At 47.6% G+C, this 523,415-nt stretch overlaps 3 protein-coding genes and 2 long non-coding RNA genes across 11 annotated transcripts; 2 read left to right on the top strand and 3 right to left on the bottom strand.

The window, feature by feature from the left end:
* Nucleotides 1–19,560: 19,560 nt before the first annotated feature.
* INTS9 (integrator complex subunit 9) lies at nucleotides 19,561–89,508 on the bottom strand. Its single transcript, XM_079968674.1, has 17 exons — nucleotides 89,349–89,508; nucleotides 81,998–82,125; nucleotides 78,413–78,473; nucleotides 75,123–75,185; nucleotides 71,489–71,628; nucleotides 68,556–68,642; nucleotides 60,976–61,096; nucleotides 60,236–60,370; nucleotides 52,795–52,906; nucleotides 42,788–42,968; nucleotides 39,217–39,277; nucleotides 31,332–31,503; nucleotides 30,934–31,058; nucleotides 29,719–29,886; nucleotides 22,574–22,672; nucleotides 21,503–21,640; nucleotides 19,561–20,435 (listed from the first exon to the last, which is right to left on the bottom strand). Exons 1-17 carry the CDS (start codon nucleotides 89,355–89,357, stop codon nucleotides 20,259–20,261), a joined length of 1,977 nt encoding a protein of 658 aa, XP_079824800.1. The 5' UTR covers nucleotides 89,358–89,508; the 3' UTR covers nucleotides 19,561–20,258.
* A 208-nt stretch (nucleotides 89,509–89,716) lies between these two features.
* HMBOX1 (homeobox containing 1) lies at nucleotides 89,717–224,738 on the top strand. Of its 6 annotated transcripts, none has more exons than XM_079968839.1 (11): nucleotides 89,717–90,081; nucleotides 153,533–153,616; nucleotides 180,050–180,535; nucleotides 182,410–182,495; nucleotides 193,179–193,289; nucleotides 201,130–201,283; nucleotides 208,719–208,801; nucleotides 208,924–209,019; nucleotides 213,579–213,673; nucleotides 213,925–214,026; nucleotides 221,559–224,738. In XM_079968839.1, the coding sequence occupies exons 2-11, from the start codon at nucleotides 153,594–153,596 to the stop codon at nucleotides 221,694–221,696; spliced, it is 1,374 nt and encodes a 457-aa protein (XP_079824965.1). In that variant the 5' UTR covers nucleotides 89,717–90,081; nucleotides 153,533–153,593; the 3' UTR covers nucleotides 221,697–224,738. The 6 variants fall into 6 exon arrangements, with proteins under 6 accessions (XP_079824965.1, XP_079824966.1, XP_079824967.1 ...); XM_079968840.1 differs by having other exon boundaries at nucleotides 213,582–213,673; XM_079968841.1 differs by having other exon boundaries at nucleotides 213,585–213,673.
* Nucleotides 123,453–124,380, bottom strand: LOC307213690. The gene is made up of 2 exons (XR_013837642.1): nucleotides 124,078–124,380; nucleotides 123,453–123,700 (listed from the first exon to the last, which is right to left on the bottom strand). It is a non-coding gene; the product is annotated as an uncharacterized lncRNA (long non-coding RNA).
* Nucleotides 224,739–226,777: 2,039 nt separating the features above from the next.
* Nucleotides 226,778–429,148, top strand: LOC307211971. The gene is made up of 5 exons (XR_013836663.1): nucleotides 226,778–228,582; nucleotides 229,321–232,715; nucleotides 232,976–234,449; nucleotides 234,523–234,602; nucleotides 429,018–429,148. It is a non-coding gene; the product is annotated as an uncharacterized lncRNA (long non-coding RNA).
* Nucleotides 244,625–448,431, bottom strand: KIF13B (kinesin family member 13B). Of its 2 annotated transcripts, XM_079968397.1 has the most exons (41): nucleotides 448,292–448,431; nucleotides 426,636–426,729; nucleotides 385,201–385,213; nucleotides 382,192–382,252; nucleotides 377,929–378,021; nucleotides 375,693–375,873; nucleotides 373,523–373,610; nucleotides 365,196–365,330; nucleotides 363,280–363,392; nucleotides 361,734–361,845; nucleotides 355,127–355,339; nucleotides 353,779–353,889; nucleotides 351,562–351,696; nucleotides 345,535–345,665; nucleotides 342,797–342,883; nucleotides 337,421–337,611; nucleotides 334,326–334,536; nucleotides 331,614–331,776; nucleotides 329,976–330,122; nucleotides 328,434–328,583; nucleotides 327,466–327,594; nucleotides 323,621–323,791; nucleotides 322,157–322,314; nucleotides 315,508–315,640; nucleotides 313,691–313,837; nucleotides 312,398–312,427; nucleotides 311,094–311,193; nucleotides 308,832–308,958; nucleotides 301,188–301,243; nucleotides 298,925–299,049; nucleotides 297,646–297,822; nucleotides 288,460–288,552; nucleotides 286,690–286,842; nucleotides 285,205–285,282; nucleotides 284,505–284,558; nucleotides 282,474–282,494; nucleotides 275,198–275,303; nucleotides 273,319–273,452; nucleotides 256,670–256,732; nucleotides 252,138–253,155; nucleotides 244,625–249,824 (listed from the first exon to the last, which is right to left on the bottom strand). In XM_079968397.1, the coding sequence occupies exons 1-41, from the start codon at nucleotides 448,344–448,346 to the stop codon at nucleotides 249,556–249,558; spliced, it is 5,826 nt and encodes a 1,941-aa protein (XP_079824523.1). In that variant the 5' UTR covers nucleotides 448,347–448,431; the 3' UTR covers nucleotides 244,625–249,555. The 2 variants fall into 2 exon arrangements, with proteins under 2 accessions (XP_079824523.1, XP_079824524.1); XM_079968398.1 differs by lacking the exon at nucleotides 282,474–282,494.
* Between the last annotated feature and the right edge of the window lie 74,984 nt (nucleotides 448,432–523,415).

The raw sequence follows: 523,415 nt of genomic DNA on the forward strand, positions 1-523,415 counted from the left end.
ATTTAAAAGAGAGGTAGAGCTGGGTATCATCTGCATACTGATGAACACCCAGCCCAAACCTCCTGATGATCCCTCCCAGCGGCTGCATGTAGATGTTGAAAAGCATGGGGGAGAGGACAGAACCCTGAGGCACCCCACAAGTGAGAGCCCAGGGGTCTGAACACTCATCCCCCACCACCACTTTCTGAACACGGCCCAGGAGGAAGGAGCGGAACCACTGTATGACAGTGCCCCCAGCTCCCAGCCCCTCAAGACGGTCCAGAAGGATGTCATGGTCGATGGTATCAAACGCCGCTGAGAGATCCAGCAGAACTAGGAAACAGCTCTCACCTTTGTCCCTAGCCCGCCGGAGGTCATCAACCAGTGCGACCAAGGCAGTTTCAGTCCCATGATGAGGCCTGAATCCCGACTGGAAGGGATCCAAATGGTCCGCTTCTTCCAGGCGTGCCTGGAGTTGTTCAGCAACCACTCGCTCAATCACCTTGCCCAAGAATGGAAGGTTTGAGACTGGGCGATAATTGGCCATCGTGGCCGCATCTAGAGATGGTTTTTTAAGAAGCGGTTTAATAACCGCCTCTTTCAGCGGGTCTGGGAAGGCTCCCTCACGGAGGGAAGCATTCACCACCCCACGAAGCCCATCGCCCAGTCCTTCCCGGCTAGCTTTTATAAGCCAGGATGGGCAAGGATCCAGGAGACAGGTGGTTGGCTTCACTCGTCCGAGCAGCCTGTCCACATCCTCGGAGGTAACAGATTGGAATTGATCCCACACAACTTGACCAGACAGGACTCTAGCACTCTCCCGCCCCGGCCCTGCTCCCACGGTGGAGTCTACTTCTTCCCGAATCTGAGCGATTTTATCTGCAAAAAAATTTGCAAAATCATTGCAGGAGAACATGTGGCCCGTACTGGGCCCCGATGTTACAGGTGGTTCCGCTAAATTGTGAACCACCTGAAAGAGTCTCCTGCTGCTGTTTTCTGCAGATGCAATAGAGGCGGTGAAGAAAGTCTTCTTCGCCGTCGCTATCGCCACTTGGTAGGCTCGACGTTGAGCTCTAACCTGTGTCCGGTCAGATTCAGAATGGGTTATCCGCCACCGGCGCTCTAGCCGTCTCAACGATTGTTTCATTGCCCTCAGATCCGTGGAAAACCACGGGGCTCTCCGGGCTCCATGCAATCGGAGAGGGCGCTTCGGAGCCAAACAGTCAATAGCCCTGGTTAACTCCACATTCCAGCGGGCCACCAGGGAATCGGCTGAAAGGCCATCAACATGGGATAAAGCATCCCCTACCACTCTCTGGAAACCATTTGGATCCATTAAGTGGCGGGGGCGGACCATCCGAATCGGTCCCACCTCCCTGCAGAGGGGATGGGTCGCAGAGAAGTCCAGTTGCACCAGGAAGTGATCTGACCATGGCACTTCTTTCGTTTCACTTTTACTTAGTGTCAGATCACCAACATCCGTAGAGGTAAACACCAGGTCCAAGGCATGTCCGCGGCTATGGGTTGGGCCAGACTTATTCAGGGACAGCCCCATGGAGGCCATGCTTTCCACGAAGTCCCGAGCGGCCCCTTGTAAGGTCGTGTCGGCATGGATGTTAAAATCCCCTAGGACGACCAAGCTAGGTGTCTCCAGGAGAACATCCGCCACGACCTGAAGCAGCTCGGGCAGGGAATCCTTGGTGCAGCGGGGAGGTCGGTACACCAAAAGGAATCCTGTACTGCCCCTATTGCCCAACTTCCAGAACATGCACTCAGAAAACTGGGTCTTCCCAATAGGACGCCTGGTGCAAACTAATGACTTCCTAAAAATCACTGCAACCCCCCCTCCCCGCCCACATGACCTGGGTTGCTGTGCGTAAGAGAAACCTGGTGGACAAGCAGCGGCAAGGACAGGCCCATCTGCTTCATCCAACCAAGTCTCTGTTACACATGCCAGGTCAAGTCCTCCATCCATGATCAAGTCATGGATGGCAGTGGTCTTATGAATCATTGACCTGGCATTGCACAGCAACACTTTCAGGTCATGTGGGTATCCCTTGCTGATTCTAGTATTCATCCGGTCAGGACCAGACCCGGAGGCAGGGATAGTCCTCAGGCAACGACTAAACCTGCCTCCTCTGTAATGACATGGTCTGGTCTTAGCGTAACTCCTCCTCCTACCCGTGATCACTGAGATCGGTTGTCCCAGTGCATCCCCCCCTGTGGAACATGCCCCAGCCATTTTGTGGGCTGGGGCCCACTCCCCGGCAGCCCTGACCCCTCCCCTTAAGAACAAAATAACCCCTTTAAAAAACAACAACAAAAAAGCAACAACACAAATAAAACAATACAAACAAAAAACAATAAAAATTATAAAAAATTACAAAAACATAAAATCAAACAAATTCCCAGGCCCAATAAACATCCACCCCACCCCACCCCACCCCACATACAAAAAATTCAAAATAAATTTTTTTTAAAACATTTTAAAAGCACTCTGCACCCCTCCAGCAGTAACAGCAACTGTCCTAGTGAGGCCCGTCAGGCCCTGCCCTGGGCCAGGTGGTAAGTGGCAGGAAGGAGCAGGGCCCTCAGACACTCACATACAGGAGAGTCCTCCTGGGCAGCAGAGCGCAGCAGTCCCTGTGAGGCTTCAGGCCCCACCCCAGGCCAGATGGTGAGTGGCAGGAAGGAGCAGGGCCCTCAGACACCCACGCAGGAGAGTCCTCCTGGGCAGCAGAGCGCAGCAGTCCCTGTGAGGCTTCAGGCCCCACCCCAGGCCAGATGGTGAGTGGCAGGAAGGAGTAGGGCCTCAGACACTCACACGCAGGAGAGTCCTCCTGGGCAGCAGAGCGCAGCAGTCCCTGTGAGGCTTCAGGCCCCACCCCAGGCCAGATGGTGAGTGGCAGGAAGGAGCAGGGCCCTCAGACACTCACACGCAGGAGAGTCCTCCTGGGCAGCAGAGCGCAGCAGTCCCTGTGAGGCTTCAGGCCCCACCCCAGGCCAGATGGTGAGTGGCAGGAAGGAGTAGGGCCTCAGACACTCACACGCAGGAGAGTCCTCCTGGGCAGCAGAGCGCAGCAGTCCCTGTGAGGCTTCAGGCCCCACCCCAGGCCAGATGGTGAGTGGCAGGAAGGAGCAGGGCCCTCAGACACTCACATACAGGAGAGTCCTCCTGGGCAGCAGAGCGCAGCAGTCCCTGTGAGGCTTCAGGCCCCACCCCAGGCCAGATGGTGAGTGGCAGGAAGGAGCAGGACCCTCAGACACTCACACGCAGGAGAGTCCTCCTGGGCAGCAGAGCGCAGCAGTCCCTGTGAGGCTTCAGGCCCCACCCCAGGCCAGATGGTGAGTGGCAGGAAGGAGCAGGACCCTCAGACACTCACATACAGGAGAGTCCTCCTGGGCAGCAGAGCGCAGCAGTCCCTGTGAGGCTTCAGGCCCCGCCCCAGGCCAGATGGTGAGTGGCAAGAAGGAGCAGGACCCTCAGACACCCACACAGGAGAGTCCTCCACATTGCAAGAGTTCTTCGCAGATTAACAGTAACGGCGAAAGCAGTTGGAATCAGTGAGATATAAGAAGGAGATTTTAAAGTTTTTTTTCCAAGCAGACTTATCAGAGGTTATTGAGGGTATCGCAATAAGTTACTGAGACTATTTTGAAGTTATCGTTCGGGCAGGCAGTAATGCTACTGAACATTCAATATCATGCTTTCAAATGTTCAAAGCACTTAATTTTCCCCACAACCCCCCTGTAAGTTAGGGAGATGACCACAGTGCCTGGAGACAGGCAGTCAGGTCAGACTAGGAATCACTGCTGGGAGGAGCACAGAGAGAATAATCGCCCTGGTGCATCTGCAGCAGCACAGCCGGAAGCCTCCATCTGCCCCAGCTGCAACAAAACATGTCTCTCCAGTATCAGTCTCTACAGCTACAGCAAGGCCCTGTGACTCTTCAGCAGTGTGACTTCACCTACAAAAGCACCCTCCTTCATAGTTTCCCAAGGCAGGCGGATTTAAGGAAAAGACTGTCGCGACAGGACTCCCACCGCCCACGAGGTGAAGCAAGATGGAAGCCCCGAACAAAGGAAGACCCTAACTTTTATTAGTTGCTAATCCCCTAAGCTACACCCTCAGAATTACATCATATTTACATCACGATTTCATTATAATTAGGAGGAGTCGAGGAGGGGCTACCCAGGTAATCTGAGTGTCTTGACACCTGGCCGGAGCCTCCTCTCCCTTCCCATATGAGTCATCTTTGAAGAACAAAAGAGAAGGGCGAAGTTTCCTGCCCCCTGAGGGGAATCCGGTCAGTGTCCTTTGTGAGAGTCCGGGTGGAATACACTAAAGGGTGCAGCTTTATTGTGTCCTTGATAGCCTTCTGTCTGAGCCCATCACGATGGTTATCAAGGTAGTCACGTCAACTGTGAAGGGTCGCTGAGTACGTGACTGCTCGGTCGAAGGATTATGGCTGTCCAGCATCAGGCCACCCCCCTTTGTTTTTTTTTTAATATAATATTTATTAAATTTTAGTTTAACAATAAAATACATAGGTAATAACACAATCTTTTCCCAAATTCCACATTTCATATTCATCTTTGGACTTCCTCACAACCCTTGTTCCTGCTTTCTAAACTCATAAATTTTACCAGCAAATTATTAACTTAATTTAATTCATATAACATAATTTGTCAATATTAATATCTCAAATTTTAAGATTTAACATACTCTTATCGAAACTTAATTATAAAATGTTACTTGTCCAAAATTTATCTTTTCATATTCCAATTAGATTTAAATTTATATTCTTTATAACTAGTTTGTTGAAGCCATGTTTTTGCTAATCTTACATCTTTCTTAACAATCATACAATTTACAATATTTTTGTAGATAGTCCAGGCCACCCCCCTTTGATAGTCCTTGAGATACTTAGTAAAATAAAAGTGGTCCGATGAAAATCCGATGTACGGCTGATTTTTGGTGAATATAAAACGACAGAGGCTTTGAAGTTCAAACCAACCCCAAGTTTAGGAAACAATGCAGCAAGGCCTTGATTGGATCAGTCATGGTCGATTGAATTCGGAAACGTTGTATCAGCAAGCTGTCAAACAGGGGAAGTAGCAGATGCCGGCTGCAGTACCAGCGCAGCCGCCACCAGGGGCGCTGTTTGCTAATGCTGATTGGTTGAAACGGCAGGCGGCTGACCCAGAGTTCGGTCGCCCGGTCTATTCATGTTAAAAATAGGGCGATGTGGAGCGCTAAAACGAAAAGCTGTCAGGTTAGCGCTTCCTTATTTATGGAAGGCTCTGAGAGATGGCCCTCTAAAGGGGCATCTCTAGGGTCAGGGAGGGGAGGTGCATGCATGTGTGAGTGTGGTGCTTGTGTATTACATGTGTCACAGGAGGGGGTGTGATTTCCGGCGACAGTTCCCCCCTTCGGAGATAAGATTGCGAAGGTGGGGAAAAAAACGGGGGGAAAAACTGCGCAATCCTTCTCTCCGCACAAATCAATAAAAGTTTGACATGTCATACCTAGAGTTCGGATTCTGGAAGTCTTTCAGGGGTCCCATTTCGATGGGGGTCGACTGGGTTCCTGGTACTGGCGGTCCATAGGTGGCAGTTGATCGCGGGGGAAGAGTCGGAAGACAAAAGCCGCAAGTTTGACAGCACATCGGGAAACAGTGGATTGCACAGCAAAAGACAGCAATGCAGATGGTTACAGTGATCAGGATCAGAAGTCCGTTTCCCAGGAGCTGTTTTATCCAGCCAGACCCCGGCAGCCAGCTCCACAACTGGGTATCTGACAATCCTTCATGTTGTATGTCTTTAAGCTCGTCGGTTAGTTTATGGATGTTATTAAGGTGTCCAATAATATTAAGGGTTTGATCGGACACGTGTGTGCAGCACTCGGTTCCGACAAGTGCACAAACGCCTCCTGTCAAGGCGAGAACGTAGTCCAAAGCAAGGCGGTTCTGTATCGCAGTCTGCCTGACTTCCGTTAATTCCGTCAAGATAGATTGAGTAGCCGCATTGGACTCCTCCATGAAATTTAGTAGGATGTCCGTTAATTTAAGGATATCGACGTGGTTGGAGCCGGCTCCATACGCGGGAAAGAGAGCCCGACCATAAGTTTCACTATTGGCTGCCATGTCGGAGAGTTGCGATAAGTCCTTTGCCCTCTTATTGCGCCTCCTCCCGGGGGGTAGATCTTGTGTGACCCGGACTCCAGGCAAAATTAGACCGAGATAACAAATGCCACGGGAGTGGGGGCTGGCCCATACATAGCCACGGTGGCCACAAATCCAGAACAACCCCTGTAGGCACGAGTCTATGCGGCCGGTGAGGAAGGTGCGGAAGAAACAGTGGGAGACCGGGGTGGGGCTCCAGGAGTCAGGTAAGTCCATCACGCGTTTCCAGGCGGACGTTAAGGTGGGGTGGGTAGAGGGGTTGCCTTGGTGCCATAGGGTAATCCTGCCATTTAGAGCAATATCAATGGTGTACTTACAGGTGCTCTCGCTGATGACCTTGTCATTCCCGCTGAACTTCCGGCAAAGGTCACCCGTTGTGGGTCCGGTTAGGTAGATGTATTGGTGGGTCAAGTTCACGGCAGTCAGGTTCCAGGATTGCACATCAGCGGAGAGATGTTGTTGCAGGGTGAGGGGTACTCCAAGAAATGGTATGCCGCTGTGGAGGTGTGCGGAAGCATTGGCACAAATCCAGCACTCATTAGTCGTTGTCTGTTTTGCAATTTGAGAGATCAGTTTTACGTAGGTGTTGGAGTGCCAAGTGGATAAAAAGTCATTATTGTTGGGGTTTTTGGATATTGACAGTTCCCCCCTTTGTCGAGGTGCGGTACCGGGGGGGTGGAGGGGGTCTTGGCGGAGCAGGTAGGTGAGGTTTGTAGTGAGACCTCCACATCTTTGGGGTCCGGTAGTGTCCCATTCTGCTGGAGGTGTAACGGAGTGATGCCAGCCTTCAAGGTACTTTTTCCCGTCCCAACCGGAGGCGAGTCCGATGTCCCAGACGCAGCAGTACGTTCGGAGGCAAACTCCCTGTAGGATGGTTTGGCGGGGAGTGGAATCAACTCGTTGGCAGTAAAACCCATGAATTAGGTGGTCTGTGGGGTGATTTCGGTCAGTATAGACTGACTCACCGCCACCATTGTCCAGAAGCGTCCAGTTCAGAGTTTGTTTGGTTGTACCATCAGAAAAGAGTACGTAAGAATCATTGAGGCAGTGGGCTCGGTTCCAAGGGCCATCTCTGGTGAGGATGAGTTTGCCAAGTGGCAGGTATGACGGTGAACGAATAAAAAGTTCCCACGTTTGATGAATAGCGAGGGTCGGTAGTATGGAATGTCAAAGGAGAACGCGGGTTTTGGGTAAGCAGAAATCAAAATCTCCTAGGCGGTCCGGCGTCCCTCTTTTCACCATATCAACAATTCCAAAGTCTAGATATTTGTATTCCATTTGTAATCCAGGGCATGAGCCGTGTGTGGTTATGGTGTTTTGAGAAAGAGTAGAGGTAATAGAAAGGACGAGCAGGGTGGGTATGGTGATTGTCATTGTAAATAGCGGGTGTTGTCAGGCCGTGGAGCTGTCAAACGGAGCTGTCAAACTGCAGAGCTGTCAAAATGTAGAGCTGTCAAACGGAGCTGTCAAACTGCAGAGCTGTCAAAATGTAGAGCTGTCAAACGGGGCGTGTGTTTTACGAAGTCTGAGGCGAATTGGGGGTTGGTCGTCCTGGTCGGCTGCTGTGATTATTTCGGAGGTCCAATGGGCTGATGTATGTGGCGGGTCAGGTCCGGTCTGTTGGGCCCGGTTCGTGCCCCGATCTGGTCCGGTCTGTTGGGCTCGATTCGTGCCCCGATCTGGTCCGGTCTGTTGGGCTCGATTCGTGCCCCGATCTGGTCCGGTCTGTTGGGCTCGATTCGTGCCCCGATCTGGTTCGGTCTGTTGGTCTTCCTCTATATCAGTGTCGTCGTCTGCCGGTTGGCCTGGGACGTAGCAGGAGGAGTCGTCTGAGGCGGGTTCGGGTGGCGAAGCGGGCTTGCAGCGAGTGTGATGCAACCAGGCTGTCTTTTCTGCTACCTTAACAGAAGTTGGAGTGGTTAAAAGTACTTGGTAGGGGCCCTCCCACGTGGGCTGTAGGGGTACCTTATGGTAAGTTTTTGCCAGTATCCAATCCTCTGGTTGGTACAGGTGGATATTTTCATCTAAAGGAATGTTTTGGCCTGAGGCGGCGTATTTGTGGAGAAGAATGAGTTGCTTCTGGAGCTGTATTACGTATTTAGTTAATTCTGACTCGCCCACCTCTAACTCTGATGTTGGAAACTGGGTGTTATATACCGGGGAGGGTCTTCCGAATAGTAATTCGTAAGGAGATAGTTTCAGGTTTCCGCGGGGGCATGCTCTTAGATTATGCAAGACTAGTGGAAGGGCATTGACCCATTTGATGCCGGAGTCTTTACAAAGTTTTCCTAGTTGTGATTTAAGCTGCTGGTTCATTCTCTCCACTTGTCCGGAGGAAGGAGGATGGTATGGGGTATGTAACTTCCATTTAACCCCCAGGGCGCTGGCGACTTGTTGGATTATATCTGATGTGAAATGTGAACCTCTGTCGCTGTCTATGTGTCTGGGGACTCCAAAGCGGGGTATGATTTCTTGTATTAGAATCTTTGCGACAACGTGTGCAGTTGCCCTGCGAGTAGGGAAACATTCCACCCACCCAGTCAACTGATCAATGATGACCAAAGCATGCTTGTAGCCTTGGCAAGGGGGTAGGTCTATAAAATCTATTTGAAGGCTTTCGAATGGAACGAAAGCCCATGGTCTGGCCCCTGGTGGGCACCTGGCGGTATGTTTTGGATTAAAACTCTGACAAGTGTGACAATTCTTTACGGCAGCCTTAGCGGCAAGAGCTAGACCTGGGGCATACCAGCAACGCTGCATTGTGTCGATAAGTTTTTCTCTTCCCCAGTGGGTGCACTGGTGCAGAACCCTCAAATGTTTGGGTACCCATAGCCTGGGCATTATGAGTCTTTTATCCGGGAAATACCAAATGCCATTTTCTGAGTGGGCCCCTTGTCCTTCCCACTTTTCAATCTCCTCTGGGGTCGCAGTTTTGTACATCTCAGTGAAATTTACATCTGATAAGACTTGTGGTCCCTGAAACTCATTATCTGCAGAGAAAGGCTGAAGGGCTGCCTCCTGAGCTGTGTGGTCGGCACGTCGGTTTCCTGTTGAGACTGAGTCCCTCCCTTTCGTATGTGCCTTGCAATGTACTACTGCAATAGCTTCAGGGAGGTGTATAGAGTCCATGAGGCGCTGTACTAGGGTAGCATGTGCAATTTGGGTACCTGCTGCAGTCAAGAAACCCCTTTGTAACCAGATCTGTCCTGTGGCATGCACTAACCCGAAGCAATATTTTGAATCTGTGTAGATGGTAATTCTTTGTCCTGCCCCTAATTCACAAGCTCTGATCAGGGTGATTAGTTCAGCCGCTTGCGCACTGTATTTGGCATGGACAGGTCGTGCCTCTAAGATCTCGCTGTTGGTGACTATGGCATATCCACTTTTCCGTTCCCCTCCCACAACCTTGGAGCTCTCATCAGTATACAGGATGAGGTCAGGGTCTGTTAAAGGAAGGTAGTCAAGGTCTTCCCGTGGTTTTTCCACATGGCGGACTATTTGAGAACAATCATGATGTGGGGTGCCGTCGTCAGGGAGGGGCAAAAGGGTTGCAGGGTTGAGAGAGTTTACTCTTTTTATGGTGACGTTTGATGGACTGAGGAGGATGGCCTCGTATCTGTTTAAGCGTTGTATTGTGAAACGTTGACACCCTTGCAAGCTAAGGAGGATAGCGACAGCATGGGGAACGTTCACAGTTAGGTCGTGCCCTAGGACAGTTTCCTGTGCTTTTTCTAGTAGCAGGGCTGCAGCTGCTACAGCTCTAAGGCACCCCACGTTTCCTAGTACAGTAGTGTCCAGCTGAAGACTGTAATAAGCAACGGGCCTATTCCTCCCTTGAAATTGTTGTGTAAGGACACCTGAAGCTACTCCCTTATTTTCATGCACGTACAGAGAAAAGGGTAATCTATAGTCCGGGAGTCCGAGGGCAGGTGAGGTTCTCAATTCTCTCTTAATAGATTCGAAGGCTTCAAGCGCCTCTGCAGACCATTGTAATTGATCCGGGGCATTGTCGTGTGTCATTGCTGTAAGGGGGCAGGTGAATTCTCCGTAGCGCGGAATCCATGCTCGGCAGAATCCACTCATTCCAATGAAACCTCGGAGTTGTCTCTTAGTCTTTGGCAGGGGTAATTTGGTTATCGCCTCAATTCTGTCTGTAGTTAGTGCGCGGGTGCCCTCTCCCAGGATGTGGCCAAGACATTTAACCTCCTTTTTACAATATTGTATCTTTTTTGGGGGATACTTTATGTCCCTTTTGTGCTAGTATGTTTAGGAGGGCTATAGTGTCCCTTTTGCAGGATTCCAGGTCCCGTGCACAGAGTAAGATGTCGTCAACGTAAAGCCTCAGGGCAGAACCTCCGGGTAGGGTTACGTCTGACAAATCCTGATGTAGTATAGATGAGAAAATGGCCGGGGATTCTACATATCCTTGGGGTAAGCGGGTCCACGTTAGTTGCCCTGTCTGCCATGTGAAAGCAAAGAGGAATTGGCTTTCTGGGTGCACGGGGATGCTAAAGAAGGCAGAACAGAGATCTATGACAGAATAGACCACAGTTCCCTCCGGGATGGTGCTTAAAAGATGGTGTGGATTCGCGACTACCGCATGTCTGGGGATGACAAAGGAATTCACGAGCCTGAGATCCTGTACCAAGCGCCATTTGGTGGGGTTTGTATTGGGCTTTTTAACAGGAAGAAGGGGGGTATTACAAGGAGAGGCACATGGGACTAAAACTCCCATCCTCAAGAATTCTTCGATCATCGGGGTCAGTCCGTCTATTGCGTCCGGAGGAAGTGGGTATTGCTTAGTGCACGGGAAGGGTAGATCCTTCTTGTAGTTGATCTTCACTGGTATTGCGGACTTTAGGAGCCCCACGGAGGTTGACTCGGTTCCCCATAGAGAAGGGGAAACGTTGTTTAGTAATTCAGGCGGAAGATCAATTGCTGTAGTGTGGGCTTCCTGTAGGATTCCTTGAAAGCTGAAGAGGGATTCGTTTGGCATGTGTAAATAAATCCCTTCTTGGCCACACTGTATGGTGGCGTTTAATTTACAGAGCAGAACTTCCGGGTCGGCGCCATCGCCGAATGGCGGACTCCCTCCGAGCTCCGGAGGGAGTCGGCTGGGTAGGGGTCGGGTCCTGCCGTGCCGGCGACGCGGGGACCCTCAAAAACCATGGGCGGAGATGCCCATGGACTTGGTGACTCGGCAGGCACCGTTTGCGCCCCCCGACCCGCGAAGGAGCCTTTTTAAAGGCTGCGGAACGGGTGACGGGGGGTGTGTGGTGCTGTGAGTCCAATGCTTCCCCTGCCCAGTGAAGCCGCATGCCATTCGGCGGAGAGCAATGACTTCTTCTTTGAAAATTTCGGATTTGGACTAAAAGGAACAACCCGTGAGTAAATTGATTGGACTTAAAAGGGAAATTTGATCTTTGAATTTGGAGCGAGCGGGGGGAGTGCAAAAAGGAAGTCCGCCGCCCCCTGTTGTAGATGGCTCAACGCAAGGATTTGACAACTAAGATCGAGAGATGAACTTGTTTACCTGAAAAAAAAATTTAACTTCACGAAGGGAAATTACAATAATTGTGCTGGAGGAGAAGACTGATTTGTGGGAACTAAAATGCAACCCCCCCGGGAACCAGGAACGATCCGCTATGAGAGACTGGTGAAGAGACACAGAAACTTTGACAGCTGTCAAAGTAGCTGTCAAAGCAGGAAAATAAAAGAGAACTTTGTTACGATGGCTTTGCTGGTTAGATTTGTTACAATTTGGACATAAATTATTGGAAATAAAGGCAACAAGTTATTTGACTTTTGGGTCTGATTTTGAAAGAAATTAAGTTACCATATTCCCTCTAGAGGGAGGCTGGGACATTGCAACAGTAGCAGCAAGTGGAAAAATACTATGAATTTGAGCAGGATCTGTTATCTCTTGGGAAAGCTGCAAAAACGAAGCATTATTTTGTCTACAGAGGTTTCTATACTAAAGGAGACAATGGATTTATCTATTGAAGAAAGGAAGGGACTTGACGCAAGTTATGTTCCTGAATAACAAAAGCCTCTGTGGAGAACAAGAAGTTTCTGAATTAGAAGGTTTCTGCAGCAGAGCAGGAAAAAGCAACCTGAGGAATAAGAGCTGGACCAAATTTGAAGCCGGAGTATTTGGAACATCCAGACTTTAAAAGGACCAAGAAATAGAATTTAAGTTAGACTCTTAAACATAGAGGTCTGGATGGAAGAACAATGAGTTTTTCTGAGAGTTTTTTCGAGATTGGACTTTCTGAAATTAAAAGCTATCAAAAGACGGCAAAGTGGAGTTGAGATATAGACGTGGATACACCAGGCTGGCAGTAGACAATGGATGAACTTTGGGGATTGGAACCGGGGAATGGGGGGGGGGAGATTTGGAATCCAAAGGCTGTAAAATTATATATTATTTCTTTCTTTTCTTTTTTCATGTTTGTTGTTTGAAAATAGGGGAATTCGTGGAAGGGAAATGGGGTCGATCTTAGGGAATTATATAAAATATAAGGAGAAATGGTTCATTAAGATAAATAAGATAAATTAATTTGGAATAAATGGGTTATTTAAAATTACAAATAAGGTTTTAAAATTTGGGGTAAGAATCTGTGGAATCAATTTAAGGGAAATGGAATACAAGAGGGGGAGGGGGGGGAAGTCCGGGAAAGATGCCACTGAAACCAAGTGTAAATCATATTTGTTTTTTCTTTCTTTCTTGCTATCTTTCCTTTTTATTCTGGAAAATTTTTAATAAATATTATTAAAAAAAAATAAAAATTACAGAGCAGATCCCTCCCCAAGAGGTTGACGGGGCTAGATGTCAGTAAGAAGGTATGCTTAATAGATAGAGGTCCAACGGAAACCTTTGCAGGTTTGGAAAGAGGGCAGTTCCGGGGAATTCCATCCAGCCCCATTACGGTTCTGGTTTCTTCCCCTGGGATCAAATGGCTGTTAGTGAGAGTGGAATAGGCAGCTCCCGTATCTAAGAGGCAATCGTAAGATTGGCCATCGATTTGCATAGTGCAGATTGGATCGGAGGATGATAGTTGCAAGACGGGGCAGAGAAAAGGGAAAGAGGCGGGATCTGCTTCTAGTTGTCAATGCGGTTGATATTCTTCCATCACCATTTCATGAGTTGGATTAGTGGTGCAGTTTGCCGGTTTGAAGGGATTTATAGGATCTTGAGTGGGGTTCCTGGGTCTTGGTTGTGGAAGGGGTGGACCCGCGCGATGTGGCGGCTGGGTTGTAGGTGGGATATATCCATATGAGGAGTTTGATTCCCTGGGCTTGGGGTAGACAGGGTCCCGATAATCAGGTCTGTATGTTTTTGTGTCCCTGTACTCTGGTCTTGTAGTTTCAGTTAGTAGGGGGCAAAATCTCCTTATGTGTCCTATTTCTTCGCAGTTGTAGCAAATACGGTGGTCTTGGGGTTCGGGTCCCCTTGGTTTGCTTTTGTCTTTGTAAGGGGGGACCCCTCCTGCATAAGCTAACACTCGCGGAGAGTCAGGCTTCTGATCTTTCTCCGCTCGTCCCTTGAATTAAAGACGGACTTGGCGATGGAAAGAATTTCGGTTATGGTCTTTCCATCGTACCCCAGGTGTGCGTTTAGGGCTTTCCTTATGTCTGCCGTCGCTTGGTCCTTGAAGAAGCCTTTAACTATGACTTCATGTTGGGGACTCTCCGGGTCTATCCCGCCCCAGGTCTTAATTGCAGATACCAAGCGGGAGTAATAGTTGGACGGGTGTTCTTCTGGCCCTTGTAGAATGGCTTGGACTTTTATCCAGTTTACGGTTCGCTGACCAGCAGCTTTGATTCCATCTAAGATGGCCTTTTAAAAAATCTTTAATCCCCATATCCCGTCAGTGGTGTTATAATCCCAGTCCGGGTCATTAAGGATTGTCTGGGCGGTTAGAGGGGTCATGGAGGCAGGTCGACCTGGTTGATAGTCCTCCCAAGTCAAGGCTTCCCCCGCTTTGGCTAATATCTCCCGTTTTTCCGCCTCATTGAAAAGGGCCCCAAGTAGCATATGCACATCTGCCCACGTGGGGTTGTGGGTTGGGAAGATGGTGGCCACCTGGCGGTGACATTTATTGGGGTCATCTCACAGGGATGTCGGACCAATTCATTAGGTCCGATGTAAGAAAAGGTTGATGTGTGAATACCATGCGGGGTGGGTCTCCTGCCCTCACTGGTGGTATGGGCAGTGCTCTCAAAGGGAAAGCGCCCTCTATTTCCCCATTTAGTAGGTTTTCCCTAGTTCGGGTCCTGCTGGAGACTGGTCCATCTGGCCCTTCGTTAGTAGATTGTCCATTTGGAAGGGTTGGTATATCTGAATTGGGATGTTCCTCCTCTACCCTGGATGTACTGGCGGAGGGGTTCGGCCGTGATAGAGTCACCTCTTCTCGGGAAGGGATAGCGGCTGGAAGGTCGATTGTTCCTTCCCCGGACCTGTTGTTTCCTCCATTATTTCCCGCCCTGTGTCCCGGCAACTGGGGCGCTCTAGGTTCAGGGTAGTAAAAGGGAACAAGGGTCCGATCTAGTTGTTCTTCGTGGGCCCTGATTTCATCATATGGGGGTGGCCTAGCCATTTTTAGAACAGCCATTTGGCGGGCGATTTGAACTTGCTGACGATGGAATAGCTCGCGAGCTTCAACGAAGAGGTTAAGTGGTAGAGCTGGCGAGGCTTTTCGTCGGCTAAAGGAACCATGAAGCGGCCATTGGGAAAGTGGTTCCAGGGGGTGGGTGAAAGCGACCCACGATATGTTACAGAGATCCCTCAGCTTAGATTTGGAGAGTCCCTTTCTCCCTCTCAACTCCTTACAATTAAGGAGGACAAATTGTAGAGGGGTATCAGAGTCCTCTCTAGAGCGGAAAGGCTTCGTAGAAGCCTTGTCGCCAGGAGGAGTCCAGTCAGAGTGTTGAGAAGCGTGGGCTCCCATTACTCTTTTCTACAAAATGGGGTTTCGCTAGCAATGCGTACTACAGACAAAAGGGTAGACAGACAAAGGAAAACAAACAAAAAAAGAGGGGCGGGAAAGGGTAGAGAAAAATAGAGTTCTTTCAGTAATTGAGGTACCTCGGTTTATCTCTATTGAACTTAATCTCGTCTATTTTTGAACCATAATTAACCTAACATCCATAACTCTCAAACATCAGCCTTGAATTCACGGGTCTCTTCCTCTACCCGATACTCAAACACAAATCCTAGAATTCTACTGCAGTACTGCTTACACAACTGGTCCTAGTGTGGGGCCCCAATCCATGAGCCACCCCTTCTACCCTTCACGACAGCCTCCTGCCTAGCCGTTGCGACTAAGTTCGGAACCCCTACTGGATGCTTGCGCAGTGCAATGCCAGATCAAGGCCCGAGAAAATGAAGGTTTGGAAAAGAAACAAACGACCTTGCATTCTCACGTACCCGGGTCATCCCTAACAAAGGTCGCCGGGCAGGAGGGGCGGCTTCATTTGCATAATTAGAGGAGAGAGAGAGAGAGAGAGAGAGAGAGAGAGAGAGAGAGAGCGCTTTGAAGGACGCCTCTGGACGACTCCGAGAGAGGGACGTCAGAGAAAAACAGTAAAGAGCCACGCTTTCCCGGACTCAATTCCAAGCTACCTTGGAAGCCTGGAGAGCGAGAGGGGTCGGTGCGCACCGACCCCTCTCGCTCTCCAGGCTTCAGGTTCCTTTCGACCTGCTCTTTGGGGCTGGCGGGGGAAGCCCACCACCAGCCCCAAAGAGCAGGTCAGGGAGCAGCGGCCATAGGCGCGCGTCACCTCTCCAGCCGGGAGAGGGTCACGGGGGGGCTGCTTTAGCCCCGTGCATGCTCTCCCGGCTGGAGAGGTGACGCGCGCCTATGGAGGCTCCTGCAATAAGCGCGCGTCACCTCTCCAGCCGGGAGAGGGTCGCGGGGGGCTGCTTTAGCCCCGTGCATGCTCTCCTGGCTGGAGAGGTGACGCGCGCCTATGGAGGCTCCTGCAATAAGCGCGCGTCACCTCTCCAGCCGGGAGAGGGTCGCGGGGGGCTGCTTTAGCCCCGTGCATGCTCTCCCGGCTGGAGAGGTGATGCGCGCCTATGGAGGCTCCTGCCATAGGCGCGCATCACCTCTCCAGCCGGGAGAGCGCGCGGGGGGCTAAAGCAGCCCCCCGCGACCCTCTCCCAGCTGGAGACGCGGGGCTGGGGCGGGGGAAGCCCGAGCTTCCCCCTCCCCCAGAACGGGACCCAGAGCCATGCCGAAGCTGCGCGCAGCTTTGGCATCGCTCTGGGAGCTTGCGGGGCTGGGGGAGGAGGAAGCCCTCCGCCGGCCTCCAAACCATGTCGGGAGACAGCGGGAGGGCGCGCTCCCGCTGTCCCCCGAGTTTGCGGGGCTGGCGACGGGGAGGAGCAGGCTTCTCCCCCCACCAGCCTTCTAACCAAGTCGGGGGACAGCGGGATGGCGGCGTTCCGCCTCCCCGCTGTCCCCCGAGCTTGTGGGGCTGGCGGTGGGGCTCTCCTGAAACCTGGAGAGCGAGAGGGGTCGGTGCATCCCACACGCCCCAGCTTGGAGGAACTACCAAGGAAAATGTTCTGTTCAGCTAAAGATTCTGGCCACAGACCCAATAAAATACAGAAATGGAGGCTGTGTGTCACCGGGGGAGGCGACAGAGACCTTGCCAGTGGGGTGGATGAGAATACAAAGCTTTCTTGCTTCCCCCCCACTCCAACGCGCCTCTGCTCACTCGCTCTGTGCCCCACTGAGCAGCTCATTGCAGGTTCTCGCTGTGGGCCCCAGTGGGGAATTTGTTACCGATTTCAGACATCAGCTTCTGTGTGCTGTTTCTGCACAGTGAAGGTCTCCAGCCCCTTGCTGTTCCAATTTGTTTGCATCTGTGTTATTTCAATTTAGCATAAATGTGATGGACGTGGAACCAGTGTCGCCGGCTGCAGCGAGGAATAAACAGCATCTCTTCTCGGGCTCCGAAATGGCAGTTCCTACGCCTGGGATTTCAGCCTTGCTCTGCGGGGCTCGCAGCACTGCGAAGCAAACTGGGTTGCACAGGGCGAGGGGGGGGGACACAAATCTTTCTCCCTCCCGCTTTGCAGGGCACCAGCACAGAAATCAGCAGCTGACAGGTTAAGGTTAAGGGTCCACCCCACCCCACCACCCTGAGCTTGTCAAACCCCCAAGTCTCAGCATCTGGGCAACACAGGCTTGCAAATTACGGGAACCGGTTTGCTAGCTGTGCAAATGCCTGCTCTTAGTTTGCACATAACGCATTTCCTCTTTTAAAATATTGGAATATGCAACTTGTCTGTGCTGCTTGAACACTGGATTTGGGCTGGGAGATGTGTGTTCGTGTGTGGAATTAAATTAAATTGGCTGAAAAGGCAAAGCGGCCTCCAGCCCCACCTATAACTGGCAGTACTAACACTGTGCTGCATTTCAGGGGTGTTGTAAGTCACAAAACTGGTCCAGCTCTACTTGTAACGAGATAATCAACTATATTGGCACATGCAGCACAATTTTTAAATGTTAAAAAAGGAGATGAGGAATCACATTTCCCATAGAGTGTAAAACTAGAGTCAGAGTCCAAACACCTTTTTTGTTTGTTTTACTGCTCTGTTGGAAGAGGACGGTGCTCCCCAGTCACAGACATGCAAAAATATTGGATCCAGACCACTGAACTATGATTGACATTTTCTTACCTCCTGCTTCCATGTCTATCCTAGCAGGTTATAAGCATGGATTGTGGGGGAAGCACTCATGCAGGCACAAACCTGTCTCCGCATTTTTACCGTTGCCTTCAGTTCCATGTGGACTAGCACCTTGCTTTTTGAAAGTGACAGCTGCGAGCCTGTGAGAGCTAATGAGCACCAATGTGCACAAATCCAGAATTCCCGGGGCTTTGGAATAAGCCTGTTAAAACTTGGAATGTAATTGGATTATTCCTTCCCACCTCTCTCTCTCTGCCCTGCAGTTAATAATGTATGGCGCCCAGGACGGAAAGGAAGTGGTGGAAAGCAAAAGCCATCAATTACCGACAGAACGAAACTTCTGCAGTCAACCAGTGAAGGATCGCTGCTGCCTTGACAGCAGGTTGCAGTAAAATATGGCTGTGATTAGAAATTGTAAATATATATAAGGCAGAGGGAAATCGGAGGCTATTAGGCAGGCGATTAATACAAGACTCAGACAGGTGTCACCACTTGCATGGTAGGCCGATGAGATGGTGGCTTCGAGGTTTGGCTATTCCCACAGCCGCCAATAACTCTGGTCTGATCTCTCCTTAATGGTCTCTCTTTTCGTTCGTTGGGGGAGCTCATTATGCATTTGGAGCCCAGATGTGCAAAGAAGAACTTTCTGACAGTAAGAGCTGTTTGACAGTGGAATTTGCTGCCAAGGAGTGTGGTGGAGTCTCCTTCTTTGGAGGTCTTTAAGCAGAGGCTTGAGACAACCATATGTCAGGAGTGCTCTGATGGTGTTTCCTGCTTGGCAGGGGGTTGGACTCGATGGCCCTTGTGGTCTCTTCCAACTCTATGATTCTATGAGGATGCTGGACCAGGACCAGGAGGAAAGGAGAAAGCACTGCCATCTTATCAGGAGGTCCATTCCTGTTGTGGCCCCCAAACCCTTTGGAATTCCCTCCCCGTGAACATACTACACAGGATCCAGAAAGGACCTGCAACTACCTTATTTTTCGCTCCATAATACACACTTTTTTCTTCCTAAAAAGTAAGGGGAAATGTCAGTGCGTCTTATGGAGCGAATGTGTGGTCCCTGGAGCCGAACTGCCCAGGGGCAAAAAGCAGATCGTGCTTTTTTTTTTTTAGAAAGAGGGAAGGGGGTGTTGAAACAAAACCACTGAGCAGCTGATCAGCAAGCGATTGGGAGGGAGATAAGGGACTCTAGCGATAAAGGAGGCTGCCTGGGAGGGGGCAGGTAAAAGCACATGGATCCTCAGGATTTTTGCATTGGGTCACTCCAAACTCACCATCAGATCACATAGCATGTCCATGGCTACAGCCTGCTCCAAATAACACATGCATCCACTGTTTTGTGGGGCCGCAATGGCGCAAAAACATGGTTACAAAGCACGGATCCACATGGATCCGCAGGATTTTTGTATTGGGCTACCCCAAACTCACCGTCAAATCACATATCATGTCTGTGGCCACAGCATGAACCACAAAATTCATACATCCACTGTTTCTTTCAGAATTTTTTTTCTTGGTTTCCTCCTCTAAAAACTAGGTGCGTCTTATGGAGCAAAAAATACGCTAATTCAAAACACTAGAGAGCTGGTTATCTGACCACACTCCTTAAGAAAAGCCTTTATTGATGCCCAATGCAGTCTTGGAAGCCCACAACAATAAGGTGGTGGTCTCTTTTAATAAAAAGGGGATAAAATATGACCGGGTCTCTCGGTTTTATTTTAGGGGGGGAAAAGCATTGCTTTGAGTAAACAATCATTATTACAACACAAAGGAGAACTGACAGGCGGTGGAAACACATCGTCACAAACAATCTTAAAGCAAAATACTTCATTTAAAAATAATAGGGGCTATTCCCTTCCAAAATAGGGGGGTGGGGTGGGGAGAGAAAATGCTTTAATTCAACTTTTGCCAAGCTGGTACCTGCCAGGTATTTTGGTAAACAACTCCCCCATGCTGGCTAGGGCTGATGGGAGCTGTAGTCCAAAAGTGTTGTTAAACTTTCCAGAGAATGGAACAGGAAACGCAGTTCATGAGCACTTCCTGTTTGTTTGTTTGTTTGTTTACAAAACTGGGGGCCCATGGAGGTCTGCTAAGCAGCCTGCTGGAATTCTACAAAATGCCCCAGTGATGTCCACTTTTGAGGTGGGGGGGGATATGGGATAGCTGCCTCCATCGTTGTGTCACGATTGTGGAAAGATTGTGCCTGTTTAATTATTCCCGGTTTTCAAAATGGCACGGCAGCCCTGGCAACCACACTCTGGAGAATCGTGCAATTTGTTGCCATTGTAAAATGAGCCTCTCTGCTCTCTCTGTGGGTCAGCAGCCCTTTCCTTTTTCTGACCCTGCCAAGGGGGGACGGGCACAGCGGCCGGACTCCAAGGCAGGCCAAGGCCTCAGAATTTCTGCAGGAATTTGAGGACCAGGTCTTGCAGCTTCACCCGGAGCGCCTCGTCGCTTTCGCACATGATGTGCGTGGAGTCCTCCTCGATGCGGATGAGGGTCTCCACGTCCTGGAAGAGCACGATGTGGCCTTTTGGGGTGTCCTCCACCTTCACGTCGCTGAAGCCGTGCTGCAGAGGGACAGGGAAAAGGGAAGGGGGGGGTGCTCAGCTGGCAAACCAGAGGCAGTGTGGCAAATGGCGGAGAATTTGCATTGCAGGGAGTTGGGTCCCTTTGGGTCCCTGTCCAACTCTCTGGTTTTATGACTCGGCATGAACAAAGGTCTACAGGGGTCGGCTCCCCTTGCCTGAATTACCGTATTTTTCGCTCTATAAGACGCACCAGACCACAAGACGCACCTAGTTTTTCGAGGAGGAAAACAAGAAAAAAATATTCTGAATCTCAGAAGCCAGAACAGCAAGAGGGATCGCTGCGTAGTGAAAGAAGCGATCCCTCTTGTTGTTCTGGCTTCTGGGATAGCTGCGCAGCCTGCATTCGCTCCATAAGACGCACACACATTTCCCCTTTTAGGAGGGGAAAAGTGAGTCTTATAGAGCAAAAAATACGGTATATTTATGAAACAATGAACAGGGTGGCGATACAATGACTGCTGCAATCAACACAAGATAATATCACCAAGCCTAAAAAAATGAAAAATAAACATCCATAAAGATGGCAAAAGTAGTTTCTTTCCCCAATACATTTTATCTTAACAAACTGAAGGACATCGTCCTCTTTCTATGCTCCTCCTGATGGAAACTTGCAGATGGGGACAGCTATACCCCTGCTTTTAGCCTTGTATGCCTCCTTCCTGCAACTCCTGCCACCAAGCTGGTGTCAAACACATTGTTCTGCTTTCCTTTGGCCCACATCAGTGAGGCCGAGAGGGGGGTCTTGTTGTCCGAGCAACCCAGGACCTACAGACACACTGCCCATCAGGCTGGCACCCCAGGGAGGTCCCTTTGGTACTGCTGGCACAGCGGTTTGACTTCACCCCTGTAGGTGCACTCCATTGTCTCTCACCCCCGGAGGCGCACTCCATTGTCTCTCATCCCCGGAGGTGCACTCCATTTCCTCTCACCCCTGGAGGCACACTCCATTGTTTCTCACCCCCGGAGGCACACTCCATTGTCTCTCAAGGCGGACGGGTGCCAACCGCCTCCCTGATGCTCTGGCCGTGAAGGCAGCCGCTGCTTACCTTCTCCAGGGTCTGCACCAGCTGGTCCATGGGGATGGAGCCGCTCAGCAAAGGCTTGACGGGTTTTAGCTCCGGAACTTCATCTGCCACCCGCTTCCTCTTCTTGCCCCCTTGAGGCTGCGGAGGCTTGGGGGGGAGCTGTTGATGCAAAAGGAGATTGACATACAGTTTTATGTTTTTATTTCTGCAAACTGTTCAGAGATGGTTGAAGCACATGGAGTTTGCCAGGTTGGGGAAGTCTGAAGCATAAAAAAGGATTGCCTTCTCCCGCTTTAAAACCATGTTGTCGCTTTAATTGTGCATTTAATTGTGCATTAATTAGTTGTCGCTTTAACTGTGCCCTAAACGGCCTCGGTCCAGTATACCTGAAGGAGCGTCTCTACCCCCATCGTTCTGCCCGGACACTGAGGTCCAGCTCTGAGGGCCTTCTGGCGGTTCCCTCACTGCGAGAAGCCAAGTTACAGGGAACCAGGCAGAGGGCCTTCTTGGTGGTGGCACCCACCCTGTGGAACGCCCTGCCACCAGATGTCAAAGAAAGCAACAACTACCAAACTTTTGGAAGGCATCTGAAGGAAGCCCTGTTTAGGGAAGCTTTTAATGTTTGATGCATTACTGTATTTTAATACTCTGTTGGAAGCTGCCCAGAATGGCTGGGGAAACCCAGCCAGATGGGCGGGGTAGAAATAATAAATTCTAAATTGTGGAGATTTTTTAGAGGGTGAGGGGGACTTTCAGCTTACCTTACTTCTGAGCTGTTTATCGTGTGTGTGTGCGCACAGAAACACAAGTCAAATAAACAGCAATAAAAATGAATAGGTTTGAGCCCCAGGACCCCTTCTCGGCTTCCTGCTGTTTGTTCCAAAATGGAATTGATTTTGATTAAGGGGTTCAGCTTCTCTTGAGAACCTCAGCACACACAAAAAAGAGAAACGTTTTGTCCCAGGGGTTTTGCTGGGATTTGGTGAGCGCAACTGCTGGTTAACGAACTGGGAAACCCTAGGGATCGGAGACACGGGGAGCGGCCTTCACCCAAACCCGCCCCCTGCCAGCACCCCAGTATTCACACCCTACCTGAAGCACATGTTTGTTGTCTTTTGTGTGCAAAACAGCCGTAACGGTCGCCAAGGATATCCCCGGCTTCATCTCGGTAGGCACAAGCGAATCTGCAAGCTGGAGAAAGAAAGATGGAGCCAATTTATACACACACACACACACACACACACACACACACACAAGGAAATTTAGCCACTTCAAGTGCCATCAGGCAATTTGATTTTCCTGAAAACCAGTAGGATGCAGAACACTCCTCCCACAGAATGCAACTTTTAAAGCATGCAGGGACCCTGGAAGCCTCCAAAAAGGGATTATTTGCACAACTGCCACCTCTTTCTTTCTTTCCCTGCACCCTGAGGTCATATATTAGAATACACAGAATGAGCAAGGATGACGGGAAAAATTAAGAGATAATACAGAAGAAATGTTTATTAGAGAGTGGGACGTTTACAGAAAATATCTGAAAGGGCATTGTAAAAATGTTAATTCTCTGGCAGGCTTAGACTGACACCTGTATGAACACAGAAAACCGTATTAAAATAAAAATTTGGGAGAAGTATGCAGTGATAATGAAAAGTGTGCTACTCAAAAGACCCTTGATGGGGTGACTGGAAGTCACAGTAGAACTTGTGATGTAAGAAATTAACTTTTTTTTTTGTAATTTGTAGTATCCTTTGGTTTTTTTTCCTTGTTGACTTTTTTCTCTTTTTTTACAATCAATGAAGCAATTAAAAAAAAAAGACTTTTGCTTTAATTGTGACCCTGAGCCTATTTCTCAGCTGTTGCTTCGTTAAAGGAGTCTTATGGATTGCAGTTGTTTCGCTGATGAGTTGTTAATTATTCTATGTTGGCTTCCCAGTATGTTTCTGAGCAGCGCTGCCCTGGGGTCTGCCATTAAGAGGAAGGACGAGAGAGAGGTCGAGCGAATGCAAACTGGAACCTCTGTATTCTGTGGCCTGGAAGGAACGTGGGAACAGCAGAGGATCCGGCCTGCGGTAGATGGGCAAGCGTGATCTGTCCTCCCCCCCCTCCTTTCCTTTTCGGGGGCGGAAGTGTGCCGAATGGAGGCTTTTAAATTTTTTATTAAAAAGCCTTTCATCACAGACATCATTAAAGCCATTTTGCTGCTACAGGGACCGTAATGAGTCTCCAGGGCTGCTTGAAAACGTTTAAGGAATAAAGCAGGGAGGTGCCTTTGCCTAGGCTTTCATAAACCCGTAGAAGTTAATTTCCCAAGGACACAGTGGAAAGGGCGGAGGCGCTTGCCAGGCAGGGGGCACGATGGTGGCGGGCAGCTTGTCTGGCACTGAAGGATGGGCAGGGAGAGTATCGCAACCCACATTTGAACGGCTCGAGTCACTGAGTGGGCTTGGGAACCGGTGAGCTGGGCGGAAAATTGGTCTGACTCACGGAACCATAGAATCGTGCAGCTGCGAGGGACCCCAGGGGGCTATCCAGTCTGACCCCCTGCAAGTCCAGAGAAGCGGACACGGAGCAATGGTTCCAAACTACAAGAAAAAAGATTCTGCTCCAGAGAAGCGGACACGGAGCAATGGTTCCAAACTACAAGAAAGAAGATTCCACCTAAACATTAGGAAGAACTTCCTGTCAGTGAGAGCTGTTTGACAGTGGAATTTGCTGCCAAGGAGTGTGGTGGAGTCTCCTTCTTTGGAGGTCTTTAAGCAGAGGCTTGACAACCATATGTCAGGAGTGCTCTGATGGTGTTTCCTGCTTGGCAGGGGGTTGGACTCGATGGCCCTTGTGGTCTCTTCCAACTCTATGATTCTATGATTCTATTCTATGATTCTATGATTCTAAGTCAGGAATCACAGCTAAAGAATCCCTGACAGATGGCTATCCAAATTGCAAGGAGGGAGAGTCCACAACCTCTGGAGGGAGACCGTTCCACTGTCTGTCAGAAACTAAAAAATGGGAAGCGTAATGCTGGTGGTCAACAAAAGAGGTTTAAAGACTCTCTCAAGGCAAATCTAAAAAAAAGTAGTATAAACACCGACAACTGGGAAACACTGGCCTGTGAGCGCTCCAGTTGGAGAACAGCCTTGACCAAAGGTGTCATGGGCTTTGAAGACGCTCGAACTCAGGACGAAAGGGAGAAACGCGCTAAGAGGAAGGAATGCTTGGCAAACCCTCACCGTGATCAGGTAGGTTAAGGTAGAGAACCCCTGGATGGTAAAGTCCAGTCAAAGGCGACTATGGGGTTGCGGCGCTCATCTCACTTTCAGGCCGAGGGAGCCGGCGTTTGTCCGCAGACAGCTTTCTGGGTCATGTGGCCAACAGGACTGAACCGCTTCTGGTGCAACAGAACACTGTGATGGAAACCAGAGCGCATGGAAATGCTGTTTACCTTCCCGCTGCAGTGGTACCTATTTATCTACTTGCACTGGTGTGCTTTCGAACTGCTAGGTAGGCAAGAGCTGGGGCAGAGCAACAGGAGCTTACTCCCACCTGGAAACCTAAGTCCCCACTGTGGAAGGACGTGTGGATCCAGAATTGGCCTCCACCATCACAGACACACTGTTAAGAGTGTGTTCATTGAATACCATCTTACTTGGCTACAAGAGATTGCCAAAGAAGACTGTCAGAAAGTTCTCCCTAATGTTTAAGGCGCTTTCCTGTGCACAGCCCATCACTTTTGTAGTGATCCCAGCTGCCACCGCAAAACCCCATATAGCTTTAACAGCAGGGGTTTGGAGGGAAGTTTTGTAGTGTATTTTCCAGGTGGAAATGGCTCTGCTCGGGCAACTTTTTGATTCGGTCAAAGAAATACAAAGCGGGAACGAATAGGTATTTTTCCATGGGTGTCAAGAATTTCTCAAGCAAACCAAAATCTTCCCACTGGGAAATTAAACATAGGGGGTACAGACCACCCCTAGGTAGTGCCCATTCATAAGTGGGCTCCCTCTGAATGGGGCTGACTTTTACTGTTCAATGCAACTCCCAACTCACTGAGAGCCAGTGTGGTGTAGTGGTTAAGAACGGTAGTCTTGTAATCTGGGGAACCAGGTTCGCGTCTCTGCTCCTCCACATGCAGCTGCTGGGTGACCTTGGGCCAGTCACACTTCTTTGAAGTCTCTCAGCCCCACTCACCTCACAGAGTGTTTGTTGTGGGGGAGAAAGGGAAAGGAGATTGTTAGCCGCTTTGAGACTCCTGAAGGGGAGTGAAAGGCGGGATATCAAATCCAAACTCCTCCTCCTCCTCTTCTTCTTCTTCTTCTTCTTCTTCTTCTTCTTCTTCTTCTTCTTCTTCTTCTTCTTCTTCTTCATTGTATGACTCCTCGGCTTAACGGGACCAGAGAAATAAGCACATTTCGAGAACAGCTAAGTACATGGAGAGTCTGCTGCAAGGGGGGCAATTATTTTCCCAATTAGAAACACGCTCCTGGACTCGGAGTTCCAATTCAGGCAAATGGGCTCTTTAAATGCAAATGAGCATATCGGCGCTCCCTTCTAAATTGGATGGGGAGATGCAGCAGTGGGGGCAAGCCCTGCGTTCGTTAGGGAAGCTAGTTAATTGCACACAGGGCTCTGTGTTGCGTTTTTACACCCTATGCTAAACGACACCCCTTTGAGCTGCAATAAAAGGGGGGGGCAGTTTCAGCTTGTGGGCTCTTTCTAAAGTGGTGCAAAGTTTGTTTGCAAGGAAGAAGGCAGTGCTTTAGATCAGAGGCTGAACTGGATTCCATCAGATTCTTCAGAGATCACGCAAGGCTAGTCTGTGAATCATTGCAATACAGTGGTACCTTGGTTCTCAAAATTAATCCTTTCCAGAAGTCTGTTCCAAAACCAAAGCGTTCCAAAACCAAGGCGTGTTTTCCCATAAAAAGTAATGCAAAGTGGATTAATCCGCTCCAGACTTTTAAAAGCAACCCCTAAAACAGCAATTTAACATGAATTTTACTATCTAACGAGACCACTGATCCATAAAATGAAAGCAATAAGCAATGTACTGCAGTCACACTATCAATCAATCAATCAATCAGTAAGTAGCTGAACTGGGTTCCACACAGTCACAAAAACAGAATAAAAAGAGCTGCCGAAACAAAAAGGCAAAATAAATAGCAAAACAGACAGACCTCAGCGTAACACTCAAAACGGAAGTGTGGCACTCAAATTGGAAGTGTAACACTCAAAACGGAGCACGTTTACCTTGCAATAAAAGTTCGCAAACCGGAACACTTACTTCCGGGTTTGCAGTGTTTGGGTTCCAAGCTGTTTGGGTACCAAGGTGTTTGAGAACCAAGGTACCACTGTACTGGAATGATGGTCATCTTCAGATATCTGAAGAGCTGTCACAAGGAAGAGGGAGCAAGCTTCTTTTCTGCTACTCTGGAGTTGCAAGAAAGGAGATTCTGACTAAACCTTAGGATCCTCCTTTCTGGCGGTAAGAGGCGTTCAGAGGTGGAACAAACTACCTGGGAAGGTGCTGGGCTTTTAAAGCAGACGTTGGGTGTCCATCTGTCAGGGATACTTGAGCTCTGATTCCTGCGTTTCGGGGGGGAGACTAGGGGCCCCTTCCAACCAGGATTATATGTCTTTTTTGTGGGCTGTGCGGTTGCCAGGCAAAACAGAGAAATGGCTCCCTCTTTAGGCTAATGCATACTATGTGGCAGCTGACTCCTCCAAGCACCTTGAACGCAAGTCACATGAAGCCGCCTGGATTGGGACAAAAACTAGCCTCAGCTGCCAGAAATGCATACAGACAGCTTAGCTAAAAGCAGCAATTGGGGTTTGGACCTGGGTGGCGATGAACCTGCTGTCTTGCAAGCCGTGAAATGCTTAAATCATGGAATCATCATATTCTTTGGCGATCCCTCGTAGCCGAGTAAGATGGTCTTCCATAAACATGGTTTTAACAATGAGTCCGTAAGTGACTGTGGAGGCCAATTCTGGATCCACACATCCTTCCACAGTGGGGACATAGGTTTCATGGTGAGAGCTGATCATGGTGAGGGTTTGCCAAGCATGCCTTCCTCTTAGCACGTTTCTCCCTTGCGTCCTGAGTTTGAATGTCTTCAAAGCGCATGACACCTTTGGGAAAGGCTGTTCTCCAACTGGAGCGCTCGCAGGCCAGTGTTTCCCAGTTGTTGGTGTCTATACTACATTTTTAAAGATTTGCCTTGAGAGAGTCTGAGAACCTCTTTTGTTGACCACCAGCATTACGCTTTGGTCAGGGAACTGCCATTGGCTCTCAGGCGAGGAATAGCAGGACAGTTGTGTTACAGGGAGCCTCCAAAAAGCAGTTCCTCTTCCGGGGAGGAGGAAAGCCCCACCTCTAGTGGGGAAGAGGAGGGGAAGGACCAGAGGATTCTGGTGGGAGCCTTAACACCACTCCTGGGCAAGCCGGACAGGAGGGAAACACGCCCTTGCCATCGCCCGTTCTGCGCAGTAGCCTAAGGCGCAAAGAGGGAAGGAGAAGGTTGGGAATAACAAAACTCCTATGTTGGAGGAGGTCCAAAAATAGACCATTCCCGGATTCTGCTAGCGATTGAGCCAGACATGAGCTTTGGGCGTCTTCACTGTAAATAAAAGGTAAAGGTACCCCTGCCCGTACGGGCCAGTCTTGACAGACTCTGGGGTTGTGCGCCCATCTCACTTAAGAGGCCAGGGGCCAGCGCTGTCCGGAGACACTTCCGGGTCACGTGGCCAGCGTGACATCGCTGCTCTGGCCAGAGCCAGAGCCAGAGCCGCACACGGAAACGCCGTTTACCTTCCCGCTGGTAAGCGGTCCCTATTTATCTACTTGCACCCGGAGGTGCTTTCAAACTGCTAGGTTGGCAGGCGCTGGGACCGAGCAGCGGGAGCGCACCCCGCCGCAGGGATTCGAACCGCCGACCTTTCGATCGGCAAGCCCTAGGCGCTGAGGCTTTAACCCACAGCGCCACCTGCGTCCTCACTGTAAATAGTTTGCACCAAAATAAAACCTGTAAAACACAGGTTTGGAGTCCTGCCTGACAGCTTTCCATTTTTAAGTTTGGAATAGAGTAGTTGCTTTGGAAGACGATCATCAGGCATCCGCACAACATGACCAGTCCAACGAAGTTGACGTTGAAGAATCATTGCTTCGACACTGGCGATCTTTGCTTCTTCTTCACTCACAAGGGTCATAGGAATATGCAGGCCCATTCACCATGACAAGGTGATGATCCAGCGAGTGGGCACAGAATCATATGTCTCAAAGGAGCCACCAGGGGTCATTGATGGTCCAACATGTGTCCATGTAGGAATTGCAACTAAATCAGGCGGTCCCAATCCTTGGCATATCCAGGCAGGTCTGGGAATGTCCTGTCTGAAATCCTGTGTCGGTGTGAACACCCTGGTTTCCAAAGGTTTGAGGAGCCGTGGCTCAGGGCGACAACACCTGCTCTGCATGCAGAAGGGCCCAGGTGCAATCCCCAGGTTCGGGGCTGGGATCGAATCCTGCCTGAAATCCCAGAGAAGCTGCTGCTGCTGCTGCTGCTGGCCGGTGTGAACAACACTGAGCTAGAGGAACCAAGGGATTGGTGCAGGATAAGGCAGCCCCCTGGGTTCCTCACTACGTTCCCCTCAGACTTGAGGAATTCTCTCCCTCTCCCCACCCCCGATGGTTTCAAGAAGCAGGGAGGAAACAAGAAAGCTCTTAAAAGGTAAAGGTAAAGGGGCCCCTGACCATTAGGTCCAGTCGTGGCCGACTCTGGGGTTGCGGCGCTCATCTCACTTTATTGGCCGAGGGAGCCGGCGTACAGCTTCTGGGCCATGTGGCCAGCATGACTAAGCCGCTTCTGGCGAACCAGAGCAGCGCACAGAAACGCTGTTTACCTTCTCGCCGGAGTTAATAAATAGATACCTATTTATCTACTTGCACTTTGACGTGCTTTCGAACTGCTAGGTTGGCAGGAGCAGGGACCGAGCAACGGGAGCTCACCCCGTCGCGGGGATCGAACCGCTGACCTTCTGATCGGCAAGCCCTAGGCTCTGTGGTTTAACCCACAGCGCCACCCGCGTCCCTCTCTCCATCATAGTTCGGCTGTCTACACTGCCTCCCTCTTCCCTGTAAGCTACAGGAGAAGCGGGAGGCAATCTCCACCATTCCCCCTCCTCTTCATTCCAGTTCCTGACAGTTTCCCCTCCACCTCCACCCCATACCTTGGTTTGTCTTCACTCACCTCTGGCGTGATTTCAATCTTCTCGTAGCGGCGTTTGAACGGGAGGGTCAACACCTCGGCTCTGCGGTAGGACATGGGTGGGGGCAGACAGTCGACCATCAAGTCCGTGCGGTGGGCCTGGGTGGGAGGGGGCTGGGTGTACTGCTCCGGACAAACAACGTGGAGAGGCTGCCGGGGGGAGGGAGGGAGGAAAATAAAGAGTCTAGGGACAGACAGACATCCATGCCCTGATCCGTAAGCCCCTGTGGTAGATGCCTTGTTATAATTTATTACATTTATTTTATACGTTGCCCTTCATCCAAAGATCACAAGGCGGTTTACATGTACCAAATCAAGAATCTCTTTCTTCTTTAAAAAAATAAATAAATTTACTTATTTGGTTTTTCAAATTGAAATTTTGCAATCATATATTGAACATAGATCATAAAAACAAGATTCTAAGGAATCTCCTGGACTTCCATCCCCTCCTTTGTGGGTCTGATTATTCATCATTTCCTCCTGCATCTTTTATAACAATCTAAATCTTTTAGATCTCCGCTGTGTCCAGAATTCACTCTTAAACAACAAGTGATATTCCAGTCCTAGTGACAATTTTAACTGTCTACAATGGTCTTTAATATAAGTTATAATTTTTCCCCATTCCTTATGGTTGGCGGGGCGCAGCTTCCATCCTAAGCCTTTGCGGGGACTGCTCTCCTCCCGAGGAGGCTTGGGAGAGAAGCTGCACGCCCGCCAGCCTGATGGTTGGCGGGGGGCAGCTGGCAGGCGTGCAGGGAAAGGGGAGGCGGCCAGCAAAGTTGCACAGGCCCCCCACTTGCTGGGGCACCCCTGAGAGGCCGGCACCCTGGCGCGACGCACCATGGGAAAGACGGCTCTGACGATGACGGTCAGATAGGTTCAACAATAGAACCCATTGCCTAGGAAGGGTAAGTGGCCTCTCCTGGTATGCAGGTCTTCAGGCAGAGGCTGCCACCTGCATCAAATTTGCGGTTGGGCCAGGTGACCTTCCACCCCCTGTTCAACTCTTATGATTCTACAACGCACAGCTGTTGTGTTTTGGAAATGGCCAAGTGTTTGGGTCAGGAATGGGGAGCCTGTGGGCTTTGAGATGCTGCCATGTCCCACCATCGCTGGCCGTGGAAGGCCCTAGCCTTGGTTTAGTGGAAAAGGCCCAGCTTGGCCCTGTTAAGTGGAGAGAGGTCTGGCCTGGTGTACCTGGACTTCTTTGAGTAATTTGGAGACCTGGATGAAGTTCAGCCTGGTGTCGATGGGGCAGTAAACGCATTTCATAGCCAGCGGCTGGTATGGAGCCAGGGCATCGAGATAGGAGAAGTCGGGCTCTGTAAATGGAAAGAGAGAGAGGGATTCGGACAAAACACACGCAAACCTTGGGGAAGGTCTCCTCCGGTTTGGAGGAAACAACAACCAAACGGAAACAATTTCTACGTAAATCATAAGATCTAAAACTAAAGATACAACAATAATATCAATAACAGCAACAACTATCTCAACGCCCCCCGTAAATAATACTCCAGCCCAAGAATCTGTTCAACAGCCTCAGCTTTTGTAGCTGGAGTCAGTCTGCACTCCACTCTCCCAGGCCAGGCTCTTACCTGTAAATATAATGGTGTTGAGGCTGGACTTGCCCCACAGCTCCATGAAATGCACCACGTCCCCAAACCGGAGCGAGGGGTGTCCTGTGAAGACCACGCAGGGCTGCTTGAAGTCGTTGCTGAAGTCTCCGTGGATGCTGGGGTAATGCTTCAGCTTGTTGGTCTGAATGAGCTGGAAAGAGAGAAGGGAGGCTGTCAGAAACCTCCTTTCCCTTTCCCGCGTTCTTCCTTTATTGACGTTCGAGCACCGCTCTTGACGCAAGTTATTTATCACTACCTACAGAATCGGCTCGCGTGCCTCTCTTGCACGCAAACGTGTTCAAAGCGTCCTGGCAAAAACGCGTGCCGATACGTCCCTGCAAAAAGAGCCGTGTGCTAATTCATTCCAAAGCATAAAGCGACGATCCAAACGAGTGATTCGTCTTGATAGCTTTAAAATAGTAGTTATACAATCCATGCTAAAACACTCTTTCAGATTGCAAGGGAAGCTCGTGTATTAGCAACCAAGGTTATAGCGATAATCATACAGTGGAACTTCGGTTATCGAACGTCTCCATTGATGAACATTTCAGAACCCGAACGCCGAAAACCCGGAAGTAAACGCTTCCATTTTCGAATGCGCCTCAGAAGTCGAACGGCTTCTGCGATGTGTCCCCACCCAATTTTCACCACTGAAATTGACATTCTCCCTTTGTGCCTCGGTTGTCAAACGTTTTGGAGGTTGAACCGTCTTCCGGAATGGGTCTTGTTTGACAACCAAGGTTTCACTGTACTGTATATTGAGGGGAATGATAAAACTTTCATTCTTTTAAAAAACCAGAAGCATTTTTACTTGGTCAAAACAAAATAAAAAAATTCCTTCCAGTAGCACCTTAAAGACCAACTAAGTTAGGGACTTCCGGGTTGGCGCCATCGCCGAATGGCGGACTCCCTCCGAGCTCCGGAGGGAGCCTGCTCGGCAGGGGCTGGGTTCTACCGCGCCGGCGACGCGGGGACCCTTAAAAACTATGGGCGCTGAAACCCATGGGCATGGTGACTCGGCGGGCACCGTTTGCGCCCCCCGACCCACGAAGGAGCCTTTTTAAAGGCTGCGGAGCGGGTGACAGGGGGGGTGATGGTGCTGTGAGTCCTCCGCTTCCCCTGCCGAGCGAAGCCGCATGCCATTCGACGGAGAGCGCTGACTTCTTCCATTGAAAATTTGGACTTTAAAAGAATAACCTGTGAGTAATTGGAACTTGGATTAAAAAAGGGGAAAAATTCTTTTTAAATTCGGAGCGAGCGGGGGAGGTGCAAAAAGGAAGTCAGCCTCCCCCCTGTTGTAGAGGAGCTAAAGCAAAGGATTTGACAACTAAGATCGAGCGCAACCTTTTTTTTTTGATAAAGTTATTAACTTCGCGATGGAAAATTATAAGACTGGGCTGGAGGAGAAAAGTGGAATGTGAACTAAAATGCAACCCCCCCCCCCCGGAAACCCCGGGAGCGATCCGTAAGAGCGCCGGGAGAGGAGAAATAGAGGTTTTGACAGCTGTCAAAGGAGCTGTCAAAGCGGAAGAACAAAAAGAGAACTTTGTTACGAGGACTTTGCTGGTCACATTTGTTACAAATTGGATATAAATTGTTTAAAACAAGGAATAATAAGTTACTTTGACTGTTGGGCCTGATCGGGAAGGAAACTGAGTTATTATAATCCCTCTAGAGGAGCTGTGGGACACTACAAGTATTGTTGGCATTGAATTTGAATAGGACTTTTTATCGCCTGGGAAACTGCAGAAATGGAACACTATTTTGTCTACAGAGGTCTACACACTAAAGGAGACAATAGATTTATCTATTGAAGAATGGAAGGGACTTGATGTAATGTTTTGTTCCTGAATAACAAAGCCTCTGCAGAGGAATTAGAAACTTTTTGGAATTAGAACATTTCTGCAGGAGAGCAGGGGGGAAAAAAAAGAGGAGGAAAGAGAACAATAAGAACAACAAGAATAACAAGAACTGGATAAAGTTGGAAGATAGACTCCTTCCAAGATCGGACATGTGAAATCAAAGATGACCAAAAGACGGCAAAGACTAATAAAAAGACGGCAAAGCGGATTGGTGAAGGACTGTGGTTTAGATGTGGGAGCTCCAGGATGACAGTAGACAGTGACGGACATTGGGAACGCAACCGGGAAGGGGGGGAGGGAAATTTGGAATCCAAAGGGTGTTAAATTACATTTTATTCTTTTTTCTATTTTTCTGTTTATCTTAATCTGTATTGCATATTAAAGAGGGGAACTCGCGGAAGGGAACAGGTCGATTTTAGGGGATGGGAAAATATTTTTTAAATTGGGCCAAGGATAATAATTTTAAAATTTGGGGTAAGAATTTGTTGAATCTATTTGAAAGAATTGGAATACAAGAGGGGGAGGGGAGGGGAAGTCCTGGAAAGAAGCCAATGAAAATAAGGTTTTAAATTTGATGTTTTTCTTTTTTTGTTATATTTGAAAATCTTTAATAAATATTATTTTTTTTTTAAAAAAAGACCAACTAAGTTAGTTCTTGGTATGAGCTTTCGTGTGCATGCACACTTCTTCAGATACCAAAAGAGGATTGGACAAATCCATGGACAAACCCATTATCTGAAGAAGTGTGCATGCACACGAAAGCTCATACCAAGAACTAACTTAGTTGGTCTTTAAGGTGCTACTGGAAGGAATTTTTTTATTTTGTTTTGACTATGGCAGACCAACACGGCTACCTATCTGTAATTTTTACTTGGTATTATAGAAGAAAAAGAAGAAGAGTTTGGATTTGATATCCCGCTTTATAACTACCCGAAGGAGTCTCAAAGCAGCTAACATTCTCCTTTCCCTTCCTCCCCCACAACAAACACTCTGTGAGGTGAGTGGGGCTGAGAGACTTCAGAGAAGTGTGACTGGCCCAAGGTCACCCAGCAGCTGCCTGTGGAGGAGCGGAGACGCGAACCCGGTTCCCCAGATTACGAGACTACTGCTCTTAACCACTACACCACACTGGCTCTCGGGACATTAATAGGCAAGATGGTAAAATGTTTTTATATGCAACAACTGCGGCAAGAGTATTGTGAGCCCAGAAATGGAAACAGGAAGAAATTCCGACGAAAGAAGAATGGCAGACGAAATTAATGGACTATGCAGAATTGGGCAAAATGACAGGAAGGATTCGAAACTTACGGGACCAGAGATTTACAGAAGATTGGAAGAAGTATATGAATTATTTGAAGAGCAACTGTAATCAACAAATTACGCTAGTAGGACTACAAGAAGTTTTGTAAGGAGAAATATACGAAGTGTTACGAAGTAGAAAAAGATAGAGATATTGGTTATGAGTTTGAAATGTAATAGGCAAGATAAGAAATGCATACTGACAGATTAGATTGGAAAATTTTCAGGCAGGATTGATGGAAGTCAAAAAAATTGAATGAGTAAAAGTATGTTTAATTACTGTTGAAAATGATAAGTTAAAAAACTAATAAAAAATTTATATAAAAAGTAAAAAAAGGGGGGGGGGGAATGATCAAACTTTCTGGGTGATTGTGCTGTTCACAGCACAAACAACAACACTAGCTACTAGTCATCAGTGGCCCTTTCCTCCTCCATGGATTTGTCTAATCCTCTTTTAAAACCATTGGTGGCAAAAGGGATGCAGGTGGCGCTGTGGGTTAAACCACAGAGCTTAGGACTTGCCGATCAGAAGGTCGGCAGTTCGAATCCCCGTGACGGGGTGAGCTCCCGTTGCTCGGTCCCTGCTCCTGCCAACCTAGCAGTTCGAAAGCATGTCAAAGTGCAAGTAGATAAATAGGTACCGCTCCGGCGGGAAGGTAAATGGTGTTTCCATGTGCTGCTCTGGTTCGCCAGAAGCGGCTTAGTCATGCTGGCCACATGACCCGGAAGCTGCACGCTGGCTCCCTCGGGCAATAAAGCAAGATGAGCGCCGCAACCCTAGAGTCAGTCACGACTGGACCTAATGGTCGGGGGTCCCTTTACCTTTACATTTAGGTTGGTGGCAGGGAGTTCTACAGTTTAACTTAGCTAACACTAAGCTGGGGGAACCAATGGTCTGACTCAATACAAGGCAGGATCCTGGTATCTGACAGTTATCAGCTGGGTCCTGGGCTCAGTGGAAACCACCTGAGAGGCCTCGTGGAATTGTAGCGTTGGAAGGGTCCCTGAAGGCCATGTAGTCTAACCCCCTGCAGTGCAGGATTTTTTTTTGCCTGACGTGGGGCTCGAACCCACAACCCCAAGAGTGGGAGTCTGATGAGCTATTTGGCGTACCCTCCTCTTTCTACAAGATGGCTGCTCAGAAACACACCCCCCCACTCGTTTCCTAGCGAGAAATCTAAATGCGCACATGCGAGCCACGCTGGGAGTTAATAAGCCCTCCGTCTTGGAAGTGTGCCTGTAATTAAGCATGGAAGAGATTTATCCTCGGAGCCCGCCGAGGCCAGCTCTTCAACATCTAAGCGTTACCTCCAGCAACGGGAGTCGGAGGCCCAGCGAAGGACGTGCTAGATGAGGATTATACTTATTTCATGGAGAGGGAGAGAGAGAGAGAGAGAGAGAGAAAGAAAGAAAGAAAGAAAGAAAGAGAGAAAGAGGGAGAGGGAGAGACAGAGACCCCTGCAAGCAGCTCTTGAAATTTCAGACACAACGTGAAGGAAGCAGAACCTGCCTCAGAGGTGCTGGCGGGCATTTCCCACAACAAGGAAAGCGGGGTTTGTGAGATGCCATAAATGCCGTCAGATTTGCCTGTAGATTAGTAAGGGAAGGGTGAGATTTCTGCAGCAGGTTTTGATGGCTCTTCCTCCACCAAAGGTGGCCTGGGTGAGCCTGCTGGGGGACTTGACTCGCCTGAAAGGAAGCCTCACCTCAAAACACACTGAATAAAAGGCACATAATCTCAAAAGCGGGACGCGGGTGGCGCTGTGGGTAAAACCTCAGTGCCTAGGACTTGCCGATCGCATGGTCGGCGGTTCGAATTCCCGCGGCGGGGTGAGCTCCCGTCTTTCGGTCCCAGCTCCTGCCCACCTAGCAGTTCGAAAGCACCCCAAAGTGCAAGTAGATAAATAGGTACCGCTTTATATAGCGGGAAGGTAAACGGCGTTTCCGTGTGCTGCGCTGGTGCTGGCTTGCCGGAGCAGCTTCGTCACACTGGCCACGTGACCTGGAAGTGTCTTCAGACAGCGCTGGCTCCCGGCCTCTTAAGTGAGATGGGCGCACAACCCTAGAGTCGGACACGACTGGCCCGTACGGGCAGGGGTACCTTTACCTTTACCTTTAATCTCAAAAGGCTTATTAAAATCATAGAATTGTTGAAAGGGACCCTAAGGGTCATCTAGACCAGGGGTCAGCAAACTTTTTCAGCAGGGGGCCGGTCCACTGTCCCTCAGACCTTGTGGGGGGCTGGACTATATTTTTTTTTGGGGGGGGGAATGAATTCCTATGCCCCATGGGTGGTGCTGTGGGTTAAACCACTGTGCCGCTTGGGCTTGCCGATTGGAAGGTTGGCGGTTCAAATCCCCGTGATGGGGTGAGCTCCCATTGTTCGGTCCCTGCTCCTGCCAACCTAGCAGTTCAAAAGCATGTCAAAGTGCAAGTAGAAAAAATAGGTACCACTCCAGCAGGAAGGTAAATGGCGTTTTCTGGTTTCACCAGAAGCGGCTTAGTCATGCTGGCCACGTGACCCAGAAAAACTGTCTGCAGACAAATGCCGGCTCCCTCGGCCTTTAAAGCGAGATGAGCGCCGCAACCCCAGAGTCGTTCATGACTGGACTTAATTGTCGGGGTCCCTTTACCTTTACCTTTCACAAATAACCCAGAGATGCATTTTAAATAAAAGCACACATTCGACTCATGTAAAAACACCAGGCAGGCCCCACAAATAACTCAGAGGTGCATTTTAAATAAAAGGACACATTCTACTCATGTAAAAACACGCTGATTCCCGGACCGTCCGCGGGCCGGATTTAGAAGGCGATTGGGCCAGATCCAGGCCCTGGGCCTTAGTTTGCCTAGCCATGATCTAGCCCAACCCCCTGCAATACAGGGGGAGTATTTGCATGAAGTGGACACGAACCCACAACTCTGAGATTGAGAGTCTCGTGCTCTACTGACTGAGCTATCCTGTAAGAGTTGGAAAAGGTTTAGAGAAAGGGCAGGCAGAGGTGATGAAGGGGATGGATGGCTCCCCTACGAAGAAACGCCGCAACGTTTGGGACTCTTCCGTACAGAGGCAAGGTGAAAAAGATGGAAGTTTGATAAAATTGTTCGTGGCATGAAGGAAGCAGATAGAGAAAAGTTCATCTCCGGCACTAGGAAATCCTGCGACGGAGCGCAGTGCAAGTGATCAGAGTATTGGACTAAGACCTGGGAGGCCACGGTTTAAATCAGAATACTAGCACTTGCGGGTATGACATGAAGCTGAATGGTGGACGATACAGGACAAAAAGGACTTCTTCCTGCAGCGTGTAGTTAAACTACGGAACTCCCTGCCACCGGAGGCAGTGGCGGTCACAGACATGGGTGGCTTTAAAACAGGATTGGACAAATTCACGGAGGAGGAGAGGACTGGATTTTTAAAGGGTTTGTATTTCTGATGTAATCTGTCTCGAACGTTTATTTAAAATAATGGAGCATATGCTTCATAGGTATATATTTCTGAAAGTGGACCTTTTTCACGAATGGAAAGAGGAGAATCGATGTCAAGGGCATCTCTAAGCAGTGTGGTGATTAAACCGGTAGCGATAAAAACAACTTTTGCCCCTCGTTTGCAGCATTCAGGAGGTCAATGAGCAAGAGAAATCTAGGATGCCGTCTTTGGCAAGGCCAAAATACATGGGCAATTCATTTTGTGTGGGTCTACGCGCCCAGAAATTTCAAACCTCCTTTTGAAGATTGATAAGGAAGCAGGTGCCCTGTGGGTTGAATTCATGTCCCTCGCTCCCTCTGGCTCCCCTTAGTGGGAGGAAAAAAGGCCATTTGCCATGCTAGGGTGTTTTACTTCTTTTAAATCTGGCAAGCCTATATTGGCACTTATGGGTTTGAACATGGGAGGAGGCACTACTGGCCTCTCATATCTGGGGACTCCAAATAACCCCCAAATTAGCTACATGTGGAGAACTGCAAAAAATAAAGAAAAATAAAGAAAGTGCCGCAACCACTGCCCAGTAATGACGTATCAGCCACATCCCTCTGAGAGGCGTCAAACAGCATCATCAGAAAGACCCACAGAACTTCTCAGTAACGACAGCATCCCCTGGAACTGAATGGTGAATCCTTAAAATGCGACACTTGGCAGAGAACTTTTTCTGCATCTGGAGACTCTTAGCTAAACTTTTTTATTCTTTTAAGGGAGGAAGACATTTCTGGAAGTTTCTGCAATTCTGCAGAACTAGGCATCTTTGCAAAGCAATTTCCCCTATAATGCGTGTCACTATCATATGCCTTTTTATGCACGCTTTACCTCAGTAGATGCTGGCTGGAGGCGCTGCAAAATTCGAGGAAGTGTGAATTCCGAAAGAGGGCCGCGTTCTGGCCTTGTACTGTTTTGGAAAGCCCTTTACAGTCATACCTCAGGTTACAGACACTTCAAGTTGCGTTTTTTCGGGTTACGGACCGCCGAAACCCGAAAGTACCGGAATGGGTTACTTCCGGGTTTTGGAGGTCGCGCATGCACAGAAGCACTGAATCGCAGCCCGCACATGCGCAGACGCGCAGCTGCGGGTTGCGAACGTGCATCCCGCACGGATCACATTCGCAACCCGAGCGTCCACTGTAAATGCAAACTGGCTGGAATTTCTCCCTCGTTCCTTCCTCCCCCCTCCTGCGCGTGAGATGGGATCAGATGGGCAGGGCAATTCTCTTACCTCCGCATGAGGGAAGGGTGGTTCTGGCAGGTACACCTTCGTCTGCTTATTGTGACACAGCCTGAAAGGCAGAGGGAGAGAGAGAAAGAGAAAAACAGAGAGAAAAACAAGCCAGATTTACAAACCCACCTGACAACCCACTGCAGTTCAGCACTGCCACCTAGTGCTCAAATCTCCCAACAGGGCAGAGGAGTTCTGTGCTGACAGGTGGCAGCATCATCTAGCCCAGCAGCTCCCAAACTTTTGAGGACCACCCTCCTTTGGTCCCATAAACTCATCCCCAGTTCCCCCTATCCCAGAGGTTTTCAACCTTTTTGAGTCCACGGCTCCCTTGACTAACTGCATTCTTTCTGCAGCCCACCTGGGGGGCTCAGAAGCCCAGTTATGTCCCCCGCTTCCCTGAAATGGCGCAGTTAACAAATACCCTGAGAGGCAATTCCAAACAAAAAATTATGGGAAAGTGGGATAGATATAAAACGTATGTTCAAAAATACAGTAAAGGTTCGCTATCTATGCTAGCATTTGATTGACGTTGGAGTGAGACTGAGTTGAGAAATAAGGCTAAGAGCACATATTGATATAGGAATGTATTAGATGATATGTAACGAAATTTACAATAATAAGAGTACAATCATTCGTAAAAAATGGAATATACAACGGGAAAGACAGGATCTTTAGTGTGTTGGTATGTATATGATTTTTGGGGGGAATTTGTTTTTGTTTTTTCTCTTTCCTTTTTTTGTTTCATTTTCTTTCTAGGTATATAAAATTTGTATATAATTTTTGTATACAGGTTGGAAATTATATTATAGTAAGTCCTGTAATGTAATATGACAATGTTTACCAATGTAATACAGTGGTACCTCGGGTTAAGTACTTAATTCGTTCCGGAGGTCCGTTCTTAACCTGAAACTGTTCTTAACCTGAGGCACCACTTTAGCTAATGGGGCCTCCTGCTGCCGCCACACCGCCGGAGCCCGATTTCTGTTCTTATCCTGACGCACTATTTCTGGGTTAGCGGAGTCTGTAACCTGAAGCGTATGTAACCCGAGGTACCACTGTATAAGAATGTTAACAAAATACTCATCGCAAAGTACTGGAAGACACAAGATTTGCCCACCTTGGAAGAATGGCAGATGCAAGTAATAGACTATATGGAATTGGCAGAAATGACTGGCAGAGTCCAAGACCTGGGAGAAGAAGCGGTGGAAGAGGACTGGAAGAAGTTTAAGAACTATTTGCAGAAATACTGCAAAGTTTATGAATGCTAGAATGAGGTTGGATATATAAAAAATATGGCATTAGTGATACAGTGTTAAAAAGTATGCAAAAATGTAACAGAAAAAGGGTGAAAGATTAAGGTTATATTATGTCAAAAGTAAGCAATATGTCAAAGGAGTTTAAATATAAGGGGAAAGATCGGAGACATAATAGAGTGATTTTAATAATTAGAAATGAGTTTTGAATGAGGGTAAGGATTTGCTGTATTTGATTGGACAAAGAGGAAAACAAAAAAGGGAGACGTGAGGAAGTTAAGAAAGAAAGTTTTGTAAACATGAATTTTTTAAAAATTGGAGGTTTCTTTTTTAATTTTTTCTTTTTTCATGATATATATCTGTGATTATTTTTGTTGTTTTGTATTTGTCTGATGTTTTTTCTGTAAAAATAAATAAATATTATTCAAAAAAAAAAAGAATGTTAACAAAATAAATAAAATGCAAATTAAAAAAAATAAAATTCCCCGCTTGCCTGCAGAGCTGGCAGCCTCTCGCCCTTTTTCGAACACCCTCCCTGGTGAAGCATTCCCTCAGCCTCCTCTCCTCTCTCCTTGCGAGTCCTCTGGGCAGATGCTGCCACTGCCCCTGATCTCTGAGCCACCCACCGCACCACAGGGGCCTGGGGAAAGGATGCCCCAGACCTAGTGGCCCTTGCTCACCTTGGGAGGCAGCAGAGGCAGCAGAGGCAGCAGCAGGCGCTGTTGGGCCTGAATGGGGGAAATTCTCACCTTCGGGGCCAGGCACTCAGCTCCCAGGCAGGCCTTGCACAGGACAAGGACAAAGAAGGGCCAGCGTGGTGCCTTCCTGTCTGCCTGGCCTCCCACTTGTCCGTCCATTCCCCAAAACAAGGGCTGGCGGACTGGCCTGCTGGGCTCCCTTGCCCACTTGCTTGCCTACTCCGAGGCTGCCTCTGTTCCTGGCACCCAGCACGCCCTGGCCAGCCCCAGAGGGACCCTTCACCTGCGGAGCTTGTAGCCAGGGCTGTTGCAACAAACAGCCACACAAGCCTTCGGGAGGCAGAGATGTGAGAGGTTCATCAGAGGAGGGAGGGAAGGAAAGAGGGACAGAGGCCTGTGTTGTCCGCTGCACCCCTGACCATCCTTCAAGGCACCCCAGGGTGCCATGGCACACTGGTTGAAAACCACTGCCCTATCCTATAAAAAAGCATTTCTCAGAATACAGTGGTACCTTGGTTCTCAAACGCCTTGGTACTCAAACAACTTGGAACCCAAACACTGTAAACCCGGAAGTAAGTGTTCCAGCTTGCAAACATTTTCCAGAAGTTGAATCTGCTCTGTTTTGAGGGTTACGCTTCCGTTTTGAGTGCCACACTTCCGTTTTGAGTGTTACGCTGAGGTCTGTCTGTTTTCGCTATTTATTTTGCGTTTTTGTGGCTCTTTTTTGTTTGTGTGACTGTGTGGAAACCAGTTCAGGTACTGACTGATCGATTGTGTGACTGCAGTACATTGTTTATCACTTTCATTTAATGGATCAATGGTCTCGTTAGATAGCAAAATTCATGTTAAATTGCTGTTTTAGGGGTTGCTTTTAAAAGTCTGGAACAGATTAATCCATTTTGCATTACAGTCATACCTCTGGTTACAGATGCTTAGATGCTTCAGGTTGCGTTTTTTCAGGTTACGGACGCGCCGAAACCTGGAAGTACCGGAATGGGTTACTTCCGGGTTTCAGCAATCGCACATGCGCAGAAGCACTAAATCGCCCTTTGAGCATGTGCAGAAGCGCCGAATCGCAACCTGTGCAGGCGCAGACGCGGCGCTGCGGGTTGCGAATGTGCCTCCCACACGGATCACTATGGATCACTGGCGGTTCCCTCACTACGAGAAGCCAAGTTACAGGGAACCAGGCAGAGGGCCTTCTCGGTAGTGGTGCCCACCCTGTGGAACACCCTCCCACCAGATGTCAAAGAGAAAAATAACTACCAAACTTTTAGAAGACATCTGAAGGCAGCCCTGTTTAGGGAAGCTTTTAATGTTTAATAGGTTATTGTATTTTAGTGTTTTGTTGGAAGCCACCCAGAGTGGCTGGGGAAGCCCAGCCAGATGGGCAGGGTATAAATAATAAATTATTATTATTATCACCTTCGCAACCTGAGTGTCCACTGTACTTTCTAAGGGAAAGCGCAACTTGGTTTTGGAACGGACTTCTGGAATGGATTAAGTTTGAGAACCAAGGTACCACTGTAGTAGCTTTGCTCTCCCACCCTCTTTCTTCCTGTGTCGGAGGTACCCCTCCACCCAGCCGTGGGGTACCTCTTTGCTGCCAATACTTACCACTCGGCAAAGATCTGGGAGAACTCGAGGGAGCTGTTTGCCACTGGCGAGATGAAGTAGAAGGGGACGTTGGAGAGGCCGGCAGAGTCGATGTACTGGTACAGGCACTCGAGAAGGTCATAGATCACGCCGGACGGGTAGCAGGGGACCAGGACGTTCCCCCCGTTCCGGACGGTCAAAGCTTAACAAAGAGCAAGGACATGTTTTTGAGTGAGTGGATAGGGAAGAGATAATAATAATAATAATTTTTATTTATACCCCGCCCTCCCTGGCCAGAGTCGGGCTTAGGGCAGCTAACACCAATAAAATCACATTAAAAACATAATGGGGGGGACGGACGGACAAAAAACAAAAACCAATTTAAAATACAGGTTAAAATGCAATTTAAAATGCAGCCTCATTTAAAAAGTAGCTCATAGATCAAAACCATAAGGGGAGGGAAACAGAAGGGTCAGACTGAGTCCAAACCAAAGGCCAGGCGGAACAGCTCTGTCTTGCAGGTCCTGCGGAAAGATGTCAAGTTCCGCAAGGCCCTAGTCTCTTGTGACAGAGCGTTCCACCAAATCAGGGCCAGTACTGAAAAGGCCCTGGCCCTAGTTGAGACCAATCTCACCACCTTGTGACCTGGGATCTCCAAAATATTGTCATTTGTGGACCTTAAGGTCCTCCGTGGGGCATACCAGGAGAGGCGGTCCCGTAGGTATGTGGACCTGAATAACTATTCAGTTTTCTTTTTTAATGGCACTCAATGGTTCAGAGTACTGGAACCTCTCTCTTTTTTTAACCAAAAAAGCATCGTGTACACTGTGCTCACTGGGGATGGTGGGAGTTGTAGTTCAAAACATCTGGAGGGTGCCACGTTGGTGAAGGCTGCTCTGTAATATCCCCTGCCCCATTGTCTATGTTGCCACCCCGACAAACTCATATCTTATTCCTTTAAAAAAATGGGAAATGATATATAATGAAATGAAGAGGATGTTTAAAATTTCCTTTTTAAAAAACAACCAGAAGCTTTTCTTTTGGGAATTACTGGGACAGAACTACCTAAAATGTACAGAAACCTATTCATGTATGCGACTACAGCGGGAGGAATGTTACCTGCCTCAAAATGGAAAGAAGCAGAAGTCCCAGTGAAGGAAGAGTGGATACAAAAACTTATGGAATATGCAGAAATGGCAAAACTTACCGGAAGAATAAGAAATCAAGACAACGAATTTTTTAAATAAAAGAATGGAAATGGTTTATGGAATATTTACAAATAATTTTTAAACAGATATAAACATTGGCAGGATGACTGTAACAACCTGCACTTTTATACGGGCATATATTTAAACATGATGAATAAATGAGCAAATTAAGTTAATTTGGATATGCAGAAGATATCAAAAACAAATTTAAGGAACTGCAGAAAGAGGGGGATGGAAGTCAAGTTTCTAAATGTCAAAATGAATGTAAAATTAGTGAAATGTATAACACTAGTGAAACGTATAAACTTGAAAAGTATAAATAAATAAAATATCAAAAAGAGGGAGGAATTTATTGAGAATTTTTATTAATATTTATTAATATTGCCAGCTTTGGGACATCTTCCCGTTGGCCTTCATATTAATAAGCCAAACTCCTGCATGAAATGCTTACAGTTGCTGGCAGCATTCAGAGGTGAGTTTAACAAGTAAAACATAATAAATAAATATGCCTGTTGTCTTTGTCCATGGAGTTTTCTTGGCAGCGATACTCTCCACTACGACCTGTCCATCTTGGGTGGCCCTGCACGGCATAGCTCATTGCTTCTCTGAGTTATTCAAGCCCCTTCACCACGGCAAGGCAGTGATCCATAAAGCTATGGTTTTCCCAGTAGTGATGTATGGAAGTGAGAGCTGGACCATAAAGAAGGCTGATCGCCGAAGAATGGATGCTTTTGAATTCTGGTGCTGGAGGAGACTCTTGAGAGTCCCATGGACTAGAAGAAGATCAAACCTCTCCATTCTGAAGGAAATCAGCCCTGAGTGCTCACTGGAAGGACAGAACCTGAAGCTGAGGCTCCAAGACTTTGGCCACCTCATGAGAAGAGAAGACTCCCTGGAAAAGACCCTGATGTTGGGAAAGATGGAGGGCACAAGGAGAAGGGGACGACAGAGGATGAGATGGTGGGACAGTGTTCTCGAAGCTACCAACATGAGTTTGACCAAACTGCAGGAGGCAGTGGAAGACAGGAGTGCCAGGCGTGCTCTGGTCCAGGGGGTCACAAAGAGTCAGACATGACTAAACGACTAAACAACAAACAAACAAACAAACAAACAAACAAACAAACAAATAAGAACATAAGAAAAATAAAACAAGGTTTACACATCTAGGCGCTTCCAATTGCTCCATTGTCCAAAACTGCTGCCATCGCTTAGCTGGCCTTCACAATGGACTGGTTTCCATATTCCCTGGCAGCTTTCAATATCCTGGTCCTTCCTTACCTTTCCACTAGATCATTTTTCAAGATGGAGAGAGACCAGAACTGCACACCGAATTCCAAATGAGAATTCACACGGGCAGAGATCTTCGCTGCTTCATTTGCAATTCCTTTTCATTGCCTTTTTCCTAGAGTTGCCATATTTCAAGAGGTAAAAAGCCGGACACAAAATCCGAGCCCAAATCGCCGGAGCCAAAGCCTGAACCCAGAGTAACCTGGGCACATTTTTATTTTATTTTTTAAACCCCAACTCCAGGACATTTGCTGTAAAATGTAAAATCCCCCCCCCCCCCCCAGGATGGGTATTTAGGACCTGCAAAAGAGGACATGTCTGGGAATTCCCGGACGTCTGGCAAGATGGCAACCCTGCCTTTCCAAATGCTGCAATCGTTCTTTCAACAAAAAACACCTGCTGCTGTTACACACACATTGCACCAATATTTTCAGAGCACCGTCTTCTCTCAAGATCCAGCGGGTGGAAGTCTAATATCCTGTCTACTGTTATATTAAAGGAGGGATATCTCTGGATCTCTCGTCCGTTCTTTCTCCATTATTCCTTTTAAACATTTGCCACCTCTGCTCCTCAACCCAAGAGGGTTGCAATATTAATAATAATAATAATAATAATCATAATCATAATAAAAACACACACCAAAACAACGAATCAATATCTGGATGCAGCAAGCAATGACGTTTAAAAGAGGCAGTGGTAATATCAATGCTAACACGTCGTCGTTGGAGTGCGGAACGAAAAGAGATGATTCAAACAGAATCACGCCTTTGTTACTTTAAACCTTCTCAATGAAAATTTAGCATTTGGAAATGTAATAAAAGGTGGGGGCAGAACTGCATCTAGGCCTGGGGACAAAAAATAAATAAATGGATTTAAGTTTATGACATCACTAGAATCACGTAATGTAATTCCTCACGTCTGAAAAGCCACTTGCAGTTTCCATGCAGGAATTGCAACAAGTGTGAAACAGACGGTGTGTGATACTTTTGTGTTTGTCGTGACAATTTCATCCTGTGTGCTGATCATAGAATCTTAGAGATGGAAGGTAGCCAAGGGTCATCTAGTCCAACTCCCTACAATGCAGGAATCTCGGCTAAGGCATCCGTGACAGATGGCCCTCCAAGCTCTGCTTAAAAACCTCCAATGAAAAACCTCCCCAGGGAGACCGTTCAACTGTCACACAGCTCTTACTGTCAGAAAGTTTTTCCTGATGTTAAGTTAGAATCTCCTTTCTTGCAACTTGAAGCCATTGGTTCGAGTCCTCCCCTCCAGAGCAGGAGAAAACAAACATGTTCCCTCTTTCATGTGATGGCCTTTAAAATATTTGAAAATGCTTATCTGGTCTGTTCCAATGTGTTGTTGTTTAGTGGTTTAGTCGTGTCCGACTCTTCTTGTGTCTCCATGGACCAGAGCACGCCAGACACTCCTGTCTTCCACTGCCTCCTGCAGTTTGGTCAAACTCAAGTTTGTAGCTTCGAGAATACTGTCCCACCATCTCGTCCTCTGTCGTCCCCTTCTCCTTGTGCCCTCCATCTTTCCCAACGTCAGGGTCTTTTCCAGGGAGTCTTCTCTTCTCATGAGGTGGCCAAAGTCTTGGAGCCTCAGCTTCAGGATCTGTCCTTCCAGTGAGCACTCAGGGCTGATTTCCTGCAGAATGGAGAGGTTTGATCTTCTTGCAGTCCATGGGACTCTCAAGAGTCTCCTCCAGCACCAGAATTCAAAAGCATCAATTCTTCGGCGATCAGCCTTCTTTATGGTCCAGCTCTCACTTCCATACATCACTACTGGGAAAACCAGAGCTTTAACTATACGGACCTTTGTTGGCAAGGTGATGTCTCTGCTTTTTAAGGTGCTGTCTAGGTTTGTCATTGCTTTTCTCCCAAGAAACAGGTGTCTTTTAATTTCGTGACTGTTGTCACCATCTGCAGTGATCATGGAGCCCAAGAAAGTAAAATCTCTCACTGCCTCCGTTTCTTCCCCTTCTATTTGCCAGGAGGTGATGGGCCCAGTGGCCAAGATCTTAGTTTTTTTGATGTTGAGCTTCAGGCTATATTTTGCGCTCTCCTCTTTCACCCTCATTAAAAGGTTCTTTCATTCCTGCTCACTTTCTGCCATCAAGGTTCCAATGTAGTCACGTCCTTTTCCTGAAGAGGGCAGAAGAGCTCCAAAACGTGGAAAAAAATTGCAAGTTGGGAGCTTTTACAGCTCTGGCAACAAAAGCAAGAGAAGTCAGAAACATCTCATGTCAACCCCTTGGGGGGAAAAATAAAATTCTGATACTCAGCTGGGCATGGAGGCAGATCCTGAGAACCACAAAGGAAAAACTGGCAGAAAATGCTCTGTTCTTCTAAGGCTCTGTAGCCAAGGTGGTGAGCAGCAGTTGTCGCTGAACTACAATTCCCAGCACCCCTGAACACTGAGTCATGTCAGGCGTAGCTGAAGGGCGTCCAGCAACATCTGGTGGGCACCACATTGTCTAAACCCTGGCTCTGAGGTGTGAGCTTACAAGGCCCTTTCCAGCAAACAATATAACAACAGTGCCACCGTCAGAATGCCAACAGACGACTCGAGGAAGTGAGCCAAGTCACGTGGTGTGCATTAAATAGCCAAGGAAGCAGAAATATACCCTCTCAAGGGGTTACGGGGTCGGAAATGACGTTGCAAGGAATTCGGCACCTAGGAAACTTTATTCTCAGCTTCTCGTCACAGAATCGGAAGGGGCCACGAGGGTCATCTAGTCCAAGCCCGGAAATGCAGGAATTTTTCGCCCCATGTGGGGCTCAAACCCACAACCTTCCAACCATGGGGGGAGAACGGAGCCACGACAGACAGTTAATAGCCACTGATAGCCTTTCCCTTCCAAGGCACATTTTAAGCAGGATGCTAAGTGATGCTGTTCACACCCACGACATCATACAATTAACAGCTTTTCCAGTGGTGAAAATTAATTTGCTAGTTAATTCTAAATATGTAATAGCAGCTGTTGCTATGTTTCTCTATAAACCATCAGAGAGAGAGAGAGAGAGAAAGAGATTCACTTTGTAGATGTAAATTAAAGGGATATACGGTCACTTTAAGGTCTTGACAGACTAACCAATTCTCTGTGACCAAGTTGCGTTTAATAATTTTCTCCTGACCAATCGGGTCGAAGCGCATCGGGCCTTTGTCAAATTTTGTAGTCATCTATTAGTCATATAAGGATTTTGATCATGCTTTGGCAAGTCTATTTGTTATTATATCGTATTTGTAATCTGATCTATTTTGACTACTGGCCGCTGACAAATTTTGTAGTCATCTATCGGTCGATATGGAGAGTTGGATCAGGCTTTGACCCGAATAGCAAAGTCAATTTGTTATTGTGCCATCTTTGTAATTTCATCTGCTTTGATTACATTTTCATATTCTGATGCTGGATTAAAATTGTACTTCATCTTCCTATAGTATGTTTAAGCTTCTGAACCCACTTACGTCTTTTGGGTTTAGTTACATTGGCTAGGGCCAGAACACCCCTTTTTCTGTGCTGTGCACTTCATCGTCTGCACCAAAGTCCACGACAATCAGCAGGGAATACAATTATTATATGCCAGTGGTTTTCAACCAGCGTGCCATGGCATCCTGGGTGCCTTGAACGATGGTCAGGGGTGTCGTGGGCAAAACTGGCCTCCGTCCCTCTTTCCTTCCCTCCCTCCTCTGGTGCCCTCTCATGTCTCTGCCTCCCCAAGGCTTGCACAGATTGAGGTTGAATCCTGACAGACAGAAGTACTGTTCTTGGGGGGACAGGAGGCGGCAGGTGTGGAGGACTCCCTGGTCCTGAATGGGGTAACTGTGCCCCTGAAGGACCAGGTGCGCAGCCTGGGAGTCATTCTGGACTCACAGCTGTCCATGGAGGCGCAGGTCAATTCTGTGTCCAGGGAAGCTGTCTACCACCTCCATCTGGTACGCAGGATGAGACCCTATCTGCCTGCGGACAGCCTCACCAGAGTAGTGCATGCTCTGGTTATCTCCCGCTTCGACTACTGCAATGCGCTCTACGTGGGGCTACCTTTGAAGGTGACCCAGAAACTGCAACTAATCCAGAATGCAGCAGCTAGACTGGTGACTGGGAACAGCCGCCGAGACCACATAACACCGGTCTTGAAAGACCTACATTGGCTCCCAGGACGTTTCTGAGCTCAATTCAAAGTGTTGGCGTTGACCTTGAAAGCCCTAAATGGCCCAGTATCCCTGAAGGAGCGTCTCCACCCCCATTGTTCAGCCTGGACACTGAGGTCCAGCTCTGAGGGCCTTCTGGCAGTTCCCTCACTGCGAGAAGCCAAGTTACAGGCAACCAGGCAGAGGGCCTTCTCGGTAGTGGCGCCCACCCTGTGGAACGCCCTCCCACCAGATGTCAAAAAGAACAACAACTACCAAACTTTTAGAAGACATCTGAAGGCAGCCCTGTTTAGGGAAGCTTTTAATGTTTGATGTATTACTGTATTTAATATTTGGTTGGAAGCCACCCAGAGTGGCTGGGGAAGCCGAGCCAGATGGGCGGGGTATAAATAATAAATTATTATTATTATTATTATTATTGCACAGCTGTTTGTTGCAGCAGTCCTGGCTACAAGCTCCGCAGGCGAATGGTGGCACTGGGGCTGGCCAGGCGGTGCTTGCCCGGCACCTGTGGGGCAGTGTGAGAAGGCATCTCACTTTGGGGTGGAAAAGATCAGAGACCAGGGGCGGCAGCTGAATTTGCCCAGGGGAGAGGAGGCTGAGGGAACACTCCACCAGGGAGGGTGTTTGAAAAAGGGCGAGGGGCTGCCGGCTCTGCAGGCAAGGGGTGACATAACTAGGCTCCTGAGCCCCCAGGGGTGCCGCAGAAAGAATGCAGTTGGTCAAGGGAGCCGTGAACCCAAAAAGGTTGAAAACCTCTGCTATATGCAAAGAGGGACAAGTGTCCAAAAAAACAAACAAAAAAAAACCTATTAACTTAAATCAAAGTCTCAGTTTAAATGGAAGAAATCCAATTTGGACCAGAAAAACTTAGGACAGCGCTTAAAGCCATCCGGGGAAATACAAAATACTAAACAAAAACCCAAAGCTTAAATCTGCCTGTTTATAATAAAGGTAAAGGATCCCTGGATGGTTAAGTCCAGTCAAAGTCAATTCAGGCCGAGGAAGCCAGCGTTTGTCCACAGCTTTCCGGGTCATGTGGCCAGCATGACTAAACCGCTTCTGGCGCAACAGGACATCATGATGAATGCCAGAGAGCACGGAAACGCCATTTACCTTCCCGCCACAGTGGTACCTATTTATCTGCTTGCACCAGCGTGCTTTCAAACTGCTAGGTTGGCAGGAGCAGGGACAGAGCAACAGGAGCTCACCCCGTCGCAGGGATTCGAACTGCCGACCTTCCGATCGGCAAGCCCAAGAGGCTCAGTGGTTTAGACCCCAGCGCCACCTGCATCCCTTTTACCATAATAACAGCCTGATAAAAAGCCGAGGGTCACAATCTGACAAAATACCCAAGAGGGCTCAAAGCCATTGAAGCAGGATTCAATGAAACTGGTATTCAGAAGCACTGCTGCCTCCGATTGCGGCTAGTAGCCATCGAAAGTCCTCTCCTCCTTCTCCATGAGTGGGTCTAATCCAATTTTAAAGCCATCGAGGCCTTGATGTTATTTTAGGGAAGAAAAATACCTTATACAGAACCAGGCCAATGGGTCTCCCCTGACTGGCAGGAGTTTTAGCCAGGGAGTCTTCCCTAGCCTTTGTCAAGTATAATTGTTTAATTGACAATGAAATGGAGAACGCCTGTGTGTATTGCTGGAAAGGTTTAACACGGGGAAATTCCACAGAGGTATACAGTGGTGCCCCGCAAGACGAACGCCTCGCAAGACGGAAAACCCGCTAGACGAAAGGGTTTACCGTTTTGGAGGCGCTTCGCAAAACGAATTTCCCTATGGGCTTGCTTTGCAAGACGAAAATGTCTTGCGAGTTCCTGCGGGGTGTTTTTCCCTCCCCCCCCTTTTCCTAAACCCTAAGCCGCTTATCAGCTGATCCGCTAAAAGCCGCTAAACCGCTAATAGCGCTAATCCGCTAAGCTGTCAATGGGCTTGCTTCGCAAGACGAAAAAACCGCTATACGAAGAGCCTCACGGAACGGATTAATTTCGTCTTGTGAGGCACCACTGTACTAAGAGCTTTCTGCTAGCTAGCCTGTGTGTGTTTAACCTTAGATCACATGAGAGGCTATTGAATGGCAAACTGGCCACCTTGAAAGGTTGGTGCCTTTGGCTTTTTGTTCTTAGGCTCTGAAACTCTCCTGAAGGGAGTCAATACAGATCTAGGCAAAATGGAGGTTGAAGGAAGATAGAGACCTATGCTTTTAGGTCTGTTTGGAATTATTATTTACTTCTAAGGTGATGAGCCAGTGCTGAACACCACAATATATTTATGGTGTAAATTTATCATTTACTGGGTGTGGTTTTTTTGGTTCTGTTTTGAAGAAAGCTCTGCCAGCAAAGTTTTGCATCAAACAAATGGGCCTAGACCATTTTTCTTCCAAGAGGAGTCAGTTTATATGCATCCAATCATTTCAAGCTGCACAATGTTAATATCTACACCATAGATTGAATCCATCTATTGACACCAGAGATTCTGCATGCAAAGCTTGCACTCTGCTACTGAGCTCTCTTCCTCCAAGTTTGGATCTAGGGAGGGGAGCCCAGGACTGATCCTAACTTCATGCAGAGATCCTGGACAAGGTCAGTGCCAAGGGGAAGGTTAGGGTCTTCATGGAATGTAGAGCTGGAAGGGTCACTTAGGCCAATCCCTGTCACTGCCTTGACAACCACCATTTCTGGCTTGGCTGTCAGTAGCAGCTACATGGACTCAGCTGGCCATTTATTCCTGCACTGCAGGGGGTTGGACTAGATGACCGCTGGTGTACCTTCCAACTCTACCATTCTATGATTCTATGTAAGGCCAGACCAAGCTTGTGGGCTACGCTGCCTCTGCCTTGAGCAGGCTTTTGGGTCACCAGGTGCTGGCGACGACTGCGCCTTTCGAGAAACGGGAGGCTGACTTTTAACAAAGCACACGCAAAGATGTTAAACTGGCCGAGAGGCAGCCAGGAAGTGGCAGGGCCACCTGTCGACTGTGTCAAAACACAAACCGCTGGCAACGAAGCCACCCACTTAGCGAGCCAACGAGAGCGGGCGATTCAATCTCATTATGCCTGTTCCGTTCCAAGACTGGGTGTCGTCTCCAGCCGCCTTCCATAAGGTACAACTTGCATCTCTCAAAAGCACTGTATTAATGAGGGAGGCAAAGGCACATCGTAAAAAATCTCAACTGCTAGTTTTATGCCAGGGAGAGGGAGAGAGGGAGTCAAGCAGTTACTTCTGTTCCGGGAATCTCGGAGCGATTTCCCACATGGGGTTATGAGTCAGATTATAAAGCAAGCAGAGGCAAAAGAACCCCAACCCAACCCAACCAGCAACAACACGGCCATCGATGCCACACACACCCCATCCAGCCACAGCTACCTTACCAAGGTTACTGCAGAATTCTCCCACCATGCCGTCGGGATTTGCGGTGGGAATCTGGGTGAGGCCGGTCAGGATGAGGACATCGCTGTTTTTCAGGGAAGCTTGGTCCATGGGCTGAAAGGGAAGGTCCAAGAGGCAGAGCTTGTTTATTTATTTATTATTAGTCACACAATTCTAAACCAAAATAGACTCCAGGCATCTTGCAAAGAGGACAAAAGTGCAGAGTTAGAGGCATCGTGTTCCTCAATGCACGCAGAAGACGATGGAGCAGGTCAAATGAGTGTGTCTTGCCCAGCATCCTTTTCTCACAGGGACCAACCAGATCCTTAATGGGACTAAAGGTAAAGGGACCCCTGACCATTAGATCCAGTCGTGACCGACTCTGGGGTTGCGGTGCACATGTCGCTTTGTTGGCTGAGGGAGCCGGCGTACAGCTTCCGGGTCATGTGGCCAGCATGACTAAGCCGCTTCTGGCGAACCACAGCAGCACACGGAAATGCTATTTACCTTCCTGCCAGAGCGGTACCTATTTATCTACTTGCACTTTTGATGTGCTTTCGAACTGCTAGGTTGGCAGGAGCTGGGACCGAGCAATGGGAGCGCACCCCGTCACGGGGATTCGAACCGCCGACCTTCTGTTCAGCAAGTCCTAGGCTCTGTGGTTTAACCCACAGCGCCACCTGCGCTCCTCCTTAATGGGACTAGAGGAGTGCAATACCAGTCTCCCCTTCTATAATACTAATATAATACTAATTTATTATTTAAACTCTGCCCATCTGGCTGGGTTTCCCCAGCCACTCTGGACAACTCCTAACAGAATATTAAAAACACGATAAAACATCAAACATTAAAAACTTCCCTAAACAGGGCTGCCTTCAGATGTCTTCTAAAAGTCAGATAGTTGTTTATTTCCTTGACATCTGATGGGAGGGCGCCACCACCGAGAAGGCCCTCGGCACTGGACCTCAGTGTCCGGGCTGGACGATGGGGGTGGAGACGCTCCTTCAGGTATACTGGACTGAGGCCATTTAGGGCTCTAAAGGTCAGCACCAACACTTTGAATTGTGCTCGGAGACGTACTGTGAGCCGGTGTGGGTCTTTCAAGACCGGTGTTATGTGGTCTCAGTGGCCGCTCCCAGTCACCAGTCTAGCTGCCGCATTCTGGATTAGTTGTAGTTTCCGGGTCACCTTCAAGGAGAGCCCCATGTAGAGTGCATTGCAGTAGTCCAAGCAGGAGATAACTAGAGCATGCACCACTTCCAGCAACTGGTATACAAAGGCAGCATTTGGAGGCTGAACACAGCCCCTGAGACCAGAGATCTTCTTTAAAAGTTATCCACGTTGGGGCTCATCACTGCAGGCTGCTGTGAACAGATTCCATTGCTCAGCTGTGAATTCACAGGAATAATGTTAAGATGAACCTAGCTGGGTCAAGCCAAAGGCCCATCTAGTCCAGAGTCTTGTTCTATCAGCAACAGCAAGAAACTCCAGCGGGTGCAGAATGCCGCGGCCAGACTCCTTACGGGGTCCTCGCTGGGGGATCACATTCACCCGGTGCTATACCAGCTGCACTGGCTCCTGGTGGATTCAGGCATTCAGGATCAGGTTTAAGGTGCTGGTTTTAACCTTTAATGCCCTATATGGCCCAGGACGCTCGTACGTACGGGACTGCCTCTCCTGGTATGTCCCAAACAAAAACATCTTGGAGGTTCCGGGCCACAGGGAGGTTAGGCTGGCCTCAACCAGAGCCAGGGCCTTTTTGGCCTTGGCCCCGATCCAGTGGAACACTCTGTCACAAGAGACTAGGGCCCTGCGGGACTTGACATCTTTCTGCAGGGCCTGCAAGACAGAGCTGTTCCACCAGGCCTTTGGCCAAGGCACAGTCTGACCCTCTCCTTTGGTAATCCTCGCAGAACTCTAGCCCAATGGTTGCCATTAATTTGATTTTGAACTGATTTTAGAATGAATTGATTTTAGAATGTATTTCAATTAATTGATTGTGATTTTATGTAAATTGTGTTATTTTTACTGTTGTTAGCTGCTCTGAGCCCGACATTGGCTGGGGAGGGCAGGATATAAATAAAAATTATTATTATTATTATTATTATTATTATTATTATTAGCAGCAGCACATGGGCCTTGATGAGCCTGCCGGCAGCAGGTTGGGCTAGATGACCCCAGGGCCCCTTCCAACTCTACAGTTCCCTGAGTCTCAGCCATCACAGCTCACCAAATGCCTGGGGGAAAGTGGAAAATCTTGACCAGGTGCAAGGTGTGCCTTCACTGGGGAGAGTGCTCCGTATCTGGGGGGCTATATTGAAAAAGACCGTCTCTTGTGCTAAATCTGCTACAGAAACATAATCAATTGCACGCTCATAGGCACAGCCTGTTTGTTTAATTTGGGCACAAAAATCCCTGTTGCCTCTATAATAAAATATCTTTTATTCCCCTTCCTTCCCTCCCTCTCCCCCTTTTTTGAAGATTACCCGCTCTGGGATTCCACAGCTAATTCTCCCTTGGTCTCCTCGCTGGCCCAAATAGGACTAATTTAGCCAGCTAGCCCTGGTGATCATCGAATGTTTATTGGATGGATTTCCCCCCTAAATTGATTTTTGAATTCTGAATTTATTGTTATTAATGTTTTATACTGTATTTAATGCTTTTTTTAGTGCATCAATTAAGTGTTTTAAATTTGTTGTTAGCCGCCCTGAGCCCGGTTTTCTGAACCGGGAAGGGCGGGGTATAAATAAAAAAATATTATTATTATTACCGCCCTTCATCTGAGAGTCACAGGGTGGTTTACAGTATAAAAACGCAAAAATAATACCACAGCCAATCAACAGCACAGGGGCAGAAAAATAAAGACTCTTGGCTCAGGAAAGAAAGCCTGACTTTGACAGCTGCAGGGAGGGTGAAGGGAGAGCCGATCAGAAGTTTGGTCCAAAGTCTTTCAAAATTATCCTCTGCGCAGCAGCCCCAGTGAATCAATGCCAGCCCCCCTCGACTCAAACGGAAGATGAAATTATGACTATTGAATACCGGCATAATCATTACATATATTTTCCACGGACAGGTTCAATATTACTTTTACTGTCTTATTGGCATTTTCGGATGACAGGCATTTCATTTGTCTGTGTGTTTTTTTTTGAAAGCTCGCTCAGAGGTCTCTCTCTCTCTCTCTCTCTCTCTCCACTCCCAGCTACACTGATTCTCTAGTCTTCCTTAGAAACACAAGAGTTGTAGGGTTGGAAGGGCACCCCCATGGTCATCTAGTCCAACCCTGTGACACAGGAACCGCAGCTGAAGAAACCCCTTGCGCTAGGCTTCTTCCCGCAGCAGAATGTGGAAACTTCAGCCTAGAAGGCCTTTCAAAACAAGAACCAGACACATTTACGGTGATGGAGACGTCTGGATTGTGTCCTTCGACTCTGATATTGCCTTTTCCTTGTCTGGGTGGAGACTAGACTCTGTTTTTGCTTTTCTATCCCCCCCTTTTTTCCTCCACGGAGTTCAAAGCGGCTTGCTCCCTCATTTACCGTATTTTTCGCTCTATAAGACGCACCAGACCATAAGACGCACCTAGTTTTTGGAGGAGGAAAACAAGAAAAAAAATATTCTGAATCTCAGAAGCCAGAACAACAAGAGGGATGGCTGCGCAGTGAAAGAAGCGGATCCCTCTTGCTGTTCTGGCTTCTGGGATAGCTGCGCAGCCTGCATTCGCTCCATAAGATGCACACACATTTCCCCTTACTTTTTAGGAGGGGAAAAGTGAGTCTTATAGAGCAAAAAATAAGGTAATTCACCGGAACAACCCTGCGATGTAGGTTAGGCTAAGGGCCAGCACGACTGTCCCTAAGGTCAGCCAGCGAGATTCGTAGCCAAGCGGGGAATTCGAACCCTGGTTTCCCGGGTCCTAGTCCGGGACTCTAACCACTAGGCAACTGCTGTCTCTCTTATAGAAACTGGCCAGCTCTAGAAAGGCAAAACCTGCCTCCCCCCCCTCATTGCTGGTACAGGTGCAAGAGGGTGGGGAACACTCTATGAAAAAGTGAGGGAGAAAGGAAAGAGGCAGGACCGGTTTGGATGCCCCAACCGCTCTGCCAAATCACACCTTTTGCCCGAAAAGAAATAAACCCAAGGGCAAAAACTGGGCACGACTCCTTTCCCTAATCTGCCACAGTTGGGAATTGTAGCTCAGAGCTCTGCCTGCCGAATCCATCAGCCCTCCAAAGATGTAGCTGTCTTTCTATGGGGAGGGGGGGCGTGGAGGGAAATTATGGATCTTGTGAGAATTAATTTACTGGAAATTACATCTATAGCACTTTGAAGAGTTTGCCCTTAGACAAGCGGGGTGGACGAGTTGGCAGCCAGTTAAGCCATCATCCCTTCGAGAAAAAAGATAATTCAAGGGGCGGTGTAGATGTAGCCTGGAAGCCGCCTTCAGATATTGCGGAGTTGAAATATGTGGCGTTTGAATAATAAATAAAAAGGGGGAGAGAAGGGAAGCAGGCGCAGAGAATATGTGGGGCTTTCATAGGTGCCTTAAACTGGGAAGGCAATCGCATTAATAATACCTGGCCTGTTATTAATATGCAAAAGGTTGTTTTTCTTAACGAAAAAGCAGGACCCGTAATCTCTTTTTTGACATTTTGCAATGGGCTCAGGTTACATCAAAAGGATTACATTAAAAGGTTTTAAAAGGACTCCTTGCGTAGGTGGTGGACTCTCCTTCCTTGCAGAAGTTGGAAGGCTTTAGCTGTGATTCCTGCATGGCCGGGGGTTAGACTAGATGACTCTGGAGGTTCTCTAGTAAAGGTCAAGGGACCCCTGACCACTAGATCCAGTCGTGGCCGACTCTGGGGTTGTGGCGCTCATCTCGCTTTATTGGCCAAGGGAGCTGGCATACAGCTTCCAGGTCATGTGGCCAGCAGGACTAAGCCGCTTCTGGCGAACCAGAGCAGCACACGGAAACGCCGTTTACCTTCCCCCCGGAGCGGTACCTATTTATCTACTTGCACTTTGACGTGCTTTCGAACTGCTAGGTTGGCAGGAGCAGGGACCGAACAACGGGAGCTCACCCCGTCACGGGGATTCGAACTGCCGACCTTCTGATTGGCAAGTCCTAGGCTTTGTGGTTTAACCCACAGCGCCACTCGCGTCCCCTACAACTCTACAATTCCACATTTCTATGATTCAGTAACATTATAATGATACAAGGCTGGATCCTAGGAACTAGACCAGAATTTCCCTCACAGAGCAGGCCTGTGATTCCTGCATTGTAAGGGGTTGGACAAAGATCATGGCCACTGGTCCCATCACCTCCTGGCAAATAGAAGGGGAAGAAAGGGAGGCAGTGAGAGATTTTACTTTCTTGGGCTCCATGATCACTGCAGATAGTGACAGCAGTCATGAAATTAAAAGATGCCTGCTTCTTGGGAGAAAAGCAATGAGAAACCTAGACAACATCTTAAAAAGCAGAGACAAAGGTCCGTATAGTTAAAGCTCTGGTTTTCCCAGCAGTGATGCATGGAAGTGAGAGCTGGACCATAAAGAAGGCTGATCACCGAAGAATTGATGCTTTTGAATTCTGGTGCTGGAGGAGACACTTGAGAGTCCCATGGACTGCAAGAAGATCAAACCGATCCATTCTGAAGGAAATCAGCCCTGAGTGCTCACGGGAAGGACAGATCCTGAAGCTGAGGCTCCAAGACTTTGGCCACCTCATGAGAAGAGAAGACTCCCTGGAAAAGACCCTGATGCTGGGAAAGATGGAGGGCACAAGGAGAAGGGGACGATAGAGGACGAGATGGTGGGACAGTGTTCTCGAAGCTACCAGCATGAGTTTGACCAAACTGCGGGAGGAAGTGGAAGACAGGAGTGCCTGGTGTGCTCTGGTCCACGGGGTCAAGAAGAGTCGGGCACGACTAAACGACTAAACAACAACAAAGGGGTTGGACTGGATGACCTTATGGGTTCCCTCCAACTGTACAACTCTATGATTCTAGGACTTTCTTGCCCCTGCCTCTTCTGCTGCAGGACCTCCTCATGGAAGTGGGAAAGACAACATGTGCTGGTTTCTTGAAGAGGGAGTGGGAATGCGATGCCTGCTTTGCAAATTGCTGCGCGTCTGCCTCTGCTAGTAGCAGATGACAGGTACCGGATTTACGTATAAGCTAAACAAGTTATAGCTGTGGGCCTTACTCCCTTGGGGACCCCAAAAAAAATTAAAGGGAAAAACCTGGATGCACATTTCCAAAATATAAGATAAAAAAACAAATAAAATAAAACCTACATACAGCCACAGTGTTTTGTGTTGTGTAGGTTCCTATGATGTAAGTTATGGGTAGGCAAACTAAGGCCTGGGGGCTAGATCTGGCCCAATCGCCTTCTAAATCCGACCCCCGGACGGTTCGGGAATCAGCATGTTTTTACATGATTGGAATGTGTCCTTTTATTTAAAATGCATTTCTGGGTTATTTGTGGGCCCTGCCTGGTGTTTTTACATGAGCAGAATGTGTGCTTTTATTTAAAATGCATCTCTGGGCTATTTGTGGGGCACAGGAATTCGTTCATTTTTTTTTGTCTTCAAAATATAGTCCGCCCCCCACAAGGTCTGAGGGACAGTGGACCGGCCCCCTGCTGAAAAGGTTTGCTGACCCCTGATGTAAGTCATGGGCCCCAACTGCTAGCCTGCTCCCTAAAATATCACTGTTTTCCTAATTTCTATATATAGGGTGCCTACATTCTGCATAGGGATGCAGGTGACGCTGTGGGTTAAACCACAGAGCCTAGGGCTTGCCGATCAGAAGGAAGGTGGTTCGAATCCCCACGATGGGGCGAGCTCCCGTTGCTCAGTCCCTGCTCCTGTCAACCTAGCAGTTCGAAAGCACATCAAAGTGCAAGTAGATAAATAGGTACCGCTCCGGCGGGAAGGTAAATGGCGTTTCTGTGCGCTGCTCTGGTTCGCCAGAAGCGGCTTAGTCATGCTGGTCACATGACCTGGAAGCTGTCTGTGGTCAAATGCTGGCTCCCTCGGCCAGTAAAGCAAGATGAGCGCCGCAACCCCAGATTGGTTTGTGACTGGACTTAACTGTCAGGAGTCCTTTACCTTTACATTCTGCATGGACTGGTTGTATGTGCAAATGGCTTTAGGTCTATAAATTACTGTATAGCATATATTCAACACAAAAACCAGCGACAATTTGTTGCTGACAAAGGTCAGCTGACATATAAAGGGCCCCATGACCTTCAGTAGCTGAGGGCCTCATCAAACCTAAATCTGGCCCTGGAAGGGACTGAAAGCCAATCAAACAGGCTCACTCCTGCTGCACGAGATCGAGGAGCTGTGGAGTCGCGCATGCGCTGTAGATAAACTGTGTTGAGGAAGGAGAACGTCAACCCTTATGGAATTCGAAGCCTCAGAGTTCTGGGAGGGCGTCATACCTGCGGGTGCGTCGTGAGGAGCGAGGATCCCGAGACGTAGGAAACTTTCTCATAATGCGACTGGATGATCCAGTTGGAGCTGCCTAGGGCATAACCGGAACTGAGAGGGGAGACCTGGACTGCACCGAAAAGCTCCTGTTGGACAGAGAAAAACAACACTTGGAAGAATTCCAGAAAGTATTTCCCGGCGTACGATTTTATTTTACGCATATTTTCTTTTTCATGTTAAATCTTTATTGGTTTAAAATACAGACACGGATGATTATTCACAACAAAGGTAAGTATAAAGGTATTGAATTCAGAAAAAAAAAACCATCAAGACATAAGAATAAGAAAAAAGAAGATAAAAAAAGAAAATTTATACAGAATCATATCCATCGAATAAAAAAATTACGCAAAAAACTTCCAATCGTCCTTATTATACTGTTTATATAATCATTATTTTATCGCACAGCTTTACATTATATCCTTTTTCATGTATTCCACTAAAGTATTTGTTTCATTCATTTTTGTTTACAGGTATCACTCCAGTTCTGCTAGGATGGTATTGTTTGTACAATATAATCTTCTATATTCCTTAAGTATTTTCCATCCTCCATATATTTTATGATTTAAAGCTCCTCTGACCTTTTTACGCATCTTTTCAGATTTGTTACCTGCCCTACGCCATCAGGTCACAGGGCAGGTGACCACCTTACCACGCATCCCACAAAAAGCAAGACGTGACCACGGATACTCACTATTTTCTGGGAATACCCCACCAGCTGGATCTTACTGAGCGCTGAGTTCACTTCCTGCATATTGTAGCACCTTCTCCACATGGCGACTTCGACCGCGTCTTTCAGAGGGGTGGGAAGCAGCCTGGAGACAGAGGAAGACTGGATCAGGCTCAGCAATGCGCCAAAACTCTGGGCACACATAGGTCCACCAAGACCCCTAGATCCTTTTCACGTGTACTGCTAGTAAGCCAGGTGTTCCCCATCCTATATTTGTGCATATGGTTCCTCCTGCTTAAGTGCAGAGCCTAACTCTGTTTCGGTGACATTTGGTGACAGACTATGTACCGTATTTTTCGCTCTATAAGACGCACCAGACCACAAGACGCACCTAGTTTTTGGAGGAGGAAAACAAGAAAAAAAATATTCTGAATCTCAGATGCCAGAACAGCAAGAGGCATCGCTGTGCAGTGAAAGCAGCAATCCCTCTTGCTGTTCTGGCTTCTGGGATAGCTGCGCAGCCTGCATTCGCTCCATAAGACGCACACACATTTCCCCTTACTTTTTAGGAGGGAAAAAGTGAGTCTCATAGAGCAAAAAAATCGGTATATATCAAACTTTTGAATTGTTCTACCGCGACTGGTGAAGAAGATTCAGAGACTTTGGTTGTAATTTCTGATCATTTGTATTAGTCTATACAGTAGTACAAGGGACGTGGGTGGCGCTGTGGGTTAAACCACAGAGCCTAGGACTTGCTGATCGGAAGGTCGGTGGTTCGAATCCCCGCGACAGGGTGAGCTCCCGTTGCTCGGTCCCTGCTCCTGCCAACCTAGCAGTTTGAAATCACAGCAAAGTGCAAGTAGATGAATAGGTACCGCTCTGGCGGGAAGGGAAACGGTGTTTCCATGCGCTGCTCTGGTTCACCAGAAGCGGCTTAGTCATGCTGGCCACGTAACCCAAAAGCTGTACACTGGCTCCCTCGGCCAATAAAGCGAGATGAGCGCCACAACCCCAGAGTTGGCCACGACTGGACCTAATGGTCAGGGGTCCCCTTTACCCTTTATACAGTGGTACCTCGGATTAAGAACTTAATTCGTTCCGGAGGTCTGTTCTTAACCTGAAACTGTTCTTAACCTGAAGCACCACTTTAGCTAATGTGGCCTCCCGCTGCTGCCACGCCGCCAGAGCACGATTTCTGTTCTCATCCTGAAGCAAAGTTCTTAACCCGAGGTACTATTTCTGGGTTAGCGGAGTCTTTAACCTGAAGCGTCTGTAACCTGAGGTACCACTGTAAATAGTGCTTAGTGGCATTGTTATCGGCCATCGTGTTGTGTTATTTTGTTCAGCTAAGTGCAGAGCCTGACGTTTGTCCTTATTGAAATTCATTTTCTTTGCTTGTGCCCATTTCTCCAATTTGTTAAGGTCATTTTGAATTCTAATTCTGCCTTCTGTGGCATTAGCTACCCCTCCCAGTTTGGTGTCATCTGCAAATCGGATGAGTATCCCCTTAATTCCTTCATTCAAGTCATTTATAAAGACGTTGAACAACAATGGGCCCAGGACAGAACCCTGCGGCACCCCACTTGTTACGAGGAACCATTAATGAGTACTCTTTGGGTTCTGTCAGTCAACCAGCTACAAATCCACCTAACAGTCACCTCGTTCAACCCACATTTTACCAGCTTCCTCATGAGAATATCAAGGGGGACTTTGTCAAAAGCCTTACTGAAATCAAGATACCCTATGTCCACAGCATTCCCCTGATCTACCAAGTTTGTAATTCCATCAAAAAAGAAAGAAAGAAATCAGATTGGTCTGGCATGCCTTATTTTTGAGAAACTCATGCTGAGTTTTAGAAATCACAACTCCTTCTTGCGGGAGGGCGTTCCGTAGTTTAATGAAGAGAAATCAATTTGCAATATGCATAAAGGTAAAAGGTAAAGGTACCCCTGCCCGTACGGGCCAGTCTTGACAGACTCTGGGGTTGTGCGCCCATCTCACTTAAGAGGCCAGGGGCCAGCGCTGTCCGGAGACACTTCCGGGTCACGTGGCCAGCGTGACATTGCTGCTCTGGCGAGCCAGAGCCGCACACGGAAACGCCGTTTACCTTCCCGCTGGTAAGCGGTCCCTATTTATCTACTTGCACCCGGAGGTGCTTTCGAACTGCTAGGTTGGCAGGCGCTGGGACCGAGCAGTGGGAGCGCACCCCGCCGCAGGGATTCGAACCGCCGACCTTTCGATCGGCAAGTCCTAGGCGCTGAGGCTTTAACCCACAGCGCCACCTGCGTCCCTCGTTGCAATATGCATATCCACTGCCAATGCCAAAAATGTGTTGGAAGATTCGGAAAACATGAGCAGATTGTGTGCTGTGCGAGTAAGTACTCAGAAGGCAAAAGGAAGGGGAGGAAACTGTTTTTTTAAACAGAAACTTTGACACAAGTACAGTGGTGCCCTGCAAGACGAATGCCTCGCAAGACGGAAAACCCGCTAGACGAAAGGGTTTTCCGTTTTGGAGGTGCTTCGCAAAACGAATTTCCTATGGGCTTGCTTCGCAAGACGAAAATGTCTTGCGAGTTCCTGCGGTTTTTTTTCCCTTCCCCCCCCCTTTTTCTAAGCCGCTTATCTGCTTATCCGCTAAGCCGCTAAGCCACTAAAAGCCGCTAAAAGCCGCTAAAAGCCGCTAATAGCGCTAATCCGCTAAGCCGTCAATGGGCTTGCTTCGCAAGATGAAAAAACCACTAGACGAAGAGACTCGCGGAATGGATTAATTTCGTCTTGCGAGGCACCACTGTATTAAAACCTTTTATTCCTTGGAAAAGCCGCCATTGTTACAGACTTCCCCCCTTTCTTCGCAAAGGAAGCTGGAGAACGACATCCGAGAATGGCAGCGTCAAAGTACATAAAAAGGATGGCCGTCTCTTTTGCCATAAATCTCTTACAGTACGAGGAGCCCGGGCAGGAAGGCAGTGAGAGCTGCCAGCAAGGGGAAGAAGAATTGGGTTCTTACTTTGTATATTAAACAGATGCTAAATCAAAAGCTCATTCCAACCCATTTCCGATGATTTGTGAAAACCGGTCAACTTCTGTCGATCCATTTGTTTGAAAGGAGCTGATTTACTGGGGAATTGGTTGGGCCACTGACCTCCTCCTCCATAATTTTTAGGAGACTGAAGCAAGTGTTGAGGATTGCTCCTCCCAATGTCTCCATGTTCACCTAGCGCACAAAACCTGTAATTTCTACAGAGGCCAACAGAAGAGAGCCAGTGTGCGTGGGGGTGGTTAGAGTGTCAAACTAGGACCTGGGAGAGACCTGTGTTCAAATCCTCGCTCAGCCATGATGTTCACTGGATGGCCTTGGGCCAGTCACTGCCTCTCAGCCTAACCTCCCTTGCAGGGGTGTTGCGGGAGATTAAATCTCCCGCAGCTAAAAAAGCCAATGCAATTCTGGGCTGCATCAATAGGAGTATAGCATCTAGATCAAGGGAAGTAATAGTGCCACTGTATTCTGCTCTGGTCAGACCTCACCTGGAGTACTGTGTCCAGTTCTGGGCACCACAGTTCAAGAAGGACACTGACAAACTGGAATGTGTCCAGAGGAGGGCAACCAAAATGGTCAAAGGCCTGGAAACGATGCCTTATGAGGAACGGCTAAGGGAGCTGGGCATGTTTAGCCTGGAGAAGAGGAGGTTAAGGGGTGATATGATAGCCATGTTCAAATATATAAAAGGATGTCACATAGAGGAGGGAGAAAGGTTGTTTTCTGCTGCTCCAGAGAAGCGGACACGGAGCAATGGTTCCAAACTACAAGAAAGAAGATTCCACCTAAACATTAGGAAGAACTTCCTGACAGTAAGAGCTGTTCGACAGTGGAATTTGCTGCCAAGGTGGAATATGAATGTAAAAATAATAAAATAACGTGTCCTCTTCGGATGGAATGCCATAGGAAACCCAACACCCAGCCTGTTTTCTCCAAGTTATTGCAAATTTCTAAGACACACTTTCATTAAAATAAGAGAGATCTCCATAAAACCATGAGTAGGCAAACTAAGACCGGTGGCCGGATCCGGCCCAATCGCCTTCTAAATCCAGCCTGCAGACGGTTCGGGAATGTTTTTACATGAGTAGAATGTGTCCTTTTATTTACAATACATCTCTGGGTTATTAGTGGGGCATAGGAATTCGTTCATTATTTTTTAAAAAAATATAGTCCGCCCCCCCCCCAGGTCTGAGGGACAGTGGACCGGCCCCCTGCTGAAAAAGTTTGCTGAACCCTGCATAAAACCATGTTTAGAAACATTGATAAAGGGAGGGCATCCCCTCTGTCATCCTCCCTGCAAAACCACCCCAATTCCATGGCACTCATCCAGAAGGTGCCGTTGTTTGAGTTGCAGGAATGAAAGGGGAAATACAATGTCAGCCACCCCAGCACCACAACTCAGTGGGGTTTGGAGTTGCCAGCCATTAGATTGCAGACGGTAATGGAGTAAAAACCATCAGCTGCCCTGATGCACTAAATATATTCCTTGCAGAGCTTCCGTTTAAAAGGCGCCGGCGTTTCCTACAAGAAAGGGAGCGGCTCAGTTGCACACAACCCAATCGGGGCTGGAAGCGTCTGAGCTGCAAAGTGATATAAACACAGGGAACACTCCAGGCTGCTGTGAAAAGAGGGGAAGAGGCACCACCGACAAGCTGAACGCGGCTCACGGGTGACTCAAAATAAAAGGAGATCGGCTTAACATTGCGCTCGCTTGGGGGTGTCCCCTGTTTTGAAAAGCCGCTATCTCACCAGCCCTAGGAGAGAGGCGCCGATTTGGGCACAGCCAGCGCAACCCGGGGCTGACATAGAATCATAGAATCCTAGAGTTGGAAGAGACCACAAGGGCCATCGAGTCCAACCCCCTGCCAAGCAGGAAACACCATCAGAGCACTCCTGACATATGGTTGTCAAGCCTCTGCTTAAAGACCTCCAAAGAAGGAGACTCCACCACACTCCTTGGCAGCAAATTCCACTGTCAAACAGCTCTTACTGTCAGGAAGTTCTTCCTAATGTTTAGGTGGAATCTTCTTTCTCGTAGTTTGGATCCATTGCTCCGTGTCCGCTTCTCTGGAGCAGCAGAAAACAACCTTTCTCCCTCCTCTATGTGACATCCTTTGATATATTTGAACATGGCTATCATATCACCCCTTAACCTCCTCTTCTCCAGGCCTCTTCGTCGAGGACCCGACCTGACAGCGTCAAGCGGAGATGCTCAAAACCTTCATGGATTCACTGATTCGCTGGCCAGGCTCTGTTTCAAAGGAACTGGTGCCATGAGCCATGCGCTGGGGAGAGTCCCATTGTGCTCAGATCCTCCCAGGCCTCTAAGATCTATCTGTTCATCGGTATTCAAAAGCTTGGGCTTTTGTCCACGCTGCTGTTTTGCTGTGATATTTTTTCCATTATTGTATTATTGGTTTTTTAAAAAATTTAATCCGCATGCCGCCCTATAGCAGTAGATCTCTGGGCGGTTCACAACAGAAAATGATATAATAATAATAATAATAATAATAATAATAATAATAATAATAATAATACAGTGGTGCCCCGCAAGACAAATGCCTCGCAAGACGGAAAACCCGCTAGACCGTTTTGGAGGTGCTTCGCAAAACGAATTTCCTATGGGCTTGCTTCGCAAGACGAAAATGTCTTGCGAGTTCCTGCGAGTTTTTTCCCCTTCCCCCCCTTTTCTAAGCCGCTAAGCCGCTTATCAGCTGATCCGCTAAGCCGCTTATCAGCTGATCCGCTAAGCCGCTTATCAGCTGATCCGCTAAGCCGCTAAGGGGCTTGCTTCGCAAGACGAAGAAACCGCAAGACGAAGAGACTCGCGGAACGGATTCTTTTCGTCTTGCGAGGCACCACTGTAATAATAATAATAATACATTTTTATTTATAACCTGCCCTTCCCGGTTCAAAAACCGGGCTCAGGGTGGCTAACAACAAATTTAGTACACTTAATTGTAATACAACATAGAAGCAGCATAAAATACAGTATAAAAGCATGAATAACAATAAAATTCAAAGTTCAAAAATCAATTTGGGGGAAAGCCATCCAATAAGCATTAGATAGTCACCAGGGCTAGCTGGCTGAATTGGTCCTACTTGGGCCAGTGAGGAGGCCAGGGGAGAATTAGCTGTGGGGTCTCAGAGCGGGTGATCTTCATAAAAGGGGAGGGGGAGAGAAGAGAAGGGAAATAAAAGATCAGGCTGAATTCAAATTAAAGGCCAGGCGGAATAGCTCTGTCTTACAGGCCCGATGGAAGGAGGTTAAATCCTGCAGGGCCCTGGTCTCATGGGACAGAGCATTCCACCAGGTCAGAGCCATCACTGAGAAGGCCCTGGCCCTGGTGGAGGATAGTCTGACTTCCTTAGGGCCCGGGACCTCTAAACTATGGTTATTCATGGACCTTAAGGTCCTCTGCGGGGCAGACCAGGAAAGGCGTCCCGTAGATACGGGGGCCCTAAGCCACACACAAAATCCGTAATAAAAATAAGAACAAAGGCAACCCAGCATCCCCACCCACTTCCACAGCACATTTAAGAGGGCCCCGGATGTCAACCAGCCAAATATTAATAGTAATAGTAATAATAGTAATAATAATAATAATAATAATAATAATAATAATAATAATAATAATAATTTTGCTATTTATGTGCTGCCCATACGACTGAGTTGCCCCAGCCACTCTGGGTGGCTCCCAACAAAATATTTAAAAACACAGTAAAATGTCAACCTGGTTGAAGAGGAATGTTTTCACCTGGCACCTAAAGGTGTATAATGAAGGTGCCAGGCGAGCCTCCCTGGGGAGAGCATCCCACAGATGGGGAGCCACCACAGAAAAGGCCCCGTTCTCGTGTTGCCACCCTCTGGGCCTCACATGAAGCAGGCAAATGAAGAAGGACCTCGAAGGATGTTTGCAGGGTCTGGGTAGGTTCATATGGAGAGAGGTGGTCCTTGAGGTTCTGCGGTCCCTGAGGTATCGTTGATTTTGTTGTTCTAAGTCAGTGGTTCCCAAAATTGGTGGTTCTCCCCCTCCCCCACCTAGAGGGGGGATAACCTGGGGGGGGGGCAGCAGGAGGGTGTAACTGACTTCCACACTTTGGAAAGCTGGCATCATTGGGCTGAGTCCATCATTTTTGCTGAATTAGTTAATTAAACTGAATGGTTCCAATTGGATTTTGAATAAATGTGCAATTAATCCTCCCTGTTTCGAATTTTATCGTGCTATTGTCTTCCTTAGCGGGCTGTGCAAACCACTGTGTTTTTATGGCGTGAACAGCCCCGAGATGAAGAGCAGTATAAAAATAAAAGTAATAATAAATAATAACAATTCTTTTAATAGGGTAGGGTAAAGGGGCACTGGGGGTGAGATTATGTAACCAATGGGGCAAATGGCCCCAAAAATGTTTGGGAAATGCTGTTCTGACTGACGTAAGCGGCTCTGAGGATTGGGCAGCTGAGCAGAAGGGCAAGAAACCAAACCGCAAGGGAAGGAGTGGCCCCCAGACACCCCCCCGCCCCGTTCCCAAGGGAGGTGCCCTGCGGGGGGGGGGTGTCCATCCTTACCTTTGCACTTCCTTATTCTTCCACATGGAGGCAGACTGAGCCTTGGGCACCCGCTCAATGAAGTTGACCAGCTCCTCCATCAGAAGCCTGCAGAGAGGAGCAACTGTTAGAATTCCTGCTCCAGTCTGATGCTAGAGAGAGAGGGAGCCATGCTGCAGTGCTCCACGTGTGTTTATATGTAAATAAAGTAGATTTATGTGGGACGCAGGTGGCGCTGTGGGTTAAAGCCTCAGCGCCTAGGACTTGCCGATCGAAAGGTCGGCGGTTCGAATCCCTGCGGCGGGGTGCGCTCCCGCTGCTCGGTCCCAGCGCCTGCCAACCTAGCAGTTCGAAAGCACCTCCGGGTGCAAGTAGATAAATAGGGACCGCTTACCAGCGGGAAGGTAAACGGCGTTTCCGTGTGCGGCTCTGGCTCGCCAGAGCAGCGATGTCACGCTGGCCACGTGACCCAGAAGTGTCTCCGGACAGCGCTGGCCCCTGGCCTCTTAAGTGAGATGGGCGCACAACCCCAGAGTCTGTCAAGACTGGCCCGTACGGGCAGGGGTACCTTTACCTTTACCTTTTTAAAGTAGATTAGCCAAAATGCTGAGTTGCTGAGGTCTGTCACGCAAGCTGCGAAGACTCTGTGGATCCCTAAGTGTGCCGGTGTCTGTTGGCATCGGTCACTGTGATGTTCGGGCAGAAGAAAGCTAATGAAGCTCCCGAATGAAAGACCAGCAGGGAGAGAACATGCCAGTCAGCCATGTGTCTCTGCCAGGGTCCTACATGAGAGTAGGATGAGCTTCTGATAGCAACAGCAGCAGCAGCAGCAGCAGCAGCAGCAGCGAGAAAAGGCTTTGATGGCACACCGGAACTGCTCTTCCCATTTCCAAAGGTCAGGGGTGAGGAGGCAGGTCCCCTTAAGTAGATATCCACACTCAAGCGACAGGCATCAGCTGGCTCGGTGAGACCCCATGACGGGCAGAGGTATAAAAAATATTTAGGTGGGAAACACCCTTAAGGGTGGGGGAAGAAGTCCCAAAACAACGGAGGGTGGTCGCAGAATGCTAACTGAACCCTGCAACCAATGTTATTCCTACTCAGAGTAGACGTTTTGAAATGAATAAACATGACTGTCTTAACTACAACTTCCATGCAAGCCAGAGTACCTTGGAGGTGGGCAGGTTTCCCATACTGCAGTTTTTTTGTTGTGGGTCTCACTTGTAGAGGAAGAAGAGTAGAAGAGTTTGGATTTGATATCCCGCTCTATCACTACCCTAAGAAGTCACAAAGTGGCTAACAATCTCCTTTCCCTTCCTCCCCCACAACAAACACTCTGTGAGGCGAGTGAGGCTGAGAGACTTCAGAGAAGTGTGACTAGCCCAAGGTCACCCAGCAGCTGCATGTGGAGCAGGGAATTGAACCTGGTTCCCCAGATTACGAGTCCACTGCTCCTAACCATTACACCACACTGGCTCTCACACTAGCTTATCAGGACCAGATTGTAGTGGCTGAGCATTTTCATGTCTGTTTGCTCCCCAGTATTAAAAATTCCAAGCAGGTCTGGGAGCTAATGCTCAACCCTTCTTTCCTGACACGCTAGTTTTCTACAAGCCTTCCCATTCAATCCAGCGACTTATCCTTCTGGATAGCTGAGTCGGTTAGAGCATGGTGCTCATAACACCAAGTTTGCAGGTTCGATTCCCATAAGGGACAGCGGCGTGTTCCTGCCCCTTGCAGGGGGTTGGACTAGATGATCCCCAGTGTGATGGCCTGGGACTCGGGCTTGGAGCCAGAGGAGTCTCAGTCTGCACTGGATCCTTGGCCTCAGGCGGAAGCTGAACCTAGTCTGGGGCCTGATTCTGAAGTGCCCCAGTCTGCACAGGTTCCCCTGCAACAAGCACCAGCTGGGCCGAGTCAGGGGCCTGAGCCTGCCCTGGCTCCAGATGTGAGGATTCCCTTGTTGCCTCCAGCTGGGCCATCACTTACAGCTGCTCCACTACCAGTTGGGTCAGGGGAGGCTGAGGTGGCCCCTGGGCCTAGTAACCCACTGACATCTCCTGAGCTGCAGAGATTAAGGTCTGAGAGAAGGAGAGACCTGAGCACTCGCAGGAGGAGTGCTTGCCTTCAGGCATAACAGGTGACTCACCTCGGGATCAGGACCGGCTGTTACCCTGACAAAGATAAAAGGCTGCTAGACCCTGCCCCAGGTTGTGGGAGCAACATTGCTGTTTGCCAGAACCTGCCGGTGATCCTGTGCCTGACCCTGCCTGGTTTCCTGCCTTGGCCCTGTCAGACTGACTCCTCACGGAACCCTTGGATTCGGGACCGGACCTGGACCATGTTGCTCGGGTTACCCCAGGGCCCAGCACACCCAGGGTTCCTTCCAATTCTACGATCCTGTGATTCTGCATTTAGCAACTTGCAAAACAGAGGAGTGTGTCCCGGGCATGTGAAGAAGAGTAGAAGAGTTTGGATTTGATATCCCACTTTATCACTACCCGAAGGAGTCTCAAAGTGGCTAGCAATCTCCTTTCCCAAGTGTGACTAGCCCAAGGTCACTCAGCAGCTGCATGTGGAGGAGCGGGGAAGTGAACCCGGTTCACCAGATTACGAGACTACCACTCTTAACCACTACACCACACTGTGCTGCCCACAACGGAAGCAGTGGCAGAGGTTTTCTGTGAGCGCAACACTGTCTAGCACCTTTTAATCCCTCCACCCAGGCCTGACAAACAGAGGAGCCTGAACTGACTCACGACATTCGGGAAGAGCAGAGTCAAGCATGCAGTGCACACACTTAAAGCCGCGAAGAATAACTTCCTTGGCTTGCTCTCAGCCGTGTCTTAAAAGCCTCTCAAGAACATTAGAGAGGCAACGCTCCTCTTTCCTGTGTCGTCCTCTACATCTTCCCCTGAAGGCGAGGAGATAAAATGAGGTTTTTTTCTTCTTACCTGCCAATTTGAACTGTCGGCTCAGTGGCGTAGACGGTTCCGGTGAACCCGGTGTGCTCCGTAATGTAGGGCAAGGCCATCATGCAGTGGTAGTTTGAGATCAGGATGACGTCCACTGTCGACAGGTCAATCAGCTCCATCTGAAAACAGAGAGCGTACGTGTGGCGTTCCCCCTTCCTAGGTGTGTGACATCATACTGGGTTCATAAGGAAAGGGTTAACTAATTGTAAAATGACTAATCAATGGGAGCCCAAGGGGCAGAATTAACTGTGCATAAGGTTTAAGCACGGAGGTTTTTGGGAGAGTTAGAGTTAGGGTGGTTGAGAAGACAGTCTGAAGTTAGACGAGACAAAGAAGAGAAGTCTGTGGGTTGGGCTAGTCTGGTGTGAGAGAGGGAGTGAATTTGTTAAGAGGAGTCAGTCAAACAGTTGAGATAGTCAGAAGGTATAGGCCGGTAAAGAAACTAAAGTTAAGACACCGACAGGAATATTATCTGAGAAACCATAACCTTGTTAATGTTTGTAAAATAAACTTGGGTTTTTTGGTTCACTTTTAACAACTGTCTGGACTCCGTGTTTTACCCGAGAGTTAGGGAGGCATTGCTTGGACAAATGCTTCCTTTTACCTGTCCTGAACCTTCCAGCATTCAGCATTGTTGGATTTCCCGGTGTTAGGATTCGAACCCTGGTCTCCCAGGTCTTAGTCCAGTACTCTGATCACCACACTGCTCAGGGTGTAGTGAGGGCCCAGCAATGCTCTGCTTCTGACATGCCTTTTCCCTTTTCTCCAGATTTCCTCAGGCTACGTCTCGCACTCGTTTCCACTCCTTTGGCCCTATTGAGTGGTTTCCCTCCTTCTTGGGCCTGTTTGACCCTGGGGTCCACCCAGGGGCCCATTGCAAGTAGATCGTGAGACCCTTACTCTCCGGGTTGTGGGTTCGAGTCCCATGTTGGGCAAAATATTCCTGCATTTCAAAGGCTTGGGCTAGGTGACCCTTCCAACTCGACGATTCTGTGATTCTATCCAAGGGGCCAAGATTTCTGAGATGAAAAGCTGAGAGGAGACAACTTTTTGAAGGGGAGGTGGGAGGCAGCTGGAAGGCAAGGCCTGAGGCCTCAAGGATGGCCTAGAATCTCAAATATAAATTTGACTTGTAACAGCCTGGTTATAATTGTCACTTTTGGGGCTGGAACTAAACCTGTCCTCTCCAGACTATTCTCCAGGCAGAGGAATAGGTAGGTAGAGTCAGCCAAGGTCGGAGGAGGAGACAAAATGATTTTTTGCATCCCCGTAACAGGAACTGTAATTGGAAATATTTACTGGTAAGGCTATAACCCCCGATTATGTTGGTCTGGAAAACTTACCAGAAACTTAAACCTCTAACTCAGTTATTATGGAGCAGCTAATGGGATTCAATAGTCATCAAGTGGAAAAATTATCTTCCCATCGATTCGAAGGTAACAGCCGAGAAATGGGTCAACGTGGCTGCTCAAAAAACGAAAGTCTCACGGCGGCTAACTTAAGACCTGATGGTTCTTTTGCTTTTTTAGGGGAGGTGGGGGGAAAGAGAGGCATTCAGTCCAAAGAAAATGGAAAACTGGGTGGGAGGTGGAATGAAATAAGAGCATCTGTCGTAACCCACAACCCAGAGACTGGGCAATGGAATCATAGAATTGCAGAGCTGTGATGGATCATCTAGTCCATGGGTAGGCAAACTAAGGCCAGGGGGCCGGGTGCGGCCCAATCGCCTTCTCAATCCGGCCCATGGACGGTCCGGGAATCAGCGGACATGAGCAGAATGTGTCCTTTTATTTAAAATGCATCTCTGGGTTATTTGCGGGGCCTACGGCAGGACACTGGGAGCTCTCCCAGGACCTTAAAGGCACCCTGGGTCTTGCTGGGTGCGCATGTTTAGCCTGGAGAAGAGGAGGTTAAGGGGTGATATGAGAGCCATGTTCAAATATATCAAAGGATGTCACATAGAGGAGGGAGAAAGGTTGTTTTCTGCTGCTCCAGAGAAGCGGACACGGAGCAATGGATCCAAACTACAAGAAAGAAGATTCCACCTAAACATTAGGAAGAACTTCCTGACAGTAAGAGCTGTTTGGCAGTGGAATTTGCTGCCCAGGAGTGTGGTGGAGTCTCCTTCTTTGGAGGTCTTTAAGCAGAGGCTTGACAACCATATGTCAGGAGTGCTCTGATGGTGTTTCCTGCTTGGCAGGGGGTTGGACTCGATGGCCCTTGTGGTCTCTTCCAACTCTATGATTCTATGATTCTATGACATTGCCTGGCTCCCCCTGGCAGCCTCAAGCTCCTGCCGAACGCATCACAGAGGAGGGCATGGCATGGCTCACTGACTGGAAGAGCGAACAGGTCCACTCCAAACAGCAACTTTTTGTTGCAGCACCCCACTTGCATTCCCTGAGCTCCCCATCCTGCCAGGAAGTTCATTTTGGCTGGAGAGGAAGTGGGGGACTTTCTGCACGTAGGAGAACTACCTCTGAGATTGTGGGGCTGATGGGGCGGACAAGATGAGCTTTTGGGTCCCTTCCAGCTGTACAATTCAGAGTCAGGGAGGCCAGGCCACCAACAGAGGTGGGCCTGAAAAGAGGATTAGGCAGATTCACAGAGGATAAGGCCCTCCGGAGGTGCTAAGCCCGATGGATGAGTTTTCCCTCTCCTGTCAGAGGCAGGGAGAGAGCTGCTATGCGGGGCTCCCAATAGGAGCCAATAAAAGGCTTGTGGATAGCAGCCTGAAGCCTGGGGAGCACAGTGCCAACCCCCGCTGCGCTCACCGGGCTTCAGGCAGCCATCCGCAAGCCTTCTGAGCGTGGCAGGAGTTCCCGCTGCGCTTGGAAGGCTTGCGGATAGCTGCCTGTTCTGGGGGCTGGGGTCGGCCCTGCGGCTAAAAACGAAGCTAAGACAGTGAGCAGGATCCATCCCGCTCGCTGTCTTGGCTTCTGCCAAAGCCGCGCGCATCTTCTTCCGGCTGGAAAGGTTGTGCACATCTAAAGAGGAAGCCAAGATTTTCTTTATTTCCCCCCTAAAAACTAGGTGCGCCCTATGGTGCGAAAAATACGGTATATTGGCCAGGTGGGGAGCTGGAACACCAGCAGGTTTGGGGAATGCCGTTCTCTCTTTCAGCCTCAGGCAACTCAGCAGCACAGACGAAAAACAACTTTAGCCCACCTTACAGGGTTGTTTGTGACAATTCCCGAGATAATATATATAACGCTCCCTTCTGGAAAGCACTATATAAAGCGCTGAGTGTTATTATTTTGCACACTCGGTAAGCTGCTGTTTCTCCCTTGAGGGGCCCGCAGCAAAATAAATGCTCAAAAAACAGCCATCGTTTGCAGTTCCGCTTTCCCTTAAATTGCAACAGGAGCCGTAAGTGGCTTGAGAAATGGATCGCAAAGTCATCTAGCAATGGGCATTATTTCAATAAGCGCCTCCCGTGAAATGTGTGTTTTCTCCAAAGTGAGGTGGATGGCTTGGGACTCCTCTGACCCCTGCAAGCCTTTTTGAAATCAACGGAGGGAAGAAGCGGGTTCGAGAACCCCTTGATGGTTTCAGCTGGGGACCAAAAGTGAGGTGGTCACAGTTTGGCACCTAGGATCCTGCGAAGACTCACCTCCGGCAAGCAGAACTCTGGAACGGAATCCACAAACGCCCGGCCAGCACAGTCTTTCAGCTCCTGGGAAATGGGAGGGGAGGAGAAGAGAGAAGACCCTCAGCTGAAAAGGAAGAAATCGAGGCTAGGTGACAGCGAGGGCAGAGGAGCACACTCTGGGCTTCACCTGCCGGCACTTACAGGCCGCAATCCAAACATGCGGCCATTGCAAAGGGCTGTAGCTGAATGGATGGACACCTGCCAATCCTGACATGCTCCTCAGGCCTGGCATCGGAGGCAGGCAGGATCGGACATCTGCTGCAGATCTTGCTCAGGGTCTGCCGAAAATCAGGGCCAGCCCTGTCCTCTCCCGGAAATCTCCACCAAACTTCTCTTTCCCTTGGCACTTCCTTCCCTCCCCACATTCTGTACTTTCGCTCCGTCGGGTTTGGAGATGGAAACCGCCCTGCGAGTTCCTCCAGACATCCACATTAATATTCTCCCAGGCCTGTTAAATTAGTCTTTCTCCCTTTGCTCCGTCCGGCAAGTTGGTTGCTGCGCATGCAAATAGGTCTGAGATGAGATTGGAGTAATGGCTGCTTAGACAACGAAAGCAGTGATGTCTCTCAGCAATCAAATGATGCATGCACTATGCTGCTGTACAGTTCTCTACACGGGGAAAAGGGTGTTTTTTTTGGGGGGGGGGAGCTCCCCCCAAAGTTAAAGGTTGCATGTTTACCAAACAGTGCATTACCTTCTCTACAGTGTATCCCCCTGGCTTCAGCTCTTAAGAAATTCTAGCAGTTTTTGGCAAGTTATAACAAACGAGCAATTACTTCAAATGGCAGGAGGCGCTTAACCTCATCCAGATATGTTAAAAGGTGAATTATGGGTAGACTGGGTGAATTTTTCAATGCCTCCTCCAGTCTTAAAAACAAGGGCCTTCCTCCTTACATGACAAAGCACCCACCTTTGACCCCAGACTCCCAGGCTGTGTGGAGAACTGGTCAATTTGTTTGTCATTCTAAGCAAGTGCAACGGTCAATATAAGAAGCGCAGCAGGATTCATAATTAAAGGGGCCCACTACAGGCAGCGCCTCCGAGAGGCTTCCGATGCGATTGTGGAACGCATCGTATCCATGCGGCTGACAGGGCTTCTTGCAATGTTCAGGGATTCAACATACGCCGCGACTTGTGCATTCCCTGTGACAACAGGATGCTGGACTAGATGGGCCTGACCCCGCAGACACTTTTTAGGTTCTTGAGAATTACTTCCAAACACTGGCGGAGGAAGAGGCGCACCGCCCCCAGCAGTACGATAATAATAATAATAATTTATTATTTATACCCCGCCCATCTGGCTGGGCCTCCCCAGCCACTCTGGGCAGCTTCCATAGAAACCAAAAATACAGCAAAATATCACACGTTAGAAACTTCCCTGAACAGGGCTGCCTTAAGATGTCTTCTGAATGTCAGGTAGTTGTTTATCGCTTTGACATCTGCTGGAAGGGCATTCCACAGGGCGGGCGCCACTACCGAGAAGGCCCTCTGCCTGGTTCCCTGTAGCTTTGCTTCTCGCAATGAGGGAACTGCCAGAAGGCCCTCGGCGCTGGACCTCAACGTCCGGGCAGAATGATGGGAGTGGAGACGCTTCTTCAGGTATACTGGACCGAGGCCGTTTAGGGCTTTAAAGGTCAGCACCAACACTTTGAATTGTGCTCGGAAACATACTGGGAGCCAATGTAGGTCTTTCAAGACCGGTGTTATATGGTCTCGGCGGCCGCCCCCAGTCACCAGTCTAGCTGCCGCATTCTGGATTAGTTGTAGTTTCCGAGTCACCTTCAAAGGTGGCCCCACATAGAGCACATTGCAGTAGTCCAAGCGGGAGATAACCAGAGCACCACTCTGGCGAGACAGTCCGCAGGCAGATAGGGTCTCAGCCTACGTACCAGATGGAGCTGGTAAACAGCTGCCCTGGACACAGAACTGACCTGTGCCTCCATGGACAGCTGTGAGTCCAAAATGACTCCCAGGCTGCGCACCTGGTCCTTCAGGGGCACAGTTACCCCATTCAGGACCAGGGAATCCTCCACACCTGCCCGGTGGGGTGCCATTGCGGCTGTCCCCCTGCCCCTGCTGGGCACCACGCCCCCACGGGCGGCGTGCCCTGCCCCTGGGCTGCTCTCCGCCCCCAGGTGCTGGAGCATGAAGCTCTGCCACTGCTTCCAAAGTCTCCAACAGAGCCCAGGGGAAAAGCACGAGGAGTGAGGAGGCATTTCAAGGTACAGTGATATCTTGGTTCTCAAACGCCTTGGTGCTCAAAAAACTTGGAACCCAAACACTGCAAACCGTTCTGCCCAGACACTGAGGTCCAGCGCCGAGGGCCTTCTGGCAGTTTCCTCCCTGCGAGAAGCCAAGTTACAGGGAACCAGGCAGAAGAGGGCCTTCTCGGTAGTGGCGCCCGCCCTGTGGAACGCCCTCCCACCAGATGTCAAAGAGAACAACTACCTGACATTTAGAAGAGATCTGAAGGCAGCCCTGTTTAGGGAAGCTTTTAATGTTTGATGCATTAATGTATTTTAATATTTGGTTGGAAGCCGCCCAGAGCAGCTGGGGAAGCCCAGCCAGATGGGCGGGGTATAAACAATAAATTATTATTAAGTGTTCTGTTTTGCAAACTTTTTTTGGAAGCCAAACGTGCTCCGTTTTGAGTGTTACGCTTCCGATTTGAGTGCCACACTTCCGTTTTGAGTGTTTGGTCTGTCTGTTTTTGCTATTTATTTTGCGTTTTTGTTTTTGCGGCTTTTCTTGTTTTTGTTTTTGTGACTGTTTGGAACCCAGTTCAGCTACTGATTGTGTGACTGCAGTACAATGTTTATTTTCGTTCGTTTTATGGTCTCGTTAGATAGTAAAATTCATGTTAAATTGCTGCTTTAGGGGTTGTTTTTAAAAGTCTGGAACAGATTAATCCATTTTGCATTACTTTCTATGGGAAAGCGCACCTTGGTTTTGGAACGCTTTGGTTTTGGAACGGACTTCCAGAACGGATTAAGTTTGAGAACCAAGGTACCACTGTATTCTTTTTGCAACAAATATTCTTTTTTGTAAATAATAATATTTTATTATTAATTTTGTAAAAGACGGGGCTAAGAATCATAAAGAGCAGGACTTAAAGGATTTGGCCTGGAAATGCAATTGCTTTTGGCAACGCTCTTGCTTTTCTCCCCAGTTAAATCAGAGTTTGTCCAAGCTCAACGGTGCTGGCTAATTAGCCAGGCTCGCTGAAAAACCCAATCCCAGTTGTACATTACCTTGTCTAGAAAAGTGCTCCCATCTTTTAAGATCCAACCAGGGAGCTTGGATAGCCTTGGACTACAGGAAAAGGAAAAAAAAAGCTGTGTTAGTGGGTTTTATGACAAAATCAGCACCCATTTTCAGAGAACGGCATAATATGACCTCCAGGTATAGGGCGGTATAAAAATTTAAAATAATAATAGTAATAATAATAAAAAAATAAGTTATTGATGCTCCATGTACATTTCACAAACGTAGCACAGCTAAGTCACCTTTCTCCAACATAGTGCCCTCCAGATGTTTAAGGCTGCAACTCATAGTAGACCCAGCCAGATCATAAAAAAATGATTAAAAAAATTGAGCCCCAGACAGAGCCACGACTGAGCTTTAATATTTCCCGGGCCTTACCATTAATGGATTAAATTTTAAATCCTGGGAAGCCAACAGCTTCCAAACAGTTTTCAAGGGCAGCCCCTCCATGCAACACATTGCGGTAGTCTAACCTTTCAGCTCCTGTTGACAGGTGTATTTTGTACAGGTACTGTAATGAGCTGGGATAACAGGTAAGACCTCTCCCTTACAGCAGGTGCGTCTAATATCAGCTCGTTGCAAACAGCGAAGATACCAGGTAGCCTGACATCTGGCTGGTTGATAGGGCATCAAATATTTATGTCACTCATTATAATGCACATCAATATCTGACTTTTGTCTTCTGGGTTTCTGGGGGTTTTCCTGTTGTTATTCCGTCTCTCACAGCTACAATAAACCTACCATTAAAATTATGGAATGGTCATTTCTTTGTCAGGGGGAAAACAGGCAAATTTAGCAGGAGATCAAATACTCCCCCCCCCCTCACTGTACTCTTTAAAGAGAGAAGACGATGAAGAGGTGAACTGCTCGCCCAGGAACTTTACGCTCCTCCCCGATAAGCACAAGATGTTCCCTTTCGATGATGCAATATGCAAGAGGGGAGTGGGAGCGGGCGGGCGGGGGGGGGGGACAATCAACGTCTCCCGCGATATTGAGGCTCTCTTCCCAGAAGCCTCCCAAATAAAGCAACTCTCGCCGACGGGCTCCTGACAGTGTAATGAAGTGATTGATTAATCCTAAATAGCTCGACACGACACATAAATAAAACAAGCAAATGTGACGCTCCTCCAGACAGGAAAGGTTAACAGCCTCCCTGCGACTGGATTTCAGCATCTCTGCAGTCGGATTCTGTTACAGGAGGAGAAGTTTCGATTGTTCAACCTGCTTCCCAGAACCACATACAGGCTGCTTACGAAAGTAAAGCCACGTTCCTTGGAAAATTAGTTCTGGTGGTGGTGCAATCACATCTACTACTATTAATTATTATTTGTATTAATTACTATTATTATTATTATCTGTTATTATTAATCACCCACCCTTTACCCTAAGGTCTCAGGGCAGGTTACAGTTAGGTAAAGGTAAAGGGACCCCTGACCGTTAGGTCCAGTCATGGCCGACTATGGGGTTGTGGCGCTCATCTCGCTCTATAGGCCGAGGGAGCCGGCGTACAGCTTCCGGGTCATGTGGCCAGCATGACTAAGCCGCTTCTGGCGAACCAGAGCAGCGCACGGAAACGCCGTTGACCTTCCTGCCGGAGCGGTACCTATTAATCTACTTGAACTTTGATGTGCTTTCGAACTGCTAAGTGGGCAGGAGCAGGGACCGAACAACGGGAGCTCACCCCGTCGTGGGGATTCGAACCGCCAACCTTCTGATCTGCAAGTCCTAGGCTCTGTGGTTTAACCCACAGCGCCACCTGTGTCCCCATAGGTTAAAAACAGTTTAAAACAACTTAAAGGTAAAGGTAAAGGTACCCCTGCCCGTACGGGCCAGTCTTGACAGACTCTGGGGTTGTGCGCCCATCTCACTTAAGAGGCCAGGGGCCAGCGCTGTCCGGAGACACTTCCGGGTCACGTGGCCAGCGTGACATCGCTGCTCTGGCGAGCCAGAGCCGCACACGGAAACGCCGCTTACCTTCCCGCTGGTAAGCGGTCCCTATTTATCTACTTGCACCCGGAGGTGCTTTTGAACTGCTAGGTTGGCAGGCGCTGGGACCGAGCAGCGGGAGCGCACCCCGCCGCAGGGATTCGAACCGCCGACCTTTCGATCGGCAAGTCCTAGGCGCTGAGGCTTTAACCCACAGCGCCACCTGCGTCCCACTTAAAACAACTTACGATCCCCAAAAGGAAGCTAGGAATCTGTACAGGCAGCTGTCCACGTGGTAGCAATCTGCTTGTACAAAGGTCAGGGCATGCATGGTCTGAAGGGACATGCTTAGCACATAAGAAGAGCTCTGTTGGTGGAAGAAATTTAAAGTTTATTTACAGAAACATTGTAAAATTAAGGAATGTTAGAAGGATGCTGGAATGAAGTTATGTGGTTTTAGCAGAAATGTTATAAAGGACTAAGTAAAAATGGATTGTTAATTGGTGAAAGAAGAGAATGTAAAGTTACAGTATATTAAGATAAACTATTAGGATAAAAACAAGGATGGAAAGGATTTGCTGAAATATTTAACTGAACTAGAATACAAAAAAGGGAGGTGTGAGGAGGTCAAGGAAACAAGCAAATGAAAGATAAGTTATGGGAAGGTTTGATTTGTTTTTGTTTTTTTAATTGTTTGTATTTTTGTGTGTTTTTTTTCCTGTTTTTTTTTGGCTTAATCTGGTGTTTGTTCTTCTTTCCTTTTGTAACCTTTAAAACTTGAATAAATATTATTTTTTTAAAAAAAGAAGAGCTCTGTTGGATCAGGCCAACGGCCCATGTAGTCCGGAGGCGTAACCTGGGTTGCCGCTGCCCGTGTCAGGGCAAGTGTTGCATCGCGCCCCTCGGTGGACTGGGCAGCAGTCAGCCCCTTTGGCAGCCGGCGTCTAATCAAGGGAGACTCTCCTTGCAAACTAGCCCCAACCTGGGAGCAGAGATAAGGCAGAGAAATGCGAAGCCAGGAGCGCCCCTGGCTGCTTGCCCTCCTGTGAAAGACATCTCAGTTGCTTCGTTTGAGCTGTGGCAAGGATTTCCCAGCGCACAGGAATCGGGACCCATCGGGAGACTCACTTCCTTTTCCGATTATGTTGAAGATCCTGTAACCTATCTACTTTTTAATTTGTGGGGTGGGCTGCTGTGTGTGTGTGTGTCTGGGAGAGGGAGATATACGCCTGGCAAGCGTGCACTTTCCTCTTGCCTCCCATTTATCTCTCCTTGCCTGAAGAAGCCAGAAAAGATGACAGATCTGTGACCTCACTTGCGCTGAGCCTCTGCCGCAATACTTTACTGAAGCTTAGAATAAATTATCTGGAAAACCGAATCGATAAATCCATAAACCGTTTTCCATCTACTGAGCCAAAGGACGTTATTTTGATAAAGGGAATTTTTAAGTGGACTAAGTCTATTTATGCTATCGGGCGATGCTGCGGGCTCATTTGGGGGAAAAAAACCTCCTTTCCCAGGCAAGTCAGCTCTGGGCTTTCCTCCCAGAAAGAATGCCCTCATCCCCTAAACTTCTCCCTCCTCAAAATCTAGCTTATGAAGCGGAAAGCAGAACCGGAAAGCGTGCAAGGAGCCTCGAGACGTACCTCTGGACCAAAGGCAGGGGCAGAAAGTTGAGCGTCGAGGTCATATCCAGCCCACAGTCGAGCATAATGGTGGTCGATTTGAACTTGAGGACGTTGCATGGCAGCGTAGGGTGTCCGGACAGGCAGTACTAAGGGAATGAGATGGGATCCAATAAATGACCAGCCCCAATAAAAGCAAAAGAAAATCACAGGCCTGGAAGGGAGGAAGAAGCTTTGCCAACCAGTCTGCTGCCCAAGAATCCTTGCCAAAGTTCAAACAATCTCATAAAGGTATAACGGTTCAAGGTTAGCGTGACCTGCTCCCCATTCTCTTTGACACTTATTCACTGAACAAAATTGACACAGTGCTTGATCGCAAGTAGGCAGTTTACAAAAAAAGGAGAGGAAAACAAAAATGGAAAGATACAGAATCAAAAACAATGTAATGCATTACATTTCTCGCAGAGCAGCTGTTAAAACTATGGCGAGCAGGTATTTGAATTTGCTCCAGAACAGTTAGCATTTTGATAATGATTGTTTGGCAATTTACATTGTATTTTGTTGAACAGCAACATGGGGCGTTGAAGCGCACCGGACAGCAACTGCTTCCTTTGAGGAAATATGGCTTCCCTTAACTCATTTGTTACTTCACCTATGTATTTGGGGGGGCTTCATTGGATCATTCACTTACAACTAGACTGGTGACTGGGAGTGGCCGCCGAGACCGTATAACACTGAAAGATCTACATTCGCTCCTAGTATGTTTCCAAGTGCGGTGCTGTGGTCTAAACCACTGAGCCTCTTGGGCTTGCCGATCGGAAGGTCAGCGGTTCGAATCCCCGCGACGGGGTGAGCACCAGTAGTTCAATCACAGCTCCTGCCAACCTAGCAGTTCGAAAGCACGTCAAAATGCAAGTAGACAAATAGGTACCGCTCCGGCAGGAAGGTAAACGGCGTATCCGCCAGAAGTGGCTTAGTCATGCTGGCCACATGACCTGGAAAAACTGTCTGCGGACAAACGCCGGCTCCTTTGGCTAGTAAAGTGAGATGAGCGCCACAACCCCAGAGTCGTTGACGACTGGACTTAACTGTCAGGGGTCCTTTACCTTTACCTTTTTACGATTTTGAGCACAATTCAAAGTGTTGACGCTGACCTTGAAAGCCCTAAACGGCCTTGGCTCAGTATACCTGAAGGAGTGTCTCCACCCCCATTGTCCAGCCTGGACACTGAGGTCCAGGGGATTCGAACCGCCGACCTTCTGATTGGCAAGCCCTAGGCTCTGTGTTTTAGACCACAGCGCCACCCACGTCCCTGGAAAATCTAAGAGGGGTGCAAAAAAGAGGGGTGAAGTACTTTTAATTGTGCTTTTAATTCTGTTGGGAGCCGCCCAGAGTGGCTGGGAAAATCCAGCCAGATGGGTGGGGTATAAATGATAAAAAATTATTATTATTATTATTATTATTATTATTATTATAGCAGAAGGAGGAGATCTCAATTTCACAATTTGGCCTGAACTAACTGAGCCACTAGATCTTTGCAAAGAAAAAGAACCCTTTTGCAAAAAGCAGGATGACCAGAAACTACGTACTTGCAGAAACAGCTGGAATGCAAGATATATCATTCTCGGGCCTATCACCAAAAGCCTTGGTTGGCAGAAGAGGCCAGGAAATAAGACCAAGTATTTGCCCAAAGTTTGGGCAGTCAGATGCCTGGCGACAACCTTGCAGAAGAGGCAGGTTCATGCAACCACTTAAGAGGTATTGATGGGAACATAGGTTGATGCTAAGCGGAAAAGCATTACCCATCGCCCAAGATGGAAAAGAGGGAACTCTCGATGAGGTCTCGAGATCTCGATCGTTGACCGTGCCAAGTCCAAAGCAAAGAGGGTTGTCTTATTCCCTTAAGTACGTTACCAGAGAGCTCTTTGAGACTCAAATAATACCAAACGTATGAAATCATAATATGCAAACATGGGTGCATTTGTGCGCGAGGGAGAAAAATAAAAATGCAAACACTTTGAGAGTCAAGGCAAAGAGAATGAAGGCAACAAGCCCTAAGCCACTTGCTGGTGAAATCACTCCAGGATAAGGCAGCAAACATTCTATACCGGGTAGAACACAGATTTTTTAAAATAAAAAAATCGTTTCATTTTCTCAAGTTCTATGGTTTGGACTTTCGATTTAAAACAAGAATTATGTAAGGCATTTATGAACGACCATATAGCAGAAATACACAATAATCACACACAGAGAGAAATAATAGGAAAGGGGGGCATGACACAAACTACACACAATTCACACATCATCCTATGCCTGCTTACTCTGAAATAAACCTCACCGTGTTTGATAGGGCTTAAACGGTAAAGGTAAAGGGACCCCTGACCGTTAGGTCCAGTCGTGGCCCACTCTGGGGTTGCAGCGCTCATCTGGCTTTATTGGCTGCGGGAGCCGGCGAACAGCTTCCGGGTCATGTGGCCAGCATGACTAAGCCGCTTCTGGCGAACCAGAGCAGCACATGGAAGCACTGTTTACCTTCCCGCTGGAGTGGTACCTATTTATCTACTTGCACTTTGACGTGCTTTCGAACTGCTGTGTTGGCAGGAGCAGGGACCGAGTAACGTTAGCTCACCCCGTCATTGCGGGGATTCAAACCGCCAACCTTCTGATCAGCAAGTCTTAGGCTCTGTGGTTTAACCCACAGTGCCACCCACGTCTTGATAGGGTTTCCTCCTCTGCAAATCTGTTGCTGCCATTAAATAGAGAGTAAAATTGACACCAGGGATGAGGAACCTCCAGAGGCTATCCTGACTTTCTTGCAATTAAATTGCATGGGGTTCCCCCAGACTTGAGGGGTTCAAAGATTCTGAGAGGGGGGAGAAAACCCTCTCTCCTCCTCCTCCTGTGTGTTTAAGATTGTAAACCCGTGGGGAATGATTTGTGCTGCAGTTTAATTTTTGCAAAGCCCCTAGAAATTTTAAAGCATTTTAATGATAATATCACAGAATTGTAGGGGTTGGAAAGGGTCACGAGGGTCATTTAGTCCAACCCCCTGCAACCCAGGAATCTTTCACCGAACATGGGATTCGAACCCACAACCTCAAACTTACGAGTCTCATGCTCTACTGACTGAGCTATCCCAGCATAATAATAATAGGCACAAATGCTATGATAGAAGCTCAGGGGTGTCTTTCAATGTTAAATCCATGCTGTAAGGAACCCTCAGATGTGAAGTTCTCCGTTGGATTTTGGACTATGAGTATGTATTATTACACCACGGGTTCCTTGAAGAAGCAATGGCTGTTCATCTGGTTTGTTTCTGGTGGAGAGGCAAGGTGTTTTCACATGTGAGAATTAAATTAGCTTTACTTAAAGTGAGAAAGTACATGCGATTTTAAAATAGCTCTCTTCCCCAATGTCTCCTGCAATGGCTTAAATAAAAAGATGCATCTTCCAGGATCAAAGTCAGGGTAGTGATGTTAAATTCTCGAGAATAACCTTTTGGAGAATATTATCGAGAATATTTTCGATTAATGAGAATATTAGAGAATTTTCATTTAAAATAGGAGAATGTTCATTTTAATGCATTGAAAATGATATAATTTTAACGCATTGAAAATGATATAATTAGTTAATATAAATGTTTATTCATGAGTAAACTTGTTCAGATGGCAACCAAAAACTGTACAAATACTTTTATTCAATGGGGCAATGCAGTGAATTCACATTCTTTGATTTTTTGCACCAAACTTGAAATCAAAACTTCAACATGAATGACTCACGTTAATCACTAAGTCTGCCACTAACCATATATTAAAGCTACTTCCTGTAAAAAAAATAAATCACACTTTATGACCAAGGGTATAGAATTGCTAAGAATAAGGTCACACCAAAATAGAAAAAAGGCTATTACATATAGCTGAAATACATACAAATTCAAATGTTCATCAAATTAAATGAATAGCATTTTTAAAACTTAAAAAGAAAAAAACCTGTTTTCTGTAGCTCACATTTCAGAACAGCCAATGGTGAATGACAGAATGCCCAGTAAGGTAACTGGATTAATAAATCAATCAATCATTATTCATTACTTACACTGGCAATATCACAGCTTGACTTATTGTTTAGCAGATTTTTTAAGTGTGGGTTGTAAAACTGGTTCTTACATTAGAATTTACAGTTTGTGGAGAATATTCTCCGGAGAATTTTCTAGCAGAGAATATTCTTGAGAAAATTCTCATTCTCGAGAATATTCTCTGCAGAATATTCTCACCTCACATCACTAAGTCAGGGTCCATCTAGCCTAGCAACCTGCTCCTAATAGCGGCCAGCCAGACTCTTCTGGAAAGCCCTCAAGGAGGACAGATGGCCAACAGCTCTCCCACTGCTTGTCTCCAACACCAAATTCTCGGAGATAGACTGCTCCCAATGTGGAGGTTCCATTGAGATAATGTGATTTCCCCTCTACTGATGTACTGCTGGTCCTGTTGTCCTTTACAAATCTGTCTAATCTTTCCTTAAAGCAGGGAATGGGGAAAATGCGGATCTCCAGATTTTGGGAGACTGCAATTCCCATAATCCCTGGCCATTGCCAGTGCTGGCTGTGGATGATGGGAGTTGGGAATTCAACATCACGAGGGGCCACAACTGTCCCCCATTTCTGCTTTAACGCCATCTTGTAGCAGGGAGTTCCACAAGCTACTAATGTTCTGCATGAATCATAGAATCATAGAATCATAGAGTTGGAAGAGACCACAAGGGCCATCGAGTCCAACCCCCTGCCAAGCAGGAAACACCATCAGAGCACTCCTGACATATGGTTGTCAAGCCTCTGCTTAAAGACCTCCAAAGAAGGAGACTCCACCACACTCCTTGGCAGCAAATTCCACTGTCAAACAGCTCTTACTGTCAGGAAGTTCTTCCTAATGTTTAGGTGGAATCTTCTTTCTTGTAGTTTGGAACCATTGCTCCGTGTCCGCTTCTCTGGAGCAGCAGAAAACAACCTTTCTCCCTCCTCTATGTGACATCCTTTTATATATTTGAACATGGCTATCGTATCACCCCTTAACCTCCTCTTCTCCAGGCTAAACATGCCCAGCTCCCTTAGCCGTTCCTCATAAGGCATCGTTTCCAGGCCTTTGACCATTTTGGCTGCCCTCCTCTGGACACGTTCCAGTTTGTCAGTGTCCTTCTTGAACTGTGGTGCCCAGAACTGGACACAGTACTCCAGGTGAGGTCTGACCAGAGCAGAATGCAGGGGCACTATTACATTTTGTCTCCCTGCTTATTTAACTTATATGCAGAATTCATCATGCGAAAGGCTGGGCTGGATGAATCCCTAGCCGGAATTAAGATTGCCGGAAGAAATATCAACAACCTCAGATATGCAGATGACACAACCTTGATGGCAGAAAGTGAGGAAGAACCTTTTAATGAGGATGAAAGAGGAGAGTGCAAAATATGGTCTGAAGCTCAACATCAAAAAAACGAAGATCATGGCTACTGGTCCCATCACCTCCTGGCAAATAGAAGGGGAAGAAATGGAGGCAGTGAGAGATTTTACTTTCTTGGGCTCCATGATCACTGCAGATGGTGACAGCAGCCACGAAATTAAAAGACGCCTGCTTCTTGGGAGAAGGGCAATGACAGGCCTAGACAGCATCTTGAGAAGTAGAGACATCACCTTGCCAACAAAGGTCCGTATAGTTAAAGCTATGGTTTTCCCAGTAGTGATGTATGGAAGTGAGAGCTGGACCATAAAGAAGGCTGATCGCCGAAGAATTGATGCTTTTGAATTATGGTGCTGGAGGAGACTCTTGAGAGTCCCATGGACTGCAAGAAGATCAAACCTCTCCATTCTGAAGGAAATCAGCCCTGAGTGCTCACTGGAAGGACAGATTGTGAAGCTGAGGCTCCAGTACTTTGGCCACCTCATGAGAAGAGAAGACTCCCTGGAGAAGACCCTGATGTTGGGAAAGATGGAGGGCACAAGGAGAAGGGGGCGACAGAGGACGAGATGGTTGGATAGTGTTTTCGAAGCTGCCAGCATGAGTCTGACCAAACTGTGGGAGGCAGTGGAAGACAGGAGTGCCTGGCGTTCTCTGGTCCATGGGGTCACGAAGAGTTGGACACGACTAAACGACTAAACAACAACAACAACAATTACTTCCCTTGATCTAGATGCTATACTGCTATTGATGCAGCCCAGAATTGCATTGGCTTTTTTAGCTGCCGCGTCACACTGTTGGCTCATGTCAAGTCTGTGGTTGACCAAGACTCCTAGATCCTTTTCGCATGAAATAACTTGCGTCTGAATTTATGGCCATCCATATTCACACGCGACACGAATAATATGCGATGGACACTTTGGAGTCGTGCAGCACTATAAAACCTGAGGCTTATTGTCAGGGACTCAGCGGGAGCGCAGGGAGGAGAGGAGATGGAGAGCGAGGGGGAGCAATCCGAGGGCAGCGTAGGAGAAGATGACAGCAGCCCGATAGATTCCGTGAGCCTCTCCAGCGAATCGGAAGATTCACAGAAGGGGGCGCCGATGGGCAGGGCAAGGGGCGAGCCAAGGGGGACACCCCAGAAGCAAGGGGCCAGCGGGGACTCCCAGAGCAGCAGTTGGAAATCAGGACCAGCTTCCCCACCAGAGCGTAGTGGGGGGGAGGAGTCCCAGGTGTCAGAGCCCACATATGCACCACCAGCGAGAGAAGATGAGTCAGGGTGGACCACGCCTCCATCGGAGAGCGAGGGAACGGTCAAGAGGAAAGTTGCAGGCTGGGCGCGCGCGCCAAGTTCAAAGGTACAGGTGAGCGGCACAGAAGGTAGCCCGGATAGGGAACCAGGTCCTAAAGCCCGCCGGAAGGAGGGGCAAGAATCGTCAGGGTCAGCGTCAGAGGAGTCCAGGAAGGATGAGACCCTAGCGGGCAGGAGGGCCCAGAGGAGAAAGGAACTTAGGAAGAGGTGGAGCAAAGCGAGAGTCTTAAACTGGTGTGGAAGGGGAGGAGACTCAGACGGGACTTCGCCGGTCTAAGGTCGAGACGTAGAGCTGCACGCTGCGGCTTTAAAATGGAAACTGAATCGCAATAAAGACTTTTGTACATAACTACAGCCTAGCGTTGGTCCTCTGTGAGCTGGGACCTGGAGGCAGCTCTGACACTTATGATTCCCCCTTCTTTATAGGGAAGCTGCCAGATTCTCAGCCATAGCATCCCTGCCAGGTGGCCTCCAAGGAAGAAACGAGGCTCTTTCTTCTATATGTGAATAATAACAGCCGCCAGATTAAATCAGGGGAGCCGAGGCCCACCTCGCGGGGCTGCAGGGCGCGTGCGCGTCCCCCTCATGCCGGTCCCAACCGGCCTCCCCAACTCACCAGCTTCATGCTTCACCCGGCTGTTATTTGCAGAGGACCGGCCCCTTTCCCGGCCTAGCCTTCTCCCCCTGCAAAGCACGCTGGGATATGTAGTCTCCCCCTCATCCCCTCCTCATCCCGTCCCCAGTGAAGTCATGGGCAGCCGGCCGAAGAGCATGCCGGGAACCGTAGTCCCTTCCTGGCTCCGTTTCACCCCCGACGCCAACCTGCTCCTCGCTCTCCCGTCTCCTGCCGCCTCATTGGCGCGGCGGCGGCGGCGGCGGCGGCGGCGGCGCGCGGGGGCCGCCGGGAGCCGTAGTCCCCGCCCGCCCGGCCTGCGCCGGCCCCCTTGGGGAAGGAGGACTACAAATCCCAGGGCCTCCCCGCGGCGGCAGGTGGGAGCTTGGATGTTGATATCAACATGGCGCTTGTCAGACAGACAAAGGCAGCCAGTCTGGTCTGATTGAGCTCAGAGGGGAGCAGGGAGGAGTGGGAGGGGTTTTTCCCCCTTCTCTTCCTTGGGGGGCGCCAGGGGGAGCTGGGGCTGGGGGCTTGCAGGGCTTGGCACACACCCCTGGGCACACTGCCCCCCCTCATTTTATTTTTGCAGACCCCCCCCTGCAAGGAAAAGGGGGAGGAAAACCCCACCAAACCAGCCTCTTTCCTTTTCTGCATTTTGGGAGCCGCCCCCCCTCACCCCCCAACTCCTGCCGTTCAATGGTCAAGTGGAGAAGGAAGAAAGCGGGACCCAAAGGTGAGTTGTCCTTTGGGCAGGGAAGGGCATGATCTGGGGTGGGGAGTTGGGGGGTGGGAGTGATCTTGCAAAAGGGGAGAGGAAAAGTGGGGCATGACTTCCACCACCTCTTCCTCCCCCTTCCCCGCCTCGCTGCTCACCTCTTTTTGGGGGTTCTGGTGGGAGCGATTCATTGCAACCTTTGGGAGTTAGGAGAGGAGGGGTGGGAGGGAGGTGGCAAAAAAAGGCACCCTAAGTAACTTTTGAGGCGAATGAGAATTTTTAAGAGTCAGTGGAAAGAGGGGGAATGTTTTTCCTTCTGAGTTTTGTGTGTGGCGGGGAAGTCTTTTGCAAATAGCTTTTTTTTTGAGGGGGGTATTTCTTATTTTTAAAATTTTTTGGTGGGGAAGTTTTAAAAAAGGAATATGGGTGCCCCTTTCTTTCCCCTTGAAAGGTCTAGTTTTGGGGCAAAAAGAGATGGGGATGAAATGTCTACGTGGGTGCTTGCTCATGATCACTTATCACTGGTTCGTAGTTGCCTCTTATCTCACTTTAGCCATCCTTTTGGGAAGCAGGCAAAGTGAAATGAAATCTTGGATTAATCGTCTTGATGTGCTCATATGTCTTCCGGTGGTTCCGGTAGTCCTGAACTGGGTTGAGAGACCGTTGTCGATAATGCCGGTCATGTTTATTCTGGATTATTTACTTGAATGGGAAGATGTGATGTTGTCTGGATTTTACTTTGCGTTTTCCCCTCCCAAGCATCTGAAAATCTTAGGCTTAACGGAGCCCTGATAATCTTTGCATTGAATTAGCCAGGCAAAGCCACACCAGTCTGACATGATTGTTTCCTAACAAATGTGTTCTTGCTTAGGTCAAGGTGGCGATCCCTCAGGGCATGAGAAAAGTCAAACAGGGATGCTTCTCTCTCCTTCAGTGCAAACCACATGAACAAAAAAATCCTGTTTTGCATGATGTGTGGGATTTGCATGACTTGTGTGTGATGATGGCAGGATGCTACTTTACGGCTAGGGTTTGCTGGGATCTTAGGAGCGAGACCAATGACAAATTCTTTTTTGATGATCTTGCAGGGCAGCTGGCTTCATCTTGACGGTCCTAGTACTTTTCAGAGTGCCTGAAATGGGGAATTATTATGTTAACAAATGAAAATAAGGATATAAGGTTGGGAGGCTGGGTTTCATGTCTGCCAAGTCTTGCTGGGGAACTGGTCTCAGTACCGACTGGGGCAACTGATACTCTGCTTATAGGCAGCTTTAGCTAAAGCTGCATTAATCTCAAACTTTCATATTCCTATTGCCTTGAGTGCACTAAAACGAGCTGAAATATTTTGACCTCACTGAGTTGTGGACAGGAGGCAGAGAAGGTTTTTGACACACAGCGCTTGTGCTGCAGAAGCTGTTCTCGATTTTTTCCTTTTCTTTTTGGCGTGATGAGAATGTTAGTATGCAAAATGTGCACAGGTTGAAAAGGGAGAAGGTGCTTCATAAGGTTGCTGATGGGGTCTGTGTCAGGACACCTGAGACACTGAGGCTAAAAGATACTCCTCAAAGAAGGGAGAATGACAAGCAGAAGGTGTGAACTGTTGCTGCATCCAGACCTTCAGAGGGAGGGGTTGGGATCCGCTATGGGAATACTGGCTTGGAACAGGAGAAATGAATGCCTTAGCCTTAAGGAAACCAAGGCAATTTGTGCGGCACTTGGATGTCATGCGATTTTCATCCCCTTTTACTCACGTAATATTGCTGATTCAGACCTTGTTTGGAACATGGGTAAAGGCTGCTTTCTGCGCTTTGCACCTCAGATGTTTCTGGGGCACCTAAAATCTGATGCAAGCGCCTAGGAGTTTTGAAAGTTTTCCTTCCCCACCTCTCAGAAAGTTAAGTGGATACTGTAAATGAACCATTGTGGTACCTTGAGTGAAGGGCTGACTTGAGTTTGCAAGGTTCTGTTTCAGATCCAATGCAGCCAGGGATTCGCTGGGACCTTAGCTCCAGCTAAAGAGTCCCCCACCCTTCAAATCCCATTTTAGGTCACAATCTTAAACCCATTGACCTGAGATTAAGCCCCATGGAAGTCAGAAGGATTTACTTCTGCATATGCATGGTTAAGATCGCACTGTTAGCCATGAGATCATTAGCAGTGCAGTCCTATTCATGTTTACTCAGAAGTCAGTTCCTTTGAGTTAGTTCATGGGGGGTTTATTCCTAGATAGGCTACAGTCCTATACACCAGTGTTCCCCAACCTTGGGCCTCCAGCTGTTTTTGGACTACAACTCCCATCATCCCTCGCTAGCAAGACCAGTGGTCAAGGATGATGGGAATTGTAGTCCAAAAACAGCTGGAGGCCCAAGGTTGGGGAACACTGCTATACACACCAGTCTTGGACGGAACACCAATTCCTACTCTCAACCCTTTTTTCATCTGCAGCCTAGGGATAGCAACACTGATCCACCTTACAGGATTCTTTGTAAGGATTACTAAGGGAGCAAATGGGGATCTCTTTGAACACCCAGAAGCATTATTCCAGTGCTAAGCTGTAGTATTTCTATTTTCCAGACTTGTGTCCCATCTGTAAAATAGGAAGGTGGCTAAGAAAGTGAGGCCTCAATACTCGATATCTCCATGGGTAATCTGAATAAGTATTGTCATTTTTAAATCCTCTTGTGCGTCTTGGCAGGAGGAAAATATAAAGGAGGGGACCGGTGGGGCTGCCTTGAAAACTGCTCGTTCTTTTTTCATTGAAGCATCACCGTTATGCCCAAATAGGACCAGACTTTCCTGACGGGGTTTAAAGGGCTCATCCCGTGGAAGTGAATTTGAGCTTTCTACTTCTGTTTGGGCAGCTGTCTTTTGGTTGTGTAAGTAAGAGAGACTAAGGTTAAAAAGAGAGAGGGTGGGAGAAAGGTGTGACTCCCGACCTAATGAAGAGAAATCATGTTTTGAATTAGCCAGGAAGCACGGAATGAATTCAGACAAAGAAGCTGCATTTCTAGTGGACGGTTCAGAACCGGATTGGTGATGTTTTGTTCTGTGCCTCTGACTTACATTGCGTTAGAGACCATTGGACTACCTAACCTGCCATTATTATTATGCATTTATTTAGAGTGGTGCTTGGTTTTTTAAAAAAATATTCCTCTTCAGCCAGAAAGAGTGCCTTACAAGTGTTAGCGATACGGCAGTCCCAGCACTTGGGCTTGCAATCTAAAAGACGTTGTAGCAGAAAAAGAAAAGGCACTGGGAGGAGTATACTGGCTGCTCTGACTGGCAGCTGTTCTCCATGGTTTGGGCAAAGAACTTCCTTAGCAACTGCATTGCAGGGGGTTGGGCTAGATGACACTCGGAGGGGCCCTTCCAACTCTGCAGTTCTGTGATTCTGCGACTGCTACCTGAGATCCCGTTAGATTGCACCTGTGACTTCTGGCAGGCAAAGCATGTGCTCAACCAAAGGGTGACGTTTACAAGGATTGCAGCGGCCAACCTTGGTCATATTCCCCGGCCCCACGAATGAATGGCCAAGGCTTGCTGTTGGCTGCTAGTGGCTGGTTTGCTGCTGACATTCAGCTTCTGTTTGGATAACAAGTTAGCTGTGAACTGAAGTCACCCCCTCTCCAAAAGAGAGAGAGAGAGAAAGCCTAGTTAATGTGTGGCAGCGTTTTCCTGACCTTGGGAGTTGTACCTAAACGCCATTGTTTTCCAAGCTGCTCCGCAGCTTCCTATTTTCCTAGTGGTTTCTGGAAGGGTAAAAATATTTGCAGTGTGTTTGAAGCTAATGGGTAAACCCCAGCTAGCTAAAGCTGAGTTTTGCAAATTGCACCGGTATAAATCTCTGCTGCTGTTGTCGCTTGAATGCTGTGCTTGGAATAAAACACTGGCTTTTCTGAAAGCCTGTACCTTTCCCTTTCCTTTTTTTCTTTTTCTTTTGGTCATTGTGGAGTCTGCTGCATCTCCACAGGGCCTGAGCTCACTTCCTGAGTTGAGGGCAGCCTGGGACAGGACAGGGCGATCGAGATGAATCGCTTCCACCCCTGTGGAAGACCTGTGGGACACTTAACCATGAGTTCATCTTTGACAGTGAGCTCAGGCTTTGCAGGATGAAGAAACAGATTTTTGGCTGCACCATGCATCCCCAGAAACAATCCTGGGAACTGTAGTTCCTTAGCGCTGCTGGGAATTGCAGCTCTGCGAAGGGTGAACTACTGTTCCCAGAATTCTTTGGGAGAATTCATGTGCTTTAAATATGTGGTTTGTGTGCACTTACCTCTGTATGTTCTCCTCCATTGTCTTCCAAACCCTCTTTTTCTTTGAACCGCTTTAAGCCCCGCTCCGGGCCTTGCCACAGGTGAAAGGAAGTCGCTAAGTACATACAGCCTCATTTTCTAACATTCATCCCTTGTTAGCCTCCCCTCTCCTGCCCCTGCCCTCCCTCATTTGTTCCCCTGCTGCTGTCAAACTGTAGATTTGTGGGCTCCTTGGGGCAGAGGCTTCTCGTAGTCCCGTTTATGTTTAAAAAAATGCATTGTGCGGAGGGGGCTATGTGTATAAAAGAATACGTTGTGTTTCCAATCCATTGACCTCATCCTAAAAAGACGAGTCCTGCTGGATCAGACCAAAAAGTACACGTGATCTGTACAGAAACACAGTGCATAGAATGTGTTTTTTAAGCTCGTTGAACTTGACTAGCATACTACTGTTCTCCCCATAGAGCAGGAGAAGGTACACTGGGATCTACTGGTAAATCTTTTGTTAGGGTTACTGGCCCCCAATAAGGGCAGTGACAATAAAGTAGCCTATGGGAAAACAACTAGCCAGGAGGGGTGGCCATTTGACTGATAGGGCTATACTCTGACTCTGGAAACAAATCCTTAGGCTCAGAATGTGCTCAGAGGCACCCTTTTCTTTTAACTCTACCTGTACATCATTCGCACCTGTGGATGTATCCTTAAGATAACTAACTCGGTAATAAAACTCTTGTGCTTTTTAACTCACTTGCTTCGTAGGCTCAAAACTCCCTCGCTCCTTGCATCCCTGTTTGTGGATGATTTTTTTCCCCAATCCATTTTTTACGGCCAGTGCAAGTCCAGGAGATGACCTCATCGCTTCAGGCTAATGAATGCTGAACAGAAGGGCATTTTAAAACATTTTTTCTGGGCGCAAGCAATGTCAGATCCCGTACAGTCATACCTCGGGTTGCGAACGTGATCCGTGCGGGACCTGCACACGCGCGTGACGCGATTCGGCGCTTCTGTGCATGTGCGTGCCGTCATTTTGGTGCTTCTGCGCATGCGTGAGTCCCAAACCCCGGAAGTAACCTGTTCCAGTATTTCCGGGTTCGGCGCGGTCCGCAACGCGAAAACGCGCAACCCGCAGTGTTCGTAACCCGACCTATGACTGTACTATTTGCGGATACTATTTTTAAATTGTTTTAGGGAAGAGGTGGTTGTTGAACAAACAGAGCGCTGATCCCAGATTTGGGATGGGAGTAAGGGGCTGGTCCGTTGCTGCCCTTGAAACTGACCCAGAAACTCCAGCGGGTGCAGAATGCTGCGGCGAGACACCTTATGGGGTCTTCGCTGCAGGATCACATTCATCCAGTGCTGTACCAGCTGCACTGGCTCCCAGTGGAGTACAGGATCAGGTTTAAGGTGCTGGTTTTAACCTTTAAAGCCCTATATGGCCTAGGACCCTCATACCTACAGGACCGCCTCTCCAGGTACGTCCCACGGAGGACCTTACGGTCTGCAAATAATAACACCTTGGAGATCCCAGGACTCTAGAATGGCCTTGACCAGGGCCAGGGCCTTTTCGGCCTTGGCCCCGGCCTGGTGGAATGCTCTACCACAAGAGATCAGGGCCCTGAAAGATTTGACATCTTTCCGCAGGGCCTGCAAGACGGAGTTGTTCTGCCAGGCCTTTGGTCAGGGCTGAGCCTGACTCCCCTTTTATTTTTGTATAAGAACTAATATGAAAGAGGCCTCCCAGCATTCTCACAGGCCCATATAAGATCAGCGTACAGGGGTACCTCGGGTTAAGAACTTAATTTGTTCCGGAGGTCCGTTCTCAACCTGAAACTGTTCTTAACCTGAAGCACCACTTTAGATAATGGGGCCTCCCGCTGCCACAGCGCCGCTGCCACACGATTTCTGTTCTCATCCTGGAGCAAAGTTCTTAACCGGAGGTACTATTTCTGGGTTAGCGGAGTGTGTAACCTGAAGCATATGTAACCCGAGGTACCACTGTATACAGTTGGGCCGACGAGCACTCACTGTTCCCAACCCATACCCTACGGAAAGCCATCTGATTAGATTTTAATTAGATTTTGACCTGTTTTTAAGAGGTAATTATTGTTTGATTTTTTTGTTGGGACGCAGGTGGCGCTGTGGGTTAAAGCCTCAGCGCCTAGGACTTGCCGATCGAAAGGTCGGCGGTTCGAATCCCTGCGGCGGGGTGCACTCCCGCTGCTCGGTCCCAGCGCCTGCCAACCTAGCAGTTCGAAAGCACCTCCGGGTGCAAGTAGATAAATAGGGACCGCTTACCAGCGGGAAGGTAAACGGCGTTTCCGTGTGCGGCTCTGGCTCGCCAGAGCAGCGATGTCACGCTGGCCACGTGACCCGGAAGTGTCTCCGGACAGCGCTGGCCCCTGGCCTCTTAAGTGAGATGGGCGCACAACCCCAGAGTCTGTCAAGACTGGCCCGTACGGGCAGGGGTACCTTTACCTTTACCTTTATTGTTTGATTTTATACCAGTGTTATATATCTGATGTTAGCCGCCCTGAGCCTGGGGAGGGCGGGATATAAATAAAAGTTTGTTTGTTTATGATGCTCAGGAAAGATTTCTGTCTACCTGTCCTGCAAAGGATCCCAAGGTGGGTTCTGTGGTATGCTCTGTCTGCATGTGGGTGATGCAGCGTTCAAGTTGTGAAAGAGGAGACTCAGCTGGAGAGAGCAGGGAGAGAAACTGCTGGCTCACGGGCTCCCCATCACTGTGGAAGGCTGGTCCCATGATACAAACAGCTCATTTCTGCAGTGCTTATCAGGTGCTGGGTTTGCGTGTGCTGCCGTTTCCTTCCTAAGGATAGGGAAGCTGGCCTTTATTTCTCCCACGAGGGCACAATGAAAGCCGTCCAGAATGTCGCTAGCAACGCATCAGTGTTTTTGGGGCCTGCGGGGGGTTCTGGGAACCGTTAGGACGTTGAGAGTCCTTAGCAGGGATGCCTGAGCTACCTGTTCCCTGGAAATCCCAGTGTGAGCCTCACTTTCTGGGCTGATGAGCCCTTTTGGAACACAGCTCACCCTTCGGATTTTGATTTCCACTCCAGATTTCGCGGCTTAGCTATCGGCTCCAAGACAGGGGATTAAAAAACGTTTTAGGATAAAAGATGCTTAGAAATGCATACTTTGGGGCATAAAAAGGTAAAGGACCCCTGACCATTAGGTCCAGTCGTGGCCGACTCTGGGGTTGCGGCGCTCATCTCGCTTTATTGGCCGAGGGAGCTGGCGTACAGCTTCCGGGTCATGTGGCCAGCAGGACTAAGCCGCTTCTGGCGAACCAGAGCAGCGCACGGAAACGCCGTTTACCTTCCCACCACAGCGGTACCTATTTATCTACTTGCACTTTGAGGTGCCTTCGAACTGCTAGGTTGGCAGGAGCAGGGACCAAGCAATGGGAGCTCACCCCGTTGCGGAGATTCGAACCGCCGACCTTCTGATCTGTTGTTTAACCCACAGCGCCACCCGTGTCCCACTTTGGGGCATAGGGGCATCTTATTTAAAAGAGCTTTTGTAGCCCACTGAACACCTTTCCCCAAAGCCTCTCTTATTATTATTATTATTATTATTATTATTTATTATTATTATTAATTGTTTGTTTGGTTTGCATACAGTGCGGTGCAATACCCTGCCCCCTTCACAACTTTGATGAATTATTGGCAGCTATGATTCATCCCTGTTATGCAAGGCAGACGATATGTGCGTGTTCCTAAAAGGTCGCCTCACCCCTTATGCACCTAATCGATCACGGTGCTGGGCAGCCGAGAGCCTCCTGCGATGCCATCTTACCCGGAAGCCCATTGCACCCAAAGTAGGAGCCAATCCTCGAGTGTTTGGAATTCCCTCTCCGTGGATATTAGGCAGGCTCCGTCTCAGCCGCCTTTTAACCTTCCTCTTCCAACAAGCCTTCTAAGCTGAGATCTTTCCAGGTGTGCATCCACACTGGAACTGTGCTGAAAACATTTTAATTCCGTTATCGTTAGCCTGTTCGTCGCCCTGGGCTGAATTTATCTGCTCACGATATTGTCTACGCTCAACCTCTGTGACAATCAATATTGCAAGTTTCCCCTCCCAATATGATAAAACCCAACAGCAGCCAGAAACGCCAATCACGGAATCCAGCATTTCCCATTTTCCTGCTGAGTAGTATGCCCTACTCTATTGGCCCTGATTGGCTTCAAGGCACCTGTCAACAATTAATACAAACCATACATCCATTTTTTAAAATATATATATATACATACAGTGATACCTCGGGTTACATACGCTTCAGGTTACATACGCTTCAGGTTACAGACTCCGCTAACCCAGAAATAGTGCTTCAGGTTAAGAACTTTGCTTCAGGATGAGAACAGAAATCGTGCAGCACGGCAGCAGCAGGAGGCCCCATTAGCTAAAGTGGTGCTTCAGGTTAAGAACAGTTTCAGGTTAAGTACGGACCTCTGGAACGAATTAAGTACTTAACCCGAGGTACCACTGTAAATACGAAAAGCTAAAAACATATAAAAAACATTAAGAAAGCAATTAAACCAATTTAAAAACTAATCTATTAAAATGCATATAAGAAAAGCAGTTGTTTAGTCATTTAGTCGTGTCCGACTCTTCGTGACCCCATGGACCAGAGCACGCCAGGCACTCCTGTCTTCCACTGCCTCCCACAGTTTGGTCAAACTCATTCTGGTAGCTTCGAGAACACTGTCCCACCATCTCGTCCTCCCATCGTCCCCTTCTCCTTGTGCCCTCCATCTTTCCCAACATCAGGGTTTTTTCCAGGGAGTCTTCTCTTCTCATGAGGTGGCCAAAGTCTTGGAGCCTCAGCTTCAGGATGTGTCCTTCCAGTGAGCACTCAGGGCTGATTTCCTTCACAATGGAGCGGTTTGATCTTCTTGCAGTCCATGGGACTCTCAAGAGTCTCCTCCAGCACCATAACTCAAAGCATCAATTCTTTGGCGATCAGCCTTCTTTATGGTCCAGCTCTCACTTCCATACATTACTACTGGGAAAACCATAGCTTTAAAAAGCCTTTCCTTTTTTAAAAAAGATACCGTTCCCAAAGGCCTGCTGGAGCAATAAAGTTTTCACCTGCTGTTGAAAGCACAACAAAGATGGAGCCCGCCTAGCTTCTTTAGGAAGGGAGTTCCAAAGTTGTCTGGGAGCAGCCACCGAGAAGGCCCTCTTCTGTGTCCCCACCAGGCCGGACGGAGAGTAGGGTCTCCCCTGAAGATCTCAGAGCTTGGGCGGGTTCTTACGAGGTCCTTCAGATCGCATGGTTAATGTTGCTCGATATGGCTCAGGACCGCAATTCCTCAAGGTATGAACCTACCTGGACCCTGAGATCATTTCTGAGGCTCTCCTTATGTGCCACCTCCTCGAGAGGTCTGGAGGGTGGCAACATGAGAACGGGCCTTATCTGCAGTGACTCCCCATCTCCCCAAGGAAGACGCCCCTGCCCACAGGAGTAAGAACCTCAAGCATTGGGGTGACACCGATTTTTAAAACTTCCCTCTTTCCCCCAGAATACACTGCGAGCAGCATCACTGATACATCATCACTACATCACTGGCATGTCACAAATGGGGAGGGTTACACAAGTCCAACATTAGATCCCTTTATCAGACACCTTTCCACCTTTCCCAACACCTCTTAAGTCCCCATCACCCAAAGAACAATAAAACTCTTGACATCTCCTTGCCTTCAGGACTCGTCTAGAGATGGGCTTTCAGAACACTTGACTTGCTCAACTGCCTCTGCGGATGTCTAGTGTTGCCCCCCTGGTCACTCCCTGGGTGGGGGGCGCTGTATGTGCTCTCACGCTTGGGGGATTATGGCGGGATAACCTGTTCCTGCTGCCTACAGGACTTCCTGCTTCTTGGTTCATGGAGGGAGGTGGAGCCCAAAGTCACCTTTCTTTAAAGGTTAAAATGGAGAGTTGGTTAAAGTATGGATTTTCTATGAATTTATAAAGCTAGGTGCAGTGGACGCTCGGGTTGCGAACGTGATCCATGCAAGAAGCACGTTCGCAACCTGCAGCGCCGCGTCTGCGCAGGCACGGGTTGTGATTTGGTGCATCTGTGCATGCACAAAGCGTGATTTAGCACTTCTGTACATGCGCCGAAACCCAGAAGTAACCCGTTCTGGTACTTCCGGGTTCAGCACAGTGCGCAATCTGAAATCACACAACCCGAGGTATAACTGTACAGTGGTACCTGTGGGTGCAAACGGGATCCGTTCCGGAGCCCCATTCGCAACCCGCGCAGAACGCTTTCTGTGTCTGCGGGTCACGATTAGCCGCTTCTGCGCATGTGCGTGACGTCATTTTCAGCGTCTGCGTGAGTGGCGAAACCCGGACGTAACCCGTTCTGTTACTTCCAGGTTGCTGCGGGACGCAACCTGAAAATGCTCAACCTGAAGCGTCTTTAACCCGAGGTATGAATGTACAGTGGTACCTCGGGATGCGAACAGGATCCGTTCCGGAGTCCCGTTTGCATCCCGAATGGAACGCAAGACGTGACGGCGCATCTGCGCGTGCGTGGGTCGTGTTTCGCCGCTACTGCGCATGCGCGTGACGTCATTTTGAGCGTCTGCGCATGCGCGAGTGGCGAAACTTGGAAGTAACGCACTCCGTTACTTCTGGGTTGCCGTGGAGCGCAACTCGAACACGCTCAACCTGAAGCGAATTCAACTCAAGGTATGACTGTATCTTCCCTGAGCTGTCAAGTCGAAAGGATGCATTCAGGCATAATATTTGTAACACTGAAACCACTTTAAAGATGCCCCCCCCCCGTCATTTCCATAACAAGTCCTACCAGGAGATGCTGCTGGGGCTTGAAGCTGGTACCTTCTACATGCCAAGCAGGTGTTCTGCTGCTGAGCTATGGCCAAAATGAGCAGGTGTGTTTGGTCTGTCTGTCTGTCTTTTCTCTCTCTCTCTCTCCACATTCGCAATCCTGCCTGGAATCGCAGGCGCTTTTTCTTCCTCCTCCCATTCCTGCCAGATCCTGCTGGGACAGGGTTCTGTAGCAGCCGGCAGGAAACTTTCTATTAATTGGGGAATCTCCTTGGCCGGCTCAGGCGTTTGCGTGTTGGAAGTTGGCAAGGCTGCCTTTCGAGGAGGAGGGAACAAGTTCATACAACGGGTCACTTCTCTCTCGATAATTTTTGGAGCCGCGTTTCCTCCTGTCGAAGGACTTATCTGAGATGAAGTGCTTGAAACCAGGACCAGGAAAATGCCCAGAAAGTGGGGGGAGACTATTATTTGCATTGGGGGGAGGCAGCAATAAAGGACTGTCTAGCGGCACCACGGTTTCAGCAGACCATAGTAAAACTCCCCTCCAAAATGAACAGGAGCAAATTTACCGTATTTTTTGCTCTATAAGACTCACTTTTCCCCTCCTAAAAAGTAAGGGGAAATGTGTGTGCGTCTTATGGGGCGAATGCATGCTGTGCAACTATCCCAGAAGGCAGAACAGCAAGAGGGATTGCTGCTTTCACTGCGCAGCGATCCATCTTGCTATTCCGGCTTCTGAGATTCAGAATATTTTTTTCTTGTTTTCCTCCTCCAAAAACTAGGTGCACCTTGTGGTCTGGTGCATCTTATAGAGCGAAAAATACAGGTAGTTGCGAATAAACCTAATAAGGGATTTTTGTTTGGGAATGGCAAGACCCTGGCTTTCCCAGACTTCGAGAAATGGATTTAATGGGTGAGATTTTCCACTTGGGCCCAGTCCCATATCGGAAGATACCCCATAGCGATGTGAATAAGGTCTGGAGCTTTCCAGGGGTTTTAAAGTCACAGTCCTTGCAGAGAAGGTCGTAATGAATAAAGCAGTATAAGAGATTCGGGGAGAAAAGATGGGGGTCGGAGCTTGGAAAAAACAGTATACTTGCTTTTTATTTTTTGCCAGCAAATATTTCTACATAAGATTCCTGGGTGGCTGCCAAGGGCAAAGGGTTGTGTAGAAAGCAGAACCGTAGCAAGGTCTGGTGTTGTCTGTGGGCAGCCTTGATGGGCTGAAAGCCAGGGGTCCCTTGGCTACCAGATCAGTAGCAGATGATGGCGGCTCAAGACCTCAGCAGCTTAGCAGCCTAATTGAAAGTCTCCCGAGCAACTTTTTGAACAGCAGCAGGTTGATAAAATAGGGGAGGACACGAGACGCTCCCCCGGAATGCGCAACAGGCAAGGAATCCTGGTTTTTAAAAATATATTATGCTACCACTGTTTCTATGTATCTCCTAAGGATGCAGTGTTAGAAACTCAGATATATAAGCCAAGTGGTACCTTAAACCTGGGGACGCGGGTGGCACTGTGGGTTAAACCACAGAGCCTAGGACTTGACGATCAGAAGGTCGGCGGTTCGAATCCCTGCGACGGGCTGAGCTCCTGTTGCTCGGTCCCTGCTCCTGCCAACCTAGCAGTTCAAAAGCACATCAAAGTGCAAGTAGATAAATAGGTACCGCTCCGGTGGGAAGGTAAACTGCATTTCCGTGCGCTGCTCTGGTTCACCAGAAGCGGCTTAGTCCTGCTGGCCACATGACCCGGAAGCTGCACGCCGGCTCCCTCGGCCAGTAAAGCGAGATGAGCGCCGCAACCCCAGAGTCGGACACGACTGAACCTAATGGTCAGGGGCCCCTTTACCTTTACCTTGTGGTCACCACAACATAATGTCTATGTGCCAGTTTTTTGTTTTTGCTAAGGACATATTATTATTATTATTATTATTATTATTATTATTATTATTATTATTTATTGCATCTTAAAGTGGTTTACAACACATTAAAGCATCAAATGAAACAATCCAGAATAAAACAAATTAAAGCTTCGAGGAAAATATTTCAAATCCTCCCCTAAGTGACATTTTGCTTTCCCCATGCTTATTTATCTACTTTACACAGCTGCCCCATAGCAGAAGTACTGTAGGAAGGCAGGGTGGTGCAGTGGTTAGGATGTCAGAGACTAGGACCCAGGAGATCGGGGTTCAAATCCCCACTCAGCCATGAATCTCGCTGGGTGACCTTGGAGTCAGTCGCGGTCTCTTCACCTCCGTCGCAGGGTCATTGTAGGGAAGTCATGGATATCTTAAGGATGCAGTGTGTATTTTAAAATGTGAAACAGAAAATCTAATAAAAATTATATTCAAAGTTTGGGAAACCCTGGTTGACCAAACCAACTTCTTCAAAGTTTGTTTACAAATGGAGTAGAGTTTGTCCTAAACCATAGTTTCTAAGTAACAAACCGGCCCTACTGTTTAGGGAAGTGGGGCAGCATTTTTCGGCAAGTATCAATATCCTGGGACAATGCTTCCGGCTGAGAGGTAGCTGTTTCATCGCACGGCTGGTTGGATCGAACGGAAGGCCCTCGTCGCATCTGATCTTCCTCCTCAACCATCTTCCTTTGTTTAGAGCACGGCTTCCTAATTTAATACCGTCCCAAAATAGTCTTCCTGCGAGCGAGACATGGGTGGCTGTTCTCTCCCCTACCCCCGCCGCCGTTTGTGGTGCGAGAAGCCTTTTTGATTAAACACTGAGAGTGTTCACAAATAGATGCAATTTAAGTTTAAGATTAGCACATAAAACGTTAGGTCTCGTTCCTCCTCTGTTACACAGCCATCCGGTCTCCAGGAGTGGGAAATCGTTCCTCTACTAGTTAGCCGACTGAAAATCTCACCGTGTAACTGTGAAATGCACACTTTTATTTTTATCCTGTGCCTGAACTTTTTATTTTATATATAACTATAAAACCACTGCACTTGCTAATGTGAAATTCTAGGTTCTGAGTTAAATTTGTTTTCTCTCTCAGATGTATTCTTCCTCACGTGGGCCCTGTTCATTTGCCGGCTCTGTTCACTGCATGATAACATAGCATCCCATAAATCTCATTTTGGGAAAAACAACAACAACAACAACAACAACAACAACAACAACAACTGATGATGATGATGATGATGATGATAATTATTATTATTATTATTATTATTATTATTATTATTTATTTGTACCCTGCCTATCTGGCTGGGTTTCCCCAGCCACTCTGGGCGGCTTCCAACAAAGACCAAAATACACAAAAATGTCACGCATTAAAAACTTCCCTGAACAGGGCTGCCTTCAGATGTCTTCTGAATGTCAGGTAGTTGTTTATCTATTTGACATCTGGTGGGAGGGCGTTCCACAGGGCGGGCGCCACTACCAAGAAGGCCCTCTGCCTGGTTCCCTGTAACTTGGCGGCTTCCAGTGAGGGAACTGCCAGAAGGCCCTCATCGCTGGACCTCAGTGTCCGGGCAGAACGATGGGGGTGGAGACGCACCTTCAGGTATACTGGGCCAAGGCCGTTTAGGGCTTTCAAGGTCAGCACCAACACTTTGAATTGTGCTCGGAAATGTACTGGGAGCCAATGTAGGTCTTTCAAGACCGGTGTTATATGGTCTCAGCGGCCGCTCCCAGTCACCAGTCTAGCTGCCGCATTCTGGATTAGTTGCAGTTTCCGGGTCACCTTCAAAGATAGCTGCACATAGAGCGCATTGCAGTAGTCCAAGTTGGAGATAACCAGAGCATGCACCACTCTGGCAAGACAGTCTGCGGGCAGGGAGGGTCTCAGCCTGCGTACCTGATGGAGCTGGTAGACAGCTGCCCTGGACATAGAATTGACCTGCGCCTCCATGGACAGCGGTGAGTCCAAAATGACTCCCAGGTTGCGCACCTGGTCCTTCAGGGGCACAGTTACCCCATTCAGGACCAGGGAATCCTCCTCACCCACCCACCCCCTGTCCCCCAAGAACAATACTTCTGTCTTGTCAGGATTCAGCCTCAATCCATTAGCCGCCATCCATCCTCCAGCTGCCTCCAGGCACTCACAAAAAAGCAAGATTCTACCCTTATTGTGGCAGAAAACAGCTTGGATGTATGCGGGTAGTTTATAGTGAAGGCTTGGAGTAAAGAGTGAACATTTTCCGGTGGTGGGATGTTGGAGGGGACCCTGAGGGTCATCTAGACCAACCTGCTGGGCTGTGTACAGTGGCTAGGTATAACACCTTTTTTAATGGGAGTTGCACTGTCAGTCTACTACTACGCTGACCTCCGCAGGAATCTCTGCTATAGGATCCCTGACAGATCTCCACCCAACGTCTATTCAAAAACGTACAATTAAAGCGGTGCAAATCGTTGTTACAAGGATTCTAGCTGCTGTTATACCGTACATAAACAATGTTCTTATTTCTTTTTTAATTTCTGGTGGTAATATACCAAGCAGGAAGATCTCTGGGTTTTTTCTGAAGGTGATTTTAAATAGTTTCTTAAACTCGTTGTAGAATGACACGCTTCCAGAGATTACTGAATGGCAGATACTCATGTTAGAATATCTACAATTAGCAAAACTGGCGGGATCAGTTAGAGGAACATCGAAACAAAAAACAGCTAGAGAATTGATAATATTCAAGAACTATGCAAAGCTTTATTGTACAAATAATTCCATATTAGCAGAAAATGAGTGATATTTGTAAAGAAAACGATTAGAGGGAATATATACAAAGTAGAAAGAAATGATATTATACAATACAAATCTGTGTTAAAAAAGAATGTTTATATTACAGTATAATGAGAAGAATGGGAAGGATTGTGTCGATGAACACTTTTATTGTGTAAATGTTATCTTTTCTTTTCCTCTTTTGATTGTTTTTACTTTGTATCTTTGTTATTTATTTTTTTCTTTTCCTCTTTTTTGTTCCTTTAGAAATTTTCTATTCTCTACATAATTTTTTTTTCATATGTAAAGAGATAGCATATGACGTTTGTATAGATATGTAAATATTTAATCAATAAAGAATTTATTTATTTTTTAAAAAAGAAGTCAGTGGTACAATTTGTATTGCAATACAATACTCAGATAGCACAAAGGGCTGGTCTGTCAGTGGTTGGACAAGTCGGTGGCTAAAAATATCCCTGTTTACCGTTCTCAATTATCAGTTACCTGTCCTTTCTTTTTATAATCGCCCAAAGCGGCCGACGTAAGCATATGAAACTTGCAAAGCGGACTAAAAATAATAATATTGCAACATCACGATGGCATACCGGTGAAAAGCAGAGCAGCCTCTATGAGAAAGTAGAAGGGCAAGGAACATTATTGCAGCATTCCTCAACCTGGCGTGTCTTCCAGATGTTTTTGGACTCATTCTGCGCTGCATGGGGCTGATGGGACTGAGGTCCAGCGCCGAGGGCCTTCTGGCGGTTCCCTCGCTGCGAGAAGCCAAGTTACAGGGAACCAGGCAGAGGGCCTTCTCGGTGGTGGCACCCACCCTGTGGAACACCCTCCCACCAGATGTCAAAGAGAAAAATTATCTACCAAACTTTTAGAAGACATCTGAAGGCAGCCCTGTTTAGGGAAGCTTTTCATGTTTAATAAGTTATTGTATTTTAGTGTTTTGTTGGTGGCTGGGGAAAATCAGCCAGATGGGCGGGGTATAAGTAATAAATTATTATTATTATTATTATTATTATTATTATTATTATTATTATTATGTCTGCTTGCATGTCTCTTCCAGCAGCCCGGGAGCACGGGGCTATCAAAACGAGGGGGTTAGGTGGGAATCGCGGGTGGGCGGCGCGTTGAATGTCACCCCCCTTGGAGATGACACCTGGAGCCGTCTACCGCCCCCACCCCCACCCCCACCTTGCTCCGCCCCTGATGCTGAGGTTGGCAGAGGAATTGTGCTTGCTGCTTCGCTCTCTGCCCCCTGCTATCCCATGTTGCATTGCTTCCCTCTGGCTCGAATGCCCTTCCATTCTTTTGCCTGCAGCTAAGTCTTGCTCAGGGACGCGGGTGGCGCTGTGGGTTAAACCACAGAGCCTAGGACTTGACGATCAGAATGCCGGAGGTTCGAATCCCTGTGACGTGGTGCGCTCCTGTTGCTTGGTCCCTGCTCCTGGCAACCTAGCAGTTCGAAATCACGTCAAAGTGCAAGTAGATAAATAGGTACCACTTCAGCAGGAAGGTAAACGGCGTTTCCGTGCGCTGCTCTGGTCTGTCATAAGCGGCTTAGTCATGCTGGCTACATGACCCGGAAGCTGTACGCCGGCTCCCTTGGCCAATAAAGCGAGATGAGCGCCGCAACCCCAGAGTCGGTCACGACTGGACCTAATGGTCAGGGGTCCCTTTACCTTTACCTTTAAGTCTTGCTCAGCCAGCGCACCAGAGCATTCCCTTTCACCAGATGCGCGCACACGCAAGTGGATTTCCACACAGGATTTTACTCTTGTAACGTGAGAGGGTTGCAGTGACTCCAGTCGTCTTCCTGGTATCGATTCCATCTCCTTCCAGACAGGCCTTTGGACATCATGATGGTAGCACAGTCAAATCATAGCCGGGAGCTGCGGCTGACGTCGCTCATGAATTTCCCTTTGGCTCATTTACCAGAGATAATTCTGACAAATTTGGGTGTCATTCCCTGGTCATGCTTCGTGGTGCTCGGTTCTGTCCACAGCCACCCACTTTGTTACCTTTGTCGCATGATGTGGATCCTGCTGGAAGCCTATTTTTAGGACTTTGGTGGTCTTGAATAAGAGAAGAGAGAACCACCTCTCTCTTCCAATTTATGAAGTATACAGGATTGCCTGGAGGAAGTGGAACGTAATCCGTTCTGGATGGACGTTCGACTTCTGAAACGTTCGAATCCCAAGGCATGGCTTCTGATTGGCTGACAGCTAGGCTTTTTACAGATCGGAAACCGCGCCAGATGTTTGGGTTCCAAGGAACGTCTGAAAACCGGAACACTTACTTCCAGGTTTTCGATGTTTGGGAGCTGCAACGTTTGGGAATGGAGCGGTTTGAGAACCGAGGTTCCACTGTACTTGCTAAATGCTATCGGGTACTGGGCTGTTCTTAATGTTGCCAGTCTCTCCCTTGTTGGGTAACTCAGAATTCATATACAGTGATGCCTCGCAAGACGAAATTAATCCGTTCCGTGAGGCTCTTCGTATAGCGTTTTTTTCGTCTTGCGAAGCAAGCCCATTGACAGCTTAGCGGATTAGCGGCTTTTAGCGATCAGCTGTTAAGCCGCTTATCAGCTGATCCGCTGATAAGCCACTTAACGGCTTAGGAAAGGGGGGGAGGGAAAAAACCCCGCAGGAACTCGCAAGACATTTTCGTCTTGCGAAGCAAGCCCATAGGGAAATTCGTTTTGCGAAGCACCTCCAAAACGGAAAACCCTTTCGTCTAGCGGGTTTTCCGTCTTGCGAGGCGTTCGTCTTGCGGGGCACCACTGTACACTCATACCTCAGGTTGAATCTTCTTCAGGTTGAGCGTTTTCAGGTTGCGCTCCACGGTGACCTGGAAGTAACGGAACGCGTTACTTCCAGGTTTCGCCGCTCGCGCATGCGCAGACGTTCAAAATGACGTCACGCGCATGTGCGGAAGTGATGAAACGTGACCCGCAGACGCACAGACCCGCAGTCGCGTGTTACGTTCTACTCAGGATGCGAACGGGACTCCGGAACGGATCCCGTTCACATCCAGAGCTACCACTGTATTACTTAGGGCCTGCAAGCAAAGACCTCGCTGGCTAGTTCAAGGCAAGGCCAGTCTGTGACATTCAGCCTTCCTTCACATTCCTTCTGCTTGGTTGCCGCTTAGCATTGCCAGGTCACGATGCTAGCGAACTCCTCTCCTGCGCAATTCTGCCATCTCAGTCCTGCTAGGAGTCTAGGCTCAGACTATATCTGGCAGTGCAATGTGCATTGGCTCCCTGACCCACAGTCCCTGGTTACCCAAATCTTCCTTACTATTGTGTTCTCTTTTAGTTCCTTGATTATTATTTTTTAAGCACTGGGTCAGTTAACAGCCTTTGGTTCTCCATCTCTCTGTCTAGCTACATTTTCTCTTTTGGCTTGCATCTCCTGTCTTCCTTCCTTCCTTCCTTCCTTCCTTCCTTCCTTCCTTCCTCTTGTGATTTTCTTTCTTTCTTTCTTTCTTTCTTTCTTTCTTTCTCTCTCTTCACTGCTCTGCCTCCCCATCCCCTTTGGCCTACCATATTTTTCGCCCCATAAGACGCACCTGACCATAAGATGCACCTAGTTTTTAGAGGGGGAATGCAAGGAAAAAAAAAATTCTTTAAAGGGAGCGCTGAGCAGAGCCTGTATGCATCCCAGGCTCTGCTCAGCGCTCCCTTTCACAAGCTGCGCGGAGCGTGTGTGCAGCTCTTGGGGGCTTTTCCCCAAGGAAAAAGCCCTTCTCCCTCCTCAGGGAAAAGCCCCCAAGAGCCGCACACACGCTCCGCGTGCTCTTTAAAGGGAGCGCTGAGCAAAGCCTCCCGCCTGCATTCGCTCCATAAGATGCACACACATTTCCCCTTACTTTTTAGGAGGGGAAAAGTGCGTCTTATAGAGCGGAAAATACGGTAAGTCTCGTTCTTATTTGCCTTCCATTGCCCTGTGTGCCTCTCTTCACATTTCCTCCAGCCACCATACCCTCCTGGGTTTCAGCTTCCTTGCGTCATTTCCCAGGGCTCAGCCACCCCTACAAAGCTGCTCCAAAGCCCCGTCACTTGCACTCGTGTCAGGTTTAATCCCTGCAACATCGACAAGTTCCACTTCTCCCTCGGAAACGGGATGTCAGACATTCTGGCAAAAAAAAGAACCAAGAGTTGAGATGTTTGTGAACGTTCTGTGCTGCTGCCCCGATTCTGCTAACCGATGTCAGTGGCTGCAAACACAAAGCAGCACAGACTGAGTGGGAAGAGGAAATTCCTTGCTATTCTAAACCTCTGCTATACTAGATTCGCTTCTGCTGGATGTGTAGTTGCAGGATTACGCCAGTCAATATCTCTCCTCTGCAGATCAGGAGCACTGGGTGTGTCTGTCTTCCTGTTGTGGTTGAGGGTTTGGACTGGAGTTGTTGTTTTCCATGTGCCACATCTGGCAACATTAGGCTCTCCTACGAAAAACCTCTGGGGTTTTGCTGGGTATTAGGGAGAAAAAATGGGCTCCTCGTTTCTTTCCGTAACCCTGCCTGTCGCCTGCAGTTTTCTCGAACTTGTTAATCTTTGAATCTGCTGCCCAGACCTTTCTATCCAAGTGATGATTTCTGTACACAGTGTTGTTTTCTCGGTAGCGGTTTAAGCTTTTCTCTCCCTCTCTGCCAGCGTTCCCGGATATTTGTAACTTAATGTACAACCGCAAATGCTTGGGTCGCAAAGCTGACCTCTGAGATTTCGAGCAGTGACAGTTTTCTATAAATACTTTCTTTTCTTTTTTTGCTTGGAGCCTGTCGTGTTGCTGCAGTCCTCCTGTCCTCCATCCCTTCCCCGAACTTACTGCTTCGGGTTCTCTCCGAAGCTTCCCCGCTTTTTAAGATGGGATCATGACTTCACTTCCAGGATGACAGTAAACCTCGAGCCAAGCGCTTGGCTTGTTAAGCCTGGCGTTGGACATTGGCGTTGCTGGGCGCTTGCCAAGGCCGGTTGCCAGACCCTTGAGAGCCTCGGCTGTCTTGCTCTTCCTGTTCGCTCTTGTGGCCTGTTCACTTTTTCCTCTCCAAATAAGTGAGGGGAAGAGTGGGTAACCTTCGTGTGCCCTGTCCTCTTCCCCTGGAAAGGGGTGTAGAGGCAAATCAGGGGCTAGCCGTATTCCATTAGTGGGGATTCCAGGAGTCCATCTACCCACATGCTCTCCAAGGCAAATACTGGGACGTCTGAGATGCGAGACGCCCCATCAGTATTGGCATTCCGCCGGCTCCTGAAAACTGTTCAGGCAAGCATTCCCCTGAGTTTGAATGTCTGATCTTACTGATTTAACTGCTTTTCAACTGCTTTTTCAAGCTTTTTAACTGGCTTGCTTTATTATGTGTTTTAGCCAAGGGTACTCACAGGCATAGGGGACGCAGGTGGCGCTGTGGGTTAAAGCCTCAGCGCCTAGGGCTTGCCGATCGAAAGGTCGGCGGTTCGAATCCCTGCGGCGGGGTGCGCTCCCGTCGTTCGGTCCCAGCGCCTGCCAACCTAGCAGTTCGAAAGCACCTCCGGGTGCAAGTAGATAAATAGGGACCGCTTACCAGCGGGAAGGTAAACGGCGTTTCCGTGTGCGGCTCTGGCTCTGGCTCTGGCCAGAGCAGCGATGTCACGCTGGCCACGTGACCCGGAAGTGTCTCCGGACAGCGCTGGCCCCTGGCCTCTTAAGTGAAATGGGCGCACAACCCCAGAGTCTGTCAAGACTGGCCCGTACGGGCAGGGGTACCTTTACCTTTTACTTTTTTACTCACAGGCATAGTGGGACGTGGGTGGTGCTGTGGGTTAAACCACAGAGCCTAGGACTTGCTGATCAGAAGGTCGGCGGTTCAAATCCCCACAATGGGGTGAGCTCCCGTTGCTCAGTCCCTGCTCCTGCCAACCTAGCAGTTCAAAAGCACGTCAAAGTGCAAGTAGATAAATAGGTACCGCTCCAGTGGGAAGGTAAACGGCGTTTCCGTGCGCTGCTCTGTTTTACCAGAAGCGGCTTAGTCATGCTGGCCACATGACCCGGAAGCTGTACGCCGGTTCCCTCGGCCAATAAAGCAAGATGAGCGCCGCAACCCCAGAGTCGGTCATGACTGGACCTATGGTCAGGGGTCCCTTTACCTTTACCTTTACTCGCAGGCATATAGGTAAAAAAGTCAAAGACGGTTAAGTCCAGTAAAAGGCAACTATGGGGTGCGGCACTCATCTCGCTTTTCAGGCCGAGGGAGCCGGCGTTTGTCCACAGACAGCTTTCTGGGTCATGTGGCCAGCAGGACTAAATAATAATAATAATAATAATAATAATAATAATAATAATTTATTTATACCCCGCCCATCTGGCTGAGTTTCCCCAGCCACTCTGGGCGGCTCCTAATCAACCTCCATTGGCAACTGTTTGGCACCAGTTTGACCGTAGAAGTTGCTGGAAGGAGACATGCAAGGCGCCATCAAACCATCTTAGGAACGCCACTCTGGATTCACATAGGTTTCACTCCATAGCCTTTTCTTCTCCCTAAGATATCCCACAAGGCAGTGGAGTTTCAGGATCATAGTTTTCTTTCTCCCTTCCTAGGTGGACAAACCACAGCAGTGGTTCGATCCATTATCTCTCGAGACAGACAGATGCCAACAACAGCAATGGGCTACTGAGAGCGTTGTGTCCAGGCAGAGACCCAGAACGGTGCCATGTCCAACACTAGGGACCCGAAGCTCCTGTTGGCAGGGGAGGCTTTCCTGCTCAGTGCAACCGCTGAGTTTCCTGCCTCCTTTCTCAATTTCCCCATCGTTCCTGCTCCTCCGTCTCCCCTCCAGGAGTTGCTTATTGACTAAAATTGCTTCCATATGGCCGCAACGCAGAGCTTGATTACATTACGGATGAGCCCTTTTCCTGTAACGTTGCTAACAAGAAGGTTTAGTGCCGCTTTGTGTCCTTCACGAAACGCCCTGCGTGTTCGGAAGATGCATTTGGGGAGGGCATTGGCAAAGCGCTGGCAGCATCTATTTTGACCTTTAAAGCCCTATGCGGCCTAGGACCCACGTACCTACGGGACCGCCTCTCCTGGTATGCCCCGCGGAGGACCTTAAGGTCCACAAATGACAACATTTTGGAGGTCCCAAGTCGCAAGGTGGTTAGATTTGTCTCAACTAGGGCCAGGGCCTTTTCAGTACTGGCCCCGACTTGGTGGAGCGCTCTGTCACAAGAGACTAGGGCCCTGCGGGACTTGACATCTTTCCGCAGGGCCTGCGAGACAGAGCTGTTCTGCCTGGCCTTTGGTTTGAACTCACTCTGACCCTTATGTTTCCCTCCCCTTATGGTTTTGATCTATGGGCTATTATTAAAATGAGGCTGCATTTTAAATTGTATTTTTAACCTGCCCCCCTCCCATTATGTTTTTATTGTAATTTTACTGGTGTTAGCTGCCCTGAGCCCGGCCTGGCGGGGTATAAATAAATTTTTAAAATATTTTTTATTATTATAAAGGCGGAGAGCGTCCCAAACTGGAGATTATATCAAGTCTTTGGCTACTTCAGTTGTCTATGCAAGGGGAGGGGAACCACCGTGGGCCCAGAGGCCAAATGTGGCCCACAAGCCTCTCTATTGCAGCCTGTGGGGTGCTCCCCACGCCCCCTCCCCACCAACCAAACCCCACACTGCTCTGAGAGTTTTTGCCTGGCTGGAATTTGCCCTTCAGCTGTGATAATCCCACTTGCTTCCTTGGCTGGAGGACAGAGGGGTTTGTGTGGAACAGGGTGGCCCAACACAAGGCCTGAGGGCTGTATACGGTGGTGAAGAAACTGTGGCCCACCAGACATTGGACCAAAACTCCCATCATCCCTGGTGGAGAATCACAAATGTCCCTAACCAGGTTTAAGACATGGAAATGAAAGGACTTCTTCACTAGGGCTGGGCGATATATTGTCTGAAACCGGCTGGAAGTCCATATTGTGATATTGGTATCATAATTTTTGACACCGGCAGCATGCGGGAGAAACCGTGAAGCCAGTCAATGACTCTACGTAGTTCTATCCTTATATCAGGCGTGATGTGTCAGGATATCACGATGTTTAGCAGGTGAAATATCGCAAGGTTGAAAACCAAATAAGGCCCGTGCAGCACCAAGCTGCCACCAGCTATGAAACTCCACCATCTAGGATGGGTTCAATTCATGGAGGAGGAGAGGGCTATTGGCCAGGGTGGCTCTGCTTTGCCTCCACGGTTGGAAGCAGCGATGGGGAGGGGAGGGGAGAAGGAGGGAGAAGGGTCTTGTGCCTGGGTTCTGTATGTGGGTTTTGTTTTGGGGCATCTGGTTAGCCGCTGTGAGAAGAGGAGGCTGGATGAGGTGGTCCACTGGCCTCATCCTGCAGGTTCCTCTTATGATGTTATATTAACACAGCAAGCCTTCCTTAAGGTGCTAATTTTCAATTTCATTGTTCTGCATGGGACAACGACAATAAAGATATTGTATATATTATAAATAATAATAATAATAATAATAATAATAATAATAATAATAATAATAATAATTTTATTTATATCCCACTCTCCCCAGCCAAACTGGGCTCAGGGCGGCTAACATCAAATTATAAAGGTAAAGGTAAAGGGACCCCTGCTTTCGAACTGCTAGGTTGGCTTCTGGCAAACGCCGTTTACCTTCCCGCCGGAGCGGTACCTCTTTATCTACTTGCACTTTGACGTGCTTTTGAACTGCTAGGTGGGCAGGAGCAGGGACTGAGCAACGGGAGCTCACCCCGTCACGGGGATTTGAACCGCCGACCTTCTAATCGGCAAGCCCTAGGCTCTGTGGTTTAACCCACAGCGCCACCCGCATCCCTTCACATCAAAGTATATAGTACATTAAAACATAAAATCCAGCAATTGACTGAAATACAGCTTAAAATCAGCATAAATCAGATGGCAACCCACAAGTTATAACTATAACTATAAGGGTTGGGAACGTTAAGTGCTCACCAGGCTCAGCTATTTGTATGAGCCAGTGAGAAGAGTTAGAGAGGCCACTTATATGCAAGGTCTTGTAAAAAAAGGGGGGGGGTCAGACTGGACCCTGACCAAAGGCCTGGCGGAACAGCTCTGTCTTGCAGGCCCTGCGGAAAGATATCAGATCCCGCAGGGCCTTGGTCTCTTGCGACAGAGCATTCCACCATGCCGGGGCCACAGCCGAAAAGGCCAGTCTAACCTCCTTGAGGCCTGGGACCTCCAAGATGTTATTGTTTGCGGACCATAAGGTCCTCTGTGGGGCATACCAGGAGAGGCAGTCTTGTAGGTACGAGGGTCCCAGGTCATATGGGGCTTTGAAGGTCAAAACCAGCACCTTAAACCTGACCCTGTACTCCACCGGGAGCCAGTGCAGTTGGTGTAGCACTGGATGAATGTGATCCCGCGGCAAGGACCCCGTAAGGAGCCTCGCTGCGGCATTCTGCACCCGCTGGAGTTTCTGGGTCACCTCTGGCTGGGACGGGGCGATATGGGATTGAGGGGGCAACTCCCATCTCTTGTGGGGGTGCAATTAGTGCCAGCATCGTCCGTTAAGAGTTTGGGTGTAATCTTCGATACCTCCGTCTCTATGGAGGCGCAGATTACAGCTATAACAAAGGCAGCATTTTTTCATCTCCGCCAAGCTAAGCAGTTGGCTCCTTATCTCTCTCGCCCTGACCTAGCCAATGTGATCCACGCGATGGTCACCTCCAGACTGGATTATTGTAACTCGCTCTACGTGGGGCTGTCCTTGAGATTGACCCAGAAACTCCAGCGGGTGCAGAATGCCACGGCGAGACTCCTTATGGGGTCTTCGCTGCGAGATCACATTCATCCGGTGCTATACCAGCTGCACTGGCTCCCGGTGGAGTACAGGATCAGGTTTAAGGTGCTGGTTTTAACCTTTAAAGCCCTATACGGCCTAGAACCCTCGTACCTACGAGACCACCTCTCCTGGTATGTCCCATGGAGGACCTTACGGCCTTCAAACAAAAACATCTTGGAGGTCCCAGGCCACAGGGAGATTAGGCTGGCCTCAACCAGAGCCAGGGCTTTTTCGGCTGTGGCCCCGATCTGGTGGAACGCTCTGTCCCAAGAGACTAGGGCCCTGCGGGACTTGACATCTTTCCGCAGGGCCTGCAAGACAGAGCTGTTCCACCAGGCCTTTGGTCAGGGTGCAGCCTGACCCCCTCCTCTGGCAATCTGCACAGAATTTTGCTTAATGGTTGCCATCAATTTGATTTTAATTAATTTTTATAATGAAATGTTTTTAGAATCATTGGATTATTTTGATTGTTGTTAGCCGCCCTGAGCCCGGCTTCGGCTGGGGAGGGCGGGATATAAATAAAATTTATTATTATTATTATTATTCATGGGGGTAGAGCAAGTTACAATAATCGAGCCTGGCGGTGACCATCACACGGGAATACGCGAGGGAAGAGATTGAGCTCTTTCCACTTAGCAAACAGGCTTCCCCCATAGATTCCTTTCTCATAACCTCGTGCTTTTTGTCCAAGGGGCAGATTGCGAACTTTGTAAGGTGGTGTGTACATTGCGTTGAAACGTCTGGGCTTGGCGTAAGATTTGTGAACACACAATAATTACATTACCCGAGGTTACTCTTCAGCTTTCCCCAGCTGTGGAGTTTACAGCCTCACCATGCATGATTGCTGATCTGTTCCTCAACGTGTCTTTTATTATCTGTACTTGCCCCGGAGTTCCCTTGCTGGGTTAGACAGAGCAGGGCGACTGTGCTGGGTGTCCTCTCTCGGTCTCATACGTGCTGCGCGGCGCTTGGCAATTTTTACGAGAGACGTTCCTAACTACGAAAATGAGCTTGCAAGGGGGGCGGGTGGGTTATGAACTCTCAGCTGGTAGTCCTGCGATTGGATTCTAAACATTAACCAGGTTGTGAATCGGCTTTGTAGACGAGCTTAAAAAAAAAATCCAGGCACTGAGGAAGTCTGACCTTTTCCCAATTCTGCAATATTTTTTGAGGTGTGACAAGCAGAGCTGTACACAGCGCTCCAACGTGCGCCAGTGCCACAGATTTGTCTAAATCTGTCGTTCCCAAACTTTTTGGTCCACCGTAAATTCATCCAGTGCCCACTACCAATACCCTATAAAAAGCAATACAGAGGTACCTCGGGTTACATACGCTTCAGGTTACATACGCTTCAGGTTACACACTCCACTAAGCCAGAAATAATGCTTCAGGTTAAGAACTTTGCTTCAGGATAAGAACAGAAATCGGGCTCCAGCGGCACAGCGGTAGCAGGAGGCCCCATTAGCTAAAGTGGTGCTTCAGATTAAGAACAGTTTCAGGTTAAGTACGGACCTCCGGAACGAATTAAGTACTTAACCTGAGGTACCACTGTATTCAGAATAGTGGTTTGCACAGCCCACTAAATACAGTGGATGCTCGGGTTACGAACATGATCCATGCGGGAGGCATGTTCACAACCCGCAGTGTTCGCAACCTGCACCGCCGTATCTGCGCATGCGCGGGTCATGATTCTGCGATTCTGCACATTCGCAAAGCGCAATTTAGCACGGAAGTAACCTGTTCCGGCACTTCTGGGTTTGGCATGGTGCACAAGACCCGAAAACGCGTAACCCGAAGCGTCTGTAACCCGAGGTATGAATGTAATGACACGATACAGTTCAGAACAGCACCAATTAATTGCACACTTACAATCTAATTAAAACGAGTTAGATTAATTAGTACAATGAAACGGATGAACTGGATCCAGTGATAACAGCTTTTCAAAGTTTGATAGGTATTTGTACCTTCAGCGCCACTCCCACCTGCCTCCTTGTCTCTTAAAGGTCAAGGTCAAGGGACCCCTGACAATTACGTCCAATCGCAGACGACTCTGGGGTTGCGGCGCTCATCTTGCTTTATTGGCCGAGGGAGCCGGCGTACAGCTTCCGGGTCATGTGGCCAGCAGGACTAAGCCGCTTCTGGCGAACCAGAGCAGTGCACGGAAGCGCCATTTACCTTCCCACCAGAGCGGTACCTATTTATCTACTTGCACTTTGACGTGCTTTTGAACTGCTAGGTTGCCAGGAGCAGGGACTGAGCAACGGGAGCTCACCCCGTCACAGGGATTCGAACCGCCAACCTTCTGATTTGCAAGCCCTAGGCTCAGTAGTTTAGACGACCCCCTAATCAGTGATTTAGTACCCCTTAATCCTACCACCCCCACAAGGGACCCTAAAGCCCACCTTGGGAACCACTGAGCTAAAGGTATTATGATAGTGGAAGACTTCCATGCCGAATCTCTTTCCTAGTGGTGCACAATACGGAATTCGATTTTTGGCAGCTGCCCCACACTGGGTTGATGCTTCCATTAACCTCTCCTCCATAATCTCTTTTGTTCAGGTCACCGTCAGCTTGGACCCTTGTTGGTATATTTTTATTTTATTTAAAATCCTTTCTATCGGAACACGTTGTTGCAAAAAGCCATTCCAGAACCGGATGGCAATAAAACATACGTAAAACAGAAGCACAAGTGTCATAAAGCAGATGAGATACAAACCTCAGATTACCAAGTCGGAAAATTTTTTGGTAGGGTTTCTTATCTTGCCCTTCACCATACGTTCCCTGGGCAGGTTGAAGCAGTAGAAGAGACAATTCTGAAGGCGGACAAAGACATTCCAGTGATAAAAAATACATAAAACCATTCCAAATGGAAGAGAACATTATAAATTAGGCAAAAGAGGTCTATGTCCCCCAAACCAAAATACATTACATCTCAAAGGACAAGGCAAGGAGGTGCATTTTCAGCATACAGTCATACTTCGGGTTGAATGTGCTTCAGGTTGAGCGCTTTTGGGTTGCGCTCCGCGGCAACCTGGAAGTAACGGAGCGCGTTAATGTCAGGTTTTGCCGCTTGCGCATGCGCAGACGCTCAAAATGACGTCACATGCATGCGCGGAAGCGGCAAAACACAACCCGCACACGCACAGACGCGCCGCCACATCTTATGTTCCATTCAGGATGCGAACGGGGCTCCGGAACGGATCCCGTTCACATCCCAAGGTACCACTGTACAGTACAATGAAGATGCTTGGCTTACTCCTCTGTGGGGAGAGAATTCCACAATTTAGCAGCTGCCCCAGGGAAGGCACTTTCCACGGATCATTATTCCCAGCACCTCTGAGGTTGGTGGAACAAATAAGAGTGGTTTCTCCTGCAAATCTGAATGCCTAAAAAAGCCAGTAGGAGCTTTGCTTCAAATTACAGTCCAGCAAAGGGCTGGATAAATGATCAAGTCCTTACCTGGCACCAGAAGCTCAGCATCTCCACCTGCCATATCTCAGAGGCTCTCCCTCGTGGCACCACCAAATGAACCCCGGTAGCAGGTGCCGCTGCCAAGAGAGCCTCCCTAGCTGATTTTAAAACACAGGTTATCCTATAGCGCAGGGGTCAGCAACCTTTTTCAGTCATGGGCCGGTCCACTGTCCCTCAGACCATGTGGTGGGCTGGACTATATATTTTTTTGGGGGGAATGAATGAATTCCTGTGCCCCACAAATAACCCAGAGATGCATTTTAAATAAAAGGACACGTTCTACTCATGTAAAAACACGCTGATTCCCGGACCATCTGCAGGCTGGATTGAGAAGGCGATTGGGCCGCATCCGGCCTACGGGCCTTAGGTTGCCTATCCCTGCTATAGAGGACTGTCTTGCAGGTAAGGAGGTCCTAAGTTAGCTACAGGTTTGCCTACCTGGTCTAGAACCTTGAAACTGGCTCAGGAGCAGATGGGCGACTCATGCAGATCTTTCAGGAAGTGGTGATTTCTGTGAAGTTGGGGGTGCCCAATGTTCATCACTTTATTATTTTTTCCCCAATAGATTTTTATTGAGATTTTAAAGGTTACAAAAAGAAAAAATAAAGAACATATTTAAACAGAAAAATAAAAATACAAAACAATACAAGAACAAAGGGGGATAAAACAGAAAAAAAGATGCAGATAATTAAAGAAAAACAACAACAAATCAATCCTTTACATAACTTTCTTTCCTTTGCTTATTTCCTTGACCTCCTCACACCTCCCTTTTTTGTATTCTAATTCAATTAGATATTTCAGCAAATCCTTTCCATCTTTATTTCTATCCTAATAATTTATCATTCTGTTCTTTCACCAATTAACAATCCATTTTTACTTAATCCTTTATATCATTTCTGCTAAAACCACATTACTTCATTCCAACATCCTTCTAACATTCCTTAATTTTACAATGTTTCTGTAGATAAACTTTAAATTTCTTCCAATCTTCTTCCACCAACTCTTCTCCTTGGTCTCGGATTCTGCCAGCCATTTCCGCCAGTTCCATATAGTCCATCACCTTCATCTGCCCAATGTGCATCAATTTATCCTATCTCAGGGGCAGCCAGAGATGCTCACCGCACACTTTGCGCCATGCATGATGCCCCCTCCTTTTTAGGCTACTGAAAGCGAAGCATAACCTGCACATCCCATTTCCCCTGGTGAGAACTTGATTGGGATAAAAGTTCAGCCCCCTCCCGACCCCCTCTCTTCCACCGTTCCTGACCCCCGGAGGCCACGGTGGTGATGTTTGACATGACATCATGGAAGAATGAAACAACTACATATTGTTCCAGCCTCTTGCTTTCATCAGATTCTGGAACTTAAGCCAACTGGGCAGATGCTCAAGTTACTCATCCACTAAATTGTCCTAATGACTGAGCCTCTCAAGAAGCTGAACGGCTAGAGTCTCGCCGACAGCCCAGCACTTCTGGACACCGATCAAAGCCGCCGTACGTGGGGCAGAAGGCACCTCTTGTAGGTGGGGCGTGCACAGAGGAAATGCTGTGCTGCCTGCCTGCTTTCTGTTTCTTGCACCACGCGGGTCTGTGTTCAAGTGGTGACAGGCCTGCAGTTTGGTTTTGTCGTGTGAAGTGAAAGAGACAGAATATGTTGGTGCTGCTGCAGGCAGCAAAAGGGCAACACAACAACAACAACAACAACAACAACAACAACAACTTATTTATACACCGCCCTTCTGGCTGGGCTTCCCCAGCCACTCTGGGTGGCTTCCAACAAAATATTAAAATACAGTACAGTAGTACCTCGGGTTACAGACGCTTCAGGTTACAGACTCCACTAACCCAGAAATAGTACCTCGGATTAAGAACTTTGCTTCAGGATGAGAACAGAAATCGCGCGGCGTGAGCGGGAGGCCCCATTAGCTAAAGAATGAATTAAGTACTTAACCCGAGGTACCACTGTAATGCATCAAACATTAAAAGCTTCCCTAAACAGGGCTGCCTTCAGATGTCTTCTAAAAGTCTGGTGGTAGTTGTTCTCTTTGACATCTGATGGGAGGGCGTTCCACAGGGCGGGCGCCACCACCGAGAAGGCCCTCTGCCTGGTTCCCTGTAGCTTTGCTTCTTGCAGTGAGGGAACCACCAGAAGGCCCTCGGCGCTGGACCTCAGTGTCCGGGTAGAACGATGGGGGTAGAGATGCTCCTTCAAATCTTCCAAGACAAATGCACCTCACTCTAGACGGCAAAAGAACCCCCAACTAATCCCCCAAAGCCCAAGGGAAGTGAGTGTGACTGTTTTGCCGCAAACCCACACTAAAATTCATGCAAGAAAGAGCAGGGGAATATCAGTCTGGAGTGTTGGTTCCTTGAGGGCATAAAGCTCTTTGATCGAGCTTACAGAACTCTTGAAAAACTAGGGTTTTTGTATGGATTTTAGCCAGTGCATCTCTTTTTTTATTATTTTTATTAATTTTAACATCTAAATTATAATACGTACCACAAAACTTTATCACTTACACAATCATTTTGGACTTCCATCAGCACCTCTGATGATCCACTGTTTTAACCACTTTTTATGCATTTCTTAAATTTATATTACCTTTAATTATCTTAACTAATCATCCTCCCCCTTATCCATTTTTGCAATAATTCCAATAATACTCACAAAACTACTTGCAAACCTACAAACGTCATCTGATCTTCACAAATACTTTTCAAATAATCCGTATATTTACTCCAGTCTTCTGTGAATTTCTGGTCCTGCCGATTTCGAATCCTTCCTGTTAGTTTATTCAGTTCTGCATAGTCCATTAGTTTCATCCTCCATTCTTCTATCGTCGGTAATTCTTCTTGCTTCCATTTTTGGGCCAATAGTATTCTTGCTGCCGTTGTTGCATATAAAAAGAGCTTACATTCCTTTTTGTTTATATCACTCCCAACAATGCCCAGTAAAAATGCTTCTGGTTTCTTTATAAATGTATATTTCAACATTTTTTTCATCTCATTATATATCATCTCCGAGAAGTTTTTCTCCTTTTTACATTCCCACCACATGTGATAAAATGTTCCTTCTTTTTCTTTACATTTCTAACATTTATTACTAACCTTATACATTTTAGTTAACTTAACGGGTGTAATATACCATCTATACATCATTTTCATCATATTTTCTTTTAAGGCATTGCATGCAGTAAATTTTAAACCTTCTTTCCATAATTTTACCCTGTCACTCAGCTGTATATTATACCCAAAATCCTTAGCCAATGGAGAGGAGATGAGTAGCCTTGTTATATTTCTTTGTTCTATTGCCTCTTCCTGCGAGTCCTTGCCTATTTCCTATTTCGTTTACTTTGCTGAGTTGGTTTTTGAAAGAGTATGATCTTGGTGAGGAATGGCAAACCGGTTATCTTTGTTTGTCTCCAAGTCAGCGGCGTAGCGTGGGTTGTCAGCACCCGGGGCAAGGCAAGTAATTTGTGCCCCCTAACCCCTAACCTGCCACCGCTGCCAGCTTCTTCTTGCTGCTGCCTGGGCTGGAGTATTTACGGTAAGGTAGCCACGGCGGCGGCGGCGGGTCCGTGTCAGGTGATGAGGCGAGTTTCTGCCCAAACGACGCCGCTTGCCCGGAGGAGGAGGAGGGCAGAGAGGCGAGGAAAATGCAACATGGCCCAGCAGCTGCAGTAGCAGCGGCGGCGAGGCTGTGAGGAGGGGCTGCCTGGTGCGCCCTCCGCGGCGAGCGCTGAGAGCCGCTGCCTGCCGGACGCCTTCAGCCCGGACACGCGCACAGCTCGTCGGTTCCGCGAGACATGGGGCTCTGCTACAGCCTGTGCCCGAGGCTCTTCGGCGACTTCGGAGGCGGCGCGCGTGCCCCCCCCCCGATGTTGCGCCCGGTGCGGCCGGCCCCCCTGCACCCCCACGCTACGCCACTGCTCCAAGTTCTAAGTTTATCTTACTCTTTCCTGTATGGAACCCATTCTTCTACAGGAGGCAGGTAATTAAATTATCCTGGTAACCAGATTATTTGCAGTGATCTTTACCTAAAGTCTGAGGAGCTCAGGAGTTGTGATCAATGCCTCAGGACACTTTTGAGATAGAACTAGACTGGGGTCAGTGAAGTTCATTTAGGGGTGTATTTTGAGGCCAGCTGTGCTGACGTCATGATCTGCAGTAACAAACCATGGGGAAAAAATCAGATTGGCACGTACCATTGCAATGTCATAATTCTGCGTACATGTTCCCAATGTTACGGAAAAATCTAGGTGCGAGGCTGCTCAGTCACCCAGCTCGTCGGGCAGAGGCCACGGGTCCCTGTGGAATAAAGGAAGGAGTCCAGCCAACCGGAGCAAATAGCTGTAGACCAAAGTTTATTGCGCAATAGGTTCAAAGAGCAAATTTGAACCCCGAGGATGGGGTGAAAAAGACTTTTAAAGCTTTCCCACCATATCCCAGAATACAGTTCGTACAGCATCATTGCTACATCACTGACATGTCACAAAAAGGGAGGGGTTAACCTTGGCAAAGATGTCCAGACAAGTCCTTGGTACAAGATTATCATAAGCAGACATGGCGGGGCAAGACTCAGGTATAAGATTAGCCTAGACAAATATGTCTTAAGTAAAAGGTAAAGGTAAAGGTACCCCTGCCCGTACGGGCCAGTCTTGACAGACTCTGGGGTTGTGCGCCCATCTCACTCAAGAGGCCAGGGGCCAGCGCTGTCCAGAGACACTTCCGGGTCACGTGGCCAGCGTGACATCGCTGCTCTGGCGAGCCAGAGCCGCACACGGAAACGCCGTTTACCTTCCCGCTGGTAAGCGGTCCCTATTTATCTACTTGCACCCGGGGGTGCTTTTGAACTGCTAGGTTGGCAGGCGCTGGGACCGAGCAGCGGGAGCGCACCCCGCCGCAGGGATTCGAACCGCCGACCTTTCAATCGGCAAGTCCTAGGCGCTGAGGCTTTAACCCACAGCGCCACCTGCGTCCATATGTCTTAAGTACCCACCACCCAAAAGTACAATAGAAGTTCCTTTGCAAGTCTGGAGCCTGAGGCCAGTCAGGTGATGAGATTTGGCTTCCCTTGGCTAACAATGAGCCCAGCAATTGTCACCTCTGAGAACTTCCTGGAGTCCTTTTTCAAGGGGAAAATAGCTTTGGAATGGAGAAAACTGGGAAAGGAGATGATTTTATATTACTTTATAGCTAGGTAATTTCTCTGAGCTGTCAAGTTGAAAGGATACATTCAGGCATAATATTTGTAATATTTAACTTTAAAGATGTGCCCCCCACCCAGTAATTTCCATAACACCTTGATTTGCTGGAGTTGCATCAGGAGGAAGTCCCTGGTTTTTATTTTATTTTAGTGGTACCAAAATTTCTGATTGAGGAAAGGAACTGCCAATGGGTGGTGAAACTTCTCCCTTCTTGCCTCCCCTCCTCCTGTCTTTCGGGGCGAAAATTCAGTGCAATTTAATCTGATGCGCGATTCAACAGAATTCACACGTGGAGGGCATCTGAATTTAATGCCCCTAAACCAATGAAGTTCATTTGGTGGCTTTGAGCTAGTTGCTATCTGCTATCTGCTACCTCATAGTGTGGTGGGGAAAAGTTCATGCATGTGTGCTTGAGCTCCTTGTAGGCATGGAAGAATAAACATACAATATTATTTTTTTTTAAAATTGTATTGCATTTTCGTACACCTCTTATAGAACTTTTTAAAAATTTGAACCTGCTTTAAAGAAAAAAGAAGAAATGCTTTAAATAAAACAAAACACTATCCTAAAAGCAGAGATACAATAGCTCTATGCTGGTTTTCATTTTGTGAGAAACAGGAATCCAGTAATAAGAGAGTCCAATCTCCTGGAGTCAGGGAAATGGTTGGGCAAAGGGGAAGCCCAGCCAGATGGGCGGAGTATAAATAATAAATTATTGTTGTTGTTGTTGTTGTTGTTGTTATTATTATTATTATTATTATTATTATTATTATTATTAGTATTAAAGGCCATTCCAAAGTTCAGTGGCCAGAGCAGAAAATGCCCATTTTGGAGTCACCGGCCTGTGGTTATACTGGGGATGCAGGTGGCGCTGTGGTCTAAACCACTGAGCCACTTGGACTTGCCTGTCAGAAGGTCGGTGGTTCAAATCCCCACGATGGAGTGAGCTCCTGTTGCTTTGACCCAGCTCCTGCCAACCTAGCAGTTCGAAAGCACGCCAGTGCAAATAGATAAATAGGTACCGCTCCGGCGGGAAGGTAAACAGCGTTTCCATGCGCTCTGGTTTCCATCACTGTGTCTTATTGCACCAGTAGCAGTTTAGTCCTGCTGGCCACATGACCTGGAAAGCTGTCTGTGGACAAACGCCGTCTCCCTCGGCCTGAAAGCGAGATGAGCGCCGCAACCCCATAGTCGCCTTTGACTGGACTTAACCATCCAGGGGTCCTTTACCTTTTTACATTACCAACTTGGGGAGGGGGTGTGTGTCTGCTGCTGTGAACAACACTTTCCCAGATTATCTAAGAATTGAACATGACAAAAGTTCAAAACAAACAAAAAAATTCCTTCCAGTAGCACCTTAGAGACCAACTAAGTTGGTATTAGTATGAGCTTTCGTGTGCATGCACACTTCTTCAGATACACAGTGTGCATGCACATGAAAGCTCATTCCAATAACAAACTTAGTTGGTCTCTAAGGTGCTACTGGAAGGAATTTTTTAATTACTATTTTGTTTCAAGTATGGCAGACCAACATGGCTACCTACGTGTAACTATGACAAAAGATGGAAGCGTCATTTGGTCCCCTCCACCCTTCCCAAAAGTAGCACTGTTATCCCTTGTGGCGACAAGAGTAGACCAGCAATGGATACCTGGCTAATCTCAACAGACAGACATGGGCGATCTCTGTGGGTCAAGTCTCTCCCTCTTCTGCCCTTGTTGCTGGTTCTTGCCTTGTCCCACCATGAAGAGAGGAGCTGGATGAATTATGCCGAATGAGTCAGGGATGCCCAGTTTTGCTTATTTCGCGCAATTTACACGCAGGGTGCTGAATTGAGCTTTCCTTGAGGGGGCGCGATTCTGGTGACCTTGACGTAGAATGGAGAAGATGTACTGTTTTTCTTTTTGAGCAGAGAATACACAAGCCTGCTGTCTCATCATAACCTTCAGTCTGATTAATACATTGGGCCTTCTTTTTTAAAAATGCTTGCTTCTTTCCGTGATCTCCTCCTCTGCGGGAGAGAAAGGAGAGCCTTCCCTTTATGTCTCTCTCGCTCTCACTCTCTGATACCGAGGATACCATCTTTGCAAAGTCCATATTGACGTTGGCAACTTTCCCAGCTACTTAAGGTTTAAAATATAAAAAAAAAACCCAGGGCAGCATAAAACTGCCTTTGGTTGTTCTCCGACAAGATGTTTACTCTGTTTCAGAGCATCCTGCTTTTCGCCTGTCTGCGCTGGAAAGCGTCCAGAAAGCATGGTGCCGTTTCGCAGTCGTGCCGCCAAGGTTGCTGTCACCTGCCCTGGACTCCCCAGGTGTCAGTCCCAGGCTTGACTTTTAATAAGGACCTTATTACTTTGGCAGCTGTGCTTCTTGACAGAAGACAGGAAACAGGAAGTGTTTGCTTCCTGCTTTCCCCCTCTTTTTTAAGGAGAGAAAAGCCGTTTCAGATGCTCTTGATGCTAATGGGTACGTAAATGGCATGTAAGGAAATGTATCATAGGAGAAGTCGACCGTTCTCTAGGTCATTTGCCCACAAAGCGGCGATAAGCCAGACAAACAGCAGGGTCACTTTGGAGACCTGTCACCAAAACAGATTTGGCTGGCTAGGTGAAATTCATATTCGTCGTCGTCTTCTTCTTCTTCACCCAGCAGTCTGTCTGCCTGTTTGTTGCATGCCATAATCGTAATAAGGCACGGGTGGTGCTGTGGGTTAAACCACAGAGCCTAGGACTTGCCGATCAGAAGGTCGGTGGTTCGAATCCCTGCGATGGGGTGAGCTCCCGTTGCTCAGTCCCTGCTCCTGCCAACCTAGGAATTCGAAAGCACAAGTAGATAAATAGGTACCACTCTGGCGGGAAGGTAAACGGCGTTTCCGTGCGCTGCTCTGGTTTGCCAGAAGTGGCTTAGTCATGCTGGCCACATGACCCGGAAGCTGTACACCGGCTTCCTCGGCCAATAAAGTGAAATGAGCGCTGCAACCCCAGAGTCGTCCACGACTGGACCTAACGGTCAGGGGTCCCTTTACCTTTACCTATAATAGTAGTAATAATAATAATACTTTTATTTATATCCTGGCTGAAACTGGGCTCAGGGCAGCTAACATCAAATATAAACATTGATATAAAATCAAATGATAATGAAATCACCTCTTAAAAACAAGTCAGGATAAAATTAAAATCTGAATTAGATGGTTTTCCGCAGGATTTGGGTTGGGAACAGTAAATGCTCATCAGGCCCAACTGTGTACGCTGATCTTATATGGGCCTGTGAGAACGCTGGGAGGTCTCTTTCGTACTACAGTGGATGCTCGGGTTATGAACGTGATCTGTGTGAGATGCACGTTTGCAACCTGCAGCGGCGCATGTGCAGGTTGCGATTTGGCGCTTATGCACAAAGTGCAATTTTATCGCTTCTGCACATACACGATCGCTGAAACCCGGAAGTAACCCGTTCCAGTACTTCTGGGTTTCAGCGCATCCGTAACCTGAAAAAATGCAACTTGAAGCATCTGTAACATGAGGTATGACTGTAGTTCTTACACAAAAACGGAAGGGGAGTCAGGCTGAGCCCTGACCAAAGGCCTGGCAGAACAACTCTGTCTTACAGGCCCTGTGGAACGATGTCAAAGATGTCAAATAGTCCACAACAACTCATACAAACAAACAAACCCACCACCGTTGACAATTTAATTATCAAAATTAAAAACTCCTATCCCCTTACACAAAGAAAACATAACATAAAAGTAAAAGACTTCCTTTATCCTGTAAATTGCCTCCTTAATTACTTCTTGTATACTGTTTCTTTTATATGATTATTACAATTTTTCCTAATTATGACTTTAAAAACCGCAAAGCCTCCTGTAGAAATTAATCAAAACAAGTCCAGGTGTATATTTTGGGGCACTGTTTGGTAAAGTATTCTCTGCATTTTCCCCATTCTTTTTGAAATTCTTGTCTAGGTTGTCCCCTAATTGTCTCCGTTAATCTGGCCAATTCAGTATAATCTAATAATTTATCCTGTCATTCCATTTTTGTTGGCCCAAATGATTTTTTTCCAATTTCTGGCAATTAAGGTCCTCACAGTGCCTGTGGCATAAAGGAATATTTTCCGGGGGGAAAAATAAAAAAAAATAATCATGGCTTCTGACTTGCCACGATTCACGATCAGGGGCCCTGTATGGACTAATTCACGGTATATTCAGAAAAAGGTAGGCACAGGTGTTTAGTCACTGGCAGCTCCTCAAATCTCTCTCTCTCTCTGTTTTTTAACGTTGCAGAGTTGGGATAAACCGGAGCAAATTGGGGCTGGTAATCAGGGCGAATAAAAATTGATTGAGTTTTTAATTTCAAATTGGGTCTTGATTTTTAATACTTAACACTTGCCCAAATTAAGGGTTAAATATAGCTGTTAAATCACCGTTTTAAATGTAAAAATATACCGACTCAATTACAGTTCATCAGACTTTAATGAGGGAGAAAGCCAGTTGGTTGTAGCCTTAAAAAATTATTTTAAATTAAATAGTATAGCGTTGAGTAGGGGTTTTCTTTTTTTAGGACAGAAGGAGAAAAATAAAAGAAACTCCTACAGTCTGGTCCAACTCTTCTACTACTTAAAACATCTGTCCTAAATCATTTCCAGAGCTGACTTTTTGCGAGTGAAGGAAGTGTTGTTTGTCTTCTTTTTCATGCAGCAGATAATTCCCAGGTTTGTAAGGAAATTGGGGTTGGTTTTTGCAGCCGACATCTCCAGCAAGGGATCCCACAAGGAGCTCTTACAAGGAGCTGTCTGTCCCCCCCACTTTGTAAGGAGGCGAGGAGCCCAGAACAGAAAGCATGCTACAATTTTTAAACCCTCTGTAATAAACGTAAATCAGTCCTTATTCCCTTATGGGGGACACAAGAGCCCTTTTAGAGTCCTTTGTAGGTTCTCCATCGGTCGGAGAAAATAACAGAGGCCAACCAGAGAATACAGTGGTGCCTCGCAAGATGAAATTAATCCGTTCCGCGAGTCTCTTCGTCTTGCGGTTTTTTCGTCTTGTGAAGCACGGCTATTAGCGGCTTAGTGGCTATTGGCGGCTTAGTGGCTTAGCGGCTATTAACGGCTTAGCGGCTTAGCGGCTATTAACGGCTTAGCGGCTTTAAGAAAAAGGAAACAAACTCGCAAGAACTCACAAGACGTTTCGTCTTGCGAAGCAAGCCCTAGGGAAATTCGTCTTGCGGAAAAACTCAAAAAACCGGAAAACTCTTTCGTCTTGCGAGGCATTCGTCTTGCGAGGCATTCGTCTTGCCAGGTACCACTGTATTGAGAAGCAAAGCGGCTCGTAAGCCTCATCTTTATTGACCTGTTGCAACAGGGTGCTCCCCTCACACACAGGAAAGGAGGAGGACCCTGAACAAAGGTGTGCCCACCCTTATATAGACATTTTAAATTGCCCCCCCCCGGAGTCCAAGACCATGCCCAGAAACATCCAGCCTACATCACAGAAGGGTGATGCCCAAGACCACCCCCCCCCCCGGATACATCATACCTACATCACAGAAGAGGCGGTCTACAACAGAAATCTGAGTGCGTTGTTTATCTCTTGTCTGGCATGTTACCTGTTAATGCTCACTTGATTGGATACCCTGGGGAGCCTGGCCAGTCTTTTGTAATGACAAATACTTAGTTCCTGAGCCAGGTGACAGGATCAATCTATTCATACACAGACATGCCCTTAAGACAGGATTTGTGAAGGAAAAGACAATGGGGGGGCTCCCCCACCTCTTCCCTCCTTACAGAGAAAACATTTGAAAATGGTTTCAGGGCGGTCCTCCTGTGCTGCTCCAGACATGTGGTCCACACATCTATGTATGTGCTTGGTTGGTACATTTATGAACACTTATTATATATATAAAGGTAAAGGGACGTCTGACCATTAGGTCCAGTCGTGACCGACTCTGGGGTTGCGGCGCTGGGGTTGCGGCGCTCATCTTGCTTTATTGGCTGAGGGAGCCGGCGTACAGCTTCCGGGTCATGTGGCCAGCATGACTAAGACACTTCTGGCGAACCAGAGCAGTGCACAGAAACGCCGTTTACCTTCCCGCCGGATCAGTACCTATTTATCTACTTGCATTTTGACGTGCTTTCGAACTGCTAGGTTGGCAGGAGCAGGGACTGAGCAACGGGAGCTCACCCTGTTGTGGGGATTCGAACCGCCGACCTTCTGATCGGCAAGCCCTATAATAATAATAATAATAAATTTTATTTATATCCCGCCCTCCCCAGCCGAAGCCGGGCTCAGGGCGGCTAACAACACTAAAACAGTACATTATAAAAACATTATAAAAATTAATTAAAATCAAAATTGATGGCAACCATAAACTAAAGTTTTGTAAAGATTGCCAAAGGAGGGAGTCAGGCTGCGCCCTGACCAAAGGCCAGGTGGAACAGCTCTGTCTTACAGGCCCTGCGGAAAGATGTCAAGTCCTGCAGTGCCCTTGTCTCTTGTGACAGAGCGTTCCACCAGCTGAAAAAGCCCTGGCTCTAGTTGAGGCCAGCCTAACCTCTCTGTGGCCTGGGACCTTCAAGGTGTTTTTATTTGAAGACCGTAAGTTCCTCTGTGGGGCATACCAGGAGAGGCGGTCCCGTAGGTACGAGGGCCCTAGGCCGTATAGGGCTTTGAAGGTTAAAACCAGCACCTTAAACCTGATCCTGTACTCCACCGGGAGCCCTAGGCTCTGTGGTTTAACCCACAGCGCCACCCGCGTCCCATTATATATATAAAAAAGACCTTAATTTTTTTTATTTCACAGGCATGTGGTTTATGCATTTACCTTGTGCCCTTCTGAACGTGCATTTCATTTATGGCACTTTAGAATTCTTATAACATAGAGAAGATTCGGAGGCGAAGAGCTGTAGCTCCTTGCCTGAAACACTGGATAACTGCTGCTCATCAGTGCAGACAATATTGAGGTGGATGGGCCAATTAGTCTGACTCAGTCGGCTTCCTGTAGTCTCACCCCATCAGCTCTATATTAGGACTTTCCAGGTGTGCAGTCCCAGGTAGGCTAGAAAAACAAGGCGTTTGCCAAGCCTTTGGTAGCTGGTGGTCTGCATTTGGTCTGGGACATTGCCGTGATTCTTGCATTGTAAGGGGGGTGGACTTATTCTGTGATAAGCTGTGCAGGCATCCCCCAGCATCCTGCGAATCTAAAAATGGACCAGGAGGCAGCTTTGGGAAAACAAGACGTTTTCTAGTACGGCTCAATCTCTAATTGAAATCGATATAAGATATCCCAGCCATCTTTGTTCGGGCTGCTTTTTCCCTGTGACGGGTGTGAGCGTGTGTGTTTCTCTTCCCCTTCTTTCGATGAAAAGACCTGCTCTTAAAGCGGTTAATTATTTACACGCTCAAAATAGCAGCTCTTTGGGACAGGGCGTTCCTGGAGCCACTGCAGCGATCCCTTTTGCACCAGAGGAGCTTTCTTTGTACGTACTGTTGTAAACAAAAATTGCCCTTTTGCCTTATGGGGTATCCAAGAGCCCATATAGAGTCCTTACATAGGTTCCCTATTGGTAGGAGAGAATAACAGAGGCCAACCAGAGAATATTGAGAAGCAAAGCAGCTAGTAAGCTTGATCTTTATTGATCTGCTGCAACAGGGTGCTCCCCTCACCTGCAGGAGAGAGGGACCCAGAAAAATGGCATGCAAGGTCTTATAAAGACTTTTGAAATTGCCACCCTGTAGATCAAGACCACCCCCAGAAACATCATACATACATCACAGAAGGGGTGTTACCTAAGACCACCCCTCCGATACATCATACCTACATCACAGAAAAGGCGGTCTTAAAACAGAAATTTGAATGTTGTTTTTCTCCTGTTGTTGTTTACCTCCTGTCTGCCAGGTTACCTGTGTAATGGTCACTTGATTGGATTGCCTGGGGAGCCTGGCCAGTCTTTTTTAAGGATAAATTCTTGGTTCCTGAGCCAGGTCAGGCTCACACCCTATTCACATCTTAAATGTGCCCTTAAGACAGGATTTGTGAGGAAAGAGACAATGGGGAGGTTTCCCACTTTGACCTTGCAGAGAAAACATTGGCTCAGTTTAGGAATCAAAATGGTTCCAGGTCAGTCTTCATGTGCTGATCTATGTACGTGCTTGGTTAGTATCTAAGACCTCGAAATTCCTATCACAGTACAATAATCCGAGAAACTCCTTTTTTTACCTAAAAAGGTCAGAAGAGCCCATCGCATCAATGGCCCCTCTAGTCCAGCAACTACTTCTTACAGTGGTGCCTGTGCGAAACTTGCAAGCAGTATTCGAGCACCGTTATTATTAATCAAATTTGTATACTGGCCTATACTCGTAGGTCTCAGGGCAGTTCACAACATAGAATTAGAATTACAATATAAGAAATGCAAAATTCCTCTCCCCTCCTGCGGGTTCCAGCACGTGATATTCAGAGGCATTACTGCTTCTACCATTGGGGTAGATCAGAGCTATCCTGGCTAACAGCCATTGTTGTAAACAAAATCTGCCTTTATTCCCTTATGGGGTACCCAAGAGCCCTTATAGAGTCCTTTGTAGGTTCTGCATCAGTAGGAGAAAATAACAGAGGCCAACCAGAGAATATTGAGAAGCAAAGCAGCTCGTAGGCCTGATCTTTGTTGACCTGTTGCAACAGGGTGCTCCCCTCACACGCAGGAAAGGAGGAGGACCCAGAACCAAGGTGTGTCAGCCCTTACATAGACATTTTAAATTGCCTGCCTTGGAGTCCAAGACCATGCCCCAGACACGTCATACCTACATCATAGAAGGGGTGTAGCTGAAGACCACCCCCAGATACATCATACCTACATCACAGAAATCTACAGCAGAAATCTGAGTGTGTTGTTTACCTCCTGTCTGGCAGGTTACCTGTTAATGTTTACTTGATTGGATTGCCTGGGGAGTCTGGCCAGTCTTTTGTAATGACAAATACTTAGTTCCTGAGCCAGGTCACAGGCTCACCCTATTCATACACAGGAGGGACGCAGGTGGCGCTGTGGGTTAAAGCCTCAGCGCCTAGGGCTTGCCGATCGAAAGGTCGGCGGTTCGAATCCCTGCGGCGGGGTGCGCTCCCGCTGCTCGGTCCCAGCGCCTGCCAACCTAGCAGCTTGAAAGCACCTCCGGGTGCAAGTAGATAAATAGAGACCGCTTACCAGCGGGAAAGTAAACGGCGTTTCCGTGTGCGGCTCTGGCTCTGGCTCTGGCTCTGGCTCTGGCCAGAGCAGCGATGTCACGCTGGCCACGTGACCCGGAAGTGTCTCCGGACAGCGCTGGCCCCTGGCCTCTTAAGTGAGATGGGCGCACAACCCCAGAGTCTGTCAAGACTGGCCCGTACGGGCAGGGGTACCTTTACCTTTATTCATACACAGACATACCCTTAAGACAGGATTTGTGAACAAAAAGACAATGGGGAGGCTCTCCCACCTCCTCCCTCCTTGCAGAGAAAACATTTATTAAAGCTGTTGCAACAGGGTGCTCCCCCCAGACGCAGGAGAGAGGAGGAGGACCCAGGACAAAGTCCTTATATAGAGTTTTGAACTGCCTGCCCTGGAGCCCAAGACCACTCCTTCATACATCATACATACATCCGAGAAGGGGTGTAGCCCAAGACCACCCCCCCATACATCATACATACACCACAAAAAAGGCGGTCTACAACAGAAATCTGAGTGCGTTGTTTTTATCCTGTCTGCCAGGTTACCTGATTGGATTACCTGGGCATCCTGGCCACTCTTTTGTTATGATAACTACTCCATTCCTGAATCGAGATCACAGGCTCACCCTATTCATATCTTAAATGTGCCCTTGAGACAGGTTTTGTGAGCAAAGAGACGATTGTGGCCTGCAATGGCTCAGCGCATCTGGCTGTTAACCAGAAGGTTGGTGGTTCGAGCCCACCCAGGGATGGCTGTGGCCAGGATTCCTGCACTGCAGGGGGTTGGATTGGATGACCTCAGGGGTCCCTCTTGACTCCACAGTTCTGTGATTCTGCCTCTGATTTTAAAGCAACGAAGGCATGCGCTTTTTGGAAGGCTTTGACAACCCAGCACAAAGCTGCTGTCGGGGAGGAACTGTGCTCCACCTGCCAAAGAAGCAGCAGCTCCTTTAAGCTTTTTGCCAGGGCTCATTTTTGCCAGGCGCCCCCAAACCCTTTCCCCAATGTGCGCTGGAGTGAGTGCTTGTGGCCCCAAACAAGCTCTGGAGGTTTTTTGGGGTCTGCATCTCTTTGGAGAAGCTCTTGCAACAGACGCCAGGACCCGCTATCTCCCCTGCGCCGATGCCGTGAGCAAGGGCTGGTTAACGTTCCCCTTCTATGAGGGCATCCTCACCAGGGACCCAGAGAGGAAGGCTATGCCCAGGGGCCCCCGGAACAGCAGGGGGAAATTCTGCGCAAGCATTAGAACTCTAGATTTTAATGGAGTACTTAGTGCTAATTTATGGGTGTATCAGTGGCACTGACTGGAAATCGCGTTGACTCTTGCGCAGTGGTAAACAACCGTTAGAGAGGCCTCTTATTAATTTCGGCTGTGCGCTAGCAGGAAATGGCGTGTTTTTCTTTCTCACATGTTGGGCGAGATCCTACGCAATAAAAAGGAGACGCTCCATTTCCCACTAATATAGGCAAAATAGCTTCTTTGGCTTCCAGATAGCTGAGATAGAGGCCATTAAAGGCGAGGAAGAGAGGGATCAGTCAATTTCCGGGCCGCTGTCTGCTTCCCCGGTGTTCATTCACGGGCCTTTTCGGTCTTGTTTCCACATTAGTTTGTGCTTACTGATTTTTTCTCTCTCTCTTCCAAATCGCAAGATAAATGCTTTGTTCCAGTTTGTGTGTTTCGAAATGGACTCATGGCACATTTGGGCTAAGCGTAGCTCTGTGCCGTCTGTGCTTTACCTGTCTGTAATGGATAGAATCAGAATCGCAGAGCTGTGATGGGCTCCAGGGTCATCTAGACCAACCCCCTGTAATGCAGGAATCTCAGCTAAAGCATTGTTGTAAGAAAAACTGCTCCCTTTCCCTTATGGGGTATTCCAGAGCCCGTATGGAGTCCTTAAGTGGGTTCCCTATCGGTAGGAGAAAACAGAGGCCAACCAGAGTATATTGAGAAGCAAAGCGGCTAGTAAGCCTGATCTTTATTCACACGGCCCCTACTCCCCACACCCAGCAGAGAGGAGAACTCTGAACAATGGAGCGCAAGCTCTTAGGTAGACTTCTGAAATTGCCCACCCTGTAGCCCAAGACCACCCCCCAAAACATCATACATACATCACAGAAGGAGGCGGTCTACAGCGGAAATCTTGCCCCCCAGGATACCTGATAATGGTCACTGATTGCATTACTTGGGCAGTCTGGCCATTCTTTGGTGATGGTTAATACTCTAGTTCCTGAATCCAGGTCACAGGCTCACCTTATTCATACTCAAATACGCCCTTAAGACAGGATTTGCAAGCAAAAAGACAAAGGGAAGGCTTTCCCCATTTGCCTCCCTTACAGCAGAGGAATATTTGAAGTCATTGGGAGAGTCAAAATGGGTCCAGGATTGCTCTCCCATACTATTTCAGACACGTGGTTCATATATTTAGATATGTGGTCATTTATGAATATTTATTCTATATTTGAGACCTTAAAATTCTTATAACACTATCCTTGATGGATGGCCACCCATCGTTGTCGTTGGGACACTGCAATGATTTCATCAATGAAGGTACTAAAATTTCCATCCATGGCCCCGATTTGAGTACCAGGTTGGAGAGGCAGAACACCACAGGCTTGCCCCCCGGCCCCCGAAATTGCACCCCCAGATCCAGTGTACGATTGGTCTTGTTCTTGCTCTATATCAGGGATCGGCAAGGCTTCCTGGCTATGCGCCGAATCACTCCCGCGGAGATTGTCTGTGGACTGGACTGGTGCACCGCGACACCAGAAATCACATGTCCACAGCGCCGGAAATCACTTCTATGCATGCCCAGACGCCAGAAATCGCGCCTGTGCAGAAGCAATTTTCAGCATCTGGGCATGTGCAGAAGCGATTTCTGGTATCTGGGCATGCGCAGATGCAATTTCTGGTGCTCAGCAAGTCCCTGCACTGCACTGCGCTGGTTTAGTGCAGCATACGGCTCGGTTCGGGGGAGGCTCATGGGCTGGTAAAACGGTCTTCATGGGCCGGATCCTGCCCATGGGCCGCACGTTGCCGACCCCTGCTTTATATATTGTCTGTTCTGGTTTTAACATCTTTTGTTTTGTTCTGCCTTGGGCCATCTGGGCCATGGCCGGGCTGGAAACATCTGACGTGAACCGCTTTCTGCAAGCAAGGGATCTGGCCTGCTTTGAGGGGGGGGGCTGGGGGAGCTGAAAGTGGGGGGCATTGATGTTCCGTGGAGGGAAACGAACCCTTTTCAACCTGAGATGGAATGCAGTGCAGTGGTTATAGTGGCGAATTAGGACCTGGGAGATCAGAGTTCAGATCCCCACTTGGCCATGAAGCTGACTGGGCCAGTCATATTTTCTTGTTGTTGTTGTTCAGTCATTTAGTCGTGTCCGACTCTTCGTGGCCCCCTGGACCAGAGCACGCCAGGCACTCTTGTCTTCCACTGCCTCCCACAGTTGGGTCAAACTCATGCTGGTAGCTTCAAGAACACTGTCCCACCATCTCGTCCTCTGTCATCCCCTTCTCCTTGTGCCCTCCATCTTTCCCAACATCAGGGTCTTTTCCAGGGAGTCTTCTCTTCTCATGAGGTGGCCAAAGTCTTGGAGCCTCAGCTTCATGATCTGTCCTTCCAGTGAGCACTCAGGGCTGATTTCCTTAAGAATGGAGAGGTTTGATGTTCTTGCAGTCCATGGGACTCTCAAGAGTCTCCTCCAGCACCATAACTCAAAAGCATCAATTATTTGGTGATCAGCCTTCTTTATGGTCCAGCTCTCACTTCCATACATCACTACTGGGAAAACCATAGCTTTAACTATACGGACCTTTGTATTTTCTTAACCTACCTTATATGGTTGTTGCAGCAATTAACTGAGGGGTGTGTGTGAACCATTTATGCAACTTTGAGCTCCGCTTTGAGGAGGGGGTACAAAAGCAATTAATTTAGGGAAGTTTTTAATGTTTGATAGGTTATTGTATTTTAGTGTTCTGTTGGAGGCTGCTCAGAGCAGCTGGGGAGGCCCAGCCAGATGGTTGGGGTATAAATATATTATTATTATTATTATTATTATTATTATTATTATTATTATTATTAGATCAATCTCAGCAGAATGCCCCCCTCCACCCCCAAGGGATCTGAATAGCCTGCTTTATTTATAGGGAACAATTTCTCAATCTAAATCTCCTACTCCATGATTTAATTTTAATTTTGCTTCGCAGTATCGATTGGTGACTCATATCTTATGGAAAAGGCTGCATTCGTTTTGGAACCTTCTGAGGTTCTGTGAGTGTCCAGTCTCTCTTTCTTTTTCTATCTGATTCACAATTTGGGTACATTTCTGTTGGAACGGTGGAATGAGAATGTCTTGTCCCCAGATATCATCTCTTTTGGCAGTAGGTTTGGTTTCTCACCAAGAATACGTAGAACTTTTTTTTTTTTTTTGCCAGTGGTGCGGGGATGCGTTTTAGGTAAATTGCTTGATGGAGATTGGTTTTAAGATGAAGATACTTCCTTTTAAAATCTTCGTTTTAACCTTTTATTCTTACTATATATATATATATTTAAAAAAACATTAACATGTGGCACATCGTTTTCACAATGCAAATGCAGGCGGAGAACAATCTTAGTTGATTTCATAAATACGAATGTGTCTTATTCTCAGCAGATTGGTCAATAGAGACCCATAGATTCCCTTGAGCTCCCTGTCTCTTACCCCATTGAATGACAGAATGCCCATTCTCAAAACACAGATGTGTTATTTTGTTGTTGTTTAGTCATTTAGTTGTGTACGACTCTTCGTGACCCCCTGGACCAGAGCATGCCAGGCACTTCTGTCTTCTACTGCCTCCCGCAGTTTGGTCAAACTCATGCTGGTAGCTTCGAGAACACTGTCCCACCATCTCGTCCTCTGTCGTCCCCTTCTCCTTGTGCCCTCCATCTTTCCCAACATCAGGGTCTTTTCCAGGGAGTCTTCTCTTCTCATAAGGTAGCCAAAGTATTGGAGCCTCAGCTTCACGATCTGTCCTTCCCGTGAGCTCTCAGGGCTGGTTTCCTTCAGAATGGATAGGTTGGATCTTCTTGCAGTCCATGGGACTCTCAAGAGTCTCCTCCAGCACCAGAATTCAAAAACATCAATTCTTCGGCGATCAGCCTTCTTTATGGTCCAGCTCTCACTTCCATACATCACTACTGGGAAAACCATAGATGTGTTATAGTCTTCTATTTTAGGGGGAGGGAGAACTCCTTATTTATTTATAGAAGCATTTCTGTACTGCCATGGCATAAAATATCTGGTCGGTGCAAAAATATAAAGTATTAAACACCATTAGAAACAATGCAAGTGATCATTAATGTTCCAGAATAAGTAAAGAAATTTGAAGTAGCTGCGAAGGGCTGTGTTGGCATGAAAAGGTTTTCAACAGGTGCCTGACAGTCGAAAAAGTGAGGATGCCTGCTGGATTTCTGCTGAAAGGATGTTCCACAGAATGGGACTATTGCCCCTAGAATAGATGCCTAACCGAATGTTTCTTTTAGTCGAAATGTATTTCCGGCTGCAAAATTGGGGGAGAATACATGGTCAAATAAGAAATAGAATGATCTGAAACAGACATCTCCAAATACATTTGACACAAACTGTTAACTAGTATTTTATGAATTTGAAACATATAAATTGCTTTCTAACCCTACTGTTTCCTGTATAGGAGACTCAGATTTTTTTTTTACCTAGCACTTATCTCCTGATCTGGGGACCTAGCATCTTTACTGCATAAAACTGTTGAACGGAACTAGCCAAGATCTGCATCCAGCCCAAGTTTGACTTGGAATTTAGACTCATCAAACTGAACAGACCTAAGTCAGTCATGTCCATTAATTCCAACGGGGCCTTCTCAGAGCAGGGACAATCCTTTAACCCTGTAAAGAGCGCGCGGCTCTTGTGGGAGAAAAGCCAGTAGGCTTGCTTTCGCTGAAGCCAGGAGGGCAAGAGGGATCGGTGCGCACCAATCCTGCTTGCTCTCCTGGCTTCATGGGTAGCCCGCAAAGCCTTCTGAGCGACGATGGAGGAGCGCTCCCTCTTAGCTCAGGACGCTTTGCGTTCCTTACTTATTTCTTGTTTTCCTCCCCTAAAAACTAGGTGCGTCTTATCGTCTGGCGTGTCTAATAGAGTGAAAAATACTGTCAGAGCTGCCTCTAGGTCCCAGCTCACAGAGGACCAACGCTAGGCTGTAGTAATGTACAAAAGTCTTTATTGAGGTTCAGTTTCCATTTCAAAGCCGCCGCGCGCAGCTCTACGTCTTAACCCTAGACCGGCGAAGTCCCGTCTGAGTCTCCTCCCCTATGACACCAGTTTAAGATCCTAGCTCTGCTCCACCTTTTACGCTGCTCTCTCCTCCTCTGGGTCCTCCTGCCCGCTGGGGCATTGCCCTTTCTGGACACTTCCGACGCTGAGTCGCTTAGCTCCTCCCCCTCCCTCCGACGGGCTTTAGGACCCGGTTCCCAATCCTCACTCTCTGCTGTCCCACGCTCCTGTACATTTGAACTTGCCTCTCGTGCCAACCCAGTGACCTTCCTCCTGACCGTTACACTGCTTCTGTCACTGCTTCCCTCTTCCGGGATACTGGCCGGATCTGACCTCTCCTCCGTTGTCTGACTCCCCGATGGAGGTGTGGTCAGCCCTGCCTTATCTTCTCTCCCTGGTGGGGAATGCACTGGCCCCGATCCTTGGGACTCTTCCCCCCCACTCTGCTCTGGTGGGGAAGCTGGTCCTGATTTCCAACTACTGCTCTGGGAGTCTCTGCTCCCCCCTTGCTCCTGGGGCGTTCCCCTTGGGAACCCCCTACCCCTGGCCACTGGCGCCCCCTTCTGTGAATCTTCCGATTCGCTGGAGAGGCTCGTGGAATCCCTCGGTCCACTGTCCTCTTCTCCTACGCTCCCCTCGGATTCCTCCCCCTCGCTCTCCATCTCCTCTCCTCCCTGTGCCTCTGCTCCTGAACCCCTGACAAATACGTTTTAGAATTGCTGGGAAATCATTGAACCCAAGCGTGTATAAGTTATTCCGGGTTTCCTTTAACCAGTCTCCCGTTTTCAGAACTTTGCTTTCTCCCTGTCTGCTGGTTATCTCTGTCCTTATGGCAAAAGAGACAAATGAAACACGGACAGGTGGTTTGCTTCTCTTCGCCAACATTGCAGCTAATTCTGAAAAGCTTGTTTTCCTGAGCAACCTCAGCATTCAATAGCACAAGCATCCAGGTGCTCACAGATGGCCTGTTTATTGCACATTCATCCTGATTTATTTGCAGGAAGGTAGGCGGGTAGCCCTTAGGCCACTCTGTGGGGCAGCCTTTGCCATCTCTGTGTCCTCCAGATATTGTGGACTAAAACGTCCATGATTCTCTATGATTCTAGGAGCACAGCTGAGCTAGCTGGGGCTTATGGAAGTTGCGCTTCAAAACATCTGCCGAACACTGTATAAGTTTTGCATGTTGTCCTGCTTGCCAGGGTCAGTACCAGAGTTCAGCTGACTTGGGCAGAAGCCCGGAAACTTGAACCTTGTGCCAGGGCCCACTGCCCTGACCCTACCACTGTGTTTTTGGTTTCTGCTGCACTCTTGGGGGAGAAAAATTAAAAGCGGCAAGGGTGACTTTCTATTGTCGCTGGGTGTTTTGGTCTCACAACTTTGGAACGCCCTGCTGATGGATCTGCCGCAGGCTACCATTGCTTCAATTACAGTGGTGCCTCGCAAGACGAAAAGAATCCGTTCCGCGAGTCTCTTCGTCTAGCGGTTTTTTTGTCTTGCTAAGCAAGCCCATTGACGGCTTAGCGGATTAGCGCTATTAGTGCTATTAGCGGCTTTTAGCGGCTTATCGGCTTAGCGGATAAGCAGATAAGCGGCTTAGCGGCTTAGAAAAAGGGGGGGGGAGGAAAAAAACCCCGCAGGAACTCGCAAGACATTTTCGTCTTGCGAAGCAAGCCCATAGGAAATTCGTTTTGCGAAGCACCTCCAAAACAGAAAACCCTTTCGTCTAGTGGGTTTTCCGTCTTGCGAGGCATTCGTCTTGCGGGGCACCACTGTATTTTGGGAAACTTTGTTTATTTATTGAACTTAACACTTGCCTTTTTTTTTTTATTTAAATGAAAAGTTAAAGCCGCTTGCCGTGCAATACAAAAATTAAAATGGATACCAAAGTAAAAGCTAAAGTTGTTGGTGCACCCACACCCCGGTCTTAACACATCCCACCCTCCAGATGTTTGGGACTACAACTCCCATCAGCCCTTAGGGCTGGGGGTGATGGGAGTTGTAGTCCAAAGCACCCAAAAGGCACCAGGCAGGGGAAACCTCTCCCTGGCTCCATGGATTAGATCAGGGGTCAGCAAACTTTTACAGCAGGGGGCCAATCCACTGTCCCTCAGACCTTGTGGGGGGGCCAGATTATATTTTTTTGGGTGGGGGAAGAACAAATTCCTATGCCCCACAAATAACCCAGAGATGCATTTTAAATAAAAGCACACATTCTACTTATGTAAAAAACACGCTGATTCCCAGACCGTCCGCGGGCCAGATTTAGAAGGCGATTGGGCCAGATCTGACCCCCTGGCCTTAGTTTGCCTACCCATGGACTAGATCATGCTCTCAAATTCCATAAGCAGGGGCTTCCTGGTTTTCTGGTGGGCACGCAGTGGAAAACATTTTTTCTAAGTTTACAGCATTCTTTCATTTGAACGGCTTCCTTCCTCCGCCTGATCCCAAGTCCCAGGGCTTTGCACGCTCCGTACGGCCAGCTACAAACAAACTACACACACATATATATAGTCCTCAGGGTCCTCCATACTATAACAATGTAAACAAATGACAGGCTGACCTTTTTATTCTCTCTCTTCCGCCCCCCCCAAAAAATTCCTGGCTGTGTTCAAACCAGTTTCCGCTCCCCAAAGCTTTCCTCCTGCTTCTTCCTCCCCCAATGTTGTTTAATCCATTTATGCCTCCCCCCCCCCCCCCCGGCCAATCTCCTCCGTGCGACACTTTATGACTTTGTAAATCAGCCTGAGCGGCACCAAATCAAATGCTTTCTTCCCGAAGACCCTGATAACGTATGTCTGCCGTTTCAGTCTTGTCTAACCTAACGATTTGGTCGTATAATAAAACCGGATTTCAGCAGATTTGTCAGCCGTGACCTTCACTTTTTATGAATCTGGGCTGGCTGTCCTCTTGTTAAATTATGCATTTCGAAGTCTTCTGCCATCTTTGGAGGGTTTTTCACCTCCCTCTCTCTTTTATTAGCCGGCCCCTGTCATAATAATAATGCCTTCTTGCAGTGCCGTTCGGAGGGAGGTTTAAGGATGTGTTTTGGGTGCAAAGGGGAGTTTTATCTCAAAGGCAAGGGGGTAGGGAAACAAAGGCTTTTTTCCTGTTTTGTTTTTATCCGATTTCTGCCTCCCATAGGGATGGACCTCTGTCTGACGTGGCAAGTATCCATGTTGGGAAAACGCTGCACGTCACTGGTTTGGGCATGTAAAAGGGACGCACGGGTGGCGCTGTGGGTTAAACCACAGAGCCTAGGGCTTGCTGATCAGTAGGTCGGCGGTTCAAATCCCTGTGACGGGGTGAGCTCCCGTTGCTCAGTCCCTGCTCCTGCCAACCTAGCAGTTCAAAAGCACGTCAAAGTGCAAGTAGATAAATAGGTACCGCTACGGCGGGAAGGTAAACGGCGTTTCCGTGCGCTGCTCTGGTTCTCCAGAAGCGGCTTAGTCATGCTGGCCACATGACCCGGAAGCTGTACACCGGCTCCCTCGGCCAACAAAGTGAGATGAGCGCTGCAACCCCAGAGTCGTCCGCGACTGGACCTAATGGTCAGGGGTCCCTTTACCTTTAAGGTGGCATGTAAAACTGTTTTATCTGGAAGAAAAATGGTAGGGCATCTATCTTGCGTGCAGAAAATCCCAGATAGGGCCAGGAGGGCCCCCTTTCTGGAGACCTGGAGAAGCCCCTGCACCTATCTGTGCAGGTAGACCGATGGCATCTTCCTGTTTTGGACTAGGACTCTGGCAAGACCTGGGTTCAAATCCTCACTTGGCCATGGAGCTCACTGGGAAATATTAGGCAGCCCCTAGCTTAGATCCTGACGTGGGTGGCGCTGTGGGTTAAACCACAGAGCCTAGGACTTGCCGATCGGAAGGTCGGCGGTTCGAATCTCCGTGACGGGGTGAGCTCCTGTTGTTCGGTCCCAGCTCCTGCCCAGCTAGCAGTTCGAAAGCACGTCAAAGTGCAAGTAGATAAATAGGTGCCGCCCCGGCGGGAAGGTAAACGGCGTTTCCATGCGCTGCTCTGGTTCGCCAGAAGTGGCTTAGTCATGCTGGCCACATGACCTGGAAGCTGTATGGCGGCTCCCTCGGCCAATAAAGCCAGATGAGTACCGCAACCCCAGAGTCGGCCACGACTGGACCTAATGGTCAGGGGTCCCTTTACCTTTACCTAGCAGAGTCCTACCTGGTCCAGCCTAAAAGAGACTCTGGGTTCAACAGCGCTCAGTGGGTGTGCCCCCAGCTCATCTGTGAGTTCAAGCCTGGTTGTTTTGCGCTTTTAAAGTGGCTTCATAATCCTAGTTAAGGACAGGGATTTTAGCAGCTCGCTTAAGGGGCAGGGATCAGCGGGAGCACTGGATTTCCATTCAGGAGGCAGGGAAAGCCGCCCCTGTTGCGCGATATCCAAAGGAGCGGAGCGGAGAATCTCTTGGGTGCGTGTCAGATTTAGGATAGCTTGTAGATCTGAAAAACACAAGGCAAGGAAGGCAATCTGCAAAAGACACAGAGGATGCATTGCTTTCCAGAGCTAACCTGGTGTCCCCTAGACGCGTTGGACCACTGATGGCTGATGGGAGTTGTAGTCCGAAGCTTCTGGAGGGGGCGCCAGGTTGTCAGAGGCCTCTTTAGACATTTAGCATTCCTTCTTCTTTTTTTGGAAATTTATTTACAACATAACATAACCCCACCCAATACAGAAACCCACCCTGATTAAACGCAAACATAACATACAACAAGCATAACATACAACAATACAAACAACCAAATAAAAGACTTCCTTTATCCTGTATCTGGCTTCCTTATTTACTTCTTATAAACTGTTTCCTTTATGACTCCCTATTAAGATTTTTCTAATTATAACTTAAATATCCACAAAGTCTCCTGCAGACATTAATCGAAACAAGTCCAGGTATGTATTTTAGGGCACTGTTTTGTGAAGTATTCTCTGCATTTCCCCCATGCTTTTTCAAATTCTTGTCTAGTGTGATCTCTGATTGCCTCTGCTAATCTAGCCAATTCAATATACTCTAACAGCTTGTCTTGCCATTCCTTTTTTGTTGGCACAATTTCTTTTCCCCAGTTTATAGCAGTTAGGATCTTTGCCGCTCCTGTGGCACAGAGGAATATTTTCTGATCTTCTCTTGCTATACCTGCGTCCATTATCCCTGGTAGAAGAGCTTCTGCATTTTTCACAAAGTTATACTTAAATACTTTTTTTATGTTCGTCATATACTAGGTTCCAGAAACTTTTGATTTTTTCACAGGTCCAGACATTTAGCATTCCTAATTGCATCTTTTGCTTTCCCGCTACCTCTTATAAAAAAGCATCGCTAACCACTTAAGGGACCACTTTCGCCTGGCTCTGCTGTTTTGGCCTTTGACGCAGGAGGGGCATGGCTGAGTGGAAAGGCCTGTGCTGTGCTTGCCAGCGGACCAGGCTTGCCCTGCGCATCTTCAGGTGAAAGGATCTCAGGTGGCAGGATCTCCGTTGACCAGTAAGCTATGTGATAGGAATTTTATGGTCTTAGATATATTCTAAGGTAATTCTTAGGTAATATTCTAAGGTAATTCTTAGGTAATATTCATAAGTGTACCAACCTGTTGGGTTGAAATAAACGACAGACGAATGAAAATGGCATATACCGTAGCAGGTCGTTGAACTGGGAGTTCATAATGCAGGATAGCTCATTTCAGGGTCATGGGTTTGACCCCTTGTTGGGTGGAAGATTCCTGCGTTGCGAGGGGTTGGACTAGATGACCCTCATGGTCCCTTCTAACTCTGCACTCTGTGATCCTGTACACTTGCGTGATCCCTTCATTGGATCAGCGCTGCCCTGGATGCGATCGCTACAGCTCGCCAAAAGGTGGCAAGAAAAAGAACGGAAAGTTTGAGAATGTTTGGACCAGAAGCATTCCTCCTAGGAATTTTAGACCAAGATATATATATAAAAAGAAAATTGGAATTTATTTATGTATGCAACAACAGTGGCAAGAATTAAACTAGCACAAACTTGGAAGACAGAAGAAATACCAGCGAAAGAACAATGGCAAGAGAAACTTATGGAATAGGCAGAACTGGTAAAACTAACAGAAAAACCACATGAAAAGGACAACAAAGACTTTAAAGGAGAATGGGAACCATTTACTGTACAATTTATATGAAGAGGCAACGTAAAGCAATGGACTCATTGGCAAGGTTTGAGGAAACAATCACAACTGTATACAACAAAAAATAAAGACTATATATATATATTGGGAAAATTTTGGGTAAACAATACGCAGGGTGAACAATATGTAAATAAAACAAAACAGGAGTATGAGGGAAGTCCAGGGGAGGAGGGTGGAAATATGAAAAAATGTTAAAGGTATATTGTTAGAAGAAGTATACAGTGGTACCTCTGGATGCAAACGGGATCTGTTCTAGAGCCCGTTCGCTTCCAGAAGTGAACGCGACACGTGACCGTGCGTCTGCGCGGGTTGCGATTCTTCGCTTCTGCGTCATTTTGCGTGAGCGGCAAAACCCAGAAGTAACGTGCTCCGTTATTTGCGGGTCGCCGCAGCGCGCAACCCGAAAATACTTATCCCGAAGCTACTTCAACCCTGAGGTATGACTGTACATGGAAGAATCAATAAAAAATATTTTTTTAAGCACATTTATTTAAATGTTGTTGTTGATTAGTCGTGTCCAACTCTTCGTGACCTCATGGACCAGAGCACGCCAGGCACTCCTGTCTTCCACTGCCTCCCGCAGTTTGGTCAAACTCATGTTGGTCGCTTCGAGAACACTGTCCCACCATCTCGTCCTCTGTCGTCCGCTTCTCCTTGTGCCCTCCATCTTTCCCAACATCAGGGTCTTTTCCAGGGAGTCTTCTCTTCTCATGAGGTGGCCAAAGTCTTGGAGCCTCAGCTTCAGGATCTGTCCTTCCCGTGAGCACTCAGGGCTGATTTCCTTCAGAATGGAGAGGTTTGATCTTCTTGCAGTCCATGGGACTCTCAAGAGTCTCCTCCAGCACCATAATTCAAAAGCATCAATTTTTCGGTGATCAGCCTTCTTTATGGTCCAGCTCTCACTTCCAGACATCGCTACTGGGAAAACCATGGCTTTAACTATACGGACCTTATTTATTTAAATAGCACCGCCAAAGTACATTACACTTTCCAGGATACATTAGCACGGGTCTCGTGCTCCATACAATTCTGGAACCTTGAGCTGAAGAAGACTCACTCCAGGCCTGGATTTAGCCGCAGTCCACAACTTGGTCCCTGCACGAGTGCCTTGGAGAAAAATAACAATTAATAAGTGATCCATGCAATTATTATTATTTAATTAAATCGCCTTTCTGATTGTAATCAGCCTGAAACTCTTCACCCTTGCTACTTCCAGCTGTTTGGGATCAGGGCAAGTTTGCTTCTGCCCGACAGGCAGAAATCCAACAGATGACGCTAGGCTGCACCTGTTGGTTTTATTGCCTGCCGTGCAGCTGCTTCAAAAGCGCACAGCCCTTTCTTAAAGGGAACCGGCGTTGCTGGCGAAGGAGGGTGGCGATGGTAGGGCAGACTGTACTCAAACATCGTTAATTGCAACCAGAGAGAGAGATGAAGAAAACTGAAGTGGCTCCCAAGGAGATATTAGAAAATCCGAGCTGAAAATGAGAATGATTTAATGTCAAATGAGACAAATGCCGAGTTGATACTCCAATGCCTCACGCATCCACTTGTCCTTGGTGCTGAGAAAATGAGATTTTTAATATCGGAAAAACAGATTGCCACGGAGGCTCATCCATTGTAAATTTGAGCTGCCTTTTAGTGCGGCTTTTAAGCTGGGGATTGGATTGTTCGTTCTGTTCCACAGTTGCTGCCACGATTTTCATACTAATATGTAATTTCTCTGCCCACCCCCCTCCCGCCTTTGAGCTGACTGCACCAAAGATGGAAGAACTCCCCTTATTTTTTTATTTTATTTTGTTGGCCTCTGATGCTCCCTTCCCTTGTCCTCCTCCCCCTCCTTCCCTCCATCCCCTTAACAAGTTAATTTCATTAATGAATAATGCAGACAGGACAAAGGTTTGTCAGCTTTAACCTCTGCATTAGTTATAGAGATTAATGACACCGATTGCTCTGGCTGGGTAACACAAGCCAGGGAGACTTGGGTCCCTGGTAGGAAGCTGGAGGGCGAAGGCCTGGAACTTCGCTATTTCGGATTTGTTTTTCAAAATCTGGTGGTGTCAATGTTCTTTCAGAGCAAGGGGTGGGGAACTGTTTTGAGCCTGAGGATCACTTCCCCTCTTTGACATATTTTTGGGAGCCAGCCATCTTTTTGGGAACCAGTCTAAACCACTGAGCCTAGGGCTTGCCGATCGGAAGGTCGGCGGTTCAAATCCCCGCGACGGGGTGAGCTCCCGTTGCTCAGTCCTTGCTCCTGCCAACCTATCATTTCGAAAGCACACCAGTTCAAGTAGATAAATAGGTACCGCTCCAGCGGGAAGGTAAATGGCGTTTCTGTGCGCCGCTCTGGTTCTCCAGAAGCGGCTTATTCCTGCTGGCCACATGACCCGGAAAAACTGTCTGCGGACAAACGTCAGCCAGTAAAGCGAGATGAGCACCGCAACCCCAGAGTCATTTGCGACTGGACTTAACTGTCAGGGGTCCTTTACCTTCTTTTACAGTTGGTAGCCCCTTCATGGATCACTGCCTTGTCGTGGTGAAGGGGCTTGAATAACTCCAAAAAGCAATGAGCTATGCCACACAGGGCCACCCAAGACGGACAGGTCATAGCTGAGAGTTTAGACTAAATGTCATCCTGGAGAAGGAACTGGCAAACCATGCCAGTATATTGCCAAGAAAACTCCATGGACATAAAAAAGTGAGAAGAAAGTGAGAGTTTCCAAGGCATGCTCTGGTTCATGGGGTCACGGAGAGTCAAACACTACCAAGACGGCTAAACAACAGTTGACAGCAGTGTTAGAAACTCAGATATATAATCTAGGTGCCAAACGGCTCCTTAAACCAGGGTTACAGTCTGATTGTGCAGATGAAATAAAGTGGTACCTCGATTACAGACGCTTCAGGTTACAGACACTGCAAGTTACAGACTCCGCTAACCCAGAAATAGTGCTTCAGGTTAAGAACTTTGCTTCAGGATGAGAACAGAAATCGTGCAGCAGTGGCGCGGTGGCGGCAGGAGGCCCCATTAGCTAAAGTGGTGCTTCAGGTTAAGAATAGTTTCAGGTTAAGAACGGACCTCCAGAACGAATTAAGTTCTTAACCTGAAGTACCACTGTATCACGGAGAGAATTCTACAGGATGTGGTGCTAGTGTGTGAAAACAGTCAAGATCCAAGGGTTCCCCAAGCAGGCACCACCAGATGGTGGAGACCTCAGGCACCATCCTGACACCCGAGCATCCGCACTTGGTCGCGAGTGGCCCGTAGCCAGGTGCAAAATGCACCTTGCACCTGGCAAATTTTGGTGTGGCCAGACGCACATCACATTCCTTCATCCGGGCAAGAGGGAGGTTCCATCGCAGTTCAAAGCCAGATCCCTTGAATCGGGAAAGGCCATTGTTTGGGTGGGCCGAGTGTCTGCCTTGCAAGCAGAAGATCTCAGGACCAATTTCCAGCATCTCCATACGGATGTAAGAAGAGTCTGCTAGATTAGGCCAATGGCCTATCTAGTTCTGCATCTAGTCCTGTTCTCATAGAATCATAGAGTTGGAAGAGACCACAAGGGCCATCGAGTCCAACCCCCTGCCAAGCAGGAAACACCATCAGAGCACTCCTGACATATGGTTGTCAAGCCTCTGCTTAAAGACCTCCAAAGAAGGAGACTCCACCACACTCCTTGGCAGCAAATTCCACTGTCAAACAGCTCTTACTGTCAGGAAGTTCTTCCTAATGTTTAGGTGGAATCTTCTTTCTTGTAGTTTGGAACCATTGCTCCGTGTCCGCTTCTCTGGAGCAGCAGAAAACAATCTTTCTCCCTCCTCTATGTGACATCCTTTTATATATTTGAACATGGCTATCATATCACCCCTTAACCTCCTCTTCTCCAGGCTAAACATGCCCAGCTCCCTTAGCCGTTCCTCATAAGGCATCGTTTCCAGGCCTTTGACCATTTTGGTTGCCCTCCTCTGGACACCTTCCAGTTTGTCAGTGTCCTTCTTGAGGACACAGTGTTCTCACAGTGTTCTCACAGTGGCCAGCCAGGTGCCCCAATGGGAAATCCACTAGGAGAATACGAGTGCAAGAACAGCACTCTTCCCTCCTGCAGTTTCCTGCAACTGGTGTTCAGAAACTTTGCTGCCTCCAACTGTGGCGGTAGAGCATAGCCACATTTGCTAGTAGCCCTTTCTAGCCCTCTCCTCCATTAATTTGTCTGATCTTATTCAAAAAACACACAAGACATAACCGGCTGTACTTTTGAATAAATAAGATATACTATTCATTGTATCAAACCTATCCATGGGGCCACGAAGAGTCGGACACGGCTAAATGACTAAGCAACAACAATTCTTTGTATCAATTTGTAGATTTCAACAGAAGTCTCATAAAGTTCAACGGAAAAAGCACAAGACCCAGCGGATCAGTTCATTCTCCAGTCAGTTCATGCATAAGGTCCATACATGTATAGACATACCTCGGGTTAAATGTGCTTCGGGTTGAGCATTTTTGGGTTGCGCTCCACGGAGGCCCGGAAGTAACGGACACTCAAAATGACGTCATGCGCGGAAGCGGCGAATCTCGACCAGCGCATGCGCAGACGCTGGTTGCGTTCGCTTCAGGATGTGAACTGGGCTCTGGAACAGATCCCGTTCGCATCCAGAGGTACCTCTGTGTAAGTATCTATTCCACCTGTCTGTTCAAAGAGTCCAATAATCCACATGAAGGGTTATTACAGTTCCACAGAATCCTTTCACAGAGTCTCAGACAAGGATTTCCGGAATATTAGCCTTGTTTCGCCATCCTAGGCTTCATCAGTAGAACAGGATGAAGTAATATTACAGGATAGTGGATCTTATAGCATAATAGTGGTTGCTAATATTCCAGACTCTGATGCTTTTTTCATTGAACTTTATGAGACTTCTGTTGAAATCTACAAATTGATACAATGAATAGTATACCTTATTTATTCAAAAGTACAGCTGGTTACGTTTTGTGTGTTTATTGAGTATGTTCCACGTAACCATAGGTTCGTTGTTGTTGTTTTGCGAATGATCTTATTCAAAGGCACCCAAATTGGTGACCATCACTGCTTCCTACCTGATCTCAGAAAACCCCACCACAAGAAAAGATGCATGCTTGTTCCTAGGCAAAAGGAAAATGACAGAGATCCCAAGGACGGGAAAATAAGCACATATTAGTGGGAATGTACCCAAAATATATTACACTAAGGGCCGTTACTTGCAAAAAATAATAATGTGTGCATTGGGCAAAATTGCTTACAGAATGCCTGTGCCAGGAGAACTGCAACGCTGATGGTTTTCCATGGTGATTTCATTTACCAAATTTTTTGCTCCATAAGACGCACTTTTTCTTCCTAAAATGTAAGGGGAAATGTCTGTGCGTCTTATGGAGCGAATGCGTGGTCCCTGGAGCCGAATTGCCCAGGGGCGAAAAGCAGATCATGCTTTTATTATATTGTTTTGAAAGAGGGAAGTGGGTGTTGAAACAAACCTGCTAATCCGCAAGAGATCGGGGAGGGAGATAAGGGATGGTAGAGATAAAGGAGGCTGCCTGGGAGCGGGGAGGTAAAAGCACATGGATCCTCAGGATTTTTGCATTGGGTCACCCCAAATTCACCATCAGATCACACAGCATGTCCATGGCTACAGCCTGCACCACAAAAATCATGCACCCACTGTTTTGTTCAGGGTATTTTTTCCCTTGTTTTCCTCCTCTAAAAACTAGGTGCGTCTTATGGTCAGGTGCATCTTATGGAACGAAAAATATGGCGATTGCAAACTAAAATGTGACAAACTGAACTTAACATGGGGGAACTGAGAGAGCTTGAAATGGATAGGCTGGTCCATTCCTAGCTGAAAGGGTAGCGCGCGCGCGCACACACACACACATATATATATAATCCAGTATCACCTTAGAGACCAACTAAGTTTGTTCTTGGTATAAACTTTCGTGTGTATGCACACTTGTTCAGATTTCTGAAGAAGTGTGCATGCACATGAAAGCTCATACCAAGAACAAGCTTAGTTGGTCTCTAAGGTGCTATTGGACATTATCCATCCATCCATCTATCTATCTATCTATCTATCTACTGCCTCAGACCAACACGGCTACCTACATGATTCTGTCTTTGAAAGTCATTAGCTGGCTTTTTTTTTGTACCATTCCAGGAGGTGATTCCCAAGCCTGTTTTCTCACGGTTGAATTCCCCCAAAGGTTAGGAGCTTTTGACAAATATTTAACATGAATCTTAAATACATTCTCTGTTAGCTTTTCAGGGGATCAGATCAGCCGCTGTTCCCTGCTGTTCTCTGTGCCATTCTTTAAACCCGAAACGAAAACCGAGAGCTGTCAAAATGTCCTTCCATAATCTTCTTTCCTTTAAGCTTGTTGAGTTCAATTCCTCCACCCTTCCCTTCTGATTTTTGCCCCTTCTATTTTATCATTCATGTAGCTTCCCCCCAAATCCTTCCTCATCTGCCCATATCTGTAGTGTGCAAAACTGTCAACATGCAACAATGTAGTACCTTGGTTCTTGAACGCCTTGGTACGTGTACATTTTTTCTCCCGAACCCCAAAAACTTGGAAGAGAGTTTCCAGTTTCCGAATGCTCTTTGGAACACGGCTTCTGTGGCTTCTGATTGAGTGCAGGAAGCTCCTGCAGCCAATTGGAAGTCTTTACCTTGGTTTTCAAACGGTTTCGGGAGTCAAACAGACCCCCGGAACAGATTAAGTTCAACAACCAAGGTACCACTGTATTGGCTTTGATTGCCACAGCATCACATTGTTGGCTCGAGTTGCCTACATCAATGCATCTTTCTGAGGAAGTGGTATCTTAGTTTTATATTTCGTTCGTTAATTATGGGTTTTTAGTGGTGTTAGACACTCAGATGTATAATCTACTCACCAAATGACACCTTAAACCTAGTTTAATGTTGCTACAGTGGAATGTCTAGGTGCTGTTATGTTTGTTTTTTAAGTAGTGGATGTTGTTGTTGTTTTCATTGTTTTCATTTCTGTACTTCTTTATATTTTAAAGAACAGATCTCATTCATAGAGTTCCAATCCCAGAAATGTAGAGTTGGAAGGGACCCGGTTTACATTCAAATATCAAATAAAACAATCTAGAATAAATTTAATTCACGCTTCAAGCAGATCCTTTCAGATGCTTTTCTGAGTGACATTTTGCTTTCCCCAGTCACCATCCTGGCATCCAGAGATCTCCATGTGGCCACAATTGCACCCGTTCCAGTTGCAAAACGCGCCTGGCTCCTGGCTGATTTCTAACCCTTTCTTGAAGGGTCCGAGTGCAGAATAGAGCAAATGATACATCATAAGATATTTACTCGTAGTCAAGAAAGATGTCCCATCTTTTAGGAGAGAAATTCTGGCTGCACCTGATTAGAAGGGAGCTTTGATGCAGGAAGAGGTTAGGATAGACACGTACATCTCAAGGCTGCTCTGCAGTTGTATGAGATAATAATTGCGAATGCACTTTTGTATTAATTCATCTCTCCGCCTGTGTCTTGTCAACCTGTGTTCTTCCTCAATTCTTTTGCTTATCTGTTTCAGAATGGTAACTAATGCCGAAGACCTCCCGGAGGCTTTCTGACTTCCCCTCCCCATGTAAAGTATGCTGAGAACCTTTCCAGTGGTGTAAGTACAAGCTCAACCCCCTGTTCAGTTTCAAAAGCATGATGTGTCTAAGAGAGGAGAAAAGGGGGAGAAGCCGTGGGTCAGCCCCCTGGTCTGCTGTTATTAAGGTACAGTCATATCTTGGGTTATGACGCTCCAGGTTGCATTTTTTCGGGTTGCGGACCGCCAAAACCCGGAAGTACCGGAACGGGTTACTTCCAGGTTTCAGCGGTCGCACATGTGCAGAAGTGCTAAATTGCGCTTTGCGCATGTGCAGACAGGGGTTGCGAACGCTGCGGGTTGCGAATGTGCGTCCCGCACGTATCACGTTCGCAACCCGAGCATCCACTGTATTTGCCAGACAGTTACAGGAAGAGTGTGGGACCGTCTTTCAGTCTGTAGAAGGTACAGTCGTACCTTGGATATGGAACACTTTGGCTCCCGAACAAATTGGCTCCCGAATGATCAAAACCTGGAAGTGAGTGTTCTGGTTTTCGAATGATTTTTGGAAGCTGGATGTCCGATGGGGATTCCGCAGCTTCCGATTGGCTGCAGGAGCATCAAGATGCCGCAGTTTGGTTTCCAAACATTTTGGAATTTGAATGGACTCCCGGAACGGATTCCAAGGTTTGACTGTAGTTGTATCCACCAAGGTGGAAAGCTTTTGAAGAAAGCTACTTATTTATTGGGACGTGGGTGGCGCTGTGGGTTAAACTACAGAGCCTAGGACTTGCTGATCAGAAGGTCGGCGGTTCGAATCCCCGCGACTGGACCTAATGGTCAGGGGTCCCTTTACCTTTACCTTTACCTATTTATTTCATTAAAAAATTGTCCGTACAAAGCGATGGGGTTAGGCAAATTCATGGAAGACGAGGCAGCTGGTGGCTAGTAACCGCAATTGCGATGAGCTCCCTCTATTTTTGGATGCAGAATGCCTCTGAATTGTTGCTGGAGATCACTAGTGGAAGAGGGTTCTGGTGTGCTCAGGTTCTGCTTTTGGGTTCCCCAGAAGAGGCACCTGATTGGCCACTGTGACAACAGGGTACTGGACTAGATGGGCCTCTGGCAGGGTTTTTCTTTTATCCCTACAAGTTTCATCAAAGTTGCTGCCAATTTTGCAAAACTGCAGTGGCCTTGATGCCGTCCAATGGTGTATAAAATCAGCTGGGTTTAGTTTTAACTGTCCCAACCTTAATTGTTCCCTTCTGTAAAGGTAAAGGGACCCCTGACCGTTAGATCCAGTCGTGACCGACTCTGGGGTTGCGGCGCTCATCTTGCTTTATTGGCTGAGGGAGCCGGCGTACAGCTTCCAGGTCATGTGGCCAGCATGACTAAGCCGCTTCTGGCGAACCAGAGCAGCGCACGGAAACGCCGTTTACCTTCCCGCCGGAGCGGTACCTACTTATCTACTTGCACTGGCGTGCTTTTGAACTGCTAGGTTGGCAGGAGCAGGGACCGAGCAATGGGAGCTCACCCCGTTGCGGGGATTCGAACCGCAGACCTTCTGATCGGCAAGTCCTAGGCTCTGTGGTTTAGACCACAGCGCCACCCGCGTCCCGTTCCCTTCTGTAGTGCTCCTCAAATGCGGCGTGCTTATTTTGCAAACAAGTGGATTGCCTACAAAAGCAGGGTAGCCAACTATGGTGCCCTTGAAGGCCCTCATTGGCACCCCAAGGCCTCAGACATTGAACTTTCTTTTAAGTATGTCTCTTCCAGAAAGAAAGTTATGCAGCAAAATGTGCAGGCACCCTTCTAAGCAATTTCGGTGAAATGGGCCGCCCTCTCTGCTCCCGCCTGTCCATGCTTTAAGCCAATGAGCAGAGTCAGAGCTGTGATTGATAAGTGAGTTGTTTGACCACCAGGCAGTAGAAATCCCTGGGGCCCTAAAGGGCTGCTGTTTTCCCCTTCCCTTTAGTGCAGTTCTGCTTTTTCTGTTTCTTTTTTCCTCCTTGGGATCTCTGTAGTTTTCCTTTCCCCCATGGAACAAGGGTGTATCTTTCTTCTGGTGGGTTTGTCTGCGATCAGGTAGTCTCCAGAAGTTATTTTCTGCAAATGCTACTGCACAGTTAAGTGCGAGTGGATGTTGTAAAGAATCTGTCCTCTCACCAAAAGGCAAATGCAGAAATTAAGCTGAGGCATGTCTCCTGCTGTCCAGTTAACTCACAGTACAAAGTAACCTCACTGTATAGCTAAGTTATAGTACAAATGTCTACTCAGAAATAGATCTCTTTGTGTTTAATGAGGCTTCCGGGTAAGTTGGTAAAGGATGGCAGCTTAGACTTTGCTTTAGGGTTGACGTAGACTTTTAAAAAAGTTTTTATTTATACTTTTCAAGTTTATACATTTCATTAATTTTACAATAATTTTAACATTTCAAAGTTTGACTTCCTTCCCCCTCTTTCTGTGGTTCTTTAAATTTATTTTTTATTACCTTCTGCATGTCCAAATTCATTTAATTTGCTCATTTAATTATCTACTCTAAATATATACTGCAAGTTATTACAATAATCCTGCCCGTGTTTTTATCTGTTTGCAGTTTATTTGTAAAAGTTCAATAAACCATTTCCATTCTTTTATAAAAAGTTTGTTATCTTGATTCTTATTCTTCCAGTAGGTTTTGCCATTTCTGCATATTCCATAAGTTTTTGTATCCATTCTTCCTTTGCTGGGACTTCTTTCCATTTTGGGGCAAGTAGCATTCTTAAATTTCCATACAATTTAGGTATAATACCCAAAAGAAAAGCTTCTGGTTTATTTGTTTTTACAAAGGTTATTTGAGAAATTCAGAAAGTTAAACCTTTTTCCAGAATGGAAATACAATTACAGTGGTGCCCCGCAAGACGAATGCCTCGCAAGACAAAAAACCCGCTAGACGAAAGGGTTTTCCGTTTTGGAGGCGCTTCGCAAAATGAATTTCCCTATGGGCTTGCTTCGCAAGACTAAATGTCTTGCGAGTTTTTCCGACTTTTTTCCCCTCCCTCCCCCTTTTTCTAAGCCGCTTATCCGCTAAGCTGATAAGCCGCTAAAAGCCACTAAACCGCTAATAGCGCTAATCTGCTAAGCCGGCAATGGGCTTGCTTCGCAAGACAAAAAAAAACGCTAGACGAAGAGAATCGCGGAACGGATTCTTTTCGTCTTGCGAGGCACCACTGTATGGGGGAAATTATCCATGGCTGTACTCTCTCTTAATTTTCTGTTATACCGTGCCCTTTAAGGCAGTCGTTTTGTGCTATGCCCTGTGCCGATGGCAGTCGGTTTGCATGTGGTTCCCACAGCACTCACTCAAAATTCAGAATGTGTCCACTGATTCAGAAAGGTTTGCAAAAGTGTGCCATAGATGTTTGGTACCGACTAGAAGCTTGGTGCCAAAGTTGGACTTGGTACGTCGATTTACTCTTGCCTGCCTTTTTCTCCCACTCTTTTGGTCAGGGCTGAACCCCATGGAAGTCGATATGATATGATAATCTTTATTGTCATTGTCCCATACAGAACAACCAAATTGAAAAAAATGTACATAAGACATTCAAAAACCCACAAGCCTAAATAATAATAATAATAATAATAATTTATTATTTATACCCCGCCCATCTGGCTGAGTTTCCCCAGCCACTCTGGGCGGCTCCCAATCAGTGTTAAAAAAAAAACTCTGATACCCCATAATTAAATACAATATGCTCCCATAGAAACTACCTTAAAGGTAAAGATAAAGGGACCCCTGACCATTAGGTCCAGTCGTGGCCGACTCTGGGGTTGCGGCACTCATCTCGCTTTATTGGCCAAGGGAGCCGGCATACAGCTTCCGGGTCATGTGGCCAGCATGACTAAGCCGCTTTTGGGGAACCAGAGCAGCACACGGAAATGCCGTTTACCTTCCCACCGGAGCGGTACCTATTTATCTACTTGCACTTTTTGACATGCTTTCGAATTGCTAGGTTGGCAGGAGCTCACCCCATCGCGGGGATTCAAACTGCTGACCTTCTGATCGGCAAGTCCTAGGCTCTGTGGTTTAACCCACAGCGCCACCCGCGTCCCAGAAACTACCTTACACTGCGTTTAAAACCAAAATCACATTTGGATAGAAACTGTTTCTAGTCCTAGTCTTTATAACCCTGTACCTTCTTCCAGAAGGCAGAAGCTGAAAGAGATCATTTCCGGGGTGCGCACTATCCTGCGCCATCTCTGCAGCTTTCTTATAGCACCTGGAAGCATAGATTTGTTTTTTTTAAAAAATAATATTTATTAAGAGTTTAAAGATTACAAAAGAAAGAAAAAGAATTAAACACATCAATATAATACAAAACAAAAACAGAATCAAAAACACTACATAAAACATTGAATTAACAAAACAAAACAAGAGCAATTAAAAACACTTCCAATATTTTCAAGCTTATCTTTCATTCGCTTGTTTCATTGACTTCCTCATGCCTCCCTTTTTGTATTCCACTTCAATTAACTGTTTCAGCAGTTCCTTTCCATCTTCCTCTGTTTTCTGTCCTGTAATTAATCTTAACATATTCTAACCTTGTTTTTTCCCTTTAATACATTAACAATCTATCTGTACCTAGTTCCTTATAACATTTCTGCCAAAGCCATATAACTTCATTCCACCATTTTTCTAAAGCTCATTAATTTTACAATATTTCGGTAAATAGTCTTTAAATTTTTTCCAATCTTCTTCCACCGACTCTTCTCCCTGGTCTCGGATTCTGCCAGTCATTTCCGCCAATTCCATATAGTCCATCAGCTTCATCTGCCATTCTTCCCGGGTGGGTAAATCTTGTGTCTTCCAATACTTCGTGATGAGTATTCTTGCTGCTGTTGTTGCATACATAAAGAAAGTTCTGTCCTTCTTTGGCACCAATTGGCCGACCATGTCCAGGAGAAAGGCCTCTGGTTTCTTCAGAAAGGTATATTTAAATACCTTTTTCATTTCATTATAAATCATCTCCCAGAATGTCTTAATCCTTGGGCATGTCCACCAAAGGTGAAAGAATGTACCTTCAGTCTCATTACATTTCCAACATTTATTTTCGGGCAAATGGTAAATTTTTGCAAGCTTGACTGGTGTCATGTACCACCTGTAAATCATTTTCATTAAATTCTCTCTTAGGGCATTACATGCTGTAAATTTCATACCTGTGGTCCATAACTGTTCCCAGTCAGCCATCATTATGTTATGTCCAACATCTTGTGCCCATTTAATCATAGCAGATTTCACCGTTTCATCCTGAGTGTTCCATTTCAACAGCAAATTATACATTCTTGACAAATTCTTAATTTTGGGATCTAACAATTCTGTTTCCAATTTTGATTTTTCCACCTGGAAGCCAACTTTTTTATCCAAATTATATGCCTCCATTATTTGGTAATAATGAAGCCAATCTCGCACTTTGTTTTTTAATTTTTCAAAACTCTGCAATTTTACCCTGTCTCCATCTTGTTCCAAAATTTCCCAATATTTCGGCCATTTGGCCTCCATATTGAGTTTTTTCTGTGCCTTCGCTTCCATTGGTGACAACCATCTTGGGGTTTTATTTTCTAACAAGTCCTTATATCTTATCCAAACATTAAACAATGCTTTCCTAACAATATGGTTTTTGAATGCTTTATGTGCTTTTACCTTATCATACCACAAATATGCATGCCAACCAAATACATTGTTAAAACCTTCTAAATCCAGCACATCAGTGTTTTCAAGAAGCAGCCATTCTTTCAGCCAGCAAAAAGCAGCTGATTCATAGTAAAGTTTAAGGTCTGGCAGGGCAAATCCACCTCTTTCTTTAGCATCAGTTAATATCTTAAATTTTATTCTAGGCTCCTTGCCCTGCCAGACAAATCTAGAAATGTCTCTCTGCCACTTCTTGAAACAATCCGTCTTGTCTATGATTTGCAATGTTTGAAACAAGAACAACATCCTTGGCAATACATTCATTTTTATCACAGCAATTCTGCCTAACAATGATAGCTTCAAATTTGACCATATTTCTAAGTCCTTTTTCACTTCAATCCAACATTTTTCATAATTATCCTTCAACAGATTCACATTCTTAGCAGTCATATTAACCCCTAAATATTTCACTTTTTTGACCAGTGTTAATCCTGCCTCTTCCTGGAACTTCACTCTCTCATTCATAGTTAAATTTTTCTCTAAAACCTTAGTTTTCATTTTGTTTAACTTAAAACCTGCTAACTGTCCAACTGGAAGCATAGATTTGATCCAAGGTGGGAAGAGGGCACCCAGTTATTCTCTGTGCAGTCTTTACAACCCTGGACAGCATTGTTTTTCCCCTGACCGTGCAGCTTCCAAACCACATATTTGTGGGGTCCCTCCAAATACCTGGAGTGGGGGGCTCAAGGCTGGAGCAGGATTGAGGGCTGGGGGTGTGAAGGCAGGAGTTAACTGCTCTGTCCAGTACAAGACAAATACTTAACGCGGCCTGCCAATCGCAGGGACCAGTGTTGCGCATTGTTGTCCCCTTCTGTGCCTGAAGGGGGCGCTCTATGGTCCAAAAACACACACTTCCAGCAGTCGGGACCACTGGCTTGCCTAGTTGTGTGGACGCTCAGTCGTCCCCTATGCAAGAGTTTGCCTTGATGATCTTTCCTGGTAATAACAAGGGAAAGAGACAAAACGACTGATGGTGCAAAGGAAATCAAAAGGTCCGCCTCCTTTATTTTTCTTCTTGCTCACCCTTAGGAAACTGCCTTAATACGTTGATTGGCATAGCCCAGTCCTGGGCTTGGAAGTGCCTTTTTGGGCCCTGGTCAAATAACAATAAAACTGCTAGCCCGTTTGCAAAGCTAAGCAGGGTCCGGTATGGTTTTCAAATTGGATGGGGGCCCACGTGTTGAGATTCCTGCATTGCGAGGGGTTGGACTAGATAATTTTTGGGGTCCCTTCCAACTCTTCATTTTTTATTTTTTATTTTACTTTTAAGTCTTATTAAAATATTTTATTAACATATAGAACTCATACATTTACATCTACACAGTACATGTATACACAACACAATACCTTATTTTCATAACACAAAGCATACCTACATTACTCTATATTATACCTACCTATACTATACATACCAACCCCTTCCAGCTCTTCAAGCCTATGAATCGACAGGTCTCTTTCCTACCATTTGCTCCCTAATATTTTTAAGTGGGAATGCCAGAAATCGAACCCTCTGTGTGTGTGTGTGCAGAGCTCTCCATTTGGCTGGGAGCAGGGGTGAAAACTTGGTTGCATGGTTTCCGCCTGGGAACGTGCCCTAGACAACATCCCAGAATCCTCTGCAAAAAAGGAGCTTTTGAGCAGATATGTGGGGGGTGGGGGCCAATCGGCTGATCGAGCAAAGGGAACAGAGTTCCCGGAGTAGAAAGAATTGGCAAACTGCTGATTCATAATCTGTCAGATCTGCACAACCTTCCCTGCTCTGAAATGCATAATGCATGCTGTTTCTGTTGGAATCTTGATTTATTTAGAATTTTTTTTTGGGGGGGGTAGACTATCATTATTCCTAGGGTTTCCGCATTTGGGACGGGGAAGGGGCGGGAGAGGGAAAGGATAAGGAAGCCCAAAAAATATTCTGCATGAAACAGACAAATCCGGGGCTATTGAAGGCTAGTAGCCACAGCTGGAGGCAGCAGCACTTCTGAATATCAGTTGCTGGAAATCGAAGAGTCGTTCTTGTGTTTGGGTCTTGCTTGCGGGTTTCCCATAATGGGCACTGTAAGGACAGGGCGCTGGACCAAATGGGCTATTGGCCTGATCCAGCAGCCTCTTCTGATGTTCTTACGCCAAGTAGGTAAGATTTTTTTTTACCTAACCCCTGTATGCAAGCTCTCCTTCTCCCCTGCCCTTTGCAAGGGCAGTATGAGTTGCATAAAACGTCTGCCTGGTGGCAGGATCCAACCTCTTGGCCTCTTGGTCCAGTATATCTGAAGGAGCGTCTCCACCCCCATTGTTCTACCTGGACACTGAGGTCCAGCTCCGAGGGCCTTCTGGCGGTTCCCTCACTGCAAGAAGCCAAGTTACAGGGAACCAGGCAGAGGGGCCTTCTCGGTAGTGGCACCCTCCTTGTGGAACGCCCTCCCACCAGATGTCAAAGAGAAGAACAACTACCAGACTTTTAGAAGACATCTGAAGGCAGCCCTGTTTAGGGAAGCTTTTGGTGTTTGATGTATTGCAGTATTTTAATATTTTGTTGGAAGCCGCCCAGAGTGGCTGGGGAACCCCAGCCAGATGGGCGGGGTATAAATAATAAATTATTATTATTATTATTATTATTACTTCTGTGTGGACAACGATGGCACTGGCCAGAGCACTGGGGCCACCACTGACCAGTCAGCCTTTCCTGTCACTGTTTGGCAGTGGCATCTCAGCTCAGCCCCTCTTCGGGAGGAGTTCCCAGGAGGTGGCGGCCTACAGCCTTGCCCCTTGGCCAACCGCCAAGTCGGTAGAGCATGAGAAACCCTGCGGTTGTGGGTTCGAGTCCCACGTTGGGTGAAAGATTCCTGCATTGCGGGGGGTTGGACTAGATGACTGCCATGGTCCCTTCCAATTCGACAATGACAGCGGCTCTCAAGGTGACCTCGCCCCGTGCCCAAAGGTCCCCTTGAAGAACATGCAGGCATCACCTTCAGCGGTGATGGCAATCCTTTTTCTTTTCTCCGTCCAAGCCCATGCAGTAGGAGAGGGAGAAAGCAAAACCCTTTTGTCCAGGGAACATAAGAAACTGTGTTATACTGAGTCAGAGCGTTGGCCCCTGTGGCTCAGCATTGCCTGCACGGGCTGGCAGCAGCTCTCCTGGGTTTCAGACAGGGCACGTTTAAGCCCTTACTTGGGAATGGAAACCGAGGCCTTCTGCATGCAACACATACTCTGCCCCTGAGTGTCGGCCGGCTTTGGGCGGAAAGTCAGTTTTGCCCTGGCCCTGTATCTCTTCCTACCCAGTTCTGTTCCGCCTTGTGCCAACTGCTTTGCCACTTCCTGTCTCTTCCTTCCCTTCCTTCCCGTCTCCCTCCATGCCGCCAGCAGCGTCAGAAGTCTGCAGGGGGCAAGCTCTGAGAAACTGCCTGCTGGAGACCCCCAGATTGGTCCGCACTTTACGGCACAGATTTTCAGACGAAACTGTTGTTGTTTAGTCATGTCCGACTCTTCGTGACCCCATGGACCAGAGCACGCCAGGCACTCCTGTCTTCCACTGCCTCCCGCAGTTTGGTCAAACTCACGCTGGTAGCTTCAAGAACACTGTCCCACCATCTCGTCCTCTGTCGTCCCCTTCTCCTTGTGCCCTCCATCTTTCCCAACATCAGGGTCTTTTCATAGAATCATAGAATCATAGAATCATAGAATCATAGAGTTGGAAGAGATCACAAGGGCCATCGAGTCCAACCCCCTGCCAAGCAGGAAACACCACCAGAGCACTCCTGACATATGGTTGTCAAGCCTCTGCTTAAAGACCTCCAAAGAAGGAGACTCCACCACACTCCTTGGCAGCAAATTCCACTGTCAAACGGCTCTTACTGTCAGGAAGTTCTTCCTAATGTTTAGGTGGAATCTTTTTTCTTGTAGTTTGGAACCATTGCTCCGTGTCCGCTTCTCTGGAGCAGCAGAAAACAACCTTTCTCCCTCCTCTATGTGACATCCTTTTATATATTTGAACATGGCTATCATATCACCCCTTAACCTCCTCTTCTCCAGGCTAAACATGCCCAGCTCCCTTAGCCGTTCCTCATAAGGCATCGTTTCCAGGCCTTTGACCATTTTGGTTGCCCTCCTCTGGACACGTTCCAGTTTGTCAGTGTCCTTCTTGAACTGTGGTTCCCAGAACTGGACACAGTACTCCAGGTGAGGTCTGACCAGAGCAGAATACAGTGGCACTATTACTTCCCTTGATCTAGATGCAATACTCCTATTGATGCAGCCCAGAATTGCATTGGCTTTTTTAGCTGCCGCGTCACACTGTTGGCTCATGTCAAGTTTGTGGTCAACCAAGACTCCTAGATCCTTTTCACATGTACTGCTCTCAAGCCAGGTGTCACCCATCTTGTATTTGTGCCTCTCATTTTTTTTGCCCAAGTGCAATACTTTACATTTCTCCCTGTTAAAATTCATCTTGTTTGTTTTGGCCCAGTTCTCTAATCTGTCAAGGTCGTTTTGAAGTGTGATCCTGTCCTCTGGGGTGTTAGCCACCCCTCCCAGTTTGGTGTCATCTGCAAATTTGATCAGGATGCCCTTGAGTCCATCATCCAAGTCGTTGATAAAGACGTTGAATAAGACCGGGCCCAGTGAGTCCAGGGAGTCTTCTCTTCTCTGGAGGTGGCCAAAGTCTTGGAGCCTCAGCTTCAGGATCTGTCCTTCCCGTGAGCACTCAGGGCTGATTTCCTTCAGAATGGAGAGGTTTGATCTTCTTGCAGTCCATGGGACTCTCAAGAGTCTCCTCTAGTACCATAATTCCATCACTTGACGGTGCCGCTGCCTGACATGGGTTTTCAGACGAAACTAGGAAAGGACAAAGACCAACACCCAGCCCTCGAGTAAGTGGATTATTTCCTTCAAGGGAGCACAGGGCCCAAAATATTGGCCTTGTCAGTCTGTGAGCATTCTGCTGTCAAATGCTTCCTTCTGGACTTTTAAAACAAGTGACTTAGGTGGCATATTTTCCATTTGCTCCCCCCCCCTCTAATTGTATATTTGAGTTGGCAGTTAGGGCTGCAAACTTATTTAAAATGTTTTTGATTGATTTAATCACATGAGTCTTAAGTCTGTTTAATTGATCTTGCAATTGAATTTGCATATGGGTAAAAACAATATTTATGAAGCGGGAATGCATTTTCTTACACGAAGCTTTTATGTTTTGTAGAAGCATCATCTCAGAGGCATCGCCTCCCATACGCGAGAGGAGGGATAATGTACCTTTGGAGATGGTGTTTGGTACCTGTTTTTGGGACAAGAATATTGCTGCTCGGTTGAATCTGGGGCAACTTATTCGTTGATTAATATGTTTTTTAAAAAAACCAAACAACTCATGCTGTTACTGATTTAAACATAACAGCTGCATTGCTTTAAGCTTCAATGTGGTTTGGCGAGATTTCTGGATTGGTGATCCACACTTTGGATCAGCCAGAGATCAGAAGATTCAGGACACATAAAGGAAGTACCGTATTTTTCGCTCCATAAGACACACCTGACCATAAGACGTACCTAGTTTTTAGAGGAGGAAAACAAGAAAAAAAATATTCTGAACGGAACAGTGGATGTATGATTTTTGTGGTTCATGCTGTGGTCACAGACATGATATGCGATTTGACGGTGAGTTTGGGGTAGCCCAGTGCAAAAATCCTGAGGATCCATGTGGATCTGTGCTCTGTAACCACGTTTTTGCACCATTGTGGCCCCACGGTTTTTTTGGTGTAGGCTGTAGTCATGGACATGCTATGTGTTCTGATGGAGAATTGAGGGTGACCCAATGCAAAAATCCTGAGGATCCATGGGCTTTTACCTGTCCCCTCCCAGGCAGCCTCCCTTATCTTCCTCCCGATCGCTTGCTGATCAGCTGCTCAGCGGCTTTGTTTCAACACCCACTTACCTCTTTCTAAAAAAATTAAAAATCTGCTTTTTGCCCTTGGGCAATTCGGCTCCAGGGACCACGCATTCGCTCCATAAGACGCACAGACATTTCCCCTTACTTCCCCTTACTTTTTAGGAGGAAAAAGAAGTGTCTTGTGGGGACAAATCACAAAAGTCACAAAAGTGATTGTGCTGATTTTGGTAGTGGGCGGCATGTGCATGATGTCTGCTGGAGGGGCAACCCTACCCCCCAACCTATACATAAATTCCTGCAACACTGGTTTCCCACACACAACTGGTTGGCCTCTGTGAGAACAGGATGCTGAACTATACGGGCCACGGGCCTGATCCAGCCTCCTCTTTTGCCCTTACCCGAGTCTGGTGGAAAACCAAAGCAATTCTACACCAGCCTTCTCCAACCCAGCACCCTCTAGATCAGGAGTCAGCAAACGTTTTCAGCAGGGATCCGGTCCACTGTCCCTCAGACCTTGAGGGGAGCCAGACTATATTTTTGGGGAGGGGGAATGAATGGATTCCTGTGCTCCACAAATACAGTGGTACCCCTGGTCGTGAATGGGATCCGTTCCGGAGGCCCACTCACAACATACCCCTGGTCGTGAACAGGATCCGTTCCGGAGGCCCACTCACAACATACCCCTGGTCGCGAACGGGATCCGTTCCGGAGGCCCACTCACAACATGAATAGAACACAACCTGCAGTGGCGCATCTGCGCATGTGCGTGTTGCAATTCGCCGCTTCTGCACATGCGTGTGACGTCATTTTGTGCCTCTGCGCATGCGCAAGCGGCAAAACCCGGAAGTAACCCTTTCCGGTTCTTCCAGGTCGCCGCGGGACGCAACTTGAAAAAACGTATCACGAAGCGAACATAACATGAGGTATGACTGTAACCAAGGGATGACTTTTAAATAAAAGCACACATTCTACTCATGCAAAAACATGTTGATTCCCAGACCATCCACGGGCCAGATTTAGAAGGCGATTGGGCCCGGCCTTGGTTGCATACCCATGCTCTAGATATTTTGGGTTGCAGTTCCCAACAGCTTCATCCAGTGCTAACCATGTTGTGAAAGGCTGTACTATATTGTGATTTGTTGCACACGCAGAAAGCCAAAGCGGGCATCTTTGAACCCCAGTTTCTCTGTTGTAGATCTTGGAACCTCCATTGCGTAGGTTCTAGGCTATGTATGGTTAGCGCAACCCGCAGTTTGCTGTGACGCCCAGGTTCAGCCTCCGTCCAGAGTAATAGCTTTGCTCAAAGCCTCTGCTTGAAGGAGGTAGCTCTGAAGGACTTGAGGACACTCGGAAGAACGATGTGTTGCTATTCCATTCTTGGCCTGAGTTGTATAAGTCGTGCGGCATCGAGCATTTGATTATGCTGGATTTATTTTCAGACGTCTGGGGCTGTTCTTATTAACTGTCATCGCTTTGATCGAAAGCGTGTGGCGGATTTCTGCATCTGTAGCGCCTGGCTTGCATGCCTAAACAGAAGCCCTGGGTTTGCAGGTTGTGGCAAGGTGCAAAGAGGATCTTGTGCTGCCTGCTTTTTACAATTTTACTTTGCATTTCACTGGGGCAGAGCCGGTTTTCAAGATCGGGGCGAGTGGAAAGATGCTAAAGTGAGGTTTTATATATTCGTTTTATTCAGCTAAATTTACCGTATTTTTTGCTCTATAAGACTCACTTTTTCCCTCCTAAAAGGTAAGGGGAAATGTGTGTGTGTCTTATGGAGTGAATGCAGGCTGCGCAGCTATCCCAGAAGCCAGAACAGCAAGAGGGATTGCTGCTTTCACTGCGCAGTGATCCCTCTTGCTCTTCTGGCTTGTGAGATTCAGAATTATTTTTTTTCTTGTTTTCCTCCTCCAAAAACTAGGTGCGTCTTGTGGTCTGGTGCGTCTTATAGAGCGAAAAATACGGTATATCCCACTTGATTTCAAGAATACAGTGGTACCTCGGGTTACATACGCTTCAGGTTACAGATTCCGCTAACCCAGAAATATTACCTCGGGTTAAGAACTTTGCTTCAGGATGAGAACAGAAATTGTGCTCCGGTGATGCGGCGGCAGCAGGAGGCCCCATTAGCTAAAGTGGTGCTTCAGGTTAAGAACAGTTTCAGGTTAAGAACGGACCTCCGGAAGGAATTAAGTACTTAATCCGAGGTTCTACTGTACCTCTAAGCTACTGGTTCCCAAACTTGCTCAGGGTACTACATCTTGGTTCCATAAACTCATCCCCTGTGCCCCCTACCCTATAAAAGGCATCATTCAGAATACAGTGGTGCCTCGCAAGACGAAATTAATCCGTTCTGTGAGGCTCTTCGTATAGCGGTTTTTTCGTCTTGCGAAGCAAGCCCATTGACGACTTAGCGGATTAGCGCTATTAGCGGTTTAGCGGCTTTTAGCAATCAGCTGTTAAGCGGCTTATCAGCGAATCAGCTGATAAGCGGCTTAGCGGCTTAGGAAAAGGGGGAAAAAGGGGGGGGAAACCCGCAGGAACTCGCAAGACATTTCGTCTTGTGAAGCAAGCCCATAGGGAAATTTGTTTTGCAAAGCGCCTCCAAAACGGAAAACCCTTTCGTCTAGTGGGTTTTCCGTCTTGCGAGGCGCTCGTCTTGCGGGGCGCCACTGTAGCGGTTTGCATGACTCACTGAAGAAGATAACAGCAAATCAAAACAGCAACGATGAATTGCACATTTATTCACAATCCAATTAAAAGTGTTTAATTCAATTAATGCAACAAAATTGATGAACTTGATCCAGTGATACCAGCTTTTCAAAGTCTGCTAGTCATTTACATATCCAACACTCTCACTTCCACTGCCTCCCCCCTCGCCTTTTTGTGCAACCCTGGGTATTCCCGCTGCCCCATAGGGGGCAGTGCCCCCCAACTTGGGGCACCATTGCTCTCAAAGCAGTTTACAAAAATGTAAAAGAAAACATTAACATTCTCCTATTGATTTATATATATATATGAAAAAAACCCACACAGATAAAAACAAACGTCTAAAAACATTCAAAAGAGGTTTAGAACCAGAAGTAAAGGTAAAGGGACCCCTGACCATTAGGTCCAGTCGTGACCGACTCTGGGCTTGTGGCGCTCATCTCACTTTATTGGCCGAGGGAGCCGGCGTACAGCTTCTGGGTCATGTGGCCAGCATGACTAAGCTGCTTCTGGCGAACCAGAGCAGTGCACGGAAACGCCGTTTACCCGCTGGAGTGGTACCTATTTATCTACTTGCACTTTGACGTGCTTTCGAACTGCTAGGTTGGCAGGAGCAGGGACCGAGCAACAGGAGCTCACCCCGTCGCGGGGATTTAAACCGCCGACCTTCTGATCGGCAAGTCCTAGGCTCTGTGGTTTAATCCACAGCACCACCCAAGTCCCAGTCCTAAATCCACCCCCAATTGGGGAAGGGCCCTTAGATCAGTTGTAGAACACCTGCCTTGCATGCAGAAGTTCCCAGGTTCGTTCCCTGGCATTTCCAGGTGAGGGAGACCTGAAACCTTGGCTGTTGCCAGTCAGTGCAGACAATACTGAGATAAATGTACCGTCACTGTACAAGGCAGCATGCTATGCTTCTAACCTAGGCATGTCTACTGAGTGGGAAGTTCCATTGCACACAATGCGACTTGCTCCCAGGGCTATTTAACTGTTCAGTAATTGCAAAAGGGGCATGTCACAAATTCAGATAAATCCTGGAGATGATATAAAGATAGATAGAGCCCCAAGATGATGGAGATGTCAGCACAATCCTGGCACTCAGGCATCTTCACTTGGTCACAAGTGGTTGGAAGCCAGGTGCAAAATGCGCCTGGCTCCTGGCTAATTTCAAACGCTGCTGCTTGCCTTCCCCAGTATCCTGCCTCCCATAGGGAGCAGCCCGGTGCTTCTGGAAAGCCAGCAAGCAGGTTATGAAAGCAAGGACCTTTTTGCACCGTTGCTGCTCAACAACTGGTATTCAGCAGCAAACTGCCTCTGGACATAGGGGCTCCACATTTGGGGCAAGGAAGAAGAGAAAGCATTGCCTGGTTCCAGGTGACTTTATTTATATTATTTTTTTACAGTGGTCCCTTGGTTCTCAAACTTAATCCGTTCCGGAAGTCCGTTCCAAAACCAAAGCGTTCCAAAACCAAGACACGCTTTCCCATAGAAAGTAATGCAAAACGGATTAATCCGTCCCAGACATTTAAAAACAACCCCTAAAAAAAATTTAACATGAATTTTACTAAAGATACCATTGATCTATAAAATCAAAGCAATAAACAATGTGCTGCAGACACACAATCAATCAATCAATCAATCAGTAGCTGAACAGGATTCCACACAGTCGCAAAAACGAAAAAGAGCCGCCAAAACAAAAACGCAAAATAAATATCAAAAATAGAGAGATCTCAGTGTAACACTGAAAACGGAAGTGTGGCACTCAGATCGGAAGTGTAACACTCAAAATGGAGCACGTTTGGCTTCTGAAAAAAGTTCGCAAGCCGGAACACTTACTTCTGGGTTTGCAGTGTTTGGGTTCCATGTTGTTTGAGTACCAAAGTGTTTGAGAACCAAGGTACCACTGTATTTGTTTCACAACATTTATATACCACTTGGTCGCGGGAGACCTCAAAGTGGTTTACAAAACAATTTTTTTTGCTTGAGAACCTATTGAGCAGATTGAATCCAGACCATCCCTTGGAGACAGTTAAAGGGCACAATTGGGGGTCATTTATTTGCTTGCCATGTGGGGCTGTGAGCCGACGCACCGTGTCTTTAAATGCTCTGTATCTTCACTAAGTAATTAAAAAAATATTTAAAATGCATGGCATCATTAACTATTATTATTAAAGTAAAATGCTTTTGGTTTTTATTACCGTTAAAACTGGCTTACAGTAACAATAATAACATTTCATGACGTTATTATTTATTAAAGTCCTATATTATTTATTAAATTTGCACATTGGTAGCAATTTAACGCAGCCCGTCGGGTCCAAAGATTTCTGGAGCTGCATACGTAGGAGCAATAAAACAAGGCAGCACAGGGCAAAAGACATGGCACAAAAGGAAAAACAGGTGAGGAGGGAAGAGGAAAACAAGCACACACAAAGTCCTTATAACGGCCAGCTTGAATGGGACTGATTTGGGAATAGGAGGTTTCTTAGTACAACTGCTGCTAAATGACCTTTTAAGGGATGGGAGGATTCAGATGGCCATTGATCTCTCAGGTAAGCCTAATAATAATAATAATAATAATAATAATAATAATAATAATAATAGAGTAGGCCTGGTTTTCCATCTCTTTCTCTCTCTCTCTCCCCTGCAGTCTGATGAAATGGAAATGTAATATAATATAATTCCAGAAAGTCACCCTGTCCCTGGGTTTTTGCAAGCCTTCTTCCTCCCCCTCAGCCAGTCTGTACCTTCTTATAATACCGTTTCAGAGTGATTTTTTATTTATTTTAAGCACGAGGTTGATGAATGATGCCCATTTCTGTTGCAAATATTTCTGTATCCAGAGGCAGCCTCATTTGACAATCTCCTGCTCTCTGAAAGAGAGATGACTCTTTGCAGAGCGCAAACGCCCTTCCTTTATTTATCTGCTCTTATTTTATTTTTTTTAGTTCGAAAAGAAAGTCTTGCTCTTTCCTCTCCCACTTTCCCCCAACAGTTGGTCAAGCCCAGGGAAGGAGAATAAATTTTTTTAAAAGTAACCAGCACTGGCCCACTTCAAAAGAAACAAATTGAAAGCAATGCAATTAAAGGTGTTGCGGGGAATTATAAGGTCTTGCAAACATGATGTAGCGATAAACCGCTAATGGGAAAGTGTGTCCCTTAATTAACAAGGAACATCACATTATTCTTAAATGTCTGGCTGCAGAGCTACTTAGTAAATTAGCCGACTGGAGCTCAAGGGCACGTTTACACGAGGGATTTACACCAGGGTCTTGCAGCAAACTGGGGCCTGCCCCTTTTGGGCTATGTTGTTGTTGTTGTTTAGTCATTTAGTGGTGTCCGACTCTTTGTGACCCCCTGGACCAGAGCACACCAGGCCCTCCTGTCTTCCATTGCCTCCCACAGTTTGGTCAAACTCATGCTGGTAGCTTCGAGAACACTGTCCCACCATCTCGTCCTCTGTCGCCCCCTTCTCCTTGTGCCCTCCATCTTTCCCAACATCAGGGTCTTTTCCAGGAAGTCTTCTCTTCTCATGAGGTGGCCAAAGTCTTGGAGCCTCAGCTTCAGGATCTGTCCTTCCAGGGAGCACTCAGGGCTGATTTCCTTCAGAATGGAGAGGTTGGATCTTCTTGCAGTCCATGGGACTCTCAAGAGTCTCCTCCAGCACCAGAATTCAAAAGCATCAATTCTTCGGCGATCAGCCTTCTTGATGGTCCAGCTCTCACTTCCATACATCACTACTGGGAAAACCATAGCTTTTACTATACGGACCTTTGTTGGCAAGGTGATGTCTCTACTGTTGGATTAGGGCGCATCATTTTAGGGAGTGAAACTTATTTTTTTTAACCATTTTTTTAAGCGAGGGATCTTGAAAATACGACATTTTTAGATAACGATCTTTATTGGTTTTTCAGTTACATACTCCACACACAAATATTGTTTTACATTTTATGTTTATACTTGCTCCTAAGAGCTGACTTCCTTCCTTCCTTCCTTCCTAAAAAATTAGATACGATTTTAAAAAGCCAGAAGAAGGAAGGAATGAAAATATGATTTTGGGTGGGAGGAATTCAAATCGGCTATTCCTTTTTTGTGATGAGACTGCATATAGCTTGGCAAGTCAGCGTTCGATGAAGAAGCACGTAAACCACTTTCAGAAAACCAAAATATTTTGATTTTGCCTTCCGAAAACCTCAGGAGATGCTAAACGATAGATAGACAGACAGACAGACAGACAAATAGATAGATAGATAGATAGATTAAAAATATTAATATTAATATTAATATATAATAACCAATCTATTTTAACTACTCTTGAGAGTCCCATGGACTGCAAGAAGATCCAACCTCTCCATTCTGAAGGAAATCAGCCCTGAGTGCTCACTGGAAGGACAGATTGTGAAGCTGAGGCTCCAGTACTTTGGCCACCTCATGAGAAGAGAAGACTCCCTGGAGAAGACCCTGATGTTGGGAAAGATGGAGGGCACAAGGAGAAGGGGGCGACAGAGGACGAGATGGTTGGATAGTGTTTTCGAGGTTACCAGCATGAGTCTGACCAAGCTGCGGGGGGCAGTGGAGGACAGGAGTGCCTGGCGTTCTCTGGTCCATGGGGTCACGAAGAGTCGGACACGACTAAACGACTAAACAACAACAATCCTATCTGTTAGTTTGTGTTCTGCCCTCTATCTGTAAATCTCAGGGCGCTACACAACACAAAAATGCAAGGTAAAAAAACCAAAACAAACACAAAAATAAACCTTTCCTTTGAATTCCCAAGTTGTGTTTTGACTTTTAGGCACCCCTCATTTCTGGGGGATTTGAAAGCTGAAAAATTCAGCATGCCAGAAGTTAGGTGCCAGATGAGTTCCTCACATGAGCGAGAGCGAAGGGTGTTGCAGCAAACTTGTTTGTTCCCAAGAGCCGCCTTCCCTCCTGGGGAGCCTCCCTGGGGCCGCATGGCAGTGGTGGGCGTTGCCAAGGCAGAAGTGGGCGGGGCAGCGAATCTGAAAAATCCCTTTGTGCAGAGGGCTATTTTCCATGCATGCCCCTTGTCCCATCCTGCACCCAGACCAGCAAGAGGCGTTATCAGAATCCAAAGACCCATTTCAGCCAGGCAAGAGGCAGATGTGGCCTGGAGAGAGTTTTGAGGGCCACAGAGAGAGACCCGGGGGCCACATTGAACCGTCTGCATCTGCGGTTCCGCACCCGACTTCAATCGCAGACATTTTTTGGGAAGCGATTAAGGTTTCCCTCAACGAGACTCTTAGTAGCACTTGTGGAGAGGCAGGTGTGTGTTACAGCAGAAATTTGGCGAACGGTGAAATTTACGGCTGAGCGTTGGAGTTCTAAAGACTTGGATGGACATGGCAGAAAAGCCAGATTTTTCACTGGTAGTTCGGCGGGAGGAATTCCCTGTTGCAATAAAGGAGGGTGTTCCCACCGCAAGCGTTTCGGATTTCCAGGCGGAAGGACCTCTCTCTCCTCCCCCTCTGGGGTTCCACTGCCCCCCAAGCCGATTTCGGGGCTGCAGGAGGGAAAGCCCTGTTGCTCAAGCAGAAGAAGGCTTCGTCTGATGAAACTTTTTATTTTAGTGTGCAATTGTTGTTGTTGTTTAGTCGTTTAGTCGTGTCCGACTCTTCGTGACCCCCTGGACCAGAGCACGCCAGGCACTCCTGTCTTCCACTGCCTCCCGCAGTTTGGTCAAACTCATGCTGCTCTCTTCGAGAACACTGTCCCACCATCTCGTCCTCTGTCGTCCCCTTTTCCTTGTGCCCTCCATCTTTCCCAACGTCAGGGTCTTTTCCAGGGAGTCTTCTCTTCTCATGAGGTGACCAAATATTGGAGCCTCAGCTTTAGGATCTGTCCTTCCAGTGAGCACTCAGGGCTGATTTCCTTCAGAATGGATCGGTTTGATCTTCTTGCAGTCCATGGGACTCTCAAGAGTCTCCTCCAGCACCATAATTCAAAAGCATCCATTCTTCGGCGATCAGCCTTCTTTATGGTCCAGCTCTCACTTCCATACATCACTACTGGGAAAACCATAGCTTTAACTAGATGGACCTTTGTTGGCAAGTTAATTACCCCAAGTTAATTCTACCTTTTCTCGATGAGTCTAGCAAGTGCATTTAGGATTCCAAGAGAATTAAGGATTCCAAGAGATTTTCGGATTCCAACCAAAATCTGTTCGAGCCTCATCTTCAGTTCTGTCGTTTGCTGATAGGTGTACATTTCCCATGCAAAAAGTCAGAAACAAATCTCTTGACCCAAGCATTTTTTTATCCGGATGCGTACACCCAATTTTTCCTGGAAAAGCAGTATATCGTTCCGTCGTTCATTCATTTAACTCGAGCCGTATCGGTCGAAGCGCCATGCCCAGAATTCCTCTCATCTCTCAGAACTTATTTCAGTTTCCAGCTCCTCGTGACCATCAACTTTGTGCCGTCATCTTCACATCTTTTGTATCTTTAATCTTAATCTCGCTTTTCAAAAAATCCTCGTAATGGTAATCATTGGTTCTGTAGTGACGATTAAGCTTTAATTTCCTCGATAATTGCAAGCATGCTGTGTGGCTGCCTCATCTGTCTATCTATCTATCTATCTATCTATCTAATCATAGAATTGTAGAATTGTAGAGTTGAAAGGGACCTATGACGGTCATCTAGTCCAACCCCCTGCAGTGCCCACCGTGGGGTTCAAACCCACGACCCTGAGATAAGCGTCTCATGCTCCACCAACTGAGCCATCCCTGGGGCTCTATCTATCTTTATATCATCTCCAGGATTTATCTGAATTTGTGACATGCCCCTTTTGCAATTACTGAACAGTTAAATAGCCCTGGGAGCAAGTCGCATTGTGCGCAATGGAACTTCCCACTCAGTAGACATGCCTAGGTTAGAAGCATAGCATGCTGCCTTGTGCAGTGACAGTACATTTATCTCAGTATTGTCTGCACTGACTGGCAACAGCCAAGGTTTCAGGTCTCCCTCACCTGGAAATGCCAGGGAACGAACCTGGGAACTTCTGCATGCAAGGCAGGTGTTCTACAACTGATCTAAGGGCCCTTCCCCAATTGGGGGTGGATTTAGGACTGGGACTTGGGTGGTGCTGTGGGTTAAACCACAGAGCCTAGGACTTGCCGATCAGAAGGTCCGCAGTTCGAATCCCCGCGACGGGGTGAGCTCCCGTTGCTTGGTCCCTGCTCCTGCCAACCTAGCAGTTCGAAAGCACGTCAAAGGGCAAGTAGATAAATAGGTATCACTCCAGCGGGTAAACGGCGTTTCCGTGCGCTGCTCTGGTTCGCCAGAAGCAGCTTAGTCATGCTGGCCACATGACCCAGAAGCTGTACGCCGGCTCCCTCGGCCAGTAAAGTGAGATGAGCGCCGCAAGCGCAGAGTCGGTCACGACTGGACCTAATGGTCAGGGGTCCCTTTACCTTTACTTCTGGTTCTAAACCTCTTTTGAATGTTTTTAGACGTTTGTTTTTATCTGTGTGGGTTTTTTTCATATATATATATATATAAAAATCAATAGGAGAATGTTAATGTTTTCTTTTACATTTTTGTAAACTGCTTTGAGAGCAATGGTGCCCCAAGTTGGGGGGCACTGCCCTTTATGGGGCAGTGGGAATACCCAGGGTTGCACAAAAAGGCGAGGGGGGAGGCAGTGGAAGTGAGAGTGTTGGATATGTAAATGACTAGCAGACTTTGAAAAGCTGGTATCACTGGATCAAGTTCATCAATTTTGTTGCATTAATTGAATTAAACACTTTTAATTGGATTGTGAATAAATGTGCAATTCATCGTTGCTGTTTTAATTTGCTGTTATCTTCTTCAGTGAGTCATGCAACAGTGGTGCCCCGCAAGACGAGTGCCTCGCAAGACGGAAAACCCACTAGACGAAAGGGTTTTCCGTTTTGGAGGCGCTTTGCAAAACGAATTTCCCTATGGGCTTGCTTTGCAAGACGAAATGTCTTGCGAGTTCCTGCGGGTTTCCCCCCCTTTTTTTCCCCTTTTCCTAAGCCGCTAAGCCGCTTATCAGCTGATCCGCTGATAAGCCGCTTAACAGCTGATCGCTAAAAGCCGCTAAACCGCTAATAGCGCTAATCCGCTAAGTCGTCAATGGGCTTGCTTCGCAAGACGAAAAAACCGCTATACGAAGAGCCTCACGGAACGGATTAATTTCGTCTTGCGAGGCACCACTGTATTCTGAATGATGCCTTTTATAGGGTAGGGGGCACAGGGGATGAGTTTATGGAACCAAGATGTAGTACCCTGAGCAAGTTTGGGAACCAGTAGCTTAGAGGTACAGTAGAACCTCGGGTTAAGTACTTAATTCCTTCCGGAGGTCCGTTCTTAACCTGAAACTGTTCTTAACCTGAAGCACCACTTTAGCTAATGGGGCCTCCTGCTGCCGCCGCATCACCGGAGCACGATTTCTGTTCTCATCCTGAACCACAGAGCCTAGGACTTGCCGATCAGAAGGTCCGCAGTTCGAATCCCCGCGACGGGGTGAGCTCCCGTTGCTTGGTCCCTGCTCCTGCCAACCTAGCAGTTCGAAAGCACGTCAAAGGGCAAGTAGATAAATAGGTACCACTCCGGCGGGAAGGTAAACAGCGTTTCCGTGCGCTGCTCTGGTTCGCCAGAAGCGGCTTAGTCATGCTGGCCACATGACCTGGAAGCTGTACGCCGGCTCCCTCAGCCAATAAAGTGAGATGAGCACTGCAACCCCAGAGTCGGTCACGACTGGATCTAATGGTCAGGGGTCCCTTTACCTTTACCTTTTAGGACTGGGTGAGCAGAGCACATGTGCTGGATTTGGAAACGAGGTAGAAGGGCTCTAGGACCCTGTGAGAACCCTCACGCCTCCTTCCCAGGGCGCCATAGCGTCTCAGTCTGCCACTGTCCCAATGAGGGGGGGAGGAGAAGGCTATATCAATATATTTATTTTTATCTATTCATTGCATTTCCATCCCACCTTTGGAGCTCAAGGTGGCCCACATGGTTCTCCCCATCCTCATTTAATCCCCGCACAACAACCCTGCGAGGTTGTTTAGGCTGAGAGGCAGCAACGGGTCCAAGGTCACCCAGTGAGCTTCATGACCCAACGAGGGATTCAGACTCTGCTCTCCCAGGTCCCGGTCCAGCACTCTTAACTATGCCAGAAAGACAATTAAGACAAAGTTTAAAAATCCACATCAAGTAGCGACGGCTTGGGGAAGTGGATCTGCCTTAAAAGTTACTTTGGAAGAGTTGGGAGGGGAGGAATCACACCAGCGTCAAGAGGCAGCGAGTTCCAAAGGTGCATCGCCAGCAACAGAGGTGGGCGGAAGTCCCTGGGCACGCCAGAAACAGCTCTTTGGATCCCAGCCGTAATTCGAAGCTCTGATCAAAGAGCCTTCCTGGCAGCATGGTCACTTTAATGAGGTCTCTGGCTGGTGATGGAACTGGACTTTTGCCACCAAGACAGCCCCCGTCCAGCCCACCAGATCATGCCAGCTTCCCTCCCGGTGTCCTTTAAAAGTGTAGGTTCAGCGATCTTGGCCGGAGTCCAGAGAGGAGTCTGCAAGCATGCCAGGACTTCTCAAGCCACTTGTTTCTGAATGCTGGAAAACTTTCCAGAGTGGCTGTGCTGGTCCTGGGGGGGGGGTTAGCGTGCGGCGTGGTCTGAGTCCGGTCCCGGGTCGAGGATCTGGAGGCTGTCTGTCAAGGGCGAAGCGGGGTCCAAGGCAAGGAGCCGGATGTGGTCAGGAACTCCGGAAGAGCAGGTCAGGGTGCTGGCAGGAACAGGTTTCCAGTGATGTTGCTCCCACAACCTGGGACTTGGCGGACTCTGAGGCATAGGGCGGTCCCGGCCCACAGGTGACCCGCCTCTCCTGGCCTTAAGGCGAGCTCTCCTCCTGAGAGAACTTAGTTCCCTCCACCTCTCTGCCCTGAGCCTCTGCAGCTCAGGAGAGGCTGGAGGGTTACTGGACCCAGAGGCAACCTCACCTTCCCCTGACAGGGCTGGGAGAGGAGCACCTGCAGGCAATGGGTCCTCACTCATTCACCTCCGGAGCCAGAGTAGCTTCATCTGGTGTCTGCTCCTGAGGATCCAGCACAGGTGCGGGCCCTTTAGATCCAAGCCCCTGCCCTGGCTCAGCCGTCCCTGGAGGCGGGGACTCCTGTGCAGGCTGGGATTCTTCAGGTTCAGCCTCTGAATCAGATTCCCAGGCCATCGCAGTGGCATTGGACCATCACAGCCTTTAATCAGGGTCCCACTGGGATCACAGTGGCCGGTGCGTTGGCAGAACAACTGCTGTGCAAAGGTTGGGGGATGAACAGCTGGAACATGTGTACGTAAGACTCAAACTCTGGACGTCCAGCGGGCCTGAATGGTGAAAACTTCAGGAAGTTCTTTTTCATGCAGCAAATTGTTAAACTGTGGAACTCTCTCCCACAGGAGACATTGATGGGTGTCAGGGACTGGTTGGATGCAGAGGAAAGGTGGTGGGGAACCGTAAGGGATGAAGGCTCAGAGCCCAGGGATGTCAGGAGCTCGTCCTACACTTGAGTAGGACCCCGGCAGAGACACATGCCCGACTGGCATGTTCTCTCCCTCCTGGTCGATCGCTCAGGAGCTTCAAAAGCTTCCTTCAGCCCGAACATCACAGCGACCGATGCCAACAGACATCGGCACACTTAGGGACCCGCAGAGTCTCCGCAGCGTGCGTGACAGACCTCAGCAACTCAGCATTTTGGCTAATCTACTTTATTTACATATAAACACACACACAGAGCACTGCAACATGGTTCCCTCTCTCTCTAGCACCAGACAGCAAAGAGAAAGAACAAAAGACAATAGTCCCACTTCACGGAACACAGTAACACAAACATCCTGCCTCCGTCACTTCCGTCAAAACATACACCGTCATGTGATAGACAACAATCCCGTGACTGCAACCAGGGAGCAGGAATTCTAACAAGGGAGTGGTGGTGGGATGGTGATGAGAGGTCCAAGGGAAAAGAGGGAGCAGGCTGAGAAGGAGTGTTGGAAGCTGGAGAGGTAACAGGCCTTAGGGAGGAGGGAGAGTCTGTGGCAGAGAGAAGTCTAGAATCAGAGGCAGAAGATGAAGCAGGGGAGGAGGGAGGCCGAGAGGCCGAGATGAGTCGGGCTGGGGAAGAGTCACGGGGGTCTCCCCCTCCTGCTGCGACAAGCTCCCCTCGCCACCTGGTCTCCCAGAACCAGAAGAGGCATGAAAAGGGTGGAGGAGAGGTTGGCCGCCTGTAGGAGCAGTCTCCGATTGCTTGGGGGGGGGGAGCCCCAGAGAGGAGGAGACATAGGCGGCTGTGGAGAGGTGGGAATTTCTGAGCACAATTCAAAGTGTTGGTGCTGACTTTTCAAGCCCTAAATGTGTTCCCTTTCCCAACCTTTAACCTATTGATGATTAATGCCTATATGCAACCCTTGCATTGTATTTGTGTTAACCAATCAGCAACAAGCACATATGTGGCGATGCTGTAATATTCAATAAAAGGGACTCCCCAAGACATGCTCGAGAGATGCCTCCCATATGACACTTGTCATTCGTCTGTCGATTATTTCAACCCAACAGAGGAGGGAGGCCGAGAGGCTGAGATGAGTCGGGTTGGTGAAGAGTCAAGGCGGTCTCCCCCGCCTGCTGGAGCAGTCTGTGATTGCTTGGGGGGGGGACCCCAGAGAGGACGGCTGTGGGGAGGTGGGGATCTTTAGTCCCAACCACTTCTTAATTGGGGTGAGCCCAGACCCATTCCTGCATGCATTAGGCCTTGCCCTTCCGTTTAGATCCCGTTTTTGCTAATAGCGAGTCAGCTCCAACTCCTTCAGTGTGATCTACCGCTGACTCGCTCCTGCAAATGGGCCCCCTTTGGCCTGATCCTGGCCTCTTTGTTGCGTCCCTGCGCCTTCTTCCCTCCTCCAGTGTGGTGTAGTGGTTAAGAGCAGTAGTCTCGTAATCTGGTGAACCGGGTTCGCGTCCCCGCTCCTCCACATGCAGCTGCTGGGTGACCTTGGGCCAGTCACACTTCTCTGAAGTCTCTCAGCCCCACTCACCTCACAGAGTATTTGTTGTGGGGGAGGAAGGGAAAGGAGAATGTTAGCCGCTTTGAGTCTCCTTCCAGTAGTGATAAAGCAGGATATCAAATCCAAACTCTCTCTCTCTCTCTCCTCCTCACTTTCTTCCCCTGTGTCTCCGCAGCCTGCTGGAAACCATGTTTCACTACACCGACGAGCCCCGGTTCACCATAGAGCAGATCGACCTGCTTCAGCGCTTGCGGCGCACCGGGATGACGCGGCACGAGATCCTGCACGCCCTGGAGACCTTCGACCGCCTCGACCAGGAGCACAGCGACAAGTTCGGCCGGCGCTCGGCCTACGGGGCCGGCGGCGGCTCCTGCAGCAACAGCACCAACAACGTGGCTGCCTCGTCCTCCACCGCCACGGCCTCCACCCAGACGCAACATTCGGGGATGTCCCCCTCGCCCAGCAACAGCTACGACACCTCTCCACAGCCCTGCACCACCAACCAGAACGGCCGGGAGAGCAGCGAGCGGCTGTCCGCCTTCAACGGGAAGATGTCGCCCACGCGGTACCCTCTGGCCAGCAGCATGGCACAGAGGTCGTACAGCTTCGAGGCCTCTGAAGAAGACTTGGACGTGGACGATAAGGTGGAGGAGCTGATGAGGTGAGCTCTTGGGGCTCGGGGTGGGGCGCGCTCCTGTTGGTGGGCTCGCCGTTACCGCCGCATCCCTTAATTCTGGCCTCCCTCTCCTCAACCGGGGCGTGCAAGGCGGTTTGCTGAAAATCGGAGAAAGCACAGAATTTCTCTGTGGGACCCCCAGATGCCATCTAGACCAACCCCTGCAATTCAGGGATCTCAAGTGTAGCATCCACAACGAGGGGGCATCCGACCTCTCCTTGAAAGCCTGCAAGGAAGGTCTATCGTCTCCCGTGGGAGACCGCTCCACGGTCAAGGAGCTCTTCCACTGTCAAGGAGTTTTTCCTAACGTATGTAGATTGGAAATCAGGGTACAATTAGAATAGAGGGGGATATCTCTCTCTGTGTGTTTTATTATTTATGTTGTATTTTTCCTCTCTTTTCTTTCTTCCTTTGCCTTCCTCCCTTTCCTTTTGTTGTTTCTCTTTCTTTCTTTCTAATTTCATTTATTCTAGATAGAATTTTATTTATACAGTGGTACCTCGGGTTACATACACTTCAGGTTACATACGCTTCAGGTTACAGACTCCGCTAACCCAGAAATATTACCTCGGGTTAAGAACTTTGCTTCAGGATGAGAACAGAAATTGCATGGCGGCGATGCGGCGGCAGCAGGAGGCCCCATTAGCTAAAGTGGTGCTTCAGGTTAAGAACAGTCTCAGGTCAAGAACGGACCTCCGGAACGAATTAAGTACTTAACTCGAGGTACCACTGTATTGTGAAAACTTTAATGAAAATTTCCTGGAGAAAGTTCCTGCTGCTGTTTAGTGGCTGCTCCCAGATAGAGAGAGAGAGAGGGATGGATGGATGGATGGATAGATAGATAGATAGATAGATAGATAGATAGATATCATGTTGTGGATGCTTTAGTCGAGATCCCTGCATTTCACGGGGTTGACCCTCGGTGTCCCTTCCAGCCCTGCAATCCTATGAATCAGTGTTTTAATTCTATTAGTGTATAATTGTTTTTTTTTTCAAATTATCGTCACCATCCTCTGACCCTAAGTTTTCAGATGTTCTTATTTTACCTTCAAACTGCCTTGAATCACCGTCAGGGAGAAAGGTGGTTATGAATTATAATTATTATAATAGTAGTCAGAATTTCATGCGGCCCAAGCAGGCCTTAGATCGGGGTGGGGAACCCAAGGGCCGTTTCCCCATCTGGTCTGTCTTCCGAGGGCCACAAGACAGTGGTTGGCAGGGCCAGAGGGAAAAGTGGGCGGAGCAAGGAGCATAAGTTCGTCATGAGGACACGTTCCAGCCGGGCAAAAGCATTTGGGGTGGGGTGGGGGTCGTGGGCAGAGCCCTGAGGCCAGACAGCAAGGCCTGCAGGGGCCTAATTTGTCTACACAGGCTGGCAGCAGCCCTCTCAGGATTTCAGACCGGCCTCTTTGCCAACCCACCCTGAAGATGCATTTGATATGCAAAACATCTTCTCTGTCCCCGAGTTACGGCTAAGTAATGTGCTAAGCTACACCCCCATGTGCAACACCCTAGTTTGATGTCAGCGTCATCACTGGTGGGAGAGATTTATTCATCCCTCCGTAATGAAACTTTGTGCATCCCATATGGCCTGCATGAATTTACACGGACCGCGAGTCATCCGTTCTCCTCCTCGTGCGCTTTGATCAGCCGGCGACACGGATTAAAAGCAACATCCGACGGCCATCCGTCAGGCCCTTCACTCCCTCTGCCGCCCCCCGCCCCCCAATTAAACGCGTCTTCAACTCTGGCCCTCTTTCTTGCCCCCTCTCTCGTTTTAATCTTCTTCTCCTTCTTCCTCTCCCCTCCCCTCCCGTCCACCCTCCAACCCCTCCAAAAAACTCCCCCTGTTTTGTTAGGAGGGACAGCAGCGTGATAAAAGAGGAAATCAAAGCCTTCCTGGCCAACCGGAGGATTTCGCAAGCCGTCGTAGCGCAGGTAACAGGTAAGAGCTTGGAAACGCCTCGCCTGGACCCCCTCTCCGTAGCTCAGCACCGCCGTCTCGCCGCGCCTTCTCCTGCCGGCGCAGATGTTGGGATATCGCTTGGCTTTCTGCATTGCGGTGCAAATCTGTCAGCTTAGTCATGATAATGTATGCCTTTGATTTAAGACCCATTGTGGAACTTCCCTGGTGAATCAGTCTCTCTCTCTTTCTCTCTCTGCACCTCCCTTTCCCTGCCTGGTCTTCTCTCCCCCTGTTCCTTACGCGCCTTACGTCAGCAAGATATCTCCCTGCTTTTCTTAGGAATGTTGTAACGAGCGTCAAGTGCCTAGCGCCGAAATGGCTTTGTTTTTAAATTGTGAACGTCATCCACAGCCCTTCCCTTGGGCCCGGGAAGGTGAGGTTCCGGCCCTTTTAGGATCCGGAGGAGGACGTCCAGGCCTTGTGGGGTGCTTGGCTGGAAAGGGTTAATTGCGCCCACGTTGTTTCATTAGCCCCATAACCCAACCTGCCTACTTAAGCCAAGCAAGGGTTAAACACTAAGGCTGTCTCCTCCCAACCCTTCGTGTTGCTTTCGGCGGTTCTCAACCTGCGGGTCCCCAGATGTTGTTGGACTACAACTCCCATCATCCTTAGCTAGCAAGGCCAGAGCTCAAGGATGATGGGAGTTGTAATCCAACAACATCTGCGGACCCACAGGTTGAGAACCGCTGTGCTAGATGCTAAAGAGAGTGAATGGCTCAGTCAGGACAGCATAAGGCTCTTAGAATCGTAGAGTTGGAAGGGACCTCCAGAGGTCATCTAGTCCAACCCCCAGCAATGCTGGAATCTCAGCTAAAGCGTCCGTGACAGATGGTCATCCAACCTCTGCTTAAAAACCTCCAAGGAAGGAGAGCCCACAATCTCCCAAGGGAGACCATTCCCCTGTCAAACAGCTCTTACTGTCAGAAAGTTTTTCCTGGTATTGAGTTGGAATCCCCTTTCTCGTAACGAAGCCATGGGTTCGAGTTCTACTTTCCGTAGCAGGGGAAAAAACAAGCTTGCTCTATCTTTCATGTGACAGCCCTTGAGATACTTGAAGATGGTTCTCACATCTCCTCTCAGTCTCCTCTTTCGCAGGCTCAGCGTACCCAGCTCCTTCAACCGTTCCTCATAAGGTTTGGTTTCCAGACTCCTTGATCATCTTGGTCGTCATCCTCTGCCCACCTTCCAGCTTGTCAACATCCTTCTTAAACAGTGGTGCCCAGAACTGGACACGATATTCCACGTGTGGCCTGACCAACGCAGAATAGTGGTACAGTGGTACCTCGGGTTACATACGCTTCAGGTTACAGACGCTTCAGGTTACAGACTCCTCTAACCCAGAAATAGTACCTCGGGTTAAGAACTTTGCTTCAGGATGAGAACAGAAATCGTGCAGCAGCAGCAGCAGCGGGAGGCCCCATTAGCTAAAGTGGTGCTTCAGGTTAAGAACAGTTTCAGGTTAAGAACGGACCTCCGGAACGAATTAAGTACTTAACCCGAGGTACCAGTGTACTATGACTTCCCTTGATATGAACACTCGACTTCTGCTGATGCAGCCGGGAACAGATTCCTTGGTTTCTTCAGCATCCTGCCTCATCTCTGTCTTCTGGCCTCCCTCCTGCGTGTGATTCTGGACCGCTCACTAAACCCTGTTGCCCCTTCAGCTTCCGACACCTCCTCCTCCTGGTCTTCTCCCTCTGCCCAACCATCATCATCCCATGGCTCTGAGTCTTCTTCTCCTGAGGGTTCCTTTCTCAGCATCTAGCCAGCCCATGACATTCTACCTATTTACTCTTTAGCTTATGCACCACTGAGTACAGCAGGGCTTGCTCCCAGTTAACTGGGAGCATAAGCCGCAGGGAAATTCCCCCAGCTGGCCTTGGCTTTTAGGGGGGAAATTTGTTTAGGGAAGTTTTTAATGTTTTTTTTTTTTTTAAATAATATTTATTAAGATTTTCCAATTACAACAAAATATAAAAAAAACAAAACATCCAATTTTAAAATCTTTTTCCCAATAACATCTTTCCGGGACTTCCCCTCCCCTCCCCCTCCTGTATTCCAGTTCTTACAAATAAACAAGAAAATTCAACAAGTTCTTATCCCAAATTTAGACTTATTATCATTGACCCAATTTTAAAAATATTTTCCCATCCCCTAAAATCGACCTGTTCCCTTCCACGAGTTCCCCCCTTTAATATGCAATACAGATTAAAATAGAAAAGAGTAACAAAAATAATTTTACACCCTTTGGATTCCAAATTTCCCTCCCCCCTTTCCCGGTTGCGTTCCCAATGTTCCTCAACGTCTGATGTCTTCCTGGAGTTCCCACATCTCTCTAAGCCATAGTCCTTTCCCAGTCATCTTTAATTTCGAATGTCCAATCTTGGAAAGAATCTGTCTCAAAAAAGGCCCATTTCTTCCATCCAGATTTTTATATCTAGGAGTAAAAACTCCAATTTTATTTCTTTAAGCCTGTCAAATCTGGATGTCCCAAATGTTCCCTCTTCCAGCTTTGTCCAGTTCTTCTTATTTTTGTTGTTCTTGTTGATCTCACTCCTCCTTTCTTTTTTTTTTCCCCCCTGCTCTCCTGCACAAATGTTCTAATTCCAAAAGCTTCTAATTCCTCTACAGAGGCTTGTTATTCAGGAACAAAACATTACGTCAAGTCCCTTCCATTCTTCAATAGATAAATCTATTGTCTCCTTTAGTGTGTAGACCTCTGTAGACAAAATAGTGTTCCATTTCTGCAGTTTCCCAGGAGATAGAAAGTTCTGGTCAAATTCCACGCCAACAATGCTTGTAATATCCCTCGGCTCCTCTAGGTGGTTTGCAATAACTGAATTCCCTTCCAGATCACGTCCAGTCAAAATAACTTGTTATTCCTTGTTTAAAACAATTTGTATCCAATTTATAACAAATGTAACCGGCAAAGTCCTCATAACAAAGTCTCTGTTTTATTCTTCCGCTTTGACAGCTCTTTGACAGCTGTCAAAACCTCTATTTCTCTTCTCCCGGCGCTCTCACAAATCGCTCCCAGGGTTCGGGGGGGGGGGGTTTGCTTTTTAATTCAATTCAATTCCACTTTTCTCCTCCAGCTCAGTCTTATGATTTTCCCTCGCGAAGTTAATAACTTTATCAAAGTAGGGTTGCACGCGATCTTAGTTGTCAAATCCTTTGCTTTAACTCTTCTACAACAGGGGGGGGGCTGACTTCCTTTTTACGCCTCCCCCGCTCGCTCCAAATTTTTTTTTAAAAAATTTATCCCCCTTTTTAGTCCAGGTTCCGATTACTCACGGGTTATTCTTTTAAGTCCAGATTTTCAATAGAAGAAGTCAGCGCTCTCCGTCGAATGGCATGCGGCTTCGCTCGGCAGGGGAAGCGAAGGACTCAAAGCACCACCCCCCCCGTCACCCGCTCCGCAGCCTTTAAAAAGGCTCCTTCGCGGGTCGGGGGGGGGCTCAAAAGGTGCCAGCCGAGTCACCATGTCCATGGGTTTCAACGCCCATGGTTTTTGAGGGTCCCCACGTCGCCGGCGCGGTAGGACCCAGCCCCTGCCGAGCAGGCTCCCTCCAGAGCTCGGAGGGAGTCCGCCATTCGGCGATGGCGCCAACCCGGAAGTGTGGGAAGTTTTTAATGTTTAATGCTGTACAGTGGTACCTCTGGATGCGAACGGGATCCGTTCCGGAGATCCATTCGCATCCAGAAGCGAACGCAACCCACGTCTGCGCATGACGTCATTTTAACCTTCTGCACATGTGCGAGCAGCGAAACCCGGAAGTAACGTGCTCCGTTACTTCCGGGTCGCCGCAGCACGCAACCCGAAAATACTTATCCCGAAGCTGTATTGTGTTTTTAATATTTGATTGGGAGCCGCCCAGAGTGGCTGGGGAAACCCAGCCAGATGGGTTAGGTATAAATAATAAATTGTTGCTGTTGTTATTATGATTATTGGCTAATACGGGAGGCCTGTTGCACCTGGGAGCCGACTGCAATGACGACAGCGTAGAAGGGCAAGTTATAAATCTAAATAACAAATAGATACAAAGACTAAATTAAATAGATGGATCATATCTCATGCATCGTGTGGTGGCAGAGCCTGGAGCGCTCGCTGCAGAAGTGTGTTGCCTGCCTACGTAAGGACAATAGCTTTGCTTCAGATCTTGACAGCTGGGCCTTTCCGGCTTAAGTGAAGGGCTTTGTGAGCCCCCTCCCCTTAATTTGTCATTTCAGCGCAGGCCGATTCCGCGCATAATTCCCCTCTCTTCTTCTTCTGAATAAGCAGCAGCGAGCTTCTGGTTTATTGCTGTTAACTCCCCTGACCCAGGCAGGCATTTTACAAAGCAGCAGGCAGCGTGCTCTGGGAATGTGAGGTTTAAATCAGCGGCACAGGACCTTTATCGTACATTTGCTCGTATGAAAGCTTCCAGGGGCCGGGGGCCAGAGGACGGTGTGATCAGATGGGAAATGGGGTAGAGTAGCAGATGAAACCCTCTATTACAGTGGACGCTCGGGTTGCGAACGTGATCTGTGCACGATTCACGTTTGCAACCCGCATCTGCGCGTCTGTGCACATGCGGGTTGTGATCCGGCACTTCTGCACATGCGCAAAGCACAGTTTAGCACTTCTCTGCATGCGCGGCCACTGAAATCCGGTACTTCCAGGTTTTGGCGGTCTGTAACCCAAAAAAAAAGCAATCTGTAACCCGAGGTATGACTGTATTAGTCATCATAGTAGTAGTAGTATCTTGCCCTGCATTCATAGATCTTAGGGTGCTTCGCAGCCTAAAAATAGTACTACTGGTAGTAGAAATAATAACAATAACAATAATATCTATACCCCGCCCATCTGGCTGGGTTGCCCCAGCCACTCTGGGCGGCTTCCAACAAACATAAAAACAAAATAAAACGTCAAACATTAAAAACTTCCTGACACAGGGCTACCTTCAGATGTCTTCTAAAGGTTGTGTATTCCTTTCCTCCTTGACACCTGATGGGAGGGAGCTGCACAAAAAAACACACAATCCACAATAAAAACAAGCAGAGAAACAAATCAATATCCCACCCCCCCTTTCTCCCCTCATCGCCTCCCACAGCACATTTAAAAGGGTATCTGATGTAATCAGCCGAAGGCCTGGATTAAGAGGAATGTTTTTGCCTGTCGCCTAAAGGTGTAGAATGAAGGAGCCAGGAAGGCTTCCATGGGGAGAGCATCCCACCTGTTCTCATGTTGTCACTCTCGTGAAGGATGTACATGAAGATATACTGTGTCCAGTTCTGGGCATCCCAATTTAAGAAGGATATTGAAAGGTGGAACCTGTGCAGAGGAGGGCAACCAAGGTGATCAATGGTCTGGAAACGAAGGCTTATGAGGAGCGGTCGAAGGAGCTGGGTAGGTTTAGCCTGGAAAAAGAGGAGACGGAGAGGAGATATGAGAGCCATCTTCAAGTATCTCATGGAAGAGGGAGCAAGCTTGTTTTCTCCTGCTCCGGAGGGCGGGATTCGAACCCGTGGCTTCAAGTAACAAGAAGGGAGATTCCGACTAAACGCCAGGAAGAACTTTCAGGCTGTAAGAGCTGTTTGAGAGTGGAACTGCGTTTCTCGGGAGGTTGTGGACTCTTCTTCATCGGATGTTTTTAAGAAGAAGTTGGATGGCCGTCTGCTTTATTTAATGCTTCAGTTAAGATTCTTGCATTGCAGGGGGTTGGACTAGATGCCCCTTAGGGGTGCCTTCCAACTCTACAATTCTATGATTCTTTGCACAGCAGGCTATCTTGCAGTCACGCTAAAGTCACCCACCCCACCCTCTTTCCCTCCCTACCTCCGAGCAAGAAATATTTCTGTATTTCAGGGGCAGATTCTATCTAAGCAGGGCCTGTAAGACAGAGTTGTTCTGCCTGGCCTTTGGCTTGGAATCAACTTGATCCCCTCCCCCTCTTTCCTTTTTCCTTTCTCCTCCTGTGATGGAACTCCTATTTGGGGACTTCCCTGGCTTTCTTCTGGCCCACGTAGGACCAGTTTGGATAGTTGGCCTTGGTGAAGACTTGACGTTTTCATCCCCCAAAAAGTTTTTGAGTTTCTGCTGAAATGAGGCTGCATTTTAATGTTGTATTTTAATCTTGTTTTTTTTTTAAGTTGTATTTCAATCAATTGTTTTATATCTGGTGTTAGCCGCCCTGAGCCTGGTCTTGGCTGGGGAGGGCGGGGTATAAATAAAATTTATTATTATTATTATTATTATTATTATTAGCCACAGGACTTGGGAAGTGGCGTTGGTGGTGGGGATACACAGATCAGGGCTGGTGAGGAGGAATCTGGTCTGAGTAGAGGGCTGGAGAATAAAGCCTGGGAGACCGCTTGAGATTTTTTGTTTGGCTTTCTCAGGCATGCCACCTTGAGGTCCTTAGAGAAAAAGGGCAAGCTATAAATGCAATGGAACAATAATAAAGTAATGCCATGCAGCAAAATAGAGCAGAAAAGCTGAAAAAAAGGAAAAACCCCAAAAGCGTGCTGCTGCAATTTGTTGTTGTTGTTTGCAGTTGTTGTTGTTGTTGTTGTTATTATTATTATTATTATTATTATTATTATGGGAAGCCCTACACAAAGCAGCAACTGATAAGCACTAGCCCGGAATAATAATAATAATAATAATAATAATAATAATAATAATAATAATTTATTTATACCCTGCCCTTCCTGGTTCAAAAACCGGGCTCAGGGCGGCTAGCAACAAATTTAAAACACTTCATTATAAAAGCAGCATAAAATACAGTATAAAAACATGAATAACAATAAAATTCAAAAATCAATTACCGCATTTTTTGCTCTATAAGACTCACTTTTTCCCTCCTAAAAAGTAAGGGGAAATGTGTGTGCATCTTATGGAGCAAATGCAGGCTGCGCAGCTATCCCAGAAGCCAGAACAGCAAGAGGGATCGCTGCTTTCGCTGCGCAGCGATCCCTCTTGTTGTTCTGGCTTCTGAGACTCAGAATATTTTTTTTCTTGTTTTCCTCCTCCAAAATCTAGGTGCGTCTTGTGGTCTGGTGCGTCTTATAGAGCGAAAAATACAGTAAATAATCCCCAGGACTAGCTGGCTGAATTGGTCCTGCTTGGGCCGGCGAGGAGGCCAGGGGAGAATTAGCTGTGGGGTTTCAGCGCGGGTGATCTCAGAGCAGAATGTGGAAGTCTTTTATTTATAGAAGCTGCCTTTCAAGGGTTGTGTAGTAAAACAAACAAGACACTGATGGGCAGGGCAGCTTATTAATAATACGCAGATAAGGTGAATGACAGGGTGCAGGAAGACCCAGTGGAAAGGGGCTCTTCCTTTCATGCTTGCGCCCTCTAGAGAGGAGATTGGGGGAAAGCACACAATGGGAACTAATTTGGGATGCGGGGGAACTGTAATGTGGGAAGGGGGTCTCCCAGGTTCATCAGCCCTAGTCGTGTTCCCCAGGCAAAAAGGGTGTTTCAGTGGAAACCAGTCTGCTGGCAACCAAATAAAAATTCAAAAAGAGTACGTTTCAAATGTCGTTTTTAAAATACTTTGTAAAAATAAAGCTCTGCCCCAAAGCTGTGAATTATGAAGTAGATAAAGAGTCTTTTAATGTGTCAAAAGCCCTTCCTTTGATCACAGTGGCCTGGTTGGACTACAACTCCCATCATCTCTAGCTGGCGGGACTAGTGGTCAGGGATGGGAATTGTAGTCTGAAAACAGCAGGGGGCACAAGTTTGGGAAACCCCGATCTAGTCTAACCATCCGCAGCAAAGGATCCACAGCTAAAATTCAGGAATCGGTTCACACTAAACCAAACAGTGGCACAAATGCATGGGGCTTGTAGGGAGGAGGTATTGTGGCCATTTCCCCTCCTCCTCCGCATTCTGCTGCTGTGCTAAAGTAAACCATGGTTTGGCTTAGCACACTCTCAGAACGTGAGGTCGTGTTTTCGCTCTCTTGGTGCCATAGTTAGGCCGTTCGTCAAAGGAGCATGAAACCACTAAACCCAGTGCAGTGGCAACCAAGGAAGAGCAAAGAAGCCACAATGTCCTCTCCCAGAGCCTGTGATCATGCGCAGTAAACCGTGATTTGGCTTAGCACAGGGGTCTGCAACCTATGGGTCTTGGGCCAGCAGTGGCCTACGGGGCTCATCTAACTGGGCCAAGGTGACCCCTGCTGCCCCCTGCTGCCCGCTCTTACTGACTTCTCGGTTGATGGTGCCTGTGCGCATGCCCACGGGCGCTCCTCTGATCTGGATGTGCACTGGAAATAGCATGTGCGCATGCGTGCAGGACGGATGCACACACACTATTTCTGGGGCACATTTAGGTCGGAGGAGCGCTGGAAATAGTGTGTGTGCACACGCATGCGCGCTTCTCCAACCCAGAAGAGCATGTGTGCTCACACGCTGCTGGGCATCCTCCAACAGACGAAGCATGGACCAGCCCATTGTCCTGTAAGCTTGCCAACCCCTGGCTTAGCGCCACACGTGAGCCGGTGCACTGAGTCATCTGTCTAGGCATTTGAATCCAGATCCTAAAAATAACGCACAGGGGGGTGTTTAATGAATGATACGCTTCCCGTTTTGAAAATGTGGAGAGAAGTAGCTTTTCTGCCTACCACGGAAGTTACGGTTAATCTCTGCCCCTCCCAGGAATGCCAGCTTGGCCCACGACCACGGGTGCCCAGGGCTGTGGGTGCCATGCAGCTTTCATGGCCTTGGCACCGAAATTTGTGGGTGCCCGGCCCCTTCATGGGGCATGGGACGCAGGTACCGCTGTGGGTTAAACCACAGAGCCTAGGACTTGCCAATCAGAAGGTCGGCGGTTCGAATCCCCGCGACGGACTGAGCTCCCGTTGCTCGGTCCCTGCTCCTGCCAACCTAGCAGTTCAAAAGCACGTCAATGTGAAGTAGATAAATAGGTACCACTCCGGCGGGAAGGTAAACTGCATTTCCGTGCGCTGCTCTGGTTCGCCAGAAGCGGCTTGGTCATGCTGGCCACATGGCCCAGAAGCTGTACGCCGGCTCCCTCGGCCAATAAAGCAAGATGAGCGCCGCAACCCCAGAGTCGTCTGCGACTGGACCTAATGGTCAGGGATCCCTTTACCTTTATCAGGGTCCCCAGGGCCCCAGAGAGTTGCCTATGGCCCCTCCCCACACCAAAAAATTCATTCCATTTCTGGGAATATCACCCACTCTCTTTTTTTCCGCATGCAAAGTTATCTTAAAGATGTGGCAATTTCTATCACTTCCTTCCCGGTCTGCATTTCTGATCCACCCAGGAATGGCTGCTGTTTACTCCTGGGTAGTGCGCATGCGTGGCTGGATCGTTCTGTCCAGAGCAGAATGAACGGCCGAGTGAGTCATTCCATTTCCTGGTGGACGTGTTCGTAATGTCCTATAAGCTGCTATTCTGCGCTCATTGTCTCTCTCTCCCCCCCACAAGTCGTTGGTCGTTGTCTATCTATGTAAGCGGTAGGAGCAATTAATCACAATAATGTCATCTGAAAATTCGGTCTCTTAAATGTGAAAGCTCAAAGCCATATATATATATATATGGGCTCTTTTTAAATTAAAATAAGAATGCCCGGGTCTGTGTATTCTAGCTCTAAAGCACCCAAACTGTGTGTCCAGAGTAGGGTTAGGGATCCCAATCCAAAACTGGTGTCACGATGTTCCACGCACCTTGCAAAATGTGCCTGGTGGAATGAAAACTCAATGTAGGATTTAATGCAGAATGGGGATATTAAGGCAGTGGTTCCCAAAGCAGGGAATTTACCACCCCCTGGGTGGCAGTGGGATTACCCAGGGGAGTGCCGGGGTGCTAACTTGAATAAAATATTGGGGGGCCCAGGTAAGCCCTGCCCCACATAACTGATCACAAGATGCAGCTCACACAACCACACCATTTGAATGGCAATGCCCATAAACCCTGCGATATCCCTTTTGACACGAAGCGACCAAATGTGGTCGCACCATAGATTTTGTCTGATGGCGTTATGATAAATAGACAATTTTATTTTCAGCTCCTTTCCTAATGCTCCTTGGCAGGACGATAATTGGGAACAGTGTGTTGTCCGTAGAGCGTGATGAAAACTTGTGCGCAAGAGGAGGAGCCACATGGTGTGGCAATCAGTTGCATAGTTTCTCTTTCTCTCTCTGTGGACTCATACGATACGATACGATACGATACAATATGATACGATAATCTTTATTGTCATTGTCCCATACAGAACAACGAAACTGAAAAATCTACATAAGACATTCAAAACCCAACAAGCCTGCTATCCCAGCTATCCCAACCTGGTTAGCCCCCTAAAAACTCTGATACCCCATTTTTAAATACAATATACTCCCATACAGACTCCTTACAATGCGTTTAAAACTAAAATTGCATTTGGGTAGAAACTGTTTTTCAGGCGGATGGTCCTAGTCTTTATAACCCTCAGCTACATTAGTAAAAAAAACCAGTGTTTTGAATGCGTTATAAACATGCAACACCAGATGGCGCTGTAAAGCACAAACTTTTTCTTTGCAATTTTACATAGCAGTTGTTTTTTTCTTTCCATTTTATTATAACGTTTTAATTTATGACTTATTTACAGCAGGTTTCCCCCCCCTGTGTGTAGACCCACCTTTTCTCTCTCCTCTCTTTGCTCTTGCCTGCAGGTATCAGTCAGAGCCGGATCTCCCACTGGCTGTTGCAACAGGGATCGGACCTGAGCGAGCAAAAGAAAAGGGCCTTTTACCGATGGTACCAGCTTGAGAAGACAAACCCCGGTAAACAAAACCAAGCCGAGACACTCCAGCTGTTCCCTCTGAACCAAACCTTTTGCCCAGCGGCTGTGAGTGTTGTTGGCTTCATCGTGCTTCGGTCGGCATGGACCCTCCCCTCCCTCCCTTGCTCTCTGCCCCACCCCCACCCCAGTTACAGTCCATGCTCAGGAATGGGGGTGGGTGGGAGTGGGAGGAGACTTGCATTGGGGAGAGGAAGGTATGGGGCCTTCCCTGCAAACGGATCTGTATCGGGGGGCCTTGTTTTCCAAAGAGGGCTGGCAGAGGTTTGGGGCGTGTGTGGAATTTACGGTGTGGAATTGCAACTTGAAAGATACCAAAGTGCACTGGACAACATTGCATGGCGATTACTTCACTTGTCAGCAGGCGGCGTGCCTGTTTTGTTTAACCGGAGGGAGACTGTGGGACAAGAATGGGAGCTTTAAATGCCATGACAGCTATCGCCTGTGGCCTCTGAATTACTGTTTATTTGGTTTCTGTCCTCCCGCCTCTCAGTCCTAAAGGGTAAAGGGACCCCTGACCATTAGGTCCAGTTGTGGCCGACTATGGGGTTGTGGCACTCATCTCGCTTTATTGGCTTCCCGCCGGAGCGGTACCTATTTATCTACTTGCACTTTGATGTGCTTTCGAACTGCTAGGTTGGCAGGAGCAGGGACCGAGCAATGGGAACTCACCCCGTCGCGGGGATTTGAACTGCCGACCTTCTGATCGGCAAGCCCTAGGCTCTGTGGTTTAACCCACAGCGCCACCCGCATCCCAGTCCTTAAGTCCCGGTCTCAGTCCTTAAGAATTCCCAAAGGCAACAGGCATAAGATAATGCAATAAGAGTTTGCTCAGCATGCAGTGATGCAGAGGATTGCAAATAAGAATAAGAATAAGAATAAGAATAAGAATAATTTATTTATATGCCGCCCATCTGGCTGGGTTTCCCCAGCCACTCTGGGCGGCTTCCAACAAAAGATTAAAATACAATTGTTTAGTCATTTAGTCATTTCTGACTCTTCGTGACCCCCTGGACCAGAGCACGCCAGGCACTCCTGTTTTCCACTGCCTCCCGCAGTTGGGTCAAACTCATGCTGGTAGCTTTGAGAACACTGTCCCACCATCTCATCCTCCGTCGTCCCCTTCTCCTTGTGCCCTCCATCTTTCCCACCATCAGGGTCTTTTCCAGGGAGTCTTCTCTTCTCATGAGGTGGCCAAAGTCTTGGAGCCTCAGCTTCAGGATCTGTCCTTCCAGTGAACACTCAGGGCTGATTTCCTTCAGAATGGATCGGTTTGATCTTCTTGCAGTCCATGGGACTCTCAAGAGTCTCCTCCAGCACCAGAATTCAAAAGCATCCATTCTTCAGTGATCAGCCTTCTTTATGGTCCAGCTCTCACTTCCATACATCACTACTGGGAAAACCATAGCTTTAACTATACGGACCTTTGTTGGTAAGGACCAGCAAGCCACTCCAGTATCCCTGCCAAGAAAACTCCATGGACAAAGACAACAAATGCTAGAAACTTGCTTTTTCTTTAAAAGCTAGAGGATTTTGGTACATCTGAGGTTGGGGGCTGCCCCCCCACAATTTCTGAATACCCAGAAATCTGCTGTGCAGATTAGGTAGCAGATGCTTTTTTAGTTCTTCCAGTCGGTCCACCCGGTGCGTGTTTCTTCCTCCTGCAGTGAGTGAGGCAAAAAGAGAGGTCTTTGCCCTTGAAGACGACACGGCTAAAACATGGTGGGTTTTTGGCTGGTGTCAGTTCTCAGGGTTAATTCTTGGGTAAGCCTGTAGTGAGTGGCTCTCAGGCTCTTTAAGGCCTTTGGAAATTGTCCAGGCAAAACAAAATTGAGTCACTTTCAGCTGAAGCAGGTAGAGTGCTCTGGAACAACACACTGGCTTTCTTTTCCTCAGAAAGCAAGCAAAAAAACAACAACCCCTTCCTTCCACCTTTTTGTTTTGTTTTGTTTGTATGCACTTTCTAAAACACTCCCTCCTTGTTTTGTGTCTGCTGGTAGGTAGTTTTGCACTCTATCACTAGCTATCTTCTGGCATAAAAATAGGATGCACATATCTCTTTATAGAAATTAAGCAGTAATATTTAAGCTGATATGTGCTTCTAATCTGCCCACCTTCCTTCCTTCCTTCCTTCCTTCCTTCCTTCCTTCCTAACATCCCTTTCCTTTCTTTCATTCCTTTCCTTTCCTTTCCTTTCCTTTCCTTTCCTTCCTCCCTCCCTCCCTCCTTCCTTCCTTCCTTCCTTCCTTCCTTCCTTCCTTCCTTCCTTCCCTGGCTTTGTCAATGAGGATTTGCAATTGGAGGCTACCTCTTCTCTTACCTCCAAAGTAACCAAAAGGAATAGGTGTGCTTTTCTACTTGGGGGGCTTAGCCCACGAATTGCCAAGTGGCAGTCCCTGGATTTGCCTTTTTAGAAGGACCATGGCTCGTTGATAGAGCACTTTCTATGGGAAATCATTGGTCCCCCTAGCTCTGATTGTTTACACTGACTGGCAGAGGCTGTCCTGGCTTCCAGTGACGGCTCTCTCCCAGCTATGGCCCTTCGTGACGTCTCCAGGCAGCAGATAACAGAGGGGGGCCTCTGCCTCAGATCCTGCACAATACCAGGCTGGAGGGACAAAACAATCTTACCGGTTAAAGGGCAGTTTTGTATTTTAATGCAGATTTTATGAGACGGCCACTTCCTTCTGAAAAGCTGAGGATTTTTGCTTTGCCCCGATTTTATTTTTGTCAGGCGCATCTGTCGCTCTGAGCTCCTGTCTTCCATATGTGACTTTTTAGAAATTAAGAGGGGGACCCCCCAGCATGTACGGCCACAGCACATGGAAGTTTCCATGTACCTCTGGCTAACAGTCCTCCAACGAAGCTGAAATCTGGGAGATTCACGACAGGCCAAAGGGAGGTCCACAACTCATAGCAAAGAGTGGAAGATGTAGGGACAGCCACCAACTTCGCGGAAGAGAAGGCTATCCTAGGAGCACAAGAAGAGCATTGCTGGATCAGGCCAATGGCCCACCTGGTCTGGCATCCGGTTGACAACATGGGAAGCCGTCAAACCAGGATCTGAGCCCAAGAGCAGCACTGTCCCCTCCAGCCATTCCATCAACTGGTCTTCAGGAGCGTTGCTTCGTCCAACCATGGAGGCCAAGTCAAGCCACCATGGCTAGCCATGGTAGATACTGTATTTTTCGCTCCATAAGACACACTTTTTTTTCTTCCTAGAAAGTAAGGGGAAATGTCTGTGCGTCTTACGGAGCGAGTGTGTGGTCCCTGGAGCCGAATTGCCCAGGGGCAAAAAGCAGATCATGCTATATATTTTTTTGAAAGAGGGAAGTGGGTGTTGAAACAAAGCCGCTGATCGTTTGCCGATTGGGGAGAGAGATAAGGGACGCTAGAGATAAAGGAGGCTGCCTGGGAGGGGGGAGGTAAAGACAGCAAACTTGCAAAGGGGGGGAAACAGGAAGACTAAAGCAATAAGGAGAGAAATTAGAAGAAAAGGAGGAGCAAAAAACTGCTCCAGCTAAGGAAAAGACACTAAAGGGAAAGACACTTAGAGGGATGGGACTGTTGAAAGGAAACAGCTGATCGGTGGGATCTGGAGAGAGATAAGGGATGCTAAAGGAGGCTGCCTGGGAGTGGGGAGGTAAAAGCCTATGGATCCTTAGGATTTTTATATTGGGTCACCCCAAATTCACCATCAGATCACATAGCATGTCCATGGCTACAGCCTACACCAAAAAAATCAGGCATCCACTGTTTACTGGGGCTACAATGGTGCAAAAACGTGGTTACAAAGCATGGATCCACATGGATCCTCAGGATTTTTGCATTGGGTCACCCCAAATTCACCATCAGATCACAAGTGTGTGTGGCCATAAAAATCATACAGCCACCGTTTCATTCAGAATATTTTTTTCCCTTGTTTTCCTCCTCTAAAAATTAGGTGCTTCTTATGGTCAGGTGCGTCTTATGGAGCGAAAAACACGGTAATTCAAGGAGGATAAGTCTGGTCAGGGCTTCTAGTCACATCAGCTGTGCTCTGCCTCTGCTGCTGGAAGTCGCATGCCTCTAGACACCAGCTGCCGGAAACCACAGGACGGGAGAGAGTGCTGCTATTGCACCCGAGTCCAGTTCATGGGCTTCCCATAAGCATCTTGCTTGGCTGCCGCGAGAGCAGGGTTCCGGACTAGAAGGGCCACGAACTCTCAGGGCTCTCCTCCGCCAAGCTGGTTGGCGCTTCTTCCCGCAAGGGCCCTGCGGCTCACCCGCCAGCGTTCCGAGCAAAGTGCGTTTGGGAACCGAGTCGGAGCTTTGCCGCATTGGCCGACCCACCTCGGAGCTCCCACACTTTGACAGCAGTGGCACTGATTCATTAGGGTGGACCAGATCAGTCTGGCAGGGCCAGCAGGTAGCCGGCCAAGTGGGAAAGGATGAATGAGTTCCCTTGGCTGAGCTCCCCGTCTCTTCTTCCCTTGGCTGTCACAGACTCGGGCTCGGCTTGGAGATGCGAGGCATCAACCACCTGCGTCCCTTTCGGGGATGTTCTTGTTGTTTTTTTAGCACAAATGCCAGAATGTCCTTCCTGAATTTGCTCCTGTATTTGCACAAAACAAATGAAATACCGTGAAAATCCCTGAAACAAGAAGTAATCGACCAGAAATATTATCTTATGAAAATAAACTAAATAATAAAAATAAAAAAGTTTAAGGAAAAAAATTAGAAAAAACTAAAACTGAACAAAGCCTTAACGGGATGCTGGCTACAAACCTCATTTCAGTTTCCTCAGAAGGAAATAGAAAAATCATGAACCTTAAATGACCAAAATTCAAAAAGAGGGGCTAGAACTCCCAAAAAGTCTGAAGTATTGTAATCCTAGCTCGACCTAGGTGAAGCAAAGTGCAGCAATAAAGGATTGAGGACTCAAAGGTACAGTTTCTAATACTGAATTTACAAAAAGGGTTTGAAAACCTAAATGGCAAGTTTTAGACAAAGCCCAACTTAAAGGAAGCAAAGCACAGTAATAAAGAGTTGAGGACTCAGCTGTGAAAATTCTAGTGTTGCCTTCACAAAAAGGTTTTTTTAAAACCTCCTCCTCCTCCTTCCTTCTTTGGCGATCCCTCATAGCCCAGTAAGATTGTCTTCCATGAACACGGTTTTACCAGTGAGTCTGTAAGTGACTGTGGAGGCCAATTCTGGATCCACACGTCCTTCCACAGTGGGGACATAGGTTTCCGGGCGGGAGTTGGTCACGGTGTGGATTTGCCAAGCGTACCTTCCTATTAGCACGTTTCTCCCTTTCGTCCTGAGTTCAAGTGTCTTCAAAGCCCATGACACCTTTGGTAAAGGCTGTTCTCCAACTGGAGCGCTCGCAGGCCAGTGTTTCCCATTTGTTGGTGTTTATACTGCATTTTTGGGGGTCCCATCTGGCATGGTAATGTTGACACTGGCTGGCAGCAGATGCCTCTAGGGTTTTGGGAAGGGAGTATATCTCTGCCCTACCTGGAGCATCTGGGGTTGCAACCTGGGGTCTTCTGTATGCAAAGTAGATGCTCTGCCAATGAGCTAAGACCGCACCCCAGCTGCTGAATCAGTACTAGAAATTAGGCCGGTGCCAGGCGTATTTTGCAACAAAAGGTTTTGCAACATTAAAACATCAGTCATTAAAATCTTCCCTAATTAGGGCTGCCTTCAGATGTCTTCTAAAAGTCTGGTAGTTGTTTTTCTCTTTGACATCTGGTAGGATGGCGTTTCACAGGGCGGGTGCCACCACCTCTGCCTGGTTCCCTGTAACCTCACATCTCGCAACGAGGGAACTGCCAGAAGGCCCTCAGAGCTGGACCTCAGTGTCCGGGCTGGACGATGGAGGTGGAGACGCTCCTTCAGGTATACAGGACTGAGGCCATTTAGGGCTTTTAAGGTCAGCAACAACACTTTGAATTGTGCTCGAAACGTACTGGGAGCCAATGTAGGTCTTTCAAGACCGGTGTTATGTGGTCTCGGCGGCCGCTCCCAGTCACCAGTCTAGCTGCCGCATTCTGGAATAGTTGTTGTTTCCGGGTCACCTTCAAAGGTAGTTGAGAACATATAGGGTTTTTCTTTTTCTTTTGGTCCTCTTTTTAACGAAGGAGGGCCTCTGTAATGCTCCTCTTACAGAATTTATTTGCATCTGGATGCTACATCAGCACAGAAATCTGTTTCCAGCCCCTGCCCCCTGCTTTGACGTTGATTGTACTGACTTGATAGAAGTCCAAGCGTGTTTGTTTAACAGGGTTTCCCAAACTGTTTTTTGGACTCCAACTCCTATCATCCCTAGCTAGCAAGACCCAGTGGTCAGGGATGATGGTGGGAATTGTAGTCCCAAAACTGCTGGAGAGAGACCCAAGTTTGGGAAAGTCTGGCCTAGATGACTTTAAAAGTTTGGGGAACCCTGGTTTAAGGGAAGGGATGCAAGTCAGCGGTTTCAATCCCCGGTTACTCCAGGTAAGGTTGCGAAAGACTCCCCCCTGAAATCCTGGACAGCTGCTGCCAGTCAGTGCAGGGAATACCCAGCCAGAGGGACCAACTCTGTGCAAGGCAACTTTCTAGGTTCCTTTGGTACGTTGGGTCGGATCATTGGCCCCCTGCTCTGACTTGAAAAGCATGTTTCACGTGGCTTTGCCATTCTGATCCCACCCCCCCAGCGAAATAAGGAGCTTGGCAAAAGAAAAAGGAACTTTTTTGGGGAGCGGTGGTTTAAACCTGCATTGCTTTTGGGTGGAAGAATTAGGGCCTTCTCTGAACTTAGACCTCCGGCTTAGCTGCAGAGGAGTTTTGGCGTGTTCACGAGCATTTCAGCAGTTCGGAAGCAACGAATGATGATGATGATGATGATTAATAATAAAGCACATCTGCCCTCTAGATTGAGGGACTGTGGGGATCTGATTATGGGCAGCAGTGTGGAGAAGGCAGAACTGTCACAGCGGTGGGCAATCCTTGGTCTACTATGTGTGCAAGAGAGGGAGGGATACAGTATATGAATTATGTACAAAGTAGATGTGGAGGAAATGGGGTTGTAAAGTTATAGGAGCTTGGTTATATAGTCATACCTCGGGTTACAGACGATTCTGGTTGCTCGTTTTCGGGCTGTGCACCACGCTGAACCCGGAAGTTACCGGAACGGGTTACTTCTGGGTTTCGGCGCTTGCGCATGCGCAGAAGCACTGAATCACGCTTTGCACACATGCACAGAATAATAATAAGAATTTAATAATTTATTGTTTTTACCCCGCCCATCTGGCTGAGTTTTCCCAGCCACTCTGGGCGACACAGAGGACCAAATCGCAACCTGCGCTTGCACAGCCACAGCTCTGCGGGTTGCGAACGTGCCTCCCGCACGGATCACATTCGCAACCCGAGCGTCCACTGTACCTGCGTGCCTTTTCACCTGAGCAAAAGAGGCTTTTTTAAAAAAATGAAAGAGCAGGCGTGCTGTAGTTTTAGACGAGCTCCTGTTTCATCAGGGCAGGTGCTGTTTTAGAAAGAAGCAAATTTACGGAAGGTCAGTCTTCATGGCTACTAGTCATGGTGGCTGTTCTCTGCCTTGGTGCTCAGAGACAGCTATGCTCCTGAATCCCTGGTGCTGGAAGTCACCAGAGAGGAAGAGCTGCTCTTGCATTTGAATCCCGCTTGCAGGTTTCCCAGAAGAGGTATCTGGCTGGCCTTTGTGAAAATAGGATTCTGGACTAAGTGGGCCGCTGCGTTCCTTGGGTGTTGAGCGGGGAGCCGAGCGGGGCTTTCCAGTTCCGCCGGGAAACACTTCTGTGTCCCGCTTTGCTTTTTTCCAGGGGCGACGTTAAGCATGAGGCCGGCCCCGATCCCGGTAGAAGAACCTGAATGGAGGCAGACTCCTCCCCCCGTCACAGCTACCTCTGGCACCTTCCGCTTACGGCGGGGAAGTCGGTTCACCTGGCGGAAGGAGTGCTTGGCCGTCATGGAAAGGTAAGGAACCCCAAAGGGCTGGGTGGACCGGGTTTGGCACAAATGTCAGTTCTGCTGTGGAGCCTAATTAAAAGGGGGGGGGGGAGATTTCTACCTGTTCCCAGTACAGTCGTACCTTGGATCCCGAACGCCCTGGAACTCGGACATTTTGGCTCCCGAACGCTGCAAACCCAGAAGTGATTGTTCTGGTTTGCAAATGTTCTCTTGGAACTCAAACATCCGACGGGGCTTCCATGGCTTCTGATTGGCTGCAGGAGCTTCCCGCAGCCAATCAGAAGCCGCGATTTGGTTTTCAAGCGTTTTGGAAGTCGAACGGACTTCCGGAACGGATTCTGTTCAGCTTCCAAGGTACGACTGTGTTATCTACACCAGCGGTTCCTGAAGGAAACCATGGAAGATTGTAGATACCAGCATACAACATAAAACCAAGATTCCAAAGAATCTCTTGGACTTACCTGCTCCCCTTTGTGAGTCCTATTGTTAATCATTTCCTCCTGCATCTTTTATGATAATCCAAAACTTTTACCTGTCCGTTGTGTCCAAAATTCACCGTTAAACCATAAGTGTTATTCCAATCCTACTAGTTTACAATGGTTTTTAAGACAAATTATAATTTCCCCCCTATTCCTTATTGAAATTTCTTGGTTTCTGATTCTTCCGGTCATTTTAGCCATTTCGGCATAGTCCATCAACTTAATTTACAGGAGCTGCTTCCTAGTTGTGTACCATTGTTGGTCAGTAGCCACTGTAGACAGGGATGTGCATCTTCTAGGGACAGGCCTCTCCCAGTTCAGGCAAGGGTGGCGCACCTTTTCCAGCCCAGGCAATGCCTGGCACTGTTCAGGTGAGGGCGTCCTGCAGATCCCTTCTCATCAGCAGGGCCTTGAGCGTGGTGGCACCGACCCTTTGGGATTCCCTCCCTGTTCCATACCAGACAGGCACCACCTCTGCTGTTTTTTTGACACCTGCTGAAGATTTTCCTCTCAAAACAAGCTTCTTCTGATGTATGGAAGTGAGAGCTGGACCATAAAGAAGGCTGATCGCTGAAGAATTGATGCTTTTGAATTACGGTGCTGGAGGAAACTCTTGAGAGTCCCATGGACCGCAAGAAGATCAAACCTATCCATTCTGAAGGAAATCAGCCCTGAGTGCTCACTGGAAGGACAGATCCTGAAGCTGAGGCTCCAAGACTTTGGCCACCTCATGAGAAGAGAAGACTCCCTGGAAAAGACCCTGATGCTGGGAAAGATGGAGGGCACAAGGAGAACGGGACGACAGAGGACGAGATTGTGGGACAGTGTTCTTGAAGCGACCAGCATGAGTCTGACCAAACTGTGGGAGGCAGTGGAAGACAGGAGTGCCTGGCGTGCTCTGGTCCAGGGGGTCACGAAGAGTCAGACACGACTAAACGACAACAACAAGCTTCTTAAGCAGAGATCTTCATCCCAGTTTGGATCTGTATATTGGAATTGCGTTCCGAGTCTTTCGAAAGTTGTTCTTATCGCTTGTGGTTTGACGCCCCGCGCTCGTTTGGGAGAAAGGGCAGGGTATGGGTTTAATAAATGAAATAAATTCCTTCCTGAGTAACCTTTCCTGGGTGTTTGTGCCCATGGTGGGCAGGCATAGGAGCGAAAAGTGGGCACAGCAATAGGTGGGGTGCCTGAGATTTCTCCAGTGGGCAACATGGGACTATACCTTTGAAGGTGATTTAGAAACTACAGCAAATTCAGAACACAGCTGCCAAACTTGTGACTAGGAGCTGCTGCCGGGACCATATATCCTAAAGGATGTTCACTGGCTCCCAGTACATTTCTGAGCACAATTCAAAGTGTTGGTGCTGACCTTGGAAGCCCTAAACGGCCTCGGTCCAGTATACCTGAAGGAGCGTCACCATCCCCATCGTTTAGCCTGGACACTGAGGTCCAGTGCTGAGGGCCTTCTGGTGGTTCCCTCCCCGTGAGAAGCAAAGTTACAGGGAACCAGGCAGAGGGCCTTCTCGGTAGTGGCACCCGCCCTGTGGAACTCCCTTCCACCAGATGTCAAGGAGATAAACAACTATCTGACTTTTAGAAGGCATCTGAAGGCAGCCCCGTATAGAGACATTTTTAATATTTGATGTTTTATTATTGTTTTGTACGTGTTGGAAGCTGCCCAGAGTGGCTGGGGCAACCCAGCTAGATGAGCGGGGAATAAATAATAGAAGAGTTATTAGTTGCATCACTACATTCCAACCCTACAAAAGCCAGAGGCTTCTAACACTGCCCCACCCCCACGAAAAAAACACAATACCCTCCGTCATCACAGTTTAAGGGCAGATTCCTGCCAGTCAAGCACACTCAAGGCAGTGGTTGCAGAGGAGGCGTGGCTGGTGTGGAAAAGTCCTAAGGTCCACATATTGGGTCTCGGTGGGTCGTGTTTGGCCCTCAGCCCTCCTGTTCCCCACCCTGGCTGATTTTGCAAGGCTGGGATCCACTGGATCCAGTGGAGAGGATGGAGCTGGGAACGGCAGGCGGCTACAAAGACTGCCTGCTCACGTTGGGCAGCCCGTTCCGTAGCCGATTGCTCCAGCTATCTCTGGGCGTCCTTTTCCTTCCCCCGCGCTGCATGAGTATTGCATGCTGAGGGATCTGTAGCCCGCTTGCAATTCAATTCTCCTTTCCTTCGCTGCTGCTGCTTTGGAATTCCTCCCAGTGCACATTACGGGCTGCTGGGGTGCGGCTTTTGTGCTGGAGATCCAGAATCTCTCCCGTCTCTCCTCTGTCCCCTCCCTTCCCTGCTTCTTAAAAACATCTCTCGGAATATTTACGAGCCGAAGGTTAAAGAGAAACAGCGAGTGGACGTCTGTGCTCATAGCTGCAGGATGGGTGTGGTTCTAGATAAACTGCGTCATGAGATCTCTCTCGTGGCTGTGCAGTCTTCTACCCCACCTGCATGAACATAACCTTGTTTGTTGCCCCCTCCCCAATAAAATAGGCTAGCCTTGCCCTGGTCTCCTGAGAGCGGCCTGCTCTCTGCTTGCGAGGAGAGCCAGGAGGTCGCTTTAGGCGTAAATGGAGGTTGAGGCAGGAGGCCTCCTTGATTATTTGTGCAAATTTACGGACTGCTCCTAAGGGACGCAGGTGGCGCTGTGGGTTAAACCACAGAGCCTAGGGCTTGCCGATCAGAAGGTCAGCGGTTCGAATCTCCGCGACGGTGTGAGCTCCCGTTGTTCAGTCCCTGCTCCTGCCAACCTAGCAGTTCGAAAGCACGTCAAAGTGCAAGTAGATAAATAGGTACCGCTCCGGCGGGAAGGTCAACGGCGTTTCCGTGCGCTGCTCTGGTTCGCCAGAAGCGGCTTAGTCATGCTGGCCACATGACCTGGAAGCTGTATGCCGGCTCCGTCAGCCACTAAAGCAAGATGAGCGCCGCAACCCCAGAGTCGGCCACGACTGGACCTAATGGTCAGGGGTCCCTTTACCTTTTGCGGCCTGCTCCACCCAGAAGCTATGGGCGAGTGTTTATTTTAATTTATTTTAATTTATTAGATCTATTTGCCTTCCTTCATCAAAAGATTGCAAGGCGGTAACAATAGGGAAATGTGAAATGAAAGTGTTGTATTAATATTGCTGCAAAGCGATTCGCATCTGTTTCTCAGTAATCCTTACAGAAGTGGGTTCTCTCTCTCTCTCTCTCTCCTGCCCCAAATCTCTTCTCTATTGGCTCACCTAGACCAACTTGGCACCCTCAAAATGTTTTGGAGTACAACGGCTGTCAGGCTGGGGCCAATGGCAGCTGTGGTCCGGAAGGTTTTTTATTATTTCGTTTTCCTGTTTCTAGCCCATCTTTCTCCTTGAGGAGCTTGAGGTGGCCTCTGAAGTTCTTGTCCTCTCCCCCTTTTGTTCCCACTATAACCCTGCGAGGTAGACTAGGCTGGGAGACACTGGCCTGGTTAAGGCAGCACATTAAGCCCAGCCGTGGCTTAGACCGGTGAGTCTCCATACCTGAGACACACCTCTGACTCTCAAGCTGCAAAGTGGGGCCCATGGGCTGAGTTTGCTAAGTGGGCATGGAATGGAGTATCCTGAGAAAAGCACATGGCTGTCAGGCAAATACCCCTGAAATGCAGCAGTCTTTCATCGCAGGCTGCTGGCATTAGATAAGCAGGAGAGAGTGGTGGCTGTGGTGCTCAGAAAAATGGCAACGCAGAAAATAAGAGCCAATAGAGATACTAGAGGGGAAGAAATGGAGGCAGTGAGAGATTTTACTTTCTTGGGCTCCATGATCACTGCAGCAGCCACGAAATTAAAAGACGCCTGCTCCTTGGGAGAAAAGCAATGACAAACCCAGACAGCATCTTAAAAAGCAGAGACATCACCTTGCCAACAAAGGTCCGTATAGTTAAAGCCATGGTTTTCCCAATAGTGATGTATGGAAGTGAGAGCTGGACCCTAAAGAAGGCTGATCGCCGAAGAATTGATGCTTTTGAATTATGGTGCTGGAGGAGACTCTTGAGAGTCCCATGGACTGCAAGAAGATCAAACCTCTCCATTCTGAAGGAAATCAGCCCTGAGTGCTCACTGGAAGGACAGATCATGAAGCTGAGGCTCCAATACTTTGGACACCTCAGGAGAAGAGAAGACTCCCTGGAAAAGACCCTGATGTTGGGAAAGATGGAGGGCACAAGGAGAAGGGGACGACAGAGGACGAGTTGGTTGGACAGTGTTATCAAAGCTACCAGCATGAGTTTGACCAAACTGTGAGAGGCAGTGGAAGACAGGAGTGCCTGGTGTGCTCTGGTCCAGGGGGTCACGAAGAGTTGGACACGACTAAACGACTAAACAGCAACAACAAACAGATACTAGGAAGCACCGCCAGCCTGTGACTGGGAGTCCCTCCACATCCTTGAGGACTAGAAACATGACTGGTTTGAACCTCACATTTATTTATTTTGGTTGAGCCATTCGAAATAGAAACATACAGGTTCCACGCGGATTTATTTGCACCCAGGATCAATGGAGAAACCTTGCCCTGAACACAGGGCACAGCCGAGCTTATCTGAGATAAACAGAGCTTTCCATGGAAGCAGCACCAGAAACAAAAGATTACTTGCTCCCAGGCCACAGCCTGAGATGCATTTATTCCCACTGCTCTGCCAGCGTTATCCCTGGTGGTCCAGATTTCTCAGAGGCAGCAATATTCCTGGGCATTGTGGAAACGAAACCTCAAGGATTTTTCTGCCTTTCCCTTTATCTGCCCATGGATCCTACCCCCTTTCCCTTTTAATCCTTTACTGTCGTCCAGTACAAAAGAGATCATTTGATTACCTCCCTGATCAGTCACTGGCATGCTGATGGGCGCCTATTGTCTAGAAAACACAGTTGCGTCTGGGAAAAAGGCTTATGTGAGAGCCGGTGTGGTGTAGTGGTTAAGAGCGGTAGATTCATAATCTGGAGAACCGGGTTCGCTTCCCCGCTCCTCCACATGCAGATGCTGGGTGACCTTGGGCCAGTCACACTTCTCTGAAGTCTCTCAGCCCCACTCACCTCACAGAGTGTTTGTTGTAGGGGAGGGAGGGAAAGGAGAATGTTAGCCGCTTTGAGACCCCTTAAAGGGAGTGAAAGCCGGGATATCAAATCCAAACTCTTCTTCTTATCCCTGAGCCTTTGTGATCAGTTGCTTCCTCCTTCCTTTCCTACGCGTCCCCTTACTTGTGCTCCAAACTTAGCGCTTCCTAGCGGCCATATAGTAAAAGCTATGGTTTTCCCAGTCGTGATGTATGGAAGTGAGAGCTGGACCATCAAGAAGGTTGATCACCGAAGAATGGATGCTTTTGAATTCTGGTGCTGGAGGAGACTCTTGAGAGTCCCATGGGCTGCAAGAAGATCAAACCTCTCCATTCTGAAGGAAATCAGCCCTGAGTGCTCACTGGAAGGACAGATCCTGAAGCTGAGGCTCCAAGACTTTGGCCACCTCGTGAGAAGAGAAGACTCCCTGGAAAAGACCCTGATGTTGGGGAAGATGGAGGGCACAAGGAGAAGGGGACGACAGAGGACGAGATGGTGGGACAGTGTTCTTGAAGATACCAGCATGAGTTTGACCAAACTGCGGGAGGCAGTGGAAGACAGGAGTGCCTGGCGTGCTCTGGTCCATGGGGTCACGAAGAGTTGGACACGACTAAACGACTAAACAACAGCAACAACAAGTGGCCATGGAAAAAAGGATTGGAATTTGGGAGCTCTTACCTGCTACCCAGGGACGCAGGTGGTGCTGTGGGTTAAACCACAGAGCCTAGGACTTGCCGATCAGAAGGTCGGCAGTTCGAATCCCCACAACGGGGTGAGCTCCCGTTGCTCGGTCCCTGCTCCTGCCAACCTAGCAGTTCGAAAGCACGTCAAAGTGCAAATAGATAAATAGGTACTGCTCCGGCGGGAAGATAAACAGCGTTTCTGTGCGCTGCTCTGGTTCACCAGAAGCGGCTTAGTCATGCTGGCCACATGACCTGGAAGCTGTACGCCGGCTCCCTCGGCCTATAGAGCGAGATGAGCACCACAACCCCAGAGTCGGCCACGACTGGACCTAATGGTTAGGGGTCCCTTTACCTTTACCTTACCTGCCACCCACCTGTGGCCTGAGTGTCCCTCCCTCTCCCTCCCTCCCTTCCTGCAGTTCATGGAATCGGTGTGATGTCTTGCTGGGTGGGACGTCTTGGTGGCACCAATAGAACGCTGAGAAACAGTACAGTTTCTGCGAGGGGAGTGAAAAGTCAAGTTTGTGGAGAAAAGCTTCACATGGATTTAGAGAAAGGGCAGAGAAGAACGGCAACAGAAAGTATTGGAGTATGCGGAAATAGCAAGGCTAACTGGAAGTATCCGACAGCAGGACGATGAGAAATTCCAAAAAGAATGGTCCAAATTTATGGTATACTTAGAGAAAACTGTACATAAATAAAGACACTCACAGGCCTGAAATAAAACTCATAACGTTTATTGTAAACATTTGGTTAGACCACAAGTTGTATTGCTGTAATATAATAAGATATGTATGTCCAAAGTATAATACAAAAAATATTAAGGAATTATAGACATTTATAGAATGTATATGTAGTAATCACGCTTAAGTAAGAGCAATGTAGAGAAGCCAGAAAAGGGGTGGAGGGAAGTTAATTCGGATAAGATATATATTGAAAGGAGAATAATATTGTTAAGCTGTATTGTGTTTAAGATATTTGGAAAAAATTAATAAAAAGTATTAGGCGGGGGAGAGAGAAAGGACAGAAAAAGTCGCGTTAGCAGGGATAGCTTCAGGAGTGAATCGATATCTGGCAAGCTCAAGGTGGCGATTTCTTTCCCCCTCCCACAACAAAAGTTTCTCAGAAGCCTGTGTTTTGTTTTGAGGATTGTGGGAGAAGGGGTTGTGGGCATCCTAAAAGCAAACGGCCCTTTCCTTTTTTCCGCAGCTACTTCAATGAGAATCAATATCCGGATGAGGCCAAGAGGGAAGAAATCGCAAATGCCTGTAATGCGGTGATTCAGAAACCAGGTAGGGAAAGAGGGGTTTGTGTGTCTGCGTGTGGTTAACCCCCTCCCCAAAATCCTCGGTACCCTGTGCGAAATATACGTTGACGCAGCTTGTTTTGGGTGTGTGTGTGTTTTTTAATGCAGGGAAGAAACTGTCCGACTTGGAGCGAGTCACTTCTCTCAAAGTGTACAACTGGTTTGCCAACCGAAGGAAGGAAATCAAGAGGAGAGCTAACATTGGTAATGTATCACAAGCGCCTTAAGCAGCTGCCCACGAGTAATAATAATAATAATAATAATAATAATAATAATAATTTATTATTTATACCCCGCCCATCTGGCTGGGCTTCCCCAACCACTGGGCGGCTTCCAAGAAAATATTAAAATACAGTAACGCATCCAACATTAAAAGCTTCCCTGAACAGGGCTGCCTTCAGATGTCTTCTAAAAGTCTGGTAGTTGTTGTTCTCTTTGCCATCTGATGGGAGGGCATTCCACAGGGCGGGTGCCACTACCAAGAAGGCCCTCTGCCTGGTTCCCTGTAACTTGGCTTCTCGCAGTGAGGGAACCGCCAGAAGGCCCTCGGCGCTGGACCTCAGTGTCCAGGCCGTTTAGAAATGGGATTTGATTTGGCTTTCTTTAAGGGGAACGTGGAAGGGTCATGAGGACATTTTGAATGTGGAATCTAGGGGGCTTGGTCAAAACAGATCGCTTGCCCCACTCCCCCTGCCCCATGGAGATGTTGTATAGGTTCAGATGTCTCCAAAGCGGTTGGTGTTTGGAGACCTAAAGGCTTGAGAGCTTTCAAATTATGTGCTCCAGGAAAACCTCACCATGCTCTTCCTCCTTTGAAAACATCCGTAGTGGGAGGCGAGATTCCGTCACCTGCAACCCGGAGGAGTGAGGGAGCGTTAGGTATTTATTATTATTAAGTTCATTAAAACTTATACAACTGTGGATTATTATTTTTTTTAAAAAAGCCCTCTAAGCGGCTTGCAAAAAAAGGCAAAACAAGAAAACAATAACAAAAACGAACAGAAATAACTGACAACTTTCAAAGAGTTCATCTAATAACAGCAGACTTAAAAGCAGCTTAGAACTCGCACCAGCATTCTAGATACCTGGGCAGGGTTGTCTAAACAAGAACGTTTTTAGCAGGGGCCGAAAAGAGCTCTGTGAAGGCCTTGCCGGCCTGATCTCAAGTGGCAGGTAGTTCCGAAGTGTAGGCGCTGCCACACTAAACAATCAAGTCCCTGACAAATGCAGAACGGGCATTTTTGTGCCACTTGTAGCAATGTCAGTTCCACCAATTTTATGTGGTCAAGTGGATATATGTGGGGGAAGGTGATCTCATAGGTACGCTGATCCCATTTTCTAATGGCTTTATGTACAGATATATAATTATACCTTGAACTTGAACTTAGGTATGTGAAACAGTGAGCTGTTGGTTCACTCGCGATGCCTGGCAGGCCTCTGAGTCCAAATATTTGTTTATTTCCCACTTTTTCCCCTAACAGGGACTCAAGGTAGCTTACAAATAAAATAAGAATGATTAAAAACGTATGGGGAAAATCATTAAAAAAAAACAATTAAAGGTTGATAGAATTAAAACCATATAAACTGTATATAAACGATATAAATATATATATTATATTATCTTTATATAAACTCTGTATATAAACTACATATAAATATATATTAAAACATACAGAGTAGGCGCAGGTTGCGTATGGATAAATATAATGATATTTGGAATCCATTTGTGAAAGGTATAATGTGAATAATTTTATTGGAATAATGGTATTAGTTATATACCCATATACTCTATTGTTTCAACATTTCGCTTTTCTTTCACACTACTCCCTCACTGAATGCTTTTAGTAAAAATATAAATATTGAAACGCAAATGAATATACAGATAATTACAATAAAAGCAACCCATTTTTCATTAAAAGCAGTTAGTTTTCAAAAGCCTGTTCAGGTTGGAAGGTCTTCACCTGCCTAACTTCTCTAGGCAGGAAGTTCCAAAGTCCTTTGGGAGCACCGATAAGGCCCTCTCCCTCACCCATAACAAGCAAGCCAGAGTTGGTGGCGGGACTGAGAGAAGAGAGAAGGGAATCCCATAATGATTTCAGAGCCCAGGAAGGTTTGTATGAGGGAATACAGCCCTCCAGGTAGCTTGGACCTAAGCGGTGAAGAGCTTTCTAGTTTTCCCAAGGATCAGGCAGGTGACTGTGGGAAAACGGTCTCTGCAGGTAGGCTGTTTTGGAGCCTGCGGCCATTTTTGGCTGTGATATTGCGATATTGCTCCACTTAATCCCTCTGCAGGATCAAGATAAATGCCTTTAAATGCCCCTCCACACCATTCAGTTGGCATTCCGGGTATTTTACGCACCCTTCACTGCCACCAGAATTTTATCTCGCACCATCCGTTTTTAAAACGACGTGCTCAAAAGAGAAGCTCTTAAGCACAATGGCCGTTCGTATAAAATGCACGCTGGCTCAGCAACTCTAAGCCAAACCATGGTTTAGCGTGACAGAACAAATGTGCAGGTGGTTTTGCTGACACACTTCACCGAGCTCAGGTTTGCCTTAATGTGCTGCCCAGAGCCGGGTTCATAGTTTAGCTCTTCTCCAAACCATGGTTTCATGTGGCACAGAGGCAAAGTGCTCAGGGAAGAGGCGTGAAGCAGCCGCAACCTCCGCTTTGGAGAGCTCATTCACATTGGCTCATGCGTTCACGGTAAGCCAGTGAACGAGGGCTGTACCAACTGTGTTTGTGCAGCTAATTCCAGAAATCAGTTTGCATTTGCTTGAGATTGCTCCAGAATGAATGAATTCCATAGAATAGTCCTTGCCATGCAAAGTTTCCCTTCTGTAACGCAAGCTTTTCCTCGGTGAATATATCCTGGTGCCTTGGCTCGGTCATAAAGGGTTTGAGGGAACCCCAGAGGACATCCAGTCCAACCCCGGCCCTCGGTGCTGCTGCAGCATCCAACCCCCTGCAGTGCATGGTCTCAGTAGCCCCCCCCCCCCCAGATGTAGAAATCTCTCTGGACTTTTGGTCCTCTTCATGGCGGAGGAGGGAGGGAGGAAGGAAAGGAAGGAGCTGCCTTGTAAGACCAGATGATCTGCTACCGGGCTATACAAGCTTTCACCTAAGGAAGGAAGTACCGTATTTTTCGCCCTATAGGACGCACTTTTTCCCCTCCAAAAATGAAGGGGAAATCTGCCCTGAAGAAGAGTGCCCCTCGCGCCGGGCAGACATCCGCAGCGTGGGGAGCCCTGCAGGAGTTCCCCGCAGGGCTCCCCACGCTGCGGGTAGCAGCCTGCCGCCCGGCGGGCAGGGCGCACTGAAGCAGAGCGCCCCGTGTGCCGGGCAGGCATCGGCCAGCCCCACAAGCTCGGGGGACAGCAGGGAGGCACAGTGCCACCACCCCGCTGTTCCTCGACCTGGTTCGGTTTCCCCGACTTGGTTTTGGGGGGGAAATAAAGGAAAAAATCCCCCCCCCAAAAAAAAACTAGGTGCGTCCTATGGGACGAAAAATACGGTAAATAGAAAACCACATAGAAGTCTTCCTTTTCTGGGGCGGGGGGGGGCACCCAGAGTTGGAGAGCCACCTCTGTTAGAAAAGGCAGATACGTTTGGGCCTCCTATTTTGTTCTGTTTTGTTTTTTTAAGATGGCAAGGTGCCCATTATCTGAGCAAAGACCCCAGCTCAGAACTGCTTCTGCGTTTTTGGGAAAATTGGTGTTCTTCAACCACATTAGCCTGCCCTTCCTGAACAGCCTAAAAACACGCATTGCGAGGGGCTTGCGCCGTACAGTGGCACCTCTGGATGCGAACGGGATCCATTCCGGAGCCCCGTTCGCATCCTGAAGCGAACGCAACCCGCGTCTGCGTGTGCGCGGGTCGTGATTCGCCGCTTCCGCGCATGCGTGTGACGTCATTTTGAGCGTCTGCTCATGCGGCGAAACCCGGAAGTAATGCGCTCCGTTATTTCCGGGTCACCGCGGAGCGCAACCCGAAATTGCTCAACCCAAAGCTGCTTCAACCAGAGATATGACTGTATTGAAATGAAGATGAAAATGGGACCCCTCACATGGTGTGCTTGTGTTGTAAGAACCATCAAGCCACAGTAGTAATAAATAAATCCGGGAACATTCGCAAGCATAAGGAAAGAGAGGGAGGGAGAGAGGGAATGTATTAATGTTGCTTTTTACCAATCAAGCCTAGTTTTCCACCCTTCTTGACGAAAGGGCCTTTTAGGTTCGAAGCCTGTTAGGTAGCGATTGTTTGTGTTGTGTGCATTGCACTTCCACAAAAAAGTGTGAAACTGGACACATTATTTGGCTTCCTGAGAACTGCTGCTCTTGTTTGAAAGGCAAGTCGCTAGCCCTTATGACTGAAAAGATAGCGCCTGCCGAAATCTCAGGAGTCGGAGAAGTGACTGCATAAGATTACCAGTAGTAATTTTGCGCAATAGCGAAATAAAATTTAAAAATGCAGAATAAAACACTATGCAGATGTGCATGACAAACCTGCAAACCAGGCAAGCTTGCCCAGTTTCTTGTTTTGACGAATCTGGGTCGTCTCGGTTGCAGGAACTTTTAACTCCTTATTTATTTATTTTTTTAGCGTGGGATACACACAGCTCTGGTTGTCTTATTTGTGGTTCTTACAAGAAACAACGTGCCCTGTTTGTGTGTGTGTGTGTGGGGGTCCCCATTCTTCATCTTCATCCTTGCCGGTAACCCTTGCAGCAGATAATTTAGGGATCCATTTGCTTTTTTCGAAGAAGCAGCAATCCTGGAGAGTCATGGCATAGATGTTCAAAGTCCCGGAGGCCACTCCAACAGTGATGACATAGACGGGAATGACTATTCGGAGCAGGTAAGTATCTGAGGCGAGCCAGGTGGCCCCCAACCCCCAGCGGAGCGTCTCTCCCACCGGTGGCCGCTGATCCTCATTTGGGGTGGGGGTGGGAAGGTGGCGGTGGGGGGGGGTGGTCCTGGCCTCTCTCCTCCGCTTCCTGGATTAACCCTCCCAGCTTTTTCGTGCTCTGTCGCGCAACGGGGGAAAGGCGGGGAAAGCCCTCTCACCGGACCAGCCTTCACCCACATGGATTTATTGTCACACAACAGGACACTTGGCAAGTGCGCAATGGGGAGGAGGAGGGCCGATGTTCAGAGGGAGGCAGAGAAGCAGAGAAGTTAGAAGAAGACAGGAGGATCTGCTCAAAACAAGCAAGTTAACGCTCCGTTTGCAAAAATAAAATAAAATACAAGGGCATGATTTGAGACTCCCAAATTCTGCACTGCCACGCATCGTAACCCTGTGGTCTTGTTTGCTCCCGTGTGCCCTTGTAACCAGAGCTGTGTGTATCCTACGAAATCCATCCTTGTGTTATTGTTATATTTTTTATTTATTTATAAAAAAAAAAAGTGGGAAAAGGCAACAAATATTGCCAGTGCTCGTCGTTCCTAGTCAGTGGGAGGGAGAAGCCTGGAAACAGCATTCAGTAAAGTTTCAGAAACCAGAGGGTTGTGCGCATGGTCGTGTTTTGGGTTGTTGTTTTTTCTCCGAACAGCCCATGGAGGGAAGGACAGGCGCCACCCGTTTGATTTGACAGAGTGACGGCTGCTCTCTTGTTTTCCATCAACCAGGCAGCCATCCCCCTTCCCTCTAATTCCATTGGCTGCATAGTCCTGGCCTCTCCTTCGCCTCCCTCCCCCCCCCCTCTGCTCCTTGCCAACAAATTACAAATTCCTCTGACGGCACAAAACCTGGGAACAAAATCCGTCAGGATGCAATCCAGGTCAAGGCACACGTATTTGCATAATTCTCAAGGTGCGTTTCTGAGCGCCTAGGCTTTTGAATGGCACATTAGGTGTGGAACACACAGCCCTGCTTATAGCACAAAAATATACAAAGTTGTTTCTCCCTCCCCTTTTCCCCTCCCAGTGCAAGGAATGCAAAGAGATACATGCATGCTCCTCTCCCCCAGGAATGAATGCATTGATCGCGACTTAGTAGTATGAAAGCTCGATGCGCAATAAGGGAACCCCTTCCAGTCCACCTTCTCATGATGTTCTGTGGGGTGACCAAAGGCTATTCAGTCCATGGCTAAAGAATCATAGAATTGTAGAGATGGAAGGGACCCAAGGGCCATCTACTCCAACCCCCTTAAAATGCAGGAATCTCAACCAAAGCATCCCTGACAGTTGGCCAACCAACCTCTGCTTAAAAACCTCCAAGGATGGAGAGTCCACAGTCTCCCGAGGGAGACCATTGCACTGTCAATCAGCTCTTACCGACAGAAAGTTCTTCCTAATGTTTTGTCGGAATCTCCTTTCTTGAAGCCATTGGTTCGAGTCCTCCCCTCTGGAGCAGGGGGAAACCAGCTTGTTCCCTCTTCCATGGGCCTTCGGATCTTTGAAGATTCCCATCATTTCTCCTCTCACTCTCCTCCGGGTTTAATATCCCCAATGCCTTCCGCCACTCCTCATCAGGCTTGGTGTCCGCACCCATGGTTGGTCTCGGTCGCCCTTCTCCGCACACATTCCCAAAAGTGTAGAGGGGCCAGGAGTCAGCTGCTCCTTCGCCCCCATGCATAATTGCAACCCCTTCCGTCTTCCTCTGCCCTGTGCTGAGGAAAGACTTCGGGATTCTCAGCGCACGAGGCTCTCGCGATGCACTACTTCTCTCACCAGGCAAATACAGAGCATCGGGAGTCTGTCCTGGTGGAGCTTTTTGTGGGGTCCACTTTTATGCAAGGCTTTTCTCCAGCTGTGGGATTAGGTGGTCTGTAAAACTATAACTTCATGATTCAGTGACCCTGGGCCTTCAGTCTGTGACTGTGGCTGTGAGCATTTGGAACTGTGCTCAGCTTTGGTGAAGAGGCCAGCAGATTGCTTCGCCGCACACTTATTTAAGTTGATAATTCCTCACTGAGCTTACTGCGAGCTGCCCAGGGCTTTGCAATAATAATAATAATAATAATAATAATAATAATAATAATAATAATAATATATTTATACCCCGCCAATCTGGCTGGGTTTCCCCAGCCACTCTGGGCAGCTTCCAACAAAATATTAAAATGCAATAGTCTATTAAACATTAAAAGCTTCCCTAAACAGGGCTGCCTTCGGATGTCTTCCGAAAGTCTGGTAGTTGTTTTTCTCTTTGACATCTGGTGGGAAGGTGTTCCACAGGGCGGGGGCCACTACTGAGAAGGCCCTCTGCCTGGTTCCCTGTAACCTCGCTTCTTGCAGGGAGGGAACCGCCAGAAGGCCCTTGGAGTTGGACCTCAGTGTCTGGGCTGAATGATGGGGCTGGAGACGCTCCTTCAGGTTTACTGGGCCAAGGCCGTTTAGGGCTTTCAAGGTCAACACCAACACTTTGAATTGTGCTCGGAAACGTACTGGGAGCCAATATAGGTCTTTCAGGACCAGTATTATATGGTATTGGCAGCCACTCCTAGTCACCAGTCTAGCTGCCGCATTCTGGATTAGTTGTAGTTTCCGAGTCACCTTCAAAGGTGGCCCCACATAGAGCACATTGCAGTAGTCCAAGCGGGAGATAACCAGAGCACCACTCTGGCGAGACAGTCTGCAGGCAGGGAGGGTCTCATCCTGGGTACCAGATGGAGCTGGTAAACAGCTGCCCTGGATACAGATTTGACCTGTGCCTCCATGGACAGCTGTGAGTCCAAAATGACTCCCAGGCTGCGCACCTGGTCCTTCAGGGGCACAGTTACCCCATTCAGGACCAGGGAGTCCTCCACATGTATTAAGGCAGCTTCCTAAGGGTGAGCAAGAAGAAAAATAAAGGAGGCGGACCTTTTGATTTCCTTTGCACCATCAGTCGCTTTGTCTCTTTCCCTTGTTGTTACCAGGAAAGATCGTCAAGGCAAACTATTGCATAGGGGACGACTGAGCGTCCGCACCTGAACTAGGCAAGCCAATGGTCATATTTTCAGGTTGCCCAGTAGCCCCCTTCCCACCGCTGTATAAACTGGCCACCAATTGTAGGGTCGGAAAGGAAACTTGAAAATCATCTTGCCTAACCCCCTGCAAGCCAGGAATTTGCAGCTGTCCCAGACGGGGTCAAACCGGCAACCTTGACATTATCAGCACCATGCTGGAACCAACTGAGCTACCCAGGCAGTGAAAGCTTTCTGCTATGGGGGTCCTTTAACTTAAGGCTTCCGGGCGCCTTTTTAGGAGAATCCCACCGGAGGCACCAGGATGGAGGTTCTCATATCATATTTGATTTAATATCATATTTGATGATATTAAATTTCTATACTGCCATTCCCCCATAGATCTCAGGGTGGTTCACAACATAAAAATACAAGGTGGAAAAACACAAAATGCGTAATAAAAACAAGAACAAAGCAAAAACAAGAACAAATACCGTTCCCCAGCCCTAGAAACATTTAAAAACGGAATAGGGTATTATTCAGCCCAATGCCTGGTTGCAGACGAACGTTCTTGACTGGCGCGTAAAGGCATATAATGAAGGCGCCATATTTCACCATGGTCACTTTTAGTTGAAAAAGTTACTCAAAAGTTTTAAGAAGTAATTCAAAAGAATATACTGCTGGATGGGGGGAATAGTTTTTCTTCTAAATTCTTTCTTTCTTTGCTGAGGGAGGTGAAAATCTGAACCTTTGCACCTTCTTTTTCCTTGAAGAAAGAAGCTTTCTCTGTAGTTAAAAAATGCTTTCTTGGGTGTGTTATACCCGACATTCTGTTCAGATTTTCCACGCCCCAACTCATCTGGAGATCTTGTATGAAGGGCAATCAAAAAGTAGCAAAATGATCCCATGCATGTCCCACTTTCCAGCTATGTTTTTAGTTTTCTTATTGTCATTGTGGATCATTTTTTAACTGGTGTTTTGATTTAGTTGTGCGCTGCCCTGGGCTGCTGCTTGGGAAAGAGGAATGACACAGAAATGAAAGAATAACTAGGTAGTGCTTCAGGTTTCCACTGAGGCTCTTTACAAATATGAAGGCGACGATTTCAATTTTTCGTCTGTATTTTTTTTGGTGAAAAGAATGTCTTTGTGCAGATAAAAAGAACCCAATACAGTGCATTGAATCTTGCCATGCTTAGTTAAAGGGACGTTAAAGGCCAGAACATTTTAATCTCACAGCACGTGCATGTTCCAGCACCTATGTGCATTCACTGCTTTCTCAGTTGTGAAAAAAACCCCCACAAATTACTTCCTTAAAAAAAGCAAAAGCTGCTTCGTCTCCTCTTTGTTAAGGTTATTTTTGTGTTTTATTAAATAAACCCATGGATATGATTGTCTTCAGATCAGCTTTCCTAGCCTGGCACACTCCAGACTGCACACCTTGGACTACAATTCCCATCAGCCCCAGCCAGCCTAGCTGAACTCCCATAACTCCCATTGGCCACAGAATCCTCTCTGTTGTGGTGTCTGGGGCTTATGGGAATTGTAGTTCATAGCAGCTGGAGCGCAGCTTGGGCAAAATTATTATTATTATTATTAATAATAATAATAATAATAATAATAATAATAATAATAATAATACCCTGCCCATCTGGCTGGGTTTTCCCAGCCACTCTGGGCGGCCTCCAACAGAATATTAATAATAATTTTTAAAAACCCATAAAACATCAAACATTTAAAACTTCCCTAAAGAAGGCTGCCTTCAGATCTCTTCTAAAAGTCAGATAGTTGTTTATTTCCTTGACATCTGTTGGGAGGGCATTCCACAGGGCAGGCGCCACCACCGAGAAGGCCCTCTGCCCGATTCCCTGTAACCTCACTTCTCACAGGGAGGGAACCGCCAGAAGGCCCTCAGCGCTAGAGTTCAGTGTCCAGGCTGGACGATGGGGGTGGAGACGCTCCTTCAGGTATACTGGGCTGTGGCTGTTTAGGGCTTTCAAGGTCAGCACTAACAATTTGAAATGTGCTCGGAAACGTACTGGGAGCCAATGCAGATCTCTCAGGACTGGTGTTATGTGGTCTCGGCGGCCGCTCCCAGCCACCAGTCTAGCTGCCGCATTCTGGATTAGTTGTAGTTTCCGGGTCATCTTCAAAGGTAGTCCCACGTAGAGCTCATTGCAGTAGTCCAAGCGGGAGATAACCAGAGCATACACCACTCTGGCGAGACAGTCTGCGGGCAGGTAGGGTCTCAGCCTGCGTACCAGGTGGAGCTGGTAGACAGCCGCCCTGGACACAGAATGGACCTGCGCCTCCATGGACAGCTGTGAGTCCAGAATGACTCCCAGGCTACGCACCTGGTCCTTCAGGGGCACAGTTGCCCCATTCAGGACCAGGGAGTCCCCTACACCTACCTGTCTTCTGTCCCCCAAGAACAGTACCATGTACACAAAGAAACACAGAACTGGCATGAATCAGAAAGTGCAGAGGCAGTGCCAGAAGCATTTAGAGCAGGGAGACTTGCAGAGATAGCTTCATAGAGGAAAGAAACTGGCGCTCCCCATGGATTGGTTTAAATTTTGTCTTGTCCTACCCTTTCCCCCCACTTAATTTACAATTAAGTGTTTTAAATTTGTTGCTAGCTGCCCTGAGCCCGGTTTTTGAACCAGGAAGGGCGGGGTATAAATAAAATTTTATTATTATTATTTTTATTATTATTATTTATTATCTGCTGTGTCCAAAGAACTAAGCACACAGTGTGTAGCATTATTTAAGTTTTCTCCCCCCTCACATCAAGGCATTCGAGTTAAATTAGGCTAAGAGCTGAGGACTTGCCTCAGTCATACAGGGAGCTTCCTGGCCCCAGTGAGGACTTGATCCTTGAATATATACAATAAAAACACAGCTCATGCGTTCCTACCTCCCACTGAACTTGTCTGCTGGGTTGGGTTTATGATCCAAATTAATCAGGAAATAACATCCCCCCCTTCTCTCTTGATTCAGTTACAAGCATTACAAATCTTAATGCTACCTTGACTTGTATTTTGCCCCAAAGCTGCAGAAATACTAATTTTTCAGAGGTGCTCAATGTCACTATCCCCCCCCCAAAATACATTTCTTCCCGTATTATCTGCCCCCCTCCCGTTTTCTTCCTGAGAGCAGGTTGAAGCGTAATGTTTTATTTTGATTTGCGAGTGTACTCAGATGCCAGTGTTGAGGTGTGTCTTGAGCTCTGAGCAACACATGGATAAAACATCTATCCTTGGGACACTGAAAGAGAAGGCAAAACATTCCTGCAGAGAGAGGGGGGGGGGGAGAGACAAACACATAAGCATGTATTTTATTCATATGCACGTCAACACCCTTTCCACAAACAAGCTTCTATATCCGTCTTCTGCGGCTGAAATTAAAAAAGAAAAGTGTTAGATCACTTCCAGGAATGCACAGCCTCCACTCTCTGCAGAGTTCTAAAAATGCCTTGTTTGCACACTTCTTCCTTCCTTCCTTCCATCCTTGCCTTTTTTCTAATTAAAAAAACTGAAATATTTGGCCAGATGTGAAATGTATGTGTGCTTGTGCAGATAAGCGCACCAGTCTCTACCACTGAGATTATGGACGGGGCCTTAGATTGTACAAATTCAGAGGTCTTGCGGAATCGCTTTTTTTTCTAAGAGCCTCGCCAAGAGCCCTGAAGAGTCAAGCATTTGGGCCCAGCAGTCATCACTAGCTAGGATGGTGCCTCTGGTTGCCCGTGAGCTTGGCCTTGCTAAACTGATAAATAGCGCCCAAATCCCATGGCAAACCTGTAGAGACATTCCTAATCTCTGGCTGCGTAAACAGGGGATGTGTGCCCCTTTGCTCTGATTTTCATACTGCCGTGCCGCTTGCAGATTTTCAGGTTTCCGCTCGCGGAATTTAAGATTGCGGAATTTAAGATTGCGGAATTTGGGTGGGGAGAGACGGGAAGGAGAGAGCCTGGCTGCGTAAACAGGGGACATGTGCCCCTTTGCTCTGATTTTCATACTGCCGTGCCGCTTGCAGATTTTCAGGTTTCCGCTCGCGGAATTTAAGATTGCGGAATTTAAGATTGCGGAATTTGGGTGGGGAGAGACGGGAAGGAGAGAGCCTGGCTGCGTAAACAGGGGACATGTGCCCCTTTGCTCTGATTTTCATACTGCCGTGCCGCTTGCAGATTTTCAGGTTTCCGCTCGCGGAATTTAAGATTGCGGAATTTGGGTGGGGAGAGACGGGAAGGAGAGAGCCCAGCTTTCCCAAAACTTCCCTTTCAGGTGTGTTGTGGTTTTCATGCCTCTCCATAATTCCCCGCACGACTCGAAAGAGTGGCAGGTCCACCTAGTCTCTTTCCTTTCTGTCTTTGATTCGGAAGGGACCCTCCAGGGGCACGTAGCGCAAGGGAACAAAGGAACCTTCTTCTCAGAAATAATAATAATAATAATTTAATAATTTATTATTTGTACCCTGCCCATCTGTCTGGGCTTTCCCAGCCACTCTAGTCTGCTTCCAACAAAGATCAAAAATACATTAAAATGCCACACATTTAAAACTTCCCTGAACAGGGCTGCCTTCAGATGTAATAATAATAAAACCCTGAAAACGTGGTTATCTCTGTATGCCTCTTCTCCCTCCCACCAGTGCCTGACCAGCATGTCCTGCCATCTTTGGAAATAAGACTCACTAGATGATTAGAGTCATTTGCTCCCCTTAGACTGTTGCATCATAAAGACTTTATTCTGAACTCCTGTCGAGTGATGGTTTGCTTGCTAATGGGGCTTTCCTCCCCTTCTCCTCCCCTCCCTCCCTCTCTTTCCTCCCTCCCTCCCTTCCCCTCCGCCTCCCCAGGATGACAGCACTAGTCATAGCGACCACCAAGACCCTATCTCACTAGCCGTGGAGATGGCGGCCGTGAACCACACCATCCTGGCGTTGGCCCGGCAAGGAACCAGCGAGATCAAAACAGAGGCCCTGGACGACGACTGATGACGCGACGGAGGGGGAGGGGCTCCGAAACGAGAAAGTAAACTTAGTTTTTAGCCGTAGCACCTTAGCAGCCTTTTCCGACCCCCCCAAGCCCCCCACCCCGTGCCCCCCAAGCCCCCACCCCCGGTCTCCAAAATGTGTTCTTCTTAACAGTATAACTCTTTGCAGTCTCTTGTATGTCAAGTTAGCCGTTTAGGGTCTCGTTGTCCTGTGAAGAGGGCACAACGCCCTCCGATTCCGCGTATAAACTCAGTATTATCTTTCCCGGTCCAATAAGCAACCAAACCGACTGACCTCCCTCCCCATGCAACCCCCGTCTCACAGCTAGGCGAAAAACCTCTGTTGCTGTTGTTGTTGTTGCTGCTGCTGCGCTCTCTCTAGCATTCCACGAGTGTTCCTCCTGGCATCGGCGCCGGCCCTCGATTCCAGCTTAAATCTGGATTTAGGAAAAAGACAGCGCGGCTTTGCATTCTCCCCTCCCAACGTCCCCCGTGGATGCTTTCCCCGTCCCAAGTCTGGGGGAAGCTGTTGTTGCTGCATCGCTGGGGTTGGGCTAGATGGCCGCTGGGGGTCCCCTTTCAACTCTGCAGTTCTACGATTCCATGGAACGGGAGTTTGCGTGGCTTCGGGGCTGGCGGCCGGTGCGTGGCGGGATTTTGCAGGGGATAGGGAGGTGGGGAAACAGCGATGTCCCTCTGCTATTCGACTCGGCCTTCTTTTCTTGCAAACTGGGATGTGTGAGATGCCAGCCGACCTTGAAAGAAGCCGAGGGTCTCTTGTAAGCTTCCGTCCGCAGAAAAGGGTGCCCGCTGTGTCTCTGTGTGGCAGCCACGGGCATGTCGTCTTCCAGAGAGAACGTCGTATCATTGGGTGTCTTAGAAGGAAGTCTCTCTTGGTGGAGGTGGTGGGGTGGTGGTGGTTGGGTCTTCGGTGTCTGTGCAATGGGCTGCGAACGGAGCTGCCACAGAGATCTAGTAAAAGACCCACACACAGAGGGTGCAGGGCTGGAACAGTGACTCCGGCAGAGTGGGCAGGGACTGGACTTCCGCGAGGTTGGGTAGCCGTCTCTAAATGTGAACGCTTTGCGGCGAAATGGGTCTTACATTTCCAAACTCGGCCCCAGCTCTCAGAAGTTTGGGAAATGGCTCCAAAGTCTTACGACCACTTACTCTGCACCCCACCTCCCCGCAAGAAAATGCAGCGCTCTCAAGGAAAGCTTGACCATCGCCTTTTAGCTGGTTCCCCCTAAAGCCTTTCGGAAACGCAGATGGCGAGTCTTATGAGCGCCACAGTTAGCCCATCAGAGAGTGTGCCTCTTCCGTAGCCTCTTCCCCGCAGTATCGCACAATTGACCCGAAATAAAACCGGTTGCAGATTTTTTGGGGTGTCTTTTCTCTTCGTCCTGCTGTTTCTCAGGAGCTAGAAACGTGAATCAGGGGGCAGGTGAAATAATCATTGGAAGCCATAAGTAAACCGGAGAATGGATTTAGCTTTGAGCCAGGTATTCAGCAGCTGGGGTCCAGTTGCCGTTGACCACCTAGTACGACGCGGGTTAGTTTCTACTTCCTTTTGCGCTCTTTGGTTGGAGTCGCCGTGAGGTCAGGTTCAGGAGCGGCAGGCTGCCCAGGGATATGCCTTTGGTTGGGTCAGAACGCTCTGACTACGTAGGAAAAGAACCGACTTCTAAAGAAACAAATGGAGGTGTGTTTCCTTCGTTTTTTGTTCATCTTGGATCCAGTGTAGCACTTTGGGTTTCTTACTTTATTTCGTAAATAAATTGATATATTTGTATTTGATAATTTCCCTTTTTTAAATATATATATATATATATATATATAACATTGGATTAGCCTAAACTGAATATATATATATGTAAAAGCTTGTGTTAAACCATCCCATCTTGGGGAATCATCAGTCCAGGGCATCTCAGTGGACAAGGAGCCTCACCTGTTGCTCTGGAGATGCTCCTGTACTTTTGCCACGCTGGTCCCTTCCAGATGTTTGGGACTACGGTTCCCATCAGCGCTGCCACGGGAGCTCGATGGGAGAGTTGTCGTCCGAAATCTCTGGCAAGCACCAGCGTGGTGAAGGCCTCTGTGCTGAGTATCTGATTTCACTCATCGCCGCTGCCTTTTACCGCTTCCCGATCACGTCAGCGGAATTTACCCGGGAGTCGTTCCTGGTGGGATCGTGGCCCATGTCACTCAGCACCTCTTGGGTGCAAATCTTCAGCCCATTGACTTCTTGCACCCCTTTCCCCCCAATTCTCGGTTTTTCTGGTGACGTGTCAGCCTTGTTTTTCTCTGGTAGATTTTACTGACCAAAACACATCTCGTTTCTTTGTTTTCCTCCCTCCACTGAAACGTAAGCAACTGCTTGTCTTCTGCCCGGCACTGCCTTGTCCTAGTAGGCCAGCTTTCAAGGGGCCTTGGACTTCGACTCAGGGATGTTGTGAGATTAGACTGGCGCCTGGAGAGAGAGATTCTCTCCCTGTTGGGCAGAAGTTGGGACCCTCTCAGTGCTGGGGAGTGAAGAGGTGGGGAGATTTGGGATTTCCTGTCTGAGAGAATGACCCAGCACTGCCCCCAGATTCCTGTCCGCTGCTGCAGAGGGTAGTAGGACCCGAACCAATGGATTCAAGTTAAAATACAGGGGATTCCGACTAAACACCGGGAAGAACTTTCTGACGGTAAGAGCTGTTCAGCAGTGGAGTGGACTCCCTCGTAAAGTAGTGGACTCTCCTTCATTGCAGGGTTTTAAGCAGAGGTTGGATAACCACCTGTCGTTCCTGCATTTCAAGGGGGTTGGTCTCGATGACCTTCGGGGTCCCTTCCAATGAAGGAGAGTTTTGGATTCACCCATCCGAGCGAGTGAACCAGGAATCTAGAGCTGCTTCGTTGGGATTTTGACCTGTCGTACAATCACAGATGGAGCTGGCAAGCAAAGTGTCTGGATTTGAGAGGACCATTTAATGGTCAATGCCTTCTCCGCACTGATAATGTTGTCCTTGATGTTATTCCGGTTCCGAATTTGTTCCAGCAGTCAACTTTAGGAAATAAAAAAAGGGGAGAAATTAGACTGAAGGAACAGCTCACTTTCCCAAGTACAGTCAGGGCCATTGGCTCAAACAGCCGCCCCTTTTTCCCGTGGACGGATTTGCAATTTCACCTCCGCCACCGCCTCCAGTTTTCGAAATAAACGCTGAGATCTCGTGTGAGTTTGTGGCTCTGGCCCACTTGTTGCAGTGACGGCCTTTTGCTATCGATTCAAATGTTGGCGGCTGCTGCGTTGTCAGAACGAATTCAAAATGGCAGCCGTTCCGGAACTGATATTTTCAGAAGGTTTTGCTCCCGAGGCTGAAAGGAGAACGGTGCACTGGGTTACGGAAGGAAAGGAACCTGGTCCCAGGGCTTGGACCCTGATTGTGGGAGCGTGTGTGGACTCAGCAATAAATGTGCAGAGAGCAGGTTTGTACAGATCTAGGAGGAGTCGCTGTGTGTATCGAGGCAACGAAAGTCCTGGCATCACTCTGAGTCGTCTGGTAGCAATAGGCTGCCATTGCCACCCTTTTCGGATATTGTATCTCAATGGAAATATGAGATGCAGCCGCTCAGTTGCTCTTTGTGCCTGATGAGGAATGGTTGAAGTTTCCATCAGTATTGTCAGAGCAGTCAGTTCAGTTCCATCCTCTCTCACTCCGAGCACCCAAACTCTCTTCTTCCTTCTCTTTTCTTCCCAAGTTGCCTTTACGGTCCAATGAGAGTTTTCTAGATGCACTGCCAGGTGCCTAACCCACCAGCCCAGCCTTCGCCAAGTTCCAGGCGTTTGGAACTGCCACTCCCATGAGCCTCAGCATCACAAAGCTGGGATTGATGGGTGTTGAAGTTGAAAACATCTGGAGGGCCACTAGGTTGGTCACAGCTGCTATATGCTCACCTTTATTAGGCATTTTAACCATTGTGGGAAGCATTGAGGTTTTTGGAAAGTAGTCGCAGATCGACTTAGCCAACTCATGCACACACACACACAAAATTATGAGGAGGAATTTGTCACAGTGATTTGACCCGTAAATCCTTTTGGCCATGTGCAAACTCCCTCTGTTGTGGGTTTGGCGGGAAGATAGCCTTTGGTGGGAAGATAAAGCCTTTACTCCCAGCAGAAGGGTCTGGATCTGGTCTTCCAATATCTTTTTTTTTTATTTTTTATAATATTTATTAAATTTTAGTTTAACAATAAAATACATAGATAATAACACAATCTTTTCCAATATCCACATTTCATATTCATCTTTGGACTTCCTCACAACCCTTGTTCCTGCTTTCTAAATTCATAAATTTTACCAGCAAATTATTAACTTGGTTTAATTCATATAGTATAATTTTCCAATATTAATATCTCAAATTTTGGGATTCAACATACTCTTATTGAAACCTAATCATAAAATGTTACTTATCCAAAATTTATCTTTTCGTCTTCCAATTAAATTTAAATTTATATTCTTTATAGCTAGTTTGTTGAAGCCATGTTTTTGCTAATCTTACATCTTTCTTAACATTCATACAATTTACAATATTTTTGTAGATAGTCCTTAAATTTCTTCCAGTCTTCCTCCACCAGTTCTTCTCCCAGGTCTCGGATTCTGCCAGTCATCTCCGCCAATTCCATATAGTCTATCAGTTGCATCTGCCATTCTTCCAGTGTGGGTAATTCTTGAGTTTTCCAGCTTTTAGCGATGAGTATCCTTGCTGCTGTTGTAGCATACATAAAAAAGATTCGATCCTTCTTTTGCACGCTCTGATCAACAATGCCTAAGAGAAAGGCCTCTGGTTTCTTAAGGAAGGTATACTTAAATACCTTTTTCAGTTCATTATAAATCATTTCCCAGAAAACCTTCACCCTAGGGCAAGTCCACCAGAGGTGAAAGAATGTTCCTTCAGCTTCTTTACACTTCCAACATTTATTATCAAACACATGGTATATCTTTGCAAGCTTGACTGGAGTCATGTACCACCTATATATCATTTTCATAATGTTTTCTTTCAAGGCATTACATGCCGTAAATCTCAAACCTGGGGGGATCTGGTCTTCCAATATCGCCCAACTCTATGGTTTTGTGAAACAACTGGGATAACACTGGGGTAGATCTTAATTTTTTGGCTTCCAGTTCCTTCCTTCCTTCCATAGTCTTCTGTTTGAATTTGGAGCCAGAGCTTTACTTTGAAACCGTATAACATTAGCGTTGAGGTGTGCTGTTCCTTTCTTCCAGGTGGAGGTGTGTATACATTTAAAGCTCCCCAGCCCAAAGGGTCCTGGGAACTGTAGCTTGTTAAAGGCGCTGGTTTGCCAAGGGTGAACTCCAGTTCCCAGGATACTCTGGAGAAAGCCATGTGCTCTAGATGTACAGCCAGAGTCAGTGAAGAGCAGCTTCCTCTAGAACAATCCATGTTATTCTTTGTATCTTTCACTTCCTTCCTGATGTGTATTGTTGTTGTTTAGTGGTTTAGTCGGGTCCGCCTCTTCGTGACCCCCTGGACCAGAGCACGCCAGGCACTCCTGTCTTCCACTGCCTCCCACAGTTTGGTCAAACTCATGCTGTCCAGCCATCTTGTCCTCTGTCGTCCCCTTCTCCTTGTGCCCTCCATCTTTCCCAACATCAGGGTCTTTTCCAGGGAGTCTTCTCTTCTCATGAGGTGGCCAATGGACTGGAGCCTCAGCTTCAGGATCTGTCCTTCCAGTGAGCTCTCAGGGCTGATTTCCTTCAGAATGGAGAGGTTTGATCTTCTTGCAGTCCATGGGACTCTCAAGAGTCTCCTCCAGCACCACAATTCAAAAGCATCCATTCTTTGGCGATCAGCCTTCTTTATGGTCCAGCTCTCACTTCCATACATCACTACTGGGAAAACCATAGCTTTAACTATACGGACCTTTGTCAGCAAGGTGATGTCTCTGCTTTTTAAGATGCTGTCTAGGTTTGTCATTGCTTTTCTCCCAAGATGTGTATTATTATATCCCAAACCCTGCCTTTCCGCATATTTGGAGCGGCAGGGAGTGCTTTGGAGAAGGGGAGAACCTGGTTGGAAGATGACCAGGAAATGCTGAGATTTCCTACCAGAAGTAAATTCCATGTTCACAAACGTGCTTCCTGTTGAGATTTATTTTGATTTATTTTTTGGCACTCTGCACTACTTGTTCTTTTCAGCGATTGGGATTGGACAGAATTTTTTGGCAATAAGCGTTGGCTTGAGGAGGGGGTGTTTTTTTCGATGTTGGCCTGTCTGGGCAAACATGGCGAAACTCAGCGCCTGTTGCATCAACTTTCTTCCATGGCGCGTAAGAATCTGGGCTCTTGTTTCCCCCTCTTTTGCTGCATCCCCAAGCCGACAACGGTTTTACGTTCCATGGTAGATGACGCTTTATCACTTCCGTCGGAGGGAATCTGCCTTCTCCCGAATCAGACCAGCGCCATCTTTTCCAGACTGGCAGACAGCAGAGCCTCCCAGATTGCAGAGAGGGGCTTTTGCCAGCCCTTCCTGGGAAGGGCAAGAATTAGACCCAGGGCATTCTGCACTCAGTGCAGGTGTTCTGCCACGGTGCTGCCATAGCAGTGGCAGGGATGTGTCCCAGCCAGGATGAGGGGGAAGAGGCGAGGAAAGAAAGGGAGATGCTACTGAGATTTGACATTTCCTGCCCACAACAGGAGCATGCTTCAAAGCACCCCATGCTAACCACTGGCAAACTTGCCCTACATTTCCTTGTCTCCTGAACTTCCACTTGGCTGATCTGGACCTTCTCATGCGCTCTTGATGTGCACCTGTGGCTCTTGCGGACAGGCTGGCCCATCCATTTATTTTTTTAAAAAATACATTTTTATTATTTTATTTGCACGGTCATTTTTGCTGTTTAGTCGTTTAGTTGTGTCTGACTCTTCATGACCCCCTGGACCAGAGCACGCCAGGCACTCCTGTCTCCCACTGCCTCCCGCAGTTTGGTCAAACTCATGCTGGTAGCTTCGAGAACACTGTCCAACCATCTCGTCCTCTGTCATCCCCTTCTCCTTGTGCCCTCCATCTTTCCCAACATCAGGGTCTTTTCCAGGGAGTCTTCTCTTCTCCTGAGGTGGCCAAAGTCTTGGAGCCTCAGCTTCAGGATCTGTCCTTCCAGTGAGCACTCAGGGCTGATTTCCTTCAGAATGGAGAGGTTTGTTCTTCTTGCAGTCCATGGGACTCTCAAGAGTCTCCTCCAGCACCATAATTCAAAAGCATCCATTCTTTGGCGATCAGCCTTCTTTATGGTCCAGCTCTCACTTCCATACATCACTACTGTAGACTGATCTTCTCCAATCCTCTGGCCACTGCTGAGTTTTCCAAATTTGCTGGCATATTGAGTGTAGCACCTTAACAGCATCATATTTTAAAATTTTAAATAGTTCAGCTGGAATATCATCACTTCCACTGGCCTTGTTATTTGCAGTGCTTTCTAAGGCCCATTTGACTTCACTCTCCAGGATGTCTGGCTCAAGGTCAGCAACCACACTACCTGGGGTGTATGAGACATCCATATCTTTCTGGTATAATTCCTCTGTGTATTCTTGGCACCTCTTCTTGATGTCTTCTGCTTCTGTTAGGTCTTTTTACAATACATTAAATCACATATATCAGCTCTGCCGAGCTTGCGACTTCCCTCCTTCCCTTCAGCGGGTATCCCTTATTTTCTCCAATCGCGTATTTTAATTTTTAACCTTGTATCTGTCTTATACATTGTAGGAGTTACTTCAGTTCTGCCAGTGTTTTTAAACTTTTACAGTTATCCTTTAAGTACACAATATATTTACTCCACCTTTCCTGGAATCTCTGATCGTCCTCATCCCAAATCCTGCCGGTCAGTTTGGCTAATTCCGCGTAGTTCATCATTTTTGTCTGCTACTCCGCAACGGTAGGGACTTCTTGTGATTTCCAATTTTGGGACAACATATTCCTTTCATAATCTCGGGCTGGCCCATCCATTTCAATGGAAGACGCAGACTCAAAGAAGCGTCTCTGCCACCACAGAGCAGAAGAGAGAGCCTGCAGGATCAGGCCAATGGGCCATCTAACTCCATCATCCCCTTCTCACCGTGGCCAACCAGATGCCCATCATGGGGAACCAGCAAGCAGGATTTGAACCCAAGGCCCCCTTTCCATCTTCCAGCCACTGGGTTTCAGAACGGTGCAGACACAGCACAGTCACCCTGGCTATCATGAATTTATTTAAGTCATGGTCAATGGCTGCCGCAAGGCCTGCAAGCGGGTCTTCTTCGCCCCATCCCGGGGCCAGGTAGGCAGGCATCCAGCCAGAAAAAAGTGAGCCCCAACTAAGGTGAGGCCTGTTGACCGAAGTCCCCTTCTAAAGTGCGTTATCAGCTGAATGAGTTGCCTTGCAGGAACTGGACCAGCCAAAGAGACAGCTGCTTCCGGTGCGACTCAGTCCAAGCTTCCATCAGCCGGATCGAGGCCCTTCTCTGAACCGCAAACGCAGATGGATCTCAGGGGCTCCCACAGTGAGAGCAACTCGATTCCCCTGGCAGAGAAAGAATCGCGCCATTTCCATACGCTGGATCTTTTTTGTGTGTTTTTCCAGCTTAGGCTATTTGCTCAGGTCACATGCAAACTGCCAGCCCCCCCCCCCGCCCCCCAGTTTCCCAGGCTGCAGTCCCAATCCTGCTTACTTCGGAGTAAGCCTCCCTGAATTCAGCAGGGCTTACTTCTGACTAAACGTGGATAGAATTGCACTGCCCGCTGTCTTTGTGTGCTCCTCAGGATCTGTTAATTCTTAGCTTCCTTTTTTTGCCCAAGAAACAAAATTTTGAATGCACCCGTCTTTTCTGTCAACCTCCTTGTGGATAAAACTTAGTTCCTGAATTCCCCCTCCCTTTTTTGTTTTTGTTTTGGGGTTACTTTTTAATAAAATGCAGAAATAAATTATTGTTACTCAGTTTATTATGTGCTTAGCCCGATTTAATACTTTGTGGGAAATGATTTTTGGCCGATAACAATCTGCTGTGGAGTGACGGCGTTTCTGTGGCGACTCTTGCCTGGTCTGTTGGAGCTTGTATATCTCACACCAGGGTCTGACATTGTACGCCCTTTTAAAATGTGTGGGGGGGGGTTTGTGTGGATGGGTGGGTATTGGGTTGTTGGTTTTATTTTGATTATGTATTTTGTGGTTGCATATTTTGATTTTATTCCATGAACCGCCTCCGGGTATTGGGTGGTATGTAAATTCAATTAATAATAATAATTGTAGGTTGTGCCTTCCATGTAACTGAAGCTGCCATACATCCACAGGCTTCCCTAGCCTAGAAATGTCCACTCTGACTGGCAGTAGCTGAAGCTTCTCCCTGCCTCTTCCACCCAAATCCATTCTTAACTGGGACTGAACCTGATTATACATGTTTCTCTACCACTCAGCTGTTGCCCTGTTCCCTGTTCTTTGGTGCTGGATCAGGTCAGTAGCCTGACCAGTCCAGCGCTCTGTTTTCACTGTGGTCGGTTCGCTACCCAGACGGAGCTCACAAGCAGAATCAGAGCCCAGCATTCACCTGTGATTCCCAACAACTAATATTCAGAGGCCTCCGACTGCGGAGCTCAAACATAGCCATTGTGGTTAGTAGCCATTAAGAGTCTTTTCTTCCATGATAAAGCCAAGTTTTCTGGTCTTGCCCTTCTCCTCGGGGACCAGCCTGCGTCGTGCCTGCCTCTGTGACAGTCGCCATGTTTGGATGTAGCGCTAAACGTTTGCCGGGCTTCGGAGGTAATGCTAAACCGTTACGGTTGCAAACCGAGACAGAGGTTTCTGAACTCCTCCATGTGGCCACATCAGAGGAAGGCATTAAACTGTAGCTTAGCAGAGCTCTCTTTGTCTAAACTTCAGCCTTCAGGAGAGCCTTCCACTCTCCTTATCCCACACAATCTTGTATACAAGGGCGATTTGCACACCATGTTGGCTCTGCGACGATGGCAGCCATCACATAGTAGCCTGGCTATGTCAACACACACCATGTGATTTGTCTGCCACAAATCCTGGCCTGGCTAGATCTGGTCCAGCATCCATTCTCCCAGCGGCCAACCAGACCACGTCCTTTTGCCACTCCAAGCCAATATCACAAGCTGATAAAGACCAGCGGCCATTTGTGGCTGATACCGGCAGCCGGATCAGACCGATGGACAGTCTAGTTCGTCATCCCTTTTTCCCACAGAGATGAGCAAGGTTCCAGTTGGCCTCTCTGTCCCGCTGTTGATCCTCAGCAACCGGTCTTTAACGAGGTTTCGGTTTAGGCCAGCCACCCAGCCGAGAAATAACTTGGTGCTGAAATGCTTGTAGTGTCTTTTACAGTGGTTCTTCTGTTTGTGGCCGGGAACAGGGTCTCTGTCCGGGTCTGCGGTTGGAATGGCTTGGGTACAGCTGATGGGTTGGCTTTCGGTGGAGCACAGTGTGTTATTTCTGGTGTCTAAGTACAGAAACACCTCTTTGGAACCCGCTTAGCTGGTTATCCCAAAAGGGAAGCTGTAACAAACAGGTAGGTAGGACATTGAAATCTGCTGTGCCATATTGAATTTGACCGAGATCGCACTGGACTTTTAAGGAATGAGATTCCAACTCAAGCTTAGGAAGAACTTTGTGATGGTAAGAGCTGTTTTAAGTTGGCGGCGCTCTCCTTCCTTGGAGGTTTTTAAGTAGCGGTTGGACGGCCGTCTGCCAGGGATTCTCGAGATGGGATTCCTCTCTGTGATTCTGTGAACTCTGATAAACCGTTTGGTATTCCGGGCGGATTTCAAGCAGCCACTGCCGACACCGTCCCATCCTGATACAAGGAGCCGCCTTTGTGCAACTTTCCCTTAGTTTGTGATGTTTCGAAAGGGGGAGGCGCATGTCGCCACTTGCTTGGCACGTGGGCCATCAGTGTGGCGAGGCTTGGGAGAAGGTCGGCTTCCCCTCTCTCCGCGAAAAGGCCAGCATTGGAAAGCCGAAATAGAAGATACCGTATTTTTTGCTCTATAAGACTCACTTTTCCCCTCCTAAAAAGTAAGGGGAAATGTGTGTGTGCATCTTACGGAGCGAATGCAGGCTGCGCAGCTATCCCAGAAGCCAGAACAGCAAGAGGGATTGCAGCTTTCGCTGCGCAGCAATCCCTCTTGTTCTGGCTTCTGAGATTCAGAATATTTTTTTTCTTGCTTTCCTCCTCCAAAAACTAGGTGCGTCTCGTGGTCTGGTGCGTCTTATAGAGCGAAAAATACGGTAAGTCATGGGCTCCGCCATCTTGGGTGTGGCGCTCTGGGCCAACTGCCTTTGGGTAGAAACATCCGCTTCCTTGAGTCCCGAGAGTGGCCTGTGCGCTACAGAGTAGTTGTTGTCTGTCTTAGGTGTTCATTTTCTAAAAGTGCCTACATGAGCGGCTGGGGGGCAGGGAGGATAGCAAGCAAGAGGGTCCCCCCCGGCCTCACCAGTTGCCCGGGGGATGACGACGAAAGGGCATTTCTCCCTTACATGCCTTCTGCCTGCGGGACTCGGAGGACAGGAGACCCTAGAAGGTTGCATTAGCTGCCCAACAAAAGCCGGGCAGAAGCCATGGCGGCCGCTTCCACTGCCTCTCTTTCCTCTCCTCTTGACTTGAATTCTGTTTCTGGAAAACCTCTGTGAAATTTGGGCGTTTGAGGTTCGTTTCAGTCTGTTTGGGTGTGGGCAGCAGGGATATAGATCGCCCTGATGCTTCAGAGATGTGTGTTGCTTGCGCCTGGTGGCAGGGAGGCAGGGCCGTCCCAACGAGTGATACGCACCCACAACACCGAAGTCTGCCGTGACATGTCGGACATGTGGAGATTATTCCTCCTCTTTCTCTTCCCCCCAGCCAAACCTTCTCCTGCCCACCCTCTTCCCTGAGTTGCCATTGCACCCCTGGACAAACCGGGTAGTTGCGGGGGGCAATTTTCAGCACCTCTGCAATCACGCGCTCCTCAGACATCACGATACCTCAGGCAGGTTCACACCCCCTCTTGCAAAGTCATTCTCCTGGCCAGACTGCCAACCATTGCAACTTAACCTCTGCCCCGATCGTTGCAGTTCTAAAGCAGTGCAGGATTAGTTTCCGGGATCCCAGACCTGTGCATTTAATTCCACCTGGAGGGATCTAACTGGACAGGCGACTGTTTCAATTGCGTCCCTCTGTAGCCGAAGCTTCCGATCTAGTCCTTAAATCAGGTTTCCAAAAAATGCCTTCTTCTTTTTCGGTCAGGCTTGTTTTTGTAAACGGTCACGGGTCGCCCTAATTTGTAAATGGTTTAAGTGGAAAGTGTTCTTGATTAATCTTTTTTTCTTTCAAAAAACACAAAAAATGGGTATTTTAAAAAATTGTGAAAGGAAAAGTATCTCTCCCCCAAATTTGCAGTTAGTTTAACGTCTATTTTGTGGCATGTAATTTGCATACTGGTTTCATAGGTGTCGCGCCCCTCTGATTACAAAGCAATGAAGGTTCTTGCACCGTGTTGGGGAAAGGCTGGTTTCCACGCTGCTTTGCGAGTCCTGTGTGCGAATCACACGTGGTTCCAGATTATTCGGTTTACCGGCCAGGCTGGTCGACCCTGCAGGAGCGTGCTTTGGCACCTGAAGCCAAAATGCCAGGCGTCTGTGTTGCAGTGTTCCCAGACAGCGGCTCTGTAGTCACAAAGCTCTTTCCCTCCCTGGCACAAAAAAACAGGGGTGTGGAATGCAGCCTCAGAGGCCTGCCATGCATCCTGGTGTCGTGCCTTGGCCTGTTCCGGGCCGACACCTGCCGACGCATTACCTGGACGAGAAAGCCCCTTTCTGAAAAGGAACCATACAGACTTGCGCTGGGGCTGCAGAAGACGGTGGGGCCCCTGCCTTTTTCAACCTGTGGGTCCCCCGATGTTGTTGAACTACAACTCCCATCAGCCCTAGCTAGCAAGGCCAGAACTCAGGGATGATGGGAGTTGTAGTCCAACAACATCGGGGGACCCACAGGTTGAGAACTGCTGCAAGCAGAAAGATTTTGGCAGCAGCAGAAGGTTGCAAGGCCTGCTGAAGTCGCCCCCCCCCTTACCCAAAAGGTGCAGGGACTTCCTCCACTTCCGTTCATCTCGCTTGCAACCCTTGTGTGGTTCTTACGTTGGTGTTGCAGTGGGGGGGGCCTGCGAGGCAGAAGGTGGTGCCTTTATCGGCCCAGAAGGGCCAAGGTGAAGTGGCGGGGTGAGGTGGCGGGTGTTGTTCCTGTACCAGGGGGTCAGTAGCAACTCTTTGCTCTTCTCCCTCCCACCCCCCTGAAAGGGTGTCGTGCTGCTGGGGGGTCCCTGGTCCGTGCCTTCGGCCAGCGTCTCCCGTTCAGTGATGCATCCTTCTCTGGGCTCTGTCCCTCTCGAAAAAATAAAAAGGCAGGACGGATACTGACCCCCCCCCCCACTCCCGTTAAGTCATTGCATTTCAACTGTTTCGTGGCTGCATCCCTGCATCATCAGGAGTTTGCGATGTGGGAAGAGGCCATCTCTAGTTTCGTTCCCCGTGTCTGTTTTTGCGTGGCATTGATATTGTTTGGAGGGGGCGGTGGGGAAGAGCGTTAAACATTGCATTTGGAAAACGGAAGTGTAGGAGCCAAGGTCTCTTCGCCCCCCCCCATAAAATATTTGAGGGCCCCCAAGTTGATGGGCATTAATGGTGTCATGTGATCGGTTCGGCTTACCTGCCCCTCCCCTTCAAAAAAATTGGTTACAGTGGTACCATAGATTCCAGTGTATTAGGCAACTGGGCGTATAAGGTGACTCCCCAAATTGGCTTGGGGGGTCGACTTATACGCCCAGTCTTATACGCGGCAGCTTTGCTTGGCGATTTCCTCCCAGCGCAGAGCCCGCCGCCCGCTGCCGCTGCCCAGCAAACCCATACCCGCCGTATGAGAGGACCCCTGACTTTTTAGAGGATTTTCCGGGCTTAAAAGGCGTCTTATACGCCGGAATCTATGGTACCTTGGTTTACAACCATAATCTGTTCCAGAGGTCCGGTTGTAACCCTAGGCTCGCTTTCACCAATCCCCCCCCCCCCAAATTTGGTTGTAATCCAAAATGGGTTGTTATCCAAAAAAAAGGGACACGCACCTCTGGGTTTGACGTGGTTGTAATCCAAAGCGGTTGCAAACCCAGGTACCACTGTATTTCAGTTTTTACCCCTGGAATCTCGCCAGTCCAAGTTGATTGGCATTTTGACAACTGTATAATTTGGGAATTAACTCTTATCTGTTACAATTTGGTTATTATGGGGGTGAATCGGAAAACTAATTACAAAGAAATTATTATTTTTCAAAAAAAGGAAGCTAGCCCGTCTGCCTTTGTAACCGGCGAGGGGGACGGCACGCCGACCTCAGACTTTTCGGGTCTTCCGCTGTCTGCATTGCGGGGAGACAAGACCTGCCCCGTCGTAGGAGCTCATTTATTTGCCTTTTTTCCGCAACCTGCCGTTGAGAAGCCTTTGTGTGTCTGCCTGTGCGTTTCCTCCGTTGACGTCCCGGGGTCTCCTGCGTCTCCCCCTCCTCGCTCACTATTGCGGTGGCAATGGGCACCCCGGCCTGGTGCCCTTGCCCTGCCAACCTGTGTCTCAGCCTACCTCATGAGGTAAATCTGTGTCTCGCCGCCCCTCAGCTCGCAACCCTCGTTTTCGTCCGTAAACGTCCGCTCTCCACGCAAAAAACACACGACTCCCAACGCACTGGAATGTATGTATATCTCTATCCCTTTCCCCAAAAATCCTTCACCACTGACAACCCCCCCAAAAAAGGCCCCCCACCCCTTGCTGTTGCCACCGATTCCTCTTGCAGATTGAATGCTGCTTTAAATGTGAAAAAAAAGAAACAGTTGTTTTAAAAAAAAGCTATATAAGGAAGAGAAGAAAATAAAAAAATAAAAATAAAAAAAAAACCTGAATGAAAAGCTAAAGCTGAATTTATAAGCCTTGTTGCATATGAGCCAAAAGTGCAAAAAGCTCCATATAATAAACTAACCTGCCACTCATATAAATATAAATATATATAAATATATTAAAATCAGACTGTTCTACAAAATTGTGTATTTGTATTTTTGTGTACGTAAAATTTTCTGCTAAGCAGAAGGGAGGATGTAGTATATAGGATGATGTGAGAGAATTTTTTTTAATCAAATTTCTTTTGCTACTTATTTTTGTTAACATCTATATGCCTGTCTTCGTCTTCTGTATGTATGACACAGTTTTTGAAAAAAGCTGTGGTCTCTCTCTCTCTCTCTTTCTCTCGCCCTCTTGCCTTTGGTTCCGTATTTCAGGACCAGGTTTGGGTCACCCCCCCCCCAAGAAACCCCCTTTGCCCAAAGGGCTGAGTAACAGACAGCTGCCAGTATCAGAAGACTCCTCAGAGGGGCTTCGCTGCCGTCGCTCTTTGTGGCACCAAACTCTGGCCGGCGCCACTGCATGGCTCAGAATCCTTAAATCAGGTCCTTCTGCGCACTGGCCCCTAGTAGCGGAAAAAACCCTTGGGTCAGAGTATCCAAATCTCTTCACTGAGATATTGCTGCAAAGAACGCCATTATCAAATCACACCAGAAGCGATTGGCAGAGATATTTGGGGGATTGCCAAATTGTGCAGGAAATGTGGGGGCTGGGAGGGAAGTGGGGGGAAATGGCCACTTTGAGGTCGTTGACCCCACCCAAACCAAAATGGCGGCTTTGTGCCATGATGGTTTGAGCCACGGCGTCACCTGGCCACCTTCCCCTCAAGATAGTTCAGGACAGTCCAAAACAGCTTGAGGGATACCAGGTTGGCGAACGTTAGTAATCTTAATTTCCCATCTCCTCCATAATCTGTGTTACGCTCCTGTAGGTAAGAGAGGAGGAGGAGGCATTTTCTGGCAAAACTGCTCCCCGTGTAACAGCCAGCGAAAGATCCAGCGAGTGTGTGAAGGTAAACGGCGTTTCTGTGTACTGCTCTGGTTTGCCAGAAGCGGCTTAGTCATGCTGGCCACATGACCTGGAAGCTGTACGCCGGCTCCCTCGGCCAGTAAAGCGAGATGAGCGGCGTAACCCCAGAGTCGGTCACAACTGGACGTAATGGTCAGGGGTCCCTTTACCTTTAATTTGCAAAGGATTTTGTTTAAGGATCTCTCGCTCCCTACTTCTTAAATGCGAGGCTACTCCCAATTCCCCTGCGTGAATTCTTCCCAAACCGCTTGTGCAAAACTGGGACCACGGTTGTTTAAACCCTGTGCATTTTTTTTTACAGAACGGTCAGTGCCTTGAGTGCTTTGCTAGCGTGTAAACGGACACACTTACGAAAGGCCCTTTCGAGGAACAAACAAACAACACCTCTGCGACAAACCACGGTAAAAACGTACTTGGTCTGTGCCACACCCCATTGCAGGTGAGGAACGCATGATGTTCAATGCTCAGCCCTGTGGGAGAAAACCCCAAAACTTGCACACAGCAGGGAGAAACGTAATTTTCCCTTCTGTGCTAATTTTGTGTTTGTGGGCAGGCATTCAGCACCGTACGCTCCCAGGTACGGTTTTATTGAATGATGGAATCGGTTTGCCGAGAGCTTCTTCCTAAAGCGAAGTTGCAGCCATAATTAAGAGTCTCAAAGCCTCTTTCGTGTCAGAATTTTTTCTCCCTGGGCCTTGATTTCCCCTCCCATTTAATACAATGCATTCTTGCAGAGAGGAGCTATTCACATATTTCCCCATCTCTCCATTAAAAGATAAAATGCCATATATATATAAAATTACCTCTTGCCTTCCCTCCCCCCCAAAAACAGGGGTGGCAACGAGGGGAAACAGGAGAGCGAGAGAGCGAGAGAGAGACAACATCTTTCTACGTAGGGCTCATATTTATACCAATGTGTACTGACTGTGAGAGGCGTCCTTGTTTCTGTACGTGAAAGGGGGGGTTGGGGAGAGAGAAAGAGAGAAACAAGTGCTCTATTGTATTGATTAAATACTAGTTTAAAAGAGAGAAAAAAAATACAAAAACAAAAACGACAACCGAGTCCTTGTATCCTTGTAATCTCCTATTCTGGATTATTAGTGCCTTTTTGGACAGTAGACTGTTCTGTAATTAAATTGTAGTATAACTGCTTTTTTGTACAGTTTTGTTTTAAATAAAACTTTTTTTTAATTTGTGTTTATTTTAGTATTGTACCTACTAGAAAATTAAAATGTATAACTGAAAAAAACAAGTTCTGGTTCGGTCCTCTTTGTGCGAAACGTCGCCGGTTTCATTTCGCTGGGGGTTCGCAGGGTATCCGAATTCTCATGACACGGATAGCCGCCTTCGGTCATCCAGCCACCTGACCCACTTCTCTGGCAGGATGGTCCTGAGATTGGCGCTGTTCAGAAAATTCATACCTAGCTTTTCAAATGGGGGGGGGAGGCAGTTAAGGGAATCCAATATGCTACTCGGAAAATTGCCTTTACGGCAGAATTCAGTCTCTCTCTCTATTTTTTACAATTTAGTACAGTGCTTGATTGGAGGGGAAGAAACACCACAAACTGGTTTACAGAAAAGCCAAAGCAATAAAACTAACAATAAAAAAGAGTTAATAGCCATTTAAGACATTTGAAAATAACAACAGACTGAGAACTCCCTTCGGCTTTCTAAATTTCGGGGGGAAACCTGTCCAAACAAAAATGATTTGGGCAGGTGCCGAAAAAAAGTACAGCGAAGGCACATGTCTGATGTCAAGTGGCAAGGAGTTCCAAAGTGCAGGTGCTGCCATGCAGAAAGGTAAGAGTTCTTATGCAGGGGGGACTTTAATATGACACCAGTAACAGGGCCAGTTTGACTGATCAAAGTGGTGGAGAGGGTATTTCTAGGTAAACTGGTCCCAAGTTTCTAAGGGGGTCATACTAACAGCAACACCTTGAACTACGACCACAACATCGTAAAAAGTTGCACAAGTGTTCTGGGGGTCTGTATTATGACTAATTTGTTGCACTGGCTCCCGGTGGAATAAAGGATAAGGTTTAAGGTGCTGGTTTTAACCTTTAAAGCCCCATACGGCCTAGGATCCTCGTACCTACAGGATCGCCTCTCCTGGTATGTCCGCGGGGGACCTTACGGTCTTCAAATAAAAACATCTTGGAGGTCCCGGGCCACAGGGAGGTTAGGCTGGCCTCAACCAGAGCCAGGGCTTTTTCGGCTGTGGCCCCGATCTGGTGGAACGCTCTGTCACAAGAGACTAGGGCCCTGCGGGACTTGACATCTTTCTGCAGGGCCTGCAAGACAGAGCTGTTCCACCTGGCTTTTGGCCAAGGCAGTCTGACTCCCTCCTTTGGCAATCTTCACAGAACTCTAGCCCAATGGTTGGCATTAATTTGATTGGAATTAATTTTATAATGAAATTATTTTAGAATGTTGTATCATTTTACTGTTGTTAGCCACTCTGAGCCCGGCTTCGGCTGGGGAGGGCAGAATATAAATAAAATTTTTTATTATTATTATTATTTTAAAAAGGTCTTGTGACAGCTTTGGAGCACAAAATATATATTACAGCATAAGATTTTGTAGACTTGAGCCCGCCTTGTAAGTTGCACGAGTGACGACTCCATTGACGAGTGGATGTAAGGAGAAAATCGCCAGGTGGGAGTTGCATGGCAGCACGATGCAAAAAGATTGCAGCTGGTGTGAACGAGAGCCTAAACGCACGTTAAATAGGCACACATTTTTTACAGCGGAAGATTAGCGATAATTGCGGTGGTGATTGCATTAACACAGATAGTGAGGTGGAGAAGCATTTGCAAGAAGCAGGAAGGGCACAGAGAGCGAACTTTAACAGAAGCCTGGCTCTGGATGACGCCCCAAGTCCAAGCTTGGCTTAGCTCGGTGCAACAACGCAAGAGTAAAATGGGCTGGGGAAGAGCGAAGTGGCTGTGAGCTGCTCTCCCGAAGGATGTGCATATTCCTGGTCCCAGCAAGCCTGCCTTTGGGTTTATTGTCATGTGTGAATGAGGCTATGTGTGGGCCCAGATGGGGGCTTTGACACCTACAAAGGATGGCCACCGTCAAGTTTCATGCTGGCTTCGTGATTTCTCCAAAGTCCTGGACTTCTTGCCCTGCACTCGATTAAAATATTGATCAATTTAAAGTAATGTAGGTAGCCGTATTGGTCTGATGCAGTCAAAATAAATAAATTGTCCAGTAGCACCTTTGTTGTTGTTAAGTTGTTTAGTTGTGTCCGACTCTTCGTGGCCCCCTGAACCAGAGCACGCCAGGCACTCTTGTCTTCCACTGCCTCCCCCAGTTTGGTCAAACTCATGCTGGTAGCTTCGAGAACACTGTCCCACCATCTCGTCCTCTGTCGTCCCCCTCTCCTTGCGCTCTCCATCTTTCCCAACATCAGGGTCTTTTCCAGGGAGTCTTCTCTTCTCATGAGGTGGCCGAAGTCTTGGAGCCTCAGCTTCAGGATCTGTCCTTCCAGTGAGCACTCAGGGCTGATTTCCTTCAGAATGGAGAGGTTTGATCTTCTTGCAGTCCATGGGACTCTCAAGAGTCTCCTCCAGCACCAGAATTCAGAAGCATCAATTCTTCGGTGATCAGCCTTCTTTACGGTCCGGCTCTCACTTCCATACATCACTGCTGGGAAAACCATAGCTTTAACTATACGAACCTTTGTCGGCACCTTAGAGACCAACTAAGTTTGTTCTGAGTATAAGCTTTTGTGTGCATGCACACTTCTTCAGATACACTTATACCCAGCTTATACCCAGAACAAACTTAGTTGGTCTCTAGGGTGCTACTGGACAATTCTTTAATATTTTAATTTATTTTGACTGCATCAGACCAACATGGCTACCTACCTGAATCTAGACTCATGGAAGGTGCCACATTGAGCCACATGAAATGGAAGTCCATCAAACTCACAAAGAAACTTGCACAGGTACAGACTGTTATCTCCTTTCTGACTAAATGCAAGAACCTGGACATTATACTTAAGGGTCTTAGAATTAAGAACCCTCTACAATCCACCTATCCTACTGAATATGCAAAGAAACTATGCCACACTTTTTCCAAGAAGCTGCTCAAACATCTGATCAGCGTTCTGTACTCTAAAATAATAATAATTGTCAGAGCTGCCCAAGGTCCCAGCTCACAAAGGACCAACGCCAGTTCTTACTATATACAAAAGTCTTTATTAAGGTTCACTTTCCATTTCAAAGCCGCGGCGTGCAGCTCTACGTCTCAACCCTAGACCGCTGAAGCTCTATCTGAATCTCCTCCCCCTCGACACCAGTTCAAGACCCTAGCCTTGCTCCACCTCCTCCTCTGCTCCTTTCTCCTCTGGGTCCTTCTGCCCTCTGGGGTGTCGCCCTTTCTGGACTCTTCTGATGCTGATTCCCCGGATTCTTCCCCCTGCTTCCGGCGTGCTTTAGGACCTGGCTCCCAATCCGACCTCCCTGCTGTCCCGCACTCCTGTACATTTGAACTTGGCGCGCGCGCCCAGCCGGCAACCTTCCTCCTGACCGTTACACTGCTCCTGTCACTGCTTCCCCCTTCGGGGGGGGGGGGTTGGCTGGGTCTGACTTCCCCTCCGTTCCCTCACTCAGCGATAGGGGCGTGGTCAGCCCTGCCTCATCTTCTCTCCCCACTGGAGGGGAAGCCGGCCCTGACACATGGGACTCTTCCCCCCCCCCCACTACGCCCTGGTGGAGAAGCTGGTCCCGATCTCCAGCTGCTGCTTTGGGAGTCGCCGCTGGCCCCTTGCTTCTGGTGCGTCCTTCCCGGGACCCCCCCTTGCCCTGGCCATCGGTGCCCCCTTCTGGGAATCTTCCGAATCGCTGGAGAAGCTCATGGAGTCTCTCGGCCCACTGTCATACTCCCCTACGCTGCCCTCGGATTGTTCCCCTTCGCTCTCCGCTTCCTCTCTCCCCTGTGCCTCTGCTCCTGAACCCCTGACAATAATAATAATAATAATAATAATAATAATAATAATAATAATAATTTATTATTTGTACCCCACCCATCTGGCTGGGTTTCCCCAGCCACTCTGGGCGCCTTCCAACAAAGATTAAAAATACATCAAAATGTCACACATTAAAAACTTCCCTAAAACAGAAGCAAATAAAGGAGAACTTCTCTGTACTGAACAACTCTTACAAGGAATCACCCTGTGTATCTGAAGAAGTGTGCATGCACACGAAAGCTTATCCCCAGAACAAACTTAGTTGGTCTCTAAGGTGCTACTGGACAGTTTTTTAATTTGTTTAAAGTAAAATAGCGTTGCACTGCAGGTGTCTGTATACTGCAATTTCACAGGTACATGGAAGTTTAATGACCCACAGTCGTCTTGAGAACCGCCTTACATGTTTCTATCCCCTATGAATAAAAGGCGCTGTCAGGGCTGCCCGAGGTCCCAGCTCACAAAGGACCAACGCCAGTTCGTTGTTATATACAAAAGTCTTTATTGAAGTTCAGTTTCAATTTCAAAGCCGCGGCGCGCAGCTCTACGTCTCAAACTCTAGACCGCTGAATCTCCTCCCCCCAGACACCAGTTTAAGACTCTAGCCTTGCTCCACCTCTTCCTTTGCTCTTTCCTCCTCTGGGTCCGCCTGTCCGCTGGGGCATTCCCCTTTCTGGACTCTTCTGACGCTGAGTCCCCTGACTCCTCCCCCTGTGTCCGGCGGGCTTTAGGACCCGGTTCCCAATCCGGGTTTCCTGCTGTGCCGCGCGCCTGTACATTTGAACTTGGCGCGCGCGCCCAGCCGGCAACCTTCCTCCTGACCGTTACACTGCTCCTGTCACTGCTTCCCCCTTCGGGGAGGCTAGCTGGACCTGACCTCCCCTCCGTTCCCTCACTCTGCGATGGAGGCGTGGCCAGCCCTGATTCATCTTCTCTCCCTGCTGGAGGAGAAGCTGGCCCTGACACATGGGACTCTTCCCCCCCACTACGCTCTGGTGGAGGAGCTGGTCCTGATCTCCCGCTGCTGCTTTGGGAGTCCCCGCTGGCCCCTTGCTTCTGGTGTGTCCCCCCTGGGACCCCCCTTGCCCTGGCCGTCGGCGCCCCCCTCTGGGAATCTTCTGATTCGCTGGAGAAGCTTATGGAATCTCTCGGGCCACTCTCATACTCCCCTACGCTGCCCTCAGATTCTTCCCCTTCGCTCTCCATTTCCTCTCTCCCCTGTGCCTCTGCTCCTGAGCCCCTGACAGGCGCAATGTTAGCAAAGCTTGCTGAAGTTGTAGAATCAAAAAAATCAAACACAGCCGCCTGCAACGCAGGAATCTTTCACCCACGACCCTGAGAGTCACAGACTCATTCTCTACTGACTGAGCTCTCACTGAAAGCAAAAAGTTTTTAGTGAATGGGGAGGAGGGTTAGAGCACGGTAGGCAAACTAAGGCCCGGGGGCTGGATCCTGCCCAATCGCCTTCTCAATATGGCCCGCAGACGGTCCAGGAATCTGTGTTTTTACATGAGTAGAATGTGTCCTTTTATTTAAAATGCATCTCTGGGTTATTTGTGGGGCATAGGAATTCATTCATTCCCCCCCCCCAAAAAAAATATAGTCCGGCCCCCCACACGGTCTGAGGGACGGTGGACTGGCCCCCTGCTGAAAAAGTTTGCTGACTCCTGGGTTACAGAGACACTTCAAGGGCAAGGGAAAGAATAAAAACATGCTCACTTCACGGAACACATCCAGGACAATAAATAAATCTGGATTTCCTTTTTAAGCACAGAGCTCTGGCCAGGTGGTCCTGTTTGACTCCTCCACTGATACCTATTTGCTTGAGTTTCCTTATCCCAGCAGATCTGCAGTGCTTTGGCCAGGCAAGCAGGCTTCTATTTTTATTTATTTATTGAATTTATATAGCGCCCTAATAACCAGAGGTCTCAAGTCTGGGAGGGTGGGGAAAACAGAGCGAGGGAGGATTCGAGGCTTAACGTAAAGGAGGTGGTTTTATTTTAGGTAACGTACATCATGTCACAGGTATGGTACAATATTACAAGTTTAGTATAATACAAGAGAGCATTAAAAACTTTACACTTCATTACAATTTATCTTTGGATTTTTAGCGCATTTTAAAAAGGTACAACCAACAGATACTTCCGAAACCAGTTAAACATCCGTCCTTTATATACAGTCTCCCTACATTTACAAAGAAGTAAAGATCACAACACAAATCAATGGAAAGAAGTTAACTCTGAAAGCCCACTCCCCTCCCTAAGATGGGGGAGGGAGAATTAGTGACCCTGGGATCATGACCAAATGGGGATGCATTCTGCACAGAGCCAAGGCTGCCGCCTTGGCAAACGCCTCTTGTGCTTATGTGTAGTGTTTAAGTGTGTCTGCAGTGGGGGAGCAAGGATCAGGCCACTTTCCCACTCGTAGCAGATTTGGGATGAATTTGCGTGTTAAATCAGATCACCCAAAACCTCTGCACGTGACTCTTGCCAGGTAAAATTCCCACTGGGTGTTGCCTCCTTGGCAGCTACCATTCTATACCTGGCGCGCACTCAAAATGGCGGCAGGTTGCTGGCGCCGCCACCTTGGGTGGGGCCCTTTGGCCCCAGCCCTGGGGAAACTGGGGAGCTCTTTCAGAGATGCTGGAACGAGACACGGCCGTGGCAGAGCTGGCTGAATAAAGGCAGGGCTGCATCGCAGCGGGTTGGGCTAGATGACCCGTGGGGTCCCTCTTCCGACTCGACAATTCTGCGATTCTCCTGGGACACAGCCTGCTAATGGAGCTGGTGTTGATGAAGCGCCCCAGCTGGAAAGTGGTGCTAAAGAAAACCTTCCACATTTCAAGATGATGACGACATGGAGGTCATTCCTCTAAAACCATCTCTCCAGCCAACTTGTTGGCCCTACAGACCTGGGAGCGCCTGCTGTTGTCTTAAAAGCAGGACTGGGAACCCAGGGGCCAGGGCTGGCTGAGGCTGGTGGGGTTCAGGAATCCCATTTGGAGGGTCAGAGGTTCCCAGTCCCTGGTTTAGTGGGCAAGCCAGCTGTCAAAACGATAAGGCACAGTAGAAGGAATTGTGGCTTGGTTAAAAGGAAGCCGAACGTATGAGCCACTGGGGCAGCGTCCCATGTGTTCAGCACCCCCTATTCAACTATATAAAAGCTTTCGATGCAAGCAAAGTGTACACAGCTGCAAACTCAAGAAACTGCACTTTTTTTTAAAAAAAAAAGTATTTGAACTTTAAAGTCTTAGCGGTGGATAATTCTACGGTGGACCCATTGAACGTACTGTAGAAACCCTTTGCTCCATGATTTAAAAAAGAAAGAAGGTTATTTTTGCAGGCGGAGCTCCTAAGAGACGCCTATCTTTCAAAGCCTGGTTCCATGTGCAAATTACATGGGGGGTCGCAACGGCTGGAGCAAGCTTGCGTTTCCTTGTTAACGTGGAAAAACAACTTGCCAGCGGCGCTCTGGCTTAAGAGCTGCCACAATTTGTCGGGAAAAGCAGACCTGTTTGGGTTTTTTTTTAAAGAGCAGTTAATGCAAGACGAAAGGAAAGGACGTTATGTCTTGTTGAAAAGACCGGGGGGCATGATCCAGAAAACCGCACGAATACCCACAGCAGGGCTTTTAATTGCAACAAGCCGTTTTATTTCACTGTCTCGAGTCGTGTTCCCAGCTATCCTTTACGCAAAGGGCTCTTGAGCTTGGACAATGAATTAAATATAAAAGGAAGGGCAAAAGTGTCAAAGGGTTAGAAGGAGGCTGCCCCGAGTCAGAGAACTGCAAAGGCTTCAAGAGCCCTTTGCCAACTTGGTGCCCTCTGAACTGGCTGGGGCTGATGGAGGCTGTAGCCCTAAAGAACTGGAGGGCATCAGGTTGGCGAAGTCTGGTCTCAAAGGCGTCCTCCGGCTTACGGGCTGCCAACACAACTTGCCCAGCCAGCGCCCTTGCCCCTTTGTAAAGTGCATGAAAAATTCTGGCAAAACCCGGGGGCCCTGACGGCAGGGAGCATGGCAGGTTTACCTGCCAAGCGAGCCTCGGCTCACCTGGGATTGCTCACACATGCCGGAAATAAGCAGGAAGGTAATGGTAAGTTCGTTAAGGATGCCCGTCGCTGCAGTGGGAAAACCGTTGCCGCTTGTGTTGTTCAGCACAGCAGCCCCGAGGGAGGACTGCAGGGTGTAGGAACCTAACGTGGAATCCGAGAAACCTCCACTTAACAGGCAAACTACTGGCCCTCATTGAGTCACAAAACCCAGCACAACCAATTTCAACGGGACTCAGGTGGGCTTAATTCTGTAAGGATCACGACTGACAGGTTTCAAAGATTCCCCCTCCAAAATTTTATATATATTTTTTTTCAATAAAACCCTGCCTGGATATTAAAACACCTAGATTTTGGCACTCATTTCATTTCTCTTAAGCTGTGCTGGGGGGCAATTGTACCCCGTGTGGAGCATTTCTCCTCCAGTTAGAAAGCCGCGAGGAGGCGCTTTAAGACGCAACGGTGAAATATTTTCCTAACCACCCCCCCCAAGTGTGCTTTATTAAAATTCCTAGAGGGGTGGGGGGCATAGGGAACCAGCTGCTTTTATACTCTTGCCCCCTCAGTCCTGGAGCTTGGCTTGCTCCAAAGACACCCCCTTTCTGCGCTGCCACCGTCTCTTACGCATCTAAAGCCTCTGGGTTTTCTTGATCTACAGAATGTCCAGAGAGGCTTTTAAGGCTCCTTCCTCTGTGGTATTCATTTATCTCCAGTCCCCTTCACCCTTTGTAGTGGTGCATGCATCACTGAAAAGACTATGCGCCTTAGTCTTCCTTTTCTGTTTGTCTGGAGAAGAGCGCCCCCCGTTAGCTGTGGTTAAAGGGGGTCAGTCTAGAGGACCGCTTAGGGTCCTGGGCAACTCTACTGCTCTACGATGCCAAATCAAGTCTGCCAGTTCTCCACTTGGCGCCTGCCTGCCTCTCTCCCCTCCGTCTTCCACAGCCAGCCATTTCCTGACCTACATGGCTTCTTATTTGAGCAACACATTTGCGCTCCTTCCAAGGCCAAATGAGAGCCCAGTCGGCAGGGCCATCTCCTGCAAAGGAGATACAGGAACCCGCTTTCTTCCAAGTCAGGCTATTGGTCCATCGGATTCAGTATTGTCTACACTGACTGGCAGCATCTCTCCGGGGTGTCAGGAAGGGCGTCTGTCGCAGGGGATAATGCTGCTGACTGAACCTGCATGCAGAGCACTCTGCCCTTCCTTCCTAATCGTCCGCACATCCTTTCGCATGGGCTTTTCCATCCGGCTGGATGATTAAGGCACAACTTGGCTGCACAACCACTCAGGAAGGGGAGAGGAAGAACGGGGAGGCTGCGTGAGAAAAAGTTGCCAACAAAACCCACATGCACCCACAGCTGGGCTGAGGCTCTCGATCTCTCCTTCGGCAAGCCGAAAAACAGCGAGAGAGCCAGAGTGCAACGGTGTTACCGCCGCGCATGCTTGCGGGAGATGCTCTTGCAGAATGGGGTGTGTGTGTGTGTGAGGAGGAGCCCCTGCGAATGCACCAGGCAACCGGAAATCAGCTCCGAGTTTTAGCAGGCCATTGCTTGTGTCCTGCTCCTTTCAGTGGGGAAGCATAAAACAGGCAAGGGTAACTCGCGGTGGCCGACTAAGGCAGCTCAACAGTCAAAGGACCCTTGCAGAAACTCTACAACCTCCTCTGTGCCTTCAGCTACCAAGAGTTTTTTTGGGGGGGATGTTTTCTAGGCCGCTGGGAATCTGTGAAAATTTCCCAGCTTCCACCTGTGGCTCAGGGGGTTGCATTGAGCTGAGCGAGCCACAAAGCGGTTCTGTTCTGGGCTCAACGCAGCCGCAGAAACTACACACCTCAGTCCGATTGCCAGCTTAAAATCTGGAGAGATGTTTTAATTCTTAGACGGGAAGCAGAGCAGTTGAGGGAAACCTGCAGTGCAAAGAGGCGGTGCAAGCTGGCAGGCGGCGTGCTGATTGCAAATCGCAAGGGCTGTGCTGCTATCATTCTTTTAGCAATAAATAAGAAATAAATACCATATAATTTTTTTTTGGGGGGGTGGGGGTGGGAGAGTGATGGGGGTGGGAATCTGCTTTACATACTGATTAAACGTCAACGCCGCAAAGGAGGAAGCCCCCCAGAGACCAAACTTTCAACCAACCGTACTGGAAACTGGTTTCATAAATACAGTAGCACCAGAGGGCATGCCGAAATAATAAATTCTAAAAACCCAAGCAGGGTCTCAGAGAAAAGTCTCTTTTTCTCCTTTAAATAGAAAAAGCACTAGAGCAGTGTCGTCAGCTAGATGCAAGGTGTCTTTGCTTTTAAAGATTCAGGCTTTTTTTTTGGGGGGGAACAACCCACCACCCAACTGGCTAGCCCCCCAAAAGCCTCGTCCCAGCGACGCCGGCAAGAGGGACGAAAAGACCAGAGAGCAATACTCAAGCCAGGCACTGTTTCTCTGAAGCCGCCATCTGCCAGGACACACAAGTCTCTTCTTCTTCTTCTCTCTCCCGTGGTTTAAGGGTGAGGCCCCGAACAACAGCGCATTTATTTCCTTAAGAAGAGGCTCCGTGAACATTGTCTCTTGCAGGAGGGCTGGAAATCTGTACAGTCACAACGGCAGATGGCTTTTTTTTAAACCTCACCTGGCAGGGGGTGAAGAGAGGGATGGAAAAGGGTCGCCGTTTGCATCAGGAGAAGCATGCCGATACCCCCTCATGGCAAGAATTCAACCGACGACCCAAGGAAAGAACGAACGCCCCTGCCCCCCACCCCCGGGCCCTGCAACTGCCCCCGCCGGCTTTGTTTAGTTGTGCAAAGTAAGGCCGCTCTCGAGGAAGTGTCCGATTCTCGCAAGGCAGTGTCCGGCCGCTGCTCCGCTCAGTTGGCCCACGACTTCCGGTTTTCTGCGTTCCTGGGGGTCTTTTCTGCTTTGGCCAAGGCGGTCAGGGAAGCGAGGTTGGAGGTCGAGCCTGAGAAGGTGCCGCTCTTCCGCTGCTCGGGGGTCCCCCCGCCCTGCAGTCTTATCCCAGCGCTCCGGCGCCTGGCTGGCCCCGTGGCTTTCTTGACCCGGCTGGGCTTCACGAGGAGCCCGTAGCCTGGATTGCACTTGAAGTATTGCCGCCCTCCAATCGAACCATCGTTCTTGCCTGGGGGTGGGGGGGGGGGAGAGAGAGAGAAAAGAAGAGGTTTTACAAAGAGAAACTTTCGTCCAAAATGTATAATTTATTACCCCCCTCTATATTGGACAAACAGGCCAAACCCTATGCCTGTGATAAGAATTTTAAGGTCTTAGATATATATTAAATGTTCATAAATGTACCAACCAAGCACGTACATAGATCAGCACAGGAAGACCGACCTGAAACCATTTTTTATTCCCAAACTGAGCAAATGTTTTCCATGCAAGGTCAAAGGAAAATGGAAAAGCCTCCCCATTGTCTTTTCCTTCACAAATCCTGTCTTAAGGGTATGTCTGTGTCTGAATAGGGTGAGCCTGTGACCTGGCTCAGGAACTAAGTATTTATCATTACAAAAGACTGGACAGGCTCCCCAGGGTATCCAATCAAGTGATTACTATATCCAATCAAGTGAGCATTAACAGGTAACCTGTCAGACAAGATAAACAATGAACTCAGATTTCTGCTGTAGACCGCCTTTTCTGTGATGTAGGTATGATGTATCTAAGGGGTGGCCTTGGGTTACACCCTTTCTGTGATGTATGTATAATGTATGGAGGGGAGGTCTTGAGCTCCAGGGCAGGGAATTTAAAATGTCTATATAAGGGCAGGCACACCTTTGTTCTGGGCCTCCACCTTTCCTGCATGTGAGGGGAGCACTCTGTTGCAACAGATCAATAAAGATCAGGCTTACGAGCTGCTTTGCTTCTCAATATTCTCTGGTTGGCCTCTGTTATTTTCTCCTCCCAATAGGGAACCTACGTAAGGACTCTGTATGGGCTCTTGGAAACCCCATAAGGGAAAAAGGGCAGATTTTGTTTACAACACGCCAAAGGATAAATGGACATAAATCTGATATCAGGAATCACAAGACAGTGAAACCAGTAGGAGAACACTTCAATCTCCCAGGACATTCTATGCAAGATCTCAAAGTAGCTGTCATATTACAAAAGAAATAGACTGGAAAGAGAAGTTGCTGAGCTGCAAATTATTATCAAACTTAAAACCATGGAGAGACCTGGTCTGAATAGAGACATTGGATTCTTATCTCATTACACATGATAAAGCTATTTTTGGCCATCTCATCCCTTGCTTTTTCCTGTAAGACCAATTGCAGTCGTTAACAGTCGTCACCTGGCTTACCACACCTATCAGCCAAAATCACCCATTTCCCACCACCCTTCTGAGTAATACCCCTCCCCACCCTCTCACTATATATAAGGGTCTGGTGACTTCTGTTTCAGTGTATCAGAAGAAGTGTGCATGCACACGAAAGCTCATGCCAAGAACAAACTTAGTTGGTCTCTAAGGTGCTACTAGGGACGCAGGTGGCGCTGTGGGTTAAAGCCTTAGCGCCCAGGGCTTGCCGATCGAAAGGTCGGCGGTTCGAATCCCTGCGGCGGGGTGCGCTCCCGCTGCTCGGTCCCAGCGCCTGCCAACCTAGCAGTTCAAAAGCACCTCCGGGTGCAAGTAGATAAATAGGGACCGCTTACCGGCGGGAAGGTAAACGGCGTTTCCGTGTGCGGCTCTGGCTCGCCAGAGCAGCGATGTCACGCTGGCCACGTGACCCGGAAGTGTCTCCGGACAGCGCTGGCCCCCGGCCTCTTGAGTGAGATGGGCGCACCAACCCCAGAGTCTGTCAAGACTGGCCCGTACGGGCAGGGGTACCTTTACCTTTACCTTTAAGGTGCTACTGGAAGGAAAATTCCAAGTGGGTCTGAACCTCAACGTTTAAAATCCCTGATAGAGGATAAGGATTCAGAGATCACGCTAAGGGTGGCCAAGTTTTGCAGCATGCAAATTTAATAGAGCGGAACCTCGGTTTTTTGAGCACCTTGGAAGCTGAACTATTCAGAACCCAAATGCCGAAAACGAAACTCATTGCTTCCATTTTCGAATGCACCTCGGAAGTTGAACGAGGCGCATTTCTCCATTTTTCCAATAGATTTTGCTGGCCGTCCATTGATCCTTGGTTTTTGAACGCTTCCGAAGTCGAACGGTCTTCCAGAACAGATAACGTTCAAAAGCCGAGGTTCCACTGCGTAAATAAATCAATTACCGAACAAAGTCTGACCGATTCGAATCTGATTTGATTCTGCCAATTGGGAACTTGGCATGAGCCTCCGTGCTTGAACCCACTAAGGCAATTTCTCCCACAGATACCTCTCTCGCTTCCCGCAGCAAATCTGCGCCAAGGCTTCCTCTGTTCTGAGGAAGCGGCTCCTGCCCCAAGATCGGCCACCACCCCGCAAAGAACCCCATCACCTCCCCAGCCACACTTACCTGACGGCATGTCCAACTCAACTCCCACCCAGATACCCTCCTGGAAGTCGGTCGGCCCCACGTATCTCACGGTCCCGGTCTTATTCGTACCGACCGTCACATATTCACCCTCTTTCAGCCAGTCCGGGACTTCATTGGTTTCTTCTGAGTCGGACGCGGCATCCGGCTTCTCCTCGGAGGCGCCAGCCGCTGTGCCGTTGTTCTGGGCGGGGCTTTGCAGGCTCCGCCCCTCTCTCTCCTCTCCCGCCTCCTCGGAACTCGAGGACCCCGCTGGTTCTCCTCCCAGCATGCTGGAGAAGGATCTCAGCTCCGACGTCCGGACTCTCTGGATTTTGAACGGGGAGCTCGCGACACCGGGCTGAGGCGATGGCTCGGCCAGAACCGGAGATCTGGAAAGTCCTGCGCTGGGGAGAGATTTGGTTGCCAAAGGGGGGCTCCGAGCTGTGGAAGCGCCAGGGCGCTGTGCCGCCTGCGAGTCGTTCTTTGATGGGGAGGAAGAAGGAGGGCTGTCCTCGCTCGGAGCGGTGGAAGAGGCCACGGGCTTTGGCTTCGAGGTGCCGTCGCTGTGCCCTCGGTCTCCACCACCCTTAGTTCTTGCCTGGTCCGTTTTGTTAAGGCCGGGGGTGACTGGGTCATCTCTCGCTATAGGAGGGACGCAAGTCTCAGGAGAAGAAGCGAGACACGGTTTCACCAGCACGTCCACGGCGGCCCCAGTCTGGGCAGCCGGAGCAGACTGCGTCGCGTCGTTTGTGGCGGGCATCTGCCCGCCGGCCGGGAGCTGGGTGTCGTTCCCCGGCGCGAGCGCCTCGGAAAGGGTGGCAGTGGAAACGCTGTGGGAGAAATAGCCGCTGGACGCCTCGCTCAGGGGGCTCGGCGGGCCGTCCTGGGAGTCCTGCGCCTGAATATCGGCCGCGGGTGGCTGTGGAGGCACTTTGGGGGTCTTTTCGGGGGTCTGGTCCGGCTCCGTCAACTGCGCGGCCACCTCAAAGGGCTCCTTGGCGCCTTCCCCTTGGGAGACCTAGAGCACAAACAGAGAGGCCAGAATTACAACACGTTTAGGAAAGAGCAAAGCACCGAGAAGGTAATAAAAAATGATATATTAGGCATGTGTTGGGATTCACGGAATGCTGTGTACAATCTAAGCCTGGTCTCCTCTTTCCCATGCCTCCTTCTGGGAATCTCCTAAGCAGGGTGTGTCAGCTCAAAAGCAGGTCTGGGCGATATCTGGGGTTGGGGGATTGAATGTGGCAATAGGGTTTGGGCACACAGAGACACTCCTACCACCTGAAAGAAAACCTCTGGTCCTTTTGAAGAGAAAAAAGGTCATCTAAGGCTTTCGGGGGTTCTTTGATAAGTAATTGTTGCTGTTTCGAATTGTATTGTGTTATCATTTCCCTTAGTGGGTCTTGCAAAAGGCTATTCTGAGCAATGCTTTTTATAGGGTTAGGCGGCACCAGGGATGTGTTCATGGAGCCAAAAAGATGTATGAGATGCCCGTCTGGGCCAAACATTTCTCAATCCCTGGCCTCGAAGGAGCAAGGGCTCATCTGCATTTTCCACAGCACCTGAAGCTGACTTCTCCAGCATGGCAACTTCAGACATCACTCCTGGTGGTCCATCAAAATCCCTCTGCCAATTTTTTAATTTTAAAAACTGAGAGCTGGAAGTGGGTGGGCTTTCTTCCTTTTGGCTGCTTTTATTATCTTACAGTGTTTTTTTTATTTCTTTTTGAGGAGGGCGGAGGTTTTCTGTGTGCTTTTATTTGAGGGTGGTGGTTCTGAGTATTGGCAGGTTCTGTGAAATGGGTATTTTTGCGGTGTGCAAAACCGTTTCTTAAAGCTCCAGATGCGCTCCAAAGAGTTGGGGACTGTCAGCAGGAGGCCCCAAAACATTTTTCAAAAAACTTGAGACCTGTTCTTAACACACACACACACACACACACACACACACACACACACAAAGATTTACACATTCAGAACAGGCCACAAATCTGTGCAGCATTCTCTTACATTTCATAATTCAAAATTCTCAGGCATGCTCCCATTACAGAAGCCAGAGCCCAAATGATTCACAGAGAGTTAGCAACACACGCCGATGAGATTGTGGATTATCTGAACTCCAGATGCATTAGCAGCCAGTTTTGCAAATAGCCAATTTCTTCCAGAAAGGCCTGGTAGGATTAATATACAAATGTATGGAGCACAATAAATATGCCCCCTATTATTTACCGAAATATTATTTATATTACGGGAACGGGCACCTGCTGATTGAAAAGGGGCGATTTATGTGAACGGGGGGAAACAAGCCAGATCTATAAGTCTCTCCCAGTTATTTGGCTTAATTCGCTGGAGGGATAAATCACTCGTGCGCAAGCCAGGCGCCAGGATGCGCAGAGTCCCGCGCTCCAAACCCAGAGCCCTTCGCAAACGCGTTAACTGTGGCAGGACAAACTTGCAAGGTACAGAGTTAACAGCACCTGCTAAGATTAACAGCCCGTCGTGGTGATATATATAGTTTGGCAACAGCATTGACAAACTCCGAAGAATCAATCGCTCCTGCCAAGCTGTTCCCTGTTAAGATGACTTTACACTCCACAACCCCCTCTTTTGCAGGGAACGGGGAGGTAAGTATCGGGAGGGCTCAAGCAAGGGACTCGGCAAGATAGTCCAGTCCGTAGAGCGTGAGACTCTCTATCTCATGGTTGCGGGTTCGATTCCTGCACTGCAGTGGGTTGGACTGGATGGCGCACGGGGTCCTTTTGACTCTACAATTCTAGTCCATGATTCTATGTTGTCCCCATGTCATTTGGGGGGGGGCATTGCAGCATTCTAAGATCCCCATCACAGGAGGCGAGCAGGGCCAGATTTGGGTTTGATGAAGCCCTAAGCTACTGAAGGCAATGGGGCCCTATATATGTCAAGCTGTCAACAACAAATTGTCGCTGTTTCTTGTGTTGAATATATGCTATATGGTAATTTATGGACCTGATGCATATCTAGAAGGGACGTGGGCGGCGCTGTGGGTTAAACCACAGAGCCTACGGCTTGCCGATCAGAAGGTCGGTGGTTCAAATCCCCACGACGGGATGAGCTCCTGTTGCTCGGTCCCTGCTCCTGCCAACCTAGCAGTTCGAAAGCAGGTCAAAGTGCAAGTACATAAATAGGTACCGCTCCGGTGGGAAGGTAAACGGCGTTTCCGTGCGCTGCTCTGGTTCGCCAGAAGCGGCTTAGTCATGCTGGCCACATGACCCGAAAGCTGTATGCCGGCTCCCTCGGCCAGTAAAGCGAGATGAGCGCTGCAACCCCAGAGTTGGTCATGACTGGACCTAATGGTCAGGGGTCCCTTTACCTTTAATGCGTATCTAAAGCTATTTGCACATTACAAAATATGTATTTTATCCAAGTGATTGTTGAACTGAAATGCAATTAAGAAGTATATTAATAGTGAAATACCATTAAGAAGAAGTATATTAATAGTGAAATAATTATTAAGCTCTAACGTAAAATGATTTTTCATTCATAGCAAACTTAATAATGCAAACACCTTGGTATTTGGCAATGACAAAAGTTCCTTTAGAAACACAATTTATAAAGACTCATAATCTAGTCTCTAGAAACTTGCTAGAACATGAAATAATAATAGGTGTAAATATATGGTGCAAACTACTAATAATCATAAACAGCAGAATGTAGGCACCCTATATATAGAAATGAGCAAACCAGTGATATTTTAGGGAGCAGGCTAGCAGGCGGGGTCCATTACTTACATCATAGGAGCCTACACAACACAAAACACTGTTGCTGTATCTAGGTTTTATTTGATTTGTTTTTTATGTAATATTTTGGAAATGTACATCCAGGTTTTTCCCCCTTTAAATTTTTTGGGGCCCCCAAGAGAGCGGGGCCCTAAGCTATAGCCTGTTTAGCTTATACGTAAATCTAGCACTGGCGGAGAGGACCAGGAAGATGCTTCTGCTAACCCAGAGGAATACAGTGGTGCCTCGCCAGATGAAATTAATCCGTTCCGCGAGTCTCTTCGTCTAGCAGTTTTTTCGTCTTGCGAAGCAAGCCCATTGACGGCTTAGCGGATTAGCGCTATTAGCGGCTTATCGGCTTAGTGGATAAGCAGATAAGCAGCTTAGCGGCTTAGGAAAGGGGGGGGGGAGGAAAAAAACCCCGCAGGAACTCGCAATACATTTTCGTCTTACAAAGCAAGCCCATAGGAAATTCGTTTTGCGAAGCACCTCCAAAACGGAAAACCCTTTCGTCTAGCGGGTTTTCCGTCTTGCGAGGCGTTCGTCTTGCGGGGCACCACTGTATGAAGACAAGCGCGGAGGTTGCCTCCAGCAAACACAGGGGGTTGGGTCAGCCTTGTCACCCACAGAATATGCGTGGAAGGGGGACTTTCCGGGGCGAGAGGTCAGCAGCTTTTGACCGCTGAGTGAGCCTGCGGCAAAGGTGAGATCTCCGCAAGGGGCTACCCAGGTCACAGATGAAAGAGCAGGATGAAAAAGAACCTCGCCAAGGGCTTACCTGCTTCACTTTTGCTGCGGTGGCATCAACACTGGCAGACTGGACCATAATCCTCGGGACAGGCTGTAAGGAGGGAAAGAAAGAAAGACAACCCTAAACACACAGGCAGCCAAACACAGCATTATTCTGGACTGTCTTGCTAGAGTGGTGCATGCTCTGGTTATCTCCCGCTTGGTCTACTGCAATGTTCTCTACGTGGGGCTCCCTTTGAAGGTGACTCGGAAACTGCAATTACAGTGGTACCTCGGGTTAAGAACTTAATTCGTTCTGGAGGTCTGTTCTTAACCTGAAACTGTTCTTAACCTGAAGCACCACTTTAGCTAATGGGGCCTCCTGCTGCTGCCGCGCCACCGGAGCCCGATTTCTGTTCTCTTCCTGAAGCAAAGTTCTTAACCTGAGGTACTATTTCTGGGTTAGCGGAGTCTGTAACCTGAAGCGTATGTAGCCTGAAGCATCTGTAAACCCAAGGTACCACCTTAATGCAGAATGCGGCAGCTAGACTGGTGACTGGGAGCGGCCACCGAGAGCACATAACACCGGTCTTGAAAGACCTACATTGGCTCCCAGTACATTTCCGAGCACAATGCAAAGTGTTGGTGCTGACCTTGAAAGTCCTAAACGCCCCAATATACCTGAAGGAACGTCTCCACCCCCATCGCTCAGCCAGGACACTGAGATCCAGCTCCGAGGGCCTTCTGGCGGTTCCCCCACTGCGAGAAGTGAGGTTACAGGGAACCAGGAAGACGGCCTTCTCGGTGGTGGCACCCACCCTGTGGAATGCCCTCCCATCAGATGTCAAGGAAATAAACAACTATCTGACTTTTAGAAGACATCTGAAGGCAGCCCTGTTTGGGGAAGCTTTTAATATTTGATGAATTATTGTATTTTAATATTTTGCTGGAAGCCACCCAGGGTGGCTGGGGATAATAATAATAATAATAATAATAATAATAATAATAATTTTGTTTTTGTTTTGTCGTTTAGTCGTGTCTGACTCTTCGTGACCCCATGGACCAGAGCACGCCAGGCACTTCTGTCTCCCACTGCCTCCCTCAGTTTGGCCAAACTCATGCTGGTAGCTTCAAGAACACTGTCCCACCATCTCGTCCTCTGTCGTCCCCTTCTCCTTGTGCCCTCCATCTTTCCCAACATCAGGGTCTTTTCCAGGGAGTCTTCTCTTCTCCTGAGGTGGCCAAAGTCTTGGAGCCTCAGCTTCAGGATCTGTCCTTCCAGTGAGCACTCAGGGCTGATTTCCTTCAGAATGGAGAGGTTTGATCTTCTTGCAGTCCATGGGACTCTCAAGAGTCTCCTCTAGCACCATAATTCACTGCCTTGCCGTGGCAAAGGGATCCCTTCATGGATCACTGCCTTGCCGTGGCAAAGGGGCTTGAATAACTCAGAGAAGCTATGAACTATTCTGTGCAGGGCAGGGCACCCAAGAGGGACAGGTCATAGTGGAGAGTTTTGACCAAACGTGATCCACCTGGAGGAGGAACCGGCAAGCCACTCCAGTATCCCTGCCAAGAAAACTCCATGGACAAAGACAACAGGCATATAATAATAATAGGAGATTCTAATTCTATAAGGAGGTTCGCAAAGAGACAACGCCCTTCCATCTTCCACAGCATGGCATACCTGCCAGGTGAAACTGACTACAAACACACTGTTATGAGTTTGGAGCTGGTGTGCGCTGTAGCCCCAAACTTCCCTGCCTGGATTCCCCACGGATTCAAAACCAGGAGAAGCAGCAGCAGTAGCTGGGAGTCGAGACCAAAGGGGTTAAAAGAGAAGGGGCCTTTCTGTTCACACGACCCCCCCCAAAAAAAAAAACCTCAGAGATGCTAAGAGGTGCCATCAGTCCAACAGATTCCCCCTCCTCGTAAATCTTAAGCAGCGCATAAACAGCTTAATCAGAAAGGCCCCCTTCCATCGGAAGCCAACCCACGAGTTACGCAAAGAATCCTATTATGCCAAATTAATTCAATCTGACTAATTAGAGAGCAGGAAGTTCTTTCAATTATTTGATGTACCTTCTGAGAAACGCACTTGAATACGAGAGCAGGTTGCATTAATTGCGGCGTCCTTATTTCTACAGATTCGCTCCTGAACTCGCAATGGGGGGGCGGGGGCGGTCAGAAGCAGCTGCTCTGCTCGCGGCCGCCTCCAGAAACTCCAGACTGTGGAAATCTGTGACAGGCCAAACAGAAAGTTGGCGGGTAGGGAAAGGACGCTTTGCAAGAGGACGGGAACCCTGCTTGGTCTAGACCAGCCTTTTTCAACTTGCGGGTCCCCAGATATTGTTGAACTACAACTCCCATCAGCCCTAGCTAGCAAGGCCAGAGCTCAGGGGTGATGGGAGTTGTAGTCACACAACATCTGGGGACCCACAGGTTGAGAACCGCTGGTCTGGACCATGGGTAGGCAAACTAAGGCCTGGGGGCCGGATGTGGCCCAATCGCCTTCTAAATCCGGCCCGCAGACAGTCCGGGAATCAGTGTGTTTTTACATGAGTAGAATGTGTCCTTTTATTTAAAATGCATCTCTGGGTTATTTGTGGGGCCTGCCTGGTGTTTTTACATGAGTAGAATTTGTGCTTTTATTTAAAATGCACCTCTGGGTTATTTGTGGGGCATAGGAATTCGTTCATTTCCCCCCCCCACCAAAAAAAAAAACATAGTCCGGCCCACCACATGGTCTGAGGGATGGTGGACCGGCCCACAGCTGAAAAAGGTTGCTGACCCCTGGTCTAAACGACCACAGACGTCCCTTCCAAACCTAGGTCTATGCATAAAAATAATTTAAAAGACAGAATGCGTGATTTTTGAAATCTGCACACCCGGGGTCTCTGGACCTAGACACCAACTCCCCCTCCACCTGCTCAACTTTTGGAATCCCACTGAAATTAAACAGGAGTCTGGAGTCTGAAGAAACTCACCAAACTATGGGGCGAGGAGGGAGCGTCTAATACCTAGAGGCTCTGGGGTGGGACAGATATGATTCTTAAGGAATAAAAAGCCCACTTTTCCACCTTGCAATCTTCCTGATCGATCAAGTTCCAATCAATGAACTGGCCGTAATTATCAATTAATGCTATCAACCCTGCTGAGTTCTTTACTGCCTCAGCAAGACGTCAGTAAGACAGAGTGCGCTCCCTGGGCTACGGGTCACCTTGCCGAGCCCCTCTCAGTCCACCGATAATTTAGAGTATTCCAATATTTTTTTCACTGTAATCAGCAGCTGTCCAGCTTTCTGAATTCAGGGAGCCATGCACGTTTGAGGGTGTGCACCACTGGCATGGCTTGTCTCCTGTTCTCACAGGGAACAACCAAATACTGTATTTTTCGCTCTATAAGACACACCCAGCCATAAGACGCACCAAGTTTTTGGAGGAGGAAAACAAGAAAAAAAATATTCTGAATCCCAGAAGCCAGAACAGCAAGAGGGAACTACAACTCCCTCCACTTTATTATTTTTGATATTTACTGTATATCCTGCCCTTCACCAAATACAGTGGAACCTTGGTTTTCAAACTTATTCCGTTCCAGAAGACTGTTTGGTTTCCGTAAAGTTTGAAAATCGAGGCTCAATGGGCTGGCTGCAATGTCAATGGGAAAAAATGAAAAATGCGGCTGTTCAGCTTCCAAAAATTGTTTGGAAACCAGAGCAGTTACTTCTGGGTTTTTGGCGCTCAGGAGCCAAAACGTTCCAAAACAGAGGCGTTCGGGAACCGAGGTTTGACTGTACATATACTGTGTCCCCGAAAATAAGACAGTGCCTTATATTAATTTTTGCTCCCAAAGATGCTCTAGGTCTTATTTTGGGGGGATGTCTTTTTTGCGGTAATAAATTTTCTTGCTTAGTCCTCTGGAAGCCTCGTTTTATAGCAAGGACTGCAAATACATTTCCCAACTGATTATCGAATATGCACAATTTAACTCTGCATCCACAACTTTAGAGTTTGCCAGCTCCTCCCCTGATGCCATTTTTAACTCGTTTGTTAATTCGATCGCACATTTGCACCCTCCATCCCTCTGCCTTCACTCACAAAAGCAAGACTGCAAAAGCAAATCTGCTTTTGAAAAGGCATAGGAAACATATTGGGATCTGAACCAGAGAGGAAGGAAGGGAAAATATCTCTCCCTCCTGCAATGCCCCACCCAAGATTTGCTGCTGGAGACAATCTTACCCATGGGACCACACATGGTCACAAGATCTTCTAGATAAAATGTACCACCACTGTTGAATGCAAACACAGATCTGTTGTTGTTTAGTCGTTTAGTCGTGTCCGACTCTTCGTTTCCCCCATGGACCAGAGCACGCCAGGCACTCCTGTCTTCCACTGCCTCCCGCAGTTTGGTCAAACTCATGCTGGTAGCTTCGAGAACACTGTCCCACCATCTCGTCCTCTGTCGTCCCCTTCTCCTTGTGCCCCCCATCTTTCCCAACATCAGGGTCTTTTCCAGGGAGTCTTCTCTTCTCATGAGGTGGCCAAAGTCTTGGAGCCTCAGCTTCAGGATCTGTCCTTCCAGTGAGCACTCAGGGCTGATTTCCTTCAGAATGGATCGGTTTGATCTTCTTGCAGTCCACGGGACTCTCAAGAGTCTCCTCCAGCACCAGAATTCAAAAGCATCAATTCTTCGGTGATCAGCCTTCGTTATGGTCCAGCTCTCACTTCCTTACATCACTACTGGGAAAACCATAGCTTTAACTATATGGACCTTTGTTGGCAAGGTGATGTCTAGCTATTTTGATACTCGTTATGTCTACCTGTTTTTTAAGGTCTGTTGATTTCACTGGTATTTTCTAATGGGTTTTTAAAAATACTATTCTGGGTGAAACATGGGCAGGGTTTGCGGAATGAGTCTTGCCAGCGGAAGCCTTGTGCAATGGGGCTTCCCTCCTTCTCTTCCCACTGCATCCCCCCCCCCGAATTGCCTCAAGGGGGTCAGGAGAACCCCCCCCAGAACAGTGGGGAGGGGGCAGAAAGGGGGCTCATTCTGTCTGGCAAATCGAAATGCTTGGCTTGACAGAACAATCACTTTAGTGGGAATTTTAATGCCTCCATATGTGTGTGATTAAATCATCCACACATCTTGTTAAACCAATATACAAAATGAACGGCATGTTTTGAGCTTCCTGGCATGGGGTGGGGGAAGACTTTATTATTATTGTTGCTGTTGTATACTCAAAGAAATTGCCTTGTGAAAGAGTGCCCACTCAGAAAGGAGGCATATAAATGTTTTAAAAGAATTAATAAATAAATACTCCATCATCTCCATCAACCACCACTGCTACCTCTCTCACAGGAATCAGGAAAGGGGACAGAACACGCCCCCTTCAAACAGAAAACTGGCTGCGCTGATTAAACTTATTGGCTGCCGCATCTGCCCGAATCTCATTTCGCACGAGGCGTTTTCAACTAATGTGATTTACGGTAACATCAGTTCCAGCAACAATGCTAAAATTTATGATGTGCACTTAGTGTTGTTTGCGACTTGCCAAATGGAAAATGTGGCTTCTATTTTTAATCCGTAAACTTCATTCCCCCAGTCTCTCCTTCTGGTAAACCCCGTGGATCCAAAAGACCAGGCAGAGCCACAGCTGAGAAGGGTGTCCACGGGTACATGGAGATGGGTGAGTCTCCAGCTGTTGGGCGTGAGAGGGAGACACACCTGCCCAGATGTGGACATGGACACACAAACTCACTTATCGCCCATAGACTGACAAAACCGTGGCAGTTCAACTCTAGAGAACGTAACGCAAAAGGGCGCCTGGCCAGTTCAGAGCAAAGATCTTTCCAAGTCTAACATAGACTTACAGAGGTGTGCAAAATTATGCATGGTGAATCATGGAACTGCAAAGCTGGAAGGAACCCCCCCCCCCAGGTCCAAACTGCCCACCGGAAAGGCAATTCTATGATTCTAGCTCCTGTGGTCCCCCAAAAGGTTTTGTTAATGGGTAGACATCGGAGCACAGGGGCCGACAGAGGCAGGGCGGAGATGGCTGGCAGAAGCAGCATGGGAGAAGTCAACCGCAGGTGCAGAGAGACGCTGGCGTGTTTGGAAGCCCGACCATGACAACGAAGAGGTGGCCATGCGCAAAGGCACTTTATGCAAAGCAGCGCTAAGAGTGAGCTGAAAATATATTTTTTGGGAGCAGTAGTTTGGGAGGATTCCCCCCACTATATTATTGAACTTCTGCTTTATTCTGAAATTGGGGATAGCTATCTAGATCCCTTATAGGGACGCAGGTGGCGCTGTGGTCTCAACCACTGAGCCTTTTGGGCTTGCTGATCAGAAGGTCGGCGGTTCGAATCCCCGTGATGGGGTGAGCTCCCGTTGCTCTGTCCCAGCTCCTGCCAACCTAGCAGTTCGAAAGCACGCCAGTGGTTTATATTGGACTGTTAAAATGGAAAACTTAATAAATATCATCATTATTTTTAAAAAGAAATATTTTGGACAAACAAACAAACAAATAAATAAATTCCTGTATTACTGGAGGCAGGGGGCGTGGACTCCACAACCCTTTGGGTCCCTTCCAACTCTACAATTCTTTAAGTCTATGATATGCAAACTAGAATTTAGCCGATTTCTGTTTCGTCAGTACAAAATCCGCTCTGAATTATAAGATGGGCTACAGAGTTTCCATCATGTAAATGGAGAGCCTTTTGTCTCTTCGATTCAAAGACTTCCCTTTTTATAGTTCTGTTGCTCACTGTCTGCATACCTGTTTATGCTTCTTAAATTTGTACCCTACCTTTTGGGATGCAAACCAGCGCTTAGAGTGAGCCGAAGGTATTTTTTTGGAGCAGCCGTTTTTTTTGGGGGGGGGGGTTCCCCACAATATTCTTGAACTTCTGCATTATTCTGATATGGGAGAAAGCTACCTAGATCCCTTGCTAAAGAACAAGAAGTCCTGGAATGTGTAATAAAAACTAAGCTTTCAGTTGCTTATAAATAATCTGTTACGTGACCTGGAGGGCAGCCACAGAAAAACAAATAAATTTGAAATCTATTTCCCCCAACCGTTGTGGAGCTTCCAGGTTCTGAGAGTATCTACACATTAAGATGTGTATATCTCCCCTATTTTACTTCCGTTTCATTTTATTACTGATACGAAACTATGTTTATGCATACTTTGAAGTTCTGAATTTAATTCTTTGCTCTTTTGAGATGCTCTGCAGACTAACTCAATAAATTCTAGTCTAGTGCTAGATGCCCACCAATCGCTGGTTATTGTTTCCTGAAGGTTAACTCTAAGCTACCTCTTGACTCCCAGAAAGGAGCCACGTAATTAATGCCACAGACCCGGGCTGGGAACTGCGTCGAGTGTGCCTCTCCAGCCTCATGAAATGGGTTATTGTGCATACTTAATATGCAACTCGAATAGCTGCTTTTTAAAGCTAACCTTTACAGATTTAATAGAATTAAAGATGATATTGAAATGCCGCTCTTTGGCGGCGATCTCCCGCCCGAGGCAAGACACGCAGGGAATGAAATCCGGGGGCTTTCGAGGCCCGGCCCCTCGCAGCCCCATCTGCTTGTGAGGCTTCAGCCTAGAGGCATGCAGAGATGAAAGGGGAACCGACATCGGCAACAGGGGAATGTCAAGAGAGCCACTGCAACTCCTTGGGAACTTGCTGGAGCATTTTGCAAACCGAAAACGGTGGGATGTAATCCATTGGTGAAGTCAAATGGATGTCAGTATGGTGTAGTGGTTAAGAGCAGTGGACTCGTAATCTGGTGAACCGGGTTCGCGTCTCCGCTCCTCCACATGCAGCTGCCGGGTGACCTTGGGCTAGTCACTCTTCTCTGAAGTCTCTCAGCCCCACTCACCTCACAGAGTGTTTGTTGTGGGAGAGGAAGGGAAAGGAGAATGTTAGCCGCTTTGAGACTACTTCGGGTAGTGATAAAGCAGGATATCAAATCCAAACTCCTCTTCTTCTCTTCTTCAAATGCAACATTCCCTGCTTCCCTAGAGGGGACATCCAGTCGGCGTAACTTCCTGTTCCACTGGTCTGGAGCTTCAGAATGCGGCAGCTAGACTGGTGACTGAGAGCAGCCGCCGAGAACACATAACACCGGTCTTGAAAGACCTACATTGGCTCCCAGTACGTTTCCAAGCACAATTCAAAGTGTTGGTGCTGACTCTCAAAGCCCTAAACGGCCTTGGTCCAGTATATCTGAAGGAGCGTTTCCACCCCCATCATTCTGCCTGGACGCCGCAGTCCAGCGCCGAGGGCCGTCTGGCGGTTCCCTCGCTGCAAGAAGCCAAGTTACAGGGAACCAGGCAGAGGGCCTTCTCGGTAGTGGCACCCGCCCTGTGGAATGCCCTCCCACCAGATGTCAAAGAGAAGAACAACTACCAGATTTTTAGAAGACATCTGAAGGCAGCCCTCTTTAGGGAAGCTTTTAATGTTTAACAGACTACTGTATTTTAATACTTTGTTGGATGCCGCCCAGAGTGGCTGGGGAAACCCAGCCAGATGGGTGGGGTATAAATATTCTATTCTATTTTATTCTTCTCTCTCTGCATGTGACTTGGGAGATGGGGTGGCTCTGGCTGACTCCATAAAAGAGCCATTTTCCCAGTCTAGTTCGTCCTGACACTGCTGTTGTCTTGCTCTGTCTTTTGCTGCCATGCTGCTCTCCTGCAGGCATTTTGCTCTCTAAATGTAATTTTTATGTTTGCTGGTTCTCAGCCAGCACACGAGTTCAGTCTCCATATGAGATTAACTCAAGAGTTTCTTTGTGCAACTATTTAGGAAAGCCTGCCTTTCCGGGATCAAATCGTGAACTGAAATGTGAGTAAACTATTTGTTACTTTACTCAGACAGACTCTCATGTCTTTATTCTTCTAAGATCAAAGGGGACACCGGGAATAATATTAACTAACAGATTCAAACGGATCTGCAAACTAGTTTCCAGCTATATTGAGCGGAACATGCTCTGCTGTATCACTTACTAGCTTGAGTTAGTGAATGATAATACTTACTCAATATATCCTTTTGTACTATATTTAACATTCAAACAAAAACAGCATGTCAAGTAAAAAGAGGGACATAAAATAGCCCAGAAACAGTGATTGCCAGACACTGACCCAAACACAACCTTTCAGCTTGAGTCACTAAACACTCAATACCGTTATGACTTTCAATCAATATGCATTTATTACGGAAGAGTGGCGATATTTTAGTTTTCCTTTCAATAGCCCAGCAACCTGATCCTTGAGCTCCTCTGAGATCATCAATAACCTGCCTCGCAATGGCACTATGTCGAACTTGTCATGTATGTTACAAGGTTATGCAACTTGGGTCGTTAATATGCACAACAACGGGCGGCTTTGCACAGTCGCCAGCTGATCTTTTTATGGAGAGGGAAAATGTGCACTTTCCCAAGTCGTAATAACAATAATATTCGTTGTTGTTTTGTTATTCGTATGCTGCCCATCTGACTGGGTTTCCCCAGCCATTCTGGGCGGCTTCGAGCAAAAGTCATTCTGGACTCACAACTGTCCATGGAGGCCCAGGTCAAATCCGTGTCCAGGGAAGCTGTTTACCAGCTCCATCTGGTACACAGGCTGAGACCCTACCTGCCTGCGGACTGCTTTGCCAGAGTGGTGCATGCTCTGGTTATCTCCCGCTTGGACTACTGCAATGCGCTCTACATGGGGCTACCTTTGAAGGTGACCTGGAAACTACAACTAATCCAGAACGCGGCAGCTAGACTGGTGATTGGGAGTGGCCGCCGAGACCACATAACACTGGTCTTGAAAGACCTACATTGGCTCCCAGTACGTTTCCAAGCACAATTCAAAGTGTTGGTGCTGACCTTGAAAGCCCTAAACAGCTTCGGTCCAGTATATCTGAAGGAGCCTCTCCACCCCCATCATTCTACCCAGACACTGAGGTCCAGCGCTGAGGGCCTTCTGGCAGTTCCCTCACTGCAAGAAGCCAAGATACAGGGAAGCAGGCAGAGGGCCTTCTTGGTGGTGGTACCCGCCCTATGGAATGCCCTCCCACCAGATGTCAAAGAGAACAACAACTACCAGACTTTTAGAAGACATCTGAAGGCAGCCCTGTTTAGCGAAGCTTTTAATGTTTGATGTAGTATTTTAAATTTTGTTGGGAAGCCGCCCAGAGTGGCTAGGGAAGCCCAGCCAGATGGGCAGGGTATAAATGATAAATAATAATAATAATAATAATAATAATAATAATAATAATAAATATAAAAACGCAACAAAACCAAATACATAATCTCCATTGGGTGATTATCCATAATAGCTGGAGGATACAGAAAATGGGAGTCATTTTACCCTTTTTGTAATTTCCAAACCTGTTTCATTCTGAAAACTCTCTCTTTCTTCCATTGTTAAATTTTTTTCCAACACTTTCGTTTTTTGTCTATTCAATTTAAAACCTGCTACTCGACCAAATGTTTCAATTAGTTCTAATACTCTTTTAGTACTAGTGTCTGGCTGTTGCAAAGTCAATACTAGGTCATCTGCAAATGCTCTTAATTTATAATGTCTAACTCCGACCTGAACTCCTTTAACCAACTGGTCCTTTCTAATCATGTTTAACAAAACCTCCAGGACCGATATAAAAAGCAAAGGGGATATTGGGCAGCCCTGTCGTGTACCTTTTTCTATAGGTATTTCTTCTGTTACCACATTATTTACAATTAATTTGGCCTTTTGTTGAGAGTATATTGCACCTATACCGTTTTCAAAACCTTGTCCTACCCCCATCCCTTGGAGATTCTTTTTCATAAAAGTCCAACAAATGTTGTCAAAGGCTTTCTCCGCGTCCACAAAAATCAAAACTGCTTTCCTATTAATGTCAACGTCCAGCAGCTCCAAAATGTCTATAATGTTCCTCACATTGTCTGACATATGTCTACCTGGGAGAAAGCCTGTTTGGTCCTTATGAATCTCTTCTGCCAACACTCTTTTCAATCTTTTTGCCAAAATGTCTGCAAAAATTTTGTAATCCACATTGAGTAAAGATATAGGGCGGTAGTTTTTAACTTGGTTCTTCTCAGTCTCTGTTTTCGGTATAAGTGAGATGAAAGCCTCTTTCCACGATTCAGGTGCCTTTTTCCCCTTCAAAATTTCATTGCAAACTTCCTTCAATGGTTGTATCAGCCATTCTTTCAGCATTTTGTAGTATTTGGCCGTCAGGCCATCTGGTCCTGGTGATTTTCCCAATTTCATATTTTGGATGGCACCCTCTATTTCTTGTTCTGTTATTTCCTCGTTTAAGATCCTTTTACTTTGTTCTGATATTTTTGGTAAACCGTATTTTTCTATTTCTTGCTCGTTAGTTGGCCCTTGTGCATACAATTTCTTAAAAAAGCTTTGAAAACAATTGTTGATCTCGTTGGGTTTGTGGATAATCTTTCCATCCATTTCTAAACTTGTTACCGTATTCATTTTCTGCCTTTTTTTCAATTGCCATGACAGAAGTTTCCCACATTTATCCGCTGATTCAAAAGTTTTTTGTCTCATTTGCTTTATCTTCCATTCTATTTGTTGGTTCATGAGTTCCATGTATTGCATCTGATGAAACTTTATTTCTCTCAAAATCTCATGAGACTTTGGTTTGGACCTCAACTTCTTCTCTCCTTCTTTTATTTTTTCTAAAATTTTTTCCTTCTTTTCATTTTGTTGCTTCCTCTTAATAGAATTTTGTTGAATTAGGAAACCTCGCATCACGGCTTTGCTTGCATCCCAAATTATTCTTTTTTCCACATCTGTTTTCCTGTTGATCTCAAAGTAGTCTTTTAATGTTTTAAGGGCCTTCTTATGGATCTCTTCGTCCTTGAATAGGGTGTCATTCATTCTCCATCTAAAGGAACCAGTTGTTGTTAATTTCATCTCCATCTTGACCGCATTATGGTCGGAGCACGTTTTTGGGCAGATTTCTACTTTTTTTGTTCTTGACGCCAGACTACTAGAAATCCAAATTTGGTCTATTCTTGTCCATGTCATTTTTGCTTCTGAGAAGAAAGTTCCCTCTCTCTCTAAAGGATTCTTTGTTCTCCAAATGTCAATCAAGTCCATTGTTTCAGTCATTTCAAAAAAGATCCTTGGTAGTCTCCCTTCTTTCGAGATCACTTGTCTCTGTGCTTTGTCCATGTTTGTTGAGACAACTCCATTCATATCTCCCATCATTAGGATTTTATAATCTAAAAAGTCAACTAATGTCTCATGCAACTTCCTAAAAAATTCAGCCTTCCCTTCATTTGGGGCATAAACTCCCACAATTAATATCTTTTCTCCTTGAATTTGTATTTCAATTGCCAGGTATCTTCCTTGTTCATCTTTAAATATTAATTTTGGAGCCAACTTTTCCTTTGCATAGATCACCACACCTCTTTTCTTTACTTTGTCTGATGAGATGAATTCTTGACCGAGTCTCTTATTTATTAATAATTTCCTGTGTATCCTGGCAATATGGGTTTCTTGCAAACATATTATGTCTAATTGTTCTTTCTTCAAAATGTGAAAAACCTGTCTTCTTTTCCGAGGAAGGTTCAAACCATTACAGTTCCAACTAAGGAGTTGCAGAGACATTTTGTATTTAGGTAGCTGTTCCTCCAACTGCTCCAAGCTTCTGCTCTTCCTCCGATGGTGGTAGTGAAAGTCCAAATGACAAATTTGCTATATCGGGTGGTTCCCTCTCCTCCACGGTTCCTTTCTGCAGATCCTCCAGATACTTCTCTAGAAATAGTTCTTTGTCCTGAATTGTTTTTATTTTAATCTTCCTTCCATTGAAGTTAAAGGACAATCCTTGTGGAAATTCCCATCTGAATGGTATAGTGTTTTTCTTCAGCAGGTCTACTAAACTCTTGTAATATGTTCTCACCTCTAAAATGTATTTAGGAATGTCCTTAAAAATCTGTATCTGACAATTTTGGATCACCAATGCCTTTTGATAATGCAAATTCAATATTCTATCTCTTTCTTCTTTTGATCTCAATGTAATTAGGCAGTCCCTTGGTTTTTTGTCCTGCCTTCTACCCAGTCGAAAGGCTGATATTATCTCAAGTTCCTCATCTTCCTCCCATTCCTCCTGCCAAAAAGTTATGATGTTCTCTGTGAGAAATTTCACAAGGTTGTCCCCTTCCCCTTCAGGCACCAATCTAAATTTTAAATTCTTCTCTTTACGTTGAAGTTCCAGTAAGGAGAGGGCTGCATCATGCTCATTCACTTTTTTAATAATAGGCCCAAATTTTTCCCTTGTCTCTTCAGCCGTTATTTTTGCACTTTCTGCAATCTTTCGTGTTTCTGAACTTTCCTGAATTAATCTATTTATAGAATCTGTGTTCGATGCAACACTAGCCGTATTCACATCCAACCTTGTTGTCAACTCTGTTAATTTTTTAGAATTCTCTGTCGAAAGTTTTGTCAATGCTTCCAGGGATTGATTTATTTTAAGTAGAGCCTGAGTCATAGGATCCATAGAAGCTGGTGTTTTTTCCTGCACAGCTGCAGTTCCTGATATAGAGGCCCTTTTCTTGTGAGATTGTTTTGCTTTCTGCCTTGTTACTATCTCTTCTGTAGGGGCACTCATATCCTCAAGGTCGTTTTCACAGAGTTGATTCCCAAGTGGAAAATCCCACTGTTACTTTTTCAAGTGCAACAGTTTCAGATAGAGCCCTCTAGAGGGAGCATTCAATTGTATCCAAATGGCAGAGATAGAAGAAAACAAAGAAGCAAGGGAGTATAACAGTAGCCAAAAGTTTCCAATGTCCAAATTGTAATGTCTCTATTTTTCTATGTGGCCAAAATGCAGCAAAGTACATCTAAGGTCCGATAACTTTTTTGCAAACAAGTCCCCACTTCTCAAAGTTTGACAGTCCACGTCCCGGTGTCTTGTTTGGGCAGCCCGACCCCAGGGGATTTGGCAATGGAAGGTCTTAATTTTCCATTAATTTTCAGCAGATTAACAACGTTCCAATCCCTTCCCCCCTTCTCCTGCCAATCTGGGGGGAGGTTTTAAGTCCGATGTCAGTTTGACAGCTTAAAAAAATTAGAAAGGTTCCCTTTAAGTGCAGCTTGATTTTCGTTGCTTTATTCCTTCTGCAGTTCCGGGGAGGCAGACTTCCTTAATTCCTTTAATTTCCTTAATTTTTGCCTTTCCCGTTTTCAGCCAATTTTTTTTTTTTTAAAAAGTCCCGTTACTTTTCCAATCTTACTCACGGGTGTTGTGGTCAAATTCCAATTGCAGGAAGGAATCGGCGCTCTCCGCTCATGGCGACGCGGCTTCACTCCGCTAGCTGGGTGACGACTCTCAGCACCGCGCTTACCCCGATGCCGCTCAGAAGCCTTTAAAAAGGCTCCCTCACAGTACCGGGGGGCGCAAAGGGTGCCCACCGAATCTCCTTTGTTCACAGGCTCCGCGCCTGTGATTTTAGGGGTCCCCCGCTTGCCGTAGCGGGTAAGACCCGAACTAACGGAGCAGTCCTGCCTCGGAGCTCGAGGCTCGGACCGCCATTAAGCGCTGGCGCCGACCGGGGGGGTAAACTTAACATCCAAGAATGTGAACTTATTTAAGGATAATTATGAAAAATGTTGGTCAGAAGTTAAAAAGGATTTGGAAATATGGTCAAGGCTGAAACTTTCCTTGTTAGGCCGAATCGCTACTATTAAGATGAATGTATTGCCTAGAATGCTGTTTTTATTCCAGACGTTGCAGATTGTGGACAAGATGGACTGTTTCAAGAAGTGGCAGAAAGACATATCAAAATTTGTCTGGCAGGGCAAAAAGCCCAGAATTAAATTTAAGATTTTAACTGATGCAAAGGATAGAGGGGGGTTTGCCCTGCCGGACTTAAGACTTTATTATGAATCAGCAGCTTTCTGCTGGTTGAAACACTGGCTACTTCTTGAGAATACTGACATTTTGGATCTGGAAGGGTATGACAACAGTTTTGGTTGGCATGCATATTTATGGTATGACAAGGTAAAGGTGTATAAAAGTTTTAAAAACCATATTGTAAGGAAAGCATTGTACAACGTTTGGATTAGATACAAAGATTTGTTGGAAAGTAAAACCCCTAGGTGGGTGTCACCAATGGAAGCTAGGGAAGTAAAAAAGCTTAATATGGATTCTAAATGGCCAAAATATCATGAGATCATAGAATACGATGGTGAAAGGGTGAAACTTCAGAGTTATGAGAAACTAAAACCTAAGGTTCGAGATTGGTTGCATTACTATCAGATAAATGAGACGTTTAAACAGGACAGGAAAATAGGATTTCAGAAAGAGAAGTCAAAATTAGAAACAGAATTGTTGGAACCCAATACTAAGAATTTGTCAAGAATGTATAACTTGCTGTTAAAATGGAATACACAGGATGAAACGGTGAAATCAGCTATGATTAAATGGGCACAAGATATAGGTCATGATATCATGTTTGCTGACTGGGAACAATTATGGACCACCGGTATTAAATTTACTGCATGTAATGCTTTAAAAGAAAATATTATGAAAATGATCTACCGGTGGTACATGACCCCAGTCAAGCTAGCAAAGATTTATCATTTGCCTAATAATAAGTGTTGGAAATGTAATGAGACTGAAGGCACCTTCTACCACCTTTGGTGGACCTGCCCAAAGGTTAAAGCTTTCTGGGAAATGATCTATAATGAAATTAAGAAGGTCCTTAAGTGGACTTTTCCTAAGAAACCAGAGGCTTTCCTTTTGGGTATGGTGGGCCAAGTGGTGTTAAGAAAGGATAGGACTTTCTTTGTGTATGCCACTACAGCAGCAAGAATTCTACTGGCAAAGTATTGGAAGACGCAGGAATTACCTACTCTGGAAGAATGGCAAACAAAGGTGATTGATTTTATGGGACTGGCCGAGATGACGGGCAGAATCCGGGACCAGGGGAAAGAGACAGTGGAAGAGGATTGGAAGAATTTCAAAATATATCTTAAAAATAATTGTAAAATTGAGGAATGTTAAGATGTCAGGGGGTAAGAAGTAAAGAATTGCAGCAGTAAACAAAAAAAAAAAACCTAAGAAATATTTACGAAAAGGAATTAAGACAATGGACTTAAGGGTTGCTAAAGAATTATTAAACAAGGATGCAGGGATGGGGAGGTATGGGGAAGTCAAAGAAAAAAGGTTATGAACCGATGAGTATGAAGTTATATTGTGTTATATTGCTGTTTATTATCTGTGTGGAAAATTATAAAAATTATTATAAAAAAAAAAAAACAGAAAATGGGAGTCATGACATAGAGGAGGGAGAAAGGTTGTTTTCTGCTGCTCCAGCGAAGCGGACACGGAGCAATGGTTCCAAACTACAAGAAAGAAGATTCCACCTAAACATTAGGAAGAACTTCCTGACAGTAAGAGCTGTTTGACAGTGGAATTTGCTGCCAAGGAGTGTGGTGGAGTCTCCTTCTTTGGAGGTCTTTAAGCAGAGGCTTGACAACCATATGTCAGGAGTGCTCTGATGGTGTTTCCTGCTTGGCAGGGGGTTGGACTCGATGGCCCTTGTGGTCTCTTCCAACTCTATGATTCTATGATTCTAGGCACATTCCCCCAAAGCCTGTTAGAGATTATGTGTATCGACCAGAAATTCTGCATAATTCCCTTTTTCCTCCTTTCCCCATATATCATGCGCTTATTATACCTGCTGCGCCAAGGGAGACAGCTGGCGGCCCTTCTTCTCATCCCGTACAGGAAACAAGGATTTAAGCAGCTTTGGCATCTGAGGCACGAAGGACTTCACAGGATTCAAGTAGGATGCAGCCAGGCTACTAAGTCCTAGGGACAAGAACGACAACCATCAGTTCAAAACTCTGCCATCCCTTTGCCTACTGAACGCCCACAGCGCTATGAAAAACCCACCCTGAACCACTTCCAAGCCTTTGGGCTGCTTTGGTTAAAGCCAGGAGTCCTGAGATACAAGAAGAGGTTTTGTCATGCAGTGCACAGTTAGACTGTGGAACTGCCTGCCACAGGGACGGCCACCAACTTGGGTGGCTTTAAAAGATGGTTAGAGAAATTCACGGAGTAGGAGAGGGGTTTCCGTGGCTCCCAGCCCTGACGGATAGACTCTGCCTCCAGTGTCTGAGACAGCAATGCTTCTGTATATAATTTCTATTAAATTTTCTGTTTTGGAATTTAAAATACTCATTTTTACGTCCTTAAGATATCAATGACTTCCCTTCTTCTCTTTCCATGGTTCATTTTACATACAGTGATATGTACTTAATTAAGTACTTAATTTGTTCCGGAGGTCTGTTCTTAACCTGAAACTGTTCTTAACCTGAATCACCACTTTAGCTAATGGGGCCTCCCGCTGCTGCCGGAGCACGATTTCTGTTCTCCTCCTGAAGCAAAGTTCTTAACCTGAAGCACTATTTCTGGGTTAGCGGAGTCTGTAACCTGAAGCATATGTAACCTGAAGCGTATGTAACCTGAGGTACCACTGTATCATAAATCCCTGCATATTTTACAAAAAACTTTACCATTCAGCATTCCGTTATTACACCCATCAAAACTTATTTACACTGTTGAATTTATCTTAATTCAGCCAGCATTTTCAGCTGTACACAACTATTCCCCATATATTCAAAAAACATTTTCCAATCTTCTCTAAACATATGTTCTTCTTGTTCTCTTGTTCTATATGTTAAGTCTGCAAGTTGTGCATATTCCGTCAACTTAAGTTGCCATTCTTTGGTTGGGACTCACTAGTTTTCCATTTTTGGGCTAACAAAATATGGACAGCAGTAGCAGCATACAGTAGTGGCTCCCAGTACGTTTCTGAGCACAATTCAAAGTGTTGCTGCTGACCTTTAAAGCCCTTAACGGCCTCGGCCCAGTATACCTGAAGGAGCGTCTCCACCCCCATCGTTCAGCCCGGACACTAAGGTCCAGCTCCGAGAGCCTTCTGGCAGTTCCCTGCCTGCGAGTAGTGAAGTTACGGGGAACCAGGCAGAGGGCCTTCTCGGTGGTGGCGCCTGCCCTGTGGAACACCCTCCCAGCAGATGTCAAAGAGAAAAACAACTACCAGACTTTTAGAAGACATCTGAAGGCAGCCCTCTTTAGGGAAGCTTTGAATGTTTAATAGACTATTGTATTTTGATATTCTGTTGGAAGCCGCCCAGAGTGGCTGGGGAAACCCAGCCAGATGGGCGGGGTATAAATTATTATTATTATTATATAACCATTTTTGACACCTGGGAATTTCAGCCTGAATTATCCTCAACAGAAAGGACTCTGGGTTTTTTGGGAAAGTACTTTCGAACATTTTTTTCAATTCATTATGGATCATTTCCCAATAATCTTGTACCCTTTTATAAGTCCACCCCATATGAAAGAACGTTCTCTCTGCCTCTTTGCATCTGCAGCACTTATCTGATTCAGTCTTATACATCTTAGCAAGCATAAGTACCTCTTAAGAAGTAGCCTAGCTACAACTGGGGTGTGTGTGTGTGTGTGTGTGTGCTCTCTGTTCTACCCTGGCTAACCACAAGGGCTTCTTTCGCTGGTTATGCTCTTACCTGGGTCTGCAGAACTGTTCTGCTGCGGAGAGTCCGAGAGGCTGGACCTGGACCTGTTGGAATGCACTGAGTTTTGTGAAACGTCTTGCTGGCTTTCCCAACGACTCTAAAAACAATTCAGAAAGGGGACGGGGGAGAGAAACCAAGAGAGATGAAACCGGAAGTCCCAACGCTCAGGAAACACCTGGCCAAAGTTTCCCGTAGAAAATGTCGTAAGCAAAAGAAGCAGAGCAGCAAGAACAGGAATCCTTCTCCCAAAGAACAATTCAATTCAAAGCGCTGTTTTTGACCTATAAAGCCTTAAACGTCTCAGGACCGCGATACCTCAAGGACCGCTTCTTCCCATATATACCCTGAAATCATCAACCAAAGTGTTTTTTCGTGTGTCTCCTCCGTAAGAGGTCCGGAGGGTGGCAACACGAGAACAGGGCCTTTTCTGCAATGGCTCCCCATTTGGGAAATGTTCTTCCCAGGTAGACTCGCCTGGTACCTCTGTTGCATATCTTTAGGCACCAGGCAAAAGCAGTCCTCTTATTCCAGGCCTTTGGCTAATTAAACAACCTATGGCCTTTGAAACAGGGTGTGTATGGGGGGGGTGGCATTGTTACGTATTTTTGTGTTTTTATATTGCAAAGAATCTTGTGCTCCCCAGATGAAGGGTGGTAGGATAATTTAATAATGTACAAACAATGCTCTGCTGAGATTTCTAAACTGCCCTCTGCAATCTGGTGCATTTCAGAAGTTTCAGAATACAATTCCCCTTTACAGTTGTACCTTGGTTCTCGAACAGAATGTGTTCCGGAAGTCCATTCGAAAACCAAGGCGCGGCTTCCAATTGGCTCCAGGAGCATGCTGCAGCCAATCGGAAGCCGCAGAAGCTGCGCCGGATGTTCAGCTCCTGAAAACCGTTCGAAAACCGGAACACTCACTTCTGGTTTTTGATCATTCAGGAGCCGAAACGTATGAGTTTCAAGGCGTTCAGCAACCAAGGTACGACTATATTATGTTTTTAGATATCCTGCAAGCCACAGAGTGGCTGGGGAAACCCAGCTAGATATTTGGGGCATATTATTATTATTATTATTATTATTATTATTATTATTATTATTATCAGACTCAGTCAGCACAGCCCCTTGGGTTGGGGCTGAAGGGAGCTGTGGTCAAAAAACACCTGGAGGGCACAAGGTTAAAGAAGACTGTCCTAAACTGGCCACAAGCGGCAGCTGCAGTGGTAGAGGTTACTGCTCTTTGAATAAACCTGACCTAGCCTTCTGCAACCTAATTAGGAAATTAAGACAGGTTTAAGGAGCCTCCAGCCTTTGGTCCAATGTGTGACCTGCTGTAATCAGAAGATTACGGCAATTGAGAACATTTTGCCCACGACGCCGTTGGAGGTTGCGCCTATCATCTACAGTTACCCCGCAATTTGTGATTTTTTGCAAAGCTGTAATTTTATCATATGCCTGTTGTCATTGTCCATGGAGTTTTCTTGGCAGGGATACTGGAGTGGCTTCCCGGTTCCTCCTCCAGGTGGATCACGTTTGGTCAAAACTCTCCACTATGACCTGTCTATTTTGGGTGCCCTGCTCGGCATAGTTCATAGCTTCTCTGAGTTATTCAAGCCCCTTCGCCACGGCAAGGCAGTGATCCATGAAGGGATCCCTTTGCTACGGCAAGGCAGTGATCTATTGAAGACAAAGTGCCTGGCGTGCTCTGGTCCACGGGGTCACGAAGAGTCGGACACGACTAAACGACTAAACAACAACAATTTTATCATCTGCGATTAGAAGCCCGGGCTGGTGGGGACAGAATGCACAGAAAGAGCGAGATGTTTCGGGCGACAACTCCCATCCCTTGGTGGTACGGATCCGTAACATTCAAAGTGAGAGATCAGCGTTGAAGACCTTCTTATAAGCTCAGGCTGAATCACACCCACAGACCTATCGCTCCCCTGATGCAGTTTCAGGCAGAGAGAGAGAGAGAGAATGATCACGCTCATCACTTCAGCCTCCCGAAAAGGATCGTAATAACAGAGAAAGACAAGAACGGACTTATTCCTTATTTGTCTGGCGAAAGCTCTGCCAAATGACTGGCCACAGAGGTCAGACTTCATTAAGCTAATTCTCAGCAGCCACTTTTAAGAACATCTTGCTCTCCCCTTGCCCTTGAAAGGTCGATGCACAAATGCCTCAGCGCCTTCTGCACGATCTTTCGCCTTCCTGCCCCTCTCCATGCACCTGTTTTGCAGACGATCCCGGGGAAAAACTGCGGGGAGATCTCAGCACACCGCTGTCATCTTAAAAGCAAAGAGTTGCTGGATGGATCTTGGGTCCGATCCCGCAAGGCAAAATGTATAAGGTGAAAGAAAGTGAACGCAAGCCCAAAGGGGGGGAACTCCAGGTTTGCCCAGGGACATCATCAAGGTCAGGGGTCAGCAAACTTTTTCAGCAGGGGGCCGGCCCACTATCCCTCAGACCTTGTGGGGGGCCGGACTATATTTTGAAAAAATAAATAAATAAACGAATTCCTGGGACCTGTAGCTTGTTAAAGGGGCTGGTTTGCCAAGGGTGAACTCCAGTTCCCAGGATACTCTGAAGAAAGCCATGTGCTCTAGACGTACAGCCAGAGTCAATGAAGAGCAGCTTCCTCTAGAACAATCCATGTTAATCTTTGTATCTTTCACTTCCTTCCTGATGTGTATTGTTGTTGTTTAGTGGTTTAGTCGTGTCCGACTCTTCGTGACCCCCTGGACCAGAGCACGCCAGGCACTCCTGTCTTCCACTGCCTCCCGCAGTTTGGTCAAACTCATGCTGGTAGCTTCGAGAACACTGTCCCACCATCTCTTCCTCTGTTGTCCCCTTCTCCTTGTGATCTTTCCCAACATCAGGGTCTTTTCCATGGAGTCTTCTCTTCTCATGAGGTGGCCAAAGTCTTGGAGCCTCAGCTTCAGGATCTGTCCTTCCAGTGAGCACTCAGGGCTGATTTCCTGCAGAATGGGTACGTTTGATCTTCTTGCAGTCCATGGGACTCTCAAGAGTCTCCTCCAGCACCAGAACCCAAAAGCATCCATCCAACCCAAAAGCATCAGCCTTCTTTATGGTCCAGCTCTCACTTCCATACATCACTACGGGGAAAACCAGAGCTTTAACTATACAGACCTTTGTTGGCAAGGTGATGTCTCTGCTTTCTAAGATGCTGTCTAGGTTTGTCATTGCTTTTCTCCCAAGGAGCAGTCGTCTTTTAATTTCGTGACTGCTGTCACCATCTGCAGTGATCATGGAGCCCAAGAAAGTAAAATCTCTCACTGCCTCCATTTCTTCCCCGTCTATTTGCCAAGAGGTGATGGGACCAATGGCCATGATCTTAGTTTTTTTGATGTTAAGCTTCAGGCTATATTTTGCGCTCTCCTCTTTCACCCTCATTAAAAGGTTCTTCCTCACTTTCTGCCATCAAGGTTGTTTCATCTGCATATCTGAGGTTGTTGATATTTCTTCTGGCAATCTTAATTCCGGCTTGGGATTCATCCAGCCCAGCCTTTCGCATGATGAATTCGAACCAATTCCTATGCCCCACAAATAATCCAGAGATGCATTTTAAATAAAAGCACACATTCTACTCATGTAAAAACACGCTGATTCCCAGACTGTCCATGGGCCGGATTTAGAAGGCGATTGGACCGGATCCGACCCCCGGGCCTTAGTTTGCCTAGCCATGATCAAGGTGCTTCTTTTAACAGAAACCTCACTGAAGTGTTCCATTTTGAAAAAAACAAATAATGCTGGACCAGTTGCTAAGAATATTTCGTCATTTCGTCAGCCAGAGGCTTGGGTATCAGAAAAAAACAACTCACAAAGCTGATACCACTGATTCCACATTTGGAAAAAACCACACTCAACTTCTTGCTCTATTTGATAAATTCACACCATGAATGATTCCTCTCCTCTCAACCCCGTCCAACACAGATACAAAAATATCTGAGCCCAGGCTTTGCCAGCCTAGAAAGTTTCAGACTACAACTCCCATCAGCTCCAGCAAATGCAGCCACGCTGGCTGGTGTGGTCATGGGAGTTGTAGTCCAAAAAACAGCAGGTTGGGGAGAGCTGTCTATAAGTCCTTCCTTCTGCTTCTCATGGCAGCCAGTGAGGTAGGAAAATTAATCTGGATGTTTAGCTGGTGCTTCTGCTGACAAACAACTTAATGAATAATTCTCCCCACTTTTCCACAGACGGTTTTTTCAGTGTTGCAGGCATAACAGGGCTGAAAACCAGTGTGAGTGCACAAGACCCCGAACGATGACTGACCCCGATCTGCCCGCAAACAGCCAAATGTTAACCACCCAGGTTGGATAAAAATCAATGTTTTTTTTAATTTTTTTAAAAATCGATTTTTAAAAAAAAAATTAAAAAATTATTTAAATCGGATTTTTAAAATAAAAAGCTTTTGGAGGAAAAATCTTTCTAAAGATAGTTTTCTATTTAAGTTACATAATAACCCAAAGGCTATTCATCAGGAAATAAGGATTTGTTTTAAGTTTTTCATGTGTGCTAAAACTCAGTCTAAGATATATATATATATTTTTTTAAAAAAAACATTTAACCACATCAGTTAACAAACATGGATACATATGATATAATGCTATTGTTTTAGTTAAATAAATTATTTAAATTGTTATTAAGGAAATGATTATTTTTTTCCTTCCAATAAAGTACGGCAGAAAAGTTGTCCAAATATAAACAATGATTTCATAATTATCTGTCTATGCATTTCTAATAGTATAACCGAATCAGTAATTTTTGATATAACTGTAAAAACTAATCTGCAAATTTATTATTCCAAAAATGAAACCTTCATCTGGTTGTAAATATTAAGATTATACCAGCAAGAATGAGTCTTAAAAATAAAATAAAAATGATTTAAATCAAATCTCACTGACTAGTGATTTAAATCAAACCCATCCTGTAAGCACCAAACACGGGCAGTGAATTATCAGGGGCTTGATGAGTCTCCTGCTTTTACTGCCAGCTTAGTAAGGTAAAGGAACCGCTGACCATTAGGTCCAGTCATGACCGATTCTGGGGTTGTGGCACTCATCTTGCTTTACTGGCCGAGGGAGCCGGCGTACAGCTTCCGGGTCATGTGGCCAGCATGACTGAGCCGCTTTTGGTGAACCAGAGCAGCGCACGGAAACGCCGTTTACCTTCCTGCCGGAGTGGTACCTATTTATCTACTTGCACTTTGACGTGCTTTCGAACTGCTAGGTTGGCAGGAGCAGAGACCGAGCAACGGGAGCTCACCCCATCACGGGGATTCGAACCGCCAACCTTCTGTTTGGCAAGTCCTAGGCTCTGTGGTTTAACCCACAGCGCTACCCACGTCCCTACTGCCAGCTTAGGAATGCAAAAAACCAACTTGCATGTGTGAGTCAAGCACTGTTAGGCCACAGATCACACGACCTGATCGCCACTAAACCAAGCAAGGCGTCAGCTCACACTGCGGACATCTGTGCACAACCGAAGTCATGTCCAGGTACCCTCAAGAACCACTCCCATATTTCATTCTAAATTTGCAGAAGAGTAAGGACGCAGGTGGCGCTGTGGGTTAAAGCCTCAGCGCCTAGGACTTGCCGATCGAAAGGTCGGCGGTTCGAATCCCTGCGGCGGGGTGCGCTCCCGCTGCTCGGTCCCAGCGCCTGCCAACCTAGCAGTTCGAAAGCACCTCCGGGTGCAAGTAGATAAATAGGGACCGCTTACCAGCGGGAAGGTAAACGGCGTTTCCGTGTGCGGCTCTGGCTCGCCAGAGCAGCGATGTCACGCTGGCCACGTGACCCGGAAGTGTCTCCGGACAGCGCTGGCCCCTGGCCTCTTAAGTGAGATGGGCGCACAACCCCAGAGTCTGTCAAGACTGGCCCGTACGGGCAGGGGTACCTTTACCTTTACCTTTAAGGACGTTCCACATAGCTTATGCTGAGTCTGGGATTTTGGCGTGGGGGGGGGGAGTCTGGGACACCAAAAAAGGAGATTTTTGTGACTGTGGACAGCAGGGGCCTCTGCAGCGCTTGGCATGGGTGGGTGGGCGTGTCATGCGCCCGCTTTGGGGGTGTAGCCAAATCTACAATCTGACAGACACTTACTGTGCCCGCTGCAGAGTCTACTGGACAGCGGTCACCTACCAATGGGCCAAATTGCAAAACCGGTGACATGCCGAAGGAACCGTTAACTACTGAATGCTATACAAAGTCACCTGCCCCATAGTGGAACCTCACCAGTTTGGTCATGAAGACTTGCCCACTGCTCACTGTTTTAACAATTCCAGCCTAGCTTTACTTACTAAATTCAGGGTGGATAAAAGATTCGGAACAGACATTGGATTCAGGACGAAGCAAAAGTAACGTTAGACAAATTTACTAGAGGACGGCAGCTGGCTTGATAGCAAAACAAAACCACCATGTTCTGTGGCAGTATAGCACCGAATACGAGGTGCCTGGGCACAAAGTTTTGGGTTTCGCCTTCATGTCCTGCCTGTTGACTTCCCAGAAGAGTCCGGCTGTTCGCTGTTGGGACAAGATTCTGATCTCCCTGTGCAGTCCAACACACTTGATCTATGCGCTATGTTTATGGTACCTCGGGATGCGAACGGGATCTGTTCCGGAGCCCTGTTCGCATCCTGAACTCAACGTAAGATGCGACGGTGCGTCTGTGCGGGTCGCATTTTTCCGCTTCTGCGCATGTGCATGACATAATTTTTAGTGTCTGTGCATGCGCGAGCGGCGAAACCCAGAAGTAACGCGCTCCGGCAACTCGAACGTGCTCAACCCAAAGCACATTCAACCCGAGGTATGACTTTAATTCCATTCGCTCGTGTGCATCTATTGCTAGCCATTTTTATCCCCACGGGCTTTTGTCAGCACTGTAGGGTCTTTGGGGCAGATACCCAATGTATCTGGGGCTTATTTTGTGGTCTAAAGTTCTCTGCAAATTGATGGCACTGCACAAGAGATAGGATATCAGAATCAAGACTTCTTTGACTAGTCGGATAAAGTCATCAGGCTCACGGCTCAGGGAGCAATGCGCGTTCCACACTGACATGCTGACCACCACCTTCCAAAGAGTTACGCCTCCTCTCAGGTTAACGAAGCACAGGGTGAAAACGAAGAACGACAACAGCATTTCCAAAGCAGGTTTTTAAGGGTTAGTGAGCAAGGAGGTTCACGGGAAAGCACTCCAGAATGGGATAACAGATTTATCCGTTCATTAGGTGAACCTAATGAATCAGTTACCTCTGCCTGGACCTTTGGATACTGACACATGCAATGAGGGGTGGATACCGTTGAAGGGTTAAGAAACAAAAACATAAGAGAAAGAAAGAGAGAACAATGAAAATCCGGATTACGAATGATTCGGCACAGCCCGCCCTCCCCACCCCAGCGCAAATTAAAAGCCCCCTTAGCTTGGTCAAAGGGAACATGCCTTTGCGGGTCGTTTTGCAGAAGCTCCGGAATCGGACAGAAATATTGGGAAATGCAGAAGCCCCCCCCCCCCAATGGAGCCACGGAATTCCTCCAACGCTTTTCCAGCGGAAGTTACGGCTCTTACAGAGACAAATATCGAGGCGCAGCCCAGCAGAAGTGAAGCACTCAAGTCCTGTTGACTTCCAAGAGGGAGAATCGAGGAAGCACCCAACTCACTCTCACCGAAAACAACAGGACTGAGAACGTGCTTAGCTGTGGATGGAGCAAGTTGTCTTTCACTGAGTCTGAGCCACCGGTCTACCTAGCTCAGCGCTGTCTGCAATGACTGCCAACATCTCCCCGGGGATTCCGGCAGAGTTCCTTCCCAGCCTGTCTTGGAGATGCCTGGGATGGCACCACATACGGTCCTCCCCCAGTTTGCACTTAACGGACACAAGTGCTAAAAGCGCAAGGGCATTTCACAACCCGAAAAATGGCTGGGAGGAAGATTCCTCCGCTGAATCTTCAGCCAAGGCTGAACAGGAGCTACGTCCTAGCATCCCATTCCGTTACAAGGGGAAGGCGAAGAAGCGGCAGATCATCTTGCCTTCCATGCAGAATGTCCCTGGTGTCAGTTTGCATTTCTTGATGCAGAAAAGTATTGATGTGATGTGTAGAGCCAATGCGAAAGACCTACATTGGCTCCCAGTACGTTTCCAAGCACCATTCAAAGTGTTGGTGCTGACCTTGATAGCCCTAAATGGTCTCGGCCCAATAGACCTGAAGGAGCGTCTCCACCCCCATCGTTCAGCCCGAAAACTGAGATCCAGCTCTGAGAGCCTTCTGGCAGTTCCCTCCCTGAGAGAAGTGAAGTTACAGGGAACCAGGCAGAGGGCCTTATCGGTGGTGGCGCCCGCCCTGTGGAACACCCTCCCATCAGATGTCAAGGAAATAAAGAACTATCTGACTTTTAGAAGACATCTGAAGGCAGCCCTGTTTAGGGAAGCTTTTAATGTTTGATGAATTACTGTATTTTAATATTTTGTTGGAAGCTGCCCAGAGTGGCTGGGGAAACCTAGCAAGATGGGCGGGGTACAAATAAATTATGATGAAGATGATGGTGAAGTTTTGCCTTTTGCAAGACTGTCTGTGCTATTGTTATTTTAAGGGGGGAATACCAGGAGAATCCAGTCTGTCTTAGAGCATCTTGGATAACTTTAAAGGCTAAAACTAGCCTATCTAAGCTTCCCTTTTAAGCTGCAAAGAAGAAGAGTTTGGATTTGATATCCTGCTTTGTCACTACCCGAAGGAGTCTCAAAGCGGCTAACATTCTCCTTTCCCTTCCTCCCCCCCAACAAACACTCTGTGAGGCGAGTGAGGCTGAGAGACATCAGAGAAGTGTGACTAGCCCAAGGTCACCCAGCAGCTGCATGTGGAGGAGCGGGGAAGCGAACCCGGTTCACCAGATTATGAGTCCACCACTCTTAACCACTACACCACACTGGCTCTCTACACCACACAAGGCGTGGCACTGAACTCACAAACGTGAGGAAGGAAGGATAAGATCTAATAAATAGAGCCTCTCCCAGTATCTATTCACATCCTAACATGCAGAAGGTCCCAAATTCAATCCCTGGCTTCTCCAGGCAAGGCTGGGTGACTTCCTTGTCTGAAGTCCTGCAAAACTGCTGTCTGTCAGTGAAGACAATACTGAACTAAGTAGATCAATGGCTGGGATCAGCGTAACACAGCTGTCTATGCTCCTAACAGGGCATTTTTCGTCCTGCTAGGGTGTGCTCTCTCATAAACGTTTTTAAAAACAAAACAAAAGAACCCTGCTAAGCAATTGTGAAATCTTACTTTGTAAGTTGCAAGGCTGTACGGCGGGTTTAGATCCTGGCGGCTTCCGGAGAGCTGGAAGAGTGAAAAGGAAGAGGGGACTTTAGAAAATAAAAATAAAAAAACCTTTGCAAACTTTTTTTGTGCGTGTGGCAAAAGTTAACAGCTAAATAGGAGAACCTAATGATGAATGTTTTGTGGATTATTTAAAGAAATATTAAAGAAACGGATTATTTAAAGAAATATTATTATATGATGAACACGTGAGCAGGATTTGAACTACGAGCAGCAGAAGGGGTTAAAGATTATAGTAGCTTTGTTAAGGTTTAAGAGACAGAAAACAGCGTGGAAACAGAAACAGCATGGAAAAGAGGGGGGGAGTCAGGGGGAAATGTTTTTATTATGTATTGAGATGTATGTGCGAAATTTTGGAAAACTTGATTTTAAAACTTCAGGAAAAGGTATGAGAAAAGAGGTGAGCTGAGCTCCCACATGGATTTTGGAGCCCGGCCTTCTTGGCTTGGCAGCAGAGGTGGGTGCCAGCCCTCACCTGAAGGACAGGTGTGCTTACACAGGTACTGAGACTGGTGGGGTGGTCCCCGTTCCCAAGCACATACTGTTCCCCAGCTGCAAGAACAGGGGCCACATTTCTCTGCAACACAGCCGCCCACTGCTGCCAAGCATTTCCCGGGGCAGGAGAAACACGATTGTGGAGACTCACTCGGTTGACGTTGGGCGAGCTGAGGCTCTTTCGGTAGAGCTTTCCTTTGCCCGTCAGCTGTTCCTTCACCGCAACTTCCTGCAACAGAGAAATAATAATAAATAGTAATAATAGTAATAGTAATACAGTCATACCTCGTATTGTGTTTGCTTCATGATACATTTTTTCAGGTTGTGTCCTGTGGCGACCCAGAAGTACTGGAAAGGGTTACTTCTGGGTTTTGCCGCTTGCGCATGTGCAGGCGCGCAAAATGACGTCACGCGCATGTACAGACGAGGCAAATTGTGACCCGCGCACACGCAGGTTGTGTTCTGCTCATATTGCAAATGGGACTCTGGAACGGATCCCGTTCGCAACCAGAGGTACTACTGTAATAATAATAATTTATTTATACCTCACTCACTCTGGGTGACTCCCAAAGGAATATTAAAAACACGACAAAACATCAAACGCTAAAAGCTTCCCTAAACAGGGCTGCCTTCAGATGTCTTCTGAAAGTCAGATAGTTGTTTATTTCCTTGACATCTGATGGGAGGGCGTTCCACAGGGCGGGTGCCACTACCAAGAAGGCCCTCTGCCTGGTTCCCTGTAACCTCACTTCTCGCAGGGAGGGAACCGCCAGAAGGCCCTCGGAGCTGGACCTCAGTGTCTGCATTAAGCAATGGGGGTGGAGAGCTGAATGAAGACAGGGGGGGTGGGACGACGACACACCAACGCCTGTTCTTTGCAGACATGAGGACTACAAACGTAATGTTCTCCCAAAAAATATTTATCCATTTATTTCATAAGACGTTATCCATTTACAGTCATACCTTGGGTTACAGATGCTTCAGGTTGTGTTTTTTCGGGTTGAAACCCAGAAGTACCAGAAAGGGTTACTTCCGTGTTTCGGGGGTCGCACATGCACAGAAGTGCTAAATCGCATTTTGCACATGCGCAGAAGCGCCGAATCGCAACCCGTGCGTGCGCACATGCGCCACTTCGGGTTGTGAACGCTGCGGGTTGCAAACGTGCATTCTGCACGGATCACGTTCGCAACCCAAGCATCCACTGTACAGTGGTGCCTCGCAAGACGAAATAAATCTGTTCCGCGAGTCTCTTCGTCTAGTGGTTTTTTCGTCTTGCGAAGCAAGCCCATTGACGGATTAGCGGATTAGCGCTATTAGCGGTTTAGCGGCTTTTAGCGGCTTAGCGGCTTAGAAAAAGGGGGGGAAAGGGGGGAAAACCCCGCAGGAACTCACAAGACATTTTCGTCTTGCGAAGCAAGCCCATAGGAAATTTGTTTTGCGAAGCACCTCCAAAACGGAAAACTCTTTCGTCTAGCGAGTTTTCCGTCTTGCGAGGCATTCGTCTTGCGGGGAACCACGGTACTACAAATAGGAATCCAACAAGAAGAATTCCCCGGGTTCTGTGATTTTGCATCAGAGGCCCCAACTCCACAGCCAACCAACGGCCACGTGGCGTTTCATCTCGGCGTCTGCTCACCTGACGCAACCGGTCCAAAGTAAGGATGTTCTCAACGGCCAGGACACTCCGAAGATACTTCTCTATCCGGGCTTCCGAATCGGCTGAAGCTGCGTTCTCAACGTTGGCGGCCATTCTCGCCAGGGCCTCCCTCTCCTCTGCGCCCTGGGCATCCTGGAAGGAAGACAAGCCACCCGGAGTTAGCCATGCTCCAATAATAATAATAATAATAATAATAATAATAATAATAATAATTTATTATTAATATTTTTACAAACGATTTCCAAAAATCATATAACATACTTTCTTATCTTATACAATGTTTTGGACTTCCACCAACTGCATCTGAAAGATTTTCCAGTCTTTATCACTTAACCTGCATTTCATTATTTTCAGTATTACATTTAATACTCCTTCACGAATACCGTATTTTTCGTCCCATAGGACGCACCTAGTTTTTTTGGGGGGGGAATAAAGGGGAAAAAAATTGCCTTTATTTCCCCCCAAAACCAGGTCGGGGAACAGCGGGATGGCAGCGCTGTGCCTCCCCGCTGTCCCCCGAGCTTGTGGGGCTGGCCGATGTCTGCCCGAAGCGCGGGGTGCTCTGCTTCAGGGCGTCCTTCGCGCCGGGCGGCAGGCTGCTATCCGCAGCGTGGGGAGCCCTGTGGGAACTCCTGCAGGGCTCCCCACGCTGCGGATGTCTGTCCGGCGCGGGGGGCGCTCTGCTTCAGGGCACCTCACGCGCCGGGCGGCAGACTGCGGACACCTGCCCGAAGCACGGGGCGTCCTCCGGAGGGCGCCCCGTGCTCTGCGCTGCAGGGTGCAGCCCGCAAGCCTTGCGCACCTGGGGGGAGATCCCCCGGGTGCGCAAGGCTTGCCAACACCTGCGCGAAGCATGGGGCGTCCTCCAGATGGCGCCTCGTGTTCCGCGTGGCAGGCTGCCGCCCGCAAGCCATGCGCTCCCGGAGGGAGTTCCCCCGGGTGCACAAGGCTTGCCGACACCGGCGCGAAGCACGGGGCGTCCTTTGGAGGGCGCCCCGTGCTCCGCGCTGCAGGGTGCCGCCTGCAAGCCTTGCGCGCCTGGGAGAACTTCCCCCAGGCGCGCAAGGCTTGTGGATAGCTTCCTGGAGCCTGGAGCGCGAGAGGTGTCGGTGCGCACCGATGCCTCTCGCTCTCCAGGCTTCAGCGAAAGCCTGCATTCGCCCCATAGGACGCACACACATTTCCCCTTCATTTTTGGAGGGGAAAAGGTGCGTCCTATAGGGCGAAAAATACGGGAATTCTTATAGTTTTCTCTGCAATATTTCGCATGGTCGTCCTTACAAAACTTCTTGCAATCCTACTACTGTTATCTGTTGATTACATTTGCTTTTCAAATACCGTATTTTTCACTCTATAAGACGCACCTTTTCCCTCCTAAAAAGTAAGGGGAAATGTGTGTGTGTCTTATAGAGCGAATGCAGGCTGCGCGGCTAAGCCAGAACAGGGAGAGGGAGCGCCGCGCAGCGCTCCATCTCCCTGTTCTAGCTTCTGGCTCAGCCGCACAAAGCCTCTGCAGGGCAGCGCTGCGCAAGGCTCCGTCTCGCTGTTCTGGCTTTTGGAACATGTGCAGAAGCGCTAAATTGCGCTTTGCACATGAGTAGAAGTGCCAAATTGCAACCCACATGTGCACAGACACGGGTTGCGAACGTGCATCCCACATGGATCACGTTCGCAACCCGAGCGTCCACTGTACATAGGACAGTAGTTGAGGGAAGAGGTTTGCGCTGTAAAAAATATATATATATTCACCTCTGGGATATTTGAGACGATTTCAAAGGTGACTCCACAACCAGGAACGGAACTTCGGTAAGACATTCTTCTCAGGAAACTCTGAGCAAAACCCTGGGAGCGGGGGGAAAAGAGGAAAACTTGCAGCTTCAAATAAGTTGATGGCAAATACAAAGAGGACTCTTCCAATGGGAGGAAGCCAATAAGCACATCAGCAGCCGCTTAGCGTGAGAGAAGAACAAGCAGCTCCCATTCAGCTCGAAGGAAGAGAAAATAGAGGCCTTTTGCAACCTGCAATTTGTGTTCCTGTTCCACCCAAAACAAACATTTGCACAAGTGTGATCACCAGCCGGCTGAGAAAGGTTTTAGTTGATTTGCCACCTGCTTTTAAGCAATTATATTCAAATTGATCCGGACGCAGGTGGTGCTGTGGGTTAAACCACAGAGCCTAGGACTTGCCGATCAGAAGGTCGGCGGTTCGAATCCCCGCGACGGGGTGAGCTCCCGTTGCTCGGTCCCTGCTCCTGCCCACCTAGCAGTTCGAAAGCACGTCAAAGTGCAAGTAGATAAATAGGTACCGCTCCGGCGGGAAGGTAAACGGCGTTTCCGTGCGCTGCTCTGGTTCACCAGAAGCAGCTTAGTCATGCTGGCCACATGACCTGGAAGCTGTCTGCAGACAAACGCTGGCTCCCTCGGCCTATAGAGCGAGATGAGCGCGCAACCCCAGAGTCGGTCACGACTGGACCTAATGGTCAGGGGTCCCTTTACCTTTACATGCATAGCTCTGCATTTGGTGCCTCGGGTGGTGGGGGACATTCACACACCGAACTGTATGTCGGTTGTCTGGTTCCTGGGGACCCCAACCCCCAAATCTTTCCTGCAGGTAGAAGGATCTGTGGGACTGAGTGTGTCTGAGAGGCTCTGTGCCACATTGAAAACATGATTTGTAATGGTTAGAGATGCTTAGATCCCCAGAAAGCAAACATGCTAGTGCAAATGTTACGTTTAATAAAATAATAATAAAATGTTATTTATATCCCGCCCTCCCCAGCCGAAGCCGGGCTCAGAGCGGCTAAGAACAATACGAGTAACACAGCATTCTAAAATCAACTCATTCTAAAATCAAGTCAAAATCAAATTAATGGCAACCGTTGGGCTAGAGTTCTGTGAGGATTACCAAAGGAGGGGGTCAGACTCTGCCTTGGCCAAAGGCCTGGTGGAACAGTTCTGTCTTGCAGGCCTTGCAGAAAGATGTCAAGTCCCGCAGGGCCCTAGTCTCTTGGGACAGAGCGTTCCACTAGGCCGGGGCCACAGCCGAAAAAGCCCTGGCTCTGGTTGAGGCCAGCCTAAACTCCCTGTGGCCCGGGACCTCCAAGATGTTTTTGTTTGAAGACCGTAAGGTCCTCTGTGGGACATACCAATAGAGGCGGTCCCGTAGGTACGAGGGTCCTAGGCCGTAGATGACCGAATCTGGTCATCTGGTTTGCATAGATGACCGAGTCTGGATGTTGCCACCAGGGAGGGCAAGACCGTCGGATCTGCCAGTGGCATCAGTGAAGGAGGAGGGTAACTTCCCCTCCTGCAAGGGGAAAATTGTGTGCTCCTGGCCACCAGCTCTGCTCCTAGATCTAACCTGGGGGGGGGGAGGTGTTTTTTGGGGTGGTTACTGTTCTTTATAAGGGGCAAGTGAGCCAGAACCAACAATGATATCGGGGAGGAGTTGCTACTCTTCCAGAGTGTGCACAGAAGGAACTACATACAACTGCATCGTAAAAACAGCAACTGGAAGAACTTGTGCTTGTTTCCCCCTCTTCCCTCCTCTTCCCTTTTTCCTTGTGTGTCGTGTCTTTCCAGATCATGAGGCAGGGACAGTCTTTGAACTGATTTTAGTTAGCCTTTGGCCTCTTTGGGCGGGGTATAAACGCTGCAAATGAACAAATGAATTACAGAAAACCTAGGAAGGTGACGACTTAACCTGCAGAACCAGTGCAAGCCTCTATCTTTTTTCTCGTGAGCTCAGAGATATTTGTGCTTCGAATTGCAGACGAGTCTGGCCACCGAATCCTTGGCCACAGAGATCATTGCCAGCAATGATTTAAGACGGGGCAGAGCCATTGTTTATGCTGACAGGGTGCCTTGCGAGGTTAAAATCCCGACTCCTGAATTAATGCAGAGATGAGTCATCCCCGGCTTGCTGCAAAACAACTGGGCGCATCGGAAGGTTATTGATACGCTTTTGAAACGCACATTTGGGCTGCACGTCGGTGGCGGCGCTGAATAGCTAAGAAGCCCAGCGAGCTCTGCAGGCGGAGCAGGAAAGGAATTTGTGGGGGGTGCTGCCCCTGGCTGGGGTGTGGAAAACACGGAAGGGGTCACAGCTGAGGAGTGGAGGTCATGGTACTGTGTCCAGTTCTGGGCACCACAGTTCAAGAAGGACACTGACAAACTGGAACGTGTTCAGAGGAGGGCAACCAAAATGGTCAAAGGCCTGGAAACGATGCCTTATGAGGAATGGCTAAGGGAGCTGGGCATGTTTAGCCTGGAGAAGAGGAGGTTAAGGGGTGATATGATAGCCATGTTCAAATATATAAAAGGATGTCACATAGAGGAGGGAGAAAGGTTGTTTTCTGCTGCTCCAGAGAAGCGGACACGGAGCAATGGCTCCAAACTACAAGAAAGAAGATTCCACCTAAACATTAGGAAGAACTTCCTGACAGTAAGAGCTGTTCGACAGTGGAATTTGCTGCCAAGGAGTGTGGTGGAGTCTCCTTCTTTGGAGGTCTTTAAGCAGAGGCTTGACAACCATATGTCAGGAGTGCTCTGATGGTGTTTCCTGCTAGGCAGGGGGTTGGACTCGATGGCCCTTGTGGTCTCTTCCAACTCTATGATTCTATGATTCTATGGTCTGCAAAGCAGAAGGTCCCGTGTCTCATCCTCAACATCTCCAGCACAACCTCCTCTGGGAGTAAGGGCTGTCAAAGATCCGAACTTGAGAGCTCCTCGGGGGATTGGAAGGTGTTTAAAGAATATTTGCAAAATCATCTTGAAAAACCGGAACTCCTATTAGAACAAACAAGTTCTGCTATAAATACTGAAATATCAAATAATGTGGATAACAATGTGTAACAGAAAAGGAAGTAGAAAGTTGCTTTAGTAGTGTGTGAAAGAAAGTAATAGAAATGGAAAGAAATTGCAGTTGAGTAGATTGGAAGTCTAGCACAGGGTGGGGTGAGGGACGGTGGTGGGGGGAAGAAGAAGAAGAAGAAGAGGAGGAGGAGGAGGAGGAGGAGGAGGAGTAGGAGTTTGGATCTGATATCCTGCTTTATCACTACCCTAAGGAGTCTCAAAGCGGCTAACATTCTCCTTTCCCTTCCTCCCCGACAACAAACACTCTGTGAGGTGAGTGGGGCTGAGAGACTTCAGAGAAGTGTGACTGGCCCAAGGTCACCCAGCAGCTGCAGGTGGAGGAGCGGAGACGCGAACCCGGTTCCCCAGATTACGACTCTACCGCTCTTAGCCACTACACCACACTGGAAAAGAAAATATGTGTGGGACTGAATGTGGGTATGTAGGAATATTTTAAAGGATTGTATGAAATGGATGTTTGCTTGTATATCTGTAATATGAATGTATAACTGTATTAAAATTTCTTATAAAATAAAATAAAATAAAATAAAATAAAATAAAATAAAATAAAATAAAATAAAATAAAGAGAGCTCCTCAGGGAGGAGAAGGCTGCTGTCAATGGCTGCTGGGAATCAATAGGAAGTTCCTGCAAAGGTGGGCGAGTAAAGTTTTACAATTCCCCCAAATGCTGCACTTTCAAGGTGTCCCCCAAAAAACTAGCAGCTGAACAGAAACGTGGGAAAATGAGATATTTAAGTGCATTCAAGGAGCAGGGGGTTCATATGACCCCAGGAGAACCGACAGTGAAACAGGCCCAGAGGTTATGGGATGAAAAGGAAAAGCATCACAGAATCATAGAATTGTAGAACTGGAAGGAACCCAAAGGTCCTCTAGTCCAGCCCTCTGCATTGCAAGGCATTTCTTTTGTTTCACTGCGAGGACTTCTTCCCCCATCTCCCCCCAGCACAGAAAAGCACAAGGGATGACGTAAGGAAACCCAACCGATGCTAAGGAAGATAAAAACTGTTGCACAAACCACAACAGCACCCTAAGTTTCAGGGAGGGGAAAGAGCTGCGTGGAGGGAACTCATTCAGATCACGGCTGCTCAGGGGCTTAAAAGAATAATAATGCAAGAAGAATGGCAGATGAAGGTGATGGAATTTATGGAGCTGGCTGATCTCACCGGGAGAATCCACGACCAGAAAGGACTACCAAGAAGACTGGAAGAAATTTGAAAACTATTTGAATAAATATTCTAAAATTAAAGATATGTAACCACTTGAAAGAACCAATCAGGCCTAGGACTAAATTAGACTTAAATATATAAATAAGAAAATGTATTATAAGAAAGGTAAAGAAATTGGAATGCGACTGTAATATTGTTATCATTACGAAATAATGATATTGGAAACTGCTACATTCAAATTAAGAGGAAATTCAGAAGGAGGAGATTAGAGGAAGTCAACTAAAATGTTTATGAAAATGGATTTTAATTAATTAATTGAGTTTTATCCCCCCCCCCCCCCGTTTAGGTATGTTAAGTTTGTTATTCTTTTTTCTTCTCTTTTACTTCTTTATTGTGTTGTTGTTGTTGTTGTGTGTGTGTGTGTGTGTGTATATATATATATATATATATATATATATAGTTATATCTATTGAAAATTAATAAATATTATTGTAGATAAATAAATAAATGAATGAATAATAATGAAAGAGGCGAGCGCTGCATGAGTGTAAGTAAGCACCCGGTGTGGGCTGGGGTGCCTCTCTAAGCTAAGCACTCTGCAGTGAGGGCATCCATCTAACCTCTTCACGGACACCTGTCTGTCCTCCGAATGCAAAGGGCCTTGGAGCAGAGCCCTCTTGCAAAGAACTGCGCAGAAAGGGGAAGATCGGGATGGTGTAAAAGATGTATTTTTGACACATCACCAGTGCAACCCAAAGGTGTTCTTAGCAATGGCCCTCAGACGTAACTGGCTATTCTGGGATGATGATGGTAAGGAAAGCGGGAAAGGGGTTAACTTTCCGTGAGTCGGCAGAAATATGGTCCCCCACCACCTCACAGGGCAGCTGCAGGCACCGTGTGACAAGCTTATCTGAGTTGCCGGGCAAACCAGCACAGTAGCGCTGGGTAGATAAGGGCTCAAGTCACAGCAGTCCTTGCTGGGGAGTACAGGAGACTCTGCTGGAGACATGGAGACTGCGGGAGAGATCCTGTGCAAATGTGGAAGGCTTCGAGAAGAGCTCATCTTGCAAGACTTCTGGACTCGAGAGAACTCTTGCAGTTGCAGGACTTTGTGAGCAACTGGATTTTGCACTTGCTGCGTGGACTCTGTCTTTGTAAGCCGGAACCCTCTCTGGGCTCAGAGAGTGGAGACTGCTTATAGCAACTGTAAATGATTTTTGTGTCTGTGTGCGTATGCCAAGTAAAATCTATCTCTGCTACCTAGCTGCTTCCTGCAGTGAGCTTAAATGCTTGACTGAACTTCTGTGGTGCACTGTGGAGTCCCAGGAAGACAGGTGACCCATCTCAATTCACTTAGGGGAAAGGACCATGGCTCAGCAGCAGAGCAACCTGCTTTGCATGCAAAGGGTTCCAGGTTCAAATCCCCGTGACGGGGTGAGCTCCCGTTGCTCCTGCCAACCTAGCAGTTCGAAAGCAAGCCAAATGTCCAAGTAGATCAATATGTACCACTCTGGCGGGAAAGTAAACAGCGTTTCCGTGCGCTGCTCTGCTTTCGGTGTTTCGTTACGCCAGAAGCAGCTCAGTCCTGCTGGCCACATGACCCGGAAAAACTGTCGACAAACGCCGGCTCCCTCGGCCAGTAAAGTGAGATGAGCACCCCAACCCCAAAGTCGTCTGTGATTAGACTTAACTGTCAGGGGTCCTTTACCTTTTTTAATCTCTAGGTAGGACTAGGTAGGGATGCGGGTGGCGCTGTGGGTTAAACCACAGAGCCTAGGACTTGCCGATCAGAAGGTCGGCGGTTCGAATCCCCGCGACGGGGTGAGCTCCCGTTGCTCGGTCCCTGCTCCTGCCCACCTAGCAGTTCGAAAGCACATCAAAGTGCAAGTAGATCAATAGGTACCGCTCCGTCGAGAAGGTAAACAGCGTTTCCGTGTGCTGCTCTGGTTCGCCAGAAGCGGCTTAGTCATGCTGGCCACATGACTCGGAAGCTGTACGCCGGCTCCCTCGGCCAATAAAGCGAGATGAGCGCCACAACCCCAGAGTCAGTCACGACTGGACCTAATGGTCAGGGGTCCCTTTACCTTTACCTTAAAAAGGTAAAGGTACCCCTGCCCATACGGGCCAGTTTTGACAGACTCTGGGGTTGTGCGCCCATCTCACTTAAGAGGCCAGGGGCCAGCGCTGTCCGGAGACACTTCCGGGTCACGTGGCCAGCGTGACATCGCTGCTCTGGTGAGCCAGAGCCGCACACAGAAACGCCGTTTACCTTCCCGCTGGTAAGCGGTCCCTATTTACCTACTTGCACCCGGAGGTGCTTTCGAACTGCTAGGTTGGCAGGCGCTGGGACCGAGCAGCGGGAGCGCACCCCGCCGCAGGGATTCGAACCGCCGACCTTTCGATCGGCAAGCCCTAGGCGCTGAGGCTTTAACCCACAGCGCCACCTGCGTCCCTTACCTTTACCTTAGGACTAGGAAATAATCTGTCTGAAACCGTGGACAGACTCTGGCAGTCAGCGTGGACAGCGCTGAGCTAGACAGAAGGCTGCTTCCTCTATTCCTACTTGTCCTTGTAAAGTGAGGCGGGGGGGGGGGGAAGCACACATGAATACCTCACGTTCCAGTCACAATAGCCACATCCCAGCACGCAGGGCAACAGAAAAGGGGGGTCACAAACGCCGCCAAAACAAAGCTGGCTACATGAGATGACAAGAGATGGTGACCTGCTGGCAACGTAGATTTGCTGAAGCACAGGTTGCTCGCATGCAGCAAAGGGCCCATGAAAGTATGCAACCTGCCCAACACTGCCTGTTCACAAAAAAAACAAAACAAAACCCTCACAAGGCAGCAAGGGGAATGAATGCAGCATCTCATTCCAGTGGCAAAGGATGCTACAACACAAGCGGTCCTCGGTACTTCAGCTCCTTGCACACATCGAAGCCATGCAGAAAGAGGCATTGGCACGGGGGCAGTGCTGGCAATGGGTTACTACCCTCCTGTAGCCTCTCTGCAGCATTCTCACGACTGCCAGGGAGCCCGGAGCGAGGAAGAGAGGAGGAAAAGGAAAGAGAGAGAGTCAGTTGAGGCAAGAGGGTTAAGCTCCACGGGTGAGTCCCAGAGCTAGTGGGTGAAGCCAGTGGATCCCCTTTTCCAAATCCCCAGGGATCAAAGAAGCAGAGGAAAGGGGACACACCAAAAGCCATTTTTCATTGAAAAGACTAAACTAGAAAGACAGTCATTTCTTTTGAGGCAGGGGCGGAGGAAGGGGGTGCGGTGGGGGGGGGCACCCCAGGTGTCACCATTGGGGGGGATTACAAAATGGCGGGCGGCACTCACTGTGGGGCCTGCAGTGTGCCTGAGCCATGCATCTCTTCTGGAAGAGACACGGTGGTTGGTATGCGCTGCCCCGAACGGCCCACCTGCCGCCTCCCCCTTAGCTGTGGGGCGGCTGAGTGGGAGGAGGCAGGCAGACTCCGGAGCGCCCTGCCCCAGCTGGTCTCACCCCTGGGCGCCGGGCACATGTGCCGCCCCTGGTGCCCGATCGGCTGAGGCGTTCCCAAAGTAATGGAAGTAATTGAACTCTGATTAATAAGAATAAACCCAGAGGCTTGAACCAGCAAGACTCTGGGAAGGGTGCGTATAATAATCTGTCTCTCCACCCCCCTGGCCCAGGTCGTTTTATTCACAAAAGAACTTTTTACAGAGTTACAGATAGGTAGCCGTGTTGGTCTGCCATAGTCAAAACAAAATAAAAAAATTCCTTCCGGTAGCACCTTAAAGACCAACTAAGTTAGTTCTTGGTATGAGCTTTCGTGTGCATGCACACTTCTTCAGATACACTGAAACAGAAGTCACCAGACCCTTCTATATAGTGAGAAGGTGGGGAGGGGTATTACTCAGAAGGGTGGTGGGATTGGGTGATTGGCAGATAGCTGTGATGAGCCTGTTGAGGACTCTTGACGACTGCAATAGGTCTTACAGGAAAAAGCAAGGGGTGAGAAGGTGAAAAATGGCTTTGTCATGTATAATGAGATAAGAATCCAATGTCTTTGTTCAGACCAGGTCTCTCCATGGTTTTAAGTTTGGTGATAAGTTGCAATTCAGCAGCTTCTCTTTCCAGTCTATTTCTTAGTTGGTCTTTAAGGTGCTACTGGAAGGAATTTTTTTATTTTGTTTTTACAGAGTGTTCGTAAGAACCAATCAGATTTCTTCTGAGCGTGGGGACAAAGTTAAACTACCAAAACTAATTAAGCACACATATTTCTAGGGTAAACAAATCAGAACTACAGAGGAGTGTGTCTGGCAACCCCGGAGGTGATAAACAAGCAATATACATGATAAGAAGGAGGGCCAGGAAGACAGCAATCATTATCGCCTTCAGGTGAGATCTGTTTCCTGGCCCTAAGATTAACATCCTAAGATTAACATATCAGAAAAGCTACATCAAAGAAACTGCCCACTGTCTCTGATGGCCCTGTCAAGCAAGAGAAATGGACAGTAGAGGAAATGGCCAGACATGCAGAGGGTTGTGGGATTTGATGAGAAATTATTGTCAATGAATCGAACCCAGTCAACACCATGCTTTCACAGCAGACACAACGGCTTGATGCATATTTTATAATTCCTCATAGTAACCCCACCTGACCTCACACTCTGGATATTTGCACTCCTACAATCGGCTTGCTCCGCCGCTGTTTTGAGACAGATGCTGTTAGCAAGAAGTAGAGCTTTGCCCCAATGTTTCCCCCTCGTCCCACGTTAAGAGACATCGGCTTCATCAAAGCCATGCCTTGCGATTTCCTGTTCGCTGCAATGGCAGGAATGCTTCTAGGAGTGCAACTGCATCACGCCGAGAGCAAATGGAGATAATGAACGCCTAGGAGGACTGCTGTACCTGCTTGCCGTAGACGCTGACGCAAATCCGCTTGCGGAGGACCAGCTGCATCTCAGCCGGGTGGCTGAGCTGTACCGTCACTCGAACAATCAGGAAGACCCTCTGCTCAGCGGCTGTTCCTCTGCTGAGCTGCGCGCAGTTGTGGACTGTGGAGTCCCAGGAAGCTTCGGCCTTCACCTGCGAAACAACACACAAACACAACATCCTCGGTCAACACACCAACATCTGTGTTTGTCTGTAAGCCGCATTTCCGGGGTGAAACCACACTCAAAGAGGCTCGCAACTGCAACAGGTTTAAGTAAGAGAACTCTTTTGATGGGGAAAGGGCCTTCTCAGTGGCCGCTCCCAAACTTTGGAACTCCCTGCCTAGTGAAGTTAGATTGGCTCCCTCCCTGTCCTTCCTGAAGGCTGGTTTTTTTCCCCCGTCAGGCCTTTTTAAAATATATATATATATATATATATATATATATATATATATTTACTTTTCAGGTTTTCATTAATTTTACAATCGTTTTAACATTTCAAAACTTGACTTCCTTCCCCCCCTCTTTCTGTGGTTAGTTAAAGTTGTTTTTTATATGTCTTAAAAGGTAAAGGTACCCCTGCCCGTACGGGCCAGTCTTGACAGACTCTGGGGTTGTGCGCCCATCTCACTTAAGAGGCCAGGGGCCAGCGCTTGTCCGGAGACACTTCCGGGTCACGTGGCCAGCGTGACAAAGCTGCATCTGGCGAGCCAGAGCCGCACACGGAAACGCCGTTTACCTTCCCGCTGGTAAGCGGTCCCTATTTATCTACTTGCACCCGGAGGTGCTTTCGAACTGCTAGGTTGGCAGGCGCTGGGACCGAGCAGCGGGAGCGCACCCCGCCGCAGGGATTCGAACCACCGACCTTCCGATCGGCAAGCCCTAGGCGCTGAGGCTTTTACCCACAGCGCCACCCGCGTCCCTTATATTTCTTATGCATATCCAAATTCAGCTTTGCTTATTTGTTTATCTACTTTAAGTATATACTCTTATCAAACTGCAGCTTATTACAATAATCCTGCCAATGTTTTTATCTGTTTGCAATTTATCTGTTTTCCATTACTTTCTATGGGGAAGCACGCCTTGGTTTTGGAACGCTTTGGTTTTGGAACAGACTTCCGGAACGGATTAAGTTTGAAAACCAAGGTACCACTGAACAAAGAACAGATACTGGTCACATCTCTCCCAGGGCTGCTGTTAACCCTGCTCCGTTGGCAGCCTTGGGAATGGAGTTTATGACTCGTTCCGTGCCTTACCTCGCTCTCGTGGTGCTTCACAATCTGCAGCTCGAAGAATTCGTCCTCGTCTTCGGCAACCAGAGTGGCGTCCCAGCCGCCAGCTTCTGGCTCGTCGAGGTACTCCTGAGAGCTGAAGTCATCCGCTGTAGAAAGAGAGGGTGAGAGAAGTTCAGAATGTGCTGAGCAACTGCAGGACAGCGGAGCTGGGAAACCCTGGGTTGCAGGCTCAACAGTAAACTCTGGACAAGGCAAACCCTCTCCACCAACAGCAACTCCTGCAATATAAACAGTGGTAGCTGGTGCCCAACTGGTTGGTCAGCAGGCAGGAAGACGAACAGCAGGTGGCGCCAGAGCAGAAAACAGGCAGATTAACCAAATTGAGGGTTTTGTTCTTGTTGCTTAACAGAGGGCAGGGGCTGCTTTTTTATATGCATTATGATTTTTGGAAGATGTGCATCCGTTTCCCTCTTGTTTAGGTGGACATTGCCAATGTTTCTTCTATGAAATGGGCATTACTAAACAATCTACGGCCTGTTAAATGTGTGTGTGGAGGACTGCTGGTATGATTATTTCACGTATTATTATTACTATTTATGTAAATTTGTATTCCACCTTATACCCGCAGGTCTCAAAACGTCATTAACATGCTGTGAATTATTACGTTTTATGCTTTTACCATTTTGCTGCATAAATTATGCTCTCAGTGTTGCACAGCACCCTCAGACCTTTGGATAAACGGTGGTTTATAAACTGAATAATAGTAGTGATACAAAAGTGGTATCTAGGACAGTTTTTTGGACAGTTAGATGGTTGGCAGGTGTGGAGGACTCCCTGGTCCTGAATGGGGCAACTGTGCCCCTGAAGGACCAGGTGCGCAGCCTGGGAGTCATTCTGGACTCACAGCTGTCCATGGAAGTGCAGGTTAATTCTGTGGTTAACACTGAGCGCCAGTGTGGTGTAGTGGTTAAGAGCGGTAGTCTCGTAAACTGGGGAACCGGGTTCGCGTCTCCGCTCCTCCACATGCAGCTGCTGGGTGACCTTGGGCCAGTCACACTTCTCTGAAGTCTCTCAGCCCCACTCACCTCACAGAGTGTTTGTTGTGGGGGAGGAAGGGAAAGGAGAATGTTAGCCACTTTGAGACTCCTGAAGGGGAGTGAAAGGCGGGATATCAAATCCAAACTCCTCTTCTTCTTTTTCTGTGTCCAGGGCAGCTGTTTACCAGCTCCATCTGGTACGCAGGCTGAGACCCTACCTGCCCGCGGACTGTCTCGCCAGAGTGGTGCATGCTCTAGTTATCTCCCTCTTAGACTACTGCAATGCGCTCTATGTGGGGCCACCTTTGAAGGTGACCCGGAAACTACAACTAATCCAGAATGCGGCAGCTAGACTGGTGACTGGGAGCGGCCGCCCAGACCATATATCACCAGTCTTGAAAGACCTACATTGGCTCCCAGTACGTTTCCGAGCACAATTCAAAGTGTTGGTGCTGACCTTGAAAGCCCTAAACAGCCTCGGTCCAGTATACCTGAAGGAGCGTCTCCACTCCCATCGTTCTGCCCGGACACTGAGGTCCAGCTCCGAGGGCCTTCTGGCAGTTTCCTCCCTGCGAGAAGCCAAGTTACAGGGAACCAGGCAGAGGGCCTTCTCGGTAGTGGCACCCGCCCTGTGAAACGCCCTCCCACCGGATGTCAAAGAGAACAACAACTACCAAACTTTTAGAAGACATCTGAAGGCAGCCCTGTTTAGGGAAGCTTTTAATGTTTACTAGGTTATTGTATTTTAGTGTTTTGTTGGAAGCCGCCCAGAGTGGCTGGGGAAGCCCAGCCAGATGGGCGGGGTATAAATAATAAATTATTATTATTATTATTAATCTACGGCTTGTTAAATGTGTGTGGGGGACTGCTGGTATTATTATCTCAATTATTATTATTACTATTTGTGTAAATTTGTATACCCGCAGGTCTCAAAATTTCATGAACATGCTGTGCATTATTAGGTTTTATGCCTTTATCATTTTGCTGCGTAAATTATGCTCTCCGTGTTGCACAGCGCCCTTGGACCTTTGGATAAACGGTGGTTTATAAATTGAATAATAATAATAATGATGATACAAAAGTAGTACATAGGACCTAGTGGTACATAGGACCTAGTTCAATGGTTGACTGACACCATGAGCAACCACTCGGAACGCCTTCTTGCCATTCACTCCCCGCTCCCAACGCAATTCTTGCTGCATTCCTTTCCACATCCCTCAAGCGCTGTCATTTCTGATCTCACTTACCGTTTAAATCAAGAAAGATGACTGGGATGTGCGTCTCCATACCTGGCACAGGGGTCCTAAAAGAGAGAGACGCAGTCAGCACTGGCATATCAATGGAGGCAGACTGAACACAGAACACGTCCCTGAGAGCATCACGGCAACCGTGTTATTACACTCAGTACCCGGGCAATTGTAGGTCAAGGCAACGATATAACCTTGGTGGGCTGTGGCTTCATCTCAATTTACTCAGCTAGACGCAGAGGACATTCAGTACTTTCGGGGCCTCTTTTCAACCAGGGCTGCCTTCCCTTGTAGCAGAAACGAGTGCGCGTTGCTGTCAAATGCTAAGGAGCTTCCCCACGCTGCTTACTCCAAGCGCATGTAGTTGGATAATTGCAAAATAAACCAGCTAATTTAAACCACTCTCTCGGATGCTGCAAAGCGATGGGCCAAAGGCATTAAGCGGCACGGTTTTTCACAGCTATCTGCAAAGGGCAAGCGGCAGAAATATTATCTAGGCCAGGGGTCAGCAATCTTTTTCAGCCGTGGGCCGGTCCACCGTCCCTCAGACCTTGTGGGGGGCCAGACTATATTTTGAAAATAAAAATAAAAGTGAACGAATTCCTATGCCCCACAAATAACCCGGAGATGCATTTTAAATAAAAGCACACATTTTACTCGTGTAAAAACACCAAGCAGGCCCCACAAATAACCCAGAGATGCATTTTAAATAAAAGGACACATTCTACTCATGTAAAAACACGCTGAGTCCTGGACCGTCCGCAGGCTGGATTAAGAAGGCGATTGGGCCGCATTCGGCCCCCAGGCCTTAGGTTGCCTACCCCTGATCTAGGCAAAGTCTCAGGCCCTCAGAAACAGCTCCCTCCCATTCCTTAGGTCGGTTTGGAGGTGTTCTGCAAACTGCAAACAGCTTTGCTAAGATATGAAATGCTGTTGTGGTTCTAGAATCTGCAGGAGCCAGTGTTGACCAAGGCAGTGTGGACAAAGATTCCATTCAACATGCTCAGGTGTAATCTTAAAACACGTCAGGCGTTTACCTAAAATACGTAAGGTAAAGCATGAATACAGCTAAAATGTTCCTCATTTACACTGGTGCAGCTGGGAGACCAGCAACTTTTGGCTCCTCAGTTCCTTAGACGTTTCAACCTCCTTAGAAGCAAAAACTTGTGTCTGGGTTTGCTTATTTCCTCTTCCCTCCTGTGATAGGAATTTTGAGGTCTTAGATATATATGGTAATGTTCATAACCGCACATACATAGATCAGCACAGGAAGACTGACCTGAAGCCATTTTGATTCCTAAACTGAGCAAATGTTTTCTCTGCAAGGTCAAAGTGGGAAACCTCCCATTGTCTCTTTCCTCACAAATTCTGTCTTAAGGGCACATTTAAGATATGAATAGGGTGTGAGCCTGTGACCTGGCCCAGGAACTAAGTATTTATCACTATAAACGACTGGCCAGGCTCCCCAGGGTATCCAATCAAGTAACCTGCCAGACAATGACAGGAGAAAAACAACATTCAAATTTCTGTTACAGATAGGTAGCCGTGTTGGTCTGCCATAGTCAAAACAAAATAAAAAAATTCCTTCCAGTAGCACCTTAAAGACCAACTAGGTTAGTACTTGGTATGAGCTTTCGTGTGCATGCACACTTCTTCAGATACACTGAAACAGAAGTCACCAGACCCTTCTATATAGTGAGAAGGTGGGGAGGGGTATTACCAGCTTGATTCTGACTAGTTAGAAGCCCATTTATACTGGTCAAAGCATCATAAAGGTATTTACCACATTATATTTTCTTCCCAGAAGTAGTTGGCATGTTATCTGCATTGGGCATAACAAGCCAGTTATCAAAACATCTTTATTTCACAAATCAAATATGCAAAGAATAAAAATGTGAACTTAAGTGCTGCAAATACAAAGGTATACGAAGCAGAACTACATGAAGGGTCTTACAGAACAAACACATTATTACAATGGGATAAATACTGGGTTCCTTGATTGTTAGAAAACATGGTAAGACTGGGTAGAACATGGTGTTTAAGGAGTTCTTAGGACATGAGACATTTTACTGTGATTTGCTACTCTTTTGCAAGAGGGACAATTGAGTAAACAGACTGGATTAACGTAGCCATTCAGGGATTCTGAGGAAGCAGTTTACATGGTTCAGTTGGGAAAGTTGAACATTCAAACTCAATTCTTAACACTTCAAAGACAACTGCAGGTATCCATTTCTCACGAGTGAAAAATGCTCAGATGCACTTTATTAAAAAGTTTGTTTCATACTATTCTGCGAAATTTCTCAAGAGTGAGACAGTAGATCACAGAATGTAAAAAACAACAACACCCCAAAACCCTAGTACCAGGTTCTATGATGGAGAAATTAATAGGGAGCCAAGCTCAAAATGTTCAAAGGTTGGAAGTTACCATAAAATCTGAACATGCCTCTACATTCTTAATATATGCTTCCGACATCACGCAGGAAACTCAGAACTTATGGTGCCTTTAAAACTGGAATGTACAATCCACTTTCAAAATCTACAGGAAAAGTGCTTTAGAGGTTTGAAGATAACATCATTCCGGACATTTACCATGTTACAAAACTAAGATGTCTGATGCATCTAGCAGTTGACTAGGTACAGTATATTATTTTGAGCCTCTGGAGCAGTTTTCAGGGCACAGCCTAGAAACTAAAGATGTGGCAACAAGCCATTAACTTACAGATAAGAATGGCTGGCAAAACATGACTTAATTCTAAGCGTACACTTAACCTCAAAAAAGTGTACCATGTGAAGTACACACTGAAACTGGCTGACAATACAAAAAATGGGACTTAAACTGCCTCATTACTGAACTCAGGTGATTTAACAGAGGAAAATGGAAGCACTTCGAAAAGCTCCTTAAGTTGACTAGTCAGAAATACTACAATCTCTTCCATTCCTCAAAGCCAGTGTGGTGTAGTGGTTAAGAGCGGTAGTCTCGTAATCTGGTGAACCGGGTTCGCTTCCCTTCTCCTCCACATGCAGCTGCTGGGTGACCTTGGGCCAGTCATACTTCTTTGAAGTCTCTCAGCCCCACTCACCTCACAGAGGGTTTGTTGTGGGGGAGGAAGGGAAAGGAGAATGGTAGCCGCTTTGAGACTCCTTAAAGGGAGTGAAAGGCGGGATATCAAATCCAAACTCTTCTTCTTCTTCTTCTTCTTATTACTCAGTGTATCTGAAGAAGTGTGCATGCACACGAAAGCTCATACCAAGTACTAACCTAGTTGGTCTTTAAGGTGCTACTGGAAGGAATTTTTTTATTTTGATTCAAATTTCTGTTTTAGACCGCCTTTTCTGTGATGTAGGTATGATGTATCTGGGGGGTGGTCTTAGGTTACACCCCTTCTGTGATGTATGTATGATGTTTCTGGGGGTGGTCTTGATCTACAGGGTGGCAATTTCAAAAGTCTTTATAAGGCCTTGCATGCCATTTTTCTGGGTCCCTCCTCTCTCCTGCAGGTGAGGGGAGCACCCTGTTGCAACAGATCAATAAAGATCAAGCTTACGAGCTGCTTTGCTTCTCAATATTCTCTGGTTGGCCTCTGTTATTCTCTCCTACCGATAGGGAACCTATGTAAGGACTCTAATATGGGCTCTTGGATACCCCATAAGGGAAAAGGGCAATTTTTATTTACAACACTCCCAATCCACTTTCCTTCTGTGCTGTGTCTTTTCAGATTCTAAGCCTGGCTGGAGGGCCCTTCTTGTTTGTAGCAATCTGTAGGCCACTCACAGTTTAAATCGGAACCGAATCCAACCTTGACTTTGAGGAGGTTGAAAAGAAGGCTAAGGAAGTTCTAAAAATAATAATACCTGGTACTTATATGACATTTCCCCCTGTACTTGGAACAGTTCACAAACATTATCTCAGGAATCTTTATAAGAACCTTTTAAAAAACACCATTACTTTTCTCATTAGGCAAGGGATTGGAAGGGTGTGTGTGTTAATTCAGGCTAATGGATATTAGTTTGCCTAAGAACATTCAAGAAAAGTTCACGGCCGACATGGTATTTGAACTGGCGACTCCCTGGCTGACGGATCGCTCTCTTAACCAGACCTCAAATTCAGTTTTGGGCGTAGAATTTCCTGGCTTGCCGATAATTGCAGCTCCTGTGACCCGGAGGCCAGGGCAGGCTGGACCTGATTCTATTACCAGCGTCACGAATGAAAGATTTCATGGCATATCTGCTGACTACAGAGGACTCTGGCAGGGTGGGGAGGTACGTGAAACCTGGAATCCAGGCCGATGTTCTGACCAAAGCGGTTATCGCGAGTACGGAGCAGGGCCCCTCTTAAGTGAATGAACCGGGCAATTAGCATTACCATTTTTCTTTCAAATCAGCTAAAGTGCAGCAGCAATAAATATTGATTCCGTTCCTACAGAGGATCATAATTAAACTCTGGCTAATAACCCGGTTGCTTTAAGCGGAGGACATTTCGCTGCTTGCGTTATATGGAGCCTAGGGGAAATTATTCAGGTCGTTTCAGCCTCTTCTGCCTTCTCTCCTTCCTTCCTTCCTTCTCTCCTTCCTTCCTTCCTCCCTTCCCCACCCTCCCCATTTGCCCTTCATCCTCTCGGGTGTCATTTCAAACCCTCTCAAGGATCTCAGAAAGGAGGAACCAATGTCACTCCGCAAATTCAAGCTTTGCCATGGCTTCTGGGACACGGCAGGGCACACCTGTCTCTCAGGGATGGGAAAAGCCTCTTCTCTGCACTGCCACGTTACTCCCTTGTATAGTTAAGCTTTTATATGCCTGTTGTCTTTGTCCATGGAGTTTTCTTGGCAGGGATACTGGAGTGGCTTGCCGGTTCCTGCTCCAGGTGGATCACGTTTGGTCAAAAATCTCCACTATGACCTGTCCATCTTGGGTGGCCCTGCACGGCATAGCTCATAGCTTCTCTGAGTTACTCAAGCCCCTTCGCCACGGCAAGGCAGTGATCCATAAAGCCATGGTTTTCCCAGTAGTGATGTATGGAAGTGAGAGCAGGACCATAAAGAAGGCTGATCACCGAAGAATTGATGCTTTTGAATTCTGGTGCTGGAGGAGACTCTTGAGAGTCCCATGGACTGCAAGAAGATCAAACAGATCCATTCTGAAGGAAATCAGCCCTGAGTGCTCACTGGAAGGGCAGATCCTGAAGCTGAGGCTCCAAGACTTTGGCCACCTCATGAGAAGAGAAGACTCCCTGGAAAAGACCCTGATGTTGGGAAAGATGGAGGGCACAAGGAGAAGGGGACGACATGGTGGGACAGTGTTCTCGAAGCTACGAACATGAGTCTGACCAAACTGCGGGAGGCAGTGGAAGACAGGAGTGCCTGGCGTGCTCTGGTCCATGGGGTCACGAAGAGGCGGACACAACTAAACGACTAAACCACATAGTTAAGCTAGAAGAGCCTGCCGGATCAAGGCCAATGGCCCATCGAGTCCGGTATCCTTTCCTCAGCGGCCAAGAAAGATGCTCATTACGGGGAACCCATAAGCAGGATCCAAGCACAAGAGCCCTCTCCCCCATTCTCTTTTTCCCAACCAGTGGTACTCAGAAGTGTTGCCGCCTTGAAACGTGGAGGCAAAACACAGCCATCCTGGCAGGTAACCATCGATAGCCCTCTCCTCCTCTGTGAATTTCCCGAATCCTCTTTGAAAGCCACTTAGGTTGGTGGCCACCAGCGCCTCATGTGGCAGGGAGTTCCACAGTTTTAACAGCTGGAGGAAGCAATGCTTCTGAATGCCAGCTGCTGGAAACCACAGGAGGGGAGAGTTGGCCATGTGCTCAGATCCTGCTTGGGGGTTTCCCACTGGGGTGTCCGGGTGGCCGCTGTGAGAACAGGACGCTGGACCGCCTCCCCTGGTATGTCCCACGGAGGACCTTACGGTCTTCAAACAAAAACATCTTGGAGGTCCCAGGCCACAGGGAGGTTAGGCTGGTCTCAGCCAGAGCCAGGGCTTTTTCGGCCGTGGCCCCGATCTGGTGGAACGCTCTGTCCCAAGAGACCAGGGCCCTGCGGGACTTGACATCTTTCCGCAAGGCCTGCAAGACAGAGCTGTTCCACCAGGCCTTTGGCCAGGACACAGCCTGGCCCCCTCTCTCCTTTGGTAATCCTCACAGAACTCTAGCCCAATGGTTGCCATTAATTTGATGCTGAAGTGATTTTAGAATGAACTGATTTTAGAATGTTGTATCATTTTACTGTTGTTAGCCGATCTGATCCTGGCTTCGGCTGGGGAGGGCAGGATATAATTTTTTTATTATTATTATTATCACTACAGTGGTACCTTGGGTTACATACACTTCAGGTTACATATACTTCAGGTTACAGACTCTGCTAACCCAGAAATATTACCTCGGGTTAAGAACTTTGCTTCAGGATGAGAACAGAAATCGCCTGATGGCAGTGGGAGGCCCCATTAGCTAAAGTGGTGCTTCAGGTTAAGAACAGTTTCAGGTTAAGAAAGGACCTCCAGAACGAATTAAGTACTTAACCCGAGGTACCACTGTATTATTATTATTATTATTATTATTATTATTATTATTACTACTACTAGATGGGACACAGTCCTGATCCAGCAGGCTCGTCTTATGTCCTGATGTCAATAGCAAATTCCAAGGATTCAAATGCAAAATCTTCCTTTCCTCAGTGCAAGGAGGTGTGGCAGCCTGGTCCCAAACTTGGGCTATGGATCTGCTATCCAGGGTCACTGCAGAGGCAAAGGGAAGTTCAAGGGGAAGAGAACAGTGCTGAGATCACACCACCAAGTGGGAATGCATTAGTCCTGCCAGTAAGTTCAGATCTGTTTGGGAGTCCCCTTTTGGTCATACCATCTCCTAACGAAGTCCAGATGATTGGAATTCAGAACAGGGTCTTCTTTGTGGCAGCACCCTAACTGTGAAACACTCCTAGCACCATAGAATGGCAGAGCTGGAAGGGACCCCACAGGTTATCTAGCCGAACCCCCTGCAATGCAGGAATCTCAGCTAAAACATCCAGGGCAGATGGCCACCCAACCTCTGCTTAAAACCTCCAATAGACCTAGAGGTTCTTCAACATCAGCTTCGTTGGACAGGTCATGTTGTTCGGATGCCTGATGATCGTCTTCCAAAGCAACTACTCTATTCCCAACTTAAATATGGAAAGCGTAATGCTGGTGGTCAACAAAAGAGGTCTCAAGGCAAACCTAAAAAAATGTAGTATAGACACCAACAATTGGGAAACACTGGCCTGCAAGCGCTCCAGTTGGAGAACAGCCTTTACCAAAGGCGTCATGGGCTTTAAAGACACTCGAACTCAGGACGCAAGGGAGAAACACGCTAAGAGGAAGGCACGCTTGGCAAATCCACACCATGATCAACTCCTGCCCAGAAACCAATGTCCCCACTGTGGAAGGATGTGTGGATCCAGAATTGGCCTCCAGTCACTTACGGACTCATTGTTAAAACTGTGTTCATGGAAGACAACCTTACACAGCTACGAGGGATCGCCTAAGAAGAAGAAGGCGGCCGACGCCAACACGGATGAGGTTTTGGCACATGGCGGAAGCTTTTCTTCTAAGCAAGCTGCAAAACGCAGCCCTTCTGCTGAGGCCTCGTTGCAAAGACCCCTTACCACTCAGCGGGTGCTCCTGGAATCCCGCTCCCTGCGGAAGGCACCATGACCGCGTTCCTTTCTTCCGTCAGGGTCAGCCTCATCTCCAGCAGTTGGGCTTCTCGGTCCGTGTCGTCTTCTGTTTTGTCTGCAAGAGTTCAACAAAGTTATAACTTTCTGCCGGGGCTTCCCAAACAGCCCTGTGGCTCCTATCCCGACTGCTGTTGAAGGAATGGGTTTCCCAAGCCCAAAACTGACTGTGCAGGCAGTTTGAAACTGCACCAAAATCCCTATTTTTCCTTAGCTAAAATGCTTTAACTTGAGCTCTTGAGCCAAAAACCCAGCTGTATAAACAAGTGCTCAGAGCCCCCTCCTTTATCAGTTCGTGATGGCAAGGATGGCCTTGACTGTACCAGTAGAACAGGGAAGACACGTCTGTGCCTTATGTTATGTCCTGACCACAAAGACCACAAAGACGCACAGACCTAGTCCAGGAACAGCACCAGAGTGTGTTCTTGGAGCTGATGACCTCTTGCTCCAAGAGCAAGCATAGGAAACAGGAACAACCTTTTATGGTCAGAAGTATAGGGAGGAATACCTTTTTATGGTTAAGAATACCGGAGCAGGAACATCTATGATGTCAACCTGCGTGCACAAGCTGACGTGGCTGGATTCCTGGGGAAGGGGGAGAGGGTGCCTGGAGGATATATATACTGCATGAAATTTCTCATTTCTTTGGACTTGCTGTGGACTGACCATGCAAGTGTCTTTCTGCTGCTCCGGAGAGCAGAAATAAAGAACTCTTTCTCTGAACCAACCCTCGGTGTCATTTGACTTCCTTCCTCCTGTCCGGGAGCAATGCAGACCCAATCAGTGAACTCCAATAAGGCTACACTGTGACACAGGGCGGAGGCTGGCTGGGAGCTCCCGGAACAGCAAATAATAATATTATAATAATATTTTTTTATTTGTACCCCGCCCATCAGGCTGGATTTCCCCAGCTGCTCTGGGCGGCTTCCAACAAAGATTAAAAATACATTAAAACCCCCTCCCCGTGTTGATTATTATTATTATTATTATTATTATTATTATTATTCATTTTTCTTTTTCATTCATTACATACATCTCAATTTCTTAACATTTACTATATATTCCTCCCTCCCCCCCAGGGCTTCCCCCAACTTCTGCTTCTGATTTGTTTTTCTTTTCACCCACTTTGCTGTCTCCTAACAGAAAGTTATTGATAACAAAACACTAAGCCTAAAAATATAAAAATAAAAGTAAATACACTATAATTTTTCGCTATTTTCTAAACATTTTCTGATACTAATAATGTGAACGTTTATTTAAATCCTGCCATCAAGTCTACTGACTTTCTTTGTTTCTGCAAATATAACATAAATGGTGCTGATTTTTTAAGGCAGGAAACCGAGCAAGTGACTTTTAGTGTTTTGATTCATGTTTTGAAAGATCCGGCGTCTGAGCAGCCCCTAGAGAACTTTGTGGGTTGGCTCACCCCCAAAGGCCTTAAAGAAATGAAGTTCTAAAAAAGTTTTTAAAAATAATAATCCCCGTGCTCTGGGGGCAAGAAGCTTGTTAATTAAAAAACACAGGAGCTGTCCAAACTTGAGTTTACCAAACGTTCACGTTTGCAGCAGTCAGCAACTGTACTGGGTTCGAAATTCCATTTATACATATAGAACATGCAACTGCTGTATAAGGGAGGAATTCAACGTTGCGCTGTGCCAATCGCTCTGTCAGGGCAACAGTGTTCGAAACTGAGATATGAAAGCTGGGGCTTAAATGGTACCTTAAACCTATCTTATGGTGCAACAACGGAATATCTGGGCACGCTTCTGTTATAACAAGAATACGAAGCTGAAAATGAATGAACTGCAGCTAAAATATTGTGTTCCTTTTTCACATGCTCTAGTCCATGGGTAGGCAAACTAAGGCCCGGGGGGCCGGATCTGGCCCAATCGCCTTCTAAATCCGGCCCGTTTAAAACACTTAATTGTGATACAACAAAAAACAGCATAAAATGCAGTATAAAAGCGTGAATAACAACAAAGTTCTAAAAGATGCTAATTCAAACTGACAGACAGCCTAAAAATCAAGTCCCGCAGGGCCCTAGTCTCTTGTGACAGAGCGTTCCACCAGATCAGGGCCACAGCCGAAAAAGCCCTGGCTCTGGTTGAGGCCAGCCTAACCTCCTTGTGGCCCGGGACCTACCTCTAAGTGCATAATCTTTTCGCAGCAGCAGAAACCATATTTTTTGCTTACCGGGCTTCCCAACCAGTTTCTGCAACTGCTGATCTAAATACTCCTGGCGTTTTGTAAGCGTGTTCAGCCATTTCCGACGCAGCCTCTCCAGGTCTCTGTCCTGCGAAGAAGTTTGGGAGCACTTAATTTCAATTTATTTTTTAAGCAAGCAGCGGCTTGTGAGCAGAGATGGAAAGGCAGGATTCCGAGACTGCGCACAGAGAGAGCGGTGGAGAATGCCATGCCCTGAGGTTGCACTTTACACACAGGTAAACCAGGGTTGAAATGTGGCCCCCAGACCGCTCCATCTGGCCCTCAGAAGTCTCCCCAGGCCACACTCCACAGTGGTTTTCCTTCACAATCTTCTTGAGTGTTTCTTTGTCTGGCTGGGACATGTCCTTGAATTCTGACAATGCCTCTTGTCTGGATGAAGGGCAGGAGGGTCTGTGTTTATGTGCAGAAACCAGGTTCTGTGTAGACCTTGAGGGCTAGAAACATGGAGGCCTTGTTCTTTTCCTAGGCGAGATCCTCCATTCTCTGTCCCAGTCACCCGTTCCCAGAGAGGAAGAGCCTAAACTGTGTTACCCGAACAGTCTCCAACTCCTCAAAAGATTCCATCAACGGTGTCTCCAAATAAATTTACTTATCGCTTGGGAAGACAAGGCAAACTAATGGCAGTGTACTGGAAGAAGCAAAGATCACCAGCGTCAAAGCAATGATTCTTCAACATCAACTTGGTTGGACCGGTCGTGTTGTGCAGATGCCTGGTTATTGTCTTCCAAAGCAACTACTCTACTCTGAACTTAAAAATGGGAAGCGTAATGCTGGTGGTCAACAAAAGAGGTTTAAAGACTCTCTCAAGGCAAATCTAAAAAAATGTAGTATAAACACCGACTACTGGGAAACACTGGCCTGCGAGCGCTCTAACTAGAGAACAGCCTTTACCAAAGGTGTCATGGGCTTTGAAGACACTCGAACTCAGGACGCAAGGGAGAAATGTGCTAAGAGGAAGGCACGCTTGGCAAATCCACACCGTGATCAACTCCCGCCCGGAAACCTATGTCCCCACTGTGGAAGGACGTGTGGGTCCAGAATTGGCCTCCACAGTCACTTACGGACTCATTGTTAATACAGTGTTTATGGAAGACAATCTTACTCGGCTACGAGGGATCACCAAAGAAGAAGAAGAAAACTCAAATAGTTGGCCTTTGCTTGTGACTTCCACCTTATAATGCTGATTGCTCTGATGGATGAAGGAATGTTAGGACCGCGTGATCTTAAAGGACTTGCATCCAAAAGGAGAAAAGTTTTAGCAGGTTATTTACCTGGTAGCTGTCCATGTCGTCGTCTTCTTCCTAGGCAAAAACCATGCAAATGCAAGTAAATTCAAAGCGGTAATTATTATTCTAACTTGACTTTTTCCCTGACAGGGACTCAAGGAGGCTTACAGATAAAAATGAGCGCAGGTAACAGGGCCAGATAATGGGGCCCTTTACAGTGGTGCCTCGAAAAACGAAATTAATTCGTTCCGCGAGTTTTTTCGCCTTGCGATTTTTTCGTCTTGCGAAGCACGGACTTTGGAAAAGCTTCAAAAATCACCAAAGTCTTCAAAAACCTCAAAAAAGGCTACCACACCGCGTGCTATGAGTTGCTCCTCAAAGTGACTGCACGGTTTTAAGAAAAAGGAAACAAACTTGCGAGACAAAGGAAACAAACTTGCAAGACGTTTCCGTCTTGCGAAGCAAGCCCATAGGGAAATCCGTCTTGCGAAGCAACTCAAAAAACGAAAAACTCTTTCGTTTTGCGAGTTTTTCGTCTTTCGAGGGATTCGTCTTGCAAGGTACCACTGTATATGTTCAGCTGTCCATTGTCAACAACAATTTGTCGCTGTTTTTTGCGTTGAATACATGCTATATGGTAATTTATGGACCTAATAGGTCCATACACAACACAAAACACTCCTGCTGTGTGTAGGTTTTATTCTATTTGTTTTTTCTCTTATATTTTGGAAGTGTACATCCAGTTTTTTCCCCCCCTTTAAATTTTTTTGGGGGGCCCCCAAGAAAGTGGGGCCCAAAGCTACAGCTTGTTTAGCTTATACGTAAATCCGGCACTGGCAGGTAAAAACACAAGGAGAAAAAATAATAAGTAAAAAAACCATTAAGCATTGATAGAATTGAAACTACCTATCTGTCTGCTGGCTTCCGTCTGTCTCGGGAGACAAAGGAGGAGCATGCCTTTGGGGGTGAAGTCAAACTGTTGGAAGGTTACAGATATATGATCCTGGGACCTTCCGCATACACCACAGATACTTTCTCTCTGAGCTACAAGATCTCCAATATTTACATTATAAGCAAGGAAGAAGAAGAAGAAGAAGAGTTTGGATTTGATATCCCGCCTTTCACTCCCCTTCAGGAGTCTCAAAGTGGCTAACATTCTCCTTTCCCTTCCTCCCCCACAACAAACACTCTGTGAAGTGAGTGGGGCTGAGAGACTTCAGAGAAGTGTGACTGGCCCAAGGTCACCCAGAAGCTGCATGTGGAGGAGCGGGGAAGCGAACCCAGTTCCCCAGATTACAAGACTACCGCTCTTAACCACTACACCACACTGGCTCTTACCTGATGCATCTCGTGGCCTTTCGGAGACCTGGCGTTCTTGATCTGAACACAGCCCACTCCGACCGAGAGGATGGATTCTTCCATCAGAGGCAGCGTGCCCGACTCCTGCACGGACTTCACTTCCACTTGAATTCGGTGTGACTGGCCCTGCACGCCCGGGGAACGCAAAGAAACAGCACGTTGGAAGGGGGGGGGGAAATGATGTTAGGGGGGTGACCTCTGCTGGCAACTGCTTTCTAGGCAGCACTACACCAGAAATATGCACTGACTTGGCTGTGGACGTCCAGATTGACAACCCGCTCCCTCCAAAAGACGTACAATTTAAGATGAGACATTAAAAAGAGTTTTAAAACTTACAATTGCAAAAAAAGAACCAACAATCAACCCCAAAAAATTGGAATTATGAAGTTATATATCCAGGTGTCGAACGCCAGCATAAAGAGATGTGTCTTCAGCATTTGCTGAAAACATATAACAGAGTTTCTATCTCTCTCTCTCTCTCTATATATATATATACAGTCATACCTTGAAAGTCGAACAGAATCTGTTCCAGAAGCCCGTTTGACTTCCGAAATGTTCGAAAACCAAAGCATGGCTTCCAATTGGCTGCCAGGTGTTTGGGTTCCAAAGAATGTTTGCAAACCGGAACAATCACTTCTGGGTTTGCGGCGTTCAGGAGCCAAAACGTTCGAGAACTAAGCTGTTCGAAAACCAAGCTATGACTGTATATAATTTTTAATAAATTTTCTGTTTTACAATTTAGAATATAAATTTAAACATCCTTAAGATATCAGTGACTTCGCTTCTTCTCTTTTCATGGTTCATTTTACATATCATAAATCCCTGCATATTTTATAAAAACTGTTCAGTTTATCTTAATGCTGCTTAAATATAGTCCGGCCCACCACAAAGTCTGAGGGACAGTGGACCGGCCCTCTGCTGACCCCTGGATTAGACAAATATATGGAGGTAAAGTCTATAGCAAGCCACCATGGCTAAGTTCAATGCCAGAGGCTGCATTCTTCTGAAATATCAATTCCTGGGACTCAAAAGCGGGGGGAGGGCTGCATTACCCAGGTCTCGCTTTCAGGCTTCCCAAAGGTATTTGGGCTGTGAGAAAATGATTCTGGGCTAGATGGACCACTCGCCTGATCCAGCAGAGCTTTTCTTATGTTCCCACATCCAGCAATCTGGCTGCGTTTGGACGTCATGATAAAGCCATGGCTTATCACAATGTCTGAACGCAGCCACGGAAGCCCGCCTTAGCGAGTAAGCTGAAGATTGTTAGAATTCCTCCTCCATTGTTGCAGTCATGGGATTGCTGTCTATCACATGACAGTATATGTTTTGACTCCACAGAGTGGGAAGTGATGGAGACAGGATGTTTGTGTTCCGTGAAGTGGGACTATTGTCCTTTGTTCTTTTTCTCTTTGCTGCCTGATGCTAGAGAGAGAGGGAGCCATGTTCCAGTGCTCCGTGTGTGTTTATATGTAAATAAAGTAGATTAGCCAAAATGCTGAGTTGCTGAGGTCTGTCACGCAAGCTGCGAAGACTCTGCGGGTCCCTAAGTGTGCCGATGTCTGTTGGCATCGGTCGCTGTGATGTTCGGGCTGAAGGAAGCTTTTGAAGCTCCCAAACGATCGACCAGGAGGGAGAGAACATGCCAGGGTCCTACTCGACGAACTCCTGACAAAGATATCACGAATATCTTGCCAGCAGAGTGACGCTCAGTGATTTCACTGATTAACTGATATTTCATTAATTGATCGATCCACTAAATAACAAGGCAGCGTGGGCTGCCTTAATTTCCATCTTACCTGCCTGAGTTGAAAGATGCCGCCTGTGTGCACATCTTTCGCTGGAATCACCTCTACTGGGCAGTATTCTCCATTCTCATTAAGCTCCAGAATCTGAACCCACAACTCCACTTTTCGGGTGACTTCACTCCACCTGCAAAATGACAACACTTCTGTGACCGATGTATAACTTTGCCTCTTGACAGAGGCCTTCGGCAGCCTGGCTAAACCCTGGGAAAGGTCCAAAAACATTGAAGAGGATGGGAGGAGGGTGGAGGTGATGGAAAACAGCTCTAATGTGCGGTTCCGTTGGGAAAACGCTTGTTAAAAACCAATTGGGAAGACGCACGTTAAAAACTTCACCTGTGAAATCACGTTCCAACCAAAGACGAATGGTTGAATAAATTATGCGAATACTTGGAAGTGACTGATTTGATAAGACAAAAACCAAAAAATTATGTGAATACTTGGAATTGACTGATTTGATAAGACAAAAACCAAAAAATATAATCCAGAAACAATGGAAATGTTTAAATGCTTATTTATGTAGACAAAGTTTAAATGTAAGGTATTGGTTGTGTTTAGAATAGATTTATGAAAGATTTAGAAAACTTATTATTAGAATATTTGTGTAAGGTTGTATGGAAAAAATATGGAATAACAGATACAATCTTGTTTAAAATGTATATAGGAAGTGCAGTGTAAGCGATGGAAGTCAATCAATGAAATTTTATTATTGAGATATTTGTAGGATAAATTTGGAAGAAATTCTTCCAACTTTTCTTCTCCTTTTTCCTCTTTTGTTCTTTTTTTATATATGTGTGTGCTTATCTGAAATATATATGTATGTATTTGTAATATTTTGCTTATATTTTGTAATAATTATGTTAAATAAATTAATAATAATAATAAAAACTTCACCTGTGGCTCTGCTCAAACACAGCATTACATTTTGCCTACAGAAACAAGTCATGTGTAAAAGTGCACCAGCTATAGAGCAGAGATGGATTAAAAAATTAAACTTGAGACTACTGCAGACTACTTTCAGCCATGACAGCTATGCTTCACCTCCACAACTGGAAGCATTAATGCTTCTGAACACCAGCTGCTTGAAACTGATCTTGGATTCAAATCCTGCTCATGAGTTTGCCACAGGCATCTGGTTGGCCACTGTGGCCACTGTGTTTGCCACTGTGAGATCAGGATTGCCCTTTTCCCTTATAGGGTATCCAAGAGCCCATATAGAGTCCTTACGTAGGTTCCCTATTGGTAGGAAAAAATAACAGAGGCCAACCAGAGAATATTGAGAAGCAAAGCAGCTAGTAAGCTTGATCTTTATTGATCTGTTGCAACAGGGTGCTCCCCTCACCTGCAGGAAAGGAGGAGGACCCAGAACAATGGCGCGCAAGGCCTTATAAAGACTTTTGAAATTGCCACCCTGTAGATCAAGACCAGTGGACGCAGGTGGCGCTGTGGGTTAAAGCCTCAGCGCCTAGGACTTGCCGATCGAAAGGTCAGCGGTTCGAATCCCTGCAGCGGGGTGCGCTCCCGCTGCTCGGTCCCAGCGCCTGCCAACCTAGCAGTTCGAAAGCACCTCCGGGTGCAAGTAGATAAATAGGGACCGCTTACCAGCGGGAAGGTAAACGGCGTTTCCGTGTGCGGCTGTGGCTCTGGCTCTGGCCAGAGCAGCGATGTCACGCTGGCCACGTGACCCGGAAGTGTCTCCGGACAGCGCTGGCCCCTGGCCTCTTAAGTGAGATGGGCGCACAACCCCAGAGTCTGTCAAGACTGGCCCGTACGGGCAGGGGTACCTTTACCTTTACCTAGATCAAGACCACCCCCAGAAACATCATACACACATCACAGAAGGGGTGTAACCTAAGACCACCCCTCAGATACATCATACCTACATCACAAAAAGGCGGTCTTAAAACAGAAATTTTAATGTTGTTTTTCTCCTGTCCTTGTTTATCTCCTGTCTGGCAGGTTACTTGATTGGATTGCCTGGGGAGCCTGGCCAGTCTTTTGTAATGATAAATTCTTAGTTCCTGGGCCAGGTCACAGGCTCACACCCTATTCATATCTTAAATGTGCCCTTAAGACAGGATTTGTGAGGAAAGAGACAATGGGGAGGTTTCCCACTTTGACCTTGCAGAGAAAACATTGGCTCAGTTTGGGAATCAAAATGGCTCCAGGCTGGTCTTCCTGTGCTGATCTATGTACGTGCTTGGTTGGTACACTTATCAACATTAAAAGGTAAAGGTAAAGGTACCCCTGCCCGTACGGGCCAGTCTTGACAGACTCTGGGGTTGTGCGCCCATCTCACTTAAGAGGCCAGGGGCCAGCGCTGTCCGGAGACACTTCCGGGTCACGTGGCCAGCGTGACATCGCTGCTCTGGCCAGAGCCAGAGCCAGAGCCGCACACGGAAACGCCGTTTACCTTCCCGCTGGTAAGCGGTCCCTATTTATCTACTTGCACCCGGAGGTGCTTTCGAACTGCTAGGTTGGCAGGCGCTGGGACCGAGCAGCGGGAGCGCACCCCGCCGCAGGGATTCGAACCGCCGACCTTTCGATCGGCAAGCCCTAGGCGCTGAGGCTTTAACCCACAGCGCCACCTGCGTCCCAACATTAAAGGTAAAGGTAAAGGTACCCCTGCCCGTACGGGCCAGTCTTGACAGACTCTGGGGTTGTGCGCCCATCTCACTTAAGAGGCCAGGGGCTGATCTATGTATGTGCTTGGTTGGTACACTTATCAACATATATATCTAAGACCTCAAAATTCCTATCACAGTACAATGGGCCTTTCGCCTGATCCAGCAGAGCTCAAGCTTCTTATACTCAATTTCTGATCTGGCGGAGTAATATCAAGCATGCATTTCTGCTGTTTGTAACAGGATCACAACCTTTTTAGCAAGGCCGTGGTGGTGCATGAGATGGAGAGGAGGATGTTTGTTTTTGAGGTCTTTTTCTTTTTTTCTTTCTTTCTTTGTTTTCTTTCTTTCTTTTATTTCTTTGTATATTGATGTGTGCATGCTTATGCAATATCAAAACAAAAATTATATAAAAAAGAGAGAGATGAAGAGGAAGGTCTCATCATCATCAGAGAAACCCTCCTCTTTATGATGAGATGAAAAAGCTCCTTAAATTAACGTTTTCAAAGAAGCCAGAAGCATTTCTACTTGGAATTCTGGGCATTGATATCCCGAAAAATATAAGAGAAATCTTTTTATATGCAACAGCCGCTGCCCAGTTATTAATTGCGTCAAACTGGAAAGGGGAAAAAGTACCAACGGTAAGGGAATGGCAGAATAAGTTATTAAGACTACACAGAAATGGCTAAATTGACAAACAGATTAAGCGGAAATACAAAACAATTATTTACGCAAAAATGGGGTATGTTCCAGAAAAAGTAAAACTGATAATGATAGTAATAACAACCTTAAATAATTATAACGTTAAATATTGATTTAAACTTGTACTTGCAAATGCTCTTTTCTTTTACTTTCTAGCTAAACAAAAATAAACTGAAGTAAAAATCCAATAAACTACGGTAAATTATATCAAAACAGACTTCCCGTCATTTTCCGATGTAAGTTATATTTACAACACTGAATGTACTTCTACTTCTTACCTTACTCTTACTATAATTTCTAGTTCTTTCTTATAACACATCGTACCGTTTTTCCTTATTGAATAGTATTTGATTTAAACAAGGGTCATTCCAACGCTGCCGTAGATGTTATATCGTGTTATATTTTTGTAGGTGCTTCTTTGTACATGTACTTAAGATTGTGTATGGATATCAATTAATACTAATAAAATTTTTAAAAGAAAAAAAGGAAGAAGAGGATGGTATCGGGGCAACAGGAGAGGGAGCTTCGAAGAAGGGAAGAGAGTACCGTATTTTTCGCTCTATAAGACGCACCAGACCACAAAACGCACCTAGTTTTTGGAGGAGGAAAACGAAGAAAAAAAATATTCTGAATCCCAGAAGCCAGAACAGCAAGAGGGATCGCTGCGCAGCGAACGCAGCGATCCCCCTTGCTGTTCTGGCTTCTGGGACAGCTGCGCAGCCTGCATTCGCCCCATAAGACGCACACACATTTCCCCTTACTTTTTAGGAGGGAAAAAGTGAGTCTTACAGAGCAAAAAATACGGTAGTTGCCAGTGCCAGATCTACAGAACAATCCATCTTCTTTTTATATGGTATCCCAAAAAGCTTTAATCTTGGAACATGTCCATATATAATGAATTGAAAAAGATATTTAAGTATAATTTCAGCAAAAAACCAGAGGCTTTCCTGTTGGGGTTAATTGAGGAAATCCAAATGAAAGATGTAAATTTGTTCATGTATGCAGCAATGGCCGCAAGAATACTCCTGGCCCAGAAATGGAAGCAACAAGAACTCCCCACATTGGAAGATTGTCCAGTAAAGATGGTCGAATACGTGCAGCTGGCGAAGATGACGGGGAAGATTCGGAATCGCTATGATGATTTGTCCCAAAAGGACTGGGGCAAATTTATACTCTATATGAAAGAAAATTGCAAAGAACTGAATATGTTTGTAGGTTTAAGCTGAAATGTTTGGTACAGTGGTGCCCCGCAAGACGAATGCCTCGCAAGACGGAAAACCCGCTAGACAAAAGAGTTTTCCGTTTTGGAGGTGCTTCGCAAAACGAATTTCCTATGGGCTTGCTTCGCAAGACGAAAATGTCTTGCGAGTTCCTGCGGGTTTTTTCCCCTCCCCCCCCTTTTTCTAAGCCGCTAAGCCGCTTATCCGCTAAACCGCTAAAAGCCGCTAAGCCGCTAATAGCGCTAATCCGCTAAGCCGCTAATGGGCTTGCTTCGCAAGACGAAAAAACCGCTAGACGAAGAGACTCACGGAACGGATTCTTTTCGTCTTGCGAGGCACCACTGTAATGGGAAATTAAGGAGCTGATTTACTTATAAGTAGGTGATTGTTAAAAGATTAATTTAAGGTAAACAAGTGAATTTAGGAATGTGGAGAAATTGGTAATCAGATATGGATGTCTGCTAGAGGGAAGGAAGGAGGTTGATGCTTTATTTAAGCAATGTCTTAAGTCATGAATTATTATTTTTTGATATTGAAATGTAAGACAATATGGAAAACTTAATAAAAATTATATTTTAAAAAAAAGAACAATCCATCTTCTTGGTCAGCAACCATGGTCTCCTATAGATGCAGTTGCAAGCGAACAAACAAATGTGTGAATGCTTGGGTTTGCAGAAGACAGTTGGGTAAAATACTTTGTATGTGCTCAGAAGTTAATTGCACTGTGTGTGAGCTGTGAGGGGGTGTTGGGAATCTGAATACGTGCAGCTACCCACACAGAGTCAATTAGGGTTTGGCACACAGCCAAAAGCTCATGTGAAGGAGTATGTCTGCCTGGTGATAACAGAGGCATGGAGACAGCTCCCTGATTGGTCAAGCTCTCTCAAGGGAGTGATAATTAATGGCCTACTAACTGTTAGTTCAGTGGTTCAGTGTGTCAGTGTAGGAGTTGTGAGTCGTGTCAGAGAGAGCTAGCAAAAGATCAGTGTTCTGTTCCTGTAAGTAGTCCACTGTATATAATAAACACCTAACTACAAGTTCCTGGTTCCTGCTTCATCTATCCTGTCTGGAGCCAAGTCTCCAATTGCTTCCATGGATTCTGCGTATACTCTGCTAGGTCGGCTAAGGTCCTGCAACTAGTCGGAAAGTTGTGAAACACCAATAGGTTTTGCCAATAGTTACTTCCTTGGCTGACCCAAGGATCCAGTTTTACAAGAGATCTCCTTCCTTTCCACTTAAAGGTACCCCTGCCCGTACGGGCCAGTCGTGACCGACTCTAGGGTTGCGCGCTCATCTCGCTCAAGAGGCCGGGAGCCAGCGCTGTCCGGAGACACTTCCGGGTCACATGGCCAGCGTGACGAAGCTGCAACTGGCGAGCCAGCACCAGTGCTGCACACGGAAACGCCGTTTACCTTCCCGCTATAAAGCGGTACCTATTTATCTACTTGCTCTCTGACGTGCTTTCGAACTGCTAGGGGGGCAGGAGCCGGGACCGAAAGACGGGAGCTCACCCCGTTGCGGGGATTCGAACCGCCGACCATACGATCGGCAAGTCCTAGGCACTGAGGTTTTACCCACAGCGCCACCTGTGTCCCTTCCTTTCCACTTTAAAGGTAAAGGTAAAGGTACCCCTGCCCGTAAGGGCCAGTCTTGACAGACTTTAGGGTTGTGCGCTCATCTCACTCTAGAGGCCAGGAGCCAGCGCTGTCCGCAGACACTTCCGGGTCATGTGGCCAATGTGACGAAGCTGCTCTGGCGAGCCAGCGTAGCACACGGAAACACCGTTTACCTTCCCGCTAGTAAGCGGTCCCTATTTATCTACTTGCACCCGGGGGTGCTTTCGAACTGCTAGGTTGGCAGGCGCTGGGACCGAGCAACGGGAGCGCACCCCGCCGCGGGGATTCGAACCGCTGACCATGCGATCGGCAAGTCCTAGGCGCTGAGGTTTTACCCACAGCGCCACCCGCGTCCACTTACCCTCCCGCTAATCCTGCAGAGGATTATATAGGATGTACGAAGCAGCTAGCTCTGTGCTCCATTGCTAAGACCCACAAAAAGAGCATCTGTTGTGAAGAAGCACCTTTGCATCTCTCTCACCTGTCTCGGAGGCTTCGCGTTTTGGCCTGGATAATCCCCAAATCCCACAGCGCCGGGTTTTTGCGGGGGTCGCACGCCTTGTGCCCATAAACTTCGATGGCCAAAGCACCGTCAGAAAGATACTCCATGAAATCCTCAGTGATGTTGACGGAGAATTCCTAGGTCACAGAAAAGGGAGAACAATTGCAGCGCTTCAGATTTAGTCTCTGTTCCACGGATACATGAAGCCTGCAAAAAAATAAGACGCTAGAAAAGTTTCGACTGTGCAAAGTCAAGAATTGTGCCCAGGAATGCTTGAAATCAACAGCTCAGAGATGCAAAAATTTACAGGAAGCTCGAATCAGTATGACCTAACTGTTTTGAGCTTTGCTTTGAGATTCCTTTGAATTTAGAGCAATTAGGATTTCCACCCCCCTTAAAAAGTACAGTGGTGCCTTGGTAATCAAATGCTGAAAACCCAGAAGTAAGTGTTCCGGTTTTCAAACATTTTTCGGAAGCCAAACGTCAAATGCGGCTGTTGGCTGTTGTTTCTGGGGCACCTGCACCAATCAGAAGCTGAGCCTTTTTGAACATTTTGGAAGTCAAATGGACTTCTGGAACAGATTAAGTTTGGGGCTTTTGTTTTTGCTATTTATTTTGAGTTTTTGAGGCTTTTCCGGTTAATTTGTCTTTGTGGTTGCGGAAATGTATTAAAGCCCCCCATCCAAACAATGACTATCATCAGTGCAGGAAAGGATTTTTTTTTTCATTTTTATCATCTACAATAGTGTTTTATTTATTTTATAGTTCAGTACATTGATTATTAGGGACGCGGGTGGTGCTGTGGGTTAAATCACAGAGCCTAGGACTTGCCGGTCAGAAGGTCAGCGGTTTGAATCCCCGCGACGGGGTGAGCTCCCATTGCTCAGTCCCAGCTCCTGCCAACCTAGCAGTTGAAAAGGACGTCAAAGTGCAAGTAGATAAATAGGTACCACTCCGGCTGGAAGGTAAACGGCGTTTCCGTGCGCTGCTCTGGTTCGCCAGAAGCGGCTTAGTCGTGCTGGCAACATGACCCGGAAGCTGTATGCTGGCTCCCTCGGCCAATAAAGCGAGATGAGCGCCGCAACGCTCAGGAGTCCCTTTACCTTTACATTGATTATTGCTTTCATTTTATGGATCAATGGTCTCATTAGATCATAAAATTCATGTTAAATTGCTGTTTTAGAGGTTGTTTTTAAAAGTCTGGAACGGATTAATCCGTTTTGCATTACTTTCTATGGGAAAGCGCATCTTGGTTTTGGAACGCTTTGGTTTTGGAACAGACTTCCAGAACGGATTACGTTTGAGAACCAAGGTACCACTGTAAGCCACTCCTCTGCTCTGTACAGTTTTCACCAGAAGGCACCAAGGCGCAGGCAACAGATACTCCCACAGCGTAAAAGCCCTCACTTTGTCCGCAGGGACTAAAAGCAGAAGCAAAATTACATTGCAGTGATCGAAGACCACCATGCCCCGCGGCTCCTTGCTGACGGGAGACAGAGAGGGGTCCACTTCCGGGGCCACTGTCACGGGTTCCATCTGATCCCAGAAGGAATACTTGCAGAAGACAAAGTTGGAGAGGTGTTGCGGCAAGCCAGTAGCCTGAAGAATTTTGATCTAGGAGGAAGCAAACACACACACACGGAGTCATGTTCCAACTGTGCAATTACACAGCAAGTTTTAAATCACATCTTTTTTGCTCCATAAGACGCACCTGACCACAAGACGCTCCAGAGGTCCCTTTACCTTTTTATCCCATGAAATAGATATGGATGATAACGCAGAATGAAAATCCCCACTAGGGGTCACTGAATGACCAGTTTGGGGGAAGGCACAGCTGGGGTTTGTTTTATTGGGGGGGGGGGCAGACCCAAAGGATTTTCCCCTGGCTGTCTTGATGCGCACCTACTTCCCGTATGGAGTTCTATACAACTGGCACATTGCTCCAAACAATAATGTTTCATATCGGATTCCACTGGAACTGCTCACAGCTCAGACTGCTGCTGTTGTGATCTCATCCAGTGACCAGGGAACAGTCAAGAGGGACATTTCTGGTTAGTTTCCTGGATATCCTTGCAGTTTTGCCGGGTTCCCTGATGGCCCATCTAGCCCTGTATCCTGTTTCCAACGGAGGACAGTCAGGCGCATTCACAAAGTCCTCATGTGAGGCGTGGAAAAAGGACGGTGCTCTTCTAATGCAACATCCGCATGCGCGTTCATTTTAATTTTTTTGTTTCATAAAAGGGATACAGCGCTCAAAGTGGTTTTCAAAAAGGATCAAGCAATAAAATGGCCACTAAGGAAAATCAAGAAGCAGTTTGAGGCGTTGGAAAAGTTAAAATGAGAAGCTAGAAACATTCATACCAGCCTAAAATAACAAGGGACTGAAAATGGGCAGGTTTGTCTAATACGGTGAAGGTGCCTGCTTGGGATCAGGAGGCAAGGAGATGTCAAGGAAATAAACAACTATCTGACTTTTAGAAGACATCTGAAGGCAGCCCTGTTTAGGGAAGTTTCTAATGTTTGAGGTTCTATCGTGTTTTTAATATTCTGCTGGGAGCCGCCCAGAGTGGCTGGGGAAACTCAGCCAGGTGGGCGGGGTATAAATAAATAAATTATTATTATTATTATTATTATTATTATTATTATTAGTATTATTATTATTATTATTATTACAGTGGTACCTCGGGTTACATACACTTCAGGTTACATATGCTTCATGTTACAGACTCTGCTAACCCAGAAACAGTACCTCGGGTTAAGAACTTTGCTTCAGGATGAGAACAGAAATCGCGTGGTGGTGGCGTGGTGGTAGTGGGAGGCCCCATTAGCTAAAGTGGTGCTTCAGGTTAAGAACAGTTTCAGGTTAAGAATGGACCTCCAGAACGAATTAAGTACTTAACCTGAGGTACCACTGTATTATTCTTTCAAAGGGTTGCTGCCACATTAAAAGATTGAGTTCTGACCAACATGGAAGGGGCATCATGTGGCACCTGGACCTATTGAAGCAGTCGAGTGGGCACATATGGGCAGTGCCAGATTTATGTATAAGCTAAACAAGCTACAGTGGTGCCCCGCAAGATGAATGCCTCGCAAGGCGGAAAACCCGCTAGACGAAAGGGTTTTCCGTTTTGGAGGTGCTTCGCAAAACGAATTTCCTATGGGCTTGCTTCGCAAGGCGAAAATGTCTTGCGAGTTCCTGCGGGTTTTTTCCCCCTCCCCCCCTTTTTCTAAGCCGCTTATCAGCTGATCCGCTAAGCCGCTTATCAGCTGATCCGCTAAGCCGCTTATCAGCTGATCCGCTAAACTGCTAAGCCGCTTATCAGCTGATCCGCTAAGCCGCTTATCAGCTGATCCGCTAAGCCGCTTATCAGCTGATCCGCTAAGCCGCTAAGCTGCTTAACAGCTGATCTGCTAAGCTGCTTATCGGCTGATCCGCTAAGCCGCTAAACAGCTGATCCGCTAAGCCGCTTATCAGCTGATCCGCTAAGCCCCTAAGCCGCTAATAGCACTAATCCGCTAAGCCGCTAATGGGCTTGCTTCGCAAGACGAAAAAACCGCAAGACGAAGAGACTCGCGGAACGGATTCTTTTCATCTTGCAAGGCACCACTGTATAGCTTTGTGTCCCACTCTCTTGAGGGCCCCCAAAAAAGTTAAAGGAAAAAAACCTGGATGTACATTTCCAAACTATAAGATAGAAAACAAATCCTGTGATGTAAGTCATGGACCCCGCCTGCCAGCCTGCTCCCTATAATATCCCTGGTTTGCTCCTTTCTATATACAGGGTGCCTACATTCTGCTATTTATAATCATTAGTAGTTTGCATCATATATTTACACCTATTATTTTTCATGTTATAGCAAGTTTCTAGAGACTAGATTATGAGTCTTTGGAAATTGTGTTTCTAAAGGAACTTTTGTCATTGCCAAATGCCAAGGTGTTTGCATTATTAAGTTTCTTATGAATAAAAAATCATTTTACGTTACAGCTTAATTATTTCACTATTAATATACCTTTTCTTAATTGTATTTCACTATTAACATACTTCTTCTTAATTGTATTTCACTATTAACATACGTCTTCTTAATTGTATAGTATTTCACTATTAATATACTTCTTCCTAACTGTATTTCAGTTCAACAATTATTGATAAAATACATATGTGCAAATGGCTTTAGATACCTACTAGGTCCGTAAATGACCATACATCATACAGTGGTACCTCTGGTTGCGAACGGGATCCGTTCCAGAGCCCCATTCGCAACATGAGCAGAACGCAACCTGCGTCTGTGTGTCTGCGCATGCGTGGCTCGCAATTCGCCGCTTCTGTGCATTAGGTCATTTTGAGCATCCGCGCATGCGTGAGCGGCGAAACCCGGAAGTAACCCTTTCCGGTACTTCCGGGTCTCCGCGGGACACAACCTGAAAAGATTTAACCTGAAGCAAACATAACAAGAGGTGTGACTGTATATTCAACACAAAAAACACTGGAAGACACAAGATTCACCCACCCAGGAAGAATGGCAGATGAAGGTGATGGACTATATGGAATTGGCGGAAATGACTGGCAGAATCCGAGACCAAGGAGAAGAGTTGGTGGAAGAAGATTGGAAGAAATTTAAAGTTTATTTACAGAAACATTGTAAAATTAAGGAATATTAGAAGGATGTTGGAATGAAGTTATGTGGTTTTAGCAGAAATGATATAAAGGATTAAGTAAAAATGGATAGTTAATTGGTGAAAGAAGAGAGTGTAAAATTACAGTATGTTAAGACAAATTATTGGGATAAAAACAAAGATGGAAAGGATTTGCTGAAATATCTAATTGAATCAGAATACAAAAAAGGGAGGTGTGAGGAGGTCAAGGAAATAAGCAAATGGAAAATAAGTTATGGGAAGGTTTGATTTGTTTTTTTTTCTTTTCTTTTTTTCTTAATTGTTTGTATTTTTCTGGGGGTTTTTTTGCTTGTATGTATTCATGGTCTTGTTTTTTCTTGCTTAATCTAGTGTTTTCTGTTGTTATTTTTTAAAACTGGAATAAATATTATTATTATTATTTTTTAAAAAAATATTCAACACAAAAACAGCGCCAATTTGTTGTTGACAAAGGACAGCTGGACATATAAAGGGTCCGTTACCTTCAGTAGCTTAGAGCCCCATCAAACCTAAATCCGGCCCTGCATATGGGTCACCTACGTTGCCTCTGTAGCTATCAGACAGCTAGTTGCCCATTTTCTGTGCCTAGGTGCTTCCCAAAAGGAAGCGGGGAGCACTGTCTCTGCAAACTCACCATGCACGCCAACTTGTGCTCCTGCAGGTCGTTCTCACCGAATCCTTCCATGCCGTCCTCTCCTCCTGCGATGCGCTCCCCAATCTCACCGCTCACCCGCACAACTTCGACGTGGAGCCGCCCGGCCACCTGTAAGGGGGGGAATAAAAACGCCAGGGTCACGGACCGGCCAGATGGATGCCGAGGAGTGGCGGGAGGCTGACCGGCCAGGGAGCTGCCCCTGACCCCCACTTTGACACCCAGGAGGGGGAGATTTTTAGGAACCCAAAATAAAAATGCAACCCAAGACAAACCGTACACTATTTCTATGCAAAGTCCCAGAATGCCAAGAGGCGCCACCAGTAACTACAGAGAGTGTGTGGATGGTCCGGGAATCAGCATGTTTTTACATGAGTAGAATGTGTCCTTTTATTTAAAACACATCACTGGGTTATTTGTGGGGCCTGCCTGGTGTGTTTACATGAGGAGAATGTGTGCTTTTATTTAAAATGCATCTCTGGGTTATTTGTAGGGCCTGCCTGGTGTTTTTACATGAGTAGAATGTGTCCTTTTATTTAAAATGCATCTCTGGGTTATTTGTGGGGCATATGAATTCGTTCATTATTTTTTTGCAAAATATACTCCAGCCCCCCACAAGGTCTGAGGGATGGTGTACTGGCCCATGGCTGAAAAAATTTGCTGACCCCTGTCCTAGAGCGTGGGTGGGCAAACTAAGGCCCGGGGGCCGGATCCAGCCCAACTGCCTTCTAAATCCAGCTCACGGATAGTCCGGGAATCAGCGTGTTTTTACATGAGTAGAATGTGTCCTTTTATTTCAAATGCACCTCTGGGTTGTTTGTGGGGCATAGGAATTCGTTCTTTTTTCTTTTTTTCAAAATATAGTCCGGCCCCCACAAGGTCTGAGGGACAGGGGACCGGCCCCCTGCTGAAAAAGTTTGCTGGGCTTAGGTCACCCAGGAGAAACCCACCTCTCCTTTCTGATTGATGATGGGCACAGCGTACTGCAGCTTCACATCGTAGAAGAGGGACTCGAGGAAGACGTTCGCCACGCCGATGAGGCTGTGGTTCTCCTGCTCGTCATAGAAAGGATCCGCTCGCCGAAAATACAACCTCATGACCTGGATTCGTGAAAGGGAGACAAGCGGCAAAGCCCTATGGTGACCAGATCCACAGACAGTTGCCATGGCACTATCTCACAAGATTGAGAACGGCGAATCTCGCTTTCTATTCCACCTTTCCTCCCTGGGTAACCCAGGGTAGCTACACAACTTTGAAAATGAAAGCGGTATGGATGTACTATTTCACAAAAAAGCATCTCTGTCCATGCTGGCAGGGGCCATGTGGTCCAAAATATCTGGAGAAAGAGTACGGCTGACCTTTGTATACAATAATAATAATCAAAGAACCTCTTTTGGGCTTCTGGGATGGAAAGGAAAATGAATGAATTTGTGGTGCCTGGATTGAACATCAGCTAGCAGTGGGAAGAATAACTAGATATTACTCTGGATTGAACACTGGACTACAGTGGTACCTCTGGTTAAAAACTTAATTTGTTTCGGAGGTCCATTCTTAACCTGAAACTGTACTTAACCTGAAGCACCACTTTAGCAAATGGGGCCTCCCGCTGCCGCCGCACGATTTCTGTTCTCATCCTGAAGCAAAGTTATTATCCCAAGGTACTATTTCTGGGTTGGCAGAGTCTGTAACCTGAAGCGTCTGTAACCTGAGGTACCACTGTATTATGAGGAGCTCTTGTAGGTACAACTGACAGAAGTCACTTTTTACTCATCTCTTTCTTTCCCTTTATTCTATCATTTTTATATATTTGCTTGTTTGATTTCTTCTTCATTTTCTTTCTTATTCGTTGTCTTGTTTCTGTTTTTTTACCGTTATGTTGAAAAGCTTTATTAAAACTATATCTGGTCCATGGGGTCACAAAGAGTCGGACACGACTAAACCAGTGTTTCCCAACCTTGTGCCTCCAGCTGTTTTTGAACTACAACTCCCATCATCCCTGACTAGCAAGACCAGTGGCAAGGGATGATGGGAATTGTAGTCCAAAAACAGCTGGAGGCACAAGGTTGGGAAACACTGGACTAAACGACTAAACAACAACAACAACAACAACAACATATCCATGGTTGGGGGAGGCTGCCCCAAGGCCACACCTCATACAGCCTTTCCAAACACCTGAGTCGTCGTCCCCGGGTGTTGCTGAGACTACAACTCCCATCAGCCCCAGCCAGCGTCGCCCAATGGATGGTGGGAATTGTAGTCCAACAACATCCGGGGGAATGTCAGGAATCGCTGACCTAGCGCACCCACGGCAGGGGCGAGATTTGAACTGGGAGCCTTCCTAACATTCTCTCACGCTGCGACGCCACACCCCGGGGATGAGGAACCAATGTTGTGGAACTCCAGCTCTCATCATATCTGGCCACTGGTGGGAACTGTAGTCCGAGGGACCTAGAGAACCGTTCTGCTACTCAGGAGAAGCGGCGGCTCCCTACCAGGTTGTCTTCCTCGCAGTCCTTCCATTCTTGATAGAGCTCCCTCATGTCTACCAGCCGATTCTCCAGCTTCTCCAGCGACCAGATCTGCTTGCCTTTCCCTTTCCTCCGAACTTGGATGGCCGGCTCACTAAGGACGGCACCTCGCTACAGGGGAAGAAAGGACGAAGGAGGAGATTGGGGCGGGGAGCAGAAATAAAACATCAAGGTAAAAATCAACTTGGGAATGCGAATGGAATTTCCTTTAAAACACAAAGCAAACTCACTCATAATGTACGCAAAGAGCAGCTAGAACTGGAATGTTTCCATGTTGCAGGCAACAGAAGTATTGCACACGATGGAGAAGATACTTGATCCCTTATCTAGTTCATAAATTGTTAAGGAAACAACCCCAAAGAGGTTTATGAAGAGAATACATATCGTGAACCAGTAGGCTGAACCGAAGGCAAACGGCAGCTTGTTAAGATGAAAGCCTTTGATAGCTTAACCTCTTTATTTTTCAAGAAAACCCCTATACAGCGATACCTTAGTTTACATAAGTCTTGGTTTGCATACGCTTTGGATTACAAACAAGTCAAACCCAGAACTGCATGTCCTGGTTTGCAATCATTTTTTGGATTACAGCCCATTTTATTTTGGATTACGAACAAAAAAATTTTTGGAGGCCTCATTGGCGAAAGCGCGCCTTGGATTACAATCTGTTTTGGTTTACAAACGGACCTCCGGAACGGATTATGGTTGTAAACCAAGGTACCACTGTACAGTTTTATTAGGTCCAGTCGTGGCCGACTCTGGGGTTGCAGTGCTCATCTCGCTTTATTGGCTGAGGGAGCCGGCATACAGCTTCCGGGTCATGTGGCCAGCATGACTAAGGCGCTTCTGGAGAACCAGAGCAGCACACGGAAACGCCGTTTACCTTCCCGCCGGAGTGGTACCTATTGATCTACTTGCACTTTGACATGCTTTTGAACTGCTAGGTTGGCAGGAGCAGGGACCGAGCAACGGGAGCTCACCCCGTTGTGGGGATTCAAACCGCCGACCTTCTGATCGGCAAGTCCTAGGCTCTGTGGTTTAACCCACAGCACCACCCACGTCCCTGTACAGTGTTATACTGTACCCCATACAGTGATACCTTGGGTTTTGGACCTAATCCATTCCGGAAGACCGTAGACTTCCGAAACGTACAAAAACTGAGGCGCAAAGGGCTGTCTGCAAATGCAATGGAGAAAATTGGGGGGAAACTCATAGAATCATAGAGTTGGAAGAGACCACAAGGGCCATCGAGTCCAACCCCCTGCCAAGCAGGAAACAGAAGCTGTTCAAATTCCGAGACGCGTTTGAAAATGGAAGCATTTGTTTCCGGGTTTTCAGCGTTCGAAAACCAAAACGTTTGGCTTCCGAGATGTTCAAAAACCAAGGTACCACTGTATTCTGTTGTAAAAGCATATGGCGCACCCAACTGATCGTGCAAATAAATGAGGTGTATGTTTTGGGGTTGTTGTTTTTTTAACTAAAGCTGCCATTTTGGGCCTAAAAATACAAATGCTCTAAATCAATACATAATAATCATTGAAATTCCAGCTGGCCGAAGGAATCCATTCTCGAAAGACGATGGATGTGGCTGGGCTGGTTTCTGACCTTTCTGTTTGCATTAAGGCTGGAGGCTGGGATCTGCAGGGTGACCTTGTATTCTGTCCGTTTGTCCATCTCTTCAGCGATGAAGCTGGCTTCTCTCACATACAAGTTGGCCTTCATAATCTGCTCCCTCAGCTTCCTCAGGCTGTGGGTCAGCATCTCTTCCCTTTGGGGAAAGAGGAAACCGTGTGATTTGGAAAAGAAAAAGAGTTTGGAAGAAGAGTTTGGATTTGATATCCCGCTTTATCACTACCCTAAAGGTAAAGGTAAAGGTACCCCTGCCCGTACGGGCCAGTCTTGACAGACTCTGGGGTTGTGCGCCCATCTCACTCAAGAGGCCAGGGGCCAGCGCTGTCCGAAGACACTTCCAGGTCACGTGGCCAGCGTGACATCGCTGCTCTGGCGAGCCAGAGCTGCACACGGAAACGCCGTTTACCTTCCCGCTAGAAAGCGGTCCCTATTTATCTACTTGCACCCGAGGGTGCTTTCGAACTGCTAGGTTGGCAGGCGCTGGGACCGAGCAACGGGAGTGCACCCCGCCACAGGGATTCGAACCGCCGACCTTTCGATCGGCAAGCCCTAGGCGCTGAGGCTTTTACCCACAGCGCCACCCGCGTCCCTCATCACTACCCTAAGGAGTCTCAAAGCGGCTCACAACCTCCTTTCCCTTCCTCCCCCACAACAAACACTCTGTGAGGTGAGTGGGGCTGAGAGACTTCAGAGAAGTGGGACTGGCCCAAGGTCACCCAGCAGCTGCATGTGGAGGAGCGGAGACGCAAACCCAGTTCACCAGATTACGAGTCCACCGCTCTTAACCACTACACCACACTGGCATTTCAACAGCTGCTAAGGATGCAAATCTCAAGGATCAGTTTTGAATTTGCACCGGGTGTTGTAATACGGCTACACTACGGCAGGCATCCGAATTGGAACATCTAACCAGAAGCTCAACTGTTTATGGGACCTCTATGCTGGTATCTGAACGGGGCAGGAGTGGTTTTGCAACTTCCATTGTCATTATCATTCCTAGATTTAGCGGGACCACCTTGTTTAAGGGCTCACAGTAAGCAGTTTGCCACTTTGAACTATGGTTTTTAGATCATGGTTTGGAGACGAACCATGGTTATCACTAACCATAGTTTACCCTGTTGGGACACCATGGTAAGCATGGGTGGTGAAACTGTAGCTGTTAAAGTGGTTGTTGAACTACAATTACATAATCGCAGACCACTGGTCATAATGGCTGGGGCTTTTGGAAGCTCAATAGCGTCCGAGAGCCACACACCCCTCCAGTAAACCATGGCTTGTATGAACCAGGAAGTGGGAGGACAGAGCACACAGGCCCAAAACATGTCCCTGATGAATAAACCATGGATTTCTCATCGTGCCTGGATGGGGTCACAATGCACCTATAAAATACAAAAGGCTAAGGTTGCAGTCCTCAACTCACTTACCTAGGAATAAGTCCCACTCATGCTGAGAGCAACAGTCTGTGATAGGTTGCCATGCTCTGAGTGTTGTGGACTGCCAACCTTACTATATGCTTGTGAAACATGGACCACTTATAAATGCCCTCTCCAACTCCTCAAAAGATTCCATCAACGGTGTCTCCGAAAAATTTGACACATCACTTGGGAAGACAGGCGAACTATTATCAGTGTACTGGAAGAAGCAAAGATCACCAGTGTCGAAGCAATGAATCTTCAACATCAACTTTGTTGGACTGGTCATGTTGTGCGGATGCCTGATGATCGTCTTCCAAAGCAACTACTCTATTCCGAACTTAAAAATGGGAAGCGTAATGCTGGTGGTCAACAAAAGAGGTTTAAAGACTGTCTCAAGGCAAATATTTAAAAATGTAGTATAAATACCAACAACTGGGAAACACTGGGCTGCTAGCGCTCCAGTTGGAGAACAGCCTTGACCAAAGGTGTCATGGGCTTTGAAGACACTCAAACTCAGGACACAAGGGAGAAACTTGCTAGGAAGAAGGCAGGTTCTATAATTTATTATAGAATGCAAGGGGGAAAAGGTAGAAAGAAATATACAGAGATCGAATTGCTGTGGAGGGAAGCAGAGAGTGAGTGATGGGTTGTATAATTATGCAACTGTTGTAATTTAGATATTATATTTTATGTGAGGGAATCATTGGGAATTTTGGTTATTATGTGTCAGGGAACTGCCATCGGAGCCAGAGGAGGAGGGAGGGCTCCAGAGGGATGCCGGAGAGGGTTCCAGTAGGGAGAGAAGCAGCCCATCTTTTGGGGAAGGAAATCAGCGTAGCACCAGTGGAGAAGGGGGGCAGATGGGGGAATCAGCAAGGTGGCTCCATGACTCCTCGCCGGAGACCAGCAGGGAGAGCACGGGTCCTCCGCTGCCCACACCCTCCCTGCGCAGAAGGCTTCCGCGCAGGGAGAGTAGGCGGAGACTAGGCGTCAAAGAGCTTCTTTGCTGGAAGAAGTTCAAGAAACGCCCACTGATGGATTCTGCCAGCGACTGAGACAGCCACGGGTGAGTGGCTGTCCGGACAGAATAGGGTTCACCCAGGTAACTCAGCTAGGTGTGGCAACGACTTACGCACGAGCAACCCCTAAAACCATTACATTATGTATATATGTTAAGTTTCAATAAAGATCTTTTAAAAAAAAAATTAAAAAAGGCTCAACTTCTACGCAGTTGCTCCTCCCACTGAGCTGCTGTACTCCCTCCACTCACCTCTCTTCTGCCCACTGCCGAAGTCGCTGCTGAGCGTTGGGAGAGTGCCAGGAGAACCTGTCCATGGTGCGGAAGTGCTGTTTCTCAGGGGAAAGGCGCCTCCGGAGCTGCTCCAGCTCGTGCTCGTACATCAGCCTCTGGCGCTCCAGCGCAGTCCGCTTCTCCTCCTCATGCTGCTGCTCCAGGCTTTGCAAAATTGACTGCATGGGGTCTAGGAAAGCAGAAGAGTTTGTTTCAGTCAGACGCGGGCCACAGGCTCCGCAGAGCTCAAAGGTATCCACAGAGGACCATTCCATCAACGGTATCTCCGAAAAATTGTACCCAGCACTTGGGAAGGCAGGCAAACTAATGCCAGCGTAGTGGATTCATAATTGACTTCTGACTTCTGCTCAGTGATTCAAAATAAGACCTTCACGTCAAATCTGACTATGGACTTACATGAACTTATCTCCATTCAGAAACTCTTAAAAGGTAAAGGGACCCTGACCATTAGGTCCGGTCGTGGCCGACTCTGGGGTTGCGGCGCTCATCTCGCTTTATTGGCCGAGGGAGCCGGCGTACAGCTTCCGGGTCATCTGGCCAGCATGACTAAGCCGCTTCTGGTGAACCAGAGCAGCGCATGGAAAGGCCGTTTACCTTCCTGCCAGAGTGGTACCTATTTATCTACTTGCACTTTGACATGCTTTCGAACTGCTAGGCTGGCAGGAGCAGGGACCAAGCAACGGGAGCTCACCCCATCGCAGGGATTCGAACCACTGACCTTCTGATCGGCAAGTCCTAGGCTCTGTGGTTTAACCCACAGTGTCACCCGCCTCCCCATAAACTCTTACTGTATCTCTAATCCTGTAATGAATTATTGTGCTATACATATACTCATAAGTTTTAGTTTGTAATCTCTGATTGAGTTTGTAATATCTGAGTTTGTAATCCTTGTCAGAATACATACTTTTGAATGGATTAGTTTTCACTACAATTGACTATTGATTTGTGAGTAAGGACCACTCCCACTATTGAAACATATATTGGCCAGAGTTCTTGGTGTGCTTTTTTCTTAGCGTACTGGAAGGAGCAAAGATCACACGTGTCGAAGCAATGTTTCTTCAACATCAGCTTCATTGGACTGGTCATGTTGTGCGGATGCCTGATGATCGTCTTCCAAAGCAACTACTCTATTCCCAACTTAAAAATGGAAAGTGTAATGCTGTTGGTCAACAAAAGAGGTGTAAAGACTCTCTCAAGGCAAATCTAAAAAAATGTAGTATAAACACCAACAACTGGGAAACACTGGATTGCGAGAGCTTCAGTTGGAGAACAGCCTTTACCAAAAGTGTCCTGGGCTTTGAAGACACTCGAACTCAGGACGCAAGGGAGAAACGTGCTAAGAGGAAGGCACGCTTGGTAAATCCACACCGTGATCAACTCTTGCGTGGAAACCAATGTCCCCACTGTGGAAGGATGTGTGGATCCAGAACTGGCCTTCACAGTCACTTATGGACTCACTGTTAAAACCGTGTTCATGGAGGACAATCTTACGCGGCTACGAGGGATCGCCAAAGAAGACAGAGAACCACAGAGAGGCACCATTCCTTACAAGCCTCGCCCTAGGTGCATTGCTTCAGAGAGCAATCCCAGGCAATGCTTGCTCAGTGCACCTAGAATCATAGAATCATAGAGTTGGAAGAGACCACAAGGGCCATCGAGTCCAACCCCCTGCCAAGCAGGAAACACCATCAGAGCACTCCTGACATATGGTTGTCAAGCCTCTGCTTAAAGACCTCCAAAGAAGGAGACTCCACCACACTCCTTGGCAGCAAATTCCACTGTCGAACAGCTCTTACTGTCAGGAAGTTCTTCCTAATGTTTAGGTGGAATCTTCTTTCTTGTAGTTTGGATCCATTGCTCTGTGTCCGCTTCTCTGGAGCAGCAGAAAACAACCTTTCTCCCTCCTCTATGTGACATCCTTTTATATATTTGAACATGGCTATCATATCACCCCTTAACCTCATCTTCTCCAGGCTAAACATGCACAGCTCCCTTAGCCGTTCCTCATAAGGGATCGTTTCCAGGCCTTTGACCATTTTGGTTGCCCTCCTCTGGACACGTTCCAGTTTGTCAGTATCCTTCTTGAACTGTGGTGCCCAGAACTGGACACAGTACTCCAGGTGAGGTCTGACCAGAGCAGAATACAGTGGCACTATTACTTCCCTTGATCTAGATGCTATACTCCTATTGATGCAGCCCAGAATTGCATTGGCTTTTTTAGCTGCCGCGTCACACTGTTGGCTCATGTCAAGTCTGTGGTCAACCAAGACTCCTAGATCCTTTTCACATGTACTGCTCTCAAGCCAGGTGTCACCCATCTTGTATTTGTGCCTCTCATTTTTTTTGCCCAAGTGCAATACTTTACATTTCTCCCTGTTCTCCATTTTGCCCAAGTGCAATACTTTACATTTCTCCCTGTTGAAATTCATCTTGTTTGTTTTGGCCCAGTTCTCTAATCTGTCAAGGTCATTTTGAAGTGTGATCCTGTCCTCTGGGGTGTTAGCCACCCCTCCCAGTTTAGTGTCATCTGCAAATTTGATCAGGATGCCCTTGAGTCCATCATCCAAGTCGTTAATAAAGATGTTGAATAAGACCGGGCCCAAGACAGAACCCTGTGAATTCAGAGCAAGAGCACCCATGTTTCTGAGCACAATTCAAAGTGTTGGTGCTGACCTTTAAAGCCCTAAATGGCCTCGGTCCAGTATACCCCATTGTTCTGCCCAGACACTGAGGTCCAGCGCCGAGGGCCTTCTGGCGGTTCCCTCCCTGCGAGTAGTGAGGTTACAGGGAACCAGGCAGAGGGCCTTCTCGGTGGTGGCACCTGCACTGTGGAACACCCTCCCTTCAGATGTGAAGGAAATAAGTAGCTATCTTATCTTTAAGAGACATCTGAAGGCAGTTTTTAATATTTAATGCTGTATTATTTTTAACACACAATTGGAAGCCGCCCAGAGTGGCTGGGGAAACTCAGCCAGATGGGCGGGGTATAAATAATAAATTATTATTATTATTATTATTATTATTATTATTATTATTATTATTATGCTCCTTACCGTTGCCACCCAGAGCTTTCATGGTGACCTCCATCTGTGCATATTCGTAGCTGAAGTTAATTTCACTGGAAACCTCACTGGAGCTATCCCCGTCCAAATCCAGCTGCTCTGAACTGTTGCTTCCTTTCATGGAATTGTCTTTGTCGTCGTCCTCGGCTTCCGACTTCTTTTTCTTTTTCGGCAAATTCAGCCTAGAAAGGAGGGAGGGGTCCCATTAAAACTCTGGTTGATGCGAAAGATTCCCGCACTTCAGGGGGTTTGGACTAGATGGTACCTTCCATCTTTACAATTCTATGACCTTTGATTGAATTACAGGGTTATAATATAACTCCTGGTATGCCCCATGGAGGACCTTAAGGTCCATAAACAGCAACACCCTAGAGGCCCCGGGTCCTAAGGAAGTCAGATTAGCCTCAACCAGAGCCAGGTCTTTTTCAACTCTGGCTCCGGTCTGGTGGAACGCTCTGTCTCCTGAGACCACGACCCTGCAGGATCTGATTTCTTTCCGCAGGGCCTGTAAGACAGAGTTGTTCCGCCTGGCCTTTGGCTTGGGATCAACTTGATTCCCTCCCCCTCTTTCTTTTTTACTTTCTCCTCCTGTGATGGAACTCCTATTTGGGGACTTCCCTGGCTTTTTTCTGGCCCACGTAGGACCAGTCTGGATAGTTGGCCTTGGTGAAGACTTGACGTTTTTATGCCCAAAAAAGTTTTTGATTGAGTTTCCACTGAAATGAGGCCGCATTTTAATGTTTTAATGTTGTGTTTTAATCTTGTTTTTTAAGCTGTATTTCAAATCAATTCCTTTTATATTTGGTGTTAGCCACCCTGAGCCAGGTCTTGGCTAGGGAGAGCAGGGTATAAATTATTATTATTATTATTATTATTATTATTATTATTATTATTATGGCAAATGTTCCTGCACCATGCAGGGAGGTGCCAGCCACTACAATCAGCAGGTTTTGGTTCTAGTAAAAGTTACGGAGCAGGAGATCAACACCTTTTATTGTTCTTTTTGTTTCAACCCACAAGGTAGAATTCGCTCTTAGGCAATCCTTGCTCATTTCAGTTGCTTACCCTAAGGTCGAGCCCTCTAGGCCAAACATGTCCAAAGTCCGTTCCGGGGGCCTAATCTGGCCCACTGATCGGTTTAATCCAGCCCCTGTGGCAGTTTATTTCCTGGGGTAAAATCCTAAAAAACCCTCAATCCTAAAAAAAAAAAGGTTAACAACTTTGGTCGGCCTTCACAGCCCTCAAATCTGGCCCTCTTTGAAAAAAGTTTGGACACCACTGCAGTCTAGGCGATTTGAACTACCATATTTTTCGCTCTATAAGACGCAACTTTTTCCCTCCTAAAAAGTAAGGGGAAATGTGTGTGCGTCTTATGGAGCAAATGCAGGTGGGAGGCTCTGCTCAGCGCTCCCTTTAAAGAGCTCATGGAGTGTGTGTGTGCGGCTCTTGGGGGCTTTTCCCTGAGGAGGGAGAAGGGCTTTTTCCTCGGGGAAAAGCCCCCAAGAGCCACACACACACACTCCATGAGCTCTTTAAAGGGAGCGCGGCTCTTGGGGGAGCCTTCAATCCGCTGCTCGGGAGAGGCTGCGCGCGGCTATCCCATAAGCCAGGACAGCAAGCGGGACTGCTGCGCTGCGATCCCCATTGCCAGTGGCGTAGCGTGGTTTTGTCAGCACCCGGGGCAAGGCAAGTAATTTGCGCCCCCTAACCCATGGATTTGCGCCCCCTAACCTGTGGATTTGCGCCCCCTAACCCTAACCCCCAGATGTTGCGGCCGGTGCGGCCGGCCCCCCCTGCACCCCCCACGCTACGCCACTGCCCATTGCTGTCCTGGCGGCTCTGTCCCTTTCCCCACCTCCCAGAAAAGCCCCCAAGAGCCACGCGGAGCGTTTGTGCGGCTCTTGGGGGCTTTTCTCCGAGAAGGGGAAAGCCTGCAAGCGTCGCACATGCGCTCCACACGGCTTGTGAAAGGGAGCAATGAGCAGAGCCTGGGATGCATACAGGTTCTGCTCAGTGCTCCCTTTAAAGAATATATTTTTCCTTGCATTCCCCCTCTAAAAATTATGTGTGCCTTATGGTCAGGTGCATCTTATGGAGCGAAGAATACAGTACGACTCCCATCAGTCGCACTCAGCCTCAGAGGTGTTGCTCCCAAACAGTGGCGTAGCATGGGTTGTCAGCACCCGGGGCAAGGCAAGTAATTTGCGCCCCCTAACCCGTGGATTTGCGCCCCCTAACCCCTGCACCCCATGCTACGCCACTGCTCCCAAACCTCTGGAGGGCACAAGGTTGGGAAAGGCTGAGGTAAGGCATGTGCAGGCAAACATCTGGGAGGAATGCGCTGCGTTGTTACCTGGCAAGAGGGCGTGTGCCGCTCAAGTTTTCTAAAGCCAGAATTCCTCTGGTGAGCTCTAACCAACCAAACAGCTCTAAGGATTATATCCTTCAAACAGAAAACCACAGGCACGCCCTCCTCGCCCCATTCCAGATGGATGTGCAGCTTTTATCCGGAATTAAAAGGCACCCAAGGGAGTTATTAAAAAATCACAGGGATTCATCTGCAATGCCAGAGGTCAAGGGAATCCTACAGGCCTAGGTGTGGACTTGCCAGGCTCCTGGTTTTTAAAGATTTTTTGCAATGCTTTTAAATTAAACCAGGACACCCAGTGACATAGCACTGCAAAGGTATACAGTGGTACCTCGGGTTAAGTACCGTATTTTTCGCTCTATAAGACGTACCAAGACGCACCTAGTTTTTGGAGGAGGAAAACAAGAAAAAAAATATTCTGAATCTCAGAAGCCAGAACAGCAAGAGGGATCACTGTGCAGTGAAAGCAGCAATCCCTCTTGCTGTTCTGGCTTCTGGGATAGTTGCGCAGCCTGCATTCGCTCCATAAGACACACACACATTTCCCCTTACTTTTTAGAAAGGAAAAAGTGAGTCTTATAGAGCAAAAAATACGGTACTTAATTCATTCCAGAGGTCTGTTCTTAACCTGAAACTGTTCTTAACCTGAAGCACCACTTTAGCTAGTGGGGCCTCCTGCTGCCGCCGCGCCGCCAGAGCACGATTTCTGTTCTCATCCTGAAGCAAAGTTCTTAACCCGAGGTACTATTTCTGGGTTAGCGGAGTCTGTAACCTGAAGCGTCTGTAAGCTGAAGCGAATGTAACCCGAGGTACCACTGTACAGCCTTCTTGCAGCCTAATTTAAATGTCAGCCTCCACCGAGGTGCTGAAAAACTCAAGGTACACTGGTGTGCAATGCAGTCTTGTTATTCTGATATGGAATGGTTTTGCTTTTATTACAGTGGACGCTCGGGCTGCGAACGTGATCTGTGCGGGATGCACGTTCCCAACCCACAGCATTCGCAACCCACAGCGGCGCATGGGTTGTGATTTGGTGCTTCTGCGCATGCGCCGAAACCCGGAAGTAACCCGTTCCGGTACTTCCGGGTTTCGGCGGTCCGTAACCCGAAAAAATGCAACCTGAGTCCTCTGTAACCCGAGGTATGACTGTACTTTAATTGCACGTGTTTACTCATCATTATGTTTTTGCAATCCACCCCGGGACCACTTGGTCAGGGGTGGCTACAAAAACCAGTAATAAAAATGAACCGAAAAGGAGGGTGTACCAGATGGGAAGGAGCAGCTATTAAGAGCGGATCTTCCTCCCTCTTGACTGCTGGGACCCATTAAATCAGGGGTTCCCAAACCTTTTCGGGTCACTGCCCCCCGGGTTCCATAAACTCACCCCAGTGCCCCCTCCTCTATAAAAAGCATCACTCAGAACAGCTGTTTGCATGACCCACTAAGGAACGGTACCAGAAAAGTCAGAACGGTAACAGTTAATTGCATGTTCATTCAAAGTCCCAATTAAAACTATTTAATTTACTGAACGGGACGCAGGTGGCGCTGTGGGTTAAACCACAGAGCCTAGGACTTGCCGAACAGAAGGTCGGCGGTTCGAATCCCCGCGACGGGGAGAGCTCCCGTTGCTCGGTCCCTGCTCCTGCCAACCTAGCAGTTCGAAAGCACGTCAAAGTGCAAGTAGATCAATAGGTACCGTTCCAGCGGGAAGGTAAACGGCATTTCCGTGCGCTGCTCTGGTTTGCCAGAACGGCTTAGTCATGCTGGCCACATGACCCGGAAGCTGTACGCCGGCTCCCTCGGCCAATAAAGCGAGATGAGCGCCGCAACCCCAGAGTCGGCCACGACTGGACCTAATGGTCAGGGCTCCCTTTAAAGGTAAAGGTAAAGGTACCCCTGCCCGTACGGGCCAGTCTTGACAGACTCTGGGGTTGTGCGCCCATCTCACTTAAGAGGCCAGGGGCCAGCGCTGTCCGGAGACACTTCCGGGTCACGTGGCCAGCGTGACATCACTGCTCTGGCAAGCCAGAGCCGCACACGGAAACACCGTTTACCTTCCCGCTGGTAAGCGGTCCCTATTTATCTACTTGCACCTGGAGGTGCTTTCGAACTGCTAGGTTGGCAGGCGCTGGGACCGAGCAGCGGGAGCGCACCCCGCCGCAGGGATTCGAACCGCCGACCTTTCGATCGGCAAGCCCTAGGCGCTGAGGCTTTAACCCACAGCGCCACCTGCTTCCCCTTTACCCTACCTTAATTTACTGAACAAAACTGATGAACTTGACCCAGTGATACCAGCTTTTCAAAGTCTGATAGTCATTTACACCTCCAGTGACCCCCTGCCATGCACTTTCCTCTTAGCGCTCGCCCCACCCCTGGTAATTCCCCCCAGGGGGGGTGTACAGCCCACTTTGCATTTAATTATGTCGACCATATGGAGGACTCTCACATGGGCGCCATTGCTATTCTAAGAGAACGAGAGAGGTGTTCACGGTGCCTCTTTTCTGAGAAAAATAGTGCTGATTCCATGTGCCTTGACAGGCAAACGAATTACTTGCTAACATCAACATGCAAGCTAGCCAAAACCCCAGCTTCATGAAATCTACAAATCTTAGACTCCCTCTCAGTTTTAGAGAAATCATTTCCCCTGCCCTGAATACACGCACTTCTAAAAAGCTAAGAGGGCCTCCTCTTCTGCCTTCCTCTGTAATTCAAGCACTCGAGTAACCTACTTTGAAAACAAAACAAAAAGGAGAAAGAAAAACTGAAGCAAGGATCAGGAACCCATGAAATAAATCGGTACCTCTGACAACACCCGTTCAGGAGATGTGCATTTCACAATAGCAGCTGCAGCCCCCAGAGGAGAGGGGCCTAAGCCGCCAGTTTTGGTGAGATCCGGCGGTTCTATCTGGCGAACGCCGTTCAGCTCCACCCCGGGACCCTGAGAGTTTTCCAAAAACACACAAGACAAAGCCAGGGAGAGACAAAGAGTAGCTGCCTACCTGAAAAAATGATTGTTTCCCCACAGAATCCTGTCTCCGTGGTGCAACTGTGTGGGGCCCGTCACAGCTGTGCCATTTACGAAGGTCCTGCGGAGGAGGAGGAGGAAGAGAAACAGAGTCAGACCCTGAATCGTGCACCCCAATTATTTGAAGGCTGCGGTGCGAGGAGCAAAGGGGACTGGATCTGTTAGGGCCACTGTTATTTTTCTTTATACCTGCCTTTTGCCTGGACTCAAGGCGGCTTACGTAAGGCAGATAAAATGCAAAAAGCTAAAAGCACATCAAAGGTAATTGAAGAAGAGTTTGGATTTGATATCCCGCTTTATCACTACCCTAAGGAGTCTCAAAGGGGCTAACGTTCTCCTTTCCCTTCCTCCCCCACAACAAACTCTCTGTGAGGTGAGTGGGGCTGAGAGGCTTCAGAGAAGTGTGACTGGCCCAAGGTCACCCAGCAGCTGCATGTGGAGGAGCAGGGAAGCGAACCCGGTTCACCAGATTACGAGTCCACCGCTCTTAACCACTACACCACACTGGCTCTCACTTGCAAAACCGTAGTAGAATTTGAACGATATTAAAAAAACAAATTAAACACAGATAATATAAATGGCACGGCACTATTGAAAGCTTTTCCCCAAAGTTCCCAAAAGCCTGCAGGGATAAAATAGCTTTTGTCTGCCAGCTGAAGGACAAGGAGGAAAACAGTCTCGCTTCTCTAGGGAGGGAGTTAAGAAGTTTTCTGGGAGCAGCCACCAAGATCATGCACAGCTAAGGAAACCGGAAAATAACAGAGCATCTCCCATTTCCCTCGCCCTGCAGATCCTCAGCGTCTCAGTTTGGGAAGTCAAAATCCTTGTGAATGGAAACGCCCTCTCCTGAAAGCTTCGATCTCCTCGCTGTGGGAAAAGGCAGATCCACACTCTCTTGGTTGCAACAAAGCGCTTACTCTGTCTCTCCCGAGTCCTCTTGGCTCTCTGTTCCCGGTGGTCCTTTTCTGTCCATCCTGGCAGAGAGCGGACAGCAAGGCAGCCAGTCTGGGCCCCTGCAGTGGGTGCCTTGCTCCCTCCCTATAGCCCAAGAGCTTTTGTAGCTGGAGTCAGTCCGGGCCCACCCAGGCCAGGTGGGAAAAGGTCTGCAAAGGAGGGATCAGGTCTTCCAGGACTCACAGCCACGATGGCCCCGGAAGCTCTAAGTCACTGCAGGGAGTGGCAGGTAGCCTCACAGAGAGTCTGTCTCTCCCTCCCTCCATCTCTCTCTCTCTCTCTCTTTTTACTGAATACATAAAAAAATTCCAAGCCGAGAAAGCCCACAGTTTTGGCACCATGTCTCCATTTAAATTCTCTGCATTGATTTGTTCTGTTTAGAATGAAGTGGGATGTTGAGAAAGGAGAGAAGGGAGGTTCAGGCAGCCAATGGGGGAGCTGGGCAAATTCTCCTAATTTCCCAAAGTGGAATTTCAGAATTCCTTCCATGTTTTATGAACCACTCTGCAGGAAAAGCCACAAGGCTTTCTTTCAGGAAAGAAAGAGAAGGAGGGAGGGGAAGAGAGAAAGATGGATGGGTGGAAGGAAGGAAGGAAGGAAGGAAGGAAGGAAGGAAGGAAGGGTTATAAGGATTTTAAGGTCTCAAATATAAATATTCATAAATGCACACATATCTAAATATATGAACCACGTGTCAGAAATAGTACAGGAGAGAAATCCTGGAGCCATTTTGACTCTCCCAGTGACCTCAAATATTCCTCTGCAGTGAGGGAGGCAAATGGGGAAAGCCTTCCCATTGTCTTTTTGCTTGCAAATCCTGTCCTAAGGGACCTGGACTCAGGAACTAAAGTATTAACCATCACAAAAGAATGGCCAGGCTGCCCAGGTAATGCAATCAGTGACCTTTATCAGGTATCCTGGCAGGCAGGATTTCCACTGCAGACCGCCTCCTTCTGTGATGTATGCATGATGTGTGTGGGGTTTTTTTTTGGGGGGGGGTTGGTTTTGAGCTACAGGGTGGGCAATTTCAAAAGTCTATTTTGCGCACCATTGTTCTGGGTTCCTCCTCCCTCCCTGCATGTGGTGAGCAAGGACCCTGTTGCAACAGTTTAATAAAGATCAGGCTTACTAGCCACTTTGCTTCTCAATATTCTCTGGTTGGCCTCTATTATTTTCTCCTACCGATGGGGAACCCACTTAAGGACTCTATATGAAGCTCCGGAATACCCTATAAGGGAAAGGAGCAGTTTTTCTTGTAATGGAAGGAAGGAAGGAAGGAGAGAGAGAGACAAACAAACAAACACTCATCTTACCTATTCTATACAAGATCTCAAAGTAGCTGTTCTATTACAAAGGAATTTCAGAAATAGACTGGAAAGAGAAGCTGCTGAATTGCAACTTATTACCAAACTTAAAACCATGGAGAGACCTGGTCTGAACAAAGACATTGGATTCTTATCTCATTATACATGACAAAGCCATTTTTCACCTTCTCACCCCTTGCTTTTTCCTGTAAGACCTATTGCAGTCGTTAAGAGTCGTCAACAGGCTCATCACAGCTATCTGCCAATCACCCAATCCCACCACCCTTCTGAGTAATACCCCTCCCCACCTTCTCACTATATAGAAGGGTCTGGTGACTTCTGTTTCAGTGTATCTGAAGAAGTGTGCATGCACACGAAAGCTCATACCAAGAACTAACTTAGTTGGTCTTTAAGGTGCTACTGGAAGGAATTTTTTTATTTTGTTTCATCTTACCTAGTATTCTTCTGGGGTGTCAGCATAACTTGACCGTCCAAAGTGATGTCAATTATACAGTGTTCAGGCAGAATGCCCATGCCACAAAGCTGGATGTCTTGGGAGTTATCTGACCCAATCAACGTGTGCTCCTGCAAAAGGTTCAAGGTTGATGGGCGGTTTAAAAGACAGCAAAAGTGTGGGGGTGCATTTGTTCAACATGGGAGGAAGATCCATAGCTCAGTGGCAGAGGACCTCCACTGAACTGCAGGGGGTTGGGCCAGATGACCCACGGGGTCCCTTCCAATTCTACGATTCTATGCACCCGAAAAACCACAGGTTCAATCCCAGGCAGCCCCAGAAGCCCCAGCCTGAAACCCTGTAGAGCTGCTGCCAGTCAAGATATCTGTTGTTGTTGTTGTTTTGTTGTTGTTGTTATATTTGATTATATCCTCCTTTCCCCCCCAGAACCAGGACTCCAGGTGGCTCACAAAAATGTAACCCTACACAGATAAGACGCAACTAGCTAAATATATATATAAAGGTAAAGGTAAAGGTACCCCTGCCCGTACGGGCCAGTCTTGACAGACTCTGGGGTTGTGCGCCCATCTCACTTAAGGGGCCAGGGGCCAGCGCTGTCCGGAGACACTTCCGGGTCACGTGGCCAGCGTGACATCGCTGCTCTGGCGAGCCAGAGCCGCACACGGAAACGCCGTTTACCTTCCCGCTGGTAAGCGGTCCCTATTTATCTACTTGCACCCGGAGGTGCTTTCGAACTGCTAGGTTGGCAGGCGCTGGGACCGAGCAGCGGGAGCGCACCCCGCCGCAGGGATTTGAACCGCCGACCTTTCGATCGGCAAGTCCTAGGCGCTGAGGCTTTAACCCACAGCGCCACCTGCGTCCCATAAATATATATATATATATATATATATATATATATGGGGCAGCTGTTAAAAAAGTCATTAAACTCTCTATGGGATTGAAGATACATAAAACGAAAGGGTTTAAGGTCAGTGAGAAGGAGGAGGGTTGGTTTGGGAAAATATTGGATTATTTGGGCAGGTTTGAACAATATAGGGCAATTAAAATGTTAAAAGTTAAATAAACCTTGTGGAGGGAGGAGTGTTAAGGTGTATAGAATTGTACATATGGTTGATTTGAATATGTAAAGGTATTATTGATTATGTATTCCCACGTCTCTGCGGATCTCATCACGAATACGGGGACGCCGCAGGGGTGCGTGTTGAGCCCGCTTTTATACACGCTCTATACAGCTGACTGTGCCCCCAAATACCCGAGTAATAAGATCATTAAGTTCGCAGATGACACAACGGTGGTTGGTTTAATTACGGCTGGAGAGGGGGAGACGGCCTATAGGAAGGAAGTTGAGCAGTTGGGGGAGTGGTGCTGGAAAAACAATTTACTGCTTAACTTAAAGAAAACAAAAGAGATTATTGTGGATTTTAGGAAATGTAAATTGAATATTCAGCCACTTATTATTGAGGGGAAGTGTGTGGAACAGTGTTTCGTTTTCTGGGAATGGAGTTGAGAGACGACCTAACCTGGGGAGAGAACAGCAAAGACCTGGTGAAGAGAGCACAGCAGAGGTTATATTGTCTGAGAATCCTCCAGAAAAACAATCTCTCAAAGGACCTGTTGATGGCATTTTACCATTGCACTGTGGAGAGCGTACTAACTTATGGTCTGTGCGTGTGGTTTGGGAGCTGCACGGCCAGGGAAAAAACAGTGCTATCCAGGGTTGTAAAGACTGCAGAGAGAATTATTGGGTGCACTCTTCCCACCTTAGATCAAATCTATGCTGCCAGGTGCCATAAGAAAGCGGCAGAGATAGCACATGATAGTGCGCACCCCGGAAATGATCTCTTTCAGCTTCTGCCTTCTGGAAGAAGGTATAGGGTTATAAAGGCCAGGACTAGCTGCCTGAAAAACAGTTTCTACGCTAATGCAATTCTGGTTCTAAATGCAGCATAAGGGGTCTCTGTAGTATAGTGTATTTTAAAATGGGGTTTTAGAGTTTTTAGAGGGTTTTGAATGTTTTATGTAGTTTTTATGTAGTTTTATGTAGTTTCGTGCTAGTTTTATGTAGTTTTTATGTAGTTTTTCAAATTCATTGTTCCGCAAGGGACAATGACAATAAAGATATCGTATCGTATCGTATCCAATGTATCAGCCGCCTGGGGGTTTTCACTGTTTGTTTTTGCTGTTTGTGTTTTGGTTGTTGGTAAAAAAAAATATGTGTGTGTGTGAGTCTATGGGATTAAAGGTAAAGGGACCCCTGACCATTAGGTCCAGTCGTGACCGACTCTGGGGTTGCGACGCTCATCTCACTTTATTGGCCGAGGGAGCCGGCGTACAGCTTCTGGGTCATGTCAGCGCACGGAAGCGCCGTTTACCTTCCCGCCGGAGTGGTACCTATTTATCTACTTGCACTTTGACGTGCTTTCTAACTGCTAGGTTGGAAGGAGCAGGGACCGAACAACTGGAGCTCACCCCGTTGCGGGGATTCGAACCACTGACCTTCTGATCTGCAAGTCCTAGGCTCAGTGGTTTAACCCGCAACGCCACCCGCATCCCCATCTATGGGATTAAAACAATGCAAAAAACACACACCCATATCTACTAAAATACGGAAAGAAATAAAACTATAACTGAACCAGTGGGTCTGACTCAGTATAAGACAGCTTTCAGTGTCCGTACTAACTTGTGAAGAATCTGCCCTGCATCAATTCAATCTTATACTGTATCAGGAAAAAAAATTCTGCTAACGTACCCCCCCCAAAAAAAATTGAGTAGGGCCTCCCCTCTCTCTCTCTGCATCACCCCCTATTCTCTCTTTCTTCCTGCCACCCCTCTTGCTTCCTCTCCTTCCCACCAACATGAAACTAGGATGCCGCGAAACGGGCCCAAGATTTATTGCCCTTTCCAACTGCTGACGTCTCCCTTGATTCCAAGAGCAAAAATCCAGCTTTTAAAAATTATTTTTCATTTGTCAGAGGAAAAGCAAATCCGCGATGTAGGGCGGATGACAGCAGGCGAGGCCGAGGCGGCGCTGTGAGTTTGTTTGCAGAGATTCCTGGGAGTAACATATATTGGATCCGGTTCCCTGGCTTCAGAACACCTGCCGTCCTAGAGGACGGACTGCATTAAATAAGGAGGACCTTGTTTATTCCCCTCTATCGCACCAGGATCTGAAAGCGCCCGCTTCCTCTTTCTCGCCCCTCCCTATATTCTCCTGACCTCTAACTTATCAGGGCGCCAAGAGGAAACCCGATCCTTCTGCAAGAGACTCAAGGTCACCCTCCTGAATTTGTCTCGCTGCCAAGGCATTCTTGCTGCGCCTTCAGGCTCAGGAACGGGTGTGTGTGAGTGTGTCGGCTGACAAAGCACTTTTGAGTCTCAGCCCAGACACCTACACCTCCGGGAAGTTCTCCGGATCCACTCCAAAAGACTCCGATAGGAACCCTCCCAGCCCTGAATTCTTCCGGCTGCTGCATGTAGTGATCAGGTGGGATTGTTATGAGGAATTATAACAAATATAGAGTAAGCCATCTGTGTCAGCAATGAAAGCATAGCGTTGGCTGGGTTTAAACTATTTTGATATGGTTTTTGATCAATCCACACCTCTGCATCCCTGTTCCATTTCTCTTTCTGCCAGGCAGGCATCCTGGGTCATCAAAGACAGTGGGCAGTTTCTTTGATGTAGCTTTTCTGATATGTTAATCTTAGGGCCAGGAAACAGATCTCACCTGAAGGTGATAATGATCGCTGTCTTCCTGGCCATCCTTCTTATCATGTGTATTGCTTGTTTATGACCTCAGGGGTTGCCAAATGCACATTCCTTTGTAGTTCTGTTCTTTCTTTACCCCAGAAATATGTGTGCTTAATTAGTTTTGGTAGTTTAACTTTGTCCCCACGTGGGGCTTGTTGAAACGCTCAGAAGAAATCTGATTGGTTCTTATGAACACTCTGTAAAAGATCTTTTGTGAATAAAACGACCTGGGCCAGGGGGTGGAGAGACAGAGATTATTATATGCACCCTTCCCAGAGTCTTGCTGGTTCAAGCCTCTGTGTGTATTCTTATTAATCAGAGTTCAATCCTTCCTTTACTTTGAGAACGCCTCACTGCAAAGGCAGCTCTCCTTAAAGAGGGAACTCTTGCAACGACCAATGGTCCATCTGGCTCTGAATTGCTTGCATAGACTGGCAGCAGCTCTCTGAAGATTCAGGCAGAGGGCAGTCTTCCCCAGCCCTAGATGGAAAAGCTGGGGAATGAATCTGGGACCACTGAGATCATCAAACTGTTTGCGCAACTGCCCCAATGTGACTTCATTAGTGCAAAACAAACAGTTATAAGATGGCCAAGGTCTGTGCCAAGGTGAGAGGGGTTAAATGGTACCGGCAGAGGGGGACTTTGGGTTGCCCAAAAGAGCAGGAAAACAAACCTCAAAAAAACAAAAAACCCCACCAACAACCCGTGAGAGAGATTTGAGATGCCTGGCTGAAACAAAACAACTTTACGGGAACTCTTTAATGAGCTGTAAATTGGAGGGCTGTCACTCAGTTAAAGGAACTCATAGCTGAATGAATTTTGCCTATGAACGAACACCTTTCTTTTAGAGTTGCATTTTTCGGTCCCAGAAGGAGCCATCACAAAAGAGGCCTTCGCTTCTGCGTGAAAACAGAGGGTGCCTCTTCTCAGGTGTCACCTACCGCCAGCGAACGATGTTGGCAAGGAACTGCTGTGTCCTTACAAATTGTGGCTTACAGATCTGGAGCCCTGATCTCACTGCCTCTTCAATAATAATAATAATAATAATAATAATAATAATAATAATAATTGTTATTATTATTATTTAAGATTTATACCCTGCCCATCTGGCTGGGTTTCCCCAGCCACTCTGGGCGGCTGCCAAAAAAAAAATTAAAAATACATTAAAACATCAGTCATTAAACACTTCCCTAAGCAGGGCTGCCTTCAAATGTCTTCTAAACGTCAGATAGTTGTTTATTTCCTTGACATCTGATGGGAGCGCATTCCACAGGGCGGATGCCACCACCGAGAAGGCCCTCTGCCTGGTTTCCTGTAACCTCACTTCTCGCAGTGAGGGAAACGCCAGAAGGCCCTCGGAGCTGGACCTCAGTGTCCAGGCTAAACGATGGGGGTGGAGACCCTCCTTCAGGTCTACTGGGCTGAGGCTGTTAGGGCTTTAAAGGTCAGCTTTGAATTGTGTTCAGAAACATACTGGGAGCCAATGTTGTAACAGGCTTCCACTTCAAACCACAGTCACAACTGCTTGTGTACATGCAGGAAGACTCGGGTTCTAGTCAATAGTGAAACAGTGCTTCAGAGATACAAGCTACGAAGTCTCTACCTCAGACTTCACATCAGCTAGAATCTCTTCCGACCCAAACATGGTTGATGCTTCATGGTGTTTTCAATATTGTGCTCGGAGCCATCCACAGTTAATTATACAGTCGTACTTCTCTAAGGTAGTCTATTTTAAAGTTTTTATGTGTTTATATGCCTATCGCACTTTTAAACTTAAAATCTATTGTTGTATATTTCTTTAAATGTTTGTTTTGCTATTGGGATTGAAGTTCCATTTGTGTTTCTCTAGCTGGTCTCTGACCGTAGTAAATTTCATGTTTATGTTCATATACAGTCATACCTCGGAAGTCGAATGGGATCTGTTCCAGAGGTCCGTTCGACTTCCAAAACATTCAGAAACCAAGACGCAGCTTCCGATTGGCTGCGGGAAGCTCCTGCAGCCAATCGGAAACCGCGTCGGATGTTTGGGTTCCAAAGAACGTTTGCAAACACTTGCTTCTGGGTTTGTGGCGTCCAGGAACCAAAATGTCTGATTCGCAAGGCATTCGCGAACCAAGATACGACTCTCATTCATAATTATAAAAGTGTAGAATCATAGCTGACAGATTCTGCCAAAGTGGGACTCAGGAACTGAACTCAAACCCGAGGGGGCAAGCTTTCGTTTGGAAATGACCCTGTGTAACGTTCCGACATTTCACCTTTAAGTAGTAGACCAGGAGCTCATTGAGAGCGGGATCTGCATTCAGATTCACCAGGAAGCACTTGTTATCGCCAACTTTGATCCCAGAAGACTGGAGAGAGATGCCAAGGCTTTCAAGCTGCTTTTGCCGCTCCTGCGCGAAGGAACAAAAATCTTATGAGAAAGCAGGGTTGGGGGATTGGGGAGGGATGATGGACTGGGTGGAGGCCAATAAACTGAAGTTAAAAGGTAAAAAATCAGTAAAGGCGACTATGGGGTTGCAGCGCTCAACTTGCTTTTCAGGCAAAGGGAGCTGGCATTTGTCCACAGACAGCTTTGCGGGTGATGTGTCCAGCAGGACTAAACCGCTTCTGATGCAACGAAACACTGTGACAGAAACCAGAGCACACGGAAATACGGTTTACCTTCCCGCCGCAGTGGTACCTATTTATCTACTTTAGACCACAGCACCATCCGCATCCCTAAACTGAACTTAAATCCTGGCAAGACGGAGGGTCCTTCGGGTCAACCTGGTGCTCAGGTTTGGGAACCAGGGTACCGAGCGAGCAGGCACACAGCTTAGGGGTACTTAGGGGTAAGCCTTAGTGGCAAGGGGTAACCCATGCAGCGAGGGCCAATTCTGAACAGGGAGAGTATGGCCTCATTGGTCCAACAAGCTCCAGATTAGATTACTACAATGCACTCTACATGGGGCTAACCTTGAAGGTGGAAGCTTCAGCTAGCACAGAATGCTGCTGCCTGGTTATGGTAAAGGTAAAGGGACCCCTGAACATTAGGTCTAGTCGTGGCTGACTCTGGGGTTGTGGCGCTCATCTCGCTTTATTGGCCGAGGGAGCCAGCGTACAGCTACCGGGTCATGTGGCCAGCACGACTAAGCCGCTTCTGGTGAACCAGAGCAGCGCACGGAAATGGCGTTTACCTTCCTGCCGGAGCGGTACCTATTTATCTACTTGCACTGGTGTGCTTTCAAACTGCTAGGTTGGCAGGAGCAGGGACTGAGCAACGGGAGCTCACCCCGTCGCAGGAATTCAAACCGCCAACCTTCTGATCAGAAAGTCCAAGGCTCTGTGGTTTAACCCGCAGCGCCACCTGCGTCCCTCTGCCTGGTTATGGTACAGAGAGGCAAAAAGTGACCTTATAACTGATATTCCCAAGACGTAGAAGCTATTGAGTTCTACTCAAGAAGTTAGTATAATAAATAATAATAAATTTTTATTTATACCCCGCCCTTTCCGGTTTAAAAGCCAGGCTCAGGGCAGCTAACAGCAAATATAAAGCATTGATTAAAATACAACTTAAAAGCAGCATAAAACAGCATAAAACACAACCTAGAATGCAGCATCAATATCAATAAAATTCAAAAATTTCAGGGATCATTTCAGGGGCCGGGGACCCAGTAAGTAGACATCAAATGATCACCAGGGCTAACTGGCCAAGTTGGTCCTACTAGGGCCAGCATGGAGACCAGGGACAAATTTAAATGTGCGGTCCCAGAAAGGGGCTCTTCATAGAAGAGGAAAGGGAAAAGGGAATAGAGGATCAGGCTAATTCAAATTGAATAGCTCTGTCCTACAGGCCCTGCGGAAGGAGATCTAGCGTAAAATGTACTAAATTACTACAAAGCAGTGCCTTCACCAGGACTCTCCAAATTTATGATTTGGGGAAAAGGCCCAACTCATCCTCCTGCGTGGAGAGGGAACCTGATGCATGCAGGGCACTCTTGGTGGTGTCCCCTCCTCTGTGGATCTCCCTCCCAGGGGGGATGTAAATGCTTCTTCTACATTTATCCAGTTGAGAGTTTTATGAGGTTTTTCTGCTGATGGTTTTAACGACGGTCCGCAATATGTAATCTTCGCCTTTACCATCATTTTTGCGTAATTCTATTATCGTTTGCCACCTCCCCTTTGGGGAGAGAGATCGGATTACAAATCGGAAATAACAAACGAATGAACAAAACAAACAAAGTGGTATCTAGTCCATGAAAGCTAATGCCGTAATAAATCTGTTTGCCAGTAAACACGTCCTTTGTTTCTAAAAACAGTAATAATCTCCCTTGGAAAACAACCACCCCAGGAATTAAGCAAAGACCCATTTGGAGAGCATGAATTGGCCAGCTTACCCCAAAATACCATAAAGTCATGTGAAGGGATTATTTAAGTGAGGAACACGCCTCTCATTCTGTACCCCCAGCCCCCCTCAAAACAGAAATACGGACCTGTGCGATCTCCTCTGTTTTCCTCAGTTTCTCCTCCCAGGTCACAGTCATCTCCTGGATAAGTTTCTCAGACTCCTCCAAGCGGTCTTTCAGTTCTGGAGACTTCATAGCCTGTGAAGTCGCAGAAAGGAAAGGGGAGAGAAAGCAAGAGAAGGAATATTTCTCGGAAATACCACTGTTTAAGGCTGGGTGTGTGTGTGTGGGGGGGGGCTCCCAGCTCTCTTATCACTGTGATCCAAGTTACTGAGAAAAGGAACCAAAGATGCTGTGCTCAGGAATCGGCAGCCGTGATGCGTGAGGTTTTAGCTGAGGGCACCGGCATGGGAAAAGAAATAAACTTGCAAAACTTGACCTTATTAGTGCAAAACAAACAGTTATAAGATGGCCAAGGTCTGTGCCAAGGTGAGGGGAGTTAAAAGGTACCAGCAGAGGGGGACTTTGGGTTGCCCAAAAGAGCAGGAAAACAAACCTCAAAAAAACAAAAACCCCCACCAACAACCCGTGGGAGAGATTTGAGATGCCTGGCTGAAACAAAACAACTTTACGGGAACTCTTTAATGAGCTGTAAATTGGAGGGCTGTCACTCAATTAAAGGAACTCATAGCTGAATGATTTTTGCCTATGAATGAACACCTTTTTTTTTAGAGTTGCATTTTTCGGTCCCAGAAGGAGCCATCACGAAAGAGGTCTTCGCTTCTGCATGAAAACAGAGGGTGCCTCGTCTTAGCTGTCATCTACCGCCAGCAAACGATGTTGGCAAGGAACTAAATATATTTACAAAATCTGGTGCAGGTCTTTGCAGACAGTTACCGTATTTTTCGCTCCATAAGACGCACCCAGTTGTTAGAGGAGTAAAGCGGGAAAGCCCTGTTTTTTGGGGGATCATCTCACAGTTGTGCAACTTCTTTTGCAAAGGGGAAAAGCCCCCTTTTTTGAGGATCAGTTCAAAGTTGTTGAGCTTACTTTGCAAAGGGGAAAAATCCTGTTTTTATGGGGTTCAACTCAAAGTTCTGCAGCTTCTTTAGGAAAGGAAAGGGATCCCTTTCTACAGTTTCCAGACAGATAATCTAATCAGCCAGTAACATGTCGCTGGGGAAACAAACGGCCTCCATCTGCAGAACATTCAACAATGGAGGCCTGGGCAAGGGGTCGGAAAGGGAGCCAGCGATCAACCACACATTCGCTCCATAAGACGCACAGACATTTCTCCTTACTTTTGAGGAGGAAAAAGGTGCGTCTTATGGAGCGAAAAATACAGTAAATCAGTCCATTAGAAAAAACAGTTCAATTTAATGGGCTAACTTGGCACCGCAGGACCAAGGAAACTCATTCCAGGCAGAAGACCCACCTCGGCTTTGGTGAGCTGTTCCCTGAGTTTCTCCACTTCCTCCCGCAGTTCCCGGATGATCCGGGCGTTGGGGTCTTCATTCACCACGGCGTGGTTGACAATGTTCTTGGCCCGGTCGGCGTACCGCAAGGTGGAGAGGGTCTCGTCATAATTATCTGCCGCAGGGCTCACCGTAGCGACCATAGCGGTTTTGCTGTTGCCACCGAGGCTGTCCTGGGAAGTGACGTCAGTGGTTAAGAACGTGGGCAATTTTGCACACTTTGGACAACAGAGGGAACAGATTTCTTGCAGAAGGAACTCGTCCTCCGCTCCACTTGACACATGTTTTGCTACGCACAAGTAAACCCCCCAAATACCTATGTCGGCTGGTAAAGGTAAAGGGGCCCCTGACCATTAGGTCCAGTCGTGGACATCTCTGGGGTTGTGGCGCTCATCCTACTTTATTGGCTGAGGGAGCCGGCATACAGCTTCCGGGTCATGTGGCCAACTAAGCTTCTGGCAAACCAGAGCAGCGCACGGAAGCGCCGTTTACCTTCTCGCTGGAGCGGTACCTACTTATCTACTTGCACTTTGACGTGCTTTCAAACTGCTAGGTTGGCAGGAGCTGGGACCAAGCAACGGGAGCTCACCCCATCGCGGGGATTCGAACCACCAACCTTCTGATCGGCAAGTCCTATGCTCTGTGGTTTAACTCACAGCGCCACCCGTGTCCCATTATGTCGGCTGAAGAGCAGCCAATTTCTATATCCACCCATGTTGGCTAATAGCTTGTGGTTTTCAACCTTAGAACAAAAGAGCAGCCTTGTCCAAGAAAGTCCAGCATCTGCACTTTGGAACTCTCCGCAAATTGATATCAGATAACTGCCTTTGCTGTGCTATTTTCCGCCTCTGCCGAAAACGCTTTTGTTTAAGCCGGCCTACCGGGACATTTGCGTTTAGCGTTTAATTTGTTTTGTAATGAATATCCTTAAAACTTCTGGTTTTCTGAAAGATTAATGGTCTTGTTAGATAGCAAAATTCATGTTAAATTGCTGTTTTATGGGTTGTCTTTAAAAGTCTGGAACGGATGAATCCTTTTTGCGTTACTTTCTATGGGAAAGCACGCCTTGGTTTTGGAATGCTTTGGTTTTGGAACGGACTTCCGGAACAGATTAAATTTGAGTACCAAGGTACCACTGTACTGATCTTTCTGGCTGATGGCTGCCCTCCAGGATCTGAGCAAGAGAAAGGGCTTTGCTTCTAACGGGAGATGCTGGAAGGGTACGTGGGCAGACTTGAACCCAGAGCCTTCTGCAAGTAAAGCATGTTCCCCACGACTGAGCAATCCTCCCTCTCACCATGTTGGACTTTTTGGAGCTGGCCAACCTGACTGGAAGTATCCGCAATCAGAAAGAGGAGGAACACCAAGAAGATTGGAAGAAATTTAAAGATTATCTAGCTAAGTACTGTAATATAAGATAATTAGAAGTCACTTGAAAGTCTCAAATAGGCTTAGGATTTGCAATTCTGGTTCTAAACGCAGCATAAGGAGTCTCTATAGTATATTGTATTTTAAAATGGGGTTTCAGAGATTTTAGGGGTTTTTGAATTTCTTATGTAGATTTTTCAATTTCATTGTTCTGTATGGGACAATGACAATAAAGATATCGTATCGTATCGATTAGAATAAGAATGAGTTGTAAAGCATTATGGATTTAGACAAATAAGAAAAGAGAAGAAGATAGTAAATCGAAGGAGTTAATTTTATTAGAAAGATGATTTTGGAGAAATGTTACAAGGTGATACAATGAAAATTCACGATGAAAGTTAAAATGGGTTTTAGAAGTAATAAGTGTTTATATTTTTCTTTCTCTTTTCTTTTAGTACTGTAATGTGTTTTCCTTTGTGTGTTTTATATGTTATATTTGTCATAAAGGTGGAAAATCAATAAAAAAAAATTGGTTTTTAAAAAAATCCTCCCTCTCGCCTGGCGTCCTTTGGAAGGGAGCCGCAAACCAGCGATGTTGGGTTGCAGTGGAGAGCAATCGCAGCCAAAATAAGGTGCAGGGAAAAGGCTGAGGGATCTGCACACTTTGCCTGCGAAATCTAGGTCACGCGTCGCCATTGGGCATCATTAACATTGTTTTTATCTCTGCCTCCCCCCTCCCCCCCATCCCTACCGCTCCTAATTGTTTTGCTGAATTTAAGCTTTCCATAACAACCCTCATTAAATCCAGGGGGGCAGCGGTGAGAACGGCTGGTTCGATGTGGGAAAACGCAGGTTCGGACCTAAGGCAAGTGACTTATCGGCCCAATCTAGGCCCAAGGGGATGGGGGCGGAAAAAAAGGAGGTAGCACTGTCTGCTTGGAGGAAGGGATAGAGATGGAGTGGAAAGGGCTCATAGCCGCAGCTTTTCTCTACGCAAGGCGTGCGGGAAATTTGCAAAATCTGGTGCGGGTCTTTTTCCCTCCCTCTTTCATAGCACTGTAATAACTCGTGGGCTTCCAGGGAAGCCAAAGATTCAGAACAAATAATAATTTATAATAATAATTTATTATTTATACCCCGCCCATCTGGCTGAGTTTCCCCAGTCACTCTGGGAAGCTTCCAATCGAGTGTTAAAAACAATACAGCACGAAATATTAAAAACTTCCCTACACAGGGCTGCCTTCAGATGTCCTTTAAAAATAAGATAGCTGCTTATTTCCTTGACAACCGATGGGAGGGCGTTCCACAGGGCGGGCGCCACCACCGAGAAGGCCCTCTGCCTGGTTCCCTGTAACCTCACTTCTCGCAATGAGGGAACTGCCAGAAGGCCCTCGGCGCTGAATCTTAGTGACTGGGCAGAATGATGGGGGTGGAGATGCTCCTTCAGGTATACAGGACCGAGGCCATTTAGGGCTTTAAAGGTCAGCACCAACGCTTTGAATTGTGCTCGGAAACGTACTGGGAGCCAATGCAGATCTCTCAGGACCGGTGTTATGTGGTCCTGGTGGCCTCCCCCAGTCTAGCTGCTGCATTCTGGATTAATTGCAGTTTCCGGGCCACCTTCAAAGGTAGCCCCACAAAGAAAAGGACTTATTCACGCAGCAAATAGTTGGACTGTGGAACTCCCTGCCACAGGAGACAGTGAAAGCCAATGGCCTGGGATGAATTTGAAAGAGGATTGAACAGATCCACGGAGGAGGAGAGGGCTATCAAAGGCTATTAACCTCCAAGCCATCCAGTTTTTTTAAAACCTTCCCACAAGCATCATCCCGGTGGAGTACAGGGTCAGATTTAAGGTGCTGGTTTTGACCTTTAAAACCCTATACGGCCTAGGACCCTTGTACCTACGGGACCGCTTCTCCCGGTCTGCCCCACGGAGGACCTTAAGGTCCATAAATAGCAACACCCTAGTGGTCCCGGGCCCTAAGGAAGTTAGATTGGCTTCAACTAGAGCCAGGGCCTTCTCAACACTGGCTCCAGCCTGGTGGAACGCTCTGTCTCATGAGACCAGGGTATAAATAAAAATTATTATTATTATTATCCACACCACCACCCCAAGGCCAACTTGAAGGAAAATTTTAAAAGGGTCTTCCTCATTTCCCTGAAAACTGTATCAAGAGTAGCTAGTTCTCTGAGTTTCCCGTAACCTGAGTGCCACTACTCGGAAGGCCCTGCTCAATTTAATTGCTGCCTTTTATTGTGTTCTAAGCTGCCCTGGAGCCTTCTTGGGAGACATGCAACGGGCTACAAATCAAGTTTTGTTTAGCTTTTAACCAATAAAACCCTGGAAGCTGTAGTTCTGCAGCAAGCAGAGGGTATTTCGGATCAGGAGAAGAGGGGGAAGGGTAGGCAAAAGGGAGAGCTATGACTCTAAGCCCCTCCACCCGAGAAAGTTGCCCAAGATTTCACCTCTAAACAGGGGGTAAACAATCAAAGCTAATGAAATACTTGAGGCAGGTACAGAACTGAATAATTGTGCAACATGACTAAGCCGGCCAGCTATGTGCTGGCACCAAAACACTGGCAAGAAGCGAAAGGAACTGAGGAATTAAGAGGGGTGCGTGTTTTTCTCCCTCCCGCCCGCCGCATAAAACCAGTGCCTAGGTTAAAAAAGAAAGAAAGAAAGAAAGAAAGAAAACATTGTATTTATGTGGATTAAATGGATTTATCTGAAGGTAGCCCTGTTTGATGCTTTTGAATTATGGTGCTGGAGGAAACTCTTGAGAGTCCCACGGACTGCAAGAAGATCAAACCTCTCCATTCTGAAGAAAATCAGCCCTGAGAGCTCACTGGAAGGACAGATCCTGAAGCTGAGGCTCCAAGACTTGGGCCACCTCATGAGAAGAGAAGACTCCCTGGAAAGGACCCTGATGTTGGGAAAGATGGAGGGCACAAGGAGAAGTGGACGACAGAGGACGAGATGGTGGGACAGTGTTCTCAAAGCTACCAGCATGAGTTTGACCAAACTGCGGGAGGCAGTGGAAGACAGGAGTGCCTGGCGTTCTCTGGTCCAGGGGGTCAAGAGGCGGCGGACACGACTAAACGACTAAACAACAGCAACGATCAGGCAGCTTCACTGAGCCCTTGCCAACATTCTGTTCAAACTCCTGCCTGGTGAAGTTATACTTTTGCAACAGCAGCCATCGAGCCAGACGTCTTTCCCAGAACATGGAGGCACCATGTATCTATGGCATTTTGCACGGCCTCATCCAACCCTTCCCCCTTTGACCTGCGGTTGGCACGTGTTTCGCGACTGCCACCCTCTTGCAGACTGGAAGCAAAGGGCTAATCTCTGAAGTCAGCAGTGATGACACGATGCAAATTTGGGTTACGAAAGGTTAAGAACTCATTATGAAAATATAATGGTGTGTGTGTGTGTCTGCGTACTGCTGTTTAAGTAAACAGACAAACAGACTCAGAACCAGCCTGCCTATTGACTACGAACAAAGTGAAATGGGAAGCCACAAAAAAGGGAGAACGGAGAGATACTACTATTTATTTCTTTTGTGAACTTCTTCCTATGAAGCATCAGTATGGTGTAGGGGTTAGAGTGTTGGACAAGGACACTGGGAGGCCAGGGTTCAAATCCTCACTCACCCAGTACGTTTCCAAGCACAGTTCAAAGTGTTGGTGCTGACCTTGAAAGCCCTAAACAGCCTCAGCTCAGTATCCCTGAAGGAGCATCTCCACCTCCATCGTTCTGCCCAGACACTGAGATCCAGTGCCGAGGGCCTTCTGGCGGTTCCCTCATTGCGAGAAGTAAAGCTACAGGGAACCAGACAGAGGGCCTTCTCAGTAGTGGCACCCGCCCTGTGGAACGCCCTTCCACCAGATGTCAAAGAGAAAAATAACTATCAAACTTTTAGAAGACATCTTAAGGCAGCCCTGTTTAGGGAAGCTTTTAATGTTTAATAGGTTATTGTATTTTAGTGTTCTGTGGGAAGCCGCCCAGAGTGGCTGGGGAAACCCATCTTTGGAGCATATTTCACAATGCAATTTTTTTTAATAATAAAAAAAAATAAAAGCAAGAGAAAGTATAAAGTTCTGCCTCTGGGGAAAAGAGAACCAACAGCTCACAGAACCAGAGAGGCTGCTGCTTCCTGCTGAAGTTTGTGACTTGCAAGTTTTTGCTCTTATTATTATTTTTAATGCCTTTATATCCCACCAAGTCGGGCTTCAAGGCAGCTTACAGCATTTAAAAACAGCATTATAAAATGCAAAAAAAAAAAAAAAAGCAAACAGGTTGGAATAATTGAAATACATTAGGAAACACGCTCAGAACAAGCAGTTAAGTACAGTTTGCCTAAGGAGCAGTCCAGCGATCAGCATCACCTCCATCTTAATTTCCTGAACAGCAGAAGGATAACAAGGAGGGAGCCAGTCTGGCCTCTCTTGAGAGGGAATTCCACAGTAAGGGGGCAGCCACAAAAAAGGCTCTGTCTTGTGTCACTACCAGGTTTGGTTCAGATGTCGATTGGACCTAGAGAAGCTGCTCACCTGATATAACCGCATGAGCACTGTTCCAGACTATTTTTCATTCTCATGTACATTATATCAATTCGAAAGAAAGATTCAAGGACTTTCAGGGACTTCAGTTTGATAGTTTTGATGTTTTGCATTATTTCATAAAGTTTTCTATACTGTAATTGTTTTTGGCCATCGTGTTGCTTTCGATATTGCTGACACCTGAGGACCTGGGCGGATTCGTACAGGGAGATGCATCCCTCCTTTTTTCCAACAGGCTTTTCCATATATTTTTTTAAAAGGCCCTAAAACAGCCACGTCTTGTGCCCTGACAAGCAGAAGCACTGAGAAGGAGGGTGGGAGGAATGGGAACTGAATGATAAAGAACATGCCAATGTAAAAAGAGCCTGTCAGATTGGCTGGGGCCAATCAGAGGCCTTTGGGAAGCCAGCAAACAGGATCTGAGCACAATTTCACTCTCCTCTCCTGTGTTTTAAAGCAGTTGGGCTTCAGAGACATTGCTGCAGAGCTAGTAGCCATCGATAGCCCTCTCCTCCCTTTGTCTCATCCTCTTTTAAAGTCATCCAAGCTGGTCACCATTGCTGTCTCCTGTGGTTCAAGGCTGAGACTTCTCACGCTCTCTCACCTGAAACGCCAAATGACCGTTCGACTTACTTTGAGGAGCCAGGTGAGCACCGAGTCGCGGTACGGGACAAACTTGTTCTTATTTTTCCCGGCAGCCTGATCCGCAAGGGCAGAAATGACCAACCCGAGAGTCGTGAGGGACCTGCATGGGGGAGAAAACATTTTGAAATCACATGTAGCATCATCTGGAAGACAACTTCCAAAGTTTAGCAGCATCTGACCTAGTCAAACGGCAACATACGAGCTTCACATAACTGGAATCTTGCTTTTAGCAACAAACCTCTCCCATGCAGCACTAGTAAAGGTAAAGGGACCCCTGACCATTAGGTCCTGTCGTGGCCGACTCTGGGGTTGCGGCGCTCATCTCACTTTATTGGCCGAGGAAGCCAGTGTACAGCTTCCGGGTCATGTGGCCAGCATGACTAAGCCGTTTCTGGCAAACCAGAGCAGCGCACGGAAACGCCATGTACCTTCCCACCGGAGCGGTACCTATTTATCTACTTGCACTCTGACGTGCTTTCGAACTGCTCGGTTGGCAGGAGCAGGGACCGAGCAACGGGAGCTCACCCTGTCACAGGGATTCGAACCACCGACCTTCTGATCGGCAAGTCCTAGGCTCTGTGGTTTAACCCACAGTGCCACCTGCGTCCCTTATGATGGGATTAGGAATACCCAAAACAGACATAATACAGTGGTACCTTGGTTTACGAACTTAATCCGTTCCGGATGTCTGTTCTTAAACCAAAGCCTTCTTAAACCAAGGTGTGCTTTCCCATAGCAGCGGGGGACTCAATTTATAAATGGAACACACTCAACAGGAAGCGGAACATGTTCTGCTTCCAAGGCAAAGTTCACAAACCAAAACACCTACTTCTGGGTTTGCAGCGTTCTTAATCCAAGTTGTTCATAAACCAAGCTGTTCTTAAACCAAGGTACCACTGTATTTGCCAAGGACAATATGGAGCAATATGGTTAAAATAAAATAAAAAACACAGGAAGAAGAAAAGAGAACTTCACTTGCGCATCATATTAAATGTGTCAATACAAATTGAAGTTAAAAATATTGTAGATGGGACAAGATTGGATTGCAATTGGATTGAATAATATTTTGGAAGCAGGATGAAAGGGAACTATTAACCCTTGGAATCTAGCACACGGGGGGGGGGGCACCTAAATTGTTTAATTGACTATATGGTTGATTGGTATATGAACTGGTATTGTAATTCGGTATGGATATATTAAGGCTTATATTGGAATTTTGTAATTGAAAACTAATAAAAACTATTTATGTTTTTAAAAAAGGAAAAGTTAAGGATTTCTTCACACAATTCATCTCTCCACCACACACACCTGCCATCCACAAAAGCAAAATAAATTCAGCCCAGAGACCCATTCTAACTACCCTAATCCAGGTATCAAAAGTGGGCATTTCTGCTCCTGTGAGATCAAGCGCACTGATCCTGCTACGTGCTTTCGTCTCTTACTGCTATTCTCGTGGATTAACGGAATGCGCTGGGTCACGCAAACCCCTTCCCATTATTCATCCCTTCAGCACCCTATGAACCCAAGATTTTACTTGTTGATGTTGCTTCCTTCCTTCAGCCGGTCACCCGCAGCCCCGGTCTTGGTGGCTCTTTCACTGCCCGCCAGGTCAACCAGGCTCAGTTTGCCCACCTTCTCGCCAGACGTCTGCGGAACAAAGAGCGGGGAGTTAGCCTGGAAACGCAGCTCCTGAACTCGGGCCCAGGCGACACGGTTCAGGGCGCCTCCGCTTTAGGTGGAAGAAGACAAGGGAGGATGCTTTGGGAATTGGTTGTAGGGGAAGAAAACTGCGGCGCCAAAGGGATAGTGAGTGCATTTATTTATTTGACATTATGCAAACTGCTCAATTGCAGAAGCAGTGACCATACGCCCCCGTGTATGACACGCCCCCTACTTTTGGGGACTCAAATTTATGAAAATGGGGGAAGATGACCCCTGTTTTTCAACATTATTTTAGAGTACAAAAAGTAGTCTTATACACGGAAAAGTATGGTAGGTTAGGGGCTTCCAAAGGGAGAGGTGGGATTATCGGGAGAGGGGGTGCTAAGAGGCAAGGCTGGAGGGAATCAAGTTCGTATGTTTTGTTTAATTAGATAAATGAAATCATTTAAATTCAATTTTGAATAAACATACAATTAATTGCCACAGCTTTGAATTTTAATGTGTGTATGTATATACATATACATTTATATACACACACACACACATATATATATATAATTAAATTTTCTGTATTACAATTTAAAATACTCATTTTACATCCTTAAGATATCAATGACTTCCCTTCTCTTTCCATGGTTCATTTTACATATCATAAATCCCTGCACATTTTACAGAAACTATACCTTTCCATTATTGCATCCATCAAAACTTATTTACACTGTTGAATTTATCTTAATGCTGCCAGCGTTTTCAGCTGTACACAATTATTTCCCATGAAATGAAAGGAAATTTATTATGGTCCCAGACCAGATTCACATACCGTACTAAGCAAACATAAAACACAATAGAATTAAGTTTGAATTAACAATCATATATAACAATAAACAATACGAATACATTTTCCAGTCTTCCTTAAACGCATGTTCTTCTTGTTCTCTTATTCTATACGTTAAAAATATAGACATTAACATTATTATCCTCCTTAGTGGGTTACACAAACCTCTATTTTGAAAGATGCTTTTTATAGGCTAGGGGGCCCTGAGGATGAGTTTGTGGAAACAGGGGGGCAGTGGCCCCCCAAAATGAACATCACAGTTGATTGGAGATTAGAACCCTGGTCTCCCAGGTCCTAGTCTGACACTCTAAGCCAGTGTTTCTCAGCCTTGGGTCCCCAGATATTGTTGGACTACAACTCCCATCATCCATGACCACTGCTCCTGATAGCTATGGATGATGGAAGCTGTAGTCCAATAACAGCTGAGGATCCGAGGTTGAGAAAAGCTGCTCTAACCACAACACAGCATTCGTATACTCTGTGTTGTATGTTAACCCCCTGTTTGTGTGCAAAGTCTGTTAAACTGAGCGCATAACATGTGATTTCTTGACTTAGGATAAAGCGAGCACACCAATTCCACTGGTGTCATCCAGATATTTTGGGCTGCAACTTCCATGAGCCCCAGAAACTGTAAAGACCCCCACAGTATGTGGGGCACTACTCCTCTGAAGAGGCCAGAAGTGCATACTGTATTTTTCGCTCTATAAGACACACCAGACCATAAGACGCACCTAGTTTTTGGAGAAGGAAAACAATAAAAAAAATATTCTGAATCTCAGAAGCCAGAACAATAAGAGGGATCACTGCACAGCGATCCCTCTTACTGTTCTGGCTTCTGGGATAGCTGTGCAGCCTGCATTTGCTCCATAAGACGCAATCACATTTCCCCTTATTTTTTGGGAGGGAAAAAGTGAGTCTTATAGAGAAAAAAATACGGTAATTCGAGAACTCACCCCCGACTTTGCATCGTACAATGTGTGCGTGAGGATAATCTTGAAGACAGCATGGGATCGGCTGCTCTCTTCGTTCATGTTGGTGGCGGCGACCGTCCGAGATTTATTGCCTTCGGACATCAGAGACTCTATGTCCTAAACAAAAGACAGATTGTTGGGAATGTAAAAAGGTGAAAAGCTTCTGGGAGATGCTATATGATGAATTGAAAAAGATGTTGAGATATACATTTATAAAGAAACCAGGCATTGTTGGGAGTGATATAAATAGAAAAGAATGCAAGTTGTTTTTATATGCAGTAACAGCAGCTAGAATATTAATGGCCCAAAAATGGAAGCAAGAAGAGTTGCCAACGAAAGAAGAATGGAGGATGAAGATAATGGACTATGCAGAATTAGACAAACTAACAGGAAGGATCCGAAACCGACGTGACCAGAAATTTGCCGAAGACTGGAGTAAATATAGACGACGTTTGTAGGTTTGCAATAAGTTCTGTGAGGAGTATTATGGGAAGTATTGTTAAAATGATAAGGGGGAGAGCATAGGTTAAGAAAGGTAAAGACAATACAAAATTAAGTAATGCTTAAGAAGGGTGTAAGATGGAGGATCATCAGATGTGCTGATGGAAGTCCAATAAGATTGTATTTGTAATAATCTGTGCGGTATGTTCTATAATTTGTATGCTAAAATCAATAAAAATGTATTTTAAAAAAACCAAAAGACAGATTGAAATGCAAGCGCAGTGAGGATCTGCAGGAAGGCAGGCGCGGCGCGAACACATCAGGGAGAACTTCCTAAATTTGAGCGTGGCTTCACACTTCACAAAGCGGTAGCTGCCTGATCCTCACCGCAAACCGGTGCTTGGGATCTCTCCATTAAATCACTGGGTTTCTGTGGATGGGTCAGGACCAAGTAGGCAGTTTGTGCTCCAACTGAAAGCAGATAGCAGAACCAGTGGCACAACTGCTGTTTTCATTAGAGAAAGAAAAGCCATTTAGATTTATGTCCATTCGCATCCAAAAGGTTCATGGAGAGTTAGAAGATATGCTGAGGATCATCTAAGCCAGGAGTCAGCAAACTTTTTCAGCAGGGGGCCGGTCCACTTTCCCTCAGACCTTGAGTGGGGCCGGACTATATTTTGAAAAAAAATAATGAACGAATCCCTATGCCCCACAAATAACCCAAAGATGCATTTTAATTAAAAGGACACATTCTACTCATGTAAAGACATGCTGATTCGCGGACCGTCTGCAGGCCGGATTTAGAAGGCGATTGGGCTGGATCCGGCCTTAGTTTGCCTACCCATGGTCTAAGCCAACTCTCCTACAGTACAGTGGTACCTTGGTTCTCAAACACCTTGGTACTCAAACAACTTGGAATCCAAACATTACAAACCCAGAAGTAAGTGTTCTGGTTTGCGAACTTTTTTGGGAAGCCGAACGTGCTCCGTTTTGAGTGTTACGCTTCCGTTTTGAGCATTACGCTGAGGTCTCTCTGTTTTTGCTATTTATTTTGTGTTTTTGTTTTTGCTTTGTTTTGTTTTTGCAACTGTGTGGAACCCAGTTCAGCTACTGATTGATTGATTGATTGATTGATTGATTGTGTGACTGCAGTACACTGTTCACTGCTTTCATTTTATGGATCAATGGTCTCATTAGATAGTAAAATTCATGTTAAATTGCTGTTTTAGGGGTTGTTTTTAAAAGTCTGGAACGGATTAATCCTTTTTGCATTACTCCCTATGGGAAAGCGTGCCTTGGTTTTGGAACGCTTTGGTTTTGGAACAGACTTCCGGATTGGATTAAGTTTGAGAACCAAGGTAACACTGTATGCCAGCCATCCCATAAGGGGATCAAACCTGCAACCTTGGCATTATCAGCAAGTTCGATCTCCTTATGGGCAGGCGACCTAAGGGCCATGGGCCGGATGCGGCCCAATCGCCTTCTAAATCTGGCCTGCAGACGGTCCGGGAATCAGCATGTTTTTACATGGGTAGAATGTTTCCTTTTATTTAAAATGCATCTCTGGGTTATTTGTGGGGCATAGGAAATCATTCATCCCCCCCCCATATAGTCCGGCCTACCACAGTGGACCGGCCCATGGCTGACAAAAGGTTGCTGACCCCTGCTCTAACCTATTGAACTATCAAGGCTAGCGTGGTGGGTGCAGGGGGGGCCGGCCGCACCGGGCGCAACATCTGGGGGTTAGGGTTAGGGGGCGCAAATCCACGTGTTAGGGGATGCAAATTACTTGCCTTGCCCCGGGTGCCCACAACCCACGCTACGCCACTGACAGGTGGGGAGGGTGATGCAAACATCTGCTGATTAAGGCTTAGCCAAATGTGCATTTTCTTCTCTCCACGCATTGTTAGGTGTTGCAATCAGTGAAGCGGTAGAGAAACAACGGCAAACTGCTAATTAATTAATTTATATGCCACTTAATGCCGAAATAGGCTTCTGAGCCGCTCACGAGCACAAGAACTGGTTATCCAAGCATGAAAAGGTTGCGTAACGATACAAAAATAAACCTGGAAATGGAAGCAGAAGATGAGGCAGCTCTCAGCTGATGGTGGAGAAGGCTGCCCTCAGCTCCTCCGTTCCCTTGCTCTCACAGATACAGGGCTGTTCCTTTTTAAAATCCATTTATTTAATGTTCATTTTAATTATTTATTCCCCACTTTTTTAAAAAAATAATGGAAGCATTCTTGAGGCAGCTTACACAGCACGCTGGCGCTTCGTGGAAAGAGCTCTTTCCTCAATATGTGCAGGAAAAAGAAAGCTAGGCTTATCACAGAATCCTAGGATCGGGGAGCTAGAAGGGACCCCAAGTTTCATCTAGTCCAGCCCCTGCAATGCCTGCATCCTGGGAGATGGCCTACCGCAGAGGAGGCGAAAGGAATGGGGCTCTGTTTGCACCAGATATTCAAAGCACACTTGTTGTTTTTTAGTCGTTTAGTCGTGTCTGACTCTTCGTGACCCCCTGGGCCAGAGCACACCAGGCACTTCTGTCTTCCACTGCCTCCTGCAGTTTGGTCAAACTCATGCTGGTAGCTTCGAGAACACTATCCCACCATCTCGTCCTCTGTCGTCCCCTTCTCCTTGTGCCCTCCATCTTTCCCAACATCAGGGTCTTTTCCAGGGAGTCTTCTTTTCTCATGAGGTAGCCCAAGTCTTGGAGTCTCAGCTTCAGGATCTGTCCTTCCAGTGAGCACTCAGGGCTAATTTCCTTCAGAATGGAGAGGTTTGATCTTCTTGCGGTCCATGGGACTCTCAAGAGTCTCCTCCAGCACCAGAATTCAAAAGCATCAATTCTTTGGCAATCAGCCTTCTTTATGGTCCAGCTCTCACTTCCATACATCACTACTGGGAAAACCAGAGCTTTTACTATACGGACCTTTGTCGGCAAGGTGATGTCTCTACTTTTCAAAGCACACAGCTTCCCCCAAAAGAACCCTGGGAACTGTAGTTTGAGGGTGCTGGGAACTGTAGCGCTGTGAAGGGTAAACGACGTGTGCAGTCTGGGGTGGAAAACCCCTGGTTCAAAATCTGACTATGTTTAAAACAATTAGTAAGAAGCCAGAAACATTCCTTTTATGAATTATAACAAATGACATCCCGAAAAGACACGAAGAGAATCTTTTTATTTGCTACAGCTGCCACAAGGTTATTGATTGCAAAAAAATTGGAAATCAGAAAAAGTACCAACATTGAGAGACTGGCAAAATAATTTTTTTGAAATGATTGAATTAGCAAAAAGGACGGCAACAATTAGAACGAAATCTAATCAAAATCTCAAACAGGAATGGAAATGGGTAGAAGAATACATGACCAAAAGATGCTCCAACTGGAATTTATTGGTATGTATAGACTGATTTCACAAAGTCAAGTTAAGCTAAACTAAGCTAAACTAAGCTAAGCAGATATATAAGATTGAATGTTTAATTATTAAGATACAAAATTATAATCTCAATAATAAAGTTACAAAATAATAACAAGGAAGTCACAGGGCAAGAAATAAGAAACGGATAAATGTTGGTACATAATGAAATGTGAAAATGTGAATTTACGAATCTAATGTATATGTATCAATATGTAAAGATTTCATATATGTATTGCAACATTAATAATAAATAAATTAAGTGCAAGACAAAAACAAAAACAAAACAAAATCCAGCTATGTTCGTTCCTGAGCCTTCATGTTGCCCATCTGCCATATGGCGATAACATCAAAATATGCCTCTCTTTCAGGACTGCTGTAAGAATTACCAAAACAACCAACATTTCGTGCTATCCATGGACTCTTGCGGAGAGATGCCGTTTCAAGGGAGCCCTACACAACTCATCTTGCTCCAACTGCCCTTGACCATCACTGGGCACATTCCGCCCCTTATTTTGACAAGTCGGCTGGGTAACAAAACATTAATTCAGAGCAAAGGAAAACATTCTGGCCGCACAGAACAACCCGGCCTCGAAATTAAACAAGCTTCGAGCTCAGAAGATAAACCCCCAACTTAACCCGTCGCGAGAGCTGCTGGGTTGATTCCGTTCTGAGGAACAGTTTCTATCCAAATGCGATTTTGGTTTTAAACGCAGTGTAAGGTAGTCTCTATGGGAATATATTGTATTTAATTGTGGGGTATCAGAGTTTTTAGGGGGTTAATCAGACTGGGATAGCTGGGATAGCAGGCTTGTATTGTTTTTAACACTCGATTGGAAGCCGCCCAGAGTGGCTGGGGAAACTCAGCTAGATTGGCGAGGTATAAATAATAAATTATTATCATTATTATTATTAGGGTGGTGCTGTGGGTTAAACCACAGAGCCTAGGACTTGCCGATCAGCGGTTCAAATCCCCGTGACAGGGTGAGCTCCCGTTGCTCGGTCCCTGCTCCTGCCAACCTAGCAGTTCGAAAGCACGTCAAAGTGCAAGTAGATAAATAGGTACCACTCCGGCGGGAAGGTAAATGGCGTTTCCGTGTGCTGCTCTGGTTTGCCAGAAGCGGCTTAGTCATGCTGGCCAAATGACACGGAAGCTGCACGCCGGCTCCCTCAGCCAACAAAGCGACATGTGCGCCGCAACCCCAGAGTCGGTCACGACTGGATCTAATGGTCAGGGGTCCCTTTACCTTTTAAGGTAATCTCTATGGGAGTATATTGTATTTAATTATGGGATATCAGAGTTTTTCCAGGGTTAACCAGGCTGGGATAGCTGGTTTGTTGGTTTTTCGAATGTCTGATGTAGATTTTTTCAATTTCGTTGTTCTGTATGGGACAATGACAATAAAGATTATCGTATTGTATTGTTTTGCTCAGGGCTTCATTTCCAACTATGCAAGGCACACCCCTTTCCTCCAGAGTAATCCTGAAGACCTGGCTCTGTGATCTGCAAGTCCCCCACTTCTCAGTGGTGAAGGAAAGGCACTGTGCATCTGTCCAATGTAAGAACAGGGGGGGAGCGTGCTGGATCAGCCCAGTGGTGTCTTGCTCTCACAGTTGTTGACTGGATGCAAGCAGGATATGAATTCAAGAGCCCTCTCCTACCTCTGGGGTTTCCAGAAACTGTTACATGGAAGCATTGCTGTCTCCAGCTGTGGAAGCAGAGCGCAAAGAATGTGGCTGGTAGCCATCCATAGCCCTTTCCTCCAAGCCTGATGAGGAATGGTCGAAGGAGCTGGGTATGTTCAGCCTGGGAAAGAGGAGACTGAGAGGAACTATAATAGTAAAGGTAAAGGGACCCCTGACCATTAGGTCCAGTGGTGGCCGACTCTGGGGTTGCGGCGCTCATCTCGCTTTATTGGCCGAGGGAGCTGGCGTACAGCTTCCAGGTCATGTGGCCAGCATGACTAAGCCACTTCTGGCGAACCAGAGCAGGGCACGAAAATGCCGTTTACCTTTCCGCCAGAGCGGTACCTATTTATCTATTTGCACTGGTGTGCTTTTGAACTGCTAGGTTGGCAGGAGCAGGGACCGAGCAACGGGAGCTCACCCTGTCGTGGGGATGTGAACAGCCAACCTTCTGATCGGCAAGTCCTAGGCTCTGTGGTTTAACCCACAGCGCCACCTGCGTCCATGGGAACTATGATTGCCATCTTCAAATATCTCAAGAGCTGTCACATAGAAGGTGGAGTAAGCTTGTTTTCTCCTGCTCTGGAGGGTAGTACACAAACCAATGGGTTCAAGTTACAAGTCCTACCCTCCAGAGCAAAGAAAATAATCTTTCTCTGTCTTCCATGGGACAGCCCTTAAGATATTTGAAGACGGCTCTCATATCTCCTCGCAGTCTCCTCTTTTCCAGGCTAAACATACCCAGCTTTTTCGACCGTTCCTCATCAGGCTTGGCTTCTAGACCCTTGATCATCTTGGTTGCCCTCCTCTGCGCAACTTCCAGCTTGTCAGCACCCTTCTTAAATTGTGGCCCCCAGAACTGGAAGTGGCATTGCAGGTGAGTGAATATCAGAGTCAGGAACAAGGAGGGAATTCAGATTTACATTGGGAACAAGGGTGGGAGGAGAATGCCAGTGCCTCTGAGACCCTAACGGGCCACCGTAGAGGTGACATTTAGGGCGGGGGACAGATCCAGCCCCCAAAGATAACGTCACAGCCATCGTTGCCACTGCAGAAGCAAGTAACGCAGTCCTTGGAGATTGGATCTGCTGCCCCTGTGTATCCTGCCGCCTGAGGCAGTCGCCTCATCTTGCCTCATGGGTGGGCCGGCACCAGGCAGGCAGATTCAACATAAGGCTGCTTCCTGTGTTTGTGGCTTTGTCTCCTTTTCGTTCTCCACGTGTGGCTGCTGCAAACACAGCCAAGAGGCCCCAGCCACCTTCCTTGCATGCTAAACTTTCTATAAGTGCTTCAGGCTATCACTAACATTTCTGCAAACAGTGTGCTCTCGCTCGTTAAACCGGTTTTACAAGATTTTTTTATTTATTTTTTGAAGACTGGGAGAATGAAGGCGTTCGAGACCTCTGTGTACGCCTGTGAGAGCATATCATATCCTTAATCCTGGCAGGGCTTGTATACCCAGAGGTGGGCGATACGGAACACCAATCTATGATTAAGTAATATACCTGCAAATATTTAAGTTTTCCTGAAGCGCAGACAGGCTGTTGCTGAGGGGAGGCATCCCAATCACGGAGGCAGGATAGGTATTTAATCTGTTTTAATTTGTGGCTGATTCATTAAAACTAGATGTCGAAGAGAAAAAGAACTATCAGACTTTTAGAAGACATATGAAGGCAGCCCTGTTTAGGGAAGCTTTTAATGTTTAACAGACTATTGTATTTTAATATTCCGTTGGAAGTCGCCCAGAGTGGCTGGGGAAACCCAGCCAGATGGGCGGGGTATACATAAATAAATTAATAACAACAACTGGGAAAACTGGTAAAAATGATTCTACAAAAAAACCAAAGCACCACCTAAGTAGTAGTAGTAGTAGTAATTATTATTATTATTATTATTATTATTTATTATTTATACTCCGCCCATCTGGCTGAGCTTCCCCAGCCACTCTGGGCGGCTTCCAATCAAGTGTTAAAAACAATACAGCATTAAATATTAAAAACATCCCTAAACAGGGATGCCTTCAGATGTCTTTTAAAGATAAGATAGCTGCTTATTTCCTTCACATCTGAAGGGAGGGCGTTCCACAGGGCGGGAGTCACTACCAAGAAGGCCCTCTGTCTGGTTCCCTATAACCTCACTTCTCGCAATGAGGAAACCGCCAGAAGGCCCTCGGCGCTGGATCTCAGTGTCTGGGCAGAACGATGGAGGTGGATACGCTCCTTCAGGTATACAGGACGGAGGCCGTTTGGGGCTTTAAAGGTCAGCACCAACACTTTGAATTGTGCTTGGAAATGTACTGGGAGCCAATGCAGATCTCTCAGAACCGGTGTTATGTGGTCCCGGCGGCAACTTGCAGTCACCAGTCTAGTTGCCGCATTCTGGATTAATTGCAGTTTCCTGGTCACCTTCAAAGGTAGCCCCACGCAGACCACATTGCAGTAGCCCAAGCGGGAGATAACCAGAGCATGCACCACTCTGGCGAGACAGTCCGCAGGCAGGTAAACAAGTCCAGCACCTTGTTTACTGGACTGGGACCTTCGCATCTGAACTGCGCCATTATTTTTTTATGTACAGTGGTGCCTCGCAAGACGAAATTAATCCATTCCGTGAGGCTCTTCGTATAGCTGTTTTTTGCGAAGTGCCTCCAAAACGGAAAACCCTTTCGTCTAGCGGGTTTTCCGTCTTGCGAGGCGTTCGTCTTGCGGGGCACCACTGTACTGTAAGCAGCTTTGGCTGTTATTGACACGAAACAATTAGATTTCTTTACCTTGTAACAGGCAACAGCCAGTTTAGAAAGCCCATCCACATAAGGTCCGTAAACGCTGTGCTCTCTGACTTTCAACGACTGTCGACTCCTGTTTCCAAAGCAAGCACAGAGAATAAGGCATTACTCTCCTTGCAAATGCCGATGCTAAGTGCTACCGATTTCCAACGGGAGAGTTGTGCTTAAACCCTTCCTCCTGAAACCAAAGGATGCTCAGCTCAGATCAGGCCCAGTGTGCTCCAAGTCACGGCACATTTTGCCAACCAATTCCCGCAATTGGTGGAGGGTAGGAATGCAACCACAAAACTTTCTTGAAAAAAAAGATAGAAGAGATAAGAGCTGCGCATTCCTTTCCACGCTAACAGGGAAGTACAGACAAATAACTGTTAACACTTCTTTAGGTTTGAAAGGCATTCGAGTTAACGCAAGGCGACAATTATCTTGGGAGGGCTGGGAAGAGGGAAGGTTAAGAGATATTTGCCAAGGACGTAAGTCTGGGGCTATTTAGACTTCCCTCTCCTTTCACAACTTAGCCTTGACCCTCAAAAGATGAAGTTCTCTGATGCAGAAAGATTGGAACTCCGAATATAAGCAATTGCACGAGCTTTTATTACTTTCTATTACAGTGTATTGTTGTTAGATGTGATTGCATTGTTTTTGTAATTCTAAATTATTCAAAACTGTTTTTAAGGCTGTGTTTTAAATTGCTGTAACCCGACCCGGGACCTTAGGGTGGAGGGCAGGTAATACATTTAAGTAATTATAATAGTAATAATAATAATAATAACAACAGGCAGCCCAAACAGGTAAAGTCAATCGCTTCTCTCCCAGCACCATGGTCTCAATCTGATTTGAGAGGAGTGGAGTTACAATTAAAGAGAAAAAGAAAGTGAAACATGGAGATCCCAGTTACAGATCTGCCACATTAACTGCAGTTCTGACTAGACTCACTAGGAATGCATGAAACTGTCTTCTACCACCAGTCCACCTATCTCAGTGTTGTCTACACTGGCCGTCAGAGGCTCTCCAGTAAGGGTGGGAGATATACTGATATATCGTCCAAAACCAGTTTCAAGTTCGTATCACGATACTGATTTCACAGTTTTGACCTGGCAATGTACGGCAAATCATGGTGTGTCTATGTGCTATGTAAAATCAGGACGCGGGAAAAACCGTGAAGCCAGCCAATGTCTCTACATAGAAGACATTTGAAGGCAGCCCTGTTTAGGGAGGTTTTTAATGTTTTATGTTTTATCGTGCTTTTCATATTCTGTTGGGAGCCGCCCAGAGGGGCTGGGGAAACCCAGCCAGATGGGTGGGGTATAAATAATAAATAAAAATTATTAATAGTTCCATCCTTATTTCAGACATTGCAATATACAGTCGTACCTCGGAAGTTGAACGGAATCCGTTCTGGAAGTCCATTTGACTTCCAAAACATTTGGAAACCAAGGCACGGCTTCCTGCAGCCAATAGGAAGCTGCGGAACCTGCGTCAGACGTTCAGGTTCCAAAGAATGTTCACAAACTAGAACGGTCACTTCCGGGTTTGCGGCGTCCAGGAGCCAAAACATTTGAGTCGCAAGGCGAAGTTCGACTTCCCAGGTACGGCTGTATAAGTATATTGCGATGTTTGCCTGGTGATAGATCACAATGCTGAAAACCCAATACAGTGTTACCTCTGGTTGCGAACAGGATCCGTTCCGGAGCCCTATGTGCTACCCGAGCAGAACGCCACCCGTGTCTGCGGGTCGCGATTCGCCACTTCTGCGCATGCGCGTGATGTCATTTTGAGTGTCTGCGCATGCGCGAGCAGCGAAACCCAAAAGTAACGCGTTCTGTTACTTCCGGGTCGCCGTGGGACGCAACCTGAACACGCTCAACCTGAAGTGTCTTTAACCCAAGGTATGACTGTATTACTTAGCCCTACTCTGCAGAAGTCCTGCGATGGCTCTGCAGCCCTACCCAAAAACGCTGAGGATATTTCTCAAGTAAAGCACACACCCTCTGCTACGAAGGGCTGGCCCTCCCAGCTAAGTGAAAACTGTCCATTTTGTTCAGAGAAATACACATTCGTTCAGCTGGCCCCTCCGAAGGCATGCCTTGAGAAAAGGCAGGCTTTCACCGCCTGGCTCAATAGGTTGCTGGTCACCTCGATTGCTGTTCCACCTTACCCCTTTGGGTCCAGCAGGTCCCGGACTTTCTCGTTGTAAATCTCCATGTATGAAACCTCCACTTTGAAACTCTGCTCTTCGTTCTCCTCTTTCTGGGCTCTTTCGAAGAGGGTGCTGCACAGGCGAGGGATTAGTCCAGGCTGGTCAGCTGTGCCCATCATGGTGTAAGACTTTCCGGACCCTGCGGGAAAAGGGGAGGAAAACGCGCTTTAGGAGGAAGGGAGGAGAAGGCCGGAGGATAGGAAGAAAGGGAGAATTTCAGGGTGCCTTTGTAAAGGAGCCACCAAGGAGACCGGCAAAAAAAAAAGCAGTGTTCTAGATTTGCAGGTGGGAAGGTGAAACAAAACTACAGTCATACCTCATGTTACATCTGCTTCATGTTACGTTCTTTCAGGTTACGTCCCACGGTGACCCGGAAGTACTAGAAAGGGTTACTTCCGGGTTTCGCCTCTCACGCATGCGCAGAAGCGCAAAATGACATCATGCGCATGCGAAGAAGTGGCGAATCGCAACCCACACGTGCGCAGACATGCTGCTGCAGGTTGCGTTATTTTCATGTTGTGAACAGGCCTCTGGAACGGATCCCGTTCACAACCAGAGGTACCACTGTACACCAAATTCCTGGAAGAAATTCCACAGGAAAACGTAGCCTTCCACAAACGTCAATGTACAGTTGTACGTCTGCTTATGTATCCCTCTGGAAACGTAAACTTCGGGATGCAAACACGGCAATCCTGGAAGTATTTTCCCAGGTTTCGCCACACGCACATGCGCAGAAGCACTCTACACGTTGCGTGCATGCGCAGAGGCGCTAAACCACACTGCACACATGTGCAGAAGTGGTCCTACGGTTGCAAATTCCTTGGAACACGGCCGGACCTCCAGAACGGATCCCGTTCGCAACCAGAGATACCACTGTAGTGATCTCTGGCCTTTCCTGCTCTAGTCGCAGCTAGACTGGTGACTGGGAGTGGTCTCCGGGACTACATAACACCAGTCCTGAAAGACCTACATTGGCTCCCAGTACTTTTCTGAGCACAATTCAAAGTGTTGGTGCTGACCTTGAAAGCCCTAAATGCCCTCGGCCCAGTATACCTGAAGAAGCGTCTCCACCCCCATCGTTCTGCCCGGACACTGAGATCCAGCGCCGAGGGCCTTCTGGTGGTTCCCTCCCTGCGAGAAGCGAGGTTACAGGGAACCAGGCAGAGGGCCTTCTCAGTAGTGGCACCCGCCCTGTGGAACGCTCTCCCATCAGATGTCAAGGAAATAAACAACTGTGTGGCTTTTAGAAAGCATCTGAAGGCAGCTCTGTTTGATGTTTTATCGTGTTTTTAATATTCTGTGGGGAGCCGCCCAGAGTGGCTGGGGAATACGAGGACAAGAGCCCTCTCTCCTGCGATTTCCGGCAACTGGTATTCAGAAGCATTGCTACCTCATCCGGGACCAAGGAGAAGAGTCGGTGGAAGAAGATTGGAAGAAATTTAAAGTTTATCTTCAAAAATATTGTAAAATTAAGGACTGTTAGAAAGATGTTGGGAAAAGAAAATTATGTGGTTTTAGTGGAAATGATATAAAGGATTAAGTAAAAATGAGTTGGTGAAAGAGAGAATGTTAAATTAAAGTATATTAAGATAAATTATTAAGATAAAAATAGGGTTGGAAGGATTTGCTGAAATAACAAATTGAATTAGAATACAAAAATGGGAGGCGTGAGGAGGTCAAGGAAATAAGTGAATATAAGCAAGTGATGTTGGATTGGTTTTTCTTTGTTTTTCTTTTTCTGTTTTCTGTTTTTAGATGATGTTCTTTGCTTTTTTATATGTATTGTTTTTTCCTTTTTCCTTTTTCTTTGATTGTTATTATTTTTCTTGTTTTTTCTGTAATCTTTAAAATCTTAATAAAAATCTATTAAAAAAACAAACAAACCAAAAGTTAAAAAAAACACACCAGAAGCATTGCTACCTCCAACTCTGGGTGTTAATAGCTTTTGATAGCACTCTTCTCCTCCGTGGATCTGTCCAATCCTCTTTTAAAGCCATCCCAGTTTGTTGGCTTTCACTGTGTCCTGTGGCAGGGAGTTCCACAGTCAGGGATGATGGGAGTCGAAGTCCGGTAACCCGGAGGGTGGTGGTAGGGTCTAACCAAACTGCCAAAGCGTAATCTTATAAAATCAGAAACTTTTAATTTAATTTAATTTAATTTAATTTTCCCATCCTCCCAAGGGGCAAGCGCTTACCGGTCTGTCCATAGGCGAAGATGCAGGCGTTGTAGCCTTCAAAAGCGTTCTGGAGAATGTTCTCCCCAAGGCACTTGAAAACAACGTCTTGGCCTAAAATTAGAACAAAAAGATTCAAATGGCTCGGTCAGAAGAGGAAGAAGTCGTAAACCTCCTTTGATAAGACCCTACAGGACTTCAAAACTCGCCGCAAGACGTATCATATGAGAACTGTTAACGTCTTTCATGTGTGTCCAAAGCAAACGAAGTCTTTAAGGACGGAAGCTGCAGGGCAGATCTTTATTTTGATCGAACTGAAGTCTCCCGTAAGTCCCTTTTGTGATACTCTGTGTTTACACCAAAATGGCATGGATCACGACAAGGCAGCGTATGGACTTGGGACTGTGGGTGCTCTCTCTTGCGATTTAGTACACCTTTCCTCCAAGGAAGTCTCGCAGGGAGGGGAAGGGCTACTTGGTTTTGCCCGCAGCCACTACCCTACTAGGGACGCGGGTGGCGCTGTGGGTTAAACCACAGAGCCTAGGACTTGCCAATCAGAAGGTTGGCGGTTCGAATCCCTGTGACGGGGTGAGCTCCCGTTGCTCAGTCCCTGCTCCTGCCAACCGAGCAGTTCGAAAGCACGCCAGTGCAAGTAGATAAATAGATACCACTCCGGCAGGAAGGTAAACAGCATTTCCGTCCCCTGCTCTGGTTTGCCAGAAGCGGCTTAGTCATGCTGGCCACATGACCTGAAAGTTGTATGCCGGCTCCCTTGGCCACTAAAGCAAGATGAGCGCCGCAACCCCCGAGTCGGTCACGACTGGACCTAATGGTCAGGGGTCCCTTTACCTTTACCTTACTGCCCTGCTAGGAAGGCCAAACTGGGAGATAGCTGCTGGCCAAAGGTCTTCCAGGGAGCTTGGCAAACGAGCAGGGAATTTGAACCCGGGTCTCCCAGGTTCAGCTCCACCTATTAGGCCACACTGTTTCTCTGTGTCTGGATCCAGCCTGAGCTACAGATAAGCTCATCTTTCAGCGCCTGACCGTAAAAGGACCAAGGCTGAGGTGATGTAAGGAAGATGTGTAAGTATTATCATTACAGTGGTACCTCAGGTTAAGTACTTAATTCGTTCCAGAGGTCTGTTCTTAACCTGAAACTGTTCTTAACCTGAAGCACCACTTTAGCTAACGGGGCCTCCTGCTGCTGCCGTGCCACCGGAGCATGATTTCTGTTCTCATCCAGAAGCAAAGTTCTTAACCTGAAGCACTATTTCTGGGTTAGTGGAGTCTGTAACCTGAAGCGTATGTAACCTGAGGTACCACTGTAGTATTATTATTTCATTATTTATAATAATAATAATAAAACAATAATAATATATAATTATTATTATTATTATATAATTTATAATATAATAATAATAAGACCACTTCCTCTTGCTCAGTAGAAGTGCCTGCTTTTTTCGCTAAGAAAATAAAAATAAAAATGGTTTGTCCGTCACCCTGCAGGCTTTTAAGCAAATCCTTGTGATCATACAGAGCCTATACAAAAACAGGGGATGTGGAAAACTAGAGTTTAAGAAAACATGGTCGCTTACCTTGGCTGCCCATGCCTGCATCCAGCAGGGAACATCAGTGCGCAGCCAAACTTGGTAAGATTTAGTCTTTTAGTCTTTTAACTTTTGGAAGCAACTTGGGAAGGGCAAATTTTGAGCTGGGAAAAGGATGACTGGGGAAACGTTCAGGAGCCCCTTTGCCCCACCCATCATTCCTCTGCTCAGACTGGTGATTTCTCAGGAAGTAACAGGAGACTCCATGCTGGTATGAACCCAGATAATTTTCAGTCTCTGCTGTGAATCTCCATATTAAGCCTTAGGGGGGGCACAGACTCTCTGGGGCATGGGTAGGCAAACTACGGCCCGGGGCCCGGATGCAGCCCAATCGCCTTCTCAATCCGGCCGGCGGACGGTCCGGGAATCAGCGTGTTTTCACATGAGTAGAATGCGTCCTTTTATTTAAAATGCATCTCTGGGTTATTTGTGGGGCCTGCCTGGTGTTTTTACATGAGTAGAATGTGTGCTTTTATTTAAAATGCATCTCTGGGTTATTTGTGGGGCATAGGAATTCGTTCATATCCCCCCCCAAAAAAAAATACAGTCCGACCCCCCAACAAGGTCTGAGGGACAGTGGACCGGCCCCCTGCCGAAAAGGTTTGCTGACGCCTGCTCTGGAGCCTTGAGTGAACCGTGTGCTAGTCATAAATTTCAGCTTTTGTCGCTTGAAATATTGCCTCTGGGGGTGTCTGCCTCAGTGTGGCACAGTGGTTTTCAACCCGTGTGCTGTGGCACCCTGGGGCGCCCTGAATGATGACCAGATGTGCCTTGGGCAGCAATGGCCTCTGTCTCTCTTTCCTTCCCACCCTCCTCTGATGAACCTCTCCGTCTCTGCCTCCCAAAGGCTTGTGTGGCTGTTTGTTGCAGCAGCCCTGGCCACAAGCTCCGCAGGCGAAGGGTCCCTCTGGGGCCGACCAGGGAGCAGACACTTCTCTATGGGGTGGGGTGGGCAGATTTAGAGACCAGGGCAGTGGCCGCAGGTGCCCGGAGGATTCCCAAGGAGAAGGAAGAGGAGGCTGACGGAATGCTCCACAAGGGCAGGTGCTTGAAAAGGGGTGAGGGGCTGCAAGGATCAAGGCATTCTGGGAGATGATATATAATGAACTAAAAAAGGTACTTAAGTACACTTTTCCTAAGAAACCAGAGGCCTTCCTCCTGGGCATAGTTGGCCAATTGGTGTTAAAGAAGGACAGAACTTTTTTTTATGTATGCAACAGCAGCAGCAAGAATACTTATCGCAAAGCATTGGAAGACACAAGATATACCCACTCTGGAAGAATGGCAGATGCAAGTAATGGAATATATGGAGATGGCGGAAATGACTGGCAGAATCCGAGACCAGGGAGAAGAGTTGTTGGAAGAAGATTGGAAGAAATTTAAAATTTATTTACAGAAACATTGTAAAATTTTTGAATGTTAATGGTTTTGAAATGAACTGAAAGGGTTCTAGCGATGAGGTTTAAAATAAGATTGAATGGATAATTAGACAAATAAATTGGAGAAGAATTTGCTGAATTAATTTTTAACAGGGATACAAAAAAGGGAGATGTGAGGAAGTCAAGAAAATAAGTTAAACAAAGTTGAGGATTAAAAAGAGGGATTTTTGTGTATTGTTTTCATTTTCTTCTTTGTCTTTTTTGTTTTTCTTAAAACGGGTTTTTTTAAACTGTTTTTTCTTTCTTCTAATGTATTTTATAATTTGGTGTTTTTGTGCATTTGTTCTTGTTTTTTCTTATGTTTGTTTTCTTTTTCAAAACTTAATAAAACATATTTAAAAAGTAAAAAAAAAAAGAAAAGAAAAGGTGTGAGGGGCTGCTGGCTCTGCAGGAAAGGGGTGACTTAACTGGGCGTCTGAGGCTCGCACCACGCTTCCCCACACGGGAGCCACAGAAAGAATGTGCAGTGGTACCTTGGTTCTCAAACACCTTGGTACTCAAACAACTTGGAACCCAAACACAACAAACCCGGAAGTAAGTGTTCCGGTTTGCGAACTTTTTTCCGGAAGTTGAACGTGCTCCGTTTTGAGTCTTACGCTTCCGATTTGAGTGCCAAAGTTCGGTTTTGAGCATTACGCTGAGGTCTGTCTGGTTTTGCTATTTATTTTGCATTTTTGTTTTTGCGGCTCTTTTTGTTTTGTTTTTGCGGCTGTGTGGAACCCAGTTCAGCTACTGATCGATTGATTGATTGTGTGACAACGGTACGTGGTTTACTGCTTTCATTTTACGGATCAATGGTCTCCTTACATAGTAAAATTCATGTTAAATTTCTGTTTTAGGGGTTGTTTTTAAAAGTCTGGAACGGATTAATCCATTTTGCATTACTTTCTATGGGGAAGCACACCTTGGTTTTGGAACGCTTTGGTTGTGGAACGGACTTCCGGAACGGATTAAGTTTGAGAACCAAGGTACTACTGTGGTTGGTCAAGGGAGCCATGGACTCAAAAAGGTTGAAAACCTCTGGCCTAGCAGACTGACTTTCTGAAACTGACTTTTAAACTAAGCCTACCCCTCAAGACAAATATTCTGCTCCATGTCTAGGCAGAGCTGGGAGAAAACCCCAGAAAGTTCAGATTATAATGAGCTAGATGGACGAATAGCCTGACTTGGTACAACACAGGTTCTTCTGTTCCTTGCTAGATCAGTATTACGTCTGTATCTCAGCCCTGAAATACTACCTGCATATTTTTCCTTGACAGCTTCGTCCATAGACCAGAAGCAGTGATCGTAGGCAAAGACCTGCGGAGAGACAAACCAGAGACATCTTATGAAAGTCTTACTTTTACGAGGTGAACAATCCAACCAGCTTAACAGGCCATACAGAAAACAGACATCCAGCTTTCAATACACGGTTGTCCAACGATAAGTTTAGGATGTGTATGGTCCCTGCTCAGCAGCTAAACTTCAAAAGGGGCTGTGCAGCACTCTTCACTCACAGAGTTTCCCAAACTTGGGTCTCCGGCTGTTTTTTCAGACTACAGTTCCCATCATCCCTGCCCAATGGTCCTGCTAGCTAGAGATGATAATAATAATAATAATAATAATAATAATAATAATAATAATAATAAATTTTATTTATACCCCACCCTCCCCAGCCAAGACCGGGCTCAGGGCGGCTAACACCAAATATAAAAACAAATTGATTGAAATGCAATCTAAAAACAAGATTAAAATACAACATTAAAACATTAAAATACAGCCTCATTTTAATGGAAACTCAAATCAAAAAAATTTTGATTTGAGTTTCCAAGTCTTCACCAAGGCTAACTTTCCAGACTGGTCCTACGTGGGCCAGAAAAAAAGCCAGGGAAGTCCCCAAATAGGAGTTCCATCACAGAAGGAGAAAGGAAAAAAGAAGAGGGTGAGGTAATCAAATTGGCTCCAAGCCAAAGGCCAGGCGGAACAACTGTGTCTTACAGGCCCTGCGGAAAGAAATCAGATCCCGCAGGGCCCTGGTCTCATGAGACAGAGCGTTCCACCAGAACGGAGCCACTGTTGAAAAGGCCCTGGCTCTGGTTGAGGCTAATCTGACTTCCTTAGGGCCCGGGACCTCTAGGGTGTTGCTATTTATGGACCTTAAGGTCCTCCGTGGGGCATATCAGGAGAGGCGGTCCCGTAGGTACGAGGGTCCTAGGCCGTGAAGGGCTTTAAAGTCAAAACCAGCACCTTAAACCTGACCCTGTACTCCACTGGGAGCCAGTGCTGATGGGACTTGTAGTCCAAAAGCAACTGGAGACCCAAGTTTGGGAAACCCTGTTTGATCAGATGCTGTTGGGACTCCCAACTCCCATCATCCACAGCCAGCTTAGTCACTGCCTGGGGAAGATGGAAGTTGTAGTCTGCAAACATCTGGGTTGGTCGGCTTAACTGCTGCCAACATTCCATGTAGGTTGGTGGCAACTAACCTGCGGTCTTCCAGATGTTGCAAAGTTACAACTCCCATCAGTCCGGCATTGACCAATGCTCTCGGCCCAGTATACCTGAAGGAGCGTCTCCCCCCCCCCCAATCATCCAGCCCAGACACTGAGGTCCAGCGCTGAGGGCCTTCTGGCAGTTCCCTCCCTGCGAGAAGCCAAGTTACAGGGAACCAGGCAGAGGGCCTTCTTGGTAGTGGCACCCGCCCTGTGGAATGCCCTCCCACCAGATGTCAAAGAAATAAACAACAATTTGACTTTCAGAGGACATCTGAAGGCAGCCCTGTTTAGGGAAGTTTTTAACGTTTGATGTTTTATCGTGTTTTTAATATTCTGCTGGGGGCTGCCCAGAGTGGCTGGGGAAAGTCAGCCAGATGGGCAGGGTAAAAATAATGTTGTTGTTGTTGTTGTTGTTGTTGTTGAGTTGGAGTTTAACAACTGGGGACCCAGACTTGGAATAATGCTAGACTAGAGGTTGATGAACTGGCAATGTCAATTCTTGGAGCAGGGACCAGTGTTGACTGCAGCAACCCGCACGCCTGGAATCTGCAGTCTGATGCACTTCTGCAGCCTTTCAGAAATGCACTGAGAAAGTGAGTGAGAGAATAATAATAATAATAATAATAATAATAATAATAATAATAATAATTTATTTATTCCAGCCACTCTGGGTGGCTTCCAACAGAATATTAAAATATAATAGCCCATCAAACATTAAAAGCTTCTCTAAACAGGGCTGCCTTCAGATGTCTTCTAAAAATCTGGTATTTGTTTTTCTCTTTGACATCTGGTAGGAGGGCGTTCCACAGGGCGGGTGCCACTACCGAGAAGGCCCTCTGCCTGAGAGAGAAGAAGAAGAAGAGTTTGGATTTGACATCCCGCTTTATCACTACCCGAAGAAGTCTCAAAGCAGCTAACATTCTCCTTTCCCTTCCTCCCCCACAACAAACACTCTGTGAGGTGAGTGGGGCTGAGAGACTTCAGAGAAGAGTGACTGGCCCAAGGTCACCCGGCAGCTGCATGTGGAGGAGCGGAGACGTGAACCCGGTTCACCAGATTACGAATCCACTGCTCTTAACCACTACACCACACTGGCTCTTACAACTGAGAACAACTGAGATGTATGCTCACCACACAACTCCACCCCAATAACAAAAAATCATTTACCAAAGCTTCCATGAGGATACCTTCCCACATACTCTAAGAACCCACTCGTTTCCCTAGTCATAGAATTGCAGAGTTGGGAGGGACCCCGAGGGTCATCCAGTCCAACCCCCTACAATGTAGCCATTCAAGGCTGTTTTGCCTCCCCTTTTGGGCCTGCAACTTCTTTAAAATGCTGCAAAGGAAACTGTCCGAAAATAAAACCTTTGGAGAAGCAGAAAGGGAACAGATCCAGAAGAGAGACAGAGAGCAACTGCAACTTTCCAACGCTGTGCAAACGGGAGGAAACGATTCGTGTGGTTTAATAAGAAGAAGAAGAAAAACCCCACACAACACAATCTTTCATCCACAACCCCCAGCGTTCAGTGTGTGACCATGCTGTCATTTGTTCCTGTGACTCATATCTTGGCTGCCAGTGGTGCTTCGGGAGAGAAGAGCTTTTAATGTTATGTTTCCCCTTCCTTGCACAGTAGCAGCGAGCACATTTAGAAAGAAAGCGGTAAATATTTTTCTGCACAGAATCCAAAGGCAAATAAATATCAGGATTCCCACACACACACCCAACACACCCACACCCCAGGCTCCAAAGTGCAATTGGAAAAGACCTACCTTGGGTTGGCTCCTACAGTTCAGAAACAGGAACATCGCGGGACATGCAAGGAAAAAGAGGTAGGGAGAGAAGGAAAATAACAGGTTAACACCTTGCTCGCTCGCTCGCTCGCTCTTTTTCATAAGTGCAAAAGAAATCACAAGTTAAAAAATGCACAAGACAACAGCTCTGGTCAATGACGCAGATACACATCTTCAAAAGTATTCACCTTAATATCACTTTCAATAATCAGGTTTTTTTTCTGCAAATATGCTGGCTTGTCAGGAGAAAGGCATTTCCGCACACAGTACAGAGTTCAAGAAGAGACGAGTAAAAGACTTACGGTGCGTTACACCCAAGTAAATAGATACACTGGTACCTCCGGTTACAAACTTAATTCGTTCCGGAGGTCCGTCCTTAAGCCAAAACCATTCATAACCTGAGGCGCACTTTTGCTAATAGCGCCTCCCGCTGCCGCCGGCACGCGACTTCCGCTCGCATCTGAGGGGAAAGTTTGCAAAAAGGGGCATCTGCTTCCGGGTTAGCGGAGCTTGTAACCCAAAGCGTTCGCAAGGAGGATGGTACGTAACACGAGGTTCCACTGTATAGGATCGCAGATACGAGAGGGTCAAGATTCCACAGATTTTGCAGAAATCCAAATCCTGAAAGTTGGGCTAGGCAATATCTGGTTTCCAACATCGCAATACATCACCAGCTAAACAGAGCGATGTACAGTGGTACCTCGGGTTAGGAACTTAATTCGTTCCAGAGGTCCGTTCTTAACCTGAAACTCTTCTTAACCTGAAGCACCACTTTAGCTAATGGGGCCTCCTGCAACTGTCGTGCCGCCGCAGCGCAATTTCTGTTCTCATCCTGAAGCAAAGTTCTTAACCCGAGGTACTATTTCTGGGTTAGCGGAGCTTATAACCTGAAGTGTCTGTAACCTGAAGCATCTGTAACCCGAGGTACCACTGTACCGATATATCGCGATGTTTGAAATAAGGATGGAGCTATGCAGAGGCACTGGCTGGCTTCAAGGTTTCCCCACATTGTGATTTTTGCGTAACACAAACACACACACATCATGATTCACAATATATTGCTAGGTCAAGAATGATGAAACCAGTATCATGGCTATGGATAGTGTTGGTTTTGACCTTTAAAGCCCTAAACGGCCTCGGCCCAGTATTCCTGAATGAGCGTCTCCACCCCCATCGTTCTGCCTGGATGCCGAGGGCCTTCTGGTGGTTCCCTCATTGCGAGAAGTGAGGTTACAGGGAACCAGGCAGAGGGCCTTCTCAGTAGTGGCACCCGCCCTGTGGAACGCCCTCCCATCAGATGTCAAAGAGATAAACAACTACCTGACATTTAGAAGACATCTGAAGGCAGCCCTGTTCAGGGAAGTTTTTAATGTGTGACATTTTAATGTATTTTTAATCTTTGTTGGAAGCTGCCCAGAGTGGCTGGGGAAACCCAGCCAGATGGGTGGGGTACAAATTATTATTATTATTATTATTATTATTATTATTATTATTATCTTCAAAACGGTTTTGAACGGCATATTGATATATTGCCCAGCCCTGTTTGCAAGAAGATTAGTCTCCAAAGTGTCTCTCAATTTTGTGTGTGTCGTTGCCTCCCAATTTATTATATTTTCACCCTGCTTTTCTGGGAAAGTGCTGACCACCTCTCCTGAGGCAAGCAGTTTGCGGAAATCCGAATGCCATTCCCAATGTGAGATAACCATGATGAGACTGCAGGGTGGTTGGGGGGGAAGAGGAACCAGCAATATTAGCGACAAAACACCCCGGCATCTTCCCCCATCAGGCGTAAGGAGACTGACCCTGACATTTCCCAGCCGCCTCTGGCCAGCAGGAGTGAGTGGTGGTGGTGGAAGGGAAAGCGAGACAGGGAGAGTCACAGGAATAAAACATGAATTGCAGATCTTCTCTCGCTGCCCACTTGAGCTTAGAAGGGGAGGCGGCGTTCAGCTCTTGAGGTATCTGTTTCGCTTGGACTGTCTCTTGGCACAATGATCTGACCTTGACCGCTGCTGCTCTGCTCTTACCCGATTAAGAGTCAAGAGGCACACAGAGAAAAGAACCGTAATAGCAGCGCTGGTAAGGCGCAGCGCTAGGAACGTGGCAAAGACGGAGCAAACTTCGTGCCTCCAAGAAAAGTGGAAGACTGGGGGCTTTTGCTTAACTGAAGTTTGTTGTGCGGTCTGTTACAACAAAAATGCGGTTCGCGATAACTATGGCTAATTTCAAAGACGCCGGTATCAAGCAGCGATTTCTGAAGCTGGCTTTTATATATGTATTTCTCTATCGGCGGGGAGGGGATTATAACACCAATGTTCAGGGGCAAAAACCATCATAGTGGCAAATAGCATAAAAGGAACTGTAGAATGTACATTCCCAAGGAAAGCACAAAATGCGTCGCAAATCTGCAGATCATCTTAATACATCGACACAGCAGATTTAACCCTCGGGAAAGACTAGGCGAAGAGATGAGTTTTAAGCAGGCTTTTTGAAATTAACTGTGGTTAGCCTTAACAGCAATCCTGGGTTCGAAAAGCACAGTAAACCATGGTTAGCTAAAAGCTGCTGAATTTCTCCTCTCAGTTGTGTGGGACAAGGAGACGTGAAAGGCCAGGAAAGACCCACTGTGGCTCATGCACGCCACTCTAAACCATGGTTTATCCTTATGCGCAAGCACGGCTCATGTGACCGAAGCAGGAAGTGCGACGAGATCTGCCCAATTCACACCAGCCCATTTGAAACTTGCCTTTCAATGCAGCTGTCCAGTCAAGTAACCTCTAGCGGAGAAAGCTTTTCGCCCCCCTCCCCCCAAATTGCGAGACAGGATTATGTTATTATATGTCACTTAAAACGTTTAGGTCTTTATTGTGCTCGTATTATTCAGCGCTTGGGATTAAAAGCAGCAATAAGAACATAATCCCTGTGGCCCTTCCCTGCATATGGAGGTTTCAAAAAGAGGATTACGCGGTGTAAAACAAGCAGCTCAATATAGGCCAAAAGGCCGGTTTCAAATAAGCATTGTGTTCTTTCCACAAAGATGCACACACAGCCTCATTTGATGTTCGCGGCTAAGCAGAGGACCAGAAGCCCTCGCATAAAAGCAAACCGCAGGGCACCCAGGCACAGCTTGCAGCCCCAACCTGGTGTCCTTAGATGGGCTAGGCCACAATTCCTATCAGCCGAAACATCTGCAGGGCACCTGCCCGGCGAAGGTGGCTGAATACATACTAGTGTTGCCCACATCAAAGCGGACCACGTACATGTACACACATGCAAGACCCTGGGGGTCTGGATGCAGATAATTTTTCTCCTGTCCCTGAAAGAGATAGCTAATGAGCGCGGAGGACATTGCCGTATTTTTCTGTGTATAAGACGCCCACCCCATGTATAAGACAACCCCTATTCTTCGTGCCACAAATTAAGAAATAAATAATTGCAACATTCTATGCACAGTGGATGCTTGGGTTGGGAACGTTATTCATGAAGGATGGACGTTCGCAACCCGCAGCGTTCGCAACCTGCAGCAGTTCGTCTGCGCATGCGCAGGTTGCGATTCGGCGCATGCGCAACCCCCGAAACCTAAAAGTAACCTGTTCTGGTACTTCCGGGTTTCGGCGGGTCCGTAACCCAAAAAAACGCAACTGAAGCATCTGTAACCCGAGGTATGACTGTATAAGACAACTCCCAATTTTAAATTTAAAAAATTTGGGGGAAAATATAGTCTTATATGCAGAAAAATACAGTATGTTCCATTGTTTTCTTTTAACAGGGGAAGGGTTGTAGCTTACTGGCAGAGCGCATCGAATTGTAGGGTTGGAAGGGACACGCAGGGTCATCTAGTCCAACCCTCTGTAATGCAGGAATCTCAGCACAGAATCCCAGAGTTGGAAGATGGAAAGGTTCGTTATTATTTTGCATGGGTCATTTACGCAAGATCTCCAAAGCATTGCACGTGCTGTATCTCAGCAGTTGTCACAGCAGCTGAGTTTAGCTAGGCCAGTTGTCATTGACCTAAAAAAATCACAGAATTGGGACCCCAAGGGTCATCCAGTCCAACCCCCTGCAGGAACCACACCTAAAGTACCCCTGACAGACGGACACCCAACCTTTGCTTAGAAACCTCCACCACCTTCCGAGGGAGGCCGTTCCAATGTCAGACAACGCTTAGCGTCAGAAAGTTCTTCCTGATGTTAAGTCAGAATCTCTTGTAATGAGAATGCATTGGTTCAGGTCCGACCATCTGGAGCAGCAGCAGCAGAAAACCAAGTTTCCATGGTCCATCTTCCATGTGGCAGCCCTTGAGATATTTGAAGGTGGCTACCTATCGGGTGGCGCTGTGGGTTAAACAGCGCGGTTCAAATCCCCGCGACGGGGTGAGCTCCCGTTGCTCGGTCCCTGCTCCTGCCAACCTAGCAGTTCGAAAGCACATCAAAGTGGATCAATAGGTACCGCTCCGGCGGGAAGGTAAATGGCATTTCCGTGCGCTGCCCTGGTTCGCCAGAAGAGGCTTAGTCATGCTGGCCACATGACCCGGAAGCTGTACATAGGCTCCCTCGGCCAATAGAGCGAGATGAGCACCGCAACCCCAGAGTCATCCGCGACTGGACCTAAAGGTCAGGGGTCCCTTTACCTTCACCTTTAAACATTGGAACCATGTTAGGACGTGGGAATGTTATTTGCAGGAAAACTACTCCTGCTGGCTTGAATTACTCCTTCCCGTTGCATTTACTGCCAGCCCTGACTTGGGCTTCAGTTTGGCGGCAAGAAAGGTGAGCGACAGACATTTATCACATCCGAAGCGCAACACAGATGAGAGGAGATGCTCAGTTTCCATCTGGGAGTCAGATGCGTTTGTCTGGCTAAGAGATTAAATCCCGGCCTTTCCTATCCTCATTCTCTTTTAACAGCACTAATCTCAAATAATTAAAGGGTGTTCGTTAAAATTTTCAGGAAAGTCTTTGGAGAGACATCAGAAGTATGGATGGGTTAATATAGGGGGGAGAGGAGCAATAGGCTCGTGTTTCGCCTTCCTAAAAATACACACCGTTTCCCCATTATTCAAAAACTTCCTACTCAGCCAACGGTGTTTTGAGACAAGGCTTGTAAATTAGAGTAAGTAGCCAGTACACATGGGTTTATGACGTGCGGTTTGTTTAATTTGTGAAAACCACAATAGACTGTGGCAGTAATTAGTGAGTCAGGATGGTTAAGCGTGTCTGCTCTGGAGGAGAAAAGGCTAATAAAATGTCAAAAGGGAAAACCCTGAACAGTAAGAGACAACCCAGCTCTCCATTCATCACCTTCCTTAGGCATTTCTAGCAAGCTTGATTTAATTATTACTCTTTCGCTGCTCATTTTAATGCTGTGAAAACAGGCACAGCTTTGCAGTCTCAACGTGCGGATGAGACGATGGTGTCGAGACGAGGAATTCGGGGTTTGTTAGGCAGTGGGGAGGGACGCGGGTGGCGCTGTGAGTTAAACCACAGAGCCTAGGACTTGCTGATCATAAGGTTGGTGGTTCGAATCCCCGCGACGGTGTGAGCTCCCATTGCTTGGTCCCTGCTCCTGCCAACCTAGCAGTTCGAAAGCACGTCAAAGTGCAAGTAGATAAATAGATACCACTCTGGCGGGAAGATCAACGGCGTTTCCGTGTGCTGCTCTGGTTTGCCAGAGGCGGCTTAGTCATGCTGGCCACATGACCCGGAAGCTGTACGCCGGCTCCCTCGGCCAGTAAAGCGAGACGAGCGCCGCAACCCCAGAGTCGGCCACGACTGGACCTAACGGTCAGGGGTCCCTTTACATTTTAAACCAAGGTTGGGGAAGGGGAAAAGAGTTTCGAAGCCACGGCTCTCTAAAACTTTGGCGACACTCCCCCCACCCCAACCAGCAATTTGCATGCTGTCCACACCTGAATATGCCCAATTTCTGAAATCAGATTGGATTTGCACGATTTGAATTTCCTGGCTACGCTTTCCAGTTTGCTTTTGCTGTTGACACTGTTAAATATACACATGCATTGGCTGCTGCAAGTTGTTGGTGCTGCAATTCTCCCATGTTACTCATGGCATGCAAGTCTGTCCTGTTTGCCACCCCATGTCAGGGAGGGGTTTATGGGTGGGAGAGGAAGGGAGGGGGATAAGATCTCAATGACCTGGTTTACCCAAAGAGCAAAGCAACAATTCTCTCTCTCTCTCTCTCTCTCTCTGTGTGTGTGTGTGTGTGTGTGTTTGTGTTGGCAGAAATCGTGAGAGAAGTTTCCACATACGGTCTACACCCCAGATTCCATTCTGCTACGGCTTTGGAGTTTGGGTAACTGGTTTCATCCTCGTCTCCAAACACCCCACAAAACAGCAGCTACATCGTTCCAGTGAAAATGGCAGAAATCCACCCCTGTGCCCAGTCTACAAAAGGGGGCTTCAAACACGGGCGGACAGGGTGGGGGGGGGACAGGGGGGAAGCAGGCAAGCCCAGATTTTAGCGACAGATGGGAAATAAAAGCTGCGGAACAATCAAACAGAGGCTTAATACCATGCGGTGCCTGGAGAATACGCAGAGACATGGCGACGAAAGAGAAATATTTGGGACGTCCAAAGGGACTGTGGCTTGTATTCGAGGCCTCGCCATTCCCTTTCAGCAATGGGGACCAGAATTTAAGGACAGGGAAGAAAAGTTCATTTTTCTGTGCAAGTCACATTCCGCCCCATCCTCGAAGGCTTGTCCTTCTCCTACTTTATCTGTTTTACAGGGTGGGCATCCAACATCTGCTCCATCGTTCTCCCACCCACCAAGAACAAGCTGCATTTTGGGCTGGCAATTCCGAACGCCTGTTTTGTACTTGGAGGCCTAAGAAGTTTAGATTTAAAGAGCTTTATTCTCTTTTCTAACGCTCCCTTCTTCTTTCTCGGGACTGGCACGCGGAGCCTTGGAGGGCTATTTTCCTTCGTACAACGCTCCCTTGATAATCAAATTAAAATAAGTTTGTGGGCGGGAAGGTCTTGTGAACAGCCCTGGGCAACAAAGAAAAAGTTAATAAAAAAATTAAAAATAAAATAGAGGGGAGAAGCGGGAAGAGTTGCATCATACCGAGTCAGATAAATCATTAATAACATTTCTTATCTCACCTTTCCAAGAAGTGAAAGGAATTCTCTTATGTTACCTGCACATTATGCATCTGAGTAATATCCCCACCCCCATGCAATAATTGCATACACAGCCAGTGAGGTGCATTCTAAACACTGATATGTATCCAACAGGCCCTGTTTATTTCTTTGATTCCATTTCAAAATCACTTCCCATGAAAGATGTCAAAGAAGCGATCTTGCAATTGTCTGGGAAACGATCAATGATAAATAAATTCAAAACAATTCCACATGCAAAAAAACAAAAACGATGTCTCAAATTCAGTGCAGATAAGGAGACTGGGATGCAACCTTTTACAGTTCTGGCAAACCAGCCTTATTTTTCTTCAACATTTCGCTGCAGAACCACCACCTGCAACTCTCAGCACTTTTAAGAGCAAAAATTCAGGTTGTGAACATTTGCCTGTTGCCGCTACTGCAGGTTATTTTATTATTATTATTAACCCTTAGAAAAAATGGCAAGGTTAACTGTGGTTAACTGATCTTTTTCTTCTTTGGTGAGCACTTGTAGTCGAGTAAGATGGTCTTCCATAAAAACGGTTTTAACAATGAGTCCGTAAGTGACTATTGAGGCCAATTCTGGATCCACACGTCCTTCCACAGTGGAGACGTAGATTTATGGGCAGGAGTTGATCATGCTGAGGGTTTGCTAAGTGTGCCTTCCTCTTAGCACGTTTCTCCCTTTTGTTCTGAGTTCAAGCGTCTTCAAAACCCATGACACCTTTGGTAAAGGCTGTTCTCCAACTGGAGCGCTCAGGCCAGTGTTTTCCAGTTGTCAGTGTTTACGTTACATTTTTTAGATTTGCCTTAAGACAGTCTTTAAACCTCTTTTGTTGACCACCAACATTACGCTTTCCATTTTTATAAGTTCGGAATAGAGTAGTTGCTTTGGAAGACGATAATCAGGCATTCGTACAACATGACCAGTCCAACAAAGTTGATGTTGAAGAATCATTGCTTCAACACTGGTGATCTTTGCTTCACAAACAACAGTCAAGAGGGTAAATGACCTAAAAATACTTGAAGGGGCCATGAAATATTGAACTAACTTTTTATGTTAACTCTGGGCAACTGCAGTCCTAACAACCTACCGTAATTTTCGCTCTATAAGACGCACCAGACCACAAGACTCACCTAGTTTTTGGAGGAGGAAAACAAGAAAAAAAAAAAATATTCTGAATCTCAGAAGCCACAGCAGCAAGAGGGATCGCTGAGCAGTGAAAGCAGCAATCCCTCTTGCTGTTCTGGCTTCTGGGATAGCTGCGCAGCCTGTATTCGCTCCATAAGACGCAAAAACATTTCCCCTTACTTTTTAGGAGGGAAAAAGTGAGTCTTATAGAGCAAAAAACATGGTATTTGGCTCAGGGGCCGCCTGAGTACAAGCTTGCGCAGCCTAAGTGTTAAGCCAGCCCGAACCTTGCAGATTCCATTGGGACGGCCAGATAGGATGCCAGGTGTTGAACACACTGCAAGAAGCGAATCGTTAGCTCTGAGCAGCTGTTTCCCAGCAAAGAAGACTGTCCCATCAAAGCCCTGCCAAACTTCCGGCTCTCTTCCACTGTCTTTAAGAGACAACAACTCGCTTTGATTAAACTATGGCTGGCAGATGTAAAATACATCAAAATCAAACTTTAGGCAGCTAGAAAGGCAGCGAGGAAACAGGAGGGATGAGAATCGCCAACAAAAATCACAGCTGCTAAGATACACATCTGATTTTTTTAAAAAAGGAGGAAATTGATTTAAAGATTGGTGATCGTTCCCAAAAATATTTTGTTTTTTTCACTCATTTATACAAGAAGCAACAACTCCCCCTTCCCAAAGTGCCAAATGTCTACTTATTTACATTTAACTTTCAGGTAATTTCAGATTTTTCCCCTTCATGGATCACTGCCTTGCCGTGGCGAAGGGGCTTGAAGAACTCAGAGAAGCTATGAACTATGCCGAGCAGGGCACCCAAGATGAACAGGTCATAGTGGAGAGTTTTGACCAAACGTGATCCACCTGGAGGAGGAATCGGCAAGCCACTCCAGTATCCCTGCCAAGAAAACTCCATGGACAAAGACAACAGGCATATAAAAGTTATGACGCTGGAAGATGAGCCCCTCAGGTCGGAAGGCGTCCAACATGCTACTGGGGAAGAGCGGAGGGCAAGTACAAGTAGATCCAGAGCTGATGAAGCGGCTGGGCCAAAGCCGAAAGGACGCTCAGTTGCGGATATGCCTGGAAGCGAAAGGAAAGTCCAATGCTGTAAAGAAAAATATTGCATAGGAACCTGGAATGTAAGAACCATGAACATGGGTAAGTTGGAGGTGGTCAAAAATGAGATGGCAAGAATAAATATTGACATCCTGGGCATCAGTGAACTAAAATGGACGGGAATGGGTGAATTCAGTTCGGATGACCATCATATCTACTACTGTGGGCAAGAAACCCGTAAAAGAAATGGAGTGGCCCTCATAGTCAACAAAAGAGTGGCAAAAGCTGTACTGGGTTGCAATCTCAAAAATGATAGAATGATCTCGATACGAATCCAAGGCAGACCTTTTAACATCACAGTAATCCAAGTTTATGCACCAACTACTGGTGCTGAAGAAACTGAAATTGACCAATTCTATGAAGACTTACAACACCTTATAGAAGTGACACCAAAGAAGGATGTTCTTCTCATTATAGGGGATTGGAATGCTAAAGTAGGGAGTCAAGAGATAAAAGGAACAACTGGCAAGTTTGGCCTTGGAGATCAAAACGAAGCAGGGCAAAGGCTAATAGAGTTCTGTCAAGAGAACAAGCTGGTCATCACAAACACGCTTTTCCAACAACACAAGAGACGACTCTACACATGGACATCACCAGATGGGCAGCATAGAAATCAGATTGATTATATTCTCTGCAGCCAAAGATGGAGAAGCTCTATACAGTCAGCAAAAACAAGACCTGGAGCTGACTGTGGCTCAGATCATCAGCTTCTTATAGCAAAATTCAAGCTTAAACTGAAGAAAGTAGGAAAAACCACTGGGCCGGTAAGATACAATCTAAGTCAAATCCCCTATGAATACACAGTGGAAGTGAGGAACAGGTTTAAGGATTTAGATTTGGTGGACAGAGTGCCTGAAGAACTATGGATGGAGGCTCGTAACATTATACAGGAGGCAGCAACGAAAACCATCCCAATGAAAAGGAAATGCAAGAAAGCAAAGTGGCTATCCAATGAGGCCTTACAAATAGCGGGGGAGAGAAGGCAAGCAAAATGCAAGGGAGATCGTGAAACATACAGGAAATTGAATGCAGATTTCCAAAGAATAGCAAGGAGAGACAAGAAGACCTTCTTAAACAAGCAATGCAAAGAAATAGAGGAAAGCAATAGAATGGGAAGAACCAGAGATCTGTTCAAGAAAATTGGAGATATGAAAGGAACATTTCGCACAAAGATTTCCATAATAAAGGACAAAAGTGGAAAGGACCTAACAGAAGCAGAAGACATCAAGAAGAGGTGGCAAGAATACACAGAGGAATTATACCAGAAAGAAACGGATGTCTCATATACCCCAGGTAGTGTGGTTGCTGACCTTGAGCCAGACATCCTGGAGAGTGAAGTCAAATGGGCCTTAGAAAGCACTGCAAATAACAAGGCCAGTGGAAGTGATGGTATTCCAGCTGAACTATTTAAAATTTTAAAAGATGATGCTGTTAAGGTGCTACACTCAATATGCCAGCAAGTTTGGAAAACTCAGCAGTGGCCAGAAGATTGGAGAAGATCAGTCTACATCCCAATCCCAAAGAAGGGCAGTGCCAAAGAATGCTCCAACTATCGCACAATTGCACTAATTTCTCACGCTAGCAAGGTTATGCTTAAAATTCTACAAGGAAGGCTCAAGCAGTATGTGGACCGAGAACTCCCAGAAGTGCAAGCTGGATTTAGAAGAGGCAGAGGAACCAGAGACCAAATTGCAAACATGCGCTGGATTATGGAGAAAGCTAGAGAGTTCCAGAAAGACATTTACTTCTGCTTCATTGACTATGCAAAAGCCTTTGACTGTGTCGACCATGGCAAACTATGGCAAGTTCTTAAAGAAATGGGAGTGCCTGATCACCTCATCTGTCTCCTGAGAAATCTCTATGTGGGACAAGAAGCTACAGTTAGAACTGGATATGGAACAACTGACTGGTTCAAAATTGGGAAAGGAGTACGACAAGGCTGCATTTTGTCTCCCTGCTTATTTAACTTATATGCAGAATTCATCATGCGAAAGGCTGGGCTGGATGAATCCCTAGCCGGAATTAAGATTGCCGGAAGAAATATCAACAACCTCAGATATGCAGATGACACAACCTTGATGGCAGAAAGTGAGGAGGAATTAAAGAACCTTTTATTGAGGGTGAAAGAGGAGAGTGCAAAATATGGTCTGAAGCTCAACATCAAAAAAACAAAGATCATGGCTACTGGTCCCATCACCTCCTGGCAAATAGAAGGGGAAGAAATGGAGGCAGTGAGAGATTTTACTTTCTTGGGCTCCATGATCACTGCAGATGGTGACAGCAGCCACGAAATTAAAAGACGCCTGCTTCTTGGGAGAAGGGCAATGACAGGCCTAGACAGCATCTTGAGAAGTAGAGACATCACCTTGCCAACAAAGGTCCGTATAGTTAAAGCTATGGTTTTCCCAGTAGTGATGTATGGAAGTGAGAGCTGGACCATAAAGAAGGCTGATCGCCGAAGAATTGATGCTTTTGAATTATGGTGCTGGAGGAGACTCTTGAGAGTCCCATGGACTGCAAGAAGATCAAACCTCTCCATTCTGAAGGAAATCAGCCCTGAGTGCTCACTGGAAGGACAGATTGTGAAGCTGAGGCTCCAATACTTTGGCCACCTCATGAGAAGAGAAGACTCCCTGGAGAAGACCCTGATGTTGGGAAAGATGGAGGGCACAAGGAGAAGGGGGCGACAGAGGATGAGATGGTTGGATAGTGTTTTTGAGGTTACCAGCATGAGTCTGACCAAGCTGCGGGGGGCAGTGGAGGACAGGAGTGCCTGGCGTTCTCTGGTCCATGGGGTCACGAAGAGTCGGACACGACTAAACGACTAAACAACAACAAAATTTCAGATTTTAAGCAAAGGCATTCCACAAGTGTTTTCTGAGATCTTCGACCAGGTTCTACCAGGATTGCATTATGTAGTAAAACCGTGACAGGTTGATTGAAAAGCACCGATTTCCTCGACAGTTTGACTCCATCAGACCTTGTCAGAGATCTTGAATCCCTCCAGCTCGGGTCTGTAGAGGGCTAGATTTTAACTCGCAAAAGGTGGCTAACCCCAGGGGAAATTCATGAGGCTACAGAAGTTTTCGTTTGAGATTGCCAGGTCCTCCATCAGCTGCAGTGCCAGATCTGTTGGCTTCTCATGGCCTTCTGATGGACCATCTCTCAAGAACAAACCCCCAACCCCAGCTTTCTCTGCAGAGGGACAGAAATGTGGGGTTTTGAGCAGCACACAGAGGCAGCTTGCATTAGATGCAATCCTCGGGGTGTACACAACACACTGGAGATCTTGCGGTGCTTGTAGCCTGGGTATAGTAGCAATTGACTTGGGCAAGCAGACATTTGGCAAAATGCACCTGCAATTCACCTTGCCAACAAAGATCCGTATAGTAAAAGCTATGGTTTTCCCAGTAGTGATGTATGGAAGTGAGAGCTGGACCATAAAGAAGGCTGATCACCGAAGAATTGATGCTTTTGAATTCTGGTGCTGGAGGAGACTCTTGAGAGTCCCATGGACTGCAAGACGATCAAACCTCTCCATTCTGAAGGAAATCAGCCCTGAGTGCTCACTGGAAGGACAGATCCTGAAGCTGAGGCTCCAATACTTTGGCCACCTCATGAGAAGAGAAGACTCCCTGGAAAAGACCCTGATGTTGGGAAAGATGGAGGGCACAAGGAGAAGGGGATGACAGAGGACGAGATGGTTGGACAGTGTTCTCGAAGCTACCAGCATGAGTTTGACCAAACTGCAGGAGGCAGTGGAAGACAGGAGTGCCTGGCGTGCTCTGGTCCAGGGGGCCACGAAGAGTTGGAACAGGACTAAACAACTAAACAACAACACCTGCAATTCTGTTCCACTACATCCGGGCCTTGGCCCAGACATAGTCAAAATACAAGCCGAGCATGGAGCATCTTCCAGGTCAAGGTTTCCCAAAGTCAGATGCCGATGTTGGGTGTTGCCGTTCTGCTCCTGAAGGAAAGTGTGAAGAGACCATGAGACCTGCAAGACCTGGTCCCAGCGATCTCTCTGCTCCATAGTCACCTGGCCTGGGATGGCAGAATCCCCACTGCCTCCATCAGCAAAGGCTGATCCTGCTGAGGAAGACGCCTAGATTGCATTTTGTAAACTTTAGGGAAACAGATCTTGCTCGCCTTAAATGCATTCGAGAAGGAACAGAGGAAGCGCTTAAGGTGAGCAAAATTAAACCAAGACGTTCCAACAGTCCAGAAATGCCTGAGTGGAGATAATGAATCGAATAAATTGGAGGAGTGAGAGGGGTGGAGAGGAGAGGAAGAATTTGCACGTGGACTCAAGGGAGAACCATCAACAAAAACGAAACAAAGCAGCCCATTCAGTCAAAGATCTTTCAAATATTGCACGAGATTTCATAGCCGAGAACCTGAACCAACAGATGTGGGAGCAGACTAATAGGGAACTCTTCTGGAATTGAATATTGATTGTTCTCTTGCAGATTATGCTCTTCCTGCCCAGTTCTGGGAGCCACAATTTAAGAAGGATATTAACAAGCTGGAACATGTGCAGAGGAGGGCAACCAAGATGATCAAGGGTCTGGAAGCCAAGCCTTAGGAGTAGCGCCTGAAGGAACTGGGTATGTTTAGCCTGGAAAACCTTTAAAGCCCTATATGGCCTAGGACCCTCGTACCTACGGGACCACCTCTCCTGGTATGTCCCACAGAGGACCCTACGGTCTTCAAACAAAAACATCTTGGAGGTCCCGGGCCACAGGGAGGTTAGGCCGGCCTCAACCAGAGCCAGGGCTTTTTCGGTCATGGCCCCGATCTGGTGGGACGCTCTGTCCCAAGAGACTAGGGCCCTGCGGGATTTGACATCTTTCCGCAGAGCCTGCAAGACAGAGCTGTTCCGCCTGGCCTTTGGCCAAGGCACAGCCTGACCCCCTCCTTTGGTATTCCTCACAGAACTCTAGCCCAATGGTTGCCATTAATCTGATTTGAACTGATCTTCAAATATCTCAAGGGCTATCACATGGAAGAGGGAATGAGCTTGTTTTCTCCTGCTCCAGAGGGTAGGACTCGAACCAGTGGCTTCAAGTTACAAGAAAGGAGATTTGTGACAATAAGAGCTGTTCGACGGAGGAACGTTCTCCTCGGGAGGTGATGGACTCTCCTTCTTTGGAAGTTGTCAAGCAGAGGTCAGATGGCCATCTTGTCATGGATGCTTTAGCTGAGATTCCTGCAGTGCAGGGGGTTGGACTAGATCAGTGTTTCCCAACCTTGAGCCTCCAGCTGTTTTTGGACTACAACTCTAGCTAGCAAGACCAGTGGTCAGGGATGATGGGAATTGTAGTTCAAAAACAGCTGGAGGCCCAAGGTTGGGAAACACTGGACTAGATGATCCTTGTCATCCCTTCCAACTCTACAGGTCTATGATTCTACGAAAGGCCTCTGATGGTGGTTTAAAAGTTCTGTTATGAGGCTATGTGGCTTTACAAAATACTGTTGTTGTTTTAATGTGCAGCTCTTGATTTTGTTGGGTTTTTAAGGACTGAACATTTATTACAGCTTTGCCCCCTTGGTAGTTCTTGGGCAGTGGTAGGCAAACTAAGGTCCGGGTGCCGGATCCGGCCCAATCGCCTTCTCAATCCAGCCTGCGGACGGTCCTGGAATCAGGTGTTTTTACATGAGTAGAATGTGTGCTTTTATTTAAAATGCATCTCTGAGTTATTTGTGGGGCATAGGAATTCATTCATTCATTTTTTTTTTTTCCAAAATATAGTCCGGCCCCCCACAAGGTCTGAGGGACGGTGGACCGGCCCATGGCTAAAAAAGGTTGCTGACCCCTGTTCTTGGGTTTTCAACTGTATTTGTTGCTGGCCAGCTTGAGTTTAGAGAGGGGCATAGCAGGAAAAAAACCCCTGTTTTTAAAACTCTGCACCCCGTTTCACCCACCCTGCCAGGGAAAAGAGATCATTCTGTCGGCTGTGCACTCGCCTTACCCTTCGCACAGCATCCGAAACAACCTTTCTCCTCACCCTTCGGTTATTTCCCCTCCTTGACGTTTCATATTGGCACACTCATGACTTAATAATGAAATATTCCCAGGAGAAGGATCAGACTACGTGAACATAACACAACGGGCTTCCATTAATTGTTTCGGGCAGCGGCAGGGAAGCACTGCTGTTTTGACATTAAAAAACCACACACATTTTGAACTATTCCAGAGTTACTCGTACACATAATAAACCTCTGTTTCGACAAAATAATAAGGAAGAACGCCCTGAGCGCCATCGCTTCAGATTTCACATCACTCTTTACCGTGGTAAAGTGAGAAGTCCAGGTGTGGCCGGGAGGAGACAAGAGGAAATTAATTCCAAGTCCATATAGAATTTTAGAACTGTAGAGTTGGAAGGGACCCCGAAGGTCATCCAGTCCAACCCCTGCCATGCAGGAATCTCATGCACTCATTACAGGAAGTGAGGGGCAGATGAGGCTGTCAACCTGGCAAGGTAACGCCTCCAGGAAAAGGAAAACTCTGATCCTAAACCTCTATTATTATTATTATTATTATTATTATTATTATTATTATTATTATTAAAAAATATTATCCACTGCCTTGCAGGAGTAAACGCTACACAGATCCAGAGTGGAGTCGCTAAAATGGTTGGGTGGTGCCTGATATCTTCTTCTTCTTTGGCAATCCCTTGTAGCCGAGTAAGATTGTCTTCCATAAACACGGTTTTAACAGTGAGTCCGTAAGTGACTGTGGAGGCCAATTCTGGATCCACACGTCCTTCCACAGTGGGGACATTGGTTTCCAGGCAGGAGTTGATCACAGTGTGGATTTGCCAAGCGGGCCTTCCTCTTAGCACGTTTCTCCCTTTCGTCCTGAGTTCGAGTGTCTTCAAAGCCCATGACACCTTTGGTCAAGGCTGTTCTCCAATTGGAGCTCTCGCAGGCCAGTTCTTCCCAGTTGTCGGTGTTTATACTACATTTTTTAAAGATTTGCCTTGAGACGGTCTTTAAACCTCTTTTGTTGACCACCAGCATTACGCTTTCCATTTTTATAAATTGGGAATAGAGCTTTGGAAGACAATAATCAGGTATCCGAACAACATGACTAGTCCAACAAAGTTGATGTTAAAGAATCATTGCTTCAACACTGGTGATCTTTGCTTCTTCCAGTACACTGGTATTACAGCCTGGGGGCGGGGGGGGGGGCAGAATAATAATAATAATTTATCATTTATACCCCGCCCACCCATCTAGCTGGGTTTCCCCAGCCACTTTGGGCGGCTTCCAACAAAATATTAAAATACAATACTCTGTCAAACAATAAAAGCTTCCCCAAAAAGGGCTGCCTTCAGATGTCTTCTAAAAGTCTGGTGGTTGTTTTTCTATTTGACATCTGACGGGAGGTGCTCTGCCACCACCAAGAAGGTCCTCTGCCTGGTTCCCTGTAATTTGGCTACTTGCAGTGAGGGAACTGCCAGAAAGCCCTCGGAGCTGGACTTCAATGTCCGGGTAAAACGATGGGGGTGGAAGCCAATGTAGGTCTTTGTGGTCTCGGCGGCCACTCCCAGTCACCATTCTAGCTGCCGCATTCTGGATTAGTTGTAGTTTCCGGGTCACTTTCAAAGGTAGCCCCACGTAGAGCGCATTGCAGTAGTCCAAGCGGGAGGGAGATAACCAGAGCATGCACCACTCTGGCGAGACAGTCTGTGTACAGGTAGGGTCTCATCCTGCGTAGCAGATGGAGCTGGTAAACAGCTGCCCTGGACACAGAATTGACTTGCGCCTCCATGGACATCTGTGAGTCCAGAATGACTCCCAGGCTGCGCACCTGGTCCTTCAGGGGCACGGTTACCCCATTCAGGACCAGGGAGCCCTCCACGTCTGCTCGCCTCCTGTCCCCCCAAAACAGTACTTCTGTCTTGTCAGGATTCAACCTCAATCTGTTAGCTGCCATCCATCCTCCAACCACCTCCAGACACTCTCAACTGTGCTCCAGGAGACGAGCCGATCCATGCCTCTACCGGCCTCAACTGCCTTCCTTTCTGATTCGCCACAGCTGCCGTTGAAAAGGAAATGCCTTGCAGAAGGCTTTTTCTTCCGAGAGACCACCCAAGCAACGGAGAGATAAGAGCCTTGGAGAAGACACTTCCTCTCAGCAGAAACTGTCATGGCAAAAAGAAAACCCTCTTCCTCACCACAGCTGAACCCACTCCCTTCACCCCCAAAAGCCCCAACTGAAATGATTTGTGGGTGGGTTTCCGTTTTCTGGTTTTTCTCCCTTAAGTGATTTCCTGAAAGTGTCACCTAAAATATCTGTGCTCTGCGCAGGGTATCCAATACAGTAGTACCTCGGGCTAAGTACTTAATTCGTTCCGGAGGTCCGTTCTTAACCTGAAACTGTTCTTAACCTGAAGCACCACTTTAGCTAATAGGGCCTCCTGTTGCCGCCGCACTGCCGGATGACGATTTCTGTTCTCATCCTGAAGCAAAGTTCTTAACCCGAGGTACTATTTCTGGGTTAGCGGAGTCTGTAACCTGAAGCGTATGTAACCCGAGGTACCACTGTATAAGCTAGGCGCCAAATGGCTCCTCAAGCAAGGGTTATGGTCGCCGGTTTTGGGAACTCCATGTTCCCATCATCCACAGTCACAGGACATGCTGATGGGAGCTGGACTCTGACAACATCCAGAGCAGAGAGTGTTTCCCCATCCCAGGCTTTAGAGAATTCTCTAAATGGACTGTGTTAGATCAGTGTTTCCCAACCTTGGGCCTCCAGCTGTTTTTGGACTACAACTCCCATCAACCTTAGCTAGCAAGACCAGTGGTCAGGGATGATGGGAATTGTAGTCCGAAAACAGCTGGAGGCCCAAGGTTGGGAAACACTGTGTTAGATGACATAAGGATGGTTAAACTTGCTGTTGAAAAACGATGTGTAAATTTTAGAAACTTGACTCTTCCTTTTGCAGAGACCAGATGTGTTTTCCTGGTAACACATTTACTTCCTATTGCTCCCCACTCTCCCAGCTTATTTTCACTGCCCAAATTTCCTTTACAAGGAGGAGGAGGAGGAAGAAGAAATAACAATAACAATGTTGATGATGATGATGTTGTAAGGAAAAACAACTTCACGTAAAATTTTGTCTACTCAGAGACTTGTGTGACACTTTGCACAAAAGGTCTTCAACGCAATGCACAGCAATTTCAAACAAAAAATACAGTGGTACCTGGGATTACATATGCTTCAGGTTACATACGCTTCAGGCTACACACTTCGCTAACCCAGAAATAAGTGCTTCAGGTTAAGAACATTGCTTCAGGATAAGAACAGAAATCAGGTTCTGGCAGCGCGGCAGCGGGAGGCCCCATTAACTAAATTGGTGCTTCTGGTTAAGTACAGTTTCAGGTTAAGAATGGACCTCCGGAACAAATTAAGTACTTAACCCAAGGTACCATTGTACTTCATAAAACTACAAGAGAAATATACCAATCATTCTGCAGACCAGGAACGAACAACAAGTAAGTGAGAGGTGGTCGTAAAGGCTCTGTAAATATAATACAAAAAAGGAGTGTGTTCACTTATTTAAAAAACCCATCCGCTTCTTAACATCTGGCCACCATCTCTCAACACAGATCGTCTTCCTGCCTGGCTACTATAATTTCCACGGTTTTGATTAAAGGAACAGCTCATTAATATAAGAAGGGCCTGGCTTCCTAAATCAGGCTGAAAGCACATCTATAGCATGTTTGCATCAGAGTCAGAGGCACAGTTAGAAACTCAGATACGTAAGCTAGGCGCCAAACGGTTCCTTAAACTAAGATTACAGTCTCCCTGGTTGCCACCCTCCAAATATTTTTGGGAAGGGGCACCCAAAGGCGAGCCCAAGAGGTCCAGGTAGGTTCCACTGCTTAAGGTATTTGGGCCCCGAGCTGCAGGAAGCGTTGTAAGTTAAAAGAAATGAAACAAAAACACTTCGCACGGGGCCCAAAAACATGTTGACAGCCTGTTCAGTCGAGCCAAAACTGCTATGCGGGGAAGACACTAATTTTATTTATGCCTTTCAGGTTTATAAAGGTAAAGGGACCCCTGACCATTAGGTCCAGTCGTGACCGACTCTGGGGTTGCGACGCTCATCTCGCTTTATTGGCCGAGGGAGCCGGCGTACAGCTTCCAGGTCATGTGGCCAGCATGACTAAGCCGCTTCTGGTGAACCAAGAGCAGCGCACAGAAACGCCGTTTACCTTCCCGCCGGAGCGGTACCTATTCATCTACTTGCACTTTGACGTGCTTTTGAACTGCTAGGTTGGCAGGAGCAGGGACCGAGCAATGAGAGCTCACCCCGTCGCGGGGATTCCAACCGCCGACCTTCTGATCGGCAAGCCCAAGGCTCAGTGGTTTAACCCACAGTGCCACCCGCATCCCTTTTTCAGGTTTATACATCTCATTAATTTTACAGTCATTTTAACATTTCAAAACTTGACTTCCATCCCCCTCTTTCTGCGATTCCTTAATTTTATTTTCAATATCCAAATTCAATTTATTTGCTCATTTATTTATCTACTTTAAATATACACTCTTATGAAACTGCAGGTCGTTACAATGATCCTGCCAATGTTCTTATTTATTAACAATTTATCTGTAGATATTCCCTAAACCATTTCCATTATTTTTTTATAAAACGCTGGTCATCTTGATTTCTTATTCTTCCGGTAAGTTTCACCATTTCTGCATATTCCGTAAGTTTTCATATCCATTTCTTCCTTTTCTGGGACTTCTGCTTCTGGGGAGACGTTTCTTTTTTTTTCTTTTTCAAAATGCTTTTCATTGATTTTTCACAAGCAAACATAAATAAAACTTAATCTTTTACCGTCATCATTCAATATCATCTTATTTACACTGCGTAAATTCACACCCGGACTTTCTTCCTTCCCTGCTTCCGTTTTCTTAGTTTATATCTTCTCTTGCAGATTCTTATTTACCTTCTATACACATCACAGGATTTATGTTAGCCCTGCTACAGTTTTTAGACTTCTGCAGTTAATTCTTATATATGCAACGAATTTACTCCACTCTTCTTCAAACTTTATCCCTTTTTGGTCTTGAATTTTATAAGTCAATTTAGCCAATTCTGTAAACTCAAATTTTTTTGCCTGCCACTCCATTACCGTTGGGATTTCCTGTGATTTCCACTTTTGAGCCACAAGGATCCTAGCTGTGATCCCTAATAGAAAAGATGTTTCTTTAGCCTGGCTGGAATCCCTTGTCAATCAATCAATGCCACTGGGTGACCTCATGTTTTGGGTACTATGCAAGTTGGAGAGAGAGAAGGAAAACCTGTTTTCACTTTCTTGGCGAGCTCCTTGCGCTAAAGGAGTGCCACGCGCCACGGCGCATGGGAATCACACGGTGTGCAGAGTACGGACAGTGACCACCCTTGGCTTGGTCAAAGGCGACGCCATGGCAACGGGTGAGGGTCACCCGGGGGTGAGTTTTTAAGACCCCTGCGGGCTCCCCGACACATCTGCCGCTCGTAAACGTTTCAAGCTCGATTTGGCGCAACCCATAAAAGCAAAAGGCAAAAGCGAGAGAAGCCCTCAAGCCAACAATGGCGCTGTCGTCTCGCAGGGGCGATATTTAGCGTGCCGTAACAAGGTCTGCGCACGTCAAAGGCTGAGGGATACACCTCGAAACAGCAAAAGAAAACTCTTCTCCAGAAAGCTCCAGGGCAGAAAATCCACGGGGACGTTCTGCGGTGCAAGTTGCAGCTGAGAAAGAAGAGCGCTGCTTTGCTGAGAGAATGAGAAATTGAGAAGAGGCTGTTGGATCAGCCTAATGGCCCATCGAGTCCAACATCCTATTCTCAGAGTGGCCAACTGTGGGGAACCAGCAAGCAGGATTGGGGCAATAAAGCAAGTCTCCGCTCCTGTGGTTTCCAGAGACTGGCATCCAGAACCATCGCTGCCTTCGACTGCAGAGGCAGAGCTTTGCCATCCTGGCTAGTAGTAGTAATAATAATAATATTAAAAATTTATTATTTCTACCCCGCCCATCTGGCTGGGTTTCCCCAGCCACTCTGGGCAGCTTGCAACAAAGATTAAAAATACATTAAAATGTCACACATTAAAAACCTCCCTGAACAGGGCTGCTTTCGGATGTCTTGTAAAAGTCTGGTAGTTGTTGTTCTCTTTGACATCTGATGGGAGGGCGTTCCAAAGGGAAGGCGCCACTACCGAGAAGGCCCTCTGCCTAGTTCCCTGTAACTTGGCTTCTCACAGCGAGGGAACCGCCAGAAGGCCCTCAGAGCTGGACCTCAGTGTCCGGACAGAACAATGGGGGTGGAGATGCTCCTTCAGGTATACTGGGCCGAGGCTGTTTTGGGCTTTAAAGGTCAGCACCAACACTTTGAATTGTGCTCGGGAACGTACTGGGAGCCAGTGTAGGTCTTTCAAGACCGGTGTTATGTGGTCTTGGCGGCCGCCCCCAGTCACCAGTCTAGCTGCCTCATTCTGGATTAGTTGTAGTTTCCGAGTCACCTTCAAAGGTAGCCCCACATAGAGCGCATTGCAGTAGTCCAAGCGGGAGATAACCAGAGCATGCACCACTCTGGCGAGACAGTCCGCGGGCAGGTAGGGTCTCAGCCTGCGTCCCAGATGGAGCTGGTGGACAGCTGCCCTGGGCACAGAATTGACCTCTGCCTCCATGGACAGCTGTGAGTCCAAAATGACTCCCAGGCCATCGCTATCCCTCTCCTCCCCCATTAAACGGCCTCGGTCCAGTATACCTGAAGGAGCGTCTCCACCTCCATCATTCTGCCCGGACGCTGAGGTCCAGCGCCGAGGGCCTTCTGGCGGTTCCCTCATTGCGAGAAGCAAAGCTACAGGGAACCAGGCAGAGGGCCTTCTCGGTAGTGGCCTCCGCACTGTGGAACGCCCTTCCAGCAGATGTCAAAGCGATAAACAACTACCTGACATTCAGAAGACATCTGAAGGCAGCCCTGTTCAGGGAAGTTTTTAACGTGTGATAGTTTACTGTATTTTTGGTTTTTATGGAAGCTGCCCAGAGTGGCTGGGGAGGCCCAGCCAGATGGGTGGGGTATAAATAATAAATTATTATTATTATTATTATTATTATTATTATTATTAATTGGTCCAATCCTCTTTTAAAGCCATCCAGGTTGGTGCCATCACTTTGTTCGGTGGCAGCAAGTTCCACAGTCAGGTGTGCCACCTTTTGGACCGTGGAGGCTGGGCCCCCTTAATATGTCGCAGCCAAGCAGGCCCTGTCGGGACCTCCTGTGGCTGCCGCTAGGCCCCACCGGGCCTTTCGGAGGGTGCTCTGGGCCCCACCGGGCCTTGTCTCTCTCTCTCTCACACACCGGGTTCCCGCAATGCTGGCCAGAACCCTTTGTGCCTGTCCACAATTTAACTATGCACTGCTTTTACACCAACCCGCGAAAAGTGTCCTAACGATCACACTTTTTTTGTCGTTTTTGAGGAGGCAAGGTTATTTCAAATGGCCCCCATGGTGCCTTTACCTCTTCCCTAAAAACAAAAAATAGCTCTGGCGCTGATGACGCGAGGTTGCAGGTTCAATCCTCGTATGGGACAGCTGCATCGCAGACGGTTGGACTGGATGACCCTCAGGGTCCCTTCTGATTCCACGATTCTGGAGCAGGGGACATCAGCTCCTACCCTTCCCTTACTTGTGAGTTATCCAAAGCCAGCACCTCTTAAACAGGACACTGCTTTAAACAGAGTGAAACCACTGGTCAATCGAACACAGTAATGTCAGCATCGGGTGGCAGCAGTTCACCAGGATTTCAGACAGGGGTGTTTTCCCAGCCCTGCCGGGTATTTCCTGCATGCAAGCAAATGGTCTACCACCAAGCTGTCACTCTACCTTCTTTATTTTCTGATGCCACAAGACAGCTTCCTTTTGGTTTGGCCTAATACTGGTTGTAGACAGCATCTTAAAAAGCAGAGACATCACCTTGCCAACAAAGGTCCGTATAGTTAAAGCTATGGTTTTCCCAGTAGTGATGTATGGAAGTGAGAGGGGGACCATAAAGAAGGCTGATCGCCGAAGAATGGATGCTTTTGAATTATGGTGCTGGAGGAGACTCTTGAGAGTCCCATGGACTGCAAGAAGATCAAACCAATCCATTCTGAAGGAAATCAGCCGTGAGTGCTCACTGGAAGGGCAGATCCTTCCAAGACTTTGGCCACCTCAGGAGAAGAGAAGACTCCCTGGAAAAGACCCTGATGTTGGGAAAGATGGAGGGCACAAGGAGAAGGGGACGACAGAGGATGAGATGGTTGGACAGTGTTCTTGAAGCTACCAGCATGAGTTTGACCAATCTGCGGGAGGCAGTGGAAGACAGGAGTGCCTGGCGTGCTCTGGTCCAGGGGGTCACGAAGAGTCGGACACGACTAAACGACTAAACAACAAACAACAAAGTACTGGTTGCCTCTCAAGTACACACTTCCTTCAAGCTACAAGCTCAGGAGCAGAGAGTCTTCCCTTAGAAAGGTCTCTTGATTCTCCAGCTCACGCAAGAGAGCGCCCTTGGGGGGTGAAATCCCCAAAAAGGATGTTAAATTTTCTGTATGCCACAACAGCTGCGAGAATATTGTTAGCGAAGAATTGGCAGAAACAAGATTTACCAACTATCGAAGAATGGCAGATGAAGATGATAGACTATATGGAACTTGCCGAACTGACCGGGAGACTCCGAGACCAGAGAAAAGAGACGGTGGAAGAAGACTGGAAGAAGTTTACGGAATATTTGAAAAAATATGTGAATATTTAAATCTTAGTATAGCTTTGGAAGTGGATATAGGCTGTAGCGTTAGTAGAAGATAGTGTATTTTAAAACAGTATTATTTGTAAGTGATAAAATGTGAAGTTATTTTAAGTGTGATTTTAAAAAAAGATGGTTAGAAACTATGATATATGTAAACTGCTAAAGATGAAGTAAAATGAAAATCAGATAGGTAGGGCTTGGGGAAGCCCACTTAACAATGTTTAGAAAAATAAGAATACAGTGGTGCCCCGCAAGACGAATGCCTCGCAAGACGGAAAACCCGCTAGACGAAAGGGTTTTCCGTTTTGGAGGCGCTTCGCAAAACGAATTTCCCTATGGGCTTGCTTCGCAAGACGAAATGTCTTGCGAGTTTTTCCGACTTTTTTTTCCTCCCCCCCCTTTTTCTAAGCCGCTAAGCCGCTTATCTGCTTATCCGCTAAGCTGATAAGCCGCTAAAAGCCGCTAAGCCGCTAATAGTGCTAATCCGCTAAGCCGTCAATGGGTTTGCTTCGCAAGACGAAAAAACCGCTAGACGAAGAGACTCGCGGAACGGATTAATTTCGTCTTGTGAGGCACCACTGTATGACAATAATTTGTTTGTATTGTTTGTTTTTCTGTTTGTGTTCTTTATTTGTGTTATAAAATGAATTAAAAAAATTGGGGGGAAAAGAGAAGAAAAAGAGAGCGCCCTTGGAGGGTTTAAGGGAGGACAAAAAGCTATACGCAAACATCTCGGATCTATTGCTCACTGGGTAGATAAAGACTTCCTTATCAGCTGCAAACTTAGAAATGGCCTAGAAGGGGAATGATGTGAAAGTACGGGGCTTAATCTCCAAGGCAGCAGCAGAGGAGGAGGAGGAGAACAGCTGAGCCAGCTCAGCAAAGCAAACAAACACCAGTCCAATGATATTTATTAACCAATTTGTGGTGGGAAACCATCCAAACCTCCTCCACCTGTAAAAGAAACCTGGACAGGGCATGGGAAAGTGATAAGCAGGAGATCCACAACCAAGTCAACAACACTGACCCTAGTGAGGTCCACACCGTGAAGTTCTTGCATCCTGTGATAGGAATTTTGAGGTCTTAGGTATATGTTAAATGTTCATAAGTGTACCAACCAAGCACATACATAGATCAGCACAGGAAGACCGACCTGAAACCATTTTGATTCCCAAACTGAGCAAATGATTTCTCTGCAAGGTCAACAGTGGGAAACCTCCCCATTGTCTCTTTCCTCACAAATCCTGTCTTAAGGGCACATTTAAGATACGAATAGGGTGTGAGCCTGACCTGGCTCAGGAACTAAGTATTTATCATTACAAAAGACTGGCCAGGCTCCCCAGGCAATCCATTCAAGTGACCATTACACAGGTAACCTGTCAGATGAGATAAACAAGTCACTCAGATTTCTGTTTTAGACCACCTTTCCTGTGATGTAGGTATGATGTATCTGGGGGGTGGTCTTAGGTTACACCCCTTCTGTGACGTATGTATTATGTATGGAGGGGTGGTCTTGAGCTCCAGGGCAGGGGAAAGAGCAGATTTTTGTTTACAACAATCCCAAATTAAGAATTACATTGAAAGAGTCACTGCAGGAGAGGGCGAAACTGCAAAGCACATTTTCTAACTATGCCAACAGCATACCGATAAGGAAAGGCATTCCAGCTGCGATCCAGCGCTACACCCACGAGTCACCTTATGATTTAGGAAAGAAATTCAGTTTGCAGGGTGTCAGAAGAGGCGCCTCTGCTTTCCGGGCTATAACTCTCCACAGATCCACCACAAGAAGATTTATGGGAATTGTGCAAGCCAGCCACCAATGCAACAGATTGCGCAAAATAAAAACTAAGAAGGGTAGAGAATCTTACGTTAGTCAAGTCTGCATGTGAAGGTAAAGATAAAGGACCCCTGGAAGGTTAAGTCCAGCCCAAGGAGACTATGGGGTTGTGGCACTCATCTCACTTCCAGGCCGAGGGAGCCAATGTTTGTATGCAAACAACTTTCCAGGTCATGTGCCCAGCAGGACTAAACTGCTTGTAGCACAACCGGACACCATGACAAAAACCAGAGCGCATGGAAACATCCTTTGCCTTCCCCGCCACAGTGGTACCTGTTAATCTATTTGCACTGGCGTGCTTTCGAACTACTAGGTAGGCAGGAGCTGGGACAGAGCAACAGGAGCGCACCCCACTGTGCGGATTCGAACCGCCAACCTTCTGATTGGCAAGACGAAGAGGCTCAGTGGTTTAGACCACAGCGCCACCCATATCCCTGCATGTGAAAGTGTGTCTCCATGAAGGAGCGTCTCCACCCCCATCGTTCAGCCTGGGCACTGAGGTCCAGCTCCGAGGGCCTTCTGGCGGTTCCCTTGCTGCGAGAAGCAAAGTTACAGGGAACCAAGCAGAGGGCCTTCTTGGTAGTGGCACCCGCCCCGTGGAACACCCTCCCATCAGATGTCAAGGAGATAAACAACTATCTGACTTTCAGAAGACATCTAAAGGCAGCCCTGTGTAGGGAAGTTTTTAATGTTTGATGTTTTGTTGTATTTTTAATATTTTGTTGGAAGCTGCCCAGAGTGGCTGGGGTATTCTTATTCTTATTATTTAGTGTGCCTATGGGAAATAGGATGGGGAGAGGTTCCCCCTTGCCGTTTAGCAGAGATCAAATACCCATACAGAAAAATAATGCCCACCAAGAGCTGACAAAGGGTAAGGGTAGCCCCAGGGGCAATACTATCTGACCATGAGAGAGCATCTCTGGCAGGAGAGAGAACTCTGGTGACTAGGAACAGAAGAAGCTGCCCTATGCTTATAGCTTAGTACTTCCTACACTGGCTGGCAGCAGCTGTCCAGGACTTCTGGCAGGGTTCTCTCCTAGCCTTCCCTGGAGATCTTGGGGACTGAGCCTGCAGCACTGTGCCTGAAAAGGAGATGCTCTGAGCCATGACTGGCCGCCTGGTGCTCCCCTTCATCCCATGTGTGAGGGTGGAGGAAGCTGGCCTTGGGGGGTGAACAGCTTGCAAGGGGGCACCCCCTTCAGTTGGGAAAAGAATAGGCAACCTGCAGCCTCAGGCCTTTGGGCTAATTTTGTGTGTGTGGACGGGGGTGGACAGAATCACGGAGTAAGAGGAGGAAGGCAGGAGGGGGAAAGAAACAGATGGAAAGAATGGGAGGGGGGACGCAGGAGGAGCCCCCCCGCAAGCGATCGGTTCAGACCTCCGGCAAGAATGTTTTTTTGCAGCTCAGGCCTCTCCTGAAAAAATTACAAACAGGAAAAGAACGGCTGTTTCACAGAACTTGAGAGCTGGAAGGGACCCCAAGGGGATATATTGATTGAAAATGTATTGTAACTTTTGAATAAATGCTTAAAAAATAATGATTCTAGTCCAACCCCCTTGCAATGCAGGAATCTCAACTATAGCATCCCTGAGAGATGGCCACCCGACCTCTGCTTAAAAACCTCCAAGGAAGGAGAGCCCACAACCTCCGGAGGGAGACCGTTCCGCTGTCTCAAGAATCACAAAATTGCAGAATTGCAATGCAGGGAATTTTTGCCCAACGCTGAGGCATCCCCGCAATCCCTTCATCCAAGTTGTATACAGAGATGCTGAACGACGGGCCCAGGACAGAACCCTGCAGCACCTCATTTGTAAACTTTTTTCTAGGACGACGAGGAACCATTCATGAGTATCATAGAATCATAGAGTTGGAAGAGACCACAAGGGCCATCGAGTCCAACCCCCTGCCAAGCAGGAAACACCATCAGAGCACTCCTGACATATGGTTGTCTCAAGCCTCTGCTTAAAGAGTACTCTGGGTTCAGTCAGTCAACCACCTTCAATCAAATCCTTGCAAGCAGCAGAGTTCAGCATCCTTTTACCCTTTAGGAACTTGTGCTAGAATTTAAATCTAAGGCTCTACAACAGGGGTCAGCAACCTTTTTCAGCTGGTTCACCGTCACTCAGACCTTGTGGGGGGGCCGGACTATATTTTGGAAAAAAAGTTGAATGAATTCCTAGAATCATAGAATCATAGAATTGGAAGAGACCACAAGGGCCATCGAGTCCAACCCCCTGCCAAGCAGGAAACACCATCAGAGCACTCTTGACATGCCCCATGCCCCCCTATGCCCCACAAATAACCCAGAGATGCATTTTAAATAAAAGGACACATTCCACTCATGCAAAAACACCAGGCAGGCCCCACAAATAACCCAGAGATGCATTTTAAATAAAAGGACACATTCTACTCATGTAAAAACACGCTGATTCCCGGACCGTCCGCAAGCCGGATTGAGAAGGCGATTGGGCCGCATCCGGCCCGCGGGCCTTCGGTTGCCTACCCCTGCTCTACGAGCAAAAGGACTTGGGCATTTTGCCCTCGCTCTCCCTGCTTATGAGGAACTAAAGCGACTTCTGAAAGTGCGTGTTGGGGGCCACAGAAGGCATGGAACGAGTGGGTGGCAGTGCCCATCGCAACTGCCCCTCCGCCTCTCCAAATTGCAACGTGCCAGCACGTCAAACATTTGTGCAGGCTCCGGGAAATCTCAGGCCAGCGCCTAGGAATCTGAAATATTTCTATCCAGCTCTACTCGTTGCTCCTTAATATTAGGATTATGAACATTCTTCTGTAACAGGCTCCATTCTGAAAAATGGCGCTGGCTTTAATAGGAGAAGAAAGCAGCCGTCTCGGGCAGGGAGAGTCGGTCAACAAGTTGTGCCAAAGGATTCCTCCGGCCCCAGATCCTCCTTTGTGAAATGTCAGAGCAGGTATAGAAGGAGCTGCCCCCATTAAAATTATACAGTATTGCTTAAAAGCAGGAGTGCGAAGAAGGGGGATGAACGGTGGCTGAAGGCTGGCAGTCCTGTCTGGTTTCTCTTGTCAAAAGGGCAGACCCAGCCTGGAGCAAAGGGTCCTTGCCTTCTGGACGGCCTGCAGCAGATGTTGCCTTCCTGTAAAAGGGACTTATAAAGAGGACCCCGCAATAAAAGAGCCCTATAAAACGCTGGGTTTCGTGGGGAAGGGAAAAGGGCCTTCTCTGCCTTTGTCTGCGGCGCAAAGAGACACGGACAGAGATGTCACAGAAGACAAAGGGGAAAGTATCTTACGCAGTCCCTGGGGATCTCATTAATTAAAAATCTTCCTTTCAGCAGAAGCCCTGGTGTATTGGGGATGGAAATGAAGCCCCCCGTTTTTGTTTTATCATGCATCTGTTTTCGAGCGGAGAGGCTCACATGGATTTCAATGGCGAGCCCCGCATGCCATGCTGGCAGAACTGACAGCCAGGCCAGACAGGAAGGGGGCAAGAGACAGCGGCGTAGCGTGGGTTGTCAGCACCCGGGGCAAGGCAAGTAATTTGCGCCCCCTAACCCCTAACCTGCCGCCGCTGCCAGCTTCTTCTTGCTGCTGCCTGGGCTGGGGTATTTACGGTAAGGTAGCCACGGCGGCGGCGGGTCCATGTCAGGTGATCTGAGGCGAGTTGCCGCTGGCGCTGCCGCCCAAATGACGCCGCTTGCCCGGAGGAGGAGGAGGGCAGAGAGGCGAGGAAAATGCAACATAGCCCAGCCGCTGCAGCAGCAGCGGTGGCGCGGGGCTGTGAGGAGGGGCTGCCTGGCGCGTCCTCTGCGGCCCTGACACGCGGGAACTGCGGCGAGCGCTGAGAGCCGCTGCCTGCTGGACGCCTTCAGCCCGGGCGCGCGCACAGCTTGTCGGTTCCGCGAGACATGGGGCTCTGCTACAGCCTGCGCCCGAGGCTCTTCGGCGACTCCGGAGGCGGCGAGCGCCCCCCTCAGATGTTGCGCCCGGTGCAGCCAGCCCCCCCTGCACCCCCCACGCTACGCCACTGGCAAGAGATGAACTCCGAGGTTGGCCAAGAAAGAGCTCCTTTGAAACCACAAGCTGAAACCACCACTATGATGAAAATCGGAAGGTTCTACTACTACTACAGTACAGTGATACCTTGGGTTGAATGCGCTTCGGGTTGAGAACGTCCGAGTTGCACTCCACGGAGCACGTTACTTCCGAGTTTCGCCGCTTGCGCATGCGCAGACGCTCAAAATGTCACACGCATGCGCAGAAGCGGCAAAAAGCGACGGGTGCGTGTGCAGACGTGCCGTTGCTAGTTACATTTGCTTCTGAATGCGAACGGGGCTCCGGAACGGATCCCGTTCGTATCCAGAGGTACCACTGTACTAATAATAATAATAAAATATTTATACCCTGCCCATATGGCTGCATTTCCCCAGCCACTCTCGGCGGCTTCCAACTGAATATTAGGTAAAGTAAAGGGATCCCTGACCATTAGGTCCAGTCGTGACCGACTCTGGGGTTGCGGCGCTCATCTCACTTTACTGGCTGAGGAAGCCGGCGTACAGCTTCCGGCATGACTAAGCCGCTTCTGGCGAACCAGAGCAGTGCACGGAAACGCCGTTTACCTTCCCACCAGAGCGGTACCTGTTTATCTACTTGCACTTTGATGTGCTTTCGAACTGCTAAGTTGGCAGGAGCAGGGACCGAGCAACAAGAGCTCACCCCGTCGCGGGGATTCGAACTGCCGACCTTCTGATTGGCAAACACAATAAAACATCAAAACCTCATCAATTCAGTGAAGGAACCTCCAGAAAGCCCTTGGAGTTGGACCTCAGTGTCTGGGCTTGCCTGGGTAAGTGGGGTTTTTTTTTAAGTGGAGAGAGATTTAAAAGGATTTATCGTCAGCTCCGATTCACCCAAAGCTGGGAACAACCAACTGTAATCGGTTCATCACTGCTGTGTGCCAACGAGAAAATTCCTACACAGCCACCTGCACTTAAGAAATGATTCCAGGGCGAAGGTTTTGGTTGTTTTGAAAGTGGGTTGTGTGGGCCTGAAAATCATAGAATTGTAGACTTGGAAGGGACCCTCAGCGATCATCTAGCCCAACCCCCTGCCATGCAGGAATGTCAGCTAAAGCACCCATGACAGATGGCCGTAAAGTCGGATCCAAAATAGTTTGGATGCCAGTTTACATGGGTGAGCATGTTGCACGTACTGCTATTTTCCTTTGGTCCTTTAAAGTCTTAACCAGTGTTTCTCAAAAACCTGTGTCCCCAGCCATTGTTGGGACTACAACACCCATCATCCCTAGTGGTCAGGGATGATGGGAGTTGTAGTCCGACAACCGCTGGAGACCCAAGTTTGGCTGAAGCTGATCTTTAGCCTCAGGCCCCTTGACTTGCACTAAGCCCCGGGTCCCTGCAATGGGAGTTGCAGCAACCCGGGACAGTGGATGGTCACAAGACTGGAGTCTATGGACCAGAATTACCCGTTGGGTATGTTTCCTCCACAAGGAACTTGGCTCTTTCTCAGAGATTCGCTCATGGTAGCCACACCTATGAGGTTTTTTTAATGGGCAATTCGGAATTGCAAAAAAAGGCTCCATGCACATGGCTAAACTGGGTTAATATATAACAGAAGCACTCGACTCCAGAGCCTTAATGGGAGACCTGTACGTTTACTCAAAGCAAACAATCTCATGCACCGAAAATTAAAAAAAAAAAATTAAAGGGGCCAGCTCAGGAGCAAATGTTTGGCTATAGCCAAGAAATACCAGTTACATTGACCTCTCAGTCAGCTTTTTCTAGTAAAAGGCAGGGGGGGGGATCACAGGCAATTCTGCCGCCGCCCCCACCTAGAAAGTAAAAATCCCACACACAAAGACCCAAACACACCACCTAAGAAAAAGCACATTTCTCCTCAGGGGCTGTTTGTTGACAAAACGCTAATATGATCATCTTTGGATGACTAAACCCAACAAGGATTGCCAGAAGGAGCTCAAGGGGTAAACCTCGTTCTACAGTTATGCAGAGTACGCCCAGGGGAAAGTTTCTCCCTCGTTTAGGGATTTAACAAAGACCTCGTGTCCTTGAGGACTGAATTAGTACTCTCATTTGTCTGTTTGGGGTTCAAACTGTCTCAGGGAACATATCCACCCAACCACAACCACTTTCCTCCAGCCTCTGAGATTAACCAAGAAAAACCTGTGTCTACCAGGAGCACAGCCTGTGCCGTGGTGGCCCCTGAAAATAATCGAATGCTCGTCCTTTGGAAGTTCACTGAAGCAAAAATGCTCTGATTCTTTCAAAGCCCTGAAAGCAGGATTTATCTCATCCCCTGCTGCTGCTACTTCTATTTCTGTTTAGTTTTTTTAAAAAATGAAAAAAAAGATTGCTTTTTTCCTAGACCACCCTGGAAACGCAGCACGTCAGCCATTACCAAGCAGGTGCCCCTCCAGACGATTTGGACTACAACTCTCATCACAGCCATTTTGGCTGGGATCAATTATTATTATTATTATTAAATTAAATTTATAGGTAAAGGGACCCCTGACCATTAGGTCCAGTCATGACCAACTCTGGTGTTGCGGCGCTCATCTCGCTTTATTGGCCGAGGGAGCCGGTGTACAGCTTCCGGGTCATGTGGCCAACATGACTAAGCCGCTTCTGGCGAACCAGAGCAGCGCACAGAAACGCCATTTACCTTCCCGCCAGAGTGGTATCTATTTATCTACTTGCACTTTGACGTGCTTTCGAACTGCTAGGTTTGGCAGGAGTAGGGACTGAGCAACGGGAGCTCACCCCATCGCGGGGATTCGAACCGCTGACCTTCTGATCGGCAAGTCCTAGGCTCCGTGGTTTAGACCACAGTGCCACCCGCGTACCGCCCTATATCCGAGGGCCTCAAGGCAGTTCACAGAATAAAATTACAGTGGACGCTCGGGTTGCAAACGTGATCCATGCGGGATACACGTTTGCAACCTGCAGCGTTTGCAACCTGCATCTGCGCACGCACGGGTTGCGATTCAGCGCTTCTGCGCATGCGCGACTGCCAAAACCCGGAAGTTAACCCGTTCTGGTCATTCCGTGTTTCAGCGGTCTGCAACAAAAAAACAACAACGCAACCTGTAGCAGCTTTAACCCGAGGTATGACTGTATAGAGCTAGAGAGGGTGGGCTCAAACCATCAGCCTTCGGGTTAACAGCCGGACGCACCGATCCACTGTGCCACTGGAGATATGCAGATCTGTTAGCCGCCATCCATCCTCCAACACTGGGAGAGGCACAGCTTCCCCACTCAAGAAGGGGGCGGGGGAAGCAATGGTCACCATCATTTCTTAAAAAAAAAACAGGAACAGAAACTCCTGGTTCCGTCTCACATTTTTCAAACTCTCCTCCCACAGAAGCTTTCCCAGGGATGTGATGACTGACATGCTCTCCACCGCAGATGCAAGCGCTTTGCTCCAGGGTAAGGTGCCGAGAGCAAAATTAGTTTTTGCAGGTGAGGAAAGAGCCCTGATTTATTGAAGCGTGCCACCGGGGGGGGGGGGGGCTTTTTCCGAGCACGGTTTCACATCCAACGCTTCTTTCCCCAGTTCTGCCTTCTGAACAGATGTTTCCACCATACACAATGACCTCTGCATCAACCCTATGCCCTATGCATTGCCAACACTTATCATAATAATCTGCATTACTGCCCACCGAGTCAAAAGTTGCAATTCATCACCATGTTTGGGGTTCTTTTTTATGTTTTGAAATGGCGTGAAATCATGGCGAGGGAGAGGATGTATTTCCAGATCTCCTGGCTCTGTCCAACGGCACAGAATCAATGCCATTTTAAGATGTGTTGTGGAAGGGGAGATTATTGGGTTGTCTTCGTTTTGGTTTTTAATTATGCATTTTATACTGTGATTTTATGTTGTGAACTGCCCTGAGATCTATGGGTACAGGGTGGTGTACAAATTTAACAGAGTCGTACCCTGGTTCTTGGGGGACGCGGGTGGCACTGTGGGTTAAACCACAGAGCCTAGGACTTGTTGATCAGAAGGTTGGCGGTTCGAATCTCCGCGACGGGGTGAGCTCCCGTTGCTCGGTCCCAACTCCTGCCAACCTAGCAGTTTGAGAGCACGTCAAAGTGCAAGTAGATAAATAGGTACCGCTTCGGCGGGAAGGTAAATGGCGTTTCCGTGTGCTGCTCTGGTTCGCCAGAAGCGGCTTAGTCATGCTGGCCACATGACCCGGAAGCTGTACGCCGGCTCCCTCGGCCTTTAAAGCGAGATGAGTGCTGCAACCCCAGAGTGGGCCACGACTGGACCTAATGGTCAGGGGTCCCTTTACCTTTACCTTACCATGGTTCTTAAACAGAATGCGTTCCGAGAGTCTGTTCAACATCCGGAACTGTTCAAAAACCAATACGCGGCTTCTGATTGGCTGAAGAAGCGTCCTGCAACCAATTGGAAGCCACGCCGGACGTTCGACTTCCAAAAATCGCTTGGCAACCGGAACGCTCACTTCCGCTTTTCGATCGTTTGGGAGCCGAAACATGCAAGTTCCAAGGCGTTTGGCAACCAAGGTATGACTGTAAATGGAATTAAGAATTAAACATGCAGACCTGGTTCGCATGCTCTTCCCGCAGAGTTTTGTTGGAAGTTGGGGGTGAGGAGGAGAACAGCAGTAATCTGGCCTTCAAGGCCTCAACATAGCATGTCTCTTTCGCTCTGTGATAAGAATTTTAAGGTCTTAGATATATAATAAATGTTCATAAATATACCAAGCAAACACGTAAACCACATGTCTGAAGCAGCACAGGAAGACAATCCTGAAACCATTTTGACTCCAAAGCTGACCAAATGTTTCTTTGCAAGGACGGAGGAGGTGAAAAAAAACCTTCCTTGTTACAGGAATTTAGTAATCACCATTTCAAAGGGTGACAGATTACCAGGAAAGGCAATCAGATAAGGCAATATCAGAAAACCTGGCAGACAGCAAAAAGAACAACATTCAAGTTTCTGTTGTAGACCACCTTTTCTGTGATGTAGGTATGATGTTTGTGGGGGGTGGTCTTGGGTACACCCTGCTGTGATCTATGTATGATGTATGGAGGGGTGGTCTTGAGCTCCAGGGAAGGCAATTTAAAATGTCTATAAAGTCATACCTTGGGTTGAATGTGTTTCGGGTTCAGCGCGTTCGAGTTGCGCTCCACGGCAACCCGGAAGTAATGGAGCACGTTACTTATGGGTTTTGCCGCTCGCACATGCGCAGATGCTCAAAATGACGTCACGCGCATGCGCGGAAGCAGCAAAACGCGACCCGCACATGCGCAGATGTGCTGTCGCTTGTTATGTTTGCTTCAGGATGCAAACGGGGCTCCGGAACGGATCCCATTCGCATCCCGAGGTACCACTGTATACACCGTGGTTCTGGGTCCTCCTCCTTTCCTGCGTGTGAGGGGAGCACCCTGTTGCAACAGTTCAATAAAGATCAGGCTTACTACCTGCTTTGCTTCTCAATACAGCGGTGCCCCGCAAGATGAATGCCTCGCAAGACGGAAAACCCGCTAGACGAAAGGGTTTTCCGTTTTGGAGGTGCTTCGCAAAACGAATTTCCCTATGGGCTTGCTTCGCAAGACGAAAATGTCTTGCGAGTTCCTGCGGGTTTTTTTTTCCTCCCCCCTTTTTCTAAGCCGCTAAGCCGCTTAACAGCTGATCCGATAAGCCGCTAAAAGCCGCTAATAGCGCTAATCCGCTAAGCCGTCAATGGGCTTGCTTCGCAAGACAAAAAAACCACTAGACGAAGAGAATCGCGGAACGGATTAATTTCGTCTTGCGAGGCACCACTGTACACTCTGGCTGGCCTCTGTTATTTTCTCCTACCAATAGGGAACCTATGTAAGGACTCTATATGGGCTCTTGGATACCCCATAAGGGAAAAACGGCAGATTTTGTTTACAACAGCTCACAACATATCACATGTGGCAGAAAAGCACAGCCGGCTCCCTCCCTCACGGAAGGTTGCAGGCTGGTTGTAACTGATGCAACCAAACCGCAGTTCATTTTGCAGGCGGTCCAAGCCTGCGACAGGCCAGTCCGCAATTGATTCTGATGCTTTATCAATTACATGCTATTATAGCCTTGCCCAAGGGGCTATCTGTGATTTAAGTGCTCCTCCTAACAAAGGCAGTCAGCTATGACAGAGCCTTTGAAAGACACCCAGCCTAAAAGGATCTGATCTTATGCAGGACCGACCTTGACTAAGCACTGCATTTCCCTGAGATCTGGAAAAAGAGAGGAATGCACAGCCCAGAACTTTCTAACCACCCTGATCTCTGTTTCTTAGAAACCCGAGGTGGCGACGTGACCCCAGAACCCGGCGTCCTGATGGGAAAGAATCCCTCTCCTCCTTGCATTGCAAGCCTCCACCACAATAACAACAACATCCCCTGTGGTTTCTCAGATCCGCGGTGGAGCTATTCGGGCTGTTTGCTCAGACGCCGGGACGGGTGCCAGCCTTCAAAGCACACAAACCTACCTTGTGATCCTGATAGGGGAGTGTGAACTTTGCCCCGTGCCAAAGCGAGTGGGCTTAGTTCACGGAAGTGAAAGCTGCAGTGCAAAAACATGGGATCGCTCAGCTGGCCGGCAGCCCACCCCAAAGCCGTGAATCCTAACTGCGCGTTCCCCTGCTGCTCCCTGAGGTTCCCATGTTTGACAGCCTTGTTCTTGTGGTTTTCTACCAGCCAAGCAGAAGCCAAGTGGTGTTTAGTCTGTGCTGGTTTCCACCGTCTTCGCTGCAGGGAAGGATGGACTTCCCATCAATTTCCAATCCAGCAACGAGGAGCTGAGTCAATGAAATCGAGAAGCTCCAAGTTCAAGTCCACAGAAGTTCTGATCCTGCCTGCAAATTGCTTCTAGGGACCACATGGAAGGGTGGTACCTGCCCACACCTCCTCCAGATTTCTACCTCACTCCTTCTCTCCTAATAATAATAATAATAATTTATTATTTATACCCCGCCCATCTGGCTGGGTTTCCCCAGCCACTCTGGGCGGCTGCCAACAGAATATTAAAATACAAAAACCTATTAAACGTTAAAAGCTTCCCTGAACAGGGCTGCCTTCAGATGTCTTCTAAAAGTCTGGTAGTTGTTCTTCTCTTGACATCTGGTGGGAGGGCGTTCCACAGGGCGGGCACCACCACCACCAAGAAGGCCCTCTGCCTGGTTCCCTGTAACCTCACTTCTCACAGGGAGGGAATTGCCAGAAGGCCCTCAGAGCTGGACCTCAGGGTCCTGGCTGAGCGATGGGAGTGGAGACGCTCCTTCAGGTATACTGGACCGAGGCCGTTTCAAGGTCAATACCAACACTTTGAACTGTGCTCAGAAACGTACTGGGAGCCAATGTAGGTCTTTCAAGACCGGTGTTATGTGGTCTTGGTGGCTGCTCCCAGTCACCAGTCTAGCTGCCGCATTCTGGATTAGTTGTAGTTTCCGGGTCACCTTCCCAGTAGAATCCGGACACCCTCGTCGGCAACAAACAGAATAGATGTTGGCAGCTTATATGAGTGGAACGAGAAGAGCAAAAGACACCAACGCTGCCAGAATATTTGATGGCCTCTTGATAATGTTGGGGAGCTCAAAGTTTTGCAACGCGAAGGGGCTTTGGCCCCCAGCCCGTGTAGCCTGCCACAAACAATGGATCCTGCCTCAGGAGCCATTCTAGGGGCTCCTAACCCTGGTTCTTTACTCAGATCTTCTCATGCTGAAAGATGGCCATGTTCCAACTATAGCTGTTTTTATAACTATGAACTTCCAAGATGGAGCAGGAGGAAGCAAGCTTGCTCCGTCTTCCATGTGACAGCCCTTGAGATATTTGAAGATGGCTCTCATATCTCCTCTCAGTCTCCTCTTTCACAGGCTAAACACACCCAGCTCCTTCGACCGTTCCTCATAAGGCTTGGTTTCCAGACTCTTGATCATCTTGGTTGCACGTTCCAGCTTGTCAACATCCTTCTTAAACTGTGGTGCCCAGAACTGGACACCAGGTGTGGTCTGACCAAGGCATGACAGAGTGGTACTATCACTTCCCTTGATCTGGACACTAGACTTCTGTTGAGGCAGCCTAGAATAGCGTTAGTTTTTTTGCTGCTGCACCACACTGTTGAGCTTGTGGTCCAACAAGACTCCTAGATCCTTTCCACATGTACTGCTAGTAAGCCAGGTGTCCCCCCCTCTTACATTTGTGCATCTGTTTCTTCCTGCCTAACCGCAGAACCTGACATTGGTCCCTACTGAAACTCATTTTGTTAGCAAATATTTTCCGTAAGCTGAATCCTGCACATTTTGCAGTTTTCCCTGTGCCTCTGCAGAATCGTACCATGCACGTGAGCTTGATTACAGCCCTGCTTTTCATCTCTGCTACTAGAGATACACGTCATACGAGCCTTCAGCTAACCAAACAGCTACTTAAGGAGAGCTGAAACAGCATTAGAAATACGGCAGCACAGCTCAGACATAGCCACACCAGAATCTGGAATTTCACCTGCTCTCTGGGATTTATCACTCCGCGAAGCAGCATCTCAGGGCTGGAGTTTGCATTGTATGTGTGATTTCGTGGAAAGGAACCGGTTCACAACCATCCATAACTAGTAGAAGCAAATTCCTGCATTCCAGGGGGTCAGATGCAATTACCCTTCCGAGTCTATAATTCTACGATTCCATGAATTCAGATGCACAGTGAAATCCTATACCCATCTACTCAGAAGCAGGGCCCAGTGACTTCAATGGGGCTTACTCCCAGGTAAGTGGGTATAAAATTGCAGCCTCGGGGATCTTCTTCGGCCAAGACTGAGAAAGGATCTTCTCCCCAGGCTGCAGGGGAAATCTGCCGTTTGCAAGAAGTGCACACAGATATGTGTGTAACAGATATTCTCCCGAGAGAAAGGGATATGGATGTTTTCTGGAGGACTGGTCAATACGAGGTCAGAGATTAAGGAAAACTGATACAAGCTCTTCGACATATTGCAGAGGGAGCTTATTGAATCAAGGCCTTGGTGGGCTACAGTACAGAACCCTCAAGAGCCCATGTCTCTGAGACACATGTCTGTCGCATTATTGATCGTTGCAAGCCGCTCTAAGGGGCTTTTATGGCTGAAGGGCAGAGGGAGAAATACACCAGCCCACTGTCAGCATCGCCCTTGAGCCAGTGTCACCAACTGGACTCATGCACTTCAACCCCGACTGGGGTAGGCGAGCTGGGTAGCACTTCCAGAGACCACCAGGTCAAAGTGCTGTGGACTCACAGCTCAAAGTTGTGAGCACCGGATTCACTTCCACAATACAGTCGTCGCACAGCAGAGTATAGCAGAGTCTAGCAGTGTATACACGACTCGGAGAGCAGCTCTGTAGAATATCTTCTTTTATTCTATAACTACAACTATAATACAAAACTATATACAGAGCTAAATAGGTCTAAGCATAAATGAATGCTGCACTGAGTGTCTGCAGCTGCTCTTAGCAGCAACCTTATCTCTACACACGATCTCTAACACTCAGTCTCTCTCTCTCTCCCCGACACACTGACTGACTGACTGACTTGGTGCTGGAGCTGAATAAGTAGAAAGCAGAACACTGCTCCTCCTCTCTGGAGAATCAGCAGACTCGTCAGGAGATTCTTGGATATGGGAGGGGTGAAATCTCCTCACCCACCAGTCAAATGAATAAAACAAAATAGCAGGCCGAATCTCATCCCTGACCACCTGATGGGAGTCATGGCCCAACAGCAGCAGCCTGCCTAGAACTGGCACCTTCCAGATGTTTTCGACTACGACTCCCATCAGCCCCATGGGAGATGTAGTCCAAAACACCACGAAGACGCCAGCTGGGGCAAAGCTGAGCTGGTTTTCCTTCTCACAGAAAGGATCTCAGCATTTAGCAACCCTCTCCACCCCATTATCCAGAAGTGACACCCGCCGCCTTCCAATCAGGACCTATTAATTTCCCTGCCTTCCCCCGCTAGCCAGGAGAGCAAATTTGCTTCAACGTCTGAATACATTCCCTTCTAACAAGATGACATTTGAGCCTGCCCCAAATCCGGCTGTCACATTGAAAACAGTCATATTTTATGCCCTGGGAAGGAGGGGTGGAAGGAAAAGAAGACAAAACCAGACAAGTTTTGAGCAACTCCTGACACTGCAGATGGAAATATGAGTTGAGGAGCAGCCATTTTTACAACAGCAATATATTTCAACCACGTTTTCAGAAACGTAGCGAAGCATGACGAAAATACGTGTTTGGAGGGTTGCTAGGCTGGAAGCAGCCAAGTCAGATCGAGCAGCTTCCCGCACCAACCGGCAACCCCCCCCCCAAAAAAAAACAACCAGTCTCCTGTATCTGCCACACACAAACATAGCTGTCAACTTACAGATTTGAAAATAAGGGACCAGCAGCCAAAATAAGGGATTTTAGGCAACCAGCTGAAATACGAAGTTAAAAGGGAGCAGATAATTTTGGAGAGCAGCGCCGGTTTTTAGCCCTTCGTTTCCAGAGGTTGCTGCTCAAGACACCAGCTGATGAAACACTGCAATTAAAGAACTACAAGCAGCAACCACTTTTCGCGCAAAACGAAGTCCAAGCTACGAAGATGCTGCTGCAGTTCTGTATCTTTTCTCTTGTGTTCCATCTGCAGCTCTCAATTCCATCCGGCGGGGCGGGAGGAGGGGGGGAATAGCGCCCGAAGTAAACCCGCAGATCAGACCATCTATGCTACTTTACCACTACAAATCTATGGGAGAAGGGCTTGCGGTCCTTTCTCTGCTTTCCCCCCTTGGAACACCTGCCCACGCCTCCGCTTCCTCCTCCTCCTCCTCTCTCTGAACTGTTTTCTCTATGCTTGCCCTCACTCTCCTCTCAAGGCTCCTCAGCAATTCATAGGCCGCGCCAGGCTGCCCATCTTATCCGGGTCCTTTGGCGGCACAGCCGCAGTACGGCCTAGCAAGAGCGGCAGCGTAGGGCAGAGGGGAGGCCCCAGGCAGAGACGCTCAGGAGGAGGATGGCGGCGGAAGGGCCCGAGGCTCCCACCAGTCCCGGCACGGAGGGGCTCCCGGGGGCCAAGGCTGGTGAGAGGAGGCCAGAGGGGGGCGGACCAGGCAGCCAAGCAACACAGTTGGAGCCTCCTTTCTTCCTGGCCGGCAGAGAGGGAGGGAGAGGAGCTGCTTCCTTTGAAACCCGGGAAATTTAAGGGACATCATCAATAAGGGACAGCAGAGGGACATGGCGCTGGGATAAGGGAGTTTCCCACCAAATAAGGGACAGTTGACAGCTATGCACACAAATACACAAGAAAAGAAATCACATCAGCAGCGAACCAATTAAACCAGCACCACCACACTCTCCTTTCTCCTTCCTAATGAAAATAAAGACTTACCTGGCATCCCCTTTCGAAAGGTTCGTGTTCACAGGATGAAGGATAACTTTGTTTTCGTCCACATCCACCACACATTTCGTATGCAGGTCTATTTCTATTAGAAAGAAAAAAAAGAGGGGAAGGAAAGAGAATGTCAAAAGTTTGCCTTAAAATCAGAGGCGTTTCGTGGTGCAGCTGGAATATTTCTGCTGAGCTTCCCAATTCACCCAGATGCTTGAAAGTCAGGTTAAAAGATACAGCTAGTTTTGCGCTGCCGTTATTTAGAGTTTGGATTTGATACCCCGCTTTATCACTACCCGGAGGAGTCTCAAAGCGGCTAACATTCTTCTTTTCCTTCCTGCCCCACAACAAACACTCTATGAGGTGAGTGGGGCTGAGAGACTTCAGAGGAGCCCAAGGTCACCCAGCAGCTGAATGTGGAGGAGCAGGGAAGCAAACCCAGTTCACCAGATTACGAGTCTATTGCTCTTAACCACTACACCACACTGGTTGATAACCTACAGCACACGTCGTAACTATTCATCGCAACAGTTAACAGTGCCCTTCTGTTCAGTTCAAAAGTTGTATATTCCTATCCTATTTTCGTTTTCATGAAAATAATAAAAATCATTGTTTGTATATACTGTTCATTGTGCTCCTCCCTTCCTCAAGTTAAAGATACATCTATCTATAAGTTTGATTTCTCTCTGAAGCTATTATTACTATATCTGTTTTACAGATCAAGAAGGCTGCAGTGACTCCTGTGTGACTTTTGTTGTAATTCTGCTGCATGGCTTATTTTGTTTTGTTAACAAAGTTTCATAGGCCGCAATTGATTTAATGATGACTTGCAAATGTTTCACAGATGATTTGCCATCTATTCAGTGTAATTTATGCTGCATTTGTGATGTTCTGGGACGTTACTGCTATTTATCTTTTGTAAGCCGCTTTGCGATTCATAGAATCATAGAATCATAGAGTTGGAAGAGACCACAAGGGCCATCGAGTCCAACCCCCTGCCAAGCAGGAAACACCATCAGAGCACTCCTGACATATGGTTGTCAAGCCTCTGCTTAAAGACCTCCAAAGAAGGAGACTCCACCACACTCCTTGGCAGCAAATTCCACTGTCAAACAGCTCTTACTGTCAGGAAGTTCTTCCTAATGTTTAGGTGGAATCTTCTTTCTTGTAGTTTGGAGCCATTGCTCCGTGTCCGCTTCTCTGGAGCAGCAGAAAACAACCTTTCTCCCTCCTCTATGTGACATCCTTTTATCTATTTGAACATGGCTATCATATCACCCCTTAACCTCCTCTTCTCCAGGCTAAACATGCCCAGCTCCCTTAGCCGTTCCTCATAAGGCATCATTTCCAGGCCTTTGACCATTTTGGTTGCCCTCCTCTGGACACGCTCCAGTTTTGTCAGTGTCCTTCATTTGAAGGGAAACATAGCAAGTCAAACAGAAATATGGTGAATCAAATCGGACGAAAACGTCTTTCATTCACTGGCCCTCCTGCTGATGAGTTTTTAAATCAATCTTTCCGTACAGATTTTAGCCTATTGGGTCCGGTTTGGCCACTGCCGTCCCACCCACTGGCACAAACTAAGGGCCTCACTCTGACTGCTCACCCACACTGTCGCAGCTGCACGTGGGTTCATCTCCAGCTACGCACTTGGCCACAGAAGCTGCCGGGTCATTCCAGCAGTGTTCCCCCAGTTTTACAGAGACGCCACCGGGAAAGGACTTGCTGAGCTATTTGCAGCTGGCAAACGAGCCCCAGAGACTGGCACAGCGGGCAGGAAGACGGGCAAGGGGCTGCCATGCAACTGCTTAGCCAGATATTGGCCCAAGGCAAGCGAGAAGGCAGCAAAGCAGGCCTCTGTCCCACCAATGCCACGCGGGCATAAAAGAAGCCTAAGTCCATACACACCAAGACTCTTGAAAATTTAAGAGTTTCTGGATAAGACTCTTACAAAACTACTGCAACATGGTGATTCCTGCATTGCAGGGAGTTGAGAAGTTCTGTGATTCTACATCCACCATGAAAAATGCATGCAATTTATTCCTCATATATTTTCTACGAACTTCCGGCTGCTCCTGCCCAAGGCTCCATTCCCACAGATGAAGAAGGTTGGTTTAACGAAGCCACACTAAAAAACAAAATCACACTTGAAAGCTCAACGTTGGCCACCGAAAGGAAGACCTCCCAACGTTTCCAAGTGCGTCTCTGGCTTTTACGAGCCTCCAGGTGGGCTGTAGCGTAACAGCAGGTGCAACGCAGAAGAACAACATGGTGGATATGTTTGGGACTACAATTCCCATCAAGCCTCAGCAAGCACAGGGACCGGGGTCATAGTCCAAGATATATGGAGATATATGGAGGGCTGGTCGGAAGACAGATTAGAGCAGCCTTTCTCAACCTGTGGGTCCCCAGATGTTGTTGAACTACAACTCCCATCACCCCTAGATAGCAAGGTCAGAGCTCAGGGATGATGGGAGTTGTAGTCTAACATCTGGGGACCCATAGGTTGAAAACTGCTGGATTTAGAGAGAAAGCTGATGCAGAAGATCGTGCCCAACTCCAGTCTATGTCTTTGCACAAGAAACCAGAGCAGGTGCCTCCATTTCATTCCCATTGTTTGAAGACCTTGCTGCCTTGATATGGTCCAGGGCGGTGATGCTCCAAAGTCAATTGCACCCAGGCTGAACAACTGGAGACCCCCATCCCCGCCTCTCTCTCCCTAAATAAAAACTGCTCTGCCGTATCAACAGAGCAGCATGGGAACGGACTGGACTGAATCTCGTGGAAACGACAGGAGTGGATTTGATTAGATCTGACACGGGGCAGCGGTTAGGCTAGGGCTGGAAAAACCAGAGTTCAAATCCCCGCTGGGCTACAAATGCCACCGAGTGACCCTAGGTCAGGCATGTCCAAAGCCTGTTCCGGAGGCCTAATCCAGTTTAATCCAGCCCCTGTGGCAGTTTATTTCATGGGGTGAAATCCCCCAAAAAGCTCAACAACTTCAACCCTAAAAAAAAAGGTCAACAACTTGGGTTGGCCCTCACTCCTTCACTCATGTGTTCACTTCATCAAATCTGGCCCTCTTTGAAAAAAGTTTGGGCACCCCTGTCCTAGGTCAATCACACCCTTTTGGTCTGAGGCTCCAATACTTTGGCCACCTCATGAGAAGAGAAGACCCCCTGGAAAAGACCCTGATGTTGGGAAAGATGGAGGGCACAAGGAGAAGGGGACAACAGAGGACGAGATGGTTGGACAGTGTTCTCGAAGCTACCAACATGAGTCTGACCAAACTGCGGGAGGCAGTGGAAGACAGGAGTGCCTGGCGTGCTCTGGTCCAGGGGGTCACAAAGAGTCGGGCACGACTAAACAACTCAACAACAACAACAATCAAGATGCAGGCTTGTTGTAAGGATAAAATGGGGGTGGAAACATCGAAGAATCACATGAACCACCTGAAGTTCTCTGCAGGGAAAGGCAAGATGCAATGAAATAAATATTAAATATTTCTTCTTTCGCGATTCCCAAACAGGTCACCGACCCAACTATCAACTCTCCCAACGGTCTGACTTCACACCCAAAAAAGGGTATACTCCTCCATTGTCTCCCAAGAGACAGACACGTGCCAACACATAAAAGCGGTAAATCAATTCTGCAAGCTCACTTCAAGGTATTTTATGGGAAGCTATTCACAAATGGAATCGAATAAGCAAACGGATGGATTCCATCACTGTCCCCAACACTTGCCCATCACGCCCACAGAGCAGGGTCTCCTAATCCTCTCTCCAACCCAGCCAATGCCACTGTGACAGTTTCAGCTTTCCAGTGGGTCCGTGCCCCTTCCTTTCCCTGCTGTGCTGAAGGTAAACACCAAGATGACAAATTCAGGATGACAAGGGCTCGGGGGCATAGCCAGTCCACAGGCCAGTAGGGTGTGGAGGCAGATGGAAAATATGGCGAGACATTTCTGAAATCACCAGGCTATGCACCGAGGATAAGGCAGCGCAAGGCTTTCCCGGGTTTTCTCCGGGAAATGCAAATAGGTTTTATTTCCACTACTGAGTGTCCCTTTGAAGTGCACACCTGCTATGGCGGTTAATCTACCATTGCCTTCCCTCCCACCTCCAATCTGTCACTAATTGGGATTTTTAAGTCGCTAGGCTGTAAGCTTTCAAATGCAGGAGGTGAGGAACATGCTACGCACTGTTCTACTGCAAAAGGGGGGGGGGGATCCCAATATTTCCAAACGCCGAAGCACCTACGAAGCATGTTGGTGGTCTTCATGAATTTGGGTCCCTCTTGAGGCTGGCTCCCAAAAAGAAATTGGAGGGCCTTCTTGGTAGTGGCACCCGCCCTGTGGAATGCCCTCCCACCAGATGTCAAAGAGAAAAATAACTACCAAACTTTTAGAAGACATCTAAAGGCAGCCCTGTTTAGGGAAGCTTTTAATGTTTAATAGGTTGTTGTATTTTAGTGCTTTGTTGGAAGCCGCCCAGAGTGGCTGGGGAAACCCAGCCAGATAGGCGGGGTATAAATAATAAATTATTATTATTATTATTATTTTATTATTCCTGGAACTAATCCCACTCCCAATCTGTCTTACGGAGCGCAGCGTTGGCATCCGAAGGAGGCTTTCTGATAGAAAGGGGTTTGGGTTCCTTTAAAAGGTAACCTGGCCATGAGAAAATCCATTTGCAGATAAGGAATATCTCAGGGAAAGGGTTGGGGGAGAGGAGGGGGCTACTAAGAGGCCTAAAAGGAGCTATTCTTTCGCTTCACCAAAACTGAAAGAAAATTCCCGAGATAATTATCGGCTTGCTATGCTTGGAAAAAGCCACGGGTGTCAAATTCCCATCACCACCTTGGGAAATATTCTCTACAGGTGAAGCCTAGACATCAGTCCACACAGGAAATGACAGCCCCTTTCCATTCAAAGCACACAGCAAGGTCAGAGGAAACTCTGGAAGATCCTACATAGGAAGTTGCCGGTTTGGGATGAGAATGCAGAAAGTTGAGGTTTTTTCCCCCAAGTCCCTACAGATTTAGTAAGTGAGGTATACTCCTTCGGTACCTTTGATCTTCCGTAATTATATGGCCATTCAAAAAAACATTGAGATTTAGCTATTTCATTTCAGGAAGAGTCCTTAACATGCTTTTCAAAATGCCTCTCACATAAGCCACAGTGCCGTTCATCACGTGGGAACCATTTTCAATTTTGAGAGAGGTGCAATTTCCCACAATGATGAGTTCCGGCTCCTAATGCCAGCGTAAAGGTAAAGGGACCCCTGACCATTAGGTCCAGTCGTGACCAACTCTGGAGTTGCGGTGCACATCTCGCTTTATTGGCCGAGGGAGCCGATATACAGCTTCCGGGCCATGTGGCCAGCATGAATAAGCCGCTTCTGGCGAACCAGAGCAGCGCACAGAAATACCGTTTACCTTCCCGCCAGAGCGGTACCTATTTATCTACTTGTACTTTGACGTGCTTTCGAACTGCTAGGTTGGCAGGAGGAGGGACCCAGCAACAGGAGCTCACCACGTGGCAGGGATTCGAACTGCCGACCTTCTGATCGGCAAGTCCTAGGCTCTATGGTTTAACCCACAGCACCACCCACGTCCCCAATGTCAGCGTAGCAGCATGCAAAAACCCAACAGATTTTTCTGATGCAGATGTCTTCAAGCACGGGGCAAAAGGCTATGTTTGCTGCAGATGGGGATATGGACACCCTCCAAACTCCATTTATGAATAAGCAGAAACTATACTGACAGGCTGCTACACTGGCTGCCTACAGACAGATGTTGTTGCTCCCTAGCAATGTGCTCAACACAGTTTACATTGGTACCTCATGTTACGGACAGAATCCGTTCCGGAGGCCTGTTCGTAACGTGAAACACCTGCAACTCGAAGCGTTGCGCCTGCGCAGACGCACGATGCAATTTGGAACTTCTGCGCATGCGGCGAAATCCAGAAGTAATCCATTCCGGTACTTCCAGGTTGCCACGGGATGCAAGATGAAAACATGCAACCTGAAGCAGACGCAACATGAGGTATGATGGTATTTCAAGCTGGCATCCTGCAGTCTGGGGTGGCCTGCCTTTCAGAGGGCGAGGCATCCCCTCCAACTCCATCCTCGCCTCTCCACTTGTGGCAAGTACCAGCAGGGTTGGTGGCAATGCCCAACAGTGTACATTGGGCTGTTAGAATGTGGCATCGGACCCCCGTGTCCCGTGGATTAGACTAGAACATTATTACATGCAGCTACTATTGAAATTAAACAAAGTACAGAAGCACAGAAAATGAGTATGTTTGAAGAGAAGACTGCAACTGTGAAACTAGAATGGATGCTGTCAAACTTTCCCCCCTTGGGGAAGCCTTCATCAGTTTGTTGACTGCAGAGCCCCTGAGATTAGTCAAGATTTCTTTGTACTAAGTCAGGTTTCAGGATTACCTCCTAAGGTCCAGACACCCTCTGCCAGTTTGGCCTGACTGCTGCCATGCACAAACCGAAAGGTCCACTATAAAGTACGCCATGCTCTCCTGTAACTGTACAATGCCGAAAAACCATCCCAGTGTTAGAAACTCACATATATAAGCCAGGCGCTAAATGGCTCCTTAAACCAAGGTTGCAGTCGCCAAAACAGAATGTCTAGTTACCATCTGGGAGCAAGGTGGTTCAAAAGTTTTCTTTTTCAAACGACGGACTGACTGTGATTATGAGCTAAACTTTTGGCTGGTTCAGATGACAACCTTGAGCTAGGTTAAGAAGAAAAGTCAGTGATGCAGACCATTCATAATGTAGGAATATTCTTCACAACTGTGAGCAGGGCGGTGGGTTTAAGGGAAGAGAAATGACAACAATGAACTATGATGCTGTTCACCGCTCCTGCTCAGGATGCACAGAAAAAGCAATTTGGTTCCTAAAATCCATTCCGATTGTGCAGGTAAAATATAATAATAATAATAATAATAGTAATAGTGACTTCCAACAAAGATTAAGAATACATTAAAATGTCATACATTAAAAACTTCCCTGAACAGGGCTGCCTTCAAATGTCTTCTAAACATCAGATAGTTCTTTATTTCCTTGACATCTGACGGAAGGGTGTTCCACAGGGCGGGTGCCACCACCAAGAAGGCCCTCTGCCTGGTTCCCTGTAACTTGGCTTCTTGCAGTGAAGGAACTGCCAGAAGGCCCTTGGAGCTAGACCTCAGCGTCTGGGCAGAACGATGCGGGTGGAGACGCTCCTTCAGGTATATTGGGCTGAGGCCATTTAGGGCTTTAAAGGTCAACACCAACACTTTGAATTGTGCTCGGAAACGTACTGGGAGCCAATGTAGATCTTTCAGGACCGGTGTTATGTGGACTCGGCAGCCGCTTCCATTCACCAGTCTAGCTGACAGAATTCTACAGAATGGGGCAATAGTGCATGAAAACGGTCAAGATCCAGATGGTGGGTGTGTCAGGCGCCATCCCAGCGCCGCCCAGGCATCTTCCCTTGGTCACAAGTGGTCGAAAGCCAGGTGCAAAATTTCAAACACTCATCACAAATGGTGGATGGATTGCATTTCGTCTGGTCAGTCTGCCAGTCTGGCTACCAGCCTAAAGAAGACTGCACAAATTCCTGGAAGAGAAGGCTATCCAATGGCTGTGCCCAACCTCAACATCTGCAGGCAATAATCCTTCTGAAGACCAGCTGCTTGAAACCGCAGGAAAGGAGAAGGTTCCTGCTCGCGGGTTCCCCACAGGAATCCAGTTGGCCGCTGTGAGAAGAGGATACCGGACTAGACGGGCCTCTGGCCTCATCCTGCAAGCCCTCCCTAGAAGTCCAGTCTTCCCATGAAACATACACTCTTCAGCCAGCCTCTGAAGAGCCTCAGGATTCCCAAGACTGAAAACCACAGAGACTGAACATTTGGGTCAAATTTGGCCTGGCAGCTCATGCTTGGGAGATCAGTTCCCCCACAGAGGTTTATTATTATTTATTCTTGATTTCTGGAATTAAAGCCCGCTGCTTCGAGCAAACGGATGCCAGTTGGCATTCCAAAAAGAGAGAGATTCGAAAGCAGCATCACCGGTTAGGGAAATCAAGTAACACGAGACAACCACATCTCCAATCCATTTCTCCCGCCAACACATGCTGTTTTCCAAGTGCCTTTGCTGAGTGAAAATTGAACTGACTCCATGGCGGCTGGAGGGGAAAGGAGAGACTACAGAAAGCCTTGCATGGAAGAAGCTGCAGAAAGCGCCAACCAGGGGCACAATCCGGTGGGAATTTCTGCCACCTAAGCCGGGTGAAGGGAAGCTGTGCGAGAACAGTGCTCTTGTTCTCGTACAGCTTCCCTTCATTGACACAGCTTGGCTTGAAGATATTCCCCTTGGATTGCACCCAAAGTCAACCAATATGGCTGGAAGGGTCGCTCCTGAAGTTTCAGAGACTTGCAGAGCAACCCGTTTTGCGTTGCCATTTTGAGAGCCAGTGTGGTGTAGTGGTTAAGAGTGGTGGACTCGTAATCTGGTGAACCAGGTTCGCTTCCCCGCTCCTCCATATGCAGCTGCTGGGTGACCTTGGGCCAGTCACACTTCTTTGAAGTCTCTCAGCCCCATTCACGTCACAGAGTGTTTGTTGTGGGGGAGGAAAGGAAAGGAGATTGTTCGACGCTTTGAGACTCCTTAAAGGTAAAGGTAAAGGGACCCCTGTCCATTAGGTCCAGTTGTGACCGACTCTGGGGTTGCGGCGCTCATCTCGCTTTATTGGCCGAGGGAGCCGGCGTACAGCTTCCAGGTCATGTGGCCAGCATGACTAAGCCGCTTCTGGCGAACCAGAGTAGCACACAGAAACGCCGTTTACCTTCCCACCGGAGCGATACCTACTGATGTACTTGCACTATTTATCTACTTGCACTTTGACGTGCTTTCGAACTGCTAGGTGGGCAGGAGCAGGGACCGAGCAACGGGAGCTCACCCCGTCGCAGGGATTCGAACCGCCGACCTTCTGATCGGCAAGCCCTAAGCTCTGTGGTTTAACCTACAGCGCCACATCAAATCCAAACTCTTCTTCTTTTCTTTTTCTCAACTACTGTTCTGGTTGGGCAGATGTGAGTCCATCTGATTCCCTTAAGCTTCAACCCAATCCATATTTAGTACCAGCATTTGAAATTGGCCAGGTGTATTTTGCACCTGGCTATCGGCCGCTTGCGACCAAGTGATGATACCCGGGAGCCAAGATTGGCGCCTGACGTCTCCACCACCTGGAGGCGCTCGCCTGGGGATCCTTGGTTCTGGACTGTTTTCACACACTAGCAAACACATCCTGTAGAATGCTATCCGGGATATTTTATCTGCACAATCAGAACGAATTTCAGGAACCCAAAAGTAATATTTTAAAAATACGAATTTCGAGCCGTCTGCCCCCAAAACGGCATCTAGGCAAAGATGACAGGAAGAGTTAGAGGCCAGACAAAACAGAAAGTCTATTAGGAATGGAGAAGATATAAAGAATACTTAAAGAATTATGTTGTAAACAGAAATCTCCTTGCAGAATTAGACTGACCCTTGAAATTCATAAAAGGTAACTGAGGTACGTATAATGAAAACTCACAAGAAACAGGTATAATGTATATAACAGAAAAAGTACAATGAGAATACTTGGAAGTCTTTTTAAATGTTTGCAGCACTTTTTATTTCTAATTGTGTGAATAATCATTGCATTAACAACATACTTAATGTTGAGGAATTTCATAATTACGTATGTTTTTCTCTTCTTTTTTCCTTGATTTTTATACACTTGTCCTTATTTAGTGTTTTTCTTTCCTTTCTTATGCTGTAAGCTTGTGATGGCAAATACTGTATGGATGTATTCATTTTAACTCAATAAAGATTGACTCAAAGTTAAAAAAATCAACAGGACTTAACTCTGAGTAGGCACATACAAGGTTATATTGCTAGTGACTCTGAACTTATCTGAAGTACAGTTGTAGCTTGGTTCTTGAACAGAACTGTCCGAAACCAAGGCACAGCTTCCCATTGGCTGCAGAAGAGTCATGCAGCCAATAAGAAGCCACGCTGGATGTTCGGCTTCCGAAAATTGTTCGAAAACCGGAACACTCACTTCTGGGTTTCGATCGTTTGGGAGCCAATTTGTTCGGGAGCCAATGCGTTTGAGATCCAAGGTACGACTGTACCCACCCGGGAAGAATGGCAGATGAAGGTGATGGACAATATGGAACTGGCGGAAATGACTGGCAGAATCTGAGACCAAGGAGAAGAGTTGGTGGAAGAAGATTGGAAGAAATTTAAAGTTTATTTACAGAAACATTGTAAAATTAAGGAATGTTAGAAGGATGTTGGAATGAAGTTTAGCAGAAATGATATAAAGGATTAAGTAAAAATGGATAGTTAACTGGTGAAAGAAGAGAGTGTAAAATTACAGTATGTTAAGATAAATTATTAGGATAAAAACAAAGATGGAAAGGATTTGCTGAAATATCTAATTGAACTAGAATACAAAAAAGGGAGGTGTGAGGAGGTCAAGGAAATAAGCAAATGGAAAATAAGTTATGGGAAGGTTTGATTTGTTTTTTTCTTTTTCTTTTTTCTTTTTTCCTTAATTGTTTGTATTTTTCTGGGTTTTTTATTTTTTGCTTGTTTGTATTTATGGTGATGTATTGTCTTGTTTCTTCTTGCTTAATTTAGTGTTTTATTTTTGTAATTGTTAAAACTGGAATAAATATTATTTAAAAAAAAAGAGAGAGATCCAAGGTACGACTGAAATGGTTAATAGGGAAATTTTGGAGGGGGGAAGAGTCCACACCAGCGTGACTTAACAGTCTTTAACAGGTGAGGCGGGACCCACAACTAGGTCATAGCCTGACGTACGCTGCATCCCATAATCACCACAGAAACGTATGATAAATGAATTAAGAAGTGGGTCTCCAACTTCAAGCGTGGACAAAAAGGTGAGTTTGAGAAGACGGAAGAAAACTGGCTTCTGTTCTGCCAGAGACACTCTCTTCCGAATCCTACCTTACGATAGAAGTCTGGGTTACAATTTTCATAAAATTTTCAGACCGCGGTAATTAGTTGGTTAATTATGCATGGGTACATCTGCCGGGAAACATACAATACTTGCACCCAGATCTCCGCAGTAAGGAGAGTCAGAAACGCAAAAGGTAATTGTGCTCCAATTTTGCCTTGCTGCAGGAGGGCAAAACCACTAAAAGAGGAATCTGCCCTAAGTATTTGGGATAGGGTAAACAAAATTTTCAAATAATAAAGAGGTGTCATTTCTCGCTCTCAGCTTAATCGTTCTTCTGCTAAGTAATTGCACACAATGAAAAGGCAACTCGCCCAGGATTTTTCAACCCAGCAATTAAAAAGGTATTATTGCTGTGTTATGAATATGCTCCATTCATCCATTTTAATGTTTCGGGCAGCCGTGAATTAAAGGCACAGGAGAAAGGTAGTCAAAGATGGGGAAGAGATGGAATCATCAAATTGGAAAGTTGGAGGGCCCCCAGAGGGCATCTAGGCCAACCCCCTGAATAATAATATAATAATAATTTATTATTTATACCCCACCCATCTGGCTGGGCTTTCCCAGCCACTCTGGGCGGCTTCCAATCGAATATTAAAAACAATACAACACCAGACATTAAAAACTTACCTAAACAGGGACACCTTCAGTTGTCTTTTAAAAGTAAAATAGTTGTTTATTGCCTTGACATCTGCTGGGAGGGTGTTCCACAGGGCAGGTGCCACTACCGAGAAGGCCCTCTGTCTGGTTCCCTGTAACCTCACTTCTTGCAATGAGGTAACCGCAAAAGGCCCTCGGCGCTGGACCTCAGCATCCGGGCAGAACGATGGGGGTGGAGACGCTCCTTCAGGTATACTGGACTGAGGCCGTTTAGGGCTTTCAAGGTCAGCACCAACCCTTTGAATTGTGCTCGGAAACGTACTGGGAGCCAATGTAGGTCTTTCAAGACCGGTGTTATGTGGTCTTGGTGGCCGCTCCCAGTCACCAATCCAACTGCCGCATTCTGGATTAGTTGCAGTTTCCGAGTCACCTTCAAAGGTAGCCCCACATAGAGAGCATGGCAGTAGTCCAAGCGAGAGATAACTAGAGCATGCACCACTCTGGCGAGACAGTCTGCAGGCAGGTAGGGTCTCATCCTGTGTACCAGATGGAGCTGATAAACAGCTGCCCTGGACACAGTATTGACCTGCGCCTCCATGGACAGCTGTGAGTCCAGAATGACTCCCAGGCTGCGCACCTGGTCCTTCAGGGGCACAGTTACACCATTCAGGACCAGGGAGTCCTCCACACCCGCCTGCCTCCTGTCTCCCCGAAAAACAGTACTTCTGTCTTGTCAGGATTCAAGCTCAATCCGTTAGCTGCCATCCATCCTCCAACCGCCTCCAGACACTCACACAGGACCTCTGAGCCATCTTGAAATGCAGGAATCATAGCTGAAGAATCCTGGACAGGTGGCCATCGAACCTCTATCTAAAAACCTCCAAGGAAGGAGAATTCACCACCTTTCAAGAGAGACCAATTCCACTGTCGAACAGTTCTTACTGTCGAACAGACATGTGGACTCCAAAGCTACAGAAGTTTCTCTCAAAATGGGCATAATTGCCTCACAAGTGCAAGAGACTTTCAGGAATCCCGATGTTGTTGCAAAGCTTTTATTAGGCATTGCTCTATTTTTAAGCAAGCTGAAACAACCTACACAGGCATGTGTTTGCTTCCCCATCACACAGTTTTCCAATATTTCACTCCTCCTGCCGTGCAAGTTGCTTTACAAGGGCACTCAGAGCCAATAAAATGAACTGTGTTAAAAAAACCTTCCTGGTCTTCAAAAAGAAAAAGGTAATTGATGGCTGCCACTTTGTTTAGAAGCAGATTAACGAACGTTCAAAAAGGAGAGAGATAGCAGTCACGGGAGACTTTCTGATATTTGCTGAGACTCAAACCCTGCCAAGAATGTAAAGTCCAGCAAATTCCTCCATGGACCTCGCTGACAATTTCATTTCCCAGAAGGTGGAAGAAGCAACAAGGAAATCATCTGTCCTGGACCTGGTCCTCAACAACAGGGAGAAATTGATTGACGAAGGGAAAGTAATCGGAAATTTGGCAGGAAGTGACCATGTCCTCTTGGGCTTCATGATACAGAAGCAAGGGAAAGCGGGGTGTAGTCGGACATGCACTCTGGACATTAAGAAGGCCAGTTTTAAAATGAGATTAAGGCTGGATGGCCTTAATATTCTGAATGAAACAGTGGATGTATGATTTTTGTGGTTCATACTGTGGCCACAGACATGTGACTTGACGGTGAGTTTGGGGTAGCCCAATGCAAAAATCCTGAGAATCCATGTGGATCCATGCTCTGTAACCACGTTTTTTGCGCCATTGTGGCCCCACGAAACAGTGGATGTGTATGTGTGTTTTTGGTGCAGGCTGTAGCCATGGACATGCTATGTGATCTGATGGTGAATTTGGGGTGACCCAATGCAAAAATCCTGAGGATCCATGGGCTTTTACCTCCCCCTCCCAGGCAGCCTCCTTTATCTCTAGCTCCCTTATCTCCCTCCCCGATCGCTTGGTGATCAACAGCTTTGTTTCAACACCCACTTCCCTCTTTCAAAAAAAAAAGCATGATCTGCTTTTTGCCCCTGGGCAATTCAGCTCCACGGACCACACATTCATTCCATAAGACGCACAGACATTTCCCCTTACTTTTTAGGAAGAAAAAAGTGCATCTTATGGAGCAAAAAATACGGTGACCCTATGAAGACTCCAGCTTTTCACCTTTCAGCTCATATTCACATACGCGTCGGTCCCCTTCCCGTTTCAGAGGCATACAACACAAAGTCGACACAGCCCAGAAACAGCAGTTGCAAGCAAGAGAAACAGGAGTTGTGCGTGAAAGGGAGTTAACCATCTTGTGTAAACAGGTTCCTTGGTTCAAACAGGGAATCTAGCGCACACGGTATAATTAAACACCAGAACAAACACAGAGGAGGTGGCCCCGTGAAAGGACAAGCAATTTCATTCCTCTCCATCCTAAGCCGCCCAGCTGAAAACTGGCAATCCAGATAAGGCGACAGAGTAACCTTTCACAGCGCGGTTGGGGAAACTTCAGGAGAGCAAATGCAACCCTCTAGGGCAGGGGTCAGCAAACTTTTTCAGCAGGGGGCCGGTCCACTGTCCCTCAGACCTTGTGGGCGGCTGGACTATATTTAAAAAATAAATAAAAATGAACAAATTCCTATGCCCCACAAATAACCCATAGATGCATTTTAAATAAAAGGACACATTCCACTCATGTAAAAACACACTGATTCCCGGATTTAGAAGGCGATTGGGCCGCATCCGGCCCCCGGGCCTTAGTTTGCCTACCCATGCTCTTCTGGCACGTGGGGCACCCTACTTCTCCCCTCAAGGGACATGGATTTCACCCTTCCTTGAGTTTCTCTGTCTGCAGGAATGTGTCCTTGAACTCTGATACTGGCACTGACTGGACAGAGGAATTTGTGTCTGTGTGCTCATGCACACTAAGCCAGTGTTTCTCAAACTTGGGTCCCCCCTCCCTGCTGCTGTTGGACTACAACTCCCATCATCCCTTTCTAGCAGGTTAGGGATGATGGGAGTTGTAGTCCAACAACAGTTAAGGAACAGTGCGCTAAGGGAAGATCAAATTTACATTCGTCGCTCTGACCACCTTTGCCTCTGGCCCCAATCGTCACCACTAAGCGGCCCCCGGAAAGTCACCCAGAAGGGAATGGGGCCCTTTGGCTGAAAAAGGCTCCTTTTCCCTGTTGTGCACCTTGACATTCCAGTGCAACACACAGAACTGTGGTTTGTTGCTTCTGATTCAGTTTACTCCCTAAATCTCCCTAAATCTCCTAAAGGAGGCCAGAGCAGCGGTGCAACAAATGCATGCATTGGGCTCACAGCCTACCCTCTCCACCTCCAGAGGAGTCCCACTTGCAGCCACCCAGAGGAAGAAAGGCAAGGGAGCAGGGAGCCAAAGTTCATGCAACGCTCAACCACGGTTTAGAGTTACCAGGATCTACACCCCAATGACGCAGTTCCTTCAGACTTTGAACCTCTGCAACACACAATCACCTCTCTCACCATCGCTGTAACCTAGCCAGGGCCCTGGATACTCCAGCGAACACAGATTCGGAGGTCTCCTGATACTGGCGGAGTCTGTCGCTCGGCAGTACGGCATCCGGGTCCCAGGTTCAAAACCTGGCACCACTAGGAAGGGCTGGGAACACCCCATGTCTGAAACCCTGGAGAGCTGCTGCCAGCCCGTACAGGAAATGCTGAGCTGAATGACTCACAGAACAGAATTTTGTAGAATCGTACAGCCGGAAGGGGTCCTAAATCGAAGCCTGGACCTTGCAAGGCGAATTGCACCCTGGAAGGCGGAAGAGTTAAAAGGACGGGAGCTTTGGACATATGGCCCTAAGGAATGAAGTATTTGTAGCCCAGGGGGCAGAGATCACTAGGCCATCTTCTTCTGATAAGGCTATTGTTAGATGGAACAATGGCATGCGTTAGACACCATTCCTCCAAAGTGACGCAGGAGCCTTGGTGCATGCCACATTCAAAGAGAACAGAGGCAGGATTGATGCAAGAAATAATGCATCCCTCCCCCCCCCCCCAACCCCGGAAAAATCTGCCAGTTTAAAGAAGCTATGGGCAACCCTCCCCTAGTCACATGCATGCGCAAGTTTCAGATGTAAAAATAGATCTACGTTCTGGTAACATGTGCCGAAGCAGAATAGTATTGCTTTGGGGGTTTGGAATTAAAAAAAACAACCAAAGGTTAAGAGAGGCCGACTTTGGTCCTACAGCCATCTTTTCTTTGCTTAATGTACATTCTGAATATTTTGTGCATTTAGAATTCGAAAAGGGCACGGGCGTCGGAAGGAATAAAGCAAAGCTCCGACAGACACAAGCCTGTTTAGTCTTCCGGTTATAATCGGTTTCACACTTTTAAGGAAGGGGGTTCCTTAATATCCCCCAGCCAAAGCCCGAGAGCCGTTATTGCTCTTGTGATGTCTCGTAAAATTCCCTTGTAAGGAGCAGAGGCAGAAAGCTTATTTGGGGGAGAAAGAACAGGTGGGCAGGTACAGCTTGCGTCAAAGCTCCCCACCAACACACCCCTGACCCCCTGCTCAGGAGAGGTGGTGCAAGTCGCCGCTTTCTGACCCACTTCTATGTGGGAGCCCCTCGCCTTAGGTCTTCCAAGTTTGCGCCAGCAATTTAGAACTGGGAGAGGAGAATGCTCCAGGCATACCAAGGGTGAGGAGGGCATTTTCTGGCCAGGAGGTGGGAACCTGCACCCGATCAATAGCATTTTTGGAAGGCCAATGGAAGGAAAGGAGGCCGCCAGTTGACGCTGTAAAGGGGCCTTTTTGCACTCTCTTGCGGGGTTGGGGGGACGGGGAAGGGGACGAACCTGTTTTGCCCCAGAGCCCAATTTGATATTTCTTGACTTGCAAGCTTTACAAGCCCGGCGGCGGCTTAGCACAAAAGCTATTCAGAAGAGGGATCTTCTACCCCGGCTCAGGAGCACAAATGTTAAAAAGCCAGTGTATCAATAAGTAATAAGGAAACAGATGTTCTGCAAGCTCAGGGATGAAACCTGCCTGGCTGGCCCCTTTGCCCTCAGGTGATGACAAATCCACAATAGTAATTTTTTGTTTAAAACACACACACACATTCAGGAGAAAAAGCTTCCAACGTTTCACACCCATCAACGTTCCCGTTGCAAAATCTTTAGCAAACCAACACTAAATTATTATTACCAAGGGCAGCATTCAGTGTTTAGCCACTCTCGGAGCAAGCCTAATGGTTTTGGTTGATTTCAATGGGTCTACTCAGAGTACAAGCGATCCTGGATATCACGCAATTACACGGCATTTCGGAATGTTTTTCCATGCCTTATCTTGTTGCAAAATGCAAAAACTCTGCATGGTGAGAAAGTATGGCTGACTGTGCCTTGAAGGGCTCGGTCGGTACAGCCTGAGACTTTTTATGATCAGGGTTGTGAGTTCGAGTCGCACGTAGGGCAAAAAGATCCCTCCACTGCAGGGGGTACAACCAGATGACCCCCCCCCCAAGGGTCCCTTCCAACTCCACGATTCCATGAGAGTTCATGGCCAGTGCAAGTCCCAAATTTCCACTCCAGCACAGCAAAAATAAACAGGCAATCTCAACCCAAACCTAGTGTTTGCTAATATGCAAAGCTCGTCTCTTTGAAATACGAATTTCCTCGCCTTTGAGCCAACTTGCCAGGAAGGGATGAAGATCGCAGCACACTTGCTTTGAGGGCATGTCTATACGTGTTGGGCGGGGAGAAGAAACCCTTTGTTTTCAAAGGTGCATTACAACTCCCTGTGTGGGGTGTTATGGGAGGGCGTGAACCTCTGCAGGGGGGAATGTCCTGCTCCTTCTGGGGTGGCTTGTCCAAATTTGGTCTCCCCCCTTCTAAAGGGGGCTCCTAGAAGCCGTCAGCATGTGACGGCGACCACATCCCAGGAAACAGCGTCGACTGGCCGGCTAAACCAGATGTAGGCAGCCGACGGGTCTCAAAACCTCAGAAGAAGAGTTTGGATTTGATATCCCGCCTTTCACTCCCTTTAAGGGGTCTCAAAGCGGCTAACATTCTCCTTTCCCTTCCTCCCCCACAACAAACACTCTGTGAGGTGAGTGGGGCTGAGAGACTTCAGAGAAGTGTGACTGGCCCAAGGTCACCCAGCAGCTGCATGTGGAGGAGTGGGGAAGTGAACACGGTTCACCAGATTACGAGACTACCACTCTTAACCACTACACCACACTGGCTCTCAGGGCGTTGGGGATTTCCCCTTTGTGAGAAGACAGGGTGGATGGAACGGATGAGGCCAAGAGTGGGTCTTGTGGTCAAGAAGGTGGTTTCTGCGTGTGCTATAGAGGGAAGTGAGGGGCAGGTGGGGCTCTGGGAAGGGAGCCCACCTAGGAGAAAGAAAACTCTGGTCCTAAATCTCCACTGCCTTGCAGAGCATCTTCAGGAGAAGAGAAGGCGGAGGAGAAAACGCTACGCAAATCTGGAGTAGAGTCCATAAGGCAGTTGGATGGCACCTTGTACACCTGCAACTCCTGGAACCAAACTAGTGCTCAACATCTCGCTCTGCTTTCCTCTGGCCAAAAATCAGCGAGACTGCGAGGGGAGGCCTTGTTGTCCGAGCAGCCCTGGACACACCAAGACACACTGCCCACCAGGATTGCACATCAGGGAGGTCCCTTTGGTGCTGCCGGCGCAGCGCTTTGAGTTCGCCCCCGAAGGTGCACTCCATTGTCTCTCGAGGCGGACGGGCACCAATAATTCCACGCCTAACCGAGTGCAGACCAAGGTCTCTCAGAGTCCTACCTGGAGATACGAAACCAGAGACCTTCCGCAACTAACGCCTGCTAAGTAACATGCAGGTGGACCTCAGGTACTTTAAAGCACACCTCTGCAAATTCCACATTAACATTACAGCAACTCTGGGAACGCCCATTGAGAACTCGCCTTCCCTTGAGTGCATGGCAAGGTGACTCTTTTCACGTCAAACAGGACACACCTCAGCTATAATAATATTATTGACGCAATCTCCCTCCACGGACCTCCTGTGACCTCACAGTGTGTTGACACCAACCAGCGTTAAGCGGCGAGGGGGAAAAAACAGAAAGTTGCTTGCAGGCACAGGAGCTCAGAAGTTTTTGGGAACACCCAATTTCCTAACGTGCACCTGGCCGCACGCTTAAGACCGCAACTGAGCTCGGTTCGAAACGGAGGAGGCCGACTGCAATGGCAGGAAAAGCGCAGCAGGCTGTTCGAAGCATATCGTTTCAAGGTTTTCACAGGTAGCAGAATCACAGAATTGCAGAGCTGGAAGGGAACCCCAAGGGTCATCTAGTCCCACCCCCCACATGGGGGGGTGTCTTTTGGCCTAACAGACTTGGGGAATGCGGAAAAGTCACCCCAAAGGGCAAGGAGGGAGAAGAGTGTGAGAAGGAAAGCGGAAGCCTCAACGCTGCAGTTGTGATTCCTGCGTTGCAGAGGGCTGGACCAGATACGATACGATAATCTTTATTGTCATTGTCCCATACAGAACAATGAAATTGAAAAATTCTACATAAGACATTCAAAAACCAACAAGCCTGCTGTCCCAGCTATCCCAACCTGGTTAGCCCCCTAAAAATTCTGATGCCCCATTTTTAAATACAATATACTCCCATAGAGACTCCTTACACTGCATTTAAAACCAAAATCGCATTTGGGTAGAAACTGTTTCTCAGGCGGCTAGTCCTAGTCTTTATAACCCCGTACCTTCTTCCAGAAGGCAGAAGCTGAAAGAGATCATTTCTGGGGTGCGCACTATCCTGCAGCTTTCTTATGGCACCTGGAAGCATAGATTTGACCCAAGGTAGGAAGAGTGCACCCAATTATTCTCCCCGCAGTCTTGACAACCCTGGACAGCATTGTTTTTTCCCTGACCGTGCAACTCCCAAACCACACACACAGACCATAAGTTAATACCCTCTCAAGAGTACAATGGTAAAATGCCATCAACAGGTCCTTTGGGTTCCTTGGCTGTACTCCCCGGCCCTGTGACAGGTGAACCCCACGTTCTACAATCAGAATGGAGGTCTATCTCTTACCAGGCCACCCTAGTGCCAATGCATAGGGAGCTGCCCCCTGCCAGCTCAAGCCATTCACCCCACTCTGACTGGCAGCAGCAGTCCAAGGACCCAGCCAGATCCTTTGAGATCTTTTCACCTGGAGGTCTGAGGATTGAACCTACAGACCTTCGCCCACAGCACCAGCTTCCCGCTTTACTTTCTCAGAGTTTGGGGTCTCTTCTGACCCCCCAGACATCACCTAACCCCCCATGAAGAGGCTGTCCCTCCAAATGCAGTATTTTTGCACGGGGTGCATTCCCTCTCTGCCTCCCAAGCCAGGGCAAAGCCTTCTCACCCACCGCTTCCCATGGTTGTTTTTTTTGGGGGGGGGCAATCGCTGCCCATCAAATCAAGGCAGCCCCTTCCTCGCAGCTCCTGAATGGAGTTCACTCTCCCCCCCCCCGTCTCATTTTGAAAGGAAGGGGGGTCACCCCTGCCCAATTTTATTTGGGGTGGAGGGATCTTCTCTTAGTACTCTGGTACCCCTCCGGTGTTTTGTCTGCCCCCTCTCTCCTTCAGCTTCTTGTGAGTGAGGGGGGCCCTTCCAACTTCATTTAGATTGGGGGGGGTCTTTCCTTCTCCCCCCAGGAACACCATTCTGCCCATTTTGCAAGTCCCCCTTCACCCTTCACGTACCGTTTGCAGGCGAAGGGGGGACCCTATTTTCCTTCTCCCCCCCCTTCAAACAACTCCCTGCGCGATATTTTCCTTCTCTCCCACCACCACCTTTTAGAAGGCGGGGGGGGGCACCTCCCCCCTCTAATCCCTTAGGGCAAGACTCCCCACATCCACCCCCATTTGTGTGTGTGGGGGGGTGCTTCCTCATCTCCCTATATCTCAGCTGAGGGGATTTCACACCTTTTTTGGGGGGGTCTCCCCTTTCCCATGTTTTCATTGGGGTTAAAGTTCTTCCTATCATGGGGGTCCCCTCTTTCCCCCTTTTGGAGGTGGTCTCCCCTTTCCTCTACTTTCACTGGGGGCGGGATCTTCCGGGGGGGCGGTTCCCCTTTTCCTATGTTTCCACCGGGAGTGGGGGAATTATTCCTTTTTAGGGGGGGGTCTCCTCTGTTTCCCTTTTTGGAGGTAGTCTTCCCTTTCCCATACTTTCACTGGGACAGGGATTTCCCGTTTTTTTTGGGGGGGGGTTTCCCCTTTTCCTATGTTTCCACCGGGGAATGAATTCTTCCTATTTGGGGTGGGGGTCTCCTCTGCTTCCCTTTTTGGAGGTAGTCTCCCCTTCTCCCCACTTTCAATGGGGGTGGGATCTTCCGGGGGGGGGGCTCCCCTTTTCCGGGGGTGGGGGAATGATTCCTTTTTTGGGTGGGGGTCTCCTCTGCTTCCCTTTTTGGAGGTAGTCTCCCCTTCTCCCCACTTTCAATGGGGGTGGGATCTTCCGGGGGGGGCTCCCCTTTTCCGGGGGTGGGGGAATGATTCCTTTTTAGGGGGGGGTCTCCTCTGCTTCCCTTTTTGGAGGTGATCTCCCCTTTCCCATACTTTCACTGGCACAGATTTCTTCCCTGGGTTTTTTTTGGGGGGGGTGTCCCCTTTTCCTATGTTTCCACCGGGAGTGGGGGAATTCTTCCTTTTTTGGGGGGGGGTCTCCTCTGTTTCTCTTTTTGGAGGTAGTCTTCCCTTTCCCATACTTTCACTGGGACAGGGATTTCCCGTTTTTTTTGGGGGGGGGGTTTCCCCTTTTCCTATGTTTCCACCGGGGAATGAATTCTTCCTTTTTGGGGTGGGGGTCTCCCCTTTCCCCTACCTTCACTGGGGGAGGGGTCTTCCTGGGGGGGGGGGCGGAATGTTTCCACCGGGGATTTTTCCTTCCTTGGGTGGGGGGTCTCTCTCCTCTTCTCCCCCCCCTTCCCCCCATATTTTGGGGTGCCTCCCTTCCCCCCTCTCTGCTTTTTTGGGGGGTCTCCTCTTCCCTCCCCACGACTCACCCCTCCTGTTCATGGGCCGGACCCGCACGGCCACCTTCACTTTGGAGTCCCCCATCTCCGCCAAAGCAGCGCCTCTCCCGCCGCCGCCGCTCCTCTCCGGGTCTCTCCAGGCTTCCGTCTTCGCGGACGAGGCGGAGCGCAGCCACGACTCCCTCCAGGACTACGGCGACCGGCATGCACCGCGGCGGACCCAACGCCACTCTTTCGGCCCCTCTCGGCTCCCGTCGGCGGCCGGCAGCCCCGCTGCCTGACGGGAAACGTGGTCCTGGCAGCAGCCAGGCCGGTACGGAGGGACCGAAGCCCGCTGGGAATTGTAGTCCGCCGAAAAGGGGGCGGAGGAAGAGAAAGAGAGAGAATGGAAAGGCCCGAAGGAGCTTCGCCCGGCGCGGTGCGTCCTGGGAAGCGTAGTCCCACGCGGCAATTGGCAGGTGCGGCTCCAGAGAGGAGGGAGGCGGCTCGTTTCCGCGGCTCTGATTGGCTGGCGGGTTCTCTCTCGCGGCTGAGCGCTCACCTGCGCGGAGAATTCCCCGCACGTAGAGAAGTAGCCCGTCAGGGAGAGCCATGCAGCCTGAGGAGCTAGGTTTCTAGGTGCAGCCAGGGCCGGATTTAGGTTTCATGAGGCCCTAAGCTACTGGAGGTCATGGGGCCCATTATATGTCCAGCTGTCCTTTGTCAACAACAATTTGGCGCTGTTTTTTGTGTTGAATATATGCTATATGGTGATTTACGGACCTAATAGGCATCTAAAGCCATTTGCACATAACAAAATATGTATTTTATCAAAGTAATGGTTGAACTGAAATACAGTTAAGAAGAAGTATATCAATAGTGAAATACAGTTAAGAATGCTGATCGCCACAGAGTTGATGCTTTTGAATTCTGGTGTTGGAGGAGACTCTTGAGAGTCCCATCATTAACATCCTTTCAACGCCAGGTTAAAAACGTATATTTACTTACAGGCCGTTGGCAGCATAGGATGATTCTGCTGTCTGGTTTTGCTGCTGTTTTATTGGGTTTTTTTTAAAAGGCTCCTATATGGCTCTTTTATATGCCTGTTGTTTTTGTATATAAAAGAGCCATATAGTAGCATATATATAAGAAATAATGAAGGCAGCGAGAGATTTTACTTTCTTGGGCTCCATGATCACTGCAGAGGGTGACAGCAGTCACGAAATTAAAAGACGCCTGCTTCTTGGGAGAAAAATTATGGCAAACCTAGACAGCATCTTCAAAAACAGAAATATTACCTTGCCAACAAAGGTCCGTATGGTTAAAGCTGTGGTTTCCCCAGTAGTGATGTATGGAAGTGAGAGGCTGATCACTGAAGAATTGATGCTTTTGAATTATGGTGCTGGAGGAGACTCTTGAGAGTCCCATGGACTGCAAGAAGATCAAACCTCTCCATTCTGAAGGAAATCAGCCCTGAGTGCTCACTGGAAGGACAGATCTTGAAGCTGAGGCTCCAATACTTTGGCCACCTCATGAGAAGAGAAAACTCCCTGGAAAAGACCCTGATGTTGGGAAAGATGGAGGCCACAAGGAGAAGGGGACGACAGAGGATGAGATGGTTGGACAGGGTTCTCGAAGCTACCAGCATGAGTTTGACCAAACTGCGGGAGGCAGTGGAAGACAGGAGTGCCTGGCGTGCTCTGGTCCAGCCTGATACAAGCCCTTAAGTATCCCATTTATACCCAATTAAATATTGAACCGCTGCAACAATTTTACTATTATATTATTATTATTTATTAAATTTATTTACTGCCATTCATCTGAATTCATGGAGAGGTCTTTCCAGAGCCTGGCCTAAACAAGTAGACTCTGATTCTAACTTGGTTCCTCATTCATTTCATGCCTTTTTAACCTTTTCGTCCCTTTGCCTGAATTTCTCCCCTGAGTCTGCAGCTCTGAGCTACCTGGTTTTGCTTGCGGCACAGCAACAAACCATTAGGCATCCGCCATTTGTCTGCTCGCTTATCGCCCATGCAGTTTGTCCCAGTTTCCCAGTTCCTTCTTCTGCTTTTCTTCATTTACAGGTTACTACTGCTCGGTGCACTGATCAAAGCATCATTGAAATCGAATCTGAGTAGGATGGCTGGGTCACACCCATACCCCCCCCTTTTGTTTCTTTCTGCCCTGTGGCTGAATCAGGTTGTGCTCATGTGTGTCTGTGCACTAAATAAATTCCGCGCAAAAGGAGATGCGGAGGCGGTTCCTGCTTAGGCGGCATTTAAATCACAGTGTGCGCGAGTCAAAGACGAAATTAATTTGAGAAATTATCCCGAATTAAATCAGGAGGCGGGTGGAGCGGAATGCAGAAAAGCAAGCACTCACGCAATAATAACACAGCGGGATATGCTTTCGGGGTTGCTTTTGTGATAATATTTGGTTTGTAACAAAATGAAGAGGAGTTTGTGGCCTCTTCGATACTGCAGCCTGGTTCTGCTATTCCTACTATACCCACTGAAGATGAGTCTTCTCCCAGCCCCATACGCACATCTAGGGTTGCCCCTGCTCCTAGTAGTATTATATTGTTGTTGTTTAGTCGTTTAGTTGTGTCCGACTCTTCGTGACCCCCTGGACCAGAGCATTCCAGGCACTCCTGTCTTTCACGGCCTCCCGCAGTTTGGTCAAACTCATGCTGGCAGCTTCGAGAACACTGTCCCACCATCTCGTCCGCTGTCGTCCGCTTCTCCTTGTGCCCTTCATCTTTCCCAACATCAGGGTCTTTTCCAGGGAGTCTTCTCTTCTCATGAGGTGGCCAAAGTCTTGGAGCCTCAGCTTCACGATCTGTCCTTCCAGTGAGCACTCAGGGCTGATTCCCTTCAGAATGGAGAGGTTGGATCTTCTTGCAGTCTATGGGACTCTCAAGAGTCTCCTCCAGCACCAGAATTCAAAAGCATCAATTCTTCGGCGATCAGCCTTCTTTATGGTCCAGCTCTCACTTCCATACATCACTACTGGGAAAACCATAGCTTTAACTATACGGACCTTTGTTGGCAAGGTGATGTCTCTGCTTTTTAAGATGCTGCGTATATATATATATATATATATATATATATCCACAATGGAGCCCCTAAGACGGCTAGATGGGGCCTTGTACACCTCCTTCCAGCAACTTATTCCTGCCGCCAAGCTGGGACCAAACGTTTTGTTCTGCTTTCATTTGGACCACATCAGCGAGGCAGATCATCTGGGCATCCCAGGACTTCCATACACGCTGCCCAGGCTTGCACCCCAGTCATTTTGGTGCTGCTAATGCAGCAGCTAGACTTTATTCCCCGAAGACACAGTCCATTGTCTCTCGAGACAGACAAACGCCATCAACATTATATGTATTTATATCCCGCCTTGTTCCCAAGTTGGGATTCAAGGAGGCTTACAGCATTTTTAAAGCACCGTTACTGGAAACCACAGGAGGGTAGAAATGTTCTTATGTGTGAATCCTGCTTGCAGTTTTCCCACAGACTTCTGTGAGAATAGGATGTTGGACTCGATGGGCCCCTTGGACTTAACCGTCCAGGGGTCCTTTACCTTTCACCAGGACTGCCCTAAAAGAGCAGGCTAGTTGCATGAGAGTAAGACCCATGACTGAACAGAGGAGAACTTAACTTCGAAGTTAACAAGTGGAGGAGGACTGCCTTGTGAGAATGTGCCTCTCACTTTGTCATCAGGGATATGCTTATTATGTACATAACAGTTTGTTCCTTCTAGTGACGTTCCGCCTCAGATCTCCCTTCCTGCAACAGTCTGATTTGCAGGTGTGCTTTGGGATGGGGTGGAAGGTATGTTCCTTGTTAGGGATTATCAGGAAAGGGACTTGAAAACAAAACCACCAGTGTCATAATGGCGTTACGCAAATCCATAGTGGAAGCATTTTTGCAGAGATGGAAACACTGTGGGAAAAGGGGCGATTGAAATTATCAAGGGCAGGGGTCAGCAAACTTTTTCAGCAGGGGGCCGGTCCACCGTCCCTCAGACCTTGTGGGGGGCTGGACTATTTTTTTTTGGGGGGGGGGGGGAGAACAAATTCCTATGCCCCACAAATAACCCAGAGATGCATTTTAAATAAAAGCACACATTCTACTCATGTAAAAACACGCTGATTCCCGGACCGTCCACGGGGTGGATTGTGAAGGCGATTGGGCCGGATCCGGCCCCCAGGCCTTAGTTTGCCTACCCATCGCTTAGGGGGTGGAGCAACTTTCCCTGCCCTGCCCTTTTTTGGGGGAGCTATCTAGGCATAAATTACACACCGACTTACGTTTTGCTGGCTGAGCTGGGGTGAGGGGCTTCTGCTGCTAAGCTGCGAAGGACCACCACCCTCCAAATCCAAATTCCCTCCTCCCATGTAACAGACCTTGCAGAAGAGCAGCCAGTCATCAGAGACTGTGCTGAGCTAGACAGGTCCATCATTTTGCTTAGCACAAAACTGCTTCACCAATTTGAATGGATCTAGGCCATGTATATATAGGCCCAGACCTTATCTTCAGCGGCAGTCATTTTTTCTTTTTTTCACCCTGCTCCATGTTAGTCACAGCACTCAACTTCCCTCCTCCGCCCAGCAGATACTGGAAATCCTGTTTAGGAGGACTCCACCTTGGTCTGGCCTGAGGCTGCCACACCCTTTGGCTTCCAGGATTGCACCGGCCATTGGCCACACCTTGTCTGGCTTCTCAGATCTCACCAGGATTCCCTGCTCGCAGGTTCCAAGCCTCCGTTTGCAATATTAGGGACTAGAAACCTGCTGTTTTGTTTTGTTTTTAAAACATAAAGAGAGATAAAGCATACATGTCTCAGGAGACTGGATCCTGTGGCAGGACGCATGGAGGGACTCACGCTGAGTGCTGATTTCACTGCGTATTTTAACGTAACTCGTATGCATGCCAATCTCTAAAAGGTAAAGGGACCCCTGACCATTAAGTCCAGTTGCAGACGACTCTGGGGTTGCAGCGCTCATCTTGCTTTACTGGCCAAGGGAGCCGGCGTTTGTCCGCAGACAGTTTTTCCAGGTCATGTGGCCAACATGACTAAGCCGCTTCTGGCGAAACCAGAGCAGTGCACAGAAACAGTGTTTACCTTCCCGCCGGAGTGGTACCTATTTATCTACTTGCACTTTGATGTGCTTTTGAACCTGCTGGGTGGGCAGGAGCTGGGACTGAGAAACGGGAGCTCACCCCATCGTGGGGATTCGAACCGCCAACCTTCTGATCGGCAAGCCCCAGGCTCTGTGGTTTAGACCACAGCGCCACCTGCGTTCCTTATGCCAATCTCTACCCTGTTTAAAAAAACCAAAAACCCTTCTCTGACCCCTTCCCCCATGCCATACACCCATCTATCATGGCCTCAACTGGCCTTTTATTTAGACTAAAATCTCTAAACCATCTCAGTTTAAGATAAATCATGTGTGTGAGGGACACGGAACAAAAACTGAAATCCCCAAGTCAGCAGAAACCTCTCTTTTGCTAGTTCTGCTTGCAAAAGTCATCAAGACTTAAATCTGTGTCCAGGGGTATGAAAACCTTCTGAGCAGCTGACTTTATATATGCACCAGTGGCACCTTGTGGACGAGTAAGAAAATTCATCCTGTTGTAATAAAGTTTGTCGGTGGTGCGTTTTGTTGTTGTTGTTGTTTTGTTATTTGTGTTTTCAATTATAACGGCTGGAATGAAACCCGCAAACCCTCTGCTGGATGCAGGTTGTGAAACAATTTTTTTAATCCATTGCACGTTTTGAAAACTAACAATAGATTAACGGATACGAAGAGACACTGGCCAATTAATGGAGAACCTGACTGTTCCAGTTCTTCAGGCCAGAATAGAGTTGGGTGTAAAGAATTTATGTGCTTGATTGGAAATCCATGAATCTTGAGAGTGGAAGTTCCTGGTGGAAGCATTTGGGTGCAGATGGGAGGAGAGAGAGAGACGCAAAAGTGATGCTGAGGTTGCAGAATAAAGTACTACAAACCGCACAGCCCAGTGTAAGATACAGGTAACACTTCCCTGAAGCAAAACTGCAGTAGTCATTCTGACATATGGAAGTCTGGAAAAATGCCTTCCTGACTTGGCTTGCTGGCGACTTCATCTCTCAGGAGATATAATTGTGAGAGCCAGTGTGGCCTAGTGGTTGGGCTTGGACCTGGGAGAGCAGGTTCAGATCCCCTCTCAGCCATGAAGCTCACTGGGTGACTATGACCCATCGATTCCAGCATCGTGTTCTGTCTAGGGCACATCCCAGCCAAAGGAATGCACACAGCACATAGTCAACTGTTTATTGTCAAAGGTAACACCATTGCTTCTCCAGTTCTGGATACCCCCCACACGCCAATGTAGCATCCAGGCAGCTATTCCTACGCCCATGCCCTATGGAGCAGTTGCAGCAACTGGCAACCACACCCCCTCCACAAGTTTATGTACCTTCCCCTGACGGACTGCGTGCACGTAGCTGGAGACTGCGCCCTCAAGGAAGCTACCTCTGCTCCTCTCTCTTCAGTCTCCTTCTGGTTCTGGGAGACTGGTGCAGGAGAGGGTGGAGAAGGAGGGGAAGAAGAGTTTGGATTTGATATCCCGCTTTATCACTCCCATAAGGAGTCTCAAAGCAGCTAGCATTCTCCTTTCCCTTCCACCCCCACAACAAACACTCTGTGGGGTGAGTGGGGCAGAGAGACTTCAGAGAAGTGTGACTAGCCCAAGGTCACCCAGCAGCTGCATGTGGAGGAGCGGAGACGCGAACCCGGTTCCCCAGATTATGAGTCTACCGCTCTTAACCACTACACCACACTGGCTCAAAGGAGTCTCAAAGTGGCTCACAATCTCCTTTTCCCTTCCTCCTCCACAACAAACACTCTGTGAGGGGTGTGAGGCTGAGAGACTTCAGAGAAGTGGGACTGGCCCAAGGTCACCCAGCAGCTGCATGTGGAGGAGCGGAGACGCAAACCCGGTTCACCAGATTACGAGACTACCGCTCTTAACCGCTACACTAATCTGGCTCCCGGCCAGAAGCACCCGGCCCTTCACCTGCCTGGCGTGCCTCTTCATCCTCCTCTTCTTCTGACCCATTCTGTGGTCCACCTTCCAGCTGCGAAGCTGTCTCTCATTCTTGCCTCCTGGCTGGTACAATTCCCCCCCAAAATCCCTGGCTCCCTCTCCTGAGTCAGACTCCAGTCCCGCTTTTCCCTGTACACACTCAGCAGTGCCCTGACAGTCCCTGACATGTTCTCAGAGTGGCCAACCCGATGCAACCCAAATGGTCCAAGGCCTGGAAACGATGCCTTATGAGGAACGGCTAAGGGAGCTGGGCATGTTTAGCCTGGAGAAGAGGAGGTTAAGGGGTGATATGATAGCCATGTTCAAATATATAAAAGGATGTCACCTAGAGGAGGGAGAAAGGTTGTTTTCTGCTGCTCCAGAGAAGCGGACACGGAGCAATGGTTCCAAACTACAAGAAAAAAGATTCCACCTAAACATTAGGAAGAACTTCCTGACAGTAAGAGCTGTTCGACAGTGGAATTTGCTGCCAAGGAGTGTGGTGGAGTCTCCTTCTTTGGAGGTCTTTAAGCAGAGGCTTGACAACCATATGTCAGGAGTGCTCTGATGGTGTTTCCTGCTTGGCAGGGGGTTGGACTCGATGGCCCTTGTGGTCTCTTCCAACTCTAGGATTCTATGATTCTATGCTTGTGGGAAAGCCAAAAGCAGAACCCGGGTACAAAAGCCCTCTCCCCTCCTGTGGCTTCCAGCATCTGAAATTCAGAAGCATCGCCGCCTCTGACTGTGGAGACATCATGACTGTGCTGGTCGGGGGGGGGGGGGCGAAGGTTACCGTGGGGCGAGGTCCAGGACCTGATTTGAGGGTCGGCAGACAGTCCTCCTCGGGCGAAGCGGGGTCCACAGAGGGAAGCCGGGCAAGGACAAGAACTCTGGGGGAACAGGACTGGATGCTGGCCGAAACAGCTCTTCAACGACGTTGCTCCCGCAACCTGGGACCGGGCTGACTGGCCTTTATCTTCTCTGAGGCCAGGGGCGGTCCCGGTCCCCAGGAGACCCGCCTCTCCTGGCCTTAAGGTGAGCACTCCTCCTGGGAGAAACCAGTTCCCTTCGCCTCTCTGCCCTGAGCCTCTGCAGCTGAGGAGAGGCTGAAGGGTTACTGGGCCCAAGGAGAGACTCACCTGCAGGCACTGAGTCCTCAACCACCTCTGGAGCCAGAGTGGAATCACCTGGTGCCTGCTCCTGAGGATCCGGCACAGGTGCAGGTGCTTCAGAATCAGGGCCCTGCCCCAGTTCAGCCGGCCCTGGAGGCGGGGACTCCTGTGCAGGCTGGGATTCCTCCGGTTCAGCCTCTGAATCGGATTCCCAGGCCATCACAATGACTATGTTCGAACATGAAAAGCTTGTGTTTGTTTGCTTGACTCTCCCACTGAAATCAAAGTTAGGGAAAGAGATAGTAGTAATAATAATATTTTATTTATACCCCGCCCTTCCCGGTTCAAAAACCAGACTCAGGGCGGCTAAAAACAAATTTAAAACACTTAATTATAAAAACAGCATAAAATACAGTATAAAAACATGAATAACAATAAAAATCAAAAATCAATTTAGGGGATATAAGCATTAGACAATCCCCAGGGCTAGCTGGCTCAATTGGTCCTACTTGAGCCAGTGAGGAGGCCAGGGGAGAATTAGCTGTGGGGTCTCAGAGCGGGTGATCTTCATAAAAGGGGAGGGGGAGGGGAGGGAAATAAAAGATCAGGCTGAATTCAGATTAAAGGCCAGGTGGAATAGCTCTGTCTTACAGGCCCGGCGGAAGGAGGTTAAATCCTGCAGGGCCCTGGTCTCATGGGACAGAGCATTCCATCAGGTCAGAGCCATCACTGAGAAGGCCCTGGCCCTGGTGGAGGATAGTCTGACTTCCTTAGGTCCCGGGACCTCTAAACTATGGTTCTTCATGGACCTTAAGGTCCTCTGCAGGGCAGACCAGGAAAGGTGGCCCTATAGATATGAGGGCCCTAACCCACAATGGGCTTTAAAGGTCAAGACCAGCACCTTGAACGTGACCCGATACTCCACCGGGAGCCAGTGCAACTGGTAAAACACTTTTATTCCTATGAAGCAGGGAAAGCAACTAAATGTATGGGAGTGAAGCATTTGCTCCCTGACCTCCAATGTGCAGGCCCAAAATTGTTAGCCCCAAAATGGAAAACAAGCGATTGTCCCAACTAAAGAAGAATGGCAACTTAAGCTGACGGAATATGCGCATCTTGCGGACTTAACATATACAAGAAGAGAACAAGAAGAACACACGTTTAGAGAAGATTGGAAAACGTTTATTGAATATATGGGGGAGGGAATTGTGTAGAGCTGAAAGCACTGGCAGCATTAAGATAAATTCAATGGTGTAAATAAGTTTTGATGGATGTAATAATGGAACACGGAATGGTTTAGTTTATGTAAAATAGGCAGGGATTTATGGAATGCAAAATGAACCATGGAAGGAGAAGAAGGGGAGTCATTGATATTGTAAGGATGTTTAAATGAGTATTTAAAATTGTAAAACAGAAAATCTGACAAAAATCATATATACAAAATTAGGCATACCTTGCAAAAAAGGAGAATAGGTTCTGCATTTGAAGAAATTAATCTGTTAATATGATGGGCAGCTGGTGAAGTTATATGCTATCATCACATTCAATAATTCATCTTCCAAAGTCAGACTGCTAAAGTCAGACTTGCTAAAGTCAGGCTGCTTCTGCACTTGGAAGATGAATTATCACGACAATTTGGCCTCTCCCAGGTGCAAGCCTGGGCAGTATATATGGAAGTCCTGAGCTGCGCAGATGACAAGACCCCCCTCTCGGCCTCACCGATGTGGTCCAAATGAAAGCAGAGCAAGACGTTTGGCACCAGCTTGGCTGCAGGAGCTGATGTAAGGAGGCGTACAAGGTATCATCCAATCATCTTAAGGACTCATACCTCAAGGACCACCTCTTTCCATGTGAACCTACCTGGTCCCTGAGATCATCTTCTGAAGCCCTCCTTCGTGTGCCTCCTTCTTGAGCGGTCTGGAGGGTGGCAACACGAGAACGGGGCCTCCTCTGCAGTGGCTCCCTGTCTGTGAAATGTTCTCCCCAGGGAAGTTTGCCTGGTGCCTTCATCACACACCTTTAGGTGCCAGTCAAAAACGTACCTTTTTAACCAGGCCTTTGGTTAATCTTATTGAATAAATTGGGTGCACTCTTCCTACCTTGGATCAAATCTATGCTTCCAGGTGCCATAAGAAAGCTGCAGAGATAGCGCAGGATAGTGCGCACCCTGGAAATGATCTCTTTCAGCTTCTGCCTCCTGGAAGAAGGTACAGGGTTATAAAGACTAGGACTAGCAGCCTGAGAAACAGTTTCTACCCAAATGCGATTTTGGTTTTAAACGCAGTGTAAGGAGTCTCCATGGGAGTATATTGTATTTAAAAATGGGGTATCAGAGTTTTTAGGGGGCTAACCAGGTTCGGATAGCTGGGATAGCAGGCTTGTTGGGTTTTGAATGTCTTATGTAGAGTTTTCAATTTCGTTGTTCTGTATGGGACAATGACAATAAAGATTATCGTATCGTATTGTATCGTATTGTATTGACATCCAACACCCTTTTAGAATGTGGCTTTTGGGGGGGGGTTATTGGGTTACCACTTTTTGTTTGATTTTATATGTTGTGATATTTTCTGTGAACTGCCCTGACACCTTTGGGTATAAGGGGGTATATAAACTCAATAAAAAAGAAATTATAATTATAATTCTCCCTGCAAGGTAACTAATCCAGAATGCGGCAGCTAGACTGGTGACTGGGGGCGGCCGCCGAGACCATATAACACTGGTCTTGAAAGACCTACATTGGCTCCCAGTACATTTCTGAGCACAGTTCAAAGTGTTGGTGCTGACCTTTAAAGCCCTAAACGGCCTCGGTCCAGTATATCTGAAAGAGCGTCTCCACCCCCATCATTCTGCCCGGACGCTGAGGTCCAGCGCCGAGGGCCTTCTGGTGGTTCCCTCATTGCGAGAAGCAAAGCTACAGGGAATCAGGCAGAGGGCCTTCTCGGTAGTGGCGCCCGCCCTGTGGAACGCCCTTCCAGCAGATGTCAAAGCGATAAACAACTACCTGACATTCAGAAGACATCTTAAGGCAGCCCTGTTCAGGGAAGTTTTTAACGTGTGATATTTTACTGTATTTTTGGTTTCTATGGAAGCCGCCCAGAGTGGCTGGGGAGGCCCAGCCAGATGTGCGGGGTATAAATAATAAATTATTATTATTATAGAGGTTCAGGACCAGAGTTTTCCTTCTCCTAGATTAGCTCCCTTTTCAGGTTTATAAGCCCCACAAAGTAATATCAGGGCCCTAAAAATATCCCACATTTTGGCCCTGCTTCCAAAGATCAACATTTTCCAGGGTCCCCTATCCTTCTGTATGTTAACCCCAGATTTCGCCACCAGGGGGTGAGCTTGGATTAACTATTCACCATGCAAACTAGCTGCGCTCTAAAGCAAAGCCTTGACCCTGTGTCAGAGTCGCCCACAATTAGCTGACCACTGGGCAGGGTGCCCTAAAACGCAGCCGTGCCACAGGCCGGCCTGTTTGGGTAAATCAGCTTTCAATGGCTGCTTTTGGCTCCGGGAAAGAAAAACGCTGGAATAATGGGAAGAGCACTAGCCATTGAGACCAGGGAGCTGTCCACTGAAAGCCTTTTGGTTGGTGGTGCTGAAATCAGACCAGGGTTTTCTTAGCTCATGGCAAATCAACGTGCCGATGCATGAAACAGAGGTGGGGGAAGGGGTGATGAATTTGGAGCTGGAATCAATGTGGCCTTAAATCCAGGCATTGCACGCTCCGGTATGCCCCATGAAGAGCCTCAAGGTCCATAAATAGCAACACCCTAGTAGTCCTGGGCCCTAAGGAAATTAGATTAGCCTCAACCAAAGCCAGGGCCATTTCAACACTGGCTCTGGCCTTGTGGAACGCTCTGCCTCATGAGACAAGGGCCCTGCAGGATCTGATTTCTTTCCACAGGGCCTGTAAGACAGAGTTGTTCCACCTGGCCTTTGGCTTGGAGCCAATTTGATTCCCTCCCCCTCTTTCTTTTTCCTTTTTCCTTTCTCCTCCTGTGATGAGGCTGCATTTTAATATTTTATTGTTTCAATATTTTAATGTTGTATTTTAATCTTGTTTTTAAGTTGTATTCATTCAACTTGTTATTGCTTGTTAGCCGCCCTGAGCCTGGCCTTGGCTGGGGAGGGCGGGGTATAAATAAAAATTATTATTATTATTATTATTATTATTATTATGAAGGTGCAGTAGCTTCTGCAATGAGATCACACCTGGAGCAAGACCCATTCATCCAGGGTCGTCTTGGACTGCAGTTCCGCCTTGTAGAGGCTACACTAACACACTCACTTTGGGGTCTCAGCCATTGTTTTGACGGGATAACTGTTTCCTGACTGCATTGTAGGGGGCTGGGCTCAATCTGGTAATCCTAAATTCTAGGATTCTGTGACTACTCAAATGCCAGCTGAGAGGACCTCCTCCGGGGTGTGTTGCTTAACCCATGGTGCTTCCTAGATAGGCACTTCAGAAGGGACAAATCTTTTAAGTGTGTGTGGGGAGCCCTATCTCACAGACTTGCAAAGTTGGGAGGGACCACGAGGGGTCATCTAGTCCAACCCCCTAAAATGCAGGAATCTTTCCCCCAGTTTGGTGCTTGAACCCATGTCCCTGAGATGAGCGGTCTCATGCTCTTCCAACAGAGTTATCCTGGATGGCCATGATAATCAACCAACCAACCAACCAATTAATTAAATTCATACCCCAGACCTCCAAGGAGCTCATAGCATGATACATTTGCACATTGATATTCCAGATCTTAACCACATTGAAGTTATTGCTTTTGGGGAGGAAGGCATTTGATCAGGACGGTCTATGTGGCATATGTCCTATTGGCTGCCATATGTCCTGGACATTACCAGAATTTCAAAGGTGGAATTGATGACCTGGGGGGTGGGATTTCAGAAAGGTGGTGCTTTGTCTTGGATCTTTTGGGTTTGCTCAACAATTTGGGGGTCTTCCTTAAAAAAAAGCTCAACAGCTTTCGGGGTGTCTTGAGGATGAGGTGTGAAAGAAGGAGGTGTTCCCTACAATTGGGGTCAACAGTGGGTGAGGGAATGCTCTTTCCAGTTCTCTCTTGGGTCAAGTCTTCCTCCAACATAATTTGGCTTTCCTTTGCTGAGAGAATAAGGTAAAGGTAAAGGGACCCCTGACAGTTACAGTGGTACCTCAGGTTAAGTACTTAATTCATTCCGGAGGTCCGTTCTTAACCTGAAACTGTTCTTAACCTGAAGCACCACTTTAGCTAATGGGGCCTGCTGCTGCTGCTGTTGCCGCGCCACCGCACGATTTCTGTTCTCATCCTGAAGCAAAGTTCTTAACCTGAACATAGGCGCCGACTCCATGGGGCCTGAGGGGGCCCGAGCCCCCTCAAAAATTCGTTTGGGGGGGCTCCGCCCCCCAATAATTTAAGAAAAACAAAGCCACTCCCGATCTAGAGAGGGGGTGGGGTTGCGGGCTCTCGACCCATCAACAATGTCGCGGGGCTGGCGTCAGCCCCTCGAGAAGCGGGGATTCCCCCTAGCTCATTAATATTCACTGCCCACGGCGGCAGCCAATCGGCTGCCGCAAAGGGCGGGCCCTCACAGGTTCACTTAAGGTCGGGGCAGCCCGGGGCTCGCCCCTTTCGTTCCCCCAGCAGCAGCGGTTTGGAGGTCTTGGGCCCCCCCAATATTTTTTATAAGTCGGTATGGGCCCCCGCCCCCCCAATATTTTTTATAAGTCGGCGCCCCTGAACCTGAAGCACTATTTCTGGGTTAGCGGAGTCTGTAACCTGAAACGTATGTTACCTGAAGCGTATGTAACCTGAGGTACCACAGTAAGTCCAGTTGTAGACGACTCTGGGGTTGGGGCACTCATCTCGCTTTACAGGCCGAGGGAGCCAGTGTTTGTCCACAGACAGTTTTTCCAGGTCTTGTGGCCAGCCGGACTAAGCCGCTTCTGGCAAACCAGAGCAGCGCACGGAAACACTGTTTGCCTTCCCGCCGGAGCGGTACCTATTTATCTACTTGCACTTTGACGTGCTTTCGAACTGCTAGGTTGGCAGGAGCTGGGACTGAACAACGGGAACTCAACCCGTCGTGGGGATTTGAACTGCCAACCTTCTGATTGGCAAGTCCTAGGCTCTGTGGTTTAGACCACAGTGCACAGAACCAAAGAAGTGAAACTGCCCTGCTAGACTAGAATGATGTTATAAATAGACCAAGAAGGCTGTAGCTTTGGGTCTGTTACATCAGCGGAGGCTGATCCTTTAGGGCAGGAGTCAGCAAACCTTTTCAGCAGGGGGCCGGTCCACTGTCCCTCATACCTTGTGGGGGGCCGGACTATATTTTGGAGAGAGAAAAATGAACAAATTCCTATGCCCCACAAATAACCCAGAGATGCATTTTAAATAAAAGCACACATTCTTCTACTCACGTAAAAACACGCTGATTCCCGGACCATCTGTGGGTTGGATTTAGAAGCCAGTTGGGCCAGATCCGGCCCCCGGGCCTTCGTTTGCCTACCCATGCTTTAGAGCAGCGGCATAGCGTGGGTTGTCAGCACCTGGGGCAAGGCAAGTAATTTGCACCCCTAACCCCTAACCTGCCGCCGCTGCCAGCTTCTTCTTGCTGCTGCCTGGGCTGGGGTATTTACGGCAGTGGCAGCGGGTCCGTGTCAGGTGATCTGAGGTGAGTTGCCGCTGGCGCTGCCACCCAAACGACGCCGCTTGCCCAGAGGAGGACGAGGGCAGAGAGGCGAGGAAAATGCAACATGGCCCAGCAGCTGCAGCAGCAGCGGTGCTGTGAGGAGGGGCTGCCTGGCACACCCTCCACGGCCCTGACGCGCGGGGACCACGGTGAGCGCTGAGAGCCGCTGCCTGCCGGACGCCTTCAGCCCGGACGCGCGCACAGCTCGTCGGTTCCGCAAGACATGGGGCTCTGCTACAGCCTGCGCCCGAGGCTCTTCGGCGACTCCGGAGGCGGCGAGCGTGCCCCCCCCAGATGTTGCGCCCGGTGCAGCCGGCCCCCCCCTGCACCCCCCATGCTACGCCACTGCTTTAGAGCGAATGAGGCCACACCCATCAACCCCACTCTGTCCTCAGCTTGCCCCCATCTTGCCTGCCTCCTTATCTATGACCAGTCATGGAGGAGGCCTTGGCTGTGCATCTCAGTCTCCCCCTTGAAGAACTCACCAGGAAGGAGGAGGATGGGGACAAAATTAGAGTAAGTTGGCTCTGCTTCTCACTGGCTCTCTGGCGCCTCCTGCTGTTGGCCTCCTGGCCTTTCGCTCCATCGGTCCCAATGGGTACCAGTCACCACTGTGTTGTATTTCTATGGCTAAGAAATGTGATGCTATGCATTTGAGTATCTGCGTAAAATTGTCCCGGCACATGACTATCTTTTTCTCCAGGCACCTGATGTAGTGGCCTCTATGTTGTGAAAACCGACGCTGCAGTTAGTCTATTAGCCTTTGAGTCTGTTGGTTTCACTCCAGGGAAATGTATTTTTGGACAACTGGGTGTCTGCAAGTCAGCCTAAATCCCAGCAGCACTGGGTTGAGTTGGAGCTAAAGCCTTGGTTCTGATTCCACTCCTTGGTGAGTAAATCCCCATCGTGAGCCTTAAAAGCGAGTCCAATTCAGTGTTCAGTTACGTAAGCATAAGACTGCAACCAAAACAGGAGAATGTATTTGCATACCATTTATACATCCCTTTAAAGGTACCGTAAGATGTTGCACTGATGATGAAAATTTGTCCTGGAGAAAAACCAATTCTTTGTCCTGTTCTTTGGAGGAAAGGAGAACGCCCCTCCCTCTTCATCACCAAGCAGAAAATGAAAATAAAAACAGAAAGCTGGTTGCCGTGTGGTCAGCCAGGGGGCCGCCCCCACCTCCCCCAAAGACTTTTTCCTGATGTCTGATATTTCTGCTCTGCTATAATGTGATTTAAAATGTTGGGTGACTGTTCTGTGATGGATGGGGTCTTAATTGCTTCTTAAGGTAAAGGTAAAGGTACCCCTGCCCGTACGGGCCAGTCTTGACAGACTCTGGGGTTGTGCGCCCATCTCACTTAAGAGGCCAGGGGCCAGCGCTGTCCGGAGACACTTCCGGGTCACGTGGCCAGCGTGACATTGCTGCTCTGGCGAGCCAGAGCCGCACACGGAAATGCCGTTTACCTTCCTGCCGGTAAGCGGTCCCTATTTATCTACTTGCACCCGGAGGTGCTTTCGAACTGCTAGGTTGGCAGGTGCTGGGACCGAGCAGCGGGAGCGCACCCCGCCGCAGGGATTTGAACCGCCGACCTTTCGATCGGCAAGTCCTAGGCGCTGAGGCTTTAACCCACAGCGCCACCTGCTTCTTAATAGGGTTTAAATGCATTGTGATACATTTGAAGAGAAGGAAGAAGGAGCAAGGACTTTGCAGAAAGGGTGGGCTTTGGGAATACTTATGTGCACAGTCAATACAAAGGAAACATTATGTATATGTGTGTACACATGCACACACATTATACAGTGCTATTTTCCAGAAAAAGAAGTGCCGGAACTCACCATGAACACCTCCACCTGAGAAATGCCAGAACGGAGTTCCTGTGAATTCTGACTAAAAAATACCCAGCGTGGAGATGGAATAGGCAGCACAGTCTGTGATAGGTTGTCATGCTCTGAGTGTTGTGGACTGCCAACCTTACTATATGCTTGTGAAACATGGACCACTTATAAATGCCATCTCCAACTCCTCGAAAGATTCCATCAACGGTGTCTCCGAAAAAATTTACACATCACTTGGGAAGACAGGTGAACTAATGCCAGTGTACTGGAAGAAGCAAAGATCATCCGTTTTGAAGCAATGATTCTTCACCATCATCTTCATTGGACTGGTCATGTTGTGCGGATGCCTGATGATCGTCTTCCAAAGCAACTACTCTATTCTGAACTTTAAAATGGAAAGCGTAATGCTGATGGTCAACAAAAGAGGTTTAAAGACTGTCTCAAGGCAAATCTAAAAAAAAATGTAGTATAAACACTGACAACTGGGAAACACTGGCCTGTGAGTTGGAGAACAGCCTTTACCAAAGGTGTCATGGGCTTTGAAGACACTCGAACTCAGGACGCAAGAGAGAAATGTGCTAAGAGGAAGGCACGCTTGGCAAATCCACACCGTGATCAGCTCCTGCCCGGAAACCTATGTCCCCACTGTGGAAGGACATGTGGATCCAGAATTGGCCTCCACAGTCACTTATGGACTCACTGTTAAAACCATGTTTATGGAAGACAATCTTACTCAGCTACGAGTGATCGCCAAAGAAGAAGTAGTTGTGGACTACAACTCCCATCAGCCATAGGGAGTTTACCATGCTGCTTAGTGCTGATGAGAGGTGCACTCCAAAATGTCTGCAGGGCATCAGGTTCCTGAAGCCTGGCTTAGGACACAAGCAATGAACCGGCTCAAATCTCATCTCCACCAAGAATTTATTAGGTGACACTAAGACACAGTTTGCTTTCATGTCTTTCTATCATCTCCCACTATCTGCAAACTCTAGTATAGGTGAAGAGTTTTTGTTTTGTTTTTAATTCTCCCATTAAATATGATCTCAATTGTTTAAAAACCCAAACCACGGCTTACATGCTACAATGTTTGTTTTCTGCCGCCTGGTTTGATTCTCCAATAAAAGTCACAGCTAGGAGCAACTACTTAAACCATCCAAAAAATGCCTAACCAAAAATGTTTTAGCTGGTGCCGAAAAGAGTTCAGTGAAGGCGCCGGCCTGGTGTCAATCAGCGGGGAGTTCCAAAGTGCATGTGCTGCCACACTAAAATATTAATATACACATGCCTGGAAGATGTAATCTTGGCCGCTAACCTGCAAGGCTTTAAAAGGTGATTCGACAAATTCCTGGAGGAGAACTCTCTCAGTGGCTCACAGCCATCTTGAGAGGCAATCTGGCCCTGACTATCAGGTACAGTGGTACCATGGGTTAAGTAATTACCGTATTTTTTGCTCTGTAAGACTCACTTTTCCCTCCTAAAAATTAAGGGGAAATGTGTGTGCGTCTTATGGAGCAAATGCAGGCTGTGCAGCTATCCCAGAAGCCAGAACAGCAAGAGGGATTGCTGCTTTCACTGCACAGTGATCCCTCTTGCTGTTCTGGCTTCTGAGATTCAGAATGTTTTTTTTCCTTATTTTCTTCCTCCAAATACTAGGTGCCTCTTGTGGTCTGGTGTGTCTTATAAAGCGAAAAATACTGTAATTCATTCCAAAGGTCTGTTCTTAACCTGAAACTGTTCTTAACCTAAAGCACCACTTTAGCTAATGGGGCCTCCCACTGCTGCCGTGCCGCCGGAGCACGATTTCTGTTCTCATCCTGAAGCAAAGTTCTTAACCCGAGGAACTATCTCTGGGTTAGCAGAGTCTGTAACCTGAAGCGTATGTAACCTGAAGCGTATGTAACCCGAGGTACCACTGTACTGGGGTGCAAGGAGAAGCAGGAGGCTACCACATTCATGGCCTGCCTGTGGCCTTACATAGGCACACAGGAAGCAGCCTTATGCACCATTGGTCCATCTAACTCAGGGCTGCCAACACTGACTGGCAGCAGCTCTGCAGGGTTTTGGATGCTGGCCTGGAGACGCCAGGGTTTGAACCCAGGACATGCTGCATGCATAGCAAATGCTCTGGCAGGCCACAGCAGTCTGGTCCAACAGGGCTCTTCCAACATCTTTATGACCATCACATCCAGGCAGCACATGAATGGGTGTCTGCTACAGCTGCTAATCAATACATGTGACGTTGCCAGGCCACCAACTCCAGTTGTGCCATCTCTGACTGGCAGCTCTCCAAGATCTTAGGCAGTCTTCTTCAACCTGGAGCCAAGCGCTGGCTGGGATTGGAACCGTCAGGGATGCTGTAGCTGAGATTCCTGCATTGCAAGGTGGTTGGACAATTCTATGATTCTAACATCTGGAGCACATCAGGCTGGGAAAGGCATACCCTCCAACATTTCTCTGATGAAAATAGGGGTGTCCTATTCCATAATAATTTTATTATTTATACCCCGCCCATCTGACTGGGTTACCCCAGGCAATCTGGGCAGCTTCCAACATATATAAAAACATAATAAAATTATACAGGGCTGCCTTCAGATGTCTTCTGAAGATTGTGTAGTTATTTATTTCCTTATTGGCTCGGGTGTCGCATAACTCCATACCCTCCAACGTTTCTCTGATGAAAATAGAGACGTCCTATGGAAAAGCAAGACATTCTGGGATCAAATCAGAAACCAGGACGGCTTCTGTAAATCCCTGGAAAATAGGGAGATTTGTGGGGTCTGGGAAGGCTGGTTTTGTCTTAGGCAAAGATCTTCTCACAAATCTTCATTTTAATTGTTCAGAAAAGATTTTATTGAATAAATCAAGCAAATCAGTACAACAGAAAGACTAGAAGTACAAAGCAGCTGTGCAGTATATACAAGAGAGACTTAATATTAGGTTGGTAAAGCACTCAAGGCCTTCAGGAAACCCAATTTCATGCTGTGCAAATGGAGACCTCTGTGTGTCTGCATATAAGATAAAATCACCACCAAGCAGCATAGAATTTTTCAGGGCCCTCTAAGCTTTTGGCAACGTGAAATTTATGAGTTTAGTTTTTTTAGCTCATGCTAAACTCCATATATTTTCATACCTAATGCGAAAGTTGCAAATCCTGCAAGGTTTTTCATTGGGGGGGGGTGCAATTTAGCTTCTAAGGTCATTGTCAAGAGTGACATGGGAGCTGAAGCTTTTCAATTTGTCACCCCACAGATTTAGTAAACAAAGCTGCGCTAAAGGTGGACTGGGATGTTTTGAGTATTTTGCTCAAACGCTGGTCCAGAATTTGGGCAGATCTTCTCACGAATCTGAGATCCTTTTATAACTGGGGATGGTGGGGATCGGGCCCACAAACTTGGGCACGCAGTCCTCTGCCATTGGCTTACAGGCCTTCCTAGAGGCAGGAAAAACTGAAGCAATAAATGAGATGGAGCGGTTCATTCCTATGGGAGTTTCTTGAATGCTTTTCACCCCAAATAGGTAACAAAACACAAATGCAAATTTATCCAGCGCTCCTTTGCCTCTTCCCTTCTTCCTCTCACCTCTTCCAGGCTTAGCCTGCGATCCTAACCCCACTTACCTGGAAGTAAGCCCCACTGAATTCAACTGGACTTACAGCGGCGTAGGCATGGTTAAGATTGTGGCGCTAGCTGCCTCTTCCATGGCTGAACTTCTGGGGCGACGTAGAAATATCTGTTGCTAGACAGAGAGATGGGCATATCAAATCGCCACCATCATCTTAGCCAGGCTTCCTCAACCACAGCCCTCCAGATGTTTTGAGACTACAATTCCCATCATCCCTGATCACTGGTCCTGCTAGCTAGGGATCATGGGAGTTGTAGGCCAAAAACATCTGGAGGGCCAAGGTTGAGGAAGCCTGATCTTAGCAGTATTGGGAGGGGGAAATCTGGGGCCATAGTTTGCACTTCCGTGGGGCAAATAGACAAGCAAAAGCAATTACGTAATGCATATTCCTGTTAGAGACAAGAGCCAGAAATGGTGGAAAGGATTATGATAAGTTCATTAGGCCAGTTTCCCAAACCCCAACACGTTAACCGTGGGGCAATCAGTGGAGGAGAGCCATTTTCAGCAGCTGGCACATGTAGGAACAATAAGACACGGGGAAATGTGATTTCTTCCTCTTTTTTTATTTGTCAAAACTGTCAACAAAATAATGGAGGCCTCTTCCTCTCCATCTGCAAAAGGTGCTGAGAAAATATCCCTATGATATCTCTGGATCCAGTTCAATGAGACATATATTTCAAGCCCCGCAAGAAATCTTGGTTCCCATTTTGTTTTAGCACCCCCCGCTCCCCTGCAGACCTCACAGTGTGGGTGAGAGAGAGAATGCATGATGAGATGAGCATTTAGCCATGTGCCTTCAGCTCTGGAGCCAAGCTCTGCCACCTCCACCTTCCTCCTTGGGTGATTCAGATCTTGCAAGATCCTCTAATCAGGTGCAAGGAGGTTTTCCTGGGGAGATCTGGAATGGGTTCTGACTCGAGGCTGGTCCCCCTTTCTGCCCCACACTCGATTAACTCCTGAAATCCACCTTTTGGGCATCCCTGAAGATATTTAGCAAACACGGCAAAACAAACACGAATCATTTGAGTTGTGAATTTAGACTGCATGATCTGAGCTTGGGTTGCTGTTTTTTTGCACTAATGGCTCTGATCTTCAATTTATTGTGCCTTTTATTTTAGATACAGTGGTACCTCGGGTTAAGTACTTAATTCATTCTGGAGGTGCGTTCTTAACCTGAAACTGTTCTTAACCTGAAGCACCACTTTAGCTAATGGGGCCTCCCGCTGCTGCCAGGCGATTTCTGTTCTCATCCTGAAGCAAAGTTCTTAACCCGAGGTACTATTTCTGGGTTAGCGGAGTCTGTAACCTGAAGCACATGCAACCTGAAGCGTATGTAACCCTGTACTGTTTGTTGATCAAAACTTGGGTGATTTTTGGTTTCTAAACCCTTTCTTTCCTCTCCCCTCTCTGCTGTTTTGGTAGCCCTTTGGGGGCAGAGACCTACATTTGTTTATTCTTCTGCAAAGTGCCATAGATGCGAATTCCACTAAATTACTAAGACTGATGCCAGCCATGTCAAAATCTTGAGGATATGCATTGCACTGAAATAAATAAGCAGATGTCAGTAGGCTTCTGAAGGGGTGGTGCCAAATTGAGTCACCCCACTTTGCACTCCTTTTAGACTTGGATAACTCGCAGCTCAGTCCCTAAGTATGTTTGCTTGGAACTGAGTTTCATTGAGCTGAATGCAGTGCTTTTTTCTGGTGAATTTGGCCTCATCGAGGGACAGTATTTCAATATGAGTAGGAAAATGAGAGTAGCCCTAAACATTTTAATAGGAAAAAAAAAAGCATTGGCTGAATGGAACTTCTTCTAAGATCAAAAAAGCACGCCTAGGACTGCAACCTTACTCAGAGACCCAAGAGTACTTCTTGTCTCTGCAAGGTGACCTTAAAAAGAATTGCTTTTTCCCCATTAAAAGAATTCCTATGGGACGGAGGCAAGAGAACAGTAAATTATGAGGCCACCAAATATATTGCCATTTTTATGGGCTGCTTGCTGTGGATCCTCATTCCTTGATGCTGAAGTTAATGGGTTTTGGGGAAATGGTTTTGGTTTTGGTTCGAGAAGCTACCTGGAAAGCCCAGTGAGCAGAATGGTCAAGATAAATTTTCCCATAAATGAAGAACAGGGGGGAGGAGAAAAAAGTATCTCTCCCCTGCCCCAGATTTGTGGTGCAGTCCCCAAACCACTTAAACCGCTTTATATGAATAGTACAATAAACAAAGCTGTTCTCTTTTTGCTCCCTTGATCAAGTAATGACTGGAGCCCATGCTATTTCAGATAGAAGTGGGATCCTCTTGCTGCTTTGGCGGAGGACGAACAAATCTGGGGAAATGAATGAACTGCGTTGAAATGAGTGGTGTTGACTTTAGGATCAAGGGTCCTGCTAGGCTGGAACACACCAGCCTATGTTCAGGACTGCTGCTTACACACTGAATTAATGTGGGGGCTTTCCACATCATAGCTTGACCCTGAATGTATTTTCTTGGGGTGCCAGTGGGATGCAGGGTCCATCCTTGCACCCGTCCAACATGCTGCGGGTTTTTGCCCCTTCCTGCGCTGGACGTTGACTTTGGCCTGGACGCCCATTCAAATAAGCCACTCAGCTCACAAGGGAACAGATGCCATCTTAAAAGTATCTGTCACTCAGTGGGATCTTTGGAAAGCAACTTAGCGGAACATCTTCCATGCACCCAGAAGGCCACAATGGCATCTTCAGGTAGAGCCAGGAAACTCTGGAGAGCTGCTGCCAGCCAGTGTCAACAGCACTGAGCGAGATGAACCACTAGTCTCAGCTTCCTGTGTTCCAGGATCCCTGTTTTCGTAAGCAGAAATGGCCCGTTCCGATCTACGCCTAACTGAGAAGGGGTGGCGGCTGCAAGGCATGCAATGTCTGCTCTAAAGTTCAGTGCATTTAGAGGTTCCAAAAGAGATGGTTAAGTTGTTTGTGTGTGCTTCTATCGCAGCCAGAATCCTGTATCCGCAGAAAAGGAAAGACAAAGACGTCCCAATGAAAGAACAATGGGTTTTAAAGGTCAACGACTACACAGAGATGCCGAGGTGGGCAGCAAAAATAAGAGATAAAGACAGAGGAGAACTTTGTTGAAGAGTGGAGGTCCTTTGGGGGCTATTGGGAGAGGAAAAAAACTATAGCCAAATAAAACTGCAAGCAGGAGTTGGATAATAGGCAAGGGGAAAGAGAATAAATGATAACATAAGTTACAATACAATAGAAAATAAATGGCAGTTATGGCAGCAGATAAAGGAAGGCAATGGGAACATCACCGAAGGATAGGAAGTCAACATGTATTAAGTTATTCTGTTGAAAGTGAAATGAATAATGTCACATTTTGTGTAAAAAAATATATTTAAAAATAAATAAAGTTTGTTGCATTTAATGCATGGGCAAATTCCCCATGCATAAATGCAGCCTGAATAGCAGCCACCAGCCACAATGCATTTGCCCACAGAGCTGCTCCTGATGTGCATTAATGTTCCAACTTGCTTGCTTTCTCTAGGGTCAGGTGCCTGGGGGCTGGGTGACTTGCAGGAGAGGGCAGAGGAGTGCAGCTCAGCGGCTCAGAGCACACGCTTCAGATGCAGAAGGTACCTAACCTTGGGTTCAAGCCCCCTGCACCTCCAAACCCAAGTCTCTTTGGGAAAAGACTTCTTTCTGCCTGAGGCCCAAAAAAGCGGTTGCCGGCCAGAGCGGACAACACATGGATCAGTGGACAAAGAGCCTGGTATAATATGCCTTCCTAGGTTCCTGTTGATGTGGCGAGTCAACTGCATTGAAAAGGTTTGGCCTGCCTTGCCCACCAGTGACCTCTTGCTCTCTCTTCTGCTTGCGGCTGCAGACCTAGGTTCTTCAACCTGGTGCCCTCCAGCACGCTCCCCCCCCCCACAGCCTGGCTTGCAAACGACAAGGCCTTACTTAGAAGAACAGCCATTTCTGCATTGCAGGGGGTTAGACTAGATGCCTCTTGGGGTTCCCTTCCGACTCTAGAATTCCACGATTCAAATTTATTATTATTATTATTGTCTCGCTCTTGAAATAAGGGGCATGATCCACCAGCATCTATAGCACAGCTTCTTTAGAAGGCACTTAAACCCATTGCCTTAAAATGGGGCGAAAACACATTTTCTTCGAAATTAAAAAGCCCAAAGGATTCCTAGTTTCCAATATTAATCAGAGCCCCCTTCGTTCTGCCACCTCCTTATCTTAGAGGGTTTTCATGGGGGGGGGGGAGAGTTTTCCTCACCACCCCCCCACCTTAAAACACAGGCCCTCAAAGTCAAGGCAGCTGGCTTTGTCTGTGGTCTGTAGCTTCCCTGGGCCATTCCCCCCTTTCTTTGGAGAGGGCCATCCCCCCCCCTTTATTTTACCACCTCCTCTGATTCTTTTTCTTTTGATCCTATAAATAATTTGGTTTATTATCTCCTCCCCCACCTTCCTCCCCCCTCTCCCGCTGCCATCTATACGCTGCCTTCTCTGCGGCGAGGACGGGAGGGGATGTAAAATGAATTGAACGGTGGGGGGGGGGGGTCAATTCTGTAGGGTAATTGGTCCCCATTGTGGAGATGCTGGGGCAGCTGTTGGGGGTGAGGTGGTTGTGGCGAGGGGGGGGGCAAGGTCTGTATTACCATACAAAGGAAACAAATGGCATGTTTATCTGACAAGTAGGCTGACAGGCAACCTCTCCCCCTCAACCCCCTATATCGCACACATGGGGCTGCCCCCCTCCTGGGGTCCTTCGGTTTTAAATTATATTTTTAAAGTTGGGGGTTGGGGGAGGGGAGTTGCAAAACCGCCTTCCCCACTGGACATCTGTGTATCGATGCTAGGAGAGGGTATATTTTCCATTATGATGCATTTGTTTTGGGTCTTGTTTAAAATGCAGGTTATCTATATAATCCTACAGAACTCTTTCTCAGTAATAAATGAAAGCCATGCATGGCTAGAGAGGAAATTTTTGATTTCTCAGCAGAAGGTACGCAAGAGAGAGACATAGCTATTCGTTGCAGAAAGGCAAACTGATATCCCAAATGACCTTTTAAAATAATAATTGCAGTAAGTAATCATCATAGTACTACTACTAATGACAATAATAATAACAATAAAATTGCAGGGCAAATCGTATTAGGTTTGCTTATGTCATTCTGCAGAAACATAAAGTCTTTGCATTCAGGAGAACAAGCCTTTGCAGATAAATCTTTTGCAGACGTAAAATATACAACGACATGATGAGAAAATTAAACGACAAATCTAACCAATAAAAATCTACCATGAATGCTTAAGGTTGTGTGTTTGCGTGTGCGTGTGTGTGTCTACACACACACACACACACACACACACACACAATTGTTTCTGTGACATCCACACTGCATTACAGCCAATGCCACCAGTCCTATTTAGTGGTTCTAGATAGTAGCCTTGTGATTATGTGCAATGTTGTTTTTTTTGCAGTCATATCCAGATTTTATACATGCTTATCACTTATATCTCAATTACATGCTGCCATTAAAATCTATGGGAGTTTCCTCACTGATTGCAATATGATGTAAATTGCAAAAAAAAAAAAAAAGCCCATACAATGCTCATACGCACACACACTGATAGAACATGGCCACAATCCATTCACATTTAAGCACCAACTGAGTTCAATAGAAGAAATTTGGGCTTACACTGGTTCCTCTCCTATTAAAATCAGTGGAACCTATAAGTGCTTAACATTAGTTGGAGCCTAGTCTGCGTTTTAACAGCTCTATGAGCTTTCTGTGTATGTCAAATTTCTAGAAATTGATTGATATTTTATACCTATATCTACCTACCTACCTACCTATTATCTATCTATCTATTAGCTATCATATTTAGCTTTCTATACTGTCTATACATTCTTGTTCTCAATAGGTTATTCCTTCACAAGCTTTGATTGCCTATTACATTTGTCACATGCCTGTAATATTTATTTACTTACAAAATAATTGTTCTTTGGGGTTTTGTTTTTATTTATTTCTTTAAAAAAAGATTTACAGCCTCATCTGCAGCCAGGGTAGCAATGTGCCCTACTCGATTTATCCCTCCCTACCCCTTAATTCGAAACAAAACACTGGGTGGCATGCAACCTTACTCAGAGTAGACCCATGGACGTTAATGTGGGCACTGCTCACTTCATTTCAATGGGTCTACTCTGAGTAGGACTCAGCTGACTACAAGCCACTGTAGTAAACCTTTTTTTTTTCCAGTGATGCACAGCAAGACACGCAGCGCTTCCATATCCCCCCCCTCCCGCCAATTATCCCCACAGAAATCACAAGCTAGCAGCAATCTCTAGGGCTGAGGGCCCTGGCGGAAGGTGGGGAAATTTTGAAAAAACAAAAAACCCACCAAAAAACGAGGGGCATTTCAAGGGTTGGTTTAGTGACACGCTCACAGAAAAGGAAGACCCCTTGTAGGGACCCCCCCTCCTTGTTTCCTAGGGTGTCTCTCATCCCACATGCCCAGAAGGTGACCCCTATGGGGGTGGGGGTAGGAGACACCCCATAGGGCAGCTCCCGTTGGAAACTAAAACGAGGAGGGGGTTTCTCTGTCGGGGCAAGGCTGGCTAAGCCCAGAACACATCAGGGCCCCAATCCAACGTGTCCCCCCCACCCGCCATAGAGTTAAGCATGCTCAACGGATGGAAGTGGCACTGGTGGTTGCAAGAATTCTCTGCACACACTTACCTGGGGGGCGTCCGAGGCGTGTGGGTCATAGTGGACGGGGGGCTTCCTTCCGCAGAGGCTGGGGGCTAGAGTGGAAATCCAGCGGGGGGGGGGGCTTTGGCACTGCCTGGCGCATCATCCAGAGACCCCCGCCGCGCCGGGCTGCTGGGTCGCTCGGCTTGCCGTCCACCCCCGCGCCCACCCCACCCCCCGACGATTCGGCAGCCTCGTCCTTAGCATTCACCGCGTGCCTTAATTGTATGGACATTTAAATCAAGGTCCGCTGTGAACACGCAGAAAGGGGGCCTCTGCTGGTCCTGATCCTGCCCCAGGCAGGCAGGCAGGCAGGCAGGGGTAGCGGCAGCGGCAGCCCAAATTGAGGTGGGCAAACCCCCCACCCTCTAAGTGGAATGGAGTGGAGGTGGGTAGGGGGAGGAGAGAGGGGGGGGGGCGTCAGATCAGCCAACCTCCCTCCCCAAACCTGCTTCTATTTCTCTCCTCTCTCTCTCCCACCACCCCCACTTCCATCCCACCCCATCCCACAAACAATAGTGGGGGGAGGGAGGCGATGACGATGCCTCTGCAAAAGGGCGTCTTTGTTCTTAAGCCCCTCGCGGGCGCCGCTGTCAGATCTGCTTGCTCTGCAGTGGGCGGTGGGCCCTGTTTCTCCGCCCCCCCCCGTCCCCCACAAGAGCTGATGCCGGGAGGAAAAGTGGGGCGGAGGAGAAGGGAGTGGGGGGGGGGAGTGAAGCCCTTAGGTTGTGGGGAGAGGGGAGAAGCCAATGCCCTTATATCCTCCCCCCGCCATCGCCCCGCAGGGCGCCGGACCCATCCCTGCAAGAGCATCTTTGGAAAACAGAAGAAGAAGAAGAATAGCATCCCTACTGGTCCTGATGCTGCGGATGCTGCGTCGGTGATGCTGCGCTTTGGTTCTTCTGCAAAGGATGCTCTGAGCGCGCAGTCTCTGCCAGGCCTGCGCTCGGCGGGGAGGAAGGATGGAAGGAGAAGCAGAGAGGGAAGGGAAGAAAGAAAGAAAAAAAGGAGGAGGCCAGTCTTTGACTGCTGCAGCCAGTCTTCTAAAGCGAAGGTCCCAAGTGGTCCAAAAGGGTGGGGGGGGAGGGAGGCGGGGAGGGGGGGCCACACGGCGGCGAAGCGGGGGCCCATCTGTCTCCTGCTTTGTCAAGTCTTGCATACGCTAAAATGCTAATGACCTAGATAGCTCATGCAAAATGCAGCAGCAGAAAGAGGAGGGGGAGGGAGGGGGGAGGGGGAGATAACCAGATCTCGCCCCCCCCACCCCGCACACACCGGCCACCGCGCGCACACGCACACAGAAGCGTATCCTCGCCCCAGCTTCAAAGCCCTTTCTTGCTTAGATAGATGGGTTTGGCCAGAGCCTGGCCAAAGGTCATCCTCCCGAGTAGTTTTTTAAAAAACGTATTTTTAAAAATGGATTTTTTTTTGGGGGGGGGGTTGCCAAGATGCCCCAGATTAAAAGAGACCCATGAGATCGAACCCTCAGCGCCTCTTCTCTGCAGCCTCCCTGAGCCAACACACACACACACACCTCCCCCAGAGTGGTGGCGGGGGCACCCGCCGCCCCCCCCCAAAAATAAATGCGGGCAAAGACAAGCAGCGGCATTCCTTCTGCAAGCCACCAACAAGATTATTCCCTCCGCGTTAGGATTACCATGCGATTTCCCATTAACCAAAAGCAAGAACTCTCTCTCTCTCTCTCTCTCTCTCTCACACACACACACACACACACACACACACACACGTGTGCAGCACCAAACACCTCCCAGGACCTTCCCTGGTCCAAGGTCCCTCTCCGTCCTCACCTCTCCAGCTCCCCGGGAGGAGGCAGGGGAAACTCCGCGGGGTCCCCTTTCCCACGACACCCAAGAGCGCGAGCTTCCTACGAACACCCAATTGGAGATTCTTCTCCAGAGGACCAGCCTCACCGGAGCCAGGCTCCTGCTTCCAACCGTGGCCGGACAGCTGCCTCCGGGAAGAGCGCAAAAGCAGGAACTCCCGCCCCAACCAGCCTTTCCGTGTGCCTCTCCCCCCACCCCACCCCCGCAAGCAGCTGATATTCAAGAGCCGGTAGACTGCGCCTGGACGCGGACGTTCCATTTAGCATCCTCTCCCGAACGCTCTTTTTTGCTGTCGTTGTTGTTTCTTTGCTTTAAAGCTGCTTCTGACGACGCCACACACCCACCCAAAAAAGCCCCCAATACAACAAACCAACCCCTCCAGCACTGAAAACAAGACTCCCCGCACTTTCTCCATCTCCGGGCTCCCCTTTATGGGAAGGGCTCGGTTTGTCCCTCCAGGGGGTAGCTTCTTCGCTGGGGTGGGGGGAGCGGGAGAACAAGAAGACGGAGAGAGAGGGGGAGGGATGGAGGGGGGGGAGAGATGCTGTCGGGAGGGGGGGTGAGAAGGGGGGGTAGTCTTCCTGGAGGAGGGGGGGAATATATATATATATATATATATATTTTAAAAATCCGCAAGCAGGACTTGAGACTCTTCCAAACCTTCCGGAGAGGAAAAGATGCGTCCATGGGACCAGTCCGGGGAGGAGGCAAGCGCTGTGCCTTGCAGAGAGAGAGAGAGAGGCAGGCGGGACGAGGTTGCGAGGCGCTTCTGTAGCTGATGCTCAATCTGGAGACCCGGGAAGCGCCATCCTAGGCAGGATGGGGGGGGGGAAGAGATGGGGGGAGGAGGAGGAGGAGGAAGAAGAGAAAGAAAGGAGGCTGCGGATCACCTGGGGGAGGGGGAGGGGGAGGAGGAGGGGGAGGAGAGGGGCAGCCTCAAAGGATGTCCTTCCATCGGAGAAAACCTCCGCGCCTGTCTTGCCCGCTTGCCTGCCTTTCCGCATGGCTCTCCATCAGCAACTCCTCCTCCTCCACGCTCTGCCCTCCTCCCCTTAGTCCTGGAGGGATTATTCCTTTAAAAAACAACCCCCCCAAAAAAAAACCTCTACCAGCAGCTGCTTTATCAGCCCCCTACACCTATTATTTCCTCCCCGCCCGCTTCTCCTTTTAACCAGCGCTCTGCGCAAAGTCTTGGAGATGCCCTTTGCCTTTCCGTCTCTCTGAGTTCTCTCTCCGGCGGTGCTGATGGGATCTTTGGGGAAGGGGAGGTGAGGCTTTGGGGGTGCCTAAGAGGGACCACAGCAGCACCCACGGCCCAGCTGCTAAGGCAGGAGTGGGAGAATTGGGGGGGGGGGATAAAAGAAGCGCTTTGGAAGATCCACCGCGGCCTCTCTCGACAGCCGTCGGGGAGGGAGGAGAGGCCGGTTTCTTAACGCGTCCCACACACACCCCGCCCCACCTCTCATAGCCAAGAATCCTCTTGAGCTTTCACCTTGACCAGAAAAGGTCATCTAGGGGTCCCACCTTGACAGCTCTTTGGCTGGGGAGATTGAATGAACTCATCGCTTGGATATGTTTGTGTGTGCGCGCGCGTCCCCCGTCCCAGTCTCTCCGCCCTCCTCTTCCGCGGGGGCGCTTGTGGATGTATGTACGGATCCACACGCATGTACGCTGCAGTGGAGTGCCCCAGATTTCGGGCACGTCATGGGCATCCTTTATGTGCATGCTGACAATCTCAGATTAACACACAATCACACACGCGCGCCCCCCACCATCCTGTTTTGGTTGTCATCCATCATGGAATGCTGGCGGTCCGAGTTGGGTAACTCACAACAGCATTTGCGAACAACAACATTTAACATGTGGATTGTCAACAGCATCCACGTCCCGGAGATTTCCTCTTTATGGGCCCATAGCTGTCGACTTTTACCTTTTCTTGCGAGGAATCCTATTTGGAATAAGGGAATTTCCCTTTAAAAAAAAGAGAAACGTTGACAGCTATGTCTATGCCCCTCTTTCTGGTTTTGCGTTTTGCAAAAGCTCCAGGTGGTTCGCTATAATTTGCGGACAAAAACGACCCAAAACAACCCTCTCAGTATCTATCAAAGGTGGTTCCTGATTAAAGGAGAGCTATCTATAGACGTGCATGCAAAACAGAGGAATCCTGCACTGTGCTTTAACCCTGCCTGTGAAAACCCAACACAACCAACAAACTCTCAGATACCTATGTAGAGCAAATAGCAAGATATAGGAAGGTTTGAGGTCTGTGTGTGTGCAGAGCGTGTGTTGTGCATTGGAGTTTGACTGCTGTTGATGATGAAACTGGGAACAGGGTTGGGGGGGAGAGAGAGAAGTGGGGGGGGGTTTGCTAAAAGAGGGAGGGAGGGAGTAGCCATCTTTTGCAGCTGACATCACTGCGGTGGAGTAGTACCGAGAATTTCTGAGACTGCATGCAGGCTGCTGCAGTGATACTGTACAATGTGTCTCTTTCTCTATTTTTTTTTAAAGCCATTATTTCCCTCCCCCAGCCACTCTACTGATTATTGTCAGAGAAAGGAGAGCTATTCCGCCCCCCCTCTCCTCTCCACCCCCACCCCACCCCTCCGCACTTCCAACCCACCTTACTGCATTCAAGGTGAATTTGAAGGAGACGAGGGCTGTTTATTGTGCGCTTTTCAGTCCTAGGCAGGGGAGCTCAAGGAGGAGGTGGGCAGAGCCCGGAAGGAGAGGAGGCCGAGGTCGCTGGAGGAAATGGGGGAGAAGATGCGTGCGCTTTAGCCCGGAGAAAAGGAGATTGAAAAGGGGTGTGTGTGTGTAGAGAAAGGGGATAGATGTCGAGCCATTGCAGGATCTGCAGAAGGCAGCGAGGGGCCTGTTGCATTTTCCCTGCCCACTGAGGAGAGAGGCAGAACTGCAACAGCCTTAAACTCAGAACACAAGAAGATCCTGCTGGATTAGGCCAATGGTCCACCTAAGTCCAGCATCCTGTTCTCACAGTGGCCAACTAGACGCCTATGGGAAACCCCCCAGCAAGGTTCAAGCTGAGCAAAGATCAACCATTAATTGCCCTCTCCTCCAAGACTTTGCCCAATCGTCTTTTAAAGCTGTCCAGGTTGGTGGCCCTCAGAGCCTCCAGTGGCAGGGAGTTCCATAGTTTAACTAGGCACTGCGTGGAGAAGTGGAGAAGACTCTGAAGGAGCGTCTCCACCCCCATCGTTCTGCCCAGACACTGAGGTCCAGCTCCAAGGGCCTTCTGGCGGTTCCCTCACTGCGAGAAGCCAAGTTACAGGGAACCAAGCAGAGGGCCTTCTTGGTAGTGGCACCCGCCCTGTGGAAAGCCCTCCTACCAGATGTCAAAGAGAACAATAACTACCAAACTTTTAGAAGATATCTGAAGGCAGCCCTGTTTAGGGAAGCTTTTAATGTTTGATGTATTACTGTATTTTAATATTTGGTTGGAAGCCGCCCGGAGTGGCTGGGGAAACCCAGCCAGATGGGCGGGGTATAAATAATAAATTCTTCTTCTTCTTCTTCTTCTTCTTCTTCTTCTTCTTCTTCTTCTTCTTCTTCTTCTTCCATCTGTCCTGGACCTCCCAACATTTAGCTTCATTGGAGGTCCATTGAGATCCAGTGTTAGGAAAGCGTGGGGGAGGGGAACCTCTCTGTTTACTTTCTGTACACTGTGCATAATTTTATAAACTTCTATCATGTCAACTCTCACTCGCCTTTTCTCTATCCTACAAGTCTCATATGCTGCAAGCCTTGAACATTTTGGTCACCCTTCCCCAACTCTACAATATCCTATTTGAGACGAGGCAACCAGAACAGGTGGAGCTTAACAGCAGGAAGGACTTCCTAATCTTATTAAGAGCTATTCTGTCAGGAGGCTGTGTGGAATCTCTCCTGGCCTGGAGGTTTTCAAGCAGAGACAGGAAAGGCGGCTGCAAGGAGGCTATTTCGCATACTGCTCAGAAGGAAACCCAGAGAAAAAAATTGCCATTTATGTCCAGAGCTTTGCTGTTGGCCTTTGTATTGGATTTTGGCATCCAGACAGTTGAGATCTTCACCGACATCCCACTGACTCCCCAACATGGGTGGTGCCATCCTTAGTTATGTGCAGCAGTCCTTTAGGCAGCAGAGCATGTGTGCACATGTATGTTATCATATGTGATCTGTATGCACACGTCCATTGCAATGTTCAAGATGGCAATGGCATGTGGTAGACTCAGAAATGGCAGAGAGAGGAACTGAAGGGCCTCAGAACAACTTGATATTTTTTGTAAGTCTATGTACTGGAAGCCGCCCAGTGTATACATAGTAAAATTATTGCTACTGCTACTACTACTATTGTCGTTATTCCCAATTTCTTGGTCTGTGTCATTGCCACAGATTTAAAGAGATTGCTGAGCTGGACTGAAAGGGACCAGTAAGTTCGTGTTTCTCTTCAGTGTTGGCAATGGGGCAGCCAGAAGCTGATTCTTCAGGACCAAGGACAGCAACCAGGCAACTCAGATGTTGCTCCTTTGAGTTCACCCATTGCAGCTACGGTTACATGTCTGAATACAAAAACAAACAGTAAAAATCTGAATAATGGTGCAGCTTCACCTAGTTTCCAATTCACTCTCTGAAAGACAAAGTCCAAAGATTAACTTGGCTTATATGGATTTGTGAGCCCCTCCTCGTAGATGCTGAGGCCGAGGCTGGAGTGAACAGGCAATTTGCAAAACAACTTCATAAAAAAGAGAACCCAGCTAGGCGATTGCAATAAATATTGACAGTGGTGATGGGTGTGCCTGGAATTGTTCATAACAAATGTGAGCAGAATCAATGTCACTGTCTGTGTTTCCTATATACCCCTCTCCCTGGCCACTGCTCATTCATCTGACCTTGGGGAAATTCAGTCAGGACTGGGACCTGCTGCAGGTCTTCTTCTGCGCTGTGTGCCACCCACCCAGCTCTGGATAATAAAAGGGGAAACTAGCCAAGGGAGTCCTTCTTGCACCCATATGTCGCAATGAATCATAGAATCATAGAATCATAGAGTTGGAAGAGACCACAAGGGCCATTGAGTCCAACCCCCTGCCAAGCAGGAAACACCATCAGAGCACTCCTTGGAGGGTAGTTGTGTTTTGGTTTGCTTATTAAGTTGGGAAGTACAAATGGGAAGGTGAATCAAACGGACTTCTCCCCCATATCTATCCCAGAGTGGCTTTCAAAAATCAGAAGTCAGTAGTAAAACAGTCCCAACCTTCTCAGGATTATACTCTAAAAGGCATGACATGACACAAAAGGAAAAGGAATGGGAAGGGCGGGGAAAAAAAAGCATGCTCCAGTTCTTACAACTTGTAATGGCCAGCTATGATTGAGCTGCTGAGGGAGCCTGATGAAATGACTGTTGCTAAGTGACTGTTGAGGGAAGGCCAAAGGCAGCCGGTTTGTCAGCAAAAGTGATAGAATAGTCTTAGAATCATAGAATCATAGAGTTGGAAGAGACCACAAGGGCCATTGAGTCCAACCCCCTGCCAAGCAGGAAACACCATCAGAGCACTCCTGACATATGGTTGTCAAGCCTCTGCTTAAAGACCTCCAAAGAAGGAGACTCCACCACACTCCTTGGCAGCAAATTCCACTGTCGAACAGCTCTTACTGTCAGGAAGTTCTTCCTAATGTTTAGGTGGAATCTTTTTTTCTTGTAGTTTGGAACCATTCTCCCTCCTCTATGTGACATCCTTTTATATATTTGAACATGGCTATCATATCACCCCTTAACCTCCTCTTCTCCAGGCTAAACATGCACAGCTCCCTTAGCCGTTCCTCATAAGGCATCGTTTCCAGGCCTTTGACCATTTGGGTTGCCCTCCTCTGGACACGTTCCAGTTTGTCAGTGTCCTTCTTGAACTGTGGTGCCCAGAACTGGACACAGTACTCCAGGTGAGGTCTGACCAGAGCAGAATACAGTGGAACTATTACTTCCCTTGATCTAGATGCTATACTCCTATTGATGCAGCCCAGAATTGCATTGGCTTTTTTAGCTGCCGCGTCACACTGTTGGCTCATGTCAAGTTTGTGGTCAACCAAGACTCCTAGATCCTTTTCACATGTACTGCTCTCAAGCCAGGTGTCACCCATCTTGTATTTGTGCCTCTCATTTTTTTTGCCCAAGTGCAATACTTTACATTTCTCCCTGTTAAAATTCATGGATCAGTCACTTCTCCCTGAGCCCTGGATCAACCTTTCAGATCAAGGCCTGCGTGACCTCAGGGAGGACCTGGGTGCTTTCTGAAAGTCGCTTCTTAAGGAGAGCTTAAACTAAGCCTGCTGAGTTTAGCACAAGGGGTCTGGAGCCAGATCTAGAAGGTCTCCTTGTTTCACAGGCCAGCAAGCAAGCTTGAAGGGTGGTGATGGCACAGCTTCCCTGCATTAGATCTCCCACTGTTTATTTATTATTGCATTTATATTCTCCTCCACAGCTCAAGGAACTCGAGGTGGGGTACATGGTTGGATTAGTTGACCCTTAGGGTCCCTACCAATTCTATCATTCCATGATTTGGTGATCCTGGAGAGCCACAGGTAGGCAATTCTGGTGGACCAAGAATGGTGTGGCAGCTTTCTGTCTCCCGATGTTCCTACAGTAGAGAGCCAGTGTGGTGTAGTGGTTAAGAGCAGTGGACTTGTAATCTGGTGAACCGGGTTCGCTTCCCCGCTCCTCCACATGCAGCTGCTGGGTGACCTTGGGCTAGTCACACTTAGAATCATAGAATCATAGAATCATAGAGTTGGAAGAGACCACAAAGGCCATCGAGTCCAACCCCCTGCCAAGCAGGAAACACCATCAGAGCACTCCTGACATATGGTTGTCAAGCCTCTGCTTAAAGACCTCCAAAGAAGGAGACTCCACCACACTCCTTGGCAGCAAATTCCACTGTCAAACAGCTCTTACTGTCAGGAAGTTCTTCCTAATGTTTAGGTGGAATCTTCTTTCTTGTAGTTTGGAACCATTGCTCCGTGTCCGCTTCTCTGGAGCAGCAGAAAACTTCTCTGAAGTCTCTCAGCCTTACTCAGCTCACAGAGTGTTTGTTGTGGGGGAGGAAGGGAGAGGAGATTGTGAGCCGCTTTGAGACTCCTTAGGGTAGTGATAAAGCGGGATATCAAATCCAAACTCTTCTTCTTCATCATCTGAAAACTCCCACAGTTCAATGTGGTTCTCCTCCCCACTTCACACACAAACACCTGAAGCCCAGTACTAATTGCTATTCCCACTTGCTGGATCATCACCTTGTCGTGGTGAGTGGGCTTGCACGTTCCTATGGCCCTTGTGAGCGAAGCCGCCGGGAATCTTGTTCTCCCAGCAGGGTCACCCAAGGCAGTAAGGTCAAAAGGAAGGAGCTAGACTGTGATGGCCTGGGACTCGGGCTCAGACCTGGAACCAGAGGAGACTCAGTCTGCACCTGATTCTTTGTCTCAGGCATCATCTGAACCAAGTCTGGGGCCTGATCCTGAAGAGTCCCAGTCTGGAGCCTGCCCTGGCTCCAGATGCGAGGATTACCTCATTGCCTTCAGCTGGGCCATCGCTTACAGCTGCTCCACTACCGGTTGGGTCAGGGGAGGCTGAGGCAGCCCCTGGGTCTAGGAACCCACAGACGTCTCCCAAGCTGGAGAGACTCAGGTCTGAGAGAAGGAGAAACCTGAGTACTCGCAGGAGGAGTGCTCGCCTTCAGGCGAAACAGGGAGGTGAGTCACCAGGGGATCAGGACCAGCCGCTACCCCAACAAAGATAAAAGGCTGTCAGATCCCACCCCAGGTTGCAGGAGCAATGTTGCTGTATGCCAGAACCTGCCTGAGATCCTGTACCTGTCCTTGCCTGGTTTCCTGCCTCGTGTCCTGCCTTGGCCCTGTCGGACGGACTCCTAGCAGAACCTTTGGATTCTGGACCAGTCCTGGACCGCATTTCACGGGTTACCCCTGGGCCCAGCACATAGACAAAGAATGATCCAAGAAGTCCTCAATGGCAGATCAGGCAGGTGATAACAAGCCATATGTTACAATGGTTGTGAAGGCAGATGAAGGCTGCAGCAGATAGGAATTTACCGGTTTGTTGTGACTGTTTCATGCCATCAGAACAGATTCCTACTGCGAAGACTATGCGTTGGTCAGCGTGCCCTGATCTAAACACATAAAACAAATTCACGCACAGGCATCTTCCAAAAACCCAACCCAAAACCATGTTTATGGAAGACAGTCTTACTCGGCTACGAGTGATCGCCAAAGAAGAAGACGACTAATTGGCATTGTAGGAAAACATACCCAGTTGGGGGGATAGATACAGTATTTTGCATTGCAGTGATGGTGCTTTGAACTACTTACGAACAGTTGTGGCAGGAAGAAATGGGGTTATATGCTGTGTGCTCTGTCACATACCTTCCAAGAGCCAGTGGCCGGGTAAGACTAGAAGATACAAAAAACTAATAATAATAATAATAATAATAATAATAATAATAATAATTTATTTATACCCCGCCCATCTGGCTGGGTTTCCCCAGCCACTCTGGGCGGCTTCCAACCAAATATTAAAATACAGTAATACATCAAACATTAAAAGCTTCCCTAAACAGGGCTACCTTCAGATGTCTTCTAAATGTCAGGTAGTTATTTTTCTCTTTGACATCTGGTGGGAGGGCGTTCCACAGGGAGGGCGCCACTACCGAGAAGGCCCTCTGCCTGGTTCCCTGTAACTTGGCTTCTTGCAGTCAGGGAACCTCCAGAAGGCCCTCGGAGGTGGACCTCAGTGTCCAGGCAGAATGATGGGGGTGGAGACGCTCCTTCAGGTATACAGGACCGAGGCCATTTAGGGCTTTAAAGGTCAGCATCAACACTTTGAATTGTGCTGGGAAACGTCATACTCGCAGCCGACATTGTGCTGTAGCCCAGGACAGCACAACCGAGGCTGCATGCACAAAACTCTCTTCTAGCTGCAAAGAGTCACTAATTTTGGGTTCCCCAATGTGGCCCACAGACCTCTCTCCCCTTTGACATCCACCAAGGCTGCCCCCCATAATTGATGTTGTTGTTGTGCTTATTTCAGTGTGGGACATATATGCATTTTGGTTTTTTTGGAAGAGGTATGTGTTTTTCCTCTTGTTTGGGTGGGCGGGTGTCTGAGCATATCAACGCAGAACCCGTTGCTATGCACACCCGTGTTCTAAATCTCCCAGTGCTAAATTTGGGATCTAATTTCCCTTTAAAAATGTTCCCCCACCCCACAAGGTTTCTTGAGCCTTAAGCATGCCTATTATTATAGCATTCATGCCTAGCCTATTAACATCAACTTGTTTCATTTCTGTACTTGGAACAGCAACAATAAAACAAAATAAAAGCAGGAGCAAATATAAATAGATTCAGGTACCAAGTGCAATTCATTCCCCATGATGGCAAACCCCCCCCCCCCGGATTACAGTGGTTTTTGATCGCAGGAGGGATCCAACTAGAACAGCAGATTCATGGTCACTATTCAGTTCAATGGCACTTGTTCGTTAAAGCTCTGTCCCAAATGAGCCTCACTGAAATGATGACCATGTTTGGGGTGTGTGAACCTAGGGCTGTGTTGTTGTTGTTGTTTAGTCGTTTAGTGGTATCTGACTCTTTGTGACCCCTTGGACCAGAGCACGCCAGGCACTCCTGTCTTCCACTGCCTCCCGCAGTTTGGTCAAACTCATGCTGGTAGCTTCAAGAACACTGTCCCACCATCTTGTCCTCTGTCGTCCCCTTCTCCATCAGGGTCTTTTCCAGGAAGTCTTCTCTTCTCATGAGGTGGCCCAAGTCTTGGAGCCTTAGCTTCAGGATCTGTCCTTCCAGTGAGCACTCAAGGTTGATTTCCTTCAGAATGGAGAGGTTTGATCTTCTTGCAGTCCATGGGACTCTCAAGAGTCTCCTCCAGCAGCATAATTCAAAAGCATCAATTCTTCAGAGATCAGCCTTCTTTATGGTCCAGCTCTCACTTCCATACATCGCTACTGGGAAAACCAGAGCTTTAACTATACGGGCCTTTGTCAGCAAGGTGTTGTCTCTGCTTTTTAAGATGCTGTCTAGGTTTGTCATTGCTTTTCTCCCAAGAAGCAGGCGTCTTTTAATTTCATGACTGCTGTCACCATCTGCAGTGATCATGGAGCCCAAGAAAGTAAAATCTCTCACTGCCTCCATTTCTTCCCCTTCTATTTGCCAGGAGGTGATGGGCCCAGTGGACATGATCTTCGTTTGACATTCTGTCAAAGAATATAAATCAGAATAGGACTCAGATCTCAATTCCACAATATGCCTGTCTATCTACAGTATCTTTATATCTAGAATATAGGAAGCTGCCTTCAACTGAGTCAAACCATTGGGTCCATAGGGCTTGTTCCACCTGCCTTGTCTCACTTTTCAGTCTTAGGATGAAATGAGTGGTAGACTATGAGTCATGAAGGTGGGGAAAGATTGTGTGAATTCAACAGGCTTAGTTTGCTTTTGTTTGTTTGTTAATCTTGTTAACATTTATGAGTTTTACAGTGGTACCTTGGTTCTCAAACTTAATCCATTCCGGAAGTCCGTTCCAAAACCAAAGCGTTCCAAAAACAAGGCATGCTTTCCCATAGAAAGTAATGTAAAATGGATTAATCCGTTCCAGACATTTAAAAGCAACCCCGTAAAACAGCAATTTAACATGAATTTTACTATCTAACGAGACCATTGACCCATAAAATGAAAGCAATAAACAATGTACTGCAGTCACACAATCAATTAATCAATCAGTAGCTGAACTGGGTTCCACACAGTCACAAAAACAAAACAAAAAAGCAGCAAAAACAAAACACAAAACAAATAGCAAAAGCAGGCAGACCTCAGCGTAACACTCAAAATGGAAGTGTGGCACTCAAATCGGAAGCGTAACACACAAAATGGAAGCGTGGCACTCAAATTGGAAGCGTAACACTCAAATTGGAAGCGTGGCACTCAAAACAGAAGCGTAACACTCAAAATGGAAGTGTGGCACTCAAATCAGAAGTGTAAGACTCAAAACGGAGCATGTTCGGCTTCTGAAAAAGGTTCGCAAACCAGAACACTTACTTCCGGGTTTGCAGTGTTTGGGTTCCAAGTTGTTTGAGTACCAAGGTACCACTGTATTATGTTTTATATAAGCTACCCAGAGTGGCTGGGGCAACCCAGTTAGATGCGTGGGGTACAAATAAGAAATTGTTATTATTATTGGGCCCACCTAGATCAGCAATGATTGGCAGCAGCTTTCAGGCATGGGTCTCTCTGAGCATTGCCTGGAGTTGCTGGGATTGAACCCCAGGAATTTCTGCATGCAATGCAGAGGCTCAGCACTGAGCTATGGCCACCCCGCAAGTTCCAAGCCATCAAGCCTTGAGAGTGGGTGAGAAATGTCTGGTGGAAATCTCAGAAGGCACTGGGGAGGCCAAATAATAATAATAATAATAATTTATTATTTATACCCCGCACATCTGGCTGGGCCTCCCCAGCCACTCTGGGCGGCTTCCATAGAAACAAAAAATACAGTAAAATATCACACGTTAAAAACTTCCCTGAACAGGGCTGCCTTCAGATGTCTTCTGAATGCCAGGTAGTTGTTTATCGCTTTGACATCTGCTGGAAGGGCGTTCCACAGGGCGGGCGCCACTACCGAGAAGGCCCTCTGCCTGGTTCCCTGTAGCTTTGCTTCTCGCAATGAGGGAACCGTCAGAAGGCCCTCGGCGCTGGACCTCAGCGTCTGAGCAGAATGATGGGGGTGGAGACGCTCCTTCAGGTATCCTGGACCGAGGCCGTTTAGGGCTTTAAAGGTCAACACCAACACTTTGAATTGTGCTCGGAAACGTACTGGGAGCCAATGTAGGTCTTTCAAGGTCTTCTGCTTTTGGGGAGGCAAAATTACCAGTTTGTAGCTTTGTGCACCATAGGCAGGAGGCCCTGGAATGTTGCTATAAAGGGAATACAGTTTTTGGACTAAAAAGGTTTCCTGTACCCTGAGCTAAACCAATTCCTTGCAAGGAATCTGTGCTAGAATATACCTGACATGGGCATGTCCCAACTTCTTCTTTTTTTGGGGGGGGAGGGTGCACACAGAAAGAAAGATCTAAGCGTGCCTTGATTTGGCCTGCTTGAGAGCTTTCAGAGCATGCAGCAAAAGTGGGCTGGAGTAGGAGGTCTCTGGTGCTGGGCTAGCAAAATCCAATTACAAGGGACCTTCAGTACCTTGGAGAGTTCCAAGGCAAAGAGATGTTGCTTCCATATGAGCAATTTTCACACCAGCCCTATAAGGTAGGCCATTGTCACCCACATATTGCTGGTGGGGTGGGAGACAGGGCTCAGAGATAGCAGTTTACTTAAGGACACCTAAATAATTCATAGCCCAGATGAGATTTGATCTGATAATTTCCTGGCTCACAGCTCATGCTCTTAGCCACTGTGTTACATCTTTTGCAAAGAGGTCATGTAATCGCCTGCCCCGAGCTACATTCTAACAGTTAAACCCTTAAGGCGCCTGGGTTAAATCTGGCACAAAGATCTTCTTGGAAAGGTGTTAACCTTAAAATCCCTCCTGGGCGCTCCACTCCCTCCATATGTTTCCACAGGTTATTTTTTGCTGGGGAATCCAACATGCACACCTGTGCCATCTAAAAGGAAGAGAGATCATCACCCAAAGCAAGGCAAGCTATGAGTCACGCCTCCCCTCCCTTTCCACAGTAAGAATTTTGTCTAAAGAAACACAGATCCCAGAAGTTCCCACCTTAAATTCCACAACAGCAGATCTGTCTCAATTGTCAAAAGCGACCCCAACCTTGAAAAACAGCAGAGGTGTGTGTGGAATATCACAATTGTGCCAGCTGATGATTAAAATCACCTGAAGGGTGGCCTCCTTGGGGCTTTCATGAACTTTGGAGGAGAGGGCTTTCAGTGGCTACTAGCAGCACCCGGAGGCAGCAATGGTTCTGCACACCAGCTACTGGCAACCACAGAAATGTCGGAATCTCCGCTACGACCGAACTGGAAAAGCTCATCCTCCGACGTGATTACAGCATACAGTTAAAGTATGGCAGTGGTTTTCAACCAGTGTGCCATGGCACCCTGGGGTACCTTGAATGATGGTCAGGAGTGCCACGGGCAACACTGGCCTCCGTCCCTCTTTCCTTCCTTCCCTCCTCTGATGTCCTCTCGCATCTCTGCCTCCCAAAGGCTGTTTGTTGCAGCAGCCCTGGCTACAAGCTCCGCAGGCGAATGGAGCCTCTTGGAGACACCTCTACTGGGGGCAGGGGCAGCAGTAGCAGCTGTCCAAAGGACTCCCAAGGAGAGGGGGGAGGAGAAGAGGCTGAGGGAACCCTCCACAAGGGAAGGTGTTCAAGAAAGGGTGAGAGACTGCCAGCTCTTCAGGCAAGGAGTGACATAACTGGGCTCCTGAGCCTCGGCCCAGTATACCTGAAGGAGCATCTCCACCCCCATCGTTCTGCCCGGACACTGAGGTCCAGCGCCGAGGGCCGTCTGGTGGTTCCCTCCCTGCGAGAAGCCAAGTTACAGGGAACCAGGCAGAGGGCCTTATCGGTGGTGGCGCCCGCCCTGTGGAACAACCTCCCACCAGATGTCAAAGAGAAAAACAACTACAGTGGTACCTCAGGTTAAGTACTTAATTCATTCTGGAGGTGCGTTCTTAACCTGAAACTGTTCTTAACCTGAAGCACCACTTTAGTTAATGGGGCCTCCTGCTGCTGCCACGCTGCCGGAGCACGATTTCTGTTCTCATCCTGAAGCAAAGTTCTTAACCCGAGGTACTATTTCTGGGTTAGCGGAGTCTGTAACCTGAAGCGTCTGTAACCCAAAGTACCACTGTACCAGACTTTTAGAAGACATCTGAAGGCAGCCTTGTTTAGGGAAGCTTTTAATGTTTAATAGATTATTGTATTTTAATATTCTGTTGGAAGCCACCCCGAGTGGCTGGGGAAACCCAGCCAGATGGGTGGGTGTAAATAATAAATTATTATTATTATTATTATTATTATTATTATTATTATTATTATTATTACAGGGGAGCCTCAGAAAGAATGTAGTTGGTCAAGGGAGCCAGGGAGTCTAAAACGTTGAAAACCTCTGAGCTGTGGATTTTGCTCCCATGAAGAAGTAGTGATGGCCACCAATTTCGATGGCTTTAAAGGTGGACTGGAGAAATTCGTGGACAATATCAAAGGCTGCTCACCATGATGGATACGATCTCCCTCCACTGTTGGAGACAGTAGAGCTCTGGATAACAACATGCTAGGAACCACAAGTGTGGAGAGCACTCAGGGCCTGAGTAGGAGCTTCCGTTTGATGGACCTGGTTGGCCACTGTGAGAACAGGATACTGGAATACATGGGGCCCCTTTGGGCTGACCCATATGCAGGGCTCTTCCTATGTTCTAAGGGATGATGGGAGTCATAGCTCACAACATCTGGAGGGCATCGCACTGGCTACCCACATGCTCCACCTGCCTCAATTTTAGCCAGATCATGATATCCCCTGGTTGTCTTCTGAGAATAGTAGCTATTCGTGCTGGTGACTAATATACAGGGAGCCAGTGTGGTGTAGTGGTTAAGAGCAGTAGTCTCATTATCTGGTGAACCGGGTTCGATTCCCCGCTCTTCCACATGCAGCTGCTGGGTGACCTTGGGCTAGTCACACTTCTCTGAAGCCTCTCAGCCTCACTCACCTCACAGAGTGTTTGTTGTGGGGGAGGAAGGGAAAGGAGAATGTTAGCCGCTTTGAAACTCCTTTGGGTAGTGATAAAGTGGGATATCAAATCCAAACTCTTCTTCTTCTTCTATAGGGTCCATCAGTAAAAAATAAGGAGTGTGGTGTCCCTATGCCCCACCCAGTAATTTGAGCAATGAAGAGTGTATCCTCCATAAGGGCTGCTTGGCATGCTTCAATAGCACATGGCCTAGGAAGCAGATGGTAAACACCATGCTGCCTAACCTACAGATCTGATCTATTAATGTTTATGCTATTTATTTAGAATATTTCACACATAAACACATGCACATCTCAGAGGATAGGTTCTAATGAAATGTCTAATGATAAACAATATTCTAAGAATAAACACGATTGATAGTCTTTTGAGTTTTCCTTCTGCTGATGCAACATCTAAAAATTCTTCTTCCTTCCACTGGAAGGCCTCTTCCCAAACTGACACCATGCCTACTGAATTAAGAGGGCGCATTCTCAGGTAAGAGGGGCTAGGATTGCAGCTTTAGTCAAATATATTATATCACCGCACACATACACACAAACTCACAAGAGTATGGAATATTTTCCAGAGTGTTGTTTGTGAGCAAGGCTTCTGCAATAAGTCAGCACTGCTGGAGGCAATGTTTTTCCATGTCAGATTGAATTTGTATCACTGGGTTTGCATAGCATGATGGGTGCTACACACACACACACACACACACACACACACACAGTGAGAAGAAAACATTTATTTGCATGTTTGTTTCTGCAAGAAAATTAGCAACCGTTCGACGCAACGTATATCTTAATATGCATCGTGCAAAATGTCTATTTTACGGAGGCGTCGTTAGCAGAGTAAATCGTTGGTTCCAACACTGCCCTGTTATGCCTCGTGAGAGTGCATAGCAGAAGGAAAGAGAAATAATAGCAAAGGAAAGCAATATGTTCCCACCCCAATGGCAAATTTCAAATCTCTCTATTTAAGAATGATGGGTGAAGAAAGGATGGAGACCCCCGAGGGGCCAGGGCAGATCTAAGGATGCAGAAACCCAAGCAATCATCTGGATTTGTGTCTTGTCCCTTGACTGACTGAAGTCTACAGAACATGGCGTGGGATCACGTGGTGGTGGTGATGGGGGAATGAGAGGCAGCTGGTGGTGGTTTCTGAAGCCAGTTCAACACAGACAAGGGAAGCAGAGGAGCTTGCATAAAAGAGAAAGCTCTCCTTAAAAAAACAAACCTCCTCAAAAATTAGCAAAATAGAACAAGACATCACTGTCCTCTCATCACACTACAAACAAACAGGAGCTAAAAACTCCTTCAACTTATAGAACAAAAAAAGGAGAGAACTAGACTCCCTAGAAATCAACAAAACAGTGATCAGCATTCTATACTCTAAACAACGCTTCTATGAATACGGAGGGGAAAACTCCAGACTATTAGCAAATAGATATAGGAGAAAAGCACTCAAAACAAGAATACACTGCATCTCCCAAAAAGACGGCAACATAACATTCTCCCCCAAAGAAATAATCTCAGAATTTGCAGAATTGTACTCCAACCTATACACCTCTCATAACCCACCCAAGGAGGAAATCAGAAAATTCCTAGCAGGACTGACCATGCCTACCTTAACTGATGAGGAACAAGCATTCATAGACAGTCCTATCACCCAAGAGGAAATAGATACGGTCCTCAAAAACTTGAAACCACACAAAGCCCCAGGCCCAGATTGTTTCACAGCAGACTTCTATAGGAAATTCAAAGAACCCCTGATTCCCTGCATGACCCACCTATTCAATGACATCATGAAAGGGGGGCCCATCCCCCAAACCTGGACCCATTCCAAAATAATCTCCATCCCAAAACCACTGAAAGACAGCCTCAAAGTAGAATCATACCGCCCAATCTCACTAATAAACCAAGACTACAAGATATTCACATCAATCTTGGCCAACCGCCTAAAAATCTTCTTATGCAAGTTAATAGCCCCAGACCAGACTGGCTTTGTCCCTGGTTGCAATATTACAGACCCCATCAGGAAACTACTGATTCTGATAGAACACAGCAAGGCAACTAAACACAGACAAGGGAAGCCAAGGAAGCGAGTCAGGACCATGGACAGCTACCAGGCCGGTCACATTAAAAACCTCCACAACAGAGCTGGAAACATATCCTGGTGAAATCCTGAAAACTGCCTTAAGCACACATGTGCACTCCAAATGGGGTGAGCACTGTAGGCTTCTGAAGCAGAAGGGTGCCTTCTCTGGGCTGGAGAAGGCTCTTTCTTGCAGGGATTGCAGTATGCTTGTATCCTGGTCCTCCCATTTAAACTCGGAGCTCAATCACTCACTACGGATGGAATTTGTAACGGTGTTAAAGTCAGTACAACCTCTCCACATGAGACTACAGGTTAGGCACGGCAAAAATCTATGGCATGTGGCTGCTGTTGTTGTTGTTTAGTCGTTTAGTCGTGTCCTACTCTTCGTGACCCCATGGAACAGAGCACGCCAGGCACTCCTGTCTTCCTCTGCCTCCCGCAGTTTGGTCAAACTCATGCTAGTAGCTTCGAGAATACTTTTCAACCATCTCATCCTCTGTCGTCCCCTTTGCCTTGTGCCCTCCATCTTTCCCAACATCAGGGTCTTTTCCAAGGAGTCTTCTCTTCTCATGAAGTGGCCAAAGTTTTGGAGCCTCAGCTTCAGGATCTGTCCTTCCAGGGAGTACTCAGGGCTGATTTCCTTCAGAATGGGTAGTTTTGATCTTCTTGCAGTCCATGGGACTCTCAAGAGTCTCCTCCAGCACCAGAGTTCAAAAGCATCAATTCTTTGGCAATCAGCCTTCTTTATGGTCCAGCTCTTCCATACATCACTACTGGGAAAACCATAGCTTGAACTATACAGGCCTTTGTTGGTAAGGTGATGTCTCTGCTTTTTAAGATGCAGTCTAGGTTTGTCATTGCTTAGTTTAGATGGCCACAACTTCCAGACAGGAGTGCCTGGTGTGCTCTGGTCCATGGAGTCATGAAGAGTTGGACACGACTAAATGACTAAACTACAACAACAACAAACTAAGTTTCATTTCTTCATTTAAGGAATTTATACCCTGATTTTAACTATATGACTCTAAGTAGCTTACGGGGAATAATAATAATAATAATAATAATAATAATAATAATAATAATAATAGTAACAATAACAATATAAAACATTACAGCACACAAAACTTAAAACACAATCGCATAAGAAGAGCCGGCAGGATCGGGCCCATTTAGCTCAGCATCTTGCTCTCAAAGTGGTCCACCGGGTTCCTGTCAGAGACCAGCAAGCAGGAAGGAGCAAGCGGAAGAGAAGGGGACAAATCTGAGCAACGCATTTCCTCATTTCTCGCCCTCCGTTTCCACAGGGGGGGGGGAGGTCACAGAGGGTTAAACCAGCTCCACCCAATGCAGTACATAAATTCTCCACCCCATCCAGACAACTGCATTTTGCTGCTGCGTTCGCTGCTCTCAAAAAAATAAATAAATGCCCCAGGCATTTCAAAAAAACAGGACCCTGCGGCTTGTTTGTGTGTTTGGCGCACTTTGCCTTTTGTAGCTCCTGAATGATGGTGCTCCACGAGTCACGAAATGGTGCAAACCTGACTTCATCCTCCTCCTCCTCCTTTTCTTCCTCATCCCCCCGCCACCCGCTGCCTTATCCCTTGATTTGCTGCCCAGGGCAGCTGCACCAAGGATGAAATGCTGACTGCGGGGAATTTCCAGCTTTTTCTGCTGTTCATGCTGAGGTGGAGTGTGTGTGTGTGGGGGGGGGAATGCAGCAGTTCGAACAGAGAACATGCATCCTCATTCCGGAGCTGTGGAAAGCGATGTGTTGAATCCACAGCAGAAATTAATTTTGGGTAGTAGAGAGAGGGGAGGAAGGAGAGGGGAAAGGAAATCTATATGCAGCTGTCCCTGCTGGGCTTGACAAATCTTGCAAGGCCAGAGCGAATCAGAGTGTGTCATAAAGCACAGATTCATTGTAACGTCTTCAAATTAATGGCAAGGTTTCCTCCTCCCACACTTTAATTCCTTGCAAGCCCCAGGGTTTGTGTGTGTGTGTGTGTGTGTGTGTGTGTGTGTGTGTGTGTTTGTGTTTGGGGTTGTTATCCAACTGCATCAGCTGTTATAACCAGAGACCTATGCAACTCTGACAGGCCTCTGTTCCTGGGGCTTCCCATGCAAAATTCCTGAAATTTTGCAATGTGAAGAAGTGCAAAAGCAGCTCAAAGTGTGTTGTTGTGTATTTTGCAAAACAGTTGGACCGGCCTCCCTACCTCTGAAACAGAGTGAGCCAGGAGAAGCCAACGACTCTGAAAGTGGGGGGAACTAACTGTATTTTTCCATCTATAAGACGCCCCTGTCTATAAGACGCCCCCTATTTTTGTGGCCTCGGAATTTAGAAAATAGGGGGGATTGAGCTTTCGGGGAGAAAACAACCTATCAGCTCCCCGATCTCCACCAGCGGCTGCCAATCCTGCTTCCACTTGCTGCGGCAAGGGCAGCTGCCTATTGGCTGCTGCAGCAAAGGCTGATGGCGACGATCAGGCAGCTGCGACACGAGCGGTTGTGTGCTGTGTTCCGGCGGATGAGTGATTTTCGGGATTCCGCCCCACAACAACCAAGCGGCCAATGCCGAAAATCGTTCACCCTCAGGAATGAAGTGTGAGCCCGAGATTGTAAGCAGCAATTGTAAGCGACGCGAGCGGTTATGAGCTGCGTTCTGGCGGGTGAGCAATTTTCGGCAACACCCCCCCCCCAACAATCAAGCAGCCAATCACCACTTTCAATCTCGAGCTCACGCCAAAAAACCATTCGTGCGACCCCCTCAGCACTACCTGTGCATAAGACGAGCCTCATTTTTGGGTCAACAAAAAGCTCATCTTATACAGTCATACCTCAGGTTACAGCCACTTCAGGTTACGTTTTTTCGGGTTGAAGGTAAAGGTAAAGGGACCCTTGACCATTAGGTCCAGTTGTGGCCGACTCTGGGGTTGCAGCGCTCATCTCGCTTTATTGGCCGAGGGAGCCAACATACAACTTCCGGATCATGTGGCGAACATGACTAAGCCGCTTCTGGCGAACCACAGCAGCGCACGGAAACACCGTTTATCTTCTTGCCGGAGCGGTACCTATTTATCTACTTGCACTTTGATGTGCTTTTGGACTGCTAGGTTGGCAGGAGCTGGGACCGAGCAACGGGAGCTCACCCCATCACGGAGATTCGAACCGCCGACCCTCTGATCGGCAAGTCCTAGGCTGTTACGGACCACCAAAACCCGGAAGTACCGGAACAGGTTACTTCCAGGTTTCAGCGGTTGCACATGCGCAGAAGTGCTAAATCGCACTTTGCGCATGCGCAGAAGTGCCGAATCGCAACCCGCGCGTATGCAGTTGCACAGATGCAGGTTGTGAATGCTGCGTGTTGCAAACATGCTTCCCGCACGGATCACGTTCTCAACCCGAGCGTCCACTGTACACTGAAAAATATGGTAGTTAAAAGGCCGACGCAAGGAAGACACTCGGATCAAATCCGCCGTTAGGAAAGGCTCTTTGGATTATGGGATTAGGACTGGCTATTTTTGGTCAGGCTAATCTGGGGAAGCAAAGCGAGCAGCGTCAGAAGGACAGCCTCTTCAGGGATGGGCAGGGAGGATTTGATGGGCCCTTTGGGAAGCTGGGTGGCGCTGTGGGTTAAAGCCTCAGCGCCTAGGGCTTGCCGATCGAAAGGTCGGCGGTTCGAATCCCTGCGGCGGGGTGCGCTCCCGCTGCTCGGTCCCAGCGCCTGCCAACCTAGCAGTTCGAAAGCACCTCCGGGTGCAAGTAGATAAATAGGGACCGCTTACCAGCGGGAAGGTAAACGGCGTTTCCGTGTGCGGCTCTGGCTCGCCAGATGCAGCTTGTCACGCTGGCCACGTGACCCGGAAGTGTCTCCGGACAGCGCTGGCCCCTGGCCTCTTAAGTGAGATGGGCGCACAACCCCAGAGTCTGTCAAGACTGGCCCGTACGGGCAGGGGTACCTTTACCTTTACCTTTACCTTGGGAAGCTGGGAAGTTCACCGTTGACTATACACCCAAAACATGTTTGGGGAAGTGTGTGTTATTTAAACCCAGGGCCCAGAGAGCCAGTGTGGTGTAGTGGTTAAGAGCGGTAGACTCATAATCTGGTGAACCGGGTTTGATTCCCTGCTCCTCCACATGCAGCAGCTGGGTGACCTTGGGCCAGTCACACTTCTCTGAAGTCTCTCAGCCCCACTCACCTCACAGAGTGTTTGTTGTGGGGGAGGAAGGGAAAAGGAGATTGTTAGCCGCTTTGAGACTCCTTAGGGTAGTGATAAAGCGGGATATCAAATCCAAACTCTTCTTCCAAACTCTTGTTCAAGCTTGCAGTTTACTTCTGCCACCTAACCCCAATGAAAGAGGGAACACACCCGTGGCCATTTGCGCCTCATTGTTCCATGGTTGGTCAGTTGTAAAATGTGCTTTCCGGTTAAAGAACAGATTGTTGGACTGGCAACAGATCTCTCTGTTTTACCACTACTATTACTACTGTGTCGCAGCACCGAGTTAAAGTCCTGCTATCAGCTGAGAGGCAGGAATGTTACACCTTGCATGGCCTTGAATTTTTTAGGCAACCCAAATGGATGTAATTGCATGACTTAATCTGATGCTTGGAGTAGAATCACAGAATGGAATCACAGAGTTGTAGACTTGGAGGCGACCCTGAGGATCATCCAACCCCCTACAATGCAGTTGTCCCATACAGGGATTGAACCTGTGACCTTGGCATTATCATCACCACACTCTAACCAACTGAGAGGGCAGGAGAGGACCATATACAAGAAGCCATCACGGCTACACCAAGTTCTTGGTGCAAAATCAAGGAGCCTCCCCAACTCCTCTTCAAACCCAAGTCTCTTCCAGCCCCCAGTCCCACCAGAGTATACAATGGGTTGAAACAGGGACATTCTACATGCCAAGCAGATCTACCACAAAGGCTACGTCCCTTGCCCATTGATGACCATTGGGCACTCCAAGCCACTGGAATCTTTGACACGCTGCCTGGGCAATGTCTAAGGAAGACGTTGCGCAACTTGCATATGGTCAAAGAAAGAGAGAGCAGCTCGGGTTTTGCAGATGGCGTCGTACAGGAAGCAAAAACTGCTTGTGTACCAGTTAAGAGAGTGGTTTATGAGCCAGCAGCTCAGCCATGAACTGATTGGTTGGCTCTGGAGTCCTTTGGATGTTGCGGCTTCCTTGTTTCGTGAGGACCCAACTAAAGTGTAATTTCACAGCCTCATTAGCAGCAGCTCGCCCCGAAAAAGGAGACAGCATGCACGAGAGCTTTAAATCCAAAAGGGAAATGCTCGCAACCTTTTCTGCAGAACACCCACCAAACGGATCGGCCCCAAAGAAAGAAGCACGTCTGGCTTTGACCTGTGGACACCATTAATACATGTACCGTTCCAGCACAATGAACCAGAGCAGAATGGCAATAATTTTTAATTTCCTCTCTTGGACAGAAGGGGCTGGTTTGCTCTAGTCATGTCTGCCTGGGCACAGCTGATCTCTTCTCACATGCAGGAAACGGGCCTTTCATCTTCCTCCGTACCGCAAGGTTAGAGAAGGAGGAGATTCTACACAGGGGGCTTACGCAAGCCCTGGAAAAATGTGAAGTGACAAGCAAATATGACTGGTATGTTTTTATTTACACTGGGTCTATTGCCAATGCCCTCATCAAAGCTGTTCTGCCAATGACAAGCATCTGATTTGGCCAAGAAATTAAAGGAAGTTATAGCTCTTTGTTAATTCCCCCTCTGGACGCGGGGGGTGCTGTGGGTTAAATGCCTATGGCGTTTCCGTGCGCTGCTCTGGTTCGCCAGAAGCAGTTTAGTCATGTTGGCCACATGACCTGGAAGCTGTACGCTGGCTACCTCAGCCAATAAAGCGATATAAGCGCTGCAACCCCAGAGTCAGCCACAACTGGACCTAATGGTCAGGGGTCCCTTTACCTTTAAGGAAACGCTGTTTACCTTCCCGCCGGAGCGGTACCTAGTTATCTACCTGCACTTTGACGTGCTTTCAAACTGCTAGGTTGGCAGGAGCTGGGACCGAACAATGAGAGCTCACCCAGTCGTGGGGATTCGAACCGCCGACCTTCTGATGGTTTAACCACCTAGGCTCTGTGGTTTAACCCACAGCACCACCCGCGTCCCTCTTCACCTTCTTTGCTACCTCCTAAAAGAAAAAAAACTACTAATAACATATTTATACAATAACATCAAACCTAAAAATATAAAAATAACAATGAATACACCATATTATTCTCTATCTTCTACACATTTTCTAATACTAATAATATGGATGTTTATTTAAATCCAGCCATCAAGTCTATAGACTTTCTTTGTTTCTGCAAGTATAATATAAATTGTTCCCATTCTTTTTCAAAGTCCCTGTTGTCTTTTTCTCTTAGTCTGTCTGTCATTTCTGCTAGTTCTGCATAGTTCATCAAGGAATGGAAGTACGGCAGTCCTGAGCCACTGAAGGCTTCATAGGTCAAAACTAGCACTCTGAACTGGACCCAGAAACTAACTGGCAGCCAGTGCCATCAAGCCAGGAATGGCCTACAATTTGTTTTCCTTGCTGATTTATTTATAAAAGTATTTCTGTGCCACCAACACATAAAATATTTTGAAAAACACATTAAAAGCAGTGCAGAACAACCATTAAAACAACTGGCTGCTCAAGAAAACTTTGGGCAACTGTATAAGAGTGTTGGCATGAAAAAGGATTCTAGAGGCACCTGAAAATCAAAAGCAAGGGTGCTTCAAAAGAAACAATGTCCCATAGCAGGGGACTCGTAACTTAAATGCCCAACTTCTGGTTGAGACCAGTGGTTCCTCTGTAATATGGCGGGACATCTTAACACCCCTTTTCTGGATGATCTCAATCATCAGTCTGGGATATAATGTTTGATACATTACGGTATTTTAATATTTTGTTGGAAGCCACCCAGAGTGGCTGGGGAGGCCCAGCCAGATGCGCGAGGTATAGAAGACTCTTGAGAGTCCCATGGACTGCAAGAAGATCAAACCTCTCCATTGTGAAGGAAATCAGCCCTGAGTGCTCACTGGAAGGACAGATCCTGAAGCTGAGGCTCCAATGCTTTGGCCACCTCATGAGAAGAGAAGACTCCCTGGAAAAGACCCTGATGTTGGGAAAGATGGAGGGCACAAGGAGAAGGGGACGACAGAGGAGATTGTTGGATAGTGTTCTCAAAGCTACCAGCATGAGTTTGACAAAACTGGGGGAGGCAGTGGAAGACAGGAGTGCCTGGCGTGCTCTGGTCCAGGGGGTCACGAAGTGGCGGACACGACTAAATGACTAAACAACAACAACAACTGTTGTTGTTGTTGTTGTTGTGCTCAGGTGGTCCTTATGTTATCCTGGACCCTAGATGTGGGGTAATCAATAAAACAGCATTGTTTTGTTTGCTTGTTTGTTTATATTTCTATCCCACTGTGTCATAAAAACATCAAAGCAGTTTACAGCAATAAAAACTTACAACCATACAATAAAACCATAAAAAACTAAAGTACAGACATCAATTAAGTCTGATGGATCTTAAGTGGCTGCGTAGACCTGGAGGAATAGAAAGGTTTTCCACGGGTATTTAGTTGGCACAGACGACGCTTGTTGAATCTCCATTGGCAGGATCAGCGCAGTCTATAGCATATACACTGCTGAGGTTCAAAGATCTGCCCAGCGGCCCCCAAATTTAGTTTCACCCCCAAATTAATTTTTATTATGTTTATGTCAGACACCATGCTTCCGCCTTATCTCTTGTTTAAGAAAGGGAGGGAAAAGAAACAAAAAAAAATATTATTTGCTCATTTATTTACAGTACACTTATACTTAAGTATACAACACCACCACACTTAAACTTATAAGTATTGTTTAGGCACCTACTTAGGAGAAACATCAGTCGTGTCAAAGGTGCTGCTGTTCTCGAAGCTACCAACATGAGTTTGACCAAACTGCGGGAGGCAGTGGAAGACAGGAGTGCCTGGCGTGCTCTGGTCCCATGGGGTCACGAAGAGTCGGACACGACTAAACGACTAAACAACAACAACAACATTTATCTATTGCATCTACACTCCACATTTATGGAAGTGAGAGCCGGACCATAAAGAAGGCTGATCACCAAAGAATTGATGCTTTTGAATTCTGGTGCTGGAGGAGACTCTTGAGAGTCCCATGGATTGCAAGAAGATCAAACCTCTCCATTCTGAAGGACATCAGCCCTGAGTGCTCACTGGAAGGACACATCCTGAAGCTGAGGCTCCAAGACTTTGGCCACCTCATGAGAAGAGAAGACTCCCTGGAAAAGACCCTGATGTTGGGAAAGATGGAGGGCACAAGGAGAAGGGGACGACAGAGGATGAGATGGTGGGACAGTGTTCTTGAAGCTACCAGCATGAGTTTGACCAAACTGCGGGAGGCAGCGGAAGACAGGAGTGCCTGGCGTGCTCTGGTCCAGGGGGTCACGAAGAGTCAGATACGACTAAACAACAAATTAAAGGGAATCACATAGGGAGAGAGGGAAGCGAGGCTGATCCCTTCTCCCACCTAGCAAACCCTCACTCGTAGGTGGATTTATTTTAGCTGGGGAAATGAATTATTTCGGCCGAACAAGAGCAACCAAGGAAGCATTTGTTATGCAAATCTTTTCATTACCGCAAAGCCAGAGTGCTGATCGCAGATAAAACTCTTTGTAGCCTTCCTTCCCACATATCCCCTCCCTGAGCAGCAAGACGCCATCACCTAGGCTGATTATCTCTGCAAAAAATAAAATAAAAAAGGAGAATGGGCCAGCTCTCTAGTGACATGCTTTTTCCTTTAGTTTTTTTGTCACCAGAAGAGAAAGGCCGGGATAGCAGGTGAAAAACTGCTGGGCTCATCCAAGTTCGGTCCGTTTCAGTTCCTCTGTGTCCCCAGCTGACGTGACATCTGCTCTCGAATGACCTCACGTGCCTTCTGTCAGCGCACCCTCTGCCCATTCTTCGTATGCGCATATATTAAGGTCTCCGGTGAAAAGGCTTCTTTCCCTGCTTCCTTGGGGTCTCCTCTAGGCCTGACAACGGCTTGAGACAATGGGGCAGATGAGGAACGGATCCCCAAGTCACACCCTGGGGTTAAAAGGGTGGCTATGGCGCCTCCTAGGAAGACAGGAGGGTGATGCTATTTATTTTCTCCAATTATATTTTTATTACATTTCAATATATGTGTGTGTGTGTTTGTGTGTGTGTGTGTTTACAATTTTCAACAATAATTAAACATACTTTTACATCTTATTCAGTTTTTTTGACTTCCGTCAGTCCTGTCTGAAAATTTTCCAGTCTAATCTCTTAGTATGCATTTCTTATCTTCCCTATTACATTTCAAACTCATAACCAATATCTCTATCTTTTTCTACTTTGTAACACTTCGTATATTTCTCCTTGTAGTCCTACTAGCGTAATTTGTTGATTACAGTTGCTCTTCAAATAATTCATATACTTCTTCCAATCTTCAGTAAATCTCTGGTCCCACAGGTTTCGAATCCTTCCTGTCTAATTCTGCATACTCCTTTGTCTAATTCTGCATAGTCCATTAATTTCGTCTGCCATTCTTCTTTCGTCAGAATTTATTCTTGCTTACATTTCAACATTTCTAACAAATACGGTACAGTTCAAACACAATTCCATCTTTTCTCTTATTTTTTGTCGGCTTCCAACCCCATTTTAAGTGGCATTGATGTTTCTCCCCTTCTGTGGCACCTTGTTTTCTATCTGTCCCATCCCCTCCAATGTTTATCCGATGGAAATAGGGACGTCCCATTCCATAATGATAATTTTATTATTTCTAAGCCACATAGAATCATAGAATCATAGAGTTGGAAGAGACCACAAGGGCCATCGAGTCCAACCCCCTGCCAAGCAGGAAACACCATCAGAGCACTCCTGACATATGGATGTCAAGCCTCTGCTTAAAGACCTCCAAAGAAGGAGACTCCACCACACTCCTTGGCAGCAAATTCCACTGTCAAACAGCTCTTACTGTCAGGAAGTTCTTCCTCATGTTTAGGTGGAATCTTCTTTCTTGTAGTTTGGATCCATTGCTCCATGTCCGCTTCTCTGGAGCAACAGAAAACAACCTTTCTCCCACCTCTATGTGACATCCTTTTATATATTTGAACATGGCTATCATATCACCCCTTAACCTCCTCTTCTCCAGGCTAAACATGCCCAGCTCCCTTAGCCGTTCCTCATAAGGCATCGTTTCCAGGCCTTTGACTATTTTGGTTGCCCTCCTCTGGACACGTTCCAGTTTGTCAGTGTCCTTCTTGAACTGTGGTGCCCAGAACTGGACACAGTACTCCAGGTGAGGTCTGACCAGAGCAGAATACAGTGGCACTATTACTTCCCTTGATCTAGATGCTATACTCCTATTGATGCAGCCCAGAATTGCATTGGCTTTTTTAGCTGCTGCGTCACACTGTTGGCTCATGTCAAGTTTGTGGTCAACCAAGACTCCTAGATCCTTTTCACATGTACTGCTCTCAAGCCAGCTGTCACCCATCTTGTATTTGTGCCTCTCATTTTTTTTGCCCAAGTGCAATACTTTACATTTCTCCCTGTTAAAATTCATCTTGTTTGTTTTGGCCCAGTTCTCTAATCTGTCAAGGTCGTTTTGAAGTGTGATCCTGTCCTCTGGGGTGTTAGCCACCCCTCCCAGTTTGGTGTCATCTGCAAATTTGATCAGGATGCCCTTGAGTCCATCATCCAAGTCGTTAATAAAGATGTTGAATAAGACCGGGCCCAAGACAGAACCCTGTGGCACCCCACTAGTCACTCTTCTCCAGGATGAAGAGGAACCATTGATGAGCAGCCTTTGGGTTTGGTCAGTCAGCCAGTTACAAATCCACTGAGTGGTAGCATAGTCAAGACTGCATTTTACCAGCTTCTTTACAAGAATATCATGGGGCACCTTGTCAAATGCCTTGCTGAAATCAAGGTAGGCTACATCCACTGCGTTCCCTTCATCTACCAGGCTTGTAATTCTGTCAAAAACGAGATCAGGTTAGTCTGACATGACTTATTTTTCAGAAATCCATGCTGACTATTGGTGATCACAGCATTCCTTTCTAGGTGCTCACAGACTGTTTGCTTAATGATCTGCTCCAGAATCTTCCCTGGTATTGATGTCAGACTGACTGGGCGGTAATTATTTGGGTCCTCTCTTTCCCCCTTTTTGAAAATAGGGACAACATTTGCCCTCCTCCAGTCTGCCGGGACTTCACCTGTTCTCCAGGAATTCTCAAAGATGACTGCCAGTGGTTCTGAGATCACATCTGCCAGTTCTTTTAATACTCTTGGATGCAGTTCATCTGGCCCTGGAGACTTGAATACATCTAGACTAGCCAAGTATTCTTGTACTATCTCCTTAGTTATTCTGGGCTGTGTTTCCTCTGCTGAATCATTTGCTCCAAATTCTTCAGGTCGGGCATTGTTTTCTTTATCGGAGAAGACTGAGGCAAAGAAGGCATTGAGGAGTTCAGCCCTTTCTGTGTCCCCTGTTTGCATTTCACCATCTTCTCCTCTGAGTGACCCCACTGTTTCTTTGTTCTTCCTTTTGCTACGAACATACCCATAAAAGCCTTTTTTGTTGCTTTTAACCTCTCTAGCAAGCCTGAGTTCATTCTGTGCTTTAGCTTTTCTGACTTTGTGTCTACACGTGCTGGCTATCTGTTTGAATTCCTCTTTGGTGGTTTCCCTCCTTTTCCATTTTTTGTACACATCCTTTTTTAATCTTAACTCAGTTAAAAGTTCTTTAGATAGCCACCCTGGCTTCTTTAGGCACCTTCCATGTTTCTGTCTCATTGGTATTGCCTGAAGTTGTGCTTTTACTATCTCCCTCTTAAACTCCCAGCCATCATGAACTCCCTTTCCTTTTAGTATTACTGTCCATGGGATCTCACCCAGCACTTCCCTAAGTTTTATGAAGTCGGCTTTCTTAAAGTCAAGAAATTGAGTCCTAGTATGCTTGGCTGCTCCTTTCCGCTGTATAGTAAACTTCAGAAGAGCATGATCACTCGCGCCTAATGATCCTTCCACTTCTACCCCACTAACCAGGGCATCAACATTGGTTAGGACCAGATCTAAAATGGCTGTTCCTCTTGTTGCTTCTCCCACTTTCTGGACAATGAAGTTGTCTGCAAGGCCAGTGAGGAAGCTGTTTGACCTTATGCTCTTGGCTGAGTTTGACATCCAACAAATATCCGGGTAATTGAAGTCCCCCATTACTACATGTCTTATGGGGTTGCCCTAGCCACTCTGGACACCTTCCAACATATATAAAAATATAATAAAACGTAAGTTTTAAGCTCTTGGAGTTGCTTGGTGAGCTCTGGGAGGCTCTTGCGAAACCTCACAGGAACTTGGACAGCCCTGTGAGATCTTGCAAGAGCCTTGCGGAGCCCAGTAAGCAAGGCAAAGGGCTTCAAAAGCTCTCTCTCTTTCTTGGGCAGAGGGATAAGACCCATTTAGAAAGCCAGCTCCGGAAAGAAAGTTTGCTAGTGCAGGGGGCAGTTCAAAGGGGTTGTTTTGACTCTAAGCAGTTTTGGCTTTTTGTGCTGACCCCTGGAACATAACCCCTGTGCAAGTTGTGAGTTACCTACACCTACTGGTGGTGACTACCTGGGGTTTCAGGCAGGGATCTTTGCCAGCCCTACGTGGATTTACTAGAGACTGAACTTGGCACCCTTTGCCCCAGAGCTACACCCATTTCCCCAACAACCTGGGAGCTAAATGAGGCAAACTGACCCTTCAGCGTTGCCCCTTGTGCTGGGCCCAGGGGTAACCCAAGCAATGCGGTCCACTTCCGGTCCCGAATCCAAAAGTTCTGCGAGGAGTCAGTCCGACAGGGCCAAGGCAGGACAGAAGGCAGGAAACCTGGCAAGGACAGGTACAGGATCACAGGCAGGTTCTGGCAAACAGCAATGTTGCTCCCACAACCTGGGGCAGGATCCGACAGCCTTTTATCTTTGTCGGGGTAACGGCTGGTCCTGATCCCCCGGTTGACTCACCTCCTTGTCTCGCCCGAAGGAGAGCACTCCTCCTGCGAGTACTCAGGTCTCTCCTTCTCTCAGACCTCAAGTCTCTGCAGCTCGGGAGACGTCGGTGGGTTACTAGGATCCGGTGCAGACTGAGACTCCTCTGGTTCCCCTGGAACAGCTGTAGGTGATGGCCCAGCTGGAGGCAACGAGGTCATCCCCACATCTGGAGCCAGGGCAGGCTCAGGCCCCTGACCCGGCCCAGCTGGTGTTTGTTGCAGGGGAACCTGTGCAGACTGGGGCTCTTCCGGATCAGGCCCCAGACTTGGTCCAGCTGCTGCCTGAGGCAAAGGATCCAGTGCAGACTGAGACTTCTCTGGTTCTGAGTCCGAGCCCGAGTCCAAGGCCATCACACCCCTCTGCTATGGGGCATCTCCTCTGAACAAGAAGATTTCTTCACAATGCAGATGCATCGCTCACGTACTCGTGCCAGGCAGGGGCATAGGAAGGGGTTGGGGGTTCAGTCTGCCCCAGGTGCCATCCCTGAGGGGGTGGAAAAATGGCAAACCATGGGGGGGTGGCACTTACAGTGGGGCCTGGCCTGCAGCACACCTGACCCACACATCTCCTAGGAGTGACGCTGTGTGGGGCTTCTATCTGCCAGGCGGACTCTGTGGGCAGCTTGCCATGGTGCCCCTCTGGGTGTATTGCCGCTGTGCCCCCCTGCCCTGGGCGGAGCGCGGAGCGCCACAATGCCCCCGTGCGTGGATCGCCCCGCCCCCACTGCTCCAGGTGCCAGAGCAGCTAGCTATGCCCCTGGTGCCAGGAAACCTGGTCCATTCAGGGCCTACAAACGCATAGCAGTTGCATTTGCCATGTAAACCCCCAAAACTGCTCCAGCTTCAAGTGTTTGGAGATGGAATGAACAGTTCCATTCTTGGAGGCAGCATCGTTATACAGAGAACCTCGACGATGCATCAAACTTCCCTCCTTATTAAAAAATAATCAGAACTTAATCTGGCTTGTTCTAAGCACCTAATGGGATCTGTAATTTCTTGCTAATTATATAATGATTCTAGTTTGTTATGTAGGGCTGCCAATTAAACACTCCAAAAACACTCTTTGCGTCAAGGAACCCGTTCCGTCGGCTGTCCCCATGAAGGCGCTCCATTTGTGGCCGCCTTTTCGGCAACACTTGACATTTTCTGTTCAGATGCGCCTCCGTTTTTAAAATGGCTGCCTTCTCCTCCTCGTTTCATTGTTGGCTTCCAATAAGGTGACTTGTTAACTTGCAATTTGGGAATACGTGCCAGGATGCGTCCGGACCAGCACTCTCATCCCTTCCTTCAGAGCTTTCAAAACTTTTCATGTTGGTGACAACACATTTTAGACAAGCATCCTTTCGTGACACAGTAATTCAGTTTTACTAGGAAACCGGAGGTTAATCTAACCCCTTTCCAGCTCCGGGAAGAATGCGGGGAGCGTTTGCACAACAAACCGGCACACTGCAGCCGACACACCAACGTGTTGTGACACGGTTTGGAAAGCTCTGCCTTACTTAATGACATAAAAAGTGCCTGGTGAACCAGGTCAAAGGTCCATCTAGTGTAGTCCCCACAGTGCCAACCAGATACCCAAGTGGGAAGTCTGTAAGTAGCTAGGTACAAAGGTAAAGGACCCCTGGATGGTTAAGTCCAGTCCAAGGTGACTATGGGGTGTGGTGCTCATAATGCTGTTCCCGCATCCTGGGGTGGGGTCCAACAGTCTTTTATCTCTGTCGGGGTAATGGTCGGTCCTGATCCCCCGGCGACTCACCTCCCTGTTTCGCCCAAAGGTGAGCACTCCTCCTGCGAGTACTTAGGTCTCTCCTTCTCTCACACCTCAGTCTCTGCAGCTTGGGAGACGTCGGTGGGTTACTAGGATCTGGGGCAGACTGAGACGCCTCTGGTTCCGAGCCTGAGCCCAGCCCATCACACACAGGTTCCCTAGCCCTCAGATAGGATGTGAAGGCCACCACAAACGGTCCACAGCTTAGCAATAACTTTTGGAGCACATCTCCTGCTTCAAACGTCATACGAGACCCTCCTTTGGGTGCTCCTATTGGAACAGCAGCAGCAGCAGAGAACACCCATCGTATAACTTGAAGGTTAATTCCGTTCTCAGTGTTAGTTAACTGTACAAGGTGGTGGAGGTCCTGCTTCGCAGCCCAGCCCAGCGGCATGATTTCTACCGAGGTCCTTTGAAAGCTTTCAGTATTGCCTCTTTGCCCCATGCAGAGCTAGTTTTAAAAGATGGCGCACTGCACATCCCTCCAATTGCCATCTTCTGCGTGTGTTGTTGTTGTTGTTTAGTCGTTTAGTCGTGTCCGACTCTTCGTGACCCCAAGGACCAGAGCACGCCAGGCACTCCACTGTCTTCCACTGCCTCCCGCAGCTGGGTCAAACTCATGTTTGTAGCTTCGAGAACACTGTCCAACCATCTCATCCTCTGTCGTCCCCTTCTCCTTGTGCCCTCCATCTTTCCCAGCATTAGGGTCTTTTCCAGGGAGTCTTCTCTTCTCATGAGGTGGCCAAAGTATTGGAGCCTCAGCTTCAGATTCTATCCTTCCAGTGAGCACTCAGGGCTGATTTCCTTCAGAATGGAGAGGTTTGATCTTCTTGCAGTCCATGGGACTCTCAAGAGTCTCCTCCAACACCGTAATTCAAAAGCATCAATTCTTCGGCGATCAGCCTTCTTTATGGTCCAGCTCTCACTTCCATACATCGCTACTGGGAAAACCAGAGCTTTAACTATACGGACCTTTGTCAGCAAGGTGAAGTCTCTGCTTTTTAAGATGCTGTCTAGGTTTGTCATTGCCCTTCTCCCAAGAAGCAGGCGTCTTTTAATTTTGTGGCTGCTGTCACCATCTGCAGTGATCATGGAGCCCAAGAAAGTAACATCTCTCACTGCCTCCATTTCTTCCCCTTCTATTTGCCAGGAGGTGATGGGACAAGTGGCCATGATCTTCTGCATGTAGTTTTTGTTTTTAAGTAAGAATCAATGCTTAGTGCTTGACTGTAAATGAGCTAATAGCAAACACATACACACCGCTGGAGATGGATCAGATTGTATGTTTTATTATTTGGCAGGTTGGCGTGAAGTAACAAACGCCAAACCTTGTAGCTTCACAGAGTTTACCTGCAGACTTGTAAAACCAGCTGATATGTTTTTGCAATGGGAATGTGAGGGCACCAGAAATGTCGATCTTTGGTAGCAAAGTGAAAAGGAAATGTTCCTCTCGTTTGGCCAAGCTTAAATTTCTTAGCAGAGAACTTCACTGTAAAAGTACGCCCACCGCCGTGGGATTTATTGGGGCTGCACGTTTCTGTGTTGCCACATGGGAAACAGCCACCATCTCTTTGTGGGTCTGTCCCTTGTTAAACACCGCCAGGCCTCCGTGTAATTATACTTAAGCTGAGGCACCAGAGTGGCATTCTAAATGGACTAATTAAGACTAGATTACTCTAAACTTTGACAGCTTCCCTTTAAAATTAGATCCCCCCCTAGTTATATGCCATTATAGTTCTCATTCTCCATCACATTAGCAGCTATGAAAGTGCTGCACTTAGATTATTTGGAGCGGGGAGGGCGGAGGAAATTGTGACAAAAAAGAAATTACAAGGAAATGGCAGAGCTAGCCGGGGTTGGGGGTTTGAGTGCGTGAAATGGGTAAACACATGCTGTCGCCCCCACAAAAGGGATTTCATAATGTTTGTGACTCCTGTGGTAATCATTGGCTAAGGAGAAGGGAGGCTCCGGAAGGTTGCCCCCAAAAGGAATGTAGCCCTCGGATGGAGACTCTTCACTTTCACCATGCCATGCATAAGAAGAGTTTGGATTTGATAACCCGCTTTATCACTACCCGAAGGAGTCTCAAAGTGGCTAACATTCTCCTTTCCCTTCCTCCTCCACAACAAACACTCTGTGAGGTGAGTGGGGCTGAGAGACTTCAGAGAAGTGTGACTGGCCCAAGGTCACCCAGCAGCTGCATGTGGAAGAGCAGGGAATCGAACCCAGTTCACCAGATTACTAGTCTACTGCTCTCAACCACTACACCATACTGGCTCAGAGGACCCAGAACTCACTAGGAATGCCGCCCTTGTTCTCTTATACCGGCAATGACACCCACCTGAGAAATGCTGAAATGGAGCTCCCATACCCTCCAACTTTTCTCTGATTAAAACAGACACCCCCCTCTAACATTTCTCCGATGAAAATAGGGACATCCTCTTCCATGCCCTCCAACATTTCTCCAACGAAAATAGGGACGTCCTAAGGAACAGTGGGGCATTGTAGGCTCAAATCAGAAACTAGGACGGCTTCTGTAAACCTGAGACGGTCCCTGGAAAATGGGGGCACTTGGAGGGGCTGAGTTTCCATGAGTTCTGGCTAAAAAAAAAAAAAAAAAAAAAGCTCTGCTTCTGCCATGTCAACGCCTACTTGCCTTTTCTGGGAACAATTGTCAAAGAGAAAGATCTGGCACATGGAAGATGCAGCAAGCTTGTTTTCTCCTGCTTGAGAACGTCTCAAACCAAAGGCTCCAAGTTACAAAAGAAAGGGGATTCCAACGAAACACCAGAAAGAACTTTCTGAGGGTAAGAGCAGTTTGACAGTGCAACAGTCTCCCTTGGAACGTGGTGGACTCTCCTTCCTTGGAGGTCTTAAAGCAGAGGTTGGGAGGCCATCACTCATGGATGCTTACGTTGAGGACTCCAGTATCGGGCTAGATGAACCTCAGGGTCCCAACCTTGCTGGTTTGACGCAGCAAGAGGCAGCTTCCTATGTGTGATGGCCTTGGACTCGGGCTTGGACTCGGAACCAGAGAAGTCTCAGTTCGCACTGGGTCCTCTGCCTCAGGTGGCATCTGAATCAAGTCTGGGACCTGATCCTGAAGAGTCCCAGTCTGCACAGGTTCCCCTGCAACAAGCACCAGCTGGGCCGAGTCAGGGGCCTGAGCCAGCCCTGGCTCCAGATGTGGGGATGACCTCGTTGCCTTCAGCTGGGCCATCACCTACAGCTGCTCCACTGCCAGTTGGGTTAGGAGAGGCTGAGGCAGCCTCTGGGTCCAGTAACCCACTGACGTATCCCGAGCTGCAGAGACTCAGGTCTGAGAGAAGGAGAGACCTGAGTACTCGCAGGAGGAGTGCTCGCCTTTGGGCAAGACAGGGAGGTGAGTCACCGGGGGATCAGGACTGGCCGTTACCCCAACAGAGATAAAAGGCTGTTGGACCCCGCCCCAGGTTGCGGGAGCAACGTTGTTATCTGCCAGAACCTGCCTGTGATCCTGTGCCTGACCTAACCTGGTTTCCTGCCTCATGTCTTGCCTTGGCCCTGTTGGACTGACTCCTCGCGGATCCCTTGGATTCGGGACCGGACCTGGAGCGAGTCACTCGGGTTACCCCCGGGCCCAGCACATCTACAGTGGATGGACCAATGGTTTGACGCAGCAAGAGGCAGCTTCCCATGTTTCCAGAGAGCCAGACCACTGCTTGGTCCTGCATCCAAGTGCCATAGTGGTGTGGTGGGCAAGGCACTAAAGTCCGGCAGCTGGGGCCCATGGTTCATGTCCCCTTCAATGCATGGACACCTGGAAGGCTGCAGGATGCAACAACACTCCCCAGCAAAAGCCAGGACCCCAGCAAGAGCTGTGGCAGTTCGTTTTATCAGCTAATTGCACACTGTTTATAGATGAGTTCTGCGTTTCCTTTTATAATGTCATCCATTTTTTCTCCCTTTCACTCCCCACATCCCTGGTCCAGTTGATGACTTTTCCTCTTGCAGGTGGCACAGAGATGTCTTTAGTGCCACGAAGAAGAAGAAAGGAAAGTTGCCTGTGATCTCCGCCCCCCCCCCCGCACCGTTCATTATTTTCCATGCCACTTTCAGCTAGCCTGATGGAATCAATAGCAAGCCACCTTTGTTATATTAGAGGGTCACTGCTGAGAAATAACACGCACCCCTGTAAAAAACAAAAAACCACATATACCTATAACCCAAGTTTCTCTTTTGCTAGCTGCACTAATGTAGCAAATCTCTTATTTGGGCCTCCTTCCTTAATTCTGTCCTTCAAGTGGTCAAGGTCTGAAATCAAGTTCTTGTTGCAGACCTCCTCGATGCCATTGTCCGGCCAGCCACTTCACCCTTTTCAGCCTTGAGGCTTACCCTTTCATCCTGGCATCATTAAGGACAAGTCTTGAAGCCTTACAGTCAAGGACGAGGCACAATCTGCCTTATTCTTCTATTCATTGTGTAGCCTTTTCCATTTCCTAACTTCAGTCGCGGGCGATTCTTCAGCCTCTGGCAGATGAGTAAGATGGTTGGGTTCTGTGATAACAGCCTCTGTCAACCCCATGTCCCATTTCTTTTCTGCCCAAGCCAGTATGGCCATGGTGGCTCGGACCTGGAGGGTACCAGCAGTGGCGTAGCGTGGGTTGTCAGCACCCGGGGCAAGGCAAGTAATTTGCGCCCCCTAACCATGGGACGCAGGTGGCGCTGTGGGTTGACCTGCTTTAGCCTCAGCGCCTAGGACTTGCCGATCGAAAGGTCGGCGGTTCGAATCCCTGCGGCGGGGTGCGCTCCCGCTGCTCGGTCCCAGCGTCTGCCAACCTAGCAGTTCGAAAGCACCTCCGGGTGCAAGTAGATAAATAGGGACCGCTTACCAGCGGGAAGGTAAACGGCGTTTCCGTGTGCGGCTCTGGCTCGCCAGAGCAGCGATGTCACGCTGGCCACGTGACCCGGAAGTGTCTCCGGACAGCGCTGGCCCCTGGCCTCTTAAGTGAGATGGGCGCACAACCCCAGAGTCTGTCAAGACTGGCCCGTACGGGCAGGGGTACCTTTACCTTTACCTTTAACCCATGGATTTGTGCCTCCTAACCCTAACCCTAACCCCCAGATGTTGCACCCGGTGCGGCCGGCCCCCCCTGCACCCCCCACACTATGCCACTGGGTACCAGGTTGGTGAAGGCTGGTCTACACTCCCAAAATACTACAAGTGCAGTCATACCTTGGGTTACAGATGCTTCAGGTTGGGTTCTTGTGGGTTACGGACTGCTGAAACCCAGAAGTACTGGAATGGGTTACTTCCGGGTTTCAGCAGTCGCGCATGCGCAGAAGCACCGAATCGCAACCCGCACGTCCACTGTATATTATGGTTCGAGCACATACTGTATTTTTTGCTCCATAAGATGCACTTTTTTCCTCCTAAAAAGTAAGGGGAAATGTGAGTGCATCTTATGGAGCGAATGGCGCTGCGCAGAGAGAGAGAGCTGTGCAGTGGCCCTTCAGCGAAGTGCCTCTCCTGCGAAGCGGGAGGAGAAACGGAGCCCCTTCTGTTCCTCCTCCCGCTTCGCAGGAGAGGTGCTGCACATAGACAGTGGCCAGCTTTGTAATCTCCCAGACCTAGGTGTATATTAATCTGACCCTTTAAAAAAAAGCCACAGGCGACTGGCTAGGATTGTGCCTGTTCCATATCTCACAAATGTCATGACTTCTACAACCAGTAACAAGCCTGGTTGTAGTTGTTTCTCACATAATCATGGAAAAATTGTGCAAATAGATAAAGGGAAATTAAATTGGCAAATGAAAAAGGGACACATTAGCTGATGCCTTGGATGGCTAATCAAATGCTTAGCGAGATCGTATATTGCTTGCAATTAAATCCGAAAGCACAAAGGTGTTTCCGCATTCTGGGATGCAACGTTAGGTGGAGTCTTATAGATAACAACAATATAAAGCCGTTATAGAAGCACCCCCAAAATGTGCTTGTGTGCATTATGTGGCTGGTAATAAAGATGATGGAAGCTCACATTATGATGGTGGTAGAGGTAGCCAATGCCTCTCTGTTATGCCTTCTCAATAATGCTCATTTCAGCCGTTGGAAATTGTTGAGCATCCTTGGAGTGAAGGGGTGGGGTGGGAGTGAGCACCCTCCTCTACTTTCTCCATTAGAGATAATGTGTAATTTGCTGGAAAAACAAGCTATATGGCCATTAGTATGTCAGGAGGGGGGGGGGAAATGTTAACATAAATTTGTCAACATGCTTAAATTGGCCAAAGGAATAAAAGACAGAACACCCTAGTTCCATGTGTTGGCAATGCACGACCTTCTGCACGACCTTTTCTTCCTTATCACAATGAATAAATGTTGAATGGAGCCAGTAGGATACAGGAGCAGAGGGCTCGGCCTTAATGAAAATTCAGTGGATTTAGTTTGATTTCCCATCTTCCCACCTCGATGACGGATGTTTGTCCCATCACGTGAATAACAACCGGCCATCTTCATGGGGGTTTGGTTTAATAAATGAATGGCTACAATTCCTGAGTGCAAGTCCCCTATAGTGCACAAGGGTGCTTTGTAAAAAGACATAGTGGCTAAATTTGCTTCTTCTCGTCCCCACCCAATCTTTGCATCTGTTAAGACTGTAGGCAGGGACTGATTTGTTTTCTTCATTTTCCAACACCTTGAACAATTTATCGGAACATAGGAAGCATTATATTAGATCTCGATTGGCAGAAGCTCTCCAGAATTCTCTCCCGGACCTTCTGTATGCAAGACAGATCGGAGCAGAGGAAGCAACCTCGTACTGAAGCCAGACCATTGGCATAGCTAGAATAAGGTTGCCAGATTTTTTTTTTCAATGAATCCAGGGACACGCTGATTAATTAATTAATTAATTAATTACTACATGTTCAGGATGGGACGCAGGTGGCGCTGTGGGTTAAAGCCTCAGCGCCTAGGACTTGCCGATCGAAAGGTCGGCGGTTCGAATCCCTGCGGCGGGGTGCGCTCCCGCTGCTCGGTCTCAGCGCCTGCCAACCTAGCAGTTCGAAAGCACCTCCGGGTGCAAGTAGATAAATAGGGACCGCTTACCAGCGGGAAGGTAAACGGCGTTTCCGTGTGCGGCTCTGGCTTGTCAGAGCAGCGATGTCACGCTGGCCACGTGACCCGGAAGTGTCTCCGGACAGCGCTGGCCCCTGGCCTCTTAAGTGAGATGGGCGCACAACCCCAGAGTCTGTCAAGACTGGCCCGTACGGGCAGGGGTACCTTTACCTTTACCTACATGTTCAGGACATTGATGTTGCAGTGATGGAGGTGGCAGAGGGGCGGCTGCTGCCTTGACCTCAACCGCCACATTCCTCCTTCCTCCGAGGTTTCTGTCTCCTTTCTCCGTGAGCCTGGGCAGCCCCTGAGTTGTTGGTTCTTCAGTGGTGGTGGGGAAGCGGTGCGTGGTGGGTCAGGCATGGAAGGCAGAGGAGGAGGGCCGAGAGCGGCGGCGGCAGCAAGGCTCGGGCAGCGCAATGCCTCCCTTCCCATTGGAGCAGCCCCAATCCCATTCCTACTTGTGTGCAAGCATGAGGGGGAAGGGATCCCTCAGCTGGGAAGGGAGGCTTCCTGTTGCCTAACTGAGAGATCTCTGCCCCCTCCTGCTTGCACGCAAGCTCTGATAGGCAGCCTGAAGCCTCCCTTCACAGCTGAGAGATCCCCGCCCTGCTCCTGCTTGCACGCAAATAGGAGTTGTGAGGCTGCTCTGATAGGCAGCATGAAGCCTCCCTTCACAGCTTAGTTGCTGGGGTCTGGGAAGGTGGAGGCAGCCCGGAAGCTGCATCTGAGAGCCCCATCATATGGGGACTTCCGAGTAGCTCCTGAAGCCAGCCACAGCCAACTGCTCCGGGCTGCTGAGACCGCTGCTGCTGCGTTTCCCAGGGACATTAGATGAAATCCGGGGACGTTCCAGTGATGGAATTTGGCCGGGGACTTATTTGCAAATCCGGGGACTGTCCCCGGGAAACGGGGACGTCCTGTAATCCTAAGCTAGAACATCAGAATATTGGAAGAGTCTGGGCACAAGATGTGGGACATAATATCCAGATAGAGGATTGGGAAAAATTATGGAACAATGAGATGAAGTTCACAGCATGTGTGGCGATTAAAGAAAACTATATGAAAATGATGTACAGATGGTATCTAACCCCAGTTAAATTAGCAAAAATGCATAAAACTAAGGAAAGAAGGATTGGAAATGCAAAACAATTGAAGGGACATTTTTTTCATATGTGGTGGGATTGTAAAATTATAAAGAAATATTTGGAAATGATTTTTAATGAAATGAAGATGTTAAAAACAACCAGAAGCTTTTCTTTTAGGTCTTATAGGAGTGGATTTACCAAAATCACAAAAGAGTTTATCTATGTATTCAACTACAGCCACACGGACATTATTAGCACATTGGAAAGAAGAATGTAACCCAGCTAAAGAAGAATATGCTGAAATGGCAAAATTGACAATGGAACTAAGAGGAAAAGACAACAACGAATTTAAGGAAGATTGGAAGGACTTTATTGCATATATACAGAAGCATTGTACACAAGTTAATACATTAGCAGGGTTTTAAAATTACTTGTAATTTTGTTATGAATGGATACAAATGAGTTTAAACTTAGCAATGGACATGCAGTACATTGATAAATAATGGAACCGAGGAAGGGACTACAGGGAAGTCAATCTATTCTGTTTTGGTTTTGTATTGTTGTTTTTATTTTTGTTATCTTTGGAAAAATAATAAAATATTATTATAAAAAAAGAATATTGGAAGAGTCCAGCTGGATCAGGCCAAAGTCCCATCTAGTCCAGCATCCTGTTCTTGCTGTGACCACCCAGATCTCTATTGGAAGCCCGCATGCATACAGCAACAGCTCTCTTCTCTTAGGACTCCCCAGCAAATGGTCTTGAGAAGCATACTGCCTCTGACAGTGGAGGCAGAATATGCTCATTGTCGCTAGCAGCCATCGATATTTTGGGCGGTCTTGGAGGAGACTCTTGAGAGTCCCATGGACTGCAAGAAGATCCAACCTTTCCATTCTGAAGGAAATCAGCCCTGAGTGCTCACTGGAAGGACAGATCCTGAAGCTGAGGCTCCAAGACTTTGGCCACCTCATGAGAAGAGAAGACTCCCTGGAGAAGACCCTGATGTTGGGAAAGATGGAGGGCACAAGGAGAAGGGGACGACAGAGGATGAGATGGTGGGACAGAGATGGTGGGACAGAGGACGAAATGGTGGGACAGAGGACGAGATGGTTCTCGAAGATACCAGCATAAGTTTGACCAAACTGCGGGAGGCAGTGGAAGACGGGAGTGCCTGGCGTGCTCTGGTCCAGGGCGTCACGAAGAGTCGGACACGACTAAACAACAATCCTCTTTTAAAGCCTTCCCCTTTTTTGGGGTCTGTCCTGAATTATCAAATATTCAGCTTCAATGGATGTACTTAAATGACCTTGATAACGGAAATATGGCAATTCCATTTGGGATTTCCATCTCCCCAGCTGGGCTCTTCTATGCTCTGCTATGGGTGTGCTGCAGAACTTTCATTAGGCCACACTGGCTCTCCTTTTGCAGCTGAATTGTTTCTGCCTGGATGGAATGAGTCTCTGAACTCTGACAGTGACCATTTGTTTTCTTGGTGGGGGACAGGGGTTTGTGCGTGCAGAAACCAGCCTACATTTACATCTGTTGCTCCGCCTACTGCTGGCATGTTGTCCTCAGAAGGTTTCCCCTTTCATGAGTGTTCTGTATTGAAATCACCTTGGAGTTGATGTTGCAAGGGCAGCTTAGGGCACCGTGCTTAAAATCCGAGAGAGGCAATTTGCCTCCCATGCCAATTCACTTGGTTATGAAAACCTAGCACTCAGAATCTAGAAGTCATGAATCTAGAAGTCATGAATGGACAAGGAAGAGGAGCCCAGCGAAGGGTGTAGCCGTGACCAGGACAGACTGGGGCAAGCTGGGTATGATTGGTGTGGTAAGTACTTGTGGGGCAGTGGAGAATGGTGAGGGGATGGGGGACAGTGCACGGGGAACCAGAGCAGCAGGACCCATCACCAGAGGGGCCCGGGTCTCCCCGAACATGGTGGGCTCTGAGACCTAAGGAGAAGCAGGAGGGATGCTCTAGGAGGTTGAGGCAGCCAAGGGCTCACAGCCCAGCTCAGTAGCTGGCCAGGTGAGGCTTGCTAGCTCTGGGAGGAGGTGTCCGATTCCCCAGGTGGAGTAGGCTCAAGACAGATGAGGGTAACATGCCTTGTCAAGCCAAAATGCTGCAACCAGTATGGAAGGTATAAAAGGGAAGCAGAGTGGAGGTGCTGTGTCTGCTCCACTCCCCACAATGGTTGGATCATGGCTTGGATAATAATAATAATAATAATAATAATAATAATAATAATAATAATAATAATAATGTATTTATATGCCGTCCTCCCCAGCCAAAGCCAGGCTCAGGGCGGCTAACAACAGTAAAGTGATACAGCATTCTAAAATCAATGCATTCTAAAATCAGTTCAAAATCAAATTAATGGCAACCATTGGGCTAGAGTGCTATGAGGATTACAGAAGGAGAGGTTCAGACTGTGCCCTGGCCAAAGGCCTGGTGGAACAGCTCCGTCTTGCAGGCCCTGCAGGAAGATGTCAAGTCCCAGAGCCATAGTCTCTTGTGACAGAGCGTTCCACCAGATCGGGGCCACAGCCGAAAAAGCCCTGGATCAGGTTGAGGCCAGCCTAACCTCCCTGAGGCCTGGGATCTCCAAGATGTTTTTGTTTGAAGACCATAAGGTCCTCCGTGGGATATACAACAAGATGCTCTTTGGGACTGTTCTTGTGTGGGACTGACCTTTAGGTGTCCTGGCCCCAGATCGGCTGCAGAGGCAGGAACCTGGCCTGATCGGACTTTGGACTTGTTGGACTGCTGGACTCTGTGTCACCATCTGCCATGGAATCATGTACACCTGTGGGGCTCGCCGCCAGGTACCCTGTGGTTCAGGGCATTAGCCAGTGGATGATTCCTCCTGGATGGAGCTAGTTCTGCCCTCTGGCATTTTTATTCTTTTCTTGGGACAGCCCAGTTGTTCCCAACCTTTGGGACCAACACTGGCATTAACAAGAGTCACTAGGAGCGTTCAGCTGCCGGCATAGCTCCCTGATGCTGTAGTTACACTGGAAATCCACCAGGTGGCTTGAGGGAATCTGCTGCAAAAACCAAAAATTCCTGACGAAGGAGAAGACACCCCCCCCCGCCCCACCCAAGGAGATGATCTATTTGGTAACGTTAAGAAGAACTCTGAAAGTACGGTGTCACGCACACTAACAACCTACACGATGCATGTCGTTATGCCTACACCTTTCTTTATAATCTGCCCGTGAGCATCTTAGGCCGCATTAAGAAATCCATACCGTGTGAAACAAATGCACACCTGCAGCTAACTCTCACAGAGCCCCTCTTCAGCCCATGTAACACTGGTGCTGCGGAAAAGATTGAGACGTAAGCATTTGCAAAAAAGCTGGGGGCCCAGTTCGCGTTTTACGTGACATGCAGTGCCTGCTCCCTCATGGACGGTTGCAGCAGCAGCAACAACCGTAAAGCTGGGATGCATTTTTTGAACAAATGTTAGACAGCCCCGCCTAATTGTACGGTGCCTAAGTGTTACCCTAGGTTTATTAAGCTGCTGATTTTATTTCGTTTTGAGTTTATGTTTCGTAACAAATCATGCTTCCCCAAATGTTCTGTATTTTGATGGCAAGCTACATGTTTATCGCAATCCGCTTTAGGCATATAAATAAACTGAGCGGAAACCTTCAACTTGTAATTTTATGACGCCGAAAATCTAACGGAGCTGCATCTGATGAAGTGGGCCCTGCTCCGTAATAGCTTATGTCATAATAAATGTTATGGGTCAGCAACCTTTTCCAGCCGTGGGCCGGTCCACTGTCCTTCATACCATGTGGTGGGCCGGACTATATTTTGGGGAAAAAATTAAAATGAACAAATTCCTATGCCCCACAAATAACCCAGAGATGCATTTTAAATAAAAGCAAACATTCTACTCATGTAAAAACACGCTGATTCCCAGACTATCTGCGGGCCGGATTTAGAAGGTGATTTGGCCAGATCCAGCCCCCAGGCCTTAGTTTGCCTACCCATGCTTTCATAGAATCATAGAGTTGGAAGAGACCACAAGGGCCATCGAGTCCAACCCCCTGCCAAGCAGGAAACACCATCAGAGCACTCCTGACATATGGTTGTCAAGCCTCTGCTTAAAGACCTCCAAAGAAAGAGACTCCACCACACACCTTGGCAGCAAATTCCACTGTCAAACAGCTCTTACTGTCAGGAAGTTCTTCCTCATGTTTAGGTGGAATCTTCTTTCTTGTAGTTTGGAACCATTGCTCCGTGTCCGCTTCTCTGGAGCAGCTTTAAGGTACCAGAAGACTTTGTTGTGTCCTTAAGATCCTTTATTTATTAATAAATAAAACCAGCTGTTATTGTAGTTAAGAGGAGATGCCCAAGGTTTGTTTAGGGTGCTTATGTACTACTCTTCTAGTGCAGACCGACACACAGTGGTTTACATTATATCACATTAATAAACATCAATAAATAAGCATCAGGCCCAGCCAGCATGGCTCAGTTAGAGGTGATGGGAGCTGGGAGTCAGCAACTATTTGAGGGGGCATAGATTCTCCAGTCCTGCTCAGGGGTGTCAGTGGTGCAGAGTGCCTTCCGCTGATGGCTCAGCTGCACCCTTATCTGGACAGGGACAGCCTAACTGATGTCCATGCTCTGGTAACTTATGTTATAGAGCAGTGTTTCCCAACCTTGTGCCTCCAGCTGTTTTTGAACTGCAACTCCCATCATCCCTAGCTAGCAAAACCAGTGGCCAGGGATGATGGGAATTGTAGTCCAAAAACAGCTGGAGACCAAAGGTTGGGAAACACTGTTATAGAGCACTGCAATGCATTATTCATGGTGCTGCCCCCCAAGATGGTTTAGGAACTTCATCTGTTGCAGGATTTGGCAGCCAGCTTGCTCACCGGGGTACGGCAGCCTGAGCATGTACAGTCAAACCTCGGTTGTCAAACGTATTCTGTTCCGGAAGCCCGTTCGGCTTCCGAAATGTTCGACAACCAAAGCGCGGCATCTGATGGGTTGTATGAGATTCTTGCACTCAAGCATGAGCCACGTCAGATGTTCGGCTTCCAAAAAATGTTCAAAAACTGGAGCATTTACTTCTGGGTTTTCGGCCTTCGGAAGCCGAAACTTTCCAAAACAGAGGTGTTTGGGAGCTGAGATTTGACGGTAACCCCAATCCCGACCCAACTGCACTGGCTGCGGTTTAGTTTCTGGGCCCAATTCAAAGCAGAGGATTTGACGCATAAAACCTGAAAGTACCTCAAAAGCAACACTACAACTACTGAACTTTGCAAAGTCCATTCTCGCTGTGTTACAGAACAACTATGTGGTAAGAGGTGCCCTAACTTCCTGGCCAAGATGCTTCCCCCAGTTCTGCTCCTGTGGGGTGGAGACAGTCAAGAGTACTTCAGGACAGGGGCTTATTTTTCAAGGGCAAGACAGCCAGAACCATCACTGAGACTGCCTATAACTTCAGGAACCTGTGTGCCTTATGTAGTTTCCCTTCCTTCTCCCTTCCACTCCTTTTCCCCCTCATGTGTTATGTATTTTTATTATTATTATTATTGTTAGCCCTCTATGGACATGTTTTCTGTAAGCTGACTGGAATGGTGTTTCTGGCCGAAAAGGGTAGGGTATAAATGCTGTAAGTCAATAGAATAATAGAACTGTAGAGCTGGAAGGGACCCCATGGTCATCTAGTCCAACCCCTTTCAATGCAGGAACCTCAACGAGATGATACATGACAATGGCCATCCAACCTCTACTTGAAAACCTCCACCTCCTCTAATGGGAGTTCATCCCACTGTTGAAAAGCTCATACCATCAGCAAGTTCTTCCTGATGTCTTCTTTCCTGAGATTTTCATTGCCTTTTTAAAAATCAGCTGCACAAGCAGAAATAGCATAGCACTTCCCATCACTTCATTGCCATGCTAAGGTGAACTGTGCCCTTTGCATTTCTGCCTCTCATGTCACTGAGGTACGAAACCTTCTTTGGGGAAAAAGTTGACCCCTGGTGCAGATGTTCTCAGACAGTCCATTCCCAAGAGCCAGACACCCATTCAGCACATCATCTACTATGTGGATGGCGCTGTGGGTTAAACCACAGAGCCTAGAGCTTGCCGATCAGAAGGTTGGTGATTCGAATCACCGCAATGGGATGAGCTCCTGTTGCTCGGTCCCTGCTCCTGCCAACCTGGCAGTTCGAAAGCACGTCAAAGTGCAAGTAGATAAATAGGTACCGCTCCGGCGGGAAGTTACATGGCGTTTCTGTGCGCTCTGGCTTCCATCACAGTGTTCGGTTGCACCAGAAGCAGGTTTAGTCCTGCTGGCCACGTGACCCAGAAAGACGTCTGTGGACGAACGCTGGCTCCCACAGCCTGATAGCG

This window comes from Podarcis cretensis (genome assembly GCF_951804945.1).
Source record: "Podarcis cretensis genome assembly, chromosome: 3".
In the NCBI taxonomy this organism is placed as follows: Eukaryota; Metazoa; Chordata; class Lepidosauria; order Squamata; family Lacertidae; genus Podarcis; species Podarcis cretensis.

Excerpts from the sequence above, each read along its gene's own strand:
- INTS9 (XM_079968674.1), bottom strand. Across the intron at positions 71,629-75,122 it reads CAGAGTTCTGCTTGCCGGAG|ATGGAGCTGATTGACCTGTC; the intron begins GTGAGTCTTCGC and ends CTCTGTTTTCAG. Across the intron at positions 61,097-68,555 it reads AAGAATAAGGAAGTGCAAAG|GCTGCTTCCCACCCCTCTGA; the intron begins GTAAGGATGGAC and ends CTCTGTCTCCAG.
- KIF13B (XM_079968397.1), bottom strand. The coding sequence starts at position 448,346 with ATGGGGGACTCCAAAGTGAAGGTGGCCGTGCGGGTCCGGCCCATGAAC. Across the intron at positions 334,537-337,420 it reads GAAAGCTCTGGGTGGCAACG|ACCCCATGCAGTCAATTTTG; the intron begins GTAAGGAGCATA and ends CTGCTTTCCTAG. Across the intron at positions 330,123-331,613 it reads GCCTTAATGCAAACAGAAAG|CGAGGTGCCGTCCTTAGTGA; the intron begins GTCAGAAACCAG and ends CTTCCCCTGTAG.
- HMBOX1 (XM_079968839.1), top strand. The coding sequence starts at position 153,594 with ATGCTGAGAACCTTTCCAGTGGT. Across the intron at positions 153,617-180,049 it reads CTGAGAACCTTTCCAGTGGT|CCTGCTGGAAACCATGTTTC; the intron begins GTAAGTACAAGC and ends GTGTCTCCGCAG. Across the intron at positions 182,496-193,178 it reads CGTCGTAGCGCAGGTAACAG|GTATCAGTCAGAGCCGGATC; the intron begins GTAAGAGCTTGG and ends TCTTGCCTGCAG.